This window comes from Sarcophilus harrisii, chromosome 3 (genome assembly GCF_902635505.1).
Source record: "Sarcophilus harrisii chromosome 3, mSarHar1.11, whole genome shotgun sequence".
In the NCBI taxonomy this organism is placed as follows: domain Eukaryota; kingdom Metazoa; phylum Chordata; class Mammalia; order Dasyuromorphia; family Dasyuridae; genus Sarcophilus; species Sarcophilus harrisii.
In genome coordinates, this window is record NC_045428.1 from 393,945,780 (window position 1) to 394,367,753 (window position 421,974).

Below are 421,974 nucleotides of genomic sequence, written 5' to 3' on the forward strand. Positions count from 1 at the left end.
TGCTCTCTATTTGAAAACACTGAGGTAACAAGTGCTATATAATTGTATGGTATTGTTTTTAATCTTTGAAGAGTCTCTTTGCAATAGTTGCAGTTTTTTTTTTTTAAACCCACAAGCATGCATAAATATTGTGTATCTTACAAAAACAGAATGTCATATTTAAAAAAAAAGGTAAAAGAGGGACAGAAAGTGCATTCCTATCCCTCAAATGAGAGTTCAGGAACTGGAAAGAATGCAAATCAATTCACTGATTTTGAAAGATAGGAGGATGTAGAATATTAAAAGGTAATTGCTTTTAGGTACAAAACAAATTTAAGCTGGCTTAGTCATTTGGGTAGCATGTGCTTAAAATGCTGGGCATATTGCTTTTATCATACTATCTTGAACAAGGGATTCTACTTTAATACTAAACCTCTACTCAGGAGAGCCAGTATCATCTTTTCTAGGAGTGATATATTTTGTCATTTCCTCTAAATGGACATAATGACAAAAAATTTGGGGAGTCAAACAAGGTCTTGAAGTTCGACATCAGAAATGGATGTTATTATTAAACTTACACATCCAAGCTAGATGCAAGCCAGGAATAGTATAATATAGCCTAAACACGGGCACAAGTAAGTGCTCTATGTGCTTGAAATAATTTAAAAATTACAAAAGGAATTTAATGAAGAGAAATACAACAAAAGTGGGATGCTAGCTTTCAGAAGTAGCATTTCCTAAGCGATGGGGCTGTTCTGAAGAAACTACTTTGGTCTAAGGGCAACTTTTTCAATGAGAAAATCACTAATGTATGAAAAGCAATTCCAGATTGTCTCATTAGATGTTCTGAATATAGAGGTGACTTTTTATAAACCTTTAATATAATGGCTCTTCTGTGGAAATGACTCCACTTTTGTATACAGACTGAACTCACTTTAATAATCCACTTTTTATTTGAAACCCTACTTTGTGCTGAGCATTCTCCTCATTGCCACTTTATCATCTGTGAAGGTGGGTGCCTGGACAATTAAAATCGAAATAGTAATGGCCAGATCAACTGCTTTTTAGCTAGCTAAAGACTATTTTCTCTTCCTACACAGCTTAACTTTTAATTGGCTTGCTAAACAAAATGGATTTTGTTAATTTTTGTCTTCATTTCTCCTAATCATTTCTTGGTAGAATAGTTAACAATTTAGTGAAGTTTTAAGTGATAGTAAGAAGTTAGAAGAATGACAAGCAAGACACACCTGATAACTCAAAAAATGGATAATTACTCTTTAGATGGAAGGTTTCTTGGTTAGGAATGAAAGTCATCTTGAAGAAAACTCTCAGTGCCAACTTTGAAGATAGCTTAAGTGATAGTTAATGGGTTGGGGAGAGAGAGCATTTTATAGTTATGAGCATATATAATTGTAGATTGATATTTTAAATTATTGTTTATAAAAATCGGAGTTTGATTCAAGAAGATGCATTAGCAACTGCCTTGTCATTGTACTAAGAATTTCTGGGCTTTCCTGTTTGCCTTCCTCTATGTTGTTTCTCTCTAGTAGGATGTGAACCCCTTAGATCAGCAACTATCTTATTTTTTTATTTGTATAACAAGTATATTGTAAATTTTTAATAATGATTTTTCTTTCATTTATTCATAAGTGTTTTGGGATTTGTAATAGGAAATATGTCTTTCAATCTGGGGAAATAATCCTTTTTAATAAAAAAAATGTCATCTTTAAAGGAACTAGTTTATTAGAGAGCAAATTCACATGCTAGGCAGTGATATCCATGCCGTAAAATACTTTGCTTCTGTTGATGCCTCCTTGCTGAGCTGTACCACTGACCTATTTTGCACATTCATAACCAGAGCCATAGGGTCATAGTTATTTGTTATTGCTCTCCTTAATGACTAGAAATAATGAGAGGAGAGGTGATAAACAAATCTCTGGGATAATACAATACTACTAGAAGTCCCAGTCTGTATGCACAGAGGTCTTTTGATAGCAAAATAGGCATACAGAGTGGTAACAATTCCAGAAACCAATTTAGGCTTTTATCAAAACAACTGTTCAATATTATTATCTATTTTTGCTGTTAGAAAGTCTCAGTTAAACTACTATATAAAAAATCTAAAGATAAGAAACTTTATAGTTACTTAAGCACTGCACAAATAATATATGAAAAACGAACCATAGGGAAATGTAAATGCAAATACCAATTCCAGCATTTACAATATTTAATGTTTTCTAAAAACTTTGTTGAACATTTTTAAATGACAGTCTGATCAAGTCTAAACTTCAAAAAAATTAAGTCATATAGGTTTCTGAATATCTTTTTTTTTTTTTTTAAATGGGCATGAGAGAGTGTTTAGACCTGGGATTTCAACAGTTTGTAGAATATCTAATATCTAAATTTTAAATTCCCTCCACTGTTGCAAATTTTAAATTATCTTAGCGAATTGTTTGGGGTATTGAGATGTTAAATAACTTGTATATGTAATTTGTAGTGTAAGCCTGGTGGACTTGAAAACTCTAAATGTCTGTGTGTGTGTATGTGTTTTATTTCTCATATCCTCAGTTCCAATTGGAGACCATCAAGCTAGCTTCTGCCAGATGTAAAATCAAAACCTATTTTCTAATAAATGATCTTTTACCATCTCAGACTCCACACCCTCCACAGAAGTTTTATTCTTTCTGATTTAATTCTATAATATGGCAAATTTCTATTTATCCTTCCCAAACTGCCTCATCAAGCTATCTCCTGCATTACTTTTCTGCAACCATGTCTTTAATAACCACTTATTTTGTACAACACTTCCCCTATGGTTGGACTGTGTTACGAGAGACTTCAAGGAGGTACTCTTAAGGGCAGGAGAAAGAAGCTTCAAACATTAATTACAGGAGGTCAGCAGCTGTTTTCACAAGAAGAGGTCAAGAGGATTCTGTTTAAAAGCATACGCCTTAGCAAGCTGTGTGGACAGACAGAGGAGTGGGTTGAGCATGGAAGAAGGCATGTAATCCCGTGGGTAGAACTACCCACAGAGGTGGAATGGGGATAATTGGGAAAGTGGGAAGGAGATAAAATTCATGTGGTCTAAGGGAAATGCCAAAATCTGGTTATTTGCTAACTTAATATGGTCTGCATACCTTATACAAACGAATGTAAAGCTTTACCCTATTTTTGTTCCTATCAGATTAAACAGGAAGCCCTGAATTTGTGCCCTGTCTAGCCATATTAACTAAACTGGTTAGCCTATGAAAGATTCTATCACTTTTACCTATGCTTTCATTAGAATTTTCTTTTTACTCCTGAAACAGGTGTTATCTAAAGAATGGAATATACATTTTTTTCTTCAAGTCTTGACTTTTTTGTTGGGTGTGATAAATACTAGAATCACTATGAGTGATTAAACAAGTAAAATTTTAATGATCTTGTTATCAGTTTAAGATAACAGTTGTAGCCCAATTATAGGGCTCTAACTAAGAATAAATATATGAGTGTATATGTAGATCTTTTGTAAGAAAATCTCTTGAGATTTTCATACAGGCATTAATTTTTGCCATTTACATGCAAAACAAACTGTGAATACTGATGCAAGTTGCCTGCTTAACCTTCCCCTGTGGGTGGTAGTGGAAAAACAGGCCCTAAATTATGCAAAATACAGGTATGGCCACTTTTGGGGTAAGCGATGATTTCCTTGATCCATTCCTCTTTCAGAGTTGGAAAAAAAAAAAAAAACAAGCTCTTAAGTGCTTGATAAATAAATGGCCATCTACCAACAAAAATCTTATTTCCTCCCTGAAAAAAAAAAAACAACAAACAAACTCAGAATCACTTAATGGAAAACATAGAACACAGTTTTGCATAGCACTCATTTAGACAACACAAATAAGCAGTTATTAATGCTAATAGGTAGGTGTTCCTCTTCCTGTTCCTACTGAAAATTATCTAGGGATCCTGGATGAGGGAGTCAGGAGGTTGGCAAGCAATATGATGACAAATCCCAGCTCTAAATCTATGTAATTAAATCTCCTCTGTGCCTTACATAAAAATGACAGTTAAGATTATAGTACTATAGAGCCCTGAAGAGTTATTCACGTCCTCCAGGTTCTCCTTCAAAGATTTCTTAACACTGTTGCAAAGTATGCAAATTAGATTTTGTCCACTAAATGGGTTCACTGTGATTTCAAGACCAGCAGGGATTATTTTTCAGAGAAGGTTATTTTAGGATAGGAATTTCTTAACTAGCAACCCAGATGCAGCTTTCTGTTTCTCTGCTGATGGATCCCAACCCCAGCATCCATCTCACCAAAGAGCCAGCTCTGTTGCTTCTCCTTGCCATGTGGTTACCCATTTATGCTCCTTTATGGGACTGCTTTGACCCCCTAATTGGAGATCCTATCATACTTCAAAAAGAGCTGTTCTTCACACCAGCCTAAGAGCATACATTTTAAAATGATTTATTTTACAACTTCACATTTCTTAAGGCATGAACAATGGTGTATGAATGGAACAGGTTTCCCAAAGCATTATGTTTTGTTGTTGTTGCCACTGTTGCTTAACAAGGCCAGCACAAGCATGTCACATCACAGGACAGACAAACGTCAAGCCTGAACTGACCCAGAGCTGTGATCCAGGAGTTTATAGTATATAATCATGGCTCTTCCAAGCGAATGACCAAATTCATATTTTATACATTTATACATAGTATTTTGAACTCTCGAGGTTGGCTTTAAGCACCAGGTACAGTTTTTTTTTTCTTTACAAGCTCTTCGGACTTTGGATTACTTTTATCTGCTCCCTTTATTCTGCGTTTCAAGGGTGAGGACGTTTTAAGGAGTATGGCTGCAGCAAAACAGAAAAAATCCCAAAGTGGTCAGGGGCCTGGTCTAATGCACTTTTGAAAGTCCATTATAAAGATGAATAGAAAAGCAAATGGTAAGTTTTCTGTAGACCCACAAACCACGCTTAGCTATAAGAAACATCATTGTGCATAGTTATTTATTCATTCAGAGTGTGATATGTGTACTCAGATCTATAGTCTTGGGTTACCAGAGTACAGGGCTTTCTACTTTGCTAAAGCCAGGCTCCTTTCGAAGTTCCCAATAGGTGTCATTAGAAACCCATGCTTCTCTTTGATTGGCATCAATGACTTTTCTGTGAAAACAGAAAAAAATTCACATCAGATTCAATTCAACTCAATTCCAAATATTTTTTAAACGCCTGACGTGTTGCAAGGCATTCAAACAAGACTTGATTTTCTTTTGTAGCGATGAAACTTATTAAAACTGATATTACTGGCTATATAGGTTATCTTACACACCTCAGTTGGAGTAGTCTTGGTCAATTGTACTTTGCAAAGTCATGGTCACTATTTATTTTTTGCATTAGCACATCCCCACTGTTGTTGTGTTCATAACCATGTCAAAGGAAAAATAATTCAAGTGGGAAACCATCTGGCTAACACTTCAAAGTGGATTTTTAAATTCCCATTTTCTGCAGGACTCCAGCTGGGTCTCAATATGCTAACAGAATTACGATCTCATTAATATGGGTATTCTTTCCAACCATGCAGATCACAGCTTCATCACGCCTGGGTATCTTATTCTACTTTGGGCCATGATCTCCTCCAAATTGGCCAAAGAGAGTCCACATGATGTGCTGGAAGCCTTCCTCAAAGTCTTTTAAAACTACAGGATTTTAAGCATTATCAAAGATACACAATTATGTTATGGCCTTCTGGGCTAGATGAATTATTACTCATTAATTTGCACTAATTACTACTTATTCATCACTTCTTTACTAATTTGGAATAATCTGGAGCAGGCAGAGACAAAGTGAGTTTATGATACAGTTGAATCTGAATTTTTTTTTTTAAATCACAGAGTATTGAAGCTGAAAGGGAATTCAAGTCAATAAGCCCAATAATTTATCAAGCTCCTATTATGTATTAGACACTGTGCTACATATTTGGGATACATCAAAAAGTCCAAAAGACCAGTCCTCCCAACTCTCAAGGAACTCACAGTTTAAAGAGGGAAACAGACAAGATGTGTTCAGACAACCTGTTTGGAATAGTCTCAGAGCAAAGGCACTAGAGTTAAGGAAAATGGGGGATTGCTTTTTATATAAGATAAAATTTTAGCTGGGACTTAAAAGAAGCTAGGGAAACCAGGCAATAGAGATAAAGAGAGCATTTCAGTTACAGATGACAGCCAATGAACATGTTCTGAGTTGGAAAATGAATATTTTATGCATGGAAAAACAAGGAAGGAAGCTTGGAGACCATCTATTTAGATGGTCTCCATTTTACAGATGAAGTCAATGATGTCCAGAGAAGTGATGTAATCTGCCTGGAGTTGCCAAGTTAAAATTTAAAATGAGAAGCATTTAAACTGAGATTTTATCCTCCTTTTAACATCATCTCCCCCACCCCCACCCCACCCCCGGCCAGAGATAAGGAAGAAGGGAAAGAAGTTGTTTCTGAACTTGTGATCTTATTCCTGAGTTTCGACTGATGAGAAGGAAGGGAAAAATACTCCCCGAAATTCAAGACCCAGCTTTAAAAGGAAGGTTGTACAGAACAGAAGGACTTCATGCTGTCAGGATTTACAAGTTATACATGTAGTAAGGGAGTAAAAGGAAACCAGCTGTGAACCCATCCTCAGACTCATTTCAGCTACCACCAAACATAGAAGGAGCTCCAGGGGGGGAAGTCTAGGCAGGCGAGAAGTATGACTTTTCATGCACATTAGAAAACCAAATTCTTGCTGAGGGTTTTAGGCAAAGATGAATATACTGAAAAAAGTATTTAAGTAAAATCTAAGTCAAAAAGGAAATAACATCCTTCCTTTCCTCCCTCCCCCGATTTGGGTAATTTTTTCACAGTACATATGAGAATTCAAGGAGGTCCTTGAAATTATGAGAATAATTTACAAATTATATTTCAATTAAATATACATTCAATCATTTTCTTTCCTTTCTGAGTATATTTCAATTCCTGAGACATAAAAATCATTGTTAAGGATCTGATGCCAAAATGTGCAAGAAAAATAGCACAAAAAATAACTGTTTTTAGTCTAGGTAAGTGATCAATTACTTAACTGGGTTCTTGATCTCTTTTTCACTCATTAATTCTCTTCTTTATTCTAAAGCAAGAAGTCCATAAGTAAGAAAAAAGAAGTAGTTTGGGGTGGAGGTGTGTGTCAATTTAAATCTAATAAGGATGAAATCAAAATAAAAGAACAATGTGATTTAAATTTGATTTGCTTTCATGTCTCAATGACTTTTTTTTTTAATCCTAATTTTGATAACACAATCAATCAGTCACTAAGAATTTTTAAATGCTTACTATGTGCTAGGTCAAATGTTATTTTTTTAGTTATTAAATGTTTCAAATAAGAAGGAAGAATTTAAAATCAGAATTAAAACAATGATTTATTTGGAGCTAGGAGGATGTTAGAATTCGTTGAACCCAATTCAGATAAGGGAATGGAAGCAATGTTAATGTTTGACACTGGAGGACCTGACTAGGAGCCTCTGGATCTCCCACTAAGCAGTATAATCTTGTTCAAGTCACATAATTTTTTGTGTCTCAATTTTCTCATTTATAAAAGAGAAGAGTCATATCACCTACTTCAGGGAATGTAGGTGAGAAAAAGGATTTGGCAAAAACATTTTTATGCAAATATCTAATCATTGTTATTATAACTATTATTCAAAACCAGGTCTATAAAGAATGAAGAACTTTGAACAAATCCATTAGGGGTTAAAATGTTTTAAAGCAAATAGCCAGGAAATGATAACCCTAAAATCGACATTGCCTTAATGTAACGCACAAGATCTTTGACCCTTTAGATTAATTACTGTCTCTACAGTGATTTTTCTTGAAAAGAATATGCAACAATTGTCAATCTATGTGACCAACAGAAAAGCCCAGCAGTGATGAACATCCTCTCATTGTTTAATAGTAATTTTCATCCCAATGGAATGGATTTCAAAGATAGTATTCATATAATGAATGCTGGAGTTCAAAGGGCCACCTAGTCCAATTGCTACATGAACAAGAATGCCTATTATAAGCAATGACAAGAGGTCATAAAGTCTTTCCTTGAAGACCTCTAACACAAGGGAAATCCCTTGCCCATTTGGGCAGTCCATTCTACTTTTAGACAGTTCTGTAATTGGAACGGGGTATATATTCATAATTTATGTATCAGGTCATGGGGAATTTCTTGTTGAAAGAAGAAGAGTTTCAAATTTCTTAACAAGAATGGATGAAGGGTGATACTTTCTCTACAGAGTATCTTATCACTAAACAAAAATATCCTGGTATGACCTCACTTTTTTTAGATTTGCAAAGAATTCATAAGTATCTTCCATATTCAGAGTGAAAAAGAAGAGAATCAGACTCTGGCTTAGCATTATCAGGATTAGTTATCCAAAGTATTCACAAACACCAAGATTTCTTTAGTGCTTCCTGAGCAGGAAGCAACATTTTCTCTTTTAAGGAACTTGATTCCTTTGACATTCTCCTATTACCATAGTGTTCTTATTTTTATTCACTACTAGTTAGCTGATTATAGAAATGGACTGACTCACTTAAAAAATTTTGGTATATGTTCCAGGTGATTTTCTTCCATGTATCGCCTTCGAGATCTTTGAAGCTCTTCTACTCTTTGCTTCTCAGCAGCTGCTGCTTCTAAATTCCCTTCTTCCAAAAACCTAAGCACAGAAGAGTTTATTTTTCAGAAGATATACCACATTAAGATAGGAGTAAAATAATTTGATATATGCCATATGTATTAATAAAATAATAATTCTCTTACATAAGGTGGGAACTAAAATTTAATCCACAGCATAAAAATAATTATCTTGATTATTATGAGTAAAAAACATCACAGAATTCTAATTTATTAAAATATCCTTTATTATTGTTATTTTTCAGTTATTTCCAACTCTTTGTGCCCCTATTTGGGTTTTTCTTGGCAAAGTAAGTAGTTTGCTATTTCCTTCTCCAGGCTATTTTATAGATAAAGAACAGAGGCAAACAAGGTAGTGACTTGCTCAGTCATACAACTAGTAAGTATCTGGGTTCAGATTTGAACTCAGGTTGATGATTTCATGTCCTGTACTCTTTCCACTGTACCGTCTAGCTGCCCTCACACCCTCCAGTCTTTACAATTTCTTTGTTGCTATTAATACTAGATATTGTATCATTTATGAGATTATACATATATACAAAGATATGCATGCAAACACACACACATACACACAGATTCAATACTATTGGAAACTTTTTATTGGATCTTGTCTCATCACCTCAACATCAAGGGATAAAAATGTAGAACTCCTACAGGTAATACAAATTCAGTCTTGCAAAGATCATCATTTCTTGATAATACTTAAAAATTCTTGAAATTCAAAATTCAAAATATAAACTGAATAAGTAATTCTTTCCTATGCAATCTAAATTCCACCCATTACAATTTTTCTTTCTTTATCCCTGTCCTAACTGAAACCAGGAGAGCAATGTATAAGAGTAAAATGAAGATGTAGGTTCAAATCCTACCTCTAAACACTACTTGTATGTCCTTGGTCAAGATATTTAACCTCCTATGGCCTTAGTTTATCCCTCTATAATATAAGGTAGCTGAACTAGATTACCTTGTCTCATATAACTCATGAATATATCATTCTATATACTTTCTTAACTAGCAAATGATCAAATAAATTATCAATCTATTCTTCCCTTCTTCCAATAAGTGAGAAAGGCCATTTTACCATGCCCATATAAAACTCTAAATGAGAAAAATAAGCCGATAGTTATTTACACTACAAATATAGTTTTGCTTTACAAAAATAATCACCACAAGGTTTCTTTGGATAACCAGTTTTGCTGTGAACTTGTGTTTATTTTTTGGACTGACAGTAGAGGTGGGAGAAGGAAAAAAAAAACTTGCAGCCAATTAAAAGGTAAATATAATTTGTTTTTTCTATTTATTTTATATATTTTTATATCTAAAAGATAATATATTTTCTATAAGCTCACAAAATGAGTTGATTTGATTTCTCAAAATTAGACTTTCCCATAATTTTCCAGAAATCCTTTTTACTATGAAATAGAAAATGCACTTGTGCAGAATCACATTAGAGGTAGGAATGAAAGATGTTTTGGCCCTTAACAGGCTCATCTGTCTATTTTAGGATTCTAGAAATTTAAAAAAGATAGGAAATTTGGATTGATGTAAAAAAAAAAAAAAAAAAAGAAACAAAGAAAAAAAGAACTTTTGTCAAGAAAATTTTTTTTTTAAATTCTCGTGAATATTGTTGAAGGACGCAAAGTCAAAAGGCATTCTCTTTGTTCTTATCAAAGTGCACTTGTTACACATAAGGTTGTGCCAAGCATCCGCAAGTGCCATTATAGGACAAGATAGCCAGCTGTTCTCCCTCTCCACTGAGGCCTGACCAAGAGGAAATGAGCTTGAAAGGCATCAGGAGACATTTCTTTGACAAAGTGATGATTTGGATGACCGCCAAAAGATTTTAGACACTATAGTGGATAAATAAGGAATATGGAATTGGTTATTTAAAAAAAGAATGTCCATCTTCCACTGATTGATGGAGGTTTAGTATTATCACTGCAAAGAAATCCTATTGGACTCCTTTCATTCAAAATTAAATTTATGTGAAAAAAAAGATAGAAAGAAGCTGAGACATTTTTTCCTACCTTCAGAATATATGGAACATAATAAATTCTGTAAAAAAGAAAGGTTAGCAGGAAATGTGGTTAAAAAAACTCTTTATGAGAGGACTTTAAAAAAAATACAGAATGATGGGCAAAAAAAGCAAAGTATATATGAATAAATTAGGAAGGAGAAATATGGGCACAAAATTAAGAGTGAATAAAAATTCTAATGGTGATATTAAAAATGTTAAAATTTCAAAAACAAGGGCAAAATATAAATATATAATATTTTGTAAAGGAAGTAATTCAAAATATAAATATCAGGATTAGGGAAGCAATTACTAATGCGGGTACAAGTGACATTGCCAGAAGGAATCTAGAAAGAATGGTCAAAGATTATGAAACCTTATCCAAAAAGACATTAGTGGCACCCAGTGGTTTAATTGCTATAGCTGACTGAAGGCAAGGACTTCAGAACAGAAAAGAAGATTTGAGAAGAGCTGTGAAGATGAAGTCTGATGTTGGGATTGGAATTTCTGTACTACAGTTTAACATATCAGAATGACAGGTTTCTCACTAAGCTTTTGAGAATGAATTTTCCATAGTTTTTCAAATCTAAACCAAATGGATTTTTAATTCAAAAGAGGGAAGGAGAAAATTACTTTTGTATAGTTACTAAGCTACAGAGTATTCATAAGATAGAATAGCCCTGAGCATAACCTAAAATTCACATGAGTCAACATCTAAGAAAAGATTAAGCAATGAAACCTATGCTGGGAGATATCTGTAAACAGGTGAACAAAACAGAGGTAACAAGCAAGGGGAAGTAGAAAGCCTAACATAAAAAGGCAAATTTGAATTTAAAGAGATCTCTGATATATGATAGAGACTGTTATTGAGGAAAATGCCTGGGGAAGGGTATAACTTTATTCAAAAGTAATAGAATAGGGAAAAGGGTTGCAAAGAATCATAGGTATTAAAATACATTCATGTGGGGGAATACAGAAAAAGAGAGGTGGTCATCATGGTGAACATTTGGGCAAAGATGAATAGAAGCAAAAACAAGAGCAATATTGTCTGTAGCATATACTTCTGATTACTGGAAGAGGAGGAAGAAAATAAATGAGATATTTGGAAAATAAATCATAAGCATTACATGGATATGTGATAAATAGCTGTGTGAGCCTAGGTAAGTCACTTAACCATGTTTGCCTCAGTTCCTCATCTGTCAAATAAAATGGAGAAGGAAATGGCAAACTGCTCCAGTATTTCTGCCAAGAAAACCCCAAATGTTGTCAGAATTGGACATGACTGAAAATTAACTAAACAACAAAAATGATATCGAGGTACTGGCTAGTCAGAGTACTTTGTCCACAAAAAGTAAAACAGTTAATTTTTTTTTTGATAATAACTTTATGCTTCAAATGATGAAGACAATATTAAGAAGGAGACTTTCTTTTAGAATTAGTTTTCAGTAACAAAGAAGAAATGGTGGCAGAGGCAGAAATGATGGGAACTTTGTGAGGAAGTGACAGGTATATCTTCAAGATGGTGACAAAAAAGGAGAGGGAAACAGGGAACAGATTAATAGTCATTCTAGATTAGGGGAGAATAGATTTCAAAAGATTCAGAGAAAGGATAGGTAGGATCATATTCTATGATTCTAACAGGGAAATCAAACTTGAATGAATAAGAAACTCTTACAAATGATATTCTGAAGAAATTTTCATGAATAAGAAAAAAAATGGAGGAAGGAAAAAAGCATTTATCAAATGTCTACTATGTCATGGTAGACAAGTTATTATTTTATAAGTATTGTTGTACCTCTTTTGATTCTGGGAAGTAAGTACTATTATTACTCATTTTATAGTTGAGAAAACTGATGTAAACAGGTTAAATTATTTGTTGGAGGCTTTTGGATTTGAACTCAGGCCTTTCTGAATTCAGGCCCACCACTCTATCCATTGTGCCTATCAATTATTGAGAGCAACTGATGTGACTGTCCATGGAACTCATCACTCAACTTAGATATTAGAATTACATATGCAGAAAACGGACACAAGGGCAAGTAGAAGAGAAGAAAACTGGTATGATCCTCTAAACATAGAGGCTGGAATATGAAAACAACATAAATTAAGGTGGTAATAAAAGCTAAAGACAACAGAAAGGGTTTGGTCTTTTTTGTAAATTAGATAAGTAAGAAATTTAGTATATCACAACAGAGAGGCTTCTGTTTTCATTAGTTTGAATACTGTCTTGCATATAGAAGTATTCAAAACATATTTGCTGAATCATCAAAGGAAAAGAATGGTTCGGTAACTATTGCAGATCCTACAATGGTTTTAACAAAATCATTTAAAAATCTTAAAACTTACCTTTGATCTGGCCGGAATCTAGCATCCGTTGGAGGAAGAAGATCTTTCAGGACAGGATCTAATTCATTGAGTTCAATAGCAAACCTTGTAAAGCCATAGTAGAGCTCATAATTAGTTGGCATGGAACCTGAAGGAAATTCAACAAAATAAAATTTTGCTAATAAACATTAAGAAAAACCCCAAGCCATTCATTACTATAAACAATTGCTATCGAGTAATGTGATCTCTTTATATAACCATGAACATATTGGGATTGAAATCATGAGTAGGAAGAGACCTCATCCTATGTCTGAATTTCCTCAAGAAGAGATAAGCAGCCTGTTTGAAGACCTCCAGTGATTGGGGCCCCACTACCACCCCAATTCAGCCAATTTCACTTTTGTATCATTAGTTTTTCTATACATAGAGCCTAAATATGTGTCTCTATAAGTTCTATCCTTTGTTCCTAGTTCTGTTCTTTGGAAGCAAGTGGAATATGTTGAATTTCTTTTTCACATGCTAGCTTTTCTAATAATTAAATTCAGCTATCATGGTCCTCCTAAAGCTTCCCTTCTCCAAGTCAAATATTCCCTTCCTTCAACTAATCCTTGTGTAGAATAGTTTTCAATACATTCACTATCCTATTAGACTTGCTTTGGATAAACTCCAGTTTGTCAAAGTCCTTCCTTAAAAGATGTTATCCAGAACTAGATACTAAACTACAATGTGATCTAATTTAGGTGAAATACAGCAAGTTGCTCTCAATGTTAGAGTTTTCCCAATTTGATTATCTTTCTATCTTCTAAGGACTTAGATGTTTGCATATTTTCTCCTGAAATGGACTGAAACCTCCTTGAAGGCAGGAATTGTTTTCATTTGTGGATTCCCATCAGTTAGCCCAGGGACTGACTCAATGCATGTGCTTAATAAATGCTTGTAAACTTGATTTGATAGACCTCATTTTAGACACTAAACTTAGTGATTAATTCAGTCAAGACCTGTGAAAGTGTAAGTCTTTAAAAATTCACTTTGGGAACTCTATTTTGTAATTTCATAATGATTATCATAAAATGAAGATTTTAAAATAAATTATATTAATAAACTGACAAAAATCTGGATTTCCTAATACACTGTTTTAGAACATACTGGCTAAACCATTCCATCATGTTTCTTTTAAAATTCAATGTGTTTGTGCAAAAAAAAAAAAAAAAAAAAAAAAAAAAAAAAAGCCAATATAATTATCTTTATTAAAAAGGCTTCCTTGGCAGTATTATAGCGAAGCAAAAAACATGGCAATCTTTATGAGTTTGTGTTGATACTTTAACTACCTTCCCAACAGAAAATATAAAACTTACTAATGACTCTCAGGAAACTTCACTGCCAATTTGAAAATTACTCAAATTGATGTGCAAACTCATAAAGTTATGGATTTACTGTGACAAAATAAGTAATTGTTTTTTTTTTAAACTGATTCTGATATTAGTATTTTTCAATTCAATTATTATATTAGGATTCTATAAGAATAATGAAGTTGTTTATAGTAATTAAATTTAATAGAACTCTTACTAGAATTGAGATAACTTAGAGTATTACACTCAGTGTCAATTAGAATAGCATGATTTTTGCTGCATTCTTGAAATGCAAATACCTCTTATCAAAATAAGAGCTTACATTTATATAGTGCCTTAAGGTTGGTTTACAAAGCATCATTTTATTTGATTCTCACCGGGTCACTCTGTGAAGTGGGTGCTATTATTATTTCCATTTTACAGATAAGAAACTGAGATTTAAAGAAATTAAATGACTTGTCCTAGACAGCGAGATGATTAGAGCACTGAACCTTCATGTCAAGAAGACATGAGTTCAAATTCAGCCTCAGACACTTAGTTGTGTGATCTTGTGCAAGTCATTTAACCTGTTTGATTCAGTTTCCACAATTGTAAAATTGGAGTAACATTTATTTTCCAGAGTTGTTGTGAGGATCAAATGATTAAATATTTGTAGAGTGCTTAGCACAACATCTAGTACATAGTTGACACTTAATAAGTGATTGTTTTTTTCTTTCCTTCTAATGAGACATGAGAATTGCTAACTTCAAGTTTAGTACTTTATCAACTATATTCTACTATCTCTCATTTTACAAAACCAAAATATGCGAAAAAAGATATTGGATAACACCTATTTTTAGTTATCTAAATAATATATTAAAAATTAAACCACAAAAAGGAGCAAATCTTCATGAAGCTAAATTAACTCTGACTACATGCTAGAAATGGTAGTAGCTGGGAAAGGAAGAAAAAAAAATTGAAGTTTTATGGGTAAAGACTTTTGTAACTATATGGGCAATAAGAAAACTTCTGTAAATGCATGCTTTTAGTGAGTCACACAGTTGTACTCACTATATCCAATACTACAGTTTTATTACCTATTTCCTGATTTACTACCTACTCCTCTCACAGTGTTTCATCTTTTCTTTACTCAAATTACCTACACCATTCTCTCCTAGAAGAAATTATTATCCTCAAGCTTTACAAAAAACACACATAAAACTGAGACCATTTATCATTAAGATCTCTTATCTTCCCTACTTCTTATCTCAAAACTCTTCAAAAGTATCTCTTCTGTAATCATATGTACCAGTCTTAGAGGAAAAGTTGGTCTGTGACTTCCAAAGTCAAACCCTCCTATTTGCACTCTTTTAAAAAATTGTTTTATTTTTTTCTGGTTATGTGTGTATATTAACTTCTTTGATACACATTTCCTTATGAAACAGGTTGAAAGAGAAAAATCAGAACAAAAGGGAAAAGCTATGGGAGAGGAGAAAAAACAAAAAAAGAAATGTATACAGCATGTGTTGATTTACATTCATTCTCCATAATTTTCTGGATTCAGATGGTGTTTTCTATCCAGAGTTTAATGAGACTGCCTTGGATCACTGAACCACTGAGAAGAACCAAGTCTTTCACAGTTGATCATTGTACAATTTTGCAGTTACTGTGTACATTTTTGGTTCTGTTTGTTTCACGTACAGCATCAGTTAATGCAAATCTTTCTAGGCCTTTATAAAATAAGCTTGTTCATCATTTTTACAGCATAATAATATTCCATTACTTTTATATACCATAACTATTCAGCCATTCTCCAATTGATGGGCATTTATTCATTTTCCAATTCTTTGTCACCACAAAAGGAGCTGCTACAAACATTTTTGCACATGTGGGTCCTTTTCCCTTTTTATGATTTCTTTGGGAAACAGATCTAGTAGAACACTGCTATGTCAAAGGAAATACACAGTTTTATAGCCCTTTGTGCACAGTTCCAAATTGCTCTCCAGAATGGTTGGATCAGTTCATAATTCCACCAACAATGTATTAGTGTCCCAATCTTTCCACATACTCCCCCAGCATTTATCATTATCTTTTCCTGTCATTTTAGTCAATCTGAAAGGTGTAAGGTGGTATAAGGTGGTACCTCAGAGTTGTTTTAATTTAAATTTCTCTAATGAATAGTGATTAAGAAAATTTTCCCATATGTCTATAGATGGCTTTAATTTTATCATCTGAAAACTGTTTATATCCTTTGACTATTTGCATTTTTGATCCAATTCCTTTCCATCTTCTATTAAGAGACTGTCCCTGCAATTCTCTTCTCTTTAATGTCCAATCTAATATAGCCATAACTTCTTTAACCTTCATTTGATCTTATCATCTCAAGCTATAAGTTAATGTCTTCCTTACTGTTCTCAATTAAACTCCCTGAAAATTCTATATATAATGCATACTCACTGCTTCCACTTTTTCACTTCATTTTTCATCTCCTTTTAAGAGACAAAGCATCATTGTTTATCAAGAAGAGAGATATATATATTCATTCAAGACCATCCAAAAATTGATGTAGTAATAACTCCCCAATTATCTAGCCTTGGAAATGATGTAGTATATGTTTCCTCTCTTAAGCTATTTTGCCTTAGTTTACCTTGTACCACCAAGATGCTGTGTGTCCAAAAGATCACTGGCTGTCAGATAACAGCCTGCTATTCAATGATAATGAGATGCTTGAAGCTAATGAGCATCAAAAATGAAGTGCTTAAAGTTAATGTAGGTGCAGTACAAAATTGGATGTCTACCACCAGACCTAGTGACGTTTCAGACCTAAAAACACACCTCCAGAAGGTTATCCTTCCCCCTACCCATTCTGAAAAGAAAAGATTTGAGACATTGTGTGGGGGAGTATGATAGGGAATGAATCAGAGAAGAGTAATATCTTGACCACTCCTCAACTATTTCTCTCACTTTTCCCTATAATTTACCTGTTTGTTCCCTGCTATCTTCCTCTTTTAGAATTTAGGCCACTTTAACTGGCATTACAAGTAAAATAACCTTTGTCCTTGACTTGGAGATGCATTGGTCTGAGCCTGCAAATTCTTCTGAGACATCTTGTGACAATGATCTGGAACCCTTGAACTACAACATTTTTAGGTGCCCTTGAATCCCAATAGAATGACAGAGTAAAAAGAAACATGGTGGAAAGCATCTGGTTGAAGAGTAACAGAGTTAGAAACAAAATGGATTTTGACACCAAAGTTTATTAATGACCACCTTGCAGAGGAAATGGGCAAGGATTAGGAAACTAAACATAAGCCTGACACGTACACAGTCATCTGATACTTCAGTTATTTTGGATATCTGCTGGAACTCTCTGTGACCCAGGCAGAATACCTAAGGATAGCTTCATCTGGCTTAAAGTAATCAGTTCATTTTTTAAAATATAGATGAATCAATGAAGGTAATTTCTATTTAGTTTTTTCTTTCTTACCAACAAGGAAAAAATTAGTTGTCTAGGGAGAAACGGTTGGAACTACTAGAAAAAGATAATCATCCAATTTTAAAACTTTTGTTAGAGAAAGAGAAGTAAGTATAATACAGTCAGACCTTGATTCACAATTTAGGGATGACATTTTTTAAAAAGTTTTATTGATTTTGTGTGTGTGTGTGTGTGTGTGTGTGTATGTGTGTGTATGTGTGTGTGCACATGTGCGTTATATGTATATCTGTGTATTTGTTAGTAATTTCTGGAAATATCTAATTCCTCTGGAATAAATCTATTCTTATAAGAAAGAAAAGAAAAAAAGTAGAAATACCAACACAGTGAACAACTCTGACAATGCCTACAATATTCTGCTCTAGTAGTCTCTCTCCCTTGTATTCACACTATTTCACAGAAATATAATGAGAAAATCGGTGTGTAAGCCTGAAAAAAATTAAGTGTAAGCAATTATTACTATTATTATTTGTATGTTTGTCTTAAGAAATTTAGGATTTTTGTAAGATCTAAAAACTTCTTTCCTCTTTCCACTATTCTCTTTTTTCACTCCCTTCCTACCTCCCATTGATTTGGGTACGAATTTACTAAAACTGTTTATTTCCAAAATCTATAAAGGCTTGACACAAGCCTACTTCTGCTGAACGATTAGTAAAACTCCTTTAAATAACTTAAAATGTTATGCAAATTTAAGTTACTAAGTATTATTATGATTTATTGGAAGGACTCAATAATAGAGAAAAATGTATTTTTATGTGACTTTGATATAATTATTAAGTGTTTCAATTAGAATTCAGAATTAAGTAGCTAAAATTTACAGTAGAAAATAATTTATATCCTAATGCATCAAGGAATTCCAATTACAGAATATTTTCCTGAGCCATTTTAGACCTGTATTAGGTTCCATTGCATTTTTCTTCCCTTTCCTTCTCTTAGATCCTAATGACCAATTCACTTACATTTTATCTAACTGCTATCTATCCCCCATTTCCAATGATCCTAATCAAGAATATTCTTACTGTCGTAGTACAGATTAGGTAGCAATATAGCAGCCAATAGAACTTTCATGCTGGTGTTTCTAAACCTATCAGAATTAAGAAATAGTAATGTTTTCTAGGGATTAATAGCAACAATAAAGAAATAGGGCAGTCTGAAATAGAGGAAAATGTGTAGTCCTGGGACTCCCAGGTTCATATCTTATAGATGACACTAACTAGCCATATGACCATGGAAAACTCATGTCTCAAAGCCTCAGTTTTCTGATCTGCAAAATAGAGGGAATATATAGTATTTATCTTTCAGGATTTTTTCTGAGGATTAAATGAGGTAATACAAGTGAATCACAAAACTTAGTTCTATAAATTCTAGTAATTATTAAGAACAGGAAACTGGGCAGTCTCATAACCTCTAAATCATTTGCTGTCCCCATATATAAAATGGCAATAATAATCTTTGCCATTTATCAAGAACTTTAAGGTTTGCAGACCACTTTTCAGACGCAATCTTATTTGAGTTCCAAGTTCTACAAGAATCCTGAGGAAAATGCTATAAATATCAATCTCTTATGATGAAGAAACTGAGACTCAGAAAATTATATGATTTGCTCCAAATTACACGACTAGTAATTGTTGAAGGTGATATTCAAACAGCAATCTATCAGGTTCCAAGTCCTGCACCCTGATATTTAAACTCATTATTTCATAGGGTTTGCTGGGAGGAAAAGGGTTAAAAACACCAAGTAAATGTGAGTCTTTCCTATACAAACTTACAAAATTTATCTAAATATGTGACTGCATTTACTTTTGATTAGTTACATTTTTAGACATCTCCTTTAACAGAGAAAATAATTAAGTGGAAGTCTATTTGTCATGTGACAACATTACTTCATCAAATTATATCCTACTGTTAAAGTGATTTTTCTTGCACCCTTCCTCCCAGTACCATACAAAGAAGGATACATGGGAAGGTCTCACCTGGCCTCCATATGCACTTTGCTGATGGTGGAACGCCACAGTATAATCCTTCATGCCACTTTCCAAAGAGGCGGTGAACTACCTTTCCTTCCTGATCCATGACAATCCCTTGGACTTCATTTACATTAGAATTCCAATAATTCACCTAGAAAATACAACAACCCCTCTGCCTTAATTTTACTAATGTCATTATAAATTGATATTACTATTAAAGCCAAAAGGTTTTGTTGAAAGGCTTTATCAAAAAGCCTATCCCATTCTAATAAAAGCTAAAGAAATTTGCTTAGATGCAAAACTTAATGCTTAGACCATTTCAAAAGATATATATATAAAGGAATGCTTTATATGGAATTACACAGTTCATTCCAAATGTTTGATGAATTGGAAAATGAAAGAGAAAAGGGGCAGGCTACTAGTTAAATATATAGTTTAACACAAGTTTTTAAAAAATATATATATCCATATATACACATACATCCACTATACATACATACATACATACATATAGATAGATAGATATATCCCCTAAAAAAAAAAAAAAAAACACTTGAACATGATTTGAATACCTGAACATTTTAGAAAAGAGAAGAATAAAATGGAATTTTAGAAATAGAAAAACCTTAAAGAACTTCTAATAAACTCTTCTCATTTTAGGATTCGTGATTACAACTGGAAAAGACTTCAAGGATATCTAATTTAACAATTTCATTTAGTAGCTAAGTAAATTGAGGTTCAAGGAGGCTGTTTATTAAGGAAACTGAGAATGAAAGTTATGACTTGTTCAGTAAAACTGAAGCTCTTTGGGGGCAGGTACTTTTTAAGTTTCTTTCTTTCTTTCTTTTTTTTTTTCCCAATTTCTGTGTAATTCTAGATAGTACTTGGTATATAGTAGATGTTTAATAAAACACTTGTTGAATTGAATTGCCCATGCCCAGCTGGTTAGCCTATGGCAAAGATAGACTGAAGTTAATGCAACATATTATTCTACTCATTTAAATAATAATTTACTGTTCATCTTTAGATAGGTTAAAATTACAAAACAAAGGTGATATAGTTCCTATCTTATGTAATAAATATGATATAGTTCATATCTTATAGGAATTGAGATCTATATTAATGAATAAATTAATAATTTCTTACAGTCAAATACTTTCTCTACTCGCTTAATTTCAGTATTTGAAACATAAAAAGAAATGCATTCAGAACCCATTTTCAAAGTATTTTGGTAAATATCTCAATTGTTTTTTTTTTTTTTTTAATAATAATCCCTCTATTTAGAACATGCAGATTCATTCACATAACAGAAAAAATAATGAATTAGGAATCAAGATAATTATTTTGTCACTAACTTTTCATGTGATTTTAAAGGCAAATCTGTATTTCTGGGCCTTAGTTGTCTCCTCTGTAAAATGAGAGAATTGGTCCCTTTCAAATCTAACAATCTGGGATTTTGAACTAGTCATCTCCATAACTGGAATGCTCTTCTTTCCCATCTACAACTCAGGAGCTTCCCCCATGACTCAATTCAAGGGACATTGTCTGCAGAAGAATTTTCCTATTTCCTTGAGCTGCTCCTGCTGTCCTGTTCAAGGCTATTTTTACATTTACAAAGTGTTTTTCTCATTCATTCCTGCTTGAAAGCAGTAATTGCTTCATTTGTTTTTGTATTGTTAGAGCCCTGCAAGTGGCTTAGCACACAGAAGGTGTTTAATAAATATTTCTGAATAGAATGAATCTATATTTGCAAAGTGCCAGTTCTATACTCCTAATTTAAAACAGTCTTATTCTTTAAGTCTGAGTTCCCTACCAAACAGGAGAATCAGTAGTTATTTCAGAAAGTTACCTCAAGATAAAGAGAAATACATAAAATGAAAGAAAACACTCATTTAAAGCTGAGGACAAGAAACTGAAAAAAAAATATGTCTTAAATTAAGCCAATAACTATGTGCCATACTGGAATAGCCCAATAATTTTAAAATGCTCAAACAAATGAAAGGTATATTCTCTATATTAAGGTAGCATATATCGTCGACACATGGAGAAATACATAATAATTGTGGTAATCCATTCAGACAGAAGGAAGGGAAGAATGCCTTTATGGGTGTTTGGATACTTCATACATTTGTCATTTTAATAACTCACCTTCCTGAAGCCAAGGTTCTATTTCTGTTGATCAATTTTCCATGTTGGTCACAATGGTTGGGATAAACTGATAGTAAGAGACTGATAACTAGCATATATTTTATTACTACATTTAAGTGTAATATTTAAGAAGTTGATAATGACTTCATAAACTTAGTTATCATAGATATGATCACCTAAAAATGGATTCTAGGGAAAAGTAAGTACATGCAAAAGCTAATTTTTAAGCAATTAAACCCAATCAAAATATATAAGCTTTCTGTTTTTAATATTCAATGTTCTGTCTCTTCCTTAGGACATATTTTATATTATATTCCCTAATCACATTATTTACCTTAATAAATGTGAGTTTACAGATACAAATACTGCTCTTTGTGTTTCTAATAGTGATTTCTCCATAATGCTCTATCCATCTCCTCCCACTGAGGATGTTATGAATGCAGGTAGTGACTTTGTTCCATACGTAGTAATCTCCATACCTAGAAAGAGATTGTATTACTACAAAACCAGTGAAACACACAGGCATCTCTACTTATGCACTGAAGGTAAACCTGAGCTCCTTCAAAACTCCTCTTGTCTTATTTTTCTTCTTGTTATCTCCTCCTTGGAGGGTTTTAAGTAGTCAGTGATTTTTCCGATAGATTCTAAGTTTCTGATTCTGATGCATAAATATATAAGATAAGAATGATTATTTGGAAAGTATAAATTTACCAGATTTTACCCGATAATTCCATAAAACTGTTGCAAATTCAGTGACTAATGTAAAGTTATAGCTTTTCCCTAAGAAATATATGGGGAAGTATGTTTTTATAGCTCTTTGAATTCATCTCACTCATGAATTTGCATACATTTACATAATTTAGTAAAAACCAACTATTCCAAATTGAAATAAATGAATTGGCGTAGTATAATGCACACAATATGCCAATGCATAGGTTATGCACAACCAAATACTATATCACACATTCTTGATTTATGTATTTACATCTATACAAAGTATTGCTATCTCAATGTATAAAATTAGCTACAAAGACATATGTACATATGAGTATATATTTATATATGCACAAAAATCTATATACAGTTAGCTATACAGACATACATATACATATATTTACATGTGCATAAGTTTTCTATTTAAACATCTACAGTTAATTATATAGATGCTTGTATACATAAGCGTATACATGTATGTGTGATTACATTGATGTGGAAATTCCCTCCTTGATGGACACTGGTAATAATCCTGTAATTTATAGTTTGAATAATTTAGAGAATAAGTGAATTATCCATGGTTACACAATTAGTATATGTCAGGTACAAAATTTAAAGCCAGTATATTTTGATTTTGACACTGGCCCGATGCCTACTATGCTATTCTGTTTCTAATACAAATGTATGACACAAACAGTGAATAAGCTAGAAATAATGGAGGGGAGGAGAGAAAGTGCAAAACTACACAAATGAATTATTCAAAGCCACTAGGAGAGGTAGTGCTGACAGACATCTGTGGCAGCAGCTTGTTTTCCGTAGGCTGACTTCCAAAATAAGGTACAGTTCTCAGGAACTATCTCCAGTTCATTTAGGGACAAAGGGGTCAAAACAGGACATATTTCTGGAGAAATAGGATTGATACTAGACGGATCTAGATGCATTTCCATGCTCCATAGGACATGAATTAATTCTTGTTGGTTAAGCTGGATGTGGTCATTTTTACTTTCCAACACAAAGTGCTTAGGACAGGAATTTTAATGTATATGCTTTTAGGGCCTTGGATCTCCAAAATTCCTGTAGTTCATTAACTGATATTTCTAAAGCATAAATCTGATCTTGTTACTTCCTTGCTCAAAGAATTCCACTGGCTTCCTCTAAATTCAAATATAGACTATTCGCCTTGGCATTTAAAACCTATCACAATCTGACTTCTATTTATCTATTCCTATTATTTCCCGTTACTCACTCCACTCCCAGGCAAACAGGCCTATTTACTGTTTGTTCCATGCAAATGACCTTCAAACTTTTATCCATGTATCTTTGCTCAGACTTTTCCCATGTCTAAAATTATCTCTTCCCAACTCAACCTTCCATGCCATGTCTTTTCTGTATGTCCAAAATTATTTTGTTCATATTAAATAATATTGTATTTGCTTATCCACGAACATGTTAATTCCCTCGCTTTAATGAAACCTCAAAAGCACAGAATTTGAAGACTGGAAGGAATCTGAGCTGCCACTGACCCCAAGCTATCCATGGAAGGACCCCATTTCCCCCATTACAATATACTTGACCAGCTCTTTGAAAGAAGACAGTTATAATTTGTGTCTTTGCATCCATAGCACCTTGGGTATGATTAGCACTTAATAAAATTTTTTTGAATTACATTCACACTTCAAAATCAATTTAGATTTACATCATTATCACCATCACCGCCATCACTTTTAAGATTTCGCAAAGTGCTTCTCCCTTTCATGAGATATTTCCCTCCCAGATGGACAATGATAATTAACCTGCAACTTATAGTTTGAATAATTTAAATTTTAAGAGAATAATAACCATTATCTATGGTTACACAATTTGTATATATGCATACAATTTGCATGTATATGCAATCAAATTTGCAAATTTGATAGGGCCTGGATCTATGATTTTTATTTGTATATGAAATTCCCAGATGAGGAAAGTCCTTCTACCAGAGGAGGTTGGTACCTCCTCTGTGACTTAAGAATTTTGCAGATCTGTCTGGAACAGTAAGAAATTAAGTGATTTGCCCAGTTCCATATAGTCTGAATGTAAATTTCTATCTTTCTTTATAATCTGGCCCTTGTCCATTTTCCAGTCATCTTACTTATTTCTACAAACTCTATAGTCTAGAGACACTGTAATGCTTGCTGTGCTTTGAACACAATATACATCTCTATTCTGGGCATTTTCTCTGGCCAACTGTTAATAATATCTGGAATGCTTTTCTCTTTCCTCTCCAATTCCTGACTTCCCTGTCTTCCTTTAAATCCCAACTAAAATCTTGCTTTCTGCAAGAAGACTTACCCAGTCTTTCTCAATCTTAGGGCCTTCCCTCTAAGAATATTTTCATTTTATTCTATCTAGATCTTGTTTGTGCAAAGTCATGGATATGTTGTCTCTTCCACTAGACTTCCATTAGATTTCCATTTTTTAGGGAACAGAGAGTGTTTTTTGCCTTTCCTTGTGTCTTTAGGACTCAGCACAGTACCTGGCACATAGAAGTCACTTAATACATAATACATGCTCATTGCTTTGGCAGGATTTCCTGGCTCCAAGACCAACTCCCCATTCCACTATACCATGCTGTCTGTCATACCACAATAATATCAATAGAAATTCCACATTATAAGAAAGGTCTCTTCAATTCCAATAGTATTTAAAAGTGCTTTTTTTTTTCTTTTCTTTTTTTTTTACAAAATCAAAGGGGAAGTGAGTAAAAAGAAAAAGGGCAACCTACTTTGGAAGTGTCACATTCAATGTTCCCACAGGTAGGATTTCCATGGATTTCCCCCAGAACTTGTTTTTCCATCTTATATCTGAAAGAAAAGGTGGGAGACAAAAAAAAAAAAAAAAAAATAAGATTCCTATTTCACGAACTGATTCTCTAGCTATTCTATGTGGTTAAATATATAATGGAGATCCCACAAAAGTAGATATCAAGTTAGAAAACAATGAAAAAGTTACTTTTGATAAGTCAAAAGATATCAGAGATTAAGGTAACACAAGTCTCCTAAAGATTACTTGAGCATGAAGAGATCAGATATGACTCTAAAAAATATAAATGACATCTCTCTACAATGGATGTTTCATATTTCTTCCCAACTAAAAAAATGAAATAAAGCTACAGATTATGAACAGTTTAAAGCAAATATCAAATGCTTTGAACAAGGCAGTGGCATATATAATAACTATAAGATGGAAAGAATGAATATGCCATATATTAATTATATTGTTAAAAAGTTCATAATATTGTAATGCCATGTATTATCATTCATATTTATGAATGAAGGTGAGAACATAAAATCTGAGATTACAATGAAGAAATGGAATCAGATATATCTTAACAAATTAAGTGCAGGTAAATATCTGGATGATGATTTCTTTGCTCTTAGGAAATGGGTTATACTCTTTTGGTAATTATTTCTCTCTTCTATTCAGATAAAATAATGAGACATTAGGTTTTTAATCACAGAACTTCAGGATCTTTGTTGAATGGCAAATACTCTCTTTGAAAAACATTTTGCTGATGCCCTGTATTTCTATTATTACAGTCATTTAAATAAAACACATACATATAGTTTCTGTCTTTTTCTTTTTCCTCCTGCTCCTCTTTTTCTATTTTTATCTATAGATATACTCTCCTTCTCCTTCTCCAGAGCTCCCCTCCACTGAACCATCCCTTATAACAACCCCCTTCCAAACAAAGTTAAGTAACACAGCCCTTCAGGCACCCCACTGATCTAAGAGGAAGACAAGTATATTTCATTCTCTTTCATACAGGACTCACTGCTTTATTTTCTTTGTTGAAAATTTATTTTGAAGTAAGATTTTATTTTTTCTGCACTAAAATCTCTGTGTTTGAAAATGCTTCAGATTTGGGTAGTTTAAATGAGCAAAGCATTATCCTTAAGGATATTGTAAATTATATATTATGCAAATGGCTCTATTCACAGGTACTGGCCTAATTTACATATTGTCTTCACAGGGATTTCTATAGATTTTATAGTTCTGGCTGAAACATGTTAACTAGATCTAGATTAATTCAAATGGATCAGTGATCGCAAAGTTTTGACACTTTATTTCTAGCTTTCTAGGCAACCAGGTGGTACAGTGGATAGAATACAGAGCCTGATGTCAGAAAGAACACCGAGTTCAAACCTAACCTCAGATACTTACTAGCCATGTAACTCTGGACAACTCACTTAAACCTTTTGTCTACCTCAGTGTCCTCAACTGTAAAAAGGATAGAATAATAGCAGCAGCTCTCAGGATTGTTATGAGAATAAAATGAGATACAGTATATAAAGGGGTTAGCCTAGTGCCTGGCACATGTAGGCAATAGATAAATGCTTATGTCCTTCCTTCTCTTCAATTTGTAACCTATTATTTTATATTACAGTTGTCTAAGTATGTTCGATTCATTTCAACTCCACTGTAGATACCCTGAAGGCAGGGATTATACATCTTTTATTTGGACTTTTTATGTTCTCTTGAGCACTTTAAAAAGTAGGTAATTAAAGAACATTTGTTTGCTGTTTGATGAAAGTGACTTCACAGATAAATTTAAATTGTCCTTACAAATGCTAAATAATATAATCATAATGTTTATGCAGACAAGTAAAACAGTATTTAGAAAGGATGTTTTCTTTTCCTTTAAGATTACAAAAACTTTGTGGACATTTTATCATTAATCTTCAGTATTCTCAAAAAATAAGAGAAGAGCAGTGGACTGAATGGTCCTCCTTTTAAGGATGTGAGCCCTAGGGATATAAGTCAAAGAATCAATAGTGATGCCTCAACTTGTACAGCTGCCTGCTAGCCTGAATTTTTTCCCAATTTAAAGTTGAAAATTCAATTATTTAAAACTGAACTCAACAACAATTAGTAACATCCTCTGAGATCATGAGTTGGAACTCTACAGAGTACATTTGGAAATGAGAAACTTTTTCAATTGCTCATCAATGTGACCTTTAAGTTATAAAAAAAAAAAAAAAAAAAGTACGAACCTTGCCAAAACACAAAATTCTTTGATTCACAATGACAGGCAGAAATGGGTGGATGGTGGCTAACCTGGTTAAAAAAAAAAGAAAAAGAAAAACAGAGTGTCTAGAAATCAAGACAAAAATGCCCTCTTTGCTGCATTATATGTAATATGAACATTCTTTTTAAATGACATTTTCCCCAGTGGGATAAGAGATATTCAGCTCAGCTATATTTTAATGAAACAATCATAAAATGCCTCTCTGAATTAATGGAGATTTGCCCACAATAGTTCTAGCAACATTAAATGTTTTATAAGCAACATTTAAATGTACTTTAATTTGGGAGAAAATTTTCCTTCATTACAGTGAATTTCTGGTGAAAGGACTTCTATTCCATGATAGATTTACCTACCAGTTCAGAAAAGAATTTGGTTAGAAGTAGATTTACCTGCTCTGAGAAAAAACGGAATCCCTTGTCTTCTCGAATGCACTCATACGTCTCACCAAGCACAGGGTTGAATGGCTTACTTCCTGCTCTGAAGTAGGTAGAACAATATCCTGAAACTGCAAATGCAGCAATGAGAACCTGTTAAAACAGTTGAGAAAGAAAAATAATGTAGGAGATGTATAGTTCTCATCTCTAAATGTCATGCAAAATATCTCATTTTATTTTGTTTTCCTGTTATCTGTTTACAGAGTCTTCTTACATGAGAAATAAATAAATTTTAAAAATAAATCTTTAAAAGAAAAAAAAAAGCCTAAAACTTTAGGCAAGACAAGAAAATGCCTGGGACATTTTGAAAAGTGCCTCAGAACTGAATGACCAAGAGCCCTTGAACACAGCATTATGCCCAGGTGAGAAGGGTATTTGGCTGGGAGTAATCTTAAACAGATGAAGGAATTGTTTTCATCTATAGACAGGGCTGAAGCCCAGGCCAAAAAAGGAAATGAATTGCTTACCCAGCCAAAGGCCTGAATTCCTTGTGGTACGGGCCAATAGCTTTTCAGGAGAAGCAGACAGAAAGGGTGGCTGGCTGGGCATGTCTTAAAACCGTATAGGATACAATTACTTCATATACTAAATTGTGGAAACTTCTAAGCTAGGGCAAAATTTAGATAGAGTGAATCCCTTTTCAAAAGGAGATGGCCTTAATTTACTCAGGAATTAGAGAAGCCCTTAGGTGCATTTGGCCTCCTTTTACTAGAAGGCCGTGATCTCTAACATCATAGGAGCACATCTACATCTAAAGAGAAGCAGACTTATACTACTAATAATCACAATATTGATGATTATGATGATGATGATCATAAGTTAGTATTTATCTTATATATTAAAGTTTACAAATTATCTAAGTTGATCCTCACAACAGTTCTGTTTGGTAGGTGTTGTTATTATCCCCATTTTACAGAGAAGGAACTGAAGCTGAGAAAAGGGGTAAATAACAAAGCTAGCCAACTACTCAAGCATTTTCTATTCAGGTCTTCCCAACTCCACATACCATACTCTCTTCCATTGCATCACCTGAATGTCTAGGTGCTGATGATTTTAAAAAACAAACACAGCCAATAAGATTAAGTATTCTGATCTAAACCCTTTTCCCTTTTACCATTTTATAATTTATAAACCTCTAAAAAGCTCCAGTTATAGGAAAAATAATTTACAAAAAGCATTGACTTTATATTTAACAATTCCTTTCTTTCAAAAATACATTTTCCATTGACATTCTCTTTGTAGGGTAGTTATTTCTTCTAAAATACCACCTAACCTACTTAAATGTTTCCTTCTGGTCATTTCTGTCATTCATATGTTACTTCTCAGTTTCCTCATTCCTTAAACAATTTTATACTATAACTATGCCGAGAACTGTCTTTTGTACTACTCTAATCATGATCAGACAGGTCCTTGTTCTAACTTTGTATGCCATATATTTACTGTGTCTTAAGATGTAATACACAGTTTATGCAAATTCTATAAAATTGTTAAAATGATTATCTGTTAATTCATTAAATTATTTGTATATATGGAAGAAAAAAAAGACTAAGTATTCTGGTCTAGTTGAGCTCTATTCTGAAGTTAGGTTTTTGTTTTTTGTTTGTTTGTTTTGTGAGGGATACTGCCTTGTGGCACCAAACATTACCATGCGCTCATATGGGTCATCAGTTTCTGAAGCCTTGTCTAAGAGCTCACTGTATTCAATTTCTTCACAGAGATGCTGCAGAGTGTTGAGGGGCTCATTTAATTCCACAGGCATAGAGACTTTAGATAGATCTTTACCAATGTTGTTTCTTAAAATATTCCACAGATTAATGTTGCTAGTATCAGGACATGGAGCTGGGAGGCAAGTTCGCCGTCCATTTCGAAATGCGCCTCCCGTAAGCTCTCCATTTAGGACTGGAAGAGAAAGAGAGACAAGAATTACAAACTGGGAGATATTTTGTTCTTATTCTTTTTTCAAAGACAGGCTAGATAAGTCATGTTTAAAAAAACAAATTATGCATAGACCATATTTACTAAGCCTTCATTATCATGTACTTTCTTAAATACATTTAAGTAAACTGCATTATATCAACACATGGCTATTCATTAATGCACAAACAATCATGGGAATGTAATTTATTACCAGGTGCTAAATATATGCAAATAACATTAAAGCATGCTTTCAAGAAGCAAATAAGTGTGTAGGATAAAGAACCAGAACTATGCCATATTTAGTCATTGAATACTTTTTACAATAAAAGTATTCTAAGTAACTTTATGAAAATCTGAAGAGAAGGATTAAATTGGCTTGCAATCTGATACCAGAGATGGCAAGACCAGGAGTTTCAAAAACACAAATTTAACCTTGAAGAAAACTTTTTAACAATTAAAGCTATCCAAAGGTTAGGTTTTATCTTATTGGAGGTCCACAGGAAGAAGTAATATGGACTCTTTATCAGATAAGTTGTGGTAAAGATTCTTTTTTAGGGCTACTGAGTTGTCTTCCAAATTTAAAATTCTGTGGTTCAGTAATAAGCAGTTTACTGTTTGGACCAGCTACATAAACAGAATATAAAAATTAGAAATCAATGAGGAATCAGTTCTAAAAAGATAATTAAGAACAATATTTATACAGTTGGAAAAGTCATTTTAGTAGTAAAGGCAAGTGTGTAGGTTATATAAATCTGAAGTTCACAACACTACATACTTTGACGGGAAATATTGTCTGCCACACTGGTATTGTCCTCAGATATATTATCACTCACATCACTGATGTAAGACTCATCATCTGAAGCCTAAGAAAGAAAAGGATATGGAATTCAGAAAGTGGAAATAATTAAACCTTTAAAAAGAACTTTTTTAAAAGTCAAAACATTTGGAAGATGGATATACATGGCCGACAGAATCCAGGCATTTTATAATTTATTTATTTTATTATTATTATATTATTATTATTATTATTATTATTATATAATTTATAATATTATTCTTAAGGGAAATGTAGGTAAGTCAATCTTTCCTTCTCTTTTCAAGGATATAACCAGAAAAACATTGACAATGGCAAGATAGATAAAACTGAGGCCATCTATCACAAGCTGCCTTTTCTCCCAAACTCTGATCTTTAAATCTTCTTAATACCATATTCCCCAATTGCTGTTTGTGTCCTTGATCCCCATTCTTTACTTTCTCTTTCTGGAGCTTGCCCTTCATAAGTTCTGATCGGTCTTTATTGGTCCATTTTTTTTTTTTTGGTTATATACAAAAATGTCTTAGATCTTCCTCATTCTTATAAAAAAGACCCTCACTTGACAACCTATCCACTTATGATATGGACTTCTGTTTTTTTCTCCCATTTATAGTCAATCTCATAGAAAAAGCTGCCTCTATTGTTTCCACTTTTATATATTTCCAATTCACTTCTCAATTTCTTATAATTAAGTTCTATCATTTGGTTCAAACTGCTCTTTCCAAAGTCACTAATGTTCTCTTTATTATTGTTAAATCAGTTGCCTCTTCCCAGTCTTCATTCTTCTTAACTTTTCCAGTATTTGACCCTGTTCTTCTTAGAGACTTATGATATTGTTCTTTTAGTTTTTTTCCTACTTTTCTAACTGATCTTATGGAATCATGTCCTAGGTATACAACAACAATCTGATCTTGGCCCTCATCTCCTTCCTCTCTTTCTATCTGATTCATTTATCTCATCCGCTTTCATATTTTCAGTTATCATCTATGCAGATTATCCCCAACACAGACCCCCCCCAATCCTCTACTTTTGTACCCCTCATTTCTTTACTGAATTCCACATAAATACCTCAAACTATCTGCTAGATAACTTTACTAAATGTCGTATCACAAATTTAACCTGTCCAAAAAAGAATTTTTTCTTTTTTTACTATTTCTTTTTTATTTATTCTCTCCTCCTAACTTCTCTTTCAAAGGCACCATCACCTACATTACCCAGGTTTATAATTTTGGAGTAATCCTACACTCATCCTTCTCTGCTACCCATATATCTGACCATTTGCTAAGTCTTTACAGTTTTATCTCCACAATATCTTTCATACCCATCTCCTTTCTTGACTCACAACTACCCTAATTTAGGTCCTCAACACATCTTGCCTGCATTGCCATAGTCTTCGATACAGTCTCTCTGATTCAAGTTTCTCCCCTCTCTAATACATTTTCTAAACACCTGCCAAAGTAACCCCCCCTCCCCCAAAAATACATCTTTCCTAAAATACTATGTCATTCCTCTAGGCAGTAAGTAGCCATATAGGTTATCTCCAGGATTAAATATAAACTCCTTTGTTTGGACTTTCAAGTTCTTACTGTATGGATCAGGCTTCTTATTCATTACTCCATTGTGCATACTCCTTGTTTTAGCAATTGGGAACTATGTGCTGTTCTTGAATATGTGATGCTTCATTTCTCATCTGGCTGTCTCCTATGCCTAGCAAGTAGTAGCAGTTCTTCTCTACCATTTAACAAAGCTCACTCAGTCTGACAACTATATGAAGGTTTTCCTAATCTCCCAAAATGTTAGTGCTTACATTGTATTGATCTTCTATTTATTCATATATATTTGCAGATGTATTTTTTGTATGCAGATATACATAGACATACATATATAATTGTTTATATGCATGTGGACATGCATACACAGATGTTTACATATAATACATGATGTCTCCCAAGATAGCCTGAAAGCTCTCTGCTGGTACAGACTATGTCATTTTTGTTCTTTATATTTCCAGCACCTAGCACAGTGCTAGGCACTTAGCAAACATAATATATGTAGAGTGCATTGAATTGACTTGTTGAGACTCCATGCTCCAAGAAAATCGGATGTTTCTTAAAAAGACCTAAGGTTTTGGCAAATAAATCAATAGGGAAGAAAGTCAGAGCCTTCTAGCAAGCACTTAATAGCCAAGAAGGGAAAAGAGGATAACCATTTAAATAGTACCTGTCAGGCACCATACTAAATGCCTCATAAATATTATTTCAATTAATCTTTCTCTGCTAGGATATAGAAAGTCATAAACAGTCAACAAGAAAAGACAATGAATAAATTAATCACATTTTTAACATAAGGGAAAGAAAAAGAAAATTATTTCATGAGGCAAAACAAAAGAAAAAAATAAATGTATTATTGATGAAAGAATATTTAGAAATCATTTAAACTCTTAAACTATTTCCTAGGACCAATCTCATCCTTGACAAAACAAGTCATTTTTTTCATCACTGGTTTCTGATGGCTTGCCTTTTTTTTTTCCCCATAGGCAGCTATTTCAGGAGATGGCAAACAGCTTAGTAAGCCGTTCATAAGTTAGTTAGTTAGTAGTTGTAATTAGTTAGTAAAGAATCTCCTTATTCAGACTTTTTTTCTTCCTTAGATCACGAGGGGGTAGAATTGTATTGCCCCATTAGCCAATAAAACCAAAGTCAAATGAACAACTATCTTATAGGTTTGAGTGTTAAGTGCAACTAATAAATTATTCCATTCCAAGACATGTCTTTGCAATCAGTTAATCTCTATATAGCTAGAGTTGGAGACAGAAGCCTGCTCAAAGCAAAACCAGAATGCATATATGTTTATGTTGAGCATCTATTGTCACCCTCTGGGAAATTAATGACAATGACCTCTGCTTCTCTTCAATTTTTAATTACTCTCAGAGTCCATCCTAAAATCAAGGCATATTTGCCAGCAATATTACAGAGGATAGCTTGGACACAAGTATCATTTATTTCATTCTTTTTAAGACTATGCATCAATTACCTTTCTTGAACTTTTTTATACTTTTCTTTTTTGCTACAGGGACAGCTCTCTGCTTAAGGGAGGTAGAAGGGATAGCATTGGGAAAGAAAGTATGTAAAAATAGAAAATGTGAATAATTAAAAAAAAGATATAAGGGTCTCATTTTCCTAAATATATATGGACATCAGTATATAGGAATCAATGAAAGAAGTAAAATGTCTTGAAACTACAAAAATTTTTAACCTATTTGGGGGGAAAATGCTTTATTACAGATAGCCTAAAATGAAAAAAAAAAAAGTAATATTGTATGTTTACATTTAAATATCACTAACTCCATGTGAATTTGGTCACAATTGAATTTCTAGGTCTCAGTTTCCTGGCCTTGGAAGTTAGGCCAGTTATTTTCTAACCATTCTTTGACTACATGTCAGATAGATATAGATGTTATCATATTCAATTTAAGAAAGAAAGAAAAAGGAAGCGATTGTGTCTCATCTAATTATCTATGTGCCTTCAGAAAAAATCCTGCTCTGTATAAATGTGTGGGATTTATAGGAATTTCAGAAAAATGTCTTTCCTAAATAAGAGAACCACGGAATATTACACACAAAATATGAAAATACGTAAATTCAATAAGCACCCAACCTTTGTGGCCACGGTTGCTTATTACAAAAGTAGCAACAGCAACAGTAATTGGTGATAAAAATCAGATATAGATAGGTCCATATAATATACATAAATCCATATCATCTTGAATCAAAAAACAAATCAGTATGCTTAAGACATTTGTTTCAGGCTTATCCCACTTGTCACTAAACATATCTTAAGGGCTCTGTAATGAGTAACAGGAAATTCCAAGGGCACAGAGACAAGTTTAGTTGAAATGAGTAGGAGGAACAATGAAAATTACATCAAGAAAACATTGTATTTTCTACTTATGAACAAAGAACATGAAGTTTTATAATCTTAAATGTCAACATTTATTCATTCCCTCACTCAAGCATATGCTATGTGTAGCCTACTATGCTAGGCACTAGGGTAGATACAGACGTTAGAATAAATTCTCCTTTTTCTCCAGGTTGCTCTCTACTTCCCCCAGCTCTTCATCTTGGGGCCTAATCTAAGTACCCATTGTAGCCTCTCAATGGAGCTATCCATTAAGGAGAATAGTCAGACCAACTTGTCTCCCTTTTCAGGTTACACGCTGGACTTTTTCTAACATTTTCCACTACTCTTTGCATAGCTTTTTTTCCATTCCCCTTTTCCTCTGTCCATGCTCCAACCCTACTTCTTTAGTTTCTTTTATGATTGTCTTCCTCTGTTAGGATATAAGCTCTGTGGGGGTAGGAACAATTTTTCTTTCTATTTCAATGTGTATTCCTTCATAGCATTTAACACAGTGCTTAACACAAAGTAAATACTTACACATAGAGTGATAATACATTGTAATTTGGCTAATATAGTAGTCCACCCCATCTACCTGCCTATACAGAAATGAGTTTAATTGGATTATGTGAGACAAACAAAAACAATTATTTTAAGAAAGTGTAAAGTTTTCTATTCATATGAATGAGAATGAACCTGCAAACATTTATAGCAGCTCTTTTTTTGTAATGACAAGGAAGTGGAAACTAAGATACTGGACATTAATTGAAGAACAGGTTAACAAAATATGGTATGTGAAAATAATCGGAAATTACTGTGGCATAAGAAATGATGAAAGGAGAGGTGCCTCAGGAATCTTGTATGAACTAATACAAGGTGAAGTTACATGAATGACGATCACAATTTATACACTAATAACATTTTTGAAAGGAAAAACAACTTTAAGACTTGAAAAAAAATTGATCAATGAAATGGCAAACTATGACATGATTGATTACAATTCCAGAGTAGCAATGATGAAACAGGGTACTTATTCTCTCATAGAGAAGTGACAGCCTTAAGATGCAAAATAAAACATATCTTTTCACATAGTCAATGTGGGAAATTGGTTTGCTTCACTATGAATATTTGTTAAAATGTTTTTTTTTTTCTTTTCCCAAGAGGGGAGTGGAGGCAAGAAAGAGAAAGGTTCAGGAATAAGGTCCTTGGTTCTCTTGCCACCTTCTCCCCCAATAAAGAAGATCAAAAGGAATGTAAGTTCGTTGAGATAGTTTTATTTTTTGTATTTGAATCCTTAGTGCCTAGGCCCCAAATGCCTAATAAATATAGGTGCTTAATAAATACCGGTTTGTAGGTTGACTGAAGGATTCACAGGTAAGTAGAACAGCTTTGAAAGTTATATGTTGAATTTATCAAATAATTTAAAAAGAACAGCAAGCTCTCCATATAGATATTTGTAGTTTCATCTATACCTTTCTTCTATTCAACAATGTAGATAGACATGAATATTTTATTTAGTGAACAATTTATTTTATGTTATTATACAAAGAAAAAAAGAATTATAAAGTTCCAAACACTAAGTGTCACTCAAAACCATGGGAAAGAATTTGGCTCATTTTAAAGAAACTCAAAATTATTTCACTAGAGAACCTCCACCACCTACTTAATGCTGAAATGTGATGAATTTCTAAGAACTAGCCATAACTACTCAGCATAAAGAATGATTTGGTTTACCATCTGGTGGTGGGTGGTGGTTTTAAAGCAAAAAAATAAAAAATAAAACCCCCAAACCCAACCTATCTTACATTATTCAACCATGCAAAATGGATGCCAAATATCACAATCTTCTGTCAGCAGACTATGCTAATACATAATGTGGGCACAGGGTGAAGTATGGCCTCATGTGTTCTAGCTGTTCACCAGCAACCCATTTGAGGTGAGAAATATACTAAAGCCATAATAAAGTGCCAGGAAAAAGCATATTTAGGATCAATTTGATGGAATTTAGGAAGTGATCTAATCTCTATGGAGATGTTTTTTTCTAATACTTCACTAATTTACTTGGTTGAACCAACTGCTAAGTTCAGTGGGGTACTCAGAAACAACCAAACGAGTAAAATAAAATATGCTTAACTTGACCCCCAACATCCCAGGGAAAGGCAAGGAAGCATCATAGGACTCATAATACAGAGACAAGCATAGAACTACCATAGAAATGGAATTGATTCAACAAACACAAATTCAATGAAAAGAATATTTAACTGTGGAGTCAGATGTGGTTTTAAATCCTGTTCTATGTTAGTAAAACCTTAGGCAAGTTACTTAAATTCTCTAGGTCTATCTTGAAATCAGGGAATTGGATGAGATTCTATCTAGAGATGCCTTTCAGCTTGAGATATATGGTACTAATGATCCTACTATATGTGAGATGCTGTAGATATAAAAATGATAAAAATGAAGAATAATATAGCCCTGGATCTCAAGAATCTTCAAACCTTTTTTTTTTTTTTAAATTTACTTTTATTTTCAACTCTAAATTCTTTTCCTCCCATCCCCTCCTGTGCATTAAGACAGCACAAACAAAACACAAACCCATTATAAACATGTACAGTCAAGCAAAACATATTTCTGCATTAGCAGTTAAGGACCTTAAAATCTAAAAAGGAAAATAAGAAAGGGAAAAAAAATAAGTATGACACAAGGGAGAATGTGAGAGTCTAATTGAGAGATGATGAGGATCTGTACTATTATGGTAGAGATAAGGAGGCATCCATGATATTAAGAGGTAAAACCAAACAGTATTACCAACTAATTGGCTATGGGGGTTACAGAGAATGAAAAGGTCAGGATCACTGTAGTCAGAGCCTGAGACATATGAAGGCAGCTTGAGAAGAGAATACGGTTAAGCGCAGTTTATTTTAGGATGGGGGAGACCTGAGGGTGTTTGTTGACAGAGGGCAAGGAGGTAATGGTGTGGAACAGACTGAAGATGAAAGAGGCAGAGAGGGAATGATGGATGTAATAAGGTCACAAGGAAGCTGGGAGGGAAAGGGATTGAGGGTAAGCAAAAGGTTTAGCTTTGTCAAGAGGAGGGCAGCCTGGTTTTATGAGACTGGAGGAAAAAAGAGAAAAGAAAGGCCAAAAAGTAGTTCTGATGAAATAATATTAAAAGAGTCTTCCTTCTTTCCTTCCTTCCTTCCTTGCTCCCCCTTTCTCTGTCTCTCCCTCCCTCTTTCTGTCTCTTTCTCTGTATCTGTGTCTCTCTCTGCGTGTGTCTCTGCCTCTCCCTCACCTACCCCCTCAAATAACACATGGAAGGATGACCTTCAGTGGGAGAAGTGAATGGATCATAAGGCTAGAAAACAAAGGTTAATCTTGTTCTTTGAGGGGCATTTTGGGATTCTCTCTTGAAGATGTCCTCTCTAATTTGAGGGGGGCAAATCTCCATATTTGGGTTTTTTCTCCTCCAACTCAAGTTAGTAACCACTGGTAGGAAAGATTACAAAAAGGGAACAGCCTCATCACTTACCTCGTTTTCTGACGAGCTAGCTGAGAGGAGCACCTCCTGAGCATCAAAGAATTCCGAGACAGATTCAGACATAGAAAGCCGGCTCTCATTAGCAGCTTGCTGCGACAGGGGGAGACTGACATGGATTTGCTCCCCAGGCTACAAAGTAACAAAATGCCAGAGTCATCTGTTACAGTATTTCAATGTTGCAACAACATTTCACACAGGTAGGAGCTAGTCTGAAGCACAGAGAATAACTGACCACATGTTTCTAAAGAAAAAAAAATCCTATATGACAACGGCTTCTATGATTGTCGCCCGGGAACGGGAGATGTCCAGACAAACGCACTCAGATGCTGGGGTCTCAATCCTAACTCTTCAACTTATTATATCTGTGGCCTTTGGCAGGCTATCTTAACCATTCTAGAGTTTACTGAGAGAAGAGAGGTAGCTGGATAGATAATTTCCTAGGTCTTTAAATCCCATAGTGCTATTCAAATTTCAGCCTTGTCAAATACAGAAAAGCTTTTATCAGAAGACTAGACACTAGTCCAAAGAATATTTTTGACCTCAGAAAGTCATAAATAAATCTACTAAAGCTTAGAAGGCTTATAGTCTATATCAGTGGGTGGAGTACATGAACCTGTGAAATCACAGATCCTTGAAGAATGAAAATGTAACTTGACAGAGTGTTAAAGCAGAGCTATGCTAGTCTTTCTTGCTAAGGTACTATGTTTTACAAATAACACTGAAAAGATTTCTATCATTTAACCTCAAGAATTCAAAAGTATTTGGAAAACAGGTGGGGAGTGAACTGAGTTTCAACTTCGAGCAAACTAAATAAAATGAGAATAAAATTTCGTTACAGGAGCAGATGAAAGCTGTTTGCACAAGAAAAAACCCTCAAATTCTAAGGCTTAGTTCTGTCACCACTGAAATTATGCCTGCTAAGTTAATGAAAACTACTAGGACATGATTAAAAATAAATTTAATCTTAATAAAATTTTAAGATTGATGAAGGGATATGCTTAGATTGACACATATTTTTACTCAGATACTATCTAAAAAAGACATCAAATAATTCACTTCAAGTTTTTTTTCCCCATTTACTCAAAGCTAAATTATTTTATAGGAAATTATTCATATTTGATTGATCATAAAAAATTACAATGTGATGCATCAATAAATTATAAGAAAATTCTAATTAAGCATATTCATTTTTTTCAGACTAGACTTATGATTTCAGTGACTTAGGAAACTCTTAGTGCACTTGCTATATGATTTAAAGAACTGCCTGGCTCAAGATTAAATGACTTACCCAGGATCCCACAGACAGTACGTGTGAGGGGTTGGGCTAAGCTTCTAAACCTGCTATATATTCTGCCATGCTGCTGGCCTCTCCACATTGTAGAATAATAAAGTCAAATTACCCAAATGCAAAGATTGTTGGCAGATAGGACATGATACAATAATAAGGCACAGGAGGAGACATAGGATAAAAAAATCTGCAGGCCAGTGGTCTGAGAAAACAATGGACCACAAAAAAAGAAGAAAGCTTTACTTGTTAAGCAATTATTTGGAAGTACTTGTTAAGCAATACTTGTTAAGCAACTAGTTGGTAAAGCACTTATCTCTATGTTCTCAGCTTTCTAGAAAGGTAAATGAAGATCTTTGAATTAATTGAAACAATTTCCTTATGATCGCACACACAAGGCTTTTATTTTCTTTCTTTTCTTTATTTTTGGGGAAGAAAAATCATGCAATGCACATTATGGATATGAAATTACAGAAAATGTGGTTAGAAATAGCAGTTTTAGATTGGTGTTAAATATTCTCCTAGCTTATATTGTCTTCATTTCATGCCATCACAAAGTAGACCAAGAAAGCGCTTAAGGCACTATGATTATGGAAATTTAATTCGAATCTTCAATTAAATTAAAACTAAAAAACTAAACTAAAAATGCCTGATGAATACTTTAAACAAAGGGTTATTGTAACAGCTACAAAAAAAAGTTCACAATTTGGGACAGAAATAGAGACAAAAATGTTCATTATAGTATCCAAACATCAATAAAGGAGGCTTAGACAAAAAAGACAAAGGCTATATAAGATGTTAAATATGGAGATTGTTCTTTCACTTTGAAGAAAACAAAATTGTCTGCTGCACAAATATTCAGATAAATCATATTTTGTTAACAGTAAGAGAACTATTAAAAAAAAAGAAAAAAATTAGCTATGAATCTCAATGTTCTAAATATGATATAAATCCATCAAAGAACAAAGTCTTACCTCATCAGGGCTAGGAATAATATTTACACTGACAACCTGATCACAAATAATAGACTCTGAATGTATCCGGTTTAAGCGACTCCGTAGCTCAGCATTCTGGTTAAGTGCCTTAAAACAACAAAGATTATACATATAATTTCAAATTAATAAACAGGCACACAATGGAACAGACACACAAATGTGGCACAGATTAGCTTCTCAAAAAAGCAAGGGCAGCAAATTATATCACATTCTTTTCTCAAAAGCATGCTAGGCCCAAGCCTAGTGGTGAGAAGGTAATAAATGGCCTAGCAAAGACACAGTCATTCTTACATGATATGAGGAAATCTACTGTTTAGTATTTAGTGCTATTCAGTAAATTTTACTTTACCACCAGAAAGAATTCCTGTAACTAAAGAATGACCCATTTAGTTCCTTTTCACCAGAAGATCTAGGTCCACTATTTTTAGGCCTGTGCTACCACTACATATATATTATTCTTTTCCAGCCTCTTTCATGAATGAAGAACATTAGAATGATCTACTGGCAGTGAAAGTTGGTTCCTTCCATTTCTGTGCCATTTTCCAAAATTCAGAAATTATTTGAGTGAAAAATGAACATCATGAAATTGACTTTGGAATGAAATGAATAAAGAAAATGCCTCCATTTACTGAAGTGAATTTCAGCCTATTTTAATGAGATGGGCAATGTTTCAGTAACATGAAATGCTGGAGCTCTAAATATTCCTTTGGAATATGTGTGGTCATGAAATCATTGAAGGTTGGTCTGCAAGTTATAAGCTACTTATTGTAAATATACCGATAATAGCAGATCAACATTCAGACATTCTTATTGAACACTAAAATGTAAGCAGCTGCTACAAAAATTATAACATAAAAATCTCAGTTGCCATAATCTCAAATTAGTTCAAATAATAAACCAAAAGGGACCTTAGAGATCATTTAAACTACTCTCATTTTACGAATTAAGAAAATGGAGTCTAGATATTAAGTGATTTGCCTGAGGTCATACAGATGGTCAGTGTAAACCAAAGTGTAGAAACCAGGTTTCCATTTTCTCAAGAAAGATGAAAATGGGGGAGGAAAATAACTATTTATATTATGCATATTATGTGCTAAGTATTATGCTAAACACTTTATAAGTATTATCTCATTAATCTTCATGACAACTTTGCTTAGTAGGTGTGGTTATTACCCCTATTTTACTCAGTTAAGGAAACAGAGGTTAATCATTTCCCTAAGGTCATACATCTAGGAAATGTCTCAGGCTTGAAAGACAGACAGAAAGACAGATCTATGGAAGGAAGAAGGAAAGGAAGGAAGGAAAGAAAGAAGGAAGAGAAGAAGAAGGGAGGAAAAGAGGGAGGGAAGAAGACAGGAAGGCAGACAGGGAGGGAAGGAGGAAGGAGGGAAACAGGGAAGGAGGTAGGAAGGAGGAAGGAAGGAAGGAAAGGAGAGAGGGAGGGAGGGAGGGAGGGAGGAGAGAAGTAAAGAAAAGGGAAAAAAGGAGGGAGGGAAGGAAGGGAAGGACAAGTACTTATTAACTGCTTATTATGTGCCAGGAAACTGTGCTTAAGTACTAAAGACACTATTACAAAGGAACAAAGAAATCTCTGCCATCAAGGAGCTTATAATCTGAGTGAAAATATCTTTCTATATTACACTATGCAGCTTTTCTTCCAATGTGCACCTTTGGGTTCTTTGGAATTTCCTTGTAAATCTACCTGCTATTACATGGAGTTTGGACCCTAACTAGAACTAGAATTCCAGGAGCCCCAGAGGAGCGTCATTGTGACATAGTTAATAATAAATATGGCTCTATAATGTGGACCCCAAAGAGGGTTCCAAACATTTTATAACAGCACTTATATAGTTACACACATATTTGCTATCAGAAGATAGTTAATTAGACCTTGTATTCTCATTACCTGATTACAATGCTGCCTAGAAATATTGAAAGAGTTGACACAAAGCTCTAAGTGGCCAGATTGGTAACATAAGGTTCAGTCACGTAGAAAAATATGACAGAGAAAGTGTGTGCCCCACTTTGAGAAAACTGATAAAACTTGGATGAAAATAAAGTGGCTTGATAAGATATAAGAATATAAACCACTAGATTAATTTTCTGCATTTAAAAGGGATATAGAAAATTTAAAAGTGTCTAGTTTTCATATTCTCAGAACTTTGGAAAGTAAAAAAAAAAAATTGCTGTTTTTCTTTAATTCAATATAAAATAAATTTTCAGAATAATTTTAATTGTACATTTCTCTAAAGAGCCTTTGGTCATTTTTCCTAAAAAGCTATCCCAGTTAGCTGTGACTTTAAAATATTCCTCATATTCTCCATGCATAACTTCTGTATTGTTTATGAATAAGCTTGAATGTTCTTACTCTGTGATAGTCTAGAATATACTGAAGTTGTTCTGTGTATCAAGATCTTTGCAACCACTAACTATACAAACATATTCACACGTTTACAGAAACATATACATAGAAAGACAGCTGATAAAGATATAGACACATTGTTTACATACATTTATATATACATACAGTCATCTGCTTCCTTAAGTATGCTTCTAACACATATCAGCTATGTGATCACTGAAAAGTCACTTAATTTCTCAGTGACGCAGGCAACCCACTAAAACCTCCCAATGGAAACCACACCCACACACACCCTACCTCATCTTCCCTTCCTCCCATCCCCCCATAAAAAAATTATGTGTGATTACTGCTGTTAGGTGACTATGAACTGAGCCACTGTGTGATTAAAATCAGTCTCTAGCCACTTCTTATCCAAATGGATAAATCAGTCGTTCCCCAGCTCTACTGAAACAATATGGCTAGCATAGCAACTGCATGATAGATTAAGATTAAATGTGGAAAATTTCCTGACAGTGAGAATTTTAAAATAAATACCAATGTTAAAGGAAATTACAGAATTCTCTTCTTTGAAAGTATTAAAGAATGGGTTATACTTTATCTGCCCCCATGGGTTTAAATAAGGTCTTGCCTGGGATATAGAAGTGAATATCTCTCAAGGTCTCTTCCAGTAGTGAATGACTTGGATTTTGGAAAGGAATAACTATGTGGAACATATTATGATTGATAATATATATGCAGTGGTAGAAGAACTCTTAGTTTTAGATAGGACAGAACACAGAAATACATCCAGTCACAGGTAGGGCAATCTCAATAGCAGACAGCCCAGCATGCAAATAGCCTAATTCTGAGTCATTCTTAGCTTGTTGCCTTATTTTGTCTTGATCACTTACCTCACAGTCATGAGACTCATTGATATTAAGTTCTAAATGAAATGCTGTAAGCCTCATTTTAACAGCACAAATTCTGTTACTATTATTTGCTTAGACAATGCCTAGGATTGTACTAACATTTCTTCTCTTTACTACTAGTTCCCAGGATTCACTTTTTGCAACTCTATCCTCTTCCTTTGTAATATTTGAGAGACTAGTATTCTCAAAGAATTGGTGCCTTAATGAATTGCTTTCAAAATAAATCAAAGGCAAGAAAATGGGGTCTGATAAATGAATGGAGTAATGGAGAAGCTGACACCAAAAGTATGGTGTTGAATTATACTGTTGCAAATGGAGGAAAAAAAGGAGACTGCCTATTGTAATATAATACACTAGCAAGTAAGCAAAACTATGGTGATGTCTTGGCCAATAATATTGCTTCAAGAGATATATAATTCTTAGATGCATCATCTGATCCCATAGCATGCCATTTACAAAGAAATAATCCTTTTTTCAGCTCAAATCATGAAAAGTACATTACAATCAAAGAATGGGCTGATGAATACAAATTCATTTAAAGTACTATGTTTGGTTTGCCTCTCCATTAAAGCATGCTCATAAACTCCCTCTTCCTAGGGATGTCGGAACATTCAATCACATCTTGTCTGTGTAAATTTTACATGATCAACTTATTTTTCCATGGCCCTTCTCCTGAGGGGACAAACATAGTTAATGTGACAACTGTTTCCTTTTCCATTAAAAAAAAAAAAAAAAGGTCTGTACTGAAAGCCCTGGAACAAACACAGATGCCTAAGTTAGCAAAGCTCATCCAGTGATCCCAAATTCTGTCCAGTCCCCCACTACTCATGTCACTGGCATATCTGCATACTGCACATCATCACTGGAGGAAGAACTACTATACCCATATTTTATTCAATAAAACTGTTGGTTTCTAAAAAGAAACTCTTTTATTAATATGAATCAGTTAAGAGTGAGAAGGCATGAAATGCATAATAAAATAAGTTTAGGGCAAAGTCTGCAAATTGAAATCTTTTGGATAAGAATATATTAAGTTCAGCTCAAAGAAAGTACCTGAAGGGAAAGAATGAACTTGGGCCTCTAAAAATGACCTATGTAAAGTCATTTGCTGAGTTATTTTAGGCTTTTTAAAAATATAAATACATATAAGATATCTAATAAAGAATAGGACTTAGGAAACTTGATTAAGTTCCAGAAAAATAGTCTATGTGACTAAGCTAAGAAATGATGACATCTGGAATTGCTTCTTCAACCTCGAAAGCTTGCTATTGGGTGCATTGATGAAAAAAGATGGGTACTCATTATATGACTGATACTATTTTAAAGAGGCAATTGGGATTGTGACTTGTCCAAGTTCACACAGTTAGTGTCTAAAGCCAAATGACTGACATTTTATGTACTACGATAAATATTGAGCCAATTTTTCCTCTTACATTCTCATTGTAGAACTTCCATTGCTGTGCACAGGTCAGATTTTGTGGTCATTTATCTACAATCAAAACCCCTTGCAATAATAACAAGCACAGAGATTAGGAACAATTTATTGAAGAAAGAGGATAATGTCATGTGGAATGCAGTATTAATTATGCTAATCCAGTAGTACTAAAAATGCTTAAATTTGTCACTTGGAGGATTCTATTTTAAACAGAACATGTGGTATAATTGATTTGGAATTTAATCATGTACAAAGAGATACCAATATAAAATGTTCTCTTTTTCAGGTATAAAATCCAGAATCTAATATAATATCAGCCATATCTTTCTTTATACATGTGAGCCAATTTTGAAGTTTCAAGAGTTTGAAGTAAGCAGCAGCAGAGTGTTTATGATAAATGTCCAAATAAACATAAATGTCAGCAAATATGCAAATAAAAAAAAATCAATGTGCATAGTCTTTAGCATAAAGTAGGTATGTAGGAAGAATGTAGAGAATGAATCCATTAAATATATATACTACTAGATAATACCAAAAAATACAGCTTGATGAGCATAAATCCAAGATATCCTTTAATAGTACATTTCTGATTCTCAAAATGCAAGCTAATTTCAGGAAGAGAAACAACAGGTATATATATGTATATAAACATATTTCATGTGCGCGTGTATGTGTGTATGGATCGAGCTTATTTAAGCTATATTAGGAAAGGAATGCTTCTTGAAAGTACATCCTTAGATGAGCAAGGATATAAAAAAATTATTTAAGCATGGCAGATAATATTTTTGTTGAATTGTAAAGAATAATATTAATTTCATGTTCTTTAAATGCTACATGCTTTATTCAGTGATCATGGATTTTGCTAAATTAGTACTGCTACTATTACTGTGACTCCTCTTCCTCCTTTTCCTCTTACTGTCATGTTTTGTAAAGCATTTTCCTTATACAACTCTTGAAATAGATAGTGTAAGATATATCATCCCTTCTACTTTCCTCCCATTTTATAGGACCCTGCAGTTCACCAAGGTTAAATGATGTGTCCATAGTCACATTGTTATTAAGAGGTAGGATTCAAACCCAGGCCTTCTTATTCCAAGACCAATGGTTCTTCCATTACATGATGTCAGAACTTCTGAATACTTTGATAATTTGAAAATATATAAGCTTATAATTTAAATAAAATATGAAGTTAAGAAAAAAACTCTGGTGGATTTAAATAAAATTATAGAGTACAAGATAGGAGAGATAGGGCTTGAATAATTTAAGGAAAAAAGATCTGAGGTCACTAAATATGAATCAACAACATGACAAGTTTGCTTTAAAAGAAAAGTCATAAACCCATTGAATCCCAGACTGCATTCATAAAAGACAATGTCTATATGACAGGGAAAATTGTCCCTATTGTACTTTTTTGCAGTAAGAAAAAATGATCATTTCCTGGTTCTACATTTTAAGAGCTACAATAACAGTCTAGGGTCATCATAGTTCTAATTGTAATAAGCTTTTAGAATTAGTATAGATGTAAGTAGGTATTACCAATATTTTATTCTCTTATTATATCATTATTCATTGAGATTTCTGGATGGGTAATGAAGATATTAAAGAAGGTTTCTTTGGTGGGAAAAAAACTGGGGAATTTAGCCTGAAGACAAATAATTAAAGGGAGAAATTCAAGTCTTTGAAGGGCTATTTAGAAGAAGAAATAGATCTATTTTACTTTGGTTCAGAAAACAGAATTAGAACTGATAGGCAAAAGTTGAGAGGAGACAAATTTAGGTTAAGAAAGACTTTTCTAATAACTCCAGCTGTTTACTAATATTGTGAAGTATCTTCTGTGAAAGTGATTTCCTTGTAACTGAATCTAAGAAGTATTGCAATAACCATTTGTCATTAAGACTGTAAAACTTCCCATTATATATAGTAGGAGAATGAATGGGATCCTTGTGAATTCCAAGAACCTCTGATAATTGTTCTTTGGACCATTTTGTAGTAATTATTAAGATCTTAGAATTTTCCACACAGACTTTATTTGAACACTTATCATCAAGACTTCTAGAAGGATTATTTTCTATTCATAATGATAAAATGTTGCATTAGAATTCACAAATGGAATGTTTTAATTTTGGGATCATTCAACTACATCCCTAAATAATTTTTCAATTCTTTGAGGGTAAGATGGGCTCATCTTTTTTTTTTTTTTTTAAACAGACTATCATGAATATAATTATGGATATGAAAAAAAGAGTTTGTTAAATATGGGGAAATTTTTCTGAAACCAACATATGCGCAATAAGAATATGGCCTGAAGGAAGGTCATATAAATAGAATTCCATATTTTTTTTGCATCTGTGTAGTTATTTTCTAATGTTATTTGAAAGATGAGCAATGCCATGGAAAAGGGGCTGGGAACTGACACTGGAATTTTACTAATACTATTCTTACCAGAATGTCTTATAAATCCAATCTTATAAGAATTTATAATAAGTATTTCTAAAATAGAGCACGTGCTCTATTTTGGTCCTGCAAATACTATCAAAACCACTCTCAATTAATACACTTGATATAATCATCTTTGTTTAAAAGGAATTTTCTCACTGATTCATTATTTCTCTCAGTCATTGCAGCTACCATGAGTTTTTAACACTACCAGATTTCTTTTACAAATCTTCCTTTCAATTAACAATCACCATTCATACTACTTTGGCTTCACCATTAAAACTAAGTGGAAGAGAGAGCTGTGATATTTCCGGGGGCAGAAAAGTGAAATTGTTCAGTTGTTTCCAAAAATGATTTCTTGTCTCATTTTTCATTCTCACTCAACAATCAAGATAGTCATTTTGATCATCAATTAAAGACTGCCCAAGCATCTAATGGCCATTTGCATATCAGCATTCTGGGAGAAACTACAAGAAATTTAACACTTTTTTAAAAAAGTCCCTGTTCTGCATATGGAAAGTTAGCCACTTTTATTAACCATGCTATGGAAGATCATTTGAATTTGATGCTCAAAGCAACACATGGAAATTAACTGAGCACACTTTTAGGGACTATGTGAAGGGACAATAAAAGAGAACTGGAACTCAAACCTACAAAAATAAATGATACTGCAGTAGCACCAAATATAAGGATGTCTCAGTTTTATGGTCTAAGGGGAAATATTCAAGCAGAATCTGATATGTATAGGAAGCCACTTACCCAGGATTTGTTTGCTCCATCGCTCTGATCCAAGGCACCAGGAAGTGAACAATATTTACATAAACACTGTGTTCTCACATAAAGTTACACAACATTGAGTTCTCACAGGACTTAATTTAAGAAGATAGACAGGTCAAATGAAGAGAAGGGTAAATATGGGTAATTCAGATGAAGTAATTCTGAATGGGGTTGAAGAGCTCAAAGTACAGACAATCTAAAGGATTTCTGGCAGGATTTTCAAATTTAATATGCACAATAATTTGATATAAGTAAATTTCATTGTATAACATATTTCATTTTCATTTTTGCCCAACTCTTTATGATTCCATTTGGGGTTTTCTTGGCAAAGATATTGGAAGGATTTGCCATTTCCTTCTCTACCTCACTCTACACATGAGGAACTAAGGCAAACAGGGTTAAGTGACTTGCCCAGGGTCCCACAGCTAGGTCTGAGGCCAGATTTGAACTCAGGATAAGTCTTTCTGATTCCATACCTGGTACTCGATCTACTGGGCTACCTAGCTGCCCCTCGGTCAAATGCATATTTATCATATCATAAAGTTGACTCAAGAGGTAAGGGATGTTTTTCGAGATAGAAAGAAATTCTAAGAGAACAATTACAACTGATTGATCAAACAGAAAGAAAGAAAAGAATGATAGTTATTTCATTATTTTTCAATGCATTAAAAATATATTAGCTGGAATAGGGGAAGAATCTATAAATGAACATTGCATTCAACAGTGCTAATTGTACATGTTGAAATGGACAGATATATGTATGACTTACTTAGACTTTCATATATCACATTAAAAGTAGGGACTACTTTACATGATCTTAAGAAGATAGGCAGGTAGTAGGGTTGAAAAGGTCAAAGAATCAGAGTACACTACCAAGTAAAGTTTTATTTTTATGAAAACCTAAGAGCTTGCTTTAAAACTACTTGGAGAATGATCATCCTTCTTTGGCCATGGTAGCAGAATGGCAGATGAAAACACATTATCACTGAATCACTTGATGACCACACCTATGATCTATAGCCTCTTTAGTAGGAATATTTCTGCCCCCTGCCCCTCTTCACTTAGGGGCAATGTGACATGCATTCAAAAACAAAGCCAAAGCTTACCTGAGAAAGTGATTGTCTGAGTCTTGCCATCTGTGTGCTGTGCCCTTGATTGTGATCTTGTTCAGAAACTATCTGCTTTAGCTTTTCTTTCTCTATAGCTATGCTGTTAAAAGCAGACTTCAAAAGGGAATGCACTGAAAGGAAGGAAAGGAAAAAAAAATACTCTGTTTTCAGAAAGTCCAGAAAATATACATATATTTTAGCAGTAGCGACACATAACACATTAGGACATCTGTGTGTTCTGTTGCTGTGGAGAATACAGTAATTCATAATTGCATCAAAGATTACCTGGAAACAAGATATTTCTTTTCTAGTTACTAGGAACCTTTCCCATTTCTTTTGACCAATTAATACAATCTAAATCTAATTAAATTTCATCCACAAAAGTGAATATGTCAGAACATCTATATTTGGAAAGAAAAAAAAGGGTTAATTAGAGAGAAAAATTTTAAAGTCTAAAGGGCTGAGAAATAATGCAGTGATTAACATTTAATACTTAAGAAATTATTTGGGAGTGAGAAAGTAGAAATAAAGCTTTAACTACACTAGCTATAAATTGTTATATGGATTTTATCATTAACTGTTGCCCAAAGTCAGTGCATTAATTAATCAATAACCATTAAGTGCCTACTATGTGCCAAGCACTGTGCTAAGCATTGGAGACACAATGAAAGGCACAAAAGTCCCTTCTTTCAAGGAACTCAGTCTAATGGAGGAGACAACATGAAATTATATACAAAAACTACATAGAGAGAACAAATGGGAGATAATCAATATAAGGGAGATAATCAATATAAGGGAGATATTAGCATTGACTAAGTGTTTTTGTATTGGAGAAGGCTTCTTAGGGAAAGACAGGATTTTAGCTGGGATGTGAAGGAAGTCAGGAGGCTGAGATAAAGAGAGTGGTCCAGGAATGGGGAAGAGACAGTGTGGAGGTGGAAGGTCTTATATGAGAACCAGCAAGGAAACCAATGTCACTGAATTTCAAAGGGTGGAGGGAACAGAGTCAAGATGGGGCAAAGGAGGAGGAATTAAGATATAAGAAGAATGGAAACATAGAGGAGGATGATTTGTGAAAGGTTTTTAATGTCAAACACAAGATTTTACATTTGATTTTGGAGGGAAGAATCTCTAGTACTTTGTTTTGGAATAAAGAAGGATATGGTGAACCAGTTGAGTTGTGCAGTGGATACAGCAACTGCCCTGGAGTCAGAAGGAGTTGAGTTCAAATTTAGCCTCAGACACTTAATTTACTAGCTGTATAACTCTGGGCATTTTACTTAACTCCAATTGCTTTGAGAAAATTTTACCAGAAACAAACCAAAAAACAATTCAAACATGTGGGAGCTATAATTAGAATTGTCAAGATTCATCAGCAGCTACAATTAAAAAAATGAAAGTCCTGGAATATTATAAATCAACAATCAAAAGAACTAGGCCTGCAGCCAAAAATGTCATATCCAGCAAAACTAAGCATAATGTTGAACAAAAATAAATAAATAAATAAAATGGACTTTTAATGAATCCACAAATTTTCAGGATCCCGTCTCAACCAAACCTAAACTTAATTGAAATTTTAACATATAAGAGTCGACTAATTTCAAAGGCCTCAACAAGGACATATTGTTTTATACGTAGAAATCTAAACTATATGTATCAGATTGACATCAGTAATTGGGTATATTCAAAAGAAAGCCTGGGGCAGAGATAAGTATGATTTGACTCTAATAAGCAAAACTGTCTAAGAAAAAGTAAAAATAATAATTATGCTACACAAATGAGGTGCAGAGGAAGAAGTAACACAGACATTAGTTGGAGGAGGAGGGCTAGTAGTTCTAAAAACCTACTCATATCAGGAATGGGATAAATAGGGAACAACACACACACACACACACACACACACACACGTTTTATATTCATACACCTCCAAAATCTATAAAGGATAGGGGGAGAGAATAGGATAAAGTAGGGTATAGAAAGTATAGATTTAAAGTAGTGGGACAAGGTGTGTAAAGTAATGGGAAAAGGATAAAAAGAGGTAGGAAAGGGTAGTATAGAAAAAGGTGGGGTACAGAAGGGTGTTTAGATTAATGGGAGCAGGATAAAGTATGTAGATTAATGGGAATGGGATAAAGAGGAAGGCAAAAGAGGGTGGGGAAAGGTAAGGAATTAGGAATTTATGGGTGGGGGGGAAGTTAAGTAATAGCAAGGCAAATTAAAGAGTAGAACTAAAATAGAAGAGTTAGCAGGAATACAAAATAAGAGATATTAACAAACACAATAATAAGGATCAGAAATAGAATTTATTAGGAAAAAATTAATAGGGTTATTAGACAAAAACAGACAAAAAACAAAGATTCACTCAAGAGAAAAACTACATTATATATCAGCCATATTAACACTTTAGATACATGTCTACAGGTGTATATATTTCTTTGTATGTATGCATGTAGATATATGTATATATAAATATATCTGAGCTTAACTGTAGCTTGCTTGGGGGAAGTGAGGAGAATGAAAGGAAAAAAAGAATAAAATAAAAAGTGTACAGCAGAGAACAAAAGGATCACCTATAAGAAAGCAAAGAAAAGATGGACACTCATGAATATGTCTTCTATTATTAAACATGCTTTCTTTAAATGGAAATTTATTGTTATATAGATTAAATTTCCCCTAATGTTCTACTGGCAATATAACAATGTTCTGTTGTGTTTTTAAAATTTTCCCTTTTTTAATATTTCTTTTTCTGATTTTTTCCTTATTTAGTATTTAGTTTTAAATAACACCCCAAAAAAGGAATCATCATGCTTTCGAATGAGGAAAAATTTGCAGTAGTTCTATTTCAGGCTGGAGAACAAATCAACCTCTGCCTTAAATAACTGTTCTAGATCACAAAGGAGTTTGATGGAGTGCTTATTTTAAATCAAAACTAAGTTAAAAAAAATTTAAGGAATAGTAAAATCTGTGCATTTCATTGATTGTTGAGGATTTCTGTTCCTTATGAAATCTTATTCAGATTCAGAAAGTATCCATTAATATCAACAAAACAGCATGTTGATTTAATTTGCTTGAGAATTTTCTCAAATATTTATTTTTAAAAATAATCCTTAAGCAATTTGCTCATTAAAAAAGGTGTTCTTGATTTTAATAACTGTTGTGTGTTGTCAAAATGAAGTATAAAAACAAAAAAATGCCAGTTAAAAAAATTGCAATAGCACTATCTCATCTCCATCCAGGCACTGATATTTTGCATCTGTTCAGTGGTCCTAGTCCAATGGTGATAAATCTCAGATTAAAAAATAAAGAGTTGAAGGCCCTGATCCAAGAAGTAACATTAAAAGCCGAATTCCCCCTGCCCTCTATTTATTTTTTAAGTGCTTATATCTAAACAATTCACCTAGCCATCATGAGAATGTCTTACTTTCCAGGAAAGAGGATTTGTAGCTTTGTGCTTGTGCCCTCAAAAGAAAAAGTGTCATTTCAATAAAACCTTTGGAATTCTCTTAAAGCTGGGATTTATGAAGAGGGTCAGGATTTCAAAGAACTAGTCAAAATTTACTCAGGTAATCATTTGTCATTTTCCCTTTAGATGTTGCTAAGATTCATCAACATGTAACCTCTCAAAGCTATGTTGCCAGGTATACCTGACCTTCAAAAGGCAAAAGACATAATGGTTTGGGCAGGGAATCCATGGTACCACCATGAGGGAAAATAATAACACAGCTGTGAGGGAGCAACATATTTAAGCCTCCAAAAGAAAAGTTATTGAGACCATGCTAAGAAAAAGTGTCTGGTTGGATGCTTTAACCACAGGACAAAGGTTGACAAGTTGTGAAGAAGGCAAATTTGCTCCCATTTCTGTGTTTTCTGAAAAGAATTTTCCTCTACTGCTCACACTCCACACTTAGCCTTCTGATCTTGCTTGTCTGTCCAGGATCTGAATCTTTGGCATTATACCTAAGCCTATCTCACCCAACAGTTCCTCACGCTTCCAAAATGTATCAATTACCAATCCAGCCTGAAAATAAGGAAAATGAAAAGAAGTGATCTGAAAAGTTAATTTACAATTGGATGTTACTGATACTATCTTAATGCTATTCCTCTAAGGAATATATTTTTAAAGTAGGATAACTGGATGCCAGCAGTATCTCCCAAGGAATGAAAATCTCTAATGATTTATTTGTGTAATAGAAATATTATGAAACTACAGATGTGTGAGATTTTGGATATCTTCCAGATAACCCCTAATCATTCTAAAGATGTTACTCTTTATTTACAGACTTATAAAATTCTAGATCCAGCACCTAAAAGAGGATTTTGCACTTGATAGGAATTTACTGGAAATGAGATGATATTTGTAAAATGATTATCATAGTGTCTGGCATATGGTAGGCACTTAATAAATGTTAGTTACCTTCTCTTACCACTTTTTAAGTACTTGTTGAATTTAAGGGGATCTAGAAGGAACCTTAGTTTTGTAGATGAATTGTATTAGTTTATTAATTAATAAACTAAAATTATATTGATACTATAAAATATCATATTGAATGTTAATTATATTAACTATTCAGTCATGTCCAACTTTTCATGACCCTGTTTGGGGATTTCTTGACAGAAATACTAGAGTGCTTTTTTCTCTAGATCATTTTACACATGAGGAAACTGAGGCAAACAGGGTTAAGTGACTTTTCCAGGTTCACATGGCTAATATGTGTCTTAGACAAGATTGGAACTCAGATCTTGACTCTAAGCCCAGCAACCTATCTACTATGATCCAGCTACCTTGTATATTAATTAGTACCTAATAAATAGCAACAGAGAATCATAGACTAGGATCTAAAAAAGAAAATGTCTTACAAGTTAACTTGAACAATCCCTTTAATATATAGAAGAGAAAACTGAGATCAAGAAAACTGAAATTAACTCTTCTAGTTGTTACAGATTCTAAGAAGCAGAAGATGAATCTGAACTCAGATCTTGTGACTCCCAAACCCATGAAGGAAAGACACTGAGATAAGTCAGACATTGATTTTAAGGTAACTAATGGACTTCCCATATTGACACTTGGTTCAATCAAAACTGAAACCGTGACATTCATATTTCTGTTTTTTCCCCTTGAGTCCCTAACCAGATTTTAATGTTTTGGATAGAGATCTAAACCATATAATCAAGGGCATTTTTGGTATAAAGATGACCGAGACAAAACAAATATTGTGTTTTTCTACTCTGTGTGAAAAATGTTCTCAACTAATGTAAGAAAATACATTTTCAATACAACATGACTTCATTAAATATATTGCATTTTAGTAGAATATCAATTGAATGAAATGTACTGTATACACTATGGGCACATATATGTGACTACACATATATGTGGTTTCTGAAATATCCCATAAGGGAAAAACATAAAAATAAAATGTCATTTTGTAATATAGCTAATTAACATAGCCAGCATTCCTGCCCAAGATTAAAAGAGAAAATGGCAGATTTAATGGCTGAAACGGGGCCTTTTAGTGTCAGAAATATGAATTGCCTTTGTCATTTGTGTTCCTAATATGTGTGCCTCCATATTAGTATTCTCTTTGTATATGTGCCTCTTTTTGCTAGTGCTTCCCAGTGTAATTATACAAGAGTATGGCCAAAGTTTATGGACATTTTCCAGTATTACCGTTCATGTTATATACCATTCCTGTAAATAGCTTTGCTTTGAAAAACAAGAGTAGACAGTAAAGGAGAGATGGAGAAAAAGAGAGAAAAAGAAAAGAAAAGAGAGAATCAGAGACAGACACATAGAGAGGCAGAGAGACAGAAAATGAGAATAAACGGCCAGCTCTAACCAAGGAAGGATGATTTTGGGGAAGGTATATTATAAATCTACAAGTTACCTTTCTGAGCAATGAGACAAAATTCTTCTTGAAGCTTTGTGTAATCTGTGGAAGTTTCCAGGGGGTCAGTCAGGTGACTTGGGGGAGTTTGAAATTCAATATCTGCACAAAGGTTGGGGTTGGAGGAATGCAACCGAACAGGTGACATTGTTGCACTGAAAGGAACCTGCACAGAGAATCCAAAAATTAGGAAAGCCGAGGATCTTCTTCTGACAGGTATCAGATTGGACGCTTTTGTGCTCTACATAAAATACAAGAATTTTTTTGTGGATGGCAAACTGAGGACAATTGTACTTTTCAATTTTAAGGGTCATGCTACTTTCATGGATTGTGTTTCCTCTACACTTCAGCATTTTAAAAACGATTACACTAAAAATGAAGAGTGACTGCTGGTTGATTGCTAAGGAGAGGAATATGAGCACTGATTATCATTCACAGCACAATGCATGGAATCAAGTCAAGGGTATTTGGCCAAAAGCTGAGAAAAGGAAATATGACACGTCAGACCTTTACTTCTAAAATCTGAATTAACAATCACAATATCAAGTTTTATATATGTATGTTTCTCTTTAGAGCCCATATGTCAAAGTAGACATGTAGACCCAGGAACATAGCAATCATCGTAGCACTTGCCTTATAAAGTAAGACACCAAGAAAAAACAAATACTATGGTTGTCCATTGTGTGTGACCAATATCCCAAACTAATATAATACAACTACAAGGAAATATATATATTTCAAACACAAGATGACTTCATCAACTATATTACACACAAATAGAATGAAATGTACCACATTTAGTCATACATACTGTAGCCACACATATATGACTACACATACATATAGTTTCACATCGTAACAAATTTTCCCTAGGGACTAGTAGTGCTTACATAAACAGATTGCCTCCTTGAGTTTACTGGCTATCGAGCTGACAAAAAATATATTTCTCCTTCCTTTTAAGAGACCTCTTCTTATCACTATAGATGTCAATATTGCTGACTAAAGAGAAGTTTCCTCATACTTCCTAAAAATAAATTAAAACCTTTTGGAAGGTTGAATCACATATTTCTCTTTACACCACATTATCCATCAATTTCTGCCTAACTCTCACTGGGCAAAAGTCTCCAAGAGCTGAATTATTATCTTTTCCCTCGTGCTGAATTTCTTTAAATATTAAAGGGAAGATGACTCACAAAGGACTTCCATCAATAGCTGCCAACACTAACTTCTATTTTCTCTCTATTTACATTTCCATTTAGAATCTAAAAGAAGTTTCTCTGTTCCCAATTTTCAACCAGCTTTTCAAAAGGGATGTTAAATGTTGTCCTAATGATATTTCTTGTTATTCATCTTTCATTCTAAAAGAGGACCAGTGACTTCATAGATGATGTAATGACTTGCATGTGAATATTACTGGGGAGAGTAGATTTTGCACTTCTGATTTCCTTGGTTTAGGACATTTCCCATGAGGAAATTCCCTCTCCTGATGCTGATTTCCAATTCACCTGCAATTTACAGTCTAATAGAATTGCCTGGGGGTACTTAGTGGATAAGTGACTTCCTCTTATCACATGGATAGTGTTAGAAATGGGGCTTAAATCAGGGCTTGTACAATGCTAAGACCAGCATTTCCTACACCATAACACTTCTTATCTTCATTATATAAAAATATAATTTCTTCATTAACAAGTTAGGTAATTTTTCAACATTATTTTCTGATCTCTTAGAAGTTCATAATGCACAGACGTGTAATAAACAGAGAACATGTGTTTCAAAAGGACATAAAACTGAAGTTTGTATTTTACACAAAATATGCTTTCCTCTCTGTATAATTATTTGAATTTTTTTATTTTATTAATGTAAAGTTAATGATGTAAATTTTAAGTAATATATTAATATGGAATACATTTTAATTTAAGATTATTTACATTTACTTCTGTATTTGTTAAAGTAAAATTTATATGCTTTATTTATCATCTATCTTCCCTCTTTAAAAGCTTTTAGTGAATATATAACACTGAATCACAGAACTAGAAGGCACTTCAGTCATTATATAGTCCATCCTATGTCTGGTGCTGGGACAAATAGTTATCAAAAGGTCACCAACATTTGGCTGAAAGCAGGGCCTTCTACCTTAGGAGGCAAGCAGCTCATTCCATTTTTGGACAGCTCTAATTGCAAGAAAGCTTTCTCCTAATGTCAAGTTCAAATAGACATCTTTCTAACCTCTACCCCTTTTCTTATTTCTCCTTGGGTCAGAAAGTACAAGACAATCCTTCTTAAACAAGAAAAATTTTCAAGTACTAGAATAGAATTACAAATAGTTGTTTATAGTCAATTCAACTGAAAACGCAGATATAATACAGAAGCCCATTACTCAATAGTTTAACTAACTAATCTCCCTCCTATTAATATTCAGGCCTTTTTTTTTTATTAATGCCAAAAGTTTTCTGTGCCAAAAAAAAATTTCGTAGGACTATCAACTGTTCTATCAAATAATTGTGCTAAGATGACCAAAAGTCACAAATAAGGGAATTGACCTCTAAAATGTTATTTAATATAATAATAATAATAAATTCAATTCACAAACTTAGTACTCTATATAAATTTGGAAAATGGAAGATTTCTGCTCTCAAGGTGAAAGAAATATTCTGTTTTATATTTCATACCTTACACTGCTTTTGTATTAGTTAAACTATTCAATTTATCTTCACAATACTCCCACACATCTTACATCTTAGTTCATTGTCCTAAAAACTCTACATCTATTTTAAATTCCAGTTTAGCAAGCTTCTCTCTTTCAATATATTTACAGCTCTTTTGTCTTGGACTTTCTGGGCCTCATTTTAACATCTCTCCTTTAAAAAAAAATATAATTTATTTTTGCTATTTATCCTTTTCATATTTTATCTCCTAATGTGGCATCTCAATTTTTTTCACATAAAATGTTTTTTTTCCCTTTTGGAAATCATCTATCTATGAAAGAACTCAAAGGCAGAAGACACTGAAAAGAAAAGCACAAGATTTGGACACTGAGAACCGAAATTTAGACACAGGCTTTTCAATCTTCTATTTGTATCAAATCCTATAGCATCTTTTTTTTTTTTTTTTTTTTTTTAATTTAATAGCCTTTTATTTATAGGATATATGCATGGGTAACTTTACAGCATTAACAATTGCTAAGCCTCTTGTTCCAATTTTTCACCTCTTACCCCTCAACCCCTCCCCCAGATGGCAGGATGACCAGTCCTATAACCTCTTGATCCTAGTTTCCTCATCTTTAAAACAAAGCTACTGGAGTAAGCAATCTTTAAAAAACCTTATATTTCCAAATCTATGATGTGAATTCTTTTGTCCAACTTAGATATTTCCATCCGAATTCATCTTCTATTATCCTCTATCCTCTTCACAGATGTTTCTAATAATCATAACAATTAAAGTAAACCAACAAAAAGCAAAAAATTAATAAGATAGAACCTAACCATGGTGACATGGTTTTTCTTAGTAAATGAGTTTATATAGAAAAGATTTTGAAAACAATGTTAGAGAAAACAAAAATGTAATTTGAGGAAATGCCACTGGAGAAGGGTTGACATTCAAGTCTGATTCCCTCCCCCCCCAGATCTAGAAGTGGGATAAAAGCATGCTCCATTACATACATACACATACATGTGTGACTCTTGCCATACAAGAGGACAGACAGAGGAATTATGCCATAATTATGCTGAAGAAAAAGAATGAGTTATGGCTAACTCCATCACATAAAGGTGGAAAGGGCAACTCTGGGGTATTACAATTTTACACTTTGTTTATACAATTTCCCATCCTTATAAAACTATCCCTTGATTTTTAAATCCACTCACTGTTGTAGCCACTGCCGCTGCTAGCCTCTGTCGGCGCCGTGTGGTGCTGAATTGGCCCTTCGGAGGTGGCCCTTCCTGACAGTGAATGGAAGAAGAGAAGGGAGGAGATAACAAGGAATGGGAAAGGAGATAATGGGATATGGGAGGATGAAAGATGATCAGACAAGGGAGAGGGAGAGTCTTTATACTGAATTTTACTTTCACCAAACTTTAACATTAAGAAGAACTTGATAGCATTCATGCTGGTGAGGATAACTTTCTTATTCTCACTGCAAGATGCCTAAACCGTCTCAAGTTTGTTTGCTGAATAAACCCCTTCTCCCACCCTAGGATTTGAAGCATTATGAACTGATATGTAAACTTTGAGATTAAACAAAAAAAAAAAATAAATTTGAATGTTATTTTCATTCCTTAATGTGATGTTGCATGAAGTTAGAAAGTAAAAAGATGCTATGAAGCACTTGAAGTTTCAATGGAATTGATTTTAAAATCATACAACCTTAGAAAGCCTTAGCAACTGATGATCAACTATCATGAATGGTGTCCTAAGAACCTAAAGGAACTTAGAAAATTGGGAATAGGGAGATAAGAAGGACTTGTCAGAAAAGATTCTTGTTCTCTTTCCAAACCACCTAAAAATATCCAGCACTTTAAAAAGCATTTTTCTGCAGTAGTAGTAGTAGATTTTCTAGGGAGAATAGGACAGATCCTGCAATATAATAAAGTTTTCAGGTGCCCTAACGATACAGAAAGTTCCACAATCTTAACTAGGAGAAAAACTGATTCATTCAAAGATCTTTCAAAGTACAAAGTCACATCATGAACTCTCTTCCATGTCAAGAATTCATGCTTGAATTTCATAATATGTTGAATCCTGAAAGATTCACTTGTAGGGTAATTAACCATTCCTTGTTCGCTTTATTTTTTGACCAGAAATTGGACCCCTCCCCCCAATTATCTATAGCTTTTCCCAGTAATGAGATTTAATCTCATCCTCAATTTAAATAGCCTCACTTTTTGGAATGACCTGACAGATTGTCTTCCCTGGTTTTTAACAGGAAAAAAAAAAAATCAGGCTAATATTATTTTTTATCTTTTGTGAATCTAGAACAAACAAGTTACTATAGAAAAAAAGCAGTCATATTCATATATATATATATATATATAAAGAATTTCAGCCCAATTTGAACCAAATTTAATTTTAACTTAAATTCTTTTGCCCCCTTTAAGTATTCCTTTTTCTTTCCCTTTCTCAAAGATTTTCTTCTTGGGCAGTTAGGTGGTGCAGTGGATAGAGCACCAGGCCTGAAGTCAGAAGGACCCAAGTTCAAATCTGATCTCAGACATTTAACACTTCTTAGCTATGTGATCCTGGGCAAGTCACTTAACCCCAATTGCCTCAGCCAAAAAAAATTTTTTTTCCCCTGTGTATATGTATATATACACACATTCACATACACATATGTATATACCATTGCACATATGAATATATGCATATGTACATACACAGATACATATACACAAAATAATTTATTCTCCATATAAACTTCTTTGATCAAGATTTCCCTCATATTTAAGGTATCAAAAAGGAGCAAAGAACTTATTCTGACAATATAATTTAAGTACCTGTAAGACACAGAAGAACTACAAATGAATCTCTCACATCCAATCATCCACCTTCTATTGCTTATGGCCTGCTTCCATTATAACAGCATCACTTTCCCTGTTGCTAACCATATCCAGGTGTCTCGCATTCAATACAGGCTGCTAAAGTGTCAAACATTATCAATTCTTATCTCACACTGGAGCTTTCTTCCAGGTCCTATATTTCTCTGAACTACTTAAAACATTACAAATTGCAATCATAAGACAGTTTTGAGGTTTCATTAAAACAAGAAGTCAACTGTGGGAGACAGGAAATATTTTTTCAAAAAGAACACTCCCACGGGACTTCCTAGGACAAATTCTGCTTTCCACTGACTCATGCAAACTCAGAATCGTACAGAGCCAGACTCCAAATGGATTCCTGAAGCAATGTGTACATTCACATATATAACTTAACCAAAGAAGCCCCCTGCATTAAAGTAATTGGCACAATTTGGCCTATTCAGAAAAAGAGCACAATCACCTAAATCACCCCCACATAACTTACATTCAAGTCCATATTGGTCCAAGTCTATTAAATTGAAATATAATGACACGCTTCGTTAATTCACTCAAAATAGTTCCTGCCACAGCTGTGCTAAATGTATTCCATTGTAAATAAAGAACCTGTATATCCAGACGACCCTCAAAAAAAATAACAAACAATAGCAGGAGATGGAGGCTGTGATGTGAACTACAGAATTATCTCAAATTGATGGATTTATGGAATAACATTAACAATGGGATCTTGGAAAGTAAAGGTCAGAATTTTAAGGATAAGACAGGGGAAACGTAATAGAAAAATTTCTCAGTCCTTTACTGATTTTTACAACAGTTAGTTAATAGTGCATGATTTAATATCAACCTTAAAAATACTCCCTAAAATAGAAGAAACAGAATAGTGAAAAATAAATGTATGTTTTTCTAGCATACCCCAAACTTAAATTTCTGGAAATTCATATCTTGAGAAACAAAAAATCTTGGTTCAACTTTGTCACTTCATTTCCTTAATTCCATTCTTCTCTTCCCATTCCCCAGCACATCTCTTCCACATTTTGTACAAACTTATATGGGCAAGAAGACTAGATCTTGAGGATTCTACAGACTTGTTGGTCTGTTGCTACCAATGATAAGCACCAAATTTACCAGGTTTTATCAGTGAGAGCAGAATGACAGATAATTGGCTGGATATTGCCTAAATCTCCCCTTTTAATTCCAGTTGAAGAGTAAAATAAAGCTCTCATATTTAAACCTACATTATTACTCCAACCTCTCCTCTCCTTAAGCCCCCAAACCTCTTCAGTTATTGGTATAAAATACTTCCACCTTGCCCCTCTCATTAAGATAGTTGGGTGTGAATGAAGAAATTATCTTTTTAAAAATTATTCCTTCTGAACCCCCAATAAATCCAAATAATTTAACTACTCTTCTTCATTTTAAACACAACCTGTGACTAAGAGTGAGATATGACTAACAAGAGAAGGATAAAACTAGGTACCTGTAATTCATTTTTATTAACAAAATCCATGAATTATAAAAGGAATGCTAAGGGCCCTTTCAGCACAGAAAGCAGGCTGATTATATAGGGCTGTCAATTGAAAATCAGCTCCATTCAGCAACTGATGTGTAAATAAGGCAGCTTGAAAAGATAAGTTTGAGTTTTTTAAAATTTATATTAATTTAGCATATTCTTTTTTTTAAAATGTTGATTTCATGAAATGTAGCTGCTTTCAATGTTAAGCAGTAGGTACATCTATGATTGTTTTTATTTGGTTTTTGTTTTAAATCACAAACTGATTCAAAAATTCACAGGAAATCAAACTGCCAGATCTTACATAATTTTATTATGAAATTATTTGAAAGATTTTAAATTTTTATGGTATAAATTTTATCAATAAAAAAAATCACATAAAAACTATACAACAAAGAGAAACAGATGAACTTTTCTGACAAGAAAATGTGGCTCTTTAGTACTTCAAAAGACTTATTTTCTATAAATCATTTTAGTAAGCAAGCAAAAGAATGTTAGTTATAAAATCAGGATGAGAACAAAACATTAGAGAAGGATGGTTTTGTTATTTGCAAGACACAACAATTCTGAAAAGGAAAATTTTGATTTTTTATTTTTACATTAATAATAAAAAGAAAAGCTAAATGACAAGCTCAGTCATTCTTATAGAATAGTGCTGAACAATGAATGTGCTGATACAAAGCAGGTTGGTTGATGAGTAAATGACTCTGCATTTACCTATAATATAGAATGATTTATGGAATAAATCCCTTATGATTTAGAATGCTGTAGGGATCCATTCCAAAATCAGCTTCACTCAGCCAATGATCTGTAAATAAGGCAACTTGGAAAGACAAGTTATGGGTTTTTAAAAATGTATATTGATTTGGAATTTGCTTCTTTTGTTTAATGTTGATTCTTTCTATTTATCTATAAATAAGTACTCAACATTTCTATTTAATAACAGACAACAATAATTCAAGAGCTTTTTACTTAAAAAAATGAAAAACTACAGTTTTATGTTTTAGTTTTATTAAGGTTTATAAGAGCTTAGGAATAAATGTCCAAGTTCAATTTATTTTTTGCTTAGCAAAATTTTGAAGGTCTAAAAGGCCATTATGAGAGGAAAGAAAAGTCCATACTAACTACAGATTAAACAAATGCAATCACTTTTTATAAATAAATGTTTAAAAAAAATTTTTTTGATCAGATTACAGATATTAAAGTTAACTAAGTTCACAAAAACTTCTTGGAATATAAGAGAAATGACTCAAGTATTATTGGAAAATATGTTCATAACAGAATGGCACCTTTTATGAGATTCTGCCGTTTCTGAAAGTCAAGGGAAAATTATTCCATGGAAAAAAATTCAGTATATTGTATGCTCAATATGAATTCACAATAGATACATCAACATTAAGTTTCCTTTATTATATTACCATAATAACATTTGAGGTTTATATAGAATTATCAAAATGACCATATATAGCCAAAAAAAAAAAAAAAAATACAACCAAAAAACAAAAACCTGTGATCCTAATGCATGAAGGAGAAAAAGGAGTAATGAATTATAGGACAGTCAAGGACCTAGAGGACTGGAAGGAAAAGGAAAAGCTCAAAATGGAAGTGGTTATTAAAGAAAAAGTCAAATAATAAACCATTATAGGGCAGCCAAAATTTTTAAAAAGTTTGGATTTCTACTTTTTGGGATTATATCCTTTAAAATTTAGAACCTTAAATACAACTGTATGTGAGATTCCTTTTTTTTTTTTTAATTGACATGTTTTGGGATACTTTCTACTAGATTATATAACTGGTTGTTCTATAGCATTGCATATAAATTAAGAGGCTATCTCACTAGGCTACGAACAGTGGCTGATATGTTAAATTGATATCATTAAAGAGAAAGAAGGAAAAAAAATATGAATTTGGTACCTGAAGTTGTATTTTTGCATCTTTGCTGACGCTTTTTGTTCTCCATCGTCTTGTGACCCGCTTGTCTTTCTTTGAAATATCTACACAGTTAGCCTACATTACACAAATAGTTAAAAGCAACATAGTGCTATTAAGTTCACACAGATGACACAGGTATAGATAGACAAAGAGAGCACAGTAAGTTAGTAAAGAATCATTGTGTTAGATGCCCATACAAAAAACAACAAGGAGAGAATACCAAGTTTGGTACCCACTGGACAGAAATCATAGAGCCAAAAATTTAAGAGCAAATATTTGCTACTAGGCAAATTGAATACAGTATTTAAAATGGAAAGATAATAATTCTCTTTCTGCATAAAAATGTTGTTACTTTTGAGACTGCAAATTATATTTCCCCTATCAATCACTGCTAACATAACATAGCAAAGATAATACTTTTTTCTAGATAACTTCAGCCAGTAATAGACTATCTCAACATTTAGTTTCATAGTCTAATTATCATTAAATCATATTAAGATCTAGGGAGGTTCAAAGATTCCAGATATCAAATTACTTCATTTTATAATTGTCTTCATATATCATTTACCTATTCAGGAAAAGACCATTGAAGTAATATAAGAAATATTTATAATGCACTTACCTGCATATCAGTGAAGTTTGGTGCTGACTGAGTTCTTTGCAGTATTTCTAAATTCTGAAGTAGTTTGCTAAGTTCCACAAGGTTTGATTGGCAGTGTGCAAGATCTAATAAAAACCAGAAATTAAGATTGTATTAGCATTGGAGGGGTGAGAGGATACACAAGGTTTGGAGAGGGAAATCACACCAATAGAAATGCTAAACAGCAGCATCTGAAGGCAAATTCAAGTGATGCAGAAACAGAAAGCTCTAACAAAGCTGCAAGAATAATAGAAATATATATCACTGCAAATCATTCCACAATTAAAATCAAACATGGATTATATGAGAAATAAGTTTTGATTTCTTTTGTTTTTCCACTATCTCCTTCCCTGTGCCACTCTAAGAAAGTTATTTCTTATAAAAAAGAATTAAAGGAGGCAAAAAAACTCATTTCCTTAAAAATAACCAACATATTTTTTAAAATCTCATTATATGCAGTGTTCTATACTCATGCTTCCACATTTCTGCAAAGAAGTATGAGGAGCTGTCTTCTATTTCTTCTTAGGGAACAAACTTGACTATTTAAACTTCACAGCATTCAATGTGGATTGCTTTTGTTGTTTATGTAGCACTTTAGTGAATGAGACAATATTCTGGCAGAAAATGATTTTGGTAAAATAAATCAAACTGAGTAATCCATTATCTTCATTCCCCAGTAAATCTTCATACGACTATCACTGATGCTGCTGTTGTGACTACTGGATCTCTCCACAATATTTTTCATACCTTTGATCCTCAATAACAGCCCTACCAACTATGGTTCACAAAGCATGAGAATCTACACACATGTGGATGAAATAAAAGGCAGACTCATAAAAGAACTAGAATGAAAAAGGTTAACACAATGTTATTCTGTCCAAGTTTTGGTCTTGAAGGAAGTAAGGGAGCAAATAAGCATTTATTAAGCACCTATTATAGGAGAAGCATTGTGCTAAGTGTTTTGAAAATATTATCTCATTCGATTCTTACAACAATCCTGGGGGGTTACATGCTATAAATGTCCTCACTGGCAAAGTGACTAGCCCAGGGTCACACAAGACCTTGGGCTAGTCCTGATTTGATCCATGTTACCAATAAGCAGTCAAAAAAGCATTTGAGTACTCTGTATGTCAGTATGATGATAAATACTTTGCAAATATCTTATTTTATCCTCATGATAATCTTATGAGATAGGTACTATGGTTATCTTCATTTAACAGTTGAGGAACTGTAACAAATAGACTACTCGCTCAGAATCAAAAAGTTTATTGGCGACTTCTTGCTTAAAAAAATTAAGATTATACAGATAGATAGATATATACATATATACATACATATCATCTGCATGTGTGTATGCACACTATGTAAAGCAGTACAGGATTATCCTGTGATTATTAATGATAACTCATTTAAAGGAGCAGTCTCAGGGAAAGCTTTATATCAATCATCTTTTTCTCTTTTCAAAATTAATTTTAATTTTAAGTGATTGAGCTTCCACTAAGTGTAAGGCAACTGTTACTGAAGAGAAATATAGTTAATTAAAAGGTTTTAAAATAGTGAAAATTAGTTATTGCAATGCTTTTACTGAGTTGGTTTTTGTTTCAGAGTACTTAGTTCATACTTCAGCTCTGCATCTTATTACTTTTATAAGCTTGAGTAGTTTACTCAAATCCTATAAGTTTATTTATTTTATTCAGCTGGTAAATATGAGGGAACTGGACTTAATGACCTCTAAAGTTCAGCTTTATGTCTATGATTTTCCTTAAAAATCACATTTCCTTAAAAAAAAAAAATCATATGATATAAAACATAAACTAATATAAACTTTACTGATCTTTAAACTTAATGATAAGATTTTTCAAATCTCATTTTTAAACAGATAGCTTAACAATTAACTCAGTTGAGCAACTATGCTCAAAAGTTATCAAACTGTGAATACCCTTTGATCCAGCAGTGTTACTACTGGGCTTATATACCAAAGAGATCTTAAAGAAGGGAAAGGGACCTGTATGTGCAAGAATGTTTGTGGCAGTCCTGTTTGTAGAGGCTAGAAACTGGAAAATGAATGGATACCCATCAATTGGAGAATGGTTGAATAAATTGTGGTTTATGAATATTATGGAATATTATTATTCTGTAAGAAATGACCAGCAGGATGATTTCAGAAAGGCCTGGAGAGATTTACATGAACTGATGCTGAGTGAAATGAGCAGGACCAGGAGATCACTATATACTTCAACAACAATACTAGATGATGATCAATTCTGATGGACCTGGCCATCCTCAGCAATGAGATCAACCAAATCAATTCCAATGGAGCAGTAATGAACTGAATCAGCTACACCCAGCAAAAGAACTCTGGGAGATGACTATGAACCACTACATAGAATTCCTAATCCCTCTATTTTTGTCCACCTGCATTTTTGATTTCTTTCACAGGCTAATTGTACACTATTTCAAAGTCTGATTCTTTTTCTACAGCAAAATAAATGTTTGGACATGTATACATATATTGTATTTAACTTATACGTTAACATATTTAACATGCATTGGTCAACCTGCCATCTGGGAGAGAAGAAGGGGAAAAGTTGGAACAAAAGGTTTTGCAATTGTCAATGCTGAAAAAATACCCATGCATATATCTTGTAAATAAAAAGCTGTAATATAAAAATGAATAAATAAATAAATTAAAAAAAAAAACCAATTAACTCAGTCTTTTAGTCAATGCATTTTTTTCATTTCAAAAAGTCTTTTAAACATTTATTTTATGACAAGTCAAACTCTTCTGTTCATCAACAGATCAGTTGTGTTCAGAACTGTGCTAAATATGGAAAACTAACTGATAAAATTTTTCCAGGAGTTTACAGGACTATTATAAGGTCTACCTAAGGGTCTTCCTCTGATAGAAAACACTAAGTGCCTAGCAAAGCTGAAGCTTGTCTTCAAATAAACTTATTTTCTCTAATTTACAGTATCTTCCCAATAATGTGAACTATAAGAATGAAGGCATAGAATAAAGAAATTGCTAAAGTATTGGAAATCCCATTATAGAAATTAACATTGAAGACATAAAGATGACTTCCAGGTGTTACTGTAACAAGAACAAAAAAATCAAATTACAATGGGTAAGGGAAAAAAATGTCTCTTTGGACACTGATAAGCATAGCAAAATGGAATATAAAGAATCTCTTATAAAATTTGCTCACACAATTAAATACAGTCTAGAATACAGAAAAATCTGCACTGACTTACTCCATTATTAAACATTTAGAACATGCCTTTAGGCCACTGACGTTTAACAGTAATTACTTTTCTGCATGCAAATTAATAACAGTCAACCAAAGAACAATAACAGTCAACCAAAGAACATGCCTGTAGAAAACACTGTTAACATGCAGACTATTTTGGTTTTTTACTGGCCAATTTGCCTAAATGATATACACACATACACTATTTAAACACTGAAAAACTAATTTCAAATTATCTACTGAATACCAAAGGCATCTATTTTCACATTAATCTAGAAAGCAAAAAACCTCCTCTTTAGAGGATTATATAATTTAAAAAAATCTATATCTAGATTTCTAAATCGGGTCTGGTTTAGCTTGCAGCATCTGTGGGAAAGCCCTAGCTACTTAATGAGAGAGAATTCAAAAGGAGACAAAGTTTTGAGTTCTATTTGCATCAGGACTTTTTTGATGCAGAAGATGCATTCCACTTTTAAGAAATTTTTAATCAGAAGTCACATTTAAGTGATGTTAGGTAAGTCTCTTTACCTTTTTGAGCCTGAAGTCTCCTCATTGGTCAAGTGAAGGATTAAATCAGAATCTCTATGGTCTAAACTAAAGTGCCATAATTCTACTCCTAATTCTATTTTATCTTTTAAAGAAACACATCAGAACCATGAAGCCCTTGTGGACAGAAACCCTACTTAATGGAGCTGAAAGACTAGGGTTTGAAACTACGCTCTAAAATTTACTTCTGATCAATTAACTTCTGAGCCTCAGTTACCCTGTCTGTAAGATGAAGATTCTACTACTTGTAACTTCAAGTTTATACGATTGCTACTTATTATTTGATCACCAAAATGTCTAGCATAGTGCTAGGTATATGAGCGGTATGCCACAAACATTTGGTACTCAATTTAGTGATTATTCTTTATTCACAAAGTAATGCCATCCTGACAGTACAGAAATGTAGGCTGTGACTGCCAAAACAATAAATAGGTTCTTTGAGAGGGTGGAGAGAGATTCATATTAGAACTTCTGTCCTAGAGAAAAGTACATAGGATTTAGCTCAAAAGAAATGAATGTCTGCCACAAATTTTTGTTTTGGAAAAAGTAACTTTTCTGCACTGCAATTCCTCATCTGTAAAAATGATACTTGCCAGTCAAGTTATAGTGTTGTTGGGTAGAGGAAATTAGAAAAGAAATATGAAAAAGGTCTGAAAAGCATAAAGCATTATTTAAATGTATAGCATTATTGTATGAAATATGGACATATTCAAAATCAATTCAGAGATGGGTTACTCTGACACAAATTCACAGTGCTTTTCACTTTTGCCAAATAAATTATGAGTAACAGAAATTTCTTGCAGAGGGATCCAATGAAAGGAAGAGATTGAAGACATCCCAAAGTGGAGTTCAAAGGAACCATAACTCCATGTCTAATGGATGAATTTCTTCTATAATATCTTTAATCTCTGCTTGAACAATTCCAGTGACCAGCAACTCACTTTATCTTCCTTTGACATAACTGCTTTTCAAAGATTAGGTAAGATGTGATCACCAGATTTAGAGCAACCTTCAGATCCCACAACTCATCATCTCATCCTAACATATTAGCAATTTCTCTCTGTTTCATATCAGCCACAAGTCAGATAAATATACCTTTCCTCCCCATTGATAAATGTATTAGTTTAGGGACATAGGTCAGAACCTTACAATGACACAAGAAACTTTCCTCAATTCATTAATCAATGGTCTTTAATTTTAAGTTATTTGGCTAGAGATAAAGGATGTGATAGTGATACTGCACTTAAGGCATGACTTAAAAAAGTACAAAAGACAATTTGGGAATAAAACTCTTCTTTGAAATTTAAAAGAATAAATGTAGAAACAGCTATTTAAACATCAAGAACACAGATGAGTGAGCTCATGTGTAGTTGCCTCATTCGTCTCAGGCAAACAAGAGGTGAAATTATCTACTCTGTGTGGAGAAGGTACGATTAGGGGCTTGACTATATTGGAATGGTGAAAGTTTGAAATAAAAGTTAGGATATGATGGAGAATAAACCAGAGATAAATTAAAGGATTGCTGGTATATACTGAGGGCCTGGATGAAATTAGCGTATAGCTTTATAATGTGTAAAATAGCATTAGTTTTGTGACTTTCTCTAGCAACGTCCTATATGCCAAATACAAAGCAGAGAAAGCAGATGGTGAATGTCATTTGGCATCCTCATTTGGTAATGGAAAAGGAGGAAAAGATGAATTCATGAGAAACTTGAGAGTGTCAGTGAAGACAAATTTGATAAGACTAATCATGAAGTTCAACCTATCTTTGGCTTCAAGTGCATCCAGATGGGCAAAAAAATGGAAAGGCTTAAGTGAAGGGAGGTCACAGGGCAAAAGCAGAGAAGGTGTAAAGGAACAAAAGAATTAACAATTATTCTCAGAGAGGAGGAATGATCAACTTGCAGATGAGATCTATTAAGTAAAGAGAAAGAACCAGTAAATATTCTGAGAGCAAGAATTGTTCCTTCTGCCAACTCCTTTGATGCCTTATCAGCAATGAATTCATGTTAAAATAAGAGAGGAATTAATTAGATAGGAGAAAGAGCACTGAATTTGGATTCAGATCCTCATTTTTATCATTTGTGGCCCATATGAACTTGGAAAAGTCATTTGACCCGTCTGTCTCAATTTCCTCATCTATAAAGTAAAACAAACAAACAAACAAAAGAAATCCCCAGTCCCCAAATTTCATTGCTTTTTCTATAACTGACCTTCTGCACATCTGTCCATTTCTTCAGAGTCCTGTAACCAAGCTGCTACTTTACTCTGACCAGTGGTGCAAGTTGCAGGAAGGCTATTACTGCACGGTATAGGAGACTGCCATGGGAAGCTGTTCTGTTGTACCTGATGTTCATGAAACAGACCACATTTAGGAACATTAGTATTGATAAGTAAATGAGAGAGGGTGCTGAAGAAGAGTTAGATATATTGAGCATATACACCAGAATCCATAAGTAACGGTATAGAAAAAGTCATTAAAATGCAAAACATTCTCCCCTTTGTGGTTACTTGCAAAGGTAAAATTCAGAATCACAGTACCCGCAAACTAAAAATTCAAGGTCTTTAAGGGTGCAACAGCAAGCGGTTTGGGAGTCCCACTATTTCTTTAAACTAGTTGACTGAATCATAGATATTGCAAGGTGCGGTGATAAGACTACAGGCCAGGGTCCTATGTTTAAATTCCAGCTCTCCCATTGAACACCCTGTGTGATCTGGGATTGTAGAACTCCTCTGGAAAACAGACTAGCTGATTTTTAAGATTCCTTTCAGGTTTAAAGTTCTCCAAAACCTTGAGCTAACTTGGTCACCATCAACATTTGCTAGGTTTCTAGTTATAACTGATAAATCATCTGGAGATGATGAAGCGTGAAAGTGGGGAGCAAAAGAGAGAGGAAAAAAAAGGAAGGGGGAGAAGAGAGAAAAAATTATAAAAAGAAAAAGAGATAGACAGAAAAAAAGGACAATGAGAGGTAGACAAAAATTAAGAGAAAGAAACACAACAGAGACAGGCAAACAGAAACAGAAAGAGAAGAAAGGTTGAAAGAGACAGAGGTAGAATGAGAAAGGCTAAGAGAGAGATGAGAGAGCTGAATGTTATGGAGATGTGTGTGTGGGGAGAGAGAGAGAGACAAAGAGTGAGAGAAACAGAGAGAGGAAGGGAGGGAAGGAGAGGGAGAGGAAGAAAGTATTTTATCTACAGGCAATCTCTGCATGGCTTATGATTTATGCACAGCAGAAGAAATATTTTAAGGGGTAGTCTTAGGAGACCAAACCACTATAAGCTACATCCAACACATCTTCCATTATCAGGATATTGCATGGAATAAATAATCTACACGAAACAGCTTTTTAAAAATAGGCGCTAAGACACACTGTGAAATAAAAGACTGAGCCATGTTTTCAAAAAAGCCAAAGCCATTTAAAATCCATCTTTGACTCTAATATTCAATTACAACAGATCACTCCTCTTTTAAATCATCATGAACTCAATGAAGTGCATGCTTAGCAAACTCAGGCTTATTTATTATCCACAGAGGGCCACAAACCAATTATCATTTCCAAGACTCATAATTTGATACTTAGGATGCAAGCAGGGTGATAAATAGCTCTTTTCCTTTTTTTATTACATTCTGATAAATGTAATGGAAATATTTCACTAAGCTAAAGCATAGAGGTATTTCACTGGAAACTAGAATAATAGGTCTCCTACAAAAGTCATATAGTTTTTCTATTTGAAGCTAAAAAAGTGGAATGAGAATGCTTTCATATCATTTTTCTCTTGAATTACCAGACCAGAAACAGTAGTAGTAATGAAAGTACCCTACTCTTAGTGCCATCCAATACAACGAGGCAGAAGTGAAAAAAAAAAAATCACTTATGGCACAAGTATTAATTTTTCATATTTAGAAAAATCTGTGATTGATTTATCTTACAGGAATTTGGGTTAAATCATGAAGTTTATTCCAATCTTCTGTCTAAATAAAAAGAGGATCACATTTCTTGTGATGAAGATCATTCAATTAAGATCTTTACTCTGACTTCTTAACATCCCTTTCATAGGATATTTTTCATCATAGTAACAGTTCATATTAAACTTGACCTAGGACACATATGCTTTAAAAGGGAATAACAAAAGAAGCCTGGCTGATAGCAATAATGAAGTTATAAAAAGTTTGAGATACTTTGGGGAATTTAATTTGAGATATAAAAAATAAGCAAAATTATTCAAGCCACAAATATGGCAATATATCTGACCTATAGAATAGATGGTTCTGTTATTTTCTAATAATGATAATGATGATGATGATAGCTATTGATATATAGCTATTTTACGATATTTTAGATATTTTACGATTTACATGCTATCTAAAAACTTTCAATAATCATGTAAAGGGGCTGAAAGGAGGTGAGTGATTTTGCCCAGAGTCACACAGCTAATTAATGGGAACTAGCTGCTAAAAGATCATTGGTAAACTTGGAGAATGATGTTTCAGCAAGACAGGTTAAAAATTAAAATAGAAAATTTTAAGAAATGAGTCAGATATTGCTTGTCTTCTTTTAAGAGGTGGAAGAAGGGAGAGAGAATATTTGGAACTCAAAATTTAAAAATAAGTTAAAAAATTAAAATTTTGAAATACAATTAAAATGATAAAATAAAATTATATTTAAAAATAAAAAAGATGTCTTTTAAAAAGCAATAAGTGAAAGGTGAGGAATTTGAGGCAACAAATGTGGATGACCCCACAGGTTTGACTGGTAGAGAGCAAAGGGTTTTTAAGGATAGAAAGGTCAAGACATGTCTGTGTTGGGGTAATATTTAGCAAACGGTTCTCTGAAAAAAAAAAAAAAACTTACCTATGATATACTTTTAAATATAAAATATTTGAATTATTAATAATTTCTCTATCACTTTCTTAAGGCTAATCAACAAAATAAGTCAAGGCTTGATTTGTAGCATTTGCTGATTTCTAAGGTTTATATATTCACACTGAAAATTAACAATTTGTTTTCAAGAGGCAGTTTTAACTGTCTCCAGTACATTCTTGAATTAGGAATGATATATTAGATTTAGATAGGTGAAAGAGAGAAAAAATATTTTTAAAAGAAAAAGAGAAGAGAATGGGAGAGATGGGAGACAGAGAGAAGATGGAGGGGAAAGGGAGAAAGAGGAAGAGTTAAAGGGAAAGAAGAAAGTGGAAAAGCAAAAAAAGAAGAGAAGCAGAGGCAAAGAAATATAGATATATATGAAAAGTAAAAGAAAGAGGGAAGCAGAGAGAAAGATAGAGTAAGGGGGATAATGGTTAAAAAGCAAGTTCCCAAGAGAGACAGAAAGACATGGGTACAAGAAAGTGTTGCCCTTGGCAAGAACAAGATCTATCACTCCTGCAGAGGAAAGAAGAGGAGATAATAGGTAAGAGCATGACAAATTTTGAAGTTCAGAGAAAAAAGAAAATGAAGCTCATGAGAAATAGCATTTATTTTCTCAGAAAAGCAGGAAGCCAGATTCTCTGCTGTGACAGAGGAAGAAGGAAGTATTGGTAAAGATTTGAAGAAACAAATTTGAACAGCTTCTATAGGGAATATAATTCAGTTAATCAATGAAAAATAAAACAGAGATAGCTTCTTTGAAGATTGCATTGAGATTATATCACATTTAGCAGTTGGCACTATTGGAGGACTTCCTTAAGCTGTGCCCAGAAACATGTAAGTCAGACAACAAACATTTATTAAGCAACCACTATGTGCCAGGTACTGAGTAGACCCCAGAATGGGAGAAAATGTTGCTGATGGTAGACTATTTAAATATTGTAACTGAAGCCTAATAAAAAAGTTCATGTTTTGAAATCTACATCCATAAATGAGGCTCTTTAGGTCAAATATTTGAGGTTTTAGATGGCTTTCCTAGATTTTTAATAAAACCATAAGTTTGTAGTTATCTCATTTTTTTTTTTAAAGTAAGTAGATGTTGATTTTCATTTTCATTTCATCCTATTATTGTGATTGATTTTGCTGGTTTGCTGATTTTGTATAATTTCTGCAGTCCTTGGCTGACCTAGATTTTAGATTAGGAAGGAGATTTTCATTATTCTACACTTCATGAACTGTCTCATTTTTATGTAAATATGTAGAAAAATAGAAAGAATGCTGGGAGTTAAGAGAACTGACTTAAAATTTTGTCTTCAACAATCTCAAATTATGTCACCTTGGGTAAAACACAATTTTTGAGTCTCGGTTTCTTTTATGTAAAGTGTAATTGATAATATATGCACTAAATACCTCAGAAGGCTCTCTGTAAACTACAAAGCACTACATATGTATATGGGCAATCATTACACTTTGTGTCATTTCTTAAGCAAATTTAAGACTGGATTTCCTAAAATTAAGGCTTACTTTTCCATCCATAACTGCAGCATTAGCAGCTGGTGAAGATTCTGCTGTGGAGGTTGAAGGAAATATGTGAAAGCTTGCATCCCTTGGTGACCTTACAATTTCATTCTGACGGTATAATCGGTGGTGGCGGAGTTTAGAGACCCAACCATCAAACCAGTCCTGGGATTTCACCTAAAACACAGTTGAGAAGAGAAAGCATTCATTGATCTATTATTCTCACTTAACCTGATGAAGACATTAAATTTCCCAGAAGAAAATTCTGCTTAATGACTGGTTACCTTTAGATGATAGATGTGCTCTTCAGTGTCAAGGTCTATCCTCCGGGCTTTCTTTTTAATCGACATAACTGATAAGCCAACATCAATGCTGCCATGGACCTTGCCTTTTTGAATCTAAAAATCAAAAGACTATGTAAATAGATTGGAAAAATATTCTAATAGATATGTTTCAATATTTAAAAAAAAATTTTTTTTTAAGGAGTTTGGTAGCTTTTTACATTTTTTAAAGAAAATAGGAACGCTATTTCTGTTCAAGGGCAAGAAAACCGAAATCTCTATCTGAAGAATTCAAGATGATTTCCCTATCCTCTTTTTAATAAGCAAATTAATCTATCTGCTATCAATTTATGTGATATAATCTATAAAGTCGATTCTTCATAAGTACTGATCTGAAGTTAAAGAGCTCTCATTTTTTCTTTTCAGATAAGAAACAAATTAATTTAACAGATTGCCTCTAAGACAGCACCATCAAAGAGATATGATCTTTGTGTATTATTCAGCCTCTAATATTCTTCATTAATCTCTTTCTAGTGAAATGAAGAGCCAAGAGCAAGATATATGGTTTCAGAAAATACCAACACAGCCTTGCCTTTTTTGGTTAATATTTTCATAATGCTTTTTGCTTATTTCTCTTTTTTCCCTCTTATTCTATTACTCCATTTATTTAAAAAAATTAAACAACCACTATTTCAGAGTCCTCAGCTAACTAAGGAAGATGCAAAATTTAGATGGGGATATTGGAGAATAAGAAATAAACATTGATGAAAATGATAATATCCAAATCCTTTTTCCCATATCCTCTTCTTGCCTCCAATTCTTCTTCTTTTCTGGCATCTGCCTCATATTTCTTTAATAATTAATGACTCTGGCTTTGAGAATAAAAATAAGATTGTCTACCCAATAAGAAAATGTGCTACAAAGATTCATTTCTTTTTGGTATAAACCTTGCTCTTAAAAATTTTGATGAAATCTTTTATAGTTTGGTTTGTTGCCTATTTGATCATGAGAGTCTTGAGAACAGGGATTATTTAAAATGGTAAAAATTATACAAAACATCATAGGCTATGGTATAAATGCCTTTGCTCAGCCATGGGTAGGCCCAGTGATCTGAAGGAGGTTACTTAACCTTTATAGAGATCACTTTTTAGTATTTGAAATGGGAATTTTATCTCCCCTATCTAGCTCCAAATTTTATAGCAGTTGTATAGATGTGATCTGAAAATTCTTAAGATGTTATACACATACCACACTATTATTAAGTAAATAAGATAATTTAATCTCATCCATGATAACATTAGGAATGACTACATTTTTAGCACATTACTTTAAGGGTCAATTTGAAAATGTCAATGGCATATCTTAAAACTGAATTCTGATTTTTTTCAGTCATAAATCTGAAATTTTGTACGAGCTTCACCATAAACACAAAACATAAGTCCTATAGAATCCAGGTAGTTTGGTTGCTTTATTAAATCTAAAATCACACCACAAGTGAACAAGTGAGATAAAGCTAGTAACTATAGACTAAAAATTATAATGCAATGATATGTAGTCACAAAAACAACTCTAAAGCAATCTTTGAAGAATATGTCAGGATTTACTTACATCAAGTGGTGCTTTTGAATATTTCAACATTCCATTATCCAGGACAAAAAACCTCTGCAAGAACAAAATAATTCACTATTAGTGGCTGTGAACCTGAATTATAATAAACATTTACAAATGTGAGTTTAATTTTTCTTGACATTCAGAATTTTCATAGTCAGTGAATTTAGCCAAAATAAAACACATTCCCTCAATGTACTTGGGATGTGTTTGTCACACTGAACAATTAGGAAGTTTCTATTTTATTCACTTCACCATTGACTAAACACATTTGCTTACTAGTTTCATAATCTGACAACAGAGGCCACTTATGGTTTCTCACACCAGTGAGAGCATCTCAATGTCTATATTGACTTTCCTTATTAATAGGATCATTTTTTTGTTTTGTTTTGTTTTGTTTTGTTTTTTTGAGAGTGAGAAATGACAAAAGAGAAAACTTCATGACATTTCTTGTTTACTCACATTCCTGATAGGTATGAGAAATATTCTAGATTAAGTGCCAGGGAAATTCTGCAAGTGACTATCTTATTACATTTGAATTTTTTCTTACTCTGGCAGATTTAGCTGAATTCCACTGGGAACCAGAGAAAGAAATGGATGTTTATACCAAAGTTGATGGATTTATCAATGGACCAAGGAGCTACTAAAATGTAAAAATAGTGACCCGGAACAAAATACTTCACTTCACTTCTCTATAGCCTAGTTTCTTTCTTTCTTTCTTTTTGATTAAATAGTAATATTAATTCCAGATAATATTAATAAAAATACATGTAGTTTGACAAAGACAAAAATGAATTCATAGGGAATTCATCCCAAATGTATACCTGGCACTCAGTGATCCTTGGTTCTCAACTGTCCTATCAATTACAGCTCTACAAAAAATAAGAAATCTCTTTATTTCCATCCCCATGCAATTCTAAGCCAAACAAATAATTCATAGTATGTAGCAAAACAATGGGTCCAGTGCCTTTCTCTTGTAAGCTATCAATGCCAGGGAGCCGTTTGTAGGAAGAAGTTCTCTCCAATGGAAAATTACTATGTGATTTAGTAGCCCTTAGCAATAGAAAAGGCAGGTTGATTTTAATGTTCCTCAACATATAACTCAAGAAAGACTAATATAATATCCATTTGCTACAAAATATGGAGAATTTAGACCTATGAGGCCAAATATAAGAAGGAAAGATTCATACTCGGAAAAAAAGTTATTCCAAATTTAGTTTAAAAGGCAATTAAGTGAGTAGATCATAGTTCAAATGTCACAGGGCTTGGGTTAGGTCAGAATAAAAATATGATTTATTTAGAGCACATTAGAGACAGAAATAATAAAATTGATTCTGGACCTCTACTATTTATGGGGAGAAATTTTCCACAGCATATTCTGAAGTCACAGTTGACTCAAAGCCAGTTCGATGAAATCATAGACTTTGTAAAAAAAAAAAAAAAAATTAAATTTAGTGACTCATATGTAATTTTGTTTCTATGCCCCCTATTCTCTCATATTATTTCCATCTGGGGAATAGAAGAGGATGGCAAGGTCACAGAAACAGACAGCAAGACTTATACTAGAAGACTTATGGAATGATTGAGATGGATTGAGAGAAAAACAGGTTCCTAACAGAGTATGACCAATGGCTCTATGGTCTTATGAAAAAAAAAAAAAAAAAGAAAGAAAGAAAGGAGAAGATATTACTGGGCTGCAGGTAGCAATGAGAATCCAGGGAAAGCAGCATGTAGAACAGGGAAAGAACACATAAATCAAAATCTCCTCAATATGTAGTTTAATTTAGCACCAGAGGATCTGGGTTCAGGTTCCAGCTCTGACACTTATTCATCACTTAGACAAGTCACTCTAGTCTAAGCTTCAGTTAGTCAATCAAATTAGGGAGTTGGACTCAATATCCTTTAAGTTACCTTCTAGTTTTAAATCTATATTCATGTGAGCCTATGAACTACAAGTAGTGATAGATGTCACTCATCTATAAGCCTTTCAATTCAGAATAACAAAATAAATACTTTGATTGTAAAAGTGACAGATGTGGATTTAAAAAAAAAAAAAAAAACCCAAAAACTTGGTTTAGGAATTCCTTAAAAGCCTATTCCATGATGCCAGATTGGACTCCATTATAGAAATCAATCTAAGGGTATCCAAAAGAAAATTATTTTTCCTTTACCCCTATACCATGAATCAGAGTGCAAGCAATGACAGGAATATTAAAGATTAATTGCTTACTACACAAAAATTAGAAATATTAAACTGGAAAGCTCTCTTCTATACTTAGGTAGATATAATCTAAAATAATGGCTCACAAACTTTTTGGTCTCAGGATCTTTTTATAACCTTAAAATTATTATCAACAAGGGGCTTTTGTTTAGACAAATTATATTCATCAATACTGGGCATGTTGGAGATTAAAAATGATCATTTAAAATGATTTGTAGATATAATTAACATATTTTTTGTGAAAAATAATTATTTTTAGAACAAAAAAAAAAAAAAAATAGTGAGAATGGCATTGCTTTACATATTCTCACAAATCTCGTCCAAATCTGGTTTAATAGAAAGAAAGCTAAATTCTCAGATATGCTTCTGCATTTAATCTGTTGATATGTTGTTTAAGTATATGAAGAAAATCTGGTCGTATACAGATGTACAGAAGGATATTTTATCAGATAAATAACACCTTAGTATTATTATGAAAATAATTTTGATCTTGCCAATTTCCTGCAAAACTCTCAGAAGGCCTGCAGACTCCATGTTAAGAATTGCTGGTTTAAAGAGCTTAAATAATACATTTCCATGGATACCTCTTTACCTTACTATATGATTTTAGTCTGTATATAAATTAATGAAGATGTACAAAAAAAAAAAAAAAGATAAAAAAGAAAAAGAAAAACCTTTTCAAAATCAATCACTTATCCTAATCCAAGCAATAAACACTTGGATTGAACCCAGGTAAAGGGGATGCTGGTATATATACAGCCAAAGCGTATTTGCTTGAAATCTAGAAGGATTTATGAATTTAGAAGAGGAAAATATTACCTTTTTGTTTCAAATAGCTGGTTTCCCTTGTAATTAATTCTATGAATTTTACATTATGCATTTAAAAACATCATTAAGACAGGGTATCCCTTATACTTCATTTGCCTGTAAAAGGATCTCTGATGCAAAAAAAGATTAAGAACCCCAATACAAAAAGTTTTTTGTTTGCATTAACTATAAGCACTAACTATATATAGTTGGCTAAATATAGGAGAGGGAGAAGTCCATACTGATTAATGGTGCTCTCAAAGATGGCATCCAAGAATAAGGCTATTCCCCAAAGTTCTCAGGTTTAAATATGCATAGTGATTATGATAGCCCCGGAGGTTAAGAACAGGTCTTGAAAACTATGCATTTTCACACAAATGACACTCGGTATTATGTGAACACAGGAAATACTTTGACTAGTCATAGTGAATAAAATAACTATGCCATCATCAATAATATTAATGATACTCTATACACAGAGACAATGAGAATTTCACCTTGTGCCAGCCTTTTAAAGGCCATTTTCTTTTCTTCAGCATAAATCCTTCATGTTTGTCTGGCTTCTGGACATTAGTCTGGCCTATTTTCAGGCCCTCTATTATTTCCCAGCTGTCGGCCTCCTGATAGAAAAGCAAGCAAGAAACAATTATACTGTGGAAAATATTTGCAATAAAACTATACCTACTAGGACACAATCTCTTTATGACACATTTTGAAGAGTACCAAATACAAACTACTAAGATGAATGCTATACATACATACATATATGTGTGAGTGAGTGTGTGTGTGTGTGTGTGTGTGTGTATATATATTTATGTACCTCAGAAACATGTATATCCTGGAGCAAGACTGTAAGCCATTAGACACATGAAGGTAGAAGAGACAAATAAATAAGAATATCTTAATACATTTTTATGACATATATATTTATTTCATAATATTTTACAAAAATATATTTTTACAAAATGTTTTCTAAAACAAGAAATTAGCAAGAAGAATGCTACTGTTTTACATATTTTTGCAAATCTCTGGCTTTGTAGAAGGCAGATCTTCATCAGGCACTGCACACTGTGGACTAAGTTCTGGGGCTATAAAGGCAAAGACACAAAGGGAGAGACATCTTGTACAACAAAATATCTAGAAGATAAATGAAAGATGACCAACAGAGAAGAAGATCAGGAAAGACTTCTTGTGGAAGACAGAATTTTAGTCCCAAAAGCCATGGAAGTCAATAGGTAAAGATAAGGATGGAGAAAACTTGCATGGGCAATAGCTAGTGTTAAATAAGCCTGGGTTTGGGAGATGAAGTTTCTTGTTCAAGGAATATCAGTGAGATAAGAATCAGGCAAGAGTTATTAGACTGTAGAGTATATTAGGGATGTGTGGTGGGGAGAGTACAGGTGGTGTAAGGTATATAAAGACTAGAAAATAGAGGATGGTGGGTTATAAAGGGCTTTAAATATCAAATATCTAAAAATAAATTAAATATCAAAGAGAGTATTTTATATTTGATGGAGTAGATAGCCAGTAAACTTTATTAAATAAGGGGAGTGGTTGACACGGTCAGACCTGCAATAGCATTTTGGCAGCTGGGTGAAGGACAGACTGGAGTGAAAACAGAATCGAGGCAATAGTAGAGTTATGAGGTGAAAAGGGTCTGCAGAGGGGATGGAGTTGTGTGAATAGAAAGGAACATGTGGGAGAAGTGACAAGTCTTGGAAACATTTTGGTTATAGAAAGGGGTGGGGTAGGAGAGAGAGAGAAGTAATGGATGAAACTGGGTGTCCCTCCTGGGTAACTGGGAGCATGGCAGTAACCTCAACAGTAATAAGGACATTAGGGAGAGAGGATGGTTTAGTTCAGTTTTTCATTTCAGGTGTCTAAAGGACATCTAGTTCAGGATGTCTAATAGGCAAAGACTGGAGTCAAGAGAGAATTTAGGGCTGGATAAGTAAATCTGAGAATCATCATCAAAATGATGATAATTGATGAGATGGTGATGAGATCACCAAGTGAACAGAACAGAAGAGGAAAAAAAGAAAAGGTTAAGCTGGCATGATTTACATGAAGATCCATTAAAAGAGATGTAGAAGAATCAGTCAAAAGAGGAAAGAGGAGAACCTCATTTTTCGCCCAACAAAATATGATATAAAGTTCTCAGCTAAGAAGGTGGAGGAGCAGAAACGATAAGATTTGAGAAAGGTTGAAAAGGTTTGGAAAAGCTACTGTGACGAGTAGTATAATAAAATTAAGAAAATATAAAAGGATTACTTTGCTCCATAAAGGCCCCATTGAGACAACATAACAAATTTGTAGTAGGTACAGTTGGAATGGTTTTATGATTTTCTCCAGGATTTCGCAGCATGTGTGAAGATATAAGGGCAGTATGATGGGAGTAATCCAAGACTGGAAATACAGTCAATAGGATATTCAAAAGAAGAAGACTGGTTCACAAAGGAATCAGGATGGGGAAAGCAAGAGTGTAGTCAGTGCAAAAAACTAAAGGGTTAAGGGACTGGAGGAAATGGAGATTTGTGTGCAATAGAAGATAAGGACATGATCATCTTTGTGTGTGGCTGAGGTGGGGTAGAAGAGTAAATCAAGGGAAATAAGTAAGTTATAGAATTGAGAGAGAAAAGTGTTTGAGAAGATATCAATATATATGCTAAAGCGTTCTGGTAAGAGAGCAAGCATTAAGATGAAAAAGATTAGAGTCATCAGGGAAGGACAGTGTCCTGAAGATTGTTGTCTACCAAAGGGATCTGTGAATTTAGAAGAACTAGAATTTTGATTGGGGGGTAGAAATGGACAGAATGAACCTTAAATAAGGAGAGATTAATAGAAGTATAGAGAGACCCAGGAAGTGGCAATAGAGGAATGAAAAGTATTACAATTCATCAACATCAATTAATGAGTCAGAAAAGAAGGCTGAAAATGCAACCAGTGCTGGAAAAGAGGGCCATGAAGGCTTCATCATCAGGAACAAGACAGGTCTCAGTAAGGAAAAGAATATGAAAGGTGTACGTAAAGACTTACAATGAAAGCAATTTTCCATGAGGCACATTTTCTAGAGAATACAATGAAAGGAGTGGGTAACTCTAAGGAATCAGAAATTTGGGTTAATGAATGGAAATAAGAAAAAGAACACAGAGAATGAGGAACAGGTTTATACAATAGTCAGGGAATCAGTATCACTGTAATAGACATATAATCTAATGGGAATTTGTTAATCACTGCTAAGTGAGTGCAGGATGGTTGTTTATATAAAGGGACTTGGTTTTAGGGTGGGGTCTCCTCAGTATAAGGGTAGGGGGTTAGTGGGGAATCTGATGGAATAGTTTTCTCTCCTGTACCATCAAGCAGACCAGGCCAGAAGACAGGTAGAAAGCAAGAAGAAATGGTGTGTCTCTCATCTCCTGCAGACTATAGGGTCCCTTGCAAGTAAGGAAACCACATGGAGATGAATATGGTATAATAAGACTGTTGGGAACTGTCCAGGTTATGATGACTCTTAAAAGTCAAATAGAAGATTCTATATCTGATCATGGAGGCAATAGGGAGTCACTGGAGTTCACCATTTATAGTAAATAGTGTTTGTTTTCAAATACTTTGTAAACTTTAAACTGCTATAGAGATAGAAGATATTGAGAATGAATAAGGGAAAGAGCTATTCATCGGTGTAGGGAAAAAGGTAACACAAAATCCTTTCACAGATGCAAAACTGTTGTCTTGGATAGTGAGGAGTAACTAGTTAGTGAGAGAGGCAGGATTAGAAATCAGGATTTCTTGTTTGCAAGACTTGTTCTATATTCACTAAGCTACTCCAAAAGTACTATTAAGCAAGCCATTAACAGAGGTGAGTTTTAGATATAATTCAGTCTAGTACCCTAGGTTCTATATATTTTCTCTACCAAAGCATCAAACACTGCAGGGATGCTATGTACCAGAAGTTTTCAGTTCCTATTGAAATTGCATTATAAGAACATTATATATTGGGCATATAAAGCATCAGAATAGTAGGAACATGTGACAATTACTAACAATATTTTGGTAAAAGTACTTTGAAAAGCACAAAGTGCCACAGTGATAGAAAATGTCTAAGATCATTATTACATGGGTTACTCCTCTGTACTGGGGAATTGTCTAAAGGAACTAATGAAAAAAAAAATGTAAAGGAAAGAAGTGTAGCAATATTAGATTAAACTATATTATAAGGCAGTAATTATCAAAACTATCTGCTACTAACTAAGAAATAGGTATATCAGTAGAACAGAGCAGACACACAATTTACAACTGCAAATGAATATAGGAACTTTGTATTTGATGAGTATAAAGACAAGTTCTGAAAATAAGAGTTCATTATTTGGTAAAAATTATTGGAAAAATTGGAAAGCAATGTGGAAGAAATTGTGCACACACCACTTTTTAAGATAAGTTCAAAATGGATTCATGACCATGATATAAAAAGAGATAGTATAAGAAAATCTGAAGAACATGGAACATTTAATCTATCAGAGTTATGGATAACTGTACAATTTATAAATAAATAAGAGATAAAGAACAGTGTGAAGATAATTTTGATTACAGTAAATTAAAAAGGTTTTGCACAAATAAAACAAATGTAGGCAAGATCAGAAAGAAAGCAGAAAACGTGGGGGAAAATGGAAATATGGAATTTAAAATGCTCACAGATCACAAGCAAGATTAGAAAAAATTGACAGAGGTTTTTATAAAGACCCTGGAAAATTTTGTTCTGGCCTTTATTTTCTATTAAAAACACTCAGTATTTCCTATTCTGGGACATCTTTTTGAGGCTACTTGTGATCTTTTTTTCTGAACTCTGGCATAATCCATTTCTATGAACTATGTCTCCACATGTACATCTTCAGAGACAATCTAGTTCATTCTCAAGGAACATTAACTGAATTTTCCGAGCTCTTTACTTCCAAAGATACATGTATAATATATCTCTTTGGGGGAAAAGAACACTTTTTATAAGCCTGGTGGGTCACCTCTCAACTTCCCCTTGTGTGAAGAATGCTTTTTATATCTTGTGCAAAATGGAAATACTTAATAATAAATAGAAATGCTTTTTAGGTTTCAGCTAATTAAACTTGGAGAATAATATCACTATGTCCCTATAGAGTTATAGCTACTGATTTCTATTACACTTGTTTCTTCTTTAGAAGGTTAGCAGCAGGGGAAAAGAATTTTTTTTATGAAAAGATAGAAGAAGCACTATAACATTTTTCTTAAGATTAAATCTGCCTAAATAACTGTTAAGATATATATACTTATATTGTATTTAATTTATACTTTAACATATTTAACATGTATTGGTCAACCTGCCATCGGGGGGAGGAAATGGAGGGAACGAAGGGAAAAAGTGGAACAAAAGGTTTGGCAATTGTCAATGCTGTAAAATTATCCATGCATATAACTTGTAAATAAAAAGCTATTAAAAAAAAAAAGATTAAATCTGCTTTATTCAAGTAGTTTTGAGCTATAATACTATTCAGTTAATACAGTATTTCTGAAGAACAGAAAGAGAAATAGCAAACAATCCAAATACAGTCTTAAGAATTAAACTAGTTGTCAAACTGACAGAGGCAAAGAATAAAAAAAGGAAAAATTTGATCTTAATTTGAAATGGCTGATACTGTCACAAATATAGTTTTGTGGAGAAGAAAAGAGAAGAAAGCATTAACACTAGAATGGTACGAGTATAAGATTTAAGAACTAACACTCAGTCCACAGCATTCTAATTTCAAATTTGAGTCTCTAAATTTCGCTTAGGCTGGATTTCTGCATTAGAAACTCTTTCTGACAAAGGGACATTTTAGTTTGTAATTATTTTCAGAATAAACCACAAATTCCCTATATTTTGCTTCTTGAATAAAAAAATCTATCCAAGAGGTCTAACGATAATGGCCAGTTGTTGCAAAAATGCAACATGGAACTTAAAAGTCTTTAGAGCTCTAATCTAGAATTTAAAGAAGTTCTTTAAGGAACAGAATAAAGTCTAGGACTTATAAGAACTTTAGAATAAAACTGCCCTGCCCTTGTGTCAAAATACTGCAGTAGTTTCTACAAGTTTCGAAAGTAAGCCATCGTGATTCCAAGAAAGTAAATTTAAGAGGAAATGTAACCATATCTTCCAACATCTTATTTGAGATACATGAGCAAAAATGTAATGCATTTTATACCTAAAAATATACTTAGTTAAAAAATGGGAATATATAAATTATATATTATATATAATTATTGAAGACAAGAAAGTTTTTGTTTATGTGGGTTATAGTGATATATTTTTATCATAACAGAAATTAAAACTGATGAATTTTAGAATATTTACTTATTTAAAAGTGATAACATTATGTTAACATAAAAACCTTTTCCAAAACAAAAAACCTATGAGAAGAATGGCATTATTTTATATTTTTGCAGATCATTTTAATGACTTAGAAGAAAACAGCTGGATTCTCATATCTGTTTCTACCTTCACTCTACTGAAATATGTTGCTTCAGTTGAAAAATATGAAGAAAATTCAGACTTATATAAAAATTTATTTGGAAAAGGGAGGAGTATTTTAATAGGCAAATGATGTCTTAGCATTATTATAAAGATAGTTTTGATCTTCCAGACTCTGATTTCAGGGATATCTTAGGGATTCTCAGATCACAGTTTGAAAATTATTGGCTTAGAGATATGGTGAGCAACAGAAGTTCTAACTTCCAAAAAGTATATTAGTTAATATATAAATATTTCTTTTGGCATCTCCCCATAAGTTAAGAAACTGAGAAGATGAAAATTTGTGCTTCTCCATAGAGCCTTATGCTACCAATAAGCTACAAGACCAGCTCATAAGAGTACCTATCCACCATTTTACCCTTCCAGGTATAAATAATATATTCAAATCAGATCCAGAATTGGAAGAGATCTTTATTAGGCCATCCAGTGCAATTTCCTCATTTTTACAGATGAGAAAACTGAGGCCCAGAAAGGAAAAATGATTCTTTTCATTTTAGTGGTAATATTATGTCTTCCACCATTTTTTTTCTTTTGACAAAACAAAATTTGGAGCTTTTATCATAACTGTGCAAATCCTCCCCTGCCCCCACAAGGACTGAACAATGTCCTGTTAGTCAGGGTATCATAACTTTCCTACACTGTGAATAGGAGGAGGTGGAAGGTTGCTCTTGCCTTGGGCTTCATAGCTTACTTAGTTCTGATGAGTATAAAAATTCCACACGGTTTAAACCCTTCCCAAACAAGCATGCTACAGAAGTGACCATCGTTCCTCACTGACCTTAGATAGTGAGACAGGTTCAGTTTCTAGCAACTGCCTGCTTGCAGATGGCTCATTACCAGTAGAAGCATTCCTCTCTAAAATGTGGACACTCTAAAAACAAAGTGAGAGTAAAGCGAAAGTTAAGGGCCCAATCTCTGATGTGCATTCCATAGATTAGAAATAATAGAATAAATGTGAAGCATGAAGAGACAAGGGAGAAAAAAAAAATGAACAATTTAAAATGTGATAAATTCCCCAACCAGAGTTGGCAGCATCAACCACTCAAGTAGCCAAACAGTATCATTTCCCTTCTCATTGATTACTTAAGGCTGTATTTCTGCTGAGATGCTGTAGCAATGTTTGCTATCACCATGCTGACTTTATTTCAGATTTGCTAGGACACAAATAACAATCAGTATGAAGTTATAATCCTTCTAAGTAATTTGGCCCAGAAATGTGTGGATTTGTTTCAGTCAATCACGGGGGTATACTAGAAAATGTTTTACAATTGGCTCTCTGAGAGGGAAAATATGCCTATGACACACACATTTCAGTTTAATTTGCCTAATTAACACTTTCTCCATCACTTTTTTATGTCTAGTCAAACAACAAGACAATAAACCAAGACAAGATTTGTAGCCTTTTTGGATTTCCAAGGTGAGAATGCTCACACTGAAAATTGAACAATCACTCTCTTGAGCCAAAATGAGCTGGTGTCTGTCTAGCACACCTGAGTCAATCCATAAATAACCACCATGGGATATTTTAGAAGTTTAATAAACATGAGTCTCTACAGAACTTCCTGAGAAAGAACACAATGGCTAACATTTATATAGGGCTTTAAGGTTTAAAAATTTTTAGTACATTATCATAAAATTATTTCATTTGATCTTCACACCACCTCTGTGAGTTAGGTACTATTATTGTACCCATTTTAAAGATAAAAAAAAAAAAAAAAACTGAGACAGAAAGAGTTAGTGACTTGCCCAAGTCCACCCAGTTACCAATTATCTGAGGCAGATCGTTTAATTCCAATTCCAACACTCTTATCCATACCTGGATAAGAAGATATAAATTTATTGCAATCAAAGGAAAAGTCAAGAGGATTAAATATTTTAATAAATCATTTTAAATCATCCAAAAAACCCGAAGGCACAACTATCATTAATGCAATAACAGTAATATTACAATAATAATAATAATAACAGTGTTACATCATATATCACAGCAGTTTGGCGCTTCCTTTCCTGAGGAATCATTATTAGTGGTGAGCATTAAAGATATAGTTTCTTATTCTTAAAAAATATTATATATCATTGTGTTGCTATGCAACAAAAATTATGTATAAGCTCTGGATCACAAGGAAAATCAGTTACAAAACATGAGGGATAATGCACAGTTGCTCTGAAGTCCACAAAAATATCAGTTACTTCCAACTGGATGATATTTTCCATAGATATAGTTTAGTAATAAGTTCAAAATATTAAATAGAAGTTTTATTTTCATTCTCTAAATTGTTAAGAACACAAATGAAATAAGAATTAGTTGAAGTTATATTCTTGAGAGTAGAAATATTAAGAAATGCTAGTATGACTCCAATGGTAATAAAAATTTCTCATCAGCTGGGGCTCCTTTTCCTTTTTAGAAGAGATATTCACTCCCAGGTGGCTAGCCTCACTTAGAATGACAATGTTAATACCAACAGATATTACTTAAGTAAGCCTAAAGCAAATGGGCACCATGGAGTGATGCTTTAGACAAGCCCTTTTGAAACTATGTGATTCCAAAAGAGAAAACTACTCTTTAAAGCTAAATTAATATTAAGGTTTTAGCATTCTCAATTTGTAAGTTGAACCTAGAATTTGAATGACATCCCATAACCAAAGCAAAGAAAGTCAGCTGAACATAAAACTCAAACTTCTCTATTGAGACTATATTCTCAGGAATTGAAACATGGAGCTTAAAAGTATATATTGATTTCTTCTCCTTGAACATGCAGGATGTTAGCATGGTATCTATCCCAAAGAAAACATGGAGAAAGGAAAAATATACCTGATATATTTAATTATATTTATTGAACATAATTTTAATTTGATCTGCAATGTTTTCAAGCTCTTTCAATCCATCTGCATCACCAAACGTATCCATAAAGCAATGTAATGGAAAATTTTGGTACAGAGAAAATTGAACCTATTTTTCAATTATTATCAGAACTACAATGAGAAAAGGTTCTAGGAAAATGTTTAGGGTTCTTAAAATGTTACTTTAAATATTTGAGAAATTGTGGAAAGCACAAAAAAAAAAAAAAACCAAATAGACCATTTAAACATGGATGTATTTTTTTTTAAATCACTTAGTTGATGAAAATAAATCAACTTTTTTTTCTTATTAACAATTAAGCTAATTATAGACATCATTATAGAGAACCAGAAAATGACTATTAGTGAATAGAAGGAGAGAATAAACATCAGCTAATTTAAGCAACACTTGGTATGCTCTCCTTTAAAAACATTTAAAAGTAAACTTTCTTTGAACAACTTTTCTCCTTGTAGAATTTCCTATGGCTACATCTTTCACTTATGGTCTCCAAGTCAAGTAGTCTATTCATCAAGAAGTAAAGTTGCAGTAGACATGAATTCTGGAAAATTTCTTTTAAAGGAAAAATGAAGTTTCTTTTGAGTGTTTGGACTTTGTTTTCCCTAAGAACAGACCCTCACTTCCCAAATCTGTCAAGAAAAAGAATACACAATTAGAAAAGTAAAATCTGAGAAGAAATTTCACATTAGCAAAACAGCAGAAAGAGAGGATTATTACTCAAGAAACTAGGACACTAGTTTAGGAAAAGGATTCACTTAATGTGCAAGTCAAATCACAGAAATAATTTACTGCAATAAAATGAATTTATGCATATCAAATGGGCTAAATGAATTTGACCTCTGGAGTGACAAATCAATATGCTTAAGAGCTGCTGGAATGGAACTGATCAAATTAACAAACTTTTTTCACTCATTGCTCACAGACTAATACCAATTGGTCTATATAAAAGAAGAGCAATTTCTCATTCTATTTTCTCCCAAGATACAGTATAATATACATCCCAATATGGCCAAAAACCTAGACCTAGAATGTGGTTGATTTACAATAGAAAAGCATGAACTTCTCAATTCTTAATATGAGAAATGATCATTTATGATAAACATTCACAATTAATGGTACATGTATTTTAACATAAACATGACAATATATTTTAAAACACTTAAATTAAACCCAAGGTAAGCACAACATTTCAAAACCAACTGCTTAAATTATTCTTAGATTCATAATATTAAGCAGAAGTTCTTACATGAAATTAAGAACCTTAGAAAGTTTTAGATTTTTTTTTGCTCTGTGAATTGTTAGATTCCAATCAGTAGGAACAAAATATTTAAGGCAAAATTGTGACATCAACTGTTACAAAAGGAAGCTTTCAAAAATGACAATCAAATGGCTAGTTAATAGCTACTGATACAGGTACAATTAGTAACAGAAAACTGATGGTATCATGTTCACTATTCCATGTCTTCCCAGTTTTTAATAAAGTTCTGAAAAAACTATGTTTCAGTCTTAGTCCCAGGCCCTCAATAGGCCTTTAAGAACCATCCCTACCCACTCATTTTCAGACGTGTTGGTTCATTTTTTAAGGCTTTGCTATAAGGGATGGCTTGGGGTAGGGGACCGAGGTGTAAGAGGGAAAATATATTGTGAAGAGGCTACAAAAATGGAAGGTACAATTAAAAGATAATGAAATTACAACAAAAATAAATTACACCTCAACAAGAGATAGCTGTGTGATGGTTTGACAAATAGTTCATTCGAATGGGAGTAATAAGTGTAATAAAAAAATTTATGTATCTGGGTTCAAGTGACAATTGTGACAGTGAGAAGTTTTCTTTTCTCCTCTGTTAAATGGCAAGTGTTGAACTAGATGACCTCCTTTCAGTTCTAAAAGTCTATGATTCAAAAAGTTATATCAATACTTTTCCAAGGAGAGAATGAAACCATGACTAGACAGCAGAAATGCAGCATAAGATGAGGTATTTCAGTCAGCCAAGTATGAAATAAGCATAAAAAACTGTTTGATGATCCACAAACACACACCTGAGGATGAATAACTAGAACTGGAAATAATTAGAGAAATTTACTTTGCATGGCAAAGTGACATTGACGGTGGATCCAAATAATGGTTATCTCTTATAGCATCCACCACATATTTGAATAATAAGAGGAAAATTTAAAAACCACTCTCACCCTGTTGGGCATTAAAAAAATATCATACCTTGAAATATTGCACTATAACATTCCTTTTTTCTTCTTAGATAATAATGGATACTTCCTGAGCAAGTTATTTTAACCGTTCTGGGTTTCAAATGCCTCATTTATAAAATGAAGGGGTTGGAATAGATGGTCTTTAAAGTCTTTTAAAATTCTAGATCAATCATCTCTGAGTCATGATCTTTTTAATCTTCAGTGTTCTTAATCACTTGGATTTTAGATTGAAATTAAAACCAGTGGAAAATTGACCAATCTCCACAGGCATATATAAAACCAATATAGTGGACCATTTTTTAAAAAGTAAGAATAAAGTTATATCTTCCTTAATCATTTAGATAGGTAACAATGACTACAGTAGATAAAATACTAGGTTTGGTCAGGACACATCTGAATTTAAATCCTGGCTTCACCAGGATGAGCTGTATATGACTCTGACCTTCCTAGGCTAACTATAAATGGATATATTAGTGATCCTAATATCCATCTACTGGGTTAACATCAAAGCACTACAGGAAGTTAAGCTATTATTATTGATAACAAAATAAAAAACTATCTTTATTAACTCACATTTTTTTTTTTGAAAAACAAAAAAGTTTTATTTGGTCATAGAATTCCATTCATCTTAGACATTTAGGAAAACTCATTAATCAGTATTAAAGTAGTACAAAGCTACAGAACAAATATTTCTAACAGCATTCTCATAGATATTGACCCTTCCCCATCTGCTGTCTAACTAGGCAAAACTAACTTTTTTTTTTTTTTTTTTTGATAAATGCAGTGAAAATAATCTTGCGTTCTGTTAATTCTGAATGTCTGCAGGATTAGTATTAGTGGACTTGGGTTCAAATATTTGTTGTCACTTCCCATCACCTCTGTTGCAGACAAGGTATTTTAGCCTTCCTGAATCTCAGTATGATGGGGTCAGAAGAGATGATCTAACTTTGGATTGGTAAAGCCAGTCCTACATAGCTTGTTCTTTCTTTCTGGTTACTATTCCTACCAGAAGGACATATTCTTTTTATTAACAGGCAGATGGTGTTACTTTAATTATGGCTCCATGGTCCAAATAACTAGGTTCCCTGTAGATGTGGTTAGCTAAGGAAATTTCACATAGATTTCCATTCAGTTGTTATTAACTTTATATGCCAGCTTAAAACTTCTTAGAATAAAGGCCCTAATAGATTTTTATAATTCCTTAAGTCCAATAAGCAGACAATTAGAGATAGTCAAGAGATGGATACACAAAGGAGAGTCACAAGATAGAGAAACAAGATATCCAAAAAAAAAAAAAAAAGAGAGAGAGAGAGAGAGATGACAAAAAAAGGAGACAGTCACAAGAAAAACAAAGACAGACATAAGAGGCACAAGCAGAAACATGTGGGGAAAGACTTATAAAGTAGTTTGATTCCCAGTTTTTGTGTAACTCCTTGATTCTTTTTCACTAAATAAGATTTTTCTCCACCTGACTTGCTTCAAACTTCTTTCAGCAGGTATCTGTCTAATTGTTAAGTGTTTATTGATTAATTTTTGTGGAATATCTGATTGCTTACTTTATATATCTTCAAGTAGCAAAAATCTTACATATGCCAAATAATTTTTAAAAGCATATTTAAATAGAATTTAACATCTAAGAAAAAGTAAAATGATTTCACCAGAGAGCACTTTTTGGTGAACAAGAGAGGTTCATACCAGTTTTATGCTTAGAAAAATTATGCTCCTGTTATACTTATATTCTAATTTTAATTAACCTATCTTTGTAGATGTATTATTTCCCCCACTAGATTGTAAAATCCTTGAAGAGAAGGACCAGTATTAATTCTTTTAGTTTATCTCTCCCAGTACCAAGGACAGTGAATGAATAAAATATGTGAGTAATAAATGTTTTATGAAGTCATAAAAAATTTTAACGCATCGACTCTTTAACAAAGAATTGGCCCCTTCTCATAAAGACCAAACACACTTTATGTGATATACTTTTGACCATTTTTTATTATTCTTCGATCACAATGTAGCTGTTAATGCTATTTAAAGTTTTGTTTGCTTTTTTAATAGTACTTTTTCCCAATTACATGTCAAGACAATTCTTAGTATTCATTTTTACAAAATTTTGAGACCCAAACTTTTCTCCCTCCTTCTCTCTCATTCCTTCTTCCAAATTTGGTTTGTTTTTTAATTTTTACTTGTCTTTGGTTTTTACATCACTTTCACTTCCAAATATAAGTCTTTCCTTCTCATCCTCATAAAGACAGTTCCTGTAACAAAGAAAACCAATTCAGCAATACTAACACATCAACAGAGTAAAAACTCAAACTCAATAATATTTATCAAGATTCTTCACAATGCATAATTCATTATGAGAGTGTGGCAACAAACTAGAAGATAGTGTTCCTATTTTGAAGTATCTTAAGGTGTATTTGAGGAGAGTAAATTGGCATACCTGAATTAACTAAAAAACACACGTATAATTCATGGCAATAAAACAAAAAATATAAACCATTGTGAAATCCAAGATACATATACCACATATTCCTATAAGTGAATTAAAAAAAAAAACATTTATTAAGCACTTGCTATAAACTAAGCACTGAGGACATAAATAGAAAATGAAGAGGAGTTCCTGCTTTCAAAAATCTCCTTTTCTAATAGAAGAAATAACCTACACATGAGAGTTCAGCTGAAAGGTGACTAGCAAGGACCAGTAGAGTCCAAACAGTGAATGGAGAGGTCCAATGACTATGAAATATCTTTTAGTACTTCTATTGGTTTCTCTGATATGCTAACTGCTTGGATTATATTGTTCATTACCACCAAATGTAGCAAATTCCAGTGCCTCAAAGCCTTGTGCTGCTTTGCTTCTGATCAACAATTTCATTTTCCCCCTTAAGCATCCTATTTTCAGTGACCTTGCTACTTCCTCTATGCCATTCACTTAAATCAATTTCATACCATTTCATCCTCCTAGAATACTCTTCTTCTCCACTAATCTATAAAATTCATTTACTTCAAAACCAAATCAAATGTCTCCTGCTCCCAGAAAATTTCAGTGATCCAAGTAAATTATTTTTACAGGTCTGTTTTATGCTTTCTGATAGAATATCCTAAAATTTTATATTATACTATATTGTATTACATATTTGTACAATAGTTACTGCTTTATTACATTATAAATTATTTCCTCAGTTCATTTACATATATGAGTTCACTCTCCCCAAGAAGACCATAAGCTTCTTCAAATAGAAGCTCCTTTATACTCCCTTTAAGAGTGCCTAGTCTCGTATTTTGTAAAGTTGAGGTGTTCAATAAATAATACTGAATTTGAGTCTTACTCTGTTGATATGTTGAATTAGTTTTGCTTAATTGCTTTAAAAAAAAAAAAAACAAAAAAAATTGTATTTCTCATTGCATGTAAAGATAATTTTTAATATTAATTTTTAATAAGATTTTTAGTTCCAAATTCATCTCTCTCCCTCTCCACGACAGCAAGCATTTTGATATAGGTTATACATTAAACTGTTTAAAAAAAAAAACTTTTCTTTTTTTCTAAACTTGTCTTAAGGAATGGCTTCCTAGGAATGTGGAAGGGAAGAGGGCTATATTTAGAAATGAAGATGATGTTAAAAAACAAAAGATATCAATAAAAAGTAAATGGTAAACATAAACAAAAACAGAGTTTGGATGTAAGAGAACGATTCAGACATTTCCCCTTTTGTCTGAACTTCATGCAACCCAGGATGAGTTATTATTCTAATTTTTGTATGCATGGCTATATAAATTTTTAGCAGTGATATCCTAATAAAAATGATAAAATGAGGATGATCATTTACAAAAGTCTATATATCTCTTTAATACAACTCTTTAGTATACATATACAAAAACTGTTAGAACTGAAAGAAAGCTTAGAAAATAATTTGATTCAATTTTATCTTAAAGAATAATCTAATACTTTGAATATCTTTTTTTAATGTGATATTTCAGTAAACATTACTTTCCATTTTTGTGTAACCCTATCTTATTTTGAAATCTTTTTTTCTCTTCAAAAATAGAAGTTTAAAAGAGAAAAGAAACTACATGTACAAAAATATTTGTAGTAGCTCTTTTTGAGGTGGCAAAGAATTGAAAATTGAAGGATGCCCACCAACTGGAGAATGGCTGAACAAGTTATAGTATATGATTGTGAAGGAATACTATTTTGTAATAAGAAAGGATGAGTAGGTAGATTTCAGAAAAACCTGGAAAGACTTATATGAATTGATGCTGACTGAAGCGAGCAGAATCAGGAGAACATTGCACATAGAAACAGTAACCTTGTAAAGTGATCACCTATGGTAGACTTAACTCTTCTCAACAATACAATGATCCAAAACAATTCTAAAAGACGCCTGATGGAAAATGCTATTTATGTCCATGATGGAGACTGAATGAAGATCAAAGGATACTGTTTTTACTTTCTTTGTTGTTGTTTTTTCCTTTTTTTCTGTTTCTTATTTCACATGACTAATATGAAAATATAGTTTACATGATAATAACCTACATCAAATTAATTACACTTGATGGGAAGAAGGAGGAAGTTTGGATTCAAAATCGTATTAAAAATGAATGTTAAAAATTGTCTTTGCATGTAATAAAATAAAATTATTAAAATAATAAAACTATTTTAAAAAATAATTTATCCCTCACCACCACTACCACCATAACATACACATCCAAATCTATTCTTCTTCCAAACATTCCTCCCTTTGGGGAAGGTATAACCCAGTTAGGCAGGTTCATAATAGTACAGTTCTTCTTAAACTCATTCCTCTTTCTCATTCTCCAAATATCCAATCAGTCACTAAATCTTATAACATCAGTTGCTTCTTTACCCTTTTCTCCACTCACATGGACACCACCCTAATTTAGGCCTTCATTACCTCTGCTCTGGATTGTTTTAACAGATTTTCTAATTAACCTCTCTGTTTCAAGTATCAATCCTCTTCAACCAATTAATTAGTCACATAACTGCTAAAATAATCTTCCTAAGATGTTATACTCTTCCTTAAAAAGTACTTAAGAAGTACCACAGCAACAGCAACAAAACCAAACAGAAACCAACCAACCAAAAAATGAACAACAACCAACTAAACAAACAAACAGAAAATACATAAAAATCCAACTTCTGATAGTTTGCTATCACATCTAGCAAAAATTTTAAAATCCTGTAATCTGGAATGTAAATATAACTCTAATATAGTTCTAGCCTTCTGTTTAGCATTTCACACACTGTATATTTTAGATGACAACAATAACAATAATAACAACAACAAAAATACCAAAAAACCCCAACTACTTACTTTTTTCTTAAACCGAACTTTTTGTTTTCTATGTACAGGCATTTACTCTAACCCTGGAATGCATATATATTCTTCAGCTTCATCTTTCAGAGTCATTATTTCTCTCAAAGATTCAATTTAGCTGGCACCCTCCTTCTAAGGTGCTCTCTGAATGACTTTCTCCACCTCTTCTGGGAGTTTCTCCCAACTACATTCCCTACATTATACATTTTAGTGTTCATGTGGTATTATCACAGTAGATTACAAGCTACTTGAGAGCAGAAATTGTTTTGTTTTTGTCTTTGTATCCCCAACATGTTCCACAGTGCCCTATACATTGTTTTAAAAAATATTTTCCAACATGAAATAATTTCATTTTTCCTTTGATATACTTCTTTTCACTTTCTCTTGTGTCATTAAATGACAATATAAGGATTTCTTTTAGTTATTTGATATATTTGTTCTAACACGTCTATTCTTAATTTAAGAAAAGCTGACTGAGATATTTATTCAGAAACATTAAAAAAGAAATAAAAATGGTTTTAATTTACATGAAGCCAAAGAGGAAAAATGTTCCCAAGCTTGATTTTATGTTATTCTCCATCTCCATAGCATACATCAGTGATTCAAGTTTTATTTCAAGTTAATGCAGAATTTGTGTTAATATTTCATAAAATAATTCTAAATATGAAAACTACTCCAAGCAAATAATTCTAAAACTTTAATTCTGCTCGTATTTAATATCAAAACCTCATAAACTATTAAAAATTAATGTTTAAAAACTTTTATTCTCCAAATAACTGCTTTTATTTATTTGTTTATTCACTTATTCATTCAAATATTAAGTTCCTATTATATACAGGTACAGATAAAAGCTTACTAATTACATCAGGTGGCATCTGTGTACAAATAAGTGACATAGTGGATAGAGGGCCAGGCTTGGACTTAGAAAGACTCGCTTTCCTGAGTTCAAATGACTAAGTCACTTAACCCTGTTTGACTCAGTTTCCCTATTTGTAAAATGAACTGGAGAAGGAAATGGCAAACCACTCCAGTATCCATGCTAGGAATCCTAAATGGAGTCACAAATAGTCCTGTCTGAATAACAACTATGAACAATAGTATGTACATTAACATTGTGTAGAAGAATGGAAGATTAAAAAATGAGTAAAATATGATTTTTATTTTTAAAGAATTCATAAATTATTGGGAGTGAGAAGATAAAGAGCTAGCCTCAAGACCAGGAAGATGTGTATTCAAGTCCTAACTCAGACATACTGGTTATAAGATTTTGGTCAAATCACTTAAATGCTCCTGACAATCCTAGACTATGTATTACTGAAAACTGACTTCTTCCTTGTTTTAACTTCAGTATTTTAGTACCATTGGATATTAATCATCCCTGAATTGTTATCTAAGCTTTTCCACATATTTATCTCATCTCCCTACTAGATCATGCACTCATAAAGGTAATGGGCTGGGAATTTGTTTTCCTTTTGTTGAGATTCCTACAGCCGTACCTAGTATGGTATCTTAATGTAATAGACATTGAAAAAAACTTTGATGATGGACTCATATCCCAATTTTTTAATAAGAGAAATAAAGAGAAAGACAATTCAGGCATAATCACAAAAGTATTCAGTCAAGAAACAGGAGACATTTTCCATTATGCTAGCTTACTTTTAGACACTTCTATGGAATGCTTAAAATTATTTTGTATATCTTCTAGAGAACTGGCTTAAAGTCATAATCCAAGGTTTGTTGTTGTTACCAGTCGAGTCTAACTTTTCATGACCCCATTTGTAGCTTTCTTTGCAAAGATATTGGAGTGGTTTGCCATTTTCTTCTCCAGTCCAATTTATAGATGAGAAAACTGAGGCAAACAGGGTTAAGTGACTTGCTTATGTCTGAGGCCAGATTTGAATTCAGGTTTTCCTGACTTTAGGACAGAACTTTAGCCACTGATCCACTTAGCTGCCCATAATACAAGGTAGGGGACTATCAAACCAAACTGCAATCCATAGGAACATAGTTGGGTCCCTATAGACCAAAATCTAAATAGATGTGTCTGTTTACAAGTAGCACAACCCTTAGGAAAAGTTTCCTTATATTGAATTTAAGTCCTTCATATTGTTGAGTTCACCCCATTCTCTGTTGTTGTTTTTCCTATTGTTAAAATTCTTTATATTATTTTATTCTTTCACATCTTCTTCTCCAGGCTCAAAACTCCTTCCTCCTTTCCACCTCCCTTTTTCTAGTTCTTATTTTCCCTTCTTTTATTACGTACAGTGGCTTGCCTCTGAATTAGTATAACATCCAGATCACAGTCAACTCTTTTTTTTTAAATATTGATCTTTTTTTATTGATTTTTTTGATGCCACCCAATACAATTAGTAAGTTTTCATCTGTAATTGTATATGCACAGTAAAACTGGTCATTTGATTTCACTGTCTTATTATTTCAGCATTTTAGTAAATATTTTACAAGTATCATCTTTGTTTTTAGCCTTAGGAACATGGAGACAATACTAAACAACAAAGAAAATATATGTTTAATATTGATATCAGAGTTTTTTAACCTTTTTGTGTTATAGACTTCTTTGGCAATCTATGAATTCCTTCTGAGAATGTTTTAAAATGCATAATCTAAAATACAAGGGAAAAAGAAACCGATCATATTGAAATATAGATGTCAACAGAAATGTTTACAAAACCAAGTTCAGTTTAGATCCTAGGTTAAGAATCCCTGTTTTATATTGATTTTCCCTCGTTAATTCTTCTCAATATAGTGAAAATTAGAAAACATAATACTCCCTTAAAAAACCAAAAACATGTAATTAATTAAGACCTTTCCTTTGAAATCTAGTCTCCTCAAACTGATGAAAACTATCTGACTTCAAGATCAGTTGGACAATCCTGACTGAAATTAAAAAGTACTCACATGCCTTTTCCCTCCCCCATAGAGAGGGAAGAGCTGCATGTTCACTCTGAAGACCAAAGTTCTAGAAATCATTTTACAGGATTCTTTTAATCTTATGAATCTTCTTCTTACCAGGTTGTTGTACACTGATCTCAATGCCTTGTCATCAGCAAGTGGAAATTTGCCACTCCTTTGCTTCATAGTAAAGTGTGGGGTAAACAGGCAGACAATGAGAAACTTAAGAATAAAATTGCTTAATGTAACTAAGAATATGACTCTCAAAGAGAGGGTTTCTGGGTAGGAAGGATGAAAGTCCAGGAGGAAATAAATATGTTAAACAGGTTTTCTTAGTCTGGCAACCCCATCATTTATTTACTAATTTGCACTTCATTTTGAAGGCTAGAAAGGGGCTTTCAGTACTATTTTCTTATATGCCTGATATATAATAGATTTCAGGGGAAATTCTTTTGTAAAAATAAAATAGCAGATATTATAATTATTGAGATGATTGTATACCCTTGAGAATAAGGTCAAAGACTAATTTTTCTTCTGCTACTAGTTTGGTTTTTTTTCCCGCTCCACAAGGTATTTTTTTCAGAGTACAAATTGCAAGGGAAGAAGGGAATAAAAAAGCAAACTACAAACTTTTTTTAAAAAATGCCAGAAACAGCTAAAACTTTCCTTTCCTTATTCTTAAAAAGCTGATTCTTGTCATTACTGCTGTAGCCAATGTAATCCTTTCCTTATACTAAGAAATGATGTTTAAAGACTAAGGTGCAAAATCATGCCAAAAAACTCATGAAATCAAATTATGTAAACATGTCAGAGGAAGGAACTTAACACTTCTACAATTTGTACAAATCTAACAAAAGAAATTGATGGAAAAGATTATATAACTATAAATAATAAATGCTCAGCTTAAAGCAATTATTGTTTCTTTTTCAACCTCAAAATTAGTTTCCCAAATAAAAGACTGTCATTCATTTTGCAAGAGTTAAGATCCAGTCTGCCAGCTTTATTCTGGGGAAAAATGTGACAAGATCCTGAAAGTACAAGGGCAGTCAGAATGCTTACAACTGTGCCATGCAAAAAACTATAGGACTCTAATATATTCCAGGGTCTTGAACCTCCTTTTCTCAAGGACATACACACAAGGTAAAGCTCAGCAGGACTCCCACATGTGATGTGTCACAGAGGCTGCCTATCATAATCCTTCCTGCCCTTTCTGGAAGAAATGAGTCAACACTGCACTGTTACTCTGCCAATTCCATAATATTAGCAACGCCACCATCACTACTGCAGTAGCAGATGCACCAAAATTGCTGATAAAGCAAATGTCCTCAGTGGATATAAATAACCTGAGTTCACTTGACAGAAGGTTATTAAGAGTGTAGTATAATGGAAAGAACACTGGCTTTGGGGTCAGTGGACCTAATTTCAAATCCAACCTCTGTCTAACATTGCCATGTGGCTTTTGCAGTCTTCTCCCCTAACAATGGGGGAACTGGACTGAATAGCCTCAGAGATTCCTCAATGACACTATAATTCTAGGCTACTGGAAACAATGTACAGCAGAGGAAATGAGCGGGAGAGAAAGATATTAGCTTATCAAAAATGTGAAATATATTCATTTGGGGTGGAGGGGCAGAAACAAGGTCTGGAAAAGAAATTACTGTTTTCTTTAAAGTCATAATCATGCGAAGTGAAGTGATCAAAATGAGGAGAACATTATACACACTAACAGAAATTCTTTATAATGATCAACCATGAATGACTTAGCTGTTTTCTGCAATGCAATGACCCAAGACAATTCCAACAGACTCATGATGAAAAATGTTATCTATTTTTAGAGAAAGAACTAGTAGAGTCTCAATGAAAACTGAAGCACATGTTTTAAACTTTTTTTTGAGGGGGGAATAATTAGAAAACATCAAGACAGATAGACTATGTACATGTTGTGGTTGGAGGACACCAATAAGTTAAAATTAAAATCAACTCTTTTTCAATATGTACCAAAAAAACAGTAAAACTATACCTATGGATGAATCAGCTAACTGAAATATGAAGAAAATATTTAGGAATGCCTTAAATACCTTTGATGTCTCAAATAAGTGATTTCTAGTATTTTAGTTTATGCTGAAATTACTTCAATTACTCATGGATATAAATCAATTAGTTAATCAAGAACTGACTTTTACATTAACATAGACTGGCAGGGTAGATTCCCATTATTTGGCCTTAAAATAAGTAAAACCCCAATTTTTACATGAGAAAGATAGCACTTCTTGACCCTTCAGAGCAAAGAGTGATTTAACACTATTTGGATTAATAGCGTCCACTCATCTATTCATTCCATCATTCATTTGTTTAACGTCTTTAATAAACATTTGCTGCATGCCAATCATTGTTCTAGATATAAGGAATACTTCAAGAAATGTACATAATGTTAGGCAGAATCTGTCTGTAAAAGTATATACAAACAAATACAAGGTAATCTGAAGTGTGGAGAGGACTTGTTACTGAAGAAACATGAAAAGTCTCATGAATCATGTAGTACTTCTAATGAACCTTAATAGAAGCTTTGGAAAAGAAGATACAGAAAGAAGAAAGGTATTCATTCCAGAAAGGGGGATAAAAGCATTTGAACTTTATTTTGGTCTAGGACTAGGCTTGTAAATAACTTAAGAAACCTCAAAATATATAGTAAACACAAAAATTAGAATAATTCCTGTCTAATTATCTAAAAAGCAAGATTTTTTACTTATTTTAACTGATTGATAAAAGTTTTGCTGAGCAAAATGGTGATAAAGTTGGAAATTCAGTATGAAGGGATGAAAAAAAATGAGAAAATAAAAATTTCAAAAGCAACTAACAAAGATTACCTAAGAAGCCAATTTAAGGGAAGATGTCTTGTGAAGTCAGGGATAGCCCGCTGGAGGCCTTAGAATCAGATGGAGTCAGGATAAGCAAAAGTCCTTGGTCTTTAGGGGGAGAAGTGAAGAGGATGGACAAGACTGCCACAAGCTCTCCACAACCTCCCTTCTCTTCCTCCACGTCCAAAGTGACTCTGGCTTGTCTTACTCCACCCCCAATCCCTGTTTACAATTCTCTTAACGGCAAGCATTGAGCTAGCATTAACTGTGAAAAGAGAAATTCCAAATAGAGTTATTGTCCAATAGGTAATTAGCCTTAAGTGCCTGGTTGTCTCATTCAAATGCATCTATTCAGAGTTTCAGCCCTTTATAATGTCTGAGATTACTTCTCAACAAATTCTAGGTTTATTCAATTTAAGGACTAGGTTTTTTTTTTTTTTTAATTCTGTTTAATTTATGTAATAAAACAAGCATTTCCATAATGTAAAACAATTAAAAAAAGATTGTATATGAAACTATAATTCTACTATGCACAACATTTTTTAAAGCTATATTAGACAAAGCAAGGATATTAAAAGGTGACAGAACTACTTTTTAAGTAGAAAAGAGCAATAATAAGAAATATAGGAGAAACACCTCTTTTATACAGTCCTGTTCTTTCAAGGTAATGGGGAGGTCATTTGACTTCCCTACTGCTTGAAGTATAAAAGGTCCATCCTATGGGGACCTGGTGTTACCAGGTCAAGGTATTATCAGGATTCTCATTATCTTGTCAAGAGTCTTCTAAGCTACAGGAGCATAGATAATTGCTGTGGTGAGTGGATGAAATCAGAAATGAAGAGGAAAAGATGCTTTATCTGAATTACAATCTTTTTTTAAACTTTAGGAATTTTATTCTTTTTTATACTTTGTTATTAGTAGGATATTTTATGCATTTGATAAATTCTAATCACTAGTCTAGCCTAGGCTGAACCTAGAATAATAACAGAAAAGAAAACAGAATTACTCAGTTTGCATCTGTATTTTTTTTTTTTTTTTTTTGGCTAAAGATAAAAATGACAGAACCTCAAGAGTTGAAAGGCACCTCAAAGACTCTTTATTCCAAGTGATTCCAGAATAATATTCCTTCTCTTGGTAGCTTAATTATTAAAATGGTTGTCTTGCCTTGGCTTGAAGACCTTTAAGCGAGGGAGAAAAGTAGGAAGTTATGCTTTGGCATATATCTTGTTAGGAAATTTTAATTTATATCAAGTCCAAATTTGCTTCTCTACTTTTTTACCGAGTATTCCAAATTCCTGCATCCTGGGGCCAAGTAAAAGGGGTCAAATTAAGACTGTGTTTGTTTGTTTTTTAAATTTTTTTTATACAATTTTTTCTCTATACTCTTTCCTCCACCCCAAAGAAATGCTTCCATCTATCAAGCTTGTAATAAAGAAAAATAGTCAAACAATACTGGAAAATGGACTAAAAAATGTCTATCACATTCAACATCTGTAGTTGACTAACCTCTGGATTCAACATTAGTCATTGCATTTATTCTGAATTTAGGTACCTTTTTTCTGTAGTTTTTTTATTAACATTATGGTAGCATTTGTGTATATTATTTTCTTGGTTCTGGTGATCTCATTCTATTCCAGTTCATATATGTTCTCCATCTTTTTCTGGATTCCTCATACCTTAATTTGTAATCATATTGCATTATGTTAGCATGCAATAGTTGTTCAAATCATTCCTCACCTGATGGACATCCACTTTGTTTCCAGTTCTTTTGTAAATGCAAAAAGTGCTGCTAATATTTTACTACATATGGGGTCAAATCTATGCCCTCTCCCAAGGGATGGCCCTTCAACTACTTTATAGCTATTGTGTAGATAAAGTAGTAAAAGCACCAAGGTGTTTTTTTGTTTTTTTTTCACACCTTTGTCAAATTTAACATAGATGTTGTTTTTCAAATTTGAGCTGTATATTAGATCACATATTTGCTTATTTTTGTTATTGTTTGGTCATTTAGTGCTGTCCAAAGTCTGTCCAAGTTCATGTTCATTGCTTCCATGACACTATCTGTCTCATCCTCTTTTATTCCCTTCTCCATTTGCCTTTTTATTTTTAAATTTAAAGCCTTTAATCTTTCCCAGCATTAGGGTCTTTTCCTATGAGTCCTATCTTCATTATATGGCCAAAGTATTTAAGGTTTACCTTCCAGTATTTGTCCTTACAATGAATTCTCTGAATTAAATTCTTTAAGTATTGATTTATTTGATCTCTGCTATCTAAGGGTCTCTCAAAAGTCTTCTCCAGCAGCATAACTCAACCTCAATTTTTTCAGTGCTCAGAATTCCTTACAGACTCATAGCCATATGTTATTACTGGAAAAAAAAAAAAAACAAAACCCTCAGCTTTGACTATAATATACTATATTACCTCATTGGCAAGTCAGCATCTCTGCTTTTTAGCATGCTATCCTGATTTGCCATAGCTTCCCTTCCTAGGAGCAAGCATCTTATAATTTCATGGCTATGGTTGCCATCTGCAGTGATCTTTGAGCCCAAGAATATAAAACCTGACATTGCTTCCATTTCTTCTCTCTCTACTTACCAAGAAATTATGAGACCAATTGCCAAGATCTTAGTTTTTTTGTTTGTTTTGTTTTGTTTTTTTTAATGTTAAGCTTCAAACCAACTTTTACATTCTTCTTTTTTACCTTCACTAAGAAGTTTCTTACAAGGTAATGATCCAGTAGAGAGATATTTGATTATATTAGCCTATTTCTTGTAAATTGTTTGTTGATTAAGTACAAAAGAAATTTTAAAAACTCAGAAACACTGATGACAATGATGAGGATGAGGATGAGGATGAGCATTTATATAGTGGCCACAATGTACAAGGCACTGTGCTTACTGTTAACAATTATTATCTTATTTAATAATTAAATTTTAATTTAAAAAAAGAACATTGATCCTGAAGTCAGAGATCTTGTGTTCAAATGTTGCTGGTGGTAAATAGTCTGTGTAATCTAGGGAAAGTCACTTAAACTCTTCGGAACTCAATTTTCTAATCTGTAAAATGAGGAATTTGGAATAGATAACCTCTGAGATGACTTGTAGCTCTATATCTATTATCTTAGGCCTCCCCCAAACCTTGTCACCTCCAGGTTAAACACCCCCAATTCCTTCAAGAATTCCTTCTCATCTTCAGATGAAAAAATCAAAATAGCATATAAACTATTTAAATCAAATATGAATAAGCAGATAAGAGAATATAACTGTCAATGATAAGCTCATATCTTAGTTCCAGAGGAATTATGTACGAGGATAATGTAAGAACTGGAGCAGGTAGGTGGTACATTAACTAGATAGAATGTTAGCTTGGAATTAGGAAGGCCCAAGTTCAAATCCTGCTTCAGATGCTTACTAGTTGTGTGACCCTGGGAGACAAAGGCTGCCTCAGTGTACTCATCTGTAAAATGGACTGAAGATGGAAATGGCAAACCACTCCAGTATCTTTGCTAAGAAAACCCCAGATGGGATTATCAAGAATTGGACAAGTCTGAAACAATTGAACAGTAACAACAAATGCTCCTGGAGTAATTGAAGTCTTAGAATCAATGCAGGGGAGGAAGCTGGTTCTTCTGGCATCTGTATATGAAGGTATAACTTGATTTAAAAAAAAATACAACAAACATTTTTAAGTCCTTGCTGTTTGCAAATTACACCAGGCATGGGAGAGACAAAAAAATGTTTTTAAAAAATGATAACTATGTTCCAATATAATTGATTTCTTTCATAATCCTTGGTGTTTTATTTTATGCCTTTAAAAAACACTCTTCTAAGAAGGGAATCATACGCATTACTAATCTTCTACCAAAGGAGTCCCTTTACTTCTCTTTCTCCTTCTCTTTTCCTCTTCCCCTCCCACTCCCTCTCCCCCTCACCCCTAATATAGATTTTTTTAAATTACTTACTTCATAGTTATTCTATGAAACAGGAAGTGGAAATAGTGTTAAATTCAGTAGAGAGATGAAAAATCTGAGGTCCCAAAAAGGTTCTAAATATCTTGTCCATAATACCACTAATTCGGACCTTAATCAGAAGATCTTATTTTGGTTTTATATTCATATTTTTAAAAGATAGGAGAAAATAGAAGAGCTTGAGAGAAAAGAAGGAGGTACCTTGAGAAGAAATTAAAGGCAATGATTGTAGATACTTGACTGAAGGACAAGAATGCCTGAAGGCTTATTTATTGGATATCATAACCTTTTAGGACCTTAGCTTCCCTTCCTATAAATGAAAGCAGTGGGTAAAATGATCTCTAAGGTAACTTTCAACTTTTACAATCTCGGAGCTTAGAAAGCTGTTGTACAAATGGATGATAAACTTGTTCACTACCACCAATCTAATCTAAGACCATTCTATTGCAATCCTGACCAATAACCAAATTATCTTGAACTGACAGCAAGGGGATTATCTGACCTAGCATCTTGTCCAAAACTTCTTTCTTTTACTTCTTCAGGGAGAATTATGCCTGAGATTTCACTTTTTTTGATGTGCAAAGCTCAGTTAATATCAACCTCCAGCAATTTTTCTCACAAATGTATGTATATACATCTTCTTTCATCTTTCTCTCCCTTCAGTACTATTTTTTTGCAATTCAATCAGGAAATCATTTTTCTCATCATTTCTTTATTCCAGTTTTGATTGGGAGGAAAATGACCCTAATCATGGCTGACAACCACGAGAAGAGTGTGATACATATACTGGTGTCAAGGAAAATGAAAACTCTAAGTTTTAGATGAGAATATACAAAGAAGCAATGTCAATAGATTCAAAATTCCTTGAAAATACTCAAAAATTGTGGGGGAAGGAAGGAAGGAAGGAAGGAAGGAAGGAAGGAAGGAAGGAAGGAAGGAAGGGAGGAAGGAAGGAAGGAAGGAAGGAAAGGAGAAAAAGAGAAAAAAAGAAAGAAGTCACTTTCAGAATTTTGACAATTCTAATTATATGGTTCCCTTAAGCACCCACATTAGTAGAAGTAATCATTTTGAAAGTGAAGTTGAGCATTGGATTAGAGTAAGGGAGACAAGTTCAAATCTAGCCTCAAATACTTATTAGCTATGTGAATTTGGAAAAGTAAATTAACCTCAGTTTGCCTCAGTTTCTTCAACTGTAAAATGGGGGAAATAACACGTACTTCCCAGGGATGTTCTAAGGATTAAAAGATATAATATTTCTGTGCTTGACACATAGTAGGCACTATATAAGTGGTAGTTATTTTTTATTCTGATTGATTTTTATTTATTATTATTATTATTAATGATTTTTAAAACCTTATTGATTTTTTAAATTTTTAAATGACTAATATGAAATTATTTTATGTAATTCTTCATTGCAAATCTATAGTATATGTTCATTTTCATCATGGTTTAAAATGCTAATTTGTAAACTAGTCAGAGACCCGATTCCTTAGTATAACATTGTTTCTTTAAAAAATGTGTTTTTAATTCAAGATATTAAAAAAAAAAAGTGGAGCTATCCCTTTGTAATCTGGGAACTAAGAATCAATTGTAATGTGATATTGACAAATTTCTTACCCATTTTAAAAGCTAAACCTTGCTAACCAAATTAAATTCATTTCCCCATAACCTGTCACTTTTATAACGTGTGCTAGATTATTCTATTCCTGGGCCAATATTTAACTTTATTCTAAGAAGTCATTAAATGTTTGTAAAATGAGAAGGATAGAAAAAGAAGTAGGCAGGAAGAATTGTTAACAACCTAGAAAAGGTTAACAATCTTGTCTAAAGTGAGATATTTGTTTATAATGAACTTGAAGACTAATAGCCCTTTTTTATTTCAATATTATGACTTTTTGGCTTTTGGAAGCCATAAAAATATCCACTTGCATGATATGGTCCTTACCCTCCCTCCTCAAATTGTCCAAACACAAAACAGAGGGACAGCTAGATGGCACAGAGGATACACCACATGGTACTGGAAGAATCTCTGAAGTCAGGAAGACCTTTGTTCAAATTTGACCTCAAACACTCAACACTGTTGATCTGAGATCAACATCTCTGATATGAAAAGCTTCATTTTTCACACTGAACCAACTATCTTTCCTTATTTATGTATATTACTGCCAATAGAAAGTAATCCACCTCAAAAACAATAAGCTAGAAAGATTTTTCAGAAAATCCTAGGAAAAGGCTTTGCCTGTCAGAGGACCAGGTTAGGTTGGTCATCAAGTTTCTTTGTCTATATGCACACATAAAATCATGGAAGATTACAGTCTACATTTGGGAAGGAATAATGCCCTAACCAGGGCAACTAGGTAGAGCTGTGGATAGAGTTCTGGGCCTGAGGTCAAGAAGAAACATCTTCCTGATTTCAAATCTGATCTCAGACACTTAATAGCTGTGGCCTTTCACAATATTTGCCTCAGTTTCCTCATCTGTAAAATAAAATGAGCAAGAGAAGAAAATGGCAAGCCACTCTAGTATGTCTACCAAGAAAAAATGTGATCCCAAAGAACCAGACACAAGAAAAAAGACTAAACAAAATCCCCTAGCCACCCTAATTTTGAATCCTAACATACTATCATTTAACTCATAATAGCTAGCATTTATATAGCACTTGAAGATTTGCAAAGTGCTTTCTTTACATGTGTCACTTTACTTGATATTCCCAACAATCCTATAAGATGAGGGTGACTATTCCTCTCATTTTACTGAAGAAACTGAGATTGAATGAGGTTAAATGGCTTTGTCCGATCACAGAACTAGCAAAGATGCAAGAGAGGATTTAAACTCATGTTTTGTCTTGACTCCAAGTCCAGCATTCCATTTAAATATGCCTTAAAAAAAGAATCAGATTCCATAATATTAGCAGATTGTCCAGTGATGACAGTGAAGGTTTTTTGAGAAGAATAACTGAATATTTGCCTTAGACCTCTGAGATATTGCTAGTGCTCTCACCAACTACTTACTTTTTTTTCTTTTTCACTGGCCTTTCCTCTTCCTTATCGTTAAAAATTGTCAATCCCAAAGGTTCTATCTTTGCCCCTTTGTGCTTTTTGTCCATAAAGATTTTCCTACTAAAAAAACCATGTCATCTGTTAATGATTTTATCTCTGATGAGACTCCCAATTCTCTTCAACAATGACTTCTCTTCTTTGATGGGCACATGCAGATTCAACATCTCTGACGTGAAAAGCTTCATTTTTCACATTGAACCAACTCCCTTTCCTTATTTATGTATATTACTGATAAATTCTTCCTAGCAATTTTCAAACCTAAATTATTTGCTAGAACTTTTCCTCTCTCCTCCTACTATCCATTAGTCAGCCACTAAATTCCTTCCTTTTCATTCCCATTGATTTCCTCATGCTTTTCTCTAGACTAGTTTAAAACATTTACTCTCCATCTGTATTATCATAAAAATAAACCAATCTTATACATAACTTCCTTCCTTCCATAAGAAACACACATATGCACATCTGTGTATATGCAAATAAACACATCCATATGTGTAGTATGTGAATGTATATGCATATATATTTCTAGATTTACTTCACATGATTATTGTGAAATTCAAATGAGATAGTACATTTAAGAATCCTTTAAGTGTTATAATGTTAATTTAATTTAGTTATAAAGTAATCGTTATTAAGTAATTTACTCAACCTTTACATGTATCTCCTCAAAAAAAAAAAAAAAAATGGGCCAATGCAATAAGATCTGGTTATTATCTGTAATATGTTTTTAATTCCAATACTAAAAAAATCACAGAGGAAGAGACAAGAAATTTAATATTATTCAGAACTTTGGCCTTTATGTGATGACCAGCTAGTATGCTTTTCCATTTCTTGGCCTGTCACTGAAAAGTCCACTACATATTAATAGAATATATTGATAGCTTTCAATTTTGTATTAGCAGTGAAATCACATTGCCACATTATGACTGTTTCTCATTTGTACTCTTGTCAAAAAGATTTGAGTCAAGATATTGCCAAAACCCATTGGTAAAATACTCAATACCACAAAAGAACTACCACAGTCAATATTCTTATTTTTTAACACTTGGTAAGAGATTATAAACCATGGTGGCACCCAGGATAGTTTCCATGATAAGATTTGTTTGCTGCTTCATTTGTTGAGGAATAACCTAAGCAGATGTCTACTCAGCCCCTTCCCTTCCTATCTGAAATTTCAATAAGTATGTTTCTTGTAGCTGATGAGTAATAGTTGGTTTTGTAGGAAAAGCCTCATTTGTGAGCTGTTGATTAAAAAAAAAAAAGACATTTTGGACTTGAATTAAATGCAAATGATAATTGCTAATATATTCAACTTGGCAAATACTAAATAGAGCACATCCTGGAAAACAATTTCTTAGTCTCCTCAATTGATTAAAAAAAAGGGAAATAGGAAGGGCCCTGCATCTCTATTTTTTTCATTAATATCTTTCATTAATTGGTCCACATGAAATAGTGTCAAGAAGAACAATTGTACTTGCCAGGTATCTGGCAAATTTTTTTTTATTTTTTCTGTCTGCAAGAGAAATGAAAGAGAAAAAGAATTGTATAATAAAAATTCCTCAATGAAAACTTGACTAATCTTCAGGATTTTAAAAATCAATATACCTTCTGACTTTGAGACAGTAAAAACAAACAAATACTTATTGTATATTTGTTATGAATAAGGCACTGTGCTACTGAGAATACACAGATTATATGGCATGATTTCTGACTTCAAGGAGTTTATAGTCTAGTTAGGGAAAATTGCTACCACTGTAACCCTTGGCAAGCTGCTTAAACTTCTTTGAGCCTCAGTTTTCTTACCTGTAAAACAGAGATATAATAACTGAGCTGTTGTGAAGCGCGAATAAAACAATAAAATTTGTGCTTTGCACCTTATCTTCATTTGGGCACTTTTATTATCATTATTATTTTATTATCATTAAGTCCAATCAAATATTAAATAGAAGTCAACATGTGTGAAACTGTACACCCTTGTGCAAGAATATTCCTTTCTGTTGTGGAAAATCTTCCATTCCTCCTGTAAGTGATGAAAATGATCACAATACTTATAAAGGTTCTGTCCCTTTCTACCACCTTAGGATCCCCAGTGTTTGATACATACAAATGTATCATGGCTTCCACACTTCCACACCACTGTCCATCTCCAGGCTGAAGCCCAGTCTCTGAAAGGAGAAAAAGCACTTAAGGAGAGGTAAAAGTGGTCAGTCCTCGTCATCTACTGCCATGGTCAAGGGGCATCTATGAAAAATAACAAGTTTTCCTATGAAGTATTAGATGGGCTACCAGAATTTAAAAAAAAAAAAAAAAAAAGCAGTTATTTGAATAGAAGAGATATCAAACACATGGTCCAGGAAGCAGAGAAAGAGAAGGCACCAAATAAAATGGAAACAGATGAGGTGTTTCCCAGAATTCACTTGAGTCTGATGTAAGAATTGTCAAATTTACCATACAGAAAATTAGCATTATACATGCTACATGCATACAGAAACAAAGAATGTCTAAGATTGTTCTCTTACCTGTCTACTTTCCCTTTGGGAGGATGATGAAGAGGAGGCACTTCTATGGCTTGGAGTGGAGGTTCTGTGAGCAGGAGATATGCCCTTTTCCTCTGAACTCATGGTTGCAGTGAGAATCTAGTCACAAGCACCAAAAACCATCCCAATCTAGTCTCAGTCTCACATAGGAGGAAAGAAGTGGATAATTTGCCAGCCTTATTCCATTTCGCAGATCAGATTTGACTTAAAAGTTTGTGGTGAACTTTGAAAATAGCCAAATCACCTAAAAGTAAAAACAAAATAACCCATAAATAAGTATATATGTGAGGCAAAGTTCATTTTCTTAAAATGATGGTAAGCAATCAATCAACAAGTATTTTTTAGGCATATTGTCTGCTAGATTCTAAGATACATGTAAGTTAGCAGATAAATACAAAACAATGAAACAATTTCTACTCTTAAGAATTTATATTCTAATGGGTAGAAAATAAGTACATATAATATAATGGATAGAAAAAAAGTACATATAAAAATACACAGTATAATATACAGTTAATAAATACCAATATATATAAAGTAGCTAAATATTAGAGAGTTTAGGAAAGAGAGCAGGAGCTTTTGGTGGAAACAGTTAAGGCTTCATGTAGAAAAGATGGCACCTGAGGGGCATCTTAAAGGAACAGTAGAATTTAATAAAAGTTTCATGTATAAAAAATAAAGGCTAGTGTGGTTAAATTACAGAAGGTGAGAAGAGAATATACAATAAATCTAGAAAAACTAGTTGAGCCCAAATTATACAGGAATTTTAAAGTAAAAGACATTTTATCAGAAGCTACAGAAAGACATCAGAGTTCCTTGAGCAGCGGGACACATGGTTAGATCTGTACTTCATAATAATAATAGCCTTTATAGAGTATCTACAATGCATTAAGTGTTTTACAAATATTACCTCATCTTATCTTCATAACAACCTTAGGAGGGAAGGGTTTGTTTTCCCAACATAGCCAGGTATGGGAGACTGTGGATAAGACACTGGAACCAAAGTCAAGAAAACGGAGTTCAAATTTGGCCTATGATACTTACTAGTAGTTTGACATTGGGCATTTTAAATTTGTATTTGCCTCACTTCTCTCAAGTGTAAAATGGAGATCATACTAGCATCTGCTTCCCAGGGAGGTTGTGAAGATCAAAAGTGGTAATATTTGTAAAGGGATTAGCACATATATAAAAGGTACTAATAAATGCTCATTTATTACCTATCCTTCACTTTCAAGGCCATGATTCCCACTTAGAATTACTCAATTTTTTTGTATAACTTCTGGAAGGAATAAGATCACAAGTCTAGCAGAGAGGTAGCAGAAAATGAATCCCAAATTTCATGCAAACATGGACTGTCATATTTTCTAATGCAATCATTGCTTGTCCATCCAAATACACTATCAGACAAAACAGTTATAACAAATATTTTCCACCTATACTATAACATAGTAAAGTTAAAGGAACTAATAATTCTTCTGGAAGAATACCACATCCAGAAGGTCAAAAACATAAAAGAATAGGTTTTAAAAGCAATAGCAGAGGCTAAGTCCATGAACCACTATCTCTATCAAGATAAGGCTTTGGAATCTATGTCATGGTATTGTCTATGAATAAAAGAATGCCCAATTTGGAAAAAAAACATCATTCTTTTTTCCACTTGGATAAGAGATATTTGATCAATATCCTAGATATCCTAGAAGGAAAAAGGATCAATGGTTGGCAGTCACAAATATAACTGCTTGAAATATGAATGGGTTCCTCAGGAGGGAGTGCTTTCTCCTCTCAATGGAGGTAAAAGATGCTTCCTCCTATGGTAGAATACAGAAGAAGAGTTATCTACTTTGGTAGATATTTAAGTTTGAATTTTGACTAGATGGCACCATTCCAACTCAGAGATCCTCATTTTCCTGTGCCAGATAATGAGAATCTGAAGGTAATAAGTGGTATCAGTCGCTTTCTGAGAAGTAGAAGATATAACTGGAGCAAAGGACAAAAAGAAAAAAAAAAAACAACTTGGAGGAGTGAATTCATCTGAGGGCAGCAGCAATGGATTCAAAATAGCAAGTCAGAATCACTCTATACATAAGAGGAAATAACTTGGTCATAGCTTTATTGGGTAAAGTAATGGTTGATGACAAGATGGTGAGATGAACTGATGTACATGGAAATCTACTTCTTTTATAATGGCAATGGACTAAAGCCACATGAACATATCCAAGTATGTATAAAACAAATGCATATAAGTACACAGCATTGGAGAGAAAACAGTAGTAGGTTGGGTTGGAACAGAAAGTTTCTTAAAAGGTCTCAAACTTGAGATCTGGAGGAAACTAGCAATTTTATGAGGCAAACTTGATTATGGAAGTCGGCTTATGCAAAGGCACAGACATGGAAGAGGGGATCAGTCATGTGTGATAGAACAAAAAGGTCCATTTGGGTGGATCACCAGCCAAACTAGCTGCGTACTGGGAACTAAACTAGAGCAGAGATCCAAACTGATAGATCCCAGACTGTACTGCTGTGCGTGTTAAACAGGCCTATTCAAACTCAGAAGATACTATCCCAGTTTCCCAGACCAAGCTCCATTTCTTAGCCATTTTATTTTGTTTTGTTTCTCCCCAGAATTGGCTTAAACTTTGATTCCTGCTCTGTACCTTATTCTATAACCTTTGGTCTCATGACTAAGTAGGACTCTGGATTATCTCAGCTTCTACACTCCAATGCCACTCTATCCACCTGGTTTGAACCTAATCTTAGACTCAGAACTTTGCCCATGTCCTGGAGCTTTTTCCTTTGTTCACTGACTCTGACCTTTGATTCACCTTCAGAGCTCTGCTGACCATTTATCCTTGGCTCAACTCCCAGTCTTAGCCTGGTTGGAGGCCACCCATGACCCAGCATCAACAGAAGGCTGAATATGCTAATATGTTTGGCTGAAACAAATTATGTGTCATCCACATAGGTTCATGGTGCCAGGGAATTAAGTTGTTTAAAAAAAAGGGGGGGACTTTTTAAAGAAGCGCTATTAGTTTAAAAAAAAAAACTGAGATTAAACTAGCAGTTAGTCTTTAATAAACATTTATTAAGCGCCTACTATGTACCAGGTACTGTACTGTAGTTTGCTAACCTCTAACTAGACTATCTATCTACAGAACCTGAATCTGCAAACTGATTTTTGGATATCATTTTCCACCACTTGGTAGAACTCATTTATCCATTCCTTCACAGAGCATTTATTATGTATTGTGATAGGTGGAAAAGATAATGCAATCAGTGCTCCCAAAGAGTTTGTATTCTATTGGATATAATGGACAGTTAGCTCCTAATTCTAATGGCCTCCTGCCCAGATTCTCTTGCTGAAATTCTTCAGATAAGCAGATGGAATCTGTACTTCTCCAGTTTTTCTCCAGTGTTTCTCCAGAGCTAGCTCCCCACACTGTTCTCTAATCTATCAGATGCTTTGGCCAAAAGGCCAATCAAATAGACAGTTATTAGAATCTTGAGGGAGAGGGATTTACATTTTACTTAGTGCTAGTAAGTAATAGTTATGCATTTTTTTTAAGCTTGGGATCACCTTAAAATATTTAAACAATATTTTCTAAATGCTTCCTATTTTTACTTCCCTTCTGTAGCACTTAGTCTTATATACTAATAACATCCTGCTCATAATCTCAGGTTCTCTTTCCTTTCCTACTACATTTATTTAAGCACCTACTATGTGCTAGACAATGCTGAGGAAACAGAAAGAGGTATAAAAAAAAAGTCCCCTTCCACTAAAAAGCTAGCAGTCTGAAGGAAGAAGCAACATGCAAATAACAATACAAAAAGGGAACATATCTTTTCCTGTCTGGGATCTAGATTCATTTTCTTGGTCTTAGATAGAAAATTTTTTCCAAGCATCTAAATCCCTGATGTAATCAACATCCTTAAGACTCTATCTGTAGAAACATTCTTTGACTTTTTCCCCCTTTCTCAGGATTTTTTTGTGAATAATTTGTGTGTTTTTCTTTGATTTTATTCTTCACATAGTTCTTCCAGTCTTGAAAAGCACTGCCAAGTTTCCAGCTATATTGAATATTTTCAATTTATCCTGTATATAATTTGCTTCTTAGTTGTTTGTGGTCTCCTTCATTAAATAGTGACCTCCCAGAGGGCAGGATCTGTCTTTTCCTCTCATCTCTAGAAAGGTATATCTATGCAAGACCACAGTGCATAGTAAAATAAATGGATCAATGAAATTGTCCAAATTGTAATCCAAAAAGGCTTTTAGGTTCAAGGATCAGACAGTCTATTCTATGAGTCAGGAAACTATAGCACTATGAGCTAAGAATGGTTTGTAACATTTGGAAATGAAACAAAATTTTATTTAAAAGTTTAAACACCATCTTAGCTCTCAGACTAGACAAAAGCAGACAGTACACCAGATTTAGTCTGCAGGCCACAGTTTGTGGACCTCTGGCCTAGTCAGTTTTTCTAAGTGGGTACAAATCAGAACTGTTTGACATGGGAGGGGGGGAGGGGTGTCTCTAGAATCATTTTGATATTTTCTTTGTAGATGGTAATTTTTTCCCCTCACTATGATAATCTTTTCCTAATTGACCTTGCATAAGTCAAATGAAACAGTGCAAAATCATTGGCCTTCAACTTAAGGTAGAACTTACATAAATTTTGCATGCTAATGAAATTCCTATAGGCCTGGAGGTTCAAAACAAAACAAAACTGTCCTTAAGGTGCTTTTAATAAAGGTATCATTAAATGTTGTGATTACTATTTTAACTATCACAAGAATCACTCTTTTAAAAAGAAAATACTGAGAGGATTGCTGCAAACTTAAAAGCCTAATAAAAGAGTAATATTTCAATGAATAGTAATGGTAATCCTTTTTCACAGGAGAGTTCACATTTGTTCCAACACAATGAAAAAGTAGGAATTTCCTGATATTTATCCTGAATCACAGGTCAATCTAAACAAAAATTATCCATTGGGCAAATGAAAATGGTTTTTAAAGCTCTTAGTTGGCTCTGAGATTAAGCTATATTTAGTCTAGGCAAAGGGGAATAATAACCTGGTACTGGATAGACCACTGTCTAATCCTTTTGTTAAGTCAAGATAGTCTGTCTAATAAGTCTAAGCACTATTTCCAAAGCCAAGCCTGGTGCCAATAAAGTGGAAAGTAAGAACTGCCTTGTATCTGAACATGAAGTACTTTAAAATCTAGTCTAAAATGTTTTTCACTGAGTTGCAGCCACTTGAGCCAACAATGCGGTGGTTTGTGATGTATTCAAATGCCCCCAAGGGATCAGATCGAAACAACCAAACTCATTAAACTGCTCTTGATTTGGAAGCAAATTCTACCCAGGCTGCACCCTCAGCCAACACTTTCTTTTTTTTACAGAAGTGTACAACAACTGAACCAGCCCTAATCACTTGCAAGTGCCAACACCCTGGAATTGATTCTATTTAATAGCCAACACAACTTGTAAGGGCAGCATTTCTTGCAGCAAAATGCAGAAAAATGTTAGCCACATTAGTGGGATTAGGAAAGCATTGGCAAAATGAAGGTAACACTTTCATCTCTGGCACAGCCATGCCAACATAAAAAAATTCTTTTATTTTAGAATCCTAAACGTTTGATCTGAGACATCAATCCATCAATCAATCTATAAGCGTTTATTAAGTCCTTACAAAATGCTGGGTATAATGTTACTAAGCACTGACAAAACCAAGAAAGTCAATAGTCCCTTCCCTCAAAGACCCTACATTATAATAACTAATAATAATAATAATAATTTAGCAACTGTGCTTATTAAAATGTTTGTTAATTGAACTCTGCATGTGGATAAATATAAATGATGCACAAAAGTATTCTATGCCATGTAATTTAGATTGGAATATTGGCAGTTTATTGAAAACAACAATGTAACAATAAATATAAGCAATGACAACTTAATATCTTGACACGTAACAAAAACATTCTTTTGGTGATTTCTATAGTTGTCAATAATGGATTTGCCATAGCCTAAAAAAATTATGGTTAAGATCACCCAAAGAATAGCAGAGAGGTTTTCAATGAGTGGCTGAGTAGATTTTAGCACATTAACAATTTAGAATTGCACTACAAAAGAGCTATAAATGGGCATATATGAGATTGAAAATAACTTTAGAGAAGACACTGGTAACTGTTAGAAATGAACATGTGCATACTGCAGAAAATGACATTGAGCTGAGTTTTTAAGGAAAGAAGCCAGAAATTCTAAAAGGTAGAGGTGAGTAGGGAGAAATTTCAGGTATGGGGGATAATCATTGCAAGGGGATAAAAATGAAGGATGAAGAATGAAGAATCATATATGTGAGAGATGGCAAATAAGTCAATATGTTAAGTTGGCAAGAGAATGTGGAGAGGAATAATGTGCAATAAGACTGTTGGAAAGATAGGAAGGGGTCAGATTGTGATAAGCATTTTTTTTTTTTTTGGAGAGGCAATTGGGATTAAGTGACTTGACCAGGATCACACAAATAGTAAATGCCAAGAATTTGTGGTCATATTTGAACTCAGATCCTCCTAAATTAATGGCCAATGCTCTATCCACTATGCTACCTACCTCCTAGCTGCCCCCATAATAAGCTTTAATGCAAAATAAAGGAAATGATAATTGAACTAGGAGTAATAAGGAGTCACTAGTACTAGGTGAAGGGAGAGAATGAACTATTTCTATACCTTTTAGGAAAAGTAGTTTACAGATATGTATAATATTAATTGGATAGGAAGAGATTTTTAAGAAATGAAATACATTCTGTACAGTGGTGTTTTTTCTTTTGTTTTCATTACACAAAGCAAAGCTAAGAGTATCTAAAATCAGTGTTATCTTTTTATTACATTAAAGTTGAATCCAATTATTCTCTGTTACTGAGTGATATGTGGCAATGCATTGTTTAAGAATTGCTTGGCTATATAAGATATATACATATCAGTCACTTTATCTAAGAACATTTTTTCAGAGATTATCTAAACACTATTTTAAATCAAAGAAAGAATATAGATTAAAAAAAAAATCTAACTCTACAATAATTACTCCACTTGACAAGAAGTACTTTGTGACTGAAAACATCATCACTGCTAGCCATGAACATATAATTGTCCTGTCTCTTTTTTCCCCCCATAGGAATAAGTTCACTGTTCCTGTTGCTAGGTTCTAACACACTCTGCTAGGTATCATGAAATTCATATTTATGATTCAGAGATATAATCAACAAGAATTTCACAGGGAAGACTATTCAGATATGTTCTCCATTGTGTAGGGTCCATGAAACTTCCATCATAAGAAAAAGCTAGAATTTATATAATATTTAAAAATTGCAAAGTAAACTATGTATGTATGTGTGTATCTGAATCTGAATAAATTTTTATTTGATTCTCACAACCAAACTATAAGGTAGATGATACTTTATCAATTCCACATCTAACATTCTATTTACCATGCCATTTAAGTTATTTAAATTCTGAACGACCACAAAGGAATATAAGGATTACAGTATCTTGATCAACATCATTTGAAAAGGTCATCCATGAGAATCCTTAATAATGACATTTCTTTCTTTCTTTCATGAAGCAATTGAGGTTAAGTGACTAGCCCAGGGTCACACAGCTAGGAAATGTTAAATGTCTGAGGCCACACTTGAACTCAGGTCTTCCTGACTTCAAGGCTGGTGCTCACCAATGATATTTCTTAAAAGATAAAGATAAAAGATAAAGTTTGGGCTCAATAACCTATGTTATACACCAGAAGAATGAATCAGTTTTCAGGAGACTACTCATTGATAAATAAGTAGGCATTCAATTTTGTTTTGTTATTTAGTCATTTTTAGTCATATACACCTTTTTGTGATCCCCGAGATTTTCTTACTAAAGATAACTGGAGCACTTTGCCCCTTCCTTCTCCAGCTCACCTTACAGATGAGGAACTGAGGCAAACAGGGCTAATTGATTTGTGAGGCATTTGAGTAAGAACCTACTATATGCTAGGTACTGTTTGGGGGCTAAGGTTGAATACTTAGCCCTCAAAGATAGCTAAGAATTCTTGTCACAAAGAAATGAACATTGTATCTGGGGAAACACCATGTATACCCAAGGACACATATAATAAACCAAATAAATACAAAGAATTGGGGGTGGGAGTGGCTAAATGGACACTAGCAACTAAGGGATCCAGAAAACTCTCAGAGCTTTGAAAAACACTAGGGATTCTATTAAAGTCTATTAAAAACTAGTGATTTTCCCTCTTTAGATGAACTTTAATTTTATCTTGTAGATACACACACACATAGACACACACACACACACACACACATGAATAAAATTGCTGGCACATTGTCTCCTCCATTAGGTTGTAAGCTCCTCAAGATCTTGTCTTTCTTTCTATCTCTAGTGCTTAACATCAAGACTGGTAAATGGCAGGCTTTGTTGAGTTGGAAAGTGAATTATAGTAATACTTTCATCTTCCTTTTAGATCCCAGGCCTCAAGGCTTTTTTGTCATAGTCTAAGATCACACAGCCCAGCAAATGGTGGAAGGATTAGGGTTAGAACCTTGGACCACAATTTTCAAAGACTCAATGAACTGAAAACACAAAATAGACACATATATGCTTGCTTGCCCAGAGATATATAAAGATTAGAATAAGAAGTGAGTTAAGAGAAGAGTCAAAATCTCAGTTTAACTTTTCTGTGGAGAAAGCCACTATTTAGGTGAAGAAATCTCATTATGAGCACATAAATAAGAGTGTTGCATTTGCTGGGAGATCTTAAGCCAGATCTGTCTCTTTTCCTCTTATTGCCATAATTGTGATATATGAAAATACTTAACAATCAAAATATAAGAAAAATAAAAGGGAAAGGGAAGGGAATAACCATTCTATTTAAGCCACAAAACATGTAGACATAAAGAGGAAATAAATAAGGAGTTTGGAGAATCAATGACAAGACAGAAATGGAAACATGTTATGCTAGTGATAGGGGAATGCAATGATCAACATACAGCAGTATTCTTGCTCTGCCCAAAACAGAACAGCTAATAATTAATTTGCTTATTTCCCTTAATAAGCATTTCGCTCTAAAAATATGGGGAAATTAATAAAAGGAACTTTTCTTGATTTAATTCTTGCAAAGAGAAAGAATAGATTGCTGAGGGGAAATAATGGCAACTTTACATTGAGAGAAATTAACATTTCATTTTGGAATTTAAGATGAAAAAATAGAGGCATCTCAAGTCCAGTCTGTCTGCCTTGCAGGCTAGATTTTAGGAGAATAGATTTCAGTGCTGAGAGGAAAAATTAGGTAGAATTTACATATCAATCTACAGAAGTCAGCCCAAAAGATAATGTCATCAGGATTTCATTTATGAGTTGCACCAAAGGAAAAATTTGGTTAGCAAGAAAAGGAGGGAATTAATCTAAACACACTAATGTTAATATATAGAAAATCTATCAGTCAATTAAGATTGGGAAAAGATCTGTACAAAGGAAGAGAGCAAGACCAGATAATATGGTGTATACTAAAGTATTATTCCCTCCCCCCATATAAAAAGTTCATTGAGTTTAAAAAGTTTTTTTAAACAAAAAGGAAAACAAAACAAAAATAAAGGAAAAAAACGCCTAGATTGAGAAAAGAGGAAGATCAAAAAAAGGAGAGGACCATAGTCTGGGGTGGAAGAGATGATAACAAGATGAACCAAAGACAGAATTGTTTAACTCAAATTTTGCTTTTCACTTTTTTTCATCAAGGAAAAATTATCTTATGAAAAGACAAGTTAAAATAAAAATAGTAGATAAGCAAGATAAACAGAGAGTGAGTACTTAGCCGCCTTTAATGAGTTCAAACTCAGATGTATTGTGCCAGAAGACATTAAATTAACTGGCATATATGATGGCTGAGTCAATGACAATGATTTTTTTCAAGAAAATGGAGAACAGGAAAGACACTGTAAAAATAAAGAAGGACAAATGATTTTTATAATATTAGAACAAAGTATTAAAACTATAGACTAGTAAACTTGATTTCATTCCTTGGCAAAGTTCCAGAACATATTATACTGGAAATAGTTAATGAATATCTGGAAAAGGAAGGAATAATTAAAAATAGTGTAGCTTCATCAAGAACAGACTATGTCAAAGTAATCTCATTTCCCTTCTTTTTAAAAAAAAGGTACCAAGTTGGTAGATTAAAGGAATATCATAGACATGCTTTATTTTGATTTTAGCAACATCTCTGACAAAGGAACTTATACTGCACCTGTGGAAAAGATGGAGAATTGTGAGTTGAAAACAAAAATTAGGTGTCAATGACTTAGATAAAAAAATAGCATAATTTTTGCATTTTAGATGACACAAAGCTAGGAGGGAGAGCTGACATTTAGATTGGTAGACATAGGAACCAAAAAACCTCTAAAGTTTAGAATATTGGTCTGATTGTAATAAGATATTCACACTATCCACTGGCACAACAATGGACTAAATAAATATATATAAAGGTGGATAGTTAAATGCATGAATAAATAAATGAATAGATAAATAAAGTAGGCTTCAGTGACATGTATTATATTTATGCATAAATTAGTTAATACCAAAGAGTTAACTCAAAATAAAAATAAAATAATAAATTTTCAAAATTTAAATTTTAAATAAATAAAATATTTATTTCATAATAAATAAAAACCTGAGTTACATGTAGGTACAATCAATCATTCAGTTATGGGTCATGGCTTCAAGTGTTACCAAATACCATCTGCCCAGTCGACCACATGGCCAAGAATCAGGAATACTTTGGGGCCTAGGTAATATGTTTGTTTTTTTTTTCCAGATATTTTATAACCTTGAAATATACTTCAAATGAAACTATAATCACTAATGGACCAAATGGTTACTTCTCCTGCTTTCAGACTCAATAAGAATGTGTAATGGAGTAGATTTGCATGATCCACAAAAATATAGCACAGTGCCAAATACCAAATGAAACGAATTGATGAGCAGAGGACAAAAGTTTAAATGGACTATCCTTCAAAACAAACCATAAAATAACACAAAGCAGGAGTTTGTAGGAGGTGGGGAACCAGACATAATGAGAACATGTACATGCACACACACACACACATACATGAAATGATACAGGGAAACATAGTTTAGTGGAGCCACAAACTTGTACAATACATACATGTCTTAGTTATATAATATTTGCTACAAGTGTTTTGACTAAAGAGGCAAGCATGAGGCCTTTATATAAGGTACAAATATAGTTTATTATAGTAGCCAACACTCAGAGAACAACCACCTTAATATTAGTTTTCTATGTGTGAAGATAACCAAAAAAAAAATTCTGAAAGATTTGTTCCACATTTAACTGAGGAGGAAAATTGTACAGAGTTCAACTTTCCCAAGAGAACACACAAGAGTATTAATGGCACTCAAGGGACTAGGTCGAGAATTCATAGGTTCTACTCTCCCAAAGCACCCAAGTAGTGATGCCCTCAGAGTGACATTAACTCTGGGGCATTAATGATTGTATTCATAAAGGTTATATGATAATGTAGTTACTTGCCCTGAAAGAGTTAATGTACCTCCCCAAGAGACTAACAGCCCCAGCTGAAAAGGTAAGGAGTTTCCTGACAATTCCCTGGAAAGGTATTACCCTCAAATTTCAATATAGAGAGGAAGAAACATTTGCAACGAAATTTTACAAAAATGAATGCTGAAAACTATCTTTACATGTATTTGGAAAAATAAAATACAATTCAAAAATAAATAAATAAGATCTTTGGTTTCTCTCCAATGCTACAGAATCATCCTAAATCCTCTATTCTAGCCATCCTTCTAGTGATGAAATTTTTTCAAGTGAGGGTTATCCTCAGAAGGCAGACTGGTTTGATGCCGAGTCTGTAAATGAAGCCTTTCCAGCTTAGTATCAACACCAGCCAGAAACTCTACTGTGCTGGCTTAGCTTTGGAGAACTCAGGGTCATATCCATGGTTCCATCCCTCTCAAAAGTCAAGAGATCAATTCTTGAGAGAATGACGCCAAGAGATATGCACAAAATTAAATTCATTCGCAAAGTGTTATATTATTAAAGATACTGTGACTAATAACAAAAAAAAAAATCAAAGATTCTTGTAAAACTCAATCAAATTAAGCACTGTGATTGAGGCACTGTGCTACACAATGGAGACAAAGAAAAAGCAAAAACAATCCTTTTCTTCAAGAAGTTTATCTTCTTAGTAGAGAAGCAATAAACTGGGAAAATATTTTTACAGTCAAAGGTTCTGATAAAGGCCTCATTTCCAAAATATATAGAGAATTAACTCTAATTTATAAAAAATCAAGCCATTCTCCAATTGAAAAATGGTCAAAGGATATGAACAGACAATTCTCAGATGAAGAAATTGAAACTATTTCTAGTCATATGAAAAGATGCTCCAAGTCATTATTAATCAGAGAAATGCAAATTAAGACAACTCTAAGACACCACTACATACCTGTCAGATTGGCTAAGATGACAGGAAAAAATAATGATGATTGTTGGAGGGGATGCGGGAAAACTGGGACATTGATGCATTGTTGGTGGAGTTGTGAACGAATCCAACCATTCTGGAGAGTAGTTTGGAACTATGCTCAAAAAGTTATCAAACTGTGCACACCCTTTGATCCAGCAGTGTTTCTACTGGGCTTAATATCCCAAAGAGATCATAAAGAAGGGAAAGGGACCTGTATGTGCAAGAATGTTTGTGGCAGCCCTTTGTAGTGTCCAGAAACTGGAAACTGAGTGGATGCCCATCAATTGGAGAATGGCTGAATAAATTGTGGTATATGAATATTATGGAATATTATTATTGTTCTGTAAGAAATGACCAACAGGATGATTTCAGAAAGGCCTGGAGAGACTTACACGAACTGATGCTGAGTGAAATGAGCAGGGCCAGGAGATCATTATATACTTCAACAACAATACTATATGATGACCAGTTCTGATGGACCAGGCCATCCTCAGCAACGAGATCAACCAAATCATTTCTAATGGAGCAGTAATGAACTGAACTAGCTATGCCCAGAAAAAGAACTCTGGGAGATGACTAAAAACCATTACATTGAATTCCCAATCCCTATATTTATGCACACCTGCATTTTTGATTTCCTTCACAAGCTAATTGTACAATATTTCAGAGTCTGATTCTTTTTGTACAGCAAAATAACGTTTTGGTCATGTATACTTATTGTGTATCTAATTTATATTTTAATATATTTAACATCTACTGGTCATCCTGCCATCTGGGGGAGGGGGGTGGGGGGTAAGAGGTGAAAAATTGGAACAAGAGGTTTGGCAATTGTTAATGCTGTAAAGTTACCCATACATATAACCTGTAAATAAAAGGCTATTAAATAAAAAAATAAAAAAGAAGTTTATCTTCTAGAGAAAAACAACTTTACATTTAAATCAGTACCTCCAAGATATATTCCAGGCAGATGAAAGGTATCTTTAGTGGATATAGAAGGCAACAGTAGCTTCTGACTAAGCCTTAAATTAATGGTGAGAAGTGGGAAACAAAAGTAATAAAAATAAGGACACGTTTTTAGAGAATTTGGGAAAATATACTTTCCCCATAAGATGAAAGTACTCTTGTGTTTTTCTTTAAGTTTCACACCACTTAAAAGCTGTTGCAAAGATATATTTTGACTTCCTTAAGAAGAGTTACTCTACAGGAATATTGTCCAACTCCTTTTTCTTTTGCGAATGTTTGAAAATGACAGAACAGAAACTACACACTAAAATGCAACTCCTCCTTCCTCCCCCTCTAAGCCTTTTTATACAAGACCATTTTTAAGAGGTGTTCTAAGGAGAATGGTATTTTAAGGCAAGAAAAATACAACAATAAAAGAGATTAGTACTGACAATATTTTTTGGAAATTAGGAATTTACTTTCAGTTTTGGTTAGGATGATAAAATCTCCTTTGCCTGCCTCAATCTGTCTCAGCTGCATTCTTTTTCCTTTCCGAGCTTGACATTACTTTTGGGCTCACAGATACTTGGCACAGCCTCATATCGGGCATAATCCTCACTAGTCACATAGCACAGTGTCCTCACAGTACCCAGAGGAGGCTGGTACATGCAATGTAAGTCATTGGTATACTTCTCCTCTTGTTCCTACTTTTCTTTAGATGCCTGTGATTAGTTGAGCATTGCCTGCCAACTCAACCACTTTTCTTCATCTGCCTGTTTCTGTTCTATTAATAATAGGGCCCAAGAACAAACTAGTTAAGCACAATGAAAACTTTAGGCTCTTTTCTAAATAAACTAAAAACTGCTCCTGAAAACAGGGACCCAATGACTACCGCACAGACTGCTTGAATCCTTTTTTTAATTTTTCTTACCTTTTTTCTCCTTAATGTATTTCCTTTCCTTAGAATAAGAACATGAAATGAAAAGTTCAGTGTTTTTTTTTTTTTAAACAGTCCCAGATAAGGGAGATTTAAGAAATATTTATATATAAACTTGCTTAGAAGCCTTAAGTGGATGCAATCAAGGAGGCTGTTTTTTTTAGATGAAAGAAGGGCACAGGGGGGAAAAGTACTGGATTTGGAGAAATGAGATCTGTGTTCAGATACTGACTATGCTCCTCAATGCCTACTTTACTTGGGTAAGCTGCTCCACCTTTCTGGAACTCAGTTTCCTTTTTTGTAAAATGAAGATGTTTTTACTATGTTACCTCTTTTGTTGTGGGATTTTCTTTTCAAAAATCCTGGAGTGGTTTGCCATTTCCTTCTCTTCCTTCATTTTGTAGAGGAAACTAAGGCAAAAACAGGGTTAAGTGACTTGCCCAGGGTCATATAGTTATTGTGTCTAAGGTCACATCTGAAGTCAGGTCTTCCTGACTGTGGATCTAAAACACCACTGCTCCAATATTACTTCTAAGGTCCCTTAAAACTCTGAAACATTAGAAGGCTAATATGTATAAAATATAAATGACATATTTATATATTATCACACATAATGTTACAAAATTATGTATATACATAAATATAAGAACTTCATTAGATTAAAAAATTAAAACTAGGGAAATGGCTAGACAAATTGTATATATTAATACCATAAAATACAAGAAATGATGAAATGAACAGTTTCAGGAGAAGACCTCAATGAACTCATGAAGAGTGAAGTGAGTAGAACTAGAATATATATAATGACAATAGCACTGTAGAGAAAATCAAGTTGAAATATTTTAGAACTGTGGTCAATGCAATGATTAGAGCATGAGTTCCAAACACCAAAGTTGAAAAATGACACTCATTTCCTGCTAGAAAGGTGATAAATTTTAAATGGGCAAAGAGATAACTTTTCAAACATGAAACATGTGAAAATTTATATTGGTAGACTATGCGTACTTACAAGTAGGTTTTGTTTTTCCAATTTTTGTTTAATGCATTGGAAGATGGGGATGGGGGAGGGAATGTGTGTGTTGATTATAAACACATGGAAAAGTAAATTTATTTTAAAAACCAGATAAACCTCTAATACAAATTGGAGGCATAGTGGATAGAACTCTGGAATTGGAGTCAGGAAAATATAATTTTGAATTCTCCTCAGAGACTTAATTAGCTGTGAGATCCAAGACATCACTTAACCTCTGATTCAGGGGCTTCATTAGTGCACAGAATGAAGTGTACCTTCCTCTCTGGGTGTGCCATAAAGAGTAAATGAAGTAATATGTAAACTGCTTTGTAAACTTTGTAAACAAATGTTGATTATTATTAATTTATGATCATTAATTCTAATATATTCCTTAAAATGAGAATTTTCCTAACTTGAAGTTCTCACTAAACAAAGGCTCCAAAGTTATACTATTTGACCCCAAAGCAATGGAGAGAAATATAGGAAGAAATAAGAGGGAAGAGGAAGAAAAAATGGGAAGGGGAAACGGAAAAAGGGAGAGAAAAATCTTAGGGAAAAGATATACATTCTTTGAACTAGGATCACCAAACACCACTATCAAAAAGAAAAGCTTTGAATGATGAATTTTATTTTGTAATTAATAAAATGTTGGAAGACAGAATATTTCCATATTGCTATTCAGTAATTTCTCCAACAAAGTGAATTTTAAAAACTATGATGGCTGCTAAACTTTGGAAAATAATCTGTAGGATCATATCATTAAGATTCCTTTAGGTTTAATAGCATAAGTCTCTGAAATTTTGGAAGACAATTTCTTCAGTAATAATCACTTTTGAATCAGACCTTTATCAACCATTTTTTGCCAGTCAACCAAAAATTCTTTTAGAGAAAAATGATCTGCTTATAAGTATAGAAGAAAACATGGTGGAAAGCTTTATTAAGAAACATACATTTGAATATTAATACACTATTGGTGGAATTGTGAATTGATCCACTTATTCAGGCTATTTTTTGGTATTAAGCAAGAAAAGTAATGAAATTGTTTCAGATGCTTTAATATAGTAACTTCACCAGTAGGCACATATGCTGAAAACATTAAACACAGAAAGGACCACTATACATCAAAGTATTCATAATAGCATTTTTTGAATGGAACAATGAACTGGAAATAAAGTAGGAGCTCATCAATTGTGAAATGTCTGGGGGGGGAAAAAATGCTGCAGCTTAAAATTCCAATTGCACAACAATTAAATACATTTATATCAAATTTGCTAATTATATAAATAAAAACATACTTTCAAATGTATAAAAAAGATAGTGTAAGCTAGAATATACAGAGTATCACAGGGGGATGGGAGTACTATTTATAAATAAGAATTTTTTTTAATTACAAAGGAAATTTTGATATTGACAGTCTTAACAACAACAACCCAAGCATTTATTTACCCAGTCACAAAAGGGGGTCAGTCATCCATCTTTGCATAATTTCTAAATTTGACATGAGAAAGAATTATTTCTCCAGACATTTCTTTGGAATCTAAAAGTTTAGTCCTTCCAAAAAGTAAACTGTGTTGAGTAAGATCACTGCTGGAAGCAATGCTTAGATATTTTCATTTAAATTTCAAAGTCAGTGAAGTAAATGTTAAAGTAGTCTCAAGAATTTGTCAAAAGAAATAAAACTAATACATTTCTAACCATCTAATGAGAAAAGAGAAATCTGAAAAGTAATAATTGTAGACTTCAATCTTTCTACCTGTAAGCAAAGGGGAAATTACTGTTAGGGCATATATAGAATGGGCAGAAAACAAGTTTTTCAAAATATAGATGATAAGTTGTGATAGCTTAAACAAAGTAAATATGGTTTCTTTGGTCTATGTCCAGAAAGCTTACTTGATATGGAATAACAGCCTCCTATTCTAACACTCTTACATATTTCTGAAAAATGCCATGCCCCTCATTACTTACATTTCCCAAATATTTCCAGATTTCTCTTCTTCCTGACCCAAAAATTAATATTGATATGAGAAATTAACCTAATATATCTGATTGGGAAAACGTTCTCTTCATATAACTCATGACCTTTGCTGTCTTACATAGTTGCTCTATTGTGAAGATGATAGACTAGCTAGACAACACACTGAGTAGGAGTAGTGAACAGCTTCACAAAAGTGACTCTGCAAAGTCTACCAGCATATTTTCTAATGGACTACTACTCAGCCCACTTCCCTTTTACTCTTATAATAGCCTAAAAACAATTGGACCAGAGACTCTCCATTGATGTTTGTACCTTTCCATTGTTGCCCTTGTCTTCAGGACAAAGATTTTCTCTGGCATTTCTTTTTAGTTGTAGTACCTTCACTTGTGTGAAATAAAATGGACCTTTTATCAAGATTCATAACTACTGATAAGATTAAATCACACATTACAAAGACCTACAAGAAGGAAATGAGTAAGACAAATTTAAGGTGATTTTTCAAAAATACCCTTGAACCAAGTGATGTGTTAGAACTAATTTGTACCAGCTAGAAAAAGCTGATTGTAAATTATGTGTGAGTATTTATATCTGAAAAAAAAACAACAACAACAATAATAAACGCTACAAATCAGGGCTTGATAATTTTATGGATTGTCTAAACTTAAAAAAAAAAAGATGGAAAAGTGTTAATAAGGAAGATTTAAACTTAAAGGTGTTTTCATATCAACACTATTTTTTTTTTTTGGAGAGTTGGTTATTCAACATTCATCAGCATACCCTTGTCCTGAGTCTTTTTTATGGGAATGGAAGAACATTACATAAAAGTACATCTTTCAGTTGTCCAGAGTCTGCTGTGAAATAATATCCACAGTGCCTTCTGTGACAATTACAAAGTACCATCCTCAAAGGACTGTACTTTAGAGATCAAAAAAGAATTACCCAAAAAAAGCAAGAACTATGATTTGTGAAAGCATCGGCACATTTGTGTTATCACCATCAGACTTCAATGATTTTCCAACCTCCTCTCCACCCCCTTAAAAAATGTCTACAGCTTCAGCTTTATTGATGTCTTTTGCTTTTTCATTACACACATTTATAGATTGTGACAACTACTAAATGGGTTCAATGTAAAACTCACTCTCTCAAGACTCCAATCACCTTGATGTCTCTTCTAGATTATCCCCTTTCTATAATGGAATTCAAAACACATACTGAACTTAAATTGTCCACAGAGCCACAGATTCAATGTGTTTGCATCTGTCTGTCAAAATATTGAGATTAATGTGAAATACAAGCTAAAGTTAAAGGGAAAAAAAAGTATTGTCCAAACAGCATAGAACAAACGCATTATTTCAGTAGAGAAAACAAGAAATCTATGTAAAAAACAAACAAACACAACACGGCTAATTCCTGTCATTGAAAAAAAGCAATGATATAGTACTGGTAATGATACCAAGTTTGAAATTGAATAACCTACCTCTTTTGAGTACTGCTTACATGACTGAGCAAATCATTGCCCTTCTCCGTTTCCCAATTTCCTCCCAGTTTCCTATAATGGTAATATTCAGAACTGGAAGGGAAATAACCTCTGAAGAGTTTTCTAGCTTGGAATCCTCTAATTAAAAAAAGGCTACATCTACATTTAACTCATCTTCTTCACACTGCATTTCTTCACTTTTTTTTCTCCCATCTACATATGCTACAGAAATTAAGAAGTTAAGTTTCTTCATTTTGATACACAACTATTTTTTTTCTTTTCTTTTAAATATAGAATGGTGTTTAAAATTGATTTAAGTATTTCAGAAGATTAGAACTATGATAATTCAATGAGCATTCATCATTCCAGAAGATCAATGATGAAATACATTATCATTTATAAAAATATATATGTGTGTATGTGTATGTATGTGTGTGTGTGTGTGTGTGTGTGTGTGTGTATATATATATATATATATATATATATATATTCTTTTTGCATACAGCCATTGAAGCAATTTGTTTTGTTTGAACTTACATATTAAGAATTGTTTTTTCTTTTTTCAATGGAGCAGGGAAAATGGGAGAGAAAATAGATTTCTGTGAATTTAAAAAATAACTATGTGAGATGTTACGGACATGAAATGTTGCATGCACTTTCAAATGAGGCTACTAATATTAATTAGTTGCACTTTTTTTGCTATATAAATGACCTCTGTGACATGGAAATAAGTTGTAAATATTTATAATTATACTAAATAGATGCAGGGCAGAGGCTATGAATAGCTAGAAAGATAAGCTGAAGTCAGGCTGTGAATAGCCTCAAAGTTTTTGCATTACCCATTTTTGGTATATCCATACAATCAAAAATACTTTCAACTCTTTCTAATATAATAAAACTCCAGTTCATCAAATGTTGTGGAAACAGCTTTGTGCCAATTCCTTTTTCTTAGCTTTAATTTGATAATAGAACTGACTATAGGATATTTGATCTTCCATTCTTCTTTAGGAATTCAAAGACACTGCGTATTACTAACCTAGGAGATCTTATGAGAATAAAAGCAGAGTGATATAAGAGAGGGCTAAGTAAGGAGAAATGAAAGTGTAACTTTGACTGTCCTCTTTTCTAAATAGATGATTCAGAAAACAATTTGAACATTGTTTTTCAGGCTTCCTCTGCTCCTCCTCCCTCCATCCCTGTGCTTCCATCTTTTGAGTTGTACCAGCAAGTAATAAATTTTGCAAATTTCTTGATTGGAAACAAGCTGGAGAAAAGCTAACATAGAACACAAGTCATTTATAGTCCTTTTCTGAAGTGCTTTCATGCCCCAAATTCCCTAGTTCTGTAAAAACGTTTTTACCGAGTATAAAAAAGAAAGAAACTTTGAACATCTTTTTGCTGACATAAATCTATAGGACAATGACCTATGACAGGGAATATATTTTAGTGAAGGTTTTAATCAGTGTGAACTCACCCTCTTTCAATATGGATAGCAAGCCCTCTGAGCTTTAATACAATAGATATACTAAAAAAAAAAAAAAAAAAAAAAAAATCTATCTCCCTATAGTTAACTTTATGAGAACAAAAGACAATTACCAACTAACCAACCTTATGATCAATCTTCTCTGCACTTAGTTAGTCTAACCCTTGGATAATAGATATATTGTCTGTCTCCAGGCTTATCTCAAAACTAGAAAGGATTGAACCTGCTCCAGAACCTTGCATTTTATTGATTTGGCCTTCAAAAACTAAGGGTCATCTCTATGCTGACATAAGAGCCTAACAGGGAGAAAGAATTAAATATTTATACAACACCTTCAATAAGTCGGATATTATGCTATTTGCTTTCTACAAATATTATCTCTCTTAGTCCTCACAACAAACCTTAGAGAGTGGATGCTATTATTATCCTAGTTTTATAGTTGAGGAAAGTAAGGCAGGCTGTCAGTGTTTGAAGCCATATTTGAAATCATTTTCCTAACTCCATGCCCAAGCACTCTATCTACCATATCACCAACTGCCAACTGATATATTTCATTTGAGTGATATAACTATACATCATCAAAAGTTCTGTGGAAATAGATTGCTCAGGGTTGTATTGATGAAAGAGTCAAAAGAATTTAAGCATTGTCATGCTTTCTTCTGATTGAGGAAGGATCAGTTAAATATGTGCCATTTTAACCAACAGATTAAAAAAAAAATACTCAGATTACTCAGCACAAATAAGATCTATGTCATGGAAGAAGATACTGGCCCGAGATTGCGATCTTCCCAGTCTGGAAAGAATCACATTAGCTATACATGAGTTATTCAAGTCCCAAATTTTATCATATCACTAAACACAAGCAGCTCTCATAACAGACAACTTAGAGACTGGAAGCCTAGAAGCCTCTCATTTATGACGTCTTTGCTCTTCACTGGCACAACTGCCAGATGTTGGTTTTATTCTCAGGTCACTGCTCTACTCAAAGTTCTTGAAATTATCCCCAGTGAACTAGTTACTTAACAGGAATCCCTAAACTGTCTTTGGGAATATAACTGCCCTTCTATCAATGAAGTTTAGAACCAAGGACAACCATCCTCAGGAAGCTAAGCTAAGCAAAGTTGATTTAGTCATTCAATAAGCAACCACTTATTATATACCAACAGATCAGAGTACTGTAATGTATGAGCATGACAAAAGAAATGCTAATTTCATGAAAATACAGTTCCCACCACATTGAAGCTTAACAATGAAGACAGGAGATAATAGCATATGCATTCCAGTTGGGCCACTTCTTAGCTGTGAACTTAGTTAGATAAAGGATTTGGCCTTCCTGAGTCTCAGATTCTTCAACTCAAATAATTTCTTCCAATTCTAAATCTATGATCTTAAGATAAATAAGAAATAACTCAAATATATACTAGAACAATAAGAATGTAAAAGAGGTACAAAATTTTATGTGAGACTTAAAGGAGAAAAAGCAATTTCTTATGAAAATAAATTAGAAATTGGAATGAAGCTGAGCCTTAAAAGGCTGGCAAATAGAGAAGGAGGAAAAGAAGGACAGAAAAAGAGAGACTGACAGCAGAAGGAAGAAAGAGAATCAAGGAGGAGAGGGAGATAGATCAGATAGATGAAATTTATTAAGTGCTTACTTTGCCAAGTGCCAAGAAGGAGCCAGCTAATTCAGGTGGGGATTTTAAGGGTGAGGAATGTCTGAATTAATAAACAAATTCCAACTCAGTGAACCAAATATTTACTAAGTCTAAGATACCAAGCAACAAATACTATTTTGGAAAGCAATAAATTATAAGAAAAGCGAGTACAAATAATGGTCAATATTTTGCAATCTAATGTTTTAAAACAAGAAAATATCCTTGATTTTACATGCTCAAAATGGCAACAATCAGAATTTATATTAACACAATATAAAAAATTTTATGTATACATTCCATATATATACATGTATAGAATGTACATATAAATATACACACACACACATATATATGTACACCCCCCCCATAATGAAATGTGTCACTGTCGACTTTATATATATGGGTTTTCAAGTTACCCTATTGTCATCTTACCATCTTCATTCCTCTCTATCACTTTTTCATATGTATGATCTACCCCTAATGGTCTGAAAGTTCTTTGATTGCAATCTTCCCAGTCTGGAAAGAATCACATTAGCTATACATGAGTAAAGAGGCTGTAACACATGTGTACTTGTATTCCCAATGCTTGACTCATAGAAAATACTTGATAAATGTTTTCTCATTCATTTATTCCATACCTCTTTAGTTTTTTCCTAGGCATTGTTTTTGAAATTAGTGTACATTGAGTAGTAATGTACTGATTATATATGTCTTTGTAGAGCACAGCTTTGAGGAAACCCATAACTAAGGTTTCCAAAACTGAGAGGAAAAGATTGCCTTTGCTTCTCTACTCATAATACTTATTTTTAAAGGTAAGAACTTATTAAAAATGACAAACAGGACGATTTCAGAAGAGTCTGGACTTACATTAACTGATGCAAAGTAAAGTAAGAACAAGGAGAATATTATACATAATAGCAAAAATATTGTATGATGAAATATATTATTTTTCACTTTATTTCATTTTTAAAAATTGAATCTTGTACAAAATGTCTAGTATGGAAACATTTTACATGATTGTACATGTATAAACTATATCAAATTCCTTACCATCCCAGAGAGGAGAAAGGGGAAGAAGACAGAATGGGACAGAATTTGGAAATCAAAACTTTTTTTTAAATGTTAGAAAAAATTGTCTAAACATGTAATTGGGGAAAATAAATTATTACTCAAAAAATAAAATAGCCTGGTTAAATGTGACCACTTTCCTCTGTAAGAAGGAGGGAAGTTACATCAACAGATGGAAGTAGAATAATTAATAAATTCATAAATGTAATAACTAAGCACAAAAGAAATTCTACCCATTTTTAGATACATTTTTACCTAGCTCATTCATGATAATAGTAATCAGTCTGGGGGGGGGGGGGGGGGAGAAAGAAGGCGGGGAGAGCTTCTTATGCTAGATTACTAAACTGATGAAATCAGTTCCCTTCACTTATGACTAGGAATAACACATGTTAAACCCCAAAGTTTGGGAGATACTAATGTTCAAATTGAAATCTTGGAAGAGCTGGTCACCTCTTGACTAAATTCCATGCTTACAGAAAAAAGGGACCTAGGTGCCTCTATGTCAAACTGATGAAATATATTCTTGCTGCTGAAGTAAGAGAAAAATTCATACAATAATATCAATATTATAAAAATGATCAATTTTGAAAGACTCAAGAGTTCTGATCAAGGAATGATCAATTAGGATTCCAAAAGACAAATGATGAAGAATTTTCATACATCCTGCTGGAGAGGTGATGGCCTAGCATGCAAAATGAAATAAAAAACTTTGGAAATGACCAATATATGAATTTGTTTTACTTGATTTTATGTCCATCAAAATGTTTTTTTTTTTGTGTGTGTGTGTGTGTGTGTGTGTTTTCCCCCCCAGAGGGGTAATGAGTTGGGAGGGACAAAAAAATAAATGATGAATAATAAAAAATAGAGAAATATATTTTTATTCTATTCTTTGCTTTGATATCATTAAATTTTAAAGTAAACTCCTTGTGAGAATGAGAATTTCTTCCTTGAATAAGGAATCAAATTATTAGAGTTACATGTAAACCATTATATGATACCTTTTTGGATTAAATTCATTTCCCAATACATATATCTCTACTTCTCAACCCAGAAAACCATTTCTCAAAACAAAAGGACAAAAAAGAAAGGGGGGGGAGAGAATCAGCAAATCTAACCAATACTTAAGTTGAATATGACAATATATGAAGTCTTTGATGCCCATAATCCTCCACCTCTGCAAGGCAGGAAAATAGATACATACATTTCATATCTGTTTTTCCCAGGCTAACGTTAATCATCAAAATAGCAGATAGGTGTAATTTGTCATTTTTTCCATTAAGATTTGTAAATCTTAATTTTAAATATTATTTATAAATATATATTAATTTAAATAATATTATTTAAAGTATTATAAAAATGAACAGTTTTGAAAGACTCAAGAGTTCTGATCAAGGAATAAGTAACAAATTCAATGAAGTGGTCTCATATTCAAATTTGCTGTATTTTGAAGTTACAATTATGTAAAACACAGTCTTGGTTCCATCCCAATAGAAATATGAATTACAAATTCAAATAATATGATTACTTCACAGGGATCCATTATTTGTACTAATCAGGACCTAGTTGTACAAGCAACCCAAAGGACAAAGGAAATGTGCATAGTGGATAAAAATATACAAAGTTGAGAAGTGGGGTAAAAAGACCTCATTAAAGACGTGCATGCCAAGAATGTAAGTTAAGCAAGTCATGTCAACAGTGCCATACTGGTAATCCCAATATATGTAAAAGATAAAGAGAAAAATTTCCACTGAGTTTGCTAAATTTTCCATGGAAGACATATATCCATGATATAGGATAAAGGGTAGTGGGCCTTTAATCTTTTTCAGTGGAAGGAATAATCACACCAATGAAATCACAGATTGATTTAAAAACAATTAAGTATTGGGAAGACTCAGGTTCAAATCCAAGCTTTTTGATTTCTATTTGTGTGGTGTTGGGCAAATTACTCACTCTCCCTGGGCCTTAATTCTTCATTTATAAAATAAAGGGTAGGTCCTTGATATCTAAGGCCCAGTAGGCCCTTGCAAATAGCAAATATTTAGTACATGTTCACTGAATTGCTGAATTAGTTTCATTACAACCTTATGATTCAAGAACTGGATGATGTACTCAATAAATATTCTTGATCACTAGCTATATCAAGCTCATCCTTTATTTATATGTATATTCCACTGTATCATTTTTCCTCCCCAATAAATAACAGCTAGTCTCATGATACACATGTACATCATCCCTAAAATATTAATGCTTCCTTTTCTTTGCTATAGATATGGTAGCAATAGTTATTCTCTATCACTTCACCTCCCTGGGTCTCATTTCTCTCATTTCTAAACTGAGGGTCATATACTAAATAATAGAGAGTTCTGTTCCACACCATACCAGCAAAATTAGGACCTAACTCCTAATGTTAGTGAAGTGAACAGTCATGGAAACCTAAAGGTAATAGCATCAGAAATTTTCTGGTCAGATGGCTCCTTATGATGAGAAAATGACAAGAATGGTTAAAAATCTAGCAAAAATTCAACTCGAACAACACAGTTCTTGGAGAATAACCAAAACTTATCTTCTTGCTGCAATTATCTTATTTTGGAAATGAATTTGCAAAAAGAAACATTTTTAGAAGTATCTCAAGCCATCCATCAGTCTAAAAGTATTTTTTCCTTGTCTTTTTAAGTGACTGAAGAATCGGAAAAAAAAGGGCATCAATTTAAGTAATATTTTTACCCTCCATCAATGATTTGATAGAAGTTTCTGAATATCTCATTAAGAATAGTTCAGTAACTTAGTTAAGATGGTTTTTAATAGTTCAGTCAGGAAGCAAACGATTACTAATAATTAGCCTCAAACAATAAATACTAATATTATATTCTGGGATTCTGCGCTATTTATTCTCTACACATTGAATTATAGGTTATACTTTTGCTTCAAGAAAAATGTGCTGTATGGGACTACCTGCCATCTAGAGGAGGGGGTGCAGGGAAGGAGGGGAAAAGTTGGAACAAAAGTTTTTGCAAGGGTCAGTGTTGAAAAATTACACATGTATATGTTTTGTAAATAAAAAGCTATAATAAAAAAAGGAAAAAAAAAAAAAGAAAAATGTGCAATAGAAGTTAAAGAGAGAAAAACTTTGCCAATAGGCAAGAATGAATTTCCTACCAATTAGAACTGTTCAAAAATAGAATGGAGATATTTCTGAGGACTGAATACTCTCTCATTGGAGATCTGAGATGATAAGCATTTGTCAGGTTTAGGAGCATAGATTTAGAATCATAAGAAAACTCTAATTATCTCATCCAACTTCTTCATTTTTCAGTTGAAGAAACTGAGGCCATCAGAAAGTAAATTAATTACCCAATGTCACACAACTAGTAAATTTCACAGCCAGAATTTGAATCTATGTTCTCTGACTCCAAATTAAGCATCCTTTTGTAGATGAGATTACTGCTTGCATATAGTTTGAACTACCTGGCTTCTGGGGTACCTTCTAACTCTTGAGATTCTCTGAATAAAATATCCATTTTCCTATCAAGAAAATCAGTTGGAGAAAATATACACTGAAAAATAGCTTAAATAGTCACAGATTCAGCATACTGAGAACTCTCTTTGGATAATTTATTTATCCAGATAACCCTTATTAGTCCATTTGTTTTGCCTTGGTATTGTGGATGTCATTAAAGGCTCACTTCTCTAGAAAGAACTTTAGAGGTGATTTAGTCCAACCTTTCATCTGTGCCCTCATTTTTCGGATAAAGAAAACAAAAAATTTGCTCAAAGTACCAGAAGTGAGATTTGCATCCAAATCCTCCAACCCCCAATTGAGAACTTTTCCCACTGCACCATATTATTTCCTTGGTAGTATCCTCTAATACTAAATTAGCAATACTGGTCTTAAAATCTGATCTTAGATCTGTGCCCACAAGTAGCAAAATGGCCTAGATAATTTCAGACATCCCTTTTACCTCTAAAGTTCTATGATTACAACTCTTCTCTCCCATCTGACACTTTCCTTAAATTTGGGGCTTCTATAGCTTAATACTTCAAAATTCTAAAACTTTAATTTCCCTTGCAACATGTAATACAATCAGGTTGTTAGCTGGTACAATGAATAAAAAGTTCCAGGCCTGATGTCAAGAAGACTCATCTTCCTGAGTTCAAATCTAGCTTCAGACACTCACTAGCAGAGTAACCTCAGCAAGTCACGTAACCATGTTTGCCTCAGTTTCCTCATCTGTAAAATAAGCCAAAGAAGGAAAAGGCAAACTAGTCCAGTATCTTTGCCAAGATGGGGCACAAAGAGTCAGATGCAACTGAAAAATGAACAAAACTAAGTCAATTCAATGTGGCTTTACAAAGGCTACTCCTACTAATAAAAGATTTTATCATTCACATTTCATATTCTCTCCCCAAGATCCTTTGTGACCACCTATAGGACAACTGGTGAAAATATTTACTAGCTTCCAGTCTGTAGTTCCATAGGTTCAACGACAGGACAAAAGCCATGCTAACTATCCTTGTTGGAGTCTAAATCTCTGACTTTAGGCTAACCTTTTAAGTTACCTAAACTAACTCTAGGGTATATTAATTGAGTGTGCTTCTATTCAGAACTCTTTCTATCAAACTTCTAAGTATTTCCAGTTGGCTACAGGAAATAAAAATATTAGTTAAGCCTGTTTTCAGAATGTACAACAAATACATTAAAGCAATCCCTTCCAGTTGGAGGGGAAAAAAGCAAAATTTTTCTTCCCTGGGCAGCAAATCAATGAGCAACTTTACTGCTTACAAAGTGCCAATTATGAGGGAAAAGTGATAAGTAGGAAAGTGGGGAGGAAGGTAAAGAAACAGAATGACTCAGCTTTCAATCCATCTTCAATTCAATAATATATTTGCAGACTTAGCTTGATTGTGTCTCTGGGCAAATGAATGCTAGACATTGGTAAAATGGTGGAGGGGGAAGCTGGACTTGATAATCTAAAAGGTTACCTATGGAAATAAATATTATCATTCAACAATCCTCCAAACTCTGACAGGCTATGATCCCATGAAAAGCATCAAATGTGACTTATCTTAACAAAACAAAAGTTGTGAGATGCAGCTCTAGCTGTATCACTGGGGAAAACAATTAAGGATCAAATCTGCATTATTAAATCCAAGAAGATGTAATAAAATAATTTGGGAAATTCAAGCAATTTTTTTGATTAACAAGAAGAAATAAGAAAACAAGAAATCTACTTGGACCTTGTCTATACAGAGAAATCATAATGATGCAGGCAATTACTTTTTTATTCTCCAAGTAAAATTAGAGATTTTGACAGTAGATCTGTCAGAAGAAATACTTTTCCTCCCTTTAGCCAGTTGTAACCATAAAGAAAGAGAAAAGAAATCTCCATAAGCTAGCTTTCCTTCTAATGCCTTTTAAACATTCCTTATCATTACATATTCTAGGGAGGAACTGTTCCACAATAAGCTAACATGATTTTTCCCTTCAGTGCTCTCTTAAGTTCTACTGCTAACACTCTAGACTGTTCTCTCTACTAATCTTCAGCAGTCTTTTCATTCTGGACAATGTATCCTCCACTATGCTCTAGTAACTTTCTAACTGTGGAACTTCCTTCTATTCTTAAACTCTCTCACCAAGGAAGATTCCTCTTCCTTTATGAAGGCTCTCACTGGTTAGTAAGTTACTCCCATAACTTCTACTTTAAGTACATGACCAAACCATCTAGATTTATTCTTTATACTTTCGATCTCAATTCCTGAACTTTAGAACTTCTGCTTCTGTCTTCTCCCTTCACCTCCTATTTTTCAGCTTTCTTTGATGCATTACCTTTCCTTATTTGAACATAAGGACTGCATTTTTTTTTCTTTTGCTTGTATTTGTATTTCTAGCATTCAGCCATGCCTAGCACATAGTCATTACTTAATAAATGTTTTTTGACTTTATACCACCTAACTATTATCTGTGAATAGTGTATTTCTGGAACCTTAGAGGCCTTTTCTATGCACTGTGTTAATAAAGGCCTTTCCAACACAGGGCAGCAAAGTTTTACAGGCAATTGCTTTAAAGTTTATTAAGCTTGTAACTGGTTATCCATGTTGTCCTGATTTTACTGGATGATGAAGAAATCTTCCATATTTTTTTTTGATTGTGTAGAACTAGATCACAAAACAAAGCCTGAACTACTGTAGATATATACTCATCAAAGCAAAATCTGAATTTAGGATTTTAGATTTCTAATTTTTAGCAAGTGGAAGAGTGACATTAGATTCAACTAAATTTGTGAATTAATCTTAGGCATCATAGAATTAGCTTAAAGCTCCTTTAAGTGATATTGAAACTAAATGATTCATTCTATAAGAAAACAATAAGACAACATATTTAAATAAGCAGTCCTACATGTCACAGGGCTTCATTAAAATTCTACAATTAAAAACATTTGCAGAGAGCCTTTAAAACCAGTAAGTAATGTTTGTTTTTTCCCCTCTCATTCTTTTTCCTTTTTGATCTGATTTTTTTTTTTAACAGCATGATAAATGTGGAAATATGTTTAAAAGAACTGCACATGTTTCACCTATATTGGATCACTTGCTACCTAGAGGAAGGGAAGGGGGAAGATAGGGAGGGAGGGAGAAAAATTTGGAACACAAGGTTTTGCAAAGATGAATGTTGAAAACTATCTTTGCATGTATTTTGAAAAATAAAATGCTATTATTTAAAAAAAAAAAAACTAGTAAGCAAACTAAATTCTTCAATTAAATCAATAAAACTTGCATTTGCCCCTTGCCAGACATTGCTCCAAACCCTGAGAATATAAAGACAAAAGCAAAAACACTGTCATTGCTTGCAAGGAGCCAATATTCTAAAGGGGAAATAAAGTGTAAATAACTATTACAAATAAGACCTACTTAGACATGGGGGAAAAGAGAAATGCCTTCTACAAAAAGTTGGATTGGAGCTAAATTCTAAAAGAAATCACGGAAGATAATAGGTGGACATTAAGAAAGGAGAAAATGCATTTCTAAACATGATGGACAACCATTATAAATTAGGAGTGGTTTTGAGGAAGAGAAGGCAGGCAAGTGTATACAAATCATATGGTACATGAAAGGGAAGAATGTATAAGCAGAGTGAAAAGATAGGAAGAAAATAGGTTGGAAAGGGCTTTAAATGTCATAGAGAAACTTCCTTGAAAGCAAAGTTCATATTGAATTCCTCACAATGACCAGTCTAGTCCTTCTTCTATACAATAGGGGTATGCAATAAATGTTGCCTCAATAGTGGATCCTCCAATTTAATCTAGCTCTCACTTTCATCAAAAGAAACCTGATTAACAATGGGCTATTTTTTTGGTTTAATTATAATATTTGTAACAGATTCTTCCCCCCCCCCCTTTGTTTTATTAATGGTGGGAAGAGTTGTAGAAGAGAATAGACTTGAAAATAAAATAAAATTGAATTAAAAAAAACAAAAAACAAATATACAGCATCCAGAGATGCTGTAGTTTATTGAGTAGGAGGTGGGAGATGATGACATGGTTAGGAAAAATCATATAGCAGCTGAGAATTGAATTGATTGGATTGGGGAGAATAGGAGTAGGAGAAATAGTGTAGGAGTAGGAGAACAATGTGAGAGCTCTAGTCTAGATAAAAGGATTTGAGGGCCTGAATTAGGATGGTAGATTAAATGAATAGAGAGAAGGTTGTCAAGACTTGACAACTGATTAGATAAATGGAGTAAATATAGTTGAAGAAAGAGTGTGAAACTTGAGTGTTAAGGAGGCTGCTGGTGACCTCAACAGATGGGAATGTGGGAAGGTGAATGAAATTATGATAAGTTCTGGTTTTGATCATGCTGAGTTTAAAATGTCTGAGACATCCAATTAGAGATGTTTAAGAGGCATTAGGAAGTGACTTGAGAGAGCTCAGGAGACAGTCTAGGACTAGATACACACACACACACACACACACACACACACACACACACACGACTATGGGTGGAAATATACATGCACATATACATATAAAATCAATACAGAAAGGATCAACGAACCTATGAAAGCAGACAAGCTCCCCAAGTAAGAAAGTATAGAAAGAAAAGAATGGCAAAGGAGACTGAGGGGCGGTCACAAAGCAGGAAGAGATGAACCAAAAAACAGCATCTCAAAAAACCTAGGAAAAGGACATGGGATGGAGAAACTAATGTTTCCATTCACTCAAAAATAAATTCACCACCACCTAGCAGAAAACCTCCCTCTTCTATTTAAGCCGTAAGAAATTCTCCCTATTGCTTTATATTAGGATCAAGGGACTTTTTCAATGACTATCACTAATAGGAGGCAACATAACAGTATAATAGAGAGAACGCTGTGTTTAAAATCAGGTGACAGTAGGTAAAATCCTTACTCTGCCATTTGATTCCTCTATGACTTTAGCCTCAGTTTCCTCCTCTGTAAAAATAAATCTATGGCACTACATGACCTTAAATTTTTTCTGCTAAAGACCCATGTACCATTATGATTTGAATTTCAACCCACCATAACACAAGCATAAACAACAGAATATAAAAGCTTGTTGATACATGAAATACGAACTCCAGAGCCAGTCAAGAGAGAAAACAAACTAAATCAAATTAAATAGCAACAGCAATAGCAACAACAGCAACAACAACAAAGGCCTTAATATCAGATAATCTGAAATTATGATTTCTTAAAAAAGCAAAAATAAACACATCTTGGTACAGCACTCAGGCTTGATGCTCTTTTCAGAAAATGGACCAAATGGCTTAGTTGAGACTAAATGCTGTCTCTCCCATGGTTTCTAAATGATTTTGTTCAGTATTCTGCTGACTGAGATATTTGTTGGCTCTGGCTCACACAGCAAAAACGGACTCCAATGCCCTCAGATAACCTCTCTAGGACTATTTTGATATTTACCTTCTCCTGCCGGCCACAGAGCCGTTGTCCAGGGAGTCTGTTGTACTCTGTACAAGGTTGACTTTTCTAGTCCTGCTGAGCTCACAAAATATGTGGTAAGAATTAATTTTACATGCAAACATCTTTGTATCAAATAATCTACCTAAAGCAACTATTTTGACATGACAGCCTCAGTCTGAATGATAGAAACCTAGACTGGGCAAAGAAGATGTTGTGAATGTGAGAATATAACTTGCGTTGTGAACTCTAACTGATATGGCTTTCTCATCACTCCATTTTATTAGTGTGAAGAACATTCAGTCCCCTGGAATCAGCTTCTGCTGTTTCTTGGATTGCTAGAGTGGCAACTAAATCCACAGAGCAAACAGCATGAAACTCTTTAAGTGTTCTTCAGTTAGTCAGGTTATTATTCAGCTTTTGAAAAAATATAATTCATCAAGGCACAAATTCTTCTTCCACATGCAAAACAAGGTCAAGAAGAAAGTGCTGAGCTCAATTTTATAAATGAGGTAAATATTATCATAAAATTATTCTAAATTGTGTAACATTTCTAAATAATAGAAGAGCACAGTAAAAAATTATAGGCTTTGCACATTTCTGTATTGTTTTCATGTGGGGCCTAACAGAACACTGGCCATATTTCTCCTCTGAATATGTCTGTTCTACCAACTCATAAACATTTAGTTGAAAGTTTAGTTATTTAAACATATAATTATTTCTATCGATCCCATTTTTGAGTAGTACTCTGAGTTTTTAGGTATCCATTTCTGATCCAACTATACCTTATTCATTTGAACATGGAAATATCTTATATTAAATTTATTATGCTGTAATTAGGGAAACATCCCATATTTTGATGGATGATTTTGGGGGGGAAAAGATAGGAATACATTATAAAGAGTACATTATAATTCAATAGTAGTAGATGTTGTTGTTGTTATTTGCCCTTTCTTCTTGAAAAAGACCAAGACATCAGGGAGTGGATGCCAGGACATGCATGTGAATTGGATTGAAGTAAGGAAGACCTGTGCAAAGTCAACTGCCTCACTTTCCCCTCCAGAAACATCCAGTGGCAGTTATAGATCAGCATTCTTGGAGATGGCCCTGGATGAAAAGGAAAACTTGGGCCTTTTTAAGCTCAGGTTTTCAACAAGTCTTAGTTTGACCAATTCAGTATCATCAATTTCTTTCAAATAGGATATTTTATTATGAAAATAAAGATTTTTGGTCCTTCAAGAACAACTAAGGCCAAAGTCCATATATTTGGGTAGTTTATTCAAGTATTCATTGAGGTTCTATTTATAGAACATGGACAGTGAAATCATTTATTTCAAAGTGAATGGGGGGTAAGGGGGGAGAAGTAAACTCTATATGCCTATCAGTTGACTAAATAAATTGTGGTGTGCAAATTTAATGGAATATATTGTACCATATATCAGGACTTCTTAAACTTTTTCTATTCACAACCCCTTTTTGCCCAAGAAATTTGTATATGATTCTGAGTACATAGGTATATAAAATAGGTATAACAAATCAAACATTTACTGTTAATAAATCATAATTTGATAACTCTCACATTCAGTTACAAGACCTCATATATGTCACTAACCACAATTTAAATAATAAATATGAAGGGGAAAGGAAGGAAATGGGCATTTATACATTGTGCCTACTATGTGCCAGGCACTGGAAGGACTTTAACATATTACCCCATTTGCTCTTCACAACCATTTTTTGATATAGACACTGTTATAAACTCCATTTTACAAGTTAGTAATCTAAAATAAATAGGGGAATTGTGATTTGTCCAGGGGCACAAAGTAAATGTAGGACACTGAATCTGAATTCATTTTTTCTGAGCCCAAGTCCAGTGTTCTATGAGTTACTTATTTGCCTTTGAGACACTGAATAATTCAGAGAAACCTAGGAAGATTTTTTTGAACTGATACAGAGTGAAGTTAACAGCACAAAGAAAATAACATGACATAGTTGAAAAATTTTATTAAAAACAAAATCAATATGACAACAATAATGTAAATGAAAAGAAATGACGTCAAAACTGTAAAAGAGTAATTTCAAATCTTAGCTCTGGAAAGAAAGCACATTCCTCTCCTTTCCTTATGGACATATGGGATTTTTGAGCGCAGAATACTGCATACTCTATCAGACATGATCACTGTGTTAACTGATTTGGCTCAACCTTGGGGTTTTGTTTTGTTTTTACAAAAAGGTAGGATCACTTGGTTGGGATAGATGGAAAAATATATTGGGGAGGGGGATGTATGGAAGCCTCAGTATTAAACCAATAATGTGATTAGCCTCATGTCTTTGATTTTCAAGCCAAGATAATTCTTTAAAATCTTAATTTTCAAAAATAATGATCTATAGGCTGACTAATATCTTGAGTAACATTTTCTTCATAGCTATTTCTTTCAACTAACAACTTGCTTTAATACTGTATACAGTACATAAAAGTCTCAAAGAAATCCAAGTTATTAACAGCCATATGAAAAAAATGTTGCAGATCAGTAATAATTAAGAGAAATGTAAAATTAAAATAACTCTGAGGTTTTCCTCCACAACTATCAAATTAGTTGAGTTCACACACACACACACACACACACACACACACACACAAAGATGATGAATTTTGGAGGGACTTAAAGTTTACAAAGTGTTTCTCTCATAGAATCTCTGAGAAATATGTACTATTTCCATTTCTATAGATGAAAAAATTGAGGATTTGAAAGGCTAAAGGGTCTTTAAATAGATAATACCAGAAGACAATATTTGATCTGTGATATTTTAGCTTCTTCTAGCATTCTTTCCACTATATAGGTAACTTGGGGGGGAGGGGGGGGGAGAGAGTGAAAGTAACTTAGAACAGCTTTTGAATAAGAACATAATAACTTCAACATGGATCCCTCCAGCAGGGACCCACCCTTTCCATTGGTGAGTAGGACAAGATGTCTAAGATGGGGAGGAGAAAATAATAAGACATCTGCTGATAGGTCCATGTGCCACTTACATTATCAAAAAATATACTAGACATTGGAAAATTCAAGGAAAAGCAAACCATCAGATAATGTGCTATAAATTTTAAATAAAGTTTCTTTTTAAAAATAGCTTATTTTTCAAAAAACATGTAAAGAGTTCTCAGCATTCACCTTTGCAAAACCCTGTATTCCAAATTTTTCTTCTTCCCTTCCTACCTCCCCCCCTTCCTCAAGAAAACAAGCAATTCAATAAACATGTGCAATTCTTCTAAACTTATTTTCCCATTTATCATGTTGCACAAGAGAAATTAGATCAAAAGGGGGTAAATGAGAAAGAAAAAAAAGTAAGCAAACAACAACAACAAAAACAGTGAAAATACCACGATGTAATCCACATTCAGTCCCCCATAGTCCTTTGTAGGATGCAGATGGTTCTTTCCATCACAAATTTAGTGGAATTGGCCTGAATCACCTCATTGTTACAAAGAGTCCCATCCATCAGAATTGATTATCACATAATCTTATTGTTGCTGTATACAATGTTCTCTTGGTTCTACTTACTCCACTTAGTATCAGTTCATATAAATCTCTCCAGGCCTTTGTGAAATCATCCTACAGATCTTTTCTTATAGAAAAATAATATTCTGTCGCATTTATTTATCATAACCTATTCAGTCATTCCCCAACTGATGGACATACACTCAATTTCCAGTTCCTTGCCACTAGAAAAAGGGCTGTTAGAAACATTTTCCCTTTTTTATGATCTCTTTGGGATGCAGACCCATTACTAGATCAAGATGCACAGTTTTATAGCCCTTTGGGCATAGTTTCAAATAGCTCTCTGGAATGGTTGGATCAGTTCACTTATGTAAAGTTTCTTAAACATTTTAAAAATTTTAATCTAAAGCATACTCTTCCTTCAAGACCCAGTTCAAATCCTGTTTCCTCTTTAAAGACTTTGTCAAGCAGAGTATCTTGAAATGATCTCTCCTTCTTCTGAGCTCTTAAATTGATTATGTACTGACATGTATTACATCTTTTCTAGTTCTGTCTTGAACGTCTATAATAATAAAAACAACTCACATTTATATAGTGCTATCATTTATATTGAAAGACAAAATTTCTAAAAACTTAAGAAATTCAGTGAATAGAGCACTGAGTCTAGAATGTAAGAACTAAGTTCAAATCTAGCCTCAGATACTTAACTATCTGTGTGGCTCTGATCATCACAAATTCTATTTGCTTTAGTTTCCTCAACTTTAAAATGGGGATGACAATAACACCTACATCCCCGGGTTATTCTGAGGATCAAATACTACAATAATTAAAAAGTGCTTCACACAATGCCTTGCTCATAGTAAAGGCTATATTAGCAATTATTAAATTATTAAACTTTTGCTGTGCTCGTCTCCCTAATTAGGCTGCAAGCTCCCTGAGAACAGATTTATACTTTTTTTTTTTTAATTCCTACAGTGCCTGACACTATATCCTTCGATTTGAGTTAAGGTTTTGCCATATTAATATGCTTCTAAACATTATAATATATTACTGACAAATAAAGATTTAATTTCTGCTCAAATATTAAATTCAAACATATTTATGGAAGGAAAAGGAAAGGGAAGGAGAAGAGATGAGAGGAAGGAAGGGGGGGAAGGGAATGAGGGAGGTAGAGGGGGAGAGGATATAAGGAAAGGAGAAGTAGGAAACATACTATTATGTATGATTTTTTAAAAAAAAAGATTAAATTATACTAAAATCTTATATCCAAAAATACTTACATTAGAGAAAGGGAAGGAGAGAAGGAGAAAGGGAAATAGAATGGCAGAGGGGGAGGTAGGGAACATACTACAATGTATTCCTAACAAATAGAAGATTTAAATTAAACTTGGCATGTAACTTCTGAAATGCTGCCAATCTCTGCACTAGAGCTCCCTCCCTCCACAGTGAATCATACTGCAGTACCTTTGTGGGCCGCAGATTTCCAAGCCAATATATTTCTTTGTCTACAAAAGACAGAATTGATGGTTCCACTACCTTGTTTGTACATCTGTAAAGCACCTATATCTGTGTGCCTACCATCAAAGAGCCCCAAAATAGCCTAGTTTATTTTAAGATGTGATCTGTCATTATCCTGATGGCAGGACTTTGGATCATAGAGTAGGGAGAAGAGAACCACAGTTTGCAGATATATAGAAATCAGCTCAAAGAGAGAGAAAAGCCATGTTGCAAAAACCTATGCTCTCTTTGACATCTCCAGTCACCCAGGAAGAAGACAAAAACATCATTTCCTCTGATTGTGTCCAGAGCTACTGTTAGCCTCTGTACCAGAGCCCCTACTGATCCTGTGATGTAGCAATATGCAATGAAAGCAACTGTGAGTACTCAAGGTAGAGTGCTAGACTGGACTTATTGCCCAATTCTCTATGAAAAAAGGCAGATTTCACCTTTTTCGTAAAGAATTGGTCACTGCTGATAAGGAAAAAGAAAATCCTGCTGATGTAAATGAGCTCAGTTCTCTTATGCAGTGTCAGACATTCTTTTTCCATCCCATGGCACATGACAGAGAATGTTCAAAAGAATGCCCATTCAAAGGACTTGAAGTTGCTTCTTTTTCATGGACCTACACACATAAACCTAGTTTCAGGTGATCCCTAAAGCTACCTACTGTTATTACATGAAGTCCCAAACTATCCTTAGGTTCCAAATGGAAACTCTTGCTTCAGGTAATTTACCTCTATGTTCAGTTCCATTCTAATCTATTGCATCTGATGCACTCATAGTTGAAAAAGCCTTAGACTGCAAACAAAGCATTATTTGGAGAAAAACCACCTGCTTCTCTCCTAACAGCTGTGCTCACTTGAACAGGGCGCAGACTGGTCAATCACCAACCTAGTAGCTTAATCATATAAGAACAATTATTTTTATTCTAATGAGGGCTTCTATATCATTCAACCCCCCTCATTCTTCCTTAGGACTTCCACCAACCAGTTTTCTCCATGTATCCTGGAATCCAGTGACTTGTTCTGTGTCCCAACTGGGTATTTTCACCAGTTTTTCCTTTTGCTTAGAATTATCATTATCTCTGTCCTCTGCCTTTCTCTCTTTCTCTCCCTCTCCCTCCCCCCACCCCTGCTACCTAGCTTCCTTTAAATCTCAAAAAAGATCTTTCCCAGTCCTCCTTAAACTTAATGCCTTCTCTCTGAGATTATTTCCAATCTCCCTTATATAAAGTTTTTTCAAAGCTCTTTTTATATCTCCCCCATTAGATTGTTATCTCCTCAGGGGCAGGAATTGCTCTGTTTGCCTTTTTTTTTGCATCTCCATAGCACAGTGCCTAGCACATTATAGGAGCTTAAATACTTATTGATTTGACTGAGAAAACAGTCTAGGAAACAGTCAAGAAAACAATTTGAAGTTCTACAACTATTAAGTGCAAGCCGCATATATTATACACAACCAAGAAAGATCATTTTTATATGACATTTAACAATTAAAAAGTACTTTTCTTGCAATAGCCTGTGGTAAAATACCATTTTGACCATTTTTCAGATGAGAAAAGCAAGACACAGAGAAATGAAATGTTGTAATTTGGTACCAATTTTGATACCAATTCTAGGTTTTGTTTTTTTTTTTTAAATATTATACTCGTCTCTCTTCTAAACAGCAGTATGAAATAGACTTTATAAGAACTCACAGTGTGTTGTAGACTACTGTATGGTTTAAATGAATGCTTTGTACACAGTACCTGATAAACCCATATTTCAATTAATAAATAATAATTAACAATTATTAAGTACCTACCACATACCAGGCACTTTCCTAGGTGATAGAGATATATAATCATAAATGAGGTAGCCCCATTGTTCAAGGAAGTTACATTCACAGAAGAAAATGAATAAATTATAATTCAGCTTAAAGAGAGGCTTTCCAATGAAAACAGGAGGAGGGTTTGAATATTGCCCATGTCCTCACATGCCCTTTAAAAAAACACAACACAATATAAAGATGAATTCACAACAGGGAGGTTGGAGATAATCTCAGAAAGAAGGCATTAAGTAGATATGAGATAGAGTAGATATCATACTCCTTTGTAAGCTCAAAGGATGACTGAAAAAGTGGAGCTGGAGGAATGGAGAGAATTTGCAACTCAAAATACTAAAAAAAGTAAATTTTTAAAAAGAAAAGCATAAAAAATATCAAGAAAAACCAACCTTCCCTCCAAATCTAAAGAAATACTGAAACAGCCAAAATTTTAAAAAGACGACATAAAGGAATACACATAAAAATTTTAAATATTAATTAATCCCAAGACATCTTCAAATGACTGAAAGATAATCAAAGAAATTAAGCATGAATTAATGGTAGCAAAAATAATTGTAAGACCAGACTAAATAAGAACTTGAAAATTTTATTTTAATTATAGATAGAACACAAAGAAGACTTAAAAAAAACTTAAAAGAGACTGATGCATTAAAAAAAAAAAAGATTAGATTTGTATCTAAACAAAATAAACTGGAAAACTGAATTAAGTGATAGATAAATAATACAGATTATGATACAGCATAGATCACTAATACTAGAAATTTAGGAAAACAAAAGAATTTAAATACAATATTAAAATAAATCTTCCTAGAACCAACAAGAACAAGGTATGACATAGAAACAGAAAGAATTCACATATCCCCAAAGAACCTGACATGCAACCCTCCTAAACTCAGTAAATTAATAACAAAGAGAAAAATACTTTGACTTGTCAGGAAAAAGGCAGAGATTATTTATCGAGCAATGTTAATAAAAATCTAAAGGGATCATCACTAATATCGGAAAACAAAATATGAAAAGATGAATAATCATGGATGATGAAACCAGGATCATCTAAATAGAAACTTATCTTGTTTCAAGTTTCAAGATCTCAAGAGCAAAAAGTGGGCAGAGAGATGCAATCCACTTCAAAAATGTTTAGGGTACTTTTTTTTTTTAAAAACAATTCCAGTATACCAGAAAAAATTCAGACTTTTCAATTACAAAGAAGGGTTATATCATAATGTTTCAGATTGATATTTTAAAGAAACTGGGGAAAAAGATAACAAAGGGAAAAAGAGAAGCAAATTATTTCCAATTGAAACTTTGATCTTTAATAAAAACGCATTCCACTAAAATATCTATATAATTTTTAATGTGTTATCCTAGTTTTAAATGTGTTAATAACAAAAGAAAAGCAAATTGTATATTTTTTTGATGTTGTTCAGTTGTTTTTCAATCATGCCAGACTCTTCATGAACCCATTTGGATTTTCCTGGTAAAAATACTGGAGTATTGTGCCTTTTCCTTCTCCACCTCATTTTACACATGAGGAAACTGAGGCAAAGAGAGTTAAATGATCTGCCAAAGGTCACATTGCTAATAAGTATCTGAGACCAGATTTGTGCTCAGGAAGATGAGTCTTCTTGACTCCAGGCACAGCTCACTATTCACTGTGCCACTTAACTTCTCTATATTCCCTTCAAAACAACAAATATAAAGCTTTATAAAAAGTGGACTAAGGTCTCCAGTAAAAAAATTAGCAGAAAAGGGAAGCAAATATTTTTGTAGCTTTGGAGAAGAGTAACAGTTTTAGTCAAACAAAAGAAAAATTATTTGAGTCAAAATTGATGAGCTTGACCATATAAAGATTAAAAGATTTTGTATAACAACAAAAACACCCCTTCAAAATTAAAAGAAAAAATATATTGGCAGTAAATACACCAGCTAGAGGTCTGATATTCTGATTTTAAAAGGAACTGAAGTATTATCTGTAAATCAAATATACTCTACCCATCAAAAGAACTGTCAAAGGATGTAAACAAATTCTGAAAGAGAAAACTGTTAATAAGCACATGAAAAGACACCAAAATTGCAAAAAGATAGAGTAAAATAAATCAATATTACCTCAAGACATCATCATACACCCACAAAAATAGTGAAAATTAGGATAAAAATAAGCTACTTAGTATTAGTGGGGCTGCAGAGAAAAACAGGCAATAGACTATATTGTTTGCAGGACTCAAATTGCATTGCAAAAAACCAGAAGAGTAGTCTAGTGATATATTATGGGTGACAAAATGCATCTTTCTTAATGACCCAGCAATTCCTTTACTAGAACTACACTACCCTTAAAAAAAAATCATAAAAAAGAAAAAAGGTTTCATTTTGGTATGGAAACTTTTTTTCATAAGAGAAAAAAAACTGGGAGCAATCTTTATATCAAATGATTGAAACATGACTGAGTAAGTTATGGTACATTAATGAAGCCAAATATATAGCCAACCAAACCAGATTAAAATGTATTTAAGCAATATTTTATAAAATAAATAAAAATAAAATAAAACATAGTCATATCTCAGAGATACTGTGGATTTAGTTCCAGACTACCACATTGAAACAAATATTGCAATAAAGTGAAAAATCACAATAAAGCGAGTCACAAATTTTTTTGTTTCTCAATGCATATATAAGTCATGTTTATACTATCCTGTGGTCCATTAAGTGTGCAATATTATGTCTTTTAAAAAATGTACATACCTTAAATAAAAAATACTCCTTTGCTAAAAAATGTTAACTATCATCTGGGCTTTCAGTGAGTCATATTCTTTTGCTGGTGGAGGGTCTGGTCTCAATGTTGATTGCTGCTGACTGATCAGGGTGGTGACTGCTGGCAGTTTCTTAAAATAAGACAACAATGAAGTTTGCCAGATAATTGACTCTTCCTTTCACCTGAACACTTAGAGGCCATTGCAGGGTTATTAATTAGTCTAATATCTATACTGTTGTGTATCTGAATAGGGAAGAAGATGTGAAAAGCCAGTTGGTTGAGGGGCCAGAACACACACTTAAGTTTAATGTCTTAAGTTTGATACAAGAGCGAATGTTGACAATTATCTTTGCATGTATTTTGAAAAATAAAAAGCTATTGTTATTTTTTTTTAAAGTTTAGTGTCTTATATAGATGTGGTTTGTGGTGCCTCAAAGAAATTACAATAGTAACATCTAAGATCATTTATCACAGATCAGTATAACAGATAATTTAATAATGAAAAAGTCTGAAATATTGTGAAAATTACCGAAATGTGAGAGACATACTATCACATGGCACCAAAAGACTTGCCCAATACAGGGTTGTCACAAAACTTTGATGTGTAAAAACTGCAATAACTAAAAGTGCAATAAAAGAAAGAATGTTGGTCATGTTAATTTGTGGCTAAGTCAACATGCAGCCCACAGGAATACATTTTGATTTCAGTTGTTATAATGAATATAAAGTCTATCTTGAAACCAAGAATTCATGAGTTCAAGTCCCATTTCAGACACTTAGTATCTATGTAACCCTAATCAGCAGCTGAGGTAACACTTTAATAAAGTGTCCCAAAAGTCTTAGTGCAGTTTTAAGTTCTAATAGCAGAGATTATGAAGATGTGCATTAGTTCTCATCAAGGAGTTCCCAAATTAATAAGAAAATTTGATTCCCATTCTCATGTTCTCTCATGCAACAAAATAACCTACTTTAACAAATAAGGATTCTGAATACAAACATGGAAAGACTATTACAAATGACATCTATCAGTATTATCAGAACCACAACAAAATACACATGGACAACAACTATACATTAAAAAAATAAGAACATTAAGTTATTCACACAGAAAGAGACCTAGAGTAAACACATATTTAATTTTCCTGTTCAGTGTTTGGTTCCATGCTATTAAATGAAAAGGGTTCATATACGATTAATTATTCTTTATTTTTTAGTTTACTTGGTTTTTCATCTTTTAGTGAGGTTTGGACATTTCATTTTAAGGGGACAAAATATGTCTGTTATTTAATCATTTTCAATCATGTCTGACTCTTTGTGACTCCATTTGGGGCTTTCTTGGTAAAGATACTGGAATGGTTTGCCGTTTTCTTTGCCAGCTTATTTAAAGACGAGGAAACCGAAGCAAACAAAGTCAAATGACTTATCTAAGGTCACATAGATAGTAAGTGTCTGGGTCATATTTGAACTCTGGAAGATGAATCTTTCTGACTCTAGCACTCTGGTCCACTGTGCCACCTAGTTGCCCAGAGTATGCTACAGAAACATATCCTCTGAAATTGAGCAGCATGTGGAATAGTGATATTAGATAGAGCTGGGCTCAAAGCCAATCTGGAGTCCCTCTTCTGACACCTGTTATCTGTGTGATCCTGAAAAGTCACTTTATACTCCCAAGACTGCAGCCAGTTGTGTAAAACTCAAAAGAAAGAGATCCCTAAGGGAAAGGAAAACCCATATGGATTTAGAAAATACCAAGTTAACATTATCAAAGTTGTATTATAATTTTTATTTATTTTGATAAATATTTCCCAATTATATTTTAATTCTGGTTTTACTGGGAAGTTTTGCCAGCCACTTACTGCATGGAGTTTGACACATTTAATAGATAAGGAAACTGACTGCATGGAGTTTGACACATTTGGTTGAGGAAATATTCTAAAACTTTAAGTTCTGGGGAAGTGCTGAGAGCTCCATTAGTGGAGAGGGTACTCATCAGGAAGAGTTTGCTGTAGCAGTGAAATCATAAATCTAGTCTCCCTCTATTCCTTACATTAATTAATATGTCCAAAACACAGCTCTTGTCTTTTTTTTTTCATGGAAAGAATAGGACATAAATACCTTTCTGCTAGCATTTCAGATTACATATTTCATATATAAACATATTAAAAAATGTTTTCCTTCTATTAGTCAACCTAGCTTTTTCTTTTCTAAATAGGACTTATCTTGTTATTACATGACCTGAGCACTTTACATTATTATACAGCATCTTGTTTAATGTATATTTGTGCTATTTTTCCTTCCCTTAAATTATAAGTTCTATGAAGGCAAGGGACAGATAGCCACATCGTACTTCTTTATTTTTTCCACACCAGTTGGTAGAAAAGTATAATGAAAAAGCCCACTTCAAACTCTACTTCACCCACTCTGACTGTGACTCAGAAGAATTCATCTAATCTCTTTTAATCTCAGATTTCTCATCTGTAAAATGGGGATAATAACACTTACCTCATAATGTTATTGTGAGGATCATGTGAAGTAACATGTAATCTGCTTTTTATTTTCTTTCTTTTTTTTTTTAAAGATAGCTCCATGGAGCAATAGACAGAAGGTTGGACCTGAAGTCAGGAAGATCAATTAACCTTATTTTTCTTGTTATAACATCTCCATTTCTCAGTTGTGAGAAAAAAAAAAAAAAGAAATCATCTTTGTAAAGTGGTTTGTAACCCTTAAAGCATTACATAAATGCTAGCTATTATTATCCAATTTACAATCAATCAACCAACAAAAATTTAATGAACATCTACTATGTATTTCTCAGCTAAAGTTCATATACTCAAAGAAGTTACAAACTAGCTTGAACAAAAGTAATACATATAAACCAATAGTACAAACTATGCCATTAGCATAAGGACAATTCTAGATAGAGTCAACTTTTTAAAAAAAAATTTGACAACTATATAAAACTCAGCCCTTAATACAATACTTGGCACATAACAAATACTTACTAAAACATTTATTGACTGACTAATAAATCATACGACATAAGAGCCAAGAGAGCTGGATTAGAAATTAGGAAGATGTGAATTCAAATTCTGCCTCAGATATTTAGCTGTGTTAATATAGCAGTTTACAACTCCCTTCAAGTGGTATGCAAATACTACTTAGTATGGCCTTGAATAGTGGATATCAAGTAGGGAAGTTGGAATCTGAAAGCCCTTGGCCAAAATACTTCTTCTAACATTCATACACTGTATGTCCTGGACAAACAACTTAAGCATAAGCTCTCTGAATCTCAGTTTATTCACCTGCAAAATGAAGATAATACCTTTGGTACTTAACACAGAGGCGTGAGAGGCTGAAATGAGAACATGGACATTACCTTAAAAGCCCTTGGAATGTCAGTTATTATTATTATTATTATTGTTATTATTATTATGGCATACCTCTAAGATGAATGAATCTTTCCTTAGTATTTTGTCACAGAAATTTTCTTTTAGTAGCTCGATTGTGATGGCCTAAGTTGCTGAAAGGAATTACCCTTGCTTTCTTAGGGTAAGTCAAGATTAATGACTGTACTTTGAGCATATTTGGCAGAGTCAAAAATTACAAATCAAGGCAATTTAGGAAAGTAGATGGGAAATAAAGGTCTTAGGCTGTCACTTCACTGTGGTTCGATATTTCAATGCTGGTAGGATAGCGGAAAGTCTCTGGGGTAAAAAACAATGGACAACACCAGAGTAGGTACAGGTCACCAAAGTGTCCTCAGGGACATGGTATCCATGATTATCCAAGAGGAAATGTCCTAATAGAAAGGAACTGAATATTGAAGGGTCATCTCTTGATTTATGTGTAAAAAGTTCAGGGTCCCAAACTCTTCCATCTAGAAGTAACCATAAAAAGAAGTAGAATTTTTTTTCTCGTTTTGAGTAACAGATGTTTGCAGTGGAGGAATTTAAAAAGATTTTTCACATATGCAGCTTGTTTTCTTTCCTATGATTAAGAAACATGTGGGTGAGCAGGATGGCTGCCATTAATGAAAAGGTATGAATTCATTCTACCTAAAAAGAAAGAAAATGAGGGGCCTTCAAGGACAATGAGGCAACGTTAAATTTAATACTTTTTCCTGGAAAGATTTACACGAACTGATGCTGAGCAAAACAAGTAGAACCAGGAATATATTGTCACAGTAACAGTAAGATTGTGTGATGATCAATTATGAAAGATTTAATACTTCTCAGGAGTTCCAAGGAAATTCCAATAAACTTTGGATAAGAAAATGCCATCTGCATTCTGTGAGAACTATGAAGAATGAATGTAAATTAACATATGCTATGTTCACTATTTTTTTTTTCTTGTATTCTTTGTTTCTCTCATGGTTTTTCCCTTTCGTTCTGATTTTTCTCTCTCAACATGATTCATAAAGAAATGTGTATTTTAAAAAAATAATACTTTCCTTGTAGAAAAAGCTCAACAAATTATACTGTCACATAAAAGAAGTCTCATTATTTCAGAAAAACTATTATATCTGTGTGTTTCCTAATATGAAGCAGCACTGGGTCTACAGAGCTGGAAAAACCAGCAACAAATCCAGGTACAGACACTTATTAGCTATGTAATCCTGAGAAAGTCACCAAACATCTCTGGGTCTCAATTTCCTCTTCTATAAAATGAAGAGGGTGGGAGTGGGTTTTGCCTGACTAAACAAATTATGACTGACAAATACAATGAAGTATTAGTTTGTTCTAAGAATGGATGCATGTGATGAATACAGAGAAGCACAGAGATCTATATGAACTGATGCAGAGTAAAGTAAGCAGAGCCAAGAAAATGATATACACAGTAACTACAATATAAATAGAAAGGTAAATTATACACCAAAAAATCAACAGTAAATATAACAAAATTTTAAAGATCAAGTAGGACTCAAATGAAAAGATTTTCAAAGATAGCCCCAATCTACCTTTGCTAGAAATGGAAGTTCCACAATATATATTGCACATATTTTTGAGCTTTTCCAATGTAACTGATCAGTTATATTGATTTTTTTTTCTCTCTAAAAAATTAGTTTGTTATATGAGATGGTTTCTTAGAGGGAAGAGACTATTTGGCATAACTCTAATAATGTTTAAAAAAAAACAACTGTGAAGCATCAATAAAAAAAAAATTTTTTAAGGCCAAAAAAAAAAAAAAAAGAGAGAGAGAGAGAGATGAGGTATATTTGGTGGCCTCTAAAGTCCTCAGTTCTAAATCTATTTTTTTGATGTGTGAAAAAGATTAAGTACATTATTATGGAAAGGAAAAGGCTACTTCAACTAAACACAAAGGGGAAGAAACAAGAGTTCCCAACTAAAAGTCCTGTTAGTAATCTGCAACATGGATGACTGGAAAGAATAGAAAACTAGGAGTCAAGAGATCTGAGATCTGGATCATGATTCACTACAGTTCCCCAGGACACTATTTCCTTACCTACAATCTCTTCAGAAACTCTCTAAGTCTATGGATTCATAGGATCACAGGATTATGTATTTAATCAACATACTAACTCAATAATCATTTATTAAATGTTCACTATGTTCCAGGCTTAGATCTAGAGCTGTGGCCATCTACTCTCACCTTTGAGGAATGAGAGGACCAGAAAAGATAAGTCCCTTGTCCAAACACATTTATTTACATAGAGAAAAATCATTCACTTCTTTCTTTTCCAGATATCTGCCTAGCATAGTGCCTAGAACCTGAGACAAAGTATGTTTGATAAATACTTTTTGATTGACTTTTTTTTTAAAAAGAAGTATTTTCTACTAGAAGAAAAATGCTTACATTATTTACCTCAAAATATATATTTAATTCAGGAAAAAAAAACAATCTGTAAAGCACATTTTTATGAATCAAATCTTGTGTTTCCATCATAGTTGTAATTGAAAAAATATATAAAAATGGATTAAGTCACAAACTTTTGACCAAGATTAGGTTTAAAAAGTGCCCAAGTCAATGGTATGTTGAATGTTCTTTTTAAAAAATGTGTTCTCAGAAGTCTTGTATTTATCCAAGTACATATAAAGATAGTTTTTCAACATTTTGTATTCCAAATTTTTCTCCCTCCCTTCTTTACTTCCTTCCTCCCCAAAACAGAAAGCAATCTGATAGAGATTAAATATGTGCTACGTTGCAATTCTATGTTTCAATCCCCACATTCAGTCTCCCTAGTTCTCTTTCTGAATGTGGATGCCATTTTCCATCCCAAGTCTATTGAGATTGCTTTGAATCTCTGTATTGTTGAAAAGAGCCAAGTCCATCACAGTTGTTCATCACATAATCTTGTTATTACTGTGTATAATGTTCTCCTGTTTCTGCTCACTTCATTTAGCCTCAGTTCATTTAAATATTTCCATGCTTTTCTGGAATTAGCCAGCTTATCATTTCTTTCAGAACAATAATATTCCATTGCATTTGTAAACAATAACCCATTCAGTCATTCCCCAACTGACGGGCATCCACTCAGTTTCTAATTCTTCCCACTACAAAAATGGCTGCTACAAACATTTTCCCTTTTTTATAATCTATCTGGGATACAGACCCAGTAGAGATACTGCTGGATCAAAGGGTATGCACAGTTTGATGGCACTTTGGTCATAGTTCTAAATTGTTCTCCAGAATGATTGGAGCAGTTCATAACTCCACCATATGTTGGATATTTTTAAAGTACTTTCAAAACTTTGCCATACTACAAACTTTAGGACTTTAACTTTTTATCTTTCACATCGACCTCTTTCCCTCATCCTCTAAATTATTAGCATTTTCTCAAAGTTGAAATTTCTGTAAATTTAAAAACTCCTCATTCATTTACCTGATTTTTCCCATTCATGAAGCAGCAATTACTGAGAATCAGATAGTTAAATATATTTTGCCTAGTGAGACAGTGACACGATTTTCCTTAACCATGACAACAGGTCATGGCTCTGCAGGAAAGCTGTATGACACTTTCTGAAATATCAGAACGTTTTGTCCTAACTTTAGGAAACTTCCGAATCAAATATATTCACATTTTTTCCTTTTAAAAATATATCAGTCAAATTTAAGGAAACCAACACCATGGTAACATTTTGCATATTTATATGTCCTGTAAGGACCCACACGTACAAAAATGTTTGTGGCAGTCTTTTTTTTTTTTTTTAACTGGCAAGGAACTGGAAATTGAGTGGATGCCCATCAATTGGAGAATGGCTGAATAAGTAATGGTATATGAATGTAATGGAGTATCATTGTTCTACAAGAAATGATCAGCAGGATGATTTCAGAGAGGCGTGGAGAGACTTGCATGAATTGGTGCTAAGTGAAGTGAGTAGAACCAGGAGATCATTATACATGGCAACAAAAAGATTATGCAATGATCAATTCTGATAGGCATGACTCTTTTCAACAAGATGATTCAGGCCAGTTCCAATAATCTTGTGATGGAGAAAGTCCTCTGCACCCAGGGAAAGGACTGAGGGGATTGGACTGAGTGTGGATCACAATACAGTATTTTCACTTTTTTGTTGTTGTTTACTTGCATTTTCTTTTCTTTCTCATTTTTTTCCTTTTTGATATGATTTTTCTTGTACAGCATGGTAATTGTGAAAATATGTGTAGAAGAAATGCAAATATTTAACATGTATTGGATTACTTGCCATCTAGGGGAAGGGGAAGGAAGAAGGGAAGTAGAAAAAAATTTGGAACACAAGGTTTTGCAAGAGTGAATGTTGAAAATTATCTATGCATATGTTTTGAAAATAAAAAAAGTTTTATCAAAAAAATTTCCCTTTTAAAATACCTGAGTTATTCTGAACTAGAATAATGGAATATACATTTGCTTTAATACTTTATGGGCAGCCTTGTAGTTGGTGAAAAGTTCTATTTCCTTAAAAAACAAAGTCAAGTAAAATCAATAGAAATTGAAAAAGAAACAAAATTCAGACATTTAAATCACTGAAACTAAGAGCAAAGTAATCCAGTGCTTAATAATCACAAAGATCCCAGCTATTGGGTCAAGAACACTCTATTTGACAAAAACTGTACAGGAAAACTGGGAAGCAATTTGGTAGAAACTAGGCATAGAATAACACTTTAGGCCTTATACCAAAATAAGTGCCTTATACCAAAATAAGTACCAAATAAATATGTGCATCATATACAAATTAGAAGATCAAGGAAGAAATATGTGTGCAGATGTACAAAAGGGAGTTCATGACCGATCCAAATAGAATCACAAAAGGTAAATCCATTACATAAAATTCAAAATTAATATAATATAGTTGCAAGAATTAAACAAACTAATCTACTGAAGTATCCATTTTAAAGGACTCAAAGTATTAACTAAGAGCTTCTATTAAGATTCTTCTAGACTAAGCTTCTTAAACTTTTTTCCACTCACAACCCCGGCTTGCCTGAGAAATTTTTGTGTGACCCTGAAAGTATAGGTATATAAAACAGATCAAACATTTACTGATAATAAATTTTCATGACCCTCACATTCAATTACACAACTCCATATGAGATTACAACCCACACTTGAAGAAGTTTTGCCCTCAATATCTCTATGCAGTTTTCAATTAATATTAAAAGTATAGATTTTCCAGAGTCCAGGAGTTCTAGTTCATGGATCTCCAAATAACTCAGCTCCTTACTATCATTTTGTAATTAGGATGGCAAAATACTAAAGAAATACCTATATATAACTGTCATTTTCTCCTATCATCCCCTGAAATCAGACATAAGATTAACTAAATGAGATATTTGTAAAGTTCTTAGCACAGTTCTGTGCCCATAGTAAAGCACTAGATAAATGGTTCTTTCCCTTCTCCCTTTTCCTAATCCTTTTACAATATGACCGACATTATTCCTACCCATAAACCAGTTGTATACTACTGGAAGTTCTAAGCTTATGTCAAGATACTACTAGGAGACCCCTTATTTTCCAGAGCTAAGGCCCAGCAAGCAAGCTTGTACCCTGAGCTTGGCATAACAACAATCCTTTGCGCCTGCCCTCTGGATGATCTCATAATTATTGTATCACTTTGACCAGCATTTTGATCTCATAATTACTGTATCACTTCTGAGCTCAGAAAAGTGCTGGATAAGCTCGGACAAGCATCCACCTTCTGGTCCTGAATCAAACCTGTTTCACTGTGGCTGTTATCACTCATTGTCAGGGCTACAGCTCACTGCGGAGCCACTGACATGTGTTGAAATGTACCCTCTCTGCCTTGGGTTCCCCCACAGGGTAGGAGCCCTGAACTTGCCTCCTAGCTTGCAAGCCATTTCCTTCACTTTGAAATTAAATTTCTGTCTGATTCTTGACTGTCCTGTCTCTAGCTGCTCTGTTCAGCTCTGGTTATACATAGGTTGGAAGTCAGTTTGGTCCAGTTGACAGGTACTATATACAACTGCAATGTTAACCCATAAAATAAAAATTGCATGTGGATAAATGACAAGATCAGAAAGTGAGAAGCATTTACTACTTTCTTTCACAAAAACCAAAATTCAAGGTTTCTCTCCACAGCTGGCACAACCCAGGAAAATTTTAATAGAATGAAATTGGCTGTCCAATAAGTGCTGATTCACACCTGACACTAAGAAGCAAAAGCAATTGACCTAAGGTCAATTGCTTCTGAGCGCTCTCCTATTTCCGATCAGTCAACAAAGGCATTGCAGGTACCCTGGCAACAACTCAGCATAAACTTCCTTTGTGAATGATAATAGCTCCCAGAACATGATGACAGAGAGAGCAGGGGACCTTTCTCTAATTGAGCTCATCCTGATGTTCGTTGATGTTCTTAAAGATTTTCTTTACGATGAAATATTATGTAAACTCACATACATTTCTTTTAAAAATCATCAAAATACATTTGTCATTCTATAACCTAAAATGGATACAATTAAGCTGAGGATTGGGATATGTATGTGTGTGTAAGAGACAGAGAGACACACACAGAGACCGGGGGGGGGGGGGGCGGGGAGGGGGGAGGGAGAAGGAGGTGAAGAGGAATAAGAGGGGAGGGAGAGCAGGAGAGGGAATATATGTCTTTGAGAGAAAATTACATTTGTATCAAGCTGACACTGTAGTTTCTACAGTATTTTTTTTTTAAATAAGCCCATGTTCTAAGTAGCTTAAAGTGCTATTTCCATCACTTTCTATTCTATTTTATTGAAAAAATAGAAAAAAGCCCATTAAAAATTAAATGGCTAACTTGAGCTTTACATAATTATTATCAGCACTTGACTTGAAAGTCCATAACAGCAGCTAACATTTTTAGTCAGAAAGACTCCAAAAAATTTCAGGCAGACAGGGTCACAAGACTTAGAGCTAGTAAGGAATTTCAGTATCACCTAATCTACCTCTTCATTTTAAAATCAAGAGAACTGGGGGCAGCTATATATATAGTACCGGCCCTGAAGTCAGGAGGACTTGAGTTCAAATCTGGTCTCAGACATTTAATACGTCCCAGCTGTGTGACCTTGGGAAGTCACTTAACCCCAATTGCCTCAGCAAAAACAAAAACAAAAACAAGGGAACTGGGACTGACTTGCCCAAGGTCACATAGCTCACACAGCGAAGTAGGGATTGGAATCCAAGCCCTCAAATCAAAGGATCTGAGCTACAAATAATGCCTGTGGTTACTACCTGTGTGACTTGGAGCAGTACACAACTCTCAGTTTGGAGACCTCAGTTTCTTTATCTGTAAAAAGTCAGGATTGGACCAAATGCCTGTAAGGTGCCACCAATATGCACATAGTATCACTGAATGAGGCAGCCAGATGGTGCCATAATGCATAGAGTGAAAGCCTGGAGTCATTTTTGAGAGTTCAAATCTGGCCTTAGACTAACTGTGTGACCCTGGACAAATCAATGCAACCCTGTTTGCCTCAGTTTCCTCATCTGTAAAATGAGCTAGAAAAGGAAAAGGGAAAGCACTCCACTATCTTTGCCAAGAAAACTCCAAATGGGGAAAGAGTCAAACACGACTAAAATGACTAAATAACAGCAGCACCAATTTAGGATATTACAGAAAGTTCTATTTATTCCTACGTTTTGCCGGCTAGGAGGTATACAGTGGATAGAGCACTGAACCTTAAGTCAAGGTGACGTGTATCTCTGGATAAGTCACTTAACCATGACTACCTCAGTTTCCTTTTCCGTAAAGTGAGCTGGAGAAAAAAGTGGCAAACCACTCCATTACCTTTACCAAGAAAACTATAAATTGAGTCACAGAGTCAAACACAAATTAAACCAAATGAACAATAAAAATCATCATTATTATCCTTATGCTTCTAAATAAAATTTATTTCAATCTAGCAAGAGACTTCAGTTATCTTTTCCATTTATGAGGGTGAAGGATCCCCTCTGTTGCTGTAGTAACTATCTATCTAATAAAAGATCAAAAATAACATCCAGTATTTATTGAAGTTTATGTGGTCATTTAGGGTTATCACAGCATATCCCACAAGAAGTAGAAAGCAATCTCCTTCCATCAATATTAATCAGCAATATTCCTTTCACAGTTGCCAAGATTAGCCAATCTTGGCTGGTCAATATCCAGTTATCTGTATGAAAGGAAAGAGTACTGACACTGATAATCTATAAGTACAGATAATCCAAACATTACTATAAATATGGCTTGAGTCAAATATCCTGACTTCTGTAGTCTATTTTATTTGACACCAACCACTCAGCCTGGTATTTTAAGGCCTCCATAATGTGGCTACAACCCATCTGTCAGTTTGATTTCATTCTGTTCTCTCTTACCTATTCTATGATCTGATGAAACTATACTTCCTATGGTTCCCCCATCCCAACCTATCTTCTCTACTCCTTCTATGCATTCATGCCTAGAAGGCACTATTTGTCTATAACTCCACTCCTTCTCTTGCACCAGTTCCCTCAGGTAGCCTTCCCCGCTGAAATTTTCCTCAGCTGAAAATCAACTCTCCCACCTTATTGCCCCTTCTTATAGCCCTTGGTCTAACTAACTCCCTCCTCCTTTCCCTTATAACACATTCTACCAGGTGTCTTACTTATTTGCATACAAGTCTTACTGTCCCATTTGATTTCAATAACAATAACTGAAATCATAGGAAGCTTTAAAGTTTACAAAATAAAATGGTTTACATTCACAGCCTCATCAGATCCTCTCAATAACTGTGTACGGTAGATTCTACAGGTATTATTATCCCATTTTTCAGATGAGGAAATGTAAACTTCCGAGAACTTAAGTGATTTGATCATGGTCATTTTACAGCTATTTACCAGTCAGACATGAGTCTCTCTTCACTCTAAGCCCAAAATTCTTTCCACTCTACCAGGCAGCTTCTCTTTAATGACAAAGGCTGCACAGCTTTTTATTTTTGTACCTGCAAGTCTAGTATAGATCTTTATACAACTATGGGCTTGAAAGACATTATTTTTTTGCTTAAGCTGACACTAATAGTTTGAGTATATATTACTTGACATAACGCAGAATGAAATGCTTCATTCAAAGGTGAGGTTGGATGGTTGGGGAAACCTGCCTGGAACTGAGGATTTTCACATATAATCCACATGCAGACATTGCAGCTTTTTTAGCATATAAAGGCATAGTAGCTGGCAATCTAAAACATCTCAGCAGGAATCAATTCCACTCTGAAGCTGGAAAATTATCTATTTGCTATCCAAAGGAATTGGTGACTAACTTTCTTTTCATATCTAACCAAAGGAAATATATTCTCTCTGAGCCCCAATACTTCAGCAGCCGTTTTAAGGTTCCTTTCAAACTGTGTTGAACTGGTTATCAGTTCCCCAGTACAGTGCTGTATGGCCACAACCAAAGCTGGCTGCAGATACACAGGCAGGGAATGCACTGTGACTTTGCAGTATTTTAACCTTCCTCTCTCATCTCCCTTCACAAGTCATGGCAGTCTACTGGAGAGGCCAAGGTTTCTCTGGATTTTTCCCTCCCCGCCATCAGTCAGTGATTTTAAAACACTACATTCTCATTCAAGATTATCCTGGGAAAAGCACATATATTAGAGAAATTCTCTTGCATTAAACCTACCTTAGAACACTGAGGTTAACAGTCTCATGTGATGAGAGGGGAGAAGTCTCTTCTTGCAGTCCAACTTCTTTTCAGAGCTGGGGGTTTTCGATGTAGGCTCCCCTCCTATGATCCTTCTACATCCTGAGATTTAGGGCTCCTATACAACTCCCTGGTGACATCTTTACATCACTGTAACAGAAACGACAAGCTCTCCTTTCTATACACCCTTCCAGGCAGCTCTGACAGAGCTAAATGCCTGCTGTGTGTGTGTGTGTGTGTGTGTGTGTGTGTTTTCAGGGATGCCTGGCTAAAGGCATTTGGACTGCTGTTTATAGAGTTACAACACAAAAACAAAGCAACTAAAACTGCCCATTTCTTATTCCTTTGCTATTTTCAAACACATTACACAATATTCCTGCAAGCCATGTGGGTTTCGATCAATAGCCATGTTTCAAGCTCAACCTCTGCCTCCAGCCGGCGCTATTAGTCAAACCTGAGCATCTAATTCCCCACCAAATTCTCAAAACTCAAGCTAATTTCTAAGCCCACAACATTCACCTCATCTGCACCACTCCCCAAGTCATTATTTATATGCCTGGAGATTCAAAATTACTCTTGTTCTTACTGCCCTATTCTCTCTCCTTTCCTGAAGGGTTACTATAGCTCCTTCTGAACATCACATTCACAAAGCTTTGCTTTTCCTTACTCATTCCCTCCTACCAGTCCAAGTTACAGCTCTTCTCTCTCACTGAAAAGAGAAAATGTTCACTATTGGTTTAAATTAATAACTACAAGAGACAAGATCTTATAAGAATAGCCAGTATCTAAACTGTGCACCTAGAATCATGATTTGCAAGTACCTTTGACATACATACTAACCACTGGGCCAAGATCAAATCACAGTTTGTTGTTATTACTGAGGTTTAAATAGATTGCTTCAAACGTAATAGAATGCATGATCTTCTAGGTCCCTTCTAAAATTATTTTAGTTGATGAAACATAAAAAAAAAAAGTACTCCAAGTAGAAAGGAGTAGGCAGAGAAGAGGAATATACAAGGAAAAGCAGCTCCACAGTGGGGCTGGGAAGTTGAATCACGGTTCTCTCACCCCGCCCACAATACTCCAAGTGCTTCTTCCTGCTCACCTCAGTTTATGAATACTTCCACTGAACCACAGATCAACTTTACATCTTGGTGTGAAGGAGAAAACAAAGTGAAATGATTGGTGCTGGAGAAGATACTTTGAGGAAATTGTGCTATCTCAGCATAATGCATTTGGAATCAAAGTCAGCTCTAGGTTCAGAATCCTGGGAATTCCACAGAGAGGCAGGCAACTGTACACAACTCAAAAAGTCACTTCCTTAAAGACATACTTTTCCAGCATGCTGCAGCAAGGGCAAACTCTAGCTAAGTGACTTTTATTCTCCATCACCAATGTCAAGTAAATGGTACTGAAGTGGAAAGAATCAGGAATCAAGGAAACCAATCCTTGGGCTCACTGAACGACCCTGCATTACTTACTAAGCAGACTGCACTCTCAAAGGCAAGTCACAATTTCATTGAGACTCAGTGTCTTCATATGAAGAATAAATTGAGAAATAAATTAGATGATTACTAATGGGAGGTCCTTTCAGTTCTATTAATCTATGAAGTTTACATGTTATTAAGTATTTATGATTTTTATTTTGACACTACCCTAATTTCCACTGTTATTGCTACCTTTTCTTTCCAACAGCCATCTCTTATGTCAAATAGCATTTTAAAAGACAAACAAGAAAAAGAGCAAGAAAAACAGCATAACTGATCAATTCATTGAAAACTTCAAAACATGCACAATGTATAATTCTTGTAGACTTCTCATCTCTGCAAAGGGATAGCATGGATTTGTACTCTCATATCTCTTCCTCCTAACCAAGCTTATTCTTTATAATTTTAAAACAATCACTTTTGACTTACAGTATAATTAATATACATATACAAATAGCAGTACAGTATAATTATAATTGAAGAAATCTGAAAACGGGAGCAACAAACATTATTTATGAATGTGCTATCTCTGTAAAGGAATGGGCAGGGGGCGGTGTCTTCTCACAATTTTCTTTTCAATACATGCTTCTTCTTTATAATTCTATAATTTTTTTGGTAGGATTTTTTTTTTTTTTGATAGTTTTCTTCCATTTCCATTTCTTTCTTTACATTTTTGTTGTCATTGTTTATTTTTTCTTGGCTCTGCTTACTTCACTCTGCATCAGTTCATACAGTTTTGTTTTTTTTTTGTGTATTCATTACACTGGTCATTTCTTATAGCAGAGCAATATTCTATTACATCCATGTCAAAATTTGCTTAGTCATTTTTGCAATCAACAGGCATCTACTTTGTTTCCAATTCTTTGCCATCACAAAAAAATGCTTCTATAACTATTTTGATGTATATTAAGACTTTCTTCTTAGCCATGGCCTCCTTGGGTTCTGGACTAAAGTTTATGAACATGTTAATCAGTTTATATGCATAATTTCACATTGCTTTCCAAAAACAGTTGTATCATTTTACAATTCTGCTACAATGCACTAGTGTATCTACTTCCCCAAATCTTCAACATTCCTCTTTTTGTCATCTCTGCCAATTTCCAGGATGGAAGACTATGAATTACCAATAAATCTATCCTGACCTCATACTCACCATTAACATTTGAAGGAGGACTGGTTTATTCTTAAAATAAATAGATTTATTTCACAAATGGAAGTAAGCAAATCTGGATCAGCTCCCATTTATTCAAAGGCAATTCTTTCTACAGAAACAAAAGGTCCTTCCCCCACAAAACCTTTATTCATTAGCACTGCACTATAACTCACAACTTTCCCTACAACTCATAGGGTTTTTTTAATTACCTTCCTACACATTTCATAGTTATGTTATCCAGCCATCAGTTAAGATTTTCCCTTCCTCTACAGAAAGCAGAGAAATATAATGTAAAGAATATCAGCTTTGGAATAAGAGGGCCTGGATTCAAATCACATCATACTCATGTGGGTAATCTTAGTCAAGTTGGATCATTGGATTCTGGCTTCCTCACCTGTAAAATAAGTGTTGGTTTAAGTAGAAGGCCACTGAGGTCTGCTTGACATTTATGAAACTGTAAAACATTCACCGGTATCTAATTCAGGGATCCTCAACTTGAAGAAACTACTCCCATTCTTTACTGAAAATCATAATGGAAAGAAAAACTAATAGTCTTCAGCATTCTAAACTTAAGAGTATCTGTTCATATTCTCATCTCTTCTGGAAATACCCAAAAATTGTAAAAAAAAAAAAAAAAAAAGAGGGCATAACCAAAAACCAGGAACTGTCCATCTTCATTGATAGTAATATTAAGTATAGCTCACATATATATACAGTATTAAGATTTAAAATGTATTTTACATTTATTATTTGATTTACACAGAAATCTTGTAAGGTGAAATCATTACCCTTACCTTGCAGGTGTGAAAACTGGAATTGGGGGGGGAGGAAGGGAAGGAGGGAGAACAACAGGAGCATGGCTGGAAGTTATATGACTTGCCCAGGGTAATGCATCTTATAAATGTTTCAAGTGATAAATAAACTCGTTTTTCAGACTCCAAGCCTAGTGCTTTATTACTTACACTATGCTTCCTCTCTTCTACCACAACCTATCCACTTGGAATCCTTTGTGTTGCCATATATTAAAAGGAAACAATGAAACCAAATGGTATTGAGTGGTTGGTGCTCTGAATATTTATGTCCCATGAAGAAGTAATGTCATAGTGCACAGAGAACAGATTTGGAGTAAGAAAGACCTACCTAGGTTCAAGTCCAGCTTCTAACATGTACTTGGCTGGCCATATGACTTTAGTCACATAACTTCTCAAGGTCCAGGCAACTTTTAAGATTATAATTGCAGAGTTAGTGCCTATTCCATAGGCAAAGAGAGTTCCCTCAGCCAGAGGTCCCTATGTTAGTGAAACCAAAGATCGATTTAAAAAAAAAAACTCCATTAATGCAGAAATCATAAATATTTCTTTGACCCGACTGAACCAGATATGCTGAAATTACCCATAAGAGATACCCTAGGCTTCTCTGTAATCGATTTCTAAGTATACTTCTTAAGGGACACAATGGGATCCAAATGTGACTTGTGATTTGTGGTGCACAGATCTATGACTAAGACATATTCATTTTATAGAGACTACTAAATTAGCACACAAAGACAGTACTTGGGAGCACAATCTGATCACGGTGGATAAATGATCCAAAGCTGATAAATTTCCTCTTAAGAAAGAATTAATCAAGTCATCTTCCTTACTTTAATTATTCATTTGCAATGAGTATTAACTAAAGTGACTGCCCCACACTATGACGTTCTCTTTTAGTTTAATATTATTTTAATAATATTTTAAAATGGCCGATGATGGTGATGATAATGATGATGATAATTGGCATTTATATAGTATTAAGAGTTGCAAAGTGCTTTATCTGCTATTTTATGTGATAAGATGCAGTTCAAACAAATGTTTGGAATTAACAAGTACAATAACATGCCTCCTTCCCCCACCATAGCATAAAATAATATCCCCTGCAAAGTGAAATTTCGAAGGAAGATAACAATAAGACACCAATAAACTAGAATTACCATCTTTGCTGGGTGCTTTGCTGGAAATTTTAAGGTTCCAAAGGACAAACTCCCAATATTGGTGAATTTTGAGACACTCCTTTCTGCTCAGAGACCAACATCTCAAAGGGGAAGCAATATGGCTTGCTGTATGACACAAGCATAGAGACAGAAGCTATTCACCATTACTTGTAAATTTTACAAGGACAACGTTCTAGACTCACAGGGGTCCTCAGACTGTTGGAGAGCCGGACTATAGTAAAAACAAAAAACTTTGTTTTGTGGGCCTTTAAATAAAGAAACTTCACAGCCCTGGGTGAGGGGGATAAATGTCCTCAGCTGCCACATCTGGCCCACGGGCCTTAGTTTGAGGACCCCTGTTCTTGTTGACAACAAGAAGGAAATTGGCTCCATTTCCTGGCAATGACTAAGAAGAAACTGCCTCCATTCCAATAATATGGAATTTAAATCAATGGTGTCTTTCTGTGGCTCCAATGCTTAAAGCATACTTTTTGTGTGTGTGTGTGTATTTAAAAAGAACAAGCTACTGTTGGAGCAGAGAAGAGCAGTTCAGAGACTTCAAGGGTCCCAACACTAGACCATGCAATAGGTATTTCATGAGTTGTTAAGACTGAAAAAATTCCATCACCTAGAAGACAAACCTCTAGTAATAATCTCAGAAACAAGGTGGGCTGGTCCTCTGAGAAAATGTTTGGTCCTATGGGTTTGTAGTCCAAATAGTTTCAGTTTAATATATTCTTCTACAGTTTGTATTATGCTACATGTATTCTCCAAAAGTCCAACTTAACCTTGATGAAACAAGAACAATCAAAAATGGGTCTTGAGTAAAGGGATAGAATTTATTTACTAAATTTAAATTGCCAAAATGTAGCTTGATTTTAAGCCTTTGAAGTGAGTATGACCACGATTTTCTTGAACTAATTAACAAATTCACATTTTCCCTCAGCCCTAATGTAAGTTCACTCTTTCTTGCTTCACTCATCCAACCTTTTCTCACATAAAGGAAACAAATGATTCAATAACTCTATTAAAATGCATGTAAATGGGCATGCTAGTTGAGTTACTCCTAACATGTGAAATGACTAAGAACTCCAAGAATTTGCTTCAACCAGATAAAGGCAGCTAAAAACTGAGGCTTTTAGCATGCCTTTTATAAAATACCAGGCTTCACGTCAAAGACTTTATGTTGTAAAGGAAATTTCGTTTTAAAATTTTTACTGAAATGCTTAAGGGTAGCCATTAAATAAAAGAAAAAATCCTAACACTAAAAAGACAGTTCTTGCTTTGAGAAGTATAATCAATCCATCACTATTATTTCTTCTGGGAAAGATCTTTTAATTGTCTATTTTCCCCTCTTTGTTGCAGTAAATTCCAAGATCAAAACACACTCCTTCTTTAGAATGTAAGTTTGTAGAGGGTAGAGGCTACCTCACTTTTTTATTTGTATGTTTAGAGCTTAATACAGTGCCTGACACATAACAAGCCTTAGTAAAGTTTTTCATTCATTCATTCATATGGTTTCCTTTCAAATTCAGTTCACATGCCTTTCTGGGTCTCACCATCAGAAATAGCCAGTTCTTTCTCTAAGACTTCCTTCTGTCTACATTATATATTATTTTGTATGCATCAATTTATGTGTAGTTATTCTGCCCAGTGGAATGTAAGCTCATTGTTGGATAAGGATAGTTTAAAATTTTTTATTTGTATGCTTAGTGTTGAGCACAGTGCCTTGTATATCCTTTATTACACCCCATCTCTTCATCCTAAAGAATCATTCCAATCTTGGCATTCACAAATTGAAAGAACTCTGTCACCCAATCCCTCTATGGTTTCTCCCTCTGATTGAATTCTGCCCTTCCAGAATATCCAGTTATGGAGATTATTCCAGATTAGCCATGTCTCATTCCTTTCTGGGCTGCTCTCTAAACTTGCCCTATCATGCCCTCTTTGTCCCTCAACTTTCAGCTTCTTTGTATGTATAGCCTTCTCTAATTAGAAAGTAAGCTCCTTGTGGATAAGGACTGGCTTTCTTTCTACTTGTATTTGTATTATCAGCACATAGCACAAACCCTGACACGTAGTAAGAACTTAATAAATGCGACCTCACTGACTATGTCTTTAATAAATTCTTGTTGGTTGACATGACTATCTTTTCAATGTACCATGTTTTTTAAAAATTACCTAAACATCTAAATTGGATAATTGCCTTAAAATTCTTTACCACAATAGTTGTGGCAAAACAATTTATTGTACTGAGTCTTAACATTCATCCATTAGCAAAGGCAATAAGTAGGAAGAATTTTAAAATAGAATCATTTGCATGTGTCTTAACATTACATAAGTAGAACATTCGATATACTACTAGGTACAATTAAGCATATCAAGTTATGACATCATGGATTAGAATCCATTATCAGCTAAAAATACAATTCCCTTTTTGTCCTGTTTAGAAAATGCAGGAGCTGGCTTCTACTTCTTACTAAATTCTAGTTACAAGTCTTGCCATATCTCTCCCTCCCTTTTCTGCTTCCCATCTCAGTCACTCTATTTTCACTACTAAGCCTCACTTCAACCTTAGAGCTTTCCTCCTTGCTAAGATTGGATCTGCTACATGTGCCTTTAATCACATTCCCTCTTGTTTCTTTCAGGAATTTGTTCTGTCTAAGTGACTTGCTCAGGGTCACACAAGTGTCTGAGGCTACATTTGACCTCAGGTCTTGACGACTCCGGACTTAGTGCCATGTCCACTGCGCTACTAGATACGTCTGACCTGTTAGGAGGTTACTGCAATAATCCTAGTAAAAGATAAAAAGTGCTGTGGAGAGAAAATGAATGGAACTTGGCAACTGAATGGAAACCAGCAATGACAAAGAGGGTCAAGTTGATTTGATAGTATCCTCAATCGAAAAAGAAATTTTTAGAGAGACGATAGATTGGGAAATGGGGGTAGAGAGGAATTCTACTTTGGATACGCTATATTTGAGATTCTAATGAGGCATTAAGTCAGAAATGTAGATTAGGCATTTAGAGCTGTTGGACTGGAGTTCAGAAGAAAACTTAGGAATGAATTTATAATGAAAGTAAGCAACATGGAGATGATAATCAAACTGAAGAGAAACCAAGGAGAATGCATAGTGAAAATACATAAAAGAATCCAGAATACTGGCCTTCAGGGACATTCATTGCTAGTAGGGAGAAAATTGATGTTGCTTCAGAGAAGGAAGATCAAATGAAATCATATTTGCAAAAAAAAAAAAAAAAAAAGTGCCACATAGTAGATGCTACAAAAATGCTTATTCTCTTCTCTTCCTCCAGTCTCTCCTTGCTTCTCTTTTCTCCAATCTGTCCTTTCCATAATTGCCAAAATAATCTTCTTCAGGTATAGGTCTGACCAAATCACTCTGCCAACCATAGTCTTCATAGCTTTATTTCATAATATTCCTCCTCTTCCAGTCTCACTGGCCTGCCTATTTCCTAAAACATTCATCTCCCATCTCTATACTAAAAATATAATACCTCATCTTCACTTTGCCAATTCTTTACCTTTCTTCAAGTTTTAGCTCAAATGCTGACATTTCATGGACATATTCCTGATTCCCTATACTCCCCTCCAGTTTTCTCCTTTTTCAGATGTTCCTATATCTCTTTCTGATATTTTATTCACAATTGTTTGGTTTTTTGAAGCTGTTCTCTCCAAGGTGGCAAATAATCTCTTTAATGCTATATCTTATGACCTTTTTCTTAGTATTCATACTTCTTGATGTATACATTTTAAAGTGAGACCACCATGTATACCTATTGTGTATCTAAGTTATATTTTAATATATTTTAACATCTACTGGTCATCCTGACATTTAGGGGAGGGGGTGGGGGGGTAAGAGGTGAAAAATTGGAACAAGAGGTTTGGCAATTGTTAATGCTGTAAAGTTACCTATGTGTATATCCTGTAAATAAAAGGCTATTAAATAAAAAAAATTAAAAAAAATAAAGTGAGACCACCACTCCCTCTTTCTGAATATTTTCTCCTCTGTGGTTTCATGACATTTTTTCTCTCCTAATTCTCCTTCCTACTTCTTTGACCAATCTTTTTCTTTTTAAAATGAACAATTCTATTCTTGACAGGGTTCTCTCTTAGACCCTCCCTCTAAACACTTTCATTCAACGATCCCACAAATTACAATGAAATCTCCAAATGATTCAACTAACCTCTCCAAGCAGATAAAGACCAAATCTTTATAACAGATCTTTACCTAATCTCTCTTGAGCACCAGTTCTGAATCTTCCACTTGAACAGCTCCATTTGGAAGTAGCATAGGTATCTCATTTTCAGTTTCCCCAGGCTTGTAAACTACACACAATCCTTAATTCTTCACTCATTTACCATTCTCTTAAGCACCAACGTGCTTAAGAATGGTGATAGGAAGTGGACTTGGAATCAAGAAGTATTGAAATAAAATCTATCCTCTGATACTTATTAGTTGTGTGATCCTGAGCAAGTCACTTAACTCCTATTTGCCTCCACTATAAAATGGAGATAATAATAATAATAATACCTACCTTGCATGATTATTGTGAGGATCAAATGAGACATTTGTAAAGTATTTAGCATACCTGGCATATAGATGCTATATACAGGCTCCTCCCCTTCCTCCATCCAATCAGTTGCAATTTCTTATCATTTATATTTTCATAATACTCTTCTCCTCCACCCCACCCCCCTTTTTTTGCCACTTATAATTAGGTGAGGCTCTACATGGCAGACTACTGCAATAGATTTTTGGATTGATCTTCTCCCCTCTCAAATCCATTCTCCAAATACCTACCAAACTAATATTTCTAAAGCTCAAATCTAATAACAGCTTTTTTTTTCCCCCTCAAGAAGCTTTAGTGTTTCTTTTTTGCCTCTAGCATCAGAAAACTCCTATTTGGCTTTTGAAGCCCTTCATGATTTTGCTCTAGTCTATCTTTCCTAACTGACTAAATAATTTTACTTCCCCTTTCAAACACACTGCAGTTCAGTCAAAATGACTTAGTCAATATTCCTCACCTTTGCCTCTGGAAGGTGATACTCCATGCCTAAAATGTTCTCCCCACTTCTCTATGCCTGTCCTAGTATCCTTTTGTCAGCTAAAGAAGCATCCTTCAGGTAGCCTTTCCTGAATCCCCCATTATTAAGTCTCACCCCCAGCACCAATTCACTTTGCATTTTATTTTACTTCATGTATCTTTTATTTACTTATTTGTGAATATGCTATAACCTTTCCTAGGACAATGTAAGTAGCCTAAAGAGAAAGTCTGTCTCACTTTTGAATTTGAATCCACAAAACCGGACATTTAGTAAGTACTTAACAAATGATTGCTTAATTTTTTCATTCATTTATTCCCCACTCACTATTGTACTGTATCTGTCTTCATGTTCTACCCATCACACCCACACTGCACCTGTCCTTCCTCTGCCCTAGTATAATTTAAGTTCTTTGAGGCAAGGCACTGTTTCATTGTGGGTTTTCAAGCTCCAACATCTCATTTAGTCACCATTAACAAGTATCTTGAATTGAATTGGTTACTTCGGATAATTAATGCGACTTACAGGGAAGGCCCAATGTTTGCCTGTTCCAGCTCCCTAAAGACAACATACTATCATTTCAGTTGCTCTGAAGGAATTTAGTACTATGTGCTGCAGAAAAAAAAAAAATTTTTTTACAAGGTGGTTACCATAGCAACTGAAGAAAAAATTCAAAGTCACATAAGTCTTTTAAAACAATCACAATCTCACATACCTGTTCACAAGGAGCTATATGGCTCTCTTCTCTCTCTCTTCTATATTTTATTCTAAAGTCAGCCAGCTAGGTATGGCCACAATTAGTTTTTTCTAGCTGATAAATTCAATTTGGCAAAGTTATAGGTATTTTGGCTCTTCTAGAACTGCCTTCCTTGATTTTTACCTCTAGATCTAAAGTACAGGTGGTTCCCTAACTTTGATAGAGTTCTCAGCCATGGAATTGGCAAGAATCATGTCTTGACCCTAACTATGTGGCTAAGAAAAGCCCATTCTTTTTTTGGCTTCCCAATAATTTTCCCCTACCATTTTGTCTGGCCTGACTTTTATGCCTGTCTTCTGGACCTTTCCCAAAGCTCCTTGCATTTTACCGTTTTTCCAGTGGGCTGGAAATAATTTCCTTAGCAACTCACAAAGAAGTATGATGCTCACTTATTACGCAATTGGCTTTTCTACCTTTTGGCCCTATACTAGTCTATCGGTTCCCTTATTTCAGTGGGCCATTGGTCTGTCCTTATGGACTAGAGAGTCTCCACTGAGAACTGCTGAATCTCTAACCAGCTATGTGTACCATGTGCAAAGTTACTCAATATCATTTAAGGCTACCATGTTCAGTTTTTTCTCCTTTTTATGTAATATATTCATAGCATACAAGAATGAGACTTCTGAGCATTCTGTAAGTTTTTGGTTTACTTCATTTATTTTTAATAAAAAAACTGTATTTTCCAACATAATTTTCACCATTTGTTCCCATAACTACTATCACATTGGAGTCTTGGTAATCTTGGAATTTCCTTACTTCCTCAGTCTCTACAAAGAAATAATATGAACATATATATGCTGCAGTTTTCTTCATGGAGGTCTGTTTGTCATTTATTATAATGACTAAAAGTTTCCCCAAATGACACTTCTCATTACTCTGAGCATTATTTTGAAACCAATTCTACTAGCTTCTTTATTCATAGGATCAGAAGAACATAGATAACAGAGCTAGATCATAGATTTAGAGCTTGAAAGGACCTGGGGAGAAAGGGGGAAGGCACCTAGATGGGATAGTAGAAAAGAGTATTGAGTCAGGAGAAACTAAATTCAAATTACAGCTTCAGACACTTACTAGCTGTGTGAACCTCGGAAAGTCACTTAATTTCCAATTATCTTCTCCTCCAAAAAGAAAGGATCTCAGGACCATCTAAACTAAGCCCTTATTTTATGGATGTAGACACAGAAACCTATAATGGCAAAATGAGGTCCTAAAGGTATAGGATCATATATCAAGAAATAGAAGTCTTCAGAGGATGTCTAGTACACCATCTTCATTTAATATATGCAAGCTGAGATTCTCAAGGATCCTAAATGACTCAGCCAAAGACACACGGGATTGTCAGAGGTGAAATCTGAATCCAGGTCCTCAGACTCCAAATTCACATCTCTTTCCATTGTATCGTGCCACCTCATTTCCATTAATTTCAAAGTATTTTGATTTTCTTTTCATTTACAAGGAGAAGCTTAACTTGGCAACTGTTTACTTCTTCCAGTTACAAATCAATGATTAGATACTGGCAGGTTAATTTAACTTTTGATACATAATATTTTTAAATAGATGAAGAGAAAAAAAAATTCTTAGAATGTTTTTCCTTCTTTCTATGAAGCAGGATGCCACATAGGAATGAAAATTAATTTGCATTTAACTCATTTAGGGGCACAATTCTTGGATGACAAGCCTCTCTAGACTTAGGCAGGGTTATTTTATAGACAAAAGAGGCTTATCTGTCATCAGGTTTGTACTTGAAGATATTCCAACTTGGTAGGAATGGTGAATTAGGTTTCTGTTTATTTTTCTATTCCAATAGCTAATTATTTAAGTAGACTTTGTCTTCACAGTGTCATTTATAACCTAAAGTCTATTTGCATTTCATATGACTAATAGTGCATGATATTTCTCTATTAGACTCTATTATTGCTTTCATATGCCAAAATCCTGATTAATATTTGACCATAAGAAAAATGTAAACAAAAAATAATCCACAAATTTGCTAATCAATATGCCCTATTGTAGCAGGTACACTTTAGTCCTTATAAGTATACTGTTAAAAAAAATTAACTAAATCATTTTTTTTGAAAATTACAAAAAGAGCACTAGCTCTTGATGAAGCGATGTCACGATGATTCGAGTTCAAATCTGGCCTCAGACACTTAACACTTCCTAGCTGTGTGATCCTGAGCAAGTCACTTTCCCCCAACTGCCTCAGTTTAAAAAAAATAATAATAATCACCATTCATTTCCAGAGAGACTGGTCTTAGAATGAGGAAGACCTATGATCCACCTTTGGCATACTGATTATGTCACTAAAAGTCTCAATACTTTAAGGAACTTTTTAAGATTTAAGCTGTTGAGAAAGTACTAGTCTGTATCGTTAGTGAAGAGGGAGTTTCTTCTTCTGTATATGTCTTATATTTGTGAAATCACAGGTTGAGTCCCTATCACTACATTTCCAAAGCACTTATTAAATGCCTTTTGTATGGTAGTCATGTATGTTTACACGGTACTGTTAGTTTTTGTGGAAGAGAGAACCTGGATTAAATAATAGTTGTGCATGATAAATGTGGAAATAGGTTTAGAAGAATTGCACATATTTAACCTATATTGAATTACTTGCTGTCTAGGGAAGAAGGGAGAAAGGGAGAAAAATGTTTGGCTTACATATTACTAAGAGGGTTTTTGCTTTTTCTTGTTTTTTCTTTTTTTGGAGAGGGGGAGGGAATGAAAGAAAATAAATACTTGTTAAAATGAAAGCCAAGTTAAGATTTCTAGTCTGGTGAATATAGAAATGTTTAGAGGAACTGTACGTGTTTAACCTATATTGCATTACTTATTATCTAGGGAAGGGAGAAGGGAGGGAGAAAATTTTGGAACTTTTTTTTCCCCCAAAGGTGAATGTTGAAAACTATCTTTGCATGGTTTTGGGGAAAAAATAAAATACTATTAAAATTTTTTTAAAGATTTCTCATCTGAAAAATAGAAATAATGATTATACTATTAGCCAAATTGAAGAAGTTGAGAAATAATTTGAAAGATGGAGATAAGTATGTGAAGATTTCAGTTTTCATCATACTTCCTTTCCTAGAAGAGTACACATCTAGATAGATACTATGGCTGGCTACAGACAAATAAAAGACTAGAGAATATCTGATAATAATAGGTCACATTAATCTGGCACTTATGTTGTTCCTATTTTTCTAATAACCTTTTGAAGCAGATGCCTCTCATTTTTTGAGCCTCACCTTTCTCTACCCTGTCCCCTTCTTTTTTCTCACTTCTGAAGTTGAAAATTTAATCAGACACATTCAACTGGGCAGATAGCTCACATTTAGCCTAACAGAAATACAATGGTCCTTGGGTCCATTGGTTTATAGAGTTTAAATCAGACCAAAAAAATACTAATACAATCAGAATAGTTCAGCACTCCAAGGAAAATCTATAACATTCCAAAATATTTGGCCATCTTTATTCATTTAAATTTTGTGCATTTCCAGGCAATCCTTGGCTTTGTGTTTTTTTTAATATTAGGATAAAATCAGAAAACTTATGTAAGAGAAGTAAACAGAATATGTTACAGTTCCTACTAATGGTTTTGATGGTGGTAGTAATGATTATTGTCATTGTTGTTCAATTGTGTCCAATTCTTCACGACTCATGGACCTTGGCACTGCAGATCCCTTGATCCACCATCTCCCAAAGTCAGTTCATGCATCCCAAAGTCATGTCACAGGTTCCATGACACTATCCATCTCATCCTGTGCCATCCTCTTTTCTTTTTGCCATCAACCTTTCCCAACAGCAGTTCCTTTTCCAATGAGTCTTGTCTTCTCATTAGGTGGCCAAAGTATTTAAGCTTCATCCTCAGTTATCTGTCCTTCCACTCTGAATTAATTTCTTTTAAATCTGATTTATTTGATCTGGTTGCTGTCCAAAAGACTCTCAAAAATCCTCTCTAACACCACAATATGAAAGCTTCTACTCTGCTATGCTCAACTTTCCCCATAGTCTAACTCTCACAGCCATATATTGTCACTAGGAAAACCACAGCTTTCTATGGACTTTTGTCAGTAAGATGATGTCTGTTTGATTTGCCATAGCTTTCCTTCTAAGGAGAAGATTTAGGGGAGAATAAAGGAGGTACACAGATATACCAGATAAAACTTTCTCTATCTTAGTTCCAATTTTTATTTACTTCAGGCTCTAAAATGACCTCCTCCACTTGTTCTAAATTCTCACTTGCTTTTATCACATTCTCCTTTATATCAGTTATTTGTGCATGTGGGTCTCCAGATATCCCCTTTAACCTCCAATTCCCCAACTCCAACATACAGTGTACCTTAAGACTGTAAGAAATTAATAGGGCTTCTCTTTTTATAAATGAGACCTAGAATCTGGCGCTTGAGGGCAAAGTCTGTCATATCCACCTTTAAAAAAAAAACCACACCAAAAAACAAAACTTTACACATATAAGTATGTGTATTCACATTCATGTGTGTCTGCCCTATTATATCATGGATAGGCAGAAGTATTTAAGAGATATTAGGTAGATATAAGGTTATTTCCTTACTATCATCCCATGTGCAAGTAGGCTCACTTGAAACCCTTTTGAGTCATGAGATGACTTGTTAGCTGTGTCTTCTTCATCAAGATAGACATGATTCTTTTTGATCAAGAATTGATCAAAGAAGACACAGGAATAAGCAAAGAAATCTTGAGTTTTAAAAATAGAACTAGAATGGACACATGGAAAGGGTGCAAGAAAAACCTATAATTTTCTTAATTTTGATCTATTTTTTTGACTGACAAAGTCCTAAGAATTGAAGCACTCAGCTGATGAGAGTCAGCTTCTGACTTGAGGAACATTATAAAAGGAGGACTAAACAGAAACCCTGAGAGATAGGGAGGCTAAAAATTGGATCGACTTATAGGATAGAAATCTCATTGCTGAAGAAGTTACTGACTTTTCTGTATAGACTTCTGTTTTGGGATGTTTTTTGTTGTTGTGGCTTTTAACTATGGGCTGACAAACAAAAAGTTTTTCTATTCCTTTCCCTGCTTCCTTCAAATTATCATCTTCATATCATACAATTTCATTTTTTCTTTTCTGTCTTCATCCTGTAGGGTCATCCTCTTTAAGACGCTCATCTCCTTTACCTGCTTCAATTCTCATGCTGAAACTGACAATCATATTCTCAATCACACATTCAAATTATAGCAATATTTCTTCAAGATCCAACTAAAGGACTTTCTCTTCCATGAAGCTCTCTCTCATCTTGCCAGCTGAAAGTGAGACCTTTCTTCTTCTCAGATTTTATAGAGTACTCTGATATGAATTCTGCCTCATCACATTCTGCTCTTTATCAGATATTTGTGCTGGTCTCATGATAGTCCCCCCATATAGTATCATAAATAGGACCTTAGTAATCAACTAATTGAATATTCTCACTTTACAACAGAGCTAGAAAAGTTAAGAGATGGGCCCTTTAGTAAAAGTGAAGCATCTATCTCTTGCATATGCTAACACAGTCAGATGTTTCAGGGACTAGGTAATGTGTTCGTGATACTCACCAGCAACTGCATGCACACCTGGGCCAAGGAAAGTTATCAGGCCAGTATTTACAGAAATCCTCATGTGGTTAGCATACAGTTTCCCCTTGTGCCAGTTTATTCCTATTACTTGTGATAACAGCAGAGTTTGGAAAAATTAATCTTTCTTTATACAGATGCTTCAGCCTCTACTAAAGGTCTACTAAATGCCATTTTTTCTTTTTCTTTTTTTCTTTTTTATGGTAATGTAGGTAACTTCTGTAACTTACTACTTTGTAAGAAAAAAGAGGTTTTTACGGAGAATGAAGCAAACATTTTTTATTATTACTATTGCATAAAAATGTAAAACTCATAAATATTAAATATCCTGAAGTACAATTTTTATGTGAGGTATATCTCTGTAGGGGTTTTAAATTAAGTTAAACAAGTTTTAGAAATCATGAAATAAGTAATAGTCCTCCTTCTGAATAGTTAACAGTGAAATATCATGTGGAACCATGAAACTAAGCTATTCAAAAAATAGATTACTTGTCCAATGCCTGAGAATTGTCAAATGCCTCACAATATTTCCACTGTTATGGAGGGAGAAAGCTAATAAGATTTTTAGAAACACTATCATTCAATTAAGAATAACAACACGTGTGTGTGTGTGTGCACGCGCACACACAGAAAAAGAGAAAGGGAGACAAAGACACAGAGAAAAACAGAGAGAGAGAGAGACACAGAAAAAGAAAGACTAAGAGGCAGAAAAACAGAGGAAAATTGTTTTTAGTTCTGTACTAAAGAGTTAACAGAAACCTGGTACTTTTCACATTCTTCCTCTGACACTTTTACTAACTAGACATTTGATGATGGGAAAGTAACATCACTTCAAACTCCATTGTCCTTTCATGGAAAATGGAAATGTTAAGACCATAGTACTGACCTCCCAAAGATCAAATGAAATGACAAATATAATTCCTTTACAAAATCAGTGATAAAGATGATTACTTCTCAACCCAATGTGTACATCACTTGCTTCTTTCATCGCCATTAAGCTCTAATTTTTATCTAATATTTATGGTATTGTACTAGGCACAAAAGCAATTTTTGGTCTAATAAATTTTCTTAGAGATCCCTAAGCTCTGTACTAGCTTTGAAGCTCCTTGAGAGTAAGATATTTACTTTTTTTAATGTCCCGAACAAAATTAAGTACTTGACAAATGCCTATTGAATTAAAGATCTGATTAGTCTCTGCTTCCTGACATTTTCCAAGCTAAATGCCATGATCTAAGACTCTCTGTTCATTCAAAATCTGCCACATTTGCCATTAAAAAAACCACAAAAATCTGGCTCAATAAGCATGACTTTTGTCAAAGAGGCATTTTAATACAATCTACATGACAAATATAAGCATGACTATTCACATCTGCTGACTCACAAGGAATGAGGTAAGAGGAGGTTCCTGAAATGAAGAGAGAAATTGGGGTAGTGATTAAATAATGGGAAGTGAGATGCTGAGTTGGGAAAGTGATTGAAAAGGTGATGGGCAAATGAAGAATAAAGAAAAAACACCTGAGATTCTATTCCAAATGACTTCAAAAAGGAAATAATGTTGACCAAGCAGAAATGTGAAAAGTGATGCAGGAAGCTGGAAAGATTGAAGACCAAATGTTCCCTTTTCATTTCCTGAGGGCAAATGTTCTACCTAATCTATAAGCAGCACAGAAAATATGGCACAAAAGCAAAAGTAATCATTGGCTGGGGAACCAAACAATTCAAGTTCCAAAGCCTCTTCTGATAATTTTGGACAAATCACTAAGTATCCTTTTGTATAAATGAAATGTTTTAACTCCTTGACCTAGCACTTTCCGCAACTGACTTTCTGCAAACTGTTACTATCTCCATCTCAACCAACTCCACCTCACACTTCTACTTATAGCATTTAATGATAGTGACATGAGACATAGGATGATAGATTTAAAGCTGAAAGACAACTTGAAGACAACATTTATTCACATTTGCATTCAAATATGGCATTTGATGATCCAACAACAAGACTTAGATTTTTTTTAATTATTTTTTTGGGTACAGGACTTACACTAGAAACAATTCATCACTCAGTCTCCTTTGTAAGCATCATCAGGCAAACAGTAGGCTCAGACAAACATACCCATATTCCATAATACATTCTAAATAGATATATGACATTAATATTAGAGATTATACTATTAAAAAAATTAAAAGAGAAGCAGATCATATATTTCTCACAGTTTTGGACAGAAGACATATTCCTCACCAATTACACCAAAGTGTAATCTAGTATAATCACTACACCAATTGTAATAGAGGCAATTACAAAAGATAAATTAGATAACTTTGATTGTATGAAAATAACTGCTTCTGTGGGTGCACAATTAATAAGCATAGAATAGAAGGAAAATGGTCAAATGGGAAAAAGGTTTTGCATTAAATTTCTCTGATAAGGTTGTGTATCCAACATATATAATAATTCAAAACACATATGACTAATAGTCACTCTCTAGCAGATAAAAAGTCAGAGGATATGAACAATTCTCAAAAGAAGAATTACAAAATATTAGAAACCACATGAAAGAATGCTCCAAATCAATAGTGAAACAAATGAAAAATCAAAACAACTTATATCCTGCCTACTGGCAAAGATGATAAAATATGGCAGTAATAAGTATTGAAGAGGTTTTGAAATGATAAGCACACATATTGTTCGTGAAACTGTGAAATGATCCAATCTTTTTGGAAAATAATTTGAATAAAATGATTAAAATGTTTATACTCTTTGAACCAAAGATTCCATGAACTGGTCATGTACTCAAAGTCAGAAATTTTTAAAAAGCCCTAACTTTTTATGATAGCAGAGAATTGAAGGTGGAGAGTGGGGGGAGAAGAGATACCCATTGACTAATGGCTAAACAAATTGTGGTGCTTGAATGCAAAGAAATACTACTGAGCTGTAAGAAATGATAAATATGACAGATGCATGAAAAGTTCTACATGATGCAGAGAAAAGTAGAACCAAGAAGAAAGTGTACACAATGACTAGAATGATGTAGATAGAAAGAAACCACAAAAAGTGAACAAAAGAAAATTATAAGGATTAACAACAATGAATGACATTCTCGGTAACACAATGAACTAAGACAACTCATGATGAAAAATGCCATCGACCTCCAGAGAAAGATCTGATAGAAGTTTGAATGAAGATTGAGGCACAATGTTTTCCCCACTTTATTTTTTTCATAGGTCTCTCTCTCTTTCTGTCTCTCTCGCTTCCTTTTTTTCTTCTTTCTTTTTTGTTTGTATTTCCTATCATGACATGATTAAAATGGAAATGTTTTATAGGATTCATATGTATAAACTATATCAAATTGCTTACCATCTCAGAGAGAGGAATGGGAAGGGAAGGAAGGAGAGTTTGAAATTAAAAATTTTAAAAAGCAAATGTTTAAAATGTTAAAAAATTGTTTTACATGCAATTGAGAAAAAAGTAAAATATTGCTTTTAAAAACTCAAATGAAGGTATGAGAAGGCACTTCCAAGTCACTCCTTCATGAAGGTTAGGGATCCACAGGTATTGTATCAATCAATTGTACAGATTTCTTTTTCTTCTTTAAAAAGTACTATTTGTTATATGGATGGCTCTATAGGAAGGAAGGACACTGGGGGTAACTATGATAACATAAAAAACAGAAGACATCAATAAAGTCATTTTTAAGGGAAAAGAAAAGCAATAAGCATTTGTGAGACCACTAGTGGCCACAGAGCAAAGTTTCTCTCCCTGCAAAAATGACTGGCATGCACAGAAATCAAAGCCTGTGTTCTCATGAGAACTACATTCTAGCTCAGTGGTCCTCAAATTGTAGTCCAAAGAATTGTTGGGGTCTCTGAAACCCTTTCAGAGGGTCTATGAATCAAAATTATTTTTTATTTCTAATATAGTAAATAGCTATAAATACAACCCATGTGAACAAAAACTCTTTGAACAGATCCTCAATAGTTTTTTAACAACATGAAGATACTGAGAACAAAGGTTTAAGAACAACTGCTGTAGTTAAACAACTTAAAAATACAAACATACTTAAGGTGACTACCGGAAAGGCAACTTTTCTAAGAAACAGGCAAAGAACTGATTTGGGATCACATTTGTTCATGGTCACAGGTTTTTTTTTTTTTGACTTCTACAATGTGACAATAATAGGAATCCAATCCCAAGGCTAATGAAAATTGATGGGTGTTTCACTTCTTTGCTTATTAACTCCAAAAGACTGTCTTATCTGTTGGAAAGTAAACAAACTAAAAAGTACCCATTAATACTCCTATTTTTCCTTCTACAACTACATGGAAGAAACATTCACTATAATTTTTAATAAACAATCACTCTTATATACAAGGGTTTCCTCAGCATGTCCTATCATCTTAAGGGAATAATTTAATTCTAAAGGGAGTGCACCAGCTGGAATCTTGCATCAAATAAAAACAATGCTTTCTCTGCTTTCAAAAGAAAAAACAATCATGGAAAATAAACTTATAGAAAAGATAACTTGTTACTTGGAAGCCCAATTTATTAAAACTGAATGTGAAATTATAAAAAAAAAAAATTACACATTGCAATTCTATTCCTACATGTTGATGTGACTGTCATTTTCAGAGGGCTATTTTTAAAAACTGGCAAGAGCAGGAAGCATTATTTGAAAATCTAAAAAATAATAATCAAAAAAAAATCCTCAAAATGAGTTTTTCTTTTGATAAAATGCAAGATTAATTTGACTGTCTGGCAAACCAAAAATTTGTACATTCTAGCCATCTCAAGGGCATGTTCTTTCACCCCAATGTAGTTAGTTTTCAATTAGCTACACTAATGGAGGTAAAGGAAAGCTGCATAAAACCAAAAGAAAATGGAGGGTGGGAAGAAAAGCCAAAAATAAATTTTATGAAAAAAAAAAAAAACAAAAAAAAACAATTAAAATAATGAAGCCACCAAACAGTAAAAATGAGTTCTCTGATAGGATTCTACAGGTAAGTCACCTTTGTTGTATAATCAACAGAAAGAACAACACACTCAATGTCAGGGACTTTGGGTTCAAATTTAGTGGGTTAGTGAAGCCCAGGCAAGTCACTGAATTTAATTGAGCCTAAATTTTTTCATCTGCAGTGTGGAGAAAATAATATTTGCAATATCCACCTGACAGTTGTTATAGAGGGTTTTGTAAAATTTAAAAGTGCCACAAACATGACTTGTTTTTAAGATGCCCAGACATTTCCACATGAGGGTATGTATGTACTTCCCTCTCCACTTCCAGCTCCCTGATTTACTGTCTATCTTTCCCCCTTGGAATGTAAGCTTCTTGAGGGTGAAGAACTATTTTATTTACTCATATCTGTATTCCTAATGCTTATTAGCACAGTGCCTAGTGCATTATAATAATAATAACTAATAAATGTGTTATCCAGCTAGCTACCTAGATTTAATATGCCTAACATTGACATCAGTAGGATTTTGGACCTCAACCACTCTTGTGGAAAAGTGGAATGGGCTGTGTGAAAGGAAATGTTTCCCCTCGCTAGAAGGAGTTAAGCATATCCTAAAGATCAACCTATTGGGAGAACACTAAATAGGATTCTCGATCTAGCTGACCTCTGGATATAATTCCTAACTGAATGATTCAGGATATATACTCTTAGTCCACATATATCCAAAATATTTCTGGAAGGATCTAAGTTTCAGCCCAACTTACCTTAATGGATCCTTAAAACTGATACATTGATGCAAGTCAGTCAGCTGATTGGGATTGATAAACAGTCCTTCCACCTTTTAAAAGAAAAAATGATAAGAGCTTTATTATCTGAAATGAGGTCATCGTATATAGATAGGTATAGATGCTGAGCAGATAAATACAATCACATGACCCAGGAACTCTTCTAGGTTGTCTTTGGAATATTTCCAAAGGATATCTGGAATAATGGCAGTCAGTGTCTTTACTATAAAACTGAAATTCCATGGTATTCTGGGTAATTCCCCATGAAATTAAAATGAATGGGGCTATATATAATAATTTTTTTTTTTAACCAAGCCATAATTTCATCAATGCAGAGGGCCCCTGCTAAAGAAAAACAACATTTTCTCTATAACTTAGATTGTTAGAAGCCTGGGGCTCCCAGAAGTAATGACTTGTCCCCAGGCCATCTGGACTCAAGCCAAAATCCAATATAGCATAAGTTTGTCACAAATTTGTAAAAATTTTGTGAAATGATCTTTTAGTTGGCCAACTTTTCTAGAAAAATTAAGAGAAAAAGGAAATCTACAAGAACCCCATCAGGGGAAGAAAACATGGTACTTTTTAATAATAAGATCAGCATTTTCCTGGTACAACTTCTTTCCTCTTACCAACAACATGGAGACCCTTCGCCTAAAAGACAAACATGGCTCTGAACCTCATTGGCCAAGGAGATTGGCCAGGCAATGTTTCTTGGTGACCTAAGGAATAAGTCCTGTCATCTGGGCCATTCAGACTTTGGAAAAGAAGGGTAGAGACGGGGAAGAAAAAAAAAATATTTTTCATACTGTGCTTAACACATCACATTTTAATGCTTTACAAATATCTTATTTGATCCTTGCAACAATTCTGTGTGTCCGTGCTATTGTTTATCTCCACTTTGCAGTTGAGGAAACTGAGTCAGACAGTGAGTGACTTGCCTTCGGTCCCAAAGATAGAATCATGAGAGTAATGTTAACCTGACAGGCTGACCAGATGAGTTTCCATAAAATGAAGATGGGGGTTGTGGGGAAACCGAGAGTAATAGAGAGACCATCTAGAAAAGCTAAGTGTCACTAGTCTTTTGTTACATATCTTTGCTATGTCAGAGCAAAGTAAATAGCTTTATGTTAACTGTTCAATGGCTTGAGATGTGTTGTTCACCCCAGCACTGTACCTGAACACTAAGAAGGTACTGTTGTGTGTTAGAGCCATGCTTCTGGTAGTTCTGAAGTAAATATTAGTTTGTGTAAATTAGTGTGTAACCCCTGCCCCAAAGTCCATGGATATGGGACTTTCTCCATATTGGTGGACATGAATATCTTGCCCTACCCTGTGTGAGGGGCAGGACAAGGTTGATGGGAAAGGAAAGAGTTCAGACTTTTGGGAGACCCCTTAAAGTTCCCCTTGAAAAAGATTCATCAAGTTTTGGTTTTTCTTCATGGGACTGAGTTGCTTCTAGTGCTCCTCACTTTCAGCTTTGAAAGAGATGAAGAGGCTACAGATTGCTGAAAGAAAAGATTCTGGAAAGACATGAGAGGAAGTGGAAGTCTCTATCATGTCCCTATTCCCAGGTCAATACTCTAGAAACTGCAGGAAGTTTCCATTTGGAGGAGATCCAGGAAACTCTTGGTTGAATTAAGTTACCTTGCTCCCAAAGTGATAGTTCATTTCACTTTCTATTGCCTAATATATATTTTCCTGTATGTATAGCCTATATATATAGTATTAATTTGGCTAAGTACTACTTTCCTCATACGTGGAAGATGGTACACATGTGGGGACCATTCACCCACTATGTGACAAAGAATGCTATGTGCTTAAGTAAATGTTAGCTCATAAAAATATATAGTTGAAATTATATAGTAGGAACCTAGCAGAAATACAAATATAATAAAGATTAGACGATGCCTAGGAGAAGTCACTATAAAGGTATAAAGGATATAAGGAGAAAGGGATCACTTATGGCAGTGGGGAATATGCGAAGCTTTCTGCAGGAGAATTGCACTTTAAATAATTAAAGTGGAGGTTTCAATAGGAAGAAATGTGATGGGACAGCATGGAGTCCATTCCTGACAAAGGAGAACATCTTAGGCTGAAACTTGTCCTTTGTTTTCTAGGTCATGACTATACAATTACATTTTTTCCTTTTCACCCAGTCAATTTTTCTACTTGAAAATAAAGACAAAGGAAGTATTAGCTTGGCATATGGTGAGATTTGGATGACTGTTTGGATATGTAGGCAGGCATAGTGCAAGGCTCTGACTTCGGAGTGAAAAGCTCAAGTTTCAAGTTTCAGCTTGGTCACTTCTTCTATGACCTTGACTAAGCCATAGATTGTCACAGAAAATTAGAAGTGGAAGGGACCTTTGTCATTATCTAGTCTAACCTCTTTATTTTGCAGAAGAGAAATATTTGAAGGACACGTGGCTAATAAGTAATAAAGCTGAGAATAGAAAGCAGGTTTCTAAATCCAGTATAGTACATCTGACTCTATGGCCAAACAAGACCCCAAATCTTCCCATTTACCAAGGAGACTCCTATCTTTTTCTTTATTTTTAAGTAGCAAAAGTTACCAAATATAAGCAAGCAACTAAATTAATGAATAAAGTAGCTAACATGTATACAGTGCTCACCCTATGCTAGGCATTGTGCTAAACACTTATTATCTTCAATATCTATCAATTATTATCTCATTTAATCTTCACAATAACACTGAGGGGATGGGTGATATTATAATCCCCACTTTACAGATAAGGAAACTGAGGCAAACAGAAATTAAATGACTTGCCCAGGATTATTCAGCTAATAAGTACTTTGAGATCAAACTTGAATTTTAAGTTGCCCTGATTCCTGGCCTGATTCCTCTATCCACTGTGGAGCCACCTAGCTGGGTAAGGAAAATTTAGAAATCCCAAATCATTAAAAAACAAAAACAAACAAACAACAAAGATGACAACAACAAAACAACTTTCTCCCTACCTGATTCTTCACTCCCAAAATAAGAAAGCTTGGCTGGAAGACTACCATTCTGTAATCTCATCATCCCAGAAGAATGTAAACTCTTTGAAGGCAGGGACTGTTGCCTTTATGTTTCAGTATCCCTGGAACCCAGGTTTTATTGAATTTAATTGAATTCTTTGGAAATTAAAAAGACTTATTAGCAAGAGAATCACTTATACAATAATAGCACTCTAAAGAAAAACAGTAATAGGGTCAAGTAGAGAAAGCTCTCCCAACATTCCCCTCCAAACAACTTTTGGGGACATTAATGTCCCCAAATTGAATTCTGGAGTGGCAGAGCCAAGAAAAAAAGATCAGAGGGAGACATTCTTCCAGCTTAAGACAACTTCGGTAGCTGGAAAAAAACATTAATGACAAGGAAGTGGAGGCTTACCTCCTTATGAAAGACCAGTGCTGGAGCCAGGTGGTAGGTGACAGAAGCAGCAACTGCTTCTCATTTTGGTCAGAAAGAGATTACAGGGGACCCCTTTGCAAACACTGGGTACAGAACCAATTGTGTTTGGCAAATCTATTGCCTATACCCACTCTGGATCATAGTTTAAGAGCTGTAACAGCAATATTGTAAGGATGATCAACTGTGAAAGACTAAGCTACTCTGATAAAAAACAATGATTCAAAACAATTTTAAAGGACCCATGATGAAAAACACTATATACCTCCAGAAAAAGAACTGATGAACTCTGGATGCAGATTAAAGCATTCTTTGTAAAAACTTTATGTACGACTCCATATGTATAATCATTACCGAATTGCTTGCTTTCTCAAAAAGAAAGGAGCTAAATGGAGGGAGAGCATTTAGAACTTGAAATTTTCAAAAAATGGTCGTTAAAATTTACTTACACATAATTGGGAAATATTTAACAAAATAAATAAAAATATATTTAAAAGAAATAAAAGAAAAAGAACTTGGAAAAACTTTTAGAATCTTGAGTAACTAACTACTCAGGATCTCTAAACCAAAACTAACTTTCTACTTGGCCTCAAGGAATTTAAGAACAATCTAAGTCTCCTCTTATCCACTCTCCTTATCAATCAGTTGGGTAAAAATGAATGTCAACACTTCCAAAGACTATTTGCATTTTTAAACCTACCAGAATCGAAGAAAGAAAAGCTTTGAAAAGGAATTTCAGGAATCACACCACACCTATTTCTAATGACAGACCCCCTCAAGCCTTAGAGCAGATTTGTTTACTTATTTCACCAAACCTGAGGTGAAGTATACAAAAGGAAAATCTACAGGTACCATTTTCTGCAGGACTGAGAACCACAAATTGAGGGGTCAAAAAGACTATACAGTTTATTGAGTTCAAACATATCCTTTTATGACTTTAAATGTATAATCACTATCAAATGGCCTGCCTTCTCAGAGAGGAGAGGGCCTTCAAGAACTATACTTGAAGTTAACTGGCTCAGGAGATTAAGGTTTGGACAGCTAACTAATCAATCAATCAGTCCCAATGGAGGGAGAACATTTAGAATCGAAATTAAAAAAAAAAAAAAATTGTTAAATATATTGGATTGTTTGCTATTTGGGGGAGAAGACAGGGAAGGGAGGGAGAAAAATTTGAAACACAAGGTTTTGCAAGGGTAAATGTTGAAACCTGCATATATTTTGAAAATAAGAAGGTATTTTTTTTTTAAAAAACGATTGCTAAAATTTATTTACATGTAATTGGAAAATATTTTTAAAAATAAAACTACATTTAAAAGAAAGAAAAGCAACTTGGAAAAGCTTTTAGAATCTAATACTAATTACTAACTACTTGGGACCCCTAGACCAAAACTAACTTTCCACTTAGCTTCATATTTCTATGACTTACTGAAGGTAGGCCAGGTAGAAACAGCAAGAGAATAGCCAAAGGAAAAGTTACCCGAAAGAACAACATAAACAGCTCTTTTCCAACAAAATCTTTTGGACAGAGAAGAAAATGGTCCTTTCTCATTATTGCTTTCCCCAAAAGAGAGTCAGATAACAAACATAAATTAAGTATCTGTCACATTTCAGGAGCTAACCTAAAAGCTGGATATACAAATACAAGTTAAAAGTATAAAAAGACAAGCCCTGTCCTCAAGAAGCTTACTTTCCAATGAAAAACACAAAAAAGGGAGCTAAAAGGGATGTAAGCAAAGGACTATAAAAATTGTGCATACCCTTTGATCCAAAAGTCTCACTTCTGGGTCTGTATTCTAAAGAGAGTATAAAAGAGGGAAAAGGATCCACAAGTGCAAAAACTGTTTGTACCAGCCGAAAACTGGAAATTGAATGGATGTCCTTCTTTTAGGGAATGGCTAAGTAAATTAGTGTATATGAAGAGTGATGGAATAGTATTGTTCTGTAAGGAATGACAAGCAAACTGATTTCAGAAAAGCCTGGAAAGACTTAAATGAACTGATGCTCTGTGAAGTGAGCAGAACCAGAACATTATGTACATAGTAATACAAGATTATATGATGATCAACTTGGCTCTTCTTGCCAGTGATCTAAGGCAATTCCAATAGACTTGGGATAGAAAATGCCATTCACATCCAGAGACAGATTGAATGTGGATCAAAGCATAGTATTTTTACCTTGTTTGTTTGCTTTTTCTTTCTCATGGCTTTTTCCTTTTTGATCTGATTTTTCTTACACAACATGACAAATATGGAAATGTATTTAAAAGGGTTGTACATATTTAACCTACATCATATTGCTTGCTATCTTGGGAAGGCAAAGAAAGGAGGGAGAAAAAAATTTGGAATACAAAATTTTACAAAAATGAATGTTGAAAACGATCTTTATATGTATTTGAAAAAATAAAATTATACTGACAAACAAGTAAAAGTTATGAAAAGTGTCAAGAAAAAAATTTTTTTTTTTCATTTAAATGGAAGCAGAAACAAGGAGGAGAGAGTATGAAAATCTTTTTCTAACTTTCTCAAATCAGGCAAGCAATTGTTCCATCCCTACTCTTTGCCCTAAGTGTTCAAAATGCTAGGGAACGCCTTCACAGTATTCCTGCTTTTTCCACAATGCTATTATATAAGTCAAAGTTCATGAAACATTCCAGTATCATAGTAGGGAACTCTACTAAACTCTTCTAAAGCAAGGGAACTCATTTTACAAATGAGGAAACTAAGGCCAGAAGGGCTGTGTGAAATTCATATTGATAATATTATTACAGAGCTAGGATTTTAATCCACTATGCCATAATGGAAAAGCCAAAAAAAAAAAAAAAAAATTCTTTATCCCACATGTAACCCCAAAGCTAACATTTCCTATACTTGTAGTCCAGAATTTCCATGTCATTTCCAGTAGTTCACAAGCCTCTTTAATACCTAAGGCAGGCTCAAGAAGCTTGCTATTTGGGTTGCTTATAAGATTCACTGTAGGAAGAGATCATCTAGTCAAATTTCTTAATTTTACAAATAAGGAAACTGAAACTGTCAATAAGCATTTACTAGGCACCAACTACATGCTAGGCACATGTAAGCATTGTAAAAAAAAATTGTAAAAAAAAATCATTGTAAAAAATGATTTTTCTTTCGGCATTTTTCTTCAAAAGAAATAGTACATAATAGAAATCTTCAGTTTCTTACACAGTCTCCTTTTACTATTCGTTGTGTCTTGAAATGTTTCTGGCTCATGCTAGTGAAGTACAATTTTAGAAGGTGTAAAAAGAAAACAAGAAATAAAAACATCTATTTGAAAAATGATAATATATTGTAAAATAACATGTGAACTACTCACCACAACTGCAATTAGTAGTATCAGAAAGACCTCCTTCTCAAAAGTAAATCCTGCTTTGCAGGTAAATGGAACTATTCTCCAAACATAGAAAACACCTTAGGGGGTAGGTGTGAAGGCACAGTCCTAAAGGCTCCTCCCTCCCTACTTCCCTTTAAAAGTATTAGAACTATACTTGGAAGTTAACTGGCTCAGGAGATTAAGGTTTGGACAGCTAACTAATCAATCAGTCAGTATATTTTGTGATAATTTACTAAATGCTTGACAAGAGGTGCTGGGGCTCCTCCCTCCATTTGGGGAGCACAGCCCAGAAGCATAAATTATACTAGAAGTGGTGCCCAATCCAATTCAGTGCTTTATCCATGAGGAATATTCCTTCCCTACTCTGAAGTCCTTTCCCTTGCTCCAGCTAAGAAAATCTCCTTTGGCTAACTGTTTAATGGCACATGAACATTCATTTCGTTACAATTTTCTAATTAAACTACAAAGAGACTGGCTTGAGTCTGGCCCAATCCATGACAATATGACTTCCCCATTTATACTTCTTTTGAAACAAATAATCAGAGAAAGTTTTTTTCTTTTGAGTTATTTTATGATTTTAATATGTGCATAGGGGAGTCACAGTATTGGAAAAGAATGATTAAAGTGGAATTGTTATCTCTACCAGATAACTGATAACAACTAGTTTAGATTATTTAACCCAATCATCTCTCTATATAAATGTGAGGCCCAGGGAGGGTAAACAATTAGGTCAATAAAGATTATGCACAGTGACTTATCAAAATCTTTGAATTGTTACATGATAAAGATATAGGCTATTATAGAATATATATAAACATAGATATAGAAATACACATATATCTATATATTTGGGTCAGACTGCAAAGGGATAATGATCAGGGTATAGAATAAAACAAGTGGAAAAGAGTGAACAAGACTACCTTTAAGAATTTGTACTTATTTTAATTTTAATGTTAAGCTTTTCCCCTAAAGATTTGTCTTTAAAAAAAAAAAAAGCAACCAGTATTCCTCTACTGATACTAATTATTGATTCATGAAATACTACAGTCACTGAAAAACTGAAATTGAGGATCCCCCAAAGGGCCATAAATCAAGAAGCAGTTTTTTAAAATGCCTACTATGTTCCAAACCTAGCACTAATCTATGTTTGTTGATTGATTGATTCTGGGCATGAACAGACTGTAATGTATTTCAAATGATAAATTTCACAGGAAAAGTGAAAAATATTCACAATCATGTGAAAGAATTCTCCAAATAATATAAGACAAATGTAAATCAAATCATACTTGAGGTTTTACCTCATAACCAGTAAACTAGCAAAAATGGCAAGAATCAATGCTGGAGGCACAATAATATATCTCTGATGGAACTGTAAAATGACATAATCATTTTGGAAAACAATTTGGAATTATATAAATAAAATGACTAAAATGCTCAATGACCCTTTGAACCAGAGACTTCATATGCCAGACACAGTGCTAAGTGACAGGAATATAAAAGAAGCAAAAGATATTGCCTTCATTCAAGTTTACAATCTAATCTAAATTTGTTATTTTTATTTTATTAAAATACTAAACTCCGTTTGGTGTGCTCACCATTGTCATCCATCCAATCAAACATGATAAGAAAAAAATGCTAAGAATCACAGGATGAGGGTTATAAGGCTTGATAGCATCTACTTCTGCTGGCTTATCTTAATGTGAAAAGGTTAAAAATAAAATTCTTCTGAAGTCATTACCCCAAAAAGAGCATTTTTCAAAAGAAGCAAGGACTAAATTTACATATAGAAGTATAGCCTGCACATTTCAGTATCAGTGAATTATACTGAAAGGTACTAAAGAAACTGATAAAACAAAATACTGACTTCATACATAACAGCTAAAATTATAGTACTATTAAATATCATTTCCATCTTTCTCCTGTTACAATAATGGGTACACATTATGTTTTCAAGACTATATAATTAACATCAAGTAGAATATCTGTATAAATTAAACTAAGGAAGAAAAGAAGAAAAACTTCAATTAGAAAACTATTACTGTTTTACTCTCTATAAGTATGTTGGCAAGAGTACTTACAGATCACATTGCTTCCTATTATGCAAGTAGACTTGATTTTCTATCTATGTATAAATGCATATCTGTGCACATGTACATATACATATATATATATATATATATATATATACACACACACACACATATATACACATATGTATATATAGATTTATATTGCATTAGCTACTGCAGTAGTGTATATATATAATTGCATATCACTACACGTATATGTATTTGCTGTGTGTATACCATATACATGCATATATTTGGCTGTATATATAACCATACAAGATACACATATACATTTCTATATCTATATGTATGTATACATAACACATACATGTGTATAGAGTATCCCAAAAGTCTTGGTGTGGCTTTAAAAATTACATTAAGGAAATATATTTGAAAGAATTGTACATATTTAATCTATATCAGATTGTCTGTTGTCTTGGGGAAGGGGGAGGTAAAAGAGCAAGGGAGAAAAATTTGAAACACAAAGTCTTACAAAAATGAATACTGAAAACTATCTTTACATACATTTGAAGAAATAAAATACTGTTGAAAAAAATTTTAATTACAATAAAAAAACCATCAAAAACTTTCGAATTTCACCAAATCTTTTGGGATACTTTGTTCATCCTACATGGTATTTTTCACACATACACACTCCATACACATGCATGAATGAGTATATAAATGTTTGTCTTTAAAAACATATATTCTTCTGATAATATATAGAGATAGAAAAGTTTTATTTATATAGATATGTATGGGGAGAGAAAGGCAGTGACAAGGAGAGAGACACAAAGAGAAAATAACATTATAATTATATTTTAAGAGAATTGATTTCCTGTGCAATCCTAAGTATATTATGTTATTATGAGAAGAGATCCTTAGACCCAAAGGGGTCCATGGCATGAAAAAAGATTATGGAATTCTGTCCTTCAAAGTCAAATGAAATAGTTCTAAGAAACAGTTCCAACCTGATAGACATTAAGAATTTTATAAATCCAAGTAAAACAAACATCACAGAAATAGAATAATTGCAGTAATATAGATGTGGATGGCCCAGATGACTAAAGCATCATCTTCTCAAGAGGATTCAGCAAGGTCACTATAACAAGTAAAATTATATCCAAGGACAACTAGACGGTGCAGTGAATAGAACAGCAGCCCTGGAGTTGGGAGAACCTGAATTCAAATCCAGCCTCAGATACCTAATATTCATTAACTGTGTGATTCTGGGCAAGTCACAATCTCAATTATCTTATCAAAAGAGAGAGATACAGCAAGCAATATGAGTACCTTTGTTCTCCTCAGAAAGGAACTGCTGATGGCTAAGGATATCATTAAAAGAAGAAAAGTCTTCTTCTTACAAAAGTATTCACAATTCCCTGCTTGTGATAAAAATGTACTAGAGACAATGCATGTGGTCAATGATTGAGAAAAGACTGAATGACTTGTGATATATTAATAACAGAATCATACTTCATTATAATAGTGACAAAAGTATAAAAAGAAATTGATATATAACAATGCTGAATGAAGAAAGCAGAATTAATATAATGTACCCACTCAGAAGACACAGCAATTAAATTGGTACTATTATAGTTCTATTAATTAATATAGTTCTATTCTAGTTATTAGGTCTGTGGAATTGTTGAATTTGCAGATTTAGGGCAGGAGCTCTTAAGATACTGCGTGTCTTTGGATAGATTTCAAGAAGTCCACAAGTTTGGATGGGGGAAAATTTATATTTTTAGTAGCATTAATCTCTAATTGAAATTTTGGTTCCTTAAGTTATTTAAAATCATTATTTTGAGAAGGGATCCAGAGGCTTCATCAGTCTGACAAGGAAGTCCATGATACGCAAAACAGTTAAGAACCCTTTATTTAGGAATTTCCAGAAGGAATTCCTAGCAATTTTGGAGGACAGAACTTCTGGTTTCCTAAGTTGTGGCATAAACATATAGGCCTGCTAAGATTCCAACACCTACTTTTATACTGATGAAAAAGAGTCAGGTACATGGATCACTGACTAGAAGACAGTTATTTCATTATTTATTACACAGTTATGCTCAACTGGGCAGTTTGGCTCTCAGTATCACAAGATGCCTTTTTGCCTACACTAGCTCATTATTTTTTCAAACTGTTATTTAAAAAAAGTGTTAACTGTGTTTAAAAAGGAAAAAAGCAAAAGATCACCTGTATCAGGTAATGATTTTGTTTAAACTACTTCCTCCCAAATGTGTAGGTAATGGAATGTCTTACACTGAGAATTAATACTATAAAAAGTAGTCATATTTTAGCTATCTTATATTATGGGGGAGAGGGAAGTTAGAAATTAAATAGTGGGTTATTACCTAAAGTTCATGTTTTTCTGAATTGATTTTTGGCTTATATTTTCCAAAAACCTCCCATCATCCTTTTCTCTCCATTGCCTCCATTTATTTTATAAGAATTCCATCCTCACTCTGGTACCTTCCCCATAAAACTTAAGACTTCACATCCTTTCTACTTTGGTTGTCTTTTAGTACCCTATTGTTCCTTATGTCCTCATATGTATTTGCTTCTGCGTTTTTCCTATAACTATTCTCCCACCTCCTAAAAAACAAACAAAACCAAAAAAAAAAAAAAACCACTTCTAGTTTCTATACACTCGTTCCTCCCTGCTACTCTTGTTCTTTTCTCTTCCTATATCCATGTCTATATTTTTGTATATTATTTGATTTTCTAGGGTTAATCCCTACACTGTAGTATATACTCACTAAAGCATTACAGCAAAACAGCTTGACAATGTTTTGTCCTCTCTACAGCCCTGAGAATAGCGTTCCTGACTTCAGCTGTTATATTACACCTGGGATTTGGGTAATCCTTTGGGGATTTGATTAGAAGTGAGTTATGTTGCCCAGACAACAGTTCCAAATTGTCTTGGGATTCTGCATAAATTTTTTTTTCCCTTTAGCCTGATGTGAAGGTCACACTAGCAATGTGACAGTTAAAGGAGGGTTAGCCACGGGATCAGGGAAACATCCATCATGAAAAGCTCAATAACATTTACATAATCACAAAAGGCAGGTTCCAAAAGCCTGGGTGATAAAAAAAAAAAAAAACAGCTTTTTTTTTTTCCCCAAAGAAACAAAGTTCCTAGATTTGAAAATCAGGTGTATACATAAACACATAATAACTAGAATGTAAAAAGAGCAAGTTTAAGAAACCATAATGTGTACAACATTCTAAAGAATCATTTTCTAAGTAATGATTTATGTAGACAACAGCCCACAGGCAATGAAATGAACAAAGGACCTCACATACAAGGTTATTCTCTGACCTTCTGTTTTATAATTTCCTTAGTCTGGAAATGTTAAACACAATTTCAATTCATTTTATCTTCCCTGCTGTTTTCACAATTCTTCCATTAAAAAGCCAATCCTCCAGCTCAGGCTGGAGTGCCCACTTTAAACATATTACACATTACCATAAATGGGGCCATGTATACCAATATGGGAATCCTCATCTGCAAAATGAGCTGGAGAAGGAAATGGCAAACTAGTCCAAATGGGATCATGAAAAGTTGGACACAATGGAATAACAAACGTTTCACTATCTCATTCAACACAGAGGTTATTCCAAACTTTTAAATTCTTCTTTAAACCTCCCATGGCCCCTCTTCCTTCCAACTCTCTCAGATAAAAATGTTGCCTCACAATTCATTGAAAAAAATTAAGCCATTTACCTAGAGTTCCCTTTTCTCTCTTCTTCCTCTTCTTATATCACTCATGTAATTTCTGCTACTACCTCTTTGTTCACCTTTGTTTCTCTTGAAAAGGTGGCGCTTCTCCTTTCTACATGCACAAGTGATTCTATTTCATCCCATCTTTTCCAGCAAATTGTCCCTTCTACCATCCCATCTATCCCTATATACGAATTGCTTTCCTATTTTCTACAAACTCATGTATTCCCATTCTCAAAGAATCCTCACTTGATTCACCCAACCCTGGTAATTATTATTCTATCACTTTTCTTCCTTGCATGGCTAATGGACTCAAGATTGTCACCAATGTTTCACAGGCCTAAAACTCTCTCTCCTATCTCTAGCTTTTGGACTCTCCAGATTTTTTTCAAGTCTCAGCTAAAATCTACTCTTTGTAACAAAGTCTTTCCCAGTCCTCCTCAGTCTTAGTGATTTCCCTCCGAGGTTATCGCCAATTTATCCTGTACATATCTTGTCTGTTCTTAGCTGTTTGCAAATGTGAGCTCCTCCAGAAGAGACTGTGTTTGGCCTTTCTTTTATTCCTAAAATCTAACACAGTATCTGGAGTATAGTAAACACTTGATAAATGCTTGTGACTTGATTCAACTAGTACAGATATAGACCTGGAATAATATAAACCAGAATTTGTGAAACCTCTAGATACAAATTATTTGCATTTTCTTCTTACCATGCATTCAACCTATGAAAACCCAAAAGAAATCTCTATACCACACTTTAACTTTTTTTCCTCTTTTTTTTGAAGTAACAGGATTAAGTGATTTATCCAGACCCATACTGTTAGTAAATCTCTGAGGCTGGATTTGAATTCAAATCCTACTAACTCCAATACTGGTGCTCTATCCACTGAGCCATCCAGTTATCCTTATACTTTAACCTTTTACATTATATATAAATGACTTGTAGGTAGTAAAGAAGCACATTAAAGGCTGCAACACACTTTTAGATCATAGAATTTTGTTCTGGGAAGAGCTTTAAAGGACCATTTATTTTAATTCCAATTGAATAGGCATTGTGCAAGGAACTGGAATTTTGTATAAATACAAAAAGAAATAGTTCCTGCCCTCAAGGGGTTTACATTCCTTTTGGTAAAACATACATATATATGTGCCAGTAAGTCTGATAGTGTACCAGGCACTGTGCTAAGTGTTAGGGATTAAAAATTAAAAAGGCAAAAGTCTTTTTCCTTAAGGAGGTTACAATCTAATGCAGGAGACGATCAAAACATATGTAGAAACAAGCTGATACAGAATAAATAGAAAATAACTAACAGGGAAAAAGATATGCAAACATATAAATACAAAACTAATATTGAAAATTAAGGTTATTCAATTAGGTAAGATCCAAGCAGTTGTATCCTGGAGCCAATTGCTAATACTTCAGAAATATGAAAACATTACAAATTAGAGCTTGATTTATTGTTTGTTCATTGTCCAGACTTAAGAAGGCAATGTTAATGATACAAATTTTAACTTAAAACTGTGTTATGGAAACATTTTTTTTAATGAAGTATGTACTCATCTAATATTTCTAAGTTACTCTATAACTATCTGAATTTAGGGGAAAAAGAAAGGTAAAAAAACAGTCCCTAACAGTAAGGAAAACTCATATTCTAATCCGGGAAACAACATGTCAATAGCTACATAGATACTAGATATATCCAGAGCAGATGGAAAGTAATCTCAGAGGGGAAGGCATTAGCAGATGAGATCAGGAAATGCTTTTGCTCTTCTCTATCCTGATTTCTAGTTATTTGCAGCACTTTTCAGTACAAACTAGATCATTCAAATGTAGTCTATACTCATATTCAATATAATTCAATAATAAGCCCTCGTCAAGCCCATATTATAGACAAAACACAGTAGTGAGCACTCCCTAGTTTATTTATCACTTTGGGCCAATATAAGAAGAATGATATCATTATGTCATGTCAGAAAACAAACTGTTTCTGTATTGTACCTCAAATTTCCAACCTGTATTCAATCAAAACCAAGATTTTGAGACTAAGGAAATACTCAGAATAGTCTGAATTTTCATATTTGAATCTCATGATTCTGAGCAACAGAAGATAGTCCTGACTTTACTGGCCAAAAATAATATTTTTCTCTTAAGACCTTCCCATGAAAACAACTACTATAAAACTTATAAAATATCTGTGAGCCCTACACAAACCAATGCACACTTAAGATAATAAGCTATCTTATTGTAAACTAATGTTATGTTTACCACAGGAGCTATGAATGAAAAAATTAATCTTTCTTATTAAAGTAACATTTTAGCTCTTCCTATCATTAGAAAAGAAAAGCTGAAAGAAAGGAACACTGACCAAAGACTCACTTTGGTCTTTGACCACAGTATGAGCTAGTAATGAATATACTAATTATTAATTAAGAATGATTTGTCAAGATATTTAAGATCCTCTAAGCCAAACTTTCAGGCTCCCCCTTCCTTCAGGCACTAAGTAGCTTTATCTAAAAAGTTCTATTACTGAGACTTTCAATTCTGGCTGACCTTTTACCCACCCCATACAAGTAGAATAAATTATTGATATTCTATTGATTCTAAGAACCCTAAAGGCCATAATAGAAAAACAAGTTCAAAGAAGACAGGAAAAAAAGAATCAAAAGAGACAAAAGGAAGGCAAAGGAAGAGAATAAAGAAGGGATAGGGAGAAGGAAGAACTCTCAAGTTAAGAAAAATGAAAGAAGGAAGGAGAAAAATGGGAAAAGGAGAAAGCATAGAGAAAAAAAGAATATAATAAAGAAAAAAGAAAATAAGGAATATAATATTAAAATAGCTAAGTTAACAAAGATGACACTCAAAAATGTGAAATAAGAACTAAGGCAAAGAAAGAATAGGAGGATAGATGTGAAGATATTTGAATAGGATTTAATATTGGAAATTGGAATGAAGTTAGAAGGGACTTGAAGGGTCATCAGTTATGAATCCTATCTACATCACCCTAAGAAAAACCATCCTTCTGTTGAAACACCATCATTGACAGGGAGTGCCCACAACATATATGGCAACCTCATTCCCTGAAAAGAACTACAACTATAAAGAAGTTTTTTTTCTGGCAGGCAAAAATCTGTCTCTATAATTCCTCTGCATTGATACTAGTTCTGCCCTCAGAGTCAAACAGGATATATCATCTCTCTCTCTTGTGTGATAGCATTTTAACTATAAGATAAAAGCACTGTCATTTCCCCTAAATCATTCCTTCTCTGAACTAAATATTCCTGAACTCTTTAATCATTTCCCCTAAGACATAATTTTTAGTTGCCACCTCCCCACTCTGATTACCTTTTATATTATGTATACTACGTTTTTATATTTACGCTATATCACACAGTATATGTTATGCATATATACATACATATATGTACACACACACACATACATATATAATATAACTATATTATTTTAAGTTGTCTTTTTTGGAACCTGATACCCAGAAATAAATATTCCAGATAGTAGCTAGCCAAACAAGACTAAATAAAACCATCATAACTTCCCTATACTGAACTTTAGATTTCTATTAATGTAGCTCAAGACCACATTAGCTTTTTAGTCCCACTTATCACATTCACCTTATTCAACTTGTGGCCAACTAAAAATCCTAAATCTTTTTCCTATGATCCATTTTCCTGTAATGACTTGCCCATCCTGTACTTTTGTGGGTTTTTTGGACTTTTGCATTTATCCCTGTTAAATTAAAATGTTCAAAACAACTGTATTAATCTCCATAGTCTTCCCTTTTTTACTCTCAGAGCAATAGGGAGAACTTTTCTTTCCATGCCAAATCTGTCTCCTATTCATCCCTGCAATTTTTTATTTTGTCTAATTCAGGACAAAATTCTGGAGGGAATCATGGACCCTCCTGGCACTCTGCTGGAACCTATAGGACCCCTTATCAGAATGTTTTTAAATTTTTGAAATAAAATAAAGAGGATTACAAGGAAACCAACTATACTTAGAAGAAAAAAAAAAAAAAACAACCAAATTCATGAATTCCAAATTAGGTAAAGAATCTAGTTGATTTCTTTTAAGTTTTTCAGGAGCAAAGACCATGCAACTTTGATCCCATTTATCCCTTAAGTCTCCCTTTTTTGAGAGAATAGTTAAGGAAATTTTTTCAGTAGCCACAATGTGCTTCAACATGCTACATAGGTCACAGCAAAAGACCTCTGGAAAGTAAAGAGTCTGAATTTCAGAAAGGGAAAAGAATTTTGAGTCTTGCATTTCATAGTAAGGAACTAGACTCAGCAAGTAAATTTTCACATTCTGGTAATAATTTACTATGAGTTGGGGAGGAGTAATCCCTCTTTTTAGGATCAGTTTTGAGAAAAGGAGGACAAATATAAATCATGTGTCAAAATAAGTAATTTGATTAGATCATCTCCAAGTTCCTCTCCAGTCCTAAAATCCAATGATTCTAACTTGCCTAACTGACTACAGGAAATAGAGGTTATTCTCACTCCAGAATTTCCCACAGTATTTAGTAAAATACTATGAACACACACAGTTACTCAACCAATTTATTGATGAAGAACAGGGAAAATATCAATTAGATGGATGCTTAATCTTTCCATAACTAGTTGCAAATGAATATGGATCACCAGTATAGTTGATAAAAAAGAAAATGAATGTATTTCATCTAGTAGCATTTCAATCTCTCTACCTAGGCCAGATCTCAAAAAATAATCTAAAGAGGAAAAGCTTTCTGAATAGTCAATGCTTTCAAAAGTTTCAAGTCTAGATAAAGAAACTGCAATGAAAAATTCATGCCATTAACTAGCTACCCAGAATTAATGTAGAATTAATACATTAGATTAGCTTACTGAGAAATCTATTGTAAAAACTTTATATGACCTAATTTAAACCAATAATAAACTGATAATTATATGTATAAAATATAATATACATGCACACATATATCATAATTTAGTATGTAATATCGCAGATTAATGAGTTTTAGTGAAGTGGGTACTCCTTCTAGTGATACCCTCCCCAAAATTAATATAGAATTAATACATTAGATTAGCTTACTGAGAAATCTACTGTAAAAACTTTACATAACCTAATTAAAGTTAGTAATAAACTGATAATTATATATACAAAATATAATATATACACACATATAATATATTTTGTAATATAGTGAGTTTCACTGAAGTGGGTACTCCTGGATACCAACTAACTGCAGTCCACCTGTGACTTCCAAATACTTTTATTTCCAACTCAGTCACATAAAGTTATACTTAAAAAACTCTAGTAAAGTACCTATAATGGTAGCCACATTTCTCTTTCCCCTCTCTACTCCTGATTTAACCTCACTCTATTTTAATGACCCTGAGCATTGTATTTTTATAGATCTTTTTCATAGCAAAGAAATGGTGAATGAGGAGTAACGAAATTCTTAAATGCTGTTCACATAGTAGCTCCTTTCCCTAGATATTTTTGTTACATTTAAAGTTCTTCCTTGTGATGACTGAGTGTTCAAATTTTTAGTAGGATAATAGGGTTATAAGTTTCAAACTGAAAGAGATCTTGGAATTCATTTAGTCCAAACTTTTCATTTTACAGATAAAGAAATTGAGGCCCTTGCTATAGATCACAGATTTAATAAGTGGTAGAGTCAGTATTTAAACCTAGGCCTTCTTATCCAAGTCAAGCTCTTTTCCACTATACTGAAATACCTTAGCAGAACAAGTGATAAAGATCTGTCAGCATATTACTGTGTCACTTACTTTTATTCCTACAAAAAGCAGTTTTCAGACTAGCTGATGATACTTTAAATCAAAAGGCTAAATTATTTTGATCTAAAGTAAGGAAAACAGGAAGCTAAACAGCACAATGAATGGAGAATCAGTCTTAGAATCAGGAGGATCCGAATTCAAATCCAACCTTAGACACTATTTGTGGAACTTAACCCCAATTACCTTTCCCCCAAAAAAAATTTAAATTAAGGAAAGAAGTAAATTTTAAAAGCCTAAATGGAGCCCAAACAAAAGTTTTAAGATAATGCTTTGCTGGAAAGTAGGATGGTAGTGTGGAAAGAAAGCTGGCTCTATCAAGTGTCTTGGGTTCAAATCCTACCTGTGATCCTTAGTAGTTCTTTGATTCTGGGCAAATCATTTAATCATTGTAAGAAATATTTTAAGGCATCATAGTAGGTGCTTATTAAATGCACAGTTCCTTTCTGCATCACTCTGAATGGTCTCTTCCCAGGACAGAATGGAAAATAGGAGATAAAGCAGATTATTTTCAAGCTTCTTCTAAAGGGATCTTGCCATTTTCTAGTAATAGGTGTGGCCTATTTGTCCTATTATCTCTCTTAGGTTGTTTCTCTAGACTGGAAAAGAACATTCATGAAGTTCAGAGCAATTTCTGATAATCTTCATCTGAAGGCTTGAGTAGAAGTCACAAAGGGATTTAAAAGGATGCTACAGGTACTTTTTGGTAGTTTGTTTTATCTTTGAGTATTACTTTTTTATTGTTTACATGAAAACATTATTTTTAAAAGAGCTGTTTCAAATGTAAGAAAAAGGAAAAGAAGAGGCTGTTTTGACCAGAGGCCATGAAAAGAGAGGTTGACATCAACTTTCTCCCTATAGAAGTATATGGAAATGGAAAGTAAACGGAGAAAGTAGTACCAACTATGAGGTGGGAGTTCTAAGATAGCTATAGATATTAGATTTCATAAATGTATATATTCAGCAGTATTCCTCATTGAGACTTGGCTAATGAGGTAGGGGTTAGTTAAAGCACCTGTCCAGGAAGGTTTAGTATTGGAGGGAAGAACTTAGGCACTTTTGAACTGAATACGCTGTCACTGGGTATACTCTAGCACCATTAGGAAATGGCTACCTCTGACATAGAGTCCCAGGCTAAATTTATGAACTCTAGTTGCTGATCCTCATCAGTAGAGGAAATTTCCACATTGGGAGTCCCTTACACTCACAAGTGAACGCCAAGTCAAGCCAACATTTTTTTTTAAAGGGAACTAATTCCAGAGTAGAAACTGGCAAGGCCCAAACTGAGTGACGCATGTAGAGGCAATTCAGGCAAATAGGAAATTCATGTGCTAACTCCCTTGCTGGATAAATGTCACAGTGACATATTTTTCTTGAGACCTGAAGAAGTACTATGTGGTTCAGAAATGGTGAGGGGTCACCATTTTAATAAAAAAAACCTAGAGAGATCTCTATAAGCAAAGCAAAGTTTATTATACATTCTCCTGAGAAGGGCAGTCTCATCCATGGAGCAGACAATTAAAGGGAGGAAGCATCTTGGTGGGCAGGGTCAACACTTTTAATCCCTAACACAAATCCCCCTCCCATCACTGACCCTCATCCTTATTGGCTGAGGATCTTACATTCTAAACTCGGGAACTACCCAAGAAATTGAACTTGACCAATAAGTACACAGTTGCCATAATTGACTGTAATAGGGAGACGCTGAGGACATGGGAGGATAGCAGGAAGGGGACTTAAGTATGCCCTTGGATCAATGCTCAGAGTCCTTCAGGCCTACTCAAACTCTGAAGTAGATGAAGTCTTACTCGATTTTCACAACTGTCGAAAGATCTCCCTCATCTCGTTCAGTACTTTTCTCATGTCAGCCTTGGTCTGACTCTAGTAACAGTCAGCCTTGGTATCATGGAGACCTAGCTTCAAGTGAAGACTTGTAATGTGTAACCTATGTAATAGTAGCTGAAGTCCCTTAGCCTCTCCTTGCCCCCAGGCAACTCAGTGGAATCAACAAGAAGGAAAGATCTATATCAGAAATCACAAACAAATAAAAGGAGGGAAACAAATGGTGTCTTCCAGGAAATTAGTTAAGTCACATCTATCAATATATTCTCTAGACATATACCAGCAGGGTAGCTAACAAAGGGGAAGATCTGAAGAGGTAAATGCTAGGATGGAGATCAATCAATCAACATTAATATTAAGCTCCTTCTGTGTGCCAAGTACTGTGCCAAGCAGGAAGGATATAGAAAAGGGCAAAAGAGTCCTTACCCTCAAGAAGTTCCATATGTCTGTGTGTATACATACATATGTATTTATGTCAAATACATTAAAAGGGATTGGGAAGTTTCCTGTTAAAAGGTGGGAGATAAATCATTTTTATTAGAGTAAAACAAACTTGTTTTAAAGAAGGAACAAAACTTCAGTTATAAGATATACAAACGCCCACTATAAAAACAACCATTTCATAAATATTTTACCATCTATCTGAAGAAAAGATTTGCAGGAGCTTACAAAATTATTATTATTATTATTATTATTATTATTACCATGCCACAAATAGTTCCCTTAAAAAAAAAAAATGTTGGCTTGACTTGTGAGTTCATCAGTGTAAGGAACTCCCAATATGGAAATTCCCTCTACTGATGAGAATCAACAACTAGAGCTGGTGATTTTAGTCTGGGACTCTAAGAGGTTAAAAGATTTGTCTAAGATCAAAGAGCTAATATGTCCCCAAAGAAAACCTAGGTCTTTCTGACTCCAGGGCTACTTATCCACTACTTTACCCTGCCTTTTACACTCCATTAGCAAGGCAAATAGAATGGACAAGAAATTTTTTTTAGTTTTGCTAATAGTATTTTTTTTTAAATTACATTCCAGTTTTAAAGGAAAGTGCCAATAACATGAACTAAGGGAAACTAGAACTGGAAAAGATATGAATAATTTCCAACTAAATTATTTCAATATAATTCCACTTCCCTTATTGTTTTAAGCAACTAGCCAGCTATTAAACTATCCTTTCAAAAAGTCACTTCTTATTTACAATGGTTTAAATAATGTCCCTTTGCATATAAATCAGGTCAATAAGCATTTATATAATCAGATAAGCAAATGATTTTTGAGCTCACTTGGTAAAATGTGGCTTTAGCTTCTGAAAATATTTATTTCACATCTTTGTGAAAATCTCTTACTTGGGAAGATGAAATTGAAACCAAAGGGCTGAGTATTAAAGTCTACAAAAGTATTTTAACTCTGAAAAAAGGTGTGTAAATGAGTACATATTTTTTGCAAGCTACTTCCTTTCTATGACCTCAGTTTAATCATTTGTAAACTTTTAAAATAGCATTAAGATTATCTTTAAGTCTGAATCTATGATACTGTGATTTCTGACCCAAAAGTTCAGATGATTAAAATTCAAAACCTTAACAATCTGTAAGAGTCCTCCTTGTCTAACCTAGTCTCATATTATGTCATCCTTTACCTCAACAGAATTAATCTTTTCTCCCAAACACATGGCTTGGTGAGCTCATCACCTCTCAGGTACTTAATTACCCTTTCTATGTTGACAATTCTCTAATCTAGAAGTCTATTCTTGGTCTCTTTCATAAACTCCAGTCACTCACCCTAAGCTGCCTATTGGACATTTTAAACTAGATGTTCCACAGGCATCCCAATTTCAACATGTCCAAAACAACTCATTATTAAAGTTCTTTCAAGACTTAAATAACCCTTTATCTAAGTATAAAGTTAAGCCTTTAACTTCTTCATGAAACCTTTATTGATATCTTCAGTTACTTATGCCTCCTCCCCCAAATTAACATGTATCTATTGTGCACACCTAAATATGGAAATGCTGTCTCTTCTTGCTAGATTGTAACCTCATCTAGGCAGACTTTGGTGGCACAATGGATAGTGTAATGGGCTTGAAATCTGGAAGACTCATCCCTGGGCAAGTTACTTTACCTTGTTTGCCTCGGTTTCCTCATCTGTAAAAATGAACTGGAAAAGGAAATGCTAAACCACTTTAGTATCTTTGCCAAGAAAACTCTAAATAGGATCATGAAGAGTTGGACATGACTGAAATGACTGAATAACAACAAAAATACTATCATTATCTATTTTGGACAGCTGTTGCACTCAAAGAATCTTAGACTTGAAATGGACCTAAGAGTTTTAGTTAAAGTGAGGAAACTGAAGTCTAGACAAGTTAAGTAATTTGCTCAAGGTCATATGGTTAGTTTATATCAAAACAGGGACTAGTTCCTCAGTGTCCCAATTTCTAGTTTCATGTTTTTTTTCTATTCGGTGTCCCAATTTCTGGTTTCATGTTTTTTCTTACTATCTAATCATATCTGATTAAAATGTTTTATATGGTAAAAATCGTAACCACAGTTCTTATTAACTAATATTTATTTAGTAAATATTTACAAAGTTCAAGACAAAGATTTTGCTTCTGAACAGTTTTCAAAGACTAATAACTTAGTACCATTAAAAGTCTAACAAGGTCTGGGCAGGGAGGGGGTAATAAAAGTATCACATGCTCAAAAAGCAATCACAATGTGTTTCTTTCACAATTATCATAGCTGAATGACCCATTTATATGATCCCACATTATATCATAAATTAATATGAAGGCTTATATGCACACATATTCTGAAATCTTAAAAGGAATGGCAAAAATCAAGCATCACCTTTTTGTTAAATAAAGATAGATAGTAGTTTTTTAAAAAATCATGTTTTTGTCTTTATATCTTCAACACCTGGCTCATAGTAAGCACTTAATAAATGTTGATTTAAAAAAAATAAGCCAAGAGAATGATACAGCAGACAAAAAAAAATATGATGTAATCATAGATTACATTAAAAAGAGCATAATAAGAAGAAACCCATTATAATGGATAAAGAACTAGCCTTAGTGTCAGGAATAGCAGATCTCAAGTCTGGCTTCTGAAACATACTGGCATTTTGACTTCTCAGTACCTTTGGCAACCTTTGAAAATTCCCAAGTTGCAGAGTAGATGCTGCTCTGCATTGATAGGAGTTTCCTCATTTGGAGTTCAGTGAAATCACAGGTCCAGTTCACAACACAGTATCCTGCTGTGCTCTGTCCTGCTGAGATGACACCTGGAAAGTTTCATTCTGCTCTGAACACAAGTTTTAGGAAGATTTTAGAGAAGCAGGATTGCATGCAAGTGAAGTCAATCAAGATAGCAAAGAGCCTCAAGATCCTGCCATGTGAAGATCAGTTAAAGTGGGAACATTTAGCTTAAAGAGAAAACTTAGTGGAATGGAGGGAATGAGGCATTATGCTGATATTTATGATAATTCATTTGGGGGTGGATGGCTTGAGTTTTTTGGAGAGGAGGGTTGCCCCAGACGTCATATCCAGCAACAACTGGTGGCAGTTACAAAGAGTAGAAAAGAATATAAGAAAAACTCATATAAGAAAAACTTTCAACCCCCAGAGTTCTTCAAAAGTAGAAGCAATGGGATTTTGGGAGACAATAGAAACCCCTCACTGATCTTCAGGCAAAGATTGGTCACATATCAGATGTGTTGAGACTGGGTTGTGGATTTGTATTGAGATCTCTTCACAATTGTATTTCCATCTCTCTAATTCACTTTTTCACGTAAATACATGAGAGGCAATAAAAGTATATTTCTTACAAATCTTGCCCTGACAATTATCCTCTGTTCTTCTGAACCATCTTCCATAACTTCTTATCAACTGGTCCTTACATTCCATTCCTCTCTTTCCCAAACAAACATACTCAAATTTTCTAATTCTAAAATATATTATACATATATATTTTCCTTAATACTATTCCCTCAAGTTATTCTTCAATAGCTCTCACCCCATTCACTGTTAAATTCCTGCAAAGAATGGTCACTCACTTTTCAAAATTTTTTAAACCTTCCACTTACTTTTCAATTCCTTACAATCTGGCTTCTGATTCTAACACTGCTGAAATTGAAATTAGCTCAAAAATCACTAGTGATCTCTTCATTGCTAAAGGCTTTTCCTCAAGACTCTTTCTCCTTGACATTACTACAGCATTTGACATGGCAAGATCACCTCTTCCCCTTTGTCACCTTCTCCTTACTGGGTTTCACTGACACTCCTTCCTCATTCTCCCTTTTCCAATTTTTGTAGACTCCCTCATTCATTCATCTTCATCCTTTCAAGATACGATGTATCAAGGGAGGATGAGGAGATAATAGAATAATATATTTCACAAAATAGAGTATCCCATTATTTATAAAATATATTTTATTTATATGCATGCATAATATTTTTAAAGTTGGGAAATATGTGTATATATAGATCTATATTTGGATATAGACAGACATAGACCTATACTTCTAGACAACATTTTAGTTGGGAAATATAGATCTGTATGTATCTAGATAGATTAAATAGATTTAGTTAGAAAATAAATATCTTTATCATTTAAATAAAATCCTACCTTCTACAGAAAACTTCCTTCAACCCCACTTAATTTCAGTGCTTTCCCTATTTTTAATTATTCCCTATTTATCTTGTCCTAGCTTGCTTTTTATATATTTGTTTGTATGTTGTCTCTCCCATTAGAATGTAAGATTCTTGAGGGCAAGGACTTTTACCTCTTTTGTAGCCCTACCATTTAGCATATAGCAGGTACTTAATAAATCTTTATTGAATGGATGAAAAAATAAATATAAAGATGGAGTGAATGGGGAGAGATCAGTTTAGAAGTAAAAAATAAATTTTTTTCTTATTTCATTACGCTAAAAATAGCAACAAATCTGACAATAACAAAAGAGAAACTAGCTCAATAAGCCTTAGAGAATTATAAAAGATCTTTACCAGATAATAAAAATCAGCATGTTCATTGCTTTGTCCAAGTTGCTAAAGTAGTTTTGTCAGTGCCTGAAAACAGTATATTCCCATTTACTTTTAAGTAAGCTAAGCATTTTCCTTCTTTATGACATTCATTTGCATAACTAGTTCTTCTGACCCCTAACTATGACAAAATAGAGAAAGATAAACTGCAGTCCAAAATGTTTGAACTATCTTAGATTCAAAACTACTGAAGTCCAGATTAATATGTTTCTCTTTCTTAAAAGAAAAATTAGTGAATTTTCATTAAATTGAGATACAGGTTTAACAATATTAACAAAGTGTTTCCACAGTATGTCCAATACACTATGCTTTGAATAACAAAATAAATATTTTGACCCAATACAAAGTTATAGGTGAATAAACAAATCCATTATCATGTATATACCATATATTAAATATATACATACATACACACAAAGATAAATACATATGTTTAAGTATATATAGACATAAGTGCATGTTACTATATTTTATGCAAAATTATTTTTAATTAGAAATACCTTTAAAAAGATAAACAAGTAGCATAAACCTAAATGAGCAACAAATATAGACAATTAGTAGAGGCTCATAAACATCAACTTGCAATCAACATTGCTAATGAAAGAAAACAACATTCCATCTATAATCTGAGTGTATCTTGATATAATATGAGCATATTAATCCACCAGAAAGTGTGTTTTTCTGTTTTGAATAACTCATTCCTTCTCCCTTCTTGAGAGTCAAGGTTTTTAGCAGCTCAGTCGCCTTCATGGATGTGGTTGCCATTTCAAACCCAGCCCTCTAAAATGACTGCCATACTCCCTTGTTCAACCACTTTTTGAGGGGAATGTGTGTACCCCCCTCCCTAATTTTTTCTCTTTTTTCCTGTAATGTTCTTGTAATCTCAATTTAACTTTGTGGCTCCAATCTAAAGTCCTAATTTGCAGTGGCAGTTGCAATGTGGATTTACAAATCATCAGCCATTTAATCCTGCTTCCTTTCTGGGGTTCTTTTTCCTTCTTATCCAAGCATACCACAAGTCATAATATGGGCCTATGGGTTCAAATCTATCTGGCATTTATTATAGTCTCATATATAAACTCATAATACTTAAAACAATACCTCCTAAAGAGATAACAATTTTTAAAAGCAGTGAAAAAGTCTATAACTGCAGAAAGAAGTAAGAAATAGCCTGGCTTGCTTCTCCATCCTGCTTTCCAAAGAGAGTAGATGAAGCGGATAAGAAGGGAATGGATTTCTCCGCTTCCCTGCTTCCCTGACCAAGAACACAGGATGAAATCTTCATGTATCAACAACGAACCCCCTCCCCCCCTTATTGTATGTTAGGTTCAGCTCTGGATTATTTCACCCTTTCCCCTTGCCTTGTACATCACAGCACTTTTGGTGCTCCCCTTCAACACTCTGGTCATAGGAAGGCAGATAGTGGGCAAATAAAACACAGATTTGGGTTAGGACACAGTATTGGCTCCTGTCTGCTCTTCACTGCCATTCCCTTACTCATACAGTTGGTCTTTTTCTTGTCCTTAAGGATGGAGTTTTATCAGTTTCCCAAAGCCAGTATAGGCCTTGAAGTTGGCCCAGATGAGATGCACTCTACATAGATTAGCTAAACGGAGAACTAGATATTGACAGATATCTAGATCTACAGATGCCTATATATCTACCTCTCTGTTTAGATACATAAATATGGAGACCATCCACGCTTTGGAGCATTCAGACACTCTTTGGTCAAGCAAAATAAGTCTCACTGTTCATCATATACAATGCTCTATGCCCCATCTCTGCATTTTTGCACTAACTATCCCCCATATCTGAATACAGTCCATTACCACTCTTCCTTCTTAAAATCCCCAGTTTTCTTCAACATTGAGCTCAAGTATTCTATTATACATTATGTCTTTCCTGACCCACCTAGAAGCTGCAAACACTACTCCCCGCCCATCATCTTATATCTTTTCTGTATAAACTTCTTTTTGTACATGATGTTCCCCCCCCCCAAGGATGTGAACCCCCTAAAAAAGAACAGGAATTAGTTATTTTTTGTCTTTGCTCCCAGCACAAAATCAATGCTTATTAATCCATCGATTGATCCAACACAATCCCCTCATTTTACATATGAGAAACCTAGACAGATTTAAGTGACTTACCTAAAGTCATACAGATCATTAAAAACAGGACTGGGGTTTGAAATCCAAGACCTCTGGCTCCAAAATCTAGACTTCTGTTCACTATCTTATTAAATGAAAACTTAAAGAGTTAATGGATCCTTAGTCACCAATCCCGAAAAATCAATAAAACATATCTCCTGAGTTAGCATTCTCTTATTTTGTGCAAGTTAACTAAAACTTTGATTTAAAATATTCATTGTGGCAGCTGGAGGTACAATTCCTCAAGGCAAACATCCCCTTTCCAACCTTCCCAACTATATTGTGGAATCCTCCCCAGAGGTGAACATGTAGGTACCTTGATGGTTTAAAGTTGTCAAAGAAGTACTGAAAGGAAGGAATTGAGCATTTATTAAGTACTTACAATGTGCCAGAAATTGTGCTAAGCACTCTACAAGTTATCTCATCTGATCCCCAAAACAACCCTTGGATATAGGTGCTATTTTTATGCCCATTTTACCATTGAGGTAACTAAGGTAGAAGCTAAAAGACTTGCCCAGAGTCACATAACTACTAAGTTTCTGAAGCTACATTTAAATTCAAATATTCCTGACTCCTGGGTCAGTACTAATATTAGTGGGTCACCTAGCTGCCTCTAGAGTCTCTAGTGTTCCCAATTAAATGATTTATTATGAACCTCAACAAAATTAAATATATAACAATTTACATTTCCACATGTGAATTTCTTTTATAATAGCTTTTTATTTTCAAAATATATGCAAAAGTAGTTTTCAACATTCACCCTTGCAAAACCTTATATTCTAAATTTTTCTCCCTCCCTTCTCTCCATCCCCTCTCCTAGACAACAAATAATCCAATATATGTGTAATTATTCTATATACATTTCCACATTTGTCGTGCTGCACAAGAAAAATCAGATCAAAAAGGGGAAAAAATGAGAATTTAAAAAAAAGCAAGCAAACAACAAAAAGATGAAAATACTATGTTGTGTCCCCATAGTCCTCTCTCTGGATGCAGATGGCTGTCTTCATCACAAGACCATTGGAATTGGCATAAATCATCTCATTGTTGAAAAGAGCCACGTACTCTTGGTTCTACTCACTTCACTTCCAGGTTTTTCCAAAATCATCCTACTGATCATTTCTCATAGAAGAATAATATTTCATAACATTCATAGACCATAATTTATTCAGCCATTCCAACTGATAGGCATCTGTTCTTTTTCCAATTCATTGCCACTACAGAAAGAGTTACTATAAACATATTTGCACATGTGGGTCCTTTTCCCTTTTTAGGATCTCTTTGGGATACAAGCTCAGTAGAAACACTGCTGGATTAAAGAGTATACACAGTTTGATAGCTCTTTGGGCATAATTCCAAATTGTTCTCCAGAATGGTTGGACTAGTTCACAACTCTACCAACATGTATTAGTGGCCCAGTTTTCCAACATGCCCTCCAACATTTCATCATTGTCTTTTCCTGTCATTTTAGCCAATCTGAGAGGTATAAAATGATACCTCAGAGTCGTCTTAATTTGCATTCTCTAATCCATAATGATTTAGATTATTTTTCCATAGGAAATGATTTTAATTTCTTCATCTGAAAATTGTCTGTTCATATCTTTTGACCATTTATCAATTGAAGAATGGCTTGTATTCTTATAAATTTGAATCAATTCTCTATATATTTTAGAAATAAAACCTTTATCAGAACCCTTGGACATAAATTTTCCCCCCAGTTTTCTGCTTCCTTCTAATCTTGGCTGCATTGATTTTATTTGTATAAAACCTTTTTAATATAATATAATAAATTAATATAATCAAAATTATCCATTTTGTATTTCATAATGTTCTCTAGCTCTATGACCATAAATTCCTTCCTTCTCCACAGATCTGAGAGATAGACTATCTCTTGTTCTCCTAATTTGCTTATAATATCACCCTTTGAAATGGGTATGTGATTTAGACATAAAGGGTGATATTATATATACCCATTTCAAATTTATTTTGGTATAGAGTATAATTTAGGTATTGATCAATGCCTAGTTTCTGCCATATTATTTTCCAACTTATCCAGCAATTTCTGTCAAATAGTGAGTTCTTATCCCAGAAGCTGGAATCTTAATTAAGTCATTTTCTATTGTGTCTTGTGAGCCTAACCTATTCTACTCTAACCTACTCTACTGATCAACTACTGCATTTCTTAGCCAGTACCAAATGGTTTTGATGACTGCTGCTTTAAATTATAGTTTTGGGTCTGGTAAAGCTAGGCCACTTTCCTTTACATTTTTTTTTTTAATTCCCTTAAAATTCTTTAACTTTTGTTCTTCCAGATGAACAAAATTTTTTCTAGCTCTGAAAAGTAATTTGTTGGCAGTTTGATTGGTATAGCATTGAATAAATAAGTTAATTTAAGTAGAATTATCATTTTTATTATATTAGCTCTGCCTATCCATGAGCATTTAATATGTTTCCAATTGTTTAGATCTAATTTTATTTGTGTGGAAAATGTTTTGTAATTGAGAACATGTGAATTTCATCATATAAAATATACATAATTTGTCACTTGTCTCATTTAATTTTCTTCTTGTCGGAACTATGTTTTCATATACATAAACATGTATGTATGCATGTGTATATACACATATTACCACTCTATAAAGGAGAAGCTATTATTATCATCATTTTGCAGATGAAGAAACTCGGACAGAAAAAGGTAAAGTAATTTGTTGAGGGTCCCACAGCTAGGAACATCTGAATTGAGATATGAACTCAGGCTTTCCTAATTCTAAGTATATTACTTCTTGGCACTGTGTCACCTAGTACCTTTCATCTCTTTACATACATATTCACATTTTCCCTTTTTTAGCATTACAGTCAATGCACATAAATCTCTCCACAATATGTGGCCCCTGCATCCAGAACATTCTTCTTCAACTCAGCTTTTTGAAATTTCTATCCTTAAAGTCTTTTAAAGGTTTATCTCTTCAAGAAACCTATCATAACTTGAAGTGCTCTTCCTCAGAAACTGCTCGGAATTTTCTTTTGTGTATATTTTGCATTTATTCATTACTAGGCATTCTACCTATCAGCTCCTAGAAAGTTAGAACTAGTTAGCTTTTTTTTTTTGTCTTTTCTCCCTAGCATTCAACACCTACTGTGTGTGACACAGAGGAGACAGTCCAAAAAAAAAATTTTTTTTCAGTAGAGAGCATTTGTTCTCTGTTCTTTCTCTTGTTTTCTTTACTTCCCATTATTTCACAGAGACCTTTCCAGATTTTTGTGTTCCTTATACTTCTCAGTATACTTTCTTTGAACATTTTTTTTCTGATCATTCTGTCTAGGCTTTGAAATACTATATATTACTAAACTGTTCATCAAAAAGATTCCATAAGGGATATCCACCCATGCACTTATGGAGAATAACTTAAGTCAAATCTCACACAAAAGACATTTTTAAAAACAGAACAGTAGAACAGGACTGTAATAATGTGAGGGTTGACCTATACTCCCAACTTTTATCCACCTCAGTCACAGAGTGGTATTGAGTCTGTAATGTAATATGACTTCTTTGGACTTTTCAACAATATATTATTCCATAGAGATGGGAGTAAGAGTTATCTAGTACCTTTTTAGATTCTGCCTAGTGATCCCAAGTCATAATTATGTCTACCTGATGTATGGGAAGTTATTATAAGGTTACTATGCCCCATAACCTTTTTCTTTGGCTCAGTGATGTGTCCTTCCAATCATCTGCATCCTCCAAATTTCTCTTAAGCCCAACTTAGCCTCAAATAAAAGATAAATTTAGGACCCTTTCCTTTTCTTGTATAAATCCCATAAAATACCATTTCTTACTACTATGGTCTTCAGGGAAAAACATGTAGTGGAATAAAATAACAAACACAAGGAAAATTTTTGAGTTTGCAGGGGTTTTAATAAATTCATCTTTGCATCCTCCAAAAGATGCTGAATTCAATTTAATTCATATTGATCCTATATGCAAATGTACCAAGAACCAGATTTCTTATTTCTCTTTAACCCTTCATTATCACAAGTATCTCAGATCCTAAGGTTAGAACAATAACCACAAGTCAGACCCATCTAAGGCTAAACTGAGAATTAAATAATATTCCAGGGTATCCTCACTCCATTTTGAGCATTCAGGCCATTTCTCTTACAGCTCCAAAGCTGTACTCTGAGACTCTTTGAATCATAATCTTATAAGCAATGCTAGAAATAAGAAAAACTAGACCCAAATCTTCAAACTGATACTAATTTTCTTTTGAAGGAAAAGATACACCAAAACTATGACATACCAAATACTTCTACACAAAAATATGTCAAAGCTCTAATACTTAGCATAGCACCTAATACAAAATAGGAGCTTAATAAATATTCATTGATTAATTGAGTCTTACCTAAGTCAATGTCAGGTTAGCAAGAATTATCCAAACACTTTTTTAGCTACCTTGAACATAAAAGAACACACAAAACTCCCTCAGGAGATGTGCAAAAACAATTAATCAAGAAGCATTTGTAAATGTTTTCTGGGTAGTAGGCTAAGAGCTATGGATATAAAGATAGACATAAATTGTCCAGGTTAGAAAGAATGCACATTTTAATGGAGAAAGGCAACACAAATGTGGGTCTGGTCAAAGTCAGGAAGAAACAACAAATCCTCTCCTGCCTCCCCTATAACTGCCAACAACAGCACATCTGCTCTAAAGACCTAACGATCTCTAAGATCCTACCAATGGTAACAATATAGCTCTTGTCTAAATATGAGACATAGTATATTTATATTAAGTAAAACTATTATTCTGAGAAACGAGGTTTCAAAGGAATAGATAGTATGATGAACAGCAATAGATAGTATAAAACAATGGCTTCCTAGACATAGGTTCATAAACCCTTGGAGAAGCTCTGAACAAAATAAACTTACATTTTTCCTAATCTGACAAACCTGATTATAACATATTGAAATGGTTTCTCATGTAAAGTTTCTTTTATGACTTATAACTCCCACTTCAGAATATCATATGATAGTTAGGGACAGTAATAACCTCGCACTAAAGATGAATGAATCTATATATTTGGATTTAATACCACCTACTAAAAGAAAAGCAGTGTTTGCAGAAGTTGGAAATCCTTTTGCTACATTAGAGAACCAGACATTTAAAAAAACAGACAGAGAAAGGACTTCATAGCCTTCTAAGGGATAGCAAGAAGAAGGAATTTGGAAATTGAATATTACGAAGAAGAGAATAGCTAGGAAGTCAGTTAGGACATAGTACAAGAAGGAGAATATTATGAAATAAGGTCAGAATTACAAAAAATGTGATGATAGCTAAGGACCAAAGCAGCCAAGTAGCATAGTGGATAGACACTGAGCTTGGAATCAAGAATTTTTCATGAATTCAAGTCTGGCCTTAGACACTTAGTAGTTATGTTACATTGGGCAAATAACTTAACTCTGTTAGCCTCAGTTTCCTCATCAGTAAAAATGAACTAGAGGAGCAGCTAGATGTTCACTGCAGTGAACAGAGTACCAGACCTGAAGCCAGAAGGATCTGAGTTCAATTCTGTCCTCAAACACTTAACACTTACTAGTTGTGTGATACTGGGCAAGTCACTTAATCCCAATTCCTCACGAAAGAGGTAGAAAAGAAAATGACAAATTAGAATCTTTGCTAAGAAAACCTCAAATGAGATCATGAAGAGTCATATTTGATGGAAACAAGTGAACAACAAAAGTTGAAGGGCCATCATTGTAAGGGGGAGGGGGAGGATAGCCTTCTAATCTAACTCACAAAAATTCAATTGCAGTTATTTATATTGTGTTCCCCTCAAATAAATGAATAAGCTGATTTAGGGCAAAGACTTAATTGAACATTTTTGTTGGTTTCTTCTTAGAGTCTGTATCCCCTGCACAGTATCTTGTTCATACTTGGCACTTAATAAATGCTTAGATTCAATCTAACAAACATTTTTTATATACTTACCATGTTTGACCGTACTGTGCTAGGTGCTAGGGATGAAAAGTTACTAACCTTAAGCCATTACACTCTCTTGAGAGAAGATAGAAGATTTACACTAACAAATAAAATAAATAAATAAAAGCAGGAAATAACATAAATTTGAAGAGGTAAAGGCAGAATTGAAGAGAAAAAGCAGAAAGCAGAAAAAAGCTTCCCATAGGATGAGCTAGCTAAGGATTCTAAGAGGTACAAAAGAGGAAGTAATTTGGGGATAGAATAGTACATAAGAAGAAATTGCTAAGGAATCAGTCTGACTGAAACATGGCGCATGAGAGAAAGCATCATGAAATAAATCCACAAAGGACAAAGAGAAGGCAGATTTGGGATGGCTTTAAATGCTAAGCTGAAAGACTGTGTATTTTATTTGGAGATACTAGGGAGCCACTGAAGCTATTTTTGAAGGGAAGAGACAAAGTCGGATATGTCTCTCAGGTAAATCAATTCGGCAGCCATGTGGAGGATGAATTAGAAAGGGAAGAGCTGATCAATTAAATATTTCACAGCCTGAGATTTAAAAGTTCCCAGTTTCTCATAGAAAGCTTTTTCCTAGGAACTTTGAAAATCAAGATTTTAAAAGATGGTGACTTTCAAAAAACTTCTTCAGATTTCTATCCTCCCATAGCTAAGAACTGCTTCCCAAGTATAATAAATGATCCTGCTAATTGAAATGATCAAACACTCAACTCTTCTGCCTAGTAGTTCAATAGACTTAAGAGGATTAGACAAACAATTCAGGAAACATACAAAGCAATGTTGTTTGTTAATGAATTTCCGATATGCAAAAAAGAAAATTTCAAGTGCTTCAACAAATGACTACTGAGACTAATTTATTCAAATGATTTATCAATAAATTTAATCATTTAAATCTATAATGCATAAAGTTATATAATCTATTTCCATGATGCTGAGTGTCTTATTAAATACAAGCATTTTCTTGTATCATATAAGGAAATTTGAGGGTCTTCCCTGCTTCTTAATTATAATAAACTTTTTTATGATATTAGGAATTACCTTTTCCACGTGGAATAAAACACTAAAGAATGGATGCATACGATTATAAGGCAAGTTTGAAAAGAGACTTCAGAAATCAATTAATCCAATTTAACTATTCTACAAATGAGAAAACAGAGGTGCAAGGTCCCGTAACTCCAGAGTCAATGCTATCTCTACTTCATCATGAAATTTATACAGCATAACATAATCTTTTCAATGAAAGAAGAAAAGGGATCAAAGTAACAGGTGACATGAACACCTTAAAGGTACTGTGGTCTAGTAGAAAGAAAGCTGGACTGAAAGTCAGAAACTTGTTCTTGTCTCAACATTGTCATAACTTACTATTGTGGCTAATTCACTATTCTCAGCCTCACTAGGCATATCTGTAAAATGGTCATAATGATATTATATCTAATATGGTTGTCAGGAATGTAACAAGAAAAACATGTGAAAGGGCTTTGAAAGGTTAATAATACTTTTGAAAGTAAGGTTTTTTTCTATGGAGACTATGTCAACACAACATCCCATTACCTTCCTCAACTCCTGCTCCAATTCTTCAGGCTATTTAAGATGAAATCTAAAAGGCTTATACTGGATAGTCCTTCACAGGACTAAGTCATATAACTATTTCTATCTCTAATGCCTTTCTTCTGGTTATCATTGAAAGGATTACATATAGGAGTGAGGGGGATTTAGTACGCTAGGGAGGGTTCAGATTCTTTTAAGCATAATTTCAGAATAATGAATTTTTACCAGAAATATGAATTTTTACCTATAATTTAGCCAGTATAGTTATCCCTTAACATATAAACATTTCAAGTTTTAAATATATTACAAAGGCTTATAATCAAAGTAGCCCTGTAATAATGTCCCCCTGGAAATTTGGTTGAACTTATAAGAAAAAGTACACATGATTTTAGACAGAATATGTGAGAGCTAAAATCTCATCTCTGATGCTTACAACTGTATATTAGGCAAGTGACAATGTCTTTGAGCCCATTTCCTCATTGAAAACAAGAAGACAATAAAATATTATCTAAATTTCCTTCTAGCTCTAACTCAATGCTCATTTAAAGCAGTTTACATTTTTCTTTGGTTTTTGAAGTTTTGAAAGTCTTTGAAGTCACTAGAACACTGTTTATTATGAGGAAAAAGCAGGACACCCAGGTTAGAGAACTAGTTACAGGCCCCAGCATCTGGAGTTTTTAAGTAAAAGATGCTCTTGGCTTACATGTACATACACATAGTAAGGGGATCACTTCACTTGATGCCATCTTTTCTTATCCAGAAACCATACCATGGAGCCCACCTTCTTAAACTGTGGGTCACAATCCCCAATGTAATTATGGGGGGGGGGGAAATCACAAAATTATGATTTGTTTTCAGCAAACATTTGATTTGTGCACCAATTTTATATATCTATATACCTCTAGTCATATAAAACTTTCTCAGATGAAAAGAGGTCATGAATGGAAAAGAGTACTTAATTGCAGAAACTCATATACCAGAGCCCCATAGTCCAGATTGGGGATTACCTCAATTGCTTATTATGTCATGCCCTAATCCCATATAAGCTTCACTTCACTCCTTCAGCAATATTCTCAAATTCAAACTGCTACTCAAGCATTCATCTTATCATCATTCTTCTAGTACTTGAACCATAATAGAATCTTCCTTGTCATTTACCAAACAAAGTGTGAAAATCTCTTTCCATAAGACTCTATTCATTATTCCACTATCTTTACAAACTAAAATATCCCTCCCTGCTTACCATCCTCTATATGAATGTGTCCCTTTCTATGAGGATCTAAGCTCCTTCAGGGAAAAGACTGTCTTGGTTTTGTATTTGCACTTGGCATAATTCATGATATGTTTTTCCAATTTTTTTCTTTCATTCATTCATTCATTCACCATAAAACAACTCTGCCAGCTGAATTTTAGGAAATAATAACTACTCAAATGTATGCAGTACTTTAAAGCTGGTAAAACATTTTACATATAGTTATCCCTTCCACATATCAGAGATTAGGCACCCCAAGATCTGGAAAATCTGTGTAAAATTGTTTGGTCCTCCTTTTGTACCAGAGAAGAAGTTTGAATTATTATGGTATTAAAAGATAAAATATGTTGATATTATACAATACATTTTATGCATTTCTGAGTTTCTAAACTTTTTCTACTCCTGTTTGTGTCACCTGCAGCTTCCACAAAACTCCCCAAAATATAGTGAAAACACAATGGAGAAATCAAGATGTGGAAGGGATAACTGCACTTTATTACAATACCCTCAGAAGTGCTATACCTGTTTCATATGAGGAAATGGAGGTTGAAAGAAAGTAACTGACTTTCCTAAGGTCACAAGCCCAGAAAGGGTAAGAGGCAACATTGGAACTCAGATCCTCTTTCTTCCAAATTCAGCACTGTACTTACAACACTCTCCCTTAAGAAAGGAATCAACATCATTCCCTAGCAGGTGAGCATCAGGTCAAAATAAGGGTAATCAAAAGTAGAACTGTCCTAAGAATTCACTACAGCTCAGCATTGCTCACTAAAGCATAACCATAAACAGTGAGGCAATTCTCAAACTCATGCAGCCATGCAAATATGACTCTGAGTCATGACTTCAAGCCCACCATGAGCCTCAGCAAATACTTCCAAAAATCCACCAAAGTATTATGATAATAAAATGCAGCATTTAATGGGCTTTCCCTGAAAAGAATTGCTCTTCCTTCACTGGCTTTTTCAATAGCAGCCATGTGGGTCTACAGATAAAAATCACTATCAGTATGGATTCTAGGCAATCTTTCAGATAAGAGTGAGAGACACAGTCAGGAAGACGAGCTGTAATTCTGCTTCACTACTTAGTAACTGTGACCATGGTAAATTTAATTAATCTCTATGTATAATGTGTAATGAACAGAATCAAAAGAACATTGTATACAGTAACAGCAATATAGTTTGAGGAACAATGTTTTGGACCTTCCTTTGCCCTAGAGCAGAAGTTTGAATTTTGTCTAAAATTTTCCTTAAAATGAGTTGTTTACAATACTTTATTTTAAAATTTGGTTTAATATTTGGTCATAGGCTCTGGGTCATTTGCTGACCTTCAAGTGTCAGCTGCAGATTCTGCTTAACTCCCCAAAATATTCCCATTTAATTTCTTATGCTGACTAGAAACATCTCAAAACCATGATAGGGGAAGATGCAATGTGGAAGGGAAAACTATATAAATATTCAAGTCAACTACAAAGGACCTATAAGGGAAGAAATCTTCCTCCAGAGAAAGAACTGATATATATTAGTACATAAAGTATGGTTTACATATCTGTCTGGTGATGGCCTTCTCTAATGCTGGGTGGGAAGGGAAGGAGGAGAGGGGGCGGGAAGTACACAGGAGAGAATAAAAGAAAGCTCAGAAGGAAGCACAGAAAAACAAGATAGCTTTGAAAATGGTATGTTATTTTCATTTCCTAGGGTTTTTTTTTTTAAATAATCTATGAAATGGAGATTCATAGTTTTATAACGAATCCTCTCTGTGTTTGTAGTTAAGTTCAAAAGGAATTTAAAATTTTTTAAAGAAAACTACAAATTAACATTATCTCATTTTGTGTTTCTATTTATTTTGTTAAACTTTTCTCAATTATATTTTAATTTGGGTCAGGCTATCTTAGAGTTTGACATCGCTGCTTTAGGTCACTCTCTCCAACTCCGAGTTGCTGAACTGCTTTACTATGACTAACATACATAGTTTCCTCACCTATGTTAATGAAACATAAATTCAGTACCCATCGCTATACAACCCCAAAAGGACTGATATTCATATAGATTCTGATAAAATAATTTATACAAAATTCTTTGCAATCTTTAAATAACGACTATTGTTATTATTATATAACAGGTATAGTTTGGCTGAATGGCAATGCATAAGGGCTTTTTTCAAGCTTTTATTTATTAAAAATAAATAGCAGCAAACATATAATGGCAGAACTATGTGCACCAAACCACAAACTCCCCAAACTCTTTCTATAATCCTGAAGAACCATTGTTTCAAGGAAGCACCAACCATCCCATGATTTCTCTGGACACTTTTCATCCTGGGATGACTTTATGGGGATTCTAATTTAGTTCAGAACATGGAGTGCCTACAGTTCTTTTAGGCAGAGAGCTAACATTGTCTTCACACTGCATAACTTAGCCTGTTTACTCTTTGAATATTTTAAAAGTTTTAAACTAAACTTTTATTCCTACATCCAGCCAAGTCAGTGTTTGGTGTTAAACTCAGAGATGGTTGAGTATCAACTTTAGCTCCTCTTAAAGTAAGAAGAAATTATATTGGAAGCATAAATAAAGCTGAAATCTAAAACCACAAGTCACAGCAAAGACTAGGTTGGGTTTCTAAGGAATTACTTAAACTTTCCAATGTAGGAAAATATTCCCTGGAATTCAGAAGCCTGTGAAATGGGACCAAACTCAGATAACTTCCCTTTAAAGAGCAACAAGGCAGACACAGGCTAAGTTTCTGGACACTTAGATGATATTTCATATAGATGATCTTAACTAAAAAAACTGAGGACTACCAAATTTGTCATGAAAGGCAACCCGCCTACACTCACAAAATAACTTAATGAGCTTGTTACACTCATCAAAACTAAAAACACTGGCATCACTAAAAATCTGACTCAGAAAACCAATGAATGACACAGAACACTCAAGGAAGAGGAAGAAGGAGCTGGCAAAAGAAACTCCTGATTTGTGGCCAAAGGAAGCAAAGTATCTGAAACAGAATTTTTGTTACATTCATTTTAAGAGTTACTGCTTTTCAGAGAACTGTTACACTCCTTGGCTCCTACTAAGATTTGGAAGGAAATCAATGCGTTGTAGTACACAAAGCACCCAGAAACAAGAACTCAATACTTTTCATTTACATTATTTATATCAGAGAACTTAGTTTCTGGACATCCTGTGAAAGCACAGGTGCCACACAAAGTTGCCAAATTACTAACCAAATTACTATCAAAATTCTTAGAAATGTCATTTTGCCAATATTCTATTTATTATATTGTTCTTATGGAACTAGCTATCCCTAGTAACAGTGTTTATTATATCACCTTATTTTATTGGAACCTATTAATTATATCTGACAGGCATGACTATAACTATTTGACCTTGAACAACTGACTTGAGCCTACTCACAAAATTCAAGAATTCATGTCCACAATTAAACAAACAAAAATCCTATTTCCTCCAAAAGGAAAAGGATCTTAGCATCTGTAGTGTAGTACTGTAGGGGTTCTTATCATGAGGTTCACAAATTTCCCTTCCTCCCCAAATATTTCCAGAGAGGTTTATGAACTTGAATGGCAAAAAAAAAAAAAAAAAATAATAATAATAATAATAATAATAATAACATCTTTATTTTCACTAACCACTAGCGAAAATTTAGCATTTCCTTCAATTAATTAAATACATTTTTCTGAGAAGAGATCCATAGACTTTACTAGATTATCAAAGGGTTTATGATACAAACATGGGTTAAGAATCCCTATATTATAAAGGCTTTACTAAAAGTAGAGATAAAAGATCTCACTTTAGATCCCAAATGTATTTTTTGAGAGGCAATGTATTCTCAGATACTGTTGAACTTGAAATTAAGAAGAAATAGGAGGCAAAATCAAGAAAACCTGGGGTCAAATCTGGCCTTTTTATACTTAATAGCTGTTTGATTTGGGGCAAATCACTTGACATGTGTCCTTCTCAATCAACTCTAAAGGACTTAGAGAAGTTTACACCTTGCTGGAGGGAGTGCCTTAGTATTTCCCTTATTTGGTTATGTTTTAAATTTTGAGTCTGGTAGAAGGGAGTGTTCCCAAGTTTCTCTCCCACTTCATCTCTACCTCCTAGCTTCCAGGGTGCTTTCAAAGTCCCACCTTCTGTAAAATGTCTTTCCAGCACTTAATCTTGATGTTTTTCTCTTTGAAATTACTTCCAATTTCTCTTTTATATCTTTTGTACACAGTTCTTTATATGTTATTTCCTCCATTAAACTATGAGCTTCTTGAGAGTAGAAATTGGTTTTTGCTCTTTTTTTTTGAATGCTCAATACTTAATATATTACTGGGCAAACAGTAGGCACTTAATAAATGCTTGTTAACTTGATACGAGAATGAGGCACCAAAGATAAATAATACACAATATAATTTTACATATAATTGTTAAAAAAAAAAATCATGCATCAGCACAATTTCAAAGAAACGGCTAGTAACAAAAACGATCAAAAATGACATTGAAAGTCTGGGTCCTTCTGAATCTCTTGACATTTCAGCACTCACTTAGAGGCCTCAGCAACTTAGAAGGGCACTATTCTGAAATTCCAGATGACAGAATCAATCCATGATCAAATCTACTCTTCACTTTCTGAGGCAAAGATCAGGCAAGAAACACCCAAATTAGGGAATAGAGAGATGCTAAGGAAGAGTAAAGAGTTAAATATGCAAAGGCAAGTTTCCAGAAACTAGCAAATTTGATCAATTCTGTCTTGAGATCAGAGATCAGAGATCTAAAGCTGGAAGGGGAATCAGAGGATGTAATCCCAAACCTTCAATTTGTTGAGGAACTAAGTGACACCCAACCAAAGGAACATAATTGCAAATATTCATTTGTGTTAAGATTTTAGCTCTATGTATTTATTTTTTCTTTCTGTTATAACAACACAAGCCAGCTGCATTTAATAATTTAGGTCAATTCTGACTTTCTGCCAGAAAGCATTTCTGCAATCAACTACAAAACCACAGTTCAGGATCTTTAGGGACTGGCAGACTATAAGCTACACCCAATGTCTACTTATATAGTCAAAACTTTCAGAAATGACATAAGATTAACTATTTCAAAAAAAAAAAAATCAGTGAGCCACAGTTCAATTTGCAAGTGAAGATTATTCTCTACATAGGCTTTTATTCAAATAAGAAAATCAATTAAAAGTTTCTCCCATAATATTTAATTTTGATATCCTAATAAAGATAATAATAAAATATTCTAACAGAAAGTTAAATATTCATCATGCTCATTTTTACATTGTATCCATTTAATAGTCAATATCTAGTTCCCTCCTAAACTGTTAAATACAATTGGTCAATAAAAGACAGTTATTTAGGTAGGAATTAAAGTTCAAACCATTCACATTTATGATGCAGGAACATCAAGAACAATAGCAGTAACTTGGTTATATCAATCTTGCACATCACATTTGTGTGCTCTAGAGGAAAGTTACTAAGATTATGAAGATTTTTTTTCTACATTAATTATGTTTTTTTTTAATGTCATACTTTGTTGGATTTAGAATCTCAATGATTTGGCATTCCTTCCCTACAATGATGCCTTAGCAAATTCCTCATGCTTTTATTATTTTTTTTTACTTCTTATCAATTCATAAACAACGATAAAAAGTTCAAGAAAAACAAAGTCAAGACTGAACGTGATGAGAAACTCATTGTATAAGAGGATTATGTTTACCCTGACAAGCTAATTTTAATAGCTGAAATTTTAACAAATTAACCACACAAAAAAATGAGTTCTGGAGACAAAATCGTCTGAGAAACTCATCTATATTGCATACTCTCAACTATATTGAACATATCTCAACATATTTAACATAATAACATATTAACATTAGCTAGAAGCATTCCAATAAGCTATCACAATCCAGTGCATTTCAATCCCACAGCATAATAATATTATTGGAAAGTTTTTATTAGCACTTAGCTTAATTAATATCTACTATTCTTAATACAAGTTCCCCAGTCTGTATCATAAAGAGATCATAAAAAAGGGAAAAGGAACTACATGTGCAAAAATGTTTGTAGCAGCCCTTTTTGTAGTGGCAAGATATGGAAAAATGAGTATGAATATGAAAATGAGTAACTGAATAACTTATGATATATGAACATAATGGAATGTTATTGTTCTATAAGAAATTATGAATAGATTGATTTCAGAAAAGCCTGGAAATATTTAAATGAACTAATGCTAAGTGAAGTAAGCAGAACCACGAGAACATTATACATAGCAACAACATTATATGATGATCAACTTGGCTCTTTGTAATGAACTTGGTTCTTTTCAACAATGAGATGATTCAGGCCAATTCCAACAGAACTGTGATGGAGAGAGCCATCTGCATTCAGAGAGAGGATTATGTTGTGGATTACAACATAGTATTGTCATCTTTTTTTGGTTTTTTCTTGATAGAAGTTTTTTTTAATCTTTTGCATTTTTCCCCTTTTTGATCTGATTTTTCTTATGCAACATGATAAATGTGGAAATATGTTTGGAAGAATTGCACATGTTTAACCTATATTGGATTGCTTGTTGTCTAGGAGAGAGGGTTGGTGGAGAGGAAGAGATAAAAATTTGGAATACAAGGTTTTGCAGAGGTGAATGTGAAAACTATCTTTGCATGTGTTTTGAAAAGTCAAAAGCCATTCTAATAAAAAAATATATATTAAAAATATTTTTTAAATGCCAGTTTTTCAAATGATTCTTCTTCCCAAGTATTAATAGTTATTCTGGCAATCTCTATGTATGTATATTATAACAATTGTTATTTCTATATCCTTTGTGTTTACTATAATAATTTCAATCTATGTATTTGATCTTATATTTTCCCATTCACCATTAAATAAACGTTTTAAGCATAAATTAATTGAGTGTGTATTAAACACCTAGTTTATGCCAGGCAATCTCCTAGGCACTGGAGATGAAAAAGGGGGAGAAAATTAAGAAATCTGAAGAAAAGCCTTTCCTTAAGGAAATGAAGTAATTGGAAATAATAGCATGTACAAATATAAGAATACAAAGTCAATGTAAAATAAAGTCTTTTTTTTTTTTTTTTGAGGGGGTAGGGTGGAAGGTAATAGCAACCAAAAGAACAGGAAAAGCTTTAGAAAAAATAGCATGTGAACTGGGATATGAAGTAAATGAAGGATTCTGACAGGTGAAGTAAGAAAAGTTAAATTCAAAGATGAGGAGCAATAGCTTGTGTAAAAACAAAGAAATATGAGATAGAATATCACCTGTAAAGAATGACAAAATGGCCGGTTTGCCCATAATGAAAAGTGTACTCAGAAGAGTAGTGTATTGAACCTGTAAAAGGCGGTTTGAGTAGTTTATAAAGGGATTTAAATACCAGAATTTGTTTTATCTTATAGATAGTAGGGAACCACTGAAGTTTACTAAGAAGAAGAGTGAAATGGCCAAACCTGTGAAGAGATTTGATTTGTCGGTTGTAAACAAGACAGACTAGAGGAGAGACTGGATGCAGCTAATTAGAAGTCTATGGTAACAGTCTGGGCAAGAGGTGATGAAGCCTGAAGTGGGGGGAAGGGGAAGAGCAAAATGTGATGAGGGCTCAGTTGGAGAATGGCTGAATAAGTTATGAATGTTATGGAATACTACTGCTCTATAAGAAATGATTAGCAGGTTGATTTCAGAAAGACCTGGGGATAGTTACATGAACTGATGCTAAGTGAAGTGAGTAGGATCAAGAGAATATTGTACACAGCAACAACAAGATTATGTGATGATCAATTTTGATGGACTTGGCTGTTTTCAACAGCAGGGTGATTTAGGCCAATTCCAATAGACCTGTGATGGAGAGAGCCAACTGTACTGAGGGAGAGGACTATGGGGACTGAATATGGCTCACAACATAGTATTTTCACTTTTTTTGTGGTTGTTGTTTGCTTGCTTTTTGTTTTATTTTTATTTTTTTTCCTTTTTGATCTTTCTTCTATAGCATGATAATTACAAAAATATGTTTAGAAGAATTGTTCATGTTTAACATACAATGGATTACTTTCCATCTAGAGGAGGGAGTGGAGGGAAAGGAAGGGGAAAAAAAATTCTAATACAAGGTTTTCCAAGAGTGAATATTGAAAACTATCTATCCCTGTGTTTTGAAAGTAAAAAGCTTTATTTAAAAAATAGAAGATAAACAGAAAGGAAAAGAGGAGACATAGCCAAAACAGGGAGTGTTGATATACCATGTAAAAATTAATTTTTCCCTAAAGAGTTGTATATAATGGGAAAAGAATACAAACTACATAAAAATTATATTTCATAAAAAAAAGTAATGAAGGCCTGAACTAGAGTGGTAAAAGAAGTGATAAAGGTAGGACAAGAGATGATGAGGGTCTGAACTAGAGTGATGGTTTTATGAATGAAGGAAAGGCTACAGAAGCTTGTGATCTTGTAGAGGTCAAATCAAGCAGACTTGGTATGTGATTAGTATGTAAGGTAAGTGAGAGTGAGGAATTAAGGATCAGACTAGGCTGCAAGCTTGGGAAATTGGAAGGATAATGGATACTCAACAGAAATACATAATTGAGGAAAATAAAGAAAAAAGATAATGAGTTCTGATTTGGACATGTTAAACTTAAAATGCGCGCACTGCATTCTATTCAAAATATTCGAGAGTCAGTTGATATTGCAGGATTGAAGGTTAGGAAAGGACAGGACAGATATATCTGGAAGTGATTGACTCAATGCAGCAAAATTCTGGAAACTGAAGTCTGAAGACATACAAAAATAAAAATAAAAAAAACTTCAAAATCATTTCCTGGAAGCAATGTGCACTTGGCCCAATTGCTTTGACTTTTCATATCTATGCAACTGTACAATGACAACTAACTTCTGGAATATTGAGCATGGAGCAGTGAAAGATTATAGATTAAAGAAAGCTGAGTCATGTTCTGAAGGCAGGGAAATGATTGATATACATGAGACAACAGCAAAAGTTGAAGTAAAAACGGTTTTTTGTTTCACCCTGAATTAACCAGAAAATGAAAATAAACCACAGCACAACATTCCCATAACTGTTTCAGTCAATGGAATAGTACAATTGGTCCACAATCAAATATATAAATATATAATATATGTAGAATAAGAGAGAGACAGAGAAACAGAGAGAAACAGAAAAAAAGAGAAGAGAAGAAAGCAGAGGAGAAAAGAGAAGAAGAGAGATAGAGAGGAGAAGAAGGGAGAGAGAGAAAAGGGGGGGAGGAGAGGGACAGAAAACACACAGAAATAGAGAACAGAAGCTCCCCAAAATTCAAACGTATGGGTCCCTAAGACAAGACTCCTGAAATCTTACCAATCTTAGCTCAATGCTTTTAATGTAGTATGCACTTAATCAATGCTTTCATTCATTCATTTTTCAAGTATTAACTCAAATACCATCTCCTCCAAAAAAGCCTTCTCTAATGTCCCCAATCAGAAGTTCTCCTTTCTCTGATTTCTCTTAGGATGTTGTCACTATTTTTAGTCTCCATTATTTTGCTGCAGTGATTCTGATAAGGAACGAATCTCATTCATCGTCATGCTTTGTTTGCATAGAGGATTCTAGGATCATGGGACCATCCATTTGTAGTTGAAATGGATAATACAGGTCAAGTCCACCCCCTTTATTTTAGAAATTGGGAAGTTATGGGTCTGAAAAATCAAGTGACATGAATTTCTCCCAGAAAGTAAATAAAAAGAACTGGGATTTGAACTCACCAATTCTCTGACTCCAGATTCATCCTACATCGCCTAAAAGATGCTCAATAAATGTTTGTAGGATGAATGAGTTTAGTAGAAGGCAGTCACTTTTAGAGGTCCAAGATGTGATCCCATATATTCCAATGACAATCTCCTTATTTCTTTGAAACTGGTTTTTATTACATTCAAATAAGATAATATTTACAACTCCATGTGACATATTTCAATACTAGTCAAAGTGGCATTTGATTAAATTGATTATAAATTGGTTATTAACACATTAAACCAAATAGCTTGTTTTTAGAGACAATTTAACATGTTAGTTTTGTGTAAAAAAAATCTCAAGCTAATACTCAAAATTTTTCCAAGATAGAAATAGATGATAAATAAATCATTTAAGTATATGCTATGAGTCAAACACTGTTAGGCTTTAGGCATATACAAACACAGACAACATATTAACACAAGGCACCTAACTATATGAACTCCAGACCCAAGCTCTTACCAGTTTGAAGTGAAATTTCTATCCCTCACTGTCATAGGAAACTTCATTTTCTACAGAATATTGAAACATTTCAAATTAATAATTCTTAATAAGTACAGTATAAACCCTCCTTTAAAGTCCTATTCTGATGCCTCAATGCAGCAAAGAAATGACCCTGAATTCTTCCAGGGTCATTTTCCAGAATAACTCCTTTTGGCAGGGTTCTGATATCTTAGCAATCAGTTTGGAGGGTGGGGAGGGAGGCCTGGTCAGCAGAGAAGTCATTTGCTGAGTAGGGATAGAATCCATCTTCTACACCTTTAAATTGTTTTGTAAATTACAGGAGAGAAAACCAAGTATAAAATGATATTGACTCAAGCCAAGAAAATATGATCCCAGAACCCAATCTTTATGCTTTTTTTTAGGAATTCATTCCTACTTTATTAGAAGGTGGTGTTTATAAGGTTATAGCCAGAATGATAATGTTATGCTAATATCCTGAACAAGCATACTCCAGAAAAATCTGCATCCAGAAAGAGGTTGTGAGGACTGAATATGGATCACAACATATTTCACCTTTTTTTGTTGTTGTTTGCTTGCTTTTTTTTCCCTTTCTCATTTTTTCCTTTTTGAGCTGATTTTTCTTGTGCAGAATAATAAATATAAAAATATATATAGAAGAATTGCACAAGTTTATATATATTGAATTACTTGCTGTCTAAGAGAGGAAGTTCAGAAGGGAGAGAGAAAAATTTGTAAGACAGGGTTTTGTAAGGGTGAATGTTGAACTATCTTTGCATATATTTTGAAAATAAAATGCTATTATTAAAAAAGAAAGAAAGAAAGTGTAACCTATAACTATATCATAGTATGGAAATGACTAAGTTATCTGGCAGATAAGAGACAACAAACTGGAACATATTCATCAATCTCCTGTAAGTGAAAAAGTTGTTAGGAGAGGCATGGTTGCATCTTCAAACCACCTTCCAGCTAGATGTTTCAGTGATTAGAGTTCCAGGCTTAATTTCTGTCTGAGTCAATTTCATAACTGTAAAATGGGAATAATGATAGCACATCCCTCAGAGTTCTTATAAGAATCAAATGAGATTAATTTTTTTTTCTCCTTTTTTTTTTTTGGAAGCAATTGGGATTAAGTGATTTGCCTAAGGTCACACAGCTAGGAAATGTTAAGTATCTGAGACTGGATTTGAACTCAAATTTCTTCTTACTTGAAGGCCAGTGTGTTATCCAGCTGTCCCATGAGATTACATTTGTAAAACACTTCAACACATTGCATGGCACATATTAGGTTCTTAATAAATTCTTGTTTCCTTCCCTTTGTTCTTTTCAATGAACACTGCACATCTTCTCTCTCTATATATAGAGTGTATGTATGTGTGTGTGTGTGCCTGTGTGTGTGTCCTGCATAATAGCAAAGCATGAATTTGAATCAATTAAAAGAAACAGAGGCATTCCAGGAGGAATTAACAAAACACTGAGGAGGGGGAAAATTCCAAGTAGATTGGGATGGCTGGAATGAAAGAATGAAATATGGGTAAGTTCTCTGAAGAGGAAACAAGGTCTTAAAAGGGCTAAATGACTGTCAACATCTCATGCCTAATAGTACTGGACTATGGATTATATTTATAGGGAAATAGATGAGGAGTGGGGGTAGGGGAAGAAACTAAATATGACAAAGTTTTAAACAGTGAAATATCAGGGACATATGGATGATCAATATATGCTTCTAAAAATTCAAAGAGATGTGGTTATAAATCCTTTAACTTGTGATCAAAATATGTTAGAAAAGTCCCTTCCAAGAAGAATAAAAAAGGCACAGAGATTAATAACCTCCTGCAAATAGAATTACCAATGTAAACAAGATGGATTATATAATAGGGAGAAAATTAATTCTTTACATTTAGTGACTTTTACCTTGTCTCAACCCATTTCCTCCAGATCATTCCAATTCCCCCTTCTTATGCAACAAGACTCTGAACTCATCCCAGTTCATTTTTGATAGCACTAGGCTCTTTAGATTCTCTTTTCCTCAAATACATAATACTTTTCTTTGTCATTCCATTGAGAGGCTACAAAGGATTACTTTCAGGATTACTATGAATATCTATGGTCCTTGACATTGATCCTAAGCCCTTAGGATAATTTCAACCTCAGAAACTCCTTCCTTAAAATTTTTTAAAAGTAAATTTACTGGTTGAAAAAGAATACCAATTATAATATAGAGTTACAAACTCAAAATCTGAATCACAGAACAACCAAAAAGCTTAACATACTACTTCTGAACCTATGGGTGAGAATGTCTATTAGGGCACCTATCTTTAAGACCAAACAGGGGAGAGGGGAAAAATTCAGGACTATTCTTCCTAATTTATTAGTTTCTGATCCAATTCTATGTGAAGGGCTGTACCTCTCAATTTGGGATGGCACTTAGCATATCACCAAATAAAAAGATTTACTACTAATAATAAAATTACTTCTCTTATTGCTTGGAAAGAGTATTTTATAGTTCAACAGCTCTGATGGTCATAAAGTACTTTCTAAGTCTTCCTCTCAACTCCTAATTATTGTTCCTCATTAAAATTATTCCTGTCAACATACAAGTACTCTCCCCAATGCTATATGTCACTTAGTCATTATTAGCCACTCCCAGTATTCCCTTTAATTTTCCTTTTTAAAAGACTGAGGCATTATGGAATAATAATTGATATTTATACAGTATTTTCAGGTTGGTATTCATATATATTATCTCATATGATCACAACAACCCTATAAATTAAGTAGGACAGGCATTATTATACTCATTGTATAGTTGAGTTAACTGAAGATCCAAGAAACATTGTAACTTGCCCACACAAATCACAAATGAAGTATCAGATCTATCAGATTTGAATTTGTCTTCCTGGACTTCAAATTTAGTACTCATTCCCTCATCCCATTTACCATGCTGCCTTACCATGAGCGAGATCTTATTATTCTATAAATCCAGAGGATACTATTTTTTTTTAAATGCATTATCTCTCATGCAATCTACCATTCAGAATTCATTAAAACAATATTCCAGCTTTGAAGAGTTAAATCATATCCACCCTTCCATAATCTTACTGATGCATATGAAGATGAAAGGCAAAGAGCAAAAGTGAGGGACTTTAATCCCATGCTCCTCATCTCCAGTCCTCATCCAATTAAATTCTTCTAGAGCAAGTCCACCTATTTTGCCAGCATTCTGTGCTTAACTAGAGTTTAAACAGGCTTCCTGATTCTTTTTTGGTGGTGAATCTCAAGGAACTGTAACACACTGATAAGCAGAAAGAACTGTCCAGCATTTAAAATTTGTCAGCATTGTCCTAAAACTCTGATTTGAGACTTAGCGGTCAAAATCAAAGGTGAAAGTAATCCTCTGTGGGAATGTAGGTTCTGTCAGCAATTGAGTGGATCTGAAATCTTCTTAACTACTACCCTCCTTCCCCCCCCTCGCCTCCAATCCTCAGATATTAATTTAAACAGAAAAATATCCCCCAATGACTAATTTTCTACTTCTTAGATTAAGAATCTGAAGGATAAGTGGGTATAAGCAATTCACATATTTCTTCTGTCCACCTTCCTTACAAGCTTCTCCCTACTTCAACTACATCATTTCCCAAGCATCTTCACAAACTAGAGCAGTATTTTCCCAGCCCTGAGGAAAGGTAACATTCTTTTGTAAAGACAACTTTGAATGAAAGTTTGTCTTTTATTTACTCAGTTGGGAAAAGCTGGGAAGTTTAGTCTTAAAGAATTGTCTGGGGGAAAATTAAATGCCATTGCCAGAGTCACTTAGCTACAATATGTCAGCTACAACACTTGAACCATGGTCTTCCTGTCCCTGCTGGATCTTTGGCCAACATGTCACACTGTCTCTCATATTCAAATTCACTGACATTAAAAAGAATTTCATTAATTCATTTTCCACAAGTCCTACACTCTCCAAGTGACCAGAATATGGCCTCTGCTCCAGGGGAATTATACAGCTAATAGTGTTTCAGTAGAACTATAGAGCTTTTGCCCAAGTAGCCCAGATAAATTGAAAACAATATCATCTTGACTTAAAGCAAAATCACTCTCACAAATCTACCTCCAGAAAAGCTTTCAATAAAAGAAATTATTACATATAAGAAACACATTACACAATCTTAGATAAAGTAGTTTTTTAATGTGATTAATTTCTTGTGAAAATACAGTATTACAGATGACAATGAACTGAATTACCATTCATTATTATAATAAAAACTAAGCTTTATTTAGGAAATTTGAAATAGATCCATGTCTTGACTTTTTGCCAGATTTGAAGTTTGATTTTTTTTTTTAAATGTTAGAGGCAATTAAAATCTGGTATCACACTGTTGGTGGAACTATGAATTGATTCACTCATTCTGGAAAGCAATTTGAAATCATGAAAACAAAGTGACTATTTTTCTTACCCTGAGATCCTATGATTTGATGTAAACTCCAAGGAGAGCAAAGATACAAGATACAAAGATACTGTGCAACTGCATTCTGTCCCGTTTTATTTTGTAGCTATATTTATATGCTAGAAAAACACGTTTATAAAACCTATTTGAATGTTCATGATCAAATTCTCAAAATAACTTGACTAAACCAGGAAAATGTAAATTACAAATTGATTTTATAACACACCAAAATATTTGTAATAGCACTTTTTCAAGTAGCAAAAAACTGGAAATACTCATTAATTGCAAAATGTTTAAACAAATTATGAGACACAAAACTGGTGGAATGTTACTATGATGTAAGAAACAATGAATATATGATGGATATAAGAAAGCATGAAGAGGAGGTAGGTGGCTCAATGGATAGAGCACCAGCCCTGAAATCAGGAGGACCTACCTGAGTTCAATTCTGATCTCAGACATTTAACATTTAACATTTAACACAGAAACTTAACACTTCCTAGATATGTAACCCTAGGCAAGTCACTTAGCAAAAAAAGCTTAAAAAAAAAAAAAAAAAGCATGGAAAAAACTTATATGAAGTGACAAATAAGTAAAGCCAAGAAAACAAAATGCAAAAAGACAAAATTCCAATAAAAAAAATTTCTCCAAAATGATCATTGACATTGAATTTGAATATCTGAAAATTGAAACAGAATGTTTTAAAAATATATAGAACTGGGTGCAGAGCCAAGATGGCAAAGACTAGACCCGCTTTCTGTGACCTCCTCTGACCTTCTCTCAAACCAACATCAGATTAAGCCTCTAAACTGGTTTTGGAATGGCAGAACCCACAAATATTTGGAATACAACATATTTCCACAAGGAGATATTTTGGAAGAATTTCAGAACAGGTCTGTTTCAATCAGGTGCAGACTCCAGGGCAGGGTGGGGAACCAGAGCATTGCTGCATGCATAGGCTAGCTACTGTGTCCTTGTTGCAAGCAGATAGTTTAGCAGATTTGCTGTGAGACACCCAAAAGCTAATATAAAAGGCAAATTGAGACCCTCTGAGGTCCAGAAGATAGTGGGACAGGAGAGCCAGGGAAATCAGTCAGCAGAACTGCCCCAGGGCAAACTAAAGCAGCTATCTCCCCTTTGTCGTAAGAGCAAACCTCAACCTTAAAAAATGAGCAAAAAAGCAAAAAGAATTCTGAGCATAAAAAATATATAGAACAAGTTTGACCAACCAACCACTCCTGATTCTCTACAGAAGATGGGCCCACAGATGAGAAACAATACATATGGTGTCTTATTTTTAATGTAATGATCAGTTTTAACTTATTTATTTTTCTTCTCATCTTTCTCTTTCTTTTATAAAGAAAGGCTATCTAGGAGAAGAACGGAAAAGAAGACAGGACAGGAAAATCTGTGACATAAAGACAAAATATATCAATATTAATCTTTTAAAAAACCACAAACTATGGTTTTTGACTGTAATGGAATATTACTGTACTCTGAAAAATAAATATGAAGACAACAGGAAAGCATATAAAAGCTTCTGTAAACTGATGTGAAAGGAAAATGCCATCATTTTAAAGTTCCCATGAACTTTTAAAAAAATCTTTTTGTGGGCTCACATTTGCTCTTTTCTCTGACACAAAATGCTGAGAAGAGCTTTGAAACTTTCTGTCATTTTATGTGGACACTCCTAGAACTAGCTTCTTTGGACACACTCTCTCCCAATTAGAATTGGCAAAAGTACCTTATTTATTTTTTAAAAAAATAAGAAGAAAAAGCTTTCAAGAACTCAGGAGGCAACCCAATATTTGCTCTGTATGTTTTTAAAAAAAACTTGCTTCAAAAGCATTCCTAAAACATCAACCCCAACAGAGGCAGATCCAGCTGATATGAGAATATATACACAATTCCAAGAAGAAAATTATTTTCTCATTTTAATCATCAATTCCTTGTATGCTACCCAAGAAATCTGTTAGGAAATATTCACCATCAATCTGACAAAACAAATTCAAACATTCCGTTTCACACTTAAAGTCTTCTTCTAAGTATTTTCCATCCAAATCACTGACAATACACTCCTGAATGCTAAACACCTGGCTTTGTTTTCCTTTCTATCATTACCATGTCAATTTATTGCAGAATTCCTGATACTAGCCCATGTCTCATGAGATTTTCTCAAGAATACTGATTCCTGACTTTCAAAGTATCACATTAGCCAAACTTCACCAAATAAAATGTCTGTCCCCACCGACTGTGGAAAGGGCAGAGAACTGAAGAAGACTATTAGGAGTTCATATTCTGACCCCAATTCTGCCCACTTGTATAACTTTGGACAAATCACAATCTCTATGAGTCTTAGTTTTACTTATCTGTAAAGTGGGAGAGTTGATGGGAGAGTGGGGGAGTTGATGAGAGACATGATGGCCATTCTGGTTCCTTCCAACCCCCAGATCATTACCTATACAGAATATCTTTGAAGCTTAATATATTACCTATACTAGAATATTTTTGAAGCTCTCCATCTCCAACTCTACTGTTGAACCCTCATCATCCTTCAGGATGACGGCTCAAATACTCATACCTCTAAGAAACTTTCTTTCAATCACACCTGAGTCCTTAGTAAGAAATTATTCTTACTCTGACTTTACTTTATACTTCTCATGAAATGTCTACTTCCGTATTTTTAGTTATTTGTGTACATGTGATATTGTCTTCCTATACTGTAAGCTTTATCAAGAACAGGAAAAATGGTTTAGCTTGGTATATTACACAACTTCCATCTCCCCAGTAGCTAAGCACAAAAATATTTGTACATAGATGGTATTTAACGAATGTTAATTGAATTTAATTGAAATAACTGTCAAAAGTCATTTTTGGATTTTCCTGTGTTCTAACCTACACAAAGCCAAACTAATTTTTTTCACTTTTGACTAAGCCATTTACTTTTGGTGTATTATTACTTACATTGGGTTTACATTTCCATACTTTCTGAACTGATATGAGAAACTGTCACAATCTCACAAAAGGATAAAACATTAACATACAAGTAATTTCTATTAGAAAATATTAAGATTCAATACAACTACCACCACTCTCCACCAAGGGAAATGGTCACTTAGAAGAAACACTGCACATTCATTCACCTTATTTTTATAGTTGCTTTCCAGAAATACTGGAACTTTTTTATTCATTCTTATTATCTTCACTGTCCCCTTGTAACTTCTCCTAAATAATTAATTTACGAAGTCTCAATTCTATTAAACAAACTCTCATATAACTGTGATTTCTATATTCCTTCCCATAGCATTCCTTTATGATAGAGCCTTAGCTATTAAGATAATCAGAAGAGCTAATAATAGCAAATAATAGCTATAATAATAATAGCTAATAATAGCTTTTGGATTTTCCTGTGTTCTAACCTACAAAAAGCCAAACTAATTTTTTTCACTTTTGACTATGCTATTTACTTTTGGTGTGAGGAAGTCATGAGTTCAAAACTGACCTCCAACATTTAGTAGCTATGGATCCTGGGAAAATAAGTTACTAAAGTTCAATATACCTCAGTTTTCTCAATTGTGAATTGAGGATAATAGCACCTACCTGGCAGGGTTATTGTAAGAATCAAGTGAGTTAATAGTGTAGAGGTGTGATACAGCTAGGATATAGTAGGTGCTTAATAAATGATCTTTGACCATTTATTCCCTTTTATTTTATAATAAGAAGTAATATATAACATAGTAAAAGAACACTAGACGGAGTCAGAAGTTTCTAGCCAGGTTTTTTTTACTGATCAGCTATACAAATATAAGCTCCATTTAAAATACAGAATAAATTGAATCCAATAAACATTTCAGTGTCTACTACTAAGTACAGATTCTGTGCTAGGAACAGTGGATAAAACACCAGTCCTGAAGTCAAGAGGACCGGAGTTCAAATCCCACTTCCAACACTTAATACTTACTAGGTGTGTGACCTTGGCCAAGTCATTTAACCTAATTGTCTCACCAAAAACAAACAAACAAAAACCCTTTTATAGCAGCTCTCTTCATGGTGGCAAAGAACTGGAAATTACAGGGATGCCCATCAATCAGACAATGGCTGAACAAACTGGTATACAATTGTGATGGAATACTATTGTGCTGTAGGAAATGATGAGCTCTCTTTAATCTTAAAAAACCATGGATAGACTTGCACAAAACAAGGAAGAATGAAATGAGTAGAACCAAGAGAACATGGTACATAGTAATGGCAATATTGTTTTAAGCACAACTTTGAGTAAGTTATTTTGTTTATTACAAATACCTATGGCAATGACAGAAAGGAAAACAAAAACAATTCCTTTCTCTCAAGGAACTTGCAATTTAAAAGGGAGGACAAACGGAGACAGGAAAGGAGGGAGGGGGAAAGGGATGAGATACTAATGGGTACCCAGCACAGGAGCTTCTTATTTCTTCGAATGGGAAACCACTAAAAGGAACACATTAGAAGGAATTTGGGACTCTCCCTTTCCCCCAAAAAAATTTAGAATATGTAATTTACAGGATTATATTAAAGTGTTCTAAAAACCCTCTACTCTAATAGATTAATGGCAATAACATTAAGGACAACAATGAAAGGGAGGGTTAAGTAATAAACAGTTAAAACAGCTGGTAATGATGAGAGGCTTGTTTCTCTGGTTTAGAAGGGATGAATTTCCTTGCTATTTTTTTTTTCCAGAAGAGCAATAACTCAAGTTAATCAAAATGGGATCTAAATGCATAAGCCTTGAAAAAACTTAACAAATAAAAGAAAAAAGATCTGTTAAAGCCACATGTGTTAGAAATAGTATTAATCTTAAGTGTCACTGAATATTATTTGGTACTGTTGTTCAGTTGTCTCTGACTGGGATGCCATGTTGGTTTTCTTGGCTGGAATGGTTTGCCAATTACTTTTCCAGCTCATTTTACAGATGAGGAAACTGAGGGAAACAGGGTAAAGTGACTTGCCCAGGGTTACATAATAAATGAGGATGGATCTGAATTCAAAAAAATGAGTCTTCCTTACTGCAAGTTTAGTACTCTCATTCCCTGACTCACCTACCTGCCTCATTATTACTTCTAGAGTCATAGAAAGCTAGAGCAAAAAGGGGGTTAAAGTCATTATTCAGTCTACAACTAGGCCCCAATTAATGTCAATAATTAATTTTCTGAAGTGATCCATTTTTTGTTATTCACTCTAATTGGTACTAACTCATTTCACTGATGGGGTTCAAAGCAATGAAGTAATTTGCTTAAGTTCATACAATTAACAGGTGAAAGAAACTAGTTAATATTTCCAAAACAGGCCTGAGCCTCAGACGACCCAGATTTGCTACTAAGTATGCTAGTCTCTCCAATGGAAATCTTATTCACTCATATTGCTTCCTCTATGCTAATTACCCCCAAAGCTATACCTCTGGCTCAAAATCTCTCAACATCTCCAATTTTCTACTGAACATTTCTACTTGGATATTTTACTGTCATGGTAAATCCAGTGTCTAAAAATCAAATTTATCATCTTTTTTTTTTTTTTTTTTTTTTTTTTTTTACCCCAAATACTAGTTCTATATTAAGTTACTTGCTATCCAATCTGGACATATCTTCTATGTACATGTCATAGCTTCCACTAGAATATAAGCTTCTTGAGTGTAAGAACTATTTCTTTTTTTTAATTAATTAATTTATTTTTTAATCAACAGCTTAGGATCTGGAAAATTGTATTTGTAAAATGTGTATTGGACTGTTAAATTATGCCATTTTTCTCCCAGTCATTCTGACCTCAAATCTAGTTACCTTTAATTCTTTCTTCTTCCTCAGCCTTAACATGCAAATATTACCAAATCCTACAGATGCTTCCTTTGTAAAGTATTTTATAACTGTTCTTTTTATACCTACCCTCCTTTCTATTTCTGCTGCTGTTGCCTAAATGTAGGTTCTTCTCATTTCTTACCTAGAAAATTACAAAAGCTTCCTACAGCCTCCTTTCTGACTTGTCTCTTTTCATCTACCAGACTAAGCTTCCTAAAAAACAATCAGTCTCCCCAAAACCCAAACACACACAACAAAAACACACAACACTTTATTTAGAAAATGAGGTAGTATAATGAATAAAGTCTTGAAGTCACAAAGACTCGTATTCAAATCCTTTCTATCTCAGAAATTATCTGGGTGACAGTGTCACTTAACTCCACTCAACTTCAGATAAAGGAGATAAGAATACCTATCCAACAGAATTGATATAATGATCAAATAAAATATGTATGAAAGCATGGTTCAACGTTTTTAGATATTTATATATAAATGTTACGCATTATTATTATGTCACTTGCATGTTCAAAAACTTCCCCCATTACCAAAGAGATGAAGTCTGAACTCCTTAGCCTGACATTCAGAGCAGCAAGATGGGACAACATGGATTGAAAAAGACCTGAGTTTAAATCCCATCTTAGACATATCCTAGAACTTAACATCTTTTTGCCTCAATATACGCAAATGTAAAAAAAGGATAATAACAGTACCTATCTTTAAAAGTTGTTTAGAACAAATGAGATGTTTTTAAAGCACTTACATACAGTGCCTGGCATATAGTAGGTGCTTAATAAATGCTAGTTTCCATCCTTCAAGGCTGTCTACAATCTGACTTCAGTCTACCTTTCCTTACTATTTCCTTATAACTGATACATTACATTGGGCAAATAGGAGTCTTTACTGGCACCTCAGAAGTGCCTTTCATTTTTCTGCTTCTAGAAAAAAATATTCTACTTTTATTCGTACAATCATCCTCACCTGGGATCTAGGGTGCCCTCTGTCTTCTTAACTTGACCATTTTCTTTCTCTCTCTTCAGTGCCTGGATCTTCCTTTCATAAAACTTTGCAAGATTACTTGAGGCCACAAGCTCTCTCTCTTCTCTAATCTCATAACACTTGCTCTCTCCTATTGATTTAGCAAACACATATCTCAATTGACTCTGTTCTATTTTCTTTTTTCTTTTTTCCAAACTGGATTATAAATTTCTTGAAGGCAAGGGCAGTCTCTCAATCATTCACAATGCCCAGCACAACATTTTGAACTCATATATTAAGCAAATATTTGTAGATTTAATAAGTGCTTCATAAGTTTGCAGAAATGTACAATTTGAAAAGGGAGTAGGTGAGCCAGTCACACAAGGAGAATAAAGGATAACTAATGAACAACCTACATTGATCTCTTGGATCTAGAGGAAGACTTGTAGCCCAATGGTTACATTCTTTGTGGAAATGAAACATCTATAGGTTAAAAAGTATGAAACAAAATAAGAAGGAATCGGTAAGTGGGGAACAAAAAAAGATATTAGAGAACAATCCTGAATTTCTAAAGAGGCAAGATAGTAAAATCTACAAACTATAGGCCATTATGAATGACTTCCAGTTTCTTAGAAATTATTAAACAGAAGATGATTAGTGAAAATGTCTAGAAGAGAAAATGGGGGTCCCAAAGAACTAGCATGGCTTTATAAAGAAGATTTCTTTCCAGGGCCATCATTTTTATTTTTATAATATTAAATTGATAGATCAGAGGAATGCTATAAATATAGAAGCAGTTTGAGAGCACAGTAGATAGAGGATGGGATTTGAGTCAGTAGATATGAGTTCAAATGCTGCCATAGATATATCCTCTGTGATTCTGGGAAAATCACTTAATCTCTGCCAGCCTCAGTTTCCTCACTGGTAAAATGAGGAAAATACCATCTCCCTTCTGGGGTGGTTGTGGGAATAAAATGAGATATTTATAAAATGCTCTGCAACTCTTAAAGCAGTTATAAAAATGCTTGCTATTATTTTAGAAAGTTTACCTAGATTTTTTAACATTTCATGAAGTCTCTCATTCTATTCTCACAGAGAATATTGGACAGTTGTCAACTATTACAATTGGGTCAATTCAGAACTGGTTGACTGGCCAACCTTAGGAGTTAGCTGGTTGAACTTAATGGTTCATGTCAATTTACAAAGAAGTTTTCTGTGGAGCTTCTGAGGGATCTATGCTCATATTTTTACTAATGACCTAAATAAAGGTCTATGACCTTTTCAAATAGGCAAGTAATTTAAATGTGGGAGGGGTTATTAATATATCAGATGATAAAGACAGGACCCCCCAAAATCCCTGACAGTCTGGAATATAGAGTTGAACATAAGAAGATGAAAATGAAGAGATAAATGAAAAAGTTTATATTTGAGTTCAAGAAGTCAACTTCAAAGGAAGATATAGTTAGATAGCAATTTATGTGAAACAGATATGGGGGTTTTATTGGACTGCAAGCTCATGAGTCAACAGTGTGATACAGCCATTATGAAATGAAATCTTGGGATTACACTAAACTAATGAAATATTAAATTATATTAAGCCAGGTATAACTTCCATGAATGAGGTGCTGGTACTTCTCTATTTTGTATATGTCAGATGACATCCAAAGTACTGTGCTGACCAGTTCTGAGCAAGATATTATAGAAAGGATACTAATAGACACTCTGATCTCTTGGCTCCAGGCCTTTTATTTGGCTTTGTCCATACAAAGAACAGTATCCTTCTTCCACTCTAACATCTTAATGTTAAAAGCCCAATTTCAACAGGAAGCTCTCTCTAACCTCCCATAATTCTAGTGCTTTTCCTCTTAACTGTTTACTAATTATCTGGTATATATATATATATACCTTGCTTTGTATAAATTTGCAAGTAATTTCCTCTTCCATTAAATGGTAAGCTTCAAGAAGCTACCCTTCTTGAGGGTAAGAACAATCCTTTTGCCTCTCTTTGTATTACCAATATTTAGCACTACACCTAGCACAAAGAAGGTGATTAATAAATGTTTATTAAATGATTTAGGAAGCAGAAAAAGAATATAAAGTCTCTTGTCCATACTAATTCTCAATTTTTAAACTTGAGATGTTTAAAAGATTCAAGATTAACTTGAAACTTTCATTTGGAGAGACTGGAGTTTTCTGTTTTGCTCTCAAAAAGAACAGAACTAGAAAGCTATGGATAGAAGTTACAAAAAAAAAAAAAAAAAAAAAATTTAGCCTTGATTTATGAAAGAAACTCCTAATAATTAGAATTATCCTGAGTACAGCAAACTTGGACTACTTTGGAAGATAAAGAAAAAAGTAGATCTCTTGTGAAGTATGTTTAACAGGGATTCAGTTTAGGCTAAAAATTTGAAATTTATTGATTTTGGTTGTGGTCTATACTGCTGGAGGGACAAGGAGGACAGTGAACTCATGGATGGATCCAGCCACATGTTAGTATTTAATATTAGCCAGTTAAACTAAGAGGCACAGTGGGTAGAGATATAGTACTGGACCTGGAGTCAAGAAGACTCATCTTTATGAGTTCAAATCTGTCCTCAGACACTTATTAGCTGTGTGACTCTGGGCTAGTCACTTAACCTGGTTTATTTTTGTTTACTCATCTGTAAAATGAGCTAGAGAAGGAAATGGCAAACCATTCTAATATCTCTGCTAAGAAAACCCCAAATGGGATCATGAAGAGTCGGATGTGACTGAAATCACTGAACAACAGTTAAGCTGAAGTCTAATTTCAATGGACCTGAAATCTCATTCTCTCCAAATATCAGGCCATCACCCACTCAGGCCTGCCCATCCTGGTGTCCAGATCAAAATATAAACATACAAATAAAATTCTCAGCTTGGTAAAATGTTCGTCATCCTTGGCACCCAGAAAAGCAAACCCTTCATTAACTGAGAAGTTAATTCTCCATTTTAGCTCAGTATGTTTTCATGATGATTTTATAACCCATCAGTCATAAATCTTGGAAGATTTAATATTTCCCCCTTGTAGAAAAACTCCAGAAAGGTAACTTTATTTAGGGAAGAGAAAAATTTCTATTAAACTCAAAACTGAAAAACTTTATGAAACAGCCAGTAGGTTTAATCTGACTTTGATTCAGTGTTACCTTGCACGTGAATCATCCTATGAACACTATTACATCAGATAACTGGAGTAATCAAAAGTCAGGAACTGAGGATCATGAAATCATTATTTTAAAGCAAAAATTTTAGTATCAAAAAGGTTTCCATCCATTCCATTCACTGAGGTTAAAAAAAACCAAAAACATAATTCAACTGAATCTGCAAAGGAGGAAAAAAAATCATATAAAAGAAAAAAAGTTCACAGACTTTCTGTGATAATTCACCTAAGGACATGCATATTCTCTCTAGTGTTTGTCAGGGCTGGAAGTTATACCACTAGGGCCTCCCTTTGACCTTGGGAACCCAGTTCACTAAGAATTACTGCAAGGTTTTCTGTTTCATTTATTATTAGTCCATAGTATCTGCATTGCTGTAGCATTTGTTAGGAACATCAGTGTGAGTTTGCAGCAAATCTACTGTAAAAATGCTCCCCTTCCCCCCCAAATGAATGATATTTGGAGGATAGATTTAAAATACAAGAACTACACTCAAGTATACCTAGAATCTAAAAAGTTCTAATTGGGGGATCTCATTTGAGAAGAGGACATTTGTCTAGAATGCTGTTGCCTGATATGATATATGATTTTTAAAATTACAATGCTCCATTTTAAAATAGAGATCGTGGTTAAGGTTGAGTGAGAGGGTAACCCCCTTGTAGGGCTTTTCCCAAAAAGAGGAAAATTTCTCAGCTGCCACTGGGTTTCACTCCATCTCATGCCATTCCCATCTATTATGTAATTCTGAGCTACAGTCCTAAGTCTGTACGTTTAAGCTCCTACATAGGAGATTTATCACAGCTGGTACCATGAAATCCGTGTCTGATCACAACTTCTGAAAACAAGCAAATGCCTTGTAAAGGTGCCCACTTAAAGTAAAGGCGATTTTTTAAATTGCTGGTTTCCCGACTTTTTTTGGTTTTCCCATTCTTTCTCCAGCTGACCCCTGACCTCCTCTCTTCCACCTTCTCCCTCCCTCCAGCATCCCCGGTGACACAATCTTCAGGCAGACTACTTGCTCAATGCAGGGAAAGCACGTCTTGACTGCAATGCAAACCCTGTCCCGAGATGAACTGGGTAAGGCAGACACGTCCCCAGCAAAGTGTGAATGAAAACTGAGGGCTCGCAGGGTGGGAAGGGATGGGAAATGCAGGCACAACTTCCCGGGCTCTCTTCTCCCTTAAGGGAGCCGCTGGGGGTTTGCTCTAACAGACTAGGATGCTCTTTCTGGCGGTTATTCTCTTCTTGCCAATTACATCAGTGCCTTTCTCCTCCAGCCGCAATTCCCAGCCACGCTGAAGCGAGCGGGGCGCATTAGGTAGCGCGGAGGAAAGGAGGCTAGACGAATGCAGGAGGGTCTGCCGAGCGGCTGGAATTCCCAGGCACCCGGGCAAAAACGGGGGAGGGGGCGTTGGGGGGGCGGGAAGGGAGGGAAGGGCGACCCGGAGGGGGAACCGTGACACGCAGCCCCCCACCCGGCCCGCTCCGCCGCCCCCACCCAGCCAGAAGGGGACTGGGGAAGGAACCTCGGCTGGAAGGAGGGCTCCCGCCGCCGCCGCCGCCAGCCCAAACCCCTCGGCCAGTCCGATGGGGGTGGGGAAAGGAGAGGGCAGAGGAAGCGCCGAGACCCCTTAGTCGGTCTTGGGGGCCGGGCTGCAGGTAGCAGAAGCCCACCTTGCTACGCCGCGGCCCCTCCGCCCAGCCCGGAGTCCTCCGGTGCCCGGACGCACAATGCCCATCCGGAGTCCCTCCGTGCGTGAAGAGTCCTCAGCAAGGGACCCGCCTCCGGCCTGCCGCCCCCCTTCCCCAGAAGAGTACCCACCTGCAGGGGACGGAGAGCCGCCCAGCTCCGACCCGAGTCCAGCGGCAGAAGGAAGCAGCTCCAGCCCGGCTGGCTGGGGGAGCCGCCTGCACCCGAGTCCCGGTCACCCCAGACAGCGGCAGCGGCTCCTGCGCCTCAGTGGTCCGCCGAGCCGCAGCCCCTCCTCTCCCGCGGGCGGGGCAGCAAGGACGGGGCGGGCTCTGGGTCCCCGCCCCCGGGCTCCCGGGCGGAGGAGGTGCCCCCGGGCGGCGGGGCCCGAGAAGCGGGAGGATGCTCGGGCTGCGGGCCCCGCGCTCTGGTCGGCCGCAGTCCCCGCCAGGTCCCGCTGCCCCCCCCCCCCGCCCCAGAAGCTCGGGAGCTTCGGGCGGGGCGGCGCCAAGACCCGGACGCGCGGAGCGGCCAGAGCCCTGGAGCGGGATTTACTTCCTGGGCTTGCGCCCGAGGGGGCCCCCTGGGGAACCCGGAGCCTCACCCCGGGCCCGCCTCACGGGCCCCGGCAGCGAGACAGGGGTCCCCACGCTACCCCAAACAGCGGAGCTGGCCTCGGCGCCAGCCACAGCAGTATGGCCCGGAATTTCTCCGGCCGCGCAGGGCCCGGGCTGCCCCCGCAGAGGGCGCGAGCTCAGTCAGAGCCAAACAGAAACCCTTCCACCCGAGCCTGGGGCTGCTGCCAAAACGAAGCCCTCAGGGTGCCCTGCGAGAGGCCGCCTGTCACCGTGGGACAACTCGGGCGCTGGTGCTTCCTCCTCAGCCGCCTGACCCTCAGTCTGCAAGGCAGAACTCCCAGGCCAAAGCTAGCCGTGCCCTCCTGCGGGGGGTGCGACTTAGGGCCCGTCCGCGTCCAGATTAGCTGCAGGATTTGGGTCTCCACCAACCGCAGTTTTCTCCCGACCTCACGCACACGAACTGTGCCTGTCCTCCGGGGGCCTTGGACAGTTATTCCACGTCTAGGAAACTTGATGAGACTCTCCGCACATTTCCTCTGGAAATTGATGGGGGGCAAGGGGAAGGGAAGCATTCCAACCTCATTCAATCCATCCAACACCTGCATTCAGCCACTAAAGTAATTTTTCCTAAAGGCGTGCCTCTACTCTGTAAACTAGTGGTTCCTTAATGCCACCAGAAACACGACAAAATGCTCTCTGTTCCAAAAACAAAACACTCCATCTCTAGACTCCAGGCATTTTCTCTGGCTATCCCTCATGCCTGGAATACTTTTCACTCCATTACAGACTTCTCCCGGGCTTCCTTTGAGTTCCAATCAAAAACCTTCCTTCCTGAACCGGTTTTTAATTCTAATGCCCAAAGTCCTTTTTATCCTATACATAGTTTGCTTTGAATTGGTTAGCAAGTCGTTTACTTCATTGGAATATAAACTTCTTGAAGGCAGAAACGGTCTTTTCCGCTCTTTTTGCAACCTGAGCACTTAGCACAGCGCCTAAAACTTCTTCAAAACCTCCTGTGGGGTTTTCTTGGCAAAGATTCAGGAGTTGTTTGCAATTTTCTTCTCTAACTCATTTTACTGATAAAAAAATATTAATAAAAGGGAACAGAGTTAAGTGACTTATCCTAAGTCCTATAGTAAGTATCTGAGGCTATATTACAAGTGAAGAAGATGAGTTTTCCTGACTCCAGACTCAGCCCTCTATATATATGGTGCACCACTTAGCAGCCCTTAGCAAGTATTAGACACTTCATTAGTGTTCATTGATTGGTTTATAGATAAGCAAACTAAGGCTCAAAAAAGTTTAGTGCTTTTCCTGTGGTCACACAACTAGTTTCAAAAAGTAAATTCAGTATTCTTTAACAGACAATATAGTAGGATTTTGTCTCTATATTTTTCAGACACCGTGCTAGGGTAAAGATGTAGTCTGTCATGCAATATTATTATAAAAGTGTCCTTTTTCCCTTCTCATACACTCATCAAAGATATCCTTGATACATATGTAGATTATTCTCATAAAAAATGTATAAACATGTCAAAATTGACAAATGGAACAGTAGTTTTCTTGATTTTTTCACACTTTTGATATTTTTGCCTCCTTCAGATACTTTGGAAATTGATATTACCTTGTCACCCTCAAAATTTTGTCATAGACTTGGGTTTTTTCCATTTTTATTGTCTTTTCATCTCCATTATAAGTAGACTACACAGTTCCAGTGTGGTAGATTGCTATTCTTGATAATGAAAAAAGTTTATTACGAAAATATTTCTCAACAGATATGACATAGAACTAGAAAGAAGATGGCTAAAACAGATGGTGACCAGTCCATCTTAGCTATGCAACATGCCATAAGAGCTTTGCATTGAGTTACCACAACTAAATACAACCAAAAACGCCTCCTTCCTAATCAGCAATTATTCAAGAAGGGAAATATCAAGAAGTTTTGGTAAATTTAGCATAAAAAAGTCCTCATTAAATAAGAAATATTTTTAAAATAAATAATGTAAAACTCTCATTAAATAATAAAATTAAGTCTACTCATTAAATATCTGCTGGGTATCCTTCAACAATGCTGGAAAGAGGTGGAAAATCAAGAAAACTATGATTCCATATGAAATTTTGACATTTTTACACATTTTTACGAAAATATATATGTTTCAAGGATATCTTTGATAAGAGTATTAGAAGGAAAAAAGTACACTTTTACAATAATATTCCATCTTTATCATAGTACAATGTTTGAAAGATGTAGAGATAAAACCCTATTATACTTATTGTTTGTTGTTTGTTAAAGAACAGTTTAATGGAGGGTCTCTGAAGAATTGTCTCTGAAACTGGCTGTTTCATTTAACTTTTCAAAGCTTTGGTTTGCTTATTTATAAATCAATTGGTAAACACTTATAAAGTGCCTAATGTGTGCTAAAGGCAGCTAAGTGGTGCATTCCTGCCCTCAAGGACCTTTTAATCAAATAAGAAAAGATTGATGAGCAAGAAGGAATGTTCTTGGAGGATCCTGGGAAATAACTGGTTTTCAGGGACACACTCACAGCTGCTTTGTTCAAAACAAAATAGACAATTAGAATTCTTGCCGGATGTAGTGATTATATTGAAGAGCAGGTTTCCACTATCTCTTTTATTCAGCCATAAGGGGCAGCCTTTTAGAAATTTGCTACAGATAATGAATGTTGTAGTTGTTATTGAATTATGTCATTCATATGTATAAACCCAAGGCTTTGATCCCCTCTTGCCTAAGACTGTCCTCCTGACATTGACAGGGCAAGGGAGAGGAACTTCTCTCTAGGAAGACTCTTTATATTAACTGGCTTCTAACCTGTAGACTTGTTGTTGCTTTTCGGTCTTTTCAGTTGAGTGGACTCTTCCTGACCCCATTTAGGTTTTTCTTGGCAAAGATACTAGAGTGATTTGCTATTTATTTTTTCAGTTCATTTAACAAAGCTTACATGACTTACCCAGGATCATACAGCTAGCTAATAAATGTGTAACACTGCATTTGAACTCAGGAAGATGTCTTCTTGATTTCGAGCCCAGTGCTCTCTATCCATTGAAACATCTAGCTAATAAAAAACTTCCTTTTATTTATTTTTATTTTATTTTTTATGATTCAATCACAGGCACAATCAGTACCTTTTCAACATAACTACTTCAGAGTAGTGGTGGACCATTGTACTGCTGAGAATAACAAAGTCATTTCCAGTTGATCATTCCAGAACATTGCTATTATTTTGTATACAATACATTTCACTTTGCTTGAGTTCATGGAGGACTTTCCCTTTTTTTTTTCCCCCAAGAGCATTCTGCTCATCACTTCCCTCAGAATAATAATATTCCATGGCAACCATTCACCACAATTTATTCAGTCATTCCCCAACTGTTAGGCATCCCATAAAAAACTTTCTAAACTATAATTGAAAGTGGATGACCCAGGATTTCCTATCCTCCTTGCCCCCAAACATTTTTTAAAGAGTCTATTATGAGCCAGCCATTGGTGCTTAGGTTAGAAAAACAAAAACTGAGCAGTCCTTGTTCTCAAGAGGCTGGGAGAATATAGACATATACTGACTATTGTAATAGCCTGCTGGTTGATCGGCCTACCTCAAGTTTCTCTCCAGTCCAGTCCATATTTAATAAATTATCACATCTAACATCAAAGAAACCATCTTCCATTTAACATTCAAAATCCTTCATAATTTAGTCCTTCTTACCTTTCTAAGTCCTCTTACACCTACTCTTTGATAGACACTCTTCTGCACAGTTCCAACTAAATTCCCACTTTCTATGGAAAGCCTTTCCCAAACCCTCTTAATTCTAGTAAGCCCTGCCCCTTGCGTAATTATTTTTAATTTATACAGCAAGTAGCTTATTTATGCATATTTCTTGGTTTCCTTTCTCCTGCATTAGATTATTAGATTGTGAGCTCCTTGGGGGCAGGAATAGTCTCTGCATCCCCAGGGTTTATCACTTTTTCCAGTATAAGAACCTAAATAAAGACATTGTCAGGTAGTTAGGGGGAGGAGGAGGGAGGGAGAGACAGAGACACTTAGATAGAGGGGACACTAGATAAATAAAAAAGTAGCTGATATAAGATAGAATATAGTAAATGGGATGAAATAGGCAAACTACCTGCTATGAGAATTCAGAAGAGAGATCATTTCAATGTGGATTTAGATTATGGGGGAAAAGATAGCTAGTTCACTAGATATGTATATCTGTATCTATATACACACATACATACTTATACCTATATATAATATATACATATAATATTCTTTTTGATAGTTTACTGTAACAAAGACTGGCTAATGAGAATCCAGTCCTGGGAATATGCACGGAGAACACATGTGGATATTTAGTGAGCTAATTTCTAAATGTGTTTGATGAAATAGAATGGAAGATTTGAGTCTATAACAGTTTCTTTTGTGCTTACTCTGTGTTTGCTTTGTGCTTTGTGCTTATAGTGAAGAAAAACCTTTTAATTGAGTGCTGAGTTGGAACTGAGTACTCTCTGGGCATACCTCTCTGTGGCCCTGAGTGAAGAGGAGGCAATGCTGACTTGACCCCTGGTGCCTATGTCACTTCTGTCCCTGTCATGTCTTTTCTTTGGTGGAGTGTTAGACCCTTTGTGCTTTGTGAGGTTAGCTAGGTAAAATAGATAGAATCCTAGACTTCAAGTCAAAAGCTGAGATACAAATCTGTATTTATATCCTTACTAGCTGGGTGATCCTGGGCAAATCACTTAATCTGTTTGCATCAGTTTTGCCACATGTAAAATGGTGCTATAAAACAGCACCTATACCTTAGAGTTGTTATGAAGATCAAATGAGAAAACTATAAGTATTTAACAGTGTCTGGCACATACTAGGTGCTCTGTAAATGTTAGTTATTATAGTTATTATATATTATTATTATAGTTATATTATTATATATATAGTATATATATATATATATTATTAAAGATCAACAGAGCCACCAAATATCTAGCATCTGAGCTGGGAAAGGGGCCAGCTCTAAAGAACAATTTGTTTGATTTAGTCCAGAAGTGGATAAGGCCAGGAACAAGATGTTTTGTCCTGCAAGATGGAAGTGTCCTTGTCCACTAACTATGCTATATTCAGAAGTAAACTTGCTGTGCTGAATGCGTTAGGACAACAACAATGAACTCATTGACTGAGAAAGGAGCATGAGCTCCTGGTACAGGGACATATTTTTGTACTTTATTTCTTGTCAAATCTTTTCAGTAAACATCAATTTGTAAGATATTTTGTGTTAATTGGTTAATTAATATTGAGGAATAATCAACCCATTAAATTGATAGTGGGAAGCTAATAAATTATCATATTAAGGATTTACTAACTAGCACTAGTTAGATAATATTGAAGAGTTAATTGATCAAATGATATTGGAAGGAAGCAAGCTACTATGCTTGGAGCTCTGTAAAACATGACACTACCTGGTTTCACTTCCCATCTAGATGTATGTTTTTAAACTTTTGTGTCAAGACCTAAAGAATCTTGGAATTTTGGAAAAAATCACATCAGCCTTGGTATTCACACCTTATCAGTACTTCCATAAAATGCATTTAACCTATCAATCATCTCTTCATTTCCCACCTGGCTATCCTGCAACATCATGTACCTCATTTCAGGTACTTTCCCTTCCCCCATTTTATCTTCCTTTTGTATGTTATCTTCTTTCATCAGACTGCAAGGTCCTTGAGGGCGGGAATCATGTTTCTTTATATACTTGTATCCTCAGCTTTTATCATTGTGTCTAGTACACAGTAGGCACATAATACATGTTAATTGACTGCCTGAGCTACTTCTAGGAAGTTATATAGAGAAAACACACAGGAATGAGGGCTCATTAATGACAAAAGTTACTTTTTATTGTTATTCTGCCAGGAAATGATCCCTCTCCAGACTGAGTGGGTAATTATTACTTTTCTGTCAAAAGACAATCATGAGATAGTAAGCAAACATATTCATCAAATCCAAACAGAAACTGGGAAAAATATACAGATTAGAATAAATGGGTTCTGAAACTCAGGAGAAAAATAAAATCTCATCTCACTCAAGGAGAAAACATTTGCACTTGAGAAGTCTCCTTTACTATGCTGTATGCAGTGTCATGGTCTTAGAGGTCTCTCAACAAATCAGGAATTGCATCACCCTGCATGTAGGTTATATTGTTGATCTGGGTTGGGAATGTAACATATTGATGACTTCCCTTTTCTAGATTAGTTATTTCTATTTATTCCCTTCTTTGTACAAATAAATGTAGACAAAGAACACAAGTTATTACATTGGTCATGTCTGAAAATGTATGGCTCATTCTGCATTCTTAATGTACCAGTCCTCTGCTGAAAGACAAGAAATGTCTTTTTCCTATTTATTCCCTTCTTTGTACAAATAAATGTAGACAAAGTTATTACATTGGCCATGTCTGAAAAAGAGTGCTCATTCTGCACTCTTAATGTACCAGCCCTCTGCTGAAAGACAAGAAATGTGTTTCATCAGAAATCTTCTGAAGTTACAATTGTTCATGGTACTGATTACAAGTTTGGAGTTTTTCCAGAGTGATTTTAATTTTATGTTCTCATGGTCATCAGGTAAATTGTTCTCTTGGTTCTGCTAACTTCACTCTCCATTGGTTCTTACAAGTCTTCTATGAAAATTCTTGATGATAATTTTATCTTTCTTGCTCTTTTGTCATATAGTTAGAAAACTGGGAATTTCTGAAATGAACTCGAGTTGTTGGAATTCAGTTGCTAACTCTGTTAATAGATTCTGGTAAAGAATAATGTTTAAATAGGAGAACCTTTAATCAGAACACAAATTAATACTAAAGCCACAGGAAGCAATCTCAGGCACTTTATAAAAACATTCAGTTTTTAAATAAAATTTTGAATTCCAAATTTCCTCTCTTTTTTCTCTTCCTTTCTCTTTAACCCAGTAAGCAATTTGATATAGGTTATATTTGTGCAACCATGTAAAACATATTTCCATATTAGTCATATTGCATAAAAAGAAACAGAATAAAAGGAAAAACTATGAAAAAATAAAGTGGAAATAGTACACTTGGACCTGGATTCAAACTCCTTCAATTCTATCTCTGGATGTGAATAACATTTTCTATCATGAGTCTTTTAGAATTGTCTTGGGTTGATATATTGCTGAATATACCTATCATTCATGGCTGATCAAAAGACAATGATGCTAATACTATGTACAATGTTCTCCTGGTTGTGCTTACTCCATTTTGCATGAGTTCGTGTAAATCTTTCCAGGTTTTCTGAAATATGCCTGGTTGTCATTTCTTACAGTACAATATTATTCCTTTATATTCATTTATATAACTTGTTCAGCCAATACCCAATTGACGGGCATCCTCTCAGTTTCCAGTTCTTTGCCACCTCAAAAAAAGTTGCTATAAAATATTTTGTAAATGTGGGTCCTTTCCCCTTTTCTATGATCTCTTTGGGATACAAACCTTGTAGTAGTAGTATTGCTGGATTGAAGGATATGCACAGTTTGATTGCCCTTTGGGCATAGTTCCAAATTGTTCTCCAGAATGGTTGGATCAAAGCGCTTTTCTAAATCAGTGAAATTTCATTCTTTTTTTTTTTTTTTTTGGCAGATCAGATTGGCAGATTTCCCCCCCCCCCAAAAGAATCAGCTTAATAAGATTAGATTCTCTCTGTATAACTGGAATGCCGAAGTTAAAGGGACAGTTCGGTGCAGAAGTGGATAGAGTAGCAAGCCTAGAGCCAGGGAAACACATCATTCTAAGTACAAATCTGGTTTCAGGCACTTATTGGCAGCAAGATCTTTGATAAGTCATTTAACTCTGTCTCAGACTCCTTACTTGTAAAATGAACCAGAGAAAGAAATGGCAAACTAATATCTTTGCCAAGAAAATCTCAAATGAATTCACTAAGAATTAAAGAAGTTAAAGACTTCATTGAGAGCTCTGGTACTGCTGCATAAAATACCAGTATAGATTATTTTCTACTCATTACTTACCACTATTCTCCATACCAAGTCTAGCATCCACATAATGCCAGATTTGGCTTGCCTCAGGAATTACTCAGAAAGTCCCCAACCACAGTTGCCCCTCACTAGATTTCCAGTCAGGATATTTCATAATGTTGTTTGAACTTTTTGTGTCATATAAACAATCAAAACCTATTAATGATGCTACTCAAGGTTCCTTTGCGTGTTCATGAACCCAACAGTAACCTCTTTTCTTTATCTTGTAACTCTTCTCTCTCAGTTTCTCTCCCCAAACCAACCAACCTGGGGTGATGACATATACAGTTCATAGAGACCTAGTTCTACCAATGAACTTTCATCCTTAGGTCCATCCATCTCAGTTCTTGTGACATCAATATTCTTACCTCTTTTGCCCTGGACTCCTATCTTTCTAGGCATCCAAAACAGGAGGGAAAGCAGGTAGAATGTAAGAAAACAGGTTTGGTTTTAAAGACTTTTTTAAAGCAGTGGAAGAGAATGCAGCCAATGAAGGCTATCAAGAAAATATCAAGAAAAAATAGGCTTGAAGATAAGTGCCTCTATCCATACTATACGCTTGAACAGTTGCCACCCTCCCTCCACCTGTGACTCTAAACACACACACACACACACACACACACACACACACACACACACACACTCTGCTCCATTCTCTTCACTTTCCTACTCAACAATCTAAATTCCACTTTTCATCGATGAAGAGTTGATGAGACAATCAAGAGACAATGAAAACAGTGCAGAATTTGGTGTCAAAAGTCTAGATTCTCCTGCCTACTTCTAGTATTATCACAGGCAAGCCACAACTTCTCTAATCCTAAATTTCTTCATCTATTTTTATGTCCAAGAATTCCTTTAACTTCTATACTCTTCTATGACTTTTTTTTTTTTTTGAGGTTCTTTTTTTAATCCTCCCTCATTAACAAGTATCTTCCCATCTTCTTCTTTCCTTCCCCCAGTCTCTCAGGAAAAGAAAGAAAACAAAAACAGGAAGAAATGCACATTATCAAATTCTGCTGTAAGAGATGATGAAGGGGATTGATTCAGAAAAACCTGAGAAGACTTGTATGAACTTATATGAAGTGAAGCAAGCAGAATTAGGAAAATAATTCATAAAATAACAATAACATTGTAAAGATAATCAATTTTGAAAGATGTAACAACACAATGACTAATCACAATTCTGGAAAACTCATGAAAAAGCACTGCTCTACATCTCCAGATGGAGAGTTGATGAATTTAATGCAGATTAATACATATTTTCTTTTTATTCTTTCTTTTTCTTTTTGGAAGAGCTAATTCAGGAATTGTTTTTGCATAACTATAAACAACAACAACACATACTCAAGCAAAAAAAAAAAAAATTTCCACATTGCCCATTCCAAAAATGCTTGTATTATTTTGCATAACTAATCCATTGACTCTCTGTCAGGAGGTAGGCAGCTTTCCAAATCATTAGTCTTCTGGAATCATGTTTGATCATCACATCAATCAGAGTTCTTAAGTCTTTTAAAATTTGTTTTTAAAATGTTGTTATAGCATAAATTGTTTATCTGTTTCTACTCACCTCACCACACCATTTCAAAGTATTATTGCAAAGGATGCCCACTCCTCCACACCTATTCATCTTTGTATAGACTTCTACATGTGCCTCCCATCACTGATTATGCAAGATAAAGTACCCTTCTATTTATCCCCTTTTCTTCCCTATTATGTTCTCTCCCCACCTTTCCTTTTAAGATCATAAAACACTTTTGCAGGGCTGCACATGTGTTTTCTATATCAAATCATTTGCCTTCTCAAAGGAAGGAGAGGAGAGGATAGAGGAGGAATATAATTTGGAATTCAAATTTTTAAATTTGTAATTAGAAAAAATAAAATTTTAATTTTTTAAACCTTTTCATATTAATTTTTTTCAAATACATGTAAAGATAGCTTTCATTTTTGTAAGATTTTGTGTTTCATTTTCCCTCCCTCTCTACCTCCAGACAGCAAATAATCTGACATAGGTTAAATATATGCAATTTTAAAAAAATAGTTCCATATAAAAATTTAAATTTAAAAGAAAAAAAAAGTGAAGCTTATGTGAAGCACCAGCCCCCAAATTATAAAATATAGTCAATATTTTTCCTAGACTTCCATCTTGTTGAACTTCCTCTGGGACCCTAATGAAATCATAGTTCACATACTTATAAAGAAGCCTTTTCTGGTTGCTTCACTTAAAACACCTTTGTGTGCTTTTCTTTACTGCCATATTTTCATTTCAGTTTCTATTAGGTCTCAGTTTTTGGTTTTTTAAAAACCAGGAATTGTCTGGTAATTTTGTATTTAATTGAAGGCCCATTTCCCTTTTAAATTTTATTCAGTTTGGGGCAGCTAGGTGGTACAGTGGATAAAGCACCAGTCCTGAAGTCAAGAGGACTTTCGTTCAAATTTGACCTCAGAGATGTAACACATACTGGCTGTGTGACTGTGGGAGAATCAATTAATCCCAATTGCCTCAGCCAAAATAAATAAAAATTTATATTCAGATTTTTTGGACAAGGAATTCTTGTTTGTAAGCCTATGTCTCTTTGTCTTTTGGCATACTATATTTCAATGCTTTTTTTTTTCTTTCTAGTGGAAGATGTTAAATCTTGTGTGATTCTGACTATGGTTTCTTGATACTTAAATTCTGTCAGCTTAGTTCTTTCCCCAAACCAACTCCCAACCTCACCCCCCAGCAGTTCTAGAATTTGGTTAACATATTTGTAGAAGTTGTCATTTGACGATTTATTTCAGAAAGTAGCTGATAGATTCTTCCTATATTACTCTGCACTCTGGTCAAAAGAGATCTAGGCAGATTTTTTAAATTATTCATGATTTCTTAAAATAACATATAGAGTACTTTTTTTTTTTTTTTTTTGGTTGGGGATGGGGATGAGGAGAAGTTTTCCTGTCTTTCAGGTAATCCATTGATTCCTAAATTATTTCTCCTTGAGCAATCTGCCAGGTTATTTAAAAAACAAATTTGAGATGCTTATATTTTCTTCTATTTTTAAGTCTTTTAACTTTGTTTAATACTTCTTGTTGTTACATGAAGTCATTAATTTGTTTCATCTATTTTAGTTTTCAAGGAGTTTGCTTCTCAGATAAGGTTTTATATGTCTTGTACCAAGTTGTTAATTTTTTCCTTCACAGCTCACATTTCTTTTTCAATTCTTTCCTTTTTAGCTATCATTTCATTTAAACTACAACTATGATTTATTTTTAAATTTTAACATAATTTCTTCTAAAAATTCTAATTGATCTTATAAACAAACTTTTTCTCTGAATCTTTGTTGGTAAACATTTTGGAGTTGTTCTCCTTATTTGGGTTGGTGTCCTCAGCATATCTGGCTTCAAAATATTCTTTATCTTTATTGTTATTGTTATTTTTAAATCATTCTTCCCAGCAATCTGTTCTGAGCGATCATCATTGCTGCCTTACTCAGCAGCAACTCTTTAAGTGACTCCCCATCCCATCCCAGATTGCCCTGAACTCATTTCATGGAAGAGGGATTGAGTCTAGGATTTGTTCTACACAATTCCAGTCTCCTTTCCCACTCTCCTTCCCTCCCAGATGAATTCATGATTAATCCTGAGAATTCACTACAGGCTTGCTCTGAGCTCTGATTCCAGACCTATTATCTTTTTTAGAAATTGATCACTGTGTCCTTGGGCCTAGAGGTGTATTGTAATCAGATCTGAAGACTGAGTCTATACCCCTGTTCTTAAATGATTTGAATAAGGGGCTAAGCCCATTAAGTCTGGGTTGTCCTGACTTCTAACTCTGAGGTCTCTGAGTACCCCTTGTAGTGCTAATAAAAAGAGTTTACCTATTTTTTTCCTTTTTTTCTTTATTATCAAAAAATTCTCCCTAATGATTTATCATTCTCTCTGCTCCATTCTTTCTCTCCTTTTCCTTCCCCTTCCTTTCTCTCCCCTCTCCTTTCTTCTTTTCTTCTCTCCTCTCCTGTTCTTCCCTGAATTTTGTTGTAGGGCTTTTGAGGTTTTTTTGAGGGGGGAAAAAGGAAATCATAATTAAATTGTCACTTTAAAAGTGAGAAAAAAAAGATGAAATCATATATACCCAAGCAATATAGAAACAGACTTAAAATAGAAGGATACCCTACAAACTGTCCTTGTTAAAAACCAAAAGACTGCCCTCATAGAGATGCAGGTTAGGAATGAATATTGACAATTTATTTTTCTTCAACATTGATATTACATTAAGCATCAATAGAAACATATATTATATACACAAAATTTTGCATCTTCCACTTATTTTTTAAAAAGTTATAAACACTGGTTTCAAATCCTTCTTCAGACATTTATTACCAGAATGAATAAGTCATGTAACTTCCCTAGTCTTCAGTTTCCTCAGGTGTGAAATGATGTACTTATTATTATAACTTCTTGTTTTGGGGAGATGTAGGTACACATATGTATCCATGAGATCCAGAGAAATGATGTTGTGCTTCTGGCTTTGCCTCTGCTTATGTGACTTTGAATAAGTAACAATATCTCTGTATCTCAATTTCCTCTTCTATCAAATAGCAATAAAGATATTTTTCTTCCTACTTCTCAAAGCTCTGTGTCAATAAAATGACAAGATAAGTATGAATGAACTTGGAAAATGCAGTGGAAAAGGGCATTGGACAGAGGGTAAGAAGATCAGAGTTCTCCATCTCCTCTTTCCCCCTCTCTTCCCCCCCAGGTTTGCCTACCAAGAGAACTATGTGATCCTGGGAAAATTATCTAGTTTCTAATTTAGACCTCTTTGACTACATAATGAGAAGGTTGAATTATCAATTTCCTTTTAATTTCAATGGAATACGATTCAATCCAATTCAATCCAATAATTATTTATTAAGCACCCAACACAAAGACCAGAGTTTAAATCTGGCCTCAAACACTTCTTTGTCACTTAATCTTTTTTGCCTCAGTTTTCTCATCTGTCAAATGAGCTAGAGAAGAAAATGATAAACCATTCCAGTAGTTTTGCCAAGAAAACTCCAAATGGGGTCACAAAGAGTCAAACATAACTGAGATAATTAAAACCAAATAACATGTGTCAGGCACCTTGCTAAGAACTGGAAATAGAAAGACAAAATGAAAATAACCTCTGCCTTTGGGAAGCTTACATTCTAGTAGGATTATAGATTTGGAGTAGGAAGTGATCTCACTCTTACATACAAACGGCTGAATTTCATTCTCTGAGACAGAAAAAAAAAATCTATCTTAATCTTTTCATTGCTAAAATAGACACAGTGGTTATTATTGTTATTATTATTATTTTGCTGAGGTTTTTCAAAGTAATATGGAAATTTTCAAATTATCCAGCAACACTAACTCTAGTGTAATATACCTAGGAGAAACTTTAGTTTATAATTTGATTTGGAGATCTTAGAAAATAGCAATAATCAAATTCTCTAATTTAGGAACCAGGAAGAAATTAGAAGGTATGAAAACTAATATTATATTTATTAATATCAGTTTTTTGTTGTTTTTCAGTTGTTTCAGTTCAGGTACACAGTTGTTGTTCCTGTGTAATTAGGTGTTACACAGTAAGAAAGTGTCTGAGGCCAGACTTGAACTCATGAAGGTGAGTCTTTCAAGCCCATTGTTTTATTCCACTGGGAAAAAATAGAACCCTATAATAATATTATAGACAGCTAAGTAGTGTGGTGGATAGAGCAATTCAATTGCTACTGAAGATTGGAATTTGAAGAAAACTTTGAAGAAAAGTTTGTGAAGCAAATTTATCACTTTCACTTTCCCTTATTCTAACTCAACTAATTACTCTAATCCACAAACAAATTGTGACTTTTACAAACAATAATCTTTAACCTTAGTGTATCTTCACATCACCTCATCCCAGTAGATGGTTGATCTCTACCTCACTTAAGAGAAAGGGGTGGTTACACACCTGTCAGATTGGCTAAGATGACAGGAAAAAATAATGATGATTGTTGGAGGGGATGTGGGAAAACTGGGACATTGATGCATTGTTGGTGGAGTTGTGAACGAATCCAACCATTCTAGAGAGTAGTTTGGAACTATGCTCAAAAAGTTATCAAACTGTGCATACCCTTTGATCTAGCAGTGTTACTACTGGGCTTATATCCCAAAGAGATTATAAAGAAGAGAAAGGGACCTGTATGTGCACGAATGTTTGTGGCAGCCCTCTTTGTAGTGGCCAGAAACTGGAAACTGAATGGATGTCCATCAGTTGGAGAATGGCTGAATAAATTGTGGTATATGAATATTATGGAATATTATTGTTCTGTAAGAAATGACCAACAGGATGATTTCAGAAAGGCCTGGAGAGACTTACACGAACTGATGCTGAGTGAAACAAGCAGGACCAGGAGATCATTATATACTTCAACAATAATACTATATGATGACCAGTTCTGATGGAGCTGGCCATCCTCAGCAACGAGATCAACCAAATCATTTCTAATGGAGCAGTAATGAACTGAACTAGCTATACCCAGAAAAAGAACTCTGGGAGATGACTAAAAACCATTACATTGAATTCCCAATCCCTATATTTATGCACACCTGCATTTTTGATTTCCTTCACAAGCTAATTGTACAATATTTCAGAGTCTGATTCTTTTTGTACAGCAAAATAACGTTTTGGTCATGTATACTTATTGTGTATCTAATTTATATTTTAATATATTTAACATCTACTGGTCATCCTGCCATCTAGGGGAGGGGGTGGGGGGTAAGAGGTGAAAAATTGGAACAAGAGGTTTGGCAATTGTTAATGCTGTAAAGTTACCCATGCATATATCCTGTAAATAAAAGGCTATTAAATAAAAAAAGAGAGAGAGAGAGAGAAAGGGGTGATGATGTGGAGCTCCAAGTCAGAAAACAAGCCCTAATTCAGACATATATCACTTAACTTGTCAATGACTTGAGTATATCTCTAAAACTATAAATTGAGTAGAGATAATTCTTCTCTTCTCCAGAGGCCAAGAACTGTTTATGCTTATGAAATCACAGAATCTGGCATAGATAGGTAGATAGATAGATAGATAAACATATATAAATATATAAACACATTGCAGAAATTAATTTATATATAGATCTATATAAATATATTGATGACTGGACTATCTTCAAGGATTGCTAGTCCAGCCGCATTTTTGGAAAATGCGTATTCCCCTCTACTTTGTTTCTTCTTGTTATTGCTCATCTTTCATATATATACACACACACACACACACACACACACACACACACATATATATTAAGAGCAGGAACCATTTCATTTATTATATTTAAATCTTAGTGCCTCATATGTTGTCCAGTACATAGTTAGTATTTTAATAAATACTTAGTTACTAAGGGCTGGGAATGTTCTACTGTTATTTTTCTTATGCTATTTCATCAAATGCCTATGCTTCGAAGTAATTGTGTCTATAGAAAAAAAAAACACATAGTAGGGGAGGGTAAGCCATGGTTTTCAGTGGATTTGGATTCATCTTGAACCTTAGATAAATATGTAACATTTACCTAGGCCATCTTTCATTCTTGAAGACCAATGACATCAGGAGAGTGATGTCTTGACTTGAGAGTGAATTGGATTAAAGTGAGACAGAGCTGTGCAAAGTCATCAACCTCTCTTCTCAAGAGTAATTGGAGTCCAAGGGCAAGATGTAGTTCAAGACAACAGGCAATAACCTCAGATGCAGTAGGAGACATGATCTTTTTAAGCTAAGGTCTTTCCCAGGTCTCAGTGTCACTAATCAATTGTTTTTACAATGCTGTGGGTTTCACTGAGGAAGCTTTGTATATTCTGGAACTCAATTTCTTCCTTCCTTCCTTCCTTGCTTCCTTCCTTCCTTCCTTCCTTCCTTCCTTCCTTCCTTCCTTCCTTCCTTCCTTCCATAAGACAACTAGGGTTAAGTGACTTGCCCAGTGTCACACAACTAAGTAAGTGTTAAATATCTGAGATCAAATTTGAACTCAAGTCCTCCTGATTTCAAGAACCACTGTGCCATCTAGCTGCCACTTGGCTGGAACTCAATTTTTGTTAATAGTGTAGTAACTGTGGAAAGCCGCTTTCAACAATAGGGAATCCTTCTTTGAATTCTGAGTAGGACATTTTTTTGAACACCAGTCGACACTTTCATATATTTCATACCTTCTGTTTTATACTCCTCTCTGCATTTGCTGCTTTGCCCTTTTTCAACTCCCTAGAACAAGATGCCCCTTACAGTTAAGCTCATCACCCCTAAATTCATCACCATATTAACTCAAGCCTTGACTGACACCATCCCCCTCAGCTCCTTTTCCTCCTGATGAAATACCAACCTCTTCCTGATGCCTTTCTTTATAAGAGTCAGAAACTAGATATTTGGACTCACTCCACTCTGCACCTGCTGCTTTGCCTGGTTTCAATTCCACAGAACAAGATATCCTCTGGAATCCTCCCCTCCCTATCCCTTCTGCCCTCCTCCCCATCCCCTCAACTTCTTCCCAGCTCCTTTGGTATATTGTCTCCCACATTACATTTTAAACTCTTTGAGGAAGTGACTTTTCTTTTTAAATTATATCCCCACTGCTTAGCTCTGTTGTAGACAGTGATTAATTAATGTTGATTAGTTTGGATCAGATTATGATTCAGTGTTAATGCTTCAGTTCACCAAATGATGCAGGCAGAGAAATAGTGAGGGAAAAAAATACCAGGAAAAAATTTCTTTTTTAAGAAAATTTTTTTTTCTTTAAAAAAATAACTTCATATTCACTTCTGTTATAAAGTCTTGTAGAATTATTCTACTAAGTCAAATGTGTTTTAGGCATTAAAGGATGAATTCAAAATTAAGAATTATCTTATTCTTAATAAGACATACTTTTTTTGGATTTGGCTACTGTGGGAACATGAGTAAGTAGGTGTACAGGTGCATAGAATGCCAAGTCTGCAATCAGGAGGACTTTGTTCCTGAGTTCAAATCTGGTTTGATTCCTAGCTTGTGATTCTGGGCAAATCACTAACTATGTTTGCCTCAGTTTCCTCATCTGTAAAATAAGCTCAAGAAGGAAATGGTAAATAACTCCAGTATCTTTGCCAAGAAAATCCCAAATGGGGTCATAAAGAGTTGCATAGGATTGTAAATGATTAAACAACAACAATATTTCATTATGCATATTTGCTACAAAGATTTTGTTTTTCTTTTTTTGTAGTGAAGAATCCGGGTTATTATACAAAGTATATGTGAAAGCCCACTTGTTTCTTTCTCATGTTTTCATCAAGGATACTTTCATTGTATATAATAATATGAGCATATGATCTAAACAATATCATCATTAAGTATATTTTACCTATTATAACATTTCCTAAGTTATAAATTGTAAGAATAAAACATTTATTTTTCAATAAAGAAACATCCATTTTATTTTTGCATTCATTTTTCTTCATTTCAGTATTGTGATTTCAGGTTTGTATGCCCCAAATCTTTTAAGAAAAATTTCACTCAGAAGCAACCAAGGATCTTATGATGAGGAAGAAGAAAATAACATAGGGCTCCAGTTCTCAAATTCTGGTTTCAGGATCCCTTTACAATTCTAAAAATTATTAAGAACCTCAAAGATCTTTTGTTTATATTTAGTTCAGCCAAGGCTAACCAGTATATCCTGGGCCATCACCAGTCAACTTGACTTTTGTCTTGCCACAGGACTTTGTTGACTTTAGATGAGAGAGTGAGGTAATTGACTTTGTACTGCTCTGCCTCACTTAAATTCAATTCATTCAAAGGCCAAGATGTAATGTTTCTGATATCATTGGTCTTCTCTGAGAATGGAGGATAAACAACCATAACAGTTCCATAAGTAGTTATCATATCTTGAAAATGTTGCCATTGAGAGGATACCTATCATAAATTACCAGTACAAATTAATTACATACACCTTAAAATTGATAAAATTTAAAAATATGTATTAATTCATTTAAAATAATAAAATCACATGGAAACATAAAGCACATTTTTTATGAAAAATAACTTTGCTTTAAAAAACAAAATTTAGGTGGATAGAGCATTAACCCTGAAGTCAGGAGGACCTGGATTCAAATCTGACCTCACACACTTCACACTGCCTAGCTGACCTGAACAAGTCACTTAACCCCAATTGCCTCAGCAAAAAAACAAAAACAAAATTTAGTGAGAAAAGTAGCATTGTTTGAACATGTTTTTGCATATCTCTCCAATGTCTGGCTTAATGGAAGACACCTGGATTCTTATGTCTGCTTCTGCATTTTACATATGTTGTTTTAGTTGAAGTACATAAAGAAAATCTGGCCCTAAGAGATATACAGTTGGAAAAGGGAGGTATATTTTAATAGGCAAATAATGTCTCTACAATTTTAGAAAAGTAACCACTGATCTGAAGTATTAATCCCTTTTCACGTATCCACAAGAACTGTATACCTCGGATGAAAAGAATTAAATGAAAATTGCTTCAAAAAGAGACATATTTGAGAATAGAAAGTAATATGTTTGAGAATAGGCTTAACATTATTAGGAAATAAATTGTGAAATTGTCAAATTTCATTAATTAAATTAATTTTGAAATTATGAAAGAAAATATATTTTGATGTCAAAGCATTCATTGAATTATTTAAACTTCAGTACTTATTTATGCTGGTCTTCAGAAGAATTCTTATTAAAGCCACATTATATCACCAACTTTCAATTTAAAAAATAGATTTCTCAAAAATGATGAAAGAAGATAAAAATGTTATATTGGTTGATTTGTTTGGTTTGTTTTTTAAATTATATTTAGAATAGAAGAAGAATCAAATTAAGAGTAGGTCTACTTTAAGATGGATGAAATCTGTAAAATAAAAAAGGATGAAAATGCAGTTTTCTGTTAGTATGAGGTTAATTGATATTTATTCTAACAAGTCACCTTACTCCTCTTAAAGTTAAGTAATAAGATGCTCAATCAATCTTGAGCTAAAGAATAAGTGGGAAAAAAAATCTTTTGATTGCATTGAGTTACATAAAAATTACCTTCAAATAGGCTATGGACTAGTGTTCAAGCCCATCTATAAATCAGCAAACTAGAGGCTGGAGAAACTGTAGCTCTTTGGCACACACAGAAGGAGGAGCTATTTGGGAAAGAAGGAGACATCTTGATTATGATCTCTTTGAATATGAAAAAATACATAGAATCTGGAATTTCCCATCTTTTTATCAGCATCTTCACATCATCCCACCCCAACCAATAGCTTGTAAAAGTATCTTTATAAGAAGTCAAAGACAAACTGGTCCTTGTTTAAGGGGATTTTTTTTTTTCTGAGTGCCCTGCAGATGAAATAAAAGGATTTATGGCAACCAGGAAATCTAAGTTACACTTTTGCTACATATATTTTCTCATGGACTCTTCATATACTGATAGCCTATAGACTTTTGTCAGGATGTTTTGCACCAATTACTTTTTTACTCCACTACCTTGGTAAATACCACCTTTTAATAATTACTTAAGGCTGGCTGTTTAAATAATTTTCTAATGATAATCTTAAAAAAAAAAACGCATAGAGATGGGGGCTTGAGCCAGTTGTATAATAGAATCACCTCTGACTCCTCAGCAGTATTCATAAAACCCTAAGTAGGAGATGTAGTCATGTTCTGGGTATAGCGATATCATCTGTGAGAAAGAGAATTGGGATAAGGATCCTCAGAGCTTACATGGGATACGTGTCTTTTCTTTCTTTCTTTTTTTTCTTTTGAGGCAATTGGGGTTAAGTGACTTGCCCATGGTCACAGAGCTAGGAAGTGTTAAGTGTCTGAGGTCAGATTTGAACTGATGTCCTCTTGAGTTCAGGGCTGGTGCTCTATCAACTGCATCACCTAGCTACCCCAGGTTACATGTCTTTTCACATTTCACTTTGATGCATCATCTTGGTGTGAAAGTGACTTTCTATTCTTAAAGGCTATTTTAGCAGAGTTTAAGGTCTGACAAGTTCTGTCATACATACCACAAGGGCTTTGATATAGTATGTTTTCCAATGACCAGCACAATTAAGCAGGTTTACCAAAAGTAAACTACCAATGACATGGCCATGGAAACCTATGAATACAAGATGGCTCTTAGTCCCATGAAACTCCTTCTTCTAAACTAGTTGGGTCACAGTTGTAGAAAAGAGGAGAGAGGGTTTGAAGAATCACAGAATTTTTAGACTAGCTATGAACCTTAGCTGTTGGTATTATAAATATGTGATCCTTGTCCAGCGATCAATGAGTGGACATTATAATGAAGGAACTGATTTGTATCAATTTTGACATTCTTACTATAAACAAAGCCGGAAGAAAGAAGGAAATTACACCTGAATTGAAGGATGATTTACAGTTTGCCTTAGAGAGAAGCTGAAAAAGCCAGTTTTATTATGAAATCAAAAGCATCAAGAAATAAAATTTCATGAAATATCTAAGCTTTCTCATGTTGCAGTATTTTTGTGATAAGTATTTTTATTTTTATTATTTTTTTATTTATTTAATAGCCTTTTATTTACAGGTTATATGTATGGGTAACTTTACAGCATTAACAATTGCCAAACCTCTTGTTCCAATTTTTCACCTCTTACCCCCCACCCTCTCCCCCAGATGGCAGGATGACCAGTAGATGTTAAATATATTAAAACATAACTTAGATACACAATAAGTATACATGACCAAACCGTTATTTTGCTGTACAAAAAGAATCAGACTCTGAAATATTGTACAATTAGCTTGTGAAGGAAATCAAAAATGCAGGTGGGCATAAATATAGGGATTGGGAATTCAATGTAATGGTTTTTAGTCATATGATAAGTATTTTTAAAGAGACTACTATGAAAATAATAGCAGCTCACCTACTGGCACCTTTTCCAAAAGATGAAGAGGTAGAGAAACTCATAAAAGCTTAAAAGGAGCTTCTAAATAAGATCAAGAAATACTCTGATATTTAATGGTTTTAATATAAAGTTAAGAATTGGTGAATATGGCAAGAAAAGTTGAAAAATATGGATCATAAGTATGAGAGGATCCACAAACTTGTAGTTTATGCATAAGCTTCAGCTTTATATATTATACTTTCTATGAGAAAAGAACGAGAAAGTGATAGAAATGATGAGCATCAAATAACATTAAGAAAATCACGTTGATTTTATTTTAACAAATAGGAAATGAGTCTATACTGATATGGGAGTCATTCTTAAATCATCTTTCTACGTGTAGTCAGACCATTTGCTAGAACAATGATTAAATTTAGTATAATGTTCAAAAAAATTTTTTAAAGAGAGGGGGAAAAAGTGAGAGGAATATTATGGTACGAAATTTTAAAACTCCATTCTAACCTATTTAAATGAGTTTGTGATGACAAAAAATGTAATATGGATTGAAAAAAGGATGTAGACACTTATTACAATTATTTCATGAAGAAATTTAATTGATCTGGTTCAACTGTCATAGACCAAGGCACCAAAAGAGTCTAAAAATACGTTAGTCAACAAACACTTATTTGCTCAAAGGAATACTGATTTAGGCGATCAGAGACTTAACAAATCTTGAGAAGAGAGATGATAGAAGATTATAGGCAATATTGCTTCATAAAACTAAAAAAATTTGAATGTAAAACAACTTTAAAGGAAACTTGGTGAATTATCCAAGTAAATAAAGTCATTTGAAGGACATTTAAGAATAAAAATGTAAGGACAACAAAGAGAAGAAAAATTAAAAGATCTGCAAAGGTTTTTTATTATAAATTCATTGATAGCAAAACTATTGCAATTGTACTCTAAAATCATAGTCATGTGATTCAGATATAAAATAGTAATTTGTAGAATATTGATATCTAAAGAATAGGCTTTCATCTTAGAAAGAAATTTAGAATGATTAAAGGAGCTTTTCAATTTCTTAAAGATAGTCAAATCAGTTTACTATCTATATTTACTTTATTTCAAGATACAAATCTATACATACACACATGTATGCAATATATTCATGTGCATATATGTCTATTTTTAATATATAATTGTGGACTGCTGCATGTTATAATCTGATCAGCACAGTAACATATATATATATACACATATGTAAAGTTTTCACATATATATGGATTGAAGAAGGAAATGGCAAACCACTTTTTTTTCACTTGGACTTTCCTATACGGTTCTTTAAGCCAAATTTTTTCAAATGTTTTCATTTAGAATCTTCTCAGTAATCAATGGCTTAATTAAAAAAAAAAAAGTACTATTCCTAAATAAGATAATATGGAGGACCTCACCAACCACAAGGGATCTCTTTCAACTTGGAATTTTCTGCTGGATCTTTTCTATCACTCTGGTGAACAACGTTGATGAGTATGTGTCTATCCAATTTATTCTTTGCTTGATATTATCAAAAGATAGTCAGACAAAGTTATTGTGTTATATATTTCAAATAACCATATATAATTTTGCAACAAGTATCTCTAATAAAGACCTCACTATATAAAAAAGAGAGTTGAATTTATAAAAATACAAGTTATTTTCCAATTGTTAAATGGCCAAAGGTTATGAATGGGCAGTTTTCAGACAAAGAATTCAAAGTTATCTATAGTCATATAAAAACATGCTCCAAATAAATCACTATTGATTAAAGAAATTAAAATTAAAATAACTCAAGTAATATCTCACACATCAAATAGGCTAAGATGACAAAAAAGGAGAATGATGAATATTGGAGGGAATATTAGAAAATTGGGACACTAATAGGCTATTGGTGGATTTGTGAACTGAGCCAACGATTCTGGAGAACAATTTGGAATTATGCCCAAATAATTCTAAAACTGTCCATACCTTTTGATCCAGCAATACTTACTATGTCTGTAGCCTAAAGAGATCAAAAAGACCCACATGTCCATTAATATTTATAGCACCTCTTTCTTTTTGGTGACAAGGAATTGAAAATTGAGTGGAAAATTGGAGAATGGCCAAATAAGTTACAGTATATGAATGTAATGGAATATTATTGTTGTATAAGAAATGATGGGCAGGCTGATTTAAGAAAAACTTGGAAAGATTTACACAAACTGGTGCTGAGTGAAGCGAGCAGAAAGAGGAGAACATTGTACACAGTAACAACAATATTATGTGATCAACTGTGACAAACTTGGGTCTTCTCAGCAATACAGTGATTCAAGGCAGTTTCAAAAAGACTTGAAATGGAAAAAAGGCATTTGCATCCAGAGAGAGAACTATAGAGACTAAATGTGGATCAGAGACTATTGTATTTTCACCTTTTTTTGTTTGCTTTTTCTTTCTTGTGGTTTTTTTCCCTTTTAGTCCGATTTTTCTTGTACAACATGACAAATATGGAAATATGTTTTAAAAGATTGCATATGTTTAACCTATTGCTTGCTGTTTTGGGGAAGGGAGAGGTAAAGGAGGGAGAGAAAAAATTTGGAACACAAAATCTTACAAAAATGAATTTTGAAAGCTCTTTTTACATACATTTGGAAAAATAACATTCTATTTAGGGGAAAAAAATTTGGGGAGGTAAAAATGATTGAGTAAATAAGTCATTTCAATTATTAGAAATACCCAAATTAATAATAGTATAAAACAATTATATATACACATATATGTGTATATAATATATACATACATATATACATTTTTGTGTCTAATGGTAACTATCTCTAGGATGAGGGGAAAGAGAAAAGAAAGAAAAAAAAGAAATATACATGATAATTTAAAATAGCAAATATACACAAAAATTTGCAGTTTGTATGCAATCTTTTTTATTATACTATGTTATATAAATGCTTGTTTTATTTCATTAACTAAAAATAAAATAAAAAAAGACTGGATAGTGGTTTTCAGGGTGTGCTGTAAATGTTTAACTACCATTCTAATATATATATGCACTACAAAGAAAATGTAATTGGGAATTATTTAACAAAATAAATAAAACACTATAAAGCACAGATAATGCTCATTATAAGTTTTTTTAAAGTTAATATACACCCACAGGAATCTTTGTGTGTGATTTAGTCACCCCTATTTCTATTTGAATTTGACACCACTGTTCTAGCCAAAATGCTTTTATATCCTGTTTCTATGATCCTCTGGGGTAGTTACCTCTTCCAACTTTGCATCATTTGAAAATTTGTTTATCATACTATCTGTGTCTTTATCTAACACTATCATAGTTATAAATATGTTAATATATAAAGATGTTAAGTAGTACAAGATAAAGCACATATATTTGGCATATTTCTGCAAAAATCTCCCACCATGTTAATATTGAATCATTAACAGCTACTCTTGGAATTCAGTCATCACACTATATCTGAATTCACCTGATTGTATTGTATAATACACATTTTTCAATGTTCTCTACAAGACAGGAAATACTTATTCCAAAGCTTTACTAAAACTTAATAATAACCACAGCATTCCTCTCAACTACTTCTTTACCCATTCTTCGTGAAGTCATGATGGTTATTTAGCTATTCACCAATCATCTATAATAATCCTTTTTTGATTGCTCTCAAAATTGAAGTCAAACTCACTTGTTACCATGTTCTCATTTTCTTTGGGTATCAAGTCCCTGTTGATCACTTTGTGTTCTGTCATTTCCAGTGTAAAGGTTATTTTTCTTTGCAGAGAAAATGGTAACACAAGAAGAACTGAGCAACTTTGCCTTTTCTCTCTAATCAGATATCATTATTCCATCTGTCCTAAGAAAACGTTCTATCTTTCTTTTGCTCTAGCATTTCTTCCAAGGTAGATTGTTAACAACAACAACAACAACAAATTTTTCTTGTCCTCATTTTTCTTGATACCTGATTATTCTTGATACCTTTCCTGTACTTATGTTAACCTACCTCATTTCCATCTTCTGTATATTTCCTTTAAAAATGTAAAGTATTTAGCGTGTTCCATGTCCATCCATCTTAGTATCTTTAGATAAATCCTATTTTCCTCCTCATTAAAATAGTTTCTCTTCTGAACTTCATTCTTGAACAGCTCTGCTTGGCTGATTTTTGGAACATTTTAGTAAAAGGGATTCTACTATTACTTCTACTACTATGATTAATAGCACTTTGTAAGCTTTTTTCTTGGCAAATAATTTTATAAATATAATTATAATATACCCTCATTTAATGTAGCTCAGTAGATAGTATGTCAGGCCTGTAGTCAGGAAGACCTGTATGACCCTGAATAAGTCACTTAAACCCTGTTTGCCTCAGTTTCCTCATTTTAAAAATGAACTGGAGAAGGAAATGGCAAACCATTCCAGTATCTTTGCCAAGAAAGTTTTCTACATAGGTCACCAATATAGACTGCCAAGCTCTTCAGTCCTCCTCTATCTTTTTAAGTCTATCTGAGTTCATGTTCATTGTTTCCATGATACTGTATATTCATCTCATCTTCTGCTTCCCCTTTTCCTTTTGCCTTCAGGCTTTTCCAACATCAGGGTCTTTTCCAGTGAGTCCTATCTTCTCATTCTTTTCCTTTATATTTGAAGATCTCTCTCCAGATTGCTTGCAGAATTTGTTGTATGTCAATGGAATTGTAAAATTTAATAACCATGTGTCTTGGAGTTTGCCTATACGCTATTTTTTTCTGGATGCTGCCTATAGATTATTTTAATTGGTATTTTGTTTTTTGTTTTCAAATATTCTTGATAATTTTCTTTGTATCATTTCTTGAAGTATAATGTGTAGATTTTTTTGACTTGTGATATTCTTCTGAGAGATAATAATCTTTAAATTATTTCCACATCCCCTGTAAGATCAATTTATTTTGCTTATACAAATGTGACATTTTCTTTAAATAGTTATTATTTTTTTGCTTCTCTTTTTTCAGATTTTCTTTCATTTGTGTAGCTTTGTATTCTCAATCAGTAATTCTTTTGTTTCTCTGGTGAGATTTGCCATTGTGGATTCAAGTTTTCCTTTTCTGCCAATTATTTCTGCTGCTCAGGACAAAACTTTTTTTCCCCCCATAATTCCTATCTCTATCTTGAACAATTTAGGAACAAACAAATGTGGTTCTCTGCTCTCTTAGAAATCTATTTTGTCTCATCAGGTATTGATTCATTTTCCTTTTTGCTTCATCAATTATTCAGAGATTTTTGTACTCATTTACATGATCTAGAGGTCATATGGCCATATGTTTTTAATATCTTCATTACTGGTTTATCCTGTCATTATTAGATCTTTAAATGAAATTTTGAGTTTTTTTCCCCTCATGGTCTTTGTTAATCTCAAATGTTTTACTCTTTATCCCTTATTCATTATCACTCACTCACTATTCTTATCATGATAGTTTTCTTGGAGGAATGGAATTCAAAGCTATCTTAGTTTCTCTAGAACTGAGGAATTCATTCTTTATTAGGGCAAATGCTATCTGGAAGAATAGAATGATCTTTAGATGTCAGTGCTCTTTCCTTTAGGCCTGGTGCTGGCATTCTGCCCCTCTTCCTTTTGTTGCTCTATTTTCTGGCTGAATACTCTTGTAGTCCACTGTGTTAATGCTAGGAATGAGCCTCCTGATTTCAATAATAGAGATTAGGAAGTAATAGAGAGGGAAGAAAATAAACATTTACATAATGCTTAACTCAGTACTTTTATAAGTATTAGCTTATTTGATGTTTACAACAAATCTGCAAGATAAAAGTTTTCTCTTCCCATTTTACAGTTGAGGCAATCGAGACAAATAGGCAATAAGTGAATTGACCAAAGACACCAAACTAGCATATTATCTAAGGATGGATTTGAACTTCTTAACTCTAGGCCCATTATTTTTTCCACAGTGCCAACAGCTGCTTCTGCATTGAGTTCTCTTGTAACTCTGTGGGTCTGCTTGTGTAGACTTGTCAAAGTATAGGGGAAGAAGTACTGAATGAACATAGTAGAGATTACCCTTTTTTATTCTTAGTTCTTTGACTTGTTACCTTTTAGGGTTATTGATATCTTAGATTGTGGAGACAAATAAAAGTGTTTTTTGTTTTGTTTTGTTTTGTTTTTACTAGTGCATTATTCCTGTTTTGTAGAGGTTTGAAAAGTTGTAAGGATTAGACAAAATGTCCAGTCTTCTATCTCGTTGATTATACTAACCTGTTTCTTTTGGATAAGGTATACTCATCAAAAGTGATAGTTTAATTATGGTTTTCATTCCACTAAGACTCAATAGTAGATAAAAAGTAAAAAAATTTCCCTCTTGTATTAGCACTTCTAGTTCTTTTTTGTTGACTAAATTTTGGGCATAAATATTTGAGATCATGGATCTCACTGCTGTTCCTTTTTTAATTTTTAATTTTTTTATTACAAAATATACTTTCTTTTCGTCTCTCTTTCTTCTTTCTCTCCCTCTCCCTCTCCCTCTTTTTCTCTCTCTTTCCCTCCTCTGTCTCCCTCTCTCTCTTCCTATCTCTCTTTCTTTCCCTCCTCTCAACTACCTCTTTCTATTAAAAGAAAAATAAAACCCTTATAAAAAAGTCATAAGCAAGCAAAACAAATGCTGATGTTAGCCATGTTGAAAAAACATGTTTCAATTTGCACCATGGTTTTGTTACCTCTGAGTCTTATGGAATCATGGTTGGTCATTGCATTGACCAGAGTCCTTAAATCTTTGAAAATAATTTTTTAATATTGCCACTAAACAATTTCAAATTGTTGCTTTGGTTCTACTCACTTCACTTTCATTAGTTCATCTAAGTGTTTCTAGGTTTCTCTGAAACTATTTCTCAACATTTCTTACAACATAAATCTTCCAATACATTCATGTCATAATTTGTTCAACTATCCCCCAACTGATTGGAAACCCCTTAATGTCCTGTCCTTTCCAACCAAAAAAGAATTTCAATAAATATTTTTCACTTGGGTTTGTTTTCCTACTTTCTTTTATGTCTTTGTGAAATAGATAATAGCAATGTTGCTGCTGAGTTGAAGGGAGCACATACTTCAGTAACTTGGTTTATGGTTTACACTTTAGTTTCAAATTGTTTTCGACAATAGCTAGATCAATACATAGTTCCACCAACTGTGAATTCATGTGCCTAATTTCCAAGCCCCTTCAACATTTCTCATTTTATTTGTTACTTTTGCCAATGTGATGAAGTGAAATGGAAATTCAGAGGGGTTTAAGTTGCATTTTTCGATTAGTGATTTGAAGCATTTATTTTTTTCATATAGTTATTAAAAGCTTGAATTTCTTCTTCTAAAAATTGCTTGTTCATATTCTTCAACCTTTTATAAATTTGGTGGATGATTCTGATTTTTAAAAATTTCAATCAGTTCCCTACATAGATTAGAAGTGAGAATTTTATCAAAGAAACTAACTGCAAAATTTCTCCCAGTAATCTGCTTCTTTTCTAATATTAGCTGCATTGCTTTTGTTTGTTCAAAAACTTTTTATTATTATATAAGGAAAAATTGTCCATTTTATCTTCTGTGATAATATAATTCTTTCATCATGCCATTTCCCTTTACTCATAAATCTGATATTTTTTTCCCTTGCTCCTCTAATTTCTTTGTGATATTACTCTTTTTTGCCTGTCATATAGACATTTGGAGGTTATCTTGGCATATGGTTTAACACATTCATATCTAATTAGTTTATTCCATATCACTCTCTAGTTTTCTTAGCATTTATGAAAGAACAATGAATTCTTACTCCAATATTTGATATCTTTGAGTGTATCAAATTGGAATAAACTTTAGCTCACTCCTAGACTACCTAGAATATGTAAACATGTTATAAATCTACTTTTGAGAGGCTAATGGACTAGAGTATGTATGGTCTTTCTATGTTGGCTGAGCCTTCCCTCCCCCATCTCCCCACTGGCCATTTAGCTGAAAATATTTTACCTTTAAAATGGATTAATTTAGTACTTGTCAAAGCTTTTATGGCGTTTGTATATGAGAGATGTGTGGTGAAGCGGGAGAGCAGGACTTTAGGATTCCCTCTCTTCCCTCCCTCCGCAATTAAGGCTATATCCTTTGAGAAAAGAGCCTGCATATAATGTCATTTCTTTCATTCTTTTCCATTCTAAGGAATACAGTCTCCAAATTTGTCTCTGTGTTTGAGTTCAGGAGTCTAGGAATTTAAGTCAAGTGTTTCAGCCTGTCAGCAATAAGACCTTGAAAAGCAAGGGTACCAGGACTCTTGCCAGAGGACTTTAAATTTCATGGGACTACTGCTAAATAGGAATTAAAGTTGTGAGGTTAATTAGCATCCATCTTCTTCCCTACCCCCACATCATAGTTAAGGCTGAGATAGTGTGGGGATAGGATTGTATCCCTGAGCTGTGTTGGGGGAAATGTTTGTACATTTGTTCTTGTTATATTTTTGAAGTTAGTATGCCTTTGTAAAAAGTTAATCTAGTATTAAGTGGTTAAATGGAATTGGAGTACTAGTCATTGAACCTCTAAAAAATTGTGAGTAGGGAAATACGGACAATAGGGGCTTGAGCTGATGGTAGAGGAAAAACCCGTGCAAGACAAAATGTAACAGACCTGGCTCTTAGATCATAGGTCCAGATTCAACCGCATTACAAAACATCAGGCTACTGTGCTTGTCGGTTTTGGTTTATTGTGTACTTAATCTGTTCCTCTAATTGACTTCTCTATTTCACAGCCAGCCTCATATTGTTTTGATGATCACTACTAGGTAGTACAGTTTAAGATCTGGTACTCTTAGGTCCTTTTCCTAACCATTTTTTTTTTTTTTCATTTTCCCCTCTGAGATTCTCGATATTTTGTTCTTCCAGATGAATCTTCTTTCCATTCTAGTTTTATCTATTTAAAACAATCATTTGGTAGATTATTTGGAATGGGACCAACCAAGGAAATTAATTTAGGCAATATTATCATTTTCCTTATATTACCTGAACCTCTCTATGAAAACTAACATATCTTAATTCTTTAGATCTTAATTTGTGTAGAATATTTTCCAGTTGAATCCATATAGTTTCTGTGTACGTCTTGGCAAGTAGCCTTTCAAATATTTTATGTATTATGTAATTACTTTAAATATAATTTCTTTTTCTGGCTCCTGCTGAAATTTTTTTTTTTTGTTAATAGACAAAAATGCTGATGATTTATTTATTTTATATCCAGTAAATTTGTTTTATTAATTGTTTCAATTAATTTTTCAGTTGACTAGTATTCTCTAAATAAATATCATATCATGTCAAGTAATTTTATTTCTGCTTTGCCTATGCTTATTCCTTGATTTTTTTCTTGCTTTCCTGCTGTAACTAGCATTCAAAATACTTCATCAAATAGTAATGGTGAAAATAGAGCAGCTAGAAAATGGTTCAGTAGGTAGAATGCTGGGTCTGGATTCAGGAAAACTTGAGGTCAATTCTAGCTTCAGACACTTACTAGCTGTGTGACATTGGGCAAGACATTTAGCCAGTGTTTGTCTTAATTCATGGGAGAAGAAAATGACAAATCATTTCAGCATCCATGCTAAAAAACAAAACAAAAAAAAAAAAACCTCTATTTTCTCAATTGAACAACTGTAACCAATCATAAAAATGAACATCTTCATATTACCCCTGAGCTCATTGGAAAGATCCCTAATTTATCCCCATTATATATAATATCAATTATTGATGTTAGGTAGACATTTTTGATTGTATTTAGGAAAGATTCACTTCTTTTTTTTTGCATCCTGTTCTTTTATTTTTAAACAACAATAGCTTTTTATTTTTCAAAATACATACAAAGATAGTTTTCAACATTCACCCTTGAAAAATCTTGTGTTACAAATGTTTCTCCCTTCTTTTCTCCCCTCCTCTAGACAGCAAGTAACCCAATAAGCATGTGTAATTCTTCTAAACATAGTTCTACATTTATCATGCTTCATGAGAAAAATCAGATCAAAAGGGGGAAAAAACACAAGAAAGAAAAAAACAAGCAAACAAACAATTACAACAAAAAAGGTAAAAACACTATGCTTTTATTCACATTCACTCTCCATAGTTCTTTCTTGATGTGGATGGCTTGATTAATTTATTCTTACTTGATTCTTTCTTGGATTTTTTTTCCTTTGATGAATGTTTGAATAAATATGCTACTATTTTTCTTCATTTTTTTTGTGTGGCTAATCTCTGTGGTAGCTAACTTTGGGTATATAATTAGGTAGTATTCTATCTTTACCATCTTTTTTTTTTTTAGTTAAAAGACTTTTTGAAATGATTGTCAAGACATTTATCAGATAAAGACAGCTAAGTAGCTCAGTGGATAGAGTGCTGGATGTTGAGTGAGGAAGATTTGAATTCAAATCCAACCACAGATACTTACTAGTTGTGTGGTCCTGGGCAAGTAGCCTAATGTCTCTCTCCATCCATTTGTTTCCTTGCTTTTCCAAGTTGTATAGTTTTGTTTATCTTTCATTATATTTTCAAATCCCAAAGCTAATCATTTCTTTAATTTCACATAACACATTCATTTCAGTCCATTCACATGAATTGGTTGATGATATGATCCAAGAATCCTATATTTCAATTACTTTGCTTTTCAAAAATCATTAATTAGCTTTTAAATCTCTACAATGAATTATCAAATAATTAAGAATATAGTCTACTGACTGCTTCCTATAACAAATTTATTTATCTTTTACTTAGGAAAACAAAATTTTAATATATGCAATTCTTTTAAAAATCCATATTTCCACATTTGCTATTGTGCAAGAAAAATCAGATCCAAAGGGGGAAAAAACTATGAGAAAGAAGAAAAACCAAGCAAACAACAACAAAAAGTGAAAATACTAAAGCATAGTATTGTTGGTTAAATCCTGTTTTATTTTTTTCACACAAAGCCCTCTCAAGCTGCCCCTATTTTAAATATTGCCTTATATATAATTTAGAAGAATCAGAAAGCTGAGCAGAAAGCTGAACCTGATTGAAACAAGAAGTAGAATGGTGATGCAAACCCAGAAACCCAAGCTCATTTTCTTGCACTATTACCAACTCATTTCATAAATTTTGGAGAGGGAGCTCTCTAACACCTGTACTCTTCCACATTTACTTTGGAACTATGATAATAACCTACTTAGTCTTAGGTGATGGATGCTAAATAAATATAATTGTCTAAAATAATTTGTTGGACAATTAAAGATGATCATTTACAAATTTTTTACTAATGAATAAATTACAATTGTAGAATGATGGATTTTTCTTTGTAGAATTAAATCCACTTTTTCTTTTCTTTAGGGAAATGGAATCTTTGAAATATTAATCTTTATTATGTCTTTAATGTAAGTCACTTAACCTTTGTCTCAGAGATAATAATAGCATCTACTTCCCAGGACTGTTGTGAGCATCAAATGAAATCATATTTCTAAAGAGCTTAGTATAGTGTTTACCACGTAGTAGGTACTTAAGACATGTTTGTTTCCTTCCCTTCTCTTTCCCCCAATAAACATATCTATGAGTCAACATTTAATTTCACAATAAATTTTCTGCAATATTAGGGTAGCTTTAAATGATCACACTAAATTGAGTGCATTCATATTCTCATTTTCTCAGTTGCAGAAATATTTTCCTAGCTTAAATGGAATGGTTCCACTTACAGAAACAGATGGTTATGCAAGATTTGACCTTCTTAGAGAAAATGGAATTGAGAGGTACATGAGCAAGAGGATAAACATCTGAATTTTTAAAAACAGCAGGTGAATAAGCAATTTGTTAGATAAAGCCCTAAGAACAGGATCAATTTCTCTTTGAATGGATAAGAAATTAAGTCTACACCACAAGTATTTGCCCTATTTGGGGGACAGGAGGACTAAGAAAAAAGGCACATCTTGGGAAAATAGGATTATCTCCAAAAAACCTTTTCTGTTTTTTAGGATCACTGCTGATACTTGATGCCTCATAGATGAAGGAGGGGAAAGAAAAGTCAATAAAGGACCAGTTATTTTTTATCTTAAGTTCCACTCTCAAATTCTCAAATGGAATTGTGATCTCCATAATGTAGTTGTTCCATCTAGGGATACAGACTGCAACCCATCCTTGCTTTCCCTTTGCATCACAAGGATTCCAGTGGAGCACACAGGCTGTCTGCTTTCTTTAGTCATATGACTAGTCCATCTAATAATAATAATAACTAACATTTCATTTTCTGGAGAAGGAAATAGCATACTGCTGCAGTATCTTTGCCAAGAAAACCCTATGGAGAATATGGTCCACAGGGTCACAAAGAGTTGGACCCTATTGAATGATTGAAAAACAAACATTTACATAACCCTTATTATGTGTCAAGCATTATGTGTTGAACACTTTACAATTAATTTCTCATTTGATCCTCACAACAACCTTAGGTGATATACACTATTATTTTCATTTTACAGATGAGGAAATTCAGGTAAACAGAGTGACTTGCTCAGGGTTATACAGGTAGTAAATGTCTGAAGCTGGATTTGACCTTAGGTTTTTCTTGACTTCAATTTTGATGCTCTACCAACAGAGCCACCTAATTATTTTTCTATGATAACACTTTTATTTGTAGTCTGCTCACATATACAATGTGCTCTTCCATTACTCTTCATGTGATACTCAGTTTTCATTTTTCAGAGATTTAGTTTTATGACTTGCAACATTCAACCACACTGGAATAAGTTTTTTTCCTAAATTCTGGTGAGTTTTAAGGAATTTTGCTATATCTTGTGTACTGACACATTAAGGGCTCAGAAAGAATGCATTTCTTTAGTGTTAAGGACCAGATCATTTTTCAACATCTACAATCTAACAGGAAAAAATGAGTGAGGCAGGGCCATTTTGCTAGAGTAGTCTCAGCTCCAGTTCTTCACTATCCAGAAAATAGTCCTTCTCAACAGTTCATTGAAGAAGTCCTCTTTAAAGATTGAATTTCATCTGTGTGATGCTTGTTTGGGTCTCTTCCCCTATGACACCAAGGGAAAATGATTGCAGGAAGGGACCCTTCCCCACTCTTGCTGCTGCTGTAGAGTTTTCCAAGCTGGGCAGGTGGGTGCTAAGTGGCCAAGTGCAGGGCACCACTGTCACTGCCCAAGGCCACAGTGCTCTCCAGATCTTCCAACTGGGGGCCAGGATGGGGTCAAGGATGGAGACTAAGCTTGTGCCCTTAAGGAGTGGGGCTGTAAGGTGACTGTCAGGAAAATACAACTTGCATTCCTGACAATATAGTTTTTATCATCATCTTCAGTGGTAGAGACCTAGAGGGCAAGGGCCAAAACAGAACTCCCATTGGCTGGCAATGCCTGGCTCACTGAGTCAGAAGAAGGTAGTGTAGTTCTGAAGGCTCTGGGAACACTGGGCAGAAGCATCCAGGGGCTGTGGAGAAGCCCCTGGGAATTATACTGGTTGTAATTGTTTAAGACTAAGTTAGTTTGAACTAATTGTTCAGAACTGGGAATAAAACTGGTTTGAACTTGTGGAAAAATATGATTATGATTTTCATAATTATCAAGATGATAGGTATAAAAATGATCAATCAATTCTTGACAATGTTATCCTATGTTGTTAAGTGAATTGAATCAAAGATTGTAGAACCTATTCCATTATATTACTCTGGTTCTGTACCCCACCAAGTAATAACTCCATGATTTGAAACAATCATTTAAGAATTATTCTCATAGGACTGCATTCATGGCCTTGTCATGGGAAACCACTCTAACCCTGAAAATGATTGTATTGTAATCTACCTTGCCCCATCCTTCATATTTAATTTCTGTATAAAATCTCAACCTTTCCTGAAAGAGGAGGAGATCTCCTCTCCAGAAAAACTTCCAGTTTGTAACTGTATTCCTTATTCTGAAAGTAATTAATAAAACTACTACTTGATCTCTAAAACCTGCCTCTAGGCTTGCTTTGTGTGGCTATTCACAGTTTAGAGACCACTTAGCTGCCTTCATAAAAACAAGGATACAAATAATCTCCATGAAAAACACCTTTTATTTGCTATTTTTAAAAGAAATACATTCTAAACTAAATAAAGTCTTGTTTTTGTGTCTTTGGATTCTTCCTTACCAGAATAAAATATAAATAGGAAATGAACAAAAATGAAAGAAAACTCACTTTTCTCCTGGAAAAACAAATGGTGGAGTTCTATGAGTTAGTGAATAGAAAAGATTTAGGTATGAATCTCATTTCTTCTGAGATGAAATCTTTGCTCTTTTCTAATACCTATTTCAATTCTTGAATCTTGATCCTTTCTGCACTAATCCTTCTGGTTCATACATTATCCATAAATTTCTTCTCTGAAACCTTCTAAAAATACACTCCCCCTCTTAAGTGAATCATTTGGATAATGAGAATTTGGATTCTAAAGATTTGTTTTGTAATGTGCCATTCTTCCAGGCCTAATGTGGAAACTCCATTGGGATAGGATACTTGACATATTTCTCCCTATTGTACAATGATGTGTACCTTTAAAACATCACATGCATAAATCTTTAAATAAGGGGAAATAATCATGTCAATTCTTATTTTGTTCCTTCAGAACTTTTACAAGATAAGCAATCGGTGAAGCCTAAAGATATTAAAAAGATCTGAGATATAGCTGAAGATTCAAATGATGGCATTTTTAAAAAATGGCACCATGAACATGACTTATACAAGGATAAAAAAAAATTTATTAGAAAATTTGGAAGAAAACATAATACTCCATATCATTGTTTTAATAATATATAAATACATGCAAATATATATATATATATTTATACACAGAGATATGTGTAGCTATACAATAGATTTTAAATCTATTAATTTCTTAATAAGTGTCATAGGAATATTGAGATAGAGCTGGAAGAGCTCTCAGATTTTTAAAACTAAAGCATTTAAGCCATTTATACTTATCTCAGAACTATTCATGATTAATTTCTAGAATTTTCAAGGAAAATGAGATGTAGCTACTTAAAAAGTGGGAAAGGTGATGAAGCAGCAGAATGCAGTGGAAAGAATATTGGATTTGGGAAGTAGGTGGGGCAGTGGATAGACTGTTAGCTGGAATCAGGAAGACATGTCCCGCCTCAGACACTTACTAGCTATATGACCCTGCTATCTGCCTCAGTATCCTCTTCTATCAAATGAAGATAATAATATAGCAAGTACCCTCCAAGGTTGTGAAGATCAAATAATATAATATTTGTAAAATACTTTGCAAAGCTCAAGGCACTTCTTAAGTGTTGCTCATCTATGTCAAAGAAGATAGATTCAATTTGGCTTTGACATTATATGGATAATGACTCTGCAAGATAAGGATTTGAATCTATCCTTAACTCTTAGTTATATGCTTTTGGGCAAATTACTTAAACTCTCTGAATTTGTTTCCTTATCTCTAAAAGGTAGGTAATAAAAACCGTAGTACCTACTTTGTTGTAGATTTGTGTGATTCTCAAATGTAATAATAATGTAAATTATTAAATAAATGTAAATGATAAATAATGTAAGTATTTTGTAAACTTAAAAGCTTTATACAAATATCAACTATTCTAACTTATTTTATCATCATCTCGTTTTCATCTTTTTGATGGAGTTTTGGAGAAAAATGATCCATGCATAAGTTGCTATCATGCTATTATTCTTTTATTTTATATTTATATTTTATAGAACATTGCAAAGCAGATAAAAATTTTTCCTTGTAGTTGAATACAAATATTTAAATGTAAGCCATTTCTGTAGCTTTACTGAAAGCATTCTATAACTCTAGGAGCTGGAAGGACATCAGAGATGACAAATACTTTATTTTGCTCTCATGTGATTTTAATTTCTTTGACTAGGTCTCAGAATTTGAAAATTTTCCCACTTCTATGTAGCTTTGAAATTGGTTGTCCTTCATTCTCAAAGAGGACCAAAATGATATCACAATAATAGAGACAAGTCACAAAGTGTCTGACTGGCTGATCATACCAATATGAGTTCAGAAGGATCTACCACAGGTTGGGTACAAATAGACCATCTGAACATTTGGGATGGATTTTCTAAATTTGTCCATTTCAGGTTTCTTTTGAGCTACTTCAATTCTGCTTTGCTCATAGAGCATACCATGCTGGACAGTCTCCCATGCCTCACAATTAATTCCAAAGTTCTTAAGAGAGATTTTGAAAATGTTTTTTTCTGACTCCCATGTGAGTGCTTGACCTGTGTGAGTTCTCCATAAAGTAATCTTTTTGGCAAATGTTTGGCATTTGAACAATGTGGCCAGCCCAATAGAATTATGCCTGGAGATTTAAAGTATTTGGTCTGACAACATCTATAAAAAAATTAGTTTTAAGTTTTTATGGATTGATGTTATGCCAGGGTAATTGTGGGCAACACTTTGGTCTGTGGTTATGGACTACTTCCAGTAGAATTTATTAGTTGAATTTTCAAAGATATTTTTATATCTGTATTTGTAGTATGGGGATTTATCAGCTATTAGTTCATGAAAGCCAGTGAGTTTTTGAAGCATAATTTTAGCAACCAGGTCATGACTTGCTAGGTATTGGATAGGTGCTAATTTTTTTTTTTTTATTACAATCTAAATTGAGGCATTGCACAGTTTCTACTGTTTTTTTTTTCATAATTTATATTGATCACTAAATTTGGAAACTTTAAGGATAATTCTTCTGAAATTTATGATGACAATAACTTGAACCTAAATTGTCATTATAAATCCTTTTGTTCCCAGAAACAAAATCACCTTAAGAGTCTTTATTCTATACTTTATTAATAAATTTTTGGCTGAATTAATACCGTTGTCACTTGTGGATCTTAGCTATTTCATGGGCTATATTTAGAGGTAGCCTACTTTTGGTTATAATGATCAATTCCAGACAATTCCATGTATCTTTTGTCAATCTTGGCTTTTACTTAAGGAAATTATGGATACTTGGTTCAGTAATATTTCTAGACATTTGCAATTAACTTATCATATGTTCTAAGAATATTTACCTTATTTATCTTTTTTTTGGAAATGATATTTTAAAAGGCAAGCAATTTGTAAAGACTTAAGAAATCTAATGAATGTAGTCACTAGAATTCCAGAGGATTCACAATAAAGCATTTTACACTTTCTCTCACAGAGAAATGATGGACTCAATATAGAATGAAAAATACATTTTGGATGTGACAATACAGGAATTTGTGCATATCTGATATAAGGATTTTATTTTTCTTTTTTTAATTGGGAATAGGTGAGAGGAATAGAAATAAATGCTCATTAACTCAAAATAAAATAAAATAAAATTATCATTATTATTTACAAATTAGAGGGTTGGACCAAAAAAAAAAAAGCTATTGCTCAAACTATAATTGCTTTAGAGTGATGGACCCTTTATCTTAGTAGTGATATTTGTTAATAATTAGCTAATGATAATTAACAATGCTTTTTTAATCTTTTATGATCCCTTTTTTTATTTCCAAAAATTACATTAAGACTGAATTGTGTGAATTGTTTTAAAAGTTTTCTTCTCTTTCTGCTTTAATTTTTTATCTCCAGTAAGTCTCTTAACCACAATTTCTCCTTGATATATTTATGCATCTTGCCAATTGAAGACCAAATATTCATAGGTATTGCCTTCATCCATTGGTTCAATTTGATCTCCAGATTCAACCTTGAAACTTCTAATCCTATCTTTTCTTAGTGTATATTAAGGAGTTTACACTTATCTAATTCAAATGTTACTTTGACATAATTGGAGAAAAATTCCATGAGATCAGCTGTTTAATATTATTTTTTAGAGAAATGGGAAGTCTGATAACTTGAGGCAGCTAGGTGGTAGAACTTGGAGTCAGAAAGATATGAATTCAAATAACCTGACACTACCTGTATGGTCTTGAGCAAACCACTTAATCTTGTTTGTCTCAGTTTTCTCATTTGTAAAATGAGCAGGAGAAGGAAATGGTTCACCATTTCAGTATCTTTTCCAAGAAAAGCCCAAAAGGGATCATAGTGGCATATGACTGAAAATGACTAAACAACAACAACAACAACAAAAATCAAGATAATGATAACACCTACCTTGCAGGATTATTTTGAAAATCAAATGAAATAACATTTGTAAAGCACTTACTGAAGTATCTGAAGTATGATACTTAACAAATGCTTATTTTCTTCCTTTGATATTTATATATGTGTGTATATGCATATATACATACACACATATATAGAGAGAGAGAGACAGAGAGAGACAGAGAGACTGAGACAGAGAAAAAGAGAGAGAGAGAAACAGAGTCATACAGAAAGAGAAGAGACTAAGACAAAAAGAGAGAGAGAAAGGGAGGGAGAAAGGGTGGAGGGAAAGGGAAGTAGAGAGGAGAGTAATTAATAAGATATGTTGGTTACACTATTCCTACTACTTCTACTGCTACTACACAGTACTATGTGATTTTGAATAAAGTCTAAGCCACATTCTCCTCACCTTTAAAAATGAGAGAATGTGACTATAATTTCATCTATGATCCTATGAAATGACCTATTAAGCACTTTTCATAAAGGTCTATTTCAGATACTCAGTCAGAGACTAAGTGGTTTTTGTCCAGTGTTAACACTTCTAACAATCACCACAATGGGATGGGGTAGGGTTATGTGGAATGACTTGAAGGAATGGGAGGTCCCTTAATTATTTTAAATTAGAATTAAGTAACTGAACCTTGCATATCTGTAGCCTTAGCTTAACTTCTATGCCCAATAATATCTTGGAGCACAAAGTTGCAGCATTTAAATTTTCCATTTACTTTGCCACAGTGAAAAATAGAAATCTGAGTATTAATTATGTACAACTGACTACACAGCATTTAAGGACAAATTGAAAACAGAGTAATCATGATTCACTTCTCATATTCAATGACATCTGTGACAGTTTGACTAGGCAGATTTTTAAATCCCACACCACTGGAAGCTAACTAGAATGACTTTTCATCTTTTCTACTTGTACTGTACTACAGAGAGTAGTAAATAAAATTAGGTAAGTTGATTTTATTAAAAAGTAAGGGTCATTTTCTTTCTTCAAGCACCAAATTAGTCTATATTAAGGTTGGGTTACTAATCTTGCACTTTTCATAAAGGTCTATTTCAGATACTCAATCAGAGACTAAGTGGTTTTTGTCCAGTGGTATCACTTTTAACAATCACCGCAATGGGATGGGGTAGGGTTATGTGGAATGACTTGAAGGAATGGGAGGTCCCTTACCCCTGAAAATATACCCTTTGATGCCAATAAATTTTTCCTACCCTCCCTAGGATTAGCTTTTTAGATGTAAATACTCTTGAGAGAGGTCATACATTCAACCCTACTTTAAGTATGGAGGAATTCAGTGTTAAAAGGAGAAATGAAGATATGAGTGATAGACTTTACTGTTATGAGCCAGAATTTGAAACAAGGTGATAACTAAAGGGAGATGTTAGAATCCACTCAATGGAATTGATACAATGCTTATTGGTTCACACCTTAGAGTGAATCCTTACAAAGTGATGTCAGTTGTCTAATTTAGCATGGTACTTAGCAAATCCTCTAGCTCACTAATGTATTTAAGTACTCATTGTAGTTCACAAGTATGGGAGATTCACAAAGTTAACTTTGTAATTTCCCATACTCCCACTCTCAGAGGAGGAGTCAACTTTTGGGAGATCATATATAAGTAGCTCTTAGAGCTTCAGGTTAGTTAGTTCAGAACATTGCCAGGAGTCAGAGAGGAGCACTCTGGGACAGACGCAGATACACTCTGGGAGGAAGCCCACAAGCTCACTCTCAGAGGTGGAGTCAGATTCATTCCAACTTTCACCTTGGTGCTGGCTGGAGATATTTGGAAGCTTCGAAACCGAAGCTGTCAGAGGCAAAAGATTACCGGCAAGAGCTCTTGGAGAAATAAACGTTTAATTTTATCAGTTGGCTGTATTTGGAGTGATTATTATTTTTAACTGAAACTAAGGCTGCCTCCAGAAAACTTCCCCAAAAAACCTGCTCCCAGAGATAACCATTATTCTTATATTTTAAAGAAGAGAACACCACACTTTACCTACTTCTCAATTTTTTTCTGAAGTCATGAATTTCAACCTCATAACATTCCTGCTTCTACTTTCTCAGAATCTTCCAGTCACCAAATTGCTCTTCATTTCTTGCCAAGAGGGTCAAGAATAGGAACAGAGATAAGGAAACGAATGACAATTTTCTGCACTGGTTTTTATGCAATTCCCTTAACATGAATTTTCAATTTTCTAATTTGAAGATGAGTTCTTATCTTTTAATTGTTGAAGAAACCTAAAAATTTTGCATGTGTGTTTGTGGAGAAGAGTTGGTCAGGACAATCATATTCAATTGATTTTTCCCCAGTCAAGTCAATGAAATCACAGCAGAGACAATTATAGAGAGAACACAATATTGAGACATTAAATGATGTGCAAAAACTGCAAGGCCATGAAGTCCTTTCTCTTTTCATGATATCCTCATATTATCAGTCAGCAAAAATTTAACAAGTGCCTGTTATGTTCTAGACACTGTGCTAAGATGCAAAAGAGATAAAAGACAATCCCTGACCTCAAGCAGTTTTTACTCTAATATTGCTCCTTTCGGTTTAATATCTTTGCTACACAAGCATCTCATCTGGACACTCTGGACTTCTTCCTCACTATAAGTCATCTTTTAATCGCCAGAGATAATCTTTTATTGAATCCACAGTTGGCTCTATAAGAAAATAGATCTTGGGATTGTCTTGACTTCCTGGGCCTATTATTGGATGGATGCAGTGTCTGTAAGTGGCCCTGCAGTGTTAGTTATTATTTGCCTTGGTTGAATGTCTTTTGAAGTGTATGCTTCTCAATTAGTTTATGCTTAACAAGTTCCCACATATTTAATCTCAATGATACTGTGTATAATTGTAGAATAATGCACCATAGGTTTATGGGGAAAACATTTAGTTACTTTTGTTTTTATATAGGGCAAATTATTTATTTATTGATACTGTTTGAATCTAGTTTATATGACTAGATTTTAACCCCAAATATGAGGGTAGGTAGAGATCATGCAGATCCTGGACATTTCTATTTGGGAAGTTTTTTCTGCTGGTCATCTTGTTCTGAAAAAAGAACTAAGAATGATCTCTTGATGTGTAAATGAGTTGGATTTATGTGAAACAGAACAGTGCAAGTCATCTTCACTCTTTCTTCCAGAGTCACTGCAATCCAGTGGCAAGACAAAGGTCAGGATGGCTGGTGATGGCTTCTGATGCAGTGGGTGACCTTGACCTTTTCAAGCCACAGCTTTCCAGGCCTCAGCTTGTCATAGGCAACACACATTTAGAGAATAAAAGACTAGGAAAGAATTGAAGCAAAAAATGCCCTGTTTCATTTCTGAAAAGAATCAGTCTGGGAGGGATAGTCCCTCAGAGTTTCTGGCTAAAACAGAACCAATTGCTATTAACACTGACTCTGAGCTATCAAAACCCAATGACCAATTGAGGCTTTGGACTACTACCTGTTATTATCAATTAGTGAGAGCCAGAGTGATTGGATTTAAGGCATGGTTAAGTAACTATTTGAATCTCAATGGACTTTATCAAAGCCTGTTTTCCAGAACTTTATTTCAAGAAATCATAAATAAAACTACATGAGACAAAAGTTAATTGTTCCAGGTTAAGAAAAAAAAAAAGAATAAGTAGGAAAGAGAAAAAAAAAATCTAACCTACAAATCCTACAGATCAGAGATCAAAATGTATATTATTTTGGGCCCATATGTACCCACATGTAAGAGTATGATTCCCAATGTGGATAGAGGAAGTGAAAAAAGAAAAAAAGGAAGGTAGGAAGAAAAGAAGGAAGGAAGGAAGAAAAGAAGGAAAGAAGAAAGAAGGAAAGAAGGAAGAAGGAAGGAAAGAAGAAAAGAAGGAAGGAGAAAGGAAGGGAAGAAGAAGAGAAAAAGCATTGTCTAATTGAAACTGACCAGTTGGTACTCAGTGGGTACTATTCACTACTATTCACATATTGTTGTTTATCCTTTTCTGGAAGAGGATCAAAGACATTAGAAGGTTGATGTCTTGATTTGTAAATAAATTGGATTTAAGTGAGGTATAGTTGTATAAAGTTATCACTCTCACCCTCTCCTCCAACTTCATCTAGGTTCACTGAATCTGTGTAGACCTTAGCTTTTTTCAGCTGAGATCTTTCCCAGATCTTAGAGAGTACAACAATGAAGGTATGGACAAGTGAATAATTCTTCCCTGGTAATAGTGTTTGGAGCCTTTTTCTGTCTCCCAGGGACTTATTAAGCAAAACCAAAAGAATGACTGAATTTTAGATTCTTGGAGAAAAAGGAGACACCTGGAACAATGGTAAATTTACTCCATTGTCTACTTTTTTCTTTTATTTTACTGCCCTTAGCAAGTAAATTGGTGGCAAGGTTAATTATTGAGGGTTGATCTGATATTGAAACATTTTGCTTATCAATTATTTACTTTTTAAAGAATGATTTGATAAAGAAGATTGTAATGGCATCCTGAATTTGTATTTTATAGATGTTTGAGAAGCAAGAAAAACTTGAGGATATTTGATTAGCATCTTGACTTGGCAATCAACAAATTGCCTAAAGACAAAGTTTTTTTTTATAAATTTCATTTACAATTTATATTTTAAAGTTTGTTTGCTTGTTTGTTTTGTTTTATATTTGCAGAGAAATGAAGCTACATGTAACTGGAACTTTCACTGTAGACAAAAACTTTCACAGGGAGTTAACTAGTTAGAGTGGTTAGGTTTTTTCTACTCCCACTAGAAGGAGCTAGGAGGTGAGTAGATCTCAAAAGGTGACAATCTGAACCATGTACAGTGATCTCTGATGGGCAAAATATACAGAGACTTAGACACAGACAAACATATAGGTAGTGTCTGTTGGTTGACTATATATCTCTATATTAAACTGAACTAAGAATTTTGGAAAAATCCTGTATATATACCCATTATATATACATGTATGTATATATATTATATATCATATATATGTATACATAACAACATATTGTTATATAATAGATAAATATTTATTTACATATATATACAAATATATGTACTACTACATACCCGTTTGAAAACTTGATTGATGTACAATTATGAACATTTCCAAGACAGATGTATCCAGACATGCAGATGACCTGGAAGAGATTAGGAGATTCTAGACCCTTCAGTTAGACATAATTGCTACTACAAAGAGTCTTCAGCAATTATATCTTCTTAGAAATGATGATTGATAGCAAGAATATGAGCTTAAGCCCTAGACTGACTGTCCAAAAACATGTGGCTATCCAAAATACAATGCAGAGTAAAGTTGGAAATAAATATCCTGCACTGAATATCTTTTTACATCATTTATTGGGAACATCCTGGAATCTCTTAAGTTCTAAGTGTTTCTCCCTGGGGCTCTGGAATGGGCATAGAGAGCCAGAAAACTGGAGAAAACAAGCCTGATCACTTTCTTTAGGGAGCTAGTTTCCTAAGTACTGGACATAGTCCATAAATTTGTTGGTCTAAGGCTGAGGAAGGCCCCTTTGTGGATAGAGAGAGAGGATAACTATCCTAGTCTTCACAGACCTAGAGGAAATTTCTATTGTTATGTTATGATCCAAAGAGTTGTATTGTTTCTTCCATTTTCTCTACCTTGTTTGATTATTCTAAACCTCTGCCTAAAAATAAAACATGTGAAAACAATCCCCTATGATTACTCCTTACCTAAGATAAATTAAATAAAAATCACCTAGCTCTAGTCAGTGTATGAATTTGTATTGTGTTTATAGTACTCTCAGGAGCATAAAGAAGTCAATCACTTTTGTTTCCTGTCTTTCAATAGGAGAATGATCATGGTAGAGTGTACATTGGCTGAAAATATAGTCTTGAATTAAGAAGCATTTATCTTAAGTCAAGACAAGTATTTATTAAGTACTTACTGTGTGCCAGGTACTGTGCTAATCGCTGAAGATATAAAAAAAGGGCAAAACATTGTCCCTAATCTTAAGAAATTCAGTCTAATGGGAAAAATGGCATGCAAAAAAATGACATACAAACGGACATATACAGAATTAATGTAGCTAATTACAGATTGAAGGTACTAAGCATCAAAGAAGAAAGGTTTTTTGCAGAATGGGATTTTTTTTTTTTTTTTTTTTTTGAGACTTTAGAGATCCAGGGAAGCTCAGAAGTGGAAATGAGAAAGAGGACATTCTAGGAATGTGAAATAGCCGATGAATATGCTCATTTTCAGAAAAGGAGTGCCCTGTGCCAGGAACTACAAACAAGATAGCCATACATGCAGAAGAGAAAGTTATAAGAAAACTAGCAAGTAGCAAGGAGTGAAGTTATAAAGGATTTTAAAAACAAATGGAGGAATCTATATTTGATTCTGGAGGTAATAAGGAATCAATAGAATTTATTAAAGTTATTTTTAAGAGAAAAGAGAATGATTAAGCTGACTTAGGTACTGTGATTAATAGGGACTGTGTTCAATTTTTGACTGCGCTCTAAGAATTTGAAATTGAACAAACTTGGTTATTGTTCTGAACTAGAAAGGGTAACCAGAAAGGGCTTCTCCTAGGGAAAGAAGCAAGAGATCTGTAGAGGGAAATTAGGGATCAGACAATCTGCTATTTATATGTAAACAATAGTTAAGTTATGATTAATGCAAGTTTAATTCTACAGAATTCAATTTAGTGTGAATGATAAGATAATATCAAGTCACACTTAATATAATCCCAAAATTCAATTAATGAAATATATGCAAGTTATTTGAGAGTTTTAACATGCTTCTGTGTCATGTCATAACTTTCCTGTCATTGTATCAACTTCAAAGAAAAAATGTGTTTCAGTGATAGAAATAGAGCATCTTTTAGCTGTATGAAATTGGAAGTTGTAGGCAAAAATGTATTCCCCTTTGCAAAGCAGTCATTCAGACAAAAACTTCAAATTTATTTAAGGCATTTAAAAAGGGAAATGAAATTTTACTGCAAGGATTGGTTGGTTTGATCACTTTAAAAATTGAGTTCAATCACATGTTAAAATTGCTGGCAATGCAGACAGCACAGATAAGAATGTGGCCATTAAATATTTTGACATTTTAAAGGAAATAGAGCAGATGGATACACTGATAATTTTTTTTGAAAATTTGGATGAAACTAGTTTATTTTAGAAAAGGATAATTACTAGAACTTACATTTCCAAAAAAGAAAATGCTCAATCAAGATTTAAAATGTCTAAGGATCATCTAACACTTTTATTGGGAAATATTTTAGAAGGATATTTTAAATGAAAGTCAATGGTTCTTAAATTGTTATTCAGTCATTTTTCAGTTGTGTCCAACTCTTAGTGATACCATTTGCGACTTTCTGGGTAAAGATACTGAACTGGCTTGCCATTTCCTCTTCTAGCTCATTTTACAGATAAAGAAACCAAACCAAACAGGATGAAGTGACTTGTCCAGGTCACACACCTAATCTGAGACCACATTTGAACTCAGGCCTTCCTTAATAGAGGCCTGCCACTTGAGCCAATTGCTTTTTTGTTAGTCTTGAAATCCTTTTAAAACCTCTGAAAGCTTCCAAATATTGCTTCCAGTTCCTTGGTGGCCAAATAAGAAAGCATAGATTTTCAAACACTGGTTTTCAAGTTATTTTAGCTCAAAATATTGCAAGAACAATAATATATTTCAAGTATAATTGTATGTAATGCCCCAGGGTATCCACCTACACCTGGTTCATTTTGAACATGAGTTTGCAAGTTCTGAGATGTGGCTAAAGCTCTTTGCACTTACCAGTATATGGAAGCAGATTTAAAGAAAGAGAAGACAGTTCAGTCTTTGCTGTTAAAATATTTTACATGAAACTAATGTTTCCATCATATTGTCAGGTTAGGATTTTCTATGATATTCAGCAACATTTTAAATTTTAAAAAACTTTGCTTTCTGTGATTATCATATACTCGAATTAAAAATATATTTTATCCTTTACTATTATATATTAATAAACATAATTTTTAAAATGTCATTGCATATTTCCATTGAGTTGGAACGTATAACTATTTTTTACATATAATTATAACTTTGAATAGTGAAAATTTGAATAATGTGAATATTTCAAAGGATTCGTTATTTGCATTAATTGAGATCTAGATGTAGTACAGAAATCTGTGCTGGCATTTCCTTTTTGAAATTATGATAGTGCTTTGAATAAAATGATATCATAAACTTTACTCAAGATTTAATGCAGTCATAAATTGAATCAGAAATGAATTGCCTAGTTTCATTCTGGTGCTAGGGTAGAGGCAGCAAACAGAATTGAAGAATCTGCATTGGAATATTAAGAGAGTAGGGACAAGAGCAATTGCAATCGAGCTGACAAACGTTTGACAAAGGTCAAAGCAAGAAGTGGTCAGGAGGACAAAATCCCAGGTATAAAATTCAGAAGCTAACTGGCTATAAAGGATCTAACCAAAGTAATTATTAAAAGGAAGCAAGTCCAGGAAAAATTTGAAGTTAACAAAAATTTGCCAGTTGTGTTCTTATTGATCTGATATCTGTCTTTATTCTTATTCATAGTCTTAGGGCTACTTGAATGAAAGAATGAATGAATAAATTACTAATATCTTAATTCATAGATGAAACTCCAGATTTTAAGACAGATATAATTTAATTAAGGGAAGGGAATAATTATTCCTACAGCACCTACTCTTTGCCAGGCACTGTGCTAAGTGCTTTTACAAATGTTATCTCATTGATCTTCACAACAGTCTGTGAGGTAGGTGCTATTATTCTCCCCTTTTTACAGTTGAGAAAACTGAGACAAACAGAGGTTAAGTGACTTGCCCAGAATCATATAGCTAGGAAGTATTTGAGGTCAGAGAGTGAATATAAAAGAATATTTGGACATGAGAAAAGTTTTAATAAGAAGCAGCAGTAAGATTTAGTGCTTGATTTGCTACAGAGGAAAAAAAAAAGTCATGGTTTTTAGTACATGTCAAATAAGATAATATTTGTATAACCCAGTCCCAAAACCTATTAGAAATCTCTGTTTGGTGGAGTTCAACGCTTGCATCTACATGAGAAGTGGGGCAGAACTGGATGAGAGTGGAGAAATGTGAGATCTCCAGTCTTCTTTGACTTCAAGCTTTAAGTCACTTGGGGCATTTCTGGTTTCTAGCTTTGAGAAAAGATGGCAGAGGACAACTCCACTTCAGTTACTCAAAGGAAAAGACTCTGAGAATAAACCAACATGAGAGGAGCTGACAGGATAATGTCCCTATCCCCAGCTTGCTACACTAAGAGACCTCAATGTACTTACCTTTGGGTAAGATTTGGTACTTTTTCTTGGTTGAATTGAATTATCTTGCTCCCAATGAAAGAATACTTTTCTTGTCTCCTATTTGTATGCTCCTATGTGTATATTCTCTGATTGCTAGAATTTGAATAAATGAGTTTTTTTTTTTGCTATGAGAAGAGATTTACCCCCTCAAAAGATGAAAATTTGATTAGAATAATACTTGTTTTATTAATTTTTAAAAAAAAATCTATGAATTAAAAAAAAGTTGAATAGCTACTATATGTCTAGTTATGAGTGAATATAAAGAAGCATAGTATAAAACTGTTGCTCACTTCACTCAGTATCAGTTAATGCAGGTTTTTCCAGGTTTTTCTGAAATCAGCCTGCTCCTCATTTCTTATGGAACAATACTTCATTATCTTCATATACTGTAATTTATTCAGCCATTCCTCACCTGATAGTTCCTTGCCACTACAAAAAAAAAAAGTTGCTACAAACACTTTGCATATTTTCCCCTTTTTTATGATCTCTCTGGGATACAAACCTAGTAGTGGCACTGCTAGATCAAAAAGGATGCACAATTTTATAGCCCTTTGGACATAGTTCCAAATTTCTCTCTAGAATGGTTGGATCATTTTACAAATCTGCCAACAATCCTAGTTTTCCCACATCCTCTCCAACATTTATCATGATCTTTTCCTATCATCTTAGGAAATCTGATAGGTATGAGGTGGTACTTCAGAGTTGTTTTAATATGCGTTTTTCTAATCAATAGTGATTTAGAGCATTTTTCATATGACTATAGAAGGCTTTAATTTCATCTTAAAACTGACTTCATAACCTTTGACCAATCAAAGGGACGGGGAGCAATTGGGGATGACTTGTATCCTTATATATTTGAGTCAGTTCTCTATATGTTTTAGAAATGAGGACTTTATCAAAAATACTGACTGTAAAATTTGTTTCCCAGCTTTCTGCTTCCCTTCTAATTTTGGCTGCATTGGTTTTGTTTGTGGGGAAAAAACTTTTTAATTTAACGTAATCAAAATTTTCCATTTTGCATTCCATAATGTTCTCTAGTTCTTCTTTGGCTGCAAATTCTTCCCTTCTCCAAAGATCTGACAAGCAAACTATTCCTTGTTCTCCTAATATGCTTATAGTATCACCCTTTATTAAATACTTAACCTATTTTGAGATTATCTTGGTATAGGTTATGAGATATTGATTTGTGCCTAGTGTCTGTCATACTATTTTCCAGTTTTCCCAGCAGTTTTTGTCAGATAGTGCATTCTTATCCCAGAAATTGGACTTATCAAATAATAATTAATTTAGTTATTGACTGTTGTGTCTTGTGAATCTAACCTGTTTATCAAATAGTAGATTACTATTGTCATTGACTATTATGTCTTGTGGAACTTAACGCATTCTATTGATCTATCACTTTATTTCTTAGCCAGTGCCAAATGGTTTTGATGACTGCCACTTTATATTACAGATTTAGGGGGCAGCTAGGTGGTGCAGTGGATAGAGCTCCAGTCCAGAAGTCAGAAGGACCTGAACACTTCCTAGCTGTGTGACCTTGGGCAAGTCACTTAACCCCAATTGCCTCAGCAAAAAACAAAACAAAACAAAACTGATTTAGGTCTGTTACAGCTAGGCCACCGTCCTTTGGTCCTTTGCATTTTTTTCCTCATTATTTCCCTTAATATTCTTGACTTTTTGTTTTTCTAGATTAATTTTATTTTTATTTTTTCTAGCTCTATAAAAATATTTTTGGTAGTTTGATTGGTATGGCAGTGAATAATAAATTAATTTAGACAGAATTGTCATTTTTATTATATTACCTTGGCTTACTCAGAAGTAATGGATATTTTTCCATTTGATGTTTCCAATTGTTTAGATCTGTCTTTATTTGTGTGAAAAGTATTTTGTAGTTGTATTCCTGCTTTTATCTTGATAGGTAGAATCCCAGATATTTTACATTGTTTACCATTATTTTAAATGGGATTTCTCTTTCTGTCTCTTGCAGCTTATTCATGAGATTTTAAATCTAATTTTGTATTTATATCTATCCTGTCATAAAAGTCTCATCAAAGAGGAAGAAACTACTAAGAATGAGGCCAGTTTCTAATGCAAGAAAACTTAGGAATAGAATAATTCCCTCCTCTCTGTACCGCACCCTTGGCAACATAAGTTGGGCAATAAATAAAACACACAAATACAGACATATATGCACACACAGATTTTATTCACGAAATTGACAAAAATGTAATGATCCCTTCCACAATAAATGCCAGTGATTCAATTAGAGTAAATTATCTGTTTGTTGATGTTGTTCAGTCATATCCAACTCTTAGTGACCTCATTTGAAGTTTTCTTGGAAAAATAAGAATGATACAGACTTTCACTAGCTTAACCCTTTTTGGTTCAGTTTCTTCAATTGTTAAATCAGCAAGCTGGGGGAAAAATGGCAAACCATTCCAGTATCTTTACCTAGAAAACCCCAAATGGGATTATAAAACGTTGAACAACAACAGAATGTATAAGAATCATTTAAACTATGAGATATAGAATGAGAATGAAAACGATTAGAAACCATGGCTACTGTATGAATTAGTTTTTTTATTTTTATTTTTTTATTTAATAGCCTTTTATTTACAGGATATATACATACTGTATGAATTAGTTACATAAAATTTTAAATATTTTAAAACATTGAATTAATGTTTACTGCAGAAGCAAGAGACAGCATTCTATTTTCTCTTATCCTTCTGACTTGAATGTCTATTTATTGTTAGTTATTTTTTTTTGAAGCAAGTGCTTTGGGAGTATTCACATCTCTTCTCATTCCTTCATTTCTTCCTTTTTCCTGGGGATGCTAGTCAATCATCAAAGTCACTGGTAGTCAAAAGTAGGGACCCAATAAACTTACATGATTATTAGGGTTTCTTGTTCATTCTTGTTTTTAGTACAAGGCTGTTTTACATGTATAGTGCAGTTATAGATTAAATCAGAACTAGATTGCCTGATTTTGTTCTACTTTATAGCTTAGTCTTTTACAAATTAAAAAAATATCATCAACATAGCAGCTAGCATTTATGAAGTGCTCTAAGTTTTGCAAAACGTTTTACAAATGTTTTCTCATTTTATCTTCACAACAATCCTGGGAGTTAGGAGGTTTTATTAACCCCCTCATCCCTCCCCCCACCCCCTTTTACAGATGAGGAAACAGAGGTAGAAAGCAGTTAAGTGATTTGTTCAAGATCATATAGTTAGTAAGAGTCTGGGACTAGATTTGAACTCAGGTCTTCCTTTTTCTCTAAGGCATTTAGATAGGGCAGCTAAACATGGAGTCAGGAAGTCTCACCTTCATGACTTCAAAACTGGTCTCAGAGACTTACTAGCTTTATGACTCTGGGCAAGTCACCCCCATTTGTCTCAGTTTCCACATCTGGAAAATGAGCTGGAGAAGGAAATGGGAAATTACCACAATATCTTTGCCAAGAAAACCCTAAATGAGGTCACCAAGAGTCAGACATGACTAAAACAATTGAACCACAACTTCCTTATTCTAGTTCCAATGTCTATTGTACCACTTATGCTTTATTAAATAAAAACAAATGAAATTCTCAATTTTGAACCCCCAAAGATGAAAATTTAATTAGAATAATGCTTCAGTTTAATTATTTTTTAAAAGCCTATGAATTTAAAAAATGTGGAATAGCTATTGTATGTCTAGTTCTGACTATATATAAAGAAGCATAGTATAAAATTTCTACTCTCAAAAGTTTAAAAATCTGGACTTAAAACTATGGTACCTGAAATCACAAGATAAAATTCAGAAACATGATATGAAAGTTTATTATAATATTAATTATTAATTTTAATTATAGTAATATAATTATATTAAATAATGCTAATAATTATCAACAATAATGTTTGATTATTATAAAATTCTTGTAATAAAATAATAATGAAATCAAATGCATGCTGAAATTGTTACAGAAATATGGATAGATTGTTCATTGCAAAATACTTCTTTTCTAATGAAGCAATAATAATACACAGAGAAATTAATTCAAAGCAAATTGTATTTATTTTATTGGTAGTGGAAGAATATGTAATATTTTGCATACTTATCTTTCCCATTGAATTTCTGTTGAACCAATTTTTATTTTATAATATATTTCTCAAAATGTGAAAAGAATTAAAATTTCAAGAGAATTTTCTCTTGCCTTATGAGACATTTGTTTTCCTAAAAATTTCTAAACCTTGGAACTATATGAATATGGTAGTAGTAGTGGTAATAGTAGTAGCTAATACTATATTTATTTACAAAATGTTTCAAATCCATGTTCTAATTTGAGTCCCATACAAATTCTATGAGGTAATTACTGCCAGTTTATTATTTACATTTTACAGAAGTGGAAACTGGAGTTGGGAGGCTTGTGACACAGATATTTATTATGTGAAGCAGAATTTGAACCCAGGTCTAACCTGACTATACCTGCAATACTTCTATGTATATCTATCTATCCATCCATCCATCTATCTATCTATCTATCTATCATCTATCTATCTACTCCCTTTTTGCTTCCCCTCTTCTGCCTATCTATTGAATTTCTCTACATGAATTTAAGACAAATTGTTAAGCCATCTTGCATTACTTAATGCTTATTTTAATTTATATGCCTTTAAAATATAACAATTTTACTGGAGTGAGAACACAAAGATTTCCTAGGTAAGTGAAACATAAGGCAGGAAATGAGTGGTATATTTTGGTTACCAGTACTTTAGCCAAGATCTACTAGAATTCAATAAATATCACCTATAAAGGATTGTTAGTAAAGTTGTGATTGTACAACCACTTTTGAAAGCAATTTGGAATAACGCAAACAAACTGACTAAAATGTTCATAGCCTTTGATCATACTGAGCATATATCCCAAGGAAGCCACTGATAAGAAGAAAGTTCATATGTACACCAACCTGCAGCAGATCTTTTTGGTTTTTTATTGCAAAGAATTGGGAGAGAAAAGTAGACGTCCATCAACTGGAGAATTGCCGGCCAAATAAACTGTGATACATGAATATAATGAAGTATTACTGTATTGTAAGAAAAAAAAAGTGGGATGAACACAGAGAAGCATGGAAAGATCTATATGAACTGATGCAGAATAAAGCAAGCAGAGCCAAGAAAATAACATATATAAAGATAATGTAACTGGAAAGATGGAACATACATATACAAATTAAAAGTGAATAGTTTAAAATTATAAAGAAAAAGCATGGTACAATTGAAGAAATATAAGAATACTCCAAAAACACCCTTTTGTGGAGGCATTGTACACTGCACACTGCACATGTTTTGGACTTTTCAATATATTAATCAATTATGCAATTTTCTCTCTCTTCTTTCCCTTTTATTTCTTTAAAAAGTACTATTTGTTAAATGGGATAACTAGCTGGGAGGGTGATGGGGAAGAATGTTGGGGAAAACAAAAGTATAAAAAAAAAGATATGACCTAATGATGTTACAAAGGAAGATGATAATATTAAAGCATAACCAAGCAAAGCAACAAAGTCATATTGAGACATATATGTTAACACAACTCCACCATTTTCCAGTTAGCAGGAAACATGTGGCAGAAAACAATGAATAGAAAGAAAATTCCCCTTATCATACTCTTAGCATAGATATAATTCTAATCAGACAGTGTGGTTCTGGCTCTCTGCTGGGGATATTTATTCCCAAATAGCAATAATCCATGAAGGGGAGAATTTGGACTATGTCCAGGTCATTTCCATTTCCAATGACTATGGGAAAATTGAACTGCTTATTTTACCTTCTGGCAACTTGATGAAACTGGGGTAGTGAATAAATTGAAGAAACCCATCAGTGTAAGCCAGGTAGGTGCTATATTTGAATAAAAAATAAAGTAATAATTATATTGCATTCAACTCCAGTTCATTATCAACTGGGCAAAACTATTCTGAGGAATCCTGATTTAACTTAAAACTATTTATAGCTAGGATCTGACGGCATCAATGTCTTCTGTTTGACTAGATTAGGTTAGAGAGACAGAAAGACTACTTTCCCACCAAGGGAGAGATGCTAATATTCCCTGAAAAAATCCAATAAAAATGTAGATATAGGGTTTTGTCTGAAGACAAAGAAAAAAAAGACCAAAGCAGAAAATCAAGGTATGGGGGTAGGAATAAGAGTGGATTGCAGGTTTCTGGAAGAGAAAATGTTAAAGACAAAAGTCTAATATATTTTCAAGATTATTAGCATGCAGAGACATGCAGTGGCTTATAAAGACTATGTGGGACTTCAGCAATCTTCCTGGCCCCACACATTTTTGAATAGGTACTGGCCATCTTCCATTTTTCCTCCCTCCATCCTGCTCCCCCATTCTTCTTTCCTATGTTTGTGGGCAAATTTACATTACACGAAATTGCTTTATATAAAGGTCTGCTGAATAGTCTATTTACATATAAAGGAAAAAGTGTCCCTATTACATTTCCAAGGTAATGAAAGAATGTATAAGGGATATAGAAAATCCTTACCCAAAATGACTACTCAGAGATCACAAAGTAGAAGGCAGAAAAGTTGTTTATTGAAAACCTCTGGAGGATGAGCCATCCCATCACGAGATAAGAAAGAGAAAGCTTGTGATAGGAGAGCTAAAGAAGTAGTAAAGATACATAGCTTTTATACAAGAAATTATATTACAAGTAAGAGAGCATTGAGAAGGGGAGGGGGAGGCATCTAATTGGTAGTTGCTATTTGGAAAGATTGGAATGGAAGATTTCAGGGAAATCTCCTGATTTCTAGGAAACAGAAGATTAGGCCTCAGGCTTAATCAAGCAGATAGTGGTCCAGCTAATAGACTAAATAATGATAAATGTCAAATATCAATAAATGTCATCAGCTCAGGTTAAGTAAATATGTTTCTAGCTGGCCAAGGCTCAAGTAAATATGAGCCTGCACATATACAGGTCATAGGGGAAAACACAGAAATAATGAAAATAAAATACAGAAAAAGAATTCATACATTCCTGTAAGTTCTTCAACTTATCTCTCTCTATTCCATACAAATGTAATAAATTCAATCAATGGGTCAGATATTTTATATTCTGTTATCCATTGAGTTCTCTGGTAATTAAATATTCTTCATTTATTTATATACAGTCAACATTTTAAAATTTTAGTGTTTTTAATGCAGTTTCTTATAAAATCTAATCAAAATGATCTTAAGAATAAAAATATGAAGAACTAATGTCATAGTCTTGTGACTAGCACTAATTGAAGTATATAGAACCTCAAAAATTATGGAAATATAATCAGTGATTTGATGGGGGTTCAGAGTCAAGTTAGCTTTACCATTTCACACACCCCTAATCATATATACCATTGTTGAGGTTGGGAAAAGGGATCCGAAAAGTTTGGGGTCACAAACCAGTGTCACAAGGTATCTCAAAAGAATTTGCAGGCTTAAACCCATTAAATCTAGAGTTTATTGTAATTGTAACGCCATTACAAGTGAGCTGAATTCCAAAGGAAAGTCCTAAGAGAGAGCAGACCTCTTTATCCAGCTTTCTATCATTGACATGCTAATTTTTGGCCCAGAGGAGTGGTTTCCAAAATTTGGTTATCACTGACCAACAGATTATCTACCTGACAGTCAGCAATGAACTGGGGAGTGGTCTATTCACTATTGTCTTAGGAGTTTGATCTGTGGGACTATCCTGAGCCAGAAGCTATCTGACTGAGGAGTGGTCTATTCAGAATCAGACAGATTGGGTCTGGGAGTTTCCTGAGGCAGACTCCAAAGCCAGAAGATTTAGGACTACTGACTTATTATTAGAACAGGAGCCACAAAATCATTGTTATATTACATCATTTCCCTCTCTCAAACAGTTTGTATCTTAAATTCATTTGGGACAAAGGGATAGAGATCTCATATTCTGGAGCTGCTTCATGCTGATAAGGGGCATAGAACTGTCCCTAATGGGATTCAGACTGGGGAAGGGAGATGAGACAAGATTGTGGCAGCAGCATTTAGAGGGATGCTAGATGTCATAGCCAAGGGTATTCAGGGTGAACAAATAGTTGAAAATGCATAGCTTGGAATCTGGAGGAAACAAATTTCAAAAGTAGGTTAAAAATGCAAGGGCCAAATAGAGCAAAAAAAGATTAATTATAAGTGGAGTTAGTAGGGACAATAGCCAGGAACTCCACCTAGAAGAAGGCTGGGAGTGGGGAGTGAGATGAAGCTATTATGAATGCCTCTCATCCAAATATCTTTTCCTAGGATAAATACTAAAGAATGTTTTCCCCCAAATCCCCACTTTTGTCTCCTTGAAGGGCCTTGGAGGCACAGGCCTGAAGCAGTGGCATTAATACATAGTGAAAGAAGCACTCTGATGACTTAGGGAGCAAGTACTCATAATGTTTAAAAGGTGTTAAGCATTTGGTAGAGAGGATGACAGGCAGAGTGGAGATAATAATTAATCTTAAATGGGTTTGATCTCCTTTAGCAAAAATCTCTGAGTCTTTTCAGTATTATAAGGGAAAGCTTTTACTCAAATAGTAAAGTTGATAACAAAAACTAGAAAACAGTTTGAAGCTCCTAAGAGAAGGCATATGTGTAATATTCATTTGTCAGTTCTTCTCTAAGTACATATTCTTCTTCCAGACAGGCTTCAGGTTGGGGGAGTTTAGCAGCCCTTTTAGAATTACTTGGGCACAAACTGGGCATATTTGACAAATCTGTTTAATTGTTTCTCCTAGTTTGTGACCAGTGAAAATAGGTTTTACAAAGAATTGGAGAGCATTTTTCCAAGCGAGTAGCTAGATGTAGGTCATAGAGAAGTTTCTATTGGCTGGCTTCAGAATTCAGAATGTTAGTTCTCAGGAGGTTATGAAGAGGCTTCAGGGAAGCTGGTGTAGAAGCATTGTGAGAGAATTTGCCAGAATAATTGTGGAATGTATATCCTATAATTATTATGTAGGTAAGAGATCCTCTCTGGCAAGAAGACGAAATAGTCAGGTTAAAGTTATTCCCCTGGAGGAGTAGCTAGTACCAGGGTGGGAATGGTGACATTTGGGAATGGGGCCTTTGCAAATAATGCATCAGGTCACATATGTAGGGTGCCTTGAAGATGCTGAGGGCACACCCAACAATCCTGAATGCCCCCACTGCCCATGGAGTTCTCCAGCCTGACTATAGACTCTGGAGTTATCTCCCCACTGGTGGGGGCCCACAGGGTGACATTAAGAGATCTGGAGAGGAAAAAACCAGGAGCAAAGCTCTTATCCTCAGAGTGTTGTTAAAGGTACACCTGGAAAAAGTGGAATATAAAATAACAAGAAGGAAAGAAAGCTAATCTTAAGTGCCTCAATCACCTTTTGAGTTCTTTGAGAAGTGAAAGGCTGGGCAATTATTGCTCTGCAAAGAACTGGGCAGACCAGAAAGAAGTTCCCATTGATTTGCTTCTGGGATTAGAAGCTGGCCTGAGGGTGTTTGAAACTACCCAGGAGAAAAGATGTGTCCCCTTTCTTTCCATATAGCTCCATGAGTATGCAGAATATGAAAAGCATATTTGGAGTCTGTATGGATGTTCACTCTCATTCCTTTCCCCAGTTTCAAGAAAACTGGAGGCGTCTGTAAACCATTCACCATCTGGGTTGTAATGTCACTGGCCTTAGTGTTGTCAGGGAGCAGAGTGGCAGGGGTAAGGATGTGGCACACTAGGAGAGTCAGGTGGGGGTGTCTGGCAGGAGAGCCTGCTAAACTTCCCACTAACAAGCCGCTGATATTCCTTAGTTCAAAAAAATGCTCTGAACCGGGGCTTCCTTCCATAGAAGGGCTGTGGCAGCTAGCTCTAAGGCAGCAGGGTCACCGCAAAAACACCAAGCTTCTTTGAGAAGTAAGATCCCTGGGTCTGGGATCAGTTCAAAAGTTCCAGGCAAAGCCCCTAGGATTTGGCCCCACCTTTCATCACCATACAGAGTAAAAGGCTTTAGGTAGGGCTAAGGCAGGGGGCTGGGGAGGAGGGGCAGCAAGAGATTAGTTTAGCTTTCAGGGTTTTAACAAAATGATAAGACTGTGTGCGCTTTTAGACCAAAATTTTTTTTTTAAATTTCATAACTTTGTGTGACGGAGGAGGAAGTTAAGGGTTTGTATGGCTGCAGGCAGAGAAGCCTCTGAGGTGGGGCTGCAGATCAAGAAATCTAACTCATACGGGCCATGTGCATTGGTTGGGGGTTATGTTCCCCTGGATTTGCCTCTTCAAGGGCAAAAAAACCATTATGAATCTTTATGCAATAGTATGCAAAAGAAAGCATCTTTAAGTTCTAAGGCAGAGAACCATTTTGTCCCCTGAGATACTTGCATTGGGCTCATGGCTTCTACTGACTATTTGCTCTGATTATAGAAGTTTGCTATGAGAGGAAAAAGCAGGGACATGATTACAATAGCATCAAAACAGGTCCTTCAAGCTTCCGCCTGAGAGAACATACATGACAGGATAAGGCATCCTTTGATCTGTTTGAGCTGATCATTCAGTTCCCACCATGCAGGTGGGAAACAAAGAAACAGAACTAGGAAACTGAGTCAGAAGGATCTCACCTTAAGTAGAGGCTAAGGTTGTGTCCTCCCAGCTTTTGCCCAGATAAATCATCCACCTAGACATTTCAGGAAGAAATTCTCTGAGTAATTTATGGCAGTTCTCTCTTGATTGGTAGGCTATTGACTTAATGATCAGGCAATTAAATTTAGAGCTAAAAAGAATATCAGTTACATTCCCAAGAGAGTTTATCTCTAATAGCAAATTCTACCAGTTGCAGCTTTGGGCTAGATACATTATTTTAAAAGTTTACCAGGACTTAGAAAAATAGGAGATATTGTTTAACATATTTTATATGTTTAAACTTATCCTGGTGCAAAGGATCAATCATTATACAGGTTTATAAATTCTTAGTAAACACATTCCTTGTTTAGAAACTATAAATCCTAAACAGGCTAATTTCTTGAGGCTGATGACCTTGTTTATCCAGATGGTTTCAAGAAAACTGATAAGCTTACAAATTAAGGGGAGTTGATAGAGACCCCAGAGAAAGGGGTCTTGCTTTTTGCCCATTCCAACTATTCTTATTCTTAGTGTTTTTAGGGGCTGTGCTGTTTGATATTCCCCTCCACTCTGTGAAGGGAGAAAAGGTGTTGTCCACCTCATACTTGGAGGTAAACTGAAAGGCTTAACCTGATGACAATAACTCCAGGTAACTTAATTAACAATTTTAGAATTTTCCTAAGTAATAGCCAAATAGTCTTAGCTGTAATTTCTATTCCCTTAAAATGAATTTCCCTTTTGTTTTAGGGAGAAAACAAGACAATTCTTAAAAGTGAGATAAAACAGATTTTTAAAATTGACTTAACTTTAGTTAATGAGATTCCCTAGATTCTGATTAAATGTCTTAGACAAACTGAATTGCAATTGGGTTATTTTCCAATCTAAATAAATCATTTCTCTTTTTTTGTGAGCTAGGAAAAAGGGTTAAGGTCTAGTTTTTACTGACAGGGTCCTCAGAAATCTGACTCGAGATAACTAGAGTTTTTAAAGTGGTAGCAAACTGCTTTTCTGTTTTCCTAAAATTCCCAAATGCGTCTGTTAACACTATCAGTGCAAATAGATCCTTTTGGTGGGCTTTAACTAGTGTTCCTTTAAAATTGCTTTTACTATCATATCTCAAACAAATTTCCAAATGACTTAAAATATACAGAAATCATTTATCTGTTGGTCACATTAAAAAAAAACCATGACTATCAAATATGAAGCAATTATATCCAATAAAGCACTTAATATTTATATAGCACGTTTCATGCTAAGCACTTTTGCAATTATGTGATCTTCACAACAACAACTAGTATTTCTCTTTAGAAATCAGAAAACTGGGCAGAGATAAAATAATTTGTCATAAATTACATAGCTAATACATATTCACAATTGAGACAGAGAATGGTGGTCTTACCAAATGCAAAGGCTGACTATTTTTCTCACTTCATACTGCCATGCTAGGTGGTGCCAGGAGTCCCCAAATTATTCCCAGGCAGTCCCTGGACTGAATCTGCTGAAAGCTGGAGTTACTGTTGCCAGGATATCCCTTTGATGGTAGTTTCAGGTGCCAGGGCTCAGGGAATGTTGACCATAGAGCCTGACCCCCACTCCTCCAAAATTGGGTTGGTAAGATATGTGGGTTCCCCATGGCTGCTTCTCCTATTTCTACAGGTGACGCAGAATTTGAGTTTTAATCTGATCTAAGATGAGAGGGGTTAGCAAATAGAGAGACTTGGGCTATATTATTCTTGTTAGCAATCCCCATAACTGAGATACATTCAGGACCACTCTGGGGAGTGGAATGGAAAGGATCCCTTAATACCTTTTGGGGTGCTTTCCAGAGGAGCAGAAGGGGGCTTCAGACAAGATAGGAATCAAAGAAAGGTTAACAGAAAGTTGCTATTTACCTGGTCTTTTCTTTCAGAATGGGGTAAATTCCTGTAATTATCCCCATTGTTTCTGGAATTTTTCTTGCAGTCTTAAAATGATTATTTGCCAAACTTGTTAATCATTGCTGTCAAAATTCTGAGAATCTGCTGTTATTTTAATTTTAATTAGCTAACTTTTTGTGTAGTCCTCAGCTTGGCCAGAGTTGAAATCCATAGAAAAAAGTTAGTTTTTAAAGAAATTTTCCCAGCATTCCAACTATAGATAGAAGTTTTTTCTTGCTGGTTGTATTTGAAATCTTTCCAGGTAACAAAATCTAGCTCACAGAACAAACATGACACAGATATTCTGTATAGAGATGCAGACCCAGACAAAATGATATGAAGTAGGACTGTCCCATTTTTGCCAAAAGCCATAAAATTTTGCCAAAAGTCATTCCATAGAACTTCCATCTTTTCTGGCATCCCAGAGAAGGTGAAAGGGTGGAAAAGTTCCCTAGGAACTTTGCCAAAAATTTCAAGAATTTTCCAGTCTGGAGGTCCTCAGTCAAGGAAAACTTGCTGAGTGTAGCACTCATGATGACCCAGACAAGCCTCCTCCCAGTGGCTTGGGGTGATCCCACTATAGGATTGTGGGAGAAAAAAATGGGGGACTTACCTTGAGCCAGGGGAGGCCAGACTCTCCCCATACTGGGCCACCAAATGTTGAGGTTGAGAAAGGGACTCCAAAAGTTTGGGGTCCTAGACAGGTGTCACGAGGTATCTCAAAAGAATTTGCAGGCTTGAACCCATTTCCTAGTCAAGAGGAAAAGTTTATCATAATTGTAATGCCATTACAAATGGGCTGAATTCCAAAAGAAATTAGGAAAGTCCTAAAACAGAGTAGACCCCTTTTTCCAGCTTTCTATCATTGACATGCAAATTTTTGGCCCAGAGGAGTGGTCTCCGAAATTTGGTTATCACTGACCAGCAGATTATCTACCTGACAGTCAGCAATGAACTGGGGAGTGGTCTATTCACTATTGTCTTAGGAGTTTGATCTGTGCAACTATCCTGAAGCCAGAAACTATCTGACTGAGGAGTGGTCTATTCAGAATCAGACAGTTTGGGTCTGGGAGTTTCCTAAGGTAGACTCCAAAGCCAGAAGATTTAGGACTACTGACTTATTATTAGAACAGAACCTGCCCTAAAATCAGGGACCACAAAATTATTGTTATATTACATCAGCACCATTCCATAGAAAACTGTGGAATAGGTATAAAAGTCTTTAATTGTCTGGTAACTGTCGTCAGAACATCATTTTCTAAGCTTTCCCCACCTAAATAGACCAAAAATTAATTGGAAACTAATAATCCAAGAATAAGTGGGTGAAACAACAAATGATAGACACAATAATTTCATCCAAGAGAATGACAACAATGAGACAATATACCAAAATTTATAGGGTGGAGCCAAAGCATTTATTAGAGAAAATTTTATATTTCTAGATGCTTACTTGCATAAAACAGGGAAAGAGAAGATCAAAAAATTGGGCTTAAACTAAAAGTTAGAAAGAGAACAAATTAACTTCCTCAATTAAACACCAAATTTGAAATTCTGAAAATAAAAGGGAACATTAATAAAATTGAAAGTAAGAAAACTATTGAATTAATACATAAAAAAGAGTTGGTTTTATGAAAAAACCAACAAAATAGATAAACCTCTAGTTAATTTGATTAAAAAAAGGATAGAAGAAAATCAAATTGTTGTTCTCAAAAATGAAAAGGGAGAGATTTCCACCAATGAAGAAGAAATTAGAGCAATAATTAGGAGTTATTTTACCCAACTATTTATCAATAAATATGGTAATCTAACTGAAATGGAAGAATAATTACAAAAATATAGATTGCCCAGATTAACAGAAAAGGAAATAAATTACTTATTCCCATTTTATAAAAAGAAATAGAATAAGTTATTAATCAACTCCCCAAGAAAAAATCTCCAGAGGTCAGATGGATTCACATATGAATTCTACCAAACATTTAAAGTACGATTAATTCCAATGCTATACAAATTATTTAAAAAAATAGGGAATGAAGGAGTTCTACCAAATTTCTTTTATGACACAGATATGGTGCTGATACCTAAACTAGATAGGATGAAAACAGAGAAAGTAAATTATAGACCAATTTACCTAATGAATATTGATGCAAAAATCTTAAAATATTAGCAAAGAGATTACAGCAAGTCATCTCCAGGACAATACACTACAACCAAGTAGGATTTATACCAGGGATGCAGGGCTGGTTCAATATTAGGAAAACTATTAGCATAATTGACTATATCAATAACCAAACTAACAAAAATCATATGATTATCTCAATAGATGAAGGAAAAACATTTTATAAAATCCAACATCCATTCCTATTAAAAACATTAGAGAGTATAGGAATAAATGGAGTTTTCCTTAAATGATCAAGTAGCATCTATTTAAAACCATCAGCAAGCATCATATATAATGGGGACAAACTAGAACCATTCCCAATAAGATCAGGAATGAAACAAGGTTGTCCACTCTCACCATTACCATTCAGTATTACATTAGAAATGTTAGCTTTGGCAATAAGAAGAGAAAAAGAGATTAAAGGAATTAGAGTAGGTAATGAGGAAACCAAATTATCATTCTTTGTAGATGATATGATGGTATACTTAGAGAACCTTAGAAAATCAACTAAAAAAACTACTAGAAACAATATACAACTTTAATAAAGTTGCAGGATACAAAAAATCCACATAAATCATCAGCATTTTTACATATTACTAACAAAATCCAATAGCAAGAGATACAAAGAAAAAGTCCATTTAAAATAACTGATGATAATATAAAATATCTGGGAGTCTACCTGCCAAGGCAAAGTCAGGGACTATATGAACACAACTACAAAACAATTTCCACACAAATAAAGTCAGATCTAATCAACTGGAAAAATATCAAGTGCTCATGGGTAGGACGAACTAATATAATAGAAATGACAGTACTACTTAAATTAATCTACTTATTTAGTGCCATACCAATCAAACTCCCCCAAAATTATTTAACAGATCTAGAAAAAATAACAAAGTTTATCTGAAAGAACAAAAGGTCAAGAATTTCAAGGAAATAATTTTTTAAAAAATTTTAATAGCCTTTTATTTACAGGTTATATGTATGGGTAACTTTACAGCATTGACAATTGCCAAACCTCTTGTTCCAATTTTTCCTCTTTTCAAAGAAATAAATGCAAATGAAAATGGTTTACCTGTGCCAGATCTAAAACTATATTACAAAGCAGTGATCATCAAAACCATATGGTACTGGCTAAGAAATAGAAATAAATGGAATAGGTTAGGTTCACAAGACAAAAAAGTCAATGACTATAGTAATCTTATGTTTGCCAAACTCCCAAATCCCAGCTTTTGGGATAAAAACTCGGTATTTGACAAAAACTGCTGGGAAAATTGGAAACTGTTATGGCAGAAACTAGGCATTGACCCACACCTAACATCCTATGCCAAGATAAAGTTGACATGGGTTGATTTAGACATAAAGAGTGATATTATAAACAAATTAAAACAACAAAATATAGTTTGCCTCTCAGATCTGTGGAGAAGGAATGAATTTGTGGTCAAAGAAGAACTAGAAATCATTATTGAATAAAAATAGATAATTTCTATTATATTAAGTTAAAAAGTTTTTGTACAAACAAAACTAATGCAGGAGAGATTAGAAGGGAAACTATAAATTGGAAAAATTTTTTACATTCAAAGATTCTGATAAAGGCCTCATTTCTAAAATATATAGAAAATTGACTCAAATATATAATAATTCAAGTCACTCTCCAGTTGATAAATGGTCAAAGAATGTGAACAGACAATTTTCAGGTGAAGAAATGAGAACCATTTCTAGTCATATGATGAGGTACTCTAAATAGCTATTTATCAGAGAAAGGCAAATTAAGACAACTCTGAAGTACCACTACACAATTCTCAGATTGGCTAAAAAGGCAGGAAAGGACAATGACTAATGTTGGAGGGGATGTGGGAAAACTGGGACACTGATACACTGTTGGTGGAATTGTGAATTGATCCAACCATTTTGGAGAACAATTTGGAACTATGCCCAAAGGGCTATCAAACTGTACATAACCTTTGATCCAGTAGTATTTTGACTGGGCTTATAGCCTAAAGAGATTTTAATGGAGGGAAAGAGTCCTACATATGCAAAAATATTTGTAGCAGCCCTTTTTGTAGTGGCAAGAAACTGTAAACTGAGTGGACACTCATCAGTTGGAGAATGGTTGACTAAGTTATGGTATATGAATGTTATAGAATATTAATAATCTGTAAGAAACAATCAGCAGAAGAATTTCAGAAAGGCCTGGGGAGATTTACATGAGCTGATGCTAAGTGAAATGAGCAGAACCAGGAGATCATTGTACATGGCAACAAGACTATATGATGATCAATTCTAATGGAAGTGGCTCTCTTCAACAATGAGATAATTCAAATCAGTTCTAATTGTTCAGGGATGAAGAGAGTCATCTACACCCAGAAAGAGGCCTGTGGGAACTGAGTGTAGGCCACAACATAGTACTTTCATTCTTTCTGTTGTTGTTTGCTTGCATTTTGTTTTCTTTCTCAGTTTTTTCCCTTCTTGATCTGATTTTTCTTGTGCAGCAAGATAACTGTATAACTATGTATTAATATATTGGATTTAACATATATTTTAACATATTTAACAAGTATTGGACTACTTGCCATATAGGGTGAGGGAAAGAAGGGGAAAATTGGAACAGAAGGATTTGCAAGGGTCATTGTTGAAAAATTACCCATGCATATGTTTTATAAATAAAAAGCTTTAATAAACAAAGAAAAGAAAAAAAGGAAAAATTATCAATCCATATCTTTTTTAAATTAAAAAGCTTAAAAACCTCCACCTTTTCCCACCCAGCAGGCATGCATAGTCTGCAAAGATGAGCATGCAATTCCCAAGCGCTAGTTGGTGGTTGAACATCCTATCCATATTTTTATGCATATAAAAACAAGAAGGGTTCTAATTATAGCATTAAATTAAAAAGGGAAGGGGAGGAGGAACTAAGTCACCTACCTATCTACTGAGTTAGATACCAAAGAGGAAAACCCACATTTATCCTCTTTGGTATCTAACTCAGTCACAGAAGGCAAACATCTAAGAAAGGAACCAGTAATAAAATTCATAGTTTCATGGTTCATACACAAAATATAGATTATTACAAAAAATGGACTAGATATCCTAGTGAAAGGGGGTAAATTTGGCTTCATAGGTGTCACTGAGATTTTATGATATCATATTCATGATTAGGTTTGGAAAAGAAAATATTACTCAAAATGAATAACATTGGTAAAAGGGTGGGTGGTAGGTGGAATAACATTGTATATTAAGAAGACATATTCATATGAAGAATTCTGGGAGGAGGAAAGCATGATAGAAAACAAGACTCGGTAGAGATAAAGTTGAAAGAAGCAATAACAGAAGTGAAATTATTATTGGAAATCACAACTCACCTGAACAGAAAAAGAAAATATTCAGAGTTTGGGAAACATCATAAAGTCTGGCAGAGAAATGTAATCTAATAATGATGGGGAACTTCAATCAAGTGCTCAGGTTCCCTCTATACAAAATGAAGAACAGCTAATAAGCATCTACTGATTTCTAGATTTTCCTTAATGATGATTGCATCTTTCAAAGCTGCAGGAACAAATAGGTTTCACCTCATTCTGGACCTAATCCTCATCAACATGGACAAAAAAATTATAGGAAGCATTGAGAGGATTACTCCAAATTAGAATTTGTAATAAAGGGGAGGAAAATCTGACATAGTTTAATATGTTACTTAGCATACATTTTGGAAGAACACATTTGAAAGGATTCTGAGAAAATCTAGATAAGATCTCCTGACCTAAATTTCTCTAAGGAAAGTCAGCCCAGAAGAGACAGAAAGCTCAAGAATGAAATTCTGAAGATTCAAATAACATAATGCTGATGATAAGGAAAAGGGATGAGGTCAATAAAGATGCAAAGAAAATTCATTGACAAAACTTTTTGCTTTGAAAGTTTTTTAAAAATTCAGAATTTAACAAGAATCAAATAAAAGGTACATTTCATATACAGTTATCTGTTCCCCATCTTTACTTTCCCTATTGCAGTTTTGATATATCATGGGTCAGCATAGGAAATTAAATGGAAGTTTTGGGTTTTTTTGCTTCAGATGACACAAGAAAGGCAATTTTTGCTTAACATTTACCTACATGTAGCCTATGATCAAGTACTTAATTCAAATTTTATAATCAGGTAATATAAATACCTCAAAAGAAAAAGAAAAAATTCAAAATTTTTTTCTCTGGTATTCGGAGGGTCAAAAATTTTTGTGCAGATTTTCCATACTGCAGGAATCACAACATCTCTAACCCTTGTGATACAGAAAGAATAATTATACATAGTAGAACAAAAAAAGAAATACATGTGAAACTACAGATCACTATTATGTACAATTTGCTTTTCTTTTTTATGTCAGTAAATAGTTCAACTTATAGCTTTCAAATGTGTCCTATTTTGTTTGTGTTCCTTTTTGGTCTTCTTTCTGTCTGCTCTTTTGCACTAACAAAAAAAAGTAGATGCCTTAACTATATTCCTTTCCTTTTTCATGGGCTAGATATTTCAAAGATATGCATAGAAGATAAAATCAAGAAAGGGTAATAGAAAATGAACATAAAAGTGTAGTATAGATTTAGAAAAATTATTTCAGGAACTTCAAAATTTATTTATTTATTTATTTATTTTTTTTATTTAATAGCCTTTTATTTACAGGATATATACATGGGTAACTTTACAGCATTAACAATTGCCAAACCTCTTGTTCCAATTTTCACCTCTACCCCCCACCCCTCCCTAAATGGCAGAATGACAGTAGATGTTAAATATATTAAAATATAAATTAGATACACAATAAGTATACATGACCAAAACATTATTTTGCTGTACAAAAAGAATCAGACTCTGAATTATTGTACAATTAGCTTGTGAAGAAATCAAAGATGGTGTGCATAAATATAGGGATTGGGAATTCAATGAATGGTTTTTAGTCATCTCCCAGAGTTCTTTTTCTGGTATAAGTTCAGTTCATTACTGCTCCATTAGAAATGATTTGGTTGATCTCGTTGCTGAGGATGGCCTGATCCATCAGAACTGGTCATCATCTAGTATTGTTGTTGAAGTATATAGATCTCCTGGTCCTGCTCATTTCACTCAGCATCAGTTCGTGTAAGTCTCTCCAGGCCTTTCTGAAATCATCCTGTTGGTCATTTTACAGAACAGTAATATTCCATAATTTTCATATACCACAATTTATTCAGCCATTCTCCAACTGATGGACATCCATTCAGTTTCCAGTTTCTAGCCACTACAAAAGGGCTGCCACAAACATTAGGCACATACAGGTCCCTTTCCTTCTTTTATAATTCTTTGGGATATAATCCAGTAGTAACACTGCTGGATCAAAGGTATCTGTTTGATAACTTTTTGAGCATAGTTCCAAACTACTCTCCAAAATGGTTGGATTCGTTCACAACTCCAACAATGAATCAATGTCCCAGTTTTCCCATCCCTCCAACAATCATCATTATTTTTTCCTGTCATCTTAGCCAATCTGACAAGTGTGTAGTGGTATCTTAGAGTTGTCTTAATTTGCATTTCTCTGATTAATAATGACTTGGAGCATCTTTTCATATGACTAGAAATGGAACTTCAAAATTTAGACGGATTAGGAAAAGCAAACAATACCCACTTGTCATACCCCAAAATAAAGGTTTTTTTTGTTGTTTTTTTAAAGAATACCAAGAGAACAGGAGAATGAAAGAAGAGATATAATTGATTCTTGAATTAAATAAGATGGGATAATAATGCAAAACAAGGCAAAGCAGAAAGCTGATAAGGTTCTAATTTTTTACTTCTGGATTTTCTGCCAACAATAGTTTGGGATTGTAAATGACAGAAAAAAAAAAGAGTATTACAGAGTTAATGATGAAGATATGTATGCAGATAGTAAGAGTTTCCATGTTGGGTTTAAGTCTCCAGGCCAAGATGAACTACATTGAAGAACTCTGAAAAAATTGGCAATGTTCTTTAAAAAACTGAAGAATCAGTGGTAGCACAAGATTGGATAACTATTTCAACCTTTAAACCTTTAAAAAGAAGAAGAGAATAGATCTTTAAATTATAGGCCAGTGAGTTTAATTCTTAATTCCTGGCAAAATTCAGATTTTGCATGACTTAATAAAAGGGTGGTTAGATAACATATAGAAAATAAAGTACTGCTCACAAAGATCATATCAAGAACAAGTTATGTCAGACTAACCTCATTTCCTTCTTTGACAGGGTTAAGAGAATAACAGATCAGGGGAATTATGTAGATATAGGTTACCTAGATTTAAGCAAAGCATCAGAAAAAATGTCTCATTGAATTCTTGTGAAAAACTAGAGAGGAATAGAGTAGATGATAGTAAGTTAGGTCAACTATTAAACTATTAAATAGTCAGCCATAGGATGCCAGTTATAGACTCAGGGTGGTAAAATGGAAAAGACTATGAATAATGAGGTAGAGGTCACAGACACAAGTTCACCCACTTAATACCTCTATGATCTTGGACTATTCACTTAACCTCTGAGTCTCAATTCTTCTTTATCAAATGGGGATATTGGATGACATAGCATCTAAGGTCTCTTCCACATCTCAATCTATAATTCTATGAACCCATGGAGTGTCTAAAGGATTGTTGCAAAGCCAAGTAATTTTTAAGATTAATAGTATGTATAAGGGCACAGCTATCATTGTTATCCAATTTTCTAATTATCTCTAATTTGGAAGCAATAGCTAAATTGTTAGATTTCAGAGAGAGGCTCTGAAAATATCTGAATAGGCTAAAACATTGATCTAAGTCTAATAAAATGAAAATTAATAGGCCTAAATATAAAGAATAATTGTTCAGGCATTTTTCAGTCATGTCTAATTGTTCCTTATTCCATTTGAGGTTTTCTTAGCAAAGATCCTGGAGTGGTTTGCCATTACTTTTTCCACTCCGTTTTACAGATGAGGAAACTGAGGCAAACATAATTAAGTGACTTGCTGAGCTAGTGTCTGAGGCCAGATTTGAACTCACAAAGAGCTTTTCCTGGATCCAGCATTCTGTCTACTATGCCTTTTTGCTGTGCAGGAAATGTAAAGAATTACAATTAGATTTTAAAAAATCAGGTTCAAAAGTATAATATGAGGAAGCATACATGTATAGTTTATATAGATCTGAGGATTTCAGTAGACTGTTAAGTTCAATATAAGTTAATAGTAAAATGTACTAGTCAAAGAGACTTATGTGATATTATGCTATAGAGGCATCTAGACCTGGACTTAGAACTAGAGAAGTGACTGATGATCTTTCTGCATTCTGTCCTTGGTCAGATTATAACTTGAGGTGTTAATTTTTTTTTAAATTTATTGTTTTTAAACATTAATTACAATAATTTGTAAAATCTCAAGTTCCAAATTCTTTCTCTTCTTTTTATTCCTCCCCCATCAATTGAGAAGGCAAGAAATGCATGTTATCTTTCCTATTAGATTGTAAGCTTCTTGAGAAGAGAAAATGTCTTTTATTTTCTGCCTTTTTTTGTTTCTTTAGCATTTAGCAGATGATAAACACATGGTAGATGTTTAATAAATGATACTTGCACTACTGGGGAAAAGGAAGAAGCAACTCAAAACCATATTATATAAAGATCATTTGAAAAAGCTAGTGATAAACAAGCTAAAGAAAAGCCTTCAGGGAAGTATTATTGATATACTTGCTTAAGCATTTGAAAGATTTTCCATGTAGATAAGAGGTTAGATTTACTCTGCTTTGCCTTGGAGGATAGAGCTAGGAGCCATAGATAGAAGTTGAAAAGAGAAAAATTTAATATTGGGGTAAGGAATAATTTTCTAGCAAGTAAAGTTATTCAGGAATCAAATGAGCTGCAAGGTTTAGTGGGGTTCACTTCACTGGAAATTTTCTTTATTATTTTTATTTTTTTTGATGAGGCAATTGGGATTAAGTGACTTGTCCAGAGTCACATAGCTAAGAAGTGTTAAGTGTCTGAGACTAAATTTGAACTCAGATCCTCCTGACGCCAGAGCTGGTGCTCTATCCATTGCACCACCTAGCTGCCCCTTCACCAGAAATTTTCAAGCAAGGTTTGTATGACCACATACTACACATACAGTAGATCAGGAATTCTTTTTTTTTTTTTTAATTAAGCTTTTTATTTTCAAAACATATGCATAGATAGTTTTCAACATTCGTCCTTGCAAAACCTTGTGTTCCAATTTTTTTCTCCTTCCCTTCTCCTTACCCTTTCCCCTAGATAGCAAGTAATCCAGTATATGTTAAATATGTGCAATTCTTCTGTACATACTTCCACGATAATCATGATGCACAAGAAAAATCAGTAGATCAGAATTCTTAACCGTGTGTGTGTGTGTGTGTGTGTGTGTGTGTGTGCCTGAGAGAGAGAGAGAGAGAGAGAGAGAGAGAGAGACAGACCCCTTGGGTAGTCTGGTGAAGTTTGTGGATTCCTTCTTGAAAACATGTTTTTAATACATATAATAAAATACATAGAATTACAAAGGAAAAATTATATCAAAGTATAACTATAAAAGAGCTGAATTCAAATCCTGCCTTAGACATTTGCTTGCTTTGTGTTCCTGGTCAAGTCAAAAAGAATACTGATTATACCTTTTAATTATGAAAATATTCAGAAACTTTGAATTCCCAATCCCTATATTTATGCACACCTGCATCTTTGATTTCCTTCACAAGCTAATTGTACAATAATTCAGAGTCTGATTCTTTTTGTACAGCAAAATAATGTTTTGGTCATGTATACTTATTGTGTATCTAAGTTATATTTTAATATATTTAACATCTACTGGTCATCCTGCCATTTAGGGGAGGGGTGGGGGTAAGAGGTGAAAAATTGGAACAAGAGGTTTGGCAATTGTTAATGCTGTAAAGTTACCCATGTATATATCCTGTAAATAAAAGGCTATTAAATTAAAAAAAAAAAAAAAAAAAAAAAAAAAAGAAAATATTCAGAAACTGTCCAAATGGTGACTTGATCATGCAAACATTCTTCTTTATTTAAAGTCAGCTAACATACAGTTGATATAGTTTTTGTTTCATGTGGATTGGTATTTATTAACTGCAGGCACAGAAATACAAAATCTAATGGACAATTTAGCACGGTATACTTCTGATTCAGGAAACTATTTGGTTTGATAAAGTAATGATAATATCCCTACTCAGAGATCATTTGTACAGTTATTAAATTCTTCTGACTTCATTAGTGAAAAAGTATTAGATAAAATGAAAGGTATCTTATATCATGATGCTCTAAATCTTCCAGAAGCTTTCTTGGTAAAACTTTGGGTTTTACTGAATTAGTTTGTTTCTGGTGATGACGGTGGCCAAGCTACAATGGCCAATTAGTTAAAGTAGCTCTTTGCTACAAGGGTTGCATTTAGAAAGTTTATGTCCCTGAATTTTAACTAAGATCATCCCTCAGAGGCTATGGAGACAGGGCAAATCACAGTGGAATCCTCCCCCCACCCCCATATATATTTTTTGGTTACAATGACCATCAAGAGTTGAATGTCACAAAGGGCCCAAGACAGTTTGTGTGAGGAAAAAGGGGGTGGTTGTCAGCTAGCTAGTCCTGGTCCCATCAATTTTTTTTTTCTATGACAGACTTTTCTAGCTATTTTGTACAGCTGAGTTAGTGGTCTTTTCCTTTCTTTTCATTTCATTTTTCTTTTCCTTTCTTCTCTCTGTCTCTGTCTCTTTTCCTTTCTCTCTCTCCCATCTCCCTGAAGTTCTAGGGCATGGCAGGAGTACAATCATACCCTAGGTAAAGGCTTGGTAGACTTCAGATTCAAGAATCAAGGATGTTTCCATACTACTTAAATATTGAACATATTTAGATAAGAAACTAATTGCACATATAAAAATACAAATATATAAAAGAGAGAAACTAATGAGAAATTCCTTCAGTTATAAAAGGATTATTGGCTTTATAAGACCATTCAAAGATGGTTTCTTTAAATTTAAAATTTAAGATTTGAATGGAGCTCCCCTTCTACAAATCATTTATATTAGGATTTATAAAACAGGATTTTTTTTACCAGTCTTCCATAATGACATTTATAGAATAAACACAGATTTGTTATAGTCATAAAACTAAAAAATAATCCCTATGCCTATAGCCTAAAAGAAATATGAAAAGTTAGCTCACAGAAAGTTTAAGTCAGCTATAAGGGTGTCCACAGTAGTTACATGGTTGTAGTTCTGACTCTTAGTGGAATCAAGGAAATAAGGGGACTCTAGGATTAAAAATCAAAACATAAAACAAAATCCCCCTTTTTTGGGGGGTATTTATAACTTTTTTTTTTTTAATTTAATAGCCTTTTATTTACAGGATATATATATATGGGTAACTTTACAGCATTAACAATTGCCAAACCTCTTGTTCCAATTTTTCACCTCTTACCCCCCCCCACCCCCTCCCCTAAATGGCAGGATGACCAGTAGATGTTAAATATATTAAAATATAACTTAGATACACAATAAGTATACATGACCAAAACATTATTTTGCTGTACAAAAAGAATCAGACTCTGAATTATTGTACAATTAGCTTGTGAAGGAAATCAAAAATGCAGGTGTGCATAAATATAGGGATTGGGAATTCAATGTAATGGTTTTTAGTCATCTCCCAGAGTTCTTTTTCTGGGTGTAGCTAGTTCAGTTCATTACTGCTCCATTAGAAATGATTTGGTTGATCTCGTTGCTGAGGATGGCCTGATCCATCAGAACTGGTCATCATCTAGTATTGTTGTTGAAGTATATAATGATCTCCTGGTCCTGCTCATTTCACTCAGCATCAGTTCGTGTAAGTCTCTCCAGGCCTTTCTGAAATCATCCTGTTGGTCATTTCTTACAGAACAGTAATATTCCACAATTTTCATATACCACAATTTATTCAGCCATTCTCCAACTGATGGACATCCATTCAGTTTCCAGTTTCTAGCCACTACAAAAAGGGCTGCCACAAACATTCGTGCACATACAGGTCCCTTTCCTTCTTTATAATCTCTTTGGGATATAATCCCAGTAGTAACACTGTTGGATCAAAGGGTATCACAGTTTGATAACTTTTGAGCATAGTTCCAAACTTACTCTCAAAATGGTTGGATTAGTTCACAACTCCACCAACAATGAATCAATGTCCCAGTTTTCCCACATCCCTCCAACAATCATCATTATTTTTCCTGTCATCTTAGCCAATCTGACAGGTGTGTAGTGGTATCTTAGAGTTGTCTTAATTTGCATTTCTCTGATTAATAATGACTTGGAGCATCTTTTCATATGACTAGAAATAGTTTCAATTTCTTCATCTGAGAATTGTCTGTTCATATCCTTTCACCATTTTTCAATTAGAGAATGGCTTGATTTTTTATAAATTAGAGTTAATTCTCTATATATTTTGGAAATGAGGCCTTTATCAGAACCTTTGACTGTAAAAATATTTTCCCAGTTTATTGCTTCCCTTCTAATCTTGTCTGCATTAGTTTTTTTTTTTTATTTAATAGCCTTTTATTTACAGGATATATACATAGGTAACTTTACAGCATTAACAATTGCCAAACCTCTTGTTCCAATTTTTCACCTCTTACCCCCACCCCTCCCTAAATGTCAGGATGACCAGTAGATGTTAAAATATATTAAAATATAACTTAGATACACAATAAGTATACATGACCAAAACATTATTTTGCTGTACAAAAGAATCAGACTCTGAATTATTGTACAATTAGCTTGTGAAGGAAATCAAAATGCAGGTGTGCATAACTATAGGGATTAGGAATTCAATGTAATGGTTTTAATCATCTCCCAGAGTTCTTTTTCTGGGTATAGCTAGTTCAGTTCATTACTGCTCCATTAAAATGATTTGGTTGATCTCGTTGCTGAGGATGGCCTGATCCATCAGAACTGGTCATCATCTAGTATTGTTGTAGAAGTATATAATGATCTCCTGGTCCTGCTCATTTCACTCGGCATCAGTTCGTGTAAGTCTCTCCAGGCCTTTCTGAAATCATCCTGTTGGTCATTTCTTACAGAACAGTAATATTCCATAATTTTCATATACCACAATTTATTCAGCCATTCTCCAACTGATGGACATCCATTCAGTTTCAGTTTCTAGCCACTACAAAAGGGCTGCCACAAACATTCGTGCACATACAGGTCCCTTTCCTTCTTTATAATCTCTTTGGGATATAATCCCAGTAGTAACACTGCTGGATCAAAGGGTATGCACAGTTTGATAACTTTTGAGCATAGATCCAAACTACTTCTCCAAAATGGTTGGATTCGTTCACAACTCCACCAACAATGAATCAATGTCCCAGTTTTCCCACATCCCTCCAACAATCATCATTATTTTTCCTGTCATCTTAGCCAATCTGACAGGTGTGTAGTGTATCTTAGAGTTGTCTTAATTTGCATTTCTCTGATTAATAATGACTTGGAGCATCTTTTCATATGACTAGAAATAGTTTCAATTTCTTCATCTGAGAATTGTCTGTTCATATCCTTTGACCATTTTTCAATTGGAGAATGGCTTGATTTTTTATAAATTAGAGTTAATTCTCTATATATTTTGGAAATGAGGCCTTTATCAGAACCTTTGACTGTAAAAATATTTTCCCAGTTTATTGCTTCCTTCTAATCTTGTCTGCATTAGTTTTGTTTGTACAAAAACTTTTCAGTTTAGTATAATCGAAATTTTCTATTTTGTGATCAGTAATGATCTCTAGTTCTGCTTTGGTCATAAAACCTTCCCTTCCACAGGTCTGAGAGGTAAACTATCCTATGTTCCTCTAATTTATTAATAATTTCATTCTTTATGCCTAGGTCATGAACCCATTTTGACCTTATCTTGGTGTACGGCGTTAAGTATGGATCAATGCCTAGTTTCTGCCATATTAGTTTCCAATTTTCCCAGCAATTTTTATCAAACAGTAAGTTCTTATCCCAAAAGCTGGGATCTTTGGGTTTGTCAAAGACTAGGTTGCTATATTTGTTGACTGTTTTATCCCTTGAACCTAATCTATTCCACTGATCAACTAATCTATTCCTTAGCCAATACCAAATAGTTTTGGTAACTGCTGCTCTAGTATAGTTTTAGATCTGGTACAGCTAAGCCACCATCATTTGATTTTTTTTTCATTAATTCCCTTGAAATTCTTGACCTTTTGTTTTTCCATATGAACTTTGTTGTTATTTTTTCTAGGTCATTAAAATAGTTTTTTGGGAGTCTGATTGGTATAGCGCTAAATAAATAGATTAGTTTAGGTAATATTGTCATCTTTATTATATTTGCTCGCCCTATCCAAGAGCATTTAATATTTTTCCAATTGGTTAGATCAGACTTAATTTGTGTGAAAAGTGGTCTGTAATTTTGCATAAAGTTTCTGATTTTCCCTTGGCAGATAGATTCCTAAATATTTTATATTATCAGTAGTTACTTTAAATGGAATTTCTCTTTGTAACTCTGACTGTTGGATTTTGTTAGTGATAGTATTTATAACTTTTAAAAAGCAGGTGGTAGCATGGTAGGCCTAGGATCACTGGGAGTAGAGTCAGGAAGACCTGAGTTCAGATACTTACTAGGTTATGTGATCCTGGGCAAGTTGATTAACAACTTTTTTGCCTCTGTTTCCTCAACTGTAAAACGGGAATAATAATCACATTTACTTCCCAGAGTTGTTGTGAGGATCAAATGAGATATTTATAAAGTGCTTATCACAGTGCCTGGCATACTGTAGGAAATACACACACATATATGTATATACACATGCATGTATATATGTGTGTGTACATATGTGTATGTATACACTCACACACACATTTGTATCTTTCCTTTTTCTTTACTCCCTCCCAACCTGGCTCAAAACCCATCTTTACAAAGTGATGATACATTCTTCTTCCCCATCCCAATTCCTGCCCTTTGGCTTTTTCCTTTCCCATCCTATCTCTATCATCCCCATGTACTTCATTCCAGTCAAATTAATCCACTTGGTATTCTCCAAAAATAGAAAGGTCTCCCTCCTTACCTAGAGGCTCAGGTAAAGTGCCATCTTCTATAAAAAGAGTGATTGCCGGACTGAGTTGTTAGCATTCCAGACTAAAATTACTTTGTATTTATTGAATTTTTATTTTGGTGAGAAACAATCTATCATAATGGATAGAACACTGGCCTCAGAATCATGAGTCAATCAATTGGTGAATCACGTCAATTCAAGAAAATTTTATTAAGTTTAACTATATGTCAGGCACTATGCTAAGTGCTGAGAATACAAATACAAGAAGGAAGAAAGTTCCTGTCCTCAAGAAGCTTACATCCTTTTAAAATTTTTTAGTAATAGCTTTTATTTTCAAAATATATATGAAGATAGTTTTCAACATTCACCCTTACAAAACCCTGCACTCCAAATTTTTCTCTCTCCCTTCTCCTTACCTCCATCTAATAGGGTAAGATAACACCTTCCAAAGAAGACTGGGAAGACATTATAGAGAAAATATAGGAAAGTCAGAAGTGTAACCTGAAGAGGAATAACACCATGGTTGTCCCAGGGCTCCTCCTTAAAATGGAGGTTCTTAGATTAGTCAAACAATAAAAATTGTCTGACAATAGTCAGAGGAAAAAGTGCAAGAAATAGGCTATTCCCAATGTGTGAAGTTCAAATCTGGAGTAAGCTTCCAGGATAAGAAAAATTCCTATGGGGAATAGGAGTATAACCTGCATAGAAATGTCAGTCAACAAACATTTATTAAGTGCTATGGGTCAGGCATTCACTAAGTAATGGAGATACAAAGAAAGGTAAAAAAACATGGCTCTTGTTCTCAAGGGGTTCATATTCTAATGGAAGAGACAACATACAAACAACTAAATACTTACAAGATTCATGCAATGCAAATAAAGGATATCCTCAGAGGCAAGGGATTGGAGCTTGGGTAAAGGGGAACATAAGAAAGGTTTCCTATGGAAGATGGACTCTAAGCTCTGAGTTGAAGGAAGCTAAGGAAGTGAGGAGTTGAAGGAAGAGTGTAGGAAAAACATTACAGGTCAGGTGGTAAAAAGTTTTAAGTATCCAAAAAAGGATTTGCTCTTTGCTCCTGGAGGTAATGGAAAACCACTGAATTTTATTTAATAAGTGGTGACATGATCAAGTCTGTACTTTAGGAAAATCATTTTGGAAAAATCACTTTGGAAGGCAAATGTGGAGTAGGGGGCAAGGAGACACTAGACGGTGAAACTAAACACAAAGTTATAACAATAACCTAAGTAAGAGATGAAGAGGGACTGAAGCAGGGTGGCAGGGCCAGAGAGCCATATGTGAGAAATGTGAATGTAAAAATGACAAATCACAAAATGATTAATTATGTGAGGTGAGTACAAATCAACCAGTATTTATTAAGCTGCATTGTGCTAAGCCCTGGAAGTTGGGGAGTAAAGGATGACACTCATTGATTTAGGGTGTTTTCTCCTGGGTATTGCTGATAGAGATGATTCGGTTTAAATATTTCATATTGTTATTTTTGTACTACTTGTTTTATTCCCAGTAGAATGTAAGCTCCATAAGAACAGGTACTGTTTTGTTTTTCTTTGTATCTTCAGTGTCTAATATGTGCCTGACACATAGTAGGTGTTTAACACTTGAATTAATAGAGAAAATCTAGTATCTATGCAAATAAATGACATTTGCCATCTTACCATGTTCCTGTGTGATCAGTTCTTCAGAAAAATCAACAGGGTAATCCAATGACCTTCTAGTTTCTGATACTCATATTCACTTATTCATGAGTTTATTTATCTGGGAGCTTATGAAAAATGAGGAGAAGCTGAATTCCATCTTGCTAATCCAGATCCTGGATGGCGGATTCCTTTGAGCAACACAAGACAGCAGTGATGGGGCATCCACATTAAGTTTGACATCAATACAATGAGATACCAAGAACAGCGTGGCCAATCAGATTGTGTAAGAAGAAAGAACCATACTGTGTCAGCAATGGGGCAGGTCCAAGTTCTAGTGCCCATCAGTAATGAGATGGGGCTTGTGAATGTCTCTTGAATTTACAACCTAAGAGAGATAAGAGAAACCCAACCTATTAACAAATGAATGAATGACTGACCAAACCAAAAGAAGCAGATAATTTAATGAATGAATGAATGAATAATAACATGACAAATTGACCAGACAGCTTATAGACCTGATGAGGACGTCCAGCTGGGAACCTACATGTATTGGCCCTGACATGAACTTTTTAAAGAGATACCTTGTCAAATCCCTAACATGAGCCCTTGAGAAACATCCTAGAATTCAATTCAGTCTAATTCAATAGGTGTTTATTCAATACCTACAATATTTGTTGTTTCCACCTTCATAATGTTTCTTATATATGTCCCTTTCTCTTTCACACAGACATCTTTGTTCAGGCCTGCATCATTGCTCCTCTGGACCGTTTCAGTAGCTTTCTAATTTATTTCCTTTCCTCTATTTGCTCTCTTCTCCAATTCATCTTTCTCTCAATTGCCAAAGTGAATTTACTAAGTCTAGCTCTGATCATGTCACTTTCCTTCTCATTGAGCACCAGGGGTTCTCTATCACCTTTTACTTTTCTAGTGTTTTTGTTTGTGTCCTAGTCTCCACACTCTACTATGTGGCTATACTGGTCTGTGTATAGTGCTTTGAACATCCAACATTCCAACTCTCATTTCTGTGCCTTCCTATGACCTGTGTCCCATACCCATAATGTTCTTACTCCTGTGCCTGGAATGCTTGGTCTCCTAACTCTGCCTTCTAGTTTGCTGCATCTCAGAATTTTAGTAGGTGATCTTTCCAATCCTTTTCTCCCTTTCATTTGTTAAGGCCTTCCCTTTCAGATTGTGTTCACTTACTTTGTATATAATTTGTATGTACCTTATAATTCACACACCATCTCCTTCATTAAAATATATATTCCTTAAGATCAGAAACTGATTTCTTGCCTTTATTTGTATTCCCAGCTAGAAGTGCCTAGCATATAGTAAGTATTAAATAAATGTGGTTGACTTCAGTGGAAATACAAAGATGAAAATAAAAAACTCCCTGTCCTAAAGGAACTTACATTTTGTAGTAAATAGATTAGTCAGTATAAAGTATATACAATATCATATGAAGGAATATCAAGACAGAGATAGCATCACAACCAGGTTAATCAGGAAAGACCTCATGAAGGAAGTCTTTCAAAGAAAAGTTTTTCAGAAATGTGGGGGTTCTACAAGGTAGAGGCAAGGAAAGTATACTATGGAGACACAGGTAATTATCTGGGAAAAAAGATGAAGAGGGGAACTTAATATGTCCCATGTAGTGAATAATTAGCAGGTCATTTTGGTTGGAATTATGAAAATGTGAAAGAAAATCATATGAAATAAAACCGCAAAGGTAGGTTGGAGTTATGTTTTGGAAATACTTGAATACCACACTGAAGATTTGGTGTTTGAGGGGACATAACTCCACCTTCCATTGCATAGCAATAACCACCAATGGTAGATATTATGCTAGAAGAAGTAAGGAGCCCACAAAATATTTCTAAGTGATATGGTCAGCCTAAATTTTAGTAATATCAGTTTGTTGGATATATTTATTGTAAAGGAAAGAAGTTAGAAATAAGAGGTTATTATAGTTATCAAGAAGGAAGGAAAGAAGCAAACTTTTATTAAGCAACTATGTGGGGGAACTTCTTTAAAAAGTTCATTAAGCTTCTAAGCACTTTACATTCTATTTATTTTATATTTTATTTAATCCCTACAAAACAGTAGGTGTTATTACTATCTCTGTATTACAAGTGAGAAAAATGTAATAGACAGGAGTTAAGTTAAGGGCATCTAGGTGGTACAGTAGATAGGCAGGGGCTGGAGTCAGGAAGATCCAAGTTCAAATACAACCTTTACATTTATACTGTGTGATTCTGGGCAGACCACTTAGCTTCTGTTTGCTCAGTTTCCTCAATTGCAAAAAGGAGGTAATAGAATCCACCTTGCAGGGTTATGTGAGGATCAGAGATAACACTGGTAAAGCACTTGGCACAGTGCCTGGCACAAAGTAAGTGCTTTAGAAATTTTTTATTTCCTGATATTCTTCCCTCCCTTTAAAGAACTTGCCTAATATAACACAGTAAGTGTCTGAGGCTAGATATGTACTCAGGTCTTCCTAACTCCAGACTTAGCACTTTATCCATGATGCTATTTATCCAAATGAAATGCATTGAAAACCTGGACTAGGATAGAGAAGCTAATTTGAACAAAGAGAAACCAGATGTAGAGATTGTGGAATCAAGAAGACTTGATGGCTGATTTGATATGGAGGTGTGGAAATGTTTAAGAGTATAAGAAGACTCTTAGGTTGGGAACCTGTTGGTAGTATCTGCAACAGAAATGAGGAAGTTTAGTGGATATAGGGTTTTGGGAAGATGAATTCTCTTTTGGTCCTATTTGAGTTTGAGATGCCTGTAGGATGCCTAGCAAGTAATGTGGGACGAGTTCAGGAGAGAAATTAGATTTAGACTGATTTGAGAATCACCTGCATATAACTGATAACCAAGCCCATGGAAGTTGATGAGTTCAGCAAAGGAAATAATATATAAAGAAGAGAGAAGAATAGCTAGGAGAGAACCTTATCTGAGGCCCACAAAGTAGACAGAAGTAGGATGATTATGCGTAAAGAAGACCAAGAAAGAATGGTCAGACAGGAGAAGAACCAGGTAAGAGTGGTGTTACGGAAGCTAAGAGGAGGGTGTCCAGGAGGAGGGGAGGTTGAGGACCACATCAAAAACTGTAGATATTAAAGAGAGTGAGAACTGAAAAAAAGCCCTTGGCTTTAGCAGTAATCTTGGAGACAGTAGTTTCAGTCAAATGGTGACTGTAAGATCAGAAGCCAGATTGCAAGGAATTTAGAAGACAATGGGAGAGGAAAGAGAACATGAATATGGATAACACTTTTGAAGGAGTAAGGCTGTGAAAGACAGAATATGATAATTTGAGGGAATTGCATTGTCAAAGGAAGGTTTCTATTTTGGGGGGTTTTTATTTTCAGTGTAGGGTTTGTATGTATATGTGTATGCATTGCCTATGTAGTTTATGTGTGTCCATATGAATGTCACTAGGTCTGATCCACTGAGATGCATGAACACATATCTCTAGTGTCTTCTCTGCCACTCTTATTCCAGACAGATTTTGATTACTGCTAGGAAGAACAGAAGAGTAAAGTCATGAGACTGACCACTCTACTCTTCTTGGGGTGGGAGTGGGGGTTACTAGATTAGAATAATATCTATTTAACCCCTTAAATATTGCTTAAAGAAAATAATTTTTAGGTTCAACTCAACTTTTTTTGATAAATATTTCTTTAGTGGAAAAGGAGTACTCCAAATTATATGGAAGGCATGACTTCCTGTCAAATACCAGTTACACAAAAACTCACCACACATAGAAATAAATCTATTTGCTATCTAGAGATAGCAAACAGAATCATAGCAGTCAATACACAAAATGAAAGAACTCTTTCATGAGAAATGAGAACTCAACTTACCATATGAAAATCTCTCATTTGACCCAAGGGGAAATTCCCCAAGGTCTCTATTGTGGAAAGGTGGGAATAGAGATATGATTATTTGTTTTTTTAGTCTCTAGAACCTAGATCCATGTATTTCCTCCCTTAAAGGTAGAAGCCAGAAAAATAAGAATCTCTCCTTTCTCAAAGCTCTTACCAGAATTCTGCTCTACACAGGCAGACTCATCAATCTCCCACTAATGAGGAGAATCTTATGCAAATAGACTTGAGTACCAGCTCCATGAAGATGCAGACTTTTGAAGGTGATCAGGAAAAAGTCAGTGGCTACAGAGAGATTGAATGAGAGAGTTAATGATGAAGGAAAAGGTTCCCAGAAATGAAGAGATTGAATCAAGAGCATCTTGGTAAGAAAAAAGTTTACCTTTTCATAATAAACTGGAATGAAGGAAGAAAGAATGGGAAGCTTTCACTGTTTCTTTAAAAAGCAGCTATACACAAATCCAGGATGAAAGGATACATTATAGCAGGCTTTAGTAGGGTAAGGGATAGTTGAGTTTATGGCTTGGCTTTTATCTTCATCTAGCTTGCCTGACACTACCTCTCAGCCCAGCTTCTAGTCCCTTTCTTTCTTCTGCTGTCAGTGGTGGAGTAGTAACACCTCTTTCCAACTTTTCTACTTTGTTGCTCAGTCTCTGATGGATTTCATGATTTTTCAATCTTTATTCTTGGTTTCCAGTGGGTAGCTTTTTTTAAAAAATCAGCCATTGCTGTTGACGGGAAATGGTCTGACAATTAGCAGACCATGGTGCTTTAAGCAGCAGGGGAGTATGGAACACTTGGACTGGAAAAAGATAAGAGTAGTAAAAACAAATGTTGCCTACTTCTCAATTTTGCTTATGACTGGCCCAACTTCATTTAAATATGCCTCAAGAGTTAAGAATCAGAGTTGTAAAAAGAAAAAAAAAAACCTTTCCTGTAGGTACTCAGTGCCAAAATAAAGTACAGGAAACAAGACTATTACATAATTGCACTGTGACTTCAAAAGGAAACTGTGAAAATAAATATATTGGTAGCTGTCCAACAGTACTCACCAGATTTCAAAGTACAGCCTCATAAGGAGACTTCCAAGTACTAAGTATAAATCACTTAGAACAGGTTTTTCAGGCTATCATAGTATATACTCCTTCTACAAAAATATAGCAAGCAGATAAAAATTATTGCTATTAACAATACATTATTATTATTACTTCTAGAGTACTTTTGTAGATAAGAAAACTTACAAAATTAGTTTTAAAGGCAGATTTCTCAATACTTCAGACAGCTCCCATGGTGTTGAGCTAAATCTTAATATGAAGCCCTAGAATACTCTTTGTAGAGTTCTTTACCTTATTTCTTGTCTTCTGCAAGTTCTGTATTGCATGTATATATACTATATTTATATATACACACAATACATACACATGAATGTGTATGTATGTGTATATATTTTACATATACATTTTTATATGTGTATATATTTTACATATATATTTTTTATATACTATGTTTTTTCATGTTGATTTAAAACTTGTTTTTAATTCAATGGCTGTGTTTTATGCTTTTATAATTTCTAAAACCATTCAGAATAATGTCTTGCATAAAGTAACTGCTCCTTCCACCCCACCAAAAAAACTCCCCAAAACAAACATATATGACTGATGGATTGTAGGCAGCTATTCTGACTTTCAAACACAAGATAATAAGAATTTAATATCTTAACTAATGATTATCATATTATTCTCCCCAATCAAAAATGTACAAGATTGTTTATTTTCCTATTGATCCTATGGACTAAATACAAACACTTTAGGCTGGTATTCAAGTCTCTACATCAACTAGCTCCTGGTTAGACATTTCTTTTCAATACATGGCAACAAAACTTTCCTCTACTTCAGGTATTGTGAACTTAAGGCCTCAGTTTACACCTGATATTTCTTCCCCTTCTTTATTCCCTATTTTCTTGCTTTATTGCTCCCTACCAATAGCTCAAGGCTTACTATAAATCTCACCCCTCTCACAGACTACATACTACAATGAACTTTTTCTTATCAAATTCATTCTTAATGGTTTATTTTAAAAGTTTATTTTTCTTTTGAGCCATTCTGGAGTCACTTGGTAATTGCATTATTTCATGTGAGTCTACAGGATTCTCTTTTTCATGGGGTTATTTTGGTTCAATTTTCCTCATATAATTGTTAAGTGTATTGTTTTTATGATTCTCTCTGTTGGTTTATATGCTTATGAACTAGGTTTTAATTCAGGTTTTTTCTCTGGAATGTTTTTTCACTCATCTTTTTATATTCCTAGTCATTTGGGTCTGGAGTCCCTCTTCATTTTTTGGCTCCTCTCCCTAGTTGTGCTGTACCAATTTCCTTCCTCCTTCACCAAACCTCAGACTGAGCTGTGGCATCCTTTGGATCCTCACCCAGGAGGATATGAAGACAGATCCTGAGTTAATTCTATGGAGGAAGAGAAGCAACCCCACAGTTCCTTTTCCATTAGGTATCAACACTCCCCTCTAGCTTGTCGTCTGCTCTGCCCCAATCTTTCACCCTTCTTTCCCCTCTAGTGACTGTCTCTTTTCTTTGGGTGGCTGAGCAAAATTGTTATTTGTTTCCCTTTGTGGAGTAGAGTTGGGGAGTTCAGACTGAATCACTGCTATGAAGGTTACTTGCACTGATGATTGCCAGTATTTGGAATGCATTGGATATAGGGATGCTGAATTGTAATTCCAAGTATTTAAACTCTTCATTATTGAGGTTTTTACTTTGTTTGGGGTTTAATCTTATCTTGTGGATTCAGTTATAACTAGTGTATATTAGGATCATATTTTTCCTAAGGTTTTTAGGTTACTTCAGGCAATGGAAATCAAATACTCTGTCATCTTGTTGGTCATATAATCCCTCCATAATGATGTTTGTTTAGTTTCCCTCAGCATCTATATCATCTTTATATTAGGTAGGGCCAAGGAATAAAAGAACAGGCATCTTTGTAGCCAGAAATCTGAGCAATTCACTATACTGGAAAGATTGGCTCAGTGTCACTATCAAATATACTGGCTATACTTTGGTCTCATTCTCTTTCCTCCATACTCTCTAAACAAATGCTCTTATCTGACACATTCCTAAGGACTGATAATGCTATCTAAAATCAATAGTGGTAATGATGTAATGCTCAAAAATTTCCCCATTCTCATTTAAAATTTCTGGAGGAGAACTCTCTGGGATGTCTGTCTACTCTCAATCAACAAAGATTAAGCACTTAATATTTGCTAGCCCTGGGGAAATACAATAAATGAAACAGTTCCTTCTCACCCTCTACCTGGGGAGGCATTGACAATATGTAAGTGCATACAGAAAAAGTATAAAGAGAACAAATACAAAGTAGTTAAATACAAGGTAGTCTGCTTGAACTACATCTTAAAGAGAAAGATTCTATGAGGTAATGTGGAAGGATTGTATTCTAGGCATAGAAGAGAACTAGTGTAAAGGCATGAGATAAAAGATGGAATGTTCTGTGTAAGAAAGCAAGCAGTTTGATTGGAATGCAGAAAAAATAATGAACTATGAAATGAAAGTTGGAAAAAGAGATTGAGGTTTAATATAGTTTTAAAAGCCAAAAAAGTTTATATTTGATTCTAGAGCATCATTGGAATTTGAATAGCAGAGTGACCTTTTTCAGGACTGCATTTCAGAAAAATCATTTTGATAGTTGTATAGAAAGGATGAGCTGAAACTTGAGATGGGGCAGGGTAGGTAGGACAAGTAGAAGACATTTCTCCTCATAATCAGAGGGGACAAAAATTTTAGAATGGAAAGAATGGGACCTTAGAAACCATTTTAATAGTGGACTTAGTTTTTTTCATATCATGGACCACTTTGACAATTTTTAAAGCCTATAGCTTGACTAGGGTCACATAGTTGGTAAGTTTCTGAGGCTGGATTTGAAGTCAGGTCCTGAATCCAATCATTTTTGAAATGTGTATTTAGCATTACAAAGAAAACCAAAGGTTACTGAAAATAAAAAGGTCATCTATTTTTCCAGCCAAGTTCATGCACCCCTTGACATTTTTTTATGAACCCATGGGGTTTTGTGGACCACATGTTAAAAACACCCAATCTAGTTCAACTATCTTTTACAAAAAAGAGTAAAAGGCCCAGAAAAAAAGTCACTGTGATGTACTCAATATCACACAATTAATGGCATGGTCAATACTTATATATACTGAATAACTCAGAGCCCAAGTGCCTTAAATAATTTCATTTATAAAAACATATTTAACCCCACCCTCTCCAGATAAAAGGATTCCATCAAGCAGTAAAAATAAGACACTGACAAGGAGATAAAAGTTGCCAGCAAGGAAGTTCCCTGGCAACTTCTTGTAATATAAAGAGCACTTTGTCAGTCTGAGAAATGTTTTATTCCTTGCCATGGCTTATAGATAGATCAGAATGAATTCATCTGGGAGCAAAGCTAACTTAAACCAGGTCTGCCCTATTTTGGAGCCAAAAATGTGCTCAGTAAAGTGCTGGTGGGTAGCATGGAAATGTCATGATTAATTCAATGTGTCTGTTTCCTGCTCTACAACTAGAATCCAGGTAGGCTGCCTATTCTCTTCTCACTGCTGATACTTTTAGTATAGAGCTTTCATTCAGCTATTCAAGGTTTCCACATCTTTCCTTATCACTTAGTATGGGAGACTTCCTTATTCTCCTCAGTCAAGAGTGTTTATTTCACTTCTTCCAATAATATCTTGTTCAGTTGTTTTTCAGTTATATTTGACTTTATGACCCTATTTGGAAAAGTTTTCTTGCCTAAGACACCATTTCATTCTCCAATTCATTTTACAGATGAAGAAACTAAGCAAGCAGGTTTACTCATGAAAATGAGTCTTCCTGACTCCAGACCTGGCTCTCTTACATACTGCAGTACCTAACTGTCCAGTAAGGTCTATGTTCATTTATTTAGCTCTCTAAACAAGGGATTTACTGTAGTGAAGTTGGATCCCCATTTTTCTAGACGGATGTTACTATTATTTATGGTATTTTAAGACTTACCAACCCTTTGAGAACATTAGTTATCCAGGAGTCACCCAGTCATCCCAATTGTTCTTTACTGTATTTCCCCAAAGAGTTGAGAAACACATGAAAATATTAAAATAACTTTGGGTTTTTTTTTTAAAAACCCTCTATCATACTGTCTCATACTAGCTTGTAAATATGCAAATATGCTTTGCATTTTTGTCTAGTTTTTTTAATGTATATATATATATGTGTGTGTTATACATTGTGATATTCATTAACTCTTCAGTATCAAGTTCTCTATTAAGTTTTCAGTGGTAGAACTCCTTGTTTCTTAAAACCATTTCCTCCTAACCTCAAGGGAGTACTTTCTAGTTAGAAACTTCATGTGTATCATGTCCATCCTACCTATACATCTATTTTAATGGTTTTGTAACCAGTCAAATACATGCTTAGCCTTCATCTTTCCAGACTGAAAAGTCTTAATTTTTATTTTAAAGAAATCATTTGATTCCCACAATGACCAACTGTAGGTAATTTGTTTTCCAAAGAGGTTATTATAATGACTGAAAATAGACTTTTTGAAAGAGATTTAATTCATAGATGACTTTAACATAGGCTAGTTTAGTACTCAGTGTATTTCTAATCTCTGAAAATATGATAAGTGGGTTGAGTAGGGTGGGAAACAAGTTCTTTGAAGCTCCTGTCAAAGATAAAACAGTGAGATTGATGGAAAATTGATCAGCACCCAAAAAACACTTACATTTCTAATGGTTGGTTTTATAATCCCAGAGAAAGGTCGGAGAAAGGCTCTAGGAGTCCAAATTGTCGATCTGAGTCAAGCTAGTATTCATACCTTTGTTAAAGACTTCGGGATTGTCACAAAAGTAGCCTGTGCACTCAGTGGCTATAGTACTTTCTGGTATAAGTATTACTAAAAGCTAAACATTTCAAGTTTTTCTTTTTTATATTATGTTTTTTAAGCAACAAAAATTTGCCATCATTCTCTCCCACACCAAGGCACTACCCTGACTGAAAAAAAAATCCCTATTACAAACTTTTATAATCAAGCAAAACAAATTTCATCGGCCATATCAAAAAAAAAAAAAGTCTCATTTTGTACTCTGACTTTGCCATTCTGTCATTAGACTTTTGGAATCCTGGTTGGTTAATCCACTGAGTTCCTCATTGTTTCAAAACTGCTTGTCTTTACCATGTAGTTACCATTGTATAAATTGTTTTGATTCTTTTCACTTTACTTTGCCATTAGTCTATACCATACAAGTCCACCCAGGTTTCTCTAAAACATTCCATTTCATGATTTGTTATAGCACAATAGTATTCCATCACCTTTATATAACATAACTTGTTCACCCATCCCCCAGTTTATGGATACTCTCTCATATTATACTTTTCCACTTCAGAAAGAAACAAAATATTTTTGTACATCTTTACATGTTTGTTTTTCTTAGAACTAATCCCCCCCTCTAACCTATTCTCCCTCTACTTTCCTCTTCTTCCCATTCCTAGTTCCCCACTGATTGAAATATATTTTATATCCAATTGTATATATGAATTCTCTCCTCCACAGATCAATTCAAATGAGAATAAGTTTCAGATTTCAACTTTTTTTTTTTTTGTATAGATATCTACTTGTGCACCTTATGTGAGATTATTTTTGCTAACTTTCCTTTTCTTCTGCTTCTATCCCCTTCCCTTTTTTTTTTCATTCTTAGGACCATCAAGACATAACAAAATCATTCCCAGATCTTGTCTAAATAAACTCCCCTCATAACTTCTGATGATATGATTCAGAGGGGACATATATAATTTTTTCCATATTTGAATGCAAGCTGTTTAATACCTTTGTTCATGTTTATACTTTTATATTTTTCTCACTGATTATGTTTGGTGTTCAAAATTGTTACACAGCTCTGGTCTCTTCATTAGGAATGTTTGTAAATCCTCTATTTCATTAATAGTCTAATTTTCCCCTAGATGTTTATGTTTGGTGTTGCTGGGTAAGGCTTTTTTTTGGTGGCAAGCCTATATATTTTGCCTTCTGGGATACATTATTCCAAATTTTCTATTAAACTTCTAGTGTGATCCTGATTGGCTCCTAAATACTTTATTTCTGTCTGGCTTCTTCCAGTGTTTTTTCTTTGATGTGGAGACTCTGGATTTTGGTTATGATCTTTCTAGGAGTTTTCACTTTCATTTTTCTTTTCTTTTTTTTCTTTTTTTTTTTTTTGTAGGGAAGGAATAGCTTGCTACTATACTTCTTATTACTTCACTGTTGGCTCCTCCTTTTATGATATCCTTTTCTATAATTTCTAAAAGGTCACATTAGGCACTACAAACTTCTATTTCAGCACTTAACGTAGAAGGTTAGCAAAGTGTTTTGTGGGTCTGACTTAACAATAGCAGGAGGAAATTCATAATTTCACATCTAGTTACGAAGAACTTTTTTTGATAATCCCAGAATCTGTAGTTAAAATATGGGCTACTAGTTTAATGCAAATTGTGTCAATTCAGAAACAGAGTAGAACTCATTTTCCACCTATTTTTAGAATTACTATGAAATGAATGGATGGATTGTTTTGACCACTGAAAAGATCAGTACTGTAGATGCAGAGTAATCTTCAAATTTCCTTCACTAGGAATTAAATCTCCCATGTTAGTGAGTACTGTGAACTAAATGTTTTTGCTGTGAAAAGTTAAATTCATGATTAATCAGATAGGAGTAAAAAGAGAGTAGATAAAGACCAATCAATACAATGTAAGCTCTATGGAGGTAGAAAATTCAATTCTGGTAACTAGCACATAGCACAGTGCTTAATGCACAGCAAGCACTTAAAAATCATTATTGAATTAAATCAGTCACTCTTCTAGTCATCATCAACATTCCTCTATGTAAAAAAGAAATGAATAGTAATATGAAATTATGAGATTCTAATAAGTGTTTGAATTTAATACAATGTCACTTGGTTAGATTACTTTCCATTTATACTCTATAGATCTTCTGATTACAGTTTTGTATGTTTTCTCTCCCATTAGAATGTGAGCTCCTGGAGATAAGAATCATTTCTGCCTTTATTTGTAAACAGAGAGCACAGCACAGTACTTGCATTTAAAGTACTTCATAGATGTTTATTAAGCTTGAAGAGTGTGAAAACTATGAAAAGAGTTCTACAATATGAATCAGGAAAGCTGAGCTAATAAGTAATTATTAACTTATAACTCATTATAATCTTAGGCAAATCACTTCTCCTTAAGCCTTCATCTCTTCATCTTTGAAATAATTCCATCTACAAAGTCTAGCAGTAAAAGATGGAGAAATTCTATTTAAAATAACTGTAAACAATATAAAATACTTGGGAGTTTAATTGCCAAGACAAATCCAGGAACTTTATGAACACAAGTATAAAATACTTTTCATACAAATAAAAGCAGATCTAAACAACTGGAAAAATATTAATTACTCATGGACAGGTTGAACTAACATAAAAAATGACAATTCTACCTAAATTAATCTATTAATTTAGTGCCATATTAAAGCATTAAAAATTATTTACAAACTTTGAAAAATAACAAAATTCATCTAGAAGAAAAAAAGTTCAAGGATATTGTGGAAATCAATGAAAAAAAATAAAAGAAGGTGGTCTCAGTGTTCTATAAAGTGATAATTACCAAAGCAATCTGGAGCTGGCTAATAAATAAAAGTGTTGGATCAGTGGAATAGATTAGGTATAAATTACATTATAATAAATGATCATAGAAATCTAATATATGATAAATCCAAAGTTGAAAGGTTTTTGGAACAAAAACTTATTAGACAAAACCTTCTGGGAAAGATGGAAAACAGTATGGTAGAAATCAGGCATAGATTAACATCTCACACCATGTAGAAAGGTAAGGTCAAAATGGTTTGATTTATGATTTACATATAAAGATGAGGCCATGAGAAAATTAAGAGAGCACAGAATAGTTTATCTGTTAGCTTTATAGAAAAAGAAATAATTTAGGACCAAAGAAGATATAGAGAACATTACAAAGTGTAAAATAGATAATTTATTATGTAAAATTAAAAGATTCTGCATAAATAAAATGAATGCAATCCCACTTCTAGGTCTGTATTCCAAAAAAAATCCAAGAAAAGGGAAATGGACCTATTTATGTGAAAATATTTATAGCTGTTCTTTTTGTGATGGTTAAGAACTGGAAATCAAAGGGATACTCCATCTACTGGGGAATGGCTAAACAAACTGTGGTATATGATTATAATGTAATTATCACTGTGATATAAGAAATGACAAGCAGGATGATTTCAGAAAAGTCTAGAAAGACTGATGCATAGTGAAGTGAAAAGAACCAGGAAAATATTGTACACAGTAATAGCAATACTATAAGATGAAGAGTTTTAAATGATTTAGCTATTCTTAGCAATACAATGATCTAATACAATCCCAAAGGCCCAATGATGAAGCATACTATCCACTGCTAGAGAAAGAATTGCTATTTATTGGATGCAGCCTGGAGCATGCTATTTCACTCTTTTTTTTTTTTTTTTTTTTTTTTTATTGAGTCTTTTTGAACAAAATGACTTATCTAGAAATATTTTACAAAATTGTATATGCATAATCTATATCTGATTGCTTACCATCTAGGAGCAGGGTGAGAAGGAAGAGAGGGAAGAAATAGAATTTGGAATTCAAAACTTTTAATAAAAATGTTTAAAAATTGGGGAAAAATGAGTCCATCTCTAAGGTTTTTTCAGTTCAATATTATATGAATATATACTAAGCACCCGCCATGTATGGAGTACTATTTGAGGCAGTTGAGATTAAAAAGGTAATGAGATGTTTGTCCTTAATGAAGTTGCAATTTGGCATGATACAAAATTACTATAATACAAACATGAAAAATATGAAATGATTATTTCTCTCACGTATTTAATAACTATTGAATTAGGACCAAGGTTTTCCCCTTTTCTACTTCCTCATCCAAAAACCAACTGGTGTGGAAGTCTTGGACAAAGATTTACTGAAGCTAAGATCTAATTAAAGACAGTAAAGAAATTCTAAGTTTAGGTGTATGGTTCGATTCCTGTTCATTGTGTTTACTCAGGTAGGCCTGGGAAAAAATGGGTTCTCTCTTTTGTCAGATGCATGACATAGAAATTGATAAATATCTTTGACCAAGATTTGGGTGCTCAGTGCTACATATCCTAAGACCTCATTGGTATATTGCCTGTAGTCTCTTTGTAATATTCTTTTTGTTTTGCAAGGGATTTAGGGTTAAGTGATTTGTTTAATCACACAGGTCACACAGCTAGTAATCCTTGTTAAGTGTTTTGAGGATGGATTTGAAATCAAGTCTTCCTGGCTGGTGCTCTATCCACTGCACCATCTAACCATTCCCATTGTAATATTCTTCTAATTGTTAACCAGAGTTGATTGCCACCCTCAGGCACACCCACTCTTTCAAGGGCATATAAACTGAGAGTCCATAACCATGGTGCAAGAGAGAGAGATGGCTAAATGATCATTCCCTTTAAAAAAATATTTCCGCCCCAGTTACATTCAAAACAATTTTTTTATGTTTTAAAGATTTTTGAGTTCAAGTTTCTCTCCCTTATTCCACCCACAATTAAGAAACCACATGTAGTTATGCAAAACATTTCTATCAAAGTCAAGTTGTAAAAGAAAACATAGATCTCCCACCCTAATGAAAATAAAAACCCTCAAGAAAAATTAAGTTAAAAATAGAGAACTAGAGAATGCCTTGATTTATATTCAGACTCAATTTTCTCTGGGTATGGATAAGATTTTTCATCCTAGGTCCTTCAGAATAGTTGTGGATGATTGTACTACTGAGAATAACAAAGTCATTTATAGCTAGTCCTCCCAGAACTTTGCCATTACTTTATATACAGTATATTTCCCTTTGTTCATGGAGGACTTTGCAAGTTTTTCTTTTGAGAGCATTCTACTCATTTTCCAGAGAATATTCCATCCTAGAAACTGGCTTCAAAAATTTTTACAATTACTATTATGAATTGTATTTCCTCCCCCTTCCCCCATTTATTTTCTCTCCTTTCACTCTCTTCCTCCTCAGAAATGTTTTGCTAATGAGCACTCCCTCCCCCAATGTGTCTTTTATCACCTTCTCCCCTTTCCTACATCCCATTCCCCTCCTAATTTCCTACAGAGTAAGATAGATTTCTATACCCTTATTGAATATGTATGTTATTTTCTATTTGAGCCATTTTTTAAGTGTAAGGTTCACTAACTCACCCTCTCCTCTCCTTCTTCCCCTCCACTGTAAAAGTTTTTTTTTTTTTCATGGCAGATAATTCGCACCATTTCACTTCTTCCTTTTCCTTTCTTCCTTTGCAAAGATATTACCTCTTCATATTCAAGTCACACCTGTGCCCTCTCTCTATATAATATATACTCCTTCTGCCATAATGATGAGAATATTCTGAGTTACAAGTATCATCCTCCCATGGAGGAATGTAAATAGATAAACCTTATTAAGTCCCTTATGATATTACTTTCCTGATTACTTCCTTATGTTTCTCCAGAGTCTTGTATTTGAAAATCAAATTTTCCATTCAGCTCTGGTCTTTTCTTCACAAATGCTTGAAAATCCTCTGTTTCATTCAACATCTATCTTTTCCTCTGAAGGAGGAACTGTTTTGCTGGGTAGATGATTCTTGGTTGCAATGGTAGCTCCATTGCTCTCTGGAATATCATATTCCAAGCCCTCTGGTCCTTTAATGTATCAGCAGCTAAATCTTGTGTTATACTGACTGTGGTTCCACTATACTTGAATTGTTTCTTTCTGGATGCTTGCAACATTTTCTCCTTGACCTGGGAGTTCCAGAATTTGGCTATAATATTCCTGGGAGTTTTTATTTTAGAATTTCTTTCAGGAAGTGATCGGTGGACTTTTTTCAATTTCTATTTTACCCTCTGGTTTTAGAACATTAGGACAGTATAATTTCTTCAAAGATGATGTCTAGGTTCTTTTTTTGATCATGACTTTCAGGGAGACCAATGATTTTAAGATTATCTCTCCTGGATCTATTTTCCAGGTCAGTTATTTTCCAATGAGATATTTCACATTTTTTCCCTATTTTTTTCATTTTTGGGGTTTTGCTTTATTATGTCTTGATTTCTCATAAAGTCATTAGCTTCCATTTGCTCAATTCTATTTTTTAAGGAATTATTTTCCTCTGTGAGCTTTTATACCTCCTTTCCCAATTGGCCAATTTTTTTTTTTTTTTTTAAGTATCCTCAGTTGTTTGTATTTTCTTTTGTACCTCTCAATTCTTTCCCTAAATTTTACTCTCTCTTGCTTGATTTTCAAAGTCCCTTTTGAGCTCTTCTATGGCCTGAACCCAATTTTTATTTTTCTTGGAGGCTATGGATGTAGGAACTTTGTTATTTTCTGAGTGTGTGTTTTGATCCTCTTTATCACCATAATAAGTTTCAATGGTCAGAAACTTTTTTTTTTTTTTTTTGGTTTTCTGCTCATTTTCCTAATCTATTACAGGACTTTTTTTTTAGTGCTAAATTTGTGGGTTTCTTTTTTTTTTTTTTATTATAGCTTTTTATTTACAAAACATATGCATGGGTAATTTCCCAACATTGACCCTTGTAAAACCTTCTGTTCCAACTTTTTCCCTCCTTCTCCCCACCTCCTCCCTTAGATGGCAGGTAGTCCAATACATGTGGAACATGTTAAATACAATATATGTATACATATTTATACAGTTATCTTGCTGTACAAGAAAAATCAGATCTAGAAAGAAAGTTAAAAAAAAAAAAAAACCTGAAAGGGAAAACAAAAAATGCAAACAGAAGAAAGATAGAAATGCTATGTTGTGGTCCACTCATTTCCCACAGTTCTCTTTCTGGGTGTAGCTGATTCTCTTCTTTATTGAAACAGTTGGAACTGGTTTGAATCATCTCATTGTTGAAGGGAGCCATGTCCATCAGAATTGATCAGCATGTGATATTGATGCCGTGTATAATGATTTCCTAGTTCTGCTCATTTCACTTAACATCAGTTCATGTCTCTCCAGGCCTCTCTGAAATCATCCTGCTGGTCATTTCTTACAGAACAATAATATTTCATAACATTCATGTACCACAATTTGTTCAGCCATTCTCCAGTTGATGGGCATCCATTCAGTTTCCAGTTTCTAGCTACTATTAAAAGGGCTGCCACAAACATTTTTCCTTTCTTTAAAATATCTTTGGGATATAAACCCAGTAGTAACACTGCTGGGTCAAAGGGTATGCACAGTTTGATAAATTTTTGAGCATAGTTCCAAATTGCTCTCCAGAATGGTTGGATCTGTTCACAACTCCACCAACAATGCTATTACTGGACTTTTAACTGTTTGGTATAGTGGGGCTCTGTTTTCAGGGTGGAGAGTGCAATTTCCCAGGCTTCAGGGGTTTTGTGCTGCTGTTTTCAGAGATCTTTCTAGGAATCTAACCACAAGCACTCTTTTCTGCCTTGGAGCAGTTAGATGTGTCCCAGCCCCACAGTAGCTATAAGACCTAGTGTACTGGTCAACAGAGCCCTAGTCCAGCCAGCACACATCCACCATTCCTTTTATATGCTAGCATTATTAACAAAATGATTGATTACCCAGATAACGCTGTCTCTTGAACTTTTTAAATGGCACAAATATAAATTACCCTTGCTTTCTTGATAAAGTCTACAACTCCTGTGCTTTCAACAATTCTTTTTTCCTTTAGTAGTTCAATTATATAAAGGTTTCTTAACAAACATATGAGGTATAATACAATTTTAATGCACCATTAAATAAATGAGCATGAGGTTTGAACTGGAAAGATGATTTGCCTAGGGTCCCAAAGCTAAGAAGTGTCTGTCAGCACTTGAACCCAAATCTAATCCAGGGATCATCATTGTTCTTTCTACTTCATAAAGTGTTTTCTCCCTTGAAGCAGATGGAAACTTCCTTCATTCTTTGTATAATTTATATACATTCAAACTAAATTGAAAAAAGAATAGAGGGCAAATTCTATGAAACAAAAATCTAGATTATGAATGGTCTCCAGTGGACATCCCATTTCTTTCAAACATTATTTAAAGCAAGAAAATTCCTGGTACAGCCAAAGAACCAAGATATTACTAGGAAAAGTGACAATTACTTAGCACCACCTAGTGGGGAAACTACTCATTTCCATTTTCCATCAGGTTTTAATGTATTTGGAGTTTCAAACAACCAAAAAACAAAGGACTAAATGGGGGGAGGGGAGAGGAGGAAGAAACTGTCATAACTTGTTATTTTTTAAGAACTTTTCTTTGCATTTAGGTAGAATAAAAGGGGGATTCAACTTATTTCTTGTCAGCAATACAGTGATCTTATTTTAAAATAAATGAGAGCAAATTAATATCACACAACTAAATACAATGAAGGCAGGCAAGACTTTCAGGATGTAAGTTTCTGTTTGTACCAATAAACATCATTAATGTAGTCCGGACTAGAATTTCCATTAATTCTCTAAAGTTATACTGAATGAATTATTTTGAAGTTTGGTACTCCTTCCCCCAGAGACTAACTACAATTATTCCTTTACACATTAGCAGACTTAGGAAGCCCTAGCAAATCTGCATAATTTTGGCCTTTCCTTTGTATTAGAAAAGAAGTCAAATTTTCTTCTACTTCTTTACAGTACCTTATTGTAAAATTTGGGTTAAATATTTGGTTTTAGGCTCTGGATCATCTACTAGCCTTTGAGTGTTGTTGGTGGCTTCTGTAAAACTTCCCAATTCCCACTGATACTAACTTCTTATGCTAATTCACAATATATCACAACTGTGATATGGAAGGGATAACAATATAATATCAATGGCCTTTCAGATTATGACTGAAAATTTCACCATGTAGTCAACATGATGTTTTCTTCCAGGTTAGTTTTGGTTCCTTGATGCTTCTCCCTGAAGTCTTTCTAGCTTGAAAAGACTTGGTAGAGCTTAGACTTTAGGAGTATAGTTTTAAAAAACAAAGGGTCCACCTTTCATATCAATAAAAGAAACTGAAGGACTTTAGTGAAGGATGAATGAAAGAAAATCTTGAGTTTACACATAATGTAAGATTTTTATCTCAAAAAAAAAAAACAAGCAATGAATTCACTGATCTACTCTGGGTTTGCTAAACAACTTACTTGATTCAACAATTTAAAAGAAAGCACTATTAGAATGTTAAGAACTTATTTTGATGCATGATCTATTTTCTGTATGCAACGCCATATTATTATCCCTTGGCTAAAATGAATTTGAGAAGTAATATCCAGGTAAAAAACCTAAGTTTTTGAAAATATAAGTTAAGGACTATTTAAGGACCAGGTGATATTTCATTTCAAATGTTGGTTTACTGCTTCTCCAATAGTGGCTTTTGGTAGAAAATTTGCAAATGATGTATTAAAATGTCAAATTTGCACATTAAAGGCCTTATTCTGACTAAGTTTAAGCAGTGGAATATTATTAAATATAAAAAAAATCACAAAGCAGGTGTTTACAAAGGAATTTAGTAACTGCTATTTCTGGGGTTGTCCATTATTTTTAAGTGGATACTTCTAAGTGATCTTAAAATACAAGTAGTAAAATGGTTTCTTTCTTTCCCCTAAACAGATTATATCTGAAATGTCCACAGAGGCAACATAAAACTGAAAATATGGTATGAAATATAAATACACAGCTGGAAGGTAAGAAATTGTCTGTAACTCTCATATTATACCATCCTGGAACAATCTGTAACTATACATAAAATGTCATGCTATTGTAAAACACAAAATTAAAAACTTCTCTGAATAACCTTTAAGTCAGTCCTGGGTTCACAAAAATCTCTCCTTTTAATCTGAACAAAAGAAAAATCTGAAAATAATATTTTTAGAAGTTCATTGGATTTAAGGGAGTACTATTGTTGCTGAGAAAATAATTATTTGTGCAAATTTAAATCATTAGTCAATTTTCTTTAGTTTTTCTATAGTAGTAATCTTGCTTTATCTACATATCAATACACTTAAAAGAAGACTGCCTAGTTATGGATGCTTACTGTTTGTGCAACAACTCTGCCTAGCTCTGACACTTCCTGTATGACCATAGGTAAGTTACTTGCCTTCCCTGCCTTAGTTTCTCATTTGTGAAGAGGGGATATTACAGCATCTATAACTCATGAGAGAAGCAGAGTTGCATAATGGATGAATTCTTGGAATCAAAACTACCTTTGTTCAAAGTCTCCTTTCTGACTGCCTGACCTCAAGAAGACAATCTTAACTTCTCAGCATCCCAGGCAATTCTTATATTATTAATTACTAAACAGTAGCCAATTAGCATTAGTAGAAGGAATTTCTCATAAAGGAATTATCTACATCAAGAAAATCATGGAACCAAAACAAAAACCCATCTTATAGAGTTAAGAACAAAGTATCTTGCAAATTTTAAAGCTCTATATTCATGTAAATGATTATCAATTTACACAATTTCTTTTCTGAGAACAGTACATTGCTGGTGTTAACAGAAATTATTAATGCATCCTTTTTTTGTCCCTGGATTATCTTGTCTTTTTCTTTGATTCATTTACATGGACAACTTATTGGAGGGTGATTAGTCTCTCCATGCTTAGATTGGTAGTTTTTGAACTGCAAACAGTTTGTCATAGAGACCACACTCAGAGCCTTTCCAGGATAGTAGAAAGTTTAGTAAAAAGCTTGTACTTCTCTGACAAAGTCAAGGAGAACACAAACAGTTATTTTCTTTTATAATGGACTGAAACACAATGAAGATAAGCCAAGACCAGGCATAGGTGAAAGATATATATATGGTATATACAAGGGGCCTACCCTCCCCTTTGGGTAGGGGTTCTTAACTATTTTGGTCCACAACAAAGTATTATATCTAACTGACAAAATAATGATTTAGGCCGCAGGGGTCCTCAGACTTTTTAAATAGGGGGCCAGTTCACTGTCCCTCAGACTGCTGGAGGGCCAGACTATAGTAAAACAAAATCTTTGTTTTGTGGGCCTTTAAATAAAGAAACTTCATAGCCCTGGGTGAGGGGGATAATCATCCTCAGCTGCCGCATCTGGCCCGCAGGCCATAGTTTGAGGACCCCTGGACTTCAGGGAGTGTGAGGCAGACAAACCTCAAACGATAATAGCATATTTTTCTTTAAATATTCCTAGCTAATAAAACTATGATATCATAAAAATTTATTTTTACTCTTCAGATATCAAGTACTCTCTGTTGTGTTCAGTGATTAAACATTTCACAATCCTAATTTCATTCAGGACCTACAAAGTGTAATGAGGTAATTTAAGTTGCTTTTGATGGATTTATGCCCCTTAATGTATTATTAGATTCATTGAAAAAAAAGTTTAATTCTGAAAAGCAGCTCAGTACTTAACACAGGTATCTGAGTATATCTGAGCAAAAGTTAAAAAGTAGCAAACTCAATATGTTTAAAATTCATTAAATCTGTTAAATCTTTAAAATTCGTTAAATTTGTTTGAAATTAATGTTACATTTGTTTTTGAAATAACTATAAATAAAAAATGTTTCAAAGCATTTTTGTAGTAATCATCAAATATCCATATTAATTTGGGAAATAAATGCTCTCCATATAATTTATTTCAACCTATAAACAATTTGATTATTTCACTTTTGATACAGTTAAGTCTATAAACAAACTTCATATAAGTAGTAACAAATTCTAGAAAGTCTTGAAAATTCACTATAGTAATTTCTATTAATACATATTTTAGGTTTTTTTCCTCAAAGTTAGTTTAAAATGCATAAGCAGGCAACTATTTTTCTGTGACTAACGGATAAATCATTATTTTTTTATACTCTAAATGCTGCCTTCTTTATTTTTCCATTCATTATAATTTTCACATTAATAAGGCATGATTTAGTGAAACAAAGAAAACTTTATTTCTTCTAAACATAACAAAACACATTTCTCTTCAAACAACTACTGTATTACTTTTAGCATTAATGGGTGGATTTAAAATACATGTCTGCAAACTCTGCTCCCCCCAACAAGACAATGTTGTGCACAAACTAGCAAATTATACAAAAAAAAGCTGTCAACTGTCCACAGGGAGTGCGTCCAGTCACATTTTTCAGTCAGTCAGCTGAGGGTTATGTCATTATTTAGTATCTGTTCTGTAGAAAGAACACAACACAAGTATGAAAATCATCACATGAAAGGCAAACAGCTCATTTATTTAGTATTCCTATCATTACCTAAATGTAACTGTATTTTAATGGATCTGTTTATCTGCTTACCTGAAAACTAGATGGAACCCAAACAAATGAAGCCAAAGTGAGAGGTGAGAAAGGTAATAAACAAGAGCAGGGTACTGAATTTCTGAAGGGAAAAGGCTGTGAATTACTACAGAATCAAGGTTCAGTAATATTTTAGATGGCCACGTTCAAAAAGAAAAATGATTTCTTTTATCATATTTCAAAGTAGACAGAAGTTCTGAATTCCCAACAAAACAGTTTTACCAACCCTTCATTCAAAATTTCCAAAGGAAAAATTAAAGAGCTCTTTAACATTTCTAAGTGAAAAATGCTCTACGAAATCTTTAATTTTTATCTTTTAAGTGAGTAGTCTTAAAAACTGACAAGACTATTTCATTTTCCTGTAGCAGAGAGAAGGTGGCTTTTGTGTTGGGAATTCTCTTTCCCCTTAAAATGGATTCAATTGATTTTAGTATTTTCTTAAATTAATAAACTAGATGTTGAAATAACACAGGATAATCTTTGGTCCTACACTTCCTCAGAGTAGCTTTACTTAATACTAAACAAGTCCCTTACAGATGGACCAATCTTTATTGATTTATTTATGCCTATCTGCTTATCCCTTCTTTACATTAAGAAAGGAAACAAAAACACTTTAGGAGAACTGAGGCATGCTTTCACACAATTTTATTATGCTTTTAATTAGGGCAAAATTTTTCATGTGCCCACAAAGAGTAAGATTTCCTTTGAGATATCCACAGTGAAGGGTCCAACAGTTAAAAGGTTATAAAAATCACCTTTTAGCTGATGAAGCTAGGGTACATGCTGGAACTAAAAGATCTTAAAAATAAGAATAAATCATAGCCAAAATTTCCCCATTCATATCACCACAATTTCAATCAATTCCTACACCATTTTGTCTTTGCCCTGGATACATGCAATGCTTCAATAATGGGCAAAATGAAAAGCTAATGTTTTATGGCCATCATCATGCAGGAAAAAAGAATAACTTATTCTTAAGAGCACAAAATGGCATAAAAATCTTATAATTCTAGGCAGAGCTTGGCCACCAAGCAAAAAGGTGTATTATTACATCTTTAGTAACTGTACACCTCAGTAATTGACTCTTCTGATTACTTGTACCTCCTAGCTTTTTTAAAATTTTAAACTAATTGATTCCTGGATGGAAAAACAACAAGGGAAAAACTGAGCCATAAACATGATTTAAAAAAAATTAATTCAGAGTTAATAAAAAATTTCTCTTTTTATACTGAGAATTTAAAAATATCTGCCGTTTTAAATGTGAAATCAGGATTTTTATATTCTTACTTTTAAAAAAATGTCAAATTTAGACAAAAGCAAAAACCAACTATTTTAAGCACATTAAAATATTTACAATTAGAGGCAACACATTTTACATATCATTACAAAAATAAGCTATCATAAGTTATAACAATTAAAAATAACTATCCTTGATATTTTGTTAAAAATAATAGTGTTATGGTATTTTGAGAATATTTTTATGGCAGAAATAAAGGATTCATATTATTTAAACAATTTATTTTCACCTAACATTTAAGGTCTCAAAAGACAAGATAGTTAAACATTGTTATAACATATTGTCTCTAATCTCTGTTACTGAGTAAAATGTAAAACGGCCCTCAAATAAACTTGGCTTGGTCATAATGGGCAAAATAGGTACTTCTCACTTTGCTAACTGTTTTCATTTTTAAATTTGGTTCAAAATAGAATATATTTCAAATCTAGATTTAGCTAGAAGAGTTCTTAGAATCACTTTTTCTCCTAAGTGGTTAAAAATAAAAAGCAGTGTAAAGCATCTGGTTTCAAACTGGTGACTTCATATTGGATATAAAGTACTTTTTATAAAGCTGCTATTGTACCTCTGGTCATAAAACCTGATAGGGGATGGAGGGGAAATAAAGAGTGTCTGTGTGGGCTTTAAGGATGTGAGTTCTCAGACTACTTTAGATCTAAAACTTGTAAAGTCCATTGTTTGAGTAATAAAAAAAAAATTAAAAGCTGTCAAAGATCTGTCTTAAAACCCAAATTCTTCCATATATTCAGGAATATTAGGGATACAACCATTCACACACAAAGAAATTAAAAATTAATCTCCTACTATTAATGGGCAAAAATAATAGCATATGATGAATAAAACTCAAATTTCCTTTTCTGATATATACAATATTATTTAAAGAAAAATAACTTTTGGTAAGTTGTCAGGGCAACTTTTATCTTAAATATTCATTTAAGAACGTTTTTAAACCTACTGAAGTCAGTCAATTGTATTGCAGTTTTCTTAATGTACACTGGTTGCCCTTCAGAGGAGCGGGCACATAGATAGTTCTAAAAGATGAAGGTCATAAATCTATGACCACATATATATTCACTCGTCTTAGTACAAGTGTTAAAAAAATTGTTTGAAAATATTCTTATCCAGTTTAGGAACTTTATTAATAAGAAACAAATTGTTTCAACAGGACTATTATAATGTCTCATTTAATAAGGAAATACATTCTGTGTGCTAAAATTTTTTAGAAACTTAAAAGTTTATGTAAGCACAAAAGAAAAAGGTCGAGTTTTAATAGTAAGAGGTTTTTTTTTATTAAAAAATATACAAATAGAACAACATGCTTAGTTGTAATTTTCTAAATTGAATTTTGTTTTTGAGTTACAGAAGGGCAAAAGGTATCAAGCTGCTATGCTTTTAAAAATGATTTTAAAGTTATATTTTTTAAAAATGTACTGTGAAGATTATCCACCTGGGCTGTGCTGTGATCAGATTAGCCAAATTTTAGCTTGAAGTGTTTTTTTTTTTAAAATGCCAACTTCTAAATCTCTAAAAACAAAGTTTGTAATTAAAGTGCTAGCACATATTGCTTGTTATGCTATTTAGTCACAAAATACAAAGTACTTACCTGTATGATCAATATGTTCTTTGCCTTTTGTTAGATTCTTCTCTGGGTGAATCTGCCAACATAACTTTAAGTCTGACGCCATTCAAAATTTTTCCATGTAAAGTAGCTATGGCATCATTAGCACTTGTTCTATCTGCATACTTGGCATACCCCACATTTTTTCCTGATACAAGGTAGACTTCAATCAGATTCCCAAAACGACTGAAACAAAATAAGAATTTTAAGTGAAAGGAGTCTACAAATACTCTAATTAGTTTAAATGAATGTTGAAATATTTTTGTTACATTCCAGCAACCTGATCTTTTGTATGGCTGCTTATCAAATGTTTTATATAACATAATTCATTATTAATGGAAACTGGAAAGAACAGAAAGATTAAATACCAAAAGTCCACACAATTAAATTACTAAGGGGATCTCAAAAGTGTCCCCTTGAAAATTTCTCTATGTGTCAAAGATTCTGCATCATTAAAATGTCTTCTCTCAGCACTTAATTTAGCGTATCTCAGAGTTAAGCATGATTTTGTTGATTTTCCAATGAGACTGAAAGCTCCTTAAAGGGCAGGGGTGGCTTTACAAGCTTCTTTTGTATCATCCAAGTGCCCATCACTGCACTTAGCACAGGAAGTGCTCAATAATCACCTGTTAAATTAATTATACATTATAATTATGCAATTAATTAGACACATACAATTAAACAAGTTAAAACAATAGAAAAACAGTATAGGTTCACCTAAAACCAAAGTACTGGCAAATTTGTTTCTAGCTTCTAGCTTTTTTAAAACCATCCTATAAATAAGTCAGAAACAAAAGAAAATTTAATTCTGTGGGGATACATGAGAAGAGAAAATGATCAAAATACAGAAAGGAAATAGAAAAAAGGCAGAGATCTCTTAGAGAAGTAATACAATGAAGTGCTCAAAAAAAAAAAAAAAAAAAACACCTCAACAAAACTATTTGATACATTGATGTAACAACAGGGAATTTTCAAGACTGTAATCTTAACTCAACTCTTCCTGTTCAATCTGAATTCATTACAGATCATGAACCCGTGGAAGTGAAATCTTACCAGAATATATCCTCCAATACGTCCAAAGGTAAGGGATGAGGATTAAACACAATAAAAAGTCTTTCCTTCACAGCGGTTTCAGGTGGGGCATTCTTTTTACATGATGGAAGCACAATATCTGTTTGAATTTGAGGCAACTGAGACCCAGAATTTCCTCCAAATTGCTGTTGAGAAGCACATAATCAGAAAATGACAGTAAAGCACAATATCTGTTTGAATTTGAGGCAACTGAGACCCCAAATTGCTGTTGAGAAGCACATAATCAGAAAATGACAGTAAACTGGAAGGCTGTGATTTCAGTCAGAAAGGATTTTTTAGTAAAATAAGATTTAACCATTTTCTGATAGTACCTTATTACCTTAAGAGTCTTTCTGGGTTACAACTCTGCTAAATCTTTTTAAAACGTAAAACAAATATAATTTAAGTTAAGGTGATCTTTAAAATAATTTTCTTCTTGTTTCTTGATGTGTGAAGAAAGAAGATTCTCATAGCTACTTACCAAAGATGCTAGAAATTGTTGCTGACCAGGATTATTCCACACCATTGATGCAAGCTGTGCAGCGACCATCTGGGTTGCCATTTTTCTAAGGAGGCTGAAGATGTAACGATTGATGTTTGTAAACCACTTAAAAATATTTAGTTACACAATGTTATTAGAGAAATTGTAGCAATACAATTAGTAAGCAACACTATTATTTTATTTTTCTATGAAACAGTCACACCTGAGATGTTCAGGTGTAAGTTTAAAAATTTTCCTATTTTCCTCAAGTGATATACTTTCACTCTATTTTAGACATACATTGAATACTACTTACTCTGTTCCATTGCTTCCATCTTCAAGGAATGAGACACCTATCCGATTTCCAGGAGGATACTGAAATCCATGCAGCTTGTATTTTGCATATATAGCTGAAGCTACATTAAAATACCGAACCACTCCATGACCTTTAATAAAGTAGAAAATATACAGAAAACATAAATGAAAAATTTATTGGAAAATATATTTCTTAAAATATGCTGTCCTTCAACTTTGAGGTAGCATTTCACACCTATCAGATTGGCTAAGATGATAGGAAAAGATAATGATAAATGTTGGAGAGGATGTGGGAAAACTGGAACACTAATGCATTGTTGGTAGAATTGTGAAACATTCCAATCATTCTGGAAAGCAATTTGGAACTATGCCCAAAGGGCTATCTATAAATTGTGTGTATTCTTTGATGTAGCAGTCTCACTACTGGGTAACCCAAAGAGATAATAAAAGAGAGAAAAGGACTCATATATGCAAAAATATCTGTAGCAGTCTTTTTTGTGGTAGCAAAAAAAAAAAAAAAAAAAAAGGGAAACTGAGTGGATGTCCATCAGTTGGGGAATAGCTGAATAAATTATGTTATATGAATGTAATGGAATATTATTGTTCTAAAAGAAACAACCAGCAGGATGATTTCAGAAGAGCTTGGTAAGACTTACATGAACTGATGCTGAGTGAAGTGAGCAGAACCAAGAGAACATGGTATACAATAACAAGATTATGTGATGATCAACTATAATGGACTTGGCTCTTCTTATTAATGCAATGATTCAAGACAATTCCAACAGATTTGAAATGGAAAATGCCATTTGCAACCAGAAAGAGAATTATAAAGACTGAATATGGATCAAAGCAGAGTATTTTCACCTTTTTTTTGTTCTTTTTCTTTCTCATGTTTTCCTCCCTTTTGGACTGACTTTTTTTGCACAATATGACAAATATGGAAATATGTTTTTAAAAAATTACACATTTTTAACCTACATCAAATTGCTTGCTGTCTTGGGGAAGGAAGGAGAAAAATTTGAAACATGAAGTCTTACAAAAATGAATACTGAAAACCATTTTTACATGGTATTTGGAAAAATACTACTGAAAATTAAAAAAAAATGTTCCAGCTGAACAAAACCATCATGACAAAGGGGAAGAAAAAGCTATGGGGGGGGGGGGGAGAGGGTAACTAGTGATGTTTATATTTAAAAAAGAAAAAAACAATGCAAATACAAAGAGACCAGAAAAAAGTGCAGAAGAGAAACTAGAAAAGCAGAGTGATTGTTCCTCTTTTGTTAAATGTAACATACATTTAAAATTTTATGGAAGAGAAGTTCAGTTTTTTAAACTTTTTTTTTTGTTGTTGTTCTTTTGTATACTGAAACTTCACAATTGTTGATTTATGTTAAGTTCATAATAAAAAAAAAGAAGTTAAAAAGAAAAAGGAGAAAAAAGAAGTAGTCATCTTAAAAGCTAATGGTTAAATGAGCCATTATAAGCAATTTGTAGATCTGGGTAATATGACCAAGTTAGGTTGAAACATTTGTGCTGTAAAATGATTATTTAGATTCATAGATACTACTTATTATATCTGAAACTGAAGAGTATTTATTTTCTTACTAAACCTTTTTATTTATTTATTCCCCCCCCCCTTTTTTTAAAATAACTTTTTATTGACAGAACTAAACCTTTTTAGAGAAGGGTATTTTTCAATTTCGTTTCCTGTGGTCTTGTTACTCTATTTTAAAAAATTTCCCCAACAAATATTTATACTTGTTATTATATCCTCAGTGGTAAAGAAAAACAATAGCTGATTATAAAGGCTTCCTGGAAACCACCTATATTGATTGAATAGTCTATCATTTAAAACTGTATTTATAATCCAAACCTAATCCAAACTAAGGAAAGAGAGAAAAAAGAGAGAGAGGAGGGGAGGGAGACACATACCCACACACCCACACCCTCAGCTCTCATCAACTTTGGAGAAAGAAAAAAAGCATCTGATATAGGGTCAAACAGCAGTCTGGGGGCAAAGGCAACTTTGTATTTCATGATGCTGGATCCTAGGTGGACTAGAAAAACTCAACTCTTAAGTTTTCAAAAGTTTGACATGGTATATATGGTTGTGGGACCCTCTTCTCTTGAGTCCTGCTTTCAAAATGAAGAGCTATTTCATTTTGGTATCTGAAAAGATGGAAGAGTATAGTGCTAGTTCTCCACAAACATTTTAGACATTCTTTGGCACTCCTTGAGCATCCTCTTCCAGAACCATCTTTTCCCTTGCCCTCATAATTTTATGTACATTCCACATGCTTTAAAATCATCACTAAATAGACTAGCAACAGTACTCAAAGCAGCTTTGAAAGATAAGGTTGTAGAGATTTGGTGTCAGGAAAACTTGAGTTTAAATTCTACCTCATACATATTGTGTTTCTCTTGACAAGTCATTTGAACTTTATTTAGTTTTCTCATCCAGAAACTGAGGTGGCTTCTCAATTCCCTTCTAGTTTTAAATCTATAATCTCGTGATTCTAAGGGCATTTTATAAGTTCTCATTTTATCCTTACAATAAACCTTTGAGGTAGCTATTATTATCTCTATTTTAAAGATGAGGAAACAGTCTTAGGAGTAACAAAGCAAGGTACCCCGTATCACAAAGCATATATAGAGCAACTGAAACAGGATATGAATTGTTTTTCCTGACAAAGTCCAGCACCCTAGCCACTAAGCCACCAAACTTCCACACGTTCAATCAGTCTACAGAACTGACCTAGGCTAGATATTAGGAGTAAAAAACAGTATGTATAATGAATAGAGTTTCAAGGCTCCCAAAGATATTTACATTTCATAAGATTTTCTAGCCCAAATGAAGTTCTAAATAGAATTCCAGGGGGGATGGATACTTGACAACTTAGAGGTTAAGGATAACAATCTGGATCCCATTTAGTTATGGATATCTTTGCACCTTAGATCATAAAACAATTTTCTGTTTTGATAAGCTCCATTCTACCTCCCTAACCTCTTCTCCAGCATACTTCAGAAATCACTGTCACATCCCAGAGATATTAAGTGATTTGGTCATACTAATAGGTATCAATTAGAGGCCTAGCTTTGCTTCCTCCAAACTGGAATGTGGCCTTTTAATTCCTGTCCTGAAATGCACTTTTCATCAGTCTAATTTTTAGCTTCCATTGTACCTAAGACATCTTTAGAACTGGGATGTAAATGGTAGCAGTAAGGATAAAATATCTATTTGAACCTCCTGCTGATTCCACTGAGGTGCTAATCTTTCTACCATTCTTAAGACACCATCACTTTCTTTTGGTTTTTCTACAGACTTTATGGTTTTTATAATTCATGCTTGATTGGTTAGGCCAATATGATAAAAAAAAATAATGAAATGAAAATGAGGAGAATTGAAGAAAATCAACTCCTGATTCTGCTACTAATTAGTTTATATAACCCCAACAAGTCACAAATCTCTGTTCTTACATTCCTTCATCCATTAAAGAAAAAAAAAAAGACTATAATATCTAATTTTTTTTTAGCTCTAATATCAAGGAGGTTGGGCTATGACTTCTTCATGCCATCAGTTCCAGGTCTCTGCTTGTCTAGGAAAATGTGTAGCTCCTCCTTTGGAATCCAACCTCAGAAAAACCGTCTCTGGCCCAATGGTATCCTGACTGAATCTTATCTAGTGAGAAGTTTCTGCTTCTGGAAAGTTAAGTAGAAAGCAGGGAAATACTTCCATAAGCTATGAAACTGACCTGTCCATGTATGCTCACTTATCCTAATTTGTTGTAGATTTAGCAAGGCTTTCTGCTTATAACTTAGTTTTGTTATGAGGCAAGTTTACAGCAACAAATGGGAAATTAAGGTAGATAGTCACTTTGCATAATACTGATAATTTATTCCTAAAAAATTAATTTTAAAATCAGGTTGTGGCATTTATTTTAAATATACTTGGAATTAGGTATTTTAAGGAAATCTGTTAAATTTTTTTTGGTAATTTTAAGTTATTCACATTTTTTTCCTGAAGAAGATTAGGTTTCTGCATAATCATTTTGTTTTTTTTAAGGACACTCAATAGTTCACAATTTGTAATATTTTGTTTTACAAAGCACTTTCCTTTCAATAACCATTTGAGGTTGGTAACTCAAATATTTTTATTTTGCAGAAGAAGAAACTGAAGCTCAGCAGGAAAGACCTTCCTCCTGTTCAGCTAAGTGACAGTGCTAGAATTTAAATCTAGGCTGGCTTTCAAGGCCAGTGCTTTTTTCTACTACATCATATTTGCTCATCTGTTTTTCAATTGAATTCATCAAAGATTCATTAGGCACTTAGTATGTACACAGCATTGTGCTGTGGATACAAAGACAAGAAGATAACAATCCCCAATTTTAAAGCACACACATTAATAAGTAAATACAAGATGATTTGAAGCAGGAGAAAGTATTGACAATGAGGAAAGAGATGAAGAGGGAATTAGGTAAGGCTTCCCAAAGGAGGTAGTACCAGAATTGAGCCCTAAAGAAAAGTAAGATTTGGAGATAAACACCATTACAAATTGATATTTATTCTGATAAAACACCACTTTGGACAGTCACACTGAGTCAGTTACAAATTCATCTAAGCTGTACTTTCCCATCTTGTCTACAAAATTATCATACGGCTTTGTCAAATATCTTGCTCACATTCAGATTAAAATGTCTACACTCTTCTCTTGATCCGCTAATCTAGTATCCCTGTAAAAAAATGATACTGCTTAGTGAAAACATAAAAGAAGTTACTGCTTCCATAAGCTGCTCATAAATTATCTCTTCTTAACAATAGAAATATTGGCTTGTGAGTTACAAAATTCATTTTCTTCTAATTTTTGAAAATCAAGGCAAATGTCTTCTAGAAAGCTTTTCTCTCTACATAGTTTCACAGAGGTTACACAGTCAGCAGTTTATGCTTATTTCTATAAGTTCTTCCAGGAAGAGGCAGCACAATGAAATACAATATTTGGCTTGGATTAAAGGCTTACTATTTACTAGTTGTGTTTTTTTTCAGCAACCCAGCCTCAAATTCCATTTTTTTGAAAAGTAATATTTCTGGTGAGAATCCCATAAAATGTCTTTAGAAAATGACAATGAATGAATACATTAATGTTAGTCACTACTACTATTTTATAGTACAATTTGTCCAGGTAGGAAGATTTGAATTCAAAGCTGTTGGATGCTCTTGTCTGTATCCAGCTTTGATTTCCTCTTAATCATATATTTGTCCTACTCTTTCCTGTTTGAGGATTTTTCTCAAATGACAAAATGTTAATGAAATTTATTGAGTTTACTTTTTAATCTAATGATTGTTGATATCAGGTAATAACCTGTATGATATATCCCTATTTTTTCTTTGTCCTGAATACACCTTTTAAAAAAAATTACTTTTTATTCTTAGCATTTTTTCATTCTCAATTGGTTAGCTTTAACTTTATTTAACACTTACTGTCACATGTATGTGACATTCTTTTTTATTTTTTTCTTGGTTATATATCTCTTTCCAACTGCAGTATGTGTTCTTTTTGAAGGTGAATTCAATGGAGAATTCCTTTTGAAACTAAAGTTACCAAAGGCTTCTTCTTTTCTTTACCTGGGTTAGTCAAAATTATATGACCAGTTTTTTTGTCTTTATAAGCTTTCTATCTCTGTTGAATAACTTTCCCTTTCAGAATTTATCTTTACTCTTCTATCTCTGTTGAATAATTTTCCCTTTCAGAATCTATCTTTACTCTCCTTCCATGAAATCCAGAATTCATGACTGAATGTGCCCAGCATTGATTTGCCTCCTTGGCTACAACAAATCTAGCATGAAACTATCATTTCCCCCTAAGTTATCCCCATTTTCATTTCAGGAACCAGTTGTTAACATTTTGCTCAGTGTTCATTTAGCAGTTACCTTTCTCATTTTCCTTTTTTTGAGATGACTATAGCCATACATTAGGAGAAGCTATTCCGGTGTAATATTTCCTTTTTTTTATCATCTAAGAACAAGTTACTATTCCAATGAAATCAAAATTGTAAAGAAGCCAATGGCCATCTAGTTAAATCATAGCTGAAAAAGAATCCTGTCTGCAACATACTTAACAAGTGGTCATTCAGTCTTTACTTGAAAACCTCCAATGAGGAAACCCACTACCTCCTGAAGCAGCCCATTCCAGTTTTGGATAGTTCTAATTGTTAGGAAGTTTTTCTTTATATTAAACCTCAAACAGAAATTTTGATATCCTGTTAATAAATTGGTTAAAATAGAATACTAAATATACAACAAAAACTCTGCTAATGAAGAGGTTATACTTCAATGGTAAACTGTCAGAAACTTCATAACAAGAGATATGAACAACACAGAAGGGAAAAGGATCCATATGGGATATAGAAGCAATGTAGTATAGTGGAAAAGAGCTGGACTTGACATGGGCTAAAATACAACCTCTGATATTTAGTAAGGGCAAATCACTTAACATCTCTGAGTGTCAGTTTCCTCATCTGTAAAATAGGAACAGTACCATTTAGAGTACTTACCTCCCAGGACTATTAAGTAATTCATGTGAGATAGTGTATGCAAAGTACTATGCACACTTAATATATTATTTTTGTTATTGTAGTTATTATTATTGTTATTGTTCTACAGTGAAAACAATGATTTCCCTATTAAAAATACCAAATGTCAGAAAACAAAATATGTATTTAGAAATCTTGGAGGAAAAGGGGAAAAAAAGAACTGAAATTGAGTTAAGGTTTAAATATTTAACAAAATAATGAAAATAATTTGTATTGTCAAGAGCAGAGAAGGTTGCTGTACCCACAAACCTACTTTTTTTCTTTTATGGCAGGCAAAAATGGATTCAGGTCCTGGAAAAAAAATCAATGAGGATAGGATATAGACTCAAACTCTAGTAGTTCTTAGTAGAACCATAGCAGACTTAGACCAAAGATGGCTTATGAAAGGTAAAGGGGTAGTGGCAGACAAGGTGGCCACGGGCCATGCTTATCTGACTTGTCACCCTAAAAGGAAAAGATCCGTATGGTCTCAGGACCAAAAGAATATTGAGTATTCTTTTTCTCTTGTTAAAGAAAATCATTCCACAGTCAGATAATCAACTGTAATTATTTAAAAGACAAATGCCTGGTTAAAGTAATAATCCAGTGTGATTTAATTCCAATCAAATTAAAAACAGTCCTTCAAAATATCCAAAAATTTATCTGATCTTTCCTTGTTTGATTCAAAAAGAGAATAAAGAGATCAGGGAATCACTGGGATCTGAAATAAGCCAAAAGAGGTAAGGTGGAAGAAATAAGAAGAAGCTGGTGAGGGTTAGAAGTTGGGAACCAGACAAACTTTGCAGATAACATAATTTGGCCTAGAGTTCACCTGACTACCTTCAGCTGGGTTGGGATCTACATAAGTTAGGCACTGAGATTTTTTTGTTCTATATTTACAAATATAGTGAGCTCTGTTTCATAAGATTTATGTAATTCTTTTTAAAAAATTATTATATGTAAGAAGATTTATATAATTCTTGTTTGATTATTATGGACAACAAAAACCTCATCTTTTATAGGGAAACAAGGTGAATATGACATTTCTAAAACTCAGAGAGGTGAACATAAGAGAAACTCTGAATCCTGTCGTGTGATCATTAAAAAAAAAATTGATCACAAAAGGAACAATTATAGAAAGTTATTTTTAAACAGAGTAAGAGCTTAATTTAGAAAGAAAATTAAAATTTATTTTTACCATAGTTAGAATAAGGATCTCGTTGAACTTCACAATATTCCAAGCCTGGGACTATATCAAAAATGCTGTAGAGCTGCTCTTGTGTCAAAGGAACTCGTGATACCACTGACAAGCGTTTGGAGATGGTCTCCTGGCCTCGGATATCATTCTTTTCAAAAGAGGGAAATTCTGGCTGTTCTTCTCCAACAAAATAACAAATGTAAATCATCAAATTTCTGTACACTTATTAATCTAAAACATGCTTAAAGTTTTAGGTACAAGAGCTTTAAAATAAAATGAGTCATCTAAAGAATTTAAAACATGTAAATATAAAAATAATTTCAACTGTTTGGAATGCCTCTAGGTTTGTTCTCTTGCTTTCGGTAATGAGACCAACAACAAAAGACAAAAAAAGTCCTCACTCCATAGAGAAATATAAGCAGAGAATAGGCTTAGTTTATTCAATAATATACTTCATATAATGCCATGAATTTCAGCTAGGAAAATATATTCCTCAAATTTCTGGGGATTCAGAATTCTTACTCTCACTAGCCATTGTACTTCAGTAATCTTTTTCTGATTCAAATCCAAAGACTAAGTAGATTCATGAGGCAGATGTTCAAGACTGCAGATCTCTTCCACTATGTTGAGTGTATCAAAGAGCAGGTGAGTGTGGGTATGATGATGTATCTGAGCCAGCAAAGCAGAAGCAGAAGTCAGTCAGCCCAGAAGCATGGTGGAAAAATGATTGTGCAGCAATTAAATAACTCATGTATGGTTAAGAGAATGACTTTAACATTGTTAGAAAATAAGTTCTACAATATAAAAGTTATCCTGAGCATTTATAAATGTTGTCTCTAAAACTTTACTTTTTAATGAAAATAGTAATTACTAGAAAACTATAGGATATTGATACACTTTTGGTAGAGTTATGAATTTGTCCAAGTATTGTGAAACTATGTCGTAAGAAAAACTGTATAAAGGAGACTCTTTGAATCACTGATGTGTGTGTGTGTGTGTGTGTGTGTGTGTGTCCCACCAGGGTCAAAGACAGAAGGAATGAATGCATAAATACAATTTACAACAGAAATTTGGAGAGTTGTTATCATAGCAAAGATTTGGAAACAAAATGAGTACTTATCAATTGAGGTATGGCCAAATAAATCAGGGTATATAAATGTAATGGGATATTATTATGTTATAAGAAAAATGAAGGAGTAAGAGAAACCTACAAGGATCTGTATCAATTAATGAAGATTGAAATGAGCAGAAATAGAACAATTTATATGATGATCACAATAATGTAAAGAAAAACAACTTTAAAAATGAAGCATGTCTCTTGCCTCTTGCCAGAAAGGTGATGAACTACAGGTGCAGAATGAGACATGACTAATGTGTTGCTGATGTGTTCTAATTACACTTATTGGTTATAAGGGAAGGTTATTAAGTGGATAATGGCAAATTTGAAAAAAAAAAGAAAGGAAATGAGAGTCAATATAATCATTTTTAAAATACACAGAAGAAAAAAGTTTCAAAGGGGACACGAAGAAGGCAATTTAGTTCCTATTATGTTAAAATTAAAACAGTTTAAAAAATGATATATAATGGCATATTCACAGTTTCACATACAATCATCTTTTTTTGTTTTTGTCAACTGAAATGTTCAATGATTGTTAGATTCAAAATATATATATTTTTAAACTTGACTTTTACTTTTCATTCACTACTCATTTTTAGAGATTATTTACACACTCAAAAACTCCAAAGTATTTGTGATCATCAGAATGCGGGTATTACATATAAGGATGCAGATTACAATTGCTGCCTATCCTATATAATTTTTATTTGTGGATAGATTGTCTATAAAATATTTTTTCCCAAAGTTAAGATCACACATATTATCATAAAAAGTAATACTACTTACCAAAAGGAAACATATTTACTCTATGTTCATGTCCCAATGCCTCTTGCCTCACACTACTATAATAATCTTGTTCAGAAGATTCAGATGCTTTATTTTTAGGTTCAGCCAAGATTGCTCTAAAACCTGAAAAAGATAGCTCATACATTTTCAGTTTCACATAAACAGCATCTATTCCACTAGTGCTTCATTGTGTGTGCACATGTGCATACATGCATGTGTGAGTGTGTGCGTGCATGCATGTGTGTTTTTCCCTTTTTGATCTCAACTTCTGATGTTAGGGAACTCTTGACATGAAATTCTCTTCATTTTCACAAATTAACAAATAATTTGGAATTTATTAGTATCTGAAATTACCAGGAATATTCAAAGGAAAATTGGTATATGTTAGAGCCAAGGTCTGAACCAGATTTACCTGATTATAAGATTCTACCAATCATACCACTTTGTTTCTTAGCATATTTTATGATTATGTACTTGCTACCTCTCACCAAACTATCTAATTGTTTGACTACTAGAAATAACCAGCTTATATTTTCATAGAACTTTACTTTTTACCTTTCAAAACCCCAATTTGTGCTTGACTATTCATACTTAATTATGCTTTTTTTGGAGGGAAGGACTATTATTTTATATAAACTCTGAGATAATTTGGAATTAGACATAATCAAATACAATTTATGATTACTCTGTCCAAAGAGATATGTCTTTAATACAAAGAAATAAAAGACTTGTTTTCTTCTCTATGGAAATGCTTTTCAAAATTAATATTCTCATCTTATCTATCATGATGGTTATCCTGACACTTTTGCTATTAAGATGCTGTTGTCAGAGAAAATTGTTATCAGTTGCTTGAAAAATGACCATCTCAGGACTTTATATATTTTAAACCCAACTACTAAGGTTAAGGCCACATTAGAAGTAAAACCAGAATTGAGAGTTTTTCTTAAAGAAACAAACATGGATAAATTTTCAAAAGCATATTTTAAAAGTATTAGCCAAATACATTCTTACTTCGATCACAGTTTTCTATGGCCTGGGCCGCTTGTGATGGTTTTAAGTATCTTACATAGCCCAAACCTTTACTTTCTCCAGTGGTTTTATTCTTAATAATGCTGCAATACTCGATGTCTCCATAGACCTAAAGAATTTAAAAAACAAAAATGGTATGGACAATCAAAGTTCATTCAAAAAAAATTAACATCAACAGCTTAGGCCTTTGGTGAAAAGTAAGACTGAAATATAATCATGCCAGTTACTTAGACATATATGCAAATTAATAGTTTATAACTACATTATTATAGCCATGTAGCGCTAACACTATGAAATAATATATATTATATTAACTACTATTACCATATTGCTAACAATATATTACATGCACTAGGACTATAAAAAGTATTCAAATATTTCCTACAATATTATTAACAATATCCATCCTGAAATATCAAATAAGAACAGGCAAATTTTGGGAAATTATTTTATTAGAGATGCTATCTAACTAAAAGTATTCATACCTTAAATTTATCCCTTAGATCTTCTTCAGTGTATGATTTTGGTATCATAACAAAGATTCTTGTAAGTTCTTCATCTTCAACATCTCTGTGGCTCCCAGATGATCGTGCTTGGGCAATAAAAACCTAAGAAATAGATTTAGTTAAAATAGTTAACTAATCCATAGCCTTTTCTAGATCCCCAGTGCTTTTATAACTATTATATTTTGTGTTCTATTAAAATCCTACAGCACAAAATAAATGTTAAAAATAGTATATGAACCCACTATCCTTATCTGATGCTTCCTTGTGGTATGGAGATGACCCTAGATCCTCAAAGATAATACCACTGAAATACAAGTTCTGATGGGCATTAAAAAGAACTGTTCCAAAAAAAATACTGCAAAGGCTTTCTGATGATTTGCTTTTTTAGGATTATCCCAGTTCAATTCAGACTGATGGATAACTTGCCTGGCCACAGGGTGATAGATTTTTCAGCTACAGCAATCCTTTAGGGTATATGGTACAGTAGATCAAGAGCAGTAGACTTAAAAGTCAAGAAATCTTGGGTTCAAATTCTGTCTCAAACATATACCAGTTGTAAGTCCCTATGTAAGTTGGTTACTTTCTCTCAAATTGTTTCTTCATATATTAAAATGGAAATAATATTTAATATTACCTACTGCAAAGGACTGTTGTGAGGAACAAATGAGATATTATATGTAAAGCATTTTGGAAACCTTAATGCACTATATAAATATAAACCATTGGTATTATCATCTACTAAATCAAAAAAGGGATTATGCTTTCTATTAATAAAAAAACTATACACATCAATGAAATTACAGATCTCTGAAGTATTGATATGTGTTTAATTAATGATAGGAAATTTAGTAGTTTCTCATCAATTCTAGATGGAAATCTTTACAAATTAATAAAATCATCACCAAAAACAGCATTTAACAAATTGCTAAATTTGTTACCACTTTTCTATGCATATTTTCATCCACCAAAATGATAAATGATGAGAGACTATGTTTATATGTATATACATATATATGAATGTTTATATATGTGTGTGTATATATATATATATATATATATATATATAACTGTGGTGATGGTCAATAAGTTAGTCAGTTTTAAAGTTTTCTAAAAAACTGATTAGTAACAATCCCATTAAGATCATATTTTTAATATAACAGATGTCTTTAACAACCAGAAATACTAACACATAAGTTTCTTAATAGATTTCAATGACTAAAAAGGTGTAAGCAAGCTGAAACTCCATTATTATAAAGTAAGGAATTGCAAAAGAAGTGTAAAGGATATTATCAAAGAAACATGTATGATCATCCTTGAAAATGCAGCTTGATGTCTCTTGTGAAAAAATAACTTGTAGTCAGAAGATTTGGACTTCAATTTCTTACTGAGGCAAATGACTTGACCCGAGTTTTAGCTTCTGTATTTGTAAAGGAGAAATCCTAAGGCACCTATGTGATTTAACTTGATTGTTTGAGGGGCAAATGAAAAATATGTTTACTAACTGTAAATCACCATATAATTTTAAGTTATTAGTATTCCTGTTAATTGTAAACTCTAACTGTAAAATCCAAATTGGATATGGGGGAGTTTTTTTTTTCCTGTCACCTTATTCAACATCTAGCATAATACTTTGCATATTGTATGCTCAATAAATATTTTACTGAGTTCCTGTTCTCCAAATATTTGTCTTAGGTTCACAATTTTTATCTGTTGACCTAATCAGATCAAAGTACCAGACTTCAGGCTCAGCATCTCTGAATTTACTAGTTTCTTGCTTCTCTTTACAGTCAAAATTAGGGAGAAAGAATGTACTAGTTTCCTTCACAAATGGCTTTTTTCTACCCTATTCGCTATAGGTAAATAGCTCAATCTCTAGTATCCTCAGGTGTCATGGAAACAACTCAATCCAGAACTCTACAATCCATTTGTTCAATCCTCATTACTCTCAATTTCATTTTGTTGACACTTGTCACTGAATCTCTTAACAGAATTTTCAGGACTGATCTTAGATTTTATTCTACAATACAGTTGGCCTTCCTATTTCTACTCACACCTTCCAGTGGGATTTCATACTTCTGTTCTTTGGGAGAGAGAGGGGCATGTGAAGGACACCAAAGGTCAGGACCAGGGGTTTTATTTTATGCATTTAAAAGCATTATTCTGAGGAACATTATTGGTTTCACCAGACTGCCAAAAAATTGTATGACATAAAAAAAAAAAAGTAAAAAACATAGGCACTTGGAAAATAGGGAAAAAATGTATTCAATTTAGGAAACTTCCATTTAATACAAATAATATATTGCACATGATAATGCCTTTCCATTTTAGATTACCTTCATAAATATCTGTATCCCTAAGTATATCCACATTTACTTGCGTCCTCTTTCATTAGAACAAAATATACTTCTGAATGCAGACTGTTCCCTGTCTTTATATCTGCATAGTACTTTACACACAGCGGCACTTACTAAATGCTTGGCTGACACTATAACAGAAAATTCTGCAAAGCTCCTAAAGGGTGGATTTCAGGTTGTAATTCCTAAAAAGATGAATTTGTGAGAAGAGCATTGGACTGCTCAAAATTCTGGCCACCAGTAACTGATGAAGCCAACGTGTTAGTCACAGGTGTGTCCTAATTAAGCAAAAACTACCTCATTGTAATTTGGAGACCGTTCTGTCACATGACACTTGCTCTACAGCCATAACAATCAAATCTTTAAAGCTGTCGCGGTTTTCTGGACCTCCCTCTTTGCCAGAGGGATGAAGTAAAAAACCGAAAGATTTCAGACAAACTGTTCTTACAATTTCCTCCCAAAGGTGAGATGGGCTAATTGCCTTAATTTGGAGCTAACTCCCCCCCTTAAAAAAACCAAACAAACCGGTAGAGATTTGACCGCTGTCAAATTTGCTACTTTTGACTGGCAACAAGTTCAACGCACAGAACTATCGGGAGGCGCGGGAGTGCGAAAGAGACGCGCGGAAACCTTTGGTTTTGCCCAGAGGCAGATAGTTTCGGCCAGGAGCGGTTGGAGTCGCAGAAGGTAGGAGGGGCGGGGGTGGGGGGCGGAGGGGGCGGGCGCAGGTGCGGGCGTAGAAGCAGGGGTAGAAGCAGGGACAAGTGCGGCGATAGGAGCCGGGCAAGAGAGGCAGGGGTAGGGGCGAAGCCGGAGCGGGAACGGCGCGGGTAGGGGCAGCGGGGCGGCCCTGCCCCGCCCCCCCCCTCGGACTGACAGCCGCGGCTCTCCGGGGGCACTGACAGGCACGGCAACGGCAGAGTCCCTCCCTCCCCCCCTCCCCGCTCCCGCTCAGCGCGGCGGCACCTTGATGGGCTTGGAGTCGCTGGGGCTGAGGCACTGTCCGTGCATCTCCTCCATGGCTCGGCAGGCCTGCGAGCTGCGGGCGAACTTGATGAAGGCGATGCCTTTGGACTCCTTGGTGTGCTTGTCCCGCACCACCCAGATGTCCTGGATCTCGCCGAAGGGCGAGAAGCGCTCCCGCAACACCGACTCCGGCGTGTACTTGCTGATCACTAGGAAGATGCGGCTGTTGGGCGGCTCGTCCAGACTGTCCACCCCGGGGCGGAAGCCGCCCCCGCTGCCGCAGCTGCTAGCTTCGTCCATGGCGCCCCAGACACCGCCCGAACACCACCAGTCGTCCCTTTCGATCTCCGTGGTCCCCGCCGTGGCCGTTACTCTCCCCCTGCCCTGGATACCGACGGCCGTCAGCCGCCGTTGCTGGGCTCGGCCGGACACTTCCGGAAAGACAAAGCTCCTCGGCTAGGCCGTTGTTGTCACTGCCGCGGCCAGTCAGAGCGGCTTCCGGGAGCGTGGGGTGGGCAGCGCCCTCTCGAGGACGGGAGAAGGAGGTGCCTGCGCTCAGGCCGCCCCCTCCCTGCAGCGCCGCGGTACGCCCCTAAGCGGCGCTGGGAGCTGGCCGCGTGGGGCCGGGGGCAGTACCTAGGATCTGTCCAGCGCCACCCATAGAAACTCCCAAGCGTCCAAGCACTCGCCGCCACGGTCAGATAGGGAGGGGATTTCGGAGTCCCACACTCATGGCCCGGAGCGGGCGTAACTGCGGCGGGGAAGTAGGGTTAAAGCCCAGCAGCAGGGCAGCGGGCTCAATCCCTGTCCGGCATCCTGCGCAGCTACTTGTGGTCATCCCCACGCCAGCATGTTCTGGGATACCTCCATCCCCTCGGTCCTCCTTTAGAATAGAAGCTCCTTGTGGAGCAAAGACTACCACGTCTCTTTGCGTTTATATGCCCGGTATTTAGCACCTTGTTCTGTAATTAATAAATTATCTATCTTTCATCTCCTTTCCTTCTCTCTGTCTTCCTTTCCCTTCTTCCTATCCTTTTTTTTCTTTCATCCTTTCTTCTCTCTCCCTCTCTTTCCCCTTCCTTCCTTCCTTCCTTCCTTCCTTCCTTCCTTCCTTCCTTCCTTCCTTCCTTTCCTTCCTTCCTTCCTTTTTCCTTCCTTTTCCTTCTTCCTTTTTCTTCCCTTCCTTTTCCTTCCTTCCTTTTCCTTCCTTCCTTCTTCTTTCCTTCCTTTCCTTCCTTTTCCTTCCTTTTCCTTCCTTTTCCCCCCTTCCTTCCTTCCTTTATTTCCTTCCTCCTTCCTTCTTCCTTCTTTTCTCTTCCTTCCTCCCTTCCTTCCTTCTTCCCTTCCTCCTTCCTTCCTTCCTTCCTTCCCTTCTTCCTTTTCCTTCCTTCCTTCTTTCCTTCCTTCCTTCCTTCTTTCCTTCCTTTTCCTTCCTTCCTTCCTTTTCCTTCCTTCCTTTCCTTCCTTCTTCCTCCTTCCTTCCTTCTTTCTTCCTTCATTCCCTTCCTTCTCTTCCTTCTTCCTTCTTCCTTTTCCTTCCTTTCCTTTTTTCCTTCCTTCCTTGCTTCCTTCTTCCTTCCTTCCTTCCTTCCTTCCTTCCTTCCTTTTTTCCTTCCTTTTTCCTTCCTTCCTTCCTTTTTTCTTTCCTTTCTTCCTTCCTTCCTTATTTCCTTCCTTCCTTCCTTCTTTCCTTCCTTTTTTCTTTCCTTCCTCCTTCCTTCCTTCTTTCCTTCCTTCCTTCCTTCCTTCCTTCCTCCTTTTTCCTCCTTCCTTTTTTCCTTCCTTCCTTCTTTCCTTTTCCTTCCTTCCTTCTTCCTTCTTTCCTTCCTTCCTTCCTTCCTTCCTTCCTTCCTTCCTTCCTTCCTTCCTTCCTTCCTTCCTTCCTTCCTTCCTTCCTTCATGATTCAATGGCTAGACTGCTGGGCTTGGAAAAAGGAACATCTGAAATTAAATCCAGCCTCAGATATTTCCTACCTGTGAGGCCCTGGGCACATTATTAACTTGTCTGCCATTTACTTCTAAATGTGTTTAATGGGAGTTGGTGCCAATATTCTCAGTTTGCTAAGGTCGTATCATCCATGTCAAAGACAAAAAAGCTGCTTTGGAAGCCTGAAAGACTAGAGAATGTATGAACAATCTGTGTTGGTCCACCATGTGGTTGGAGATGGTATTTTTTTTTTTCAATGACTATAACTTCTGATTTGTGGTGGTATTCTTGCATTTGTGCACTTGTATCAAGGAAGTAAATCCTTCACTCCTGATTGTAGAGATCATACACATAGAGAAGAGTCCATAGGCATCCTTCCTTCTTCCAAAAAAGAAAACATCCTCAGGCTATTTAACCAATGGGCTGATCTTTTGACTTTTCATTTAATTATTTTCTGTTCTAGATTCAGGGAATGGAGTCTCTAATATGGCCCTGGGGTTTAAATCTTGTAGCTCTAAGAGTACAGGAACCCAGAGCTGGGTTTTACAACCTCCTCTGCAGTGATCCCCTGAGGAGCTTTGGTTGGGAACTCCACAGAAGGTTTTGTACTTGAGTTTGGGGGTTTTAATGCTATATAGGAAATGAACTAATTTAGAAACTGTGAGACTAATTCCCCTTTCATCTTTCCCCATCTCTAGTCTGAAGTAGTTTAGGAGGATTGTGCCACCAGGTGTTAGGAAGGAATGTTTGTATATTTATTCTTACTATATTTTTGAATTAAATATTCCGTTGTAAAAGCTAATCCAATGCTGAGTGATTAAATGAAACATGAGTGTTAGCCATTGGGCTGCTAAAACTGAGAGGAACACAGTTGATGGTCAAGGAGAAACCTCAATTCCCCTAATACCTCAGAATGTTGACTTAGATAAAATGTAACAAATAAGAGAGTGAAACCAGAGTAAACATACTACATATCAATAACATATCATTGTTAACCAGAGGGCAAAGATATTGTTCTACTATCCCCCAGTTCTTAAATGCATCTTTTAGAAACATAGTTCTTGGGATCAGAAATGCCTAAGTCATTCCCCATACATTAACTTTTCACCTAACTTCCTCTTCCAGAAACATCCTAGTATGGGTAAAAACAAATGTGATTTATTTAAATTAGTCAGTCAATAAACATGTCTTATATGCCTACTATATGCTAGGAGGGATATATGGAGTGTTTGATAAAGACTACCACCTATATAGTCTGAGGGCTTGCTGAGCTCTTTTCAAGGCTCCTCATTCACTTTTGACATCTCCCTTTCATTCTGGTAAAACTGGTTCAGCAGATGGGCTGAACCAGATTGAGGGTTACGTATAGACCTCTAAACCCATCAGTGATTTAGGGGAATGTCTATCCCGGGCATAGACTTTTAGGTAGATGAGAACAATTTGTTCCAGTAGGCCATGAAGGTGCTGTGTAGTACTTAGAGCTCAAACATCAAAGATGCCAAGATAATCCATTACCTCATGGGCCATTGCCAGTTATCTGGACTTTTGTCCTGCAACTAGACTTCAATGATTGGAAAAGTGAGACTTGCCTCCCTGGAATCCAATTCACAGGCAAGTTCAAGATACCCCATGATGTCATAGGTCCTCTTCAGAAATAGATAACAATACTTCGTGCTAACCACTATGTTGAGTAAGGGTATACATAAAAAGGCCAAAGACAATCCTTACCCTCAAGGAACTCACAATCTAATGTGGGAAACAAGTAAACAAATATATACAAACAAGTTGTGTATAGGCTAAATAGGAAATAATTGAGAGAAGGAACTATAATTAAAGAATTAGAGAAGGCTTCTGGTAGAAGGTAGAATTTTAGTTGAGATTTAAAAAAGACCAGGGAAAGCAGTGGGTGAAAATGAAGAGGAAGGATATTCCAATTATGGGGAGAGGCAAAAAAAAATACTCATAGCAAAGATGGAGTGTCTTGTTTGTGGAACAGCAAAAAATCCCTTCTGGCAAGGAGTATGGAGAAGACTAGAAGACGGGAGGGGGCTAGGTTATGAAGAGCTATGATCTATTTAATGAAAGAAAAAAACAAGACATCCATAAATCTTTCCCATAACGCTAGATACAAATGCAAAGAAATATCCAGTAAATTGACATACATACCAGTGACCTCTGCTGGAGAATGTATGTAATTTTAAAAGCTATATATTTTGTCTATTTTTACATATCCACAATGAACTTTTTTTAACTAATGTATATGATAGAATTTTAGATTGGCTGTGCATTAATTATTTTATGAGTTAAATGAAAGATAGCTTTAAAAAATCTGGAACCAAAATTCAATCCAGAAAACGTTATTCAAAATAATCTCTGATTTCCTTTATTACAGTGTCACAAGCTAATTTGAGAAGGGATACTTTGGGGCTTAAAATATATTAACAGGACCCCTAAATGTTGCTTTAAGAAAATCTGAAACAAAGTATTTGACCTCATGTTCTTTCCTATTATGAAATGTTAAGAAATTAAGTCTATTTTCATATTTTAAAAATTTCAATTATATAGGAATCACATGTCATCAGAAATGTGTGATCAGAAAAAGTTGGGTCAGTCACATATAAAAAGGAAGAGATAATTGATTGCTGCTCCAACTCTTATCCATGCAAAATTGCACAATATAAGCAATAATGAATGAATTATAACTTTATCATTTATGGGAGAATTTGTATAAGGGGAGATTGCCTTTAAAAGCACAAAAGGCGGGGGGGGGGGTGAGACAGAGACAGAGACAGAGAGGCAGACAGAGAGACAGAAAGATAGACAAAGACAGAGAGACAAAAAGAGAGAGATACACAGAGACAAAGAAAGAGGGAATGAGAGAGAGAGCGGGAGAGAGAGAAGAAGAAGAGGGAGAGGGAGGAAAGAAGGGAGAAAAGAGAGAGAAGGAGTAAAAAGGAGAGAAGGGGGAAGGGGAAAGGAGAGAGGGAGTGAGGGAGAGAGAAAGGGAGGGAAGGAGGGGTTGGGGGAAACAGGAAAGGAAAAAGGTGACTCAGTGGATGGAGTTTATAGAGCCTGTAGTCAGGAAGATTCATCTTCCTGGGCTCAAATCTAGTCTCAGGCATTTAATAGTTGTGTGACCCTGGGTAAGTAAGTCACTTAACTTTGTTTGCCTCAGTTTCTTTATCTGCAAAATTAAGTGGAGAAGGAAATGGCAATCTTTGGCATACACACATACATATACACACAAACACACATGTGTGTATATACATATGTATATAGAATAATTACAAAATAAGTGAAAAATAGTTTTGAAGGGAGATTATAGGAGAGTACATGGAGTTTGGGATAAGGATCATGGAAAACTTCATGTAGAAATTAGTGTTTCACTTGACTTTTAAAGAAAGTGAAGAATTCCATGGGTATGGACAAAAAGGGGACATCTGAAATATTTTTCAAACACATAAGAAGGAACAGAAGCACAGAAGGAAGCACAGACAAATAGAATAGATTTTTTAAAATAGTTATTTTATTTTTTTTCATAATTATAACTTTTTATCCACAGAACCTATATCTGGGTAATTTTTTACAACATTATCCCTTATACTCACTTCTGTTCCGATTTTTCCCCTCCTGCCCTCCACCCCCTCCCCCAGATGGCAAGCAGTTCAAATAGAATAGTTTTGAAAGTAATGTTGTAATGCTGGAGAAACTGAGGCAAGATAGAGATTAGAGAGCATTTAATATTTTATTTAAAAGGGAAAGATTTACTGGGACCAAATGGATCCATGGTTTGGTCCGTGGCTGAATGAGACTATCATCTCCAAGAATCCAGCAAACAATATGAGTTCTCAATGACATATATACACGTGGCTCAGACACAGGGGATAGACCGAGTCAGGGATGGAGTCAAGGTGCTGAGAGCGGGAACAGGACTCTGACAGGATGGGGTAAGCCACTGGAGATGGAGATGACAAAATGGGTAGAGGCACCCCAGAGATGGGAAGAGACATCTTGAGAAGACAGTATCTGATATTCTGATAGCTTGGAATGGGGAGAGGCATTCTAATATTCTAAAATATGAAATCTTTTATCCTTATCAAATATTCTGATGATTAAGAGGGAGGGATGGTTTTGCAGGATTGAGCAGAACAACTATAAACTGAGTCAGAATAATTAGGGAAACTGAGTCAGAATAATTAGGGAAACTGAGTCAGGATAATAAAAGAGAACTGTGGCACAACAATGTGTGGAGTTTATTCTCTCTCTCTCTGTGTATATATGTCTAAATTGGTAGTACAAAATGGAATGTCATGATTCTATTTATAATTTTCTTTTTGTATTCTGGTCTCCATATATACAGAATGTTTTTTTTTTTTGGTTGTTTTAAAATTTAGGATAAAAATAATTTATACAAAAGAACCAGCCCAACCACAGTTCTCAAATTGTATTATGAAAGTAAACAATATGGTACATTAAAAAAAAAGACAGTAATTATGAAGTAGTAGTCTAATGGTTGTGGGCCTACAAACATTGATGACTGAAAGTCTTTACTTTTAGAAGAACCGATTCTGGATTTGTAATTAAATGAAGAAATTTAAACTGTCTCAGAGGCAACAGTAATTTGAAATCTTCCTTGTGACACTAAAAGGCTTTTTAATTAGATTTCTCTGTATGATTTATACAGTAGTCTATTCTCAAGTTGTAATTTGAACGGCTATCAAGAATGCTTATGTAACCAACATAAGAAAATTCTATCTATTAATTGATCCCTGATGCCAGAGATTAGCTTAGGGCAATCTCTGATTAAATATTTTTTCCTAATTTTCTAAAGCATGATTTACATGGGAAACTATTACATTTAGTTATCTGAGTTAAAATTTTGCTTCCTTTGAAACTAAATTTTCAAGATCTTGGATCCTGGGGGGAAATCATTAAAGTGAACATTTTTAAAGTGCTAGGAAAAAACCCTGTAGATTTCAGTGATTATTTTTCAAGATTTCTCAAGCAATAAAGTAATGATAAAATCCAGTTTTTCTATGGCTAGAGTTGTGGTTCTTCTATAGCTAGAGTTGTGGTTCTTCTATGTGGAGCAAAGAGAATTTGTCTTGTTTTTAAGTAAGTTATTGTTTTTCTAACTCAGTAGTTGTTATCCCCCCCAAAATGTGCCAATTTATAATGCTGCTCAATATGATTTAGTTAAATCCGAGGTTACATGCTGCTTTTGGAGACTGTTCCTTTGACTCAGCTCCAGGATAAATTGTAGTTCCTGGCTTAATGTTCTTAGTACACTGGTTTCCAAACATCTATCTGCCTTTTTAAATTTAGTTTGTTTGAGTACTATATGTATCTTCTTCTCTAAGGTAGATAAAATGCTTAGGATAGAGCACTCTAGCATGCAGTGTAATACCATGGATCCATGGAAACTTTTAATAACTGATGCTATGTTGGTTTTAATTGATTGCTTTTTTTGAAATACCTCTCTGAGGAGTCTTCTATTGTCATTATTCAAGTCTTCCACATTTGTAACCATAACTACTCAATCAGTTGCTAAATCTTATATTTTTTGAAGATATTCTCTTGAATCTACTCACACCGCCACCTCAATATCTGTTATAAGGACTATTGCAATAACTTCCTAAATTGCTCTATGACTCAAGTTTCTCCCCATTCTAATACATAGTACACAGAGCTGCTGAAGTGATTTTCCCTTAGAGGATATCTGACTGTGTCAGTCTATCACCCAATAACCCCAATGGCCTACTAGTGTCTCTAAGATAACATAAAGCTATGCTGGAAAGCTCCTCCTCATCATCTTTACCTCTTGAAATCTTTGGCTTCTTTCAGTAGTCAGTTCAAAATGTGACTTTTCCAGGAAGTGATCTTGCTCCTTCTAGTCACTTGAGTTTTTCCTCCATAGGTACCTTTCTTCTGCTCTATCACATACACATAGTCCTTCTGATCTATATCTTGTCATTGGACTCAGGTAGCACTGGAGGGAAAGTAAGGCTGGTGACTTTGCACAGTTCACCCAAATTTAAATCCAACCCATTTGTGTCTCGTGGCGTCACTTCCCTGAGAATGAAGGACAAGAAATAACAAGATATATGCATATATGTATTTGTTTACATGTACTCTGTCCTTTTAGAATGTAAACTCCTTCAAGGAAAAAATTGTTTTTGCTTTTCTTTGTATCACCACTGCTTGGTACAATTCCTATCAGACATTTAAGTATTTAATGAGTTCTTATTGATTGATTGATTGATTTCATAAGTTTTATAACTTGTCCTCAGTTGCTTTGTTTGGATTTTGTACAGATTATTTTCTATGATGTTGGCAAATACCTTAGATAAGCATATATCTTTCTGTATATCTCATTTAATTTCAATTCTCAGTGGATCATGGATCATTGAAAAAAGTTCTCTCTCTGCTTACAGTTTTTAGTGTCCCTTGCATTTAAACATATGTGGGAAAAACATTTAAAGAGCCTACAAGATTGAATTTTGTTCTACATCAAAATATTTTGATGATAACAGTTTCTTTGAGCCCCAGAATGTCACAAATCTTCAATAAAATCAGTGATATTGTGAGAGATATCTTTCTAAACATTCACAATAGGAAAATAAAAAGTACTCATTGCTCATACAATTGCATAACAGTGGATGGAAAGCCCACTGGTCTAATGTAGCATGACAGAATAGAGTTTTGCAACTATATTCAGAGAACCTAAGTCAAATTCTAGACAATGCAACTTATAAAACTTATAAAAATAAATATAAAAATATAATATAAAAATAAACACAACTTATAAAATAAGTTGTGTGTGACTCTAAATATGCTTCTTCCTTTTTCTGGGCTTCATTTTCCTCATTTATAAAATGGTGGGGTAGAAGGTGGTTTCTGGGTTCCCTTCAAACTCCAAGTCTTTGGCTATGTATATATGTTTGTATCTATTTATGTATGTATGTATCTATGTATGCATGTATTTATTTTATCTATCTATGTATGTATTTATGAATGTATGTATAATGTACTTATGTTTCTGTGCATGTGTCTATTTATGTATATATCTAAATATCTATCTAGATGTGTATGTATATATGTATCTAGTAAGTAGATATATACGTATGTATCTATGCATCTATGTATGTATATGTATTTATGCATGTATACACATATATGTATATATCTATGTATGCATGCATATATCTATGTGTCTATGCATCTTTCTATATATGTATGTATGTATCTTTCTATCTGTATGTCTCTTGAACAGTTGCTATTGATAGTCAATAAGCTGTATCCAGGATTGAGAAAGAGAAGATTGGATTCACCTGTATTTGAAAAATTGTGTAGTTCTTTCACTGATTCCAAACTGTTGTAAAATCTCATTGCCTTAACTATAATGATAAAAGGCTTCAAATCAAATGCTATTCATGGTTCAAGATTCACACTCAAATCTTGTCCCTTTGCCTCCATGAAACTTTTCCCAGGACAGTTATTTATTCAATTGATATTATTTTCTTTTGAACTCATATGATTCCTTGTGTATCTCTTATAATATTGCTTTAAAATTTAACTTATATTTATTTATAACTAAAATTTTCATGTTTTCATACTCTCTAACTTGTAGTTATTTGAGAGTCTCTTTGAGAGAGAATTGTGTATATCTGTATTCTCTGAGTGTGGTATGATCTATTGCCAAAGGCCACTAATATGAGTCTCTTCTCTTTATTGATGAAGATCAATGACTTTTACCTGTCTGAGGGTTGGGGTGAAGTTAGCAAGAAGGAAGAATTCTTCAGGCTTTTTCAATTCTCTTTAAGCTCTCAATCTTTAGTTTCTACAGGTTCTGCAGTCACTTTGGGTTCTTTTAGCTTTCAATCTTTATTTATTTTCAAGCTGTGAACATTTATTCCTCCCCCCCCCCATTTTTATGATGAGAGTAAGTGCAGATATTTAGAGGAAGGGGAGGAAATTAATTTTTTCTCAATATTTTATTTTTCCAAATACATGTAAAGATAGTTTTCAAGATTTATTTTTGTAAGATTTTCCAATTTTTTTCTTCTCTCTTGCCCCTCCTCTTTCCCCAACATAGCAAACAATGCATAGATTGCACATGTACAATTCTTTTAAACATTTCCTTATTTGTCATGTTGTGCAGGTTTTTAAGTTTTTAGAGAGAAGATGAGAGAAGACTCTCTTGAGTAAGCTGTATCTTCCTGCCAGTGGGAGAGCTCCTTCACTCTGTGTCGTCTGGTAGATATTCTCCTATATCTATTCCCCTCTCCCCACCAGTTTCAATTTTGCTACAGATTTAAATAATGAGATTTCTTGGCTAATTGCTATAAATGTTAATTTTGGAACTGGTATTTGGTGGAAAAGGAGTAGAGCTCTAGGGTCCTGCCTCTCTCTCAATAATGACAGTGATCAGAAGTTAGTTTGAATCTAAAAATTATATTTCTCAGATTAACAGTATTTAAGGCAACAGATAGATATGATTCTAGCCCAATACCTCTTCTCTCTGAAAAGAGCAGAATGTATGGCTATTATCCCCTACCTCCAGCCTCCCCTCTTGGAAGAAATTAAAGTTGCCCATGTAGAAAAGTTGAGGATGGAGAGGCCAGAGATGTCTATTCTTTCTCCTTTAGAGCCACACAATGATACCCTCATAGTACATGAGCCTTGAATAACATTCTTTCCAAGTACAATGTCTTGTACACAACAGGAACTAGATAAATCTTTGTTGGTTGCATGTTGTAGTAGAAAGAGTACTAGATTTGTAGTCAGAGGGTCTGGGTTCAAATCCTGACTCTGTTAGATACTTTATGTGTGACCTTGGAAAAGTCACTTAATTTCTTTGTTAAGTTTTCTAACCTGTAAAAATAAAGAATTAGACCTGACCAATCCACTCTTTTAACCATTCTGATCTCCCTTTTCTGGACACTCTCCAGTTTATCAATGTCTTTCCTAAGACATATTTAGAATCAAACACAATAGACCCAGAAGTGTTCTCACTTGGGAACAGAAGGACTTTAATCTTCATATTCTTGAACACTATTTCTTAATTTTAATTTCTTAAGATTTTAAGATCTAAATCTTAATTTCTTAAGAAAGAACACCTTTCTTAATTTAGTAGGTCTCTAAGTTTCCTTCCAGTAGTAGTTTAATGATCCTATGATCCTGCTACTTAACTTCTCTGGGCCTCAGTGTCCTTATCTATCAGAAAGTTCATTTAGCGCAAAGCTAGATGGCCATGACCCCATATCATGTAACTGAATGTGAGGGTCACAAAATTGTGATTTATTATCAGTAAATATTTGATTTGTATACCTATTTTTATATACCCATATACCTGGGGTCACATAAAAATTTCTTAGGTGAAAAGGGGTTGTGAGTGGAAAAAGTTTAAGAAACACTACTCTTGAGAAAGCATTCTTAATTCAAATCAATTCAGCAAGGTACAAGGTGATATGGGCTTGCCTGCTGACAAGTGGTGGAGAGAAGGAAATAGGTACAAGAGGTCTTACAGAAATGGAATATACAAAGATGAAATTAAGAACTCTAGATCAATGATTGAGGAGGTCTGTGAATTTGGATGAGAAAAAAATTATTTTCTACTAATGTTTGAAATTTAGCATTTCCTTCAATTATTTACAAATGCCATTCTGAAAAGAGGTCCACCAGTGCAACCAGAATGCCAAAGGTATCCATAACATAAAAGGTCAAGAACCCCCTTACTAAAGGACCTCTAAATTTCCTCCCAGTTTTAATTCAAGTATTCTAAGGTTCATTAGATTATTAAGTTTCTCTGCACTCCATTTGTAAAATGAGACTGTACTAAATAACATTTAAAATTTCTTCCAGCTTCAAGTAGATGATTTTAATTTTATTTACAAGAGCAGTAGATGCTACTTAACATATATGTCCAGAATAAGTATTTTGGATTTGGATTTGGATCTGTGTTCACCTCTTTTACATAATAAGAGCTAGAAAAGGACATCAAAGGTCAATTAGTCGGACCCTTTCATTAGAAAACGAAAACCCAGAGAAGTGATAGACTTTTTTTGTGTCTGGGTCTTAGTTTCCTCATCTAGTGATAAAACAAGGGCGTTGAATTAGGTCGGCTTTAGATATCTCTTCTATCCTTAAATCTTGGCATCCCTGAAATTCAGTTTTTCAAGTTTAGAGGACAGACTGCATAGGAGAGCCGAAGACATTAGTCCAGTATTTGGAGTCAGAAGTACCTTGGACAGATCTCTGAAGGGACCTGTAAGGACGGCTTCTTTTAGTTCTAGGTCTAGGATCCTATGACTCAGTGATCCTACTGCCGCTCCGAGTCCTCCCCCCATCCCTGGTCGCGTGGCAAGGTCTTAAGAACTAGCTGGCTCGCGAGACGGAGAAACCTCTATTCGGTTCACGTAGAGCCCGTGGCCCTGCGGCCGCTCGGAATGTCTAAGTTGACCAAGCTACTCTCTCCGGAAGGGAGACGGCTGGGAACAGTGGCTCAGGTTTTTCAAACCTTGTGTAGCTTGGTGGGCCGTGTCTCCTTCTACGCGAAGGTAGAAGGCAGGTAGAAGTCAAGGTAGAGGCAGCGGGGGACCTAGAGTTTCCTCTGATAGTAGGTGAGGATCACAGTGAAGCGTCTGGTCAGGCTGGGAGGTCCGAGCTGGCTTGGGCTAATGGCCCTTCTGAGGCCTGGAATGAAGTTGTCCTTAAAATCCTGTATCTAACGCTGGAAGGGGCCTTTTTTAGTTCAATCCTGCGAAACGGGCTCTGAGGGAAGAAGAGAATGATCCAAGCTCACACAGGTAACGTGGCAGAGGCAATATTTGAAGTTAGGTCTGCTGCCTCCAGCTTCAACAGTCTTTCTTTCCATTTTGCACTGCTTCCCATCTTACCCTCATGCCAGTTGAGAAGTTTCAAAACTAACTTCCATTTTCTTCACCACTGCTTCTTCCCCTGACAATATTTTTCTTTCCTTTTTTTCCTTTAAAAAATTAAAGATAGTCTGATATAGCGGATCATGAGTTAGCAATGGTATTAGGAAAACCTGGATTCAAGTCTTTCCTCTGGCACTTCATTGCCCTAGACAACTCTCTAAATACCATATAAGCTGCACAGAAAATATTCTTGCATTGGCGGGGGATTTTCTCACCTGCTAGTTCCCTGTTATATCAGTGAAATCACACATCTCTATTCCTACTCCTGACCAATGTTAAGCATGTTTTTTAAAAAAAGACAAAATCAATCAAGACACTAATTTGACAGGTACATTACCTTTTCTCTTCAGAAAGAGTACACTTTTGTCCACTAAGGTTCATGGCTCTCATGTTGTTTCCAAATTATCTCATATTACAAGCACTATATGATATATTGAATTAATGTTGAGATTATGCTGCCTTGGAAAATTGGATGAAACAGATTCTTTGGTATTTTAAATTAAATTTAACATTTTTGTTAAATTTAATTAAATATAAGTATTAAATAAATGTTAAAAAAAACAAAGTATCAAAGTTTTTTTGGGGGGGAAGATTTGCAATGTCTTTGATTTTTTTGTTTTCTTATATGTGTGAATATACATTTTTTTAAAATTGTCCTCATTTCGAGGCAATTTTGTGGGCTTTAATATTTAGTTGTTTTTAGAGCAAAAGTGGCATCAGTTGAGTTTAAATGGATGCATAGTTTGCATAGTAGTTTTGAAAAATGGTGAGTTGTAATAGTGGAAATTGTATATATTTTAGAGGACTTTTGGGTGTAATCAGAAATGTATGAATTAACTATCTTCCCTTCCTTTTTTAAATTATCAAATTGCAAGCATTATAAATACCACCAAGAATCTAAAAACTTCAGCACATCCAATTTTGCCCTTTACATTGTCACGGAAGTAGCTATCATTCAGTTTGTACTTAAATCAGTAGCTTACTTGTTTTATGAGGATAATGGTTTACTTTGCTAATAATAATAACTTGTTTATTACTGTAGTCATCTAAATAAATCAATAGATCCAAAGTTTTAAAAAGTACAGACATAAATTTTTTTTCAAGAAAAAAAAATTTCCTCTTGAAAATTGTAGATCTCTATTTTCACCCCTCACCAGTGAGCCAAAAAAAAAAAAAAAAAGACAAAAATAAGGGCCAATTTTTTTGCTTTGTAAAATCTTTTTGCAATAAAACTTGTTAGATTAAATGTTTTACAAAGGCCTAGAAGCACATAGAACTAGTCTATGTCTTTTAGAAGACAATAGTGGTTTAAAGAAATACTTATATATAAAATGATTATAAATTATTATATATAAATACATTATAAAATGAGATTAGACTAGATAATTTCTGAAGAATTTTAAAACTCTCAAAGTCCTATAATGTTAGAAGGCTAAATGAAATTAAGAGTTGGTACCAAATCTAAAGGAATTTGAAAAGATTTAATAAATTTTGACAATGACAATGTAGTAAAGTATAAACCTTTTTCTTAATAGATGCATTAATAATAATCATTATTAATACATCTATTAAGAAAAAGGCTTGTTTCTGATTAGGATCTACTTTTCTAATTAATTTATATAGTTAAATATATTGTAATGGAATAATTTTCTTTTTCAAAAAACGTAAATAGTATTTTTTCTCAATTCCATATAAAAATAATTTTCAATGTTCATTTTTTAAAATAAAATCATGAGTTCAAAAATTTTCTTCCTCTCTTTTTCCCCTTTTTTCTCCCCAATGACAACCTGATATAGGTTATACAAGTGCAAGAATGTAAAACACATTTCCATATTAGCCATGTTGTGAAAGAAGAAACAGAACTAAAGGGAAAAGCCACACACACACACACAATCCCAAAGGAAAAAAAAATAGTATGCTTTCATCTTCATTCAGACTCCATTCATTCTTTTTCTAGATGTGGTATTTTCCATCATGAATCTTTTGGGATTTCCTTAGATCATTGTATTGTTGAGAAAAGCTAAGTCAGTCATAGTTGTTCATCACAGAGTGTTGCTGCTACTGTCTTAGATTTATTTCTATAGCACTTTAAAGTTTATATTTTATGCTTGGAAGGCAGCCACATGATTAGAAAATTAAATATTTCTACATTTCAATACTAAAAAGTTTCTTAATGAGCTTAGTGCTTTCCAGGTACTCAGAAAATTCATTATTAAGAAATAAATAGCAACAACAACATTACAATCATCAGGAAGCAACATTTTCTTCACACTATTGAAATTACCATATTTTTTGCATAATTTGAATAGAAAAGACAACCAATTTTTACGATATAATAAACCTTATGACAAACCTAATCAAAATAAATGTCTTAGCAAACTTTAATAGTATCTATATTTATACATAACTATGGTCACAGAAGCAAGGTTTTTATTTTTAAATTTATGTTTAAAGCTTTTAATTTAAAGAAGAGTATGAATATTCATACTCTTTTGTCTTGCTTCTGACTCATAGTTCATAGGATCCTGAACAGATGGCAGATTCTCAGTGCTCCCAAACAACTCTTTAGGACTTTAAATTGCAGTGAAGATAATCATTGTATTTGCCATTGTAAAGAATTCTAATGGTAGTATCTGAATTTAAATAATTCCTTTATATTTTTTAATTTCTATGTTAATACTCATTTTTGTTGATAATTACATATCTAACTTAGTGCAATGTCATTAACATCCAATCTGGCCGTTTTTTCAGAAAGAAAATTGCAAAAGAAATATGAAATAATGTGTACACCTTGATTAAGAGCTTCATTATTATTTTATAAAATTGTCCCAGATATTCAAATAATCAGTGTTGTAGACATTATAAAGTGTCCACAATGAGTATAGTATTTAAGCACTTCCCAAATTCTTTTAGACAACTTTTTAGTTTTAAGTAATTTAACAAAAATTTGAAAATTCTGAAATTGAAAATTTTATAGCCTAATAGATTATTTGCTTCAAAATACATATTTTGTTTTGTTTTATTTTTCTATATACAATTAAAAAAAGAAACCGTAGAATATGATTGCTGTTTATGAAAGAATTCATGAACAGCTGACACAATATCTAATTTGCTTTTAATGCATTTACTGCAACAATCTTAAGGATCAAAAAGCAATTAAAGAATTTACATGAAAATAAGTCTGATAGCTAAAAATTGGCTGGAATTTTAAAAATGTTTCTATAGTTTATAAATAGTCTTTTTTTTTTTTAAATGAGGATTTGTGATTTCATCTGCATTAGGAGCTCCAGGTGAAGAACTTCTAACAGTGTGTAATGCCGGAGAAACTGAGGCAAAATAGAGATTAGAGAGTATTTAATAATTTATTTAAAAGGGAGAGATTTACTAGGACCAAATGGATCCATGGTTTGGTGCCAGGGCTGAATGAAACTATTGTCTCCAAGAATCCAGCAAACAATGTGAGTTCTCAATGACATATATATACATGCCTCAGACTCAGGGGGTAAACTGAGGCAGGGGCGGAATCAGGGTGATGAGAGCAGGAATGGGACTCTGACAGGGTGGGGTGAGCCTTCATAGAGGGGGATGACATAATAGGGGGGGCACCCCAGAAATGGGGAGATCTTGATAAGATGGGATCTGATATTCTGATAGCTTGGAATGGGAGAAGCATTCTGATATTCTAAAACATAAGATCTTTTATCTTTATCAAATATTCTGATAAAGAGGGAGAGGAGGTTTTGCAGGACAATTATAAACTGAGGCAGAACACTTAGAGAAACTTAGAGTCAGGACTGGATGAGGATAATTAGGGAAACTGAGTCAGGACAATAAAAGAGAACTGTGGCATAACAAATGCAGATGGCTATCTTCACTGCAATTTACAGTTTCTGGAGAGTTTTCTTGGGAGTGGGGGGAAGGGTACAGGACTGAGAACCTGTCACTTGTTCAGGGTTCCATAAACTATGTGTCAGAAGCAAGGCAAAAGAGTATGAAAACTCATATTCTTTTTAAATAATTTATTTTTATTTTCAAAATATATATGCAAAGATAGTTTTCAACATTCAACCTTGCAAAATATCCTGTTCCAAATTTTTTCTCCCTCTCTTTCTTACCCCTTCCCTAGACAAGTAATCCAATATATGTTAGACATGTGCAATTCTTCCGTTTGCATTTCCACAGTTACCATGCTGCACAAGAAAAATCAGATCAAAAAGGAAAAAAAAGGCACGCTCTTTTTTAAAGTAAAAATTTTGTATGGAAAATGAAGAATTTAATGTATTGATTTAGGAGTAATAGTTATTAAATTAGTATGTAGAGTTGGAAAGAAAATAGCACTCATATTAGTGCTCATATTTTCTTCTATTCTTACTTTTTTGACTTTCCTTCCCTTTTTTTTCACATTAATCATGACTAAATTTGCATATTTTTTCAGATTTGTGAATGAGTTTTCCAATCTCTTCTAGAATGTACTTTTCTTTTTAGTTTGTGCTTTAATCTTTTTTTCATTTCAGAACAAAATGGAAGATGTTGAGGAAGGCAGGAAAATCTTTGTTCAAAAATGTGCTCAGTGTCACACAGTGGAAAAAAATGGAAAACATAAGACTGGCCCAAATCTCTGGGGTCTGTTTGGCCGAAGAACAGGGCAAGCATCTGGATATTCTTATTCAGAAGCAAACAAAAACAAAGGTAAAAACTAAGAAGTAGCAAAACAAAATAAAACAAGAAACCCAACTATTTTGAAGTGATAAGAATCTCCTGATTTGATTTCTTTCTGTCCTTTCAATTTGGTTACACATAGTAGGTACTCAATACATATTTGTTAAATGAATTAAAAATTGATTCTAAAATAAGAATCACTTGCATATTGATTTACTGTATAAAATAGGCATAGGCATAGTTCCTTCTTTAGTTAAAATGAATTAGTGATGTCAAGCACAATATTGATATTTGTCAAAATGCTTAATAGATATATTTGATGCATGCTATTGCTGTAAAAAGTATGTAAGGTGAATTTTTTTTCCACAAGTCAACTTATTTTAAGGGCACTGAGGAAGCTATATGTAAAGCAGAGAATCTTAACCTGGAGTCTGTGAATTTTTTTGAAAAAAAAAGTTTTTCTTACATCAGATTGCTTGTTGTCTTGGGGAAGGAAGAGTTGGGGAAGGAGGAAGAAAAAATTTGGAGCATAAAATCTTACAAAAATGAATGTTGAAAACTACATTTATTTGGAAAAATAAAATTCTATTTTTGGGGAAAGAATGTTATTGTACATGAAAATTTTAAAAATGTATTTTATGTATTTAAAAACATTTTTCTGAGAAGGGGTCCTTAGGCTCTACCAGAGTGCCAGAGGAGTCTATGGCATAAAAAAGGTTAAGAAACTTAAGTTTAAAGAAATGCTGGTGAATGCTTTTGTAAATCAAAAGTTGCTAGTTAGTCTTGTTTTCTATTGTGTCCAACTCTTTGTGACCCCCTTTCTTGTAATGCCCGGACTAGCTCTCTAGAGGATCTTGGGATGAACCTTGGTCTTAGGTGAAGAAGTGATGAAGGCAAGAGAGCCACCAGAAAGATCTCTGTCTCTGTCTCCGTCTTCTGTGTCTCTTCTGTGTCCTCCTCATCCTCACCTCATCTGATTCTGAGTCTGAGATCGAGCTTGACTCAGGCGAACACTTGGACACAGAGGAGACACAGACGAGGACTCAGACACAGAGGAAACACAGAAGATGGAGACAGAGACAGAGATATTCCTGGTGTCTCTCCTGCTTTAATCACTCCTCTACCTAAGACCATGGCTAGTCCAGAGATCCTCCAGAGAGCTAGTCCAGACATTACACTTTCTTGCCAAAGATACTAGCTTGGTTTGACATTTCCTTTTTCAGCTCATTTTACAGATAAGGAATCTGAGGCAAACAGGATTAAATTACTTGGCTCAGGGTTAGTAAGTGTCTGAATCTGGATTTAAATTCAGATCTTCCTGACTGTAGGCCTGGTAGTTTATTTGTGATATCATCTGACTATCCATGTAAATCAAATGATAATCCAATAATTTGGTTTTTTTTTTATAAAAAACTATTTTTAGACATGAGATTTGCTTAAAGCAGGATACATTGGTATTTGGAAGCTATGACATGGACTAATTCTAAGATTTTCTAGTTTTTAGAGACTTGAATGTCTCTCTAATTATTTAGAATTTACTTTAGTTCTTTATATAGAATATTATTATATATATGACTGCTATGTGTACTTTTTAAGTGGCCCAACTAGCTTATTAAAATATCTCAAGATGTTTATACTCTGTGGAATATACTATGTTTTATTTTTGGGGTCATTAGGAACTCTTTAGCACATGTTATAGTAGAAGTAGCTTAAAAATTATATTGCCTCTTCTATGAATTTTTTTGATCACTCCTTCATTAAGAAATAAATATAGACATTCATGTATTTTAACCATGAATATGATAAAACTATAGCAAGTTCAATTAAATTTTGATTGTGAGCTATTCATAACCTTTTTTTTCTTGTTGCCAACATTTTGAGCATTCCTCAGAAGGGTGAATTAAAAAAGAGAAAAAGAAAGAGTAATAAATTTCAAATAAGCTCAATTTCATATTATTAAAAAGTTTGTAAAGTTTTTGAGGAAGAAATTTCAATTAGAAACCAAAATTTGTCATTAATGAGTTTAATAGATCACCACAAATAAAGCACAATATGAAGTGTTGTCAATAAGCTAAATATTTAAAATATTAAAACATTTTCTGATGCTGTTGTGTTTGTGTTTAGAGACAGGCCCAGGCCTAATGACTCTTTATATTAGCCAATCGTCTCTGTGACTTCATTTAGAAGTCATTATATAAACTCCTGACCAAAAAATTTTTGTGTAGTTGGTCTGCCATATTATCTAAAATTTCTAACTCTCATATTATTGTTGGAAAAATCTTAATACTTTAAAAATGTAAAAAGCATTGTATATTATTGAGGATATAAGATATCATTGAGAATACTTTAGTTAGCAATTTCCTTTCTGCTTTCTGCTCTCTATCATGTCTATCATATCATGCCTTAGAGTGACTAGTCCAAAGTGTATAGCATATATCCTATAAATTTGGCTCAAGAGAAGATATCAGGAATGTGGGATGCTGCTTAAGGTCAATGCCAATTACCTATACCTGGAAAGTTAAGAATCATGAGAGTCCTGAATTACCTTTACGGGGAAACCCATAACAAGATGACCAAAGAGAAATTTTATCTCTCTCTTTTTTTTTTTTGGCCTTTGATTGATCCTGTTTATCAGTGTTCTCAATGTCAGTCTCAATTTTGAATTCATGATTAGGTTTTTATTCATGTATTTGTAATGTGTCAAATAGTAAATGGAGTATATCACATAAATTTTATTTTCAATTCCCTAGGTATTATTTGGAATGAAACTAATCTAGTGGAATATTTGGAGAATCCTAAAAAATTTATCCCTGGGACAAAAATGATTTTTCCTGGTATCCGAAAGAGGAGAGAGAGAGAAGCTCTTGTTGCATATTTGAAAAGAGTAACAAAATGACATGTTATTGTAGGTATTACAATAACAATTATAAGACTAATTTTTCAATTTTCACTTTTTTTGTTTTGAAAAGTCACATTTTCTTTTGTTCAACCTGTTCTATTTAGTGATTTCAAATAAAGGTTGACCTTTGTCAGTGTTTATAATCTATTAAACAATAGCGTCTGATCTTACTTTTTTTTTTTCAGCTTTGCTTGGGGATAAGGGAAAGCTAAAAATTTCTCTATTGAACTAATTAATGTGTGTAAAAATTACATGTAGTGCTATGATGGGTACAAGTTATATACATGTATTTCTCTAAAATTCAAATGGAAATACAATGCAAAAAGTATTCTCAATAAATTATATTTGCTATGCAGAATTTTTATTTGTTTTGTAACATAATAGAGTGATGATATTAAAAAGAAAATGAAGGGCAAATGTTTGATCTAAACTTTAGAATCTTTGGGAGAAGATACAGAAATGATTATTCTTGTCTGATATAAAATGAAACTTAGGAAGACAGAAAACATGCCTCTTCTTTAGTATCAGTTTTAATGCTTGAATTATCCATCATTTCATCAGGATGGCTATTTTTTCTTCATATGTCAATTGCAACTTCAATCTTGCAGTGATGAGTTTTTGCATTTCCCTAGGCTAGCACTCAAATGATAGGCAAATAGTTCTTTCTTGGACCTAGTCTAGAAAGTTTTGCAGTTTCATGATTTGCCAGAGTTTGCTTTTCACTAGTGCAATTTTCAAGAATTCATGTTGACTTCTGTTTTCCAACAGTAGGGAGTAGGACTTTAGTTGAGAAATAAGTATTTCTAAAAGTAATTAAATGAAACAACATATGTTAATCTTTGCACAAAACATATTGATATGTTTGGAAAATCCTAAGGGCTCAACTAAAAAGTTAATTGAAATAATTGATAATTTCAGCAAAGAAGCAGAATATAAAATAATCTCACATACATTATTAACATTCCTATATATATTACCCTGAAGAAAAAGCTAGCTAGAGATAACCCTTTAAAATAATCCTAAACTGTATAAAATATATGGGAATTTATATGGGAATAATAAACATATGGAAATATACCTATCAAACAAACCCAGGAATCCATATGAACAAAATAATAAAAACATTTCTACACAAATAAAATCAGAATTCAGCTGTGATGGATTTGGCTCTTTTTTAACAATGCAGTGATTCAAGGCAATTCTAATACACTTGGGAAGGAAAATGCATTCTGCATCCAGAGAGAGAACTATGGAGAATGAATGTGAATTGAAGCATAATATTTTCACTGTTTTTGTTCATTTGTTTGTTTTCTTGTGTTTTTCCCTCTTTTTGGTCTTATTTTTCTTGTACAATATGACAAATATGGAAATATGTTTTAAAAATTGCACATATTTAACCTAAACAAATCAGATTAAATAAATGGGGACATATTAATTACCCCATGGTTAGACAGGTCCAATATAATTAAAATGACAATTTTACCAAAATTAATCTAAACAATGTCATCCCAATTAAATTACCAAGAAAGATTATTTTACTGACCTTGAAAAATAATAACAAATTTATTCAGAAGAACAAAAAGTCAAGAATATCAAAGGAATTGCAAAAGAAGAAAGGTTAGCAGTACCACATCTTAAACTACATATAAGGTAATAATTATCAAAACTGTCTGGTACTGGCTAAGAAATAGGAAGATAAATCAGTAGAATAGAGTAGCCATACAATTTAAAGCAGCAAATGAATATAGTAACATGCATGTGGAATCCAACTTTAAGAAATTCACAATCCAAACAGAAGCTTGCATATTTGTGAAACTGCAACAAAGAGAGGAGGAGAAACAGCAATCTCCACCTACATGAGAGTAGTAGGGGATAAGGAATCATGAAAAATTAAGATGGTAAAGTCAGCATTCTTTTTTCTTGGGAACTGTTAGACTATGGAGATATGAACTTTTATCTTCAAGAGTCCAATTGCACAGTTTCTCAATCTGGTACAGATTAACTGGTGCCTTCCTTGATTCCCAAGCTTACACAGATAGCCAGTTTGGTAAGCAATCAATAAATTTTTTCAGCTTGAGGCAGGGCTTCATCCTTCAGGCCTCCTAATATTCCAGATTCAATATTTCTGGAAAATATGGTGAGTCAAAAAGACAAGTTCAATGGACCTCTTAATATTCCTTAACGCTTCTCACATAGCTACTACCCTTGTAAATATGATTTCATGGATTTACTAGGTCATGGAAAAGAGAGTTTTCATTTGTTTTGTTGGGCCCTAGGAAGCTACATATAATAGAAGCTGAAGAAGCAAATTTGGGCCTGGCTAAAGGAATCAACCCAACAATGAGAGTTCTCAGAAAGAGAAATGTGGTTGTAGTTAGTTCAACTGAAGTCTTCCACTAGAGATTGGATGACCACCACCTGTTGGGTTCAGTGTAAAAGTATTTCTTTTGTGATTGAATTCCCTTCCCTCAATCTCTTCTATTTCCTTTCCCTTAAATATGTGTGTGTGTGTGTGTGTGTGTGTGTGTGTGTGTGTGTGTGAAGTTGCCTCCCACACTAGTGGAGTCCTGCCCCAGGATGTTCTCCAACATTGGGCTTCTATGTGCACAAAGACTTTTTTTTTTATCATTTGCACTTCAGGGCTGCGTTCATGATTATCAAGGTACCCTGGTCTCTTGATTGGACATCCATAATTCTATTACTCCTGCCTGCTGTAAGTCTGGTCTCTTTGTGTCTTTCAGGACACAACATCTATTAGGAGGCTGAACCTCAAAAGAAAACCTTGAGACTAATCTGGTGTATCCTTCAAGGAATTTCTCTCTATCCACTGATATTCTATGAGGACTAATTGATCAATGATTAGCACACTCCCATCACTTTATATTCACTCTGTCTCATTGATCTGGAATCAATAACTGCCAAAGTACAAATCTAATTCTCTATCCTTGACTTCTACTGTCTTATGCCTACTAATTCAATCTTATCTCCTAAATATCCCATTCCAGATCTTTAAATTTCTTCTACTGTGTCCTATGGAATGCCTGCTCCATATTAAATAAACTTCCTTTCATCCAAAGTCTCTTTCTTTCATTTTATTTTCATCTTCTGGACATCACTAAGATTTCCCCACAGGAAAAGATAATGCAGAATGTTGGAGGGGATGTGGGAAAACAGGGACATGAATACATTGTTGGTGGAACTGTGAATACATCCAACCATTCTGGAGAGCAATTTGGAATTATGCTCAAAAAGTTATCAAACTGTGCATACCCTTTGATCCAGCAGTGTTATTACTGGGCTTATATCCCAGAGAGATCTTAAAGAAGGGAAAGGGACCTGTATGTGCAAGAATGTTTGTGGCAGCCCTCTTTATAGTGGCCAGAAACTGGAAATTGAATGGATGCCCATCAATTGGAGAATGGCTGAATAAATTGTGGTATATGAATATTATGGAATATTATTGTTCTGTAAGAAATGACCAAAAGGAGGATTTTGGAAAGACCTGGAGAGACTTACATGAACTGATGCTGAGTGAAATGAGCAGGACCAGGAGATCATTATATACTTCAACAACAACACTATATGATGATCAATTCTGATGGACCTGGCCATCTTCAGCAATGAGATGAACCAAATATATTCAAATAGAGCAGTAATGAACTGAACCAGCTACACCCAGTGAAAGAACTCTGGGAGATGACTAAAAACCATTACATTGAATTCCCAATCCCTATATTCATGCCCACCTGCATTTTTGATTTCCTTCACAGGCTAATTGTACAATATTTCAGAGTCCAATTCTTTTTGTACAGAAAAATAACGGTTTGGTCATGTATACTTAGTGTGTATTTAATTTATACTTTAATATATTTAACATGTATTGATCATCCTGCCATCTAAGAGAGAGAGTAGGAGGAAGGAGGAGAAAAATTGGAACAAAAGGTTTGGCAATTGTCAATACTGTAAAATTACCCATGCATATAACTTGTAAATAAAAAAGCTATTAAAAAAAAAGAAATGTAACTCCCTCTCAATTCTACTTTTTTCCTCACCATCCTTTCCACTATTGACTATACTTTTTCTCCTGTTACCCAACTAAATGGTTGTGTAGGGAATGTGGAATGCTCACTGCTGATCATTGTATGTTCCGGATGCTTCCTTGACCAACTTCATTACACAACTTCTTTGCCTCTGACATTTTAACACACTATCCAAATTTATCACTTAATACAGATCATGAATGCTATGATGTAAAGACCCATGAATCCCCAGGGCATTCTCTTTTCTTCCTTAATGTCTTCAATGTTTGTAATTTAATAAAATTCTTAGACTATGATTAATAAAAGATGTTTATATTTCTGGTTTTTACTTTTATGAATGTTATGTCTTAAGACATGATCAATTTTTGTAAAAGTACCATTCATAGTTAAGAAAAACATACTCCTTTGTATTGCCATTCAATAATGTTTTATCTAAATTTTCTAAAATTCCATTTTAGAAATTCCATCCTTACCTTCTTTTTGGGCTAGTTTTATATAGGGTTAAAAGGGATAAATAGAGGCCCCAATTGTTACAGTTTTATCATTTCTCCTTGTAATTAATTTAGTTTTTATTTTAAGTACTTAGATGTGCTATTATGTGCATGTATGTGAAGTACTGAAATGAAATAATTGTCTGTGTTACCTTTTAACAAAATGCATTTTCCTTGTTAATGTCTCTTAATTATGTGTTTTCACTCATCTTATATGAAATCATAATCACTCCTCTTTGCTTTTTCTGCATGTTCACCTGAGGCATAATAGGTTTGTTCCAATCCTTTATTTTAATTGTGCAAGTTTTATGTTACAATTATGTTTCTTGTGAGCAACATATTGTTGGATTTTGTTTTCTAATCCATTCTGCTAAACTCTTCTGTTTTATGAGTAATCTCATTCTTTTCACCTTAACAGCCCTGATAGTTCTGTGTTTCCCTCCCTATCAGTCACTTATACTTTTTCTTTCTTATACTCCTTTCTCCATTATTACAAATTCTTATTCAAAATCTCACAAAGCCTTGTTGGTTGTTCCACAAACAAGACACTTCATCTCTTGGTTCTGGACACTCCTGTATCTGGAATACTTTCCCTCCTTAGCTTACTGATTTTACAACAAAATCCCATATTTTATAGAATACTTTTCACAACACCTCTTAATTTTAATACATCCCTCTATTATTTCCTATTTATCCTTTACATAGCTTGTTTTGTATATATTTGTATGTTGTCCTTGCTCATTCTATTGTAAGCTTCTTGCCATCTTTTGCCTCTTTTTATATCCTCAGTATTTAGCTTGGTACGTGGCACATAATCGACTCTTAATAAATGTTTTCTAAATTGATTCATTCATTAATTCCAGAAGAAAGTGATAGAAACAGGAGGCTCTATCTCAAACACACATTTAACTCAGCATGTTATGAGCTCATCCTCAGTGTGAGGAACAGAACATCTCTTTGGATTTCAGAAAGTTGTCCTATTTTGAAGACAAAAGAAGAAGAGGCCTGAAGGATGAAGAGGGCCTCCTTTGTATGTCCATAAAGTCCTAGCTCAACAACCAATTAAAAGACTTCCCATTGCTTATAGAAAGCAATCAAATGATATATGTACTTGAAATATCTGTGTACTGAGTGAGAAACAGCAGAGAGGAACCTTCCAATATTATATATATCCAAGGCAATACTACAAGTGTATATTTATTATTATTACATACTACTTCTTAGAATGTCAGGTCCTAAAAACAATTTTATGTCCTGTGGTAAAACAGAAATAAAAATAATTTATATATATCAAAATACACAGAACTATACCCATACATATGTATGGGTATAGTTCTGTGTATTTTGATATACATATGCATATGCTTAAGTGAAGTTCCTCTTTGTTCTTATCACATCAACATTTCATGGCATGGAGAAAATGTGGGGTTCTCATATTCTGTACTAGTAAAAAATAGGCTTATTCTCTAAGAGTTATAGAATGTGGATTACCAGCAGTCAAATTATAGTAATATTCTTTTAAACTCAATTCAAGGGTCTCTTCCTTGTCTGCTGAAAGGAACTAAGACTGGGAAAGCAGATGAGTTGCCCATAAGAATGAACCTATGGTTTGGAGAAACCCTGAGGTTCTACCCCTCTCGTACTGATTATTTTTTTTTTGACTAGGTAAAAAAGGCCATTCTTTGCATCATCTTTTTCTTAACCTAACCTTAATTAGTAGATAGTTGCTTTAGTCAAACTGAGACCTATCAAAGATCTTAACTTTAAAAAGGCCAACTGCATTCAGGGCTTTCTCCAGTCCTATTCTATATCTGGCCAATGAACCCAAATGGTTCTGGAGGAGAAGGTAAGGCAGGGGACTTTGCACAACTCTTTTAAATCCATTGTGTGTCTCAGTATCACCTCCCTGATGTCATGATCCTCTTAGAAAAGGAAGGACAAACAACGACAAGTAGAAAACAAGAAAATGTGACAGGCTCTACCAAGTGGCAGCTAAATTATTGTCTTTTATTATGGACCAAGCCAGTGAAGTTTGGAGATGCTCCTTATCAGGTTTTATAGGAAGGTGGTATTTTTTGGGGGGAAAGTCAGTAATAGCTTCCAACACTGTTTACTATGTTGTAATGGGATTGAAACCTATATCAGTGGAAGGGGGTCTCACTGTGATGAAATAACAAGTTGTTATAATATTACAGTGTTTGTATGTATATAAGGAGAGGAAAAATACACAAAAAGGTAAAATAGCTTTGTGAGTAGAGGGTTGGCTTTGTGGTCAGGAAAACCTGGATTTAAATTCTGCATGTGAAATATATTACTTATGTGACCACTTATGATACCTTAACCTCTCAATCTCCCAGGCAACTTCCTAAGATTATAAATTACTGAAAAAGTATAAGTTAGAAGAGTGATTGATCAGCATCCATAGAGGTTATTTCCACTCTTGAAGTTCATCATAGCAATGAAATTAAGATGCATATGTATCCTCTCTTCCATACATGTTTTCGTGTTAGAGGTACCCAGTGCTCTTGTGACCACCTGGTTCTCCTTTGATCAGGTGCATGATTCATTTAACATACTATTTTAAAATGCATTTTCAGGCAAAACTGCGGCAGAGGATCCCCTAGAATCTTAAAGCTTTTGGAGACACTTCAAAGTTTCCGAGCCTTTGGCCAGATTTTGAAAAAGTAATTATGCTCACACTTAAACATAATATAGTAGTGAAATAAATACTTATCCCTTTGACAAATTTTTTTTATAGTCAGATGATTGCTCACAGTGCTAAATTTAGCTAGTTCAAACATTGTACATATTTGAAATAAGAAAAGCTAATTATAACTACTAGGAAAACTCAAACAAACAAACATAAACACATATGATTCTTTCAACTCATATGAAGCCAAATCTACAATCTTCAATAATCCTGATTGGATTTGTTTCTTTTTTTGGGGGAGGGTGGTGGTAGGAAGTAATTGGGTAAAGTGATTTGTTTAAGGTCACATAGCTAATAAGTGTCTGAGACCAGATTTAAATTCAAGTCCTCCTGACTCTAGGTTCAGTACTGATTCTATCCATCTAGCTGCTCCCAAGTACATTTCATGAAACCAATTAAGTCACATTCAACTAATATTAAAGAAATTGCTCTTCAAGTATCCCATTATAGATTGTTTACACATTTTTACCTTGTCCCTCCACACACATATTTTTATAGAAAGAAACAAAGGGAAAAGAGGAAGAGGATTTTATGATCAACACACATTAAATGTGACATACCACTCTAGTATTTAAGCTCATAGATATTCACATGCTTCTTTCTTTGAATCTAATAGATTCCAAATAATCCAAATAGTCAACCAATCCCTTAATAGATAGAACAATGTGACAAAGTACACTAGACTTACATAAGGGCATTTGGGTTCTAGTGCTGGTTAGACTATTTGCTGCCATGTAACTTTAGGAAAATGCTTACTTGTGAACTACTCAAGGCTTTAGTTCCCTCATCTGTAACATTATGAAGTTTGATTTTCTACCTTCGGAAAAGGAGCTTTATATCGTCTTCAGATATGAAATTTTATGATTCTATGAATGATGCGGATGGGATACAAGAAGTCATGAAAATAGGGAGTTTTCTGAAAAGAATTCACAGGCTCAGGCCATCTTTGAGTCAAGGAGCAAAAACTGTATTATGGTGGCGTAAGAAAGGCTAAATTCCCTAGTGGAACTCACAACTTGTAGGGGAAAGATAGGACTTTTTATAGGAAAAGACTCAAAGCAAGGTATGCTAGTTCTTGTAGTTGCTTGCCTCAGAAAGTCAACTCATCATTAAGGAATGTTTATACCAAGTAATTTCCCAAGTTGATAAATGTAGCTTGGTCTTCTAATTGTATACAGTAACTATCAGTTTAAGATAGCTCTATTTGTACAAGATAATTCTGTCAATGCAAGAAATTCCATAAAATCCCATTTGGGTAATTCTGTCAACTCTCCCTGGGATCCATCTAGATACTGAATTGCTACCAGGGACATGGCCTTTTGCTGGGGTTTATTCATCCCGTCAATGTCTTAAGTGGTTAATACTAACAGCTAGAATTTAAACAGCATTTTAAGATTTGCAGTGTTTTACAATTATTAATATCTCATTTTATCCCCACAAAACCCCTGGAAGATAGGTGCTACTATTATACCCATTTTAATCATAATAGCATTTAATGCCAGGTATTGTGCTATATTCTTTGCAGATATGATCTCATTAGATCCTTGAAATAATACTGGGCTAGAGATGTCATTATTATTACTACTTTACATACGTGGAAACTGAGGCAGATGGAGGCCAAGTGCTGTCACAAAAGCTAGGAAATGCCTTAGGATGCATTTGAACTCAGATCCTCCAGAATTTAGGTTCAGGATTCTAATGTTTGTAATCATTCTTTCATTTTCACATAGAGCTTTTAGTATATAAGGAAAAAACTCCCCACGAGTTTTAAATTTCATAGCACAGAGCAGCTGTGAATTATATAATTCAGGCAATATATTTATTTTGAAAAAAAGCAATTAGTGAATCATTAGCTGTATTTATCAAATTTATGTTTTCATATTATAGGTCAATTTATGTTTGGTTTTAATTTAGTTATTCCTACTTTGTCTCCTGCTTTCACTGAAAGATCCCCAAAATATCTCTGCAGGCTAGAATAAGATGAAATTTAATAAGGATAAATAGAAAGTGTTATACTTTGGTTTAAGAAATTAACTTTCAAAGAACCAGTCACTGAGAGAGAGAGAGAGAGAGAGAGAGAGAGAGAGAGAGAGAGAGAGAGAGAGAGAGAGAGAGAGAGAGAGAGAGAGAGAGAAAGAGAGAGAGAGAGAAAGAGAGAGAGAAAGAGACAGACAGAGAGACAGAGAGAGAAGAGACAGAGACAGAGCAACAGAGACTGAGAGAGGTGGTTAGTTAATAAGTGGTGTGAAAAAGACTCTGATACTATCTTTTGAAAATAGAAACCTGGAGATGAACTTCAGATGTACCTGCAACTTCTATACAGTTTTAGGTGGCACACTGGAAAGAGTATCCAGCCTAGAGTCATGAAGATTCTTCTTCCTGAGTTCAAATCTGACCTCAGACACTTCCCAGTTATGTGAACCTGAGCAAGTCACTTAATCCTTTTTGTCTGAGTTTCCTCCTCTGTGAAGTGATCTGGAAAAGGAAATGGCAATCATTGTCAAGAAGGGTCATGAAGAATCTGGCACACTTGAACAACATAATTCTTGTCACTTCTCATTCAATGCTGGCATATGGTACATGAGGATGTTAAACTGTATTAGCAACTTGACCTTTAGATTATTATCAACCTCCATCCATACACCTATGGCAATCACACAGAGAAAGGAGTTTCCCAACAAATTCTACACTGTCTCTATTTTCTATTTAGCACTCTGGGAGGTATGCTCCCCACAATTTCTTTCTGAACATTGTTCTTTAGTCTCTATTCTCATTCTGCACCACGATATTGAGGACCTTCAGGCACCCTACTCACATCTCTCATTTTCTACTATTATTCCATGTCACAATAATTTACAGCTGCTCTGTGTTCTCATGTCACATTGCATATCACTCCTTCAGACCATCCTTTTATCCTACAGAATGCACAGCACCTTTTCCTCTTAGCAAATGCTCTAATATCACCAAGTCATTGAGAATAGCACTCTAATTAGTTCTTTCTATATTGATTTTAAAAAACTTTTCCTGTTTAAAGTAGTATATTGTCATTGGATTAGTTCTGTTTAGTCTAATATCCCTAGGCCTCCTTACTTCCCTTTAATTTGTCAACTCTATCCCTAAATCTTTGAATTTATACATATTAATTTCTAGTTCTTTTTTTTTTTTTTTTTTTACGTCTCTGTCTGTCTCTCTCTGTCTTTTTGTCTCTATCTCTCTGTCTCTGTCTCTGTCACATTGGCCACTTCAAGTGAGTTTTACAAAACTTTCTCTCCTCCTGCTCCACCTTCAATCTATTTTAAAAATTGTTTTTTTTCTTAAAAAATAATTGACCTCTTATTTAAGAAGTTTGCCTTTATTTTTCTCTTCATTATTACTCTTCCCTTTCAGCCTACCATGAATTTTAATTTTTAATTCATGGATTAAACCTTGAATTTCTTTCCTTATTCTCACCACTTCTCTCACAATTCTAAAACTTCTAAAGTATCAAGTTTGATCTTTCTTCTACTTTTCTGTTACCTTCCATGGAAAACATTAGTTTGCCTTGAGGTAGAGAGAGTGTCAAATTATTTGCCCAAGGTACACCAATTCAATTTTTTCTACTTTTTCTTTTCCTGATTGGTTTTAAAGAATATAAACATGAGAGAATTTATTTCATTACTTTTGTCTTTTCTTGATTATTTCACTTATTTTTCTTTCTTTTGCTTTTGTTGTTTGGGTGTTCACAAATTTAATAATTTACTCCATTTAGCTTGGAGGAGGGACCAAAATATGACCCAAGTACATCTATTTCAGTAAATATCTTTTTTTCATTGTGTGTGTGTGTGTATTGACTGAACTCCTATGTTATTCAAATGTCCCTTAATTTCTGAAGATATTTCTGTTGGATAGTTGCCAAACTTATGATTCGTTGTTTAAATCATTAAATTTAACCATTGTATGTATTTCACTCCTTTTTTGGTAGCAGTTCATAGATTTTTTTTGATCAATGCTTCATTATTTTGTATTCATAAATTCTGTTTAATTTTCCTGCATTATTTCATGTTCATATTTAGTTTTTAAAAATTTATTTTATTCTGAACTTAAGAAATAAAACAAGTATTTCTATAACAGCAGAATAGAAGGTACTAGTACATGAAACTGCAAATCTATTGTGTACAGTAGCTTTTCTTTTTAAATACATAATAAAGTTGTCTTTAAACTTTATTTTCTCTCCCATCCTCCCAAGATGGACACAAATATGTGTGTGAAGTGTGAGTGTGCATGTGAGTATGTGTGTGTGTGTGTGTAAAATCATTATATACATGCTTCTATTTTTTAATTCTTTCTCTGGATATAGAGAACATCTTTCTTCATATGTCCTTTGTAGTTAATTTGAGTATTTATAATAGTTAAAATGATTTAGTCACTCAAAGTTGTTCTTAAAATAATATTGCTACTGCATACAATGTTCTGCTAGTTCTGCTTATTTTGTCCTCCATTATTTCATGCAAATCTATCCATTTGTTAAAAAGTCATTTCAGTTATTTTATGATCATTTTAAGATCTTCATTTCTTATGACACAGTAATATTCCATTACAATCATATGCCACATCTTGTTCAACTATTCCACAATTGATGGGCATCCTTGCAATTTCCAGTTTTTTCCATCAGAGAAAGAGCTGTTATAAATATTTTAGAAAATATTCTTTAAAATTTAATTTGAGGAAGGGGCCTAGACCAACTGAGTAAAATTTATTTCTTTTCAGGCTGCACTTTGATTTATTTCCAAATGACTTTATTATTTACTCCTGGCCAGGAAGCTTCACTCCTCTCTACTTCCCCTTGTCAATTCCCTTTTTATGTATTATCTTCCTTCCTTCCACCCCCACCACTTGAATGTAAGTTTCTTGAGGGTAAAGGGAGAACTTTTCTGCTTTTATTTTTATTCTCAGTGCTTAGAAAATAATGCCTTTTACAAAGAGGTTGGTACATAGTAAGTGCTAAATAAAGGTTTGTTAACTTGGTTTGAGTTGCCTGTGTTCAATTCTTTTCTAGAGTATTTCTTTGGAAATCCATTCAATTTTTTCTTAGTCTTTTAAAAATTATCTATTTATACATCAGATTTCCATCCTAAATTGATTTCTGATTTTTTCTTTTAAGAGCTTTATTTTTCTTTTTGTGATTCTGACATTTCTTATTTATTGGAATTGATTTCTGAGGTGTCCACAGTTTATTTCTTTGGATAATAGTGGTTGATTTTTCTTCTTATTTTATTTGTTTAAAGAAGCTGTAGTTGCTTCTGACAATTTTGCTCAATTTTTCCTTCTGATTTTAGGGTCACTTTATTGAAACTTATGATGACTCAGTGACACTGCTTGTAAATCAGTGTTGAGAGGCATCATATAGTCTGCAGCTTTTGTATTACTTGTTATCTAGTGTGTATCTCTAAATGTTCACATCATTGTCTACCTATTAAACATTACATATAGGTAGCTGAGGAAAAACTAAGATGTGATGAACCACCCCCCCTTTACTGATATGAATACCTTTCTGAATTGTTTTTATTTCATTATGAAAATTATTAATAAAAGCTAGCTCTATCTTGAAATACTTCCTAATCTCCTGTGAGCAGCCTGTCAATGTGTTGCTACCTTGACATATTTTTAATAAACTTGTTTAATTCTCTTTTCCTTGAATTATGCATCATTAATCAGGGCGAAAGCCAGAACAAAGAATTTTCCTTTTAACAACCTCCATCATTTCTATGGTTTATCTGTTTGTTCAATGGGCTTTATTTAAATTTTTTCCTTGCTCTCATGTCTTAACAGCTTTTCTTTTCATCTCATTCATGGTCTAGCTTCTTTTCCACTGCATAGACCTCCAAGTGTGATTTGCTTGACAGTTTTGGTTTCTTAATGTTGGGGGATGGATGGGCAAGATCCTTGCTCTAAGTAAACTCTTGGGGTAGGACTAGATCCAGATCCATTTCTTTTATTCCTGAAGCTACTTCCTTTCAACTTAAAATTTTGAGCATATAACAACATTTCTGCTGCTCTTTCTAGATATTTCTATGTATTCTTCTCCTTATTTCTCTCACCTATGATTTAGGAGAACCAATATCTACCACTTCTTACAGGGTGGGTTGCTGGACTCAGTGTTACAGGCTTTGTTACTGGGGGAAAGACATGAAATGCAGGTATGGGTAGGATGCTGAGTGACATGTTTAAGTATTAAAGTTCTCCAGCATTATCTCCTCTTTTAAGAAACATTGAATAAATTATAAAGCATTTTGCAAACCTTTAAAAACAATATGTGTTAGCTGGTATTATTATGTCTTAGTTTATAGATTCAATTGTAATTATTCCATATCTGACACATAATAATTTACTCTTGATATTTTAGTGTTGACGTTTGTGGAAAGCATCTACTTGATTACTCTTCTGATTATGTAGTCCCTCTGCCTACTTCCTAATGTCTCTGAATGTCTCCCAGTTAATTGCTAGTACCTATATTTCAGATCTTCATTGTCAAATGATTTTATAGGCTTTATATAGTCCATGGGCCAAACATTCCCCATTCCTGATTTATAATATAAAATGAAGAAGAAAATGTAAAAGGATATATTTTAACTTAACAGAAGATAAAGCTTGAAAGCAATTAGAGAATAATGGATGAATGAATGAAAAGGAATTTATTAAGGGCTTACATTATGCTGGGTACTATTTGGAGATGGCTCCTGTCAGTGAGTTTATATTTTATTTTAAATTTTTTTTATTAAAGCTTTTTATTTTCAAAACTTATACATGGATAATTTTTCAACCTTGACCTTGCAAAACCTTGTGTTCCAAATCCCCCCTTCTTCCCACCCCTCCCCTAGATGGCAAGTAATTCAATATATATTAAACACATGCAATTTTTCTATATATTATTAATCGATAATTATCATGCTGCACAAAAAAAATCAGATCAAAAATAAAAAAAATGAGAAAGAAAACAAAATACAAACAAACTACAATAAAAAGAATAAAAATGCTATGTTGTGATTTACACTCAATTCTTCTCTCTGGCTATAGATAGCTCTCTTTATCACAAGATCATTGGAACTGGCTTCAGTCCTCTCATTGTTGAAAAGATATCAGAATTGATTTTCGTATAATCTTGTTGTTGCTGTGTACAATGATCTTGTACACAGATCTGTGTTCTGCTCATTTCATTTTGCATCAATTCATGTAAGTCTCTCTAGGCCTCAATGAGTTTATATTTTAAAAGAGAAGTGAGGGACTCAGTATGTTCATGGAAGCCTAGTTTGGAAATAATCAAAAGTTCTCTTGTGACTTATAAGAGACAAGATGAAGCAAAACTTTACCTTTTATAACAAGATATCCAAAGCAGTTGGAGATGTCTAAAGTTATGTTCAATTCTTTCAGGGATTCCTGCCTTGGGCATTGTTGGATTAGATAAAGTAGCTATGATAGAGTTGAAAGAGCACTGATTGAAAAATCAGAGAACTCAAATTCTAATTCTAGCTTTCTCTCACTAAATGAGTAACTGGAAAATTCAGATCACCTCTCTGAGCCTCAGTTTTGTCATCTGTAAAATGATGGGACTGGATTGAATGATCTAGAGGACGCATTCCAGTTCTATAACTCTTACCTCTCAAGATTTTGCCAACTCTAAGATTCCATCATTTCATAAAAGGAAATTTTCTAATGAATCCACTGTGGTGGCACATCACGCTTTAATGAAAGGATTTGAATTGACGATATCTTTATGTCAGAGATTGCTATTTCTGAATGCTTGGTTGTGAGGAAGTCTGAAGAACATGACTTTTAGTTTTCTTTTTTCTTATATCCATTCTTTGATCTAGTAATTTAACAGTTTACACATTGTAGAGTCATGGCATAAGGCTCATGATGAGAAACTGCCAAATTTTCTGGGCTTAAGCTAATGTTTTCTTATCATAAGATTTATATGGATAGAGAGTAAAAGGACAAAAGCTTGATTTTCAGAAGGCCTTCCTATCCCTCTGCCTAAAAGGAGGCTGAAAAAAATGTAAAGCTTACTAGTAAAATGAATGATTTATCAAAGTACCCTCAGAACTTCTTAGAACAACAATAACAAATTTATTAACATGATGAATAATAATAATACTGAATTAAGAAATGTTTGAATTAAATAATATTAAAAGTAAGTTAAAATTCTATTTTCAAGTATTTCATTGATTCTATGAAAAATTGGACCAATAAATTGCAGATGCAACTTGATATGGAAAATTATCTTAATAATATGGGGATTATTATTTTGGACACATGATAGAAGTTGGAAGACTTGGAATATAATTTCAACTCTACCATAAATTAAAAGGTTTTGTAACCTTAACTTTGAATTTCATTTCCATATCTGTAAAAAGTATCAGTTTTATTAAATGATCTCCTTCCCAGTGAGAACATTCTGTAGTTATATATTTCAATGGATTTGGATCAAGAAGATGTTGGTTTCTTTGAGTTCTGCCTCAGATACATTACTTGTGGTCTTTGACAAATCATTCAACCTCATTTTCCCAAATTATAAATTAAGTAGACTGAACTAAATGCTCCCTGAAGGCTCTGCTAATATTCTGTACTTAATCATTTCAATCAATACATGATCTTAAATGGGCATAACTGCTTTCTAATGCTATGCAATTCTTATCTCTGTCTTCTTATAAAACATCCATAAAGAATATTTAATGTGATGGAAGTCTACCTTTAGTTCATTTTAAAGACATTGCTTAGTTATGACTGCAAAACTAGAACTGACTATTTTTAAGACTCAAAAATTCTGACATTATAAATACTTAATAAATAGATGGCATAACTTCAAAATTTGAACTCCCAGGAAAGAAATTTTCTAATTTTCCCTCTTTAATACTACCTTTCCTTCAACTAACTTTTCCTCTCCCCACTTGGGCTCCCTCAATAATGTTTAGAAACATAATTTTAAGGCAGATAGGAGGCAGGCTTTTGAGCTTTGTGACCTTGAGCAAGTCATGTTACATTTTTCTACCTTATTTTCCCCACTGTAAAATGGGGATGACAAGGGATGATTCAAGGATAAAATTAAATTGTAATGCTAGAGAAACTGAGGCAAAACAGAGATTGGCTTTTAATCTTTTAATATGGAGAGGTTTAGGCTAGCCAACCAGATGGAACTCATGTGTAAAAATCATCCAGCCCTGAGGAACTGAGGCAGGTAACTTATATAGGGTTTTAGTTAATTAGGGTTTGCAAACAATATATAACCTGAGTACACAAATCTTATAGGAGAAACAAAGGCAGATAAGGGAGGAGGGCAAGGACACTGTGGGGCAGACAAACCATAATTCCAGGAAAGGATCATAACTGAGGGCAGGAGACAGCTAGGTGAGGGGCAATAATCAAATGCGGGAGGAATTATCCTAGCAAGGATTGAGATAATGCACCTGGAGTTTATGACACAATGGTATGTAAAGTCGTCAGATCTTCAAGGTTTTTCCTGACTCAATTCTCTCTGTCCTAATGGCAAGAAAGAAGGGGTGGCCATAATAAGTTTTTTATTCCAGGCATAACAAGATGAAGTTATAAAGTATTTCATAAACTTGGAAATGCTATTTACATACATTCATTCATTTATTTGTCTATATTTCTTTGTTCATTTATATATTTATCTGCCTATTCATTTATTCATTGATTCACTTATTTAATTATACTTTTGAAGCTTCTGTTTGCTTATTTGATCTGACTTAGTGGGTAGTTCCCTTCTGTGCTCTGGTAATATCCTCTAGTTCCACATTTGATACATCTCTCAGCATGTATAAGAATTTTGGCAAATGTGGTTCCTCAATTTCTGACAGATTTTTGAAAGGCCATGAAGAATGGGAGTAGTGCTATATGCCAGCTACAGAGCTAATAGAATATTTTTGTTCATATATGTCAGTTTCCTTTTTTTGTGATCATTTTGGGATACAGACCTAGTAGTGAATTTGGACAGTTTGGATGCTCTAACCAGTTTCCAGAATGGTGGGATCAGTTCACTACTCCAACAACAATGCATTAGTGTTTCAATTTTTCCCATATTCTCTTGAAAATTTATCATACTCTTTTTTGGTCATATTAGCTAATCTGATATGTGTGAGGTAACACCTTAGAGTTGTTTTAATTTGCATTTCTTTAAGTGATTCAGAACCCTTTATATGCTTGTAGGTAGTTATCTGAAAACAGTTTGTTCATATTCTTTGATCATTTATCAATTGGGTCATGACTTGTATTCTTATAAATTTAACTCAGTTCTGTAGATATTTAAGACACTTGCTGTAAAGATTGTTTCCTAGCTTCTGCTTTCCTTCTAATCTTGGTGAATTGATTTTATTTGTGCAAAAAAGCCTTTTAATTTAATATAACCAAAACGATCTATTTCACATTTCATGATGTTCTCTAGCTCTTGTTTGGTCATGAATTTGGATGCTACACCCATTTGATACATATATGTTTACTACTGATATTACTTCATTTGTCTATGATACCTTTTAGCAAGATTGAATTTCCTTCCTTATTTCTTTTAATTAAGTCTATTTTTGCTTTTGCTTTGTCTGATATCTGGATTGCTACCCTTTCTTCTTTCTTCTTCTTCTTCTTCTTCTTCTTCTTCTTCTTCTTCTTCTTCTTCTTCTTCTTCTTCTTCTTCTTCTTCTTCTTCTTCTTCTTCTTCTTCTTCTCTTCCTTCTTCTTCTTCTTCTCTTCAACTGAAGCATAATAGATTTGGCACCAGACCCAAATCTTTCTCTGTATGCCTTTCTGCTTCAATTATTTTTCTTGTTAAACAGCATATTATAGGATTCTGGATTTTGATCTATTCTATTTACTTCCATTTTATGGGAGAGTTCACTCACATTTATAATTATTTACTGTATATTTTTCTCCATCATATTTTTTGTCTCCTATTTGTCTTCTCTCTTTTTTCACCCTTTCTCTCTTCAATAGTGTTTTTCTTCTGTCTACCACCTCCCCTAGTCTGCTGTTTCTTGTGTCAATCCCCCTCTCCATCGCTTTATTTAATCATCTTCCTTTCTACTTTCTTGTTGGGTAAAATAGATTTCTATATTCAACTAATTATATATATATATATATATTCAGGTAATTATATATATATTATATATACACACAGTCTCTCTTTTCCAAAATACTGATGAAAGTAAGGTTCAAGTGATGCTCATTACCCACTCTCCCATCTTTCATTCTACTGTCTCTTCATGTGAAATAATTTACCCCATTTTACCTCTCCCTTCCTTCTGTACTCAATGTACTCTCCTTTCTCATCCCTTAATTATTTTTTAGACTATTACTTCAAATTCACTTTATATTTGTACCCTTTGTCTATGTATATTCCTTCTAGCAGTACTATTAGTGGTACAATTTTTAAGAATTACAAATATAACCTTCTCACATAGGGATGTAAACAAGTTAGCTCATTGAATACCTTATATTTCCCCCCCCCTTTTTAGCTTTTTAGGCTTCTCTTGGGTCTTGATATTGGGGATCAAATTTTTTGTTTAATTCTGATTTTCTCCTTATGAAAGCTTGAAAACCATTTCATTGAATGGTCATTTCTCCCCCTTGAAATATTAAACTTAATTTTGCTGGGTCAATGATTCTTGGTTGTAGTTCTAGCTCCTTTGCCTTCTGGAATATCATGTTGCATGACCTCCAATCTTTTAATATTGCAGTTATATATCCTGTATAATTCTGATTGTGGCTTTCCAATATTTGAATTGTTTCTTTCTGGCTACAGAAATAGTTCTGTAATTTGGGTTTAATGTTTCTTGGAGTTTTTATTTTGGGATCTCTTTCCTGAAATTATTGGTGGAATCTTTTAATTTCTATTTTGCCTTCTGGTTTGAGGATATCAGAATAGTTTTCCTTGATAATTTCTTGAAAGATGCTATGCAAGTCCTTTTTATTATAGCTTTCAGGTAGTCCAATGATTCTGACATCTTTTCTGGATCTATTTTTCAGGTCAATTGTTTTCCCAATTAGATATTTCATATTTTCTTCTATTTTTTCATTCTTTTGAATTGTTTGACTGATTCTTGATGTCTCATAATGTCATTATTCTTCCCTAGCCCATTTTTAACTTTTAAGAAGTTGCATTCCTCAGTTAGTTTTTCTATTTCTTTTTCCATTTGGCCAATTGCAATTTTTAAGGAGTTGTTTTCTTCAGTGAAATTTTTTTTATTCCTTCCATTTGGCCAATTCTACTTTTTAAGCAGTTGCTTTCCTTTTCCTTTGCTATTGAAATTTAAAAAAAAATTCTCTTGCATCACTCTAGTTTTTTTTCTCAATTTTCTTCTACCTCTCTTGTATGATTTTAAAGCTCTTTTTGAGTTCTTCCATGAGTTCTTTCTGGGCTTGAGACTACTTCTTGCTTTTCTTTGGAAATTTTGCTGAAAGGTATTTTGACATTGTTGTCTTCTTCTGAGTTTGTGTCTTGATCTTCTGTGTCACTATAATAACTTTCCATGTTCAGATCCTTTTGTTATTGTTCATATTTTTTGGCTTTTTCCCTTTCTTTTAAATTTGAACTCTGCTCCTAGGATGGAAGAGGAACTATCTTAGGTTTCTTGTACCTGGGACTGTAACCTGGTGCTGTACTGATGTTGCTCTGAGACCCACATGAAACCCTCATATTTGGTGCTTTGCTGAGGGGCATGGGGTAAGGGATGGATGGTGCTGCTAGAGGTTGTAGGGATTTGGCAGTTAATGGGGTGCTAAGTGAGGTCCTAGTGGTGATATCTGGCATGTGCTGAGACCAGTGGGGATGTTTCTGTGTTTCCACAAGCCTGTTTGGTGTTGATGTCTACCTGTTTGCCTGGGGATGTGCTGAAGTATTTGGCAGTTCTTGGAGCTGGAAAATGCTTATTCCCCTACCTATGCTGAGGCACATGTCAGGGCTTGGTGTTGACATTTCCCTGCTCTATTATACTAGGACTCAGGTTCTGCTGGTTTGCTGAAGTGGGGCTTGCTGAGACTCTTTTTGTCCTGTATAGTACTCCCCATTTGCCTAAATGTCACAAACCTTTATTGTTGATCTTCAAAGTTTCTGGTATTAAAAGATTGTTTTACCCTGGTTTTTTTTTTCTGGTTCTGCTGTTCCAGGATTCCTGGGGATTTTGGGGGGCTATTTTGTGATTGTTTGCAGATCAATATGGGGAAATTATGGCGATTAATTGCTACTCTGCTATCTTGGTTCCTGGAAGTCCCTTTGGTTAGCATTTTAAATAAGTCCAAGCTTCTCTTTAACAGAAACCTTTTTTTAAATGCCAATATTATTCCAGTGATACTATATGGTCCTAAATCATGAAACACCATATTCAATGAAGAATGAAATTTATGGTTGATTCAAAGGATAGTGGAAAAAAGGATTCAAAGGATAGTTGATTCAAAGGATGCACTTTATGTAGGCTGTAGCATATTTCCAAAGATGACTAATGTATAAGAAGTGACTAAAAAGTTATCATTTAGTTAATGTATAATCAGAAAAGGAGATTGATTAATTGGGTTAATAGAGTAATGCTTTGATATCCAGAAAATGATGAAAAGTATAGAGGCAGATCTCTGGTGCTTTAGGCAGACCCTTATGATGATGGAAAGGGAAGGTGGGAAATGATCACTGGTATTAGTCACAAAGATAAGATGATATAGATCACTGGTGATTTGACCTAATTGAAGGAAATACCCATAGAGATAAGATCACTGATTCGTTCAATCCAGTTAAAAGTTTATAGAGCATAATCACCACAAGTATATCAGGTAGGCTATAAAAGTATTATCTTACCAATTAGGAGGACTGGATGACTTTTGACCTCACTCCACAGGAGTATAAAAAAAAAATTCATGTAGTTTATTTGAGAACACATAATTAGTTAGGAGTCAATGGCAAGATTTGAAGGAAGATCTATCAACACAAAGTCTAGCATTCTACTGCTCCACAGTAATATTATAATATTTATTTATTTTTAATTTGATTATTGCATGTTGATGTTATTTTAATGGATAATGATTTTGCATCACATTTATTTACCTTTGTTGGCACCCCACTCTTTTCATCATAGCATGCTTCTTCATGCTACCATCTTTCCTACTTTGAAATAACTTCTGCTCTCACTAGCTAGAGATTTCTTTAAAGTGAATAAATTTTCTCCATTCCAGAAGAGATGGTCTTTTTTTTTTTTTAAATAAAACTATACTGTCTTTTATACCTCCTGTCTTCCCAGAGAACTATCTCATATGTCAAGTTTTTAGGAGATACTCTATTTTACAGAGGTAAGGCCCAGCAAGCAAACTGTGCCATAAACTTGGCATAACAACAATCCTTTGTATTCATTCTTTGGCAAAATTATTGTATTGCTTTGACCAGTACTAGATGTTCTCAGACCTTGGCCTTCCACTGGAAAAGTTTCCTTGTTCTAACCATGAAACCCTTCAGAGAATCAAACTTGTCTCATTGTTTTTACCTCTCCTTGTCAGGGTTACAGCTCATTAAATAGCTATTGGCATTAAGTATTGAGATCTCCTCTCCACTGCATTGGGTCCCTCCAGGGGTAGGGTCCTCGGACATGTATCCTTGCTTGCAAGCTATTTTCCTAAATTTGAAATTAAACTTTTATTTGATTCCTGACTCTGCAGTCTCTAGTCTTTAGTCTCCTGTCTCTGTTTGGTTCTGGTCATGCACAAGTTATAGGCCAGGTCAGACCAAGTGTCAGAAGTGGTATTAAACATTGAACTAGGCCATTGTACTCTTTAGTGTCAGTGGGAATAAACGAGGTACCACCTGAGATTTACTTCTCTGGAGTCTGACTCCCCCTCATCTGATGAGTCCTCTTCCCTTGTCCCTGCTTTAAACTTCCAAGCTCAAATCCTGGTCAAGTTTGCCATTCTTTTTGAGGAAAAGTCTAGGGCCCTGCTGGTGACTTGGTTTGTCTCATATAATTCTGTTAAAGATATCCTTTCTTAAACTACATATCTTTGTTAATTGGCTTCTTGTGTGCCTTTACTATTTTTAAACTGCATGCCTCTGGCATTTCTTAAATCACATACCTTGGTAACTCTTTCTCTCTGTAACCATGTATTTTGTTAGAACTTTTTGTATTTATATAAATCTTGTCATTTTGGCTCTGTACCTTTGTAAAATGTAAAATGTGTGTCATGTCTATCTTTTTTATAATTCTGTTATCTTGAAAGATTTAAAATACAGTGAACCATAAAAAATTCTAAGAACTTTATCCAATCATTTTAGATTGATTAGTGGGAAAGATTAATGAACTTTCATACTTGAGGCAATCATCCCAGTAAGCACAACTAACTCTTTTAGGATTTCCATGGGAAATTTGGTAATAAGAAAAAAAAAATCAGATAATCAAAGTTTCTAGAACTGCTAAAAATATCTTAGCAGATTTTGGAGGTTTGAAGATTAATCATTTTAAAATTGCAGAAAAGATTTCCTGGGATTTGGGGTAATTCCAGGAAATCATTCTTTTCTGAAATATTTTGGTAAATTTTAAGGTATCACTTTATTGAATTTTTTTAAGGAAAAAATAAATATTAAATTCTAAAAAGTTTTAAAAGTAAATGATAAGATTAGTAGTTCATTTTGCTATGGTAATGAAGAAAGAAAGCTTGTTTGGAAGTAATTCAGAGTGAAAAAAGAAAAGAAAAAGTAAATGATTTGTACCTTATAGCAGCCTCTTTTTAAAAACCTCTCCTTGACATATCTGATGATGAAAATAAAAAAGATTATTTAAACCAAAGAGAATCCTATGATTCCCCCAGGTCAGAGATCCTTTTCCTTCTCATCCTAGATCAGGTTCCCAAATACAACTTTTGAAAAAAAATGCTAGAAAAATGTGGGGAAACTTAAATTGTGTTGTGATTATAGAAATTTATTAGCTATATAAACTTAAACAAATCATCCTATCTCTGTTTGCCTCAGTTTCTGATATATAAAGAAAAAAATAATAATGGTACCCATCTTCCAGGGTTCTTGTAAAGATTTTAAAGTGCTTACACAGTGATTGTCATATGCTGAGCACTATATTAATATTATTTTTAATTGAATGTTATTGTTCTATGCCTTATAACTGTAAAGTGATTTTAAAATTCCAAAGTTAATAAGATCAATAATTTTATGTGTGATAATTTGGAAATTCAGTTGATGTTATTTTAAGTTCATTGTTTGCATTATTATTGTATTTCTAAATTTTCATGTTGTGAAATTTGAGATATGATTATAACAGAAATACTGTGAGGTAAGACAACTTTTTAATATGGATGCTGTTATACATGTATTAGACTTTTTAAAGGATGAGATGCAAAATATTTGAAAACTCTTAAATATTTAAAGAGATAATTTGTTATAAAGCAGATAATAATTATAATAGTAAGTTTAATTTAACAATTTTTCATTTGGCTATTATGAAAGTATATATGGTAGTTTAAAGATGTAGCTTCAACATATTAATAATAAGTATCTATCAGGTATTTGCTCTATGTTTGAAGCTCCAGAATATGGACAGTTTTAATTTATAAGAAAAGGATTAATGAAATGCAACTGTTAGGGAAATATCAGGAAAGATATTCAAGTCCTAAATTGTGGTTAGCGAAATTTTGCTATTTAAGGTAAAAATTCCTGGAACCATAATTTACTATTGTTTTGAGCTTCAATTACAGGATGGTTGTACTGCTAAACTGCTAAAATGATAAAGAAAGTGAAATTATTTTAAAGTTTCTGTCTAATAATTTTAAAGCCAGAAGAGTTCATTTTACAATTGGACCCTCTAAATGTTTTAAAAGATTCTTATAGCAGGTATAGAATTTAGGTAAGAATAAGAACAGCAAATGTTTGGAAGTTTGAGACTGAAGAATCAAATTCACTAAATTGTATTGTCTTATTGCTGAGAATTATCTGAGAACTTCTAGATTTGGAACCAGAGAAGCAGACCCTCTTTAGAACTGTCCTGAGAATAAAGTCTGTTGTCCAAAAAAACTATATAAAGACTAGATAAATACATAAGACATCTTGGACTCAAAATGTTTTCATTAATGGGTGTATGTGCACGTGTCTGAGAGAATTGGGGTTAAGTTACTTACCCAGGGTCACATAGTCAGAAAGTGTTAAGTGTCTGAGACAGGATTTGAACTCAAATCCTCCTGACTTCAGGGCTCATGGTCTATCTACTGCACCACCTAGCTGCCCCCTGAATAATGGATATCGAGAATGGGTTACCAGGATACAAGGAGACAAACATTAGTGATAATTATTGTATGCCTTTATATGGTTTATGTTTACATTTTCTTGGTTACCTTGGTGACATGTAAATTTCTGTTCTGAAAACTAGCCCATTGTGAGACCTCTAAGCAATTTGATTTGTACTATAATATAATTATAGTTATTGTGAGAAAATTCTTTTTCATTGTTCAAACTTATTTAGCCCTATATGGTTGAGAAACTGGACCACCTCTGTTTTGTTTAGAGATACTTAACCAAAGACCTGTGTTATTTATGTTGACCAGACACCTTGATTCAAAGATTGATACAAGGAGTTTTCTTATAATTGTCAACACATATTTTCTAAGGGCTTCATCAAGTCCTTCTGACTACTCCCACAGCTGTCAAACTTGTGGGTGTGGACTCCTGGATAATGTAAAGAAAATCCCTGTTCCTAAGTGAGCAGCAGATACTTCCAGGGATCTCAAGGTTCTAGTACAGACCCAGAAGCCACTGATACCTGGATGAGGCAGCTTTCTTCTGGCCTGCTTTTTTCTCTTCTCCCCTTTTGCTATGTGCCCAACCATCAGGGCCCTGATTCAAGCTTGTGTTAGCATTTTCTCCTACATTTATGGCCCTATCTCTTTTCTGCTTACAAGCAACCAATGACTAGTAATGAGAGCTGGAACATATCTTCCCACTAGGTCTCCTCAAAGAACTAATCTTTTGGGATAAAAATACTCATCCTGGCCCAAGTGCCCTGTTGTGATATCTTGACTTATACCTGCCTTTCCTCTATTGGTCAAAAGGGTAGGGGTTCTCCCTTTTCTCTTTGACAAAAAGGGGGGAATATCAAAACATATGGAGACACCCTGTTTTCCAGAGCTAAAGCTCAGCCAGCAAGTTGTATTCTGAGCTTAGCATAACTACAATCCTATGCACTTCCCCTTTGGCAAAATCACATAATTATTGTATTGCTTCGACCAGCACCAGATGTTCTCTGAGCTTGGACAAGCACTGGACAAGTTCCCATGTTCTGGTTATGAAGCCCTGCTATGAATCAAACTTGTTTCATTGTCACTGTTACTCTTCACTATCAGTGCTACAGATCTCAATGAGCTCTCTCCATACTACCTTGGGTTCTCCCTATCCATGAAGGGCAAGGCCCAGGCACATGTACCCTTACTTGAAAGCCATTTCCCTCACTCTGAAATTAAATTTTGTTTGATTTCTGTTTCTCCTCTCTCTAGAATGCTCAAATCTATACTTTGGGGATGAACTTATGTCACTGTAAACAAAGGGTCAAACTAAAATCTCTAGTCGCTTGGCTAAAGGAAGATATGAGGTAGTCAACATTTAGTAGTTTATCCCTCCTAATCTCTCCTATGTTAAGTATGTAAGATTGTTCTGTCTCTAAATACACCTCACTTCCTTTGAAGAGACATAAGTGGTGATATGGGATAACAGATGCTCAAAGATAGCTATCTCAATTATGAATTTTTTTAAAAAAAGTAATATGAAATTAAAATAAAGTCTTTTAACTTTCAGTACTATGAACATTGCTACGCTCTCCCCCCATTTTGTTCTCTTTTTCTTAGAGAGTCAAATTAGCAGCCTTCTATAGAACAGCTGTCAATAGAGTAGCATCTGTTTTATTATAGACAGAGCTGATTTCCCTTTAAAGGGGTAGGAGAGACACTGGGGATTACTGTTAGTTTGATTTCTTCATTTCCAATTTCAGAGGAATTCCCACTACTCTTACAGGAACAATATTATGACCAGTTGTGTGAACATGGAAGTAAAGAGAAGTTGCCATTTAATCTGAATTATTGGGTTTTTTTTTTTTATGACCAAGATCTTGCCTAGATTATTACATTATCATTTACTTGGTCTTCCTCCCTCAGATCTTTCCACTCCAGTATGTTGTCCACACTGATACTTAAGGGATTTTTCTTAAGTGCACAGATTTGACAATATCACTTAACTAGTCAGTAACCTACAGTGGCTTCCTCTCTCTAGGATAAAATATAAATTCCTCTGCTTATCTTTTAAAGCCCTTTACAACCTGAGCACAACCTATTTTCCCACTGTATATTATTTCTTTTCCTGACCTTTATGATCCAAATTAGCATTTTCTGTTCTTTGCACATTTACATTTGCTCGCCAATCTCTCTTCTTGCATTAGCTATTTCATTTGTCTGGAATGTACTTCCTCTTCACCTTCATATCTTCATCTTCATTTACTTTAAGGCATAGTTTAAACTTCTGCTTGAAGCCATTACTGATTCTCTAACCCCCACAAGGGCTAAATGTTCTCCTTCACAAACTACTTTAGATAACTACATATTGTTTATTTGTATTTGTCTGTATATGCTTATAAATGTGGAGTAGCTAGCTAGATAATGCAGAGGATGGAGTGCTGGGTTATAAGCTGGAGAAGTAAATGGCAAAACTATTGCAATGTTTCTGCCAAGAAAATCCCAAATGCAGTCATGAAAAATTGGATATGCCCCAAATGACTGAATATATTTACAAATGTACTTTTCTCCTACTTGAATATAAGATCTTTGAGAATTCCACTTATTTCACTCTTGTATCCCCAGCATCTAGCATCTTATCTGACTTAAATGTTTGCTAACTAATTGATGGATTAGTTTATATATGACATTTTTGCATTTTAATTATTTAGGTTGTGGGAACTTATTATGGTATATGGTACTACATATAAATCCATTTTTCTTTCAAACTGTTTCCTAGTTTTACCAATAGTTCCTATTAAATAATATTAAATTAAATTTTGCCGGTAGCATTTATTCTTTATTCAATATTGAATTGTTGTGTTCATTTTATTCTTTTTATCTAAATTGTAGCTCTGATCTACTTTTCTATTTTTAATCATTTCCAAATAATCTAGATTGTTCTCAGTTCGTAATCAAAGCTAGTATTTCTAGTGCTATGTCAAATAAAAATAGGAGAAGGTAGTATTACTTATTCACTCATAGGGAAAGCTTATATTTTTCTCCATTCAAATAACTCTAGATATGGTTTTCAATATACAAATTTGATGATATTAATAAAAAACCCTTCCATATCAGTGCTTTTTAAAGTTTTTAATCCAAAGGAATATTTTCTATCTATTGACATAATTATATGGTTTTTGTTGTTCAAACAGTTAATTGTGTTAATTGTTTTCCTAATATAAAACCATCTCTGTATTTCTGGCATAAATTCAAATTAGTCATAGTGAATAATTTCATTTTGATAAAATTCACTTGTAAAATGATTTGATATTGGACATTGCTTGTCTTTGGCAGTTAATTCTTTCATGCATTAAGTATTCATTAAGCATATACTATGTGATGGAACTATGTTAGGTACCAGAGATAGACAAAAGGAAAAATGTCCATAACTTTAATAATCCTAATTTTTTTGGGGGGGAAAGAACATTTATATTGTTGAATACATGTAATTTTATTTCTAAAGGGGAAGGCATTAACAACTGATGGATCAGGATAGAATCCTTGTAGGTGATGTTACTTGATTTTTTTTTTCTTTACAAATTTTGACTTTATTTTATTTATTTTTTTAAAATAACTTTTTATTGACAGAACCTATGCCAGGGTAGTTTTTTACAACATTATCCCTTGCACTCACTTCTGTTCCAATTTCCCCCCCCCCCTCCCTCTGCCCTCTCCCCAAAGATGGCAAGCAGTCCTATACATGTTAAATAGATTGCAGTGGATCTTGGATATAATATATGTGTGCAGATCTGAACAATTTTCTTGTTGCTCAAGGAGAATTGGATTTAGAAGGTATAAATAACCTGGGAAGAAGAACAAAAATGCAAGCAGTTTACATTCATTTCCTAGTGTTCTTTCTTTGGGTGTAGCTGCTTCTGTCCATCCTTGATCAATTGAAACTCAGTTAGATCTTGTCTTTGTTGAAGAAATCCACTTCCATCAGAATACATCCTCATAAAGTATCGCTGTTGAGGTATATAACGATTTCCTGGTTCTGCTCATTTCGCTCAGCATCAGTTCATGTAAGTCTCGCCAGTCCTCTCTGTATTTGTCCTGTTGGTCATTTCTTACAGAACAATAATATTCCATAACATTCATATACCACAATTTACTCAACCATTCTCCAATTGATGGGCATCCATTCATTTTCCAGCTTCTGGCTACTACACACAGGGCTGCCACAAACATTTTGGCACATACAGGTCCCTTTCCCTTTTTTAGTATCTCTTTGGGGTATAAGCCCAGTAGAGACACTGCTGGATCAAAGGGTATGCACAGGTTGATAACTTTTTGGGCATAGTTCCAAATTGCTCTCCAGAATGGCTGGATGTATTCACAATGGTGATGTTACTTGAACTGAGGAGTCCTGAAGGCTTGAAGCTAGAGATTGTAAGAGGAGAAGATGGGGAAGAAGTAGGGTATGGATGACATCTTCCATAATGATAAGGAAATGAGGTATGCAATCCCAAATGTGGGAATATCAGGTAGGCCAGATTAATTAGAACATAGAATTGGGAAGAATGATGAGCAATAAGCCTGAAAAGTAGGATGGAGATAAACTGTGAATGGATTTAAATACCAAACACAGGAATTTGTATTTTATCCTAATTCCAATAGGAAGCCACTAGAGTCTCTTCAGGGAGGGAGAGATATAGCCAAAATTTTGCTTTAGTAATATCAGTTTGGCCAGTTTGAAGGATGAAATAGAAAGAAGAACTAGAAGTAAGGAGAA

The 421,974-nt window shown here is 34.0% G+C and overlaps 3 protein-coding genes across 15 annotated transcripts; 1 reads left to right on the plus strand and 2 right to left on the minus strand.

Moving 5' to 3' along the window:
- Positions 1-2,426: 2,426 nt before the first annotated feature.
- Positions 2,427-251,665, minus strand: OSBPL6 (oxysterol binding protein like 6). Of its 10 annotated transcripts, XM_031960400.1 has the most exons (28): positions 251,588-251,665; positions 188,893-188,966; positions 167,144-167,314; positions 112,479-112,740; positions 87,540-87,632; positions 80,727-80,849; positions 77,202-77,255; positions 75,597-75,710; positions 75,319-75,489; positions 71,139-71,271; positions 65,114-65,217; positions 64,474-64,566; positions 59,385-59,459; positions 55,522-55,687; positions 49,634-49,767; positions 48,510-48,533; positions 40,589-40,696; positions 38,321-38,458; positions 30,856-30,943; positions 29,809-30,062; positions 28,119-28,256; positions 27,695-27,758; positions 25,426-25,504; positions 22,282-22,426; positions 19,806-19,950; positions 13,033-13,159; positions 8,572-8,694; positions 2,427-5,127 (listed from the first exon to the last, which is right to left on the minus strand). In XM_031960400.1, the coding sequence occupies exons 4-28, from the start codon at positions 112,578-112,580 to the stop codon at positions 5,019-5,021; spliced, it is 2,904 nt and encodes a 967-aa protein (XP_031816260.1). In that variant the 5' UTR covers positions 112,581-112,740; positions 167,144-167,314; positions 188,893-188,966; positions 251,588-251,665; the 3' UTR covers positions 2,427-5,018. The 10 variants fall into 10 exon arrangements, with proteins under 10 accessions (XP_031816260.1, XP_031816259.1, XP_031816263.1 ...); XM_031960399.1 differs by lacking the exon at positions 167,144-167,314; XM_031960403.1 differs by lacking the exons at positions 87,540-87,632; positions 167,144-167,314.
- A 100,951-nt stretch (positions 251,666-352,616) lies between these two features.
- On the minus strand, positions 352,617-372,754 carry RBM45 (RNA binding motif protein 45). 2 transcript variants are annotated; one of them, XM_031960410.1, is made up of 10 exons: positions 372,300-372,754; positions 368,959-369,081; positions 368,456-368,582; positions 367,445-367,567; positions 365,542-365,721; positions 357,779-357,908; positions 357,463-357,556; positions 356,964-357,127; positions 355,896-356,096; positions 352,617-352,875 (listed from the first exon to the last, which is right to left on the minus strand). In XM_031960410.1, the coding sequence occupies exons 1-9, from the start codon at positions 372,597-372,599 to the stop codon at positions 355,904-355,906; spliced, it is 1,434 nt and encodes a 477-aa protein (XP_031816270.1). In that variant the 5' UTR covers positions 372,600-372,754; the 3' UTR covers positions 352,617-352,875; positions 355,896-355,903. The 2 variants fall into 2 exon arrangements, with proteins under 2 accessions (XP_031816270.1, XP_031816271.1); XM_031960411.1 differs by having other exon boundaries at positions 365,542-365,718; positions 372,300-372,753.
- On the plus strand, positions 371,799-392,871 carry LOC100919671 (cytochrome c 2). Of its 3 annotated transcripts, none has more exons than XM_012544857.3 (3): positions 371,799-372,020; positions 389,681-389,855; positions 392,576-392,871. In XM_012544857.3, the coding sequence occupies exons 2-3, from the start codon at positions 389,687-389,689 to the stop codon at positions 392,719-392,721; spliced, it is 315 nt and encodes a 104-aa protein (XP_012400311.1). In that variant the 5' UTR covers positions 371,799-372,020; positions 389,681-389,686; the 3' UTR covers positions 392,722-392,871. The 3 variants fall into 3 exon arrangements, with proteins under 3 accessions (XP_012400311.1, XP_003764051.1, XP_003764050.1); XM_003764003.4 differs by lacking the exon at positions 371,799-372,020 and adding an exon at positions 384,621-385,034; XM_003764002.3 differs by lacking the exon at positions 371,799-372,020 and adding an exon at positions 384,621-384,848.
- Positions 392,872-421,974: the final 29,103 nt, after the last annotated feature.

What these genes read in the sequence shown, in the direction of transcription:
- OSBPL6 (XM_031960399.1), bottom strand. Translation starts at nt 112,580, where the DNA reads ATGAGTTCAGAGGAAAAGGGCATATCTCCTGCTCACAGAACCTCCACT. An exon ending in CCCAAAGGGAAAGTAGACAG is followed by an intron (nt 87,633 to 112,478) that starts GTAAGAGAACAA and finishes CTTTGTTTTTAG; the next exon opens with AGTGTCCACATTTTAGAGAG. An exon ending in CAGCGGCAGTGGCTACAACA is followed by an intron (nt 55,688 to 59,384) that starts GTGAGTGGATTT and finishes TTCTCTGTGCAG; the next exon opens with GTTCCTTTCAGTGCAACAAT.
- RBM45 (XM_031960410.1), bottom strand. Translation starts at nt 372,599, where the DNA reads ATGGACGAAGCTAGCAGCTGCGGCAGCGGGGGCGGCTTCCGCCCCGGG. An exon ending in AGATCCTTATTCTAACTATG is followed by an intron (nt 357,909 to 365,541) that starts GTAAAAATAAAT and finishes ACTTTATTAAAG; the next exon opens with GTCATGGAGTGGTTCGGTAT. An exon ending in GATGGAAGCAATGGAACAGA is followed by an intron (nt 357,557 to 357,778) that starts GTAAGTAGTATT and finishes TTACATCTTCAG; the next exon opens with CCTCCTTAGAAAAATGGCAA.
- LOC100919671 (XM_012544857.3), top strand. Translation starts at nt 389,687, where the DNA reads ATGGAAGATGTTGAGGAAGGCAGGAAAATCTTTGTTCAAAAATGTGCT. An exon ending in AGAAGCAAACAAAAACAAAG is followed by an intron (nt 389,856 to 392,575) that starts GTAAAAACTAAG and finishes TCAATTCCCTAG; the next exon opens with GTATTATTTGGAATGAAACT.